At 41.1% G+C, this 567,122-nt stretch overlaps 4 protein-coding genes and 3 long non-coding RNA genes across 16 annotated transcripts; 4 read left to right on the top strand and 3 right to left on the bottom strand.

Moving 5' to 3' along the window:
* The first annotated feature begins 26,778 nt into the window (after window positions 1-26,778).
* LOC137851698 (uncharacterized) lies at window positions 26,779-31,244 on the top strand. The gene is made up of 3 exons (XR_011093370.1): window positions 26,779-26,866; window positions 28,691-28,787; window positions 29,457-31,244. It is a non-coding gene; the product is annotated as an uncharacterized lncRNA (long non-coding RNA).
* A 21,756-nt stretch (window positions 31,245-53,000) lies between these two features.
* Window positions 53,001-54,136, top strand: LOC137851699 (uncharacterized). Its single transcript, XR_011093371.1, has 3 exons — window positions 53,001-53,289; window positions 53,376-53,545; window positions 53,661-54,136. It is a non-coding gene; the product is annotated as an uncharacterized lncRNA (long non-coding RNA).
* An 8,930-nt stretch (window positions 54,137-63,066) lies between these two features.
* On the top strand, window positions 63,067-384,063 carry RARB (retinoic acid receptor beta). 8 transcript variants are annotated; one of them, XM_068674399.1, is made up of 11 exons: window positions 63,067-63,163; window positions 70,884-70,978; window positions 109,706-109,826; window positions 196,276-196,770; window positions 318,451-318,599; window positions 339,916-340,057; window positions 364,932-365,092; window positions 372,161-372,337; window positions 378,939-379,143; window positions 380,447-380,605; window positions 382,642-384,063. In XM_068674399.1, the coding sequence occupies exons 4-11, from the start codon at window positions 196,593-196,595 to the stop codon at window positions 382,836-382,838; spliced, it is 1,368 nt and encodes a 455-aa protein (XP_068530500.1). In that variant the 5' UTR covers window positions 63,067-63,163; window positions 70,884-70,978; window positions 109,706-109,826; window positions 196,276-196,592; the 3' UTR covers window positions 382,839-384,063. The 8 variants fall into 8 exon arrangements, with proteins under 8 accessions (XP_068530500.1, XP_068530499.1, XP_068530501.1 ...); XM_068674398.1 differs by lacking the exon at window positions 109,706-109,826; XM_068674400.1 differs by lacking the exon at window positions 109,706-109,826 and having other exon boundaries at window positions 70,884-70,964.
* Window positions 328,518-331,919, bottom strand: LOC137852555 (uncharacterized). Its single transcript, XR_011093924.1, has 2 exons — window positions 329,742-331,919; window positions 328,518-329,164 (listed from the first exon to the last, which is right to left on the bottom strand). It is a non-coding gene; the product is annotated as an uncharacterized lncRNA (long non-coding RNA).
* Window positions 384,064-384,112: 49 nt separating the features above from the next.
* TOP2B (DNA topoisomerase II beta) lies at window positions 384,113-446,600 on the bottom strand. The gene is made up of 36 exons (XM_068674395.1): window positions 446,081-446,600; window positions 431,775-431,948; window positions 425,538-425,628; window positions 423,453-423,516; window positions 422,041-422,186; window positions 420,927-421,024; window positions 419,522-419,734; window positions 419,267-419,440; window positions 412,163-412,264; window positions 411,925-412,062; window positions 410,610-410,748; window positions 408,474-408,631; window positions 407,624-407,749; window positions 406,595-406,705; window positions 406,405-406,510; window positions 406,083-406,192; window positions 402,949-403,041; window positions 402,738-402,852; window positions 400,671-400,792; window positions 399,670-399,818; window positions 398,279-398,510; window positions 396,647-396,781; window positions 395,977-396,177; window positions 393,982-394,177; window positions 393,738-393,829; window positions 392,457-392,612; window positions 392,240-392,323; window positions 391,014-391,211; window positions 390,514-390,658; window positions 389,620-389,778; window positions 388,623-388,830; window positions 388,053-388,135; window positions 387,640-387,750; window positions 385,801-385,917; window positions 384,835-384,932; window positions 384,113-384,598 (listed from the first exon to the last, which is right to left on the bottom strand). Exons 1-36 carry the CDS (start codon window positions 446,162-446,164, stop codon window positions 384,437-384,439), a joined length of 4,890 nt encoding a protein of 1,629 aa, XP_068530496.1. The 5' UTR covers window positions 446,165-446,600; the 3' UTR covers window positions 384,113-384,436.
* An 18,217-nt stretch (window positions 446,601-464,817) lies between these two features.
* NGLY1 (N-glycanase 1) lies at window positions 464,818-485,703 on the bottom strand. Its single transcript, XM_068674396.1, has 12 exons — window positions 485,540-485,703; window positions 485,248-485,362; window positions 482,894-483,136; window positions 480,216-480,372; window positions 476,830-477,052; window positions 476,465-476,586; window positions 476,015-476,160; window positions 475,728-475,838; window positions 471,143-471,307; window positions 469,565-469,753; window positions 466,149-466,326; window positions 464,818-465,630 (listed from the first exon to the last, which is right to left on the bottom strand). Exons 1-12 carry the CDS (start codon window positions 485,665-485,667, stop codon window positions 465,455-465,457), a joined length of 1,953 nt encoding a protein of 650 aa, XP_068530497.1. The 5' UTR covers window positions 485,668-485,703; the 3' UTR covers window positions 464,818-465,454.
* Window positions 485,704-486,879: 1,176 nt separating this feature from the next.
* OXSM (3-oxoacyl-ACP synthase, mitochondrial) lies at window positions 486,880-493,321 on the top strand. Of its 3 annotated transcripts, none has more exons than XM_068674406.1 (3): window positions 486,880-486,952; window positions 488,794-489,811; window positions 492,489-493,321. In XM_068674406.1, the coding sequence occupies exons 2-3, from the start codon at window positions 488,829-488,831 to the stop codon at window positions 492,889-492,891; spliced, it is 1,386 nt and encodes a 461-aa protein (XP_068530507.1). In that variant the 5' UTR covers window positions 486,880-486,952; window positions 488,794-488,828; the 3' UTR covers window positions 492,892-493,321. The 3 variants fall into 3 exon arrangements, with proteins under 3 accessions (XP_068530507.1, XP_068530509.1, XP_068530508.1); XM_068674408.1 differs by lacking the exon at window positions 486,880-486,952 and adding an exon at window positions 488,276-488,303; XM_068674407.1 differs by lacking the exon at window positions 486,880-486,952 and adding an exon at window positions 488,278-488,376.
* Window positions 493,322-567,122: the final 73,801 nt, after the last annotated feature.

A 567,122-nucleotide genomic window follows, 5' to 3' on the forward strand; every position in this document is an offset into this window, starting at 1 on the left:
TAAGAGTTCCTAAACTATATCCAAGTGGACTTTGCATGTCATTGGAGATGGATTGTTCCATAGGGCTAACAACAGGAATTTCTACATTTTTCTCTCTACAGTTTTAACAACAATCATTTTGCAGACAATCCCTATTCTAGGAAAGTAAGCACACAGAGTAAGCTGTTTACTTTCACTTGACACTTTTTAAGGAACCTAAAAAATTCAGAAACTGAGTTATCTCTTGAGCTCTACCAATGCTCACCTAAGGACTTTGATGTAAATACTGAATTCAACTTGCTGTGGCTGCTTCATGGCATTTGGGAAGCAAGTGTAGCTGACAGCCAGCTTGTGTCAGCAGGCTGGGGAAGGGCCTTGGTCCAAGCTATACTATGAAGGCATGTCTATGTAGTCAGGTGGAGACGGTTGTGGAATAGCTTAGCTCATTTTCTAAGCTGCAAAATGGAAGACACATCCAATCCCAAGGCTGTTTGGACATGCTAATGTGGAACTGTGCCCAAGCTAATATGTTCTGCTCAGAGGCAGGTTATTCTTTTACATAAGTTGGCTGGTCCCTTATTTGGTGAGGTATATATGCTGCAGCTTGAAATAACACAGTTCAGCTTTTAATATGAATGTTGATTGCTAGACAAAGTCTCTTCAGAAAGCCAGACTTTCTTTTTCTTTTTCTTGTTCACCCTTCTGACGATCCCAGGGAAGTTGTCTACAAGGATGGGATATATTTTGCTTGCACAGCACAGCAGAAGTTAACCTGAAGTTAAGGTGCTAAACCTCTTAATGGCTTATTTCTCTTTCATATTGACAATGTCTTTCATTTAGCGGGACCAAGAAAAAGCAAAGAGAACTCCTAAAACCTTGTTAGTCAAAAATGTCACTTTCTCCCTTACAGCCATCTAATGCGTACATTATAGTGGCAACACATTCTACAATACATTTGGTGTTTGTAATTTTTTTTGAGTTAAAAATTATAGTTAAATATTTTTACATTGAAAATCCTATAACAGTTATCACATGTATTATTAAAAGACCTTAAACCTATGTTAAAATGCTTGGTGTCTGTATATCAAGACCTCCTTTCCTTCAAAGGAAATGTAATGATAATGAACTTCTGTTTCCCATTCTACAAAGTTTCCAATTTAACAGATTCATATGTGACAAGGTTTATTGTTTAATGATACTATTACCAAAACCAGACGACCTCTCTGTGTCAGAGGTAAGCCATTTCATATACCATCCTACCCTTACATCTGTTATCATAACTAAGCTCTTAACTACCTAGGGCTCTCAGCAATTACTTTCTAATCCTTTACCTACAATTGCTAAAAATCTATAAAAATATATGTAACCTCCAAGACTTAGCTGTGACACAGCTCTGAACCAATGTGTCTAAAATGGTTTCTGGACTGTGCAGAACTTCACAACCTCCTGCACAGATTGTGCACACAAACATCTTGATTAAAAAATCTTGCAGACTGCATTACACAGTGTCTAGTACTTTGTCTTTCACAAAAAGATGTTTAGTATCTTAAAGAGTAAATGCTGTGCAGTGATATACTTGGGAAAAGATTGATGCTTATACTATTGAAGTTGTTTTCACTGCAAAGTTAAATTGTAATGTACATTGCATTAATGACTCTCACGCTGTCTTGAACAAAACCATCTGCATAAAAAGTGCACAGCGATAGCACTTGGACTCAAGTTAGCTCTATAGGAAATACAACAGGACTGTGGTGCTGAAAAGACTTGAATGCTCCCTGCCTCTAGTGGGAGATGCATGCAAAGAGACAGGTACCATTAGAAAGTGGCAAGCTGTAGATCTGGCTTGTAGTTTAGGATGGGAGAAATCCTGTAGCAATGGTTAACATTTTAGCGAAAAATTCCTTTGTATCTTCCTGAGAGACCGGCAACTTTTAACTTAGATTTGGGTATTGTAAAAAGGAGAGGTAAAAGAGAAGAGTGAAACAGATAAGTGCACACAACACAACCCCAGGTCTATGGATTTCATCCCTCTGTCACAACAGAGCTCCCTGAAACCAGTGTCTCTCTGTCACAAACAGTAGACTTTTGCATTTGTTTATAGTTGACTGAGGTACAGTTTAGCCATGTATCTAATGTCCTTTTGCCTCTGTGGGCTTTTCAGATCTCTGTAGAGTGGGAATCACTGCTGAGACAGCGGCTGCTGTGCCATGGCAACCCCTATCAGAATAAATATATTCTTATGTCGTAAACACAGGGATTAGTTTTCACTCCATGGAAGAGAAAGTATCTTTCTTTGTACTTAGCGTCTCATAAAATAGATCACAAGAGTGACTGTATGACCACCACCACTTCTGGGTCATATTCAAGACTCCCTTAGCACAATATCTTGTCTTTGGCAATGTCCAAGAGAGACTGTTTAGGGTATGAAAATGGCAAGAAAGCTGTGATATTCCCCAGTAAAATCTTCTCTGGTATCAACACAACCTTCCAAACCCAGGAGTGATTGTCTTTGCAGTTAATAGCTCTTGATTAAATTTTCTTCTAGGATTATTTCAATCAATTTGAACTTTGCAAGACCAGACTATCCTGTGACAATGAATTCCGCAGTTCAGTTACCATTGTGTGAAAAACTATTCCCTTCACTTGGTTTTGATCCTACCACATGCAAATGGCATTTCAGGCAACCCAGTTCTTACACTGTGAGAGGCAGGGAAGAATCACTCTGTATTCATTCTTCCCATGACACTAATGGTTTTATAACCTCTGTCATATCACAACCCCAACAGTTACCTCTTAGCCAATTTAAAGTGTCCCTAGGTTATTGATGCGCTTCTTTTGTGGAAGCCACTCCTTGTCTTTGGTCACACATGTTGCCATTATTACTATCTTTCCTTCTTCTTACAATTTTTTTAAGAGCATGACCAGTTTTCAAAATGTGGGTCAAATCTGAAAATCTGGATCTAGACATTGCATCAGGGCTATAATTGCATCATGTTTTCTGTGTAACTTCCATTTCCTTCTAATGCTTTGCTTGCTTGCTGTTGCAGAGCATTAATCTGGCATTTGCATACAGTATCTCTCTAGTAACTCAGACACCTCCTTCAGTAGTTGTTATAACTTATTTAGAGCTGTATTTGTATGATTATAATGAGGATTTCCCCCCCATGGGCATTACTTTGCATTTAACATTGAATTTCATCTACCATTTATTGCCAAATTGCTCTGTGTTAAGAGAACATACTGCATCCCATTGTAATTTGCTCTTGATGTGCATCATTTGCTGAGCTTATGACCTCACCACTTACTTCTTTTCATTAATTTACTTCTTTTTACATTCTAAAAGTATAGTAGCATAGGACTGAACATAAAACCTTGAAGAACACCTCAAACTAAACTATCTCCACTGTGAAAATGGAACATAACTCTTTCATTCTCTATCCTGCTTTCTGAAGCTTGTCTTTCAACTACATAGTAATGTGTGAGAAAACACACCGTATCTCATGCTTGCTTTCTTTAGCACACATTGCTGAAGGATTTCACTGAAGGTTTTTGGAAATCCATCTACACAGAATTATTCAAATCATTATCATTCACTTGTATATTGATTCTTTCAAAGAAGTCTGATCATTCGTGCTTTTTACCCTCCCTTTATTAACAGTCTCTTTTCATATCACGGTTAGCTACGTCTGCCCATTTTTCATCACAGTTGGTATCAGTTTACTTCGTGCAGAGCTCAGGCTTATTGGTCCGTAATTCCCGAGATCCCCATGAATTTAAAAACAAAAGCAATGTCACATTTGTCACATTCCATTCCTTCGGAACAGAGGCCAAACTAAGTGTGGAGTTACATCACAGTTAATAATTTGTCACATATATCAGACTTCCCTTAGAAGTGTTTTGAGAATCTGATCTAATCTAGGTGATTTGTTACCATTTCGTTCTATCTAATCTGAAATTTCTTCTCTGACACTTCAATTTGAGATAATTTTTTGACTTGGCCCCATAAAAAAGATTCTGCAGTAAAGACCTGCCTAAGCTTGCCCATGGTGAGCATTAATGTGAAAAATTCATTTAGCATTTCTGCTCTGGGCTTATCTTCTTTAAATGCTCCTTTTATATCCCAAACATTATAGAATGCCTATAAAGTGTCTGGCACAACTCACGTTTCTGATGTGTTTAGAGAAAGTTTTATTATTCATTCTTATGCTTATCACAAGTTATTCCTCAAAATATTTTTGGCCCACTTTATAAAGGGTTTATATTAAATGTGGAAGAGTTTATGTTCTTCTCTGTTTTCCTCATTTCAACATAATTTCCACTTTTTGAAGACTGTCTTTTATTTCTAACAGCCTCTTTCACATTTCTGTTTAATCATGCCAGCTTTCTGTGTGCGTGTGGTCCTTTTAAAGTCTCTTTTGATAAGTAGTAAATGTTTGCTCTCAGTCTTTAGTATAGTATCTTTAAACAATCAGCATGCCATCTGCAAACTTTTTTACTCTTTTGGCTTCTCCTTTTAATTCTGCCTTAATAGCCGCTATTTGCATATTTCAATAATACACTTAATAGCCTAATAGTATACAGGAGATACATATGCTTTGATACAGTCTTTTGATTTCTAGGCAAAGCCTCATAATGAAGGAATTTCTTTTTAATTACAATTTCTAATAACAGCTGCCTGTTAGTTTCCCCCAGACTCCTGCTTTGTTTCTTGGGGGATTTCAACAACTTGTCAATAAAAGAAGAATCAATCAGCTCTCAGATAAGACAGCACTGAGTCAACCGCCCTCCAGCTGCTCTGAACCATAGCGAGTAGGTCAGCAGAGCCGGGACAGATGGGGTCCTGCCCCTAGAGTCAGGGCTTACTCTCAGAGCTTGCAGAAGGGCTCTGCGAATGCCACATGGGGCACACACAGACCTTCCACTGGTGCTTGCCACTGTTTTTCACAGTGTTTTACAGCAAGGGAGGGCACTGCTCGATGTGAATGCTCGTTTAAGGTTACCTACACAATCGTTTTGTGAGCAGGAGGAAAACTAAAATTGGTGACAACTCAATAGTGCTGGACCCCAGCATTTTTTTAGAGCAGACAGGTACAATTCAGGGAGGTTCATTTCAAAGGGGGCATTGGCTGAAGCAAATAAATAAAAAGAATGTGAGATCAGCACTGACTGGAGAGATTTTCTTGCAGAATTGCATAGTGAGTTCTCATGGATTTGCTAAGCAAAATGAAATAATTACAGCCCATGCAGTCTTACAATGGACTTCTGCTGACCATGACTCACATCCTGATTTCAAGACATTCTTTTCTCTCTCAAATAACTTTGGAGACCAGTAAAATTAATAACTGACGATATAGAAAGATAAAATTTTAATCTAATAGTGCTGCCTGTATGCAAGTAACACAGGGACGGAAGGAAAAGGCTACTTCAGCCATGCAGAAGTGCCTAATTAAAGACCACAAATGACTGAAATACTTCTCGTGGGCATGTCACACATTTTCTCTCCTACACTGCCACCCGGTGGCATACTACAGAAAAAGCTGTTCTGATGCAGCTGCTTTGAGCAGCACTCGAGCTGGGAAGGCTTCTCACTTCAAATCCGTCCCTCACAAGCTTACCGTGATTAAGTTTTCTGAACAGCTTGGCTGCTGTTGCTATAGACATAAGCATTTTTAATTTTAGTGAACATTATATCTTATTATAACTATGTTTATATTCAAAAGCCTTAATTCCTGTGATTTAGTCTTTATACACATACAATCACTGCATTAAATAATAAAGTTATTATAGGAAAATATGCAAAAATCTTTTTTCCCCACTTAGCTACTAAAAATATTTTTTCCATCCAACAAAAAGTCTTATAAAAAGGAAAAAGTCACATATTTCAATTTATAGGAGGAAATTGTGGACATGTTGAAACTTTTGGGAAAAATGCAATTGGCTTTTGGGGGTGAGAGCATAGCTCATAAAGTTTTCTCCTCCTTCTGGTGGAAACAGGAAAGGCAGTGTTTGTCTTGCCTGCTGTGGAGAAAAATGTATTACATCTCCAAGAGCAACTTACACCTGCCATCTTGTCTCTGGCTGGCTCTCACTCCAGATGTATGGCAGCAATCAAGAAGAGAGCTTGAAGAAGTCTCAGGAGACCTATAAAGTCAACAAAATGGCTTATGACCTCTTTTTTGTTCAATATTTCATGATGTATAAAAAAAATAACAAAGTGCTGAGGTTTCCCATTTGATTTTCCATTTAAAAGACAGATCTTGTAAGAGTGTAAGGTTTATCACATCAGGGAAATGGGAGAAGTGTAATTCAGTTGAGATGTTTTTCAGCCCAGGCTGTTTTCAGCTCTTTAGTTTGTTCCTTTATTTTTGAACCACTAATTCCTGTGTGTGGAAGGGAAAATTCAATAGCTCCATTTACCTCAAAGAGGAGAACAGTGAATACTCTCACCTCAGGTCTCTGAGTAATCCAGATGGCCTCCATGAAAACAAAGCAAAACAAGCCTTGAAATTTCCAGGTTTTAATGTAAATAATTAAGTAGCTGAGAGTATTTTTTTTTAAGGATACTGTTCGAATCAAAACTTTTGTCGTTTCAGTACAAATCCAAGCAGTTGGACTAATCATGTTATTTCACCATTCGCACATTTAGGGCCCTTATTTATTATCAGTGAAAATGCTGGAGGGTAACACGGGGTTATTACAGCCTCAGCCTGGATCAGCTTCTGAGATAATTCTGAGTGAGAATTATCTGGGAGGTGAACGGCCTCGGCCTCACCGTGGTTCAATCCCTTTCACTCCCATTTCATCCAACATATATTCAGATCAGGATGTTCTACCTTTATCTTGTATTCCTTGCGCTTTTGAGTTCTTAATCTTTTTGTGGGAGCTGCTCTGTGTGTCTCTTCTGCCTAATTTAACTATAGTTTATATGGCTATAAGATAAAGATATTTTATACCTCACTAGCCAAGTGTAAACTATTACAGTAAATCGTGTTATTTTCACAAGTTTGGTAACAAGTGCTAGCTGGCATTATAAGTGTGGAAATAACACTTTTATTTCCACATTCCTGCTTTCATCATTCACATTTATATCTTCAGGGGAAGAAGGATACTTGATGTCACATTGAGGAGTGTCTCTCCACTACATTTAATTCCTGAGCTGGGAAAAAATATTGCCTAAATACAAAAGGTCACAATTAAACTCTCCAGTATAAATGTACCACTCCCAATCCCTCTGTTTTATTAAACCTTAACAGCATCTGACTGAAACAGAACACTGTCCTGAGGCCACAGGGATCGTTTTCTCAAGCCCTGCTAAACTCTGATTTTCTTTGTTTTTCTTTGGTTGTTTCCTGAGCTGCTACAGCAGCCAGGAGAGGAGCTGTTGTGCTTGTACCTAGTGCTCACATTTAGACTAGCATCTACTTCTGTCATGATTTAAGTGAAAGTTGCATAATTGCAACCCACATTTAGATCCAGCTGTGTCTCCAGGCCAGAGAGCTATTTTTAAGTAAACAAAAATCAGACTGCAGCTTCCAGTAAGGAAGAGAAAGGGAAGAGCTGGACTCCTTTCCATCAGTTTTCTGACACGTTCATGATACAACTTCTCCAGCAAAGAACTGCTGGATTCATTTTAACACAAAAGGAACAAATCATGGTTTGTATCATAAACCTGTTTCCCCTTGATGAGCTCTGTGTATGCTCTGTGTTTGGTATGTGAAGGTCCTATTTTTTTTTTTTTCTGCCAAAAAACAAGAGGCAATCATTCTGCAGGTGGGATATTTTATTCTCTCACTTTTGGGATGTTCCAGTATTGCTCAGTGTTCTGCCTATGACACTTCTGTGAATATCTGAAAGCAAATTAACAAATGTCACCAGGACAAACAGAGTGCAGACAGTTGTCTCACAACAAAATTTTTGTTCCTGAAACAAAATTAAGATTCGGAATTTGCTATATCAGTAGCATTCAGAAAAAACATCTTCTAGAAATAAATTTTGAGAAAACCATTCATTAAATTAATATCCTTAATCATCTTTTCAAAGGCTGCACAGCTCTGTTGTTCTCCAAACACAAAGAGGATGCACCGACTAAAAAGCTATCAGGCTGAAGCACAGCCAGCGAACACAGCATATTTGTGGGGCGCTTGGAGACAAATGAGATTTTGGCATAGTGGTGACTCAGTTAATTGCACAGCTATCACAAGATAATGTGCTAGTATTAACATCAGTAACTATGTGTTACAACCCTTCCTCTCGCAGTGTTATATGCAAGCATTTATGATAGTGTTCACTGCTTCCAGCTCATAAAACAAATCCTGAAAGTATTCTCAGAGAGATTACGGTGTAAGTATTCAGAATAGGCTATTATACTGTGTGTGGGTCTGGTGCTGTCAGCTGCCTCTGCCAGCAGCGAGTGACGCTGGATCTGGCAAATACAAGGGCAGGAGCGGGCAGCTCAGAGCTGAGGAGCTCTCCGTGAAGGCAGTGCCAGCCCAGCAAAAGGATGTCTTAAACCAGGCATTCCCAAACCACAGCGCACACCAACAGTGATGCATGAATGACAAAATGTCTCTCCCTATGCACACAGCCCTAAGCAGCCAGGGGATACTACTGGAAACTAAATTTAGGAACGCTCACCTTAGACCAGATAGCTCAAAATAACTGGCCAAGCTGAGCTGAACTTCTTGATGTGGTACGAGGAAGGGGTGCCTAAAATGAGGTGTGTTGAATTCTGCTCTTGGCTGTTCCAATTTTGATAGCTGGGCTCTCTTAAAGGAAGTGGGTGACATCTGACTACTAAACTCTGCTGCTGGTTTGGGATTCTATGTGTCTTTTTTTTTTTTTTTTTGATACATCTTGAGTACAGAGGAAAGTGTGCCTGGTGGGGAATGCTGGTGATGCCTTAATGCACCTTCTGTGTATTTTGCAATCTCTTTCAAGGAAAGTAACAGAACAGGGGCAGAGAGCAGAACAGCAGCAGCAGAGCTGAGAAAAATGCAAGTAGAGCAACCACGAGTAACAGTAGGTGGCAACAGATCATCTTTTCCATTTTCTTGGTCCCAACAGCAATCAGTGGTTGATTTCCTGCTTTCCTAAGACTGTAAATGAAGATTTCCTTTTGCATCATGTGGTCACCTGGTCTTATTTCCATGGCCTAAACTCCTCTCAGCTCCACATCCCATTTAGGAAAGCAGCAGCACAGTGATAGAAATGAACATGGAGCAACTGCTACAGCAAGGGGCTAGAAGGCGTTTGCTAATAGAGATGAAGGCTCATCTCCAGAGGCAGGCAGGCCCCCTCTCACCACCAGGCTTCATGTGGTGGCAGCACCCCATGATGAAGCCCTTGGAGAAGTGAGATGGATGCAGTAGTTGCACGGGGGTTGTGTCTTCTCCCTGATTTCTTAATGCCAATTTTTCTTGCCTTCCCATCTGAAGTCACACTCTCTCTCTGTCCACTGCCAACAACTTTTATTCATTAGTTTGGACTGCAACCATATTTGATGGAGACACAGAGTCCATAAAAGATGTTATGTTCCTGAAGGTATCGAGAAAATAGATGCAGAGGAGTATCCCATCGGAGCCCTTCTGAAAGGATAGATGGAGCACAGGGTTATTCTTTATTGGACACCAGAGAAACTGCATGGCTGAGTGCTGTTCCCAATGGTCCAGCTGCATGAAACCTTCACCGTGCATGGACACTGCAGAATCCAGCCAGGGGACACAGCCAGAGACTCTGAGCATTTCTCTGCCACAGAATTGGTTGTGCAAACAGGTTTCCAGCCCAGCAGGTCATACTATTTGACTACTCGCTGGCTACTATTCCACTAACTGAGCAGCACCAGGTAAAAGATTCTCTGTTGATATTCACCCTAGAATTGCCAAGGATCCACCAAAATAGGCACAGTGAAGAACACCCAGGCAAACAATTTCTAAGCCAGAAAAGTAGGCAAAGGACCCTGGAAGAGGATTTATTAGAAAAGCACAGTGATCATGGCTAGGGTTGGCCTTATTTTGACAATATGTGCTTTTGGATAATATTTTTTAAACTCTCTTATTTTACTCCTTGAATTATTGTAGGTCCTAACCCAGGTCTTCACCTTTCCCAAATGCCATCTGAATGGTGATATTACAAATTTAAACAAGCAGTCGTATGTAAATCAGAGTTAATAGAGCATCCCCTCTGGTAGTTGGGCATGCATTATTCAGCTCTGGGTATCTTCTTTTTCCCCTGCGGGCTGCAGCCATGATTAAAATGTTACTTTAAAATGAATGTCTCCACAGAGACAAAGATGGATCTAATATATAATGGATTCTCTCCCACCAAGCTATTAAGCAAGAAAGTTACCTCAGCATAAAGATTTCATTACATCTCACTAAAGACTTTGGATACTCCATTGCCATCTCAGATATTCCACCAGGCCAAAATGGATTAAAGCACAGGATCTCCTTAAAGAATATTTCATTTTTTTTTCAAATCCAAAGACATGACAAGGTGACCTCCTTTTTATTAAGGTTTCCTGTGGGGATGGCTGTCAATACACATGCATACCATTTAAAACAAGCAAACAAATGAAAAAAAATAGCATATTAGTTTTAGAAAAATGGCCTGGCATGGTGTAAAGCCTGCAAGACCACTGTGCACAGTGTAGTTCAACGTGAAGTTTTCAACCACATATTTTATTAAAGAGGTCATTGTGGTTCACTGGGCACAGAGTCAGGCTCCCTTTTAGCGCACCAGATGACTCAAAGAATTTGGGGTCATCACAGCAAAGAATCTGGAAGAAGAATTGGGGCCAGATGGTTTCAAACCACAACTTGCCTTTCAGTACCTTCTGCACAAGCCATAAACGACGTTCCAGCAGCGCTCCCTATGGACGCTGCCGAGAGAGGTGTTCCAAACAGGATCTGATAAAATCAGCTATTATCCAAGCGGGGAGATTCCAAGGTTAAGCAGAAATAAATCTCAATACGTATATTGCCATCGAGGTTTATACATAGCTGTTTTCCTAATCTAAACACAAGAGAAGAAAGTCCACGGCCATGTTCCTTTAAACTTTCATAGAGTTTAGCTGCCCTTACAAATGACAAGCAATAATAGACAAGAGTAGCAGAACAGCCTGCAAGTCTTAAAACTGCCCATCCCCAGCTGGAGAAATCTCTTTCCTCTCTGAAAAAACTCATGGCTGCACTGCCACTTGGCAGACACTGATTTTTCCTCACTATAAGTAGAAGTCAAGGCCTTTCTCTCCAGATATCAGCACTTCAAACAGTTGTAGATGAGAGCAAGAAAATGCAAGTGTGACTTCTGCTTAAGCTTAATTCCTTGAATTTCAGCTTCCCGCCTGATTCTTCCAGTAGTTCTTGTTGCAGTGCAATTACACCACATTCACAATGTCTGCAGCTTTGACAGTAAATTATAACACAGCTGGTTACTAAGAACATATTTTTTGTGTAATGGTGACACAGAAATTTCCTAGGAATTAAATCTTTAAATACTCCAATCTCTGTCAGAAATGTCTGTAGAGATCAGACACAAACTATAAAAAAAAGGCAGCAATGTTTAAACAAACAAACAAACAAACTATTTGAGTTTGTCTTCACATCCTGAAACACAGAAACTTTGAAGAAAAATCCTGAATTACTATGGGCGAAGTTCTTACTTTGGGCTTATACCCAAAATGATTTTATTGCATCTTCTTCCAAGCAGAAAACTATGTAAGAAAAACGATGAGCCTCAAAAATAGCAAAGTTAGATAATCAAGGGTTTAGGAGATTTTATGACAACAAATAATTCAGGAAAATAAAGTTTGTGCAATACAGCTGTGTTTGTTTGAAAAATATGAGCCTTTTCCTTCTTACCTGTGAAGTTAAAAGGCTGTGAGTGGAGCCAAGCTACTACCTGAGACAATTTGTCTTAGCTACTGAATATGCTTCAGCTGGGTTTGCTTTCCATTGGCTTCTGTCAGTGCTTTAGTAAACAAATGTACTGGCAAATCCCAGGGGAACATTTTGACCTCAGTATAAAGTAGAATTTGAACTTGTGTCTGGGTTCTACAAGTTCTGCTTAGAAGAGACAATACAAAACCACAGGAATGATGCAGCTAATCAAAATAAGCAAATCGTCTCCAACTATGTAAAACTTGATCTGCAGGTGAGGAAATGATGAGCAACAACACATGGCTCTGGTCCACAGCCACGACATATTCAGCAAACGAATACAGGGATGGAGAGAAGAGCAATGTTGAACATTGAAAGATGAGCCACACACAAGATCAGAACAAGTGTTCTGGGGGACGCTACGGGGCGGATGGGGGGAAGTAACCCAGGAGTTGTGGGTCTGGGGCAGATCGTGAGACCTAGCAGGAAAAACTGGATTAAATATAAAGGTAGGTGTGATCTAGGGCCACAGCAGGGTTTGTAGAGCTCTCTGGGAAACTGTGGTGACTACAGATAGAGATATAAATATGAATGCTTCATTTTGTTCAGTTGTAAAACAGAAATAAATGTGTACTGTTAGTGCAACATTCTCTGACTCACACATTCCCTTCCATGGCCAGAGAGAAAACAGATCAATAACCTTAAGGACTAATTTCCTGAGCTCCAATAACATGGTCCTTTTGGGGCAGTAAAGAATGTAACCAGCATTCATGCACGTTACCAAAGTATAGTTTGCACTAGTTCGATGCCTCCTATAAACCATAAGCTCTGTTTCCGCCTACAAAGAAGGAAGACTGCATGCTGGAGGTAATGAGATAGTCCAGCAATGCTCTGATCATCATCATACTTTCTTCTTCTGTAAATGTTGCTAAAGAAAGAAATCAAGTAATTTTTTATCTGAAAAGAAATAATCTTCCATTTGTCAAAATTACTAATACCAATAGCAACCCAGCTGGATTTCTTCCGCTCCCAGAGGAAGACTAAAATTAGGATGAATTAGATCTCTTCCATATCATTGTACCAGTTCTGCCTGTAGGAGAACATGGGAGGAAAACTGTTACTGCTTAGGCCAATTTATTGTTTCTGTCATATATTTGCATGCTTAATTAATGGAAATTACCAGCAGCTACTGAAGTTTATAGACAATCAGAACAGTTACACTCCCGTTTTTGAAACTAAAACCTCCAGGAGAAAAATTGTCTGGTTTATATCTTTCCTATATCTGTGATAGCAATTTCCAGGTTTTATTAATTTATTCTACTTTTGGAATTAGGAACCAGGCAATAATTAATTAAAGAGGGAAAAAGAGATTATAATGAGGCTTTGGCTTGAAGAGATGAGAATTACAAATGGGAAACAGCCCTTGTTCCCACAGAGCAAAACATGGCTATGTCTGTTTGCGGGGCATGTCCTGGAAAACAATATTGCACTGTGCAAAGAAGCTGTTTCTGTGGTGTTGTCTTTCTTTTTTTTTTTTTTTTTTTAATCCTCCTTTTCTAAAAGCAACATGATGTGAAAGAATTTCATAGCCTTCAAACTCCCAGACAAAGACCCCACAATGGAAGTGGTGATAGGGCTCTGCAAAACAAGCCCCGTGTGAGCAGCGCTCAAGCGAAGCCCCCGATGCTCAGACTTGTGAATAATCAGGCAAACAGCCCGCATTGTAACAAGCCCTGTTTATGGGGCTGGAGCAAACGCAGACAAGTTTCATTCACATGCCTCAGTAAGCGCAAAAATGCTTGTAACAAGGAGCCTCGCAAACCCAGCAATTAGGGCCGTTGAAGCAGGCTGTGCCGGAGGAAGATCACAAGCTCTGCGAGGGGCGGTGAGCGCTCGGCCAAGCTGGGATGCCCGAGAGGGACGGGCTCACAACTCCCAGACAGGCAACAATGGCAAAACCAGCCCTGCCTATGGCTGTGGTTCTCTCTACGGCTGTCTCAGCAAAACATGCCTCAAAACGTCTGAGCAAATTGCAAAAAAGTCAAGCAAAAGGATAACCCACAAAAAAAACCACAGCGCTAAACATTGGGAATTTCTAAAGCCATTGCAAAAGGTGTAATTTCAGCGAACAGCACTTTGTTGGCTTTCTGACAAAACTTTAATATAAACAATCCCAGCTGCAGCAGCTGAGATGCAGGTTTCTGCTTGTAGCACACGTGAAAGCACGTAGCATTACGTGGATCTAGAAGTATGTGCATCATGCTGATCCTCTCGCAGATATGTTTACTCTATATAAAGACAGTGCTTCTCAGGCTCTCCTGCGCTGTGCCTCTTTCAAGAACAAAATTAACCTAAGGGTTTTGTTTTACAGAGGGCCACTTGCATGATGCCTACAGCCATCACCTAACAAGGCTGTAGCCATGAAGGTGTTATCACAACACAGTTGCTAAAATCCTTCCCATCTCCCTGACGCCCTGCACGCTGTGCTTTGGGCCAGCTGGGCTCACTCATCTCGCTCCAAGGCAGACACTCACCCTGCTCCCAGGACAGACCACCGGGACTTCTTGCTATCCTGAAACAGAGCATGTGTGGCACGAGCACCTACCCATCAGATCTGACAGCTTTCCTACCGAGAAACATGCCCTGCTCTCAAGTTCAACTAAAGAAAAGCCTTTATTCATTCCTGCTTCAATGCTCAACCACTACTGTCATAGCTGACCACACTAAGAAGCTCCTTTTCTAGGTCATGGACTTCATGGGCTGCCAATGACCTATGATCCTCTTTTAGGCTCACCAATTTTGGATCACCCACTCTCTTATCATGGGATTGTTTTACAGAAGAAACTACACTGATGGGCTACATTAAACACATTGGCAAAGCATCAGACAGTATTAAATTCATTGTCCTGAAACGCACGTAGCTGTTAGTTTACACCTTGCCCACACTATAACAATGTTGATCCTTCCTCTGATGCACACTGTCATCTTTTTTACTACCAATTCCCTCCGTTTCTGAAGCCCCACATGTCCTACCATCTTCAGATCGCGCTGCAGCTGGTGTCTGACCTCCTTACCCCTACTCTTTGGGGGTCTTGTGTGAATTTGGCTGAATCAGACATTATACGTATGGGAAGACACAAACAGCTGTGCAGAGGGGTGCCTGCTCTTTTTTCGTATTTTATCATCACTGAGACCAAAAGGACTGGGATATCCTGAATGAACGCAGACTGCAGCTAGCTGGAGCAATCCTCACAGTTGTGCTTCATTCCTCTTTGTGACAGAATCAGCGGCACAGCTCTTGTGAAGGTGCTCTGCTCAGCACAGGGCAATCTCCTGGATAAAAAAGTCTGCTGCATGCCAGAAGCTGGAGACCCCATGCCCACAAACTTGTCATGTGGCCTAGACATACTTGTTTGCCACTTAGGGATGCTACAGGAATTCAATAATTGTTCATGAAAGCCAATTAAATGATCTAAATACATCCAAATCAAATAAAAGTGGTTTATAATTCATCCACCTTCATTCTTTACTATTTTTCCACGTTTGTGCATTCAATTTGGTGCTAGTCAAGACATGTCTTTCTTGAAAACCATTACATTTTGCGAATCCTGCTTCTTCTGTGTGTAATTACACAAGACTTTGAAGATAAGTTCATAACCCTTCCTTCGAGTCCTAAAGCGGGCTCTCTTTTTCCAGCTGTACTGGTTACAAGACAAACTTAACCCCTACCTGCAAATTCTGTCATTTTGAGCATTATAAAATATTGTATATACTGTAATATTTGTGTGTTTAAACCTTTAACATATCGTTCTTTACAAGACTATTAGGAACTGTCAAGCAAAAAGCAAAGTATTTAGCTAATATTTCTGAATTGTTAATACTTTCTATTAAACTTCAAGGACATAAAATTTTTATTCCTTGTTAGCAAACACTCAAAAATACTAACCAGTTCATCACACTTTATTGTATGTACGCTGTGTAAGATAAGTGCTAATTTCCAAAAATGACATTGCCAGAAGATGGCACCTGCTATACGTATTTGGTGCTCCTGAAACAAAAATGTGCAAGCTGCTATAGCACAGAGAGGATGCATACATGATTTTGCCCACTCTGGGTTTCAGGATTTGGAGACTGGAGGACATATTCCGTATGTAATGTCACTCAGTGACTTATAAAGGAAGAATTTAGCCACAATCTTAAATATAATCACAAGAAAAATCCATGTTTGTTGAGCAATACAAGTGTCTTACAGAACTACCATTTCCTCTAAGCCATGGTTATTTGGAATTTCCATGGTTCCACTTACAATTTTATGTCTCCAGCTTTTTCTCCACAAATTACAGTGGTGTGTTTGCTTTCAACACCAAAATCTTCCACAAGAATATTTTGCCTTCTCAATTTAAATATCTGTTTTATTCAAAACTGAAACTTTGAATTCTTAAATATAAGAATTTTGCCTCTTCCTCTTTTCTTTCCTCTCCGTCCATATGAGACAGAGAAATCTTTAGTGTTAGTTTTTCCCTTGTTTTTTATCTCCTTTATACTGTTTTGAACCATTTTGGCTTCAGAACAGTTAGGGTGATAAAAGGAGAAGGAAACATGAAAAGATTTAAAATGTCAGAAATCTTGACGTGATTGTCTTTATTTCACTCAGTCGCACAAAAGGAAGAAATGAGGGATTTGGGTGGCCTGATCTAGTGAGAGCTGTCCCAGCCCATGGCAGGAGGATTGGACAAGGTGATCTTTAAAGATCCCTTCAAATCCAAACCATTCTGTGATTCTGTGATGCTGTGGTTCTGTGATTCTGTAGAATGGATCTTTCTGTTGGTACTTTACACCCATGTATCACATTCAGTTATTGCTGCAGGCTGGTGGTGATCACTGAAATGTGTAAAACCATTTCTGTTGTGACACCCATTCTTTAACATTTAGGAAATATTTAAACTTCAGGAGTGAAGATTTTATTGTGAAGTAGAATGAATTGTCTGTGTCTGGAAAACTCAGAGTTAGCAGTGGGGCAGAAAGGTTCCAGGATGGCAGCACCTGCGAAATTTGAAGTGAAGCTACAGGAATTAACAGCATCCCTGTCTGCTTGGAAAGAGCTTTCTGTAAAAGAGAGGGCCATGGGCAGGGCAGGAGGCTTTGGAAAACATGGTTCTTGCTAAGTGCTACCAGGGGGAAAGAAGAGCCATAAGACTTTTGGAGATACCTTGAGATCTGTGAGGTTTTTCTTGCAAAGGTCCAATGCTTGAATGACCAAGTCTGTTATTCATTTTCTGGAGAAACAGACAGCCACTGGTAATATTTTCTAGCCCAATCTTTTCTAAATCTGAGTATTTCATACATTGTTTCATACTGGTGGGGAGCCAGAAAGACTTTCAGGGAGCTGTTTGAACAGAATGCTTTCAATGACGTGCCAACAAGCACAAGGTCTGGAAGGACCTGTGTTTCACAGGAGGCTCCAGAACACAGGCAAGTCAAATCCTCTTTGTCAGCTGCAAGTTCTTAAAAATAAGAGGAAGTTACAGGAAATGCTTGTTCACTGGCTGCTGCTGCTGTCCAGAACCAGTAACTCATCCTCCCAACTTCCAAACTGCTGCTCTCCCAGCTCCAGCCATGAGGTTTCATCCTCTGAACTGCCTCTGGGACTCTGGAATCACCGTATACACCCTTGATCCTTACTTTCTGCCTGTGCTCTAAGATGTGACTTAGATTTGCTCTTTTTTTTTTTTTTTTTTTTCCCTACTGTTTCAGAAGTTTTCTTATAGTCAGAATTAGTAACTTGTATTACTTTCATTAAAATAGTAATTCATTCCTTTTAAGTCACTACTTCTAGATGCTGGCATTTTCTCACTGCATTAGGACAATTACTTCAATGAAAAAGACCTCAGGCTCTTTTTTAATGCAAGGAAAATCTGTGAACTAACAGTCAAAAGAGTTTTCATTAAAATCCATGTAGATTAAGAGGCTAAAACATTCAAATTAGTAGACAAGGCAATCTTCCTAGAGGGAAAACAACAAGGCAAACATTCATGCTCTGAGGAGCACACAAACATGGGAAAATAGTGGAGGCTTAATTTTGACAATATACTGAAAATAAACTAGCTTAAAACGTTACATGGTGAACGTACTTCTGAAAACATTGAGCCATTTATAGGCACCCCAGTAGCACTACAGGCTTAGATACAGCATCAGAAGTGCACAGGACACAAAGCAGTGGAGTTTAACACTCTGTTTGGAAGGTCTCATGTGTGATTCCTAACTGACACTGCCCAAGATAACACAGCCTGTTAGCAACAAGGCCAAAAAAATAGTTGAGGTATTTTGATTTTCTGTCCTGTCCCATGCAACTTGTTAAAATCACTACTACTTCTCAGACTAATGGTATTTTGCTTCAGGATCTTTCATTTACAAACCTTCAAGCATCTTTTTACAGTATCTATGGGTAGTACCTGTCTATTATTTTCACTCCGCCCCTAGAGAAAATGAGATCTGGTTCAAGCAATATAGGTACTTGTGAACAGTTTAAGAAGTAACATTGAATGCCAATTTCCAGTCTACTAACTAGTGCAGATTAAGTGATCATTGATAGAGGGAGGAGTCTTAGACACAGATCTGTAATCTTTTATTATAGTGACAAGTACAAGTACCAGAGCAAATTTCTTTACTTTTATTCATTATGTGTAGATGTGCATCCAGGTACTCTTTCTGTGGGCATAAGACTCAATCTCCTTAAAGAAAGCAGTTCCAGTACCCCCAACATAAAGAAGTATTTAACTAGTCACTTCATTTCAAGTGCTAATCAGAATACTTATGTGTTAATTGATTAATAAAACTATAACTACATCTTTATTGTCATTGTAATTGAGAGTTTCATTCTATACCAAATAGACATACAATTTGCATATTCATAAAACTCAGTGGGAGCTCTTTTAAAAGTCAACCAATTTTAATAAACATAGGCGAAACTGGCTTATTAAATACAAATTAAAGCTGGAGACACATCAACTGAAATGTCACCCTGTTTTATGCTCTTAGGTTACTGCATCAAGGATTGTTTTTCAAAACAAGTCCACAAGAAACACTTTTAAACAACAATCCCAGCATGTGATGGGGAAATGTGAACACCACAGTGATAATCACTGTGTCACTTATTACTAATGCTCTGCAGAGTAGCTCACTAATAATAAGCCGAGCGTTCTTCTTGGAGATAACTAGCTCCATAGTTCAGGAGCTCCCTATAGGAATGCCAAATTTTAAATATAAGAAATCTCTTTCTACATATTGAGTATTACAGTTTATTAATTGATAAGAGGGAAAGTCCTCTCATGGATTAATGTCTAATTGTGTATTTCTATCTAACAAAGACCAAGAATAAATTGCAGATCCATAGAGGAAGAAGTGTACATGTGGGAATTTCCTAAGGATCTGTACTTTTCATAAATTGTTTGGAAAACACTGTAAATCTGGAATGAATAAAGTTGCAGTGATACTATGTTATTTTAAATGGCTAAATCTAAACTTGAATGTGAATGTTATAGAAAGGTTTTGCAGTCCTGAGTGACTAAAAACCAAAACTGCACATGAATCACAGACAACATGAATACTAGCAGGTATGGAATGATATTATCAGGTAAGAAACAGAAAACAAATGATAGTCTTTTTCAGGAAGCATTGAAGTAAAATATGGAATGTCATGTTACAGTAAAATACAGATAGCATGGTATCAAAGAAGGATATGTTAAATTCATGGAGGATAAGCACTTTGGTGGATATTAGATGTGATGGCCCAACACGCTGCCCAGCTGCATATGCTGGTAGGCAACAGCAGGATTTCTGAGAAATACTAGATTGTGAAATAGACTGAATCAGCCTGAGATCCAGAATCAAGGTGACTGCCTCCACATCACTGAAAGTGTTTTAGCCACACCTACCTGGCAATTGGACAAAACTCTACACAAAATGCCATGATGGACATCGCTTTTACTTCAAGCATGAACAGATCAGTAGTGCCCCTAGCCATTGCCATCTTAGACTGTGAAAAGGCAAAGATAATGTGTCTTCTACACCATAAAATGCCCATATTCCTCTCATACCTTGAAGATCAAGTGAATGTGGACACTCCACAATATAACACTGAAATCTAGAGGCTGTATGTAACATCTCTAGGTTAAAGAGCAGGATCCACAGAAATTATGGCAGATTAACTCACATCAGGCTCCTAAATCCTAGGAGCCTAAAAACAACGTTCTGTTTTTACAGCCACAAAAAGTACACTTTGGCTTTCATCTATTCAATAGCACTTGGGTAGAATTTTATGCTAATAGGCTTCCTACTTTCTGAAATAGCTTCTGTCTGGTTTGAATCACAGGGGCCTTTTTCCTTCTCTCAATTCATGCCTTTGGGGTGTCTGCTACTGTTTTTATTCTCAGATGTACTGCAGAAGGGTAGGTTGTGGCATAAAGGTTGTTGTGGAGGGGATTCGATGGAGGAGCATTTACAGCAGAGGTGACCCATGAGCTCAGCCTGAGAGGAGCTTCTTGCCTGTCCTGAGAGGCTGAGCTGGAGCCTCAGCCTGCCACTTGTCTGCTCCTATGCCAGGCTGTCCTCCAAGCCATCACACTAGCCTGTGGGGTGGCTTTTAAAGCAAGAACATTGCGCAAGCCTGTGATGTGACACACTAAGAAAGCTATAATTTTCATATTGTATCTCCTTACCAATTGTAAATCAGTCATTTTAAGGATGCTTTCCATTCTTGCTTCCCTTCAGGCATCTCTTATTTCTCTCTGGAAAAAGAAAAGATGTAGTTTATAGCTAACTGCAGGACTGAAATGACATATATAATAGCAACAGCAGGCAACAAATGTGTCCCTAAAGTGGCAATATGGTGTCTTTTGTTTTGTTTTAAGACTTTAGAGTGATAGGCAATTTGTCTTTCTGAGCGTCTATTTGAATAGTTACAGGGAATTTAGAAGACAATGTTATGCATGTTCAGTAATGAGGACTGCACAGTCTGACTTAGGCTCTTTGAAAATTGAATGATATGACAAGACAATCAGGACAAAATGCCGATTATTATGCATAGGGTTATTAGCATTAGAAGTTAATAATAGTTTTTACTTTAATTTTCTTTCAGTCATCTTTTCCTTTCAGTTAAAAAAGACAAAACAAACACATTATGATCAACAGATATTGCTACACAAATGTGAACTCTGCCACACTGAGTGGGAACAAACATTGCCTGAGTGGGAACTCTTTTGCCTTTAGGAAAAAAAGGTGGCTTATAATTCCCAAACGCAATGGTTGATGTATATTATAAAATTCAGCTCTGCCCCCTAAACCTTTAAAGAGCTGGTGTGTGACTCTATGTCAACCCAGCTCATTTCTTCATGTTTCTGAAGGGATGCTGAGGATGTGGTAAGTCCCTGACCACGGCACAGCATCCATATGGAACAGCAGAAACCCCTCACCACGTGCCTGGCAAACCCCACTCCATGTGCAGGGACACGTCCAGGCAGGAGGTGCAAGAGCCATGATGCATTTGGTGCTCCCCAGATCTCTTTTCCTTTCCCCTTTACTGAACTCGGAGAGCACCTCACAGGGACAGGTGCGTGGAAAAGGGAAGGGATAGGGGCTGGGACAGCTGAGCACCGCTGAGCTGCGCTTGTACGAGCTCACATTTCCAACACCATGGTGCCAGGAAAACTGAAGCCCGGGTGCAGATCCCGGTGGCGGCTGATCTGACGGAGGGACGTCTGTCTGCATACCTTCTGCCTAGGAATTTAAGGAGGGGCACACCCGATGCCCGGTGGAGATCCCCTGGCATGGGGATGGGGTAAGAGGCGCACGGAGCAGCACCGCTCGCTGCTAGCTGCCGGCGGCCCATCTGCATCCTTGTGGTTTTAGCTCATGGCTCACTTGGGAGTCCCTCTGCCGCTAACTTCACTTCTCCCAGTGACTCCAATTTCACTTTTTTTTCATTTGCTTTCTCTCTTCTTTTCTTTTGAACTTCTCCTTACATCTCCCTTTACTTATTGAAAGAAAAACCTGGTGTGATCATGCTGGTTTATACGATATTTTTAAACGTGCACCAAAACTTCAGCAGTGTCGTGGGTGACATTCTATCAAAATTATTTAGTAGGCTGATTTGTTTTTATTCGTAAATGTTTTCTTTAGGGGACAAGTCTCATTAACCAAAGTGCAAAAATTAAAATTAAAACAATAAAAATAAATATGAAAACCTCATTAAAATTAATCTCTGACTAGCATGTTTTGAGATAAAAGATCATTTCAACATCTGCCATTATTCCAGGCGCTACATGTTTTCAATACTAATGTTTTTCTACACATTTTTCAATACTAAGATGCTGTTGAAGGCAAGAACACATATCGGCATTTCAGATTAAGATGGTTTAGCTCCATCACGTTATCCCTGAGCTCAGGGTCCTAAGTGAAAGGAATTAAGGTTAAGGGTTACAACCCGTGTATTTCATGGGTGAAAATGCCTAAACTGTGCATTTAAACAACCTCATTTCTGTCCTCCTCTGCTGGCACAAGGCTATTCAAAGCCTGCTGTCAAAATACTTCTGTATGTGGTCCTAAATTAGACTAAATTGACTTTTAAAAGCAAATTGCATCCAATTTCTTTATGATTATTATGTCAGTATTGAAAACTGGGTTTATCTCCCGCATTTTCTGTTACTGTATGCAAGAGGGAGCAGCCTGCAAACCATCACAGATTGCTTTCTCCCACCAACCTCAGTCCTTTCAAGGTACATGGGGTGGGGGTTCTCGCTGTCACGAGGCTGCAGGCAACAAGGCAGCAGGAAACCAAGCACCTCAAGCAGAGGGCAAAAAGGGAAATCTCTGCTGGTGGTTTCCATGGCAATCAGACAACCAGAGCGATCTGCACACCGGGCCCCGGGAAGGGGCCAGCATCTCCTGGTGATCCTGCGCTTCGCACCTTCCACTCTCCCCTCGCTCAGCAGGGCACTGCCTGCCTAAGGTGCAGCTGCCAGAAATGATTCCCTCTGAGTTTCTGTCATGAATAACTGTGCTGCCCTGGTGACATCTAGAATCCCCCATTAGGATCCACACAGACCTCGACATAGGTCACTGCCCAAGTTGTCACACCTGTCTCCAGCCCACACGGCCACGCACCACGCAGCACAGCAGAATTCAAAGCTGTAATGAACAGTCTTGGGAAAAAAAATTGTTAAAGCTACTGTGGGTCTTCCACCTCCATTCAAATCACACAAGCAGTGTACCATGATATGCAAGCATTCTGTATTTTCTTCTGGAATGAAACTCAAGCACTTCTACTACCTGCATGCAACATAAATCACACTGTCAGTGTTTTTACAAGTTCTGGTCATGATTTGAAGCAAGCCTTTTACTTAAAATGACTCCAGTAGATTCTCTGACTATCACATCTTTTACTTGCACTTTCAAAGGAGATGATAGCAGTATCCTGGCTTAAATGACTGATCATTATCATTATTGATAATGTATTAATGCTTTGGTGTAATTTCACTCAAGAGTGTAAACTGTACTTACTGACCTTTGTGATACAAATAAATGAAATCAAATGTTGGTAGCTCTGGAATTCTAGGGACTGGTTTCTATGGAAGAATATACTAGTGGGTCACTTGCTTGGTTTGTATAATAGGCGCTGCCTCTTGCATAAGAAATCACAGAAATATTAATGTAAAATGACTGCTGTGTCTCATAGTGTATTATCATATTATGAAGCTTTCAATAGATGATCTTTCCCATGTTCTTAGACAACCTTGACCTTCAGTTCTTAGTGGGGTGAATAATATTACATCACATCTAAAGAGAACAGTGTAATCATCTTTTCTATTTGCAGCACTAAGACAGTCAACGGTATTTGATACAATCAGCATGTGTCTTGATACTGAAGGCACATGGTGACAAGTCTAACTGAATGTAGTTATTTGGCTGTCATGAAATGCACCTTATGGTGATAAACTTCAGCCATAAAATTGGAAGACTATCACATAAACATGTTTCATGAAGAAATACACTAGCAGAATTCACTGCTAGTTTATAGCAGGAAAACTGCGTTCTATTTATTATGCTGCAATTTTTACAGTATGTCAGGTTCGAAAACTCATTACATTTTACAATGAAGTAATTACTGGGTGTTGATTCTTCTCCTTCAACCAACAGGTCTATCTAATTAGTGTACAATAAATTGAAATACTGCGATTAAGGATGTATGAGAGGATACTACGCCTGGATGCAGTTTCACTGTGCTTAGAAGCAGGGGGACTGCGCATCTGGTCCCCCACCACGTGCCTGGGGTAGGTACCTCCTGGGGCAATGCTCCATGCAATGCTCTGCTTTGCATGCTCTCCTCCATAAACATGGTGTAACACAGGCACTACGATAAGCATATGAAGGCAGTTCATTTCACACTTGTGTGTACTAAATCTTAAACTTGATACAAAACAGCATTTTCTTTTCATTACTTATCAGACTTTTTATCTTTTAGATAAATTTCTTCTCCCTGTAATCTTAAAGGATATGGTGTTCATAACACTTACTGAAGGTTAAGCTATAAAACTACCCAAAACAATAGCTTCAATAAACTCAGTCTTATCTTCAGCATAAGTCAGCCTCACTGCCGTGTAATGTTTCCAGCTCGGTATTTTATTGGTTATGGGGGATGTTCTGAGGCACAAGGAGCAGGAAGGTTTCTCAGTCCTACTGAAAGTCAACAAGAATTGGAAATACCTCCATCTGTGCTTTCAAAGAACCCCACGGTGTGTTTGATCAGCTGCCTGTCTAGGAGATTTTGAAATAGGGGGTCACTCTTCTACTAGATTAACAATCCTCTACTAGATTAACACTCATTAGCAGTAATGGAATGTGACTGTGCTTGTAAACCATTCCCCCAAAACAACATGACTATCTAAGAGGCTGTGTTCATCTGCTGTTTTCACGCTGCCCAGGTAAACACTGGGGCAGAAATGGTCTTCAAGGAGTATTCGCAATGCAGTGGGTTACTTGGAACACATTTACCCTGCTCCACCTGCTCAGAGTCTGTAAACTGGACAGCATTATAGGAGGGGTACCCCGGAATGGCGGCAGAAGAAAAAGATTGATGCAAGCTGTGGTTTAACTATTCAGGCAGCAGAGCAGACACCTTTGGGCCACTGCAGCTCAGCATAAATGTAAACTACATAAATCTTGGCTGCTGTTCACGTATCTGCTAGAAGAAGAGGAAATAATTAAATAACCCTGATTTTTTTTCCAGGTCAGAAAGGTTGTCCTCTCAAAATTATTTAATCTTTTCAGTATTCTTGCAGCTATTCATGGCATTAGACGGCTTTATGATTACAAAGATAATATCAATGCCTCACTTTTAAGTAAAACTTATCCAATATTAATCATTACTTGGTTAATTCAACAAAGAAAAATAATCACGAAGTCTCAAAGAAACAAGAATGTTGTTACAGGCCCATTACATCTACACATCAGCTAACCTCGCTACAGCTACTGAAGCTCAGCAGACATGATTAATACAACTAAAATGGGGTTTCTCCAGCCTAAGCTTTGACATTATTGTGTTATTATTTGCTAAAAAGCAGATTCTATTAGATGAAGCAAAATTCTCTTTTTGCTTTCAGAGAGGCCAAGCAGGGTTTTTGGTTGTCAAGTTAGGAAAAACTGAAACTTCATGTTGGTGACTAATTGGAAAATTTAATGAATTCTACCAAAGAACTGTTGATAAAACACAATAATTCCAAGACTGCTAGGAAGATTATTTTTCCTCACCTATTTTATTTCTTTTATTATTGATTCATATCCTATTAGCATGCCAAAATCCCTTCCCATGTTGTGCAAATAATTAGTGAGATAACATATTTATACTAAAATGTTGTCTTGTCTTTTTGTCTGCACATACTGGAAAAAATTGTATCAGTCTACCTTTTAAAAAATAGAATATCAGATGTGCCATTGTCCACAAAGTGGGTAAAATCATCTGTTTCATTTATGTCCTTATAACATACAAAAAAAAATAAATTGAGGGAAAACATGTAAGAAAAATTACACTATAAGACAGTCTGACTATAGATAAGAGTTTTAGACGTATGAGATTTTCCTCATAGAACTGGGCATATTCACATGAAGAAAGTCATTAGAAAATGACAGATAAACATCAGGGCAGAGATCACTGGGGAATTATGATAAATTTCTTGCTCCTGTGATCATTAATCAAGAGATATAGGTGTTGTTGATCTCATGAGATAGGGGAATCCTGGGTTGCTGCCTCTGCTCCACAAATTATTAATATGTTCTCGCTTTATAAACCTTTCTGTTCTACTGTAGATTTAAAGTATTCCCTATGGTTAGTTAGAATAAATGAAACATCAAGAGATTAAAAAATCTGCAGATATTAAAACAGTGGCTAGAGAAGGCAATGTTATACCATGTGTCTGGTAAGTGAATATGATAAGCATCAGAAAGTATTTTTTGCACACTCCCTACCAAGCCAGTGTGAAAGATTTGCTTAGGTAATGACAGTAATGACACAGCAGCTTGGCAGGGTTTTTTTTTAAGTGGGCTTTAGAATTTTTGAAAGATTTTTGAATTTTGGCTTTCAATTAATCTGCAGTCCTACGGGCATTAATTATAAATATGAAATGAATGTACATTTAATAGATAGGTCAGGACACAGTTTGAACATTTTAACCATGAGGTTTTTAGATTGCTACAGTCTAGAACTGATTAGAGATTAAAAAAAAAAAAAAAAAAGAAACATGGAAACATGCACAAATAAGATTAAATGACTAAATCCCATCATGGTGGTAGATTAACTGCCCCAGGTGTTCCTTATGATGTGCCATGATGCTTAATGAGTTCCTTAATGATTTGAAAAGGGGAAGGGATAGTATGGCAACAAAATTTGTTAGGACACTAGGCTATATAGGTGTACAAGAACCTAATATGACTGTAGAGAATGTTAAGGAAACTTATATAAGGTAGGTGAAAACTCAGCATGATATCAAAGAAATTAAAAATCAGGCTGCAAAGATAAATAATCTGTTCAACTTGGAAAGCTCTAAACTGATTTTATCATCTAAAGGAGACTTGGGACATCAATATATACAGATCAACGAGCAACTCTAGCCAAAAAAGCAGATCAGGCATGGACTGTACAAAAAGAAGGAATAAGCAAGAATGTGGAAACTACTGTAATGGCAGCATAGAAACAGTGGCGCAGCGTGAGAGAGTATGTGGCACCCAGTCTCCAAAAGGGTTCTGGAGGGGAAATACAAGAATTTTCCTGGAGAGTGTGCAATGGTAGAAGCTGTTACCTTACAAACAGAAATCTGTGCATTAATGTATGTTCTAGATCAGGTAGTTAATGATCCTCACCTTCTTCTCGTTTGTAAAGTGAAGGAGGTATTCGGTGTAACCAAGAAGTAGAAAGCTCGATACATTTTTAGTCCATTTGAGCTGCAAAATTCACTGTCATAGGAAATTATTGCAACTAAGAATTCAATAAGATAAAAGGTCTGAATGATCATATAGATAACAACAATATATAGACCTATCATAATTATTGATTTAAAAAAAAAAAAGTTCAATAGCTATTGCATAACACTTGATAGCCATGAGGTGTCTGTAACTTCCTCTGAAACTCAGGGTGCTAGGCCTATCATTTGGACAACAGGTGTTGAGAAGTCACTTGGCATTTCTGAGCCTGACACAGAAAAATATTTTTAGTCATGACAAAACATAGCAATAATAGCAACTAAAATATACTGAGCTACATAACCTAATCTTTAAAATCCACTTTTCTGTTTATGCCTAGCTAAACACAGACAAGTAACCATAGACACAATGCCACTTCCTTTCAGCAGAAATCCCCATCAACTACAAATTCAGTCTAAAGTCAAGCCAATCTAGTGTTTTATTTCTGACTTTATACTTTCTAGATTTTTTTTTGCTCATGTTCAGACCTGCTCACACACAGACACACGCACATGTGTGTGCCCTCACATGGACCTGCACCACACTCCCCTCACCCTCTCCATGGCAGCAGCCAGGCTGGGCTGGGACCAGGGAGCACCACTGCCATCAGAAGGGGACCCCATGCCTTTACCCACTGTCCCCATACTCACCCATGAGCTTCCCATGGAGGCAGGTGGCTTTGGGCTGGGTGCAGGAGCCCGCAACCATGCTGGTTCCCCTCTTCTCCAGGGCCGAGGGGGACATCTTGGCACCTGCACCAGCCCATGTTGGTGGGGAACATTTTGGCAGGAGGCTGAGAGGGACAGTGGGGCTGTGGGACCCAAGGCCTGCTCCTGAGCGGAAGGTGGAGAGACAGGGCATCTCCCATATGTCTATGAGGTCTGTCTGTGGTAGTGGGGCTAAGGAAATATCCACGTGTGGGAGGTGGACCTCGGCCTGCCTGATGGAGAGTGGGCAGCGGGCTGCCCAGCACAGCATATCCTCAAAGCTGATAGCCAGATCAGAGAGAAACACTGACAGAGAAGCTCTAAATTCTCCAGTGTAGACTGTGGCACTCACGTAATGAGGTCTTGAGGTGCTCAACATTAACCAATAAATGTTTTTATGTGAGTAAAAACAGTGGATTTTTTTTTGGCCTGTGAGAGGCAGGAGCCTTCCCTGCCATGGCTGCCATTACTGCATTTTCAAATCCCCAAAAAAAGGTTTTAAGTGGTGTTCTGCTGAGCATACGTTTCATGTAAAACAAGGTGGGGACAGATGACAGCGCTCGGGGAGGGAAGGAATGTTTCCTCAATATTGTACTTTGTTGGTTTTTTTTTTTGACATAGCTACTTCCTTGAGCAGCTCCAACCTGTCAGAAAGTGTGAAAATGTCTTCTGCTCACATCTGAGAAAAAGATGCACAGCTGAATCAAGGAATGGCTGCGTAAGTAATTTTATTTTTTATGATTTGAGCCCCAAAAGGTCTTAAACTGTCAGATTTATTGTCTATCCAATTTTACGACTTTTAGTTGTATTTATTCTATGATGTTTACCATCAAATGTGTGTACGTGAGCTCTGGTTTGTAGGCTTTCACATTGCTAAATCATTTTTTAAGCTTTAGATGTAGCTTCTGCTCAACATCAATCCCCCGAGGTATACCATTAACATGAATCATTTCTGAAAGTATGTCGTGCAATATGAACTTCTTGTTGAGTCAATCATTCACTCTGATTGAAAGAAGTGATGACCTTCACAGAAGAAGCGTATTGCAGCTAAATATCCCAGGACCCTCTTCACTACTGTCAGTCGTGTCTGCTTTTGGAGCTTGTGCAGACTTAATCATAGCACAAAAATAGGCTGAAGATTATTTTCCTTTATGTGGTTAGGTCAGCAGAGCTTTAAATAAAAGACTGACAACAAACCCCCTCTACTGAGTCACAGAGACCACTTTATTTCTTGAGTGTTGTTTTAACAGTGGACTTAAAGAAAAATGTAAGTGGTGCTTTGGTCAGTTTGTTTCGTTTTCCTCAATGCCTATCAAATAAGATCTTTTTAAGAAGTACTGTCTCCTCAAGAGGTTTTACAGCAATGGGTGTTTTTTTGTCCTCTTAGGAAAGAGGCCTAGATTTGCAAATGTACTCAGGCATCTCCCACCACTGATACTGTTAAACTGGACTGAAAGCCTGGATCCCACAGATCTGAACTTGCAATGTGGGATGAAAGCATAATGAAGATCATAAAGATCATAGTGAAGATCATTAAGATCATAATGAAGAGCATAAAGATCAGTGAATTACTGTGAAGGCTTAGTTAACTTATGCTTTAGCACAGCTGCCTTTCTAAGACTAGATGCTATTTTACATTAGCACCTGTTCCTGTACAACTACTCCAAAAGTAGAAGACTGGGTTAAAAAAAATAAATAGTTTTGCTGTTAAAAGGCATAGATTGTTGTAACGGGTTCCATATTGGATGGCTTTTGAGATCTTGAATTTGTCACTCACCCTTCCTGTACATCAGCTCTTTCTTCTGTAAATTAGCCTAATTATATGTTCCTGCTTTATAAAATCAGTGGGAGGCCTGGTTCAGCCTTCTTTAGTTTGGTTCTTTCATTAATGATTTAATGTGCTTGGAGATTACTGGGTGCAAAGGTACATAAAAGGGAAGTTAAATTAAACAAAGATAGTCTAGAAAAAGGAAATAAAAATAAAACAGTGACAGTTCCACACACTTTCACAAAGTTAGTTTTTCCTATTTCTTGTATGCTGCATTCTTCAATGTAAAATATTATAGATATTTTCTTTGCCATTTGACAAGCAGAGAGAGTTTGGAGACACTCTGCAATTTGTGAATATAGCATTTTCCTCTGAAAATAATCTGATTTGAAAAAGTGATTATCTGCTTCCTAAGCAGTATTTCTGCTGCTGAAATACTATATTTCAAAAAATATAAACACTTCAATGAGACTAAATATGCAGATTGCATTTGTGTAAGTTCACACTTGCTCTTAACTTCCAAAGTTATCAGTTACTGCAATACTTTCTACATTTGTATTTCTGAAGGAAGAAATCAACCTGTTTGTGTCTGAGATTTAACCAATGTATACAGGATAGTCTTAGCAGAAGGATGACAAAAGTGACACAATAACCTAATGACCCTATGTAAAATTTCTGTTCATTGTGTCTCATAGTATGATATTTTGGCAATGTCATTTGAAATGGTTTAGAGGAAGACACACACACACACACACACTAAAGCAATTACCAAGTACATCTTCTCCGCTCCATCTAACACAACACAGGAGTTTTGAAGTTCAAAATTTGAGAAAATATATTATTAATATGACTCTGCATAATCTTATTAGTTGCTTAGTTGGAAAAGCATGTAATATTTACACAGATTCCTGCTACCAACAATTAAACAAACACTAATATGTTACTACTGCATTTGGAAGCATATTTTTCTATAGTATGTCTGATGTACAAGTGAGAAAAAAATTAGATGGATGTAAAAAAAATAAAAATAATTGACATAGTTTTTAAAAATAATGAATTTAGTGTTATTTCCAACAGGAAGTACCACACCCAAAGATAATGATTTAGAATTCAGTATGTTATCCTGTTCATTTCTTACTTTGCAGAGTGCACCAATGTATAGATATATCCCACTGTCATACATGCTGTTTATACCCAAAGCAATTTGATTTTTTTGTAATAGATATTGAAATGAAGGAGTATTCCTTCTGCATGATCACATAGGGCTATGGCATTTAAAGGTCATCATGAAAAGCATCTTCCAGACACCTACTATCAACAGTAACCTCTCAGAGTATTGACTGATAATGATTATGTATTGTTAAAAGCATTTTCTGTCAAATAGAAATAAATGTTTTTCATATTGTTTCCTGCTTCTTGGATAAATAGAAAAAGATAAGATTTTCAGTATTTATTCTACTGTCTGCTCATGTATGTAAGCAGCCCCTTCAGAATTTAATCTCTATAGCAATATTTTCTTTATAGATATTACAACCTTGAATTGAGATTTTAACATCAAATACAGTAAATTTTAGTGTTCAGAACTGTCAACAGTGATAATAACAAAACATCCCTAAGGCTGTGTGGCAGCAAAGACTTTTAAAAGTAACAAAATAGATAACAAATCATCATAGACAATTGTCTCCTTCAATTTCTTGAGCCTCTGTTATAATATTTTCAGACTGCCCATTGAAACTAAGAGGAAACACAGGACACCTAATTGATAGCAGCTAGTTTTAGGTGAAAAGGAAAACTGACGCGTAATCCAACGAGTGTAGGAAGATACTGATTTACTGTTATGCTGGAGGTTGGCTGGTTCCCAGAGAATGTCTTTGATCTTTTGGCCATCACAAACGTTATGGAATCTGTAGGTGTAATTGCTACTTTCAAGTCAGGCTAAATCAGGAAACAGTCACATTCCTCTTTATTTTGGAACAGTATCAGACTGTATACAAATCACAAAGCAGCACACAAGGCTGGGATAAGCACCAAGCTATGAGGATTGAGGGTGTGTTTCAGCATTTTTTTTTTTTGGTTGGTTGGTTGGCTTTGCAGCTGGCAGGAGATTCCTGCTCCCCTTTGCTCCTGTTTGTTACTGCCCTTTTTTGGGTTTACTATCCTAAGTTGTGCTGCAGGGCTAAGCCAAAACAATGAAACAATCCAGTTGTGCTGCTATTGTTTCTTTTTTAATAAAGAGGTCTTCCAAAAGCATGAGAAGGAATGATAAGCTCAGAGCACATCATTGATCAAGCTTGCAATGTGATCCCACAAACATTTTCACTGGCAGTTCAGAGTGGACTAACTACAGCATAGGTGGGGCTGAAGATGGGGGTAAAAACAAGTGAAAAGGAGCAAATAGTGACTTTGTTGCTGGATAAAACATCCATGGAACTATATGCTTGGGAGTTTTCCCTGGGGTCTGAACAGAAATGCAGAAACTGGGTGTTGTTCTGATGTCTTTGTAAATATTTGTGATTCAGACATCACTACAAAGGCAGCAGGAAAGCCCAGAGGATAGCAAAGAATCATGGCAGCATGGCTAAGGGACAGTGTTTCAGGGCTGGGTACTGGATAGAAAAATTTGGAATTATGATTAGGGATTATGAGCAATCTCCTGTTGACTGATTCTTAATGTGTTCAGGCAAGCAAGAATTGATGCCTATTCTCCGAGGATAAACAAGTACATGAGGCAAATTTCTAATTATATTTTATTTCTTTTGTTGCTGGCAACAACTCACAGAACTCAAAGAATTTAATAGCTATTTAGTCTAAAAGATTTTCACTATTACATACAGCACAACTGACAAAGAAAACATGACTAGCCCAAGGAAGTAGCTTCATTATTAATTACAGTAATTATTTATGATGTTTTTGTTAAGCAGTGACAGTGCACTTAGGACTGCATATAGCCAAACCAAATGCCCGAAGGACTGTGCGATGGAAAGCAGGTGCTGACCATCTGCATCTCATGTCTTTGGTGGATATTGAAAGTGTTGACAAGGGACTCTAAGCTGAAAAGGAAACTATTCATATAGGAAAAAAGGAAACTACTCATAGAAGATGTCTCATCTTTTGAAATACTTTTATTTTTATACTACCTAATTGTTACAAAATTTGAATGCTTCAAAATCATTTATTCTTACAAATACTAAGCAAAAGAGTAATGTCTGTATTAATGAACTAGAGACTGAAATATGATTTATTAACAGTAATGGGAGACCTGAGGTTTAAATGTGACTCCCCACAGTCCTAATAAGTTCAACACCTTTTTTAGGGTTGATACACTTATTTTGGTTCCCTCCCCTTCACCTCACCTTCCCATCTTACTCCTTTCCCCAGTCCCTTTCAACAGCCCGTCCACCTGCTGTCCCCGGATTCTTGTTGCTGCTGTGCTGTAACTCATCTCTAACAGTTACATCTAATGAACTGCTCTTCATTTATTGGGAACCAGTACATTTCTTGGCCTACTCCTCATCTAAGAGGGTACATGGATTTTTCTAAACACTAGGGCCATGCCTTGGTCTTCACTGGCAGTCAGGCTTCCCACACCTCTCAAGTTACTGAACCTCTAGGCAGGAGCCGGGGGAGTGAAATCCGTACCACTGGAAGAGAAGAGCAAGCTCAAGACCACTGAACAGGTGGAAACTGAGCAGGTACAAGTGTATGGGAGCTGATGACATGCATCCTAGGGTCCTGAGGGAACTGGCTGATGGAGTTGCCAAGCCACTCTCCACCATATCTGAAAAGTCATGGCAGTCAGGCAAGGTCCTGTGACTGGAAAAAGGGAAACATTGCTCCCATTTTTAAAAAGGGTAGAAAGGAAGACCTGGGGAACTACAGACTGCTGAGTCTCACTTCTGTGCCTGGGAAGATCATGGAACAGATCCTCCTTGAGGCAATGTTAAGGCACATGCAAGATAAGGAGGTGATCTGAGACAGCCAGCATGGCTTCACCAAGGGCAAATTGTGCCTGAGCAATCTGGTGGCCTTCTGAGATGGAGTGACTGCATGAGTCAACAAGGGAAGACTGACTGATGTCATCCAACTGGACATCTGTAAGGCCTTTACATGATCCCACACAACATCCTTATCTCTAAATTGCAGAGAGATGGATTTGGTGGATGGACTTTTGGGTGGATAAGGAATTGGCTGGATGGCCACAGCCAGAGAATTTTGGTCAATGGCTCTATGCCCTGGTGGAGGCTAGTGACAAGAGGTGTCCTTCAGGGGTCCATCTTGGAAACAATGCTATTTAATATCTTAATCAATGACATAGTGGGATTGAATGCACCCTCAGCACATTTGCAACCAAGCTGGGTGGTGCGATTGATACAACAGAAGGAAGGGATGCCATCCAAAGGGACCTGGGCAAGCTTCAAAAGTGGGCCCACGTGAACCTAATGAGGTTCAACAAGGCCAAGTGCAAGGTGCTGCACCTGGGCCAGGGCAATCCCAGACAGAAGTACAGGCTGGGAGAAGAGCTCACTGAGAGCAGCCCTGCCAAGAAGGACTTGGGGGTTCTGGTGGATCAAAAGCTTGACACGAGCCAGCAGTGTGTGCTTGCAGCCCCGGAGGCCAACTGCATCCTGGGCTGCATCAACAGAGGAGTGGCCAGCAGGCTGAGGGAGGTGATTTTCCCCCTCTACTCTGCCCTTGTGAAGCCCCACTTGGAGTGCTGTGTCCAGGTCTGGGGCCCCCAGCACAAGAAGGATGTGGAAATGTTAGAGTGGGTCCAGAGGAGAGCCACAAAGATGATCAGAGGGCTGGAGCACCTCTCCCATGAAGAAAGGCCAAGAGAGCTGGGGATGTTCAGCCTGAAGAAGAGAAGGCTCTGGAAAGACCTCATTGCAGCCTTTCAATACATAAAGGGGGCTTATAAAAAAGATGGAGAGCAACTTTTTACATGGGCAGGTAGTGATAAGACAGGAGGGAATGGTTTAAAACTAAAAGAGGGTAGATTTAGACTGGACGTTAGGATGAAAGTCCTCGCTCAGAGGGTGTTGAGGCTCAGGAACAGGTTGCCCAGAGAAGCTGTGGATGCCTCATCCCTGGAAGTGTTCAAGTCAAACTTGTTTAATGCAAGGTGTCCCTGCCCATGGCAGGGGGGTTGGAATTAGATGATCTTTAAGGTCCCTTCCGACTTGAGCCAGTCTATGAGTCTAAAACAACATTTCTTATCTTGGAAGGTTAACATAGGTAAGGTTTCTGGAAGACTTGACATTGAAGGAGGGATTTGAATGATCAGAGGATCAGAACTGGAAGGAAATTCCACATGAAATGGCTCAGCAGGAGAAATGAAGTATAATTATGGATGCTGGAAAAGACTGCAAAAGTTGTATTTAGACAGGATAACTGTGAAGTACAAAGGTAATAAGACCATGTTCATTCTCTACTGGCAATGAATGAAGGACACGCTAGAACAAATTGTATGCTAATATAATAGATAGCTTTTTCACAGGCTCAAATGCACAGCTGAATTAACCCAGCTGGTTGAGATATTATATCTCAGCTGAACCGTGGTAACTGACTATGTGCATACTTTTCACTCATGGGAAGCATGAAGTAGAGTGTGCTAATAGGTTCAACCCTTTTTACATGTAGACCTCTGTTAGGGATTTTCAGCAGGGTAAGGATGTGCTTATGGTCACACACTCAGCAATTCTTTGTCATCATATCTCAGTTGTCTGTCCACGTCCTAATAGGCACACCTATTTCTGCTGTTTGCTATCTTCAGAACATGGGGCTTTGCGTAAGTGCTGAAAAGGAACAATTTTTGATCAGTGATTTATAAAAAAGCAACCTACTTCAGGCATCCTGGGAAAAATAGGTGGAGTGGAATCAAATGTAATGAGTACTAAACAGAGAGATCCCTGACGGCTTGTACTCTGCCCTGGAGAGGCAAAATGCCTCAGAGCTCTTCTGCTCAGTTGTCTGTGACGGTTTCACACCATCAGACTAATCCAGGGAGGAGTGAGCCCCAACATTTTCATTGGCACCAGTGCATTCCACATGCCTATTTACTCTGACTGTCATCAAACTAAAGATAAATCCAGCATTGATATTGCTTTTTTGAAAGGCCTACCAGACAAGATAAATTAAATACAAGCTGCGGCATTCTTTCTGAATTCACATAATGGGGGAATTTCAAAAACTCCAACATCGCCTCTCTTACCAAGGATTTGTAACCCATAATTACATTGATGCATGTGCCATGTCAGCAACAGCAGTGAAATTCACAGTATTTTTTATGTGAAATGTACTGTTTTATTGCATTAATTCACATTTAATGTGTACACAGTAATAACCATAAAGTATGATAACCAAAGTTATATATTTTCTTCAGAACCTTCATTTAGAGAGCTTTCAAAAGAGTCCTAGGAAATTAAAATATCAGTCAGTTTACCTGCAGGATATAGAGCCAAAGCAGAAAGCACTGTAATTTCTTTTACAAGCAGCCCCTTCCTCACATAATGTCCCTACCTCTGACTGATAAAATACAATAGTCGTAATGCTTGTACATATTCTTAAAACTGCTGTGCACAAAACCAAGACTTCAGAACTAAAGAAAAATGCAGCACTAGAGATAAACTGTGTTACTCAGAGTGGGCTAAGGAGAGGAGAGCTGTAATGAAAGTATAAAATTCAAGAATTTCTTCTCAATAGCATACAGAGATGACATCCATAAAGCAGGGGTGTCGCACTCAAAAACAAACAAACAAACAAAAAAACAAAACCCACAACAAAACATTTCTTCTCAACAGAAAGGTGCATGAACAAATGGATAGGCCAAGGTCTTCAAGTCCTTTCTCTTGAAAAGAGAAACAGCAGTAATAGGGGGTATAGGTGATTTAAAAAAAATAAAAAAAAAGAAGGGATCTGATATTTTTGTCTTTTTTTTTTCCATCTAATTCTGCTAGCAGTCAGGGCTACATTACACTAGCACTGATCTAAGCTGAACAACAAACCCTTCTTCACTATCAAAAAGAAAAAAAAAAAAAAGGCACTACAATCCAGTCCAAGAAGAGTACATTCATTAAGCAAAGAAGCTAAAGTAGTCATAGCTTGTCCAAACACTGAGCAAAACTTTTGGTAGAGATAACATAGTAATTAACACTTCTGTACACACATTAAATGAAATTTCAGGGACATTTTAATTTCATAGACATTTAAATTTAATTACATGTTAAAAAACAAACAAACAAAACCAAGCAAGCAGTTAAATTGTTCAGCAATAACTCAACATAAGACTTAGACTATGTGTAAGACCAGAAAACAGAGGAACAGAATAGATACCACTGGAATTTGAAAGATAAAAGCAACCTTGGGCAGATTATGATTCATGAGTTGGATGGATTTACTTAGAATGACAAGAAGCACATAACACTTGATGGCAAGAAACAGGCATAATCGGAGTGGGCTTTTATCACCTTTGGCTTGCCAGAACTTGGTGCCAGGAGCTGTCACAGATCAGAAGTAAGAGTTTGGATTTCTCTCTATTGCAAGAAAATATTCAGTAAAACACTGCCTTCCTGCCTTCCAACACCTGAATGTTTAAGATCGGCATAAATAGAGAAGCTGACTTGGCACAGAAATTTAGCAGTTGCCCTCCTGACTCTGAAAAAGACTGAAAAAATCTGGTACAAGAAGCAGGTTCCACAGCAATTCCCTTTTAGCTTTTTAGATATAAACTAATTGTACTTAGCTCCATAAGAGAATCTTTTTCACATCACACAAGTGATCAAATGTCAGAGACCATGCCTGAATTAAATATTAATTTATTTTGGAGAAAAGTTCCGTGATCTGTTACTAGCATTATCAGCTCCTCTCTCTCTGCTTATTCTAACCAGTCCTTAAAACACGTTTTAATTGGAAATTTCTCGGATAACTGCATCATTCAAAGCCTTTTCTGTGCAGTGATATATGGCACTGTGATGCTATGATGATTGAATGGAAACCTGGTAAAATATGCCAGTGAAGATTTATGTCCATTGGCACAAAACATCAGAAGAAAGCACTTAGTACAAGGCTGCAGGGCGATGACATGGGAAAGCTCCTGAGCAAAGCACTGAGATCTTTTCTGCTTCCAGAGCAGAGACTCATGACTCTCTTTGGAGTTTGTTAGTCACCCTTGTGTTCAGCTGATTAAATTTGTTTGTAGATGTCTTGAAGATTATATTGACAGCTATTCCTGCTTACATCTCAAATGGCAAGAAGTTGAAGAGCATGAGTTGACATGATATGACAAATGGAAAAATTAAATGCACCTCTGTGTAGGACTTACACTCATCTCGCGTTCACCCGCTGGCATTTTGACTATGTTTGAGACCGGAAATCAAATGGACGGGTGACATTTGGTTTTGCTAAGATAGCGGTGCTTTTGGTGATTTATAGCTTTATTCCTTCAGAAATGCACAAATTAGCTGCTAAGATGGAAGTTAGCTAGTAAGAAGATTTGTAGAGTTCTTAATTCTCAGTGTTAATTTCATTGAAAAGTAAATCTTGTCAGCCATAAATTTAAAACAACTACGAAGGAGGGAAGCAGCCAGAATAAAAGGCTGTTTGAAAATGACCATGCAGTGGGTATGTCTGCAGCTACATCAACACACACTATCTAAGTGTATTTTAGAGCAGATTTAGGATCTGATTCTGATCTTCCTTCCACTTCAGTATAAATCAGAAAAGCAGTTCCACTGAACTTATCAAAGTTACATTGGGTTAAGAAAATAAAATCAAGCTTAGAATTTGAATGTCAACACTTACATAGTAGATAGCACAGTCAATGTCATATAAAGTTACTGTAATTTTAGGTAGAAACAGTTAGAATCTAGGTATCGCTTTTTTTTAATAGATGTTTTCTGTTGCAAATGACTGTATGTAGACTTGTTGAAAATATATTAATTTACCTGAAATTGTTACTTCTGCGCACATTCTTTTTTGTGACAATCTTTTTAGGCATCAGAAATGACTTTTTATGGAGCAGCTACCCAGGGAACAATGTATACCCGTACAGAATACTCTAAAAGAACCATATTCATTATCCTTATAGGAAGGGAAAAGGCCCCACATTTGCCACAATAAAAAAATATTTTAAAAGAAGAACAATATAAAATGAGCTAGTGAAACAAAAAAATAAAAGGGGCAATAGGTGGTATAAAATATTTGCAGGTTACAGGGGAGACTGTTTAGTGAATTTCCATGTTAGAGATACAGAAAAATATATGCTAACATTAAAAATACAAATTAGAAAGAAAAGCACCTGACTTATGTTAAATAGCAGATCAGAGAAAGACATTGGAAGCGAAAATTGGGAGTTACATCCAAATAAATAGAATAGAAAGGAGTGTAAACAGTAGCAACCTAAACGTAAAGATGCCATACAACAGGCCAGAAGGGATTTGAAGGAGTAACAGTAAGGACAAGTAACCTATTAATAAAACTTTTTTTTCAGACATACAGTTACCAGAAAGCCTGACAGAGAGTCAGATGGGACCAATAGACAATCAAGGTATGAAAGGAACATTCAAGGAAGATGAGGCTATTGCAGGAAAGCTAAATTAATTTATTGCATCAGTGTTCATTACAGAAGAGAATGAGGCTCTGATATCAGTCATTCCTTATGGGAGATAAGGCTGAGGAACTGGCTCAAATTCAAGTGTCAATAGAAAAGGCTTTAGAGCAAATTGACATACTGAACAGTAAGAAATCTCCAGGAACAGATGGTATTCACTGAAGATTTATAACAAATATAAAATTGCTAAACTGCTAACTGTGGTGTCTAACCTATTGCCAGAGGAACAGAAGGTGGGAAATGTGACACCAGTCTTTATGAAGGACTCCAGAGAGATCTTGGATCTATAGACTGTAAGTCTGCTTTCTGTAGAGGCAAAACGGTAAAACTGTAATGAAGGGAGAGATTAATAGACACCTGGACAAACACAATATATTGCATAACACACAGCTTCTACTGGGTGAAGATGTTCCTTAGAAATGTATTCAATTTTTTTTAAAGCCACCTACAAGCATGTGGATTATAGCAATCCTAATGCTATAAGGTATTTGGATTTTTAAAAGGCTTTTGACACAGTCCCTCATTAAAGGCTTCTACAAAATAAATTACCATGGAATTAATGGGAAGCTGTTGCCATGGATTAGTAATGACTGAAAAACAGATGATGACAAATAGCCCTAAGTGGTCAACTTTCTCAACCAACAGGTCCCCTAAATACCAATAGTGGGATTTACGCTATGCATCCTTCTCCTGTACTACTTGGCAGAAGAGTTTCTTGGTGTGTAAGATAGCAAGAACTCCTAGAGCTTACTGGAAAGGACCGTGGAATAAAATAGCAAGGGAAATTCAGCACCAGTAAGTGCAGGGTAATTCATTTGGAGTAAATCAGTCCTGATTATAAAAAGGATGGACTCCGAATGAACTATTTCCATTCTGGATGGAGAGATGAGCTTACAGTGGTTCATTCTGCAAGACCACCAGCCAGAGGGTCACAGATGTCAGCTGAAGTGTTAGAACTTCTTAGAAAAGGAACCGAGAAGAAAACAGAAAACATCTTAATAAAACTGATGTGTAGTAGCTTGAACACTGCGAGCAGCTCTGGTGACCCTGTTTCAAAAACATTTCAGAAGAACTAGAAGCAAAGATGACAATAATCTTGGCCTTGTATATGTAAGGATTAACTGGTGGTAATATACACTGTAGAGCTTTTTTGTCCTGTATTACTAGCAGTGTGACAATAATAGTGAACAGGAGCATGACTTGTAGTCATGAACACTTGTCTTTTTTTTCTGCTGCTTTCAATATATAAATTTAGTATGTTCCTAACTGAAGAAACTTTTTTTTATTTATTTATTTTTATTACTTGCTCTCATTTCTGCAAAGGTGTTGAGTCATAAGAGCCCTTCTGCATATCTTCTGGGCTCCAATGGGTTCAGCAAATCTTCGATTGTGTTTTGCACATATGGTCCTTATTTCCACAGGCCATAGAAATGGTTAAAATAAGTGAAATAGTAGACGAGTGCATTGTATGGATATACAAATGCCCAAAACGGGTTACAGGGTTAAGTCAGGCAGGAGCTGTATGTGTTCACAACAGATGTGGACACAACATACAAGCAAAGATGCCAACACAAGAGGGGGGGTTCCAATGAATTTTCTGAAATTCCTCAGGACTGAAAAAAAAAAAAGGCTAAGAAACTATCTTCTATACTGTGTCATGATTAATTCTAATTAACAAGAATCAAAACTACCAAATTTGTTGTCTTAGTTGACTCATATTCCCAAATTCAGATTCTTTAAATGAGAAAAAGTTCTTAATTTTCACCAGTTTGTCTCAGAGGTATGTAGTTTCCCCCTCAGCCCAAAGCTCCTCTCTTAAACTGGCTGCCAGGAATTTTTCTCTGCAGCTTCTCCTTTGTTCAGAGCCCCTTCTTAAGTTCTTCCTCTGTACAAGAATAAAATACATGCTCCAGCTCTTCCTCTATTCAGGGTGGAGATAAGAGGATATAAAGAGAATCCCTTAACTTCTGTCAAAAACCTGAGATGTTTTGGCATACCTCAGACAAAAATGCAGAATTGCAGAGACTGCAAATTCTATTAACTGAATATCAGGGATGTGAACGACTAGTAGAAAGCCTTCTCACACGGTGTCTTCCTGAAAAAGCTCCAGATCTTATAGGGTTATCCTGAAAGTAAAAATTTGCTACCACTTAATGTACATCAAATGAAAGCTATTTACCAAGTTATGGATTAATTTCTTAATTCCTTTAGAGGCTGACACAACAGACCAGGTAAACTCGGCTGCCTCCCTGGGCTATGTCTGATTTGCAAAGATGGGGTAAATTATGCCATATGCTCTGTAAAAAAAGCAATGTGCTCTGTAGTTCAGGGCAGCTGTGGCAGGTATTGCACAGTGACTAAGAGGGACACAGCTGGCATCATTCATCTCACTTCATATTACCTTGAAAAAATTGTGTTTCTACTTGAAGGAAGCCTTTTAGGCCGTCTCTAGAGTCTACAGAGAGGGACAGAGCCCTCCACAGGGAGGTTCATCCACTTTTCTTAGATACTATTTAGGATGGCATTAATTGGACTTTTAATTAACTGGTCTGTTTCTCTCCACTGGGTGTTACAGGAAGCCTAGATAAGGAGGTTGCTTTAGGTGTCTTACTTTCAGATGATTAGGTGAGGTGAATCCTAACTCCAATTTTAAAATAAAATAAAATAAAAGCATAACCCGTGTCATGGAAATTACTGTGAGTAGAGTAGATACAGTGTGTACCTTAGACCTTGGCTTTTTCAGGTGATCCTAAGTAAAGCATAAATAGTGGTGCTTCATGAGGAGTATTGTAACCGTACAGCGTAAATGTTGAACACCAACTGCATGGTCTCAATAAAACAGAGATGAGGCTGCTGTAACAAGCAGTTCAATTCAGTGAAGAGCCCAAAGGTAGCAATCACAGAGCACTTTAATGCTTTAGTCCAACAGCTATGTAACAGCAACACCGCTATGTTGCCCTCAGCATGTGCACGGTGGAATTCCTTATGTCTTCGTCCCCTAAACTCCCTGTGACATAAGAACATTGTAGATGGCTCCGCAGAAGTTGTACACCAACATCTGAAAGAATAGCTGATCCCTCTTATCCCATATTCTGCCTCACGGGAACTTTTCTGAAAGCTGAAACACATTTAGCAGATAGGAAATAAACTATGACATAACCTAGGGAATTAGCAGAAATTTAACAGCTGAGAGAAGTACAGGAGTTGCTGCTAGTTGTAGCTTATGGGAGAGCAAAAACAATCCCTAATACCACATCTTCACTAAGATTTAGGTTTCAGTGCCAATAAACTGTGAAAATGAATGCAATGAAGTTCAATTTAAAAATAAACAGTATGCAAAATATGCATAGTGGTGTACCATAAATATAGCATCTACTATGAGATTTACACTTTGGAACTGTGCACTTGACAAATGTTTTTCATTCTTGCTTGCAATTGATACCTAAGTATGTTTTCTGAATGTATTTTGGTCTCGCAGAAGCATAGTGCCATGTCCTATTATGTTCCACATGCAAGCAGTTAGAAGATTATATGCCAGCCACCAGCATTGTACAAGTCAAAAGTGATTTACCATGGATACATGTGACTCTTGATGAATATTTCTAAGATTATACAGCTGTTGTTTATCAAGTATCATTTATAAAGCATTACATGACAGTAAGCTATAAAGAATGCATGTGCAAGCTTGTAAAATGAAACATAATGCTTGGTAATTTAAAAAATATATTCATTGTAGATTTAATTGTTGAATAGTTACGTTGATTTATACCACACAAATGGGAACTTTATGATTCACAATGACTTAGCAGACAGTGAACTTCACTGCATCACTAAAATTGGTTTATAGGATTGAGTTGCGAGAAATGTGAAGTGTGTTCATAGGGATCAGTCCTGTGTTCTCTGCACTTGAAACTTTGCAATACTTTTGACTAGGCTTTTCCAAGTAGGACCACTAATGGATGCACTTCCACCAATCTGATGAAGTCGAAAAGTTTATGAGATGACTAGTTATGGACTTGCGTTAAATTGGGTAGTAACACCAGTTATGTTTCTAATAGGTTGGTAATGAGACTTTCTTCAGAAAATTGTAGTTAAAAATATGATCAAACATAACCAAACTTTTTTTCAGAATCTTGCACTTTTAGTTTAAAAAAAAAATCCTCTGTAAGCAAAAAGTGTAATAGTTAGAGAGAATTAATGAAATAGAAAATGAATAATTTAGAAATTTTGATATATTTGTGCCTTGTGTCTACTGTGTACTATGAGCTGTACTCCTCAGAGAGACGGTAACTCCCATAATTCCCATACTACATCAAGGCAAGACACTACTAATATCAACTGATGTACCACGAGAGAAGTAGTCCCACCTCACTGACTCGGGGTTACTCAAGCTTAATGCTTATAAAGCCCTTGAGACAGTATGGCAGTTTTTCCATTTTTTGGGGGGTTATTATTATTATTGTTGTTGTTGTTGTTATTATTATTATTATTATTATTATTACTGAGATGTCTACATTTTTAAAGGCGTTCTGGTGAAATTCCACCTCCTGACCATCTCTGACATAGCTGTTGGCAGCCCTAGCTGGGAAGCCTATGGCTATATGGGAATGGAGAATATCTTTCCTAGATATTCTGAAAAAAAAAATTATTTGCTAGCTTGTCAGTTTCAATGCACAGAGGACTTCAATATTGAAAGTCTGTATTCCTTCTAAAGGCTAAACTCAATAAATGAAAAGCAAATGTTGTTTCCTTAAAAAATTAAAAAGTGGGTCTGACAAGTGTAGTCAGCCAAGAATAATCCAATAATGCTAGATCCCAGGTGAATGCATAAATGGATGCAGTTCATCATGGTGCCTGTCTACTTTTTTCTCATATGGAAGCGGTAAAAGAAAACCTGTTAGTTTTCTGAATGAGTGAGCAGTAGCCTTGTAAAATGTGTGTAACTGCTTTCATACACAGAATAGTAAGTATACACCGCATTCATGCATATGCTTTTGTCATATGTTTGCACACCTGTGATGGTAGAAAGAAAATAATGCAGTATTATTCCAGGCTCAAAATTAATGCAAAGATTTTATTTACTGAATACTCATAATGCATCCTTAATCTTAAATACCATCACAAGAAGAGTGAAATTCTTGCAGAATACACGGGTGAGATTATTAGAGATTTTCTGCTTTGCCAGTTGGTAACCTATCTGCTTTTGACTGTTTCTTTAAGATATGAGGAGCTCTTAGTATAGAATCTATCTACATGTGGCTCTTTCTTTTGCTTGTTTATTTTGGAAGATTGGATTTGTATTTGTGCTCAGACATTTGAAAAATGGCAATACCTTGTATTAACCCACAAACCAAATACCAAATGCAATAGGAATTTCCTATAAATGTGTTAGATGATGAATGCTTGGCTCGCATCTCACAGGAACACGTTGAACAGAAAACTCAGAAGTCCAGGAATTCAATTATTGTGATAGTTCAATTAACCTCTATTGAACAGATGTAGAAATTATACCTAATTATACACGTAGCTGACTTCAGACATGGACCTCTGCCCACCAAGGACTAATCTAAGATCACCAAATTCATTTCACTTCAGACCTTTGCTCTCGGAAATGAGTACTACAGTAAGTGATTTCACCATTAAATATCCCTCTAGCATCATAATCTTTCTAAAAGTCTGTTCGGTGCTCAATTTTATACTAAGAAACTTAATGTAAAATCCCCAAGTGTTATCACAGAAATTCTAAAGGAAAGGTCACAGATAAAAAAGTATTTTTACTGAATATTGCTCTAAGCCTACCTCACTTTGGCTCTGCAGACTTACACCACAATGCATGAATTTGTACCTCCAAATTTAATATACCTTTATCTGGTTGATGAGAAAAAGGTTTAAATTTATTCCTTAGCATGAATGCCCAGTGCAGGGCTGTATTCTGAGAGCCCAAGTGGTATGTAGATGTCCCTCTACAAGATGGTTTTGTCTCTCTTACCATAATGTATATTTCTTGAGGTTTCAGCAAGTTCCCTAATTTATATCAGCCTTTTCTTAACACAGCCGAAACAAAGTTTTGTGATCAGTTACACACCTACGAACACAATTTTTGCAATATATTCTAGGGAAATATAGCCTGCATTGTATGTGCAAAATAATTTTTATTGCACTCATATTAAGACTAAAGAAGACAAAATGAGCGCAGGGTTTAAAGTAGTGGCTTTTTCTCCCATACACATTTGCCTTTACCAGTGTCATTATTTGTGCACATCCTTTTCTCTTATTAGCACCACTGCAAAAAGAAGAAAATGATCTTTTGTGTTCCTCCATGACATTTGTTTCTCTTTCTGTCTGTTGTCGAAATTGTCTGCTCTGATCTTCTTGCTCCCTCCTTAGCTATTTTTATGAATACCCTCATTTCCTTACAGCAGCTGGTTTCCAGAAGGAGTCTGTGGGCTGGCATCCAGAGAGAGTATCCGAAAATATTCAGCACTGTCTTCTAAGAAAGTGATTGACTGTTTTGTTCTAACTTCTTGGATCCCTGTTGAAGATGGAAACTTTCTGTCATATACCTAGACTCTTTGTCAAGTGCTCACTCACAACAGCATCTAACTTTTCTTCCTGACATTCTGGTAAATGGCTCTGACTGCAGCACATTCACAAGGAAATTACATTAGAGATGGAAATTCTTTATTTTATTTTATTTTATTTTATTTTATTTTATTTTATTTTATTTTATTTTATTTTCCTGGATCTCTGAATCTTGGATTTCCCATAGTTTTAACATTTAGTTGCTTTGATCATAGTTCTCCTATCTCTGAGATTATTTTCTTGCTTTGGTTTCCATTGGTAAATATGATTTATCCTAGAAAAGCAAACCAACAAGCAAAATAAAGTGTAGGAAATGGAGAGTCAGCTATTCTTCTGTGAAAATGCAGTATCTATACAGGGTCTCAGTATAGTGCCTTCTTCCTTACACTTGCCAGTATTTTAATGGTATAAGGATCTAGTCTCATTAGTAAAATGAGCCACTTTGTAGGAGACTAAGTGTTTACCATGAGCTAGAGAAAAGACAGCCTAGGTATGCTGCCTAAATTCACACCTTTGGTGTAGAGTTATGGGTAAATTAATGTTCTTCAGTAGTTAATAAAAAAGTGAAATATTTTTCAGTCTTTTCTGCTGTGTGGTCATCATTTTAATGTGATAGTGTTGACCAGACCATTTTGGTTTTTATTTGTGATTGCACTGAACACCTTGCCCATGTTTACTGCAGGATAATAACCTAGTGGCAAGCCGAGCAATACCAATTTTTGAACACTGGGAAGTGCTGAATGTAATTATAGTTTCTTTTAAAGCAACAAACAGCTTGGAAATATGGGAAAACTGCAGAGTGGATAACTACTTGAATACTGCTGCTATGATTGTTTTTCCCATAATGTATCTCCTTTAAATAATGAAACTTCATTATTGGCATGATAATCTAGTAAGACATTAAACTTCAAGCCTGTTAACAGGGAGGATATTGTCTCGTGTTATACATGAGCTACAGTTTACGCATTATGTTTCGTAATTTACAATTATTGTCTTCTATTGTCTACAAGCAATTACATTTACAGTAAGCAGATTGTAACAACTTTACTCAGGCAGCCTTGCTTCCTATAAACTTGTGCCCTACATCTTCTCCAAAATCACCCCTCTGGCTAGGTTTCCTCTTACACAAACCCTTCTGTTGCCATCCCTGCAGTTGCCTCTCCCTGAACTTATTGCCTTCAACAACAGCATCCTCATTCTTTTCCCGTCTTTAGCTCATCCCCTGCAAAACCTCCCTGATGTATCGACCAGAGCACCGGCTCCCTCTTGTGCCCCCCATCTACGTTTTATTTATGCTGCCAGGTGAACAAAAGTCTCTGCAAAGGGCGGGCTGGCTTCTTGGCCAGGCAGTGGCTGTGTGTGCCACCAAACAGCAGCTCTCACATGGGCTGGCTTCCCTAACCCCAGCAGCAGCAGGAAGGCCTCCATCCTCAACCTAGGCATGAAGCTCCCAAACCTTGTAACAACCTGCATCTTTAGGACTTCTGAGAAATGTCCTTGAAGTCAGACAGTGGATTCAAAAACGAATGTAGAAGGAGGGCTGGCAAAAGGACAGCAGCCATGTTAGGTTCATACATGGAGAAAAGTGAGCTAAAAGTGACTTTGACAGTTGTGCATTAAGATGTGAAATTTGAATTTATTTACTTATTTATTTTTAAGATGCAGTGAAAACTTAAATATCCAGTGTGGTCAAGATCTGTTCCCCAGAAGATTCATGACCACTATATTGCCTGCCTTCCTGCCTGGCAATGTAGTACATAAACTTCTGAAATCTATGAAATCTTACTTTTTTTCTTCTTTTTTTTTTTTTTTTTTTTTTTTTCTGCAGAGCATCATTGATAAGAAATTCTGAAGACATTTTCTCCGGTGTAGAACAATGGAATAAATCCAAATGGAAAAGACAATAACAGTAAATGAAAAAGATAGCACTTTCCATTAATTTGTAGATGTAAAAATGTATGACAGTAAGGTTGCCTTGAGCCCTCACAGACCTTAAGATTTGGGAGGCTGAGTGTTTGGAGCATTTTGTGCCTGTTAAAACTAAAATACTGTGGGAAGGCAGATAAATTGTATGTTGCACAGTCCAGAACTTTCAAACATAAGGGGATAAATATTCGAATAACTTGTCTGTACACAGTATTATGTTTGAATCTCCTGGCAAATAGATGCTCTCTGTTTCTCTCTCACACACACAAATATGCTTTATGCAGACACATCGGTAACTGTTGCAGTTGGACTTTTGGGGACAAATGCATTTCATAAAGCCATGTTTACACATGGCACTTTTACTAGCGTAGTCTCAGCAGAGGCCCAGGATTGAATAAGCGTGAAAATTGAGGTGCCTTCATATTTAGGCTGGTGCTCACTCAGCCTTGGCCAGGGTTGAGTGAAGGCAGGCTCAGAGAAGTGTGCACTGCTGATAGCACCAAAACTATCTGTGGGTAAACAGGATTTTTGTTTCAGATGTTTGCTACCCAGCAGTGTCCAAACAAGGGGAAAATGTCATTGTGGTGCGTCATTGGTGCTGCCACTGCAAGTCTTCACGACATTGCAGTATTTCTTCATGTCATACTGTAACACGACCATTATTCTATATAATCTATGTCGTGACTGTATTGCAGAAGCTGCTGTACTGTAAACTTGCTACTCTGAGGGCAACTAAGTCATGTTTAAGTGGGATAAAAAATAAACTTCGATAAAACATGAGACCAATGGAAATTGTCCGTGATATATTATGCCCAGGAATAGTAAATAAAGAATTCCTAGAAAATATTCTAATGCCAAAGACCAGTCAGGTCTTCCTGTACTATGGGCTGTAAAAGCATTTAGCAGATGACTGTTCTTTCCCCAAAGAGGAGGATTTATGTAGATGAACCAGTAGATTTTGGGAAAAGGAGGAGGACATAGGGCCACAGAAGGAGGCAGATTAATGAGAAATAGCAACACAACTCCCAACACAAATATTTCTTATCAAAAGTATTCTTTACTGTATTGAAAGCCAAGTGCTGCAAGTTTGTGCTTGTGCTTGGACCTTGTCAGGGAAACACTTTTCAGGCTCACATTGTGAAGATATTAAAATGCAAGAAGTAAATTAATTAATTAATTGAAAATAATCTCATGTGTTCATTCCAAGAAGTATTTTCCATGCTTACAAAAAATGATGACAACTTAAACAAAAATTCACTCGGATCATAAATGCCAATGATTCGACAGTGCAACTGGCCATAAAGAGAGAAGGTTGGTCTTAGGATGTTGTGCATTCTTTTTTTTTTTTTTTCCCTTTAATTTAAGTGGTGCCTTGATGATTGGGTTATTTGCATTCAGTTTATTCAGATTTTTTTCTGCAGAAGAGGTATTGATTTTTACCTTAATCAATGGAAAGCCACAGCACAAAACAATAACAAGCAGTAAATGAAAACAGCTGAACACCGCTCGTCTAAAATGGAAACGTGTGTTAAACGGGGCACCGACAAAATCTCGCAGGGAAGCAGATGCTGGGGTTGAAGGCGAGCAGGAGGCTGATGCAGGCCGTGTGGAACAGGAGAGGGAGCTCTCACTGCGGCAGCCCCGGCCCGCAGGGAGAGCTGAGCTGGGGCTGGGGTTGGGGGAGCTGCGCACGCCGTCCTCCCTCACTCCTGATTCAATACAATTTTCGTATTATTCCGGACAGAAAGCAATAAGAGAATGCTCTGCAGCACGCTGCAGTCAGACAGATGCTTGCTAGGGAGGCACATTTTATCCCCATAGCTGCAAACCTTTCTTTCCGTGTTTCCACAACCCCTTAGCACACTCGGAAAAGTGCAGCATAAATACTAACAAGTATCAGCTGTATTTATGACAATCAAGAGTGCTTGATCTAAAACACTGACTTTAATTACAAGACTCTAAATGACCTCTTTGGATTGAAGGAAACAGTGAAAACCTAATTTTGCAAACGTCGTCTAAGTAACTGTTATCACAGAACCACAGAATTTTCTAGGTTGGAAGAGACCTCAAGATCATCGAGTCCAACCTCTAACCTAACACTAACAAGTCCTCCACTAAAAAATATCACTAAGTTCAACATCTAAACGTCTTTTAAACACCTCCAGGGATGGTGGCTCCACCACTTCCATGGGCAGCCTGTTCCAATGCCTCACAACCCTCTAAGTAAAGAAATTCTTCCTAACATCTAACCTAAAACACCCCTGGCGCAACTTTAGCCCATTCTCCCTCCTCCTGTCACCAGGCACGTGGGAGAACAGGCCAACCCCCACCTCGCTACAGCCTCCTTTAAGGTATCTGTAGAGTGTGATAAGGTCACCCCTGAGCCTCCTCTTCTCCAGACCGAACAATCCCAGCTCCCTCAGCCGCTCCTCATAAGATGTGTTCTCCAGATCCCTCACCAGCTTTGTTGCCCTTCCCTGGACTCACTGGAGCCCCTCAATACCCTTCTTGTAGTGAGGGGCCCAGAACTGAACATAGTGCTTGGGATGCGGCCTCACCAGAGCCAAGTACAGGGGCACAATGGCTTCCTTAGTCCTGCTGGCCACGCCGTTTCTTGTACGAGCCAGGATGCTGTTGGCCTTCTTGGCCACCTGAGCACACTGCTGGCTCATATTCAGTTGACTAGCCACCAGTACTCCCAGGTCCTTCTCTGCCAGGCAGCTTTCTAACCACTCAGATGGCTTTTCCAACCATCTTCAAACTTCCAGATCTAGAGGAACGCTTTGGCTGCAGCCTAAAAGCCACGTGCACATAAGCTGCCGCAAGCCAGCCAACCTTCTTCCCATGACCTGCCAGGAAACAGCAATGCAGGCACGTAACCAAATTAAAGCCAAAACTTGCAGCCCAGTCCTTGACCTGAATAGTGAGTGAGGATCCAGAGCTTGGCATTTATGCGTGATAGCTTCTACACAGCCGAAGTAAATACACCCCGCGTGCCCTGAGCTGGAGGACCACGATGGTGGGAATGATCAACTCCCAACCGACCCTGAACGTGTGCGGGATTTGCTGCTCTACCTGGATCTATACAAGTCCGTGGGACCGGGTGGGATTCATCCCAGGGTGCTTAAGGAGCTGGCTGACGCCATCATGGGACCTCTCTCGATTATTTTTCAATGATCTTGTGAATCTGGAGAGGTCCCAGTGGACTGGAAGCTGGCAAATGTTGTACCAATTTTCAAGAAGGGCAAGAAAATAGACCGTGGCAACTACAGGCCTGTCAGTCTCACATCAGTGCCTGGTAAAATTCTGGAGAAGATGATCCTTGAAGTTCTTGAAGCACACCTGGGGGACAATGCAGTCATTGGTCCCAGCCAACATGGGTTCATGAGGGGTAGGTCCTGCCTAACAAATCTGAATTCCTTTTATGATAAGATCACCCACCTAGTTGATCACGGGAAACCAGCTGACGTGATCTTTTTGGACTTGAGCAAAGCTTTTGACATGGTTTCCCGTGGGATCCTACTGGACAAAATGTCCAGCATACAACTTAACAAACACATCATACGGTGGGTGAGCAATTGGCTGACAGGCAGGGCTCAAGGGCTTGTGGTGAATGGGGCCGAATCAGGCTGGTGCATGGTCACTAGTGGGGTCCCTCAAGGCTCCATTTTAGGGCCGGTCCTCTTCAATGTTTTTATAAACCATTTAGATGTAGGACTAGAAGGTGTTTTGAGCAAATTTGCTGATGGCACCAAACTTGGAGGAATTGTAGACTCAGATGAGGGTGGAAAGGCCTTGCAGAGAGATCTGGGCAGATTGGAGAGCTGGGCTTCAAGTTTAACAAGAGCAAGTGCCGGGTCCTGTACCTGGGACGGGGCAACCCATATAGACTGGGCGACGAGATGCTGGATAGCAGCCCTGCAGAGAGGGATCCGGGGGCGGTGGTTGACAGCAAGTTGAACATGAGCCAGCAGTGTGCCCTGGCAGCCAGGAGGGCCAACCATATCCTGGGGTGCATCAAGCACGGCATTGCTGGTCAATCGAGGGAAGTGATTGTCCCACTCTACTCTGCGCTGGTGCGGCCTCACTTCGAGTACTGCATGAAGTTCTGGGCACCACAGTACAAGAAGGACATTAAACTGCTGGAAAGTGTCGAGAGGAGGGCGACGAAGATGGTGAAGGGCCTAGAGGGGAAGCCGTATGAGGAGTGGCTGAGGTCACTGGGCCTCTTCAGCCTGGGGAAGGGGAGGCTGAGGGGGGACCTCATTGCAGCGTACAACTTCCTCGCGTGGGGGAGTGCAGAGGCAGGTGCTGACCTATTCTCCGTAATGGACCCACGGGAACGGTGTTAAGCTGAGGCAGGGAAGGTTTAGGCTGGACGTTAGCAAGAAGTTCTTCACCAAGAGGAGGGTGGTCGCACACTGGAACAGGCTCCCCAGGGAACTAGTCACTGCACCAAGCCTGTCTGAATTTAAGAAGCGATTGGACTGTGCACTTAGTCACGTGGTCTAAACTTTCGGGTAGACCTGTGCGGTGCCAGGAGTTGGACTTGATGATCTTTATGGGTCCCTTCCAGCTCGGGATATTCTATGATTCTATAAATAGTGTAGTCAGAGGTCATGGGGCTAGATTTAGAAAAGTCCTGCATAAAGAAGGGATCTCAGAGAAGAAAATGTAAATAACATTAATATCAAGAAAAGGAATTCTGATTGCTAAATTCTTTATCTGTCATGACTAGACAGATGAAAATCTATGATGGCAAGTTTGCCTTTAAGGTCATTTTCTTTTTTATTCATTTCTTTAATTTATTTGTATTTATTTTTTTAACAGGCTCCGTACTAATTTTGCTCACAGAATGACTAACAGAAATATGACCCTTGTGCACCTTTTGTAGTTAATTCATCAGGTCAACTGTAACCACTAAGCCCCTTGTCAGGTTATTTCTACTAGTGATAAGGAGCAATAGACCTTAAAACTTTGAAGCCAGGTAGACGAGCTTATTCCACAAGGTCTCTTGCCTCCACCCTTGTTAAGTGAAACCTGCCAGGTGTGGGTCATTTGACCTTTGCTATATAGGAAGCCTGAGGACTTGTGGGAGAATTGCCTCCCAAGGAGAGACTGAGGTTTGGGTAGCCTAGGGTGTTTTTCTCTTGTGGTGAATTGGGCTCAGTGTTCCCTACTAGGCTGTTTATCCTTCATGTTTTCTGCCCTCTCTGTGAAATAGTTTCAGAGACTCTATGAGCTAGTTACATTGGTGGTGCCTTCTTTAGAAAAACCCTGGTGGCACTATTTCACTGCAAAGCACTTTGGAAGTGACTTGAGTTCAGAAGACAGCAGGTAAGTGTTCCTGGGTTCTGTGGTTGTTACTGTTGAGGAGTTTGAGTACTTCCTTCACCTTGTCTGTTTTCTGTGAAATTACTTAGGTGGATTCTAAGTTCCCTTCCAAGCACTGGAGGAAAAAAAAAAAAGGCCTCAGAAGCCCAAGTGCACACAGGTCAGCCTGACGTTGAAGAAGGTTCTTAAGTATTTGGAAGACTGAAAAAGGGGCTGTGTGAAAAAGGTGCCTTAATGTGAATGCAGATTTTGCCTTGTGGTAAGTAGAAACAGGTTGGGATGGATACTGGTGGGAAGATTGCTACTTTGACTAAGTGGAAATCGTGAGAATGTGCTGTTGTTCATGAAAGAAATACTGCTTTCACAATATGCAGATCAAAAGCAGTATGAAGAAAGTCTGTCATCTTCCCTTCAGGCCTGGGTCTCTGCTTCCTGAAGAGGTCCAGCAACTTGAAGAGAATTGATCTTCCTCCCAAGCTCTATGAACCAGAGTCTCAGCTATCAGGGGTTAATGTCCTTCTGTGCGAGGAAGATGACAGTGGGTACGCACGCTGTGCAACACCATGATATTACCTATGTGACCATGGAGAGAGAGAACAGGACAAAAAGTAAAGAAAATCTACAAGGATGCTAGATGCAGGGGGACATGAGTTGCCAGGGGAAAAAAAAAGGGGGTGGGGGTGGGGAGGAAGGGGTTTTCTAAGAATTTTGTTCCCATTTGTGGAGGCAGTACACAGTTCTCAGTTCTGGTCCCCAGAGAACAAGTTGCTGTGTGTGTTCTCAGGGTTATCTCCTAGCTGGAAGACAGAGCTAACACAGCTAACTCATCTCAGCAGGTACACAAATATAGTTCTATCAATGTTTTGTCATTGTTAAGCATGACTGGGAAGGCTAGGTTTGAGCCAAAGACTACTGCAGTCTTACGAAGACTCTCATCACCTCTGTGGATTTCAGAACAGGTCTGTGAGAGTTGAACAAAAAGGGAAACTATTGGGTTATGCTAAATAAGGGGTAAGAAACAGTTGGGATATCTGGAACTTTTATTTGCCCTTTCTAATAATGCAAGAACAAGAAACAATTTGATTAAATCGAGAGGCAGCTTAAAAGTATTTTGACACATGTGATCTTTAATTTAGGAAAGTACTTAATCTCCATTAACTACAAGATACAGCTGTTAGGGGGAAAAAAAGACTACACATTTCTTTGGATTTAAATAATGTATCTTCTGCAGTCTATCAATGTTAATTTTTCGTTCAGAATGAATAACGTACTCTGGAACACTTCTATTTTGTCCTTGAGTTTGTTGTTCTCTAGTTATGAAGCTGTCTTTCTACATACTAAAGATATCTGCCACTTTTCATATCTTCCCTTTTTCAATCTGCTACTTATTAAGAATATGTAAAATTGCCCCCAAATCTCTTAATAGAGACTAAAATCTATGTATTTATTTTTAAAAACGAAAAGAAATTATATATGCGCACAAAAAGTAGTGATTTTATATTGAGTAGAAAGTAGTCATTGACACAAAGCCAGTTCTTGGTTGATTATATGAGATATTCCAGGACATCAATCCTCTTCTATATCATATTCTACCTCTGCAAAAAATCATAATAAATATGCACTATTGCATGGCTTTAAACACTAGACTAGAAGCAGCAAGGAGGAACTTGGGAGTCTACCAGGAAAGTGGTCCCCAGTCCTTTTTATCCAAACAAGCTGTTCCAATAATTTTCCAGGGACAGAGGTGAGACTTACCGGCCTGTAGTTTCCTGGATCCTGTTTCCTGCCCTTCTTGAAGATCAGAATGACACTGGCTTTCCTCCAGTCTTCAGGCACCTCACCCGTTCTCCAGGACCTTTCGAAGATGATAGAGAGTGGTTCAGCGATCACGTCTATCAAGCTCCCTTAGCACACGCAGATGCATCCCATTGGGACACATGGGTTTGTGTGCGTTGAGCCCACTCAAACGCTCCCGAACCACTCTCATGCCCACCATGGGGGAGCCTTCCATTTCCCAAACCTTTTGTCCTATTGCCAGGGGCGAGGAGTCCCAGGGGAGCGTCCTTGAAGCTAAGACTGAAGCAAAGAAAGCATTCAGTATCTCTGCTTTCTTAGCATCTCCCGTGACCAGGACACCCCCCTCATTCAGCAAGGGACCCACTTTATTCCTAGTCTTCCTCTGCTTTTTACATACTTGATAAAAACCCTTCTTATTATCCTTTAACTCCTTTGCAAGCCTCATCTCTAGGTGGGCTTTAGCCTTCCTCATTGTGTCCCTGCAGGCCCTGACAACACATCTATATTCCTCCCAAGAGGACAGGCCCTTTTTCCACATTTCATAGACTTTCCTCTTCCTCTTGATCTTATTGATGAGCTCCTCGCTCGTCCACGCGGGTTTCCCGCCCCCCTTCCCCAATTTCCTATTCTTTGGGATGCACTGGCCCTGAGCATGGAAGAAGTGCTGCTTAAATGTAGCCCAGCTCTCACAAGGACCCTTGCCTTCTAGCAACTTATCCCATGAGATACTCCCAAGCAGGCCCCAGAAGAGGTCAAAGCTGGCTCTTCGTGTAAGTCCAGGGTAGCAATCCTGCTTTTAGCCTTACTTCCTTTGCCTAGATCCATCTGGAACTCCACCATCTCATGGTCGCTGCATCCCAAGCTGCCCCCAACCTTCACAACCCTAACAAGGCCATCCCTGTTGGTAAGAACGAGGTCCAGGAGCACCCTCCACCTCGTCAGTTCCTCCACCCCCCTGTGTCAGAAAATTGTCCTCAACACATTGTAGGAACCTTTTGGACTGCTCGTGCCTGGCCGAGTTGCTTAGCCAGCAGATGTCTGGGTAACTGAAGTCCCCCATGAAGACCAGTGCTCATGATCGTGAGGCTACTAGCAGCTGCTCATAGAAGGCCTCATCGACTTCCTCCTCCTGATCTGGAGACCTATAGCAGACCCCCACCACAATGTCTCCCACACCAGCCCACCTCTTAATTCACCCTCCCCCAGCTGGAGCTGGGTACACTTTAGTTGCTCCCTCACGCAAAGTGAAACCCTACCCCCTTGCTTCCCCAGCCTCTCTTTCCCAAAGAGGAGGTAGCCCTTCATGACAGCGTTCCAGTCATGCGAGCTGTCCCACCAGTGATCACAATGAAATCGTGGCCCCGCGACCGAACACAGATCTCAAGCTCATCCTGTTTATTTCCCATGCTCTGTGCACTGGTGTACAGGCACTTTAGGGAAGCAGCAGGTGCAGTTACCCCTATGGGGATGCAAGAAGAAGATACTGGTCGGGGGATTGGGGATGCGACCTTCTCTGAGGAGCCCTCAGACAATCCTATGGGAGAGCTCAGAAGTTTTTCCTTGCCTTCAATAGTGATGGTAGTGACGATTTCCCCCAGCCCTTCTCTGTCACCTTTAGCTCCCCTCCTTTCCCCCATCAAACCTAGTTTAAAGCCCTGGTAATCAGCCCAGAGAGCTTGCTCCCCAACACACTTGTGCCCCACTTGCTCAGTTGGTGTCTGTCCATAGCCCACACACCCGGCCTCTCAAAGGACAGCACCAGATCAAAATACCCAAATTCCTGGTCCAGATACCACCCCCTCAGCCAGTCGTTTACCTGTCCTGTTCTGCTCCTTCTATCTGCATCCCAGTCACCCAGCGGAAGGGCAGAGGACCTGCACCCCCAATCCCCTCAACAACCTCCCCAGGGATGCAAAGTCCTTTTTAATATTCTTCATTTTTCTAATAGCAGCTTCCTGGAATCCAACCTGAATGACTATGAGAGGATAGTAGTCCTCCAGTTTAATGAGTCGTGGCAGAGCCTTCCTAACATCTATGACACGTGCCCCAGCAAGACAGCACACTTCTCTTGCTAGGCTATTTGGGAGGCAGATAGGAGCCTCAGTGCCCCTCAGCAAGGAATCCCCAATCACCAGGACTCTGCTCTTTTTTTTGTGGCACAGGTTTCAATGCGGTGCTCCATCCAGCCCTGATCCTTATGTTTTGCACTTCCCCCAATCTTGACTCTCTTCTCCGGGTTGCTTCCCGGGTTCGTACTACTGTCCAGACTTTCATTCTCTTCTGCAAACTCCCTGAGAGCCTCAGATCTATTTCCCAGGGACACCGTGGGGTAGGTGGCAGTGTGGGTATCAGGGGCTGATGTCTCTTTCTGCTCCAAGCCGAGACAGCCCCTTGTCTCTTGCAGACAGTCTGGCCCTCTGTTCTGCATGTGTTCAACAGGGGCAGCTTCTACACCTTGTCGGGACATAGGAGAGGGCTGCTGAGCAATAGCAGGGGTGGAAAGACCCCTCCTATCTGTCATCCTCAGAAAAGTCCCCAGTTCTGGTCCCCCCATGGACAGGCTCCCTGAAGAAAAAGTGTGAAAGGCGCCATTGTTAATAGTTTCTGAGTTAGGGTCATGGGAAGATGTGTTTTCCCACTTGTTCATTCTCCCTTTCTTCTCCTCCAGGCGAGTTATGGTAGCCTTCCAAAGCTTCGACTATCCTTGGGATGTTCAGACGAGCACGTTTTTCTCGGTATGTCTCTAGAATGCACTTGAGGTTTTGTCAAAGGTTAAAGAAATCCTGAAGCGTGTCACGCACAGACGTGTTGAGAGGTAGGAGAGTTATGTGTGGCAGGGAGAGGGGGGGAATATCTGATCCCTAGTCCTGGTCCCCAGTCCTTATATAAAAATGACACACACACCTTTATAACATAGATTTGTTGTTCTTTTCTGGTCAGAACTCTAAGCATGGATCACTGGTGTGATTTACGCAGTACATCCCTTCCACTACTTGCCGGATAGACACTAGTTCATACTTGTCTGCAGATGTCTAAAGCTTTGACTTATAACAAGCCATCCAGATTCCTCTGCCAGAACACGCAGCTTGTGGGGCCAAACGGCAATGTTTCATCTACGTACGTGCAACAATGCTGTTGCATACCACGAGGAAAACTTACTACTGCTAATTTCTGGCAACGTTTTTTGGTGGACCTTTCTGAAGCAGTAGGTGCTGTAATCCATGTACTCTGTGAATTTCAGACCATGATCAGCATTAAGGACTTCTACAAAAGTGAAATATTCCACTTTTATAGTCCAGTACTTGGGTTTCCCATTGTTTAGTTTGTGACCCCCAAATAACACTGATCTGTGCCATGAAGGTGCATCAATTCCTTCAAGAGATGTGTGGGACAAATCCAGGAATGTAAATACAGCTTGATTTAGGCCCACCTTACATTTTTGTTTGTTCTCCATCCAAATCAAACATCTTGTATTAGCTAAGTCTGTAGTACTTCAGCCAGATCTCTTTATTTATTTACTTCCACCCTTGTAAGAACTTCTCTGCCCTTTACATTAAGTTTCCAGTTCATTATCACTGATTATATGTCAAGGTGATGTGATTCCTTACAAATTGGCATTGCTTTCTACAGTTTTACATCCTAGCACCTTAAAGACTTTCACAGCCTTTTTTACTCCCATCAAAGGGTCCTCCCTTCCCGTGTTCTTCACACTGTCTTATCATTACACTTGCTACCTGATACTCCCTGCCAATCCATCATGGGGACTACCTGGTGGAGCGGTTCTTTACACACAATGCGCCTAATTATCTCTCCCAATCTTCTCATTATCATTGAAGGAAACTCTCAGGTAACAACTGGGCTAGTTGTTCTAACTCCTTCTTTGTCTTTTATGCATGCCCTTGTTAAGCCATTACCCAGTGCAGTAGAGGAGGTTTTAAAATACCAATTATACTGGTTGGATTTTTCATTAGCTTTATTTTTTACTTCCTTTAGCATGCATTCAGAAGTCATGGCACCCATATGTTGCTTAGTTCAATTCCCAGAGAGATAGTAGAAGACCAGCTGACATGCAGAAACCTGAAGGTGTCCCAGCTGAGTATTTGTAGCTGCAGACACTCCTATAATCTCAGCTGCCACCATCACTTATTATTGCATGATGGTCTGATTGCACCACAGCTTTATTTCTCATCTCCAAAGTGAAATATCATCTGTTACCTAGTAAGCATGGCAGACACAAAATTCTTGCTCTAACGTCTGTCCACAGATTCCACATTCTCTCTTACCAGTATCTTGTAGAAAAAATAAAAATAAGAAGAATACGAATATTCCTAGGGATTGAGTTTGTATTATTAATAGCTTGGGATTTGTATCATGTCCCTAGGTGAGGGCTGGCTGTTGCAACAAATGTTCATTTAAGTATGCAGAAATTCCCCCAAGCACAGTAGGATTCTGGATTTCTCTTGTTTGCTGTCTGATGTCCTGCAGGATTTGAAACATCGTTTGTTTATTTATTTATTTTTGTACATGGTGCTTTTCATTATGGGAAGTCATTTCTGATTCTGAGTCTCAAGCATTTTGCAGTTTTATATGAGCTGATGTCTCCAAACCATACAATAATAGATAACCAGGAGGCTCTTTATGTCATTTTTTTTTAAATAGCTGTTGGTGCTGGCCCGAGCGGATCCTATTTTCCCTGGTAAAGCTTCCTTCTGCATAGGCAATTCTGTTTCAGATAGAAACTGTTGCCTCCATATAGCTAATAAATGTTACCCAGCTTGGAATCCTCATGGAAATCAGTGTCTCTCACCTGAACTCTTAGGGCTATGGCAAATAACTTGGACCTGAAACTCATTTAGGTTTTATTCAGTTCATTAGCAGTCTCTCCAAGCGTATGTCTATATGTGAGGCTGGCAATTAACAGCTGCCACTTTTAAAAGACCCCAATTTCTGCTTTCACAATTGTAAATATATAAATAAATCCATTGTAGACTTAATCTGTCATGTTATTGACCTTCGCCAGCAGATTGCAAAATTCTCTGTATTAAATTGCTCATCAAGTGGCTTTTTCATAAAGGATTTGCTCATTGTTTGCATAGCTACCTCTTTATTGCCAGATTCATATTTGTTGCACAAGTTGTCAGAGAACGTCCTGAGCGAAAGAATAGGGAAGTTGAAGATAGCCTCCTCAATGTACACAAGAATGTGTTCAACATTGTACTCCTTCCTATAGCAAAAGACTACGCAAATGTTTTCAAAGCTGCATCTGATCACAGGACTCAGCACAGTCCTTGCTGCTGTGTCAGAAACATTTATTTGGTCCAGATCATTTAAGTGCTTTGTTTTGACTATTTTTGTTTAGTCCCAGGTGGCTTTTCTAAATATAAATCTGACCTGTATGCTTGGAAATTGGCTAATGGTAGGAAGACTGCTAAATAGGATTTGACTAGAAAATCTTCTTTTGACACTCACCTCACCGTGTTTTCTTTCTTCTTTAGAGTCTGACTGATCTTTCACGAACTGTAGGGAAAACAGGAGAATCTTGAATGGAATTTATATGAAGTATTCAGTCCTCTCTTGTGAGGACTTAACAGGCATAGTCATTTCACTTGAAGATGGGAGGCAGGTACGAAAGGATTATCCAGAGTTCTTTCAGTGATTTACAAAAGTCTGCCCTACTTAACAGGGTAGTTAGCCTTTCTGCCACTTGAACTGGAGAACGGAGAGAAAGAAGAAAGAAAAAGTACCTGGTGAGCCTTAGGAGACCAGGAATTACAAGTTCCAGTGGTGAGCTGTGAAGAAATCAATAAAATGTTCCAGAAGTTTCTCTAAGCTTTGAGGGAAAGGAAACTTCTGCAAAAAAAAAAAAAAGAACCAGAGAGCAAACCTCTGCCATGAGCCCGAAAGACAGCACTTACTTAGTCTCCTTTGATCTCTACACCTAACTTCTTAATGGGAGGGAGAGAGAATGGAATGGGGAAACCAAAACAAGTGTTTTACTTGGGCACGCTAAGGAAGAGAGTCAAACTCGGAGGTGCTGAGCTAGGCGTTATCGGCATACGTGCCCAACTCGAATCTACCACCACAGCTGCAACAGGTAGTATCAGTCTGTAGCCCAGGAGAGACCAAAGTGAAAGCAGCCAGGCTGTGCTGAGTGCTGCTCATGGGTGACGGCTGTCACCCCACAGCATTCCTGACACCACCTGATGGTGGGATGGTGGTTTGGGCTCCCAGCACCTCAGCCTCCCGAGCTCAGTTTCCTTCCTTAGCTCTATGTGACCATCAGGAAGGTCTTCTAGGATTCCCTAAGACTTGTGTGCAGGGTCAGCGTTGAAGTCCAAGCTGCCCTGTGATTAATGGATGAGCTGACCTCCTGACCTTCAGAAAGACATTCAGGAGAGCGTGATCCAAGGAGGAGGAGCCCATCCCAGGCAGTTTAGCTTGCCTAGCTTTGTCAAAGGCTTGGCACCCTTGCAGCGAAAAAAGAAACGTGGGAAAGATGGCTTTAGGCATTTTAAATAAGAAAAGAGAACAGTACTGGAGCTTTGAAAACTGATTAAGCAAGTAGAACACAGAGCTGAGTCACTCTGTATTTGTCTCTGCCTGTGCATATGCACATATATAGATGTATATTTTTGTGAGCATGTGCGTGTATTGAGTGAGGATATGCAAAAAAAAAAAAAAAGCACACTGTTCCAAAAGCCACTGCAATAACGACTTGTGAGCTGAAGCTGTCACATCACATGAAACAGACCCAGAGAACACATGAAGACACAGTTGTAGATATTTTAAAACTTCTCTTCAGTGTTTCGCTCACATTTGGTAACATTTAAATATGGTATCCTTTATGGCTGTTTTTTTTTTTTTTCCTTCTAAAACCGCCATTACCCTTTTGAAGCAGTGTTTGATGAAAATGCAGAAATTCTTGGCTAGAAAAGGATTTATGTTTTTTTATCTCCCAAAGTCATATCATTCAGCTTCATGCAGTGAAAAAAAAAATAATGTTCTTCTGAATAAAAGAAGGATTAGAAAGATTAAAATGCACACCACTGGACATGTTGAAAAAGGCTCGATATACACTTTTGCACAGCTTTGCCTCGAGGATCACAGCTGAAACTATTCTCGTCTTTCCTTTTGGGTAGTTGGGAAGAGATGCGGGGTCCAGGTCCCCTGTACCAAGTTTTTCAAAATAGTTGCAGTGAAAAGGACATCGCAAACGGAACGCTGCCGAGTGAATGATCAGATTCTTATTTTATTTATTTATTTATTGTTATTACAGCCAGATGTTGCCTCAGGAAGTTGAAACAAGAAGTCAGGAACTGACAACTCAGTAATTAAATCGGGAAAGTTGGCAGGCCTCCTGCTACTTCCTCCGATCGGCAGCATTGATGAGGGCAGGCGGGCAGGATCCCAGTGGCTCCCCTTCCCCTTCCGAACCGGCCCATCCATGACCGGGCAATGATTTTAATGATTTTCCACCGAGGCAACAGCAAAGCGCCAGGCCTATTACGGCTGCTACATAAAGTTAAGAAGGCATTACAAGGAAAACGTTCACCGCGGCTTTTACCAACATTTCTACACCAGACTGCCTAACGCTGACATGTGTTTATTGCGCCTAATAGTGTTTACATAACTCTTCCTCGAGCTCATTAGGGCTGCCAAAAATCTGAACACCGCTCTGTGGGCAGTGAAGACCAGCGGGGCAGGAGGTGCCGGGCGGGCAGCAGGCAGCCAGCCCACCGCCACCCCAGCACTCCCGCAGCTCTCCTGCCGGTTTCGGGGCTTCTCCCCGAGCAGGGCACCCCCTGCCCGGGCCGGGGGTTTGCCGAGGGGAGCGCCCCGCACCTGCCCGCCTGAGGAGGGCGCAAAATGGCGGCGGGGCCCCTCAGCGCCCCTCAGCACCCCGCTCCCGTCCCCTCGCCGAGCTCCGAGGCGGCGCCGCGGCCCCCGGCGGCCCCGCCAGGGGGCGGGCAGGGGCGGGGCGGGCCGGGGGGGGGGGCCGGGGCTGCCGCCGCCGCTGCTGCTGCTGCTGCTGCCGGCTGCACTGGCGGGGCGGCGGCAGCGGGAGCGGGCGGCCGCGGAGGTAAAGCGGGGGCGGCAGCGCTGGGCTGGGCTGGGTTGGGCTGGGGGGGGCGGTGGGCTTGGGGCTGTGCCCGCCGTGCCCCGGCACAAGTTGGCTGCGGGAGCTCCTGGGCTGCGTCCCCGAGCGCGGCGGGGCTGCTCCCCGCAGACAAAAGGGCGGCCGGGCGCCGCCACCGACCGGGACCCTGCTGCCGGGGCTGCTGCGGGCTGTCCGCGCTCCGCAGGCTCCCGGCGGAGTTGTGCTGCCCTGAGCAGAGCCGGGATCCCGGCTCGGTGCCGCTGCCCGGGGTCCGGCAGCGCCCGGGGGTGAGGCTCGGGCGGGCGGCGGCGCTGCTTTCTCTCGGCGCTCCGAGGGCACACGGGACCCCTGTGAGGGCAGGAGGGACCCCAGCAGCCATCCCAGGAGCCGTCCCCCAGCCCCGGGACTCCCAGCAGAGCCCCCAGCCTCCCCCGAGGCACTGCCCCCCAACGCCGGCGGGGGAAGTTTCTGCGTGGGCAGCGCTCGCCCGGGGTTGTGGTTGGGGAAAAGTTGGAAGGGAAGGCGAGAAGTTGCTTTCCCTGGGCTTTTTATGCCGTGGCGGGGAAGCTGGTTTTGATTTAAGGCGTTATTTAAATCTTGCCTTTATGAATAAAGCCCTGGGGAAGAGCTTGGTGTGTCAGCGTCGGTCTGCATCTGGTTTAACGATCAGAGAGGGCTGATAGTCTGCTGGTTGTGTAGGTGAGCTACCGGAGAAACAGATTTTGCCAGATGAAAGCTCGCAGGGTAGGTGCGTGTATAATAGTGTTGTAATGTTAGCAAATAAGAGCAATCATCCGGTGTAGGATCTGCCTCAGCCCCGGCTGTCATTATTCAGTACCTGAGCGTGCTCGTGAAGAGCACAGAAGGCAGCTCCAAAGCAGCCTGGCTGCGTTTTGGGGCACCTTGTGTCTCGTCTGATTCCTTTCTGTGCCTTCTGGCAGAGCCGAGGGGTCCTGCGCTCTGCTTTTGGGCTAATTCATCCCACTGGCAGCACGTGAAAGCATCTCCCTTGCATCTGAGCTTGCATCTGAGGATCCGCTTCTCTAGCGGTAGAAGGAGTGACACCGAGGGCTGCGTTACCACCGTGCCTTTTCTGCTGAAGTGGCTTTGTCTGTGTCGGTACTAAAAGGGTTTTACGGCTGCGAGAACGCTAGCCTGGTTGAGAGTAATGGGTCTGTAGCGTGGCTGAGGTGTGGAGGACTCGACGTCTTCTTGCATCTCAACACTTTTGTGGAATGAAATGGAAAACTCTAGCAAGTTCCCAGGTAGGTGTGTACAGTAGGAGTTTGAGCGAGGTGTGCCTGAAGGGGATCATCCATTTTCACGCTTCAATCTATATGGATATGGTGGGAGAGTTCCCCGCTGGCTTTGATGGATTTACACGTGTAAAACCAGAGTTGCAAGTCGATTCAATCAGATTTGTGCTAAAACTTGTAGTTCTTGTGTGCAATACCAGTATTTTAGAGACAAAGAGACAATTTTCCACTACTTTGCACCCCAGGACGTGATTCCCCTAAAGCACATTATCAACAGTGTTTAAAAAGCTTCTGCTTCCCAGTGGGATGTGCTACGAAGTCAGGCCAGTGCTGGTTCACCCAACTCCTGTGAGCAGTTACAAGGTACTTTTGTCGTGGTGGAGGTTTCTTCTAACCCTCCTCAGCTCACAGTTATTTGCACGAAACGTTAGTGTGTTTGTGCCTGCTTACTAACCTGTTGATGCACTAGTATCTTGTAGTGTTGAATTCTGTAAATTACCCTCATTAATTCTGTTGTCTTTCAATATTAATGGTACTCTCCTTGCTTGCATCTTAGGAGACAGTAGTTATTGAAATACCCCAATATATAGGGGTATTAATTATAATCACAGAATTTATTACAATGCATATCTCAAGTACAAACTAGTGTTGAAGCCTGGGCAAAACTTGGGGAAAAAAAAACTGTGTCAAGTTTTCCTCCTTTGTAGGTTGTGTTCTAATTAAATATTCATTACTATAGGAGCTAGTCTTGGTGTCCCAAGGTACTGGTGAAATGTCAGTTAAATCACATTTCCCTCCTTCAAAGCAGCATGCAGTATGCCATTTGCTACATTATGGGAAATCTTGAGGAGTTTAACTCGTAACTTTTTATTCTCTGTAATCTTCAGTTGCCTTCTTATTCAAGGTAGATATGTGGGAAAGGGCTGCACATGAAGGCATTACAGACATAGAAAACCAGAATGAGGCCCATGGGGGAAAAAGTGAAAGGAACATGAAACACAGGAAAGTGTAAAGAATTTGTAGAACAGACGTTCACCTATAAGGAGTAGTTTTTTGAGGAGTTGCTTTTGTAGTAAAGGCAAAAAGAACTTCATTTTTATGAAATATTTATTTAGTATGTTAAAATAATACTTTAGAGAATTTGGATTTATGTTCTACACCAGCCTAAATTTTCTCTAATGTTCACATCTTTCTTGTATCCTGAAATAGTGGGCTCTCTGTTGTCACCGTTGATTAGCTGTACAGATTTTTGTAGAGTTTCATAGCAAATGCATAGGGCACTAGGTCCTACCGTATCACATCTCTAATTTATGACTTTATTTTTTAGCTGTTATGGCAAGTCTACTGACCTTCTCAGATCAGAATTAAAATAAATCAGATACAATTAAAAATATGCCAGTATTAATGAAGTTACTGATGAAATGCATGCGAGCATATGAGCTCGCTTGGTCTCCCTTTTCACTTTTTGTTTTTAATATAGAGTGCAAGCTGTTGCTAATTAGCATGGCACTCTGAAGGTGGTCTCTGTAAGCTGAATGGAGAGGGTTGGATGGAAGGGGAGGGGGAGAAAAAAAAAAAGAACCCAGAGAAGTAAAAGTGCCAGTCCTGGAGGTGTTCAAAAGCTTTGCACACAGAGTGGGTTTTGTCCTTCTCACTGCACAAGTGATGACAACACCTTCCCAGGTGGCATGTGAAATGTTTGCCGAGGTGCACTTCGGGGCAGGGTTTCTGGTGCCCCTCTCGCCGAAGGCTCTGGCTTCTCTCTGGCTTCCAGCGCAGAGCTGCAACTTGTCTCTGGGTTAGGAGCCTGGCGTGGTGAGCTGATAAGCTGCAGCACGGGGCTGGGAGCACGTGCGCTTCCAGCAGGCTGGTAGGAGAGGTGCCATGCTACCGCCGTCTGCCAGCTCCGGTGGGTTTGCCGTGGCCCTTTGGGATGCCAAACATTACAGGTACCGATGCCTGTTACTGTTTTAAGTTGCTGAAAGCTTATATTTACTTTGGCTGTGCCTGCAGCGTGCAGAATTCCTGTGCAATATACACAAGTGAATATAGGTGCTTATCTGTGTGTGTATAAATATTTTCGTATGTATATTTCGCTGTGTTAAAATATTTTTCGTGCTATTGGATGGAACTTGTGCAGCTGCTGAGGAGGCAGGTTTTGAACTTGCACAATGTAATCTGGAGGTCTGGGGCTTGAATGCTTGGCGGTCGTGATTCTGGAGGTTTTAGCTCTTATCTGGGTAGATATGAAAAAGCTGCTCCCTGCGGCAGCAATATGTACCAAAGTAATAGAAGACAAGCTTTAAATAAATGATAAATTGAATCTTTATTAAACCCATTCTTGCATATGGGGAGCATCCTCTGGAGCTGTACAGAAAGCTGCCTTCCTTGGGTCTCTGAATGAAACCTGATTCACCCCCTGTGAGGGCGTGCTTTGCGATGCCAGGCATGAAAAATAGCTCTCGGTAGCCCAGGACAGGTAACATCATCTTCCTTTTCTCACATCTCCTCGCTCTTGAATCCGCTTTGACCTATGTCTAGCCTTTCTGCACATGCTTAGGAATCACTGCTGTCGAGTAGGTGGTGTGCACTGCTCGTTTCATCAAAGTAATCCAGTACATCCCACCTCACCGCAATGATTAAAAAAATTCTTTGTGTTGGGGGGGGTGGCTTAGCCCACGGTATTGGTACACATAAGTATTTTAGCATTACATACTATCGAGAAATTTAATTTAATGAAAATCTTGGAAGTAACTAATAGGAAAATGCTGCTTTTTAAAGCTTTCCATCTAGAGTTCAAAGAAAAGTCAAAGGAAGTTACAGATCATATGTCTTTTATTTTTTCTGGGGTCAACTGCAGGAAGTTGTATACATTCTAAACCACATTCAATTTTCTTTAAGTGCAGATATTTCTTTGTTCGGTCGCTGTAAAAAAAAAAAAAAAAAAGCTATTCCAGAGCGATTTGTGCTTAGGTGATTTGCAATGCCGCTCCTGAAGCAGTGCTTGCTCCTGTTGAATGCCTTGTGTTGCTCCTCAGAGATGGATCTCAGAGGAAGGTGCTTTGAGATGAGGCAGTAAGGTAGCTGGTGCTGCTCTGTGCGACCTGTAGAGCAATGCTGCCTGATCAAGGTGAAGAATGCAAAAAAAAAATTTGTTGCATTTTCATAAATAAAGAGTCTTGGAGCAGCCGCTGTCAGTGATGTTAATATTTTAGCTAGAATATTTCCCTTTTAAAAACTTGTTGGAGAAAGAAATGGATTACTTTTCATGTTTACTGTAATAATTTGCAGGTTTATTACCTCTTAACATGGGGTCTTGCCATTCTTTCTCGTGCAAAGTCTTGGTTGACGTCAGTGGCTATAAGATCATGCCCCACTTGTTTTCTTTGTAATTTTTCACAAAGAATATCAGCTACAACATTAGCGTCTTGTTTATGTTTTTATGTTACAGTGGTGCCTGAGGGCTGTTTGGTGGTTTCCACATCACTTCTTTATTTTGCAACCCCTTATTTTAGGGGAAAGGAAGCACAGGAATAAGAGTATTGCAATAAAACGTGGTGTTGAGCGGGAGTCATCAGTGTGCTCTTGCGACGGAGCCCAGTAGCGTGGCGAGCCACACCAGCAGGAGTGTGGTCACCCAGCTGAAGGGAGCGACTATTCCTTGTGGCTTTTCCTGGAATATTGCTGCATGAGCAAGTATGAGAGAGGTGGGGACAAACTGGGGAGAGCCCAGAGGGCTGCCCAGGTGGTTGGGGCTGCAGCAAGTGGCACACGAGAAGCTAAGGACCCAGGTCATGCAGCCTGGGGAACAGAAGGGGAAGGCGGATCACAGCCTTCCATGTCCTAATGGCTATTATGGAGAAGAGAGAGAAGCCCTTCTCTGAGGTGTGCAGAGATGCAGCCAGACAGATTGAAAAGGCAGAAGCTCTGTCTGGGTTAAGCTCTGGACCAGGGCTGTGGAGAGGCTGCAGGATCTTTCCTTGGAGCTGCAAGAACTTGGCTAGACAAGGCTGTGAACAACAGTTTTGTGAAGACCATGTGCAGAGGGAACAGGTTCAGCTGTGTTCCTGTGGGGCAGGTGAGCGCCTCTGCACGGCGAGTAGTCGCAGCCGTGCTGCCGTCAGGGTGGCTCGGGGCAAATAAATGTAAAGCGCTTTGGGCACCGGTCTCTGCTGGCCTTGGCTGTGGCTTGTCTAGGTGAGCTCTTCACAAGTCCAGGGAGGTGTGAAACACACGTGCTAAATTTGGAGTGTTGTGGTCTGGCGTAATAAGGAAGCGCTTTTTTGAGCGACTGATGAAGATCTGATTGAGGCCTGATGTGACGGGAGTACTCTCACTCTTCTGGTGGAGTGGCTCACCCATGTTAATTGTGGCATTGCAATTGACCGCTTGTATTAGGTAATATATCTGCTCGAATGTAAGATTCGCTGTTTTCCTGGAAGTGTCGTTTCCCCAGAGGTCACACTGACCTCACTGGAAATGCACAAAGGTTTGGCCTTAAGACTGCCTTCTTCCCTTGAATTACTGATGACCAAATAATCTATATTAGTTTTTCAAGCAGTATCTCAGTCAATTGACGTAAAATAACATGAACTGTGTATATTGGTACTTATGTGTTCAAAAGAATAATTTAATGAGTGGAGAGCAAGTTAATTTGTTACCCTGAGAACCTGCGCAGACATGCTTACAGGTGGCAGGAGGAAGAAGGAGCACGTCCAGTCCAACACAACTACAGTCTTCCCAAACCAACTTCTTTTGTTTGTTTGTTTTCCATTAAAGACATTAAATGCTTTTTTTGGTATCTGAATCACAGCTAGCATATTTAACTCAGGCTTGCTTAGAAATTAAGGCTCTGGTTTGGCTTTTCAGAAAGGCTGCTGGAGACGGAGTGAGTAATCTGCAGCAGCATAAGTAGATGCCATCCGTCTGGCTGCTGGGGGCCAGATTGAGCGTGGCCTTTCTGCAGAGGTACGGGGGGCTTGTGTAAGAGCTGTCATGTCACCATCAGCACTCTGCAGGACACACAGGCTTCAGAAGCTTCTCCCTCCATGGGCTTGCCTACCTGTGGGTGGGAATGGCATGGAGAGGAGGGCAGGCTCTTGCTCAGGAGGCCAGAGTGTGGAATTTGGGGAGGAGAAATGCAATCTTGTACTCCCAAGAAGGAAGGGAGCAGCAGCTTTCTGTTCTGGCCATTATCTAGAGACCTGCTTTTCTCTTCAAAATCCTTAACGATACATACTTTCTAGCATCGAAGTTCAAGCTTTTCAGCTGCAAGAGAGTGACTTAATAATTGGGAAATAATAAGCAGTTTTAATTCCCCTTTAGTTGCTCTGTGTATTTGGATTGTACTCGGGATGTGTTTTCCAGCATTGTACATGTTTAAAAGGGAAAAGCATTTTCCTCTCTTTTTTAAATAAAGGCTAAAATACAAGAGTTGTGGATGGAAGCCTAAGAAAAAGGCTGAAAATCACTGAACCTAGATTAGAAATATGGGAGCATCACTGTTGTTTCTAATAAGGTTGTGGTATGGAAATTGCCTTGCTGATAGAGCTGTTATTTTTAGTAAAAAATTGGTCTGTTCTTTAGGTTTGGATTTTATGAGCCAGGTAACTGGTCAATATTGTAGAATATATACCTTTGATTTAGAGTATTTCCTGATTGAGGAAGCCAGGAGAGAAGTATTTTCAAAGTAATGTTATGAGACTTAGGGGCTAGACAGGGAGAGCACTTTGTTAGTTCAACCCTCATTGTTTTTGCAGTGCTGCTGCTATGTAAGAGAAGTATTGAATTGTCTTTTGTGGCTATACTTTCTGCATTTTTGCCTAGGCTTTACCATTCTTTGCTGAAGATTTTTTTTTCCTTCCCCCTCTTGACTTTCTCTTGTCCTGCTTTTCTGGTTGGGCAGGAGCAGGTCAACAGGAGTGGTGCCTTCCTGGATCTGAAGTATGGGTAGAGGCCACATTATTGAAATTACATTTCCATTGTTAAAAAAGGGAAAGGGTTTTGTTGTGCTGATGGTTCAGCTGCAAGCTATTTCAGCTATTTTTTTCATTATTTCTCTGAAGTTTAGTTGAGTTATACTGGGGGGAAGTTAATTGCATATTGTATGTGCTCAGTGTTAGTGTGCTTTTGAAGTTCCCTTGGAGGCTTACAGGGAATTTTGTCATGAATGCCGCCTTCTTCCTTGAGTGGGAATTGAGGACAAGGTCTGTGTTGGAACTGGTAGGGGTATTCATCAGGAAAACCTGGGTTTTGTTTCCAAAGACTTCAATGAAGCAACATTGTTTTTTGATTTCTGTTTTGTCCACATTGGCAATAGCATTAGATCTTCCTTAATTTTGCCTTGAGTATCAGTCATTGTTACTGATGAGCGTCTGCCTTTTTTTTTTTTTTTTTTTTTTTTCCAAAACTATACTTTTTGATTGCTCTTTCCCATTTTATTTCAGGATGTCAAGCTGGCTTAGGTCCTTGAAAACTACCCTGGTGTCAAGCTCTCTCTGACTTGCTTCCAGTCCTGAGGAGCAAAGGTAGAGTTAAGCGGGTAAGTTAAAAATCCATGCACTGAAAGAAATGAAGATTTTAGTTAGTTCGCTTTCCTTTGCGTGGCACTCGCTGGTACATTTCTTCCTTCAGAGTTGCGTGGTCCATGACAGCAGGCTATCAGTGACAGAGAACGGGAAATCTAAAGCAGGGGGGTCACTTTGAAAATGTAGTAAAAAGTTAATGAATGGAGCACTTACAGGGAAAATACCCATGCAGACTGTATCAGGTAAGCACTTGAAAAGTGAAAAGTGCCCCCCTGTTGGTTTGTTCTCCTTTTAACTGTTCTCTTTGAAAAATCTAATTGGAATCACAGTTGAACTACAGTGATAAAATATGGTTTTGGTAGATAAAGTTGAAATAATACACACTTAGCAATTGGGAGCATTGCTGGAAATAGTAGGACCATGTAGAAATGAACACAAATTCCCATTTCCTGTTTCATCCTAAGGGCAAAGTACCCTTGGTGCAAAGCCCGGGGGACCTATATAGTCATTAGCAGATGGAGGGAAACATTAATCTCCTACCCACAACCTGCCCCAACACATAAAGCAGGGAGCATCTCTGTTATGAGGATTGCTAGCAGTTGTGTTAAACGTGATAGTATATTTTATAATCACAGTGCCAGCCACTCTTGCTGTTCGTTGCTGTGTTTTCTTGGTACTCTGTGTCTCCGGATTTCACTTTTATCCATGTGTACTGGAGTAGTGACAATGTTTTTGCTTCTCGAGATGTGGGCAGAAGCTTCTTCCAACCCTTTTAAAATTTTCCTCTTGCCATAAGCACTAGAGTACATTATGATATACTTTAAGTACCCTTTTTTGCATGGGGGAAATGCATGATTTTTTTTTTTTTCTGCGTCATTCAGTCTTTCTTTGGCGGTAAGCTAGGAGACGGTCCTGGTTAATGAGGTATCTCAGCAGTGCATTTTTATGGGAGCATAGTTTAAGGGTAGGAGTATGTCCAGTCTCTGAGCTGCCTAGTGAGTATTCTCTATTTGGAAACAAACGCCAGCTGGCAGTGGTTAAGGAGTGCATGCTTATTCTGCTCGTGATAGCCAAAACATGCTCCCTGCTGTGTGCTTTTGGCAGCTTTGCATTGGCAGTACGTCTCGCATGCCAGTTGCATGTCCTCCTTTCTTCCCCATCAGTGTGTCCCATAAGGCATGATTTAGCCTAAATAAAAATGTTCCTCTGTTAGAGCTGGTAACATATGGAAAGAGACTGCTTGTTTTCAAAAATCAAAGTCCTTCTGAAACACCTCTAGCATGTTATTTCCACAGTGGCAATAAAAAGATGATTATCGTGTCTTGCTGTACACTTATTGCTGTGATTTTTGTGACACCAATTCTTAGGCATACTGAACTGGGGGGGAGTGCAATATATTTTCAGTGGGAGCAGTGGGTGGACTTCCACTCCTGCAGCAGCTGCATATTCATTTTATTTGAAGCTCTTACTCTACATACATGGTCAAAGTATTAAGTAAAAAGTAGGGTTCTGAACATAATCATCACCTCGTATATGTCTTGTATTTGTTGGATTGCTTTATGTCAATAAACATCTGAAATAAATGTTACATTTTATTTGAGAGATACCTGATTATATGTGGGCAGCCTGACTTTACAATCAGGTGTTGCAAATGTGTTTAGCTGAATTATTGGAAGCAGTTTGTGAGTTGTGGTACGTTGGATACAAGTTCTTAAGAATCCAAAGGTGAATAAATGCAGTCTACATTCCTTTGCATGTTTATCTTTAGCAACAGTATAATGGGTGTTAAAAAAAAAAACAAAACAAAGTCTACCCAACAACAACAAAAACTGACCAACACTGAAGCTTTTCAGTTTATTACCCCAACAGCTGCGTTTAAGGTCAAGTCAACCCTAGGGTAAGTAACTTATGCTTAGAGCTTGGATTTAGAAATATTAATACTTTATAAATACCTATGTATTTAAGTTCCATATTGCTTTTTTTTTTTTTTTGAGACAATCTTACACCTGCTTTGTTTGCAGCAAATCTCAATATTTGGCAAGATGGTACTTCTCAGGCAATTTAATTGCCTTTCTCTTCACTAAACCAATGAAATTTTGTTGAGATCTGATAAGATCTGCAGAATTTTGAAAATCAGTTTCTCTACTCTAATTGAAATTCCATAGAAAAAGAAATTATCACCTTGCCAAAATCACTAGCTTTCCCAAAGTTGGGATCACACAGCCGTTAAAAAAGGGGAGGAACAGCGCCTTTTGGAAAATGCTAGTTTTGTGGGTACCATGCTTCTTCATCTCTGTTGAAGCCTGCCTTCAGGGGCTAATTTAATGTTCCTGTTGCCCACTCTGCTGTCACAGTAAGTAAGAACAATTACATTTTCCAGGCAGGAGTAGGGGAATGAGATAAGAAAGAGGGCCTTACTTGTGACCCCTTCCTTAAATCCATGAGCTTAGCTCAGCAGCCATATACCGTATAGCCTAAGCTGTTACATAGCTTTCTCTCTCTCTGGCAAAAAGGACTCAGTTTAGCTGCTTTCAACAGATGTTCCAGAAGGGTACAGGTCTCTTTGTAAGATCTGTGTCGCACACATCAGCGTGCTATGTCTTGGATATTCAAGGGCACAAGCACCAGTGGTCAGGTGGCTGAATACTTTCATGGTTGTCTGTGTGGTAGTGAAGTAGGATCGCAGCAAGGTTTGATTCCTGTGTTGAAAGAACACTATTGCACACTGTTAGGTGATTCATGCTTTAAGAAAACTTGGGGTATGACATGCAAAAAAAAAAAAAAAAGTATTTTAAAAAGTAGGTTGCAAAGTCAAACCTTCAGAAGCTGCAAAATATCTTTTTTCTTTTTTTTTTTTTTTTTTTTCGATTGTAATTTCACCATATCCTAACTATTGGGCACCTGAATGGGATAACTATTAAAAAGAAACAGCAAGTGATATGGTTGTGGTGTGTAGCAAATAGCGTGTTGGTATTCATTTCTGAGGAAAAACAGTGTTTGTTCATAGAAGACTGATCATAATCAATGTTAAAGTAATATTTATGTAGGAGATAAATAGAATTGGTTCAACAGAACTCAGGTTCCACTTCGGCTAAATATATTTGCATTATGTAAACTTAATGGAGATTCAGATGTGCAATAAGTGAGCGTGTGTAACGTGATTGATTGCAGTGAAGTTTTTCCCATTTGTGTTAGTGCAGAATTCTGCCTCTAGTCAAGTAGAAGTTTTCTAAGAGTTCTGCCAATACAGTTTTGCCTTGGAACAGCTTTGGGGCTTGCCAGCAGTATTATTTCTTCTGCATTGTAGGAGCAGCTCTAGTTACGTGCCAAAGTAATATGGTTTTATTTTTAAACTGAAAAATAAATGAAACCTATGTAGAAATGGAAAGTTTGCCGAATGCCAGATTCTGACCATGTTATTCCCATTGGAAGGAACCAGTAGGACCACTTGTGCAATCTGTTCCCTCCTTATAGCATTATGAGGTTCGAAATGTGGGAAATGCTGGAAAAAATGAGTGTAAGAAAGGAAAAAAATAATAAAATCTGCCAATGTCCATGTCCTTTAAAATGAGTTATTATAAGCTACTTGCTGAGATGTGTTTTATGCGGGTATCAGATTTAATGAGACATCGGTTAGAGCCAGGCAGCCTGCATTTAAAAAGTTTTATTCTATGGAGAATAAATAGACAGAAAAATTTGGGCGTCGAAATATTCTTAACATAATCATAATTTTATTTAAAAGCTTTGGCCTGTTCTTCTAAGAGAGAAAGACTTATGAGCATGGAGGATCTGTCTGTCAGGGTTCTTCCCTTCCCATTTTCACTGATTATCAAACTTTTTGTCCAATGTAAGCAAGGAGAATTTTAAGAAGTTAGTTACGGTAACCTAGGAGATAAAATAGATGAGGGGTGTGGGAATGGGGAATACAGTACTCAAGAAAAGATAAGTTTTCTTTAAGAATATCTTCTTCAGATACTAACTCTCTTAAAAAAAGGTCCTGATGTTTTGCCACCAGCAGCGTACAAGCAGTCAGATCCAGTGAGGACTTTGAGAAGAGGCCCTAGTGACTTCAGGCAGTAGCTGACTTGCAGTTTGTGACAAGGATAGAACAGGTATGCTGTCTCATCATTGCACTGTAAGTGGAAGGCAGGGATTTGCATTATTAATCCAGAAGACTTCCTGAGTGGATCTCACCTAGAGCCTCAACTGGGCCTCAAGCTGAACTCCTCAGAGCTGTGGCAGGGATAACTATAATCAAGCCAAGTTTTTAGGATTCATTCATTGTACATGAGCAGGAGACAGCAGCTGCCATTATAGCATTTTAGAAGCATATTCAGCCGTAGAGTAGCAAAAAGTCTAGTGAGCCCTGAAATACTTCCTAGTTTTGATAGCTTGATATGCCACCAGGCAGCTGTGGCCTTGCTAACCCATGGCTTAAGGGTACCATTTTGCTTAGCACAGTTCCTCATGCGTTTGACAGTAAGTTGTTTGTAGATAAGTACAACTGGGTGCTCTTACGCTCTGCTGTAGCAAGCATTGTAATCTGCAGAACAAAAGCTTTTACATGAGGAACTGAATTCACCTTGGGCAACGCTTAGTTCTTCTCAACTGGAAAAAGAGAATAGTGAATTTATGTGCTGGGCAGAAAGCCTGTTAGCTTGGATGGTAAGTTTTATGGATAGGCCTCCTGCTTTTTACATTTACACTGTTTTTGGGGATGGAGTTGTAGTACTACCTCTACTTGCAATTGCCTGTTTGCTCCTTTTGTCTCAATTCATAAGATGGATCATCATGTTGTACTTAAAAGGAGTTAATAACCTCCTTCTGTAGGTTTTTGGGAGGGCGTGGTCTGCTCTAGGAAGTGTGACAGTAAGCAAAAGATATAATTTTCCATGAACTGTATTTCCTCGTTCTGAAGCCTAAAATGACCCTACCTTTATAGTTTTAGAAGGATGATGTAGATTAAGGGCATAAAAAGACATCTAGACACTAAGCTCCCACTGTCTGTATTTGGAGCATAAATCCTATTTGTATCATTGCAAATCTCCTTAATTTTTACTTGGTGTAGATGGTGGGTGTTTATGGAGGTGGCAGGAGAAGCTACTTTCTACTACTTGGTTCTGTAATTATAAATACAGTGACTTTGGTATGAGAAACATCAGACAATAAGTCTTGGTGATGGTTAAGTTAATTCACTTTTGGAAGTTCAATAATTCATCTAAGAAGTGTCAGCAGCTGGCTCTTGTTAATGGTAAGCCTTTCATTTCTGTTAAATCAATTGTGAATAATAGAATCCTTCAGAGAAAAATGATGAAGTAAGCATTGATTTCCAAATTGGGTGCCTGATATTGGAGCATTAATAAAATCTAGAGCAAGCAGGCAACTAGTACCTAATACACTCTGATCACCTAAGTAGTAATCAGAGAAAATCAATGATTTTTGTGTATGCTGCTAGATCTGTTAACATTTCATCTGTCGCCATTCATCATTGTGCCTATAATTTCATTTTATAATTGTTTTGATTTTTTTTTTGGCTTAATAGTATGCATTGAATCAAGCACTTACTGTCAAGCTCATGTGAAACAGAAGTGGCTTTGCTGTATTGTCTGCTGTTTACTTCCTGGCTGTCATTATTGCTTTAGGTCTATCTGTGATGGTCAAAGCAATGTTTATGTATTATCAAATGAGGTTCTATCTTTTCTTTTTTTTCTTTTTTTTTCTTTTTTCTTTTTTTTTCTTTTTTTTTTTCTTTTTTTTCTTTTTTTTTTTCTTTTTTTTTCTTTAGAAGGGTTCCAAGCAGACTTTGTGGAATTCTGTTATCATCTCTTTCTAAGCAGTGAGTTGTTGTGTTGCTTGCTTGTCTGTAGCCATGTGGGGGGGTTCACAGGGGTATTTCTGACATCTCCAGTAATTATGGTAAAACTCTTGTCAAAGAGAAACTGTTGTAGAGAACATCTTCATAAGTCAGACGCCTGGCATGACTTCCTCTGCAAGATCTGTGAGAGAGTAACTTGATGATAGAACGTCCCACCAAGGCACAGGAGGCTGTAGGTGTTTGTGCATGGGGTGCCCGTGTGACTTGCAGCCTCAGTATCAGTGAGTTTTTGCAAGGCAATGTGAATGTTACATATTTGTGGGTATGGGGTTTATTTTTCAGCTCTACCAGAAGACTGAGTTCAGTGGTTTTGTTTGGTGCTGCTGGGTATTGGCTTATTTTTGTGCTTAGCACTGATCCAGTTTTGTTAAAGCTGTACTGAATTTGTATGGAAAACTACATACAACCCAATCAACTTCCTGTTGAAGTCAATGGGAGTTGAGGCTAAAACTGGACCAGGATTTGGCCCATAAAGCATAGCAAGAAAATTTAGCAGTTATAATAAAACTCTTAAGGCAAATAAAATGTTCTAGCAGGTGTTCATAAATGTGCTTTATGCTCATAGACTCTGTTAAATGTTAATACTGAGGTCCTGCAGAAGCCGCGCATAAGGACTGTGTGAAGGAAGCAAATGTCTGTTAAATGTGCTGTGCAATATTGTAGCAAAGGTGGGTGGCAGTGCAATGCCGTGCTACCTATTAGGCTGAAATATGAAAGCTATTAGAGATTCTGCTGAATTTTCATTTTGTGAGGGAGTAGTTTTCAAGAGAGAACATATCATATAAAAAAGCCATGTGTCGTGCAAAACTAGAAGCATCTTTGTCAGTGTGTGCAGTTTTCTTGGATGTATACAGAGCTTGTTAGGGACAACTACTAACGTGCTATATTAACAATAAATTTAAAATAAGACAATACTTGAAAGGGAAATAACAGAAGGAAAGCAGCTGCCTTTTTTATATATTTCATTTTCCTTTAATCAATTTTTTGTGTTGTGTTTTTTTTTTTTTCATACCTTAGACTAACTGGTGGTCAGAAGTCCTAGCATAGCCCTAAACATGTTTTAAGATAACGGGCATTGGCTGGATTTTGAATTTAGCTCTGTCTGACTCTTAATATTTTTTTCAATCTATCACTTGACCATCAAAGCACTTCTCAGATAAGGTAGGTTGACAGAGTGAGGTTTGTTTTAAATTTCCAGGAGCTCTCCATCCTCCTTTCAGGTTTACAGAGAAGCATCTGATGGCTTTTTGAGTGTGTTTTGCAGCATGTCCTGAATGCTGGTAGCTTGTACTGCCTTGGTTTCTTGTAGTAGTTAGTTTCATTAGGATTCAGGTCAAACCCATGGGACAAAAAAATATCTGTGTGTACTGGAGTCAGTTCTTAAAATGACACCATGAAAGCAGCAGTCATTGTTAGAATGTGTTTTGTTGGTGTTTGATTAATTGACTGAGTTATCATCTCATCAATGCTCAGGCATTGTGTTGCAGGATAAAAGCAACCGCGTATTACAAAGATACTCTCTTTCCCAGTTAACTTCTTAATTTTCTGTGCTAAAAGAGAATTCATTAGGCGGTCGGTTTAGCTTGGAAAACCCAAAGACTGCTGAGTGAGGGGAGGTCTTTCACATGGCATTTAGATCTATCAAGTTACAAGCATTGCAGCTGCCCTGGTATCGCGTGCTGCTATTAAAATGTCCAGATAATGTCAGAAAGACTCTTCCAGTCTTGCCTCGGTCTTGCCCTCAATTGTATGTTCCCAGCAGTGGCAGTCCTGGCACTTTTTCTTTTTAGCTGATGTGGGTCTCAGAAAATTTGCTGCATTCTACCTTGTAAAAAGGATTGAAGTATGCACTTACCCAGGAAATTCTTATCATTTTCTTCATGAACAAAATTGCAGGACCACAGAGTGGTAGGACTTCTTAACCTTCTCCTCTCCAGTAGTGCTGTGCTAGAGTGCTTATGGATGCTGTATGGATGCCTACCTGTGCAACCTGGTCTAGGGAACCTGCTTTGGCAGGGGGGTTGAACCCGATGATCTCTTGAGGTCCCTTCCAACCCCTTCAATTCTAATTTATTATTTATTTATTATCAATTTCCAGAGTAAAGCTGAGAATCACCTGGGAGCTCTAATACGTAGGGGAGTATCTTTTCCTGTAATTATTACAGGACAAGGAGGCCTAACAGGGGAAAAATAAAGACTGGGAACTACTTTTAATCAAGTGGAAATTATGTCAGTACTTCTTCTGTAAGTTGTGGCACTTCTAGACTGGTGATATTCATGCAGAACTTTTAATCTTTGCAATACATTATGAATGCATTGTGTGAGAATTTAATGTTAATTGAGGCCATTATTTTATGAGTGGACTACTTATATAGTAAAGTTATTTGAAGTAATGGGCCATGAATGCATTTTGTTTATTAACTTCACCAGTGCTCATTCTTCTATATCTCTTCTATCACAGAGCACTAGTTTTGAAATGGAAGTCTATCCAGTGACATTAAGACCTGCAACATGCACAGCATGTTACTTACAAATAGTGTATTTGGTTGATTTCTAAGAGCATAAAAGCCTTTGGAAGATGGAGCTTTTAGCTATCTTCCCATCTGAGAAAAATATAGAAGAAAACCAGAAATATATATATATATATATATATATATATATATATATATATGTGCCTAATACTTACTCAATTCAGATACTTAAATGGTCTCTATTTTAAAGATGGGGAGACTAAGGTAAGGAAAATAATTTACTTTGTCTGGGATTAGAAAGGACTATTTTTCAGACAAGAAAATTAAATCGAGATCCCCTAAATGTCAAGCCAGCTCCATAACTACTGGAATATCCATCCTTTATTTTCTAAAATATCTGTCAGAAACGTATAGCGTAGCGTTGAATTTGTAGAGTTTCCATATGACAATGACTTTATGGCCCTGAGGTTGTAAATTCCCACAATTTGTATACATTTGTCACACTTTGGAGTAGAGAGCACTGTATCTGTTATTAAATCTGCGAAAGAGACAGTGTCAAGCCAACGTACTTGTAATAATATTTTGGATTTCCTTCTTTAATTGTTTAACAAAATTAATACGAACATTTTAGCTATAAAGTTGGGCAGCTGCAGCAGGATGTGATTTAACTGGCTCTTCTTCTTTCAACACATTCTGGCAACCTCTACGATATGCAATGTTATAAAAGTCCCATTTATCTGTCATGTAGCTTTCCCACACTTCCTTCATTTCCAGTTATTTATCTGTTGTTTTTTAAAAGGCCAGGCTCAAAGTGCTCTTCAGTTCTTGGCTGTGATAAAATGCAATGCAAGGCAAAAATTTGGTGTGCCTTGTTCACTCTTATCAAAGATTTTTGGGCTTCAGCATGAGTGGTGGTTACCTTACAAACTGCAGAACTACATGATGCCCAGTATGACCACAGTGTCCTTCTATTCAAGTACATTACATCTTGTCATGGTTTCTTGTATGGTTTGAGAGACCATTTTTACAGTTCAGTCTTTTGTTTGTAGTGTCCAAACTCCATTCCGGATACTTTTGCCTAAGTAAGAAAATATTAGAAAGTTGCCTGCATACCCATGCTAAACTCTAATTTGCTAGTAAAACTAATTATTATTTTTTCTGGCCTGCTATATGCTTATGACATTTCATAACGTTTGGCCTCTGTATAACTCCATCTAGGCTCTAGACACTTGAGCATTTCCAAATGAATACAGCAGAAAGAGCCATCTGTTTATCATGGAGGACGTTTGTATTTATATAATAGTTGCATGATAATAAGCAGTAACGTGGAAGGAAATACATACAGACAGTATATGACAGTTTAATGAGGTTTAAATACCTTTGGGTTTAGCTGGCTTTTATGGCAGTCTGTAGTGCTCTCCTACAGCAAGACCGTTTGTTACCTTCCATGTGTAGTTTTGTGCAATTCTGGTTGGAGCAGTAAGGAGAGCAGTCATGGCACTGAAGAGCTGGTTAAATCACTTGCTGTGTGCACCAGCAGAACTGTGCCACGGCTAAAAGTCTTAAATTCTGCCCCCAGTGCTGGGGCAGGTTTGGCCACCCTACTCAATTACAAAACTGAATATTGTCTATTTTCTTATAAGGTGTTGTTTTCCACACTTTGGTAATGGTGTGGTGTCTGGAGTTCCTTAAGCTTAGAGAGCTTTTGTAGGCCAGTTGGTGTAGAGTTGAGGAAGCTGGATGCAGCAAGCAAAGACCTGTAATAAATGATAGCTTTAAAACAAAACCAAAAGAAAGCCAAAAACAACAACAAAATGTGAGTACTGAATGAAGTCAAGATTAAAGTAATTTTTTCTAGATGACTTTAACAAAAAGGCAGCTTTTATTATTTTAAAAGAAGAATGCCTAATAAACTCATCTCCTAAAGATAAAAGCTATCAAGCACAAAACCATGATATTGCATCGGATACCAATTACTGTGGTTTCTTAATGTGCTTGTGTTTTTTGTTTTTACATTTGTTAAATATTTAGAAGTTCAACTGTAGATATTTTTAATCAAAATCAGAAATTTCTCACAAAACGGGTGATTGCATCATTTGCACATTTATATTGTAAGACATTTTAACGATATAAGCATTTTTTCATTTAGACAGCAACCATAATAAATTGAAATAAAATTCAGCCTTGATTGATGTTCTGTGTGTCATGTACAGGGCAAGTCCCATCTATTAAATGTGGTTTGCCAAGGCAGCAATATTAGTAGCATTTGAATGTTTTTCTTATTAAGGAGAAAAATGGTCAGCAACATCAATACCGTCTGCTCCAAAGACCATGGTAAATGGAAACTGCCTGCAGCACATTTGAATTCCTCACTGTATTTGGGATGAAGGTAGGATGCAGGCAGTGAATTTTTTTTTTTTTTTTTTTGAAAATTAGGATAGACTATTACAGTTCTTAGGATGAAAGAGGGAGGCTGATTACAACATAATGGAGTGTACCATATTCATCTCTTTGAAATATGACCTCACTCGGCCTTTTCCATTTTACAATCGATTCTCTCATTCCCTTAATGAACCTGTGCATTCATGAGTCTTCCTTGGAAGTATGCACATGAAGTATTACAGTAGCAAAGAGTAATTGTCTGACAAGGAAGTGCAAGTAAAGTGTCTCTCTTGTAGTCTTGTTCAATAACATTATGGACCGTTAATGCATCACATCAGATACCATATTGTTTTGTTAAAAATTATGCAGCCATACTTTTCTTAGTTGATCATGTTTTTTCTGAAATGCTAGCTTTAGAAAACTGGTTTACATCATCTGGCTTTATTTCTTTACAGAAGAGTATGTATGTGCAAGAGATGAGCTATCAGGAAGGTACTCCTACAAAGCCAGTGCTCTGTTACCAGATACTGAAATTGAATACATTGTAATATTGTAATATATGAAATATGGGATGGTTTTTTTTTGAGAAGAAAAATGTATAAAGGTATGTAGAGAATGAGGGGCTACCATAATTTAAAAATGCAGTTTTGATAGGATTGAATAAATACCTAAAATGCGATGCTTTTATTAGTGTCATTTGGCTGTTGATATAATTAAATGTAATAAGTGAATACTGTTAATTATTGTGTCATGTGTTCTATGTATGTATTTTTGCATTTTTATGTAAATATACAGTTTATATATAATTATAATCTATAAAGTGTATTTAAACTGCATATGTACACGTGTATTTAGTTTTATTATTAACCCATAGCTGTCAACTGCCTGTTGACCTTTTCAACTCGCTGCAAAAAGCAAAGCCTCTTGTTGGGCCATACTCACAAATACAGAACAACCTGGATTGCACCCAGGATCAGCCTACAAGCATAGAGTTCACTCTGTTAACATCCATGAAATCTTAAGAGCAGGAAATGTTGGACAGGCCCTTTCTTGCCCCAAGCTTGCCCTAGTCACAGAACTGCCAAGAAGACTGAGCAGTGCTGGAAACCACCCAGGGGTGTTGGCAAAACTTTATGGAAAGACATTGAGACTAAAAAAACACAAGCAAATAAGTCAAATGGAGAAAACTTGTACAAGTTTGAAAATCTTTGTAGCGACAATTTAATTGAAATTCTAAGCATTTGATGTATCACCACCAGCACTGATTTGATAGAAATGACCATGAAATAAAGATTGAGCTCAGGGCGAAGCAAAAGCCCTGTCTGTTATGTCATAAAGATAATTCATCATGTCTGAAAGCAGTGTTCCCTTTTGATCGGGCCAAAGTCAAGTGTCCTAAAGTGTGAAAATCGCCTTGAGCAGCAGACCTGTTCTGGTCGTGTGCTGTTGCTCAGGTCCAGAGATAAGAGACAAGTAAAAGTAGGGTTCATTTTATAAAACGTAAGTTAAAGACAAAACTCAAATTTTCAATCACATTAGATGTTTTAAAAGTTGCTTATTACTTTGGAATAAAAAAAAAAAAAAAGCAGATATAAGAAATACTCCCTTTTCTTTTTGTCTGTCTTTCACTTCTGATGAGAGTATGCCCCACATCGTATTTGTTATAAACACATTCCTCATTTCTCTTTCACTTTGCCTTTCTTTCTTAACCTGATCTGCAGGACTGTGGATTTTGTTGTGTTGTAGTGGTTTGTTTACTTAGCATTAATGCAGTTGATTCTATGCACGTGGAATCAGTCTTTCCTTTTTTTTTTTTTGTTGTTGTTGTTGTCACTTGTTTCTTTATTTTGTTAAAAGAACCTGCAGTATGCTGGCAGGATGTTTCCTTATGGTAGGAAGTTCATGTGTACTATTAGGGTTCATCTGAAAACAGATAATTGGGGTGTCTCTTGGGGAGGGAGGGGGAGTGCTTTAGTTTTTAAATGTGAAAAAGAAAACCCATGCTATTAGATTGCTGGTTTTGTTATCTGGGGAGTTGTGGCCAGGATGGTTGAAAATTCAATCAATTTAATCCATCCAATTTATTGCCAGTTCTTTTTTTCCTGTGGTTGCACAGGAGTGAGACTTCTACCAGACACAGAGCGTGATACAGAAAGTGTTTTTACCTGGAGGTGGCCCAAAAGCCTGTCCCCCTGACTGCATGTAGGAGAACCTACAGTAGTACACTGCCAATTGTTTCTGCTTCGGGACATGAACTGTGCTTGTGGTATCTCTGTGAAGTTTCAGCATCTTCATTATCTCATCGTTCGTATAGCCCCACGTATTCTTCTGTTTTCAGCAAGTGCTCTGTGTCTCCTGCATGCAAAGTGACTGAAGCCCATTCAGAAAGTACATATTCTTTGGGGGGTTCTTGATGACCAAAAGACCAAGGCTGATGACAGTGGGATTGAATACACATTTATTTAAGGTCTGCCATGAATAGGAATGAATTCATATTGAAATGCCTTTGAGTAATGAAAAACAAAACGGTCTGTTCAATACCAGACTGCATACTCTTCAGAGGACTTGAGGATGGTTTTTTAACCTGTGTTAGTGATGAAGAAAAGTGAATTGTTTTGCTCATCTGCATCTGATTGGAAACATGTTATATTAGGTCTTCACAAAACAGAAGCTGTACAGAGCAAGTACCTTTGTCCCGAACCTCTTCAGACCCCTATCAGGACAGCTTGCTGGGAGGGCAGCCAGAAAGCCTCATGCAAAGCTGGCTGAGTGATTTATTGCCTGCTGTTATTAAGCAGACTTATGGAAGCTTTTGGTTAAGGTATGTCTTTCACAAGATTCATGTGTACTTAGATAATTCACACATTGTATTTGGTAGATAACAGGAAAAAGGAGCCATCATTTTTCTACAGAAGGATTTAGCAATGATGTTCAGGGGTTAAATGCACAAAGACAACCATATTCTCAGTTATCTATTCTTCATCTTTTCACTGTCCAGACACAAGTTCTCTTGGCTACAAAAAAAAAAAAAAAAAGTTGAAATGAAAAGACTTTTTGTGTTTGTTGTTTTTTTCTTTGAGTTGATAAGGTTCATGCATTTTCATGTTTTTTACATCTCAGTCATGTGGCTGAGAAACTTTAATTTTTAAATGAAAGTTGAGATGGGTAGGTAGTTGATAGTACAGCAAAACCTGTGGACTATGGAAATGGCAATTTGTTACATGAAGCCTGAAGGAATAAGTTATGACTGTGAGGTGGTAATCCAGTGAAGAAAGGAAGCTACATTCTTGCTCTCCATCTCGCTTTTACATCTAGCAATTTATCATATTGATCTACTCTAGAAAACAAGTAACTATTTATTCCTTCTTTAAGATACTCAATTCAAAATTGCTTCTCTTAAATTTTCTGTGATGGTGGGGTCTACATTTTAAGTTACTGGACTGCTTTGCTTACCTAGTTTCAGTAACATTTGTGGTTTATTACTTGTTACTGCCCTGATACATTAAAGGTGTGATGATAAGCATTAGGGAGGTGGAATGTATTCCCTCCTTAGATGTATTCAGATGCTGTGTTTATAACAAAAGAAATCAATGCTATTTTTGCTTTGGAAAGCTATTTCTTAAGTTAGAAATGACCATCTGATTCTGTGCTTTTAGAAAGAAAATATTCCCATAGGAGTATTTCTGAATCACCGATTCGGATGATTTTAGATGGAGGCACAATAGCTGAAGTAAGCAAGGACAAGCTGCTAAAAATGTGGAAGAAGTTTTAAAAAAATTGAGAAAGGAATCTAAATTTAGTGCTATCAGCTATAAAATTGTGTCTGACCCATTGGAGCAATTTCTTACTGAAGGCTGACTGCAACCTAGTGTAGCAAAGAACTCTTAAAATCACAGAAATAGAAGTGCTTTCTTTATACATCTTAGGTACATTTGTGAGCTGACATTTAGATGGATATGGGTTTTGTGGGGGGCACTTGTGAGCTCTTAGAAGCGTTGTTTGCAGGATTTTGAGTTTATATGACTGCCTTCTGGAGCAAACATTTTTTTCAACGGGAGTGAGTTTCACTAGTATGTAGTATTTCAAGCTGGATTATTGCCCCACTAAGGACTGAGAAGAAAGCAGATGCATCAGTTGTTGTTGGTAACAGCAGCCAGACAGGCTTAGGGAAGTATTTGAGAATTGGATGATTTACATCAAGCATGATCTATCCTTTACTTTCTGGGTTATATTGCTGGCTCTTGTAATATTCCACTCTGTTTTGTATAAAATCTCTTGCAATAGAAAGGTTGTGTTGGATCATAGGCTGGCTGGGGAAGAAGAGGCACTTCCCTCAGAAGAAGAGGCAAAGAAAGGTACACAAGGTGATAGACTCTAGTAGATTTTCTCTGGTTATGAGTATACAGCTAGGTCTGATAAAATAGTTAAACCAGACTATTATTTTGTGCTAGAAGTGTCTAAGGAGATGATACAACTTACGCGTAATACAAAATGAGTTGAAGGAAGGCTAAGGAACTCCAGGAGTGTCCAGCAAAGCTTGGGGAATAGATACTATGATGACAGATAAAATATTGCAGCTGACAAATGCAAGTAAAATCTTCCAAGTACATAATTTGATCTAATTGCATGTTGCTGAATATTAAATAAACTACATTTGCTGCAGAAAAAAAAAAAAAGTTAGGCTCTTAGAAAATGTTCATTTCTTTTTAAAATTATTTTTATAAAAGATTAAAAGAGCCATGATTCCTGGATAGTAGTAGTTACCAGAGGTTCACATCATGATGCTATATAACAGCAATGCTGCACTTGTTCTGCAACACTTAGGAAAATTCAGTAAAAAACTAAGGACTGCAGGATAAACAGAAATGATTGGTGGCATCTGAAGGAATTCTCCATGACAAGGTACTGAAAGAATGAGAGCTGGCATAGGCGAGAGGATGAGCAGTCGCGGGGAGGTTTGTGTGTAAGTAAATCATGTGTTTTAACTTACAGCAAGAACAAAGAACTACCTTGAAAAGCAATAAATGGAAATAACTGACTGAAACTTTTTTTTTTTAAATATATACAATCCATAACTCAGGAAATTGTGGCAAAATAGGTATCTTAGTCTAAATGCATAAATTAAAAACGAAAGACATTTAAATTTGTGATTAGAACTTAAATATTAACATAAGTTGTGTTAGGACCTTATGTATCCCCCATTCAAGGCACAGATAGAAAGAAAAAGAGAAACAAAAAAAAAACCACAAGTTTACAATGGTCGTTGTGTACTTGTGCATTACAATAAATATTTCTCCCCTGTGGTATGAGTCCCTATTAGATTAGACAGACCACAGATCTCCTTAGTCTGACTGTCCGTTTTGATTGTTGTTGGTTTTTCCAGGAGTCTTAAGTTTTTATGCATCTCCAGTGCAAGAAAGTATGCAATTCTTTTATGAATACTGAAGTCTCAAGGTCCTAGTAATTTTAGAGAAGAAACAGCCCAAAAAAAACGCAATTCCTCTCCTGTGAATAAGCACTCAAAAAAAAAAATGAATAAAGGAGGTCTCTGATAAATATCTGCTGATGAGCGTTTGTCTAAATGAGAGAGTATTCATGGAAATGTCCTCAAGGAAAGGAGATTTAGAGTCATACTGAGTAGCAAAGTCAATCAAGGATTCACTGTACAGTTGTCAAAAGTACATTGTGGAATGGAGCATGTACTCAAATGTATGCACGTGTTAGCTGAGTTTGGATTTTCATTCTTTCCATGAAAAAATGACACCGATTTGGATCAGTCTTAAATCCCAGCCTGTGTTGTAGCTTGTGTATTCTGAAACAAAGTAGGTGTGTGGAAGTTATTCAAGTCCAGTAGCTGTTATGAATATACATATATATGCTTCTCCCAGGGCAGCGAGCACAAGCAGCTGCTGCCCATTCATAAATATCCTTATCCTTCCTATATGTAATGGGACTCAGAAGACATCCCTGTTCTCGTGGCTCGGGCTGCGTTTGCAGTGAAACTGCATATATTGTGTAGTGTGTAGTTACAGTTTATTGCATTTGCTTTTGTTATGGTTTCTTCTGGGTAATCAGCATTTCAGCCGCAGCTCCCTTTATTTGGAAGCTGCAATGCTCGTACAGAAGAATCTGATTTTCTTTTCATGAGGAAAAACCAGTGGAGTCACAAACAAGTGATTGCACCAAAGCTGTATGGAAATTTGCTGAGGGTGGAAGTAGAGGTGTGTCCTTCCTTAACGCAAAGTTCCCCAATATTCCTTCATAGCTTTTCATCAGTGTTCTGGGGTTGTAGCTCTTTGTGTGTTGGAGGATTTTACATTCACACAAGGTGGAACTGCCTTAAACACACACACCATTTCCATCTTGAAAATAAGGGCAAGTTAGGTGATGCATAATTTTTCTGCTTATTCAGTGTGAGATCTGGGTTTTGAAAGCCAGGTCTGACTCTAGTTGTAAGCTCCTGTTTCCTGTCCATGTGTTCATAAATACTTACCGAATGTGACTTGCTGCTGAGATGATGTGGCTAGACCTAGACCCTGGGGTTGACCAGCTTAGCAGCATGCTTTTTGAAGTAACATCCTTTAGAAACACCGTCTTCCTTTCACTTTTAAACACGTAGGGTGATTTTCTCCTCAGAAGGTGATTGTGGGTGGAAAGCTGTAAAAATGGAAGGATGCCACTGCAAGAGATTATGGTGAACGTTCTCCCCTGTGCGTGTGTAACTTCTTTTGGTGTTAAGGGAAGCTGTTCTCACACTGAGGATAGAATAGAGCCTTTCATTAGGATCAAAGAGCCAATCAAGGAAGACTTTTAAAATATATATGTATAGGAAAAAAGCCTCCTGCTGCTCCAAAGCAGTTCCCTTTGCAAAGCACAATGAGCACAATGGTAAATGATGTTACTTCTGCAGTCATTGTATTACCAGGGGATATTGTTTATGCTGTTGCATTTATTGAGACTTGCGAAATTCAGCTCTGCTTGATGAGGTGGGCCAGTAGTATTGCAAAAGGCAGCGTGCCGTGCTGGTTTTCTGCTGGCTCAGACCTCGGATGGTTTAGTTGGATAGTTTTCCACGGCACGTCACTGCTGACCAGCCCCTCCGGCTGTGGAGCAGGAAGAGTAGTGAGGGCTGTGCTTCAGAGGGAGTGGAAATGCACTGGGAAATACATCTCTGACAGATCTTCCTGGTAAGTGCAGTAATTCCCGTCTCATCTTACAGGGTGTATTTAAGGCATAACATTGCTTTTGCTTACTCCGTGTTGACTGAAGAGGCTGTAGCGTATCTGTGGGATCCTGTTTTGTGTTTGAATGGTAATAAGCCTTTTAGTACAACATTGCAACGCCGTAAAAATAAAAACAAAACCAAAAGTTACTTAATGCTTTTTGAAAACTCTGTTCTTCATGAATAGACAAATCCATCTTGCATAACTTTTTTAATGGCATGCAACAGCACGTTAAAGGAACTCGGGGATATCACTGAGAATTTCCCTTCTAACAACTTAAATTTTTCTTAATAAAAATACCGGGGAGGCAGTTTGAGTTTGTTTTTTGGTTTCAGAGGAAATTTCAGTGACAGATGTTGCAAATACTTATGCTATTTGCTGAAAAAAAAAAAAATGTGTATTATGCCAGAAATAAGAACTGCATGAAGAACTGGAAATAAATTAAGTTGTAGGGGTGATGTTGCAGTAGGAATATCGATCCCGTTCAAGAACATGTACATATGAAAATGATTTTAAGCTCATGTGTTCTTCATTGGTTTTAACAGAACTAATGGAAAACCTAGCAAAGTAGGTATCTGAGTGCTCCCATGGCTGTGGCCACATCAAAGTGACTTTTCATGATAGGGTAGCGCAAGCCTAAAGGGTCCAGCTATATATATATATATATGTATATATATATATATATATATATATATTTTTTATTTATTTATTTTTTTTTTAAACAGGCTGAGAAGTAGCAGAACCTTCTTAGGATGTGAGTCTTGCTTGGGAAAGCTTTAGAAGTTCGCAGGTGAGACACCAGGCTCACCAAAAGAGGGTAAGACAGGAGGGGAAATAAAGGTGGCGGTGTTTCCCAAGGAGCTTTTGTTTCCTCTACAGATCTGTCCGCTCAGTGCTGTCTAAATTCCTCTAGAAAATGTGGTGTCATTTGTGATTGTAAAACACAGTTCTATGTCAGATGATCATAATATATAGTCTGTGTGCTTTCAGGTGGTGATTGTGAGCTCTGGAAAGGGACTGAACTGCTTTTTGAAGCAAACTGTAACGTGAGGATGCTCTGAAAGATGGTGCCTGTGTGCCCTGTGCCACCTCACTTCATTTGATGGGGTGCATTACATCTGTGAAGCACTGTTTGTGCTTTCCTTACTTCTTGCATGTGCTGTCAGGGTAGGTAACAAGACAGCGCAAGGTGATTTGAAATGTTCAGGCTGCCACTGACATTGAGGAGCCCCTGGATTTTTTTGTTGCATGTCATTTTGCTGCTGGTATTTCTGGGATGTGCTTCTGCTCACTGAAACTTTGGGTTGCGTAGAGTACACACAGCTTCTTCTTGCTTGTTAATAATAAAACTTCCGTTACTGAAAATGGAAAACATTAGCAGAAAGCTGTTTGTTTTTTTGGCCTGGAAAACCATTCAGTTATTTTCATGCCTCACCTCGAGTACTGTGTGCAGTTCTGGGCACCACAGCACAAAAAGAATGTAAAACTGTTGGAGAGTGCCCAGAGGAGGGTGACGAAGATGGTGAAAGACATAGAAGGGAAGACGTCTGAGGAGTGGCTGAGGGTACAGGGCCTGTTCAGCCTGGAGAAGAGGAGGCTGAGGGGAGACCTCATCGCAGCCTACAGCTTCCTTATGAGGCGGAGTGGAGGGGCAGGTGCTGATCAGTTCTCTTTAGTGACCAGTGATAGATAGGACCCACGGGAATGGTGTCAAGCTGAGGCCAGGGAGGTTTAGGCTGGACATCAGGAAGGGGTTCTTCACTGAGAGGGTGGTCACACACTGGAACAGGCCCCCAAGGGAAGCAGTCACTGCACCAAGCCTGGTGGGGTTTAAGAAGCGTTTGGACTGTGCACTTAGTCACATGGTCTGAATTTTGGGTAGACCTGTGCAGTGCCAGGAGTTGGACTCGATGATCCTTGTGGGTCCCTTCCAACTCGGGATATTCTGTGATTCTATGCATGTATTCAGTTTGGCCTGATACCTGAAGTCATCGGTGCAAAATCAGGTTTATGGAGCTTTATGGCACAGTAGGGGTGAAGTTAATTTCTGTAAATGAGCATTCAAGATTATTTTCAGCACCAAAGAGTGCCCTGAATTTCCTGAGAATTTCAAAATTAATGTTTGTTGAAAAATCCCTTGTGTTGGTGCTGTTGTGAATATTAAAACTACTTTCCCATTACACTGACAGGCATCTTTTGAATTATCATAATCTGAGTACTGTTTTTAAAAAAAAAATTTCCATGTTCTTTAGTTAAATATTTAAGATGTTGTGAGGTGGTTTGTGGTTATCTAAATGGAATGAATTTGTGTAATGATTTATATATATGATCAGAGGAGTGAGTGACCTTGTATATTCTGAAATAAGCAGTAACACAGCTAATTAAATAATGATTGTCATGTGGACTGGGCCATGCCAAAATGTCTAGCGATTTGCATGTCAGATATATGAAAGCTCTTTAATAATGGGAAATGATTAATTAAAAGGCTGTATGTTTGCAAGAAGGAAGTAAACTGAGCTAAACAAGCTCCTTTATCTTTAGTGCTATGTTAGAAAACACAAGAATACAATTTCATATGTTTATTTCAAATTACTTAAAGCATCGACATTCAGGGTTACTCAACATTCTGGTCCTCTTTAGATTTCAGAGTGAAATCTGAAAAAACGTTACTTCATGTTTTAGGAGAGGAACTAAGACAGTTACTGGCTATCTGCACCCTGAGCATGTTATTCATCCGTATATAAAACACAATACACACACACACGTAAATATATATGGGTGAATAAATGTGTCTTTATATATATGGATGAATAATATATACATAACATCATAAGATATTAAATAGTAATAGATAATATAATAATACATTATATTTATAGTATTTTCCCCAGATTAGACACCTTGCTTAGGTCTGGTTCTCTCAATTGTATTAAAGGTGTTTCATTCTACTCTTGATATCTTGACAGTGTAAAGGTCTTAACAATTCCTTTCTTCTACTTCAGTGATGTAAAATAACCTTAATAAAAGTGAAAATTTGTCTTAAGGTTTTAGGTTGTAATCTCCTTTGTGTTTAAAAGTCTTTGCATCCTTTTTCATGATTTGTCTCTATTAAAGGAACGGTCTAACTGTAGGAAGGATGCGCATCATTCATTTACTCTGAGGCTAATGTTGCTGTTTCTCAGCAAAAATGTCATTTGTGTCACTGCGTATTGTGCTTTTAAATAATATTTAATTCTGTGACCGCAGTTCAACATGCCTTCCCAATTGTCCATTAACTCTCATCTTTGAGCAGAGGCAGATTTTGCTGTATAGATACTAGGAAAAATTAGAACTGGGAGAGGTTTCAGAATTATGATAAATTGTATGTTTGTCTCCTATTCTATCATTACTTTTAATAATTTTAATACCATGCAGCCTAAGAGGTGAAAGTCAAGACCTGAAAATAGGGAAGGGCTGAGGAGAGGAGGAAGAACAAACCTTTGCATACGCCAAGATGCAGGATTGAAAGTACTGTAAGGTTCTGGCACCTTACCACACAATTGCTCTCATTTAGTCAGCAATGAGTAATTATTAAGTATGAGTTGAACATCTTGGGTCTGTTCCATTTCTTGTCACAGCAAACCAGCTTTCATATTCAGCTGTTGTACAGCCCTTGGATAGAACAGTGCTAGTCATTTTAGAAAAATTTGAATTGTCTGGACAAGTTAAAACATCATCTTAACACATTCCGTCTTCCACCTTTGAAACTTGTGAGAGACAGATCACATGGAGGTTTCAGCAGCCAGCAAGCTGCAAGGAGGATTTGAATAAAATAAATGAGTAACTTGAATTAGCTAAAAGAGTAAGGAAGGCCCATGTACTTTGTTGCTTTAAGGAAAACTGCAGATTTTTTTTTTCCTCATCTCTAGCTGTTTTGTTTCTCAGTTTTTTTGTTTGTTTGTTTGTTGTTGTTGTTTGTTTTTCCCAGTGGCCTTGATGCCCTTTCTTATATACCTGTTACGAAACTCATTGATGATGACATTGCAAACATGTAGTCCCTCTGCAGCTGCCAGCTCAGTCCAGCAGATCCTCCCTCTACTCTTCCTTCCCACATGCTCGTGGCCTTGGCCTGCCTTTTTTTTAATCGTATGTGGAATGCAATGGTTAAGTTTCTCTTCAATACCTGTTAACACATTTGATTCCTTTCACAACTGTCAGTTTTCCAGCTTTGTGAAGCTTTCACTGTAGGCAAATGTTGCACATTTGGGGCTCAGTCTAAGATTCAAAATAAATTTTATGTCAACATACATTTTGTTCACACATTTAGAGCAGCTTACAGTTTTTTAAGGATGGATACACCTAACAATAAAAGGTGCAGAGCATCAAAAGGGATGGGTTTGGAGCTGATCTGAGCAATGGTGTTCACTGAAGATGGTTTTACCTGTTTATCCCAGCTCAGTGTTTCATCCATATCTCCAAATTCCTTGCTTTTCTACCTTTATACGTCGCCCTGTTATTTTCTTTGGCTGAAATCATTAGTGAGTTGTCACAGCTCACTCTTAAAAGTGATATGTCAAATGCCAATTTGGTTTGTTTTGTTTATTTGACTTGCTTAGATTCTTAACCACAGGGAGCGGGAGTTTGTTTAGAAAAAATAAGTGAGCTTTTATGTTTTTGAAGTTGCATGTAAAAAAGGTTTTTTCTGGAATAACCAACAACTACTAACAACTGCTTTGAGAAATGTATAGCTGGTTCCATTTTTCAGTGGTTATTCTGAAACCTAATGGTGATCACATCACTTTGAAGTATGTTTCCTTAATGTATGCTCATTGATGGCTTCAGATTTTTCTTTTTCCTCCCTAAATAATGCTGTAGCGAAGAGTAAAGTTGTTGGCTGTAAATAGAGGCTATATACTTTGCAAACAGTTTTTGCTGCTACACACATGGTGGCCTGCGCAAGTTTCTCTGATCTGTGTGAAAGCCAGCCAGGCTTCCTGGGGAAGCTGTGAGCTCTTCCAATGCCACGGAAGCTGTGCTGGTGTTCAGCTCATCATTGTCACTGGAGGATCTGCCATACGTGTTTCATCTACATCATATAGTGTTTCATCTACATATGTCCGACTGATTAATTATGGATTCATTAATAAGTAACAGGCACAACTGTTGATCCTGAAGGCTTATTTCCAGGACTGCGATAACCTATTGCTGACGTGTAGGCAAGGGCTCTGATGCTCTCCTGGTTTCCTTCTGCTACCTGCTGGTGTTAACCATTCCCCATGGGTGGTGGTGGGGTGCCCGCTGCCAGCCCTGAGGGTGGTGCCGTGCTTGAATCAGGTACAGATTTCCTAGGCAGGAACTGGTGAAGGAGGCTGAAAACTTAGTCTATAGATTCTTAGCAATGATGGGTTTTCATCCCTGAAAAATTATTCCCTGGTAGCACAGGGTGCATTGCTTGCTGGAGATGTTACAGAGGTGTTCCTGTCCAGGGGACAGCTAAAGCTTTAAAAAGAACATGAATTAATGCAATATATCATGAAGCAGTGTTCAGACCTGTGTGTTAACAATAGCTGGCGTGTTGACAGTGGGTTTTGGTTTTACCTACTGTATAGATTTTCACGGCTAAAATTCAGCCAAAGCGGCAGCCCTGGGACTTTGCCTGTTGTTGAATGAGAACTATTCTGGTTTGTACTGGCGCTGACAGATACAGAACAGAATAACCCTGCTTTGGGGATAGTAAGCAAGCAAGCACACCTTCTAGGCTACATCTCCATTTCCTTGCTATCCTTATTGTAAGCAAGATTTGCATACTTAATTCTTTTCACTTATTGAAAGTCATATCCCTTTAGGTTTGACAGCTTTCCAAAGAATATTTTAGATTTCCCACACTGATTGTGGGCCATATGTTAGTGCTAATTATATAAATGAGACATCATAGAATGGTGACATGCTTAAATGTTCAGTACTTTAAAGAATTATACAAATGAATGCTAGCTTGGGTAAGTGCTGGAAGAAGAAAAGAACAGCAGGCTTTGAGTGGATGTTAGTAGCTTGTTATGGGTATCCATTGTCTTTGTCTGTAAGAAGTTGCTGACACTTTGCAGGCTTTGTCAAGCTTCTTTAAGCTGCCATAGCTCAGGAAAAAAATCATTTCCTTTTTGCACCTATGGATATGCCAGAGATTCATCTTATGTCAAACCGTATGAAATATTGAATGCTGGTAGCCTCACGGTGCTGTTACAAGTAAACATTAAGCGTGGGGCTGTAGCTGGGTGTTTCTGCACTTCTTGTGCACTGTGGATGTTGCTCTGAGGCGGGATGTCTCATGTACAATTTATTTTTGGTCAGTTAACAAAGGAATTAACTATGAAAGATAAAGGTGAGGGGGAAAAAAGAAACATTTAGAAGGTGAGAGCTATAAACTGAAAGCTTAAACACAAAGGACATGATTTTATAAGGTGGTTTTCATTAACAGTAATGGGCAAGTGTGCTGGGTATTATCCATCAAGTTAATTTTTCTTTTTAACTAGAATCTTGTTGAATTTATAAAAAATATAGTACATGTTAATGCTGTTATATTTTTTTTTTCTCCCGAACTATGATGCATAAGATGGTAAACATAGTGTCACAGAAAGTGGATTGCTCAAAAGTTCTGCCTTCGTAGTTAAAAATGAAATATGTATGCAGGCTATGCATGCAGGGCTGGTAAGCCAAAAATTATGTCTGGTGTAAGCTATTTCTGTACATCTAGTTTTAATGCTGATGTATATTTAATTTCCTGGCCTGTTTTCCCCACAGCAAGATGTGGCTGTCTTCCACTGAAGTCAGTGCCTGAATTCTGCAGCAGCCCAGCTTGATGCTTGTGCTTTGCCTCTGAAGTGTGGTGTCCAAGGCTTCAAGCAGCAGGTCAATTTAGTCTGGGGGAAAACCAAAAAATCCACTCTGCTTTGGAGGGGTGTTTCTGTGCAGGGATTCTTTGTGGGACTGTAAATGGGTGAATTTATAGTTTCAGTGGCTGTGGCTGCAGTTTCTTTGCTATGCTGGAAACAGGATCATACTGCATTTTTCTCTTGCATACAGGCATAGCCTTCAACACAGTAGTTTTTTATATTGCTTATCTACTTAAACAAGCATAGGAAGGCATTTCCTTAATGTATCGAATTGTTTCATAATTAATTATAATTGTACTTTTGGCTTCCACTTCTAAGACCTGACCTAGACCAGTTTATTTCTTTCTTGTCAGAACATGTTTTGAAAATGGAATCACAAGAAGCGATTAGTAATAATCTTGCTGAAAAATTACTCTGCATAGTTAATTCTGAGATGCTTTGTCTGTGAAAGATGAGTATCATTTAATTTCAGATGGAAAAGCACACAGAGCTTGTAAGTGGAGTTTGAGAAACTTGCATAGGAAATCTGTTTCTGGTTTTACTTGAGTTCAATTTAACAGCTTTGATCGTTAGTACCAGTAAGACAAGAGGGAGCAATAGAGAAAAAGCTTTGGATTTGTGTATCAGCATAAAGATAGGAGTGAGCAGACGTGGAATCGAGCTTTGAGATACCTGCTGTTCTGCTAGTTTATATTATCTAGTCAACTAAAGCAACTTTTCAGTGCTGGAGATACCAGAAGACTTTTTTTTTTCCCCATTAGACTTATGTTCTCTTGTGCTGTTTTCTGTAATTTGTGTAATACTGTAAGTTCTTACTGTTTTATCAAAGGGTAGCAGATTGTTTTCATTTTAAATGAAGAAATCCCTTCAGATTATACATTTTCTGCTCAGCTGCAGACTAACAGTTTTTTTTTTTTTTTTCCAGTCACAATTGTAGGGTATATTGCCAGAAGATAATCTGTTCCCTCTGTGTCTCAGTCATGCTTATTACCTTTATTTTATTATATACTTTGAGCCTGTGAAATGATTTCTTAACTGCACTTAAAGATAGTTTGTGTAGACAGCAAAATTGCCGCTCCCGCCCTCAGGATCAATTTGTAACGTGCTTTTATATAAATATTATGTGCTATACTTTGATATTGTTCATCGTCCAGAAGATAACTGCAGTGATGAGTCTTATTTAAGAAACATGATGAAAACTGAGTCCATATGGAATTTGAAGGAAAAGGTACTTAATTAGCTGTGATCTAATGCTGCCGTCCTTTTTCTAGCAAGACTGCTAGTGCCCCCCGAAGCTTGTTTTTGCAGGAGGGAAATACTGGTTTTAGTACAGCCATTTATTAAATGAGTTCTGCTTTTTGGGGGAGAGAGAGCAGTCATGAAATGAGGATTTTATAAACTTGGACTGGCAATTATAAATTAGTGTCTTGTTCTCTAAGATTCACAGAGGAGGGAATGGGGGAGTAATCCAAGACGGGAAGTAAAAGAGATGGTGGTGGAAGTTCAGGCTAAGAAGTTGAGAAAGGGGAGGAAACATTTCACATGATCCTGAAAAGATGGAAGGAAAGAGAAAGGGAGAACTGTCAGATTACAGAACAAAATGAGTTGCAAACTGGCAAGTCATGAACCCAGACGTACCGCTCTGTTAACACTGGTCTGCTTATCTTTTCTTTCCCTGTCTTTTTTCCTCCTCTCCTATCCCATCACCTATACCAGAAAAACAGTTTACTAGAATGAGATCGTGAAAGGGCTAAGCACTGCAGCTCAGAGGTGTCTTAACATCTTTATGTTGACTGCCTTATGTACATTTACTTAGGTTACCAAGGAGATACTCACATGTGTTCAGTTATTTCATTACCGTCTTTCGACTTTACGCTAGGTAAAAGCATCATCAGAGCCACAACAGAGCACTCCTTTTTGTACCTGCACGAAATACCTGGATGGGAAAACAGGGTATGCCTAGGGAAACCTAATGCCTGATAGCCCCATAATTGGGTTGCCGCACACCATTCTTACTGCACTGTTTTTATACCTTTTCACCTGCTGAATGGGTGTCAGGTTTTGAAACGTTAGCACGTGGAAGCACCAGCCTTTGTCACCTGAGCTAAACAAAACATTGTAGACACTGGAGCCAGACTCTAGGGGAACAAATGCTGTGCAGAATGCTGCCAAACAATGGCTCAACATAAGATACAGCAAAAATTCTTAAGTATTTGTATTTTTGTTTGTCATTAGGTTTGGCACAAATAAAGACACACTTTCCCAGTTTTGTATTTGAGATATGAGCAAGATTTTTAATGTCTCCTCTGTTAATTCTAAAATCCCAGTTTCTGTTTTTTTATCCACATGACTTTCCTTCCAGTTACTTTCAGATGCCTTACTACATGTTTCAAGATACTCTCACCCAGTGTAATGCTCTATCAGATATAAAGGAGCCTTAAAGTGATCAAAAATTCCCACTCCTTAATGACTGCTGGAATGATATGAAATCTGTGTTGCTTCAGTGCTGGAAGTCCTGCTAGCCTTATAAATATTTGTGGCTTTGATTCCTGTTTAATGTAAAGATTCTTTATATTTCTTGGCAGCATAAATGAGCTTTTAAATAGGTGCAATTGTAACTTGAACCGTAGAAGCATGCAGCTGAGGCCCTCGGGTAGGTGGGATCAGAGCCAGTGCGCAGACTTGGGTCAGGCGCCGTTTTGTGGGCAGCCCTGAGCAAGGTCTGACCTGCTCTGCTCCATCCCAGTGCCTTTTCTTCTCTCTGCTTCTCTTGCTGGATGCAAGGATGGTGTTTATTCAGATAGAGACACGCTGCCTTGGGTTGGGTCAGATGCGGGGGCCTGGCTGAAGCTGTGCCCCATCCTGGGCACCTGCTTGTCTCCATCTGCTGGGCTTCCTGCTTCTGCCACAGGGTGAGCCCTGCTCCTCCTCAGTTCCCTGGGGGGCTGTCTGATATAAAACAGTGTGTCCAAATACATGTGCCTTTGTGCACGTGCTGTCAGTTTCCCAGAAAGCTTGGTTTCTGTGTAGGATGAACTAAATGCTGGGCGTTTGCATCGCAGTACATCTGGGACTAAGAGTTGTTGCAGTTTACTTAAAAATAACTTCCACCCTTGGTACCTGTCCTGCAAAGCTCTCGACTCACTGCCGTTAAGTGTTCTGCAAGCTTCAAGACCTACATTTTTATTCTCCTTAGGGTTGTCTTTAATGTATGTCTCGTGTGAGTTGGAACATCAGTCTTGTCTTAGGTCTTCAAGACTAAGCATTAATTTTAACTGGGGGTTTCCACAGAACTTGACTAGTTGAGCTGGTGCTTTGCTTTTAAAAGCCAGTACAAGTCATTTGTAATTCATCCAGAAAGTGCCTCGCCAGAAATGTCAAGTGATGAGCCATGCTAAAAGTATGACTTTTGAGTATTAACATGTTGTAGTAATTGCAATTACAGTTTAAGCTCCTTTGTTAACCATGTATTCTTGAGACAACATAGTACAGGGCACGGTTGTTTCCACGGGATGTGATTTGTCACATGCTTTTTCTCTTCAGATGGGAGCTTTAAAATGAAGTCTTCTTACAGATTGGTTAAGACTGCCCTTTCCTGTAAAACCGCATGGAGCCCAGTCCTGTTGCGTGGGTGTGATGCCATTTATTCCCGTTTCCTTCTGTAGAACATGAGGAACAACAGCACCTAGAAAGAGGAGAGGAGGAGTGGGAGCCCGGGACAGAACGAGCAGGAAGAGTTTGTGCCCACTGGAACCAGTTCCTGTCTGAGAAGGGAACCCATAAATGTTACCTCTGCCTGGGAGGTGTTTGTATGCACAGCCTCCTTGGGAAGCATCTCCTCACCTGGATATGGTCCAGAGGATGACAGTGGGGTAGTCACTACCACCACGATCACTTACTAGGAAGCTCTGCATTGAAACTAAGGAGTCAGCACAGCTATTGACTCAGGTAGTTAAGTGTCACGTAATTTAATAGAAATCCTGTTTGTCATTAAAAGAAATTAACTTGAAAATCATGCAGAAACTACAACATCAGAAGATCAGAAGGGCCCTGTTGCCTGAGACTACAAAGCCAAATGCCAAGAAATAAGAAAATAACAAATCTAAGGTATCAGCAACATGAATTTGGTGCAAGCAAGCAGGATTTTTGGTTGTAGCTGTAATGGATAATAAGCTGTTTAAATGACCAAAGGACTGGGACTTTCATCGTAGTTTACTCAGAATATTCAGTGTATTTTGTTCACTTCAGCTTCTCAAGTAGATCCTTATCTTGTTTACACTGAAGTATTTCATCAATGGGAAAGGCTGGCAGCACTTGGATATCCTAGCAAAGTTTGGTACCTCTAGGCTGAAATTAGGAGCTGGATTGATGGACATTCTGTCGTGATGATGGGTGCCTGATCAATGTGGTTTCTAGATTTGGCAAGGAAAGCACATGTAGATGGCCAAGCAGCGGCTTCTGTGGTATTCACCAGCTGCTTAGAGTTAAGAAGTGGTGTACTCTGCTATACCTGCCACATTTTTTGTTGCCTGTAATCAACTTATAACGACATCAGATTTAATTTTTAAGGATCCTGCCTTACTGGGTTTAAAATATTTTTTAGGAATATGTTAATGGCAGGATTTTTTTCGTAGACATGCTGTATTGCATTGATTTACTGTTCAGTTGTTGGTATAGATTTAGAAATATGCTACTTCTACCACACAGCAGAATTCCCATATGTAAAACTGTACCTGATTGGATATCTTTTATTTATATATTTTCATTGATTTTCTTTATTCTGAGTAGATTTAAAGATGCCAAGCATAAATGCACAGAGCTGCAAAGCTCTGGACTAAGTGGTGTGTGAAGAAGGTGATTTTTTTTCCAGGGGTTTCTTATAACCTAGATGCTGAATTTGCAGTGAAAATGGTGAAGCACTGGACTGTAAAGTCAGATTCTTGACTGAAGTCCCCCAGCATCTCAGTAACAACAATAAATAAATAATAACAGCTGTAGGGGGGCTTGGAGATGGGAACACGTGTGTGTTTGTGTATGTGTGCATGATAAAATCTGTGTATCCAAAGATTGACTTCTCTGCTGAGTCTCTTTTTTGGGGGGGAAGGGAGCTAGAAGAAGGCTTTGATTTCTTGCAGAAATCCATAATTAATCCAGCCCTTTCTGTTGAACTTGAGGTGTGAGTTTAAAAAGATGACTATTTACACATCTTGAAGGAAAATAATTCCATTTATGAACAGGTAGCAAAAAAACTGTTTGTTTTTTCAGCACTCCAATAACTAATTAACTGATCTCAGTACCACAGCTTCCAAGCCTGCTTACGGTCTCAGCCTAAACCAGATTTAGTTTGGCTTCCTTTAAAGGCCAAATATTCTAGTTTCTGGGGAAGCAGAGGTGTTGCGTTATTTTATGCCTAAACTTTATTTTGGAATCCTGAATGGAATTACACTGTCTGATAGCAATGTTAAATATGAAGCAAATTGAAAGAATTAATACATTTGAATATTAAATACTTGTGCTGGGGAACAGACTTGCAGCGTTGGCTGCTTATCACAGCAAAATGATTTATTTGAATGGTTCTTGTCGCTCTTGTATGAGCAGTGAAAGAGGTGTTGAGTGTATATGTAAGGTCAGGACTGTTTAAGTCAGACATTTTTTTAAAAGCGATTAGGTATCTAACTGTGGGGTGGACAGCACTTTTTGAAATAACGAAGCAGAGGTTACCCAGCTTCTCAGAATAAAAAAGATGAATTTACCCTAATCTATTGAGCTTGCCTTTCCTCATATGAAATGTGTTCTTGCATATCTCATTCGTGACTTTATTTTGATATATGACCACTGATAAATTAAAACCTGTATGCATGTGGTTGCTGTAAATCATCTTCTGGAAAGTCTTGACCAGCAGAGGGCTTCTGTCCCTGGGAAATAATCCCTTAGTGCGAGAGCGGAGAGCTTTAACCGAGCACACTTCTGCACTGGCTTTCCATCTCTTGTGGTCCTGCAGACTGCCCAGTTCTCTGCAGTCGTGCAGGAGCTCAGAGCCACCCGTGTTCGTCTTATATAGGTTATATGTGATGCAGTGTGATCCCTTTAGGGTGGGGGAAAAATGCAGTCAGTCTGTAGGAGCACTTGTTATGGTGTTCAGATGGTTTTTTTTGTTGTTGTTGTTGTTTTTGTTTTGTTTTGTTTATTTGCAGAGATTTAAATGTGGGGACGAGGTGGAAGGGAGGGATGTTTCCAAGATCTTTGGAGTCTGCCTTATAGGACAAATATAGTGTTGGGGGCCGACTTACCAAGCGGTCTGTCTGATCTTACACCAGAGCAAAGCATTTTTTCTTTTCCTTCTGCTGTGGCATCTGATAAATCCTCGCTCTGCTATAATTTGTGTCCTTAGCCCTGTGAAAGGTGTTTATGAACATGGGTGCGCTCAAGCAGATTTCTTTAATGACAAGAGGACTGATTTTAGGCGCTGCTAGAAATGTATTTTGAATCCATCTTGCTGCCTCATTACAGAATATGCTTCTTGACACGTTGTTTTGCATTTTACCTGGCAGGCATTAGTCTTTCTCTTGGCTGGGTTTTGCATTCCTTTTATCTGCTTTATCTAGAACTCTTTGTTGCTTATTCCGTAGCCATGATGCGCTAAACAGCCTTAAGTCGAATGTTGCCACATACACCTCTAAAAATGCCATTAACTTGGCTCGGTGCTGCGAGCCACCCAGTCAGAACTGAGCCTTTCAGCTGGGTGACTGGCAGCATATGGAGAGACAACCTCTTTTGGACACATTTGGTTAAAAAGATAGCGTTTGTTCTGCCTCCCTGTGTTCAGCGGTGCCTTTTTTTTTTTTCCCTCGGCAGAATTGGAAGATAATAGGATTTTAAAGGGTGAGTAATTGACCGACGACCACTTCCAGCCGCAGCATTTTTCTTCATATTGTGTGGCCTCAGTGCGAAGGTGAGGCGCCGTCTGATTTCTTATTTCCACAGCTCGCTGCACTAAATCCCCTGGCAGCGCGGACAGGCTGCTGGCAGCGCTGGGTAAACAGAAAGATATGCAACTGTTTCGGGTGCTTGTTTTTGCTCTTTAATTGCATTGTGTATCAAAAGGGGTAGTGTGCATTACCAGATGTCACAGTTGAATGGAATAGTTGTAAACTTGATTTTTATTTCCAACACTGATACTAAATTTGCTGAAAATCCCAAATATTTTATCTTTTTCTTTCCCTTTATCGAGAAATAAGTTTGTTTTTTGTTTTTGTTTTTGTTTGTTTTTTTCCCCCCCCTGCAGAATTGTCTTTTTGGTGTAGCATTAATTGTTGGTGACTGCTGCAGAAGGATTAAGGCTAGAGGTGACAGAGTCTTGGGAGCAGGGCTGAGTAAGGGCTTTTATTGCTGAGAGAGGTTGGGGAACTTACAAGGAAGATGGCAGTAATAGTTTAAAGCTTCGTTCACCGTAGGGGAGTTTTGCAAGAAGGAGTCAAATGTTCTAATCACCCAGGAGGGAGTGAATGAACACTTTTTACGAGGATTTATTTTTTATTAGGCGGCAGTGGCTGTTTCCCTGTTTTCATTTCATCTTTTCCACTTTCTAGCATTTTTCCTCCTCCCTCTCTCCCTTCTCTCCATTGCTTCTCACGTGAGGCTGGACGGCCCTAGCAGTAAAGGACCATTTGATGAGTGTTTCCCTTCCATCCCCCCTTGTCTAATTTAGCAGGGAGCGCTCTGGAGGTGGGTGGCAGCCCTCTCATCTCAGTGGGGTTTTAGGTGGACTTGGCAGCTCGCTCTTGTGGTGGCTTTTGCACAGTTGTAGACAAAAGGTAGGCGTATGGAAAAAACAGGGGAGCTGGAATAAACAGAGCCAGCTGAGCTTGGAGTCAGCCTAGCAGCAACTTGGTTGAAGTAGTGCTAAAACCCTGTCTGGGGAGTCTTACTGCGGTTTGGGAGGCTTATTTACATGATTATTTAAATACGCTTTACATTGACATGTGTACAAACCCGTATCTGTTCGTTATCCTAAATGTTGAACTAAGCATGTCTGGGTAGTTTTGCAGGAGGTCCTATTGGTTATCGTAAGGCATGCAGCAGGTACAGGACTGAGGTTTTAAATGGGCACCAAGGGTGTCAGAAGTTCCAGATTGTCCTGGTGGTATCTGCATTAGTGATACGTAAAGCCTGCACATGGTAAATACAATCTGAATGCCTTATGCCTCTTTGGAAATAATTCAGAATAAATAAAAGCACTCGCGGCTGAACAGTTCAGTGTTACGGTGGAAAATAACCAGAAAGCACGGTACTGTAAAAATGTTTGATAATGGTTGAACTTTGTTCTCTGTGCGTCCCTTACCTCAGTGAGTTACTTGCTTAGTTTAAAAGGTCAAATAAATTAAAAGACAAATTAATGTTAACATGTTGGTGAACTACTTACTGGCTTTAATTGTAACTGTAAAAGCAGATACCCCGAGGCAGATTTAAGCAGGAGCAACTAACATTGTTATGATAGCCTCAGGAAGCAAGTGTAACAGACAGGATGTTTTGTAATAAAACTGTAAAACAATTAAAATAGCTGCACAAAGCATGCTGCTTTTTAGCCTGTCCAAAGGAAAGGGCTGTGAAGGGAGTGTCAGCCAGCCACAGCATCATAGTTGTTATAAATTGCCATCTACTTTTGGAAGGGGCAAAAGATGGATAACAAAGTCGACAAGTAAATACATGCTACATAAATATGCATAAATCCATTACCATCTGCCACATTGTCCAATTTGACTGGGTTGTCTTTCTGTGTCTACCACATAAATCAGTTTAAAGCAGTTTCCCTCAAGCAATATTTTCAGTAATGAACGGGTGAAAGATCTGCATTCTTGGGTAGTGACTGCAGTCCTGGTATATAATACAGAAAATACTGTATTTACCATTTTCACACACAAAAGAAAAAGCTGTAGTAAAAAGATTTATTTGGCCATGCAGCTACTAAACTTTGCATGAGTCTTTGGAAGCCAAGCCAGGAAGTTATATTATCAGGCATTTTGCTTGGCTAGGAATTTTTACTGTTTTATTTTATACAGTCACTACTGCAGAGAGTAAGTACAGATTAGAAATATCAGTCACTAAAAGTACTGTTTTTGCATTCTAGCATTATGAGCGTTTTAAAATAATTTTTCATAAGGCTTCATTTCTTGCTTGGTAAGCAAACATAGCTCACAGTACCACTGTTTATTCTTTGTGTCATCACTGCGATATGTCTCAGTTTAGGTCCAAGTAATTTTATTTTTCTGTCCAGTACATGCATAGCACACTTACATTTAATCTTATATCCAGATGTGGCCTCTGTCTCTTTAGATACAGCTTGTATGATTTTCCTACATCCTGTTCTGGATTTCTCCTAATAGCTACGAGTATAGGATCGCTGTGCTCTGCTGCACATTCATCTGGGCTTCGTTTCTTTTACACAGAGGCTGCTTTACACTGTTCTGGCAACGAAATGGGGCCTCAGTGAGAATGAGACTCAAGACCCAGCTGTCTTGTCTTATTTTTTATGACTTACCAAATAGATTGCACCAGGATGGATTTTTTTTTTTAATGTAAGAAGAATGTATTAAAACAGGATTGATTATTTCTCTATTTATAGGTTAAATCTCTTTTTAAAAAGTGAGTCTTTTTACATATATTTGTTCCTTTTTTTTCACTCCCCAGTTTAGAGATTTAGAGATACTATTGGAAGTATTTATGGTTGGGAGATTAAGGGTATATGTTAGGACTTTACATCAAGATCTTCTTTCTGGTAAGAACTTTCATTGTTAAAATACTGATTTACGATGGGGGAAAAAAAAAAAAAAAAGAAAAGATAGGTTTTCTTTAGCATTCCTACAAAGAAGCTGACATGAATTTATATACAAAACAACTTGATAACCTGACTTCTCTCTGCAGATATTTGCCTAAGTAAGTCAAAGGTGAAAAATCTAAAATGACTGTCAAGGTGCTTCTGTGGAGCTTTTTAAGTCTTTTTAAATGGAGCTTTTTTTTCATTTTCCCTCTTTTTCCCCTCTTTTTTTTTTTTTTTTTTACAGTATTTTTATAATTATATAGTTGGATGTCCTTTAGTTGGTTAGCAATCTAACTTTGGATTTCTGTTCTAGAGTCACACAGGTTGGAAATGTAACTTCGTTAGTATATTTTTACTTAAAGTAATGTGTAGGTAATACTGAAACAATTTTTCTATGTGGTAAAGTTTTATAGTGTTAGAAAAATGGCTTCAAAAAACCCCCACAACTTTACCTCTCGAGGTAACAGACATTAAATGTTAAAGCTACAAATGAATCCACTTGGAAAAAGCATGTAAGAGTAGGATTTGTTTCACTTCAAATTAGCTGTCTAAACATTAGATGTCACAGTCAAGCTGGTTGCCCAGTCTTCTGGTGCTCAGCCATTGAAGAGAATGGGGCCCTCAGAGAAATCATCGCATCTCAAGAAAAGTGACTGTGGAAGGTGGGATACATTTCCTGTTGGAAGGTAGGCTGGCTGTACTGGCTGGGATGGGAGCCTAAATTTCTTGACTAATTTGTAGTTAATTGATGCTATTTGCATTATTCCCATCCTAAGTGGTAAGAGCCTCAATAGCACTGCATAAATCTCAGCTGATCTTGATATGGGAGGAACAGTGTGTTTATAATTTTTTAAAATCTAAATTTTAAAAATGAAATATTCTACAATATGCCAGTCTTCACTTGGGTTTTGTCTTAAGTCTATCTTCCTTATCAAGTGACTGATACATAAAATAATAGACCAAAGTGTAAAGGTTTATTTGAGAATCGCCCTTTCCTGATCTTAAAATCACTCTTTCATCAGTTCTGTGAGTTAGCTGGTTTCCTTTGAGCATGCCATATGCATTTGGAGGAGAAAAGATAGACTTGCATATCAAGGCAGGAAACCTTCCTTCTATTTCCAGCTCTGCCACAGGCTTCCTGTACGACCAAGGAACTGATCCTGCTGACCTGATCTGTCTTTTTGTAAAAAAGTAAATTAAAAAGGAAAAAAAAGTTGTTTTCATGTGTAAGTTTGTAATGCAGTATTTTTGTTACTAGTTTTCTTGTTCATAAGATCGATACTTACCTGTCTAGCAGGATCTTAAGTGAATTAATTTTCCTGCCAGCTTCAGATGCTCTCAGGTAGGATGCTGTATGCGTGTAGAAAATAACTTTCAACTGTTACTGCACTATTAATCCTCAAGCAAGACTCGAGGAAATCTGTGCAGGGCACCTACCTCTGAAACTGTCATGCTCCCTGGCCTTGATAATGAAGTAAAGAGATAAAACCCTCCCTAGAAATGAGGCGATTTGTTATTATTTTCGAGCAGCGATGGCAGGAAATAGGAACAAAACAATTGCTCTGAAAACAATTTGAATGTTGCTCCAGACAAATAAAAGACTGAGGCAGTGGCTGACCTCTCCTGACAAACAGCTGGAGCCAAAAATGGCCACAGAGTTGTCGCTTAAGGACTTAATGGAGGAGATCTTTCAAATCAAAGAAACAGTAAACAAGGTAGATGGAGCTTTTACAGAGGTTAAAATTGAGATAGCTCAAATGAAAGCCAGGCTAAATGAAATTAAAGAAAAGGTGAATCAACAGCTCCGCGTGTGTGAGGATGAATTGCTTACGTTAAAAGAGACTTCTAATCAAATCAAGTTTCTGGAATGATCTTTGAGGAATCAAGAGAATAAAAGGAGGAAAATCAAATTTGGGACTGGGTACCTAGAAAAGGCTTGAAGGACATCACCCAGAGGGAGGTTTTGAAAATATTGCACCGGGGCTGATAAAAGTGAACATCGAGAGGCCTTTGAAGTGGAAAGGTTACACCTGTGCTTCCTCGGATGTGTGCAGTAGATGTCAGCCTTTTATATTCGAAATGTTGCGTGCTCCTCATCTGCAGCAGATGATAGTGGTAAAGTTTCCTGCTGTTCGTTTTCAGATCCTTCTCACTAGATCTTAGCTTGACGCAGGCTATCCGCAATTGACAGTTTTACAGCCTCCGTGAATGTGGGGCCTGATTTATAAGGCCCTAGTAAAACGGGGACAGGTTATTGAATGACAATACAGCAATAACAGGATGAACCAGTCAGACTGTCCTCAGATTTAGGAAGGTGCCATTTCCCTACCAGTAATGAATGCAAAGACGTTTTGTTTTGCAGAGCCGTGCTCGCTTCTAAAATGCAGTGACCTACTTAGGAATTACCGTGAGTGATAGGCTAGATTATCCGTGTGCTATTTTAAGAAATACTGGAAAAGAGTATACAGGAGGATATTCCTCTGGTAATTTCCCCATTTCGGTATTGATTCTGCCAATGTAGTGAAATATGGAGGGTACGAGGAGAGGATGAGACATTACAGTGCCTGACTCTTCCCTGGCAGAACCTTACATCAGCAGGAAAATTAAGGATACTTCTGTAGAAGCAGCTTGTGTCGTGCCAGGCATTTGACAGTAACATGAGTTTGTTCTAGGGTTGAGCCTCAAATGCTTAGTTTGCAGCTAATTAGGACAAATACGCCAATAATGAGAATGGGAAAGGACACCTCTTTGCAGTTCTGCAGAAAGGAAATGTTGGCAATATCGAAGCAATAAAACAGTAAGATGAAAGTCTTAAATTAAGGTGGAATTAACGCAGCATTTGTGTTGTTTCTTGTCTTGAACTAACCACCAGTTGCCATCCTGATAAGGATACTTAATTCAGGACGGGGCAGTTTAACATGCTTTTTTTTTTTTTTTTCCTCCTTAAACATTTCTAAATGTATGCAAGAATCTTCATTATTCCTTTTCTTACATATTTCCTTTTAAATACCTTCTTTATCCATCTAAAGTGGGTGAACTGAATTAGAAGAAGCAAGTAGTGGTTAAAGCGTTTTAGTAACTGTGATCAAAATTATGAATATTTCATTAACTTGGCTTCCATTTTTGTGTTCGTCTTCGCTCTTCATGATTCATGCTGAAGTATGTATAACTCTGTCCTCGATAAAATCTACATGTATAACCATCTTAGTTCTAGATATTTTAGCCAGAGAGAAGAGGAAGTCCTCAAGTGGCAAAGAATGGAGAACAATAGTCAATGAGTCCATGGAGACAAAGGAAAAGTCTTGGAGGAGCTGGTACTTTCCGTGCTTCTCTTTTTGCAGTCATTATTGTATCTTCCTACAAACTAGTAAGAATAATGAGACCAGTTAGTGCTATTGTTGAATATGATTCTAGTGGGAAATATTTTCCCCATTGGATCAAATTGAAAGCGTAGCTTGGGGATTTAACAGTTGGGAGATCTGTTGTTGGTAAATGTGCTAATTTGAATAGCTGAGTGAGAGTTTACCCTTTCTTTATAGAACCCTAGTCAATCCGTTTGGTTAAAAAAAGGGCTATAAATGTCCTCAGCTGGAGATTTTGATGGGCTTCTGTGTTATGTAGCAGGGAGCCTGAAGAAGCTGATTGAGATGTCAGAACTTTCCTTTCCTTTCAGTGTTTTCTGATAAAGGTGTACTGTAGTGAATTCAAAAAAAAAAAAATATCAAAAGTGAATGAAGAAGTCTTCAAATATTTGTCTAGGTTGTTTTGTTTTGGGGAAGAGCTACAAAGCATATTATGGTTTTGGGAAAGGCACTACAATCTCGTGCTTACAAAACCAAAGACTTCACAAACTTCACTCTTCTAAAAGGGTCACAGGAAAGGTCACTGCATTTCTAGGTCTGCATTTGTAGGAATGGTCTTGAAATAGAGATTTTTTTTTCTGTTTGTGTCATTCCCTCTGCTCTTACTTGCAGGGGATGCAGTCTCTTGAGTGCCTTGAAAATCGGCTTCAATCAAAATGTTTTTCTTTGCACTTAATTGGCTTCCAGGTTAGTGTTCCATCTGACACCAGAAATAGATACAGGATCATCTCTTTTTGATTTACAGAGTTCTGGATGCGTACCCTAGGTGAAGTACTGCGAGAAACTTCAGATTTCTGAGAATAAAATACTAGCATAGGATTTCTTCACCTGGATCTCGACTGTAACAGATGAAACAAGATTGTGTGGTAGGTAGCAATTTTCTGCTATGGCCCCACTTTGTAGGCAAGTTACCTTACATCTGTCTGTCTGTCTAGCTATAAATGTATGTGAGAGTGTATATGAAGCTAGAGGGAATATATATTTATATTACATAGTATTTAGTAACACTTTTATAAACCATATCCAGATTTTATTACTGTACATGTAGATTTTTGTACTGACCATATTCTAGTGTATTTGGGGAGGTGTTTTTTTATTTTTATACTAGGCTCACCCTGGCACAGTGGCTAGATGAGGTTTTGAAATGAAATTTCCAGGTTTCATTCAGTAGCAGAGTGGTGCACACTTAGTGCATTTATGCCTAGGAAAATAAAGCATTCATGAGCAGTTGGTGTGGAAATGCTTTTCAGTGTGTGCTCTGAGCTGCAAGGTATACCACAGCTGCCTTCTTCAGAAGTGTTACGGCTGGTGTTTGCCAGTTCTATGCAAACAACTGGAGGAATCTCCCTTATTTTTATAGTTCCTTACTGTGGTAATCACAGGCTTCAGTGATTCAGCTACATACCAGTAGTCTTGGAATAACTATACGATGAGCAAAGCTGGGTCGGTTTCACAGTCAGAGGAGAAGCGTTCTCTTCTAGTGCTCAGATACCCTATGACCATGAGAGCCTCAAGAATAGGAATGGTCTTGGTGGTAGCTTCATAATGTAGGCACATCATTACAGCAGGACTCACCATTCTTCACTGATGGTGTGGAGAAAACTCTGGGTGGCGTGCACTAAGTACCTTGACACCAGTAGCTCAAATGTCCTCAGTCCAGGAACTGCTGAAAACCCTCTGAGTTCTCTGTGCATAGTGTAAATGAAATCTAACAGACAATTAGAAAGAGTGATTGCTTACTTTATGTAACTGAGTTAATTTGTACCTGGGGGTTCAGTGTGTTGGTGAAGAAGTGGAGGCTGTTGAGGCTGCTATGTCCTATTTGTCCCATCTGTGGGGATCATGAAGGCTCCTTGAATATGGATACAGTCCCAGTCGATGATGGTCTTTCAAAGTAATTAACTAATTTTCACTCATATTTGCCCACCAAGTATCTGCATGGACTGCAGATTTGAAGGAAATTGGGTGTATTGCTTTGCTTTTTTTGTATTTTTTTTTCCAATGGTACAACTGACTCATTTTGTAGCCAAACTTATATGATTTGCAGAAGACATTTTAAAAATCGTGTTTAATGTAGTGTTGATGTGTAATGAGTGTGTAATCTTCATCTTGAGTGAATTTTTATTTTTTTTAACTTCCTGAATGCTACGAAAAAAACCTTGAAAACATCAGTGTTTTTTGGGGAGGTGGGGGGAGGTGTATTATGAGCTTTCAGGAAAAAGGCAATATCTGCTTGTGTTGGGAGATGTTGCTGTGTTATTTCTTATGTCAAGATGAGCAGAATCACTTTTAAGAATGGACACTGTAGAAATAGAGGTAAAAGCACACTGCCACAAGGGAGCAATTGCAGTTGGGTTTTTTGGTTTTTGTTTCAGATACATGCTCTGGTTTTGTTCATATGTTCAAGTGCCAATTTCATTTAAGACAAATGAGGTGAATTTAAAATGTGAAACTGTACTTTCTGAAGTGTTCTACAATATTCTATGGTACATAATTAAATAGAGGAGACCTGTTAACATACAGGGATGTGTTTCTCTCTATATATTTTTAAAGCAGTTCAAAGTCATACTGTAATTTATTTTTCTTTCAACTCCTGCTTTCCAGAATGGCGCCATTGCTAGGTACTTCACACTGTAGATACAACAGCTGTGTTAATTAAGTAGATATGTCACAGCACTGAAGCCAGTGCCTGCTGCCACTGTGCATAGGCAGCCAAGAGCTACAGCAAACAGCCTCACAGCAGCTTTAGCAATGTAATACCAAGTGTAGGAAAACAAACAAACACAAAAAATAAGCTATGGTATAAAAAAAAATATATATATAAGACAGAAGATGATACTTGGAGTGCATTAATTGCAAGTATAAAAGATGTGAAATGTGCATTCATGATACCATAAAACAGTTATTACTGATTATGATAAATCAATAAACAGCACTGCAGACAGATGTTAGCAATCTCAGCGTAGGATTTATGGAAGACTTTCTTTCCTTGTAGCTTTATAATGCCTGCCTTCCTCCCCCCTCTTTTTTTTTTTTTTTAACCCAATGTTGAGATGTCTGGTGCGTGGTCAAAGAGATCCTTTAACGTTTCCATAAGGAATTTTATTACTCTAATGTCTGGACCAAATTTGGAGACATCATCCTCGCAGGTTTCCTGCATGTCCATTAAGAAACTTGCATAGCCTCTTCCTCTTCTCTGAAATGCTGATGAAAGTTGCTGAGTGTTTCAGATCTGCTGCGCTCTTCTCAAGCTCATTGTATTTCAGTGACTGGCAAAATACTTTTTTTTCTTTTTTATGTGGTACTTGCTTTCACCAAGGTTCATTTTAACTATATCTGCTGAGGGCAAAATGCTCTTCTATGACTTAGGTTTGTTGCAGATGTGCAGGTGAGACAATCTCTATAAACATGATGGTAATTGTTAGTAATTGGAGGGGTGTGGGTTTTTTTTTCCATCTGTAAAAGGATCAAAGCTCTATCATACAGCTGCTAGGAGGGCTACTGAGGACAGCAGTAAAAGCTGAACCTCCAAAAGGATGGAAGTGGAGTAAGTCCCAACACAAGCTTCTCTGTGGTTTTGAGGCTGACTGGCAGGTTTCCAGGTGGCAGATGCTGCCAGCAACATTTTGTTGTTTGCTGTGAACCACTTGCAGTGCTGCAGAGTGAAGGCAGCATGTGGCTGTTCAAAATGGCAGCATCGCCCTGGAAGAAAAAGGAAAGAGTTGTGGCTTCTTCAGAACAGAGGCTGCCACGTTACATCTTAAAAAATAATCCAGCAAGTGCCAGGAATAAATTAGTATTAACCTGCTTGCTTGTCTTAGAAGGTAATGAAAGAGTTGTATAAACATTGTTAGTTCTATAATAAATTGTTCAGAATTGTACAATAATACGGAACTATTATTTTAAAATCAAACCCTACTGTGCATGATGTAGGAATTCTTGAAGCATGTGGAGCTGTCAATCACCAAATCTCCAGATACTTTCAAAGAATCTCTATATAAATGGATGAAAGGCCAAGTTAGAAGTTCCTGACTTCTGCGTCTTTACAGCTATGGAGCTGTGGGGGCTGGCAAAAAAAATATAAATAAATAAATAAAAGTCCCCCAATTTCTGTTTTAATTTTTGTAATTCAAAACAAAATGAAGCAACTAAAATACAGACATAAGTTTAAATTTTGCAAACTCTCAGACATGCAAGTAGCTATGTACATATCATTGGACCCAGGGAACTTAGTAAGTATTAGTAACCCCAAAATTTTCCACACTTTTTTTTGCATGTTCCTATTACATTATTAAAGTGGGAGATTCTTTTTTCCCATTTTATTTTTTTTTTTTTAAGATTGCAGAATTTCTTTTTCATTGATAACCTTGTTCTTTGGACACAGGAGTTATGGTGCACAGCAATGTAGGTGAATTGGGGATGTTGCAATACTGCCACATGGTGCAGAAATAGCTAAATGCTAGGATTTGCTTGATCTGCTTAGGTTCTGTTTAGTTGTATGTGAGTGGAAGGTGCAGGTACCTATGAAAATGAGTTGATAGTAAGGAACTAGTACCTGGAAGTCATGACTTTTTGGGATGGGTGAAGAGCATTGTTGTGCAAGGTCACTATAGCCGCGATAATTATAACAGCTCTCTTCTGGCTCACTGTCTTCATTTACGTACCCCTCCTTTTGTTTAGTAAATGATATGAATTAAAAATGTTTAAAAAATACTTTAGTTAGTTGCAGAAATATGCATATGCTTACCTCTATTTCAAGATCTTGTATTATCTTGTTGCTGTAACTTTTGTCTTTTACTCAATGCTGTTACCCCTGTCTCTTCTTCCTCCCTTTTTTATTTTTGCCGTGGTTATTGTCATACTTCAAATTAACCTATAAGCCCTGCAAAGGTGACTGTGCTTGTTTGGCAAAACAGCCTTTACAGTTTTTTTTTTTTTTTTTTTTTTTTTTTTTTTTTTTTTTTCAAATGCAGATGCAGATCAAGCCTTTTCTCTAATGAAGAGAGACTAGTAAGAGAGCCTTCTTCTTACATCTTGTGGACAAAAATCTTGATGTGCTTTAATTCAGTGTCAGAAATTTTTAACAGTTACCATTCATGATTATTTTTTCTAAGAACGTAAGGGGTCTTTGCCTTTTTGATACCCTCACAGCTGCTTTAATGAGAGATGCTCTTGAATTTCTTTGACATTTAATACGGTTTGTGATTATATGAGGTTAGATAGGGTGAGGACAGACAGCAAGAGAAGAGGCAGGTGTTTTATATCTTTGAGCAATTTCTATTTCTGGAATACGACAGCATTTTAAATTAAAATATTCTAACGTAGTTTTTACTATTATTGTAGGTGCCATAGGTTTCACTGGGCTTCAAGTTTATCTTTTTTTTTTTTTCTCACCCTCAATTCGGATCTGTAGCAAACTTTAGTGCAGTGTCCTACACGTTATATTGAGTTGTGTCTTTAGAGATGTGATATAGCCTGAGATTATTCAGTGTGACAACACTTAACCTAACATAATTCAGTTCAGTGCACTGAGAATTAGAATGATACAATTTTTTGTTTCCTAGAGTGGGTACCCATCCATTGTCACTCTGGTTGCCATGGATTATCTGATAGGAACGTAAGAATATAGGAGTTGGCATGCCAGATCAAACCAGTGGTCCATCTAAGTCACTGTCCTCTCTCGTAAGAGGCTGCAGGTGAATACGTCAGACAAAAGTGTACAAAACTCTACAGTAAACTTAATGTCTTTTCCATGATGGTATCTTCTTAATTCTGTCTGTTAGACTTTTGTTTGTGCTGTGTAGCAAAAGGACCTTAAATCCCATGTGTTTTTTAAATCCCCTCTGATGTAACACTTGATTTTCATGTTATCTGTCTAAACCTTATCTGAATCCTGCTGTGCTTTTGATGTCAGTGTGGTATGGTAGCAGTGAATTCCACAAATTAATTATATGTTATAAATAGGAATATCTAATGTATCTTGTCTTGTTTTGCAAACCTCAAAGATGCCTTCTAGTAGATGTCTCATCTTTAAACTAAAAGGATTCCCATCGGTGTTTCCAGTTTCTACCCTGCAGGATTCTTCCTGTGCCTGTAATGTTTCTAGCAATTCCTCCTGTCTACACCTTGCTTATGTTACAAGAACAGATCACAATATTTCATATAAAGGGTATGCAGTCATTTTACATAGTAGCAGTACGTTTTCTATAACACTTCAATATTGATATAAGGAATTCAGGGGAAGAGAGATGTTTACAGTCAGAATTATTTTTTTTTAATGTTTGATTGCAGATGCCCGAAAATGGTGCTGGAATCATTACTGCAGTGAGGGATTGGTTCCTAAATGTATGTCAAAGCCTGCACAGCGTTAGCAAGAGTTCCTTTCATTTTAATAGCCTTTTTTCCTTTTAAGCTAGTGTTTCTGTAGTTTAATTGGTACACTTCCTAACTTCAGGCATTATTTCTTTCGTGTTTTAGTCAACTCAGTTAAGTTCATATGGAATTGAAAACTATGCTTAAAGTAAACCTAACTCAGTAGTTTGCTTCGTCAGTTAGCTTGGCACTGTTAATTCAAAAGGTATGCTTTAGTAAGAGACACGAATCTGTACTTTGGTCTTTTGATGTTACCTCCATGCAAAGTTTTTTAGTGTATGATACACTCTAAACTTTTCTTTTATGCCTCTTTTAATTTGTTATGAACTTGTGTTTTTAAAAATTAATCAAGAGCTGGTATTCCTTGGTATTCATTTGCATGTGTGCTGAAATGCCATTCCTCATTGGAGATGGCAGCAACGCCTTTTCATATGGCTTCGGTGTGGCAGTTGATAGTAGTGCCCCTTGAATGCAGTCCCGCCTGTGTGGAGCCCTTAAATTCATTGCACACATTCAGCATCAGCTGCAGTGTAAGACCTAAAGCAGTTGGATGAGTAAGCAGCTGTATGCAGAATTTTAACAAAAATGTTTAGTTTTTGATGAACCACAGTGAATTCATCTGTTGGGAGTAGATGGTTTATTTTGTAATGTAAAATTAGATCTATAAATCTGACTGCAACTTTGCTGGGTTCTTTTCCTACAAAACTGGCAGCCTCCTCTGTCCACTGTCTTAGACTCTAAAATAAATAATGAAAACAACCATAAACACAGGATTTGATATTGATTTTCTGGAGTTTAAGATAATCTGAGGTCTTCAGAGATCAGTATCCTTTACTGTGTCATACACATATGTATGCTGCTGCTATAAAAATAAATAACTGAAGCTCTTTAAGGTCTAGTTTGTGAAAAAGATGAAACATTTATTGGCCACTATATTTTGAACATTGTATTTCTGAAGCTGAATTTGATGCTTTGCGTCCCATAAAATAAAAATGATGAGATTGAAGTCAGTAATCAAAAGAAAAGGGCTCGGTGTGTAAGTCTCTTGCTACAATACACATGGCTGGTTGAACCAAGCTTTGTTTCTAATACACTTTTATAAATTTTTAATGATAGCTAATGAATCAAAAGTTGAGAGGCCTTTGAGATGTTATTTATCAGCTTTTTTCTTTGTGGTATTTTGTGGTGCATCTCCTAGGTCCCTCAGGTTGCAGTCTGTTTCCAAGATGTGGCTTGACGTTCTCCTTACAGCATTTTGTAGGTCTTCAGTGAATACTAGGGTGGGGTTCAATGATTCTAATTTTGAACTTTTCACATCAACAGATGTTGTAAAGGCATGCAGGAACAAAATGATGCTTGCTTAGTTTCATTCAGAACGTGTTGGTGTTCCCTGAAAGGACAACCCATGCGGCTCGGGCGGTCTCGTTTGCTCCTTGGTGTTTTTCAGCCCTGACCCATCCCACCAGGTGCCGCTATAATGCAGTGATGCCTGAAGCCTGTGAGGAAACAGGAAGATATACAGTCCCCAACTCCTGATTAATACAAATAAAAAGGCAAAGGAAATTGCAGCCTGCACCCTGTGACCTGACCAAGCCATTGTAAGTCATCAAGGAAGCCTTGATGAATCAGGAGCAATCTCCTAAATATCAGAGGGCGATACGGCTCTATGGGATATTGTACCTACCGTGATACAGATTTCTGCAGTGTGACCATATTACAGCATCAATTTGAGAGGAGAGGGAAAGGAAATTTAGGAGTCAAGCCGCAGAAATAAAAATGATTCGCAGGGAAGTGGCTCAGCAGCTTACAGTTAGTTTTGCCTCTCCGAGTCCATGATCTATGCCAACAGGCACGTCTGCACAGCACGGGGAGCGCTCTGTTTGCCACCTGCCCCGAGCACGGTGGTCTCTGTGACTCAGCAGGCATCGCTGGTGGCACCTCAGGAGTGGCGTTTTGGCAGGAAAGAAAATGCGTGAAGCAAAATCGTGATGTAAATTGAAAGCGAGCCTTCTGCCAGCCACCCAAATGGAATCAATTGCACCATAAATTGGGTAACCGAGATTGCTCCTGCCTGTGGATCCTCTGAGTCTCCAAGCAGTGTAGCAGAAGGGGATTGTGTGGTGCTTCTTAGGGCAGTGTGTGTGTACTAAGTGGGAGGGAAACCCCACTGATGGACTTAAATGGCCGAATACAGGGAAAGAAGATAATCACAGTAAGTGTCTTTTAGAAGTGGCTGTTATGCTGTTTTTCAAGGGAATGGTCTCCAGTACAGTAATAAGAAATAAGGCAATAGTTATCAGTGGGTCCCAACTTGGTAGCAGGGCTTATGGTACCTCATATTTGACATATAGTTAAATCTTGCAGTTTCTGGAGAATCCAGAAAGAATCAGATCACTGCTGGGTGGCACAACAAGTTTTGAGCAAGACCTCCCTTTCTCCTCAACTTTTCATCTCTGTGTCCCACCCAGAAAGGTGTCAAGATACACAGGAGAAAAAGATGATAGTGTAAGGCTGATTTTCTGACTTTGTCAAACAAAAATAGTGCGTCCAGCACTTTGCTGCTGCTTTCATCGAAATTCGTACTGATGTGAGGCCTCTCCAGTTTGCTGTGCAGGCAGTTTGTGGTAGAACCAGAACTTCAGAGGTGATTATGTGAGAACTCGGTGTGATTCATCAGAGTCAAGCTGTGTTGTTCAGTTGTTAGGCTTTGTGCCTGTAATTATTCTCAATTTTTTATCACAGGATGCTGCTGAAATTCTCAGAGGAACGGGAGGGGATGATGCAAGTTGAATTGAACCAAAATTTCAGAAAGTTGTTGATGGCAAGGCTGAACTCATTCTTCACTGATAGAGCTAGAAGGCAGAAAGCAACCGAACTGTTGCTTGTGTTGAGATGGAAGAATTTGGAGGCAGGACACTTGCTTATCCCTGTTTTTCAGGCTGATGTTCTCTTCCCCAAGCTCTCCAGAAATAGCAGAGCCACAGTAAGGATCTTGAAATATTATTTCCGAGGATCTGATAGAATAAATATTTTCCAGGCATATTTGGAAGGCCTTTTAGAACCACCTCTCCTTGCAGGATTTAACTCGTTTATCTGATCTGGGAATGAAAGCAAAAGTAGCTGTTGTCATCTTCCAAATTAAGTTATAAAGACTAGCTAATAGTAGCATCTTCAGAAATCATTTGTATGCTAAATGGAACAAGTGAATTTTGTCTGTGTTAATTTATTCCAGATTACTTCCAATTTTAGAGAGCCCTGTGTATGACGGGGATAACACTCGGTCCAAATTATTTTCTTACATTGCTTTTAAATGGAATTACACACACTAGTGTAAGCTGCATGCATTATACGTGCCAGACAATTGCACTTGAGGCTGCAAGCCTACATGTTACATCTCTTATGGCAATTATATTTGAAACGCTGTATTTTGACAAAATTGTTCACGATGTACAGCCCTATCAGTACAATCCTGGCTGCCCAAGTGTAAACAGTTTACGTTCATAGAGTTGGAAGGTCTAATGCAGTATAAGTAATTGGACTGCTGAATGGCTGAAATAGCTCTGACTGGGATGTTTGGGCAGACCTCCTTCTGACTGATATAACACGATATTCATATCGTTGCCTTTGAAGACTTGCATTTCAGTAGGCATGCTGTACATGAAAGTGTGCAGTCTACATTAACAACTTAACTCTTATGAGTAAACCTTATTAAACTTTATCCTGGAAAGTTGATAGTAGAAGCTGGCTGAAGTTAAAAGTAAGCTTAGTAGCCCAAAGCAAAATTACTTTGAACCTAAATGTATGGGATAAGTCTCAAGTGCTAATCAGAATATATAGGATATTTTCAGCTATTAGTTATAATTAAGATCTTAACTATTTTTTTTTTAACTTAACAACTGCAACAGTTTCTTTAGCCTGGGCTACTCTTCTAGCTGTCTTAAAATATACTTTAATCGGGATTTCATGACTGCACACAGAAATCTGGAGCCAGAGGCTCAGCTGGCAAGAGGTGACTGTGAGCAGACTTCCTGAAGTCAGTAGAGTTGCTCTGGTTACACCTTCTGAGGATCTACCCTATGAGATCAGTGACTCTCCAGACGTATGTATTCTCGGTCAAATTTAGTGAACTTGGAAGAGTCAAAAGACTTCAGAGAGGACATTGTTTCTTTTAAAGGTTGATTGGACCTTTATCTATGTTGAGTGCTCCCCATAGTCTGATTAGTAGGGGGCATTCATTACATATTTCTGGGATTAATTCAATTTTGCTTTCAACTCTTATTTTTTTTTCTTCTGAGAAATCAGATGGCTTGATAGTAATTCCCTGCTGACCTCTAAATCCCTAAATCTCTTTCCTGTTTCTCACTTCTTTAAGGTATTAAGTGTTACTCAATAATGTGGAAGTTAGCGTGTCTGGCCGTGTGTGTTTAATTTCACTGCGTTAAACATAAATTGTTTCAAAACCATTTTATTTCAAAACATCTATATTTTGCACAACACACCATCAGGCACAGTGGTAAGGTTAGTTGAGATTTGTTGGCTTCCAGCTACATCAAGTACTTCAAAATATCATAACCCAAATGTAAAATTGCATCTTCCTGCAATATTGCAGAAGCTTGGCCATGAATCTCCAGGCTAATGAACTTTGTCTGAGGATATTTGCCTTTCCAGCTGCTGAACTTGAAAATTGAAAGTGTGAGCTCCTAGTATATAGGTCCCCAACCCACAGTAAACCACCCTATAATCCAGGCAGACAAGGGAGAGCACAGTAATGCCTGTAGCACATTGCTTGTACAGTATGTGTGCTGTACTTTGTGGGACCATAGACTCGCTAAAGAGGCTCACGTGAGATTAACTTGCGGGGCCGTGTTTTAGCACGTGCAGCTGCATCCATTTATCCTAGATACTGATACAGCTGAACTGTTGCCAAGTACCAGGCAAAAGGCAAAGTTCATATGTCTGGAGTAGGATCTCACTTTATTACAGAGGGTCTGTAGTGGACAAAGTCAGGGAATTTCTACATCTTGTACATTAAACTTAGTAGCCACTCACTGATGTGCTTTGGGAAACGTTAAGAGTCATCCCTGGATCCATTGGTCTTAGGTACGCTCTCTGAGGTCAGGGAAAGGATTATCCCCTCTGAATAGCATCTCTTATTTTTTCTTCCCATTGACTTAGGCTGTGTGAAGAACTAAGTTAAAGACCATCACTTAAAACATAAAGAAAAGGGCTGTTTTTTTGCACGAGCATATTTTCTTAGGAGCCTCATGGGAGTATTTGTACTAGCAGGGCTATTGAGTGTACACAAAAGGGTTTTTGGTTTTGTGTTTGTTTGTTTTAATACCTATATAGGAGGCTGACAATGTCTGTATCTTCTGAGCTTATGAATCTGAACTATCTGCTAGGTTGTGGGATATGTCATAGAACTTGAACTAAGCAATCTAATAGGGTGGTTACTGGGAAATGTGCATTAGTGGGAACGTTAATGCGCTCTCTATATTGAAACCAGGTTTGACGATGTTTATATAGCCCATGGGCCAAAGGATGACGTTAGTATGAAGGAGGTGGATTGTTTAACTGAGAGTTGAAACTTGTCATGTCTGTATTAGTGACACTAATGTTTTATGTGCACTGTTTCTAGGACTGCTTCTCAATGTGGGATTATGATAATTCCTGATCAGTTGTGTCTTTGTAAAAAAACAAACAAACAAACAAAAAACTATGCATAAAAAAACTAAAATGCAAGGCAGCTCTTCATTGCATAGACACCAGTTACATCATAGTTTATGGCCCACCTGGGGTTTGAAAAAAGAAAAAAATGTTTCTAATAAGAAGGTTCTTGATCAACAAAATGTGAAAGGACTTAGCAATTTTAGTTTGCTAGGATATGTCTAGTTTGGCTGGCCTCATTTCAGAGCAAAGCATAAATCCTTTATATCGAGGTACAAGCTTCAGTTTCTATTGCATGAAGACACATCCCTTAGAAATAGAAGTGCGTGGTTGTTTGGCATTGGGGGGCATAGCACTCCCCCTGCAGAAGGAGTGCAGGTTTTCCTAGGCTTAGCCATGCCTGGGGTATGGGCAAGGGAGGAGGAGCACCCTAAGGATCCTGGAAGAAGGACAGCAGAGCAGATGCTCTGAAGTTGCTCCCCCACTTGATCGTGCAACCTCTGAAATAAAACGGAAAATAAGAGAAATAAGTGAAGGTTTGGCCACCATAGTTAGTGCCAATTTGACTAACTACCATGAGTTTATTCCAGTATCAGACTTTTGCAGTGAATTGTTTATTTGTTTCTTTTTCCCCAAGGCAGAAATGTCTTCTACTGCATTGCAAATTTATTTGCAACATTTTGTTTTGAAATGGCAGAACTGCTCTCACTTACGATTTTTATCTTGGCCACCAGTCATGTCAGGGCCCAGCCCATCTCTTTAAAACAAATTCCGCGTAGCTTGCTATATTGATTGCTGTAAGAGTTTCATCCTGCTCTCGTTCAAGCATGTTTATTTTGCAGTGTAAAGTTGATACTTTGGAGAAGTGTGTTTAGTTACTATAGAAAGTAATTTTCCTGATTTTTTTCCTTACTCTTGAAAGATTGTGAATGAATAGTCCAAAATAGTGTGCATAACAGTGGTACGGAATAGTAATCTAAAAACCTAGGAGCTCCTTTTGTTTCCCACTAGCTCCCCTAGTGCCAGAGTGACACAAATTCATTTATGCACACGCACATTTACACACAAATAAACGGATGAATAGGTAGTGTAGATGGAACGAAAGAACCCTGCTATTTCAGATTGAAGTGCCTGTCACTGACATTAATTTAGATGTAGTATTAGGGAGCCTCTTAAAGGTCAGGTTTCCCCTGGAGCATTAGTTTACTCTGGACGTTTTTACAGATGATGTGCTAAAGATGTAATGCATCTAATAACTACATCTTGGCTTCATCTACTTGATTCATCAAATACCTTCCTGCTCAATACTGAGCTTTCAATGACATGTTATATGTGAAATATTAGAAGACATGTTAATACTGTGTCAATTACAGCTGAATATTTTGTTTGGGGGCATGTAAAAAGGGGAGGGGAGGAAATAGAGTGCTGTTATTGCATGATGCTAGTGGCCTATTGCATTCTGGAAATACGGTCTCCTCCTTGTTTGATTAAGGGAAGAGGGTTATGAATGGCAGCTGCCCTTTCCTGAGGAGGGGGCAGTCTCAGATGTAAGCTGCTTAGTGTATCTCCTGGGTGTACAGCACAACTTTTACCCATGGAGATGGGTTTATTGTGTTGTGTGTGAAGCCTGCCGTGTACAGACAAGTATTTCCCAGTTCATGCAAAGCTGTAGGTAGGTAAATGCATTGTTATTACAAAGACAAAGCCTAATTCTTGCGGTTTGGCTATCACCTCCTGACTATACAGACACTTAATCCATGTTGAGGCATCTTTTAACAGACAGAAGTTGACCAGCAACCAGAATAGGGCAGTCCTGAGGTTAATAATCTTGAGTTGGTTTGTCTTTTCTACTCAGTACACGCAGTTTTGCAGTGTAACACTTGCAATTAGTTGTATGCCGGGCCTTTTGTCAATGCCGTCTGTGCTTTTGAATATTTTACAGAGTCCAAAAGCACAAAAGGTAATTTTTAGAAACCAATTGTGCTTGAAATGAGTTGGATTAGAGTGGTGTGGGCCAAAGAGCAGGATGCTGGTGCAGTTGAGGAATCATCAGTGACTCCTCACTGTGGTAAGTTGCCCATCTCGAAAATGACTTTTAAGGACAACTTTGGAGTGAAAACAAGCCAAAACATCACGCACTCATCTATGAGATCTTTATATGAAAATGAAATGCAGGAGCGAAATGTTGCTCCTTCACCAAGAGAAATTATTTTTTCTGTGTGACAGAACTAGTGTCATGAGTTTCTGCAATGCTAGTCATATGCAGCTTGTGAGGGGCTACAGCAACAGTGGGTGAGGAAGAGGACTGAACTGGGGTGGTTGGCAAATGGGCTCTGAATTACAGATCTGTTACTCTGCTAGGAATCCTGTCCCTAAAGGAGGGTTGTTCTTTGACTGTGTACATCCCGCTTGCCATCTGGTTTTTCCCTTGCACCCAGGTGAGGACAAAAGTGATAGAATAATGTGGAGTTATGGTCTTGAGCTCTGAAAAGCACCCGTACCAGATTCGTTTACTTTAGTTTGGGCTGAAGACTGGGCTGTGTGTTCTTTGTCCAAACTTTGTTCTTAAGCTCAGAAGCAAAGCACAGCCTTGCCTTTGTGGTTTTTTTCTTTTTCCTAGAACTGCCTTTTGTATGTATTGGCAGGAAAATAGCATTGCTCTTAAAGATCTTAAAGTCAGTTCTGCTTCTGCAGCCTTCAGCTGCTGTTACGTTAAAGAAAAAAAGCATTTAAATATTGAAACAGTTTCTAAAGTAAAGAGGTTTGAATTTATGATTGATTTCGAAGTGATCTGTGTTTAAACTTTGAATGGGAATAAAATAGTGTCTTGTTCAAATATTGAACTAGTTTTAAAGTTAAATGGCTTGAACATAGAACTCTCTCATGGGAAATTGTATTCTCATTTCAGTCTCTGAGTTCTCTTGCATATTGTACTCTATCTCCCTGTACTTAGACTGCAGTATTTGCTTAGGCTGTACTAAGAAGCATTCTGATGCGATTTTATTAGTTGATTAAAAAAAAAAAAAAAAACACAACACAAAATACACAGAAAAAAATAATAGCATTGGATATATTTTCAAGATAATGGAAATTCAGCAGAATGATATAAACAAAGAGTTAGGACAGCATTTTAAAGCAGAAGATCAGGGGAGATAGAAGAATTAAAAAACATTGACATAGAGATGTGGTCACTGAAGTATGGCATGATGAAAGAGAACTATGTAATTGGAGGAGATTAGTCTCTGGAGTTGGGCTGATAAATAGATGAACAAACCATTACCTATTATTGCTCACCAAATTCCTTTTAATTTTTTGAGGAGGGGGTGGTTATTCTTTACTAGCTAGTGTGCTTCAAAGCTTACTATTTTGTGACTCACACGAGAGGCCCACTGTTGTATTTTATAGCCCGTGCTGTCAAGTTCTTAATTTGGCTGTGTGTTTGAGCGTGTTTGGTTCTCTGGCTTGGCTTTCACATTTGGCCACATAATGCCTAATGAAAATCTTACATCAGGAGCTCTGAGAGCTGCATTCAAGGACTAGATAAATTGTGGCATGAGTAATGCGTGCGCTGTTGTCTTACTGACCATAACATTAAGGTTCCTTGTATATTTTATAGCCAAAATGGCCTTTCAGTTTCCTAACACTTGAGGGCATAATTACTTCAACTGACTAATTGAGTTGATAGCCACTTTTGCATATTCTCAGTGCACATTTTTCCTTAGCATGGGGTCGTACAACGGATCGATGTGTCACTGGTATTACTGTTAGCCTGACCCGTTCTGCTCACAGTTTGTCGTAGTTTGAGGGGAAGGAGAAACTGCAGATGAGCTGCCATTGCTGCTGTTTCCATTCCAGTAGCGCCTATGGAGCATGAAACTGATTTATGATGGCTGGAGATTTCCTGTAGCTAGAAATTCTCAATGGTAAACCCAGCATACATGTTTTAAGTATGTATCCTTACGGCTGCAAGCAAGGTAAAACTGTGTGCTCAGATAATAGTATGAGAAGCAATCTCGGTGTTGATCCAGGTTTCATGAACACACAGTGGAATGTGATTTGTTTGCTTGCTTCTTTATTTATTTTATTACTATGTTGCCATGAACTTAATCCCCACAAACAGAACATCCACTTTACAATGAGTAAGACTTGTTTTGGTTTTGTTTTTGTTTGGGGGGAGTGGAGTGGTATTATGGCAAGAAATAGGTTTTCAGTAATATCACTTCAGAAGTCAACTACCAAAAAAAATCTTTAGGAATTAAAGCACAGTATAAGAACAGTGGTTTCCTAAAGCGTGCTGTCATAGGAAACCGATAGAGAATTGGTGGAAGTTTTTCTGGGACTTAATAAATTGATGCAGGCAAAATTAAGAGATGATTATAAATGTAGAAATCTGGATAATCGGTATATTCCAAAAGATTTATAAATTACAGTCAGTGGCGCCTGTCTAATCAAACACTATTGTTTAGAAGCCACTTACTCCAAAATTTTAATCACCAGGAGGTATAGAGGTAAGCTTATAGTGAGCATGGTCAGTTCAGCTGTCTGTTACAACTGCATCATCATCATCCTCTCCATGAGCAAAGAGCCTTTATGGCTTGCCTGGTGGGGGCTTCAGGGTTAGGGTGGGAAGGGAAGGAGTTTGGCCCCATAGGAAAGCTGGTAATTATTGTTATATGATAAATAGAAAATTTATTCAGACTTCAATTTTCCACATTTTCTCATGCTTTTGGCATTTAATGCCACTTTTCTGAAGGCAAAGCCTTCTATACAGTCATTGAAAGTTTCTCGTTGGAAAACAAAAAACATAGAGAAGTACAAAAAATGCTAGGTTGGATAGATAAATGTCCTGTATACTTGGAAAACATACCGCAAATGACTATGAAGTTTAAATCAGTTGTGAATTTTACATTTTTTCCTCCTCTGACAATACCTTTCCTTTTGAGCAAACAGCCTTTTAAAAAGAAATTTTAAAATAAATTTCCTCTTTGATTAAACCCTGCCATTTTGCTTGGGCACTGATACAGTCTGGTAGCAAAAGAGGGGGATGTAATGACTGATGGACAATGTCAGATACAGAAATTTTGGATCTCTTGTTTAGTTTCTGAGATCCTGCTTTTCTTACTACACAGTATATTTCCACTAGTTCTTTCATGTTAGGGATCTTGCCCAGCTCTCGTCTTGGATGTAAGCTTTATCTTTTATTTGGCACCTTTTAGCACGAATTGCAGTGCACTCAAGGTGAGGCAGGTGGCTTGTGGTTCCTGAGCTTCATACAGCTCAAAAATGAGGCTTACAGCTTCTCATCCCATGACTATTTGGTTATGATTAGCAGGGAGGCTTTGCTGATGCAGGTTCTCTTGGGTGAGTGCCTCCACCTAGCTGTGAATGATGTGGAATGTCCTTGGTTGGAAAACGCTGGAGTTTGGCTCCCAAAGTCAGGAGGACAGACCACATCCAAATGAAGTCAGAGACCAGTTGGCCTAGGAGGAACTTGGCATTGGCACTACAGTGTCGTGATTTTTCCAGGAGGTTTGCATCACAAGAGTGCTTTTTGCCTGGATTGGAGAGCAGTATTCACTGGGACAAAAAAAGCACTGTTCTTGTTATGAGGTCATGTGCTTTTTCCTTAAGAAAAAAAAAAAAAAATGAAGGACCTTAGAAATATTCACATTTATTATGTTCTGTGAACTTTGAGAGTCACTACACCATAAAGCAGGTTCTCTGTCCTTATGTTTTGTTATCTGATGTAGCTTCCACTGAATTCAGTGAAATTTACCCATTGCAGATTTGGCCATAAACTGTGTATACACATTTATCCATGTGTGCATGCATGTGTACGTGGGTGTGAGCACATGCACACACTCATATATATGTATGTATATATGTAAATAGAAATATATTGAGAAAGATTCGGTGTCTGCAAGACTCTGAAGTACATAAGGAGTAACATGAGACTCCCCAAATACCGCCATTAAGGATACTGTGCAGAAAAGCCAATGCAGCAGTTTCTGGAAGCTGTGCTCAGCTATGCTGAGCGTGCTCACGAAGGCCTGAGAATGCTCCTGAGCCATGCACGGCTATGCCACATATGTCACTGGGTGTTTTCGGAGTCCTTTTCTGGCTGGGAATCAAATTTGGAAAAACAAATCCATTTGAGATAAAGAGAATGGAAAATTGTTCTAATGAAGTCTCAAAAAGGAAAGCAAAAACTTAGAAATATGATGACAAAAATGATGTATAGTTTACGCAACCTTAATTTCACCTTAGTTAAGCTTTTTTTTTTTTTTTTTTTTCTTTTTCCTGGGGACGGGATATATAAAATAAAGTATTGTATGGATGAGTGTAATCCACTGAATGGTTTATGGACACACTCCTCCAGGGAGTGTTATAAGTTCACCACTGAGTGCTAGATTTTGCATTTGGATCTCTGATTTAACTGCAAGAGGTGTAAAAACTGATGCATCGAGCCAACTCCCTACTGGTTACACATCTGAGACTCAAGTGCTTCATTTGTTACTTTTAAAGCTGTAGTAAATAATTTTAAACATATGGGATTGTTTTTTCTCTCTTTTTTTTTTTTCTTTAAGGATTATTGTTTCCAATAAATGATGACAAATCTAAAGCAAATAAAACATGGTGTGGTATTGGTAAAATTATTATATTGGCTCCAAACCTGTTTGCTTGAAACAGTAGCTGAAATGGACTTGTATATTTTGGTAACTTTACTGACTTTTGTTCTCCTTCTATCTCTTTTTGGGGGTCAGCCATCACAAATGCAGAAGCTATGCAGATCTGGAGATACGGTGCTTTTTGTTGGATGAGGAGGACGGGTTGAATTAATAATGTAATATGTAGGCTGCTGGCAGCGCCTTTGGTGCTTCAGAAGAATCGCAGCCCAGCTGCAAACGCAGAACAGATTCATAGCATTTGGGGCCAGTGATAGTGGTTAGTGTTATTGTTGTTGCCAAAATTATTTGGGCTTTGCTGTGTCCCAGAGCATGGCTGATGCCTCTTCAGAAGACTGTTAAGTCCTGGACTTGGGAAGTTTGTGAGCTAAGTTTGTGGGCTAAGCTCGATTCACAGGTGAGGGGAGAACATGATGCCAGAGAAAGAACTTTGGTAGAGAGAAGATAGCAAGGATTATGTACAGAGCATAGAGCAGTTATTTACCTAAAGTAATTAACTTGTACACACACATCCTAAAACATTAAATGCAGGCAGCATAGCAGGTCTTTCCACTAGGTTGGATGTGGCAGGGATCTTCCATGTGTGTTGTAGTAGTCTGAGGATGTGAGATAACGTGGATCGAGGTGTAGTCGGATTCATGGGGGAAGAAGGTGTTTATGAAGTTTACTGTCATCACCTGGGTCGAAGAAATACACTGGTAGTGAAAAAAATCTTGCTGCTTGACAGGAGCTTGAAATAGAGACGCACGAACATAGATTGGAAAGCAGTTTGTGCATCACCAACTTGCATCCCTACTGTTTCAGGACACTGAAATCATATAAATTTCTCAGCCCCCACTGTGAAATGGTTTTCCTCCCTCCTAGTCCCACAGGACAGCTGCTGTAGCCCTCACCCTTCTGAGGGTTAGAAATGTGCCTGTGAATTCCAGTCCAAATGTATTCGTAGCCAATTCTTAATCATTTGTTCTTGTGCCAAAATTGTCTTTTAACTTAAATAGCTTCTCTGCTTCTGTGTTGCTTATCTCTCCTCCAACCCCCTGCAATTACACAGAAATTACATTCCTTCAAAATAGGTTATAAAACCTTGCATAATATTTGGGCCAGACTGGTGGCTCAGTAGTTCACTGGATGGGTTCCTCCCCCGTTCTTAAATACAGGCATTATGTTTGCTGCTTCGTGTAATCTCTGACTGCAGAGATTTATGAAAAAAGAAGTTTTCAGTAAGTTGAAGTGAGAGTACAAATCTTGTTTGTAAAGTCTCTCCTTTCTTCTGCTTGTGTATACAGTTTGAATTTTAAACTACCATGTTTTGTGCAGTTTGTATCCTTTCCCTGAAAATATAGAAAAAAACTTGAAAATGTACATTTTATGGCCTATTTTTCTCAACTGTGTGGTGACAGATGACATTCAGTGTTATGGCTTAGCCTGAGAGGAAGGAATGTTTGTAGGATGCTTTTCTGAACTTTGGAGAAGGCAAAGAACTGAGGGAAGGCAGGGGAAGCCTTTGGAGTAGGAAGGAAACATCAAGGGAAATAAAAAGCCAGGAAAGTTGGAGAAAACATTCATTACATATTATGATTTTCTGAAACATTTTAATTCCCAAAACTGCAAGCAGCGATAAGAGAATTCCCTTGTCTTCTACTGACAAAAAGCCAGAATTATAACTATGAACATTTATACGTAAATTGAACTGCAGGTGCACTTTTGCAGGGTAAAAAAAAATATTAAAAAAAAAAATCTTAATGAAGCCTATAAAAATCAACCAGAAAATTCTGTGGAGACTACACAAAAATGATACATTTTCCTGAAATAGTGTAAGATAGCTACGTAGGCCATCTCTTCATCTAAATGCTGGTTATTCAGCGTTCCCAAGTGAAGAGCGCTTTGATTCTGATGGCCAAGTGTCGCACGCCAAACAATTGATTAAGAACAGTTTCCAAATTTCTTTTTATTTTTCTTCCTACAGCGAGAATATTTTTTTTCCCAGTGCCCTGGAAGATTATTGAATAGAGGTATTATTGCAGTCAGTGTGTCATTTTACTGTACTTCAGTTCATTTAGTCCCAGGTGTACTACGTGTGTGTTCAGTCTAAGGGAGGGCATGGGAGCCTTGCCAAGCCCTTCAGTTATTCTTGGCTCATAGCCTAAGCACTACATTTTTCTAACTTATGAAATGAATTTCAACTTGTAACCTGTGGCACTTTCAAGGTCATGATTGGAAGGTGTCAGGTGTGCTTTAAGAATAGCTCGGCAAGGAAAGGACCTATTTTAAAAGTTTCTTCTTTCTTCTTTCTTAAATAATTGCTGGCTAACAAATAGCCCAGAAAGCAAACTAGCATGAACTCTTCAACACCTCTCCAAATTCAACAAAACTGACATTTATAGCTTTATTGTAGCAGAGACATGGCATTTGGATTCAGATTGTTTGGACTGCAGAGTGTCAGTATAAATAGCTATGATTGACTTTTGTATGGAGCACATCTGGAAGCAATTTATGACATTCCAGCTAGATTAAAGCATGTTTTAAAGGCATTTCACCAGTCTTTTTTTCTTCTTTTTTTCCTTTTTTTTTTTTTTTCCTGGCTATGGTGAATAAAGTTTCAAAGACAGTTTAGCTGCTGTTTCTCTTAATGTAGACCATAGTGAAGTCAAATTAAGGGCAACTGGGGAAAATGGCGCATTTGTTTGTTTTTGTTTGTTTTGTTTTGTTTCCCAGAAAAAAACAGTGAAGTGAGTGTTACTGGAACTGTATTCTCCTTTGGAAGGTAAGATTAGGCATTTGACACCAGAAAGCTTGCACACTAAAAGCCAGCGAGCTGAGCAAACTTGGGGTGCTGGTAGTACTGACTTAAGAGAACAAATTTGAAAGAACTTAAAAATCTGCTCATGGTGACTAAAATGATGGGGCACAATAACCAGCTAGTTGTTTATGAAGTATATAAAACTGTATAGAAACTTGGGATACTAAGTGAACTTGTGCTACAAGATGTACTGATTTGTTAGCTAAATTTCTAACTCTGTCTCTGCAATAGACCTGATTGCTCACCAAAGCTTTCCTCATTGTGATCGTGGTGAAGTGGGTTAAAGTTGCATGGGGTCTCAAAATGCTGCTGTTAGGATGTTTTACTGGCAAAAGCTGAAAACTGTGATGTTGATCACTGCCTCCGTGGAGTATTGGGTTCAGCTGGTGAAATTAGCTCCCTATGCCTTTGTTCCTTAGAGGAGTTCTCCCTTTTGCTGTGATGAATGTGTGGATGCTGTTGATCCATTTTCATTTTTATTAACATAATAAGACCAATTGTTCCTTTTTTTTTTTTTTTTACTTGGTGTTTTTGTTGTGTGTGTGTTGTGTTTTTTTGTTTGTTTCTTTGTTTTTGGGGAAGCAGTGCAATACTAATGTCAGATGTGTTGTCTAAAAATATACCTGTACTGCAGACAGAGGTGTGGTTTCCACACAAGTGTACGAAGTATGAACTTTAGCTTGTGTATTTTAACCTGAGATGCTGTCAAAGTGTAGTGGCATAGACTTCAGCATAGGATCACCTACCTGCAGGCAAACTGAGGCCCATTGTGCTCCACTTACATTGCTATGAGTACCTGAGCGGGCTCAACTAAACTTGTCCTGGAGGCATGTCTTCCTTTTGGTTGCTTTACAGATATTGCATAGCTTACAGCTCTTTAGACCTTATTTCCTTGCTCTTGGATGTGAAGGAGACAGTACCCTGTCTGACTCAATCAATCCCTGATATATTTTTGTACCACTGATCAAGGATGAGCAGCTGCTTTGATTCTACCTTCAAAGAAGTATGTAGGATGATTAAAAGGGGAAGCGAGAAAATAGCATCTGAAGCCACCGAGTAGATTAAATACAGTTTTAAATGGATATAGGGGAAGAGTATGAGACCACATGACTTCTTGGTAGGAGCTGTCTGGCATGAGGATAAATCAAGAGAAGAGAACTGTGGTAAAAGTCACGAAGGTGGGATATTGCTTTGGCAGCCCACTCGGTGACAAAAGTTCTTGGTAGATAATTTTTTTTTAAATGCCGTAACTTAATTTTTTACTGCACTTCTGGCCTACCTCATGCCAAATACAGGGCTATATGTATTATGACAAATTTTATTTTATTTTACTTTATTTTATTCTAGTCTTAATAAATCCCACTTTTAATTAGACCATATGAGGCTTGAACCTGCCCTCTAGGAATTTTATGCACACTACGGGGTAAAGGTTAAACAATATTCAGCCTTCAAAATGTGGCAATGAAAATGAGCTCCTGGAGCTTAACCCACTTGGATTACTTCCCAGCCAAGACAGGACACAGACAAAATTAATGAAAAGGATTCCGGTGCTGCAGGAGGGTCTGTAGTCTGGCAGGTGCGCGATCCGGGCATAATTAACGTTGCAGGGCTGAGCTTGAGAGTTCATTGATGTATCGCATGTATATAAAGAGCACGTGTTTGCATTTTTGTTATGTATCAAGAAAAGCAGTGCGTAGAAAAGTTATTTTGAAATGCAAGTATCATCTGCTTTTGAAGACAACTAAGCAGGTGGACTTTATTTCCTTTCTGCTTTTGGTGCTAAGGAAGGAGTTTCTGCACCGTTTTGTGCATTACCCTGGCTGGCTTTTGTGTATAGGAGTGTATTTTGTGTATAGGAGCAGAAGCCTATATGGTTTGAGATTTTGCATCTGAATAATTCGCTGTGAAGGTCTGTGCTGTGACAGTGTGCCTTGCGCTTCAGAATCTGAACTTTATTTGTTAAAAAAAAAAGTCTTTCTGGCTCACTTACTTGTGAAGACAAGCACAATGCTTGAAGCCAGAGGTGCTAAACCAGTGAGCTGCTCTTCCTGGCTTTTCACACAGCCTGGAGCTGGAGGCATCCAATTTGAACTGCTCTGTCCCTGTTCATGTGGAAGCTCTCGAGTGGTAATTCAGATGGTGCTGCTGCTCGTTGCATGTATTTAGTAGAAACATCATCAGTACTAGAGGTTTTCTTCAGATACATGTGAGCGATGACTTTTCAGGTTTGTGCTTTGCAGTTGCGCTGTAGAGGGAAGGTAGGCTGGCATGCACCAGCACTTGTTGGACAGAGAGAAGGAGAGTCACGTCATCTCACAGTAACGCGTTGTGTTGGTGCTATGGTTGTAGCAGTAAAGAAATACTTTTTTTCTTCCTCCCCTCTGGGAGAGATCCAGACATTTTGGTCAAAGGCAGAAAGTGCTTATAGGAAAAATGTGTGTTAATTCATGAGAATCAACCAAGATATCTTCTCCAACCACCCCCCTACCACCAATGTCACCACTAAGCCATGTCCCCAAGCACCACGTCCAACCTTTCCTTGAACACCCCCAGGGACGGTGACTCCACCACCTCCCTGGGCAACCCGTCCCAGTGCCTGACTGCTCTTTCTGAGCAGAAATGTCTCCTCATTTCCAACCTGAAGCTCCCCTGGCGCAACTTGAGGCCATTCCCTCTAGTCCTGTCACTGGTAACCTGCGAGAAGAGGCCGACCCCCAGCTCACCACGGGTGGGCTTGTTTGCTGAGGAGCGTGTGATTGGCACAAAGTGTATGTACCTTCATCATTGTGTCATCTGGAAACTACATACAGAAATTAAGGGCCCTGGCCTCCTAATTGTTGTGGTGGGATCCTGGAAGCATGAAAGATAGCACTTGTGAAGGATTCAGTGAAGCAGAGATGTTTTTTCCCCCTCCTCCAAGCAGTGTTACCGCTTCCACCCGCAGCGCTTTCAAACCGCCTGCAGGAATAAACCATGCAGCTAGTACTAGATTCATGCCCCGGCCCTAAAAGAAAACACACAGAAAATGACTGTAATTGGTTTATGCTGCCTGATTAATTTATTACTTATTTCCTGACAAGTTCATTGAAATGTAATTTTCTGAGTGGTGATAATATCCACAGAATAAAATATGGAGGATGGACAAGTTCAGAATACTAAATCACGAGCAGCATTGTTGCGGTGAGACTTTGTTAGTCTTTTCATTAGAGATTGCATTCTGTTATTATATGGCATCATTAGTTATGCTGATTGAGGCAGGGGAAACTTTAATGACTGCTGCGTTAGGTCTTGGAAACATATTTTAACTTACTGATGTAGAATACAGAAAATAATTGCTGGAGCTGTATTAGCAGGATTGATAGAGGCACCTTAGACTCCATTACTCTCACATGTAGAGAGCTCAGAGATTGTTCTCAGTATGGATTGTAGCTGACTTTCTTGGTGTTCTTGTTTTTAAAGGTTTGGAGCATATACTTTTTATTGTTCCTGATAGTTTTATTTTTTAATGGTGAATTCACAAGCTACCTTGCGAGCATGCTGTGACATTATCAACTGTCCGGTAACATTCACAAGCTGTCTTTGTGTAATGTAATTATTTAGCAGTCTCATAAAATGTATATCTGGTCATCTCTTATCAGTCTCGTTTAAACAAAGATATTTAAAATTGACATTCTTACACAAGTGTCTAATTTACAAATAGCGATAAATAGCCCAGGCAGCGTGCCAGAGACACCTCAGAGGCTTGTAACCTGAGACTGCTTGGAGTGGACGGGGACTGTGACAATTCCAGGCTTTTTCAATAATTAAAACGTTGAACTGCTCTTGTACCTCATCCAAACCAGTGTTGGTAGTGAGTAGGAGTTTTGTCACCGACTCTGATCTTTAAATCAGACACTTTACGGCTGCTGAGCCAACTTATTCCTCGTGTAAACTCACCAGCAGCGTCTGAACGATTTTCTGTCTGCATGTTCTTCACAGTAATTTTCTTTGGGATTCAAATTAGTCTGCTGAATGCATGTTTTTATGCATGCGTAAGTCAACAGAAAGTATTGTTTAGTGTGTTTAACTGAAACAGTAACATTTATAAATGTAAATTTTGTCTGTGAACCAAAAGAAACTTTAATGCAAATTAGAAGCAACATTTTATAAGGAAATAGTTGACAAGGGGTATGGGAATTTGCTTTATAACAGCTAGATTTTTTTTTTTAATATTTCAAAGAGGCTGTTTATAATGTCAGCCAAAAAGCTTTATAAATAGATGAGGCATTAGACTTATAACAGAAAGCGGTATAAATTACAACAATGATGATGATTACCCATTTCACTGACAGGCATGTGTAATGTTTTATTTGTGTTTGAACTGAAGGAGCTTGATGGTGTATTTTAGAAATAGGTAATGAAGAATTAATTGTTTCTTTATTAATATTAGTGACATTTAATGGTAATATATCCTCTCGCTCTTAGAATGGATGTGTGGGTGACATTGTTCAGAAGTGCTTTCCAATTATTTTAACAGAAACCATATGTACCGAGGGTAGGCGAAGTGCAGGATATCAAGTCTAGGTAATTGATGCTATGCAGACTTTATAGACTTTCTCATTTCGTTTTTAATTAAAGTTTCAGTGCAATGGAATCCTTTAAAGTAAATTAAAATTAATCATCAGTAGGTAAAGCTGCTCTGCGGAGAACATAAAGCCGCCAAAACTGTTTTTCATATTGTGCATATATTGATCAATCAGTCAATATTAATTGATTTATATGTAAGTGTACCATGTGAACTATTTGTGAAACTTAAATGCTAGATGTGAATCCTATTAGGGCAACAGTTATTTTGTCATGGGTGTCAATCAATAAATACTTAAGCAGATTACAGATCTAAGATTATTGTACTGGTTAAACTGTGTGATTGCATTTCAAAAACTCCGTGTTGTTATCTTTCACAAGAAATTTTATGCTATTTCCTCTTTTTGTTAACGTATCTCTATTCCTTTCTGCCGTGATATCAAATGCTACAGGAAAAATAATTTTAAAAATTGCCTTTCATACACATGTATTAAACTTCTTGTCTAGTATCTATTTATTTTTTGTTAGGAATCTACATTTTCTTCTGAATGAGATTCACTTTAAATGTAGTAGTGGAACAAGTTATTTTTTCAGTAATTCAGTGGTATGTGATAAAATACTGTGAATTGCTATGAAGGAGAAGTCCCAGATTTTATTTAGATAAAAATCCTACTGACGTTAGAAGATGAAATCCTGATACTGTTGAAATCATTGTAAAATATCCTGGTGAGTTCAATGGCATTAGCAATTTCACCTTAGGAGTTTTGTTGAAAGTAAGGGTAACATGTTAGGAATTAAGGCAATCAAGGCATTAAACTTCCTTAGAACCTTTTGCAAATCCAAACCATATTTCTTCAGCTTCTTGGATATAAAAGGGTAATGTTAATTTCTTACATCACAGAAAGTCTGAGAAGAGATACAAATTAAAAGCTGGCTTTTTTTTCCCCCCAGATTCTAGTGAGTTCAAAATCATGCAAGCATGTAGGTGGATTCAACAAATAGCTGCTGTCTTGTTATCTGGATGTTGTACAAATAACCTAGAAATCGTGTGTCATTCAGATAACTAGATAATTCTTGGAAAATAAAGACATAACTTTCTACCTGGGAAACTGTCACGATGTTCACTGAAGGACTTAATTCAAATATTTAGTGTGATACAGTAAATACTTGCTAGGTGACAGCACCTTTTGTGTGTTTTTCACATTTGTTCAGTATGCTGAGAAGTAAGAGGAACAGATGATGAGCTAGTTTAAGCGCATGCTGATCTTTAAGCATATGACTAAGCCATGTGTTTAATTGCATGTTTACCTGATCGGTGGGCCTGCAGTCCTTGTTCAGCAAGCAGGTTCTAAAGAGATCCAAGCCATAAGAAGGCATAAGGACTTAGCAGGCAACCCTTTTTCATAGAAGAAGCAAGTTGTAAGGTAAAACAAAATTTTGCTGTGCAAGTCTATAGTTTTTCTTTGTCGTATTTATAAAGTTCTCCTTGGGCATGGTAAAATACCTCCTTTTTGTTCGTGCACCTGTGAGAGGTTTAGTTCAGGTTAGACAGCCTGAGCACTGCGGGGGTTTCAGGTTTTGTGGTAATGAAAAACAGATAATCTGCCCAGTTTTGTGAAAACATGAAGGGCATGTAGAGGGCGTGTGAATGAGTGAATTGGGCCGATAGTATTTTTAACGACATGAAAAGAATAAAATAATCTTTTACTTTCTCCCTTCAACCATTTATTGGGCACTAAGAACGATTAAATATGGGAAATAAAATTGAATGGCCTTTTAAGCAATCAATGTGAACTTCTGTACTAAATTACTGAAGAATAAAAATACACTGTGTCATCAGTCTTTAAATACTTTGCTCATTAAAAGGTTGTGCACTAACCTCTGATCCCTAATCCTCTGGATTATTAGTATTAATTTCTTTTTCTTCTTTGTCTTTCCCATTTTTTACGGGACAGTGGAAGTCAGTTTCCACATCTATCAAATTAGAGTACGGTTTTAAGAAAACAAGCTAGAAGGCTCTCTTATTTTGAAATGAAAAGGAATGTGATTCTTTTTCTCGACTTTGTGTCATGCACATGTATGTTTAATATTTAAAATTTTTTTATTTGAAGAAAGAAGTTTTTCCACCCCAACTTTCTCCATGTGTCAGGTATCCATCAGAACGAGGTTATGAATCCAGGTTTAACCCTGTCCCTGTGTCCCCATCTGCAAAAGCTGGGGGCAGAGGAGTTGGTTGCTTCATTGGTCACAGAGGGGAGTCCGGGAGCCGGAGCAGCAGTCTCAGCAAGAGGTTTTCTATCCCGTGTGCATCTGCTATTGCATGACCCAGCTACTTGGTTCCTCAGTGAACTATGGGATGATGGGTCATAGCACTGCCAGGAACAAACCTTCAGCCTTAGTGAGATCTAGGTGACTTGTGAGTACACTGCTGGGGGCTGATGGAAATGTTATTTTTCAAGCCAACAGCTCACAGTGTTGATTTTCATCTGTTTTTCCCCAACCTCCTCTTTTTTTTTTTTTTTTTCCCACTAGTTGCAGCAGAGTATTACGTATTTTGTAGCTCTCCATGTCTCGTATTGCCCAGTTGTCCTATTTCAGCAGTAGTGTCAGCAGAATGAACTTATTAGTGTGTGCTGCTCATGCTGTGACATGGCACGAAGTATCTCTGTGGTGGAGTTTTAGGGGGATTATCCCCACCACCCCCAATAAATAAATAAATAAATAAATAAGGTTGGCAGGAGGTAGATCTGCTGTTAAATTACTGACATCCAGAGAGGTGGTGGTGATGATGGCTTATATTTTTAGCGACCTGTGTGTTGTCCAGACAAGTGTCTGCCTGTCCTTGGGCTGTATGTAGAAGGCCATATATTGAGTATATAAGCTTGGTAGTAAATTGTCCTCAGGTTTGTTTCTCTGAGGAGTTCAGCTTCACACCCCTTCTGCTGTCTGGATGGCTCTGTCTACAGTGCCACAGTGGTGGCAGTGCCTTCGTTACCCTAAGTGTTTTTGTGACTGTTTATTTGCCTTACCATGTTGAAGTTACTAGGAAGCATTCTTCACTCCAGTAAGAATGAATCCATAGGAAGGCTATAAAGATGATCAGAAGGCTGGAGCTCCTCTCCCATGAAGACAGGCTAAAGGAGTTGGGGTTGTTCAGCATGGAGAAGGCTCCATGGAGACCTTATAGTGGCCTTCCAGTGCCTAAAGGGGCCTACAGGAAAGCTGGGGAGGGACTCTGTCAGGGAGTGTTCTGACAGGACAAGGGGTCATGGTTTTAAACTAAAAAAGGGTAGATTTGAGAGTGGTGAGGCACTGGCACAGGTTGCCCAGAGAAGCTGTGGCTACCCCATCCCTGGAGGTGTTCAAGGCCAGGCTGGACGGGGCTTTGGGCAACCTGGTGTGATGGGAGGTGTCCCTGCCCATGGCAGGGGGTTGGAACAAGGCCATCTTCAAGGTCCCTTCCAACCCAAACCATTCTACGATTCTGAGTACTGACACTGCTTGTTGGCAGCTATGAACCCAGGACCTGCTACACTGGTGTCTTTCTAGCAACTTCAGTGGGCTTTGAAGCAGTCTGGTGTTGAAGGGCTCTGCAGTAATTGCTTTGAATTCATTGATTCCCCTGGTATTTACTGTGGTCTCTTTCACAATGCTGATCTCATTTCTTATTCATGTGAGTGTTAATACACACGTTTCTATAGACTTTTCACTGTAATTTGTCATGGTTTCAGGGTAACATTCCTGTTAAACGATTTTGCTCAGAAGGAAATCTGGAATTGTCCCACCGCTGTTTTAAGCATAGCAAGTTTGTAAGGGAAATTCTTCACTGAAATACTGACCTTGATGTTAGAAGCAGATGTCATAACTGGAAATCAGACTGTAAAGGAGAAGTTTGTTTAAGCATCTAAGAAGAAAATCAGTAGGAGGTGAACTGTTTTAAAGTTCTTACAAAGATGCTAGTGAAATAGTTATAAATCTATATAATTAACTTTTAAAAGGTGTCTCACTTGTTTGGAATGTCATCATCCACGTTCAGAATTACAGTATAACACATTGCAGTTTTTTTCTTCCTTCTGGTATTTCCGTAGGTCGGTGACATGATGGTAAGTAATATTTCAGATATTTCACAGGATAAGAGGGTAAAGAGTTGTAATGCCTGTCATAACTGCCCTTTCTATTGTACTTTCCTTTTAATGACAATAAATTGCTTCACTTTTGCTTATGAGGGATTTAAATTAAATCTTCTAAGAATTCTCTAATAATACATACAATAATGTTTTCATTTTATTTTCTAGACCTTTTTTTAAACAAACATGAATAGCTCCTGGAAATTTGAAACTGAGCCATCTCCTGTTACTCTTTATTCTAGCCATTTGTATGGAAATTTGTTACTCATCTGTTGCATTATCCAAGTATCTTTCCTGGAAGTTTCCTCGGCTGCGTATTGCATATTTTAGTTTTTCATTTAACTTTACTTTGGGATCATTCTACCCATGTACCATATGCAAGGACTGGATAAAGCTTGGTGCTGCTGTAACCAGAGAGAAAATTCTGGCAGATTTCAGGTGGATCGGGATACATCCCTCTCTCCTTGTCCCTCGTACAGCGGAGACTTAAATAGGGCCTGACACAGAGTCTTTTAGAGTCAATTTAAAGACTGACATTGACTTGAGCGTGCTTTTCATCAGACCAATAATGGAGTGTTTGTTTTAGGCTCTTTCTCCCCTTCATGCTAGCATCACTATAAATGGAATTTTTCTATAAATAGAAGAATTACCTGCCCGATGTGCTTTTCCCTTGTAGCTTGACAGCATTTCTTTTCATTGCCTTATGCTATAGAACAACAGAGAGCCCAGTAGTTTCTGTTGTGTGATGTCTATTTTTCTTCATTTTCCCCTGTCTGAAGTACTCCAGTGTCCCTTCTGTTATGTTGCTTGTGCTTCAATTTTCGCTGAACTTGTTATTATAGGAACAGTACAGAACTAAAGGTGTGCTTAAAAGGGAGAGTTGTTTCACATTTGTATATTCTTTTTCTAAAATTGTGAGTTAGAATCTTGATTGAAAGTCTCTCCACATCTTGAGCTTTTGTGCCTAGAGGAGGGACCGGCTTTCTGGGGTGGCCCCGGGTGCTGCTGCTGGCTGGGAGAGGGAGGGCAACAGCAGCTCTCCAGGGCTCCTGCTTGTCTGCTCAAAGCTTAAACGTGGGCTTATCTGCAGTGCAGTTTTACAGTGGTTTGTTTTTTCAGCACAATATTTTCCTAGCACTAGAATGATGGAGATAATTGAATTTTTCTCTTTGATAGTGACTTAAGATATTTTTACTTAGAGTTATGCTTATGGTACTTAAATTCCTAAGAGTCGGTCTCGTAAAGGTAGCTGTGTAGCAAGGAATATCTGTCATGAGGCACCTCTTCTCCATATGTCAAGGACTTGGCGCCTTTGGAAAAGCGAACTTGGATCTGCAAAAGGGCATGAGCAGAAATGCCAAGCTCTCTTGCTGAGATTTATCTAGAAAGCAGGCACCTGCCTGGCGAAGGCAGGCTGCTGGGAGCAGAAACCCACCCCAGTGGTTCGGTTGCTCCCCTGTCTGTGAGGCAGTGGGTGCTGCCAGAGGTAGCTCCGTACGTGGCACTGGGCACTTCCCATGCTGCCAGAGGGCACCAGAGCAATAAGCCCAAAGCACAAGGGCTCTATCCCAGCTCTTCCTCTCTTCCTTTCTCCTCCAGTGTTTCTCAGGGCAGGAGCAGCCCTCGTCTTCAGGACGCAGAACTGCTAAGATGTACACATGGCTTTCGCTGCTTCAGTGAAGAAGAAAGGACAAAATAAAAAGAACATTTTGTCATTATCCCTGCCTTGGATGTACCAAAGAATCCGGGAGTTATTGGAAAATTTTATTATAACTTTCATTACATAGGCAGGGAAGTAGGTCTCTTCAGGACAGCGTGGTTGGCTTGAGACATTTCCCTTCTCAGCCAGCCCTAAAAAAAAAAAAAAGTTAGAAAAGGCAGTAAGTGGCAAACATGCTTTTAAACATGCTTTTTTCTACTTTTTTGTTGGTTTGTTGCATGCCTCGTTCCTGCCTGTCACCTCATTGCTTGGGGATGCATTTTTTCCCAGGGCTGTTCTGCTCCAGGAGACTTTCTCATCACTCCATGGTCAGCTACAGAAGTCTCTCAAATCCATCGCTGGTCTCCTGACACCAAGGTCTAGACTCCTATTGTGGGCATGTTGTACCCCTCCCAACCACGTCTTTTCTTTCTTTCATTTTGGTGATAGCAAGGGGAAGTGATAGAACTCCAGTTGTGTTTTTTAATTTGCAAGCCACACAAATTCGTGGTCAGATTCGGAAAATGGACGCTTGCCTCAATAAGCTGTGTGAAGACCCTGGTGTGCAGTGTACCATCAGCTGCGTAAATCATGTGGACATTCCTTGGTAGTAAACTTCCCTTTCTTTTTCCTCAGCGTTGAGGTAGATCATAGAGGCACAGGTAGGTTTGGACCTATGGAAATATGGCTTAACCCTGGTTGGTGTGGACAAACTGTTGTGCTGACCGAAAGCCTTACTTTCATCTTCTGCACTAAGGGCTTTGTGCACTGTGGGCCTGATTCATTCCAAGTATATGAGTGTTTGGCTAAATAATGGATAATCCTTGTATTTCTGCTGGTGTCCACTGTAAATACCTTAATTTCAGTGATACCGTAGACGAAGGTTGTTACTGAAAAATAAATCAGTGTTCTCCCAAGCAAGTTGTGTTACCTGCTTTTAGGATACAATTAAAAACTGCAAAAATCCAGTGAAGTGGTGATTATATTATCCTGCTCTTGTGCTGCTGTTGACCATTAGTCATGCTGAACGTGTTTCCCCCAAAAGAAAATTATCTCAAAAAACATTTCTAGATCTGCTAAGTAATGTTAGAATTTGTGTTTGTAATTAAGATAAATAGCCCTATGCTGATTAAAACACCAAACTTACATTTTAGCAAGGCCTGAGATATCCCAACTCAAGCATCTGAATGGCATGATTCAGTATTTAATATTCTCCCATGCACATGGTGGGATTGTGAAAGTGACTTTTCCCAAAAGCCTGACAAAGATTTAAAGCCACCACTGGAGTTATTAGAGTTGACAGGAAGTAGAAACTTCTCAAATACTAGATATTTTAGGTGTTTTTAATTTGTCCTAATTTCTTAGAAAAGCTGGAGAAGCTGACAAATGATGCAGATGTGTTAATGCTTCATTCAGAGTCCAGGAAAAATCTGATACAAGTTGTAAACTGGCTTCCACATACTCGGTTGCAGGGGAGGGCTGTTCCCTGCATTAGCAGTCCTTAGCTCAACTCCCCTGGCTCCTGCACGAGTAGTAAGTCATTGCTGTGATGATGTGCCTCAGTGATTTTACTGTCTATGAAATAGAGACCATCTTCATATGAACCTCTAGGGGTTCTTTGTAATAATATTGTATTTTTAAAAAATGGCAGTACCACTCTACATAATCTCCACTAATCGGTACATAAACCCTCTTTGGCAGTTTTAACTGTATGCACAAAATAAGAGATTTGGCTCTGCCTATTCCAATAGTTAAAAGCTTTACTCTGATGCAAACTGCTTATTTAATTGTTTCTAAGTGCAGTACATAGGCTTGTCTCGTTGTGTGCCAGATACATTTTTTATTTTGTTTTGTGGTATCTCCAAGCAAACAAAACCTTGGCTAAATGGAAGGATTACTTTCTGAAATAAAGCCTTGTTCTGGAGAGTTTGCATAAACTAATCTCCTCCGTTCTTTGCAGTTGATCGAATAAAAATTCTGTATCCATTATTCTGGTATTTTCACCAAGTAATCTTGTGTCTGGAGCCAGTTTTCATCCATTATTAATATATCCTTGATGGATGGGTTTATTTTCTACCTACATATGGCAAAAATGTATCGTTTTAAGCAAGTTACCCTGTTCCCTCTTTCCCCATAAACAAAAGCACTTTCATTAATCTGCTTTCAGAAGCCTGAAATGAGAAGTTTCTTTTCCTGTGCACAAGTAATTATAGGTGGACTGTGGATTAAATAACCTACTGGAAAACCTCTTTTCCTCCATAGCATGTCTGAGAAGGACTTTGAGAATGAGTCTTGTGTATTCAAGTCTTTGTGCCACGGGAAAATGCAAAAAAGCTGTCGGGAGGTTGTAAAAAGAAGTTATTCTTCACTGCTTGGCCATTTTTGCCCTCCATGTTGTAGTTGGCATTTGTAATGGAGGAAGGAGTTGCGTGGTGCCACTGCTATGTAAAACAGTTTCTTTTAGCTTTGGGATTTTGGATGTGTATTATAAATATCTTCATGTAAAACATAACACTAAAAACACCTGTTTCTTTACTAAGTATGAGAGAGACAAATAGCCCTCCAAGGTATCTGCTACTCACTTTCACTAATCAGGATTATCAGAGGCTTTTTTTTTCACCTGAACACACTGAAATTTTCTAGAAACTGATCTTACTTCCTTTTCACCAGCTCTTTTTCACCTGACTTTTTATGACCAGAGGGTATACAAAAGTTTTGTTGTCTTTTTCCCCAGCTAGACAGAATTATGAAAAGGTAGCTGCCTCACACCTCCCGAATGGCCAGCTCACCCCACTTACTGGTGATGTTGTCCCTTATTCAGGCATTATTCCTTTTCACAGAAATCACAGAAATCACAGAATTTCTAGGTTGGAAGAGACCTCAAGATCATCGAGTCCAACCTCTAAGCTAACACTAACAGTCCCCACTAAACCATATCCCTAAGCTCTACATCTAAACGTCTTTTGAAGACTTCCAGGGATGGTGACTCCACCACCTCCCTGGGCAGCCCGTTCCAGTGCCTAACAACCCTTTCAGTAAAGAAATTCTTCCTAACATCCAACCTAAAACTCCCCTGGCGTAACTTTAGCCCATTCCCCCTCGTCCTGTCACCAGGCACATGGGAGAACAGACCAACCCCCACCTCTCTACAGCCTCCTTTAATGTACTTATACAGAGCGATAAGGTCACCCCTGAGCCTCCTCTTCTCTAGGCTGAACAAGCCCAGCTCCTTCAGCCGCTCCTCATAGGACTTGCTCTCCAGGCCCCTCACCAGCTTCGTCGCCCTTCTTTGGACCCGCTCAAGCACCTCGATGTCCTTCTTGTAGCGAGGGGCCCAAAACTGAACACAGTACTTGAGGTGCGGCCTCACCAGAGCCAAGTACAGGGGGACGATCACCTCCCTAGCCCTGCTGGTCACGCTGTTTCTGATACAAGCCAGGATGCCGTTGGCCTTCTTGGCCACCTGAGCACACTGCTGGCTCATATTCAGCCGACTGTCCACCATCACTCCCAGGTCCTTCTCTGCCTGGCAGCTCTCCAACCATTCCTCTCCCAGCCTGTAGTTCTGCTTGGGGTTATTGCGCCCCAGGTGCAGGACCCGGCACTTGGCCTTGTTGAACTTCATACAGTTGACCTCAGCCCATCGGTGCAGCCTATCCAGATCCTCCTGCAGAGCCTTCCTACCCTCGAGCAGATCGACACACGCACCTAGCTTGGTGTCATCTGCAAACTTACTGAGGGTGCACTCAATGCCGTCATCCAGATCATTGATGAAGATGTTAAAGAGGACCGGCCCCAGCACCGAGCCCTGGGGGACGCCACTAGTGACTGGCCTCCAACTGGACTTGGCTCCATTTACCACAACTCTTTGGGCCCGGCTATCCAGCCAGTTTCTAACCCAACGAAGCGTGCGCCAGTCCAAGCCAAGAGCAGCCAGTAAACACTTATTTTCCTCAGTATGCTCCCATCATGCTGCCATTGGTGGCAGGTCTGCCCCATCTGAGGGCTTGCTCAGTCTCTCAAACCCTGACAGTATCAGACCTGACAAGGCTGAAGGTGGAGCCACACTCCTTGTTCAAATAATAGGTAGCATTACAGTAAATGTAAATTGTGCATGGGCACTTTAATTTGGTTTTGATGCTAATTTGAGACAGAACTCTAAGATTTCTCCCAGAAAAACAGATCAAACACTGGGCTTGAACTCCCATTGGAGTAAGCATGATCATTTCTTTTTTGAGATCACAGCCTGCCAGCCTAGCTCCATAGGAAAGCAGGTGAAGAAACAGCACAGGGAATAATGGGGAAGCTCTGTGACTAGCCAGCTCAGTTCCTCTGTTCCAGAAAGAACTATTCATTTATTCCTGATGGGAAAAGACACTGTTCTCACAGGAAAAGCTAACATAAAATGTAAAGCACAGGGCTGTGGCATGATGCTGGGATGCTCTGGGAGACAGATAAACCACCTAATGTACAGTTGTTGACATTGGCTCCTGAATTGATGGGGTTTCAGTCCCCTTCCTTAAACAGCAGAGCTTTTAAGAGGAAGCTCAGAACACCTGAAACTTAGGTAGGAGATGGATAGGCTTTTTACCTGGAGTGTTCAAGACAGATTTCTAAAAGCACCCACCTCTTCCCACCCACTAAGTGAAGAGTCTGTGATCCTAACTGTTGCAGGGAAGGGATGTGAATGTTACAATCTGTTCTTAATGACTGCAGAATGGAGCCCCTGTGCATGCCTAGAGTATGGCATCCCAGGTTTGTTTTTGACATTTCATGAGGATGTAGTAAATGGTGCTTTGATATCACTGGGAGACCATTTACATTTCACTCTTTGGACCTCTCCCACTGATGGCTGGTTTCCTGGTGTCACTGTGTTTTGCTCCTTGATTTATGGTTTGCTGTTAAGGTGCATAGCTGCAACTTTTGTACCTGATGCTTTCTGTATAGATTCTTGTAATTTTCCAGAATTCAGGTTCTGTTTTTATTAAAGAAATCCTGCATTAGCATGTGGTCTGGTTGGCAAACAGCAAATCTTCAGAGAGAAGACAAAAGTATTTTGGCGTTCTTCCCCCTCCTGCCCCTAGCAAGCTAAATGTCTTTGGGTTAATTTCATAAGTATGCTGCACATCTGTGAATTACCAGAGTCTTTAACAGTTACCTGTCCAGTACTGGATCATGTTGAGTACCTCAGATGGGAGTGTGTGTGTTTGTGTGTAAAAATAATTGATTACTCTGTTGATTCCTTTTCTGAGTGATGACACTACAGAATAAAGCAAAGTAAAATTTGCTTTTTGTCCTACCTCCTCAGATGATTTACACCACAAGGCAATTCTCGTTAAGGAAGTTGATCAAATAACCCAGTTTATATAAAAGCTCCATCACAGCTGGTAAGGATTATGCACAGAACAAAACCTGATGTTTGTTTTCATGTGTTTAGATTTCTAAAAGCCATTAAAGAGACTTAAGCTATGTTCTGGATGCCCTTCCTGTAATTAATACATAGTACAGATAGCACCAGAATATAAAGAACTGCTCATCTCACCATAACAAATGTTCCGTGGCAATGTGATTAGCGTGAAATGTTACTACTCTTCAGTGTAGAAAGTGAGATTGGCCTTGCAGCACGCTCCAAGCACTCACAAATCAAGAGGTCGGTAGCCAAAGCATCCAATGAATCACAAAGTTGAGACTCAAAGGGAGAACCCCCGCCAGCAGCTCCATCTGATTCACAGCAAGAGGTTTCTGGCTTGGGACTCTTGACTGATTGCATGGGAGGGCACTGGGGGTGATAAGCAGGTAGAGGAGAAGGAAAGGGAAGGGAAAAGAGAAAAACAAGTGCAATTGTTCAGCAGTGTGCCAAGAGCATGACATTTTGTTTGGAAGTTTCCTGGTGGCCAGTGCGGCATCAGCATCAATGCATCTGCTTTTTCACATGAGACACCTATTCTCTAAGCAGCATCCATCTGCTCTTCAGATCACTGCTTCCATACAGGTGTGTTGCAGCAATTTGGCACCGTGGTGAAAAATAGCTACAGTGAAATTAGTATGGGAAAAAGAGCATTACAGAGTTGTGCATGTGGAAAAATAAGTGTTGTTGGTACTTCTTGGGGTATCTGGAGCAGTGTCATCCCACCACAGTTTTGTGTATGAAATGACTTCACAGTGGCGATAAAATCGTGGAATATCCTGAGCTGAAAGGAAAATCCTGAGCTACAAGGATGAAGTCCAACCCCTGGCTCTACAGGACCAACCAAAAATCAGACCCTATATCTGAAGGCGTTGTCCAAAGGCTTCTTGATCTCCGGCTGGCTTAATGCTGTGACCACTGCCCTGGGGAGCCTGTCCCAGTGCCCGACCACCCTCTGGATGCAGACCCTTTCCCTAACCCCCAGCCTGACCCTACCCTGTCCCAGCTCCATGCCGTCCCTTCGGGTCCTGTTGCTGTCCCCAGAGAGCAGAGCTCAGCGCCTGCCCCTCCGCTCCCCTCGTGAGGGAGCTGCAGGCCGCCATGAGGCCTCCCCTCAGCCTGCTCTGCTCAGGGCTGAGCAAACCAAGGGACCTCAGCTGCTCCTCATACGTTTTGCCCTCTAAACCCTTCACCATCTTCATAGCCCTCCTTTGGAGGCTCTCTAACAGTTTTATGTTCTCATACTGCGGTGCTCACAACTGCACAAAGTACTTGAGGTGAGGCTGCACCAGAGCAGAGCAGAGTGGGACAATCCCTTCCCTCGACCAGTTGGCAGGGCTGTGCCTGACGCACCCCAGGGTATGTATGGTTGCCCCTTTTGGCTGCCAGGGCATACTGCTGGCTCATATTCAACTTGCTTTTGACCAAAAAACCCAGATCCCTTTCCACAGGGTTGCTCTCCAGCCTCTCGTCCCCCTGTCTGTACATGTATCCAGGGCTGACCCTTCCCAGGTGCAGAATCTGGCACTTGATCCTGTTAAACTTCATACTGCTAGTGTTTGTACAGCTCTCTAATTTGTCAAGATCTCTCTGTGAGGCCTCTCTACCTTTGACAGAATTAACAGCTCCTCCCAATTTAGAGTCATCTGCAAACTAGCTTGCTTAGTTATTACACCATCAAGTCCTACATCCAAATTGTTTATGAAAACATTGAAGAGAGCTGGGGAACCCCACTAGTGACTGTCCACCAGTCTGATGCAAGACCATTTACTATAACCCTTTGAGTACCTAGTGGTGCTGCAAGTGTTCTTCTCCCAGCCCAAAACTTGGCTCTGTTTTGTTTGGTCCAAATCTGGCACCGTAGTCATCCAGTTCAAGTGTGTATGTATGTATGAAGAATGTATTCTTTTTTTTTTTTTTCCTAGCTAGCTAGCTGTAAATATATTCTAGAAAGGTGCAATTCAACATGTAATGGCTTTTAAGCCAAAGGTTCAGCCACAGAGGAGAATTCTTTTCTGGTGGGTCTGAATGATAAGGCTGGGAGGATAGGAAGAGATTTACCTTCTGAGTATGCGTTTCTCCTTCTGTCTGTTAAACAAATAGAAACAGATTACTGCTTGTTTCATGTTCATAAGGAGGGGGACAGAAAGGGCTATAGGTCACAATTAAGTAGAGATATAAATATTTTTCCCACAGATATTATTAACTGATGATTAAAGTTTGAGGGTTTCAATTTATGGCACCTAAGACAAATGAATACACTTGTTTTTCATAACTGAAGTGTAAGCTGCTTTCCTTGTTTGAGAAGCATCCTGTTTGCTTTAGGTTGAAGTATGTTTCGAACTTGTTTTCACCCTGAAGAGTCACTTTACCTTAACAAATTCTGTTCCTTACCAACTGCAGATGTTGAGTTCAATGTCATAGGGGTGAGGATGTTTTTCTTTTTTCCATCTGTCTCCCTTTGCCATTCAAGCTTTATTTTTTTTTATTTTGCAAGCTTTCACTTTATACATTTTTCTATCGGGCAGACAAATGATCACCACTCTTACAAAATTCTGCTTTCACACTGCTTTATGGATCTGTATTATCATTTTTGTTTTCTTATTATATACTTCGTGAATAGTACAGGCATTTCCTTATATAAGGGGACAAATTCCTATCCTAAATGACCTCACTTCTTGTCAAACACAAGGTTACTTTGCTATGTGACTTCATCTGGCTGAAGAAAATGATTATCAATGATTGTGAGCTTGCTTGAAAACAATGCAGGAGTTTTAATTTACCAGAAGCTACAAAACACAACAGGTTGCATGAGTGAAAATTGGGTTGCAGTTTTTAGTGTGAGAGGAGGGGCACAAAAGTGAAGTCATGGCAAAAACTCATTAAGGGCAGTCTTTATGCCTTCCTGGGCAGGCAGAGCGGGTTGGTGCAGAAACTGTCTATTTGACCATTATTATACGCTAATAAATACTCCTCACATCCAGCAGCCCACTTGGTTGTTACTTTTGTGCCTGCAAATGGTTACAGCAACTTGTTATATTGTTTAGAAAGCCTAAAAAAAGAGAGGATGTCGGTTTCCCTGGGATGAGCTGCATTAAAAATAGTAATGTCCTGACACTGACTCTTTTTAGTTCAGAAATTATTCTATTACAGGAGGGCCTTTTTGTGCGAGGCAGCGTACAAACACACCAGAGCAGGCAGTCTTTGTGCTCAGAGTTTCCGGCGTCAATAGGCAAGGCATGCCTTGGGAGAAGGAGCTCAGATCGAATAAACATCTGATGGCAACAAGTGCCTTGCTAGGGCCAGGACTATTTTTTGCCTTTTTTTTTTTTTTTTTTTTGTCTCTTTTGTGATGGAAGGAGTCAATTATGTGACAGGAGGACTCAAGTTTGCTCAGGAAAGAGGAAAAAGAAGAGTAAATGCAACTCAGAGAAGCAACTGTGAAGACGTGGGTTCTTGACACAAGGCGGAAATCCAGGGGCAGCGTGCTGAGAAGTTTGGAGAGGACAGAGGATAGGAGCAGAGGGAGAGAGAGTAAGGTGGTGAGGAAAGCAGAGGGCATGGCCTGAGTGATAGTGGTGACCACTGGGGTGAAGAGAGGGAAGGGGACATGCGCTTAGGGTGAGCTGGAGCTCCAAGGTGGTCCAACTGGGAGGGCCTAGGGACAGTATTGTGGAGGAAACAGCAGTGGGTGGGGGGAAGGAAGGAAAAGAGAAAGCAGAGGTGAAGTTACCATGAATCGAAGTAGAGTGGGGATTCACTGTTTTATTTCATACTTCGCTGGTTTCAGATTCAGGGGGATACTTTGCTGAATGCAAGGTACAACTTTTTAGATTTAAATAATGATTTACTGATCACTAAGGCTAATGCTTAAACAAAACTAATCCCTGTAAGTGAAATCCATTATTAGAGTACATCTGCATTGATTGTCATGCTAGATCTTTATCCTCTCCCAAGTGTGGGATGGCACATTATCTTGGCTTTCTTCAGACTGATGGTTAATCCATAGTCTTTTGCTGCCTCAGCACACAGGTTGGTGATGAACTTCAGGTAGATGGGAAAGTTGAAGTTGAGTCCTATATGTAAAGAAGCTTACATTGGTTAACTCTATGGAGGCTTTTAATTTTCTTAAGTGAAAAAAGGTTGCCAAATGTTCAATAGAAATATTCCTGGCATCTGTACTGCAAGAAGAAGCCCAAGCAGAGGAGAGCAATGGTCTGCATTAAGCAGGAAAAGAGGTAGCATTATCACAGTTATCCCAGTGGGCTTTTAAATGTAGGAACAATATTTCGTAATCCATCTCATGTAAATGGATCCAAAAAAAATGCTGACCACAGAGCATGTAACCATGATTGTTGAGCTGTGGGTAGATGGCTTGCATGACTTTCTTCAGACATAGCTTTTTTTTGTAATTCAAATCACCAGACTTCCAGCAGCTGTTAAAAAGTGTATAGATGCACCTTCTTTTCTTGTCATATCACGTATCCCAAATGGTAAATATGATAATGTTCCCTGGGTACTTTGAGTGCATTGGGGAAAAAAAATGTAAAGGTTTTCTCACTAGCTTAGATGGCAAGCCAAAAATTATTCTTCCTGCATTTCGGTGTCACAAAATTGTGCAATGACATTTTTGGATGTTTTCTTCCATTTACGTTTGGTAATGTTAGTGAAGCAGTAGAAGAGAACATGCTGCCCAGGAAAAGGCGGCAGTATTTGGTGTCGTGGCCATGTGGAACTACAGCGTGAGGCGGCTTCTGCTTTCATTTTTCTTCAGAATCTGTCAATAGTACAGTCACATTTTCCTGCAAAATAGGCTAGTTGTTTTTCAGAAATTTAAGTAAATGAAGATCTGCATTTTCCTTTGAGTCAGGATGAGATTTTTTCAATGGACTGTTACTGTGACTAAGAGAAGAATTTGCCCCTGTACACTCAAGGGAAGAGTCTGTTGTCAGTATCATTACTGTCCTGTAGTGAACCAAATATCAATGTAGTAGTGATCTACTAAATCTGCTGAATACTAAGTACATACAAATATACAATTAGTAGAAGTATGTGTGTATATAGGAGTACGTGTTCCATAATTTGTGTAGTTTTGCCTCAAGATCTTGTATGAAGCTGGGAATATATTGACTCAAACAGTATTGGTTTTGTTTGTTTGTTTCCTCAAGCAAATAAAATCAAATTCTGTTGTACTATTAAAGTAAATTCTCAGGGGTGTTCTTGAAGTTGACTTTCTGATAAGATACTGTATACTGGACCTTAACAGCATTGTTCATTTAAAAATATTTAGATTAAATTTTACCATGAAGGTAGTTTATAATATGAAGCTTGAAAAATGATTGTCCTTCATATTTGATTTTTGCGTATTTTCCATCCTCAGAAAATGAGGTGATGCTTCATTAAAATAAAGTGAGATTATCTAGACGTTTGGAGTAAGTGCTTGCAATATGTTTAAATAGCTTTTTAGCTTAGTAGGACACAATATTTTAAAAGAAGACTGTGTTGCTTTGTCTCTGACATTATCAGTCATCTGAAAATACATTTAGCCTTTGTAAGATGCTGCATTTGCATATAATTAACCCTTCTTTTTCTCTGATCAATGTGAAATAATGTGAAATAATCTATTGTCAGCATACAAACATAGAGGGAGAACTTAGTGCTGACTAAGAATGAAAGTATTTGTGAAGGTTAGGACATGTACAGGGAATGGTTTCAGGCCTGCTGTTGCTCTTGCTGGTGATCAGAGAATACAGAATAGAAAGCAAAAGTAATGTCCTAGATTTACCAACACTGTAGACACCATTGTAAACAAATGCCAATAAAAAGCAGGCCGCAGAAAAGTACTGGTAGCTCCTGTTTTCTCTGCTATTAGGGATGAGCTTCATTGTGATGGATAGCAATCTGATTCCAGTGGATTATGGTGCTGATCTGGTCAGTAGCATTTTGTTTTTTTTTTTTTTACTGGTAAAATACAGATCAGCATTTTATTGTATAAGTTACTCAGCAACAGCTTGACATGCACTCATATTTAGTGCTATCAAAATGACACTTCTGCTTATGTAAACTTACTTGCTTATTACTTATGTCTCCCAAGATAATTGTTCGCTAAACAAGGCAAATGTAAACAGGAGGCTATTTTTTTCAGAAAGTTGCTCCTTCAGCTTCCTGTCCATCCCAAAGGTCAAATCCTTTTTTGTGAGACCAAAAACAGCTGCTGACGCAGTGGTGACAGTGAAGAATGACAATATTATGATCTATGGGATGGTTAAGAACTTGGAGTTAAAGGTTGTAACAGAGAAACATCCTTTCAGCATGTTTCTGCAAACCTCAATAAGTAGGAAAAGAAAAATGCTTTTGAAATAGGCTCTCAGAAAGAAGTTCAGAATCGCTATTTCTTCGTATTTTATTCTTTAAACACTCCTTCCTGTAGAGCTCTTTACCTGATAGCATTCATTTATATTGCTCACATTTTTCAAAATAATCTGAAGTATTTAATAAAACTGTGCTGCTGCTGAATCTGAACTACTGAGTGGTGTTATCTCTGGTTCTGCTCATAACAGCACGGTGGGGTGAAAGCGTTGGTAATGTTTGGCAGTGCACAGAGGTGTGAGAGGAGTGCTGGGGATTGAGTGGGCATCGAGCCTAAGCCATAGCCTCAGACTATCCCCCCAACCTCATCGTTCAGCTTTGCTGCTCGGTGAGGTTCCCAGCCATGGAAAGCTCTGGGATGGAAGTGGCCAAGGTGCAGCTCTATTAGATAAGCTTTTTTTGTGAAGCTCAAGGTTCAGTGTCCATACTATGGACTTCCCCAGCTCTCAAATTTATTTTTCATTCGCACAGGAGAGCTGTACCAATTTCCCTTCAAAGTAATTTTCTGAGAGTATTGTGGAAGTTGTATTGCATTTATCACTAACTGCCTGTTTGTTTGCCATGGAGCTGAGGGAAATTCGTTAAATGTCAGGATTGGTTTTGCTTATAGCTTTTGATACTGCGTGTACCACAGTTCAGAACTCTTTGCTGGGCAGTTTTTCTTGGGTTTTAAAAATCCTTTAATTACTACTCTTCAGCTCCCTCTACCTTTTTTATCTTTTTTTTTTTTTTTTTTTTTTTTGTGCAATTTCAAAGGTGATTCTCTGATAAGGCTATTAAAAAAAAATAGAAATTAGAATGTTTCTTCAGTGTGTTGATTTTTCTTATTAAGAGAAAAGATGAAGAAGATGACCTGTCAAGCACTGCAAGGAGAATTAGTTTTGCTAGAGGAAGTTAGAAACTGGTGTCATCTCATGGCAACCTCATGGTTATGAATGGAGAAAGTTGAGTTCTGGCAGTTTGGATGGAGAGGAAAGGTGTGCTCCCTGGGAGCTGCGGAGGGCGAGGTAACTGGCCCTTTTGCAGTGTTAATGCTCAAGGACGAGAGAGCCCTGCTGGAGGACTGATTTTTTCCATCAGAGGAGAAACGTGTTAGTTTTACATGGGAAAGTTAGAGAAAATGCAGAAAAAAAAGAAAACAGGAACTTAGGAAAGAAATAACTGTGGCAGAAAAAGAATTTGTTGGGGAAAGAAGTCAGAGAACTGTTTGCCTGTTACAGGAAAAGAGATAGCAGTTGGGGAAGATATTTCCTTTGCTTTTCTAAGCTATTCAGTTATTTGTAAATGTGTTCTTTGTGACAAAGTCAGCTGAATTTCAAAGTACTAAATCAATATTTAAGACTTAAAGACTGACTACAACCAAAGCTTTTAAAGTAGCAAACCGGCTAGCGATACAGCTGCCTCAATGAGGTGTGCTGCTAAAGCTAGAGGAGCTCAGAAAGAAAGAGAGTCAGCTAATTCTCAGTAGAGGGTAGCAATGGCAGGTAAAAACATTGTCAGTTAAAACATATTTTATCATGATTACCACAGAACTCATTATTATGATTAAAGATGTGCTAGCCATGACATGCCAGCTCCATGCTGGTAGCAGAAAATACCTGCTGTTTGTAGGTTATTATCAACCTCCTTTGAAGAAAATCAGTCTTTCTTTACATTTGCAATGCAATGAAACCCCAGGCATTTCTTTGCATCTTTAATTTAAGCATGTTTTTCAAATGCAGATACCCAGCTGCAGTAAGCAACAAAATACCAATCTCACCAGCACATGGGTAGGTGGGTTTGTTATGTTTTATGGCATCCTGCTAAGCAAAAAAAGGAGTGGGTGGTTGTTGTTGTGTTGTTTTTTTTTTTTTTAATGAATTTCCATGTCAATATTTTGGGTTTGTTGTGTTATCTGTTGAAATTCTAATATTATATGAACCTATAAAACAGAAGAAAATTTGATAATGGTACTTAACAGAATACTCTGATATTTTGAACATAAACACCTTTGCTAGTGTTACATGGTACAACAAATAACATTAGAGCAAATGGCTACCATTAAAAAAGTCACTAACGCCCTATCAAAGTCATTGGTTTTAAAGTGCAATTTACCTATTATAGTGTGTGATGGAAAAATGAAAGAAAATGCAAGTAAAATGCGAGTTCAGTTATAGCTAAACCCGTTCCAGAAATAGTTTATTGTAAATATTTGAAGCAGTTAGTTTCATGGAGAATATATGTTAAGTACTGGCTTCAATAACCTCAAGTTACTTGGTCAGACAGAAATGGTGAAGAAAACTGTTTTGTCATTGAGCTAATGAAGATATCATTAATATTTTTATTATTTTTCAAATAATTCAGTACATGTGCACTATTAGCAATCTAATGTGAACACTCCCATGCTGAGGATTTTATTTTTCCTGAAAAGAAAATGAGCATTGTGATTCAAAAGGTTGTTGGTAGCTCTGCCTTTTGTGACCAACTGTTGTCTTCCTGAGATGAACATCTCTGTACCTAGGTGGTACTGAGTCTAAATAAGGTAAAGGAAGGTATTCCATTTGCAGTTATATATTTGTAAATTTACTGGATTTACTGAATACAGAACCCCCAAGACTGGCTAGTCATGTTTTAAGATTTCAATTTATGCCTATTGCTTAACATAACACTAAATCACAATTTGTATTTCTTTTTATAATTATTTTTTTTTTTAATAATTTAATTCTTTTTCATATCCCCAAATTTTTCCTTACCAGCTGATGTAAATGCAGATTTCTATCTCAATTTTTTTTCCTGTGCCTCTTGCTGTTGCAACTTACCTTGGTTGGCAGGTTATTGGTTACTGCCTACGGGAGCCTTTTCCATGAGCTAATTTAGCTGTCAGTCTGAAATTGGTAAAAAAGGATGAAAGATGGATCATAGGCCTGGGGCATGCCTAGACCAATATCTAGCATATCCCTATCTGGAAGTACGCTTATTAAAACAGATTTGAAAAATATTTTTCCCAATCTTACTCTGCCATCATTTCATCCAGCTAAGAAAAACATTTTTACAGTGACACTGCTGATTTTTTGGCAGCTCTCTTTTTATGAAAGGGAGAAAACAGTATTTAGATACAAGATCAATAGAAAAACAAATAGACTATTATATTCCCTAGGGAAACCCCTAGAGAGAAGACAGATGCACAGAAATTTAATATTCTTGTAGGCAAAAATCACAAACACGGGGGTTCTGTTCGGCTGAAATGAACTGTGCTAAATGTGTATGAAATAAACATTAAAAATGAGTAACAAAAAAACCTGGAAAGCTTTTAGGCTAGGCTGTTTCAGTTGCTGTTTTGATGAGGTGTTGTGTTTGAATTTGTGGCCCCTTCAGAAAGTCGTTTTGCAACTACAGAAAATGTTTATCTTAAAATTATGTGACTCGGGCATAACTTCATATAGTGAGTGAAAAGAAGGTTTCTTTCCATCTGCTCTTTTTAGATGTATTTGTCCGTTCACTAAGTTCATACAAAGAAGTATGTATTTAATATTGCCTCATTCTTTATGAAGATGATTATAATCTTCTGCATGACTTTGGCTTGTTGTTGAAAGTAGGTATGTGCTTTTGTTTCTTTTCCAAACTCATGTATAAATAAAATAAGCAAAATATCAATATAATTTCCGGTGGGAAGTTAAACACGTCTGTCTGTGTTCTGTCCTTATAAGTGGAATCCTGTTGTATCTACCTAATGAAAGGGATGTATGGCTTGCTGGCAGGAGCTATCTGTATCGCCTGTATCTGCGGGAGAGCAGACGTAGCCATGCAGGAGGTGACCTTGAGTTCCTTGTTCTTCCAGGGACAGAGCTGTCCCAGCGTTAAAACGTGGCAGCAGGGTTTCTGAGGTTGCACTGTGTGTGGTATGGCATTCACACAAGAAGTTGGGAAACAAGAAAAACACAGGGTTTGAACCAATGGCCAGGTTGATGTTAACTCAGTGCTAGAAAGTCTGAGGTAAGAAAATAAAGCTCGTGTGAAATAGGGACTCTGCCTGGTACACCATGGAAAGTATTGTTACTGGCGTTTCCCTTCCCAGATCTTCTAACTCTATCTTCCAGGCTAAGTTATGTCCACAGTCTACTTTAGATCTCAGGGTTCTTCCTGGAGCTTCTGTGCTAAACTTTTAACTAGATCCACTAAGAGGTTAAAATATGTTTTCCTGTCTGAGGAGCTGTAGGATGACCTCAGAGGGGCAACAAAATAACATGAATTACACTGGGCAGTGTTCCTGGGAGTATGTTCTTGGAGAGGGTGAGAATGCATCTGGATACCAAATGTTAGGTGATGTGATAAGAAGCTGACCTGTACATCCACAAGAGAGTGCAGGGAAACAAGGACAGGAGGGGGAGCCCAAATAATGCCCTACCCTGGCCTGTCATAGGAGTCATCAACCAACAAAGGCCCATCTGCACAACCCAAGGAGCTTAGAGGCACAGACGCAGTGGGAAACCCAAATTTTGGACTCAGAGGAAGGAACAAAATGTCAGGGCCCCTGCCAAGGCTGTCCCACCTGGGAGAACCTTAGCCCTGTGGTGCAGGTGTGGCACTTGTCAAGGTGAGTCCAATGCAAGAGCAACTTCAGGTGCTGCCCTAGTGGCATGGGATGCTTTAGTAGATTCAGGGGAAGAGCATTTGAGGGTTATACAGGAGTTATTATTTGATATTTAGGGGACACTTATGAATGTGCTACAGAAGAAGCCAGCAATGTATTGTAGGTGAAACTTCAAGCTCAACATTATCAGAGTAATCCAGTCAAAACTGCAGAATTTTCATATGTTGTGAAGTGAACATATTTTTCTAACCAAATTTCACAAAGAGGACAGTAGCTGTAGAGTCCCATCTCCATGTGAGGTTGCATGCTGGGGCTTAGGGGTCTGCATGTGTGGGTGCTATGCAATAGTGAATGCCATTATTTTGAGGACTGTATAAGACATACATCATTCCCAAAGAACTGCACCAAGTTGAAAATGGAATCGGTGACACACTGGATGTGTTGTTTATTGTACAAGGCCACAAGGAAGTTGAAATTGCAGTGCAATTTAGCGTGAGAGTATTATGTATTAGAAGTACCAACCCTAAGTTATTGTTTGAGAAGACATTATTTAATTTTAACACCAGAAACTAAGAAAGAATAATACACATTTCCTGTATGTTTTTATATATTTTGGCAAGTCCTTTTCATTAATGTGGAAATACATATTAATAGAGTACCATTAATATGGATGTATGTATCCTGAACCGGTGGATGCCAAATTCTGTTGTTATTTGAAGATAAACTTTTCAAGAAAAATCATGTAAGTTCCCAGAATTTGGAAAACTAGGAGAGTACCTTTTAAAAAAAACTCCTGTATGAACATCTTTAAAATCTGGCCAAAAAAAAAAAATGCTAAAAGGGGAAGTATTAACAAATACTAAGCAATGCATACCTGCAAGACCCCTGTGAAGTTGATAGAAAAAACATCTTCAGTTAAGAAAACGTGAGTTTTATCCAGAATAAACACATGCAGGAAATGCAAAAGGAAATAGAATTATATACTGATTGGTGCCATTTTTGGAGAAACAGTTTATCTGCAGTTTTACTTGGTTGCAGAAGGATGTAGACTTTCAGTATTAGGTGTTTTGAATTGGGTGGTGTAGAGCCAGCAGCAGAGTTGGGGTTAGAACTGAAGAGATCATTGTCACTTCTTTATTTGCCAGTTACCCCAATACAGAAGAAAAAGGAGAAGAAAAAAAAAAAAAGGCTGTTCTGTATCCGGTACCATTAATTCATATGTTACAGACCTGCCAGGCACTAAGCATGCATAACTACTTCAGCACTTTTTATTGGGAATCACTCAGCTCCTCTCGAGGTGGTTGTCCATGTTTCTCACCACAGCTTTCCTTAGAGGCAGGGTATCTGCATGCTGTATCATAATGACTCATCTGCGCATCAGAAACCTTTGGGTTTCTTCTGAGAGAGATACCTGTGTTACATATTCTATATGGTAGTACTGCAAAGATGGGAATAATTCGAAGCTATCTGTGGAAGGCAGAAGAAAGAGTAATTGCAGAAAGGTTAGAAAACCCTTCTAAGGAAACCCTTCTTTAAGGAAATAAAGCACCGGAGAAGACTGCTGTAGGACGTTATGAACTTCCCATCACTAGGAGTATTTAAGAACACGTTAAGCAAACTTTTATCAGGACTGGGAGAAGACAGCCTCTTGCAGCCCAGTCTCACCCCTGGCGCCATGTTGTGTGCTGCGTTCCCCGGCACGTTGTGTGTTACATTAACACTGTACAACAACTGCCTCACATGAGTCATCGGGCTTGGCCCTCTCCTAAGAGGACGTGTAGAGTAAGGATTCTACTACTGCGCTTCTCCGGATTTTCAGGAATAATTTCTTGGAAAGCTTTTTTCCCTCTGAAGAAGGAGTGGCTTGGCTGACAGGCTCTGGCATGGCTTGCTGTCTGTCAGAGGTGGGGCCAAGTGGCCTGGGAGTCTTTGTCTCTGCGCGGCCCCTAGGAGTCCTTAAAACCATAGTGGATGGTGCCTTTACACCACCCTGAACACAGCAGGCCCGTTTCAAGGGAGATTTGCAGAGAAAACAGGAGCTTGTGTATGTATTAATGTAGGTCTGGACATATTTCTTAGATGAGGTCTCTTCCTCGAGCTATCTGTGGAAAGAACAGCCATGTTGTATCAGGCCAGAGGTCTGTCTAGCCCAATATCCTGTCTCCAACAGTGTCCAGAAATGAATTCCTGGGAAAGAGTACAAAAATAGAGCAAGTATATAGCAGTGCTTCCCCAACACGCTCCCATAGCTTCCAGTGTGCTGCAATTTTGTCTTTCTCCAGCTCAATCCCAGAAGACCCCAGGGACTTCTGTTCAGGTAGGAAGGCAACGTCTGTAGATGATCCTCTCAGTACTCATACTGTTGGATTGATAATAAAGTCGTGTGTAGTAGTGATGTGGTGGTATCTGTTTGGCCATCATGCTCTTAGTCCCTTTAAGAGAGTTGTTTATTAACCACGTGGCATTACACAGGCCTGGCCCACAAGAAGGTTCATCTCTGTATTTTCATGTGAGACCATCTGTGGTCAGAGGTGCAGTATCTGCCGTAGAAATTTCATCTTCCTCCAAATTCTGGGTGCTAACACATGTTGCAAGCTGGGGAACAGTGGCACAAGTAAGGAGCCATGAAAATACAGTCTAGGACAAGGTTTGTCTCACAGGAGGGTTGAGAAGTCCTGAAGATGCTCGCCTATGGCTGTGCAGCATTAGTCAGAGTAGTCAGATCTTAATGTTTAACAAACATTAAAGCAGTCTAAAGTGTTACTGAAAATTACCGTCCACTTTGTTGAAGCATGTTTCTTCTGCGAAAAACAGGGTTTATGTGAAATATATTCTTCAGTCCGGACTGGGTGCAGTAGCAAATGTCAGTTGAATTTTTTGACTGATACCATATTATTTGGCTTTCCAATAATTGCTGCATATCAAAAGTGGAGATATAAACCACTGAAAAAAGGGGACACAACCCCTTTCTGGTGATTCACGTTGTCCAGAAAGGGAGGCATGAAGAGAGGTGCTAACATTCTTTTGCTTCTGTGTCCCCTAGTGTTTCTTCTGCTTTTCTGTTTGAAAGCAGATTGTGTGTGAAGGGTATTTAAAAATATCTAAAATGATCAAAATCATCTATGGCATAGAGGCAGAAATAGCCAGGAAAACAAACAGACCGGAGATGAAATATGGATGAGGTAGACATACCAGCGTTTCATGAAAGAGAGAGCTTAAAACCAAAAGCCAAGAAACACAAATATAGAGAGTTAAAGTACAGATACTTTATGATTCACATTACTGTATTCAATTAACTTTGATATAGAATTGCCTGATTTTTTTCTTTAAAACGAGAAATCCATCTCCTTGCTTATTTTTCCACTTGCTGCTTTCTGTTTAAGTTAATTCAGCAGTAATTGGATACACTGTGTCTAATTCCTAATAAATCAACAGAACTTTATAGTGATATTGACAGTGGCTTTGCTAGCCCCATTGTTTCTATCAAGAGTTTTATTCTGCCTCAAAACAATTTGCTGTGAACGCCCTTGTTTGTTTGCCACACTGGTCTTTGTTCTGGCTGAAAACTTTGATTTATAACTGTATATAATTGATGGCTGTGGGGTAGGTGGACTATAGCTATTGCTCCTCCTCTTTTAATCTAGCTTTGCGTAGAAATCCATGTAGTGGAGCATTCTCAAGGGAACCAGGCTGGGAAATTTTCTGTATACCCAATGGGAGGCCATTAATCATAGTGAAGAGTCTCTTACTGGCTGCAAGCATGTTTGTGAAAGTAAGGAAAACAAAAGTGGACCACCTCAAAATGACTTATCAAGAGAATAGATGTTAAAGCCAATGTATTCATTGTGATACATCAAAAAAAAAAAAAAAAAAAAAGAATATGCATTGCTAATTACTTGAAGCATATTTATTCTGATAGATTTGACACCTTTAAAGATATTTTATACACTAATAAACCAGTAGAATTGTTGATGTTGGAATTCAGAATCCTTGGAGGAAGAAATGAAAGATTTGATCACTGCTGTTGATTTGAAAGACAGACTTTTAAAAGCAACAGATAAGAAATGCCAAAAGCATTTCTTGAACACGTGTCAGAGCCAAGCCAGTGAAAGAAATGTTCTAAAAGTTCTGAGTTGTGCAATGAGATTTTGATGAATATTTATGACAAAAATGTCTCATTCACAGCTCAAAAAAACAACAACAAATCCTTAGGAAAGTTAGCAGATAGAATTTCCCTGCAGCTCTGTGGCACCTCGCGTTCTGGCTGGGACCCGGTGTGGGGCAGGAAGCACGTGCTTACCTTGGACCCATACAAGCGCTCCAGGGGGCATGTGGGTACGTGGTGTGAACCCCACAAACGTGCCTCCGGGGTCGGGGTCCCAGTGTTTCTGCAGGTTCTGTTCTCGCACTCTTGCAAAGCTCTACTTCTCACCGGCAAATCTTAATGGGTTCCAGTTGTGACTGCTCAGAAGATATTTTTACAATAAAGTGATTGGGCTAGGGTTCGAGTATAGCTAAGTTGGATTCAAGATGGACTTACAAGAGGTATTTTTGTGATTAGAAATTTCAGACCAGCAGGGAGAAATAAAGGAAGTAAAGAGGCACTCAAATGCAGTTTTTAAGCACTGACATTCTGGACCTTTTCCCATATAAATAACCATAAAGTATAGGAAAAGAGATAGTGTACTACGACATAGCAACATTAACTTTATTTACTAGACAAACAGTTTTTTGTTTTGTTTTCTTTTTAAACTTCAGAGGCTAAATTTTATGCAGGCAAAAGTAATGCTACAGCTTGTTTTCTCATGAACCCGGGGTACATAAGCATACTTAATTCAGTTATTTTACCTCACCAAAATTAAGTGACACTTCTGACCTAACAACTCCAGCCTATGCACTTTAAAAGGGCTAATAACATTTGTAAATAGTCTCCATGCTTAGATATGCAAATGGCAATAATACTTTCTGTAAATTAGCATCTGCTGTTTTGAGAATCTGATAGATGAAGAAGGAAATATTTTCTCCAGAAACCAGCACAGTAAAAACTACAACTTGTACTGACCAGGTAGGTAAAAAGTTGAGAATAGCATTGCAAGCAGTAACTCAAAGCATATCACAAAATACTAATACAGGGCCAGAGACAGAAGAATCAGGGTTAATTCTGAAACATCAAGTACGAGTTTGTACCAACTTAGACTAAATTTGTGGAAACGAAGGGTAAGAGATAAGAGGCTAACTTACATTTGTTTGTGTGTTTATTTTGGTTTTTAAGGCTAAGAGAAAAAATAAACTTCCCTGTGATTAAAAGGAAGAAAAAAGCCTTTTTTTTTTTTTTCCCCCTATTTTCATGGAAAGGGATTAATTTCAGCTGTATGTTCTACAATTTCCAGTATTTTTATCCTGTGTTTATTCAGTACTGCTAAACGTATTAGTACAACTTCATTTTCTTCACATACTAAAATGAAATCAAAATATGGTGTATGTCCCAAAGACACATACTCATGCTTGACATAAAGCACATGTTAAGATCCGATTTCTTCGAGTTAAGCATATGCTTAAGTTGCTCTCAGCAGTGATGGCTTCTCTGAGCTTCAACGTAGACCCCTGTGTACTTTGGTAAGTTACAGCCTTGTCAAAGCAAATACTGTTTGCTGTTTTAATGGTGCTCCATACGTGGATATAACGCTGCCTCTAATCTTAAATTCCTTTTAATTACTGCCCCTTCACTTGTTTTCTTGTTTCCTGGCATGGTGGAAGTCCAAGTGTAAATGAAGTCCAGGCATGCTTAAGTGCTCATCTCAACTATTCATCTTAGCTTTCATTATTGTTATGTTTATGCAGCTTTATTAGACTCATGGGATCAAAATGTATTCCCTTAGTTTTACAAAAATGAATAGCCTTTGTACGTCCTTCACTTTTAAAGTAAACATAGTGAGTTTTTAAAGTGTTTTTTCAACAACTAAAACACAGTCTCATATTCGACATATAAATCATAATTTCATTATCAACACAGAGAGGTCCAAAGCAGTATATATGTATAGTTGAATGATGAGAATGGCATTTGTGTGTAAAACGTATTCCCTTGCCCAAGCAAACACTTCATAACAACATGAGTGAAAAGGTGTATTTAAAAAACGAAGGCTTAAAGCGTGTTACTTATAAATTATAGGGAATGCAGTTTTTGTAAAATATGAAGCTTACTGGATATGATCCAGAGCAGCTGAACTATGTTAAAAGGCATAATAAACAGTCATAGCTTTGCATGCAGTTATTTAATTGGCAAATAGATTTTTCTATCACTGTCACTGGCAATAGCAGCCATTTGATACAAGGGCTTGGATTAAATGTTTCATCAGTAGTGCCTATTTAAGGATCTTTATGGAACAACAAGTTAGTCCCCTGGGCAAGCCCATGTCAACTGCAATAAAGAGATCCACACAAGTGAACGAGATGTATTTTTGCAGGATTTACAGGGAGGCTGAGATTCTCTTTTCTATCTGGATGTTTTCTAAGGCTGCTTCCCGTTTTATTTAAGAACAGTGTCTGCTGGTGGCAAATATTGAATGCTGAGCATTGCACATCCAAAGGATTTTTACAATTTTCTTTTGAAAATGGATTTATGAGCGGTTATCGTCTTTCTGGAGATAGGTGAGTCTCTGATAAAAACAGATGTTGCAGGACTTAGGTAGGTTTAATTTGCCAGTAAATATACTGCATCTAGACTAAACCCACTGATAATGCAAGAAGCTGTCTTGGTTTTTGTTTTTTTTTTTTTTGTTTCCTCCCTCATTCAGAAAAAAAAAATCCAAAAAGCCCTGAATATCACCCCCCAACCACTTTCAATGCAGGGAAAATGTAATGTCTGTGGATTTCAAAATTGCTTTACTTTATTTAGTTCACAATCCTGCTCCCAGGGTGCTCGTAAGATCTGCGCATGTAGTTAATCCTTGCTGCAATGTTTTATAATTGGTGCGTATAATACATACATTTGTCATTTTGTAGCATGTTGCTTGAATTTAGAAGCATTTTTAAAATTAATACTGAATGTGTATCTGTGTTTGTCATGGAACCTGAATCTATTCTTCTTGGCAGTTAGATTAATTTTTCCCGGCTTGATTTTAATTTCAGGCTTTTGTTTAATTTTTGTCTTCCAGAAATTCTTGAAAAGAAGCAAAAATGTATAGAGTAACTGAAATTGATTACACCTGGTATTCATTTTCGTGTCTGTGTAAGCATGCTAGGTGTAAATTTAAATCTCAGCTGCTCGTTGGCATCTTTTTGATCGGAACCGATGATGCTGTCTCTAACCTCCATAGCTAGGTTATTGCTTTCTAAGGTTGAAAAGTGGAGAGCAAATGCCTCTGAGGTTGAATTAAATGAGCCGTTTGCAACAGATGCAAACTCTGGTGAATAAGCATCTCTCGGGCTCGCTTGAAACGATTCAAACTTTTGTTCACTCGCTGTTCTCCTGTGAGAAGCAAAACGTAAACGCTGCCATTATTTAGAGAATTGTTTCCAGGATTCTGGAGAGAATAAGACTCGCCCAAGTACACACAGTTGACAATTTGTGTTCTAAAGAAGTTATGTATGTATATATATGTGTATGTGTATATACATACATACATATATATATATATATATATATATATATATATGTGCACGAATGTATATATATAATGTATTTGTGTTCTTATATTTATATAATTTGTATATTTTGATATGCATATATATAGCAGCAGTTTGCTTGCTTGCTTGTTTTTGTTTTTACTTCCACACTGCACCAAACCTTTTGATTTTGTTTTTGCCGTACGTAGGGAAAACAAAACCCACAGCTGACTAACTCCAAAAGCTAGAGTTAGAAAGTCAGGTTCCTGTACAAGGGCCCTTTTACACCAGCCGGCAGCACAAAAATGCTTCTAACCAGTTGTGTTTTATTTTACATCCACCAGAAGCTCTCTAGAGTCATGTCAGTGTAGAAGAGCATAAGCTGAAGTGCGTGCTTAGAGTTGTTCCTGTATAAATTTCTCCAGGCAGCGTGGCAAAGGGAAGCAGGTGAGGAGGGGCATCACTCAGCCAGCTCTTTTCCCCTCACCTCGGCTCTTCTTGCTCCCCATTATTTCCTGCATCATCCCAAGGAACTGACAGGCAGCAGTAACTCAGATCATGCTTGTTGGCTGTATAGTGATGCATTGAGATGAGTAATGTAGCGCTGTTCTGGCTTTCATAACGTACTTCGCATGTGGTTCTCTTTGCGCTATGTTTTGCTGTAAATAGCGGGCATTTTCGTGATACAAGCATCGTCTGGGAAATGCATTTCCATCCCACTTGGGTCTGTCCTGATTGTGATCCCTCCAAAGAGGGCATTAGGTTTTACGTACGGACTATAAAAATGAAATCCGTTCATTTCCACAGTTTTGCCATCATGTAATTACGAAAGGCGGACAGCCGCTGGTGCAGTAGTTAAAAAGCACCCATCCGATTGCTTCTGCTCTGAGCCCAAAGTGCGAACAAACACACCCAGTACAACTCCGGCCAAAGCTGTCGCTCTGTCCTCGAAATCAAGTGTCAAGGCTCTGTCCTCCCAGGGACCTGGAGGGAATCAGCCAGCTACTCAGCTAGCAAATAGACAGCAGGCAGAGGTTGCTTCATTTGTTGATAAATCATCAAATAACTGGATGGAAAGCAGAGGCTTGTGGCTAACCTCTGTGTGTTTGGGTATTTCAGGTGTCAGACCTTTTGCCCTTACAGCTCTGTGGCCATTGTTTCAAGCTGGAAAAGATTTTAGTGGCAACAACCGTGTTTTTAGAGCCAAGTCATTTTAGGCTTTGACCATCTCTCAAGACGTTGCTTGCGGTCACAGAAGAAATAACACCAGGTTGTCGTCACAATGGCTAAATAAATCTGCCCTGTTCATTGTTCCTTCCCAAGCATGCACATCCCTCGGCTCTTTCTCTGCTCTCCCCTGTAGGTTGCTTGTGCCTTCCTCCGAGGCTGGAGGAGGCATGAGATGTGTATCAATTTACATGATAGTTCTGCCTTGTAACCTGGAGTGTGATGACTGCTAATGTGTTTGTTGGGTAGGTTTTTCTGCTTGTACAGATTAATGACCCGATTCGGAAGCTGCTCTACATGCTGGACTCCTGCTGGTTTCTGTTTGTGCAGAGCTGCTAGGGAAGCTAACTTTGAGCATATATCCTGGCATAATTTATTCAGGGTCCAGTCCGGGTGCCCTGTTGGAGTTCAAAGAATAATAAACTGGCCTTTGCACAAAATCCCTCTGTCTCTCTCTCACCTGGAAGCAAAAATATGTTCCTGCCTGCCAGAGGAGTTTGGCGCTGGGCACGGAGGGAGGTCACAGCACACCCGGGGTGCTGCTCACGGCGCTTTGCACGCTGCCACCCGGCGGGTAGCTGGGAGGCGAGGACCAAGCATCGGCTTCTCTCTGACTTGTGTTACAAAGCAGAGTATTTTGAGGAAAATGTCAGCATTTCCTCTGTAAATTTCTTGCGCCTTTAATTTCAGTAGGAATTCACATCGGTTGTATGGCTTGCTTTCTTCAAATTTGTAATAAAACTGAGTTTTACTATTACAAATTATTATTTATTTTTTGTTACAGTGGAGAGGTGTGAACTGTGCATGCACACCAAGGCACAGAGAAAAACGATCAGGCGGCGTGGTGCTCTGTGCTGCAGTGATGGCAGCACTGCTTCCTCTGGGTTTGCTCGACACTCAACAACCGAGGGGGCTGCTCCCCGTGCCGAGGCCTCAATTTTCCATCCAGCTGGCTGCTGGCAAGCTGCCTTCCACGTACCCTCGACTGTCAGGGGGGCAGTTCTGCTGGGGGAAATAACAGTCCTGCCTGTAGGTGACCCAGGAGTAGCTGTGCGTGTCGTGTCTTCATCACTCTCTGTAGGGCTTCACTGTCGCACCCCATCCTCAGCTCTAGGCACGTGTACGAGTCTACGAGCTGCCCACCACTCAGTGACTTAAAGTGGCTTTTACTGTTAGAAAACCTGCATTTCTGTCTCCTGGAAGCAATAACAAACCTGGAAATCCTTCGAAACCTAGTTTTCTAAGAATGGGAAGATCCTATTTCTAACCAGGTTGCGCTGTAATATACTTCATCTTAAATCTTGCCTGGCGTCTTGCCAGTGCACTCTCGAGGAGAAATTCTTCCTCACAGAAGGTAGTTGTTTGAAGTGCCTCGGAGATTTGTAACGTTAGAAGTAGCCAAGGTGAGGACGGATTAGTAGGCAGAGTGCAGGTGTGTGTTAAATGCAATTTATCACATGGATACCACCCCAAGGTATGTGGGTAGATGGATGGGTTGAGAGATGCCTACCTGAAGCTTTAACTTACTCAGTCAACACTTAATTCAGTAGATTTTCACAGTTTTCACTGCTTCTAGCAGCATTAGTGGGGTCATAGTTTCACACAGATTAGCTCTTCTTGAGTAGTTTTTCCATTGTGTTAGGTGCAGGCAAGTTTCTCTACAGAATCACTCAAGCGTGAATGCCTTTTCTTTCCTTCTGCTTTCTGCAACCACCGTACCTGTTGCGACCACTGAAAGGTTACCACTTGTCTCACACGAAATCATTGTGATTTCTTATATGGAATTTCAGAAAAGTGTGTACATCTTTGTGTTACGTGCACACATTTATAGAAAAGACACTGTAAAAATCTTCATGTGTTGCCATCATCGTTTTCCAGCAGCACTGGAAAATTAGGTTCTGACTTTACATGCTTATTAGTGTAGCTTTGGAGACTTTGGTGGTTTTATTTGTGATGAAATCCTTAAAACTGAGACTTGCATTTGGCTTTTTACTGTCTCCCAAGAATCTCTCTTTGCATTATTGTGAGAGACTTCAGGGCAATATCTTTTCAGATGTGAGGAGTAACAGCAATAGACTGCATTAGCAGATCCTTAAATATGAATTGAAAATACTTACAAAGTCTGGAGAAAAGTGACAGTGATTTTGAAATTAAGCTGGATTTTTGGTCATTGATGGGTGAGAGTGGATTTGCTTAATGCCAACAGCAAAGCTTCATTGTCTTTAGCTGGTCGGAGATTTTGCTGTGAGGGGTGTGGTTAGAGAGATGGGACATTTCCACTTTGATACCTGAAACCAGGAAAAAGAAATAATAGTGGTTTCTTTTCAGTTGCCATGTAGAATCTGCCTCTGTTTTTTCCAAAGTTCATTTCATCCTTCACAGCTGAGCTGCAAAATCAAATACCAAATCCAATACGTTTGTGTTCCATGTGGAAAAGAACGCTCGGAGCTGGAGTAGTTTCTAGCTCTGAATAAATAGAGCCTGCTTTTCAAACAAACCTATGCTGATTAATAATGCACTTCTGTATTGTGCCAAAGTAAATTTTGCATAAGGCCTATGAGAAAACACAAGAAACTTGGTGATGGAAAGAGCATTTTAATTTTGGTTAATGTGAACTTCCAATTTAGTGCATCGGGGCTATACTAAAACAACGGCTCTGTATCTGCCACTGGGTATGGGAACTGCTGCATTTTGCACAATTTTTGCTTGGTTCTTTTTTGCTTTTCCAAGAAAAAAATGAAGCCCAAGGCTTTGAATCTTTTTTTTTTCCTTCCCGAGCAATACATTGTTATTATAAAAAGGAAAAAGCCAAGCAGTGTTGAAGCCAGTAATGCAGGCTGTTGATGATACATAGTTGAAGAGCCTTTCTCCCGGTATCAGTGCTCTTCTTAAGCCAGACACAAAGCCCATGCAAGCAAATGGGCACAAGTTTGAGCTTCAGCATTATGGGGATGCTAAATTGTAATGGCCTCTGCTGGGAATTTACACTTCTGCTGCAATTCTGGACTTTGAGCAGAGTGTTATCATTGGCTTTGTGGAGCCCAGATTTTGTTTCCTTGGATGTAGGCGTGCGTCCACTGTGCGACTGCAGCGGAAAGAAATGTGAGCTCAGATGAGTAAGATAGTGTGGTGACAGCACTGTGGTAGTAGTACGAAAAACGAGTACTTGGAAGCAGATGTATACGGTTAAAAATGAATACATTTGCACTTTGTGATTTTTCATGGTTGGCCCGAATGCAGAGCGCTGCTGCAGCGTGCGGCGGGCCTTCCTTTTATCGCTGGCAGCCCCGGCCGCAGTGGAAGCGGGGGATCAGCTTGCAACTCTTTGTAAATCAGTTTGTCAAGCTTGACCATGTTTTGTATTTATTCAGGAATTATTGCGGTGTGACAAAAGGTGAAATTTTTGTCATTGTGTGTAATCAGTTCATCTGTTGGCTGGTGGCTCGGGCCATGCAGAGGCGCAGTTAAGACATCACTTTCCTCTTAGCAGCTCGCATTAGCTTCACATCCAGCTGCTTTGCTTCAGCTCGTGCCCAGTTCTGCTGCGCTTGATCCAGTAAATCACGTTAATAAACAGCAATTTGTTAATGTGACGACGTACAGAAATATAACAGTATGTATAGGCTATGGTTTTTACATGGTAATGAGCTCTCCACTCAGTTCCTTATTGTATAATTCTTCCCTATTGCCTTGCTTTGATGGAAGTGTTCAGTTCACAGCTTCTACCATGTGGAAGGTCCCCATGGAGACCGTGTGCTCTGTGCACCTCCCCTCCCTTTTTTTTTTTTTTTGTGGCTAATAAGATCCTAGGTGTTTATAGAAGCTTCTCTGAGACGTATTGGAAAAGATTCCACTGGAATGAATACTTTGCTAGATTAACTAGCATAAAAAATAGTGATGGGTGATTTTTAGTTCATGGAAGAAGGGGAAGGGATGAGGGATATTTATGGTACCGTGAGGTTTAGCAGCATATATTCAAAGATATAGATGTTTTTTGCCTGGTGAGGATGCCATCTGTCCTGTTTACATTCTTCTTCCTGCCTAAAATTGCTTTCTTTTGTTGAAGAAGGCCGATGTACCTGCGTTATTGACTGGGGAGGTACCCAAGTGCTAAGTGTGCACTTTTTGTGAGAGGTGTTTGGTTCTGATTATATCCAGTTCAATCTGCTCTGTAACTCGGTCTCCTTTCCTATTTACTGTTGTATGCCTTTATTTATAAATATCCTTTTTTGTACTCTTTTTGTATGCCTGGCTCATAAAATCACAGCCAGAAGTACAAGCTTTATGACTATAAAACAAGTCATGCCTACCTTGTAGACTGTGTCATCTGCTGTGATGTTGTATTCTGTGTGTTATCAATTTTACTGTAAGAAGAAAATTAGAGCATGCATTTTCCACATGAAGAAATCAAATGTAATCTAAATGCAAACCACAGGTTTTATTGCACAGTAATATTTGATAGCAGTGCTATTACTAATCCCAGCATGACAAGAAACACAGCATAGTTATGAAGTTCACAGCACTCATTTTTTAATGGTCTTCTTTTGGTTAGGAAAGCCACAAAACCAGGACCGATTTTGCCAGTTGTAGTCTCAGGCTTGCAGAAATGTTAGTGGTCTACCGTATACTTTATGAATTATTCCAGGTATGTATGACAGGAATGAGTATCCATTATAATTTCCGTGAAAACATTACTGAGCAGTAAAATTAAAAAGAGATAAATACAGCGAATGACTTTATTATAAGTGCTTTTGCTTCTAATAGGATATTCCACTGGGAATTTTCCCTCCTCTTCTGCATTTAGGGTTTTTCACAACCATAATCAGGGAAATGAAAGGCAAACTCTTACATTACAGTAGACTGCGTACGCCTCCCAGGTGGGAAGCACAGTGCCACTTGTCACATAGATTACACGAAACAATTAAGATGGCAGTGAATGAGCTCCTTTCAGTGCTCTTACTTAAATGTGTTACATTCGTGAAACAATGAGTGTTTTTAGTTCAGTTCAGCAGAAGTGCCAGAGCTGACTTCGTAATTCGGTGATAACCTAGGGGTATTAGGCAAGCGCGCTCTCTGGGAGTATTAGATACTGACTGATGCAGACCAGCTCAAAATATATTGCGCTTTCTTGAGATGTGTTATTTTTTTCCATGACAACTACTGAGCACTGAATAACGAGGGTGCAGCCCATGAAGGCTGAGGTAGACTCAGCTGTGATTAGATCAGTTGCAATTAAGTGGCCAGTCGGTTTGTTTTTGTACGCTTTCTGTTTCATGCTCAGAAGAACATTTGCTATGTGTATTTTTTTTTTCTTATAATGTATTTTCTCCTCATCAGGATTGTATATACTTTACATAGTTACTGTCTGAGGATCTCAAGGCACAGAGCAGTAAGCCTGATGGTAATTGCTTCAGCTGGAGTTCGGGATTTCTTCACCCACAGCCTGTCCTTTAGGGCAGCAGACAGTTATCTAAGGAGAGAGCAGGCTGGGATGTGAAAGCTGATGTAAGTAGGACGTGCAGCTGCAGCTACAAGGGGAATTCTGAGGCTGTGACTGCCAGAAGAGAAATTTGGTTAAAGCCCTGGGGATGATGCTTGTTTTCAGATAATAAATATATTGAGTATTAGTCCTCACAAGTTGTTAGGAGCTCATGGTATCCCAAAGTCAGGACCGCTGTCCTGCCTGATACCTCTTCAGATCAATATTTACGTGGAGTGTGACGTACTGTATCATTGATACCACCGTTTCCATTGGTAAAATCTCCTCATAGACCTGTCTTTTTGAAGGATGTTGGTTTTTTAAACCAACTATATCAGATACATCAGACCAGGAGCATAGCAGCACTGCAGGCTCTGCTCAGGGGCATAAGGTCTTAGAGCTGCTCTTTAGGTAGGCAGAGGGTAACCAAAAGCGGGAGAGGAAAAGGGAACAGAGTTTAATGGGAGAAGTGAGGAGCTTGCCGTCATATGAGTCTTTAAATTTATGTATGTAGAGAACTGAATTAATCCAGTTCTGGGGAAAGATATGTGCCCATTTTTATGGTTGATCTCCAAACTCCATGATCGTAGTGGCCTTTTGCTCTACTGTGTATAGGAAATGTTGGCTGTCCCATGTTTAGTGCCCTTCTATCTAGCAAGGTCTCCTTGCCTTTTCATTAATCTGTTACTGTCTGGGCTCCCAGTCCTGTTCTTGTTAAAGGGATATTAGCAAGATACCTGGAAGGAATTGGCTTGCTTAAATGATATACACTGTAACTTAAGATAAAATAAATCAAATTCAAAAGTAATATCACTGGTACTTACGTACGTGCTACTTTGTGTTTGATCATATCTGTTTGATTCGGTGTTATTTACTACTAGCGATAATGTTTTGTCTGCTTTATCTCCTTTGCTCTGCCAGTAGTTTTGCCTCTGTCCATATTCAGTTGTCTCAATTAATAATGCTTTTAGTTCATTGATTTTATTTTCCATCTGGCTGAATTTGAGCTGGCCAACTTTGTGCAGTTTTCCTAAGCCTTACTTGCGGATACTCATTTGTTCCTTTCTTTTTGTGAGAGGCAGCTAAGAAATTTTAATTACCTCTCATGACAGCGTCCCATTAGAGGATGAAGAGATTTTTGAGAATTAAGTTCTATCCATTCCATTAAAACCCTTTCTATTTCCTAAGGAGATCTTCATTCTTAAGTAGTCTGTGGTTCTGTCTTGCTCTTTCAGATACAGGATTTTTATGTTTCTTTGTTTTGTTTTTCTAGCTCATAGTATTAGCTTTCCATATTAAACCAGAGAAAACTAACACCTCATGCGCATGCATGTGAGTGTCTGGTGTGATGGGTGTGAACTACACCAAAGATTTTAGGCTTTCCCTAGATGGTATTGTTTTGTTCCTGGAAATTTGGAATTTCTGAAACACTCTATAAGAGGCTACTGAAAATGTTATTTTAGATTTCATCAGGTAGATCACCTCCTCCAGTGAACCTCTGAGTTACTCTTCAGTAGTGGCATCCTCTTTAACCTACTAGTTCCCCTAAATGTGCTCTCAGTTTGAGAAGTCAGCTGACTGTGCAGCTTGATTTTCACATTCCTGTGCACATTTTTATTGGCACGTACTAAAATGTATTCCCCGCACGTAGTCCTTCTGCTGGTAAGTGACTGTGGGAGCAGGTCCCTAGTTCCCAAGAAAGCAAGGTAACGTGTACGCACTTACCAGTTATGCTAAATTTGAATATGATTTATTTTATCCAGCATTACAGTGAATGTTGTGCAATTACCTCAAAGCATACTTTCAGAGCCATCATCTCTTTCCCAGACCACAGGGAGAACAACCCGTGCTTTGACTTTTTTCAGCTGTCTTCTCCACTTCTGTCACCTGCAAAGACAATTTTGCCTACTCCAGCATTTGTCGTCTTTTCTATTTCCTTTTTTTTTTTTTCTTTTACAATTTTTTGTATTCTGGATCTCCTGGGTTAAAGAGAGAAGAGTGAATGAATGGAGCAGTAGGTAATGTAATAATATCAACTTTTATTTCATTTCATGATTAACATTTTGAAGATAAGTTCAGCGGGCAGCGATTATAATCAACTGAGGATGTCCAGAATACAAGAGAAAGCAATGCTTGATTATAGCACTTTACAGTTTTACAGTTAAAGATAGGAAAAAACACAAATAGTCCCTTTGGGAAATGAAATATAATGGAAGTGTGGTTATTAAAAACTAGATATAATGTACACTAGTTATTACCTATTACTGTAAATCACCATGAGATGCAGGAAACATATCAGATAGATAAAACAGCCCTCTCGGAATATGTTGCCTTATTTTTCAGTGGATTTTTTTTTTTCTTAGGCACTGAATTGATTTGGGGTGTGGAATTCATTTAGGAGCATGTACATTGCCCTTTTCTGAATGGCTATTGAAATGAAGTTGTTATCTGTACTAAACTGTAAGTCATGTTTCCCAATACCCCCAGGAGAACTGCTTAAAGGGGCAATCGCATGGACCAAATACTAATAGATATTAGTTAACGATGTTGCCAGCCTTCAGTTTTTCACTTATCTTCAAATGGAAGTGCACGTTGATCTCCATTTCACAAATGGAAAAATTGAGTCATACGGAGTTCAAATGACTTTCCCGAAGTCATCAGCAAATCACTGTCAGATGTGAAGATAGAGTCCAGCAGCCCTCTCCCCATGCCCTGTGTGGCTGTGTACCCCTCTGCACTGTGTAACTGAGTCGTTTTCGTTTTTTAATGCTGTTATTCTGATTTCACATAGAGGCAAACAGCTATACAACTTTCTGCGTCATCAAAAACCTTGTTGGTGGTACTGCCACCCTGATCACTCAGGGGTCTTGTGGTTCTGATCTCATTTCCATCATCATGGGCAGAAGTGGCCAAGAACCAGGTTGGGTACATATTAAGCATATCAGGTAGGGTCACATCTGTACCATCTTGTCTTCCGTCATCCTAAGGATTCCCTTAAAGAATTCTTGCAAGCTACAACATGACGTTTATGCTGTGGGTTGGAGAGAGCGAGGCTAGCCTAGGCAGGACATCCAGCTTCAGCCAGTGACTTGACATAAATCTGTTGTGATTCTGGGCATGCAGTGACGCTAACAGAGTGAGTATTATGAGGTAGGCTCTTTGATCTGATAAATAAATACAGATTAATTAGATTAATTAAACAGAAGATAATTAAAGTTGAGGAAAGGTCAAGAAGAAAATTTTGGCAGTCGTGACAACAGCAACAACATTTTTGCAGTCTTACTAGCTGGAGAGGGAAGATTTTGTGAACAACGATGCACCAAGAAGGAAAACTGAAGTGCAGCTGTGGTGGGTTAGCCTGGCCAAACAGCCCAATGCCCACCCTGCTGCTCGCTCACTCCCCTCTCCTGTGAGACAGGGAAAAACGGGAAGAAAGGCGAGAAGTCTCATGGATTGAAATAATAATAGTTTAACAGGGAAAGCTGTCCATGCTGTGGACACCACAAGTGTCCACCGTGTTGCTTTTGGTACAGCAACTGAAAGGGGGTCTACAGCTCTAGGGGAGTTGTAAAAGTATTTTACTTTGTTAGAGTATTTAAAAAAAAATGTTGTAAGGAGCTAAGAGCAGCAGGCTAACGAGAGCCATTCATAATACTGAAATGATGCAGAGAGCACTGGATAAATTAGACATTAAAAAATTGCCAGACACTCTAGGAGTCTCTGGGAGTTGAATAAGAAAATGGCAACGTTAGGGTCTCTCTGAAATGCCACGTACTGTAATGGAAAAAACTGTGGGTGGTTGGGCAGAGATTAGGTACAGAGTGCTGGGTTTTGTGTTGAATGAGGAAGTACTCATTTCTAAGAAGACGAGCAAGGTGAAATTGGTAGACATTTTTAATTAGTTTATGTTCCAGTGAGGTTTTTGTTTGTTTTTAATGAATATCTTATTCATGACATGGGTATAGAAAAGCCATTGTTTGGGCAGCTAGCAAGAGAAGTCAGTGGAAAAAACCTATTACTTATTTCTAGGCACTTACTTAATTAAAATACAAAACAGGCAATACGGTCTCTGGATTTATTTTCCCATGTAGTCATTTATAAGCAATAAGCTGAAATCGCAGAACAGAAAAGTATATTTGCACCTTCTTTTCTTGACCTTTGAGCTTCTTCCTTTTCTCTGAGATGGAAGGAAATCATCCGTGTGTCTGCCTAACCCCAGCTGGAAACATCTCCCTCTGGTTGTCCATACATTTCAGTGGGAATAATAAGCCTTTAAGTTTATTAGCTTGCCAGCATTTCTTTTCAAGTCCCATTGAGGTGAGATGCAGGATTAGTTTCCCCTTGTGTGGTAGGCGTAGTCACTATCTTCCTCACTAACACCTAAGAAACTTGGAGCTTTTCTCTGGTCACTCTGAAATGAGTTGCTGTTCTTATATAGAGAACCCATAGATTGTAACCTTCCTACCTATTAAGAAGAGATTGGACTGTGCACTTAGTCACATGGTCTGAACTTTTGGGTAGACCTGTGCGGTGTCAAGAGTTGGACTTGATGATCCTTAAGGGTCCCTTCCAACTCAGGATATTCTATGATTCTACCTCAGTTTCTCTAGGTCAAACAGTTTTTCCTGCTGTATAACCCTATGAGTTGTGTTCTCATTGTGCTTGGTGTCACCAATTCTTTCCTGTGCCGTGCTGCTTGGTGAGGCTGACTTCCAACTTCCAGTTGCCGGCAGTATGTGAGCCTCTAGTAGATGACATTTTACGAGGGTAAGAAAGGAGCTGCCTGAAGGATTGTGTAGTCAATAGCTGGGGTTTTTCTCCCCCGAATCCTGGAAGCTATTAGGTGCAAGCAGAGCATAACCATCCAGTAAGAACTAGTCTCTAAGTGTGGAAAATTTATGGTTGCGAACTGTGTATATAATTTTTATTTCAGTTTTTCTTAGGATTCCTTTCATGAACTCTCATAATGGAGGCTGCAGTTGTAGGGATTACTTCACTTGGTGTTTACAGCCCTGGCTCATACCAGCTGCTTGGTACCAGAAGGGAGGTTACAGTAGGAGCGGGTGGGTCAGCACTGGCCCTCCCTTCCTAGTGTCCCCTCCTGCCCCCAGCCCCACAGCACAGCACTCCAGACACACTCACTTTTTAAAAGCAATAAAACCATCGATAGTTGCTGTATTAGGGCTCTAAATGTTAATTGCGTAATTAATGGATTCAAATAAAGTTTTGTTGGTTGGTAGGTTTAAAATAAATATTAAATCAACAATTACATTTTAAAATAAATACGTTTTTTTAAACCCACAACCATGTTTGCCACAGCAAAATGTAAAGTATTTCCATCCTGTAAACAAAGCATAAAACATTCAGACTTTCTTCAAGTTGTTGTGACCTGTATTTATAATAGAAAATCGCCAGGCTTCTTCTAAAGCCTGACTAAAGGCTGTTCCTGGCTGAAAACTGCCTAAGTGGATTTGTATAAAACTCAGTTCTCATGTGTACAATTAATTAAAATGCAGTGCAACTGTGACTAGTCTGCAGAGGAACACTTGGGACACTTGTGAGCAAATGGCTGTGATTTAAGCTGAGGCTGAAGTGATGGATTCTTCATATCCGGGGAAGCGAACTCTCTCTTGCAAAACAGCGTGTCTTTTGAGGATGTATATAAGTTCGTTCAAATCCATCTTGGAGGACTGGGTGCTATTTCTCAGCTGCGGACAGCTGAGCTTATTGCAGCCAGGTGCTGCGGGTTAGCTCTGTGCTCTCACGCAGGTGAGGTGGGACTGACGAGGTGCTTGACTCCCCTGCCAGAGCTGTGGGACCTGGGGCACTCTGAAGGCAAGTGGCCAGCCCACCACAGGAGATGTTCCCAAAAAGGTGGGTTTCACAGGCGGTATTTCCATGTATCCAACGGGGCTTGAGGCAGGCACCGGTGAAGTAACATGAAGCCTGATGAGCTTGTTACACATCTGCTGAGCCTTCTCCAGGACAGGTTTTCGGCTGTGCCTACCGTGGGACCTGTGGTATGGCTGCAGGTGGGTTTTCAGAGGTCTGCCCAAGCCTCTGCTGTGGGTAGAGGCTGGGGGAGAGCAGCCCCCAGCTCTTTGGGGCCGCTGAGCCCTGCGGGCAGGCGCTGAAGGCTGGGATGGGGTCTCCCCTGCAGGCCCTGCTGGGCTAGGCCCGATGGGGCCGCTTTCTGTGACCATGGGCTGCTGCTCTGAGCACGGATCATGCAGGGGCTCACACCCCTGCTCAGCCACAGCCATCGATTGCAGCATTTCTACCGGGCTTCCCTACTCTGTATTAACCTCATTCTGCCAAGGGAAAGGTGGGAGCTGCCCACGTTACGAGCAGAAGGATGTGCCGAAGTTGTTACCCAGTCACAGCTACGTTTGGTTGTCAGCCGCTGCCGTGATCCTGTGGCTGCCTGTTTGTTTTAATATCCTTATGCTAATTGCTGTAAAAGAGTTGCTATTAATAGAGGAGATTGCATTAAACAGTCACGGAAGGGTGAGCGTCTTTAAAAGCTGTGTTGAAAGTAAATACACAACTTTCAGAAGTTACTCTTCCTGAACTGTTGCCATGAATAGAGGAGCGCACATCGCTGTCTCTCTGTAACATTGGAAGTGTAATTTTGGGTATTGGTTTCCATTAATGAGCTTTTGTATTCCTTCTGCTAATTTAACGTGTGTATTTCTCTATCCTTTTGATCCTAAAACGAAGCTTGTAGTGGGGAATATGCTGCTTTTACTGTTAGCTGCTGGAAAGTTGCTGTTCAGAAAACCTGCAGGGTTTGTTGGTTGCTGTTTTTTTTTTTTTCTTTTAATTTTGTTTTTGGCTTTGTACTCCTCTGCTGTATTTTGCTTTATTATAACAAAATTTATGGGGAAAAGTTACCTTATTGTTCATTGGAAGACCTGATGTGTGCTCACGCTGTAAGCTCTGCTTTCAGCACAGTTGCTGGAAGGATGAGGTGGTTAATGTGTAACGAAGAGGCCCTTTGTTTAAAATGCTAATTAGCCTTTGAAATGGAGCAGGCTTTAATCAAAACAGAAATCTTCCCAAAGTTTCGGATGAGTTTACAACTTCCCCAAAGCCCATTTGACGACTTCCCATTTTACTTTCCCTGTCACCTCCTCCCATCTCCTGGTGCTCTGGCCCTCAGAGCCATCCGGCCTGTGCAGCGCCGCAGTGCTCAGCACGAACCAAGGAGGACAAAAACCCTGTTTCCCTTCTCTCACAGGTCAATACTGAAAGTCTGAGGTGTGTACTGAAATTGAGAGGCACTTTTCTACATACTGATGTGCCTTTTTTTTTTTTTTTTCCTCGTGAAGAAAGGAGGTCTATAAGAAAACTCAACAATGTGCTTACTGTTCTGTCAGAAACTGCCTGACTACATCTTGTTTTACTTGGCCATTGCCAAATGGCAGTTTCATTTAAGTTTTGGATGTTTGGCAGATATTTTATCTTTGTCAAGCTTCACTTTTAACATTTGTTTAGATTACTTGTCACAACACTTTTCATTTTTTTCATACTCTTAAGGTTTCAGTTGGCTAGCTGTTACTCTGAAGTGGAAGGTGTTTCTGGCATTTCTGAACTTGCTTCTTACAGGTTGTCCCTTTTTGAGTCAGTGTAGTGCATTGATTTATACTTTCTTTTCACGTGTTTCCTTTGCCAATAGAATGTAATACTGCTGTTTTGAGGCCTTGACTCTATTGATGGTGGCATAAACACGTAAATCCTGTGAATAATAAAAAGATTATGGTGACATTTGTAAAAACCTGAACACGTCCATTTTGCTCCTCTTGCCTAGTACGTAAGACAAGATCACACTGCCTGCCTAACAAGGGTTTTGAGATCTTTCCTCGCCATTCTGTCTGAGAGGTGATAGTCATCAATGCTTATCTGAGCCATCAGTCCTGGAGAGCACCAGGAGACCTGGGCTGAGGGTTCCTTGCACAGTGTTTTGTCAGGTGCTGTCAGCTCTGTGGTTACCTCTTTAATATTTGTGCAGGGCAAATCACATGCGGATGTGAGCTGGTCCTTGGGTATAGACCTGATTCCAATTCTTGTCTGCCTCTGCAATGTCATCTTTACACTGAAGTTATTTGTAAGGAATTGCAGTAGGGGAAGAGGGGAATACTTCTAAGGCTTCCAGGTTCTTTATCAATTATTTCTGTTCATGTAGTTCCTCCTTCAGCTCAAATCTCAAGCAATGACCAGATTCTTGCAGTTTCTGCTGTGCCTTTTGACTCTCTATAAATGAATCCAAATGGAAGAAAGTAACATTAAATGAGATTGGGGAAACTTGAGGTCTGATATTCACACTGAACTCTTCAAATTCCTGGAATGTTCTGTCACAAGTGTTTTCAGAAGGATGATTTGCTCATGCTAGTCTTATTTGCAGGAATAATGTTTGGAGGATTGCCATCATCCAAATCTATGAATTGACACACTTCTCAGAAAAGTTTTGAAATTTGGAGTTTCTATTTTGACTTTCAAATGCTTTGCTTTGAAAAAAAGGCAGTTTACCAAAAGCAATGTGATTGCTGAGATAATTTAGCCTAATCCTTGCCCATGCTCTTCTCATTTCCATGCTTGAGCTGACTTGCAAATCAAGACATATGGACATAAAATGCGTGAATAAATTAACAAAAATCGCAAACGTTCAGCTTTCTCCAAAATCACGGAGGCAGCCCACAGGCTTCAGCCAACGTGGGTGAATCATGAGGTAACAAAGCCAAGCAGGGGTCGGACAACGGGGCGGGCTGCCTGCCCGCCTGGAGCTGCCCCATTAGTGGCTTCCTGCAGACCAGGAGAGGATGGCAAGCAGACTGGTAATGGCTTGGTGTTTACAGAGCACAAGTGTTTGCATGCAGATGTGGATAGTTTTGGGGCAGATTAGGGCAGTGCTATTCCTCTCGTGCCTTCATTTGTAAACTGGCACGGTGTTTGTCTGGGGAGCTAATGGGATTCTCTTTGTAGTGTTTATCTGTCAGTTGCTGTTATTAATTGATGCAATTGTTGCTTTGCTAATATTTACCTATGGTTTTAGCGTGGAAGTGACCACACAGATAACTCTACTGCAATCGCAGAAGAAAGTCAATGCCTTAATTAGAGAAATGACTTGCTACTCTTGACTTGTTATTCAAGAATTGATTTTTCTTTTTCCTGTCCTGAAAAGTATTTGCCCTGAAATCTAAGGAAGTGGTTAAATAGATGGGTAACGTTTGAAGAAGTGTATACTAGCAATTAGAATAGACAAGTAAATTTGACAGAGAAACTAATGCTTGTCCTGAAGGAAACCAAACACAATTTGGGGGAGAGGGAGGAAGAGGGAATTTGGAGGCACTTCTGCCTTCTCAAAGCCTCTCTCCTGCTTCTGAAGAGTGACTGCAGAATACTGCATTGAGGAAAAACCAAGAACCAGAGACTTCTGAAGAAAATGAATACCCTAAACTTCTCTTTTACTGTGCTACCCTAGATACTGTAGATACGAAGAATCATCCAGGGGAAATGGGAATTATTTAAAAACACAGTAGGAATATTATCTTAAGCGCTGCGTTGGTGATGTTGAAACTCAGCGCCTCTGAATTCTGCTAGGGCTAACAATTTTAAAGATTAAAAACATATGGAATGCAGATACAGAAGATATCCACAATGCTTGAGTATTATTTATATTATTTGGTCTAGAAAAAACAAACAAAAAGCCCAGGGAAAAAATCTCTTGTTACAGGGCATAAGCCATCCAGTAGATGATGGGAGTTGGAAAGAAGTTTTATGGGAAAGTTTTTCTGTAATTGCTCTCCTAGAGATTTCTTCATCCTTTCCCCGAAGTATCTGATGCTGGCTGCTGTCAAATGAGAGGTTACTGAACTAAATGGACTATTAATCTGACCTAGTACAGCAATTCCTGTGCTCCTATGTTTACAAGTGGGCTTTGTCTGCTGAGGGTTGTCTCTCTGGAATAAACCATCCATTGGAGGCTAAGGAAAGGAAATTGTCCAGAAGCTTTTATGCTGTTGCTATGTAATTTTGCATGTTGTTTTGAAAAAGGCTATCCTTGATTATTTTTTCCCCTTTTATGTGTATGCATGTTTTAAATTATAAAATTTAGTTTCCTGTTTAAGGGTTTTGCTACTCAGTAATATTCAGGACCATTGAGTAACGTAATTACTTGCTCCCTCGATTGTTCCAAGCATGTCATTCTAATAACCTTGGTGGGGTGGTGTAAGGCTGAATGACGAGGAGTTCTCTTCAGATTGGGCGTCTTCATCACCGCTTGCCAGACCTTCCAGCAGTTCTGTTGTTTAAAAGCGGGGAGAATCTCTTAAAGAGAGGTACGTTAATGTTGTTTGGTGTTGGCTATGGTCCAGTGAACCCACCTTTCTACCTTGGTGCATTTCTAGTAGAGGGTTTTCTCTTTTGCTTGCCCCAAAGAGGTTCGGTGAGTAGCCTACCTCTGCAGTGAGGTATGTCCAGTGGAGTTGTAATGTCAAGGGATTGCGTTCACGGAGTTGCTGCATAAATCTTAAATTGGATTTCCTTATTTTTCTAAGGCTTAGCAGTGGATGAGGCAGTCAAGCTCTTTAATTCAGATCTTTTTAGCACGTCAGACAATCTTGCTTCATGTAGATAACTTTCAGTTCTCTTTACTACTTTAAGAGGTACATTAGAGACACGGGATTACAAGTGCTCTTTGTTTCACCCAGAAAAATGTGAACTTCATATAGGGAGAATGTGTTTCATTTCCTTACCATGTGTCAACAACTGAATCCTGAACCTGTGTTTATCAGATGCAGAGCTGTTTTTGGAGGATTATCACTAAATCAAATGCTAGACTGGAATTTAAGCTCTCACTGTAGCGTTTCTCAAATTTTCTTGTTATTCTACTTTTAGGCCATTTGGTCTTTGATGCTTAGATCTAACATTAAGAGGCTGTATTTTTTACTTCCTCTTTGTACGGAAAATAAGTATTTCTTCATTGCAAAACCCTTATGCTCTGGTGATGAAGACAATACTTTTAAGGCCCATCATTACTGTGCAAACACATGCACAAAAAGAAATCGTCTTAGCTGACTCATGGTATCGTAGCCATATTACTGTAGCCATAAAATGTGTTAAAAGGAGGAGATCCTATGGTTTTCTTTAGCATGTAGCCTCCAATTATTATTTTAGGAGCATCTCTCTTCTTTTGGTTAATAAATGTTAAAAGTTAAAGCACGTGTCTTTTGGCAAAAAAAAAGGGTCAGAGTGGTTACGTGAATGTGAGACCTAGCCCACTTCATAAATGTGGCGATTCCTACAAAGGGATGATTTAGAGGGTGCTGTTTCTCAAGCTTCCTCAGTCTCTCTTCTATCTCTTGGTATATTAGAGCTCTACATCATTTTTCTTGGAACGTGCCTTTCATGAGTCATTCAGTCAGGTACGTTGCTTGTAATATCTCCTTGAATTTTTTAGTGTTCTAGACAATTCAGTTGCTTTTCATTTTAAGTAATTATTTTAACTAGAGCGTTGTCACTGTGAATCTTTGATGGTATGCATGAGCTTTGCATTTATGAAGGGAGAGTCTTCATATCGGTCATCACATTAAATGACAAGGACTGTATCTAGTAGTTTCGTTCTTCCTTGCACTTCTGCTCCCTTCTCTTCTCCCTTGCAAATTTGGGTATGTGTTGCAGGGCAACCCCTGTTTTTGCCCAGTCACAGACTCCAAGTTGGAAAACAGAAAACTTTATCGTTGGATCCGTATGGGCAAAATATCTTCAAGAACCACAAACCTCACTTACCTTGAGAGATTATTTCTACTAGATGGCCTCTTCATTGTGTTCCATTGCTTACTCATCATTTTGAGGACACTTAAATTGTTGTTTTTTTTTTTTCTACTTGCTTCTGATTTACTTTGGCATATGGTATTCTGCGAGACCAGATACAATGGACAACTGAGATGCAGTGGACATGCTGAGGGGTGTGCTTGAACCAACATCTACCTTCAGCCATCATTTCTGACTGGAGTACAGTGCTTAGTGATTTGTTATAATCACAAAAGCCACAAGAGGATTTTGACAGGCTTTGTCTTACTCACAAAGACTCTTTTTCTGTGGTTAGGGAGTAATTTATTTGCTCACCCAGTGTATGCAGCTGTTGTAGAAACCTCAGGTGCTCTTAGGAGAGTGCTTCCCATTGGGACGTGTCTGCTTTGGCATTCCCAGCTCAAAGATAGGCTCTGCTTGGCCACTGGTATTTGCGTGGTTATCTGATTGCCTTATCAGCCTTGGGCATCCAGCTAGGCTTCCTGGCGTCCAGCTCCTCAGACTCTTTTGTGTCCTTTGCAGCACGTTGGGCTGCTAGATCCGGACTTGTGAAGTGCTGCTGTCCTCAAAATCTTTGTGGAGAGTCTTGGTAAGGTCATTCTGGCAGAAAGCTGCTGCAGTGGAGGAGAGTGATGACCAGGAAGCCTGCAAAGATGGTGTGGGAAGTGTGCCTGTCTGGTGGCTGGCTCTGGGTGGGGAGGGCAGCCCAAGGTCTGCAGGAGGGTAAAAATTAGCATTGTACATTAGAGGCAGGCTCACGGTGGGGTAAGCATATAGGAGGGATGGGCTGCTGCAGCTGAGGTGATGCTATCAGTGATTGAGTTTACCTCTGACAGCAATTCAAGGTGTGCAACTCCACACCACTTTATTCCCAGTGAATTTATGGAGCAAATCCCTTAACGTAGAGTGCAAAGGACTCAATGATTAAAACTTGTCCGGCTCGCTTGGTGCTTTCAGCAGAAGCTTGATCTCTGTGGGGACAGTTTCCATTGACATTTCCATTGCCATTCCTTGACAGCAGTAGTTGTGTTTTGTATGGTGCCTGCTGTGGTGGGGCCTTTTGGGCTGTGGCTGGGTCCCACGGCGACACTGCTGTCCTTGGGGTTCAGGCACTGAAGCACCACTCACCAGGCTCACAGGAGGAACAGCCCCTGTTTCAGCTTTGGGTGTTCTGGGAGATGCATTTCCTCCTGCCTAGACCTACTGGTGAGGACCAGCAACTCTGTTCAGGGAGAGAGTAAGGGCCACAATTTAGATCCCTTAAATGTGAGGTGAGAAACCTGGCTGCCTGCTGGCCCCTTGGGAAGCAAGCTGGGAGCAGGGACTGGCAGCTTCAGGTCTGCTTCTGTCCTTTAGACCTAAAAACCAAGTTATCTTTTGGTGGTTAAGAAGTGTAGTGAAATTTGGGCCCGTGCCGTGCTTCAGCTGTGATATCTCATGGCATAATTATGCAGTTGCTCGCTTACTTTCTTGAATGCTTTCAAAATTAATCATTTTAATGCATTAATCTTTCAGCTTTGCTGGCTAAATAATGATCAAAGTGTGTTCAGCGGGTAAAGGCTGCCCTATTCAGAGTTTGATCTGGGTTGAGGTTACGCTGGTTATGGCTAACTGGCTTTAAAATGACAGTAGGTTTGGGCACATCCGAATTTCACGTGGTGGCACATTGCCCCTCTCCTTTCCTGAGAGTGTGCGTGTGACTTTTTCCTCTGCAGTAAATGTGACAAAACTCGGGCTAGTTTACTTGTGGAAATGGGGGAAGCTGTCTTGTATTTATCAGTGGGAAGATGCTTTTGGAAGGGGGCTCAATGGGAGCAATTACTGTGTATTAATTCACACACTTGCTTATTCTGTGAGAAAACCTTGGTATTGTGTCTGAAGTCCTGCTTTGCAGGCTGGCAGAGGCGTGCATGACACGAGCCTGCTTGAGTTTTGTTGGTCACGTCAGGTTCCTTTTGAAAGTGAAATGTACGGTCATAGTTCACTGTGGTCTTCCTGGTAACGTTATCCACCTGTCCGGCACCTCTCAGAGTAGCTGTGGGACACGCGGGTCTTCTGAACGTGTTAGGGTGTGGGAAAGACGTGGTGGTTTTGTGGCTGCTGTGATTGATTACTGCACCCCTGTCTTTGTGACCTGACTGATAAGGTTTTGCAGCATTTTCAAATGATTCAGACTACAACTCGAAAGGTGCTTACACGTGTTGTGTTATCTCAATGTATTATTAGCATTTTCAATTGCCTTATTGGCTCCCTGTTATGCAAAATACTGACAATAAAAATGCTATTTTTGCCCTGCAACCCAGCCTATGGCTTGGTCCCCTCCTAGTTAATGGCTGTGCTTGTTCCTAATTTTGCTACCCTATTGCTCCTGTGACAGGGAGCTACAGAGAACGGAGGCTTTAAAATAAATGTTCATAATCTCCACCAGCCCTCTGGCATATTCTGCTGACCCTGGGGGAGCCTTACTGGGAATGTATTGGAATTTGCCATATGTACTGAGCGAGGGTTCAGGAGCTCAAAGCAGACAGCAGAAATGTTGTTTTCTGGGTAAAGCAGGACCGAAGACTCTAATAACTCAGGGGAATTACAGGACCTTTCAGCAGGCGTGTATTGTTAGGCTTGCCATATATAACAAAAGCCGATAAATTATGTGTGCGAGGTTGTTTTGTGTTAGCACAGTGTCTGCACCTCTGTGATGCTGAGGTGATGGATGCACTTCTAGTCCCACAGATGAAGTTTGCAACCAGTGCTTGAACCAGTAATCCCCTGTTTTTCCCTTGTTCCATGTGGATTACCATCCCCGCTTGACAAAGGGGTGTAGCAAGGATCTGAACTCGTCTGGCTCTGAGGAAGCAGAAATTCTAGCTTTCTAGTGCAAAAAAAAAAATAATAATCTGCCAACAGATTAACCTAACTCTTCCTCCTAACTCTGCTGGGGGGATTGGGAAGCCTAGCTTAAAGTTTAGGCAAATTCCTAACATAATCTTCCTTCAGGTTTCTCAGAGTGAATCCACATACTTCTTGTAACAGTAGATTAAATTGCTCGAGGTAGCAAAATTTTGTGCTGTACATATAGGGGACCCTTGCAGGATCCTTCCGTATGTGGCACGTGAAGTGAAGTGTGCTGAATGGAAACAGAGCCCTCTGCCGCAGCACATTTTCCAAATTAAAGTGTTTTGTGCCCTTCTTTATCTCAGTGACAATGCTGAAGTCTTTGTGTCTTTGCTCAGTGTGGGATTTGCTCAGTGTGGGAAGATCCCCGACTGCACAAACCCTTCGTCAGTGCATCCCCAGGCAGTGTGTCTGTGCCACAGCAAGGGCCACGTGCTCAGAGCGTTGCATTGACTGGTTGTCCAGCTACTAAACAAAGCTGAGCAAAAGCTCCAGAGCTGCTTCCTGAAATTGGCTATTGGCTAGTCCGATGACACGTTTCAGTTGTGGCGTGGCATCCGGACTGGCTGCATTCGGCCACTGGGTTCCGTTCTCTGTGCCACTAAAGGCACCCTGCCTGGGCCCATGCAGAAGACAACTGCTCGGCTGATCTCAGGAAGAGGGAGGGAGTGCAGTTTTGCTTTATTCTGATGGTGCTAAGACCAAGACTTCCCAGGAGTTGGGAAGATATTTCTCAGGACGAAGAGAAGGAATAGACTTTGTTTCTGTGCTGGGCCAGACTTCCCTAGCAAAGACTCACCCAACAACAACTAACAGCAGATGTCAGAGATCTCAATTGCCCTGATCCTTACCAATATTAATCTACAGTGACTTTACGTCACCTACATGATGTATGGACGAAGCACAGCATAATGCCATCCACACCGCTGTTTTTAGCATCTGCCACTTACTGTCACCAGTTTGTCACCCGCAGCCTTGCCTGCCTTTGCGCCCTTCTGTAATGAAGTATCTCGCTGTCCTGTGTCCTTCCAGCGGTTCACCTGCACTGGTCATCACAACCACAGAGCACTGGCCTTCCAAAGAGATGTACTTCTCTGTCAAGGAGCTGCCCTCCAAAGTTGCTTTCCTCTTTAGCTTCTAAGCAGATGAAGCACTCCATTCTTTTAATGATTCCCAGGCCACCATCATTTACGAGGGATCTTCATTCTGTCACCAAAACAATAACATCACTTGACCCCTCTTACTGATCTCAGAGGCCTCTTAAAGGTTGTAAACAGTCAGTATAAGGCCTTTTTAGCAGTTGCAGTGATGGTAAGTGCTGTTTCTGCCAGTGGTCGTCATGACATGTTTCCCATCAGCTTGTAAGTTCAGGATGGGCATTCATAAAGCGTGATTGGGAGTCTTTAGAGACATTCCCCACGTCCTTCTGGCTCTGACACCATTTGGGAGGAGACTGACATACTTGTAAACATCTGTGTCCCATAATACCGGATGACATTGCTGAACATATTCATCAGGATGTTTTTTCCTTGTTTATTCAGTATTCCTCATTAGTTGCTTACTCGGTCTATCTTCCCCTGGTCTCCCTTCTCTTCCCAAGAGCCTTTCTTACACAACCTTGCTTTGACCAGGAATCAACACGTTGCCATCCTGAGGTGCCTTGTAGCCAGAGTTGCCTGTTAAGGAGAAGACCTTCAATGGAAGACCTTCTTTTTGGAGAGGAAATGTGTCCTATTTGGAGCTTAGACACTTTTCTTTTATAGATAGTCAAATGTGCTGTTGGTTTAAGCTGGCATATAGATCCCCCCATATCTTATCAGTCTGGCACTGGTTGCAGCTCACCTTTCCCACCAGCGGTTCTTTTTCTTTGCCTTGACTGACTGATAAAGGAAAGTCCAAGGGTATAGGTCCCACTGATGACAATTTTCTTCTTCATGGATTATCACCTTGCAAAGAACCAGGTAGGATCAAAACGACCAAACAACCTGGTTGGCTGGATGGGATAGCGAAGGATGATTTTGGTCAGAAAGTCCAGTCTAGGTTTTCAGAACTGTAGGGAGAAACTGCAGAAACCAAGGAAACCTGCTGGAGAAGTGTGTCCAAAGGACAAGGCTAAAGCAGTAGACATAGCACCTCGGTGGGTAAATGTTTCACATCAGACTTCCCAGTTACGTGGGACGTGAATGACCAGCGTAGTCTGTGCTGCTTAAATTGTGGAACATCTGCATACGTGTTTGAAAGAAGTGATGTGTTTGCATTTTTTTGTTTGTTTGTTTTCCCTTCAGGCTGGGGGATGAACAGAAACAGGTCAGTGTGGTTCAGCCTGGAGAAAAAAACAAACAAACAGGTTTGGTCTGGAAAGTCTTCAGCCTCCTAAACCACTGTAGCCCATGGGTAGACTCCTACTTAGCATACTCTCAATATGAAATTACCATTTCACGTCCTTAAAAACCATAATAAGGACTAACAGAGATGACAATGCAAAAACCAAGTTTTGATTGCACTGAATGAGCATTTCTAAGTGCTGAGAAATAACTTTGTGTTGAGGAGAGAAATCAGTATAGAAGCTCACTTTAACTAAGGGAGCAGGAAGCTCAGTTACCCTCCTTTTGGTTTCCATAAATAAAAAAAAGAGAACTGCTCTTGACAGTCCATTGGGATTTTTGAACGTGGCAGAATAAGTAAGGAAAGCATTTAGTTACAAAGCAGAGTATCCTATATGCCAGCACAAAATGTATTCAAAGCTCCTTGAATTCTCAGAGGGACGCTGCAAGAGAGTCCCGTATAGAGGTGATTGAAAGTCACTGCACAGGAAATCAACTTCTCATCCTGTACATAAACATGAGCCAATTCTACTATATCTGGCTCTCAGGGCAGTACACACAGTAAATTGTTAACCCCACCACCTGACCCAACCATTTATCTTTACTTCGCAGTATAGTTTTGGCAACTGCTGAGTAATGAAAGAAACATGGAATGCAGATAGCTCTGGAAAAAAAACACCACCCTCGGTTGCAAACAGCCCTTTAAAACAGCAAACAACAGGAGAAAATGAGAGAGAAATTGCATGATGCAGTGGGTGGGTCTTAAATATGGTTAGTGTGGAAGAGAATTAACATCTCTGTAGAATAACAGACACGAGAAGCCTGGATTTTCAATCCTTCACATCTCTTCATTATGCTAGCATTGTGCTAGCACAAATAAATTAATAACTGCCCCGGACCTGTGTGAAAAAATAACCATAGCGCCTTCCAGATCTCAAGATGTAAGCTGTGTGTGTTTTTACTGCTGTGTGTTATACACGAAGGTTGGCTGAAATAGGTTATCCTGCTTATGGAGTATTGTTCCCATATGAGGATTCAGGCTATGCACTCACAGCTGCTGCTCCCCAACACGGACTCCCAGCTCCACTAAAATCAATAGCTGGCACAGCAGGGTACTGTTGTGTGGTGGGTAAATAAATGGGTGTCATTGTGTCTCTTACTTTTTTCCCCCCTTTCAGATTTAGATTCCCTTTTTTCAGGGTTTACATCAGTGTGTGTCTGCAGTGCAGGCGATACGAAGCAGGGCTGCTTAGGGAAAAAGCAGCTTTCTTTTTTTCTCCCCTTCTTATACTCCCCCCATAGGATTTTCAAATAAACAACAATTGCATTAATTATGTTATTTATCTCCTTACAATCGCAGTCAGGAAAAAACAAATAAAGCAGAAACCCATTTTGCAAGTGTCAGTTTTATGACAAAAAGGCATTCGCAGTTGCCCAGCAGACAGACAGCCCTCGTACATACCAAGATGCAGGAAAAGTGTCCTAATAATAGCGTTCTCCTTTTGCTAAAACTTATCTTCCCTCCCCCATAGGTCTTGCACCTATAGCTGGAAATATCTGACAAGTGGGGCTGTAGGAGCCGCGGCTCTGCTGCTCGGTACGCTGACTTTGAAGTTGTGTTTCATGCCTTTTTCTTTTTTATTCATGCATCTGGTCATATAGAGTGGTTTACTTTTTTTGGCTGCAGACTTGGCAGATACAAAATGCAGATGTTGTTCTTCTGACTTAAGCTGCTATTTTAAACTTTTTGGCCATCGGTCGAAAATTTTAGGGCTCGGTTGTTTATTTGCTTATCATCAAAGTGGTTTTTGTCATATAATTCATATGCAAGTATTAGCTTTCTGTGTTTACTTTCCGAGTTTGAGATTAACAGTATGGTCTTTTTTTTTTTTTTTTTCTTCCAAGCTGGCATGCTCTTTTGATTAATAATACAGTAGAATATGTTATGCTTCAGAGCGCTTTTATTTGCCAAAACCCAAACAAAACAACCACCCCCTCGCGCCGTGCCGCAGTGCTTTCCCTTTAAGAAACCCATATCTCCCTCCAGATGCCTGCATCTCTTTGATACAGAAGGGTACACTAAGTTCCATCTATAAACAGAATCCACTAATTAAGAGTAATTGCTTCGGAGATTGGTACAGACTATTCAGAATCAGATGCATGTTCCTCTCAGATATCCATTAGCCCCTAATAAGATAATGCAGATGTGCCAGTCTGTTTCCTGTTTCCTCCTATTGTACCTTTATGGCCCTATATGGACCAATGGGACGGGCTGAACAATAAGTGGATGTCCTTTTGCTCCCGGAGCAGTTCTCAAAGGAATGTTTGTTATTAGATTGCTTTTTCTGTTTAGTTTCACATCACTATGCTAATAAAGGAAACATAACACTCCAAAGGCTTTTTTACTTCTGCCACTGGAGCTGGTTTATTGTTTAATTAAATCTCTTCGGAGAGCCAAGAAGGCAAAACGCGCGGCTGGCGGCGACCTGTGGCAAGCAAGGCGCTGCTCTGCCCAGGAAAGTTTCCACACGTTTTTTTGGTAGCTGCAAGGCAGCACGGCGGCCGTCTCGCTGTATCTGACTGATTTACACTCGGCTCTGGCTAAATCTGCTGAATTATTCACTACCCGCTGCAACGCCATCAGCTAGCACAATAGGAAGCGTGTGCATAATCGGGGATTTCAGTACAAACTCCAAACCCTGCCTTAGATACAGTAAGGGCTCTCGGAGCTGTTAGTCCTCGCCTTGTTGTGAAAACACCACTAGGATATGTCCCAAAACTGCAGAATAAGTAAGGACTCGGTCAACTCTGTCTCTTGGGAAAAGATGCAAAATACCGCTGAGGGTTTTTTCAGGCAAAGCTCCTCTGGAGCTGTTTCTGCTGCTGGGAGAGGAGCAGCTCGCCTCTCCCTGCGTACTGGCCAGCCTGCCCTCGCGGGTTCCTGTTTTAGGACTTCGCCGAAGATTTAAGAGGGGGGTGGATTTTGGCGCTGGCAAGAAAATGGGAAGTGAACTTAAGAGACTTCCTCCGTGACCCTGGAAACTTCAGGGACGTCTACGCCACTGACGGCTGGGCGTAGAGCAGCAAATTGCCCGGTGCTGAGCTCCATGCTGCGGCTGGCCGGGCTGTCTGCAGCATGCAGGCTCCCTGTATAGCACATCCAAGTGTCCGGGACGTGCCCCTGGTGTATTTGTGCCCTCGTCCTGCAGCTGTAAGGGAGGAGCAGCACTGGTTCCCTCTGTTGGAAGGGTGTCTGGGTGGTGGATTTAGCTTAAGGATCGCTGGGTGCTCAAAATCACTGCAGGTAGGGCTCAACCGACCCCATTCAGAAGGAAGGGGGGAAAACGCAAAAATCCTGCTTCAGCTGCATTACAGCTTAACTCCCTGCTGTGGGCAACGAGGCTGGTGGAAGATGGACGTGGAGGTGGGCTGGTGTTGGCAGGTGAAGGACAGAGCATGACCTTGCCAGGGGCACATGGCTGTCACCAAGCCCCCTGGCTTGGCCTCTTGTCTGTCCAGCTGCTGATAGCATCAGCGTCACCTGTAACAGGAAAAGGACCTTAATTCATAAAGTAAAACCTCTTGTAAGTGCAAAATTTGGCACAATGAAGTATGTTAGAATAGCAACACCAAATACTGTTACTAAATGGAAGCTCAGTGACAATATATTGAATGGGGATTGATTCATCTAATGTATTTTAGGAGAACTGACAGATGTGTAGAAAGCAAAACTCTTTGCTCTAGCAAAGCTTGTGCAAAATGCATGGGAAATCACAAGGAAAATAAAAGTTGGGCCGCAGTATCTCCTGTAAAATTTGGAGCTTATAAGTGGAAATTTGTGGTTTTAAACTGCTCAGCTGCACAAACACCGAGAAGAAATGTGGAAGAGACAGGTACACCTGCTGCATTAACTGCAGCTGATAAATCTGCTGTCTGCTCTGCACTGGAGCTACTGTAGCCTCCTTCCCCTGTGGCCATCTGCTTTATCGCTGAAGTCAAGTCAATAAAAGGCCTGTAAAAACCCAAAAGGAGGCATATGTGCTGCCAAAGAAGAGTCACTGGCGGCTGTTCAATGCGGCATGGTGTACAACGCAATCATCTTTTGGTTTGCCTTCAAAGAAACTTTTCCGTGTGATCCTTCTCCACGTACTGTTCATACGAGGGGCTGACCGTGTGACCCTTGTACTCACGATCAGTCGCTTAGGATGAGGCTTGGTGGAAGAGGATTGTTTCATGTACTGGGTGGATTCTCCAGATCCAGTGTCTTACAGTGTCCTGTGCTCTGGCACTGGTTTAGCTGAGGAAAAGAGATGTTCTCACCCTGAAACCCTCTGCAGACCGTGAGGATGGCTGGTGTCAAATGCTAGGACCTTCAGCAGCAAGCCGTGAGGAGTGAGCACATGAATCCAGGGATATGAACAAGTCTTGCCTTGGGTTCTTCAGGGTTTTCTTCAGTGTCACGGAACTGGCACAGATGGGTGCAGCTGCTCTGTGGGTTTCCTGTGTTTTAGCAGTTTCTACTTCATGGTGTCCTCTGCTGTGGTGATCGGTCTGTCACCTCTGTTAGCAGAGACAGTAACCTGAAATCCCTTGGGAGGCAGAGAATAGCTGCCTGTTTGGATGAGGTGCGTTACTGGAGCATAGGCTCCTGTCTGTCTGTGGTTTCCACTTTGGCCACCTCGTAGGTGTTTGGCCACAGGAGCATTTATAACATCCTGCTGCCGCTGAGGAACACTTCTCGGAGTTGAAGGATACGCTGTGTAGAGTACTGCACCTTTTACATGGTATTCACTTTCTGTCTTTATTGTGAGAGAAAAGCAAAGGAACGAGGTCTGAGGCTTTGTGTCCTGCACACCTTTCTGCAGAACGACACGATTAATGTCTCGTTTGATACCATTACGTAGTCATATGGACTTGCGTATAGGACTTGCTGCGTTTTTTGATCACCAGGTACATCCCAAAATATGTTCCTCCAGCTGTGAGGAAGCGTCAGGACAGTTTCCTGAGTGCCCTTGTTCCTCCCTGTCCTGGAGGAGCTGCTTCTGTTGTGCACTCACTGCTTAAACACCACAATTCCCCGAACCGCAGCGTCGGATGCGTTTGGGTAATTTATGCTGAGCTCTGCGTTCTTGTGGCTAATGGAGACGTAAGTGGGAGTAGTAGATAGTTTTGTAAAACAAATTTTAGTTCTAAAGGCCTACGCAATTTAAAAATAGGTGACGTTGATCTGTGATTAATTTAGCGCCTAGACTTTGGGGCTGGCTTTGATCTGCATCCTTCCCCCCTTCGTGTTCTTGCGAATGCGTGGAAGTGTCATATTTTTGCCAGCTGTTAGAAAACATCCGCTCCTGGCATGTGCCTTTGATACTTCTCTTTCCCTGTCTCTGAAGTTTCATAAAGCTTTAGCTGGGTGACGCAGAAAGCTACCTGTGGTGGCCCACCCCGCTTTGTGTTAGCAAGTGGCCGCGTTTTGGCTGTTGAGGCTTCCCCTGCAGGTCTGATTCCAGCCACCTCCAGGCGCGTTGCTCCTTGAGACCACGGTGGCACACAGCTCCTCCCTGCTGACTCGGTGTGCACCACCACATCTCATCTCTGCGCACGTCTCCCTCCGTTAGCATTAAAGGTATTTTGTGCATAATTTACACAGTTATCAAATACTTACAACTACATTCCTGTTATCCCCAAGCAGGCTGTACTCAGCGCAAATTGCTGTCTGCAAACATGCACAGCTGGTAACCTTTGCTGGTATTCCTCACAGAGCAGAAACACTCCACTCTTCTGTGACAGGCAAACATATGCATCCGTGTTTCTTCTTCTTCTTTTTTTTTTTTTTAAAAAAAAAAACTTGCTCATTTGAATTCGTACTGACAACTGGTGGGCTGAGCAGCAGCAGGGATAGTAAGCACTGCTGCCGCAGCTCCCCTCCACTGGAATTGCGTTTGCTTCGTGACCTTGACGAGTCATTTCACTTCTGTACCTTTACTTTCACACTCCAAAGTCATCTTGCCTTGTGTTTTAGGCTATAATTTCTAAGAACCATGAATGAAATACCATTTATGAGTTGGATTTTGCTCCTGTTCGCTCACCATAGCAGCTGTAAGGATGTAACACCTTCTCTCAGAAAGCAGCCTTTCGGCAGCCCTAGACTGCCTCAGTTTTGGGTAGTAAAGCTCATGTGGCTCCTGCTGTCTTCCCCCAACAGTGCGAGTTGGGAGAACCTGGGGACCCCTGCCATGACGCAGGGGAATGATCACAAGCCAAAAGCAACGCTTGCTGACTTTTGACTGGAGCATTGCAAAAAGAAGTCAAGGAGCAGTGGTCACAATACGGTGGTGTTGCAGTGTTTCCAGTAGCTCTCAGGCCACCATCAGGACTGATTGTTTCTGAAAAGACCAGCCATTTGCTGTATGAAAAAATAAATAGCTATGGTGGAGCAAATTTCACTGTTTGAAATAGCTCAAGAAGTGCCCCGTTCTCAGCTTGAGGTTCTCATTCAAGTGACTGAGAAAATGAGGACCCCTCAGTAGGGTCCAGCCCTTCAGATGAAGCCCCAAGAAGGTATTGCAGTTCAGGATGACTTTGAAGATAGTGTTCATGAGTGCAAGAGGAGCAATGCACGGGAACGGTGTGTTGCTGGCAGGTCACTCACTCACTCTGCTTATGAGATAACACGTGTTCTGGGGTTTTCTTCCAGAGCAGAGTCTGGAAAAATGAAAAAGAAAAAAAAAAAAGCCATCAGCCAGAAGGTTTTGGCAGGTTTTTTGCATGTTTACCTCGAGTGAGAGGCAGTCAACCAACTTTCTGAAATTGTGGGTTTTCCCCAGTACCCTAAGTTGTGAGAAAAGAGGAGTGTGACACACAGGATTATCAATTTTGCCTTGTAAACATAAGTTACAGAAGAAAAGCACTGAAGTGAATGGGAGGATGGTACACATAGCTTCATGGCCCACCACCACTGATGAGGTGATGTAGGTTTTGAGTACTTGATTCAGGCTTTGACAGAAGTAAAGCACAGAACGTTTGACAGGAGGTATGGGGAAGTGAGGCAACAAAGGGGCCATGAAAATCATTAAGAGGAGAAAAGGGGACATTGCTGGAGAATCAATTTTATTTATTTATTTGGTGATAGAGGCAGTCTATCCACCGCTAAACAGAGTGAACGACCAGTGAGATCTCTGAAGTGATAATAAGATAAACTAACTAACCTTTGCGAGATCAATCATTGGTAAACCAATTAGTATTTTAATAACCTAATACCAAATCACCTTCAGAAGCAGTTCCTAATGTCACAGCTGAGACATGACATTGAAGCAGAGCACAGAGCTTCCTCGGTGTAATTAGTTTTGTAACTTTTATGGAGAAGCTGAAAGCTTTCATGTACCTGGGAATTTTTTTTTAGAAGTTGTTTTCTCCTCCAGTATCGATATTTCAGGTATTTATTGATGCATAAGCTTTAAAACTGACAGTTCCCAAAACAAGATTGCATCTGACCAGAAATTGCTTCTAATGTAAGACGCTGGGCAAGGATGGGTGTTCTGCTATTAGCTTCAGTATAATGAGAATTTTACCCCCCAGTAACCATCAAGATGATTTTGTAGGACATTAGTAAATAGGTAATCACTTAACAAAAGAAGCAGAGGGGGGTAAAAGACTTTTCTGTGCATGTATATGTATAGAGTACATATTATAATCAATATGTTGTTTTCTTTTCTCACAGGCTGTATCAGTATGCATCTGTAGAGAGCAACTGTCCGCCCAGCAAAAAATTTGCATTAACAACCAAACTGTGGGCTCAGAGTAAGAAGACGTTTTGTGCACAGTCTTCAGAGCAAGGATGTCCTGGAAGTAAGAGCAGCAGGAAGCAGCAATGAAGCGCAGGACGGGCCTGATCTAGTGAGCTACCTCTTCATCGTCGTGCCGTCCAGCTCAAGCCATACCTGCAGGCCGGACAGCCCCCTCCGTTCCCAAGTTCAAGTACCTGTTTGCTGGCCTGGAGTGATGCAACGTAATATTTACACACTGTGAGGCACTAACATGACAACCAGCAGCCGCACATGTCCAGTACCGGCAGTGAATGGACATATGACTCACTACCCAGCAGCGCCATACCCGTTACTGTTCCCTCCGGTCATCGGCGGACTGTCGCTACCTTCCCTTCATGGACTCCAGAGCCACCCACCAACGAGCGGATGCAGCACCCCATCACCTGCAAGTAAGTGCTTGCCGTTAATAGCTTTTATTAGCCTTTGTTTTTTTTCCTTTAACAAAGCCTGATCTTGTTTGTTCTGAAATCGGCCTAAGAGTAATTGCAGTTGCCCATTTGTGGTTTATTTGACTTGGGCAATGAGCATGCATTTGTTTTGAAAATACCATTTTCACTTAATCCTGTTTTTGAGAAAATAAACATGCAACTGTATGACATACCGAAGCTGTGGAAACCAAGGGTGATAAAACCTGCTGTGGATTTTGCCATATCCTGCATTGCTGCGTTATCTGCAGAAGCTCACGCTGTGTTTAAAGAAACTTCACAAAATTAGCCATTGTGTGTTTTATTAACGGTAATGATTCCTCAGTACAGAATTCCCTTAAGTTGCACTATAATTACTACTGCTTTTGTTTTGTTTAGTTAGTAACTGCTTTCTTCCTGGGTAGCTTCTGAAGAGCTCAGTTGTGTGGCAGCCCAGTGGACAGCTAGCAGCTGCCCATGGCTGCAGAACTTGAGTTTGTGGCTGTGTTTCACATGCAGCCAGCTCACATTTTCAGCACTCCTGAGTGTATCAGCTGGGCATGTTTGTTTTCATCACTTTGAACACTCATTTTTTGCTTGGACTCAGTTTTATATGTGCTTAATTGGCTCCAAAGTCGTGCCAAGTATATAAACTCTGTAAGTAGTCATAGACTCATAGACATCCACCGCGAAGATCTCCAGGAATGTATGACTCGCGTGAGGAAAACCAGAGTGTATACAGCTTTGCAGGTCAGTTGTGAAGTTGTTTGTCTAAATGCATTACTGTGATTGTTCAGAATGAAAGATCTTGGCTGAACAGTGATCTTGCAGAACTGTGCTTCCTACGGAAGGTGAAGGTGACTTGTTACAGAAGTAGTCAATAGAAAGTGCGTGAAGTTAGATCCCCAAATGTGAATGGGGAAGAAAAAAGCTTCTTAAGAGTGAAGTTGTGGGTTTTGTGCTGCCTAAATACAAATTCTGGCTGTGTTGGCACATGTGTATAGTTGAAGCCTGGGCAGTCTTGAAGGTGTGTTTGTGCTTGTGGGTGTTTGTTTTTGTTTTCTCCAGCTAATGCAAGCAATTTTCATGCATTCACATGCGAGAATAGGTATATCAGGTCAGGCCTGTGTTTGCCCTGCTTTATTGTGCCAAGTGTTTTTATTGGAGACGGAAAAACAAAATGTCTTAAGCTAGGTCTACAAATAACATTGGCTTTCCAATCCTTTCAGAAATTCTTAGATACTTTTCAGAATACCATCCTGAATTTATCCCCTGATACTGAAAGAAGACTCACTTTTTGCAGAAATAGTATTATCAGTTAATGGGAACTTTTTTTTTTTTTAAATGTACACTGATAAATGGTTAGTATGTGTTTTTTCTTATCTACATGTATGAGTTGTTCACGTGGAATTAAGACTGAGTGTCAGATGAGTTACTAATAAATAAATCAGTTAATGCTCAGACTTGGGGGGGAAGATAGGGTAAATAGTACCAAGTATGAATTTCTGTTGATACACAAAATAAGTAGCTAATACTGAATTTTTGGGTCTTCCTCTGCTGACTGAGCACAGCAGTCTGGCAGCGGTTGTGCATAACTCAAGGCAGTAGTGTTTGGAAATACGAGCTAAAATTACGAGATACCCAGGAAGGTGACTGGCATGAGAACTCTTTCTCAGACACAGTCCCCTGCAGGATGACTCTTCTGGTCTTTGTTATTCTGTTTGCTTACCTTTGGTAGCAACAACCTCTTTTGTTTCCAGTTCTGTAGACTTCTGATTCATAAGTTTAGGGTTAATGTCACTAGAATTATAGAGACCAATTAGTGGAAGCAAGCAGGTTGAGCTTTGGATTATGTCTTTCTTTTTCATTGTGGGCATTATGAGGATTTTTTTTTTTTGGCCTTTTACAATAAATCCACCCAATGGGCAGAGGTCAGTATGACTGGCCTCTGCTAACATCAGAACTCATATGGATAGTTGAAAAATATAGATCTCACTTGCAAATGCCTGAAAAAAAATCAAAATTTGGCCAAAAATATGCACCATATATGCTTTAGGTTGTTGCATTTTTTATCTTTCGCATTCTTTCCATTTGTGCAAAATCCAATTGAAATAATCTCATGCTATAGGAGTGCTATAAAAGTCTTTCTAATATTTTTTAAACAATGCAGCTTTTTTCAACAGCTTTTTTCCCAAAGTTACAATCATTTAAGCTTTCATATTATTGTTCTGTCGTATTTTACTGTCTTTATTTTCGACTTTCCATTATGCCAGATAGTGTAATGCAACATGATACAAGGTTATCTTAATCTACAGCTGAAGTAGGTATCTCCAGTTCAACAGACAACGGCATATGAGATGTATTAATTATGTGAGCACGGAGAACTTAGAGCAGGAGTTTGAGGCAGAGTGATTTAGTTTCATTGATGTTAATAGTGGTGTTACCTCCGTGCCCTGTGACTTGACTTCTGTTTTTATACTGAGATACATAGTGCAAAATACTTAATAATTAGAGGGTTGGTCACAGTGCTAAAGAGGTCAGAAGATGAAAAAAATATTACTTTTATGCATACATGACCTATGCATTAGCACTGAATAAGTAGAAGAGACCACGGTCAAGAAGATCATTACTTCTCTAACTCTGATTGATTTACCTGGCGCTGTACTTGTCCCGTACAGCACAAAGCTGGCATTTTCACTCGTGACATCAGATGGCATGCAGGCTTCTGCAGTTGTATTGATAATGAGGAATCACTTCTATATTAAAAAAATTAGCAAAGATCGTCTCTGGAGATTATGGCTTAGCTTATCTAGAAATAGTATTTTCTGCTTCAGTGTTTGGAGTATGTTGTTCTCACACCTGAAATTTGAGAAAGGTATGTGAAAGCCATGCAGATCATTGTGGTGTATCTGCCAGTGAGGAAGATGCTGTCTTTATAGCGCAGCTGATGGAGCCACAAAGCAAGCAGCAGCACTGCAGCTTTACAGGCGAACCTCAGCACAGATGGATCCACTTGCTCCATTGGTAAAGCGTCTTGTAAAATCCATTTCTGTAATATTTCTTTGCCAAAATGGTCAGATTGTACTAGTTTAACACAGTTGAAGACAACCACAGATTGGAGCAGTGCTGGAGCTACAGGGAGGACTGGATTTGGGAGGAAATGAGCTGCTGTCACTCAGACGCCTGTCTGTCTCAGTGAATGCCACCAGCCTGCACTCAACCTATTTAAAAGACAGTTGGTGTGAGCTGGGAGACCTTGGCATGGAGAGGAAAAAAATTAATCTGAGCTAATGCTGTAATTTACATAACCCCCAAGTGTGCCCAGGACGAAATTAAAGCAAGTCCTGGGCAGCAGACACTGTGGGAGCCACTAAATAATAAAACACTTTGGCCGTTGTTCTCCTTCTGCTTGAATTGAGCATCTTGCTGGTGTTGGGTGATGCACGTAGCCCGTGGCATTCAGTGGGAACAAGCCTGTCTTCTGCCTCTGGTCCCCAACACCTTCTGGTCTGTAGGCTGCCCCCGTGAGCCTTTGGGTCCTCGTGTGCTGCCTTCATTGCTTGCGAGGGGCAAGGAGCAGGAGTAGCTTGGTAAGGGGACAGGGGACGGCGGTGAGCATGGTACAGGGATGTCCTAGAACTGATATAAACCTATTAAGATTGCTTCATCCAGATAGCATTAAAAAATAAACATAGTAAAAAAATTGGAATGTGTTATTTAGAGGGCTATTGGGATATCAAGGAGAAAAGTCAGTACTAAAGTCACTTGTATTTTGGCCAAACTTTTCCATGCTTTCTAGTCTGGGGTGTTTTAAAAGTGCATTGTAAAGAAAGAATAAAGGACTTTCTGTTCTTTTTTTTTTTTTATGTAAGTCTTTTAGGTTAGAGAAAACATATGGAAAGTAAGATCACCTGAGAATCTGGAAAAGGTAGACAAAGAGCTTGCTATGACATTACTTTTTGGATAGTGCTGTGGTGCTATGTAAATACTATTTTTTTATTTAATAGCTGGTTTTGCATCTGAGGCTTTTCAGACATAGGCTAGGCAGATTGTGGTTTTCAGCATTGTTTTCTGCTGGAATTGTTTTGTTTTGCCTTCCATTACTGCTGGTTATTTACCACTTGAACTACAACTTAAACATTGCTTGCTTTTTTTTTTTTTTTAACTTGGGAAATGGATTTTCCACTGGTATCATTAAAAGTACAGTCAAATCCAGTGTTCCTGGTGTAGTACTGCAAGATATTTTTGCCAGCCCCACCCGTTGCAGGAATTCATTTGCTTTTCCAGTTCTGTTGTTAATCATTATATTGACACAGAAAGTCCTCCCAAAAGCACTCTTTGGCAGATTGCATTAAATATGAATAGCAGATATTCATTACGATGTGTTGCCCCCAAGAGAACTCTAAACTATCTGCACTACTCATGAACAGGCAAATACACTAATTCTCCAGCTATTCAAATTATTTTCAAATAGTTTAGTGTCTCTCTAATAAAAACAAGTATGTCTCTGTTTCCCTTAATTACTTAGAAGGTCAAGGACTCCCACATCTCACTTTACTTCACAAGATGGGGAATATTTCTGTTGGAGGTTGGAGTATGGTTAATACATGATGGACTTTCTTCAGTTGGCACAATTACAGAGGCAAATGCTGTCTGTATTGGAGTTTAAAAAAATTAATTAATTACTTAACAAAAAAAAACAACCCTCATCACTCTTTGAATCTCTGGAATAGTCCAAAATAATAATAGTTGAATTAGGAAAAAAAACACATAAATTACCCTTGTAAAGAACTTCTCTTGCTGGATTGCACTGAGCTTTTTCTTGCCTTCTAAGTTTTTTTTATTTTGTTTATTTGCCCCATGTCCTCCCTCCCTTCCAGTCCTGTTGCCTTAGGAAGGCTTGCTGCATAGTCACTTACACGTCTACAACCAACAGGTTAGCTTTTAAGGTTTCTTTACCTGCCCAGCGCACGTGTTGCACATCTTTATTGCAAAGAGCGAACATGTGTTTGCATTCAGAGAGGGGGATAAATACAATATGAATATCAGCTTTCTCAGCTACAGCCAGCGTTGCCTCATGCTGGCAAGACTGAGGAGAAATGTCCAGATGATCCCCTGCAGTTATCATTCATGACCTTAGAAACCACTGTTGCTTTTCAGTTCTTCTGTTTGCTCTTTATTATTTTAATCGTTATTATTTTATGCTCATTTTCTCCTGGTTGGCTTGTTTCTGTAGCTTGGAAGCAAGCGTCCATACTTCTTTGGTTAATGAAGTTGTATCACATTATCACTTTCTGATTGCAATTAACCAGAAGCTGTCAGCAATTGAAGCGCATCGTTCAGGTGTGTCAGAACTCATTTCAGCCCTGCCACTTTCTGAAGTACACGGGAGCACCCCTGTGCTGAATGCAGCAGGGAGCTCGTCCTGGAGGTGAGTCCTCAGCATCGTGCGGACGCACCGCTCTTTGGGCTGGAGCAGGCAGCTTGCTCATCTGAAAGAAATCAGTTCTGGGTGTGTAAAGGCAGGAATTTGCTTCCTGGGAGGACGCCGAATGTGGAGACTGCCTACCTCCCTGCGCTCGCACGGGGAGCGGATCGTGTCATTCTGGCATCTGCGCTGTAATTGCTCTGCGCCTCGCTCCTAGATTTGCTATGGTCTGGAAGAGCCTCGCGCTTGGAAGCTGAATAAGGCCTGTCAGAGAATCGCTCCTTCCCTCATTATGGGCCCCGGAGCAAGGAAATTCCCCAACAAAATGCCGTCTTACCTAAGGCTGGAAATATGTTTCAGTCTAGTATTGCTAACGACCTTTTTCCTCTTCTGTGGCCCAACACAAATAATGTGCCGGCACTCCCAGCGCTGGGGAGCTGGCGAGGAGCACTGGAGGGCTGGTTCCAGTCCCCACACTGGCTTGTACTGGGGGACCACGCTGTTGCCCTGCAGGCTTTACAGCCCCCTTCCCTTTTTTTCATGAGATTTACACCCTCCACCCCATGACCGTGTGTCCGGTGTGGATTCATCCATCACATATGAAATACGGGGCCGACCTCTCGGAAGGAATACAATGCCAGACCTGAAGTTTGGCAGGGTAACAGTGCTGCGAGTCTGCAGAGCGAGTGTTGTGTTTCCAGTCCACATCAGTAGGTGCAGGCCTCCGAAATCGTTAATCGGGCGACAGTTCATGATGCTAACAGTGCACATCAGCTCACGGCTTGCCAGGTTTCCACTTGGAGGTATACGTTCAGCAACGACAGTTCAAGAAAACCTAATCATGTTATTTTAATTACACGGAGAGTTTCCATTCAGTCACATTGTGGTGCCCAAAAGACGAGTCGTTGGGGAGGTTTTGTAAATCTCCCCCTTCTCCTGGCCCCCCAGTGCTGGCCGTGATACAGATGTTCCTCCTTTTACTCATTTTTGGGTTGCTATTTTGTGTTTATTATGCTTTCAGCAGTATGTGGCATTTAATTGGGAAGATTTATTTAAGATTCGGATAGGGCAATTTTCCATCCTGAGAGACAGACTTACTGTTTTCTTCGTCTAGAGTTTCTTTCCCTTTTGCTTGTCCAAGGAGTATTGGGAACAACTTGTATTATGTGGGCTCTTCAGCTGTGTCAATGACAGCATGTTTCCCATTTAAGAAGATAAATGCCCACCCTAGCTGCTGAATCCTGAAAGGGTAGGGAATCCTTCTTGCCTTCCTTTGTCCTTCAGCACTCCGTTTCCTTTCTTACTGCCCAGAATAGGCCTACATCAGTAATATTCATAAATGATTTACAAAAGTAATTCCTGTGTAATAGCTTGGGACGTCAGGATTTTATGATGCTGCCAGATGTGCTATCAAACAAAATTATCTGGTTCAAAAAACTTGTGATAAATCTAGTCAGAGCAAACTCCCGAAGGCAAACTCACCCTCTACAAAAGTAACTATTTCTCATAAAACTGCTAGATTCTCCCTTGCCACATGTTTGAAATCAGATGTAAAGCAACAGTTTTATTCACGTGCAAACCTACGGTTGGGGCAAACCAACAAACAGGAAGGACAGGCCTTAAGTATCAGAAATCTCCTTTCCTTTCAAAACACCACGCACGTTCAGAGGAAATGTCAGAGTAAATATCAGAAATAGCCAGAGAACCCAAACCTGCATCCCTAAGATACTCAACTGTTTTGTCTAGATAACGCATTTTTAGAAAGCAGCCCCCCAGGAAGTCCAGCTGCCTGCACGAGTGAGCTCCACCAGCCTAAGCAGTGCAGGTATGCTGGAGGAATGAAGATGCTGAGCGTGATCTTCATCCTGTAGAGTTGGGAGAGGGGTCTGGAAGTCCATGCTGGGAGCTTTTGAGGAGGAAAGCTGAGTTCAGGTGATGGAATTAGGACTTGAAGGGAGGAAGGGTTTGGTTTGGCGTAATAAAGGGGCAGGAAGGTGGCTCTTGAACACTTGAGTGATGCCATGGCTTTGAGAAATATGCTGTAGAGCTTGGAAGTAGTTTGAGATGTTTATGGCCTGCTACACACCATGTTTGCTTACAGCTCAGATTTAGATGGAGAGCTATTAATGTATGCAAACGATAGGTGTGGACCTCCAAGCGGAGCTTGTTCTTTGACATTTCTCAGTGCTGAAGGCCAGTCAAATTTAGATTTGACCTCAGCATGAGCTTTCCTGAGCTTTGTATGTTTAGATTTGGCCTGAGGCTTGCACTAACATTCATACTTTACTCTTTCAAAGAAATCTGAACTGCAAGCAATAAAGATGCAGTTCTTTATTTCGAAAAGAGGAGAAATGCTGTGCAAAACTCACAGAAATACTTCCCTCAGTTCTTCCCTTCCCAAGGATGGATTCAGAGCCCAGCGTGGGTGCGTGGCTCCTGTGAGGGCTGTGGGGACCGCCTGAGGTCACAGCTGGAGATCACCCTGTTCCTCACCCGTGCCAAAATTACCACGTTGCTCCTCCGAAATGAAAGGCTTGGTCTTTCAGCTAGATCAGTAAGGGCATGTAAGAGCATTTAATGTCTGTTCCATAAATTTAAGTCTGTAATGCTTTGAGAAAGCTGGCTTTTAGTGAAGATGTATTTTTATATTTGCAGTAATCTGGGAATATAATTTGAGGTATCATGGGGAGAAAAAGAATATGCCTATGCAGTTTTCACCTCTCAGAGTTAAGAGTCCAGGTATATTCCGAGGCTTTCTGACATAACATACCTCACTAGAACCTTTTCCAACTCATAATGTTTTTTTCCAGTCAGTTTTCAAATCCCTAAAAATTATATTTCATGAAGGAAATGCTAGAGAACCTTTAAAAATAGCTGTAGTAGCATCACATTTTCCACCCTGTATTTAGAAACAGAAAGAAGGATGTCCTTCAACGCTGCTGAATACTCCAGGGGAGGAAGGTGATGTCCTGCCGCCTGCTCTGCACAGCACGCAGGAATTACCAGAGGCTCCCCACAAGGGCTGGCCCTGCTTTGTGAACCTCTGCACCTGAATTTGAGGGAGAAAAGACTTGGCTTCCTTCAAAGCTTGAGAGTGTCCAAGCCAAAAGACAAAGTGCTGCCCTGTCACAGTCAGTGGAAATTACAGTGCAGTTTCCACTGTGATTTTATTTGGGTACCATGCACTTAGTAAACTCGCCCCACCATGGAGCAAGATTTCTGGCAAGGGCACTGCCCAGGGGCTACAGCAGAGCCAGTGGAAATCCCCATTGTTTCTATTCTTACTCCCTTCTTATCCTCCTTCCTTCCAAGCAGCGAGCGGTGCTTGTTTGCGTGTAACGATCCTGTGGAGAGATGCATGGTCGTTAAGTCTGGAGTCCTGAAACGAGGCCATGTTGTAAATCTGCAGTCTTTGGAAGAATTCACCTGCATACCAGCATTACCTAAAAGCTATCAGCGAAGGCATTTGGAGGGAAATAGGACTGTATCATGTAAACAAATCTGTTTATTATATATTGCTTTCACATTGCAATTCCAGGATCAAGAGTTCTGTTATTTGAGAAATTAAATCCTGCGAGAATCATTAAAAATATAGAAATAGTGATGTCATTGCGAAATTAACTAGCTATAAACCCACGGGGTGACATATCAATTCATAAAGGGAATAGCAAAACATAATGCAGGGCACATCTGCTGCTCCGATTCATGCAGAACTATAAGCCTATTGGTATCTGCAGACCACTTGAAATTGAACATCTGTTAGAAGCACTTGAAAAAGCAGCATGAGAAGCTGTACACCTTGCAAAACATTTTGCTTTTGGTAACATCATCATTTCGATTGCATATTCTTACAGAAACTGTTATAAGTCCCCTTCTAGATCTTCCTGGCATTGTTTCCAAAATAGCGACAGCATGAGTAATTGTAAAAATAACATGGACTTTTCTAAGGACTTTCCTAGCATTTTTATTACTTTTTATTTATTACACTGCTGCAATGCACAAACTGCTAGAGAATTTCCAAACAAAGAGGGAGATGCAATCTCTGTTCCAAGTAGTTCAGAATCAAAAAAAGACAGGCGTATGAAGAGTAAGAGAAAAGGGACGTGACTTCTGAGCCAAACGTTTGAGGTGAATAAATGCTCACATCCTCGAATGCAAATCTTGTGGTGGTGCTTTAAAAAAAAAAATATATAAAAAAGTCTGAATGCTTAAAAATGGGGCAGACTGTGGAGGCTGATGTGATTATTGTAAAAAACAAGGGTAAGATGCTGCAGCTTAGTTCACCAAACCTGCATGTGCAGTCAGTGATCGATTAAGTATCGTAATTGAACTTCAATTGAACTGCGTCCTCTTAACTCTTAACTAAGCCAGTCAGTTTGACAGTCTGTTTCCCTGAGCTGCATGGTCCAGCAGAGTCCGCCTAATTGGCAATTTTCTTCTGTTTAACAAAAACAGAAATGTAGCTAAACCACAAAGAAAAAGATTTCACTATTGATTAACAGTGGTTGGTTTTGCTAAGTAATCTGACAGACATTTGGAACACATCAACTGTCTCATACCGCTGCAGCCAAACATCTTGGAGCACGATTTGCTCTCATCCGCTTTTATTACTTGCAGAAGAAGCAAGCTCTGCCAGGATGTTATTTGAAGGGATGTTTGCCATTTTAATATGTAGTTACTTGGACGAACTTGGTGAAAACATATTGCAATATCTTTGATTTTAAGAATAGGTAATTGTATTTACTTGCAGTAAAAATTGTGAACTGTTGTTATAAGGTATTTGGGAAAGTAAATTAAAACATATAGCAATAGCACAAGTCACAGAAAATGCTCAATTTTGTTCAAATCCATAAGTACCAAAGTATTATATGGGAAATACTCCCCATTTCACTTCAATTTTCCCCAATAACCAAAGAATTTTTATTTGTCAGCCAAGATATAGCTAAAGTGTTCCATAACAAAGGTAAAAGCCTAAACAAGGCAGTCCATCAACACTGTGCATGTATAGGAAAAGTCACTACTAAGGGCAGCTTAAAACGGGTTTCTGCCAAACTTCTGTCAAAACCGTGAAGCATTCTTAATGTATGTGTTGTTGCCTTTCTGACAGTGCTGAAAATATACACTGGATAACCCAGAATTTGCAAACATCATGAACTGTACACAGGAAGAGCGTTATCACTAAAATGCAGAGTGAGATATGTGCATTTTTTTTCTCCCTAGATGCTGCTTGATAATCCATTTTTTAGTCACGTCTGGTCCGTGAAATGTCTTACACTGCCCAGAACTCTCCGCAGTTACAGTCCCGACACGAAAGCAATGAAATGATAAGGAATGCGTGTCCCTGTTAGGTAGACTTCTTTTGGAAAATAATGTTTCTGAAGGGCTGAACAAAGTTGTTAAAACCACTCTACTGAAGTTCTGCAGAGATTCCCTGCTGTTAATGTCTCTCCTTTCTGGCTGGATTCACTGAACATGTTTTGGGGTCTAGCTTTTTTTTCTTTCTGGAAGAAAAATGTTCTGCTGGGGTCAGGTCTCTTGTTTGGGGTGGTCAAAGAGCTATACAATAATGTGCAACAAAATCTGAATTTTATTTGTAGTTTCAGGTGCAAGTGCACCTGTCCCACTCCACCTGCCTTTACCCAAGAGCTCTTCAATTCGTCTTTTTCTTTAAATCTTATCACAAGTTGTCTGGTTGCGTCTCTCTTTAAAGTGATTTTTGTGGTGCTTTTCTGTGCTTTCCTCCAACATAACAGCAAACAAATGTATGTATATAATTACAGAAAACATTTCTGTTCCCACTTTTCTTACTAGAGACATTACTTTGTGTTTATCCTCAATGTAGAAGGGTCGCACCTTCAGGAAGGTGCTATCTTTGCAGTGAGAGGGATGCAGAAGTGTTTCTAGGAAGGCTGGGCTCATTCTTGGTATCCAGGAAAAGGGGAAAAGATTGGTCTGGGAAGGGAGGTTGAACCTGGATGGTGACACAGGAGGTAGGTGTTGTTTGGGTATTTGGTGTAAAAGCACTTGTAAATGAGGGAGCTGGTGAAAGAAGTTGTTTTCAAAGTTTCTCTGAGATGAACCAGCTGAGGTTGGAGGTCTTCGTCTGTGGTCTGCAGAGCACAGGTCATCTCCAGGAGTAACAGAGAAAGAGTTAGAGCCACGCTGCTGAGTCATGTCACCTTCACCGGGTTTCTGATCGTAAGGTTGACGCTAAGCGTGTCTGACGATTTGAGAGAAATGTTGATCGTTGTCTATTGGTCCGGAAAGTTGGGAACCATTGACTTAACGTATGCCTCTAAGGTCAGGGAGACCTACTTCCAAGGACTTGTGCCTGGGATCAGACATGAGCCTGTTAAAAGAAGCGTGAAGAACAGTTTCTCAGAACAAAGTAGCCTTTTTTTTTTTTTTTTTAGGATGGACTTCTTTTCCTTATCTTTCTCCCCAGAATGCTTATCTTATCTGACCTGATTTCAGATTATCTTGTACTGTACAAGACACGGTTTTGGTTTTGATCAAAATCGTGTGCTGGGATACATATCAAAGGGTGAAAGTGGCTCCCGCGAGTTGAGAATTAAACGAGGGGCAAACTTCTTCCTGACCCTACAGCTCTCTCTGTACACAAAACGATTCCTGGCGTTGCTTGGAGGCTCGTAGTCCCCTGTGGAGCAGTGAGTGCCTGCACAGAGGGTGAACAAAATCCCCCTGCAGTGCCCGCTGGTTCTGCACCTGGGCATCACTGGCTGTGGTGAACCAGGCCCCGCCATCTTGGTGCTCACCACAGGCCTCGTCAAAAGGCCCTTTGGCTGGCCACCCGTGCCACTTCATGTGTGTGTGTGTGTTCAGGTGTGTTTGTGATAACTAATTTTCTAAAATGTTAGGCTCGGTCAGCCCGTGAGAAGCGTGTGCTTTCTTCCTGATAGCCTGTTACTGTCTGTGCAGGGTTTGTGCTGGAGCACAGCCGCCGGGAGAGCGGGGGGAAGGAGGGCAGCCAGGGCCATTAGAAGTATTGCTGGGATTTCTGAGGGACAGAGGGACCAGGCTTCACCTGTGGCATAAATTTGTTATAGATTCCCTTTAAGATCAGGAAATGAGTACAGTCAGCGCTTCATAATTAACTGTGAGCGGAAAACCTCTGGAGATGGCTAAAACAGATTTGTCCACTTACAGAAGAAACACCATGACTTAACAGGTGTATAGTGCCTGTAATATGCTACTTAGGAGTTCTTCAGGCTCTGCTGCAAACAAAATATTATCCGCCTATAATAACATTGTGAACCCAAAGACCTTAACTGGTTTCATTATCAAGTGAGCGCCTTAGGGGAAATACACAGATGGAAAGACATTCCTTTCGCTTGGTATAATGCTCCCGTGCCAGAGAATTTATGGCCAGAATGTGGTTGGCCCCTACATGGGCGCATTGTGGAGGAAATGCATGAATCCATTCTGCTCTTTTTTTTTTTTTTTTTTATTCTTCCAACTTGCTTAAGGGCTGAGTCTTCATTGCCATCCCCAGGCTTCGGGACAGCAGAGCTGTTTGCTTTGTCTGTGCCTCCAGCTGGAAGGTGGGGTCCCTTCTTTCGGCATTGGTCTTACAGAGCGTGCTGCCTTCTCGATGGGGAGAGAGCGGCCCTTCTGCCCCGAGTCATGCTACTCTCCCGGTCATATGATGCTCATCCGGCATAATCGTGTGGAAATTAATTTATTTTCATTGGAGAAAATGAAGAAGTGAAGATTCAAGTCTTCCCCATGTTCCCAAACTGTTTGTTAGGCTGGCTGGAGACGGCATGTGCAAGGTAGAGCCCTCTAGCTCGTGCCGTCTGAAAGGCTACGTGTGAAGAAAAAAATCAGATATTAACTCATCATTTGTCTAGTTGAGGTGGCTGTGCTTGCTCTGATCCATTAAATACCCTGTGGTTTCTCAATTACAGTTGTCAGGAGAAAGTTATGAAAGCCAGTTTTATTTATTTATTTTTTTCTGAATTTGTGATCAGAGAAGCTAATGTTCCCTGTAGAGTCTGGTCTGTCCAGCCTGGATGATTGTTATTTAGGAGGACTTGGGAGCCAGCCCTGCAGAGCACATTAGGTAGTTGTGTAAAATACTGTTGCTTTTCAGAACTGAATAAATCCATGAGTTTGGAAATCGCAGGCAGGATATTTGGTATATTTCTGCGTGCATGTGTGTGCCTGGAGACTTGGTCAAGAACCCCAAAGGTATTGAAATGAAAACTAAATAAGTAATGAAGCTGTGGTTTAGTTGTAAATGTTAATGCTTTTGTGAGAGACTGGAGGAGAAGTTGGTGTATTATCCAAACTGGCTTGTTCATTCCTTGTTTATGTATTGGTTTGCCCTCCCTTTGAACATTGTGTATGGCCTCACTGCGAATAGTTCACGAATCTTAAAATGTTGCCTTCTTGTCAGTGACACTGATCATAGTGCAAAGGTCTTTTAAAATTTCATGCAGATCAAATAGCTCTGCTTTTAAAAACAGGTCAGAAGAAAGGTCACCAGAATCGTTCATTGTTGGCAAAACTGCCTGCTTTTTTCTGAGTCTGGTTCATAGAAACAGCTGAACAGAACCAATTTCACTGAAGTTACTGATTTAAAACAAACAGCCTCCCTCTTCCCCCCACTTTCCCCCTCCTTGGAACATCTATTTGGCATGGAAAACTCAGGCCAAATATTTTTTCTCAAAGCTGTGTGCTACCAAAGGGTCTCCTAGCATGGCTGCTGCAGGCAAACATATAGAAAAGCAACCTCGGCAGCCCTGCCTGTAGCAAATTCTTGTGGTCAGAAGGTGTTTTGCGCAGGTGTAAAGCCATGATGCCAACGTGCACCTCGCTATTAGCATACCGTACGGTATGTCCTGCAATTAGCAGCATCTACCTGGACGTTGGCACCTCCCTGGCTGTGCCATCCCTTACGCCGTGAGGAGCTGAGGATCTAATCCATCTCAGCCTTGGACACCCTGAGCTGCAAATGAAGTCGGAGAGCTGCCGGCGCACAGCTCCTGGCAGGATTATGCACCCAGTGAGCTATTGCTCTCATTATGGTGCACTGCAATATATCATCGGTGCAAAACATCATCCTAATGATGCATTAGTGTAATACATCATCAGGGGAGTCCCACCAGTAATGTATTGCTCCAAGTATGGTGCTACTCGGTAAGAAAATGGTCTCTCAGTCCTTGTGTTGTTTCAAAACAGCATCAGCGAAGGCAAAACATGTTGGTAAAGATGGATGTGGCTTCCCTGTTTCATAACTATGTTAATGGAGGGTACCTTCTGTACACCCTGGCTTTGTGATTGTATTTTCAAAGAGGTGTATTCGGTCTGTCTTGGGTTGCGTTTCTGCTTGGAAGTAGCAGGAATTGATTCTTTAGATGGATAGCTGGGGGGCTTGAAGAGAAAGTCGTAAATCTCTCTGCACGAGTGCCTGTAACATAATTCTTGGTGGGGGGAGTTATGAAAACTTGGTGCCAAAATTTGCAGTTTTAAGGATTTTTCCACTGTCATCATGATGTACCTTCAGGTTTCGGTCACGTGCACTAAGATAAATATGTTTAAAAAGCACTCTCTCAAAAAACACACACACACCCCACACACCCTCATTTCCTGTATCAACCCATTGATTTTTTTTGGTCTGCAAGATCCTATAGCAAACAACCCTTCCCACAGGAGTTGTCTCAAGTGCAAGATTTACTTCGGTGTGCAAGGGAATCAGATGACTTCACTCATGTTTCTGAACCACGGTGGTGATGCTGAGAGATCCTCAACACGGGTTTCGTCAGTTCCAGGGGCTGCCACGTGGAGACACGCAGCTGCAAGGTCCAAGGAACAACACGAGGACCACACTGCTCCTCAGGACACACAGTGAGACCGCAGTAGGACTGGACAAAATATAAGCTATAGAATAGAGATTTTTGCAATGTGGCTTGTACAGGGGCAGTATTTTCTAGAGGGATTTTAGATGCTTCCAATTTACAGGTGCAAGGCAAGGAAACTTAAAGGGAGTCTGAACTTTATTGTGCTTTCACAATCACATTGCTGGATAAGCATATTCCTTTAGGAACCGCGTTTCTGATGCTGAAAAGTTGAACACATTGACTAAAAAACAAACAAACCAGCAAACAAACTTCCCAGTCACAGAAAAACCTTAGCAAAAGGAAGGGACATCTCTTGTGTAGGTCAAGCAAAATTTGGCCTCCCTTTGCTTTGCTTCTTGTTCTCTTGTATTACTGTATGACTGGACTGAGCAGCATGATTGCAGCCCTCTCGGGACTTGTCCATCACTACTCTTTTTTTTTTTCCCTGTAAATCTCCTCTGAGGTCTTTACCAAATGCTGCTGCCTGCATACCTATGTCAATGAGGTAAAGAAGTATGACAACAGAACTGTATTCACAGGAGCACCTCGTGAGCCTCTGTTATTGTGGCAAAATGGAGATTTTTACTGCTATAGCTTGATTCATTCATTCATGATGTTTTCACTGTACGGATCCAAAGCATGCTTGTGTTGGTATAACACTGGGAGCACTTTGCTGGCGTCATTATTCTTTTACTGGTTAAGTGCTCTATCGGCTTATTTAGGCAGCAAAAGCAGTACCCCAAGCCAAAAGAATTCCAGTTGTAACTTTCTTGAAGCCTTATTTGGGCAAAGTATGAATGGCCCTAAAAGACAGTAACTAATTTATTTCTTTAAGTGGTGCTAGGTTAAGATCATCATCACAAATCACCCCGTCTTTAATGCTGGAGTCCCTGGTAGTGCTGTGAGTAACACAGACCTGCTCTTTCTGAAGTTCCTCCTTGAGGCTTGGGGAGGCTCCCGGAGGTCCCAGCTTGCTCTCCAGGAGGCCGGCGCGGCCGCTGTCACAGCACAGCTCCTCTGTGGTAAGGCACATCCAGCTGGAGGAGGAAGATTTGCCTGAACATCAGCAGCAGAGCAGAGTTGGTCACTCTCTCCTGGGTGCCAGCAAGATGGCCATGTGATAATTGCCTTTGGTTGTAAATTAAAACGAAGATCAGCCTTGTCACCTGCAGTAAATAAACAAAATGCAATAAAAACAAAGGCTGTTCATCAAGAAGGCGGGAGTTTGAAGACAGAGATCGCTCTAATGAGTTGATCTTTGCGATGTTTAGTTTCAAGATTAAAATCATCACTTCATTTCCACACTGTTGTGTGAAGCTGCTCTGAAACCAGGATCTCTTTCCCAGTGTGCCTGAATTCAGCCCTGACAAATATTTTTCAGCAACAAAACTTACAAAGCTGGTTACCTTAATTTTCTGGTGTGGCTGCTGCTTTGTTGTTTTTTTTTTTACCTTAGAGGTGCTCAGCTCATGCTTTGGATTCCTGTTAGAGACACGCCGCCCTTCCCCGTGTACACAGACAGCGCAATGAATCAAGCCCTGCTCTAAATACTGTTTGCAAAGCGAAGTGTTTCTGGCAGATCCCGTCAGCTTATTGCACAGTCATGTATGACAGGTTATTATGTTAATAGATTATTAAACTCTGCACATGCACCTTGACCTTCTGTGAACTTTGTTGTCGTCTTTGGCAAGGAATTAGCTGCATCCCCATCACTGGTGGGCAGTCCATCACCAGCGGCGCGGGTGGTTTTTCACCTTCCCGGTGTGCCCTGTTGCTTGGGTTGTGCTCTGTTCCTTCAGCAGGTCGCGCAGTGACTCAGGCACCAGCCCAACACGCCAGAAGCAATGCGATGTGACACGTCCAGCAGCAGTACCAGCTAAGAGTTGTGCTCACGCAGAAAAAAAGAGTTGTGCTCGCTCAAACTCAGGGAGTTTCAGCTCACTCAGTTCATGGATTATCCACTGTCCAGTCAGGTGTTGATAAAGGGCCCGGTAGTTAAGTGAAGGGTAAAAAAAATTAAAAAAATATATATATATATTTTTTTTTAATGCAAAAAGGCAAAGAAACAATAGGTACCAGCCTCCTCCTCCAAACCACTTTCAGCGCCTTCAGCTCTTGAGCTGTGCTCTGTGGTTCCAGCTGGTGGTATTTGGAACCCGCCAGTTAATTAGAAGGAGAAATTTCTGCAGCTCGCGATGGAGATATTCTGGGGAGAAAAACATTGCCCCGGGGGAGGGATGATATTTGAGCAGATTTATAGTGCTCTGAGTGTGCATATGAATGAGATGATGGCCGTCAGCGGGGCTCCTTGCTGGGGGGAGCTGTCAGCTTTGCTCTGGTGTACAGAGATCCAGGGAAGGGAGCGGTGGAAATGAAGGGAGAATGAAGATAAAAATTCCTCTGTTTTTCAAATTGAACATTTTTAAGAGTTCTGAAAGTACACGAAAACAGACTCTCCTTTTTGCCTCTGGAGGGGAAGGGAAGGGAGAAACATCCCACATACAGAAATGGCACTGGCTGAGGTCTGCTAAACTGGAAGAGGGTCTCCATGCCCACAGCAGAGGGTTTGAACACCGAAACCACATCTTCCCTCTTGGGTTTCAGTAGAAGCCACCTGAACAGAGCTTAAAACATCCTGGCAAAGCGTGTGTGAAAGCCCAGCTAGATTTGGGGTGCGGGGAGAGGGCAGCATGGCACGGGGCAGTGAGGCGCAGGAGCTTGCTGAGAGCCAGGGCTGGGACAGGGCAGGGGCTGTGCTGTCTGCCCGGGGTGCTGCGCTTTGACAAATTGCTGTCCCCTCCGCTGAAGCTTCATTCAGTGCCCTGAGAGTGTTTTTAAGTGATTGTCCTGGGCTCATCCGATGTGCCCTCGGTGCCAGAAGCAGCCGCAGACCTCAGCGTGGGGATGCTGGCACGCTTCCCGAGGGGCGGCCTCACGGCGAGCTTATTAATTACCTCGGGCGGAAGGGTTTTGAGTTTTCTTTGTAGGCACTCCGAGAACCTGAGGTTCGTCGGCCGGCGTTGTTAAGAGTTGCTTTTGAATCCGTTCCTTTCACTTCATCACTCTTCCTCGGCTGAATGAGGCTGCAGAGCTCGCTAATTGCAACGTGCTCGCTGTAGCGCTTGAGTGGCAGGCAGCACATTTTTTAACCTCGCCTTCCGCCGACATTTGGTGTCGTTTGATGCACGTGTTGAGGAACAGTTTTGTGTTGCTAAAATCTGTCACTCAAAGGCCCCTCTGTTTTTAAATATTTGTCAGTGCAGCCTGCTGTCATTTACAGTGAGCCTTTATTGAGATCATTAAATGGAAAGTTTAAGATTAATTCCCTTTCGGGGCAAGAGGAGGAGGATAAATAACCAGTCCTGCTTGGTGCTCGTCCTTAATGACTTCGGCACAGTGTGAAAGAGTAAACAGTTTTGACAAAAGATGTAATTGATTGTTTAGGTTTGACCGATCACTCAAAAACGTAGCGTATCCTCATTCAGAGGATGCTCTGTGAGGCAATGAATGTGACACTGTTGGGAAACGGGGGCTGCCACAGCCTCTCGGGCGAAGCAAGGGCGAGCTTTCGCCTTGTGGCTGTGCTAGTGGTTGGGCCAGCAGCTGCGGTGAGAGCTGGTGCTGCTGCTGCTTCCCTTCCTTCGGTGCCCATCTCGTCCCCTGGGGAGAAGGCAGTGCAGGGAAGCAAACTGGTGGAAAGCTAAGTTACCGAAAATAAGGAAAATTAAAAGTGAAAAGCTTTCTGCCGGTTTAGATCCCCAGACTGCCTTGCCATGTGGTCAGATGAACACCAAACCTGGCGTGGAGAGATGGGATTTAGCAGCCACGAGGTCAGGGAAGAGGAAAAGGGGATGTTTTGTTCAGTCACACACGGCCAACGGGTCTGCAAGAGTAATTCCGGGCTGGAGCGGTGGGACATGCTAGCAGCAACGTTAAGTGTTGTGGTTATTTGTAGACTTTTTTTAATAGACTTATTTTAAATAGATTCACTTGCTGCATTCTCCAGCTGCAACGTCCAGCTCCTGCTTGCATCATTGGATGCCCCGTGGGTATATTTGTTCTGTTCACATGTCTGGGTATAACCTCGTATTTTTCTGTCCCCTTTACTTGTAGAAGTTTTTCTAATCATTTTACTTTCATCCCCTAATATGGTGGTGCTCTTCACGTTGACTTGCTGTGCCTCCACGTCTTTGCTGTCAAAAGCATGAGTGATAAATAGATCAGTATTTTAGAGAAGAGGTGACTTGTTTTCCCCCTATCTTTGGAAGAGCGCTTCATATCCACAAAGGGGGCGTGCAGCAAAGCAAATGAGAAAATGCAGAAGTGCATGAAAGGCCAGTGACTGGAAAGGCCTGAGAATTTAAGTATTTGCTGATGAAATTCATGCCACAGGAAGCCATTCTGTGTGCCTGCAGTGGAACAGAGAAGGTATGTAGTATTCGTGTCTTTAGCGTGTTTTTAGGCATGCAGGGCTGTTTGAAAAGATGAAATAGGGGCTGGCCCAGTTCTGGTTTTGACTTTGTAGTGGCAGGTGTGATTCTCTTGGGCTTAACTCATCCTTTCCTTGTCTGTCTGATGAAACCAGATGTGGAGCCACCTGCAAGGAAAGACGGAGTAATTATCTGAGCAGTGGCGTCCATGAAATGTTTAGGTAATAGGCTGCAAAGTATATGTGAGACTTCTTATGTCAAAATTGGATCTATATGGTTACTAACAAACTGCATCGTACTTTGTGTTGCTGTGTGTTTTGATTCACAGAACGTGTTTGAAGCAAAGGGAGAGGAGCTACGGCTGTGGTGGTTGAGGGTAGTAGACGATCAGTCATCCACAAGGAGAACATAGTAACAGATGGCAAAAATCAAGGTCCTCATGGCCAAATTGGTTGTAAAGAGCCCATTTTACTGAGTGACCAAAACCAGACCGCGTGGCTGTGGCTAGATAGCAACTCCTCTGAAACTCTGGACCCTGTCTGCCTAGGGGGTGCTGACGTTTCTGCCTTGGAAGGCAAAATAAATTACAGGGTTTTCATCAAAAGAATTGCTCAACAGTGCAAATAAATTTTCTGGAAAAAGAAAGTTGAGGGTACAAACTGCTCTGAGCTTCCTCACCAGTCAGTGCATGCACATGCATAGTTTTTTTGTCTTCATTATGGATAGGGATTGAATTCTGTGGCTGAAGAGTATGTTGATGCCTTAGGCAAAGGATTGTCAAATAGCTGGGTAAGAAAGCTTTCCTGCTTATCTGAGGGGCACCATCAATGCCCTGCTGTTTGTAGTATCAGCACTTAGGTCTGATTAGCTGCATCATCTAGTACACGTTGCATTGTCCTTCCCAGTGCCTTCCCCTCCTGCTCATTCCTTCTGCTCTTCAGAATCCGGGCCATGAAAAAAAGAGGTTAGATAAAAAGGCTGGTATTAGAGGAGATGGGGTGAGAAGTGTAATTTCTGTTTCATTTTCATCCGTTGGTGTGTTCTTACGCTTCCACTCAAGCTTTCATCCCTGTGCCTGGCTGAGATTCTTCCTCCAGGTGATGGAAGGTGTTTCTGATCTCTCCTCCTCTTCAACAACGTTAGACAGGCATTCGCTGCTCTTTCAAAATACGACAGGATGCCCAGAGCAAAGGTCATTGTTCTTGCTGCCTTCTGTGACATTTCCAACTGGTCAAGTTTCTTTTTAAAAAGTGGGTATCAGAAACTTCAGTATTCAATAAATTCTTCACTGAAGCTGTTCACAGTCACTAGGATCTACTTTCTATTCCAGTTTCTGTACATGAAAGATGGCATTCTCTGTGACTGGACTGCATGGTGGGTGTATGTTGAGCTGGTCAGCCACAACGACCATAAACTCCTTTGAGTCACAGCTTTCCAAGGCCATCCCATGTTCTTTTTGAGTGACCTACGTTTTTTATCTTTAGATGTGTGAGCTGGAAATGAGGTGATTCTGGGATGCTGCTTATTTCAAGTAGAGCTTACTTTATCTGTTATCAGGGTTAACTCCCTGCGTCTGGTCTGGCCTCGTGTTTGCTTACCTAGTGCTGTTCTTTCAGAAACCTTTATCAGTGACGCTATTAGCGTTACTAACTTTCTCCCCCAGTTACTGATAGAGTTTGGGCAGCATTGGATTAAGACAATGCCTTGGAAATGTCTGTAATTACTGATAGCTCCCCATTTACAATTGCTTTTTGAGACAGGTCAGCCAACTTTTAATCTTTTTTTCCCCATTGATTATGTCCGCTGATAATTTTAAATTGGAATGTCATATAAAACTAATGTACAGTAGTTCAAGTGTATTATTTCCCCAATAGTTTGGCCAGACATACTTGTAATGATACCAAGTTTATGTGATAAGACTTCTTTTCCATAATACTGTGTTGATTTCCATTAGTTATGCTACCTGCCCTTAATTCTTTACTGATTGCATTTGTAACAGCTTTTCTATTATTTTTGCCTGAAATCAATACCAAGCTAGCTGCTCTATAAATACCTAGCTCATCCTGCTTGCCCTCAAAATATTGGCAGAAAATCAGCTTTTTTCAGCTCCCTGGAACTTCCCCCACAAGCCTGCGAAAGAGGATGGGATCAGAGACAAACTGGCATCGTGTCCTGCTGCCCCCTCGGTGAGACCTTCCCCACGGAGATGCTTTCAGCGGGTGAGGAGCGTGGGGTGTCTGCCCCCTGTTGTGTGGAGTGCACGTGGAGTTAATGCAGTGACCTGCAGCTGTCAAAGCCACCTCGTAAGCACGTCATGGTTCTTGCACACCTTCCAGAGTGGCTGTGAGAAATACAGAAATCAGCTGTACAGCTATGGGAAGGAAAATGATTGTATGTAGAAAACCCTTTCACCCGGTCCTTAGTAGCAGTTTGTCTGTAAAGCAGTGGTAAAGAAATACAGACTGTGATAATGACCCATATATTTATCAGCGTCCTGATGCTTTCAGTCTTATCAACATAATAACTTCTCAAAAAAGGTATGCAAAGCACTAAAAACATACAAGATTGGAGAAAGGATAAAGAGCAACAGCCTGGAAGTCGCACAGCCTTGCCCCAACTGGCTCGTGTAAGTTGATATAGTAACGAGAACACTTCTGTGTGGATGAAAGTAGAGAGTGATTTCTGTGATGGAAGAGGAAAAATCTAGGAGCAGAGACTAGAAAGTGCGTGGGCTTTGATGCCAATACATTTCTGTATTTGGCTGGAGGAAAACTTCTGCAGAATTTGACACATTCTTTTAAGTTGATTGGAAATCTGTCCTCTGCCTTATTTTGCAAGCTATTCTGAACTGGCCCATAATTGTCAAAGTGAAAAAAGGAAAATGCTATCGTCTCTACTATTATGGCTTAAAGCACTTTTTCAATTAAATTATCATTAGGGTTACATCATGAAAGGTATCAACATAATCCATTTAAGTATATCTTATAAGGCTCTTTACTACCAAGAAAAATCTCCTGTCTTTCAGGTACCAAAGTTACAGGAATTAATCAATCGTGGACTCCAGGGGAAAAATTCAGCCTTGATGTAGCTCAGTAGTAGGCACTCGTTTGTATCGTGGCTTGGTGTGTGTCTTTGGCTGTGTTAGGTTTTATATTTATATTATCACAGGACTCCCATGCAGCTCTTTTATCAGGCTATGACTACTAACACAGTAACTACTTAACGAACCAGTGTTCCCTGTGACTGGGGTTTCTATTTGATGTCACGTTTTTACTTTACCTGGGGAGTATTTTTGCCTGGAGGAAACGATTGGGAAAAGAGGCGTATCTGAAAAAACAGGAAGCAAAGGAGCAATAAAAATACATTTTTGAGCACAGTGAATAATTAGGTGTTAATTTACAGTGCCGTTGATGTATTTATTGCGCAGCATTGAGTACTTTCTCTGAGATACTAATTTCCTAAGGCTTTTGTGGGACAGTCAATAGCTAGCACATCTTGTCTGAGAGCCTCAAATATGTATGTCTGTGTTTTCAGAGCACTTCAGTGTGACGAGGAGTGCAGCTCTCCCATTGTTACAGTTTGGGGACTGACACAGAGAGACATTTAAAAAAAAAATGTCATTAGTACTGTGCTTGGGTGCTGTGCTTGGGTGGAATTCAGACTCATGCAGAGTTTCACATTAGGAGAGAAGTTGGGAGCTTCGCGAGGGCTCTACCAACAGTGCTCAGATTTCCAGTCTTGCGAAAGAGTGAACTTGCTGTTTTCTTCTTCTTCTTTTTTTTTTTTTCTCCTTCTTTTCCTTTTCCTCTCCTGCCCCTCCTGCTGCAGTCAGTAAGGAAGCACTCCCTCCATAGTGAGAGCCATTGCCAAGCACTTCCCAGCGACAGGAGGTGGTTCTCCAGCAGCTGGCCCAGAATTTCCCAGTAGGGATGTGTTGTGATCTGTTGCCTGAAATATTTTCATCATATTCTGTTCCAGACAGCGTGAGCTTGTCGAAGTTTCAGGGATTTGAATGTGTGAATAGGAGGCAGTTTCAAAGTATTGCTATTTATGTATTTGTTCCTGCTGTGTAAGGTTATCCATCACAAGTGGAGAGATTTTTGATAGACCTTATCTCCATGTACAGCATAAGTACGGTACGTTTCGGTTCTTCCTGTATCATTTTTCATAGAGGCAAGCTGCAAACGAAAGCCAAAACAAATCACAACCTCTATGATTTCCTGATGCAAAATAACATTTCCAGTTTTAGAGAACAAATGTTTAATCAGTGTGCATCGTGCAATCATGGAAGAGGAAAGCTAGCATTTTTATCTTAGAAAATATGTATTACTGGTTGTGACCTACAGCTAGGACAATGCTCCTAGCACTACAGGGGAAAAAAAAAATACTAATTTTTTGATTGCTGGAGCACAGCGCCTCTACAATGTGTGAGAGCAGGTTTTGCTTTGAAACCAGCTGTATTTTGAGTACTGTTAGGTGTTTAAAGCCACTAATGTGTAACTTTGAAGTTTGAAATTTAATGTCTGCCAAATGATGGCATGCAGTCTGTCTCTTAGAGGTGGGAGCTATTCTTCAACATTATCAAGCACCTGCTTCCTGCCTGAGGCCAGCATTGCTACTGTGGCATGGTCCACATTTCGAGGAATGCACAGCTCCCTGTTTTAGGGACCTTGTCATCCCTTGACATCTCTTCCTTTGCTGTCCCAAAGTCCGTAGCATTTTCTGTCCAGACATCCAGGTCTTGCTCAGCAGTGTCTGATAATTTGAAACTGTATTTTCTTCGTTCTCTGTAAGTTATACCAAGACCCTGTTGGCTTGCCCTGTTTACCCAATGAAGGAGGTGAAGGTGTTGGTGAGCATCCCTGGCGTTGTGCGTGTGGAGCTCGTCTGTCCTTTTCATCAAAGCCGCTGATGGAGACTATCAGGATGCCAGCAGCCTTCGGCACGCTCCTTGTTCAAAACTCGGCTGTGTATTTATCTCTCAGAAACACCCCGGTCTTTTGTGAAATGGTGTAAGCTTAATTTCGAGTCTGTCGCTGATGGCTCCCTCTGTTTGATCTGAGCTGGTCTCTTGGGGTGGCCGGCATCGCGGAGTGAAGAGATGGAAGTGAGGGATCTGCTAAATCTGCTGTTGCTTAGAGTCTCCGTCTTTGATAGTGTCTCTGGAGACTGCACTGATCTCTCCTTTTCAGTCAACAGTCTGCATCCTCTCTGTCGTTTTGATGGGAGATTCCTTGAAGGCATTTCGTACTGACAAGGTTATTTTTGCTGGGCATGTGCTGTAGAATCTCACTGAAACCTTCAAAGAAAGGCTTTCTTTCCCCCACGTTTGAGCTGAGTTCACAGTTGTTCAGCTTCTTTGTAAAATTACCAAGACACAAATGATACAAGCGGCTTAATTAACAGTAAGTTGAGATGAAAGGCACGCGTTGTTTTTCCTGTTGCAGTGACAGTTTTTTTCATAGATACCATTGTATGTTGAAAAGTAACAGCTAGTCGAGCTGTCTGGTTTTTGCTGAACGCAACCCCTAGTGAGTGCTGGCACGAGGCGTTTGATTTGTGTATTAAAAGAAGACCCAGCGTGCTGCGCAGAGTTGCTGTCTTTGCAGACTTCTGCCTTTGCTTATGAATGAGATCATGGGTGTTGAAAACCCCAGCAAACCTTTTTTTAAATTTTTTTATTCTGACAATTTCAAAATCCTGCTTCACCAAGTCTGGGAAAATCCTCTGCCTCCATCCCCTCTTTTTGCCAGGAAGGCTTTATTTCTCAACAACGACAAGACAAATCAAAGATGGGAGAAGTTTTTATTGTCTGTTTTTCAACTAGTACACTAATGAGAAAGGCTTGCTGCATCTTGGTCACATGTAGATAATTTTGCTTGACTTTTAAGGAAAATCTCAGTGTTTTTTGCCTGAAGTAAGACTCTGGTTTGTGGTTTTGTTGATTTATATTTTTTTTTCCCGGGATTTGGTTCAAGAACCAACAGAGGTAAATACTCTGAAGAACAACTGTGTTGAGTTTTGTCTTGTGAAATATTCTGTTGAAGTGTTTCAAAAAAGAAAAGAAAGTGAAGGGATTAATCTTGTTTTGTACCAAATTTCCTTGTTTTGGGAGCTGTTGTGCATGCTGGACGTACAGGTACCATACAGCCCTGTGGTGCAGCTGGCTCAGCAGTAGGCACGGTGAGGAAGCACCTACCCGGGTGCTCCGTTTTCTCTGTGCTCCTGAATCGCGTTTCAGGGCCTGCAGCTATGAATAACTCCATGACAAAGCCCGGCCTCCTGACATTTCCCCAGCGAAGATGCTGAGAAGTCTGAGCAAGAACAGGAACTCCGGAGCACTGCCGCGATAAAGCCACTCCATCCTCGTTACCCAAATTATCTTTGAAGTAAGGCAGAGTGGCGGATGGCTTGCCAGTCGCAGTTGTTGCAAACTGTTCAGAACAGGGGATTAGGCGTATCATGGACACACAGACAGATCCCTCTAACGATAGGATTGCTGTCAGGAGCGTGCCAATATGGTCTGGAGAAAAATAGCAGCCCAGGCTATTTAGATCTGCGATATGTTCGCATTCTAGTTCTGTTATAAAGGCGTGTGTTAATTAACCAAACCTCTTTTGAAGTTGTTAGATTTCTTCCATTATGTGTAAGACCCAATAATGGCTATTCTAATGTGCTAATTAAATTAATTTATTGATCTGCCTTTTATTTAGAGAAGAAAATCCAAACACGGAGCTGTGGCACGTATTGTGGAGGCATGTGGCAAAACATGCCCATGCTTTGATACGTCAACAACAGAGGAAAAGCGACTCTGCATGAGGTTTCATTTCAGAATAGCTCTGAGTAGTAATGCAGATGAGTACATTAATCTCCTTAACCATTCAGAAATGAAAGATCAGGTACAATAACTTATTATTTATTGCTCTTCCAACATGTCTGTCCCATAAGATTTGCCATTAAAATTAAAATATAGACACTTTAACAGCTAGTTTAAGAGAGTCTATGACTTTGCTGTGAGGTGCCGGAGCATTTTTCACTGTAGTTTCCTGCAAGTTTCTTGCCACCCTGGTGTCCCCTGGTGACTGGGCACCTCAGGGGTTCTGCCGAAATGCTGCCCATGGTTATTTAAGAGAACCCAGGGGCAGGGCTCAGCAGCAGTCAAGCGAGGCACACCACAGCATCGCTGAGCTGCTGACAGCGTGGCAGGGCAGCGGGCACGACTCGTCCTTGCTGCACTCCAGTTCCACCGAAAGAAATGGGAGCAGAAGTAAATTCATCTGTTTCCCATTTCTTTTCTTCAGTAAACAACTGACGTTTATTTTTGTGGTCTTGCAGAGGGATTCCCAAGCCCTCTGCTTCGTACAGCAGTGAAATCAGAATTAGGTGCTGAGGGATTTTAATCGCTGCCCATGCCTCAAGAAGACTTTTGTGTGTAATGCTGTTACTGCGAGGGGCACAATAACTGCTATTCATTGTGCAGAGTAGGTTTATACGCATAACTTCATTTTCGTGTTTATTACAGATTTAGCCCTAATCTTTCATTATATACTTCAGCAAAATTATCCTTAAGGTTCTTTGAAATAAAGCAAGAAGCTAAGGGCAGACTCCGTAATAGACTTATCTGTCCACGCTGTGCTATAACGTCACTCTTCTGACTATCGATCGATTTATTTCACTGCACATGGATGTGCCAACTCCTATCAAGCCTCGCTGCTTTAAATACCTTGTGAACGCATAGCCTGAGTTTTTAGAGCCCAAACTTTAATCAGAGGAGACGGGCAAACAGGAAGAGCGGAGGTAATGGAGAAGGGAAGCGTGGAGATCGAGTTTCTGTGCCCAGAGTAACGCGGGGAGGTGATGGCGGAGCTGGAAACCAAGCCCAGACGTCCCAAGCTGTGCTCTGGGGCGGGAGGATGGAGGCTTGCCCGGCCTCCCTGCCCAACTGGCCTCATGTGGAAAAGTCCTGCCCTGCACTCAGCCAGAGCCTCTAGCCCTGCAAGGAAAGTCTGATGAAGCATGGATGATATTTCCCTGGCTAACAGTGCTGGCCAGAACCAGACTTGCCCTTCACCAGGTATTTGGAAAGCAAAACATAACCCTGGATCTGGGAGAACTCTCTTTGTTTGCCAGGGAAGATCTTCCAAACTCCCTCTTGGAGTTACCAGTTGGAGGATGGATGCCATGTTTTTCCTGCCAGGCCATTGTTTTCTGATGTTTCCTCTGTGGTACCACTTCTTTACCAATTTGTTTTAAATGTCAGTTTTCTATAGCGTGCTATTCATCTGTTGGTGGTTATGTTACTCTGGCATTAAGCAGACGAGATACTAAAATAGCTGATGTTTATATATAGCTCTGTTTTTCATACATAGATCTCTATATAGCTCTGCTTCTTGAGCTGCCCTTTTATTCCAAATGGGTTTGAAATTCAATTTATCTTTAATTACAACACATGTATAAATCCAGGATTAAGGGTGAAGAGTTTCATTGTTCGCTTGGCTTTTCTTTTTTTAATGGGATTTGTGGCTAGTCAGCACTATTCAGGATTTTGCCTCTGATGTTTCCCTTCATTCGGTATATAATAACTTGTCTATCAGATAAAGAGCTTGAGCTTTTAAATTTTTTATTTTTTATTTTTTATTTTTTATTTTTTTTTTAGCTGTCTGTTGAGGTATGTGCCCAGAGGGGCCGGGTTATGCAGAGGTTGCCTGTCATCCTTCCTCTCGGTGCGGCAAGGCTTCCCTCAGCCGGCTGGAAGCTCACCGCGAGGAAAAGCTGGCATTTTGGCATTTAACCCTCAGACCTCACGGCCTCCTGGCACGGGGGCAAGCGTGTGTCCACTGCGAGCCCTGCCAGCCACGTTCCTCCCCATCAGGTGCATGCACTGCCGGGGTTGCAAGTGGCTGTCAGCACGGTGGAATTAAAAAACCAAAATCATCCTGCTGACACAGTGAAGGTAACGAGGCCTTCACGATGCAGCGTGGCCTCGTGCTTGCTTCACCAGTGAAACCCTTGGCTGCTTAAATGTAGCTGTGATTAATCAGGTGAGGGTACTGGGGAGGAAGAAGAAAAAAGGCAGCTGGCAACCTCTCCTTTACCTGAGATCAATTATTTCACCTCTCCATCATGCTCTTGCTCCAGGAGTGGGAGGTCCCCAAGCACCTCAAGAGCTACTGAGGGGGCTGCAGAGGCCCAGTCAGAGCCCTGGAGGTCATGGATGACCTTCCAGACCGTACTGGGATCTAGATGAGGTCCGTAGTAGCTGGGTGTGGGTTGGGTTAGTGTAGGATCTGCGTGCAAGATGAGCTTGACCCAAGCCCTGTGTGTGCGGGGATGGTCGGCGGATGCGGCTCAGGGCTGGCAGGGGATGGGTGCACCCAGGCCTGCTGTTCTGCTGCACCTTCCCTTGCCTCCCGTGAACTCCAGAGGAAAAACTTCTCATGAGAGAGCTGTTATTAAACACCTGCTTCCTTCAAAAACCAGTCAACAAGCAACTTAATTGCAGAACGGGCACGTCTGATAGAGCCTGCCAACAAAGTCAGCGCAGCAGCTGAGGCCGTGCGAGCCAGCTCTTTCTCCAAAGGGTGAATGGAGGGAGTCTTCTCCAAACCTGGGTCTCCTGCGTGTGCCAGCGCTTGTTTCCCTTCCGATGAGAAGCACGTTGAGTAGACCAGATAATGTTCTGCTTGGTGTTTTCGCTGCCAGCCTGCCGTTTGTTGACACAGCGCTGGCATGATGAGCAGCTGCAGGTCAAATTTGTTGCTGGGCTCCCTGAAGTCTGCAGCTGCTAAAAATAAACATTTTGCACAGGTGGAGGCTTTGGCCGGGATTGTGGTTTGGCTTAACTTGCAAAGTTTGGGATCATTTCAGAGGTATGTAAATCGCATTAGAAATATTTGGCAAGGCAAGTCAGTGCCTGAACATAAAGGAATTCCACCTTGAGAGGCTGGAGCAGCTCTGATGGGTGTTTTGGCACTGCTTCGGCTGTCTGAACTTGACAGTGCCTTCCATATTACTCTGTTTTCCATGGTTTCAGTCATCCCGATGAAACACTGGCTCTTTTTAAGAAATTTTTGGAGGGGCTATACTTGGTCGTTCAGATGCATTGATTGGCAGTCAGGTTATCTGGGTGTTTATCCCATACTCGCCACCCTGGTGTTTGAGCACCTGGCTATCACAGTGGCAGCAGTGCCAGCAGAACCACTTGACACAGCAAACGGAGCAGAGAAATTTAACATCCAGAGGTAGAAGTTGGAAGTAGACCGGCCACCAGGTTGGCTGTCGGGAGCAGGAGGTGAAAGGAAGATTATCCCTGCAGAGCAGGAGGGAACGGCTGGGACCCAGCCCACCAAACTTTTACTTGTGTTTTAGACACCAGAGGTGCAGCCCTTGTAAAAGAAGCACTCAGGTTCTGTGTGGTGGAAAGGAAGAGGTGCCTTTGAGAGTTTGCAAATGGCATTGCCATTGGGGAGCCAGCGTTTAAGCTAAAGGATAATACTGGTGTGTAATATTCCCGTGCAAAAGAGTCCGTCTGAATTCAGGTGGATTGGATCTCACTTGCTGTTACCTGATGGGGAGGTGATCCGTGAGCTTGTGGGGACCAGAAATAGATGAAAAATGGTAGGTCTTGTTTCCCACCAGCGAGCCAACAGCTCCTCATCTAGAGACACCTTTGCATATTGCACTCGGGCATCCCTGGGGAGTTGGCCTGGGCCTCTGCTCTTGCAGAGCGCTTTTATATATTTCAGAGGGCATCAGAGCAGCTTCGTGCCGTTTCAATAAAAGCGTGCTGCAGAACTCAGCGGGTCAATATCCAAGATAAGCCTCTCGCTTACAGTGACAGCAGGCAATATAGATAAAGGGTGATTGAAAAAGTTGCTGAGATGCTACATACTTTTAAATAAATAAGCGTAGGCATATAGAAACTTTATGTTCATTCCAGCACAGAGAATTCAACATATTCAATTACAATTAAAAAAAAAATCAAAGAAACCCTATTTTATCTTGTTACCATAAAACGAAATAAAGCCATTTACCTTTAAAAAGCAGGCTCAAAGAAACTGGCTTCTAGGAGCATGGATTTGATTAATTTGTGTTTGTGTAATGGCACATTCAGTGTGAGATTTAATAGCCAGTTAAGACGAAGAAGAAGAAAAATATTGTTATAAATACTTTTTATTATATTTCCTTATGTTATGGCTTTGTTCGGGGAGCTTTCTCTCCTTGCTACCTGACTGCACACTGAATTTCATTGTTCGGTAATCCAGTCCAGCTGTTCCAGCTGTTAAATATTCAAGCAAATACTGGGTGTTTTTCTTAACAATTCATTTGTATTTGGTTACCTTCTTCCAGTGCAGATTAGCTACTGAATAACCAGGAGTTGGAATAAGAGCTTGTAATTTTAGATGCTTCCATATGTACTTGGCTTAACACATTATTTTTCCTCAAAGATTGTACTCATAGGTATTTTATATGAATATTTTTCTTAAGTCTTAGCTTGTAGATACTTTTTAGGTTTTAATACTCATCCGTACTTTTGGTTAGTGTCTAATTGACTCCACTTGCTTTCTGTTATTCTATTGTTTGAGCAGACTTTGCAAGACCAGTATATCTTATTAATTTAGAGAACTGTTGAAATGCAGCTGGATTTAAATTTTGTGGGGGAAATCATGTGAATAGTGTGTTTAAAGCCTGAGGATTGAAATTGTTCAGGGCTTGGTTTTTCTTTAGTTCTATTACTCACTCTCCTGCAGTTGTAAAGGATTTAGTGTTTATTTGTTTTTGTCTCTCGTTAGTAGTAAAAAACGTTATTGAACAGTTCTGATTTTTCTTTTACAACTTTGAAGGGAGGCAATTCTCTGCGGTACAGTTGTAGGATGGCTGTGTTGCTATCTCTTTTCCAGGGCTGTTTCTGCGTCCCTGAGTGATAGATGGTTCGTTCTCTGCCTGCACCAGGAGCTGCTGCGCTTCCAGCGCAGTCCAGAAAGCATGGGGCGACCATGCAACTGGAAAGCCTGACTCCAGAAACTCTGACCAGGTTTTACTGTATCTGCTACTGTCTTGTCCAGCCATATGTTTTTATATGTGAAAAACTATCCCTCAGATAGCATAGTGGCATTAAGATGTATGCAAATTGCATAGGGTTGATTTACTGAAAAATACGGTTTCAGTTAAATCAGAAAAAAAAAAAAAGAGAAGTTACTTGGTAATCTCTGTTTTATTTAGAAAATTCTTTCACTCAGGGAAAGAAAAAGAGCTTGTGTTTTCTGAGCTAGCAGAATTATTTTCCTCTGAAGATTAATACTGAATATTAGGAGGGAAGGCTTCGCCTCTTGAGGAGGAGGTGTTTTTCACAGGTTTGGAGGGTTCATAGGAAATGTGCCAAAGCTTGCTATTTTCTCCTGCATTCCCCATTACTTTGTGGTGGCAGTAGTAACCTGGCATGTCATAGACCCAACTATAATAGGAGATTTTAGCAGATGTTTTCTGGCAGACTGCTCTAGGCATAAGGCATTTTCATTTATCTCTAACTCCTACTGAAGTTGTATTAAAGTTTTAAGCACTCATTGGCCAAAATAATGTAGGAATTAGCATAGGGCCTAAGAAGTGTGTGCTTCCTGACATAAAGATGGGATATTTTGGCTTATCCACAGAAATTAAAAGACTGTGTGTCACAAATTTTCTGTTCTATACCTGGCTACTGAAAGTAGTCCTTGCAGAGGGCCTTTCCTACCATAACCTTCATCTGTGTTCATCTTTGTAGGTGAGGTACACTGAGTTAATGACTTCCATATCCAGACCTAACTGTGCCTTTGGTGCTCTCTAACAGCTCCCATCCAAAAGCCTGTGCTGCCTCAGCAGGCACGTCCCTACTGAGAAGAGGCAGCAGGGCAGTCGTCCCGAAGAACATCCCTTTTAACAGGGTGCGTAGAGTTGAGGTCCTATAGCAGTGCGATGGAAATGCAGGCCAGCTCTGACAATACAGCACATCAAAAGAGTCCCTAGGAGTCCAAGATCAGAGCTGGTACCACCGCCTAACGTGTCCTGCTCTTCATCCTCTGTCCTTGCTACCAGCACCAGCTCTTCTCGCTGTTGGCAGGTCCCCTGGAGCAAACCCGTGTGTGCTGCTGGGTGTGGAGCCTGATAGGCTCTGTCTAGCCTTGCTTAACAGCATAATCCTGGTCCTGGTTTGCTCAACAAAAGGGTTGCTTTTCATTGACTTCAGCAGCTGAGGTTTAGGGAAGAAAGGGCTTAGGGAGAGTCATCTTTTTCAGGGCTGTTTTGAATCCGAGATCATGCAAAATATCCATCAGGGAGATTTACGTTACTTTTACACCAGGGCTATAGAATGATCGTCAGTCTTAAGCCTTGTCTCCCGTCAATAGGGAGAGGAGGAAAACATTTACTTGGTACAGTTCCTAGCATAATTACCTCAATAATAGACTTCATACAGCCAGAAGAAAGAAAGAGCAAATACTTTCTGCATTGCCCGTGACAGGGCGGTGCGGGAAACATATTGCAATATCGCGGAGTCAGGATGGCCGTGCTGGTTCAGTCTGCCTGGCCCAGCCATTTGTCTTCTGCAGTGACCACAAGCAGACACCTAAGAAAGAACAGGGAAAAGAGGAGTTGGTTGGTCTGCAATCTGAATTTAAGCCCTGGAGGATTGCCATTGTTGTTGAACATACAGGAGGATTTCAGAACCTCTCGGTCCCTGGAAGGGATGGGGTGCAGGGCAGGTACCTTCCCTGCTTTCACTTTATTCAGCATTTTCCTGAAGTAATTCTCTCAAATGGTTACAATACGATTTTAATTTTTATTTTATTTATTTATTTTTTTTTACCCAGAAATTCCCAGTGACGCTTAGCAAAATATTTTTGCTGCGCTGTTGACAGCGGTGCCGGAGACGCTAATGCAAAGCGCCCCCTGCTCTCTGAAGCCATGTTGTTCCCCACACTGATTAAATTTGCTTGGAGCAGGTTTAATTAAGGTGGTGTTGAAAACTGTCGCTCGAGCCAGGGCCTTGTGCTCTCTGGTGTGCCTCCATGCTAATCGCACCGCTGCAGCGGAATTAAAATGGAAGGGCTTCGCCTGCTTGCTTATTTGGCTCACTTGTTGAGGGAGGACTTCTAGGGCCTCAATATTTATGGGCCAATTTGTATTATTGGTGCCGGCCCTGGCAGATTTGAAAGTGTTTTGATTTACTTTGCAACAGGAATGGCTTGCTCATTTACAGCAGGTAGATAAATGGAGGGGAAGAGCGCTGGATAAATAGAACAACAAGGAGAAAAGATGGCTTAGTAGCTTTTGTATCATAAGAGAAAATCTGAAACAAGTTTCCAGTGCAGATGAGACGTTTCCAGATGTGAATAAATATTTCTGCCTTGCAGTGAAGTAGAACTGCGGGCTGACCCTTGGCTCTACGAAGGGGCTGAATCAGCACCGCAGGTCCCCAAAGCCTGCGCTTTCTGAACAGCTTCCAGCCCAACCATACTACCGGGTTAGCTCCCACCTTCCCTTTTGCCCACTTCAGTCTTTATGGATTACCTGAGAAATAGAGTAATTTAAAATGCTGATTTGATTTTTTTTATTTTTTATTTTTTTCAGGATAAAGTGTGGAATTTAAGTATGCCATTTGTATTTGCGCTGTTAAATCCATTAGGGTTGTTAGAGCTACCCCAGCTGGAAAGCAGAATCCAGCCTTGTGCGTGCTCTCAAATGCCAAAGGTATTTGGGAATGTAGACATTTGATTTCCTCCATACTTGAAGGTGTCAGTCAGTCATGTATTTTTAGGTCACGTGTACACGTGCAGGCACAGGGGACTGCTGCGGACAGAAAATTCCCCTCCGTAAGGGGGCTGCTCATCCAGTGGAGAACAGCCCCTGGCTTCATGGGCTGGATGAGGGGAATCAGCCCACAGGGAGAGACACCCAGGCCAGGACATGGTAAGCAGGAAATTGTATGGTCCTACAGTGAGGTGAAGGGCTGAGGGGTGGAAAATGAGAAGAGCGTCTCGCCCTGTGTCCCGAACTACACCCATAAAATACATTTTTACACAACGCATGACGAGCACTGTCAGCCTGACCGCTGCAGTTCACTGCAACTTCCTTGTGCAACGAGTTCGGTGGGAAAACCAGCTGTGTGTGCAGTCACCCGGTGTGTGACAGGGGGTGACAGCCGTGGGTTCGGTCGTGATTCTCCCGTGGAACTGTACCAGCTCCACAAGCAGTTGTTGGATGCTTTGCCGATGGTTACAGCGTGTGCGTGTGTAGTTGCTGATTCCATGAGCTGGGCTCTGAGCGGTTAGTGCTGACCTAGCGCCGAAACGCAGACCGGCAGAAGGGTGCCAAGTTACTGGAGAGTTACTAAGCAAACAAAAACATGTTATGAACTGCAAAGCTGACATCTTGCTGGAACAGAAGCGGCGTTACTGGAAGCTTGGAGATGTGTTTGTGGTGGCTGCGTTCATGCCTGTATTGCATGGAAACTACCTGGAACCACAAGCACTGCGAGAGTGACTGTGAAAAGTTGACAGGCACCAGCCTCCTGCTGCACAAGGCTTAGTGCCCGAGCAAGTGAGGATGGAAGAAGCTAAGTCAGAAATCAGAGCTGTAGCTCTTGACCTTAAAAGATAACTTAAGCTGATGCTGGAAGTAAGTGCTCTCTCATGGGCTCAGCCTCAGATCTGACAGTAGGACTCCTATTCCATTTTAAGGGACTTCCTGTAGGATCTGAAGTCGTCCGGCCTTGAAATATAAATTATTTTTCTTCCGTATATTTCACTATAATTTAAAATGGAGATGTCACTTCTTAGATGATCTGCTTGAGCTGAAATCGTTGTGTTTGAAATCAACTATCCAAAGGCAAAATAGGAGTGCAAAATGATGCCATATTCCTGTTCTGTAATCTGATGCAAGTTGAATCCTGCCAGGAACAATAGATTTATACTTGGTAATCTTTTTTTTTTTTTTGCCACTAATAAAAACATTTTATTCTGAAAAGGCAAAGAGATCCAATTACTTCTGAGAGGTTCTGCCTCTTGACCAAGCTGAGTTGCCTTCTGTGTGAAATTCTGTTGTCTCCTCCTACCTCTTTTCTTTCTAATGCCCCGCTCTCCTTGTCATTGTAAGGAAATGACCCTCTGTCTCATGCAGCTCACATTCTTGAATTCACTGCCTGACTGATTAGCCAAGGACACTCTCCGCCAAAGTCCTGGTCATGTAGCTCTTTTGCCAGACAGCTTGCTCAAAAACACTTCAGAAGAAAGAGGAGAGGGGGAAAAAAAAAAACACTTGCCAGTTTAAGGACAAAGCTTGTTTATTATTAAAACTTCTACAGTCAGCAAAAGCAGAAGCAATACTGACTGCAAAACTGCATTTGCATTTATAGTACAAATATGAAAAATGAACTCTACCATGAACATGTCCTTAAAGAGATTATAAATCCACTCTCTTGACTTGAAGGCAGCGCAGTGTTTTGATTGTTATATCTGAATATGTTGCACTTGAAAGTACGGTCTGTGGAAGAAGACTTGAAAGACACCAGTGTAAAGATTTTACAGTAAAAATAATTTTACAGTAGAGGACTCTGTAATGAGAGCAACTCTGCTAGCATCCTCGTGCTGTGTTGTTTTGTTAGATACCCGTAAAGTTTGGCATGTGGTGGGTTAATAATTAGATACTCTTTGTGTATAGTTCAAGTGAAGGCCACCAGCTATGACTTCACTTTGGCTGGGGTTTCCCTGTAATCCATTTAGCAAATTAAAGAGATTACTTTGATTGGTGCCATTATCTCCTATTCTCTTGCGGTTGAACCACTTAACCTGTGCTTAATTGAAAGAGATAGAGAGGGTACAGTAACAAATACAATCAAATGAAAGGGGCAATAGGATCTGTAGGCCAAACAAATGATCAGCACTAGGCTAACAATAGCAGATTAGAGGTGAGATCAATTAATTAGAAGCTATTGTAGGCGTTGGGTGGCTGCCAAGCTTTCTAATAGCCTAAGCCATCATGCCGTTCTGTTTAGGAGGATTTTAATGACTGGGAGTTGATGTGGTTATTTCAATAATTACCTATTTTAATAATTACTTCATTAGAATATAAATCGTGTTAGTCTGCAGGCTTGGTGGGAAGGGTGGCTCTGACGGCACACCTGGAGCCAGGGAAAGGAGCTCCTGCGGGTTGTGCCCTGCAGCCTCGGCAGGCTGGGCCCCTGGCAGGAAGGTCACTGTCATCTCGGGGCTCTCCAGGAGGCATGAACCAAGGGCCATGGGCCACCTACCGCCTATTTTTTGGAAGTGCTGCCTGCAGGCATCCAGCTGAGGACCTGCTGCCCAAGGCACTTTGAGTAATGACAGGGTTGTGTATTCCCATTGCTTGCAGGGCCCCTGTAGGTCGCCGTGCCCCTTGGCTCTCAAGTCCTTGGTGGCCTGTGGTAGGTAGGCAGGAGCGAGAGGTGGAGGAGCCACAGAGGTCTGTGTCTGTGCCTGCTTCACCAGAAGGAGAAGTAGTGGCTGGTAGGAGCCAACAGTGAGGAGAAGAAGAGGCTCAGGTGAGACACCATTGCTCTCTACAATGACCTGAAAGGAAGCTGTGGGGAGCTCGGCCTCTTCTCGCAGGTAACTGGTGATGGGACTAGAGGGAATGGCCTCAAGTTGCGCCAGGGGAGGTTCAGGTTGGAAATGAGGAGACATTTCTGCTCAGAGAGAACGGTCAGGCACTGGGACAGGTTGCCTAGGTGGAGTCTCACCGTCCATGGGGGTGTTCAAGGAAAGGCTGGACGTGGTGCTTGGGGACATGGGTTAGTGGTGACATTGGTGGTAGGGGGATGGATGGACCAGATGATCTTGGAGGGCTTCTGCAACCTCCGTGATTCTCTGATTCAACGTCTGTCTGTTGTGAGATGAGATGTTTCCTCAGCTAATGCAGGAGCACCACTTAGTTCTACACTGACGTGGCAAGACTGGGATGCTGTGGTCTTTCTTCAGCCTTGCTACAATAACCTACTTGCATATAGGGTGTGAAAGGGAACAATCTGTCAAAGAATTAGCCTAGATATATTGAATGTTACAATATATTAGTGATTGTCTTGTGTACTGGAATAAGACAGCTGGTACATAACATGCTTTTCATGTATAACCATAAATCATTTGTGAAATTAACTTTGTAGGGAGTCATTGAGCTTTGTTTGGAAGGCACTTAAGGCTGTAATTTTTTTTAAGTTTTTGAGGGACAAGGAAATTATTGTGAAATGAGTACAATTTAGAAACACATGCGATAAGTATGGGGACAGACAGCTTTACACATTGGTGTGTGTGGTACTTATTTTTACTCTTTTCAAAACTTACTTTTGCCACATACTGTAGAAGTCAGGTTTTACCTTTGGAGGTGTGGAATCTCCTGAGAAGGTGATGTTCATACGTTTCAGAGTAGAATTTGGCTAAAAGTAAGTGTTTAAAACGTATCAGATTTATGCCAAACATAATTTGTTCAAATTTTTTGGAAGATGGAAACAGAACGTTTTCCAAAGCATTGAAGCAACTTAGGAGCAAAATTTCAACAAATGTTTATTGCAGACTTTTTTTCTTTTTTTTTTTTTTGGCTTTTTTGGGTATAAATTATAGTTTTATCTGGATAGGAATTGTGCCGAGAAAAGTAAATACAAGTGGTTTTTTTTTTCATAGCTTTAATTCATGTTGTTTATGTTTCTGTGAAATGGCAAATTGTGTTCTTGTTTTGCATGTGTGCATGAATAATGTTTGATGTGAACGGGGATGCCAGATTCCCCAGGGATTAGCATGTGAGAAAAAGCTCTAATAGAATAATAGCCAGTGCTGCTGCTGAGAATTTGGACAACACGGAGTGGCAGATGTATGCAGAGATAAAGAGGAGTGCGTGGTCTGCAGGAAGTACGAATTCTGGCCATATCATTACCCCGTGGTGATGGAGTCATCATGAAGAGAATCAGAGTGTCATTTTGGTAGTGCTTGGCGAGCCTGCACACTCGGGTGCGTGAGTAAGCACTGAGGAGGCTGGGGGCTTTCCAAACCATACGACCCGTTTGGATTGCTCTGTCATCAGTCTCCAGCGGTGCGGGAGGATACCAGGAAAACAGCCTTTCTGTGCCATTTTCCATCGCCGATCTTGATCAGCAACATGTAAAACGCACATGCTTATGATAAAGCAAAATTATTTTTTAGTGTAACTGAAGTTATTATAAACTCAGGACAGATCAGTTTTGTCCAAAGGATGGGTGAAGTCACTCTCTCTCGTTTTTAAATCTGAACTGCTTGCTCTTCCATGAGCCTTTTAAGGAAGAAAGCCAGTCGGCAAAGAACTTGGTATTGCAGGAAGGCCTTGGTTCCACAGAAGCACAAGGTACGTCCGACTTCATGCACAAAATATATGTACTGAAGTAACTTAGGCTCCTGAAAGTAAGAAGCGATCAAATGGGTTCTTAAATCTTTGTGGTCCTAAAGTTTTCTTAGACATTTGGCACCAGCAGTACTAATTGTTAAAGTATGAGACCACTCGGGTTTTAATATTGATATTTTTCCTAACTAACATCTATGTTTCTAGACAAATACATCTAAACAAACACACATGGCATGAACGATTAATTTTGGAGAACAGGATCTAAACCCCTTAACTTGGATGAAGCAATTTCTCCTAAATGAGTAGTAGGCTGAACTGGCATCAGAGCTGAATATCCTCTTACTCCAAGGGATACTAACCCCTCAGGGCAGCATTCAGGTCATTAGCAGGTCAGTTTAGGAAAGCATATACTATTGCTCCCTCCATCCGTCCTGGCCTGAAGATAAACATAAGACTCTAGTTTCCATTGTTACCAGACCAGCAAACTTCTCAGGCCGTAACAGCAGCTTAACAATTGTAAAAATTCATTTGTAGGTTTAAAAGCCTAGAGGTTTTATCAGTGATGAAAAATATAAAGCTTTTGGTAGATTTACAAAGGAACGCATAAATCAAATCCTTTGTGTACCATCAGAGTTTTATATGCAAATATCTGCTTACATACTTTAAAAGAAGTGTGCGTATTAAGAACAAATAATGCACTGAGAAATGGTATGGTTGGGATTTATCAGCACGATTTTAAGATGGGCTGCAGTCTAAGGTTACTCACTAAAAGGACAAGTAATCTGGCCATACCAACTGTATGCCAATAAACTTGTTATACAACGCTATCCTATATTCATTTATATGCCATATGGGTTATAGGAAAGCTATTTAAGAATATTTTGGAGGGTTTTAAGTTTTATTGTAGCTTTTCTTTCATGATCTTCCTCCTGCAAAGTGAGGAGGTATGCTTATTAAACAGCAAAACACCTTTAGGAGTGACCTAAGAACTTTTTATTCAAGGGTTGATGTTGAAACTTGCAAGTTTGCACTGGTGAGCACACTGAAATCTTGGTACTTGCTCATGGAATTGAAGTCAATTGTTATAAAGAATGCAGATTTCCAAATCTGGCCTGTTCTTCATAGAGCAGGGAGAAGATGGACTCTGCCCACCCTCATTGCTTTTTACAGAAAAAAGTGTAGGGAAGGGTCTGAACTGCACTGAAAATGTAAAGGGCTCAAAGTTAGCAGGCAAATGTGAGGGGATGAGTACGATAAGCTCATTTCCTCCATGATGTAGCAGCTTTGCGGATGGATATTACCACCCTGTTGTGTTTGTGTAAATGCCATGCATATGAGAGACCAAAACCTAAGATGCTCCATCCTGCGGAATGGCAGAAGGTAGACAGCATATGTTGTTATTTGGTGAAGGGGTCTGCATAAGTGTTATTTATCTGATTTGTTTACTCTCTTTCAGCTTTTGGACATATCCTTGGGCACTTAGAGACTGCAGATCTAATAATGGTGTTCACTTAGTGGGGTGCCAGACCTTGTGCGGTGCCTTGTACTCTTACCTGCTCATGCAGAAAATGTGGGTGTGCATGCATGTGCTCAGGGATGTTGTCTAGAACCTGTTTTTAATAGTAGTCTTTTTGCCTGATTTTTTTTTTCCTCCACGCTGACATCACCAGGCAATAGGTATACATTTGAGATACAGAAATTGAAATTATATTTTAAAATCTGTTAGTAATCTGGGTTGAAATCCTACCCTGTGGACACCGGTGACAAAAAAGCTATTACTGCAGCGGGGAGAGGATCTCAGTCTTTGTGCTTTTTATGTTTATAAGATTCATGGAAAAGCCAAGTTCACCACGAAAAACACATGCAAGGCATAAAAACAAAACGCCGACATACAGGCTTCCAATAAAACAGGGTTTAATAAGTTACTGTCCAATCTGGATGACATATTGTGTAATACTGTTTTAATGGTCAAATCTGCCGTCATCATGATTTGGAGGTAAGGAAGGAGATGGTCAAAATATTGCCAGTGATTTTAGTGTAAAAAATAAATAACAGGAAGTAAGAGAAATGTGTCAAGAGCAGGCTGAGCCAGAGTTCAACAGCAGAGCATAATGGATTTGATCGCTTCTGCTTTCCTTAGGAGGAGTCGCTGCATATAAAGTATTTGGAGATAATCTGAGGAGAAGGGCTACAGCCAAAGTCCTGTATTTCTTTTTCCAAGTCTCTGATGCAGAACATTCTTAGTTCCTTTGCTGCCCCTTGAATTCAAATCCTGGCTTTGTTAGTCCAAATAAAATATAAATCCAGGATATATTTCAGTCCCATCTGTATGTGCTGGGTGATGTACAACAGGTGGAATCCATTTGCTGTATAATTACTAGGATGCAAACAACCGCGAGCTTTACAAGGAAGTCATCCCTCTTCATCGCAGCTCTGGTGTTAAGGCTGTATTTGTTCCTAATAATCAGCAAAATTCTGAAAGACCCGTACTGAAAGAACTTGGAGCCCTCTCCCCAAAAGCCATATGTTCAAACAATGGAAGCCTTGCTGTCCTTTCAGCAGAAATTAAAACAAATCCTTTGAAGATTACTGCAATTATTCTCCTCCTCCCCCTTTCAAGCATAAGCAAGTTTCTTGCAGCTTTCTCCTTTGAGAGAGGGGAGAAAAAGGGGAGGCCGTTTCAGGAGAGGCAGGGCTCTGGATGCCTGACTTCAGACCTCCTCCTGCCCACGTCTCCGTCCTGCCCCCTTGAACTCAGTGGCAAAGCTCCTTTTCATTAATCTCAGCTGTGCAGGATCAGACCAACCTCTTCCCTCAAGCCATCTGCCTCCTGAGAGACATCTCGGTGGGCCTCAGGAGAAGATAACCTTTGGTTCCCTTGTACTTCTCACTGCTGGGACCTCTGCATGTTGATAAGCTCTGGATTAGGCACCCTTGGCACTTGGAAGTTGCTCCATACACAGCGATCGTGTGCCGCGTTGGTGCCTTTCCCGTGGCAGCTCCAGGTGTTTATCCCTCCCCAACACCCTCCTCGTTCTGCAGGAAATAAACACATCTCAGGAGCTGACATCAGACCTGCTTGGTGACAACTTTGCATAGTAGCTCAAAATTTGGGTTTTCATTGGAATCAAATGTTGTTTAATTTTGGCTGGGTGTGTACAAGAAAGCGATGGGTTTGTGCGCCAGAGGCCAGTTGCAGAGCAGCTCAGGCTGTGCCTGGGGAGGTCCTGACAAGTCAGATGTGTAGGGTGTGCTGCTCCAGGAGGGCTCTGTGTGGGACTGTCCCTTCCCAAGCCACCCTGGCCCCACACCCTCTTGCTTATTCTGTGGACATGGGGGACCTAATGCTTTAATTTCTTTTTTTCTCTAGTCCACCCCAGCTTGTCAATGTAAAACTTTTAATAGTATGGGGCTAGTAGTGCAGAGGCGGTGATAGCACTGTGTCAGCTCTAAGGCACCGCCTTCTGTCAAAATTTGTTACTTTAATCAAATCACTGGTTTATGAAATCCAGATTTCTTTCTGATAAGGTACAGCAATGGAAGTTTCCTGTTGAAATCAAGAAGTTGCATGGGAATAATTGATTATTTTTTTCCCATGTTTAATGCAGTAAGAGTCATGCTTTTGTTTCTGATTGTCTTTTTATCTTTTTCTCTTCTGAATATTTGATATACATGTAAATGCAAGGAACCAAAGAAAGGCCAGCACACTAGATATTTTTCTGTTTTTTTTTGACTTGAGGGATATGCTGCCTTGCAGATCTGATGATCTCCCCCAGGATGCTGTTTGTGGAGCATTGCACAGGTTGCTGATTGTGTTGCCTTTTCCTCTTCCAGGAGTCCAGTTTCCATACAGTTACCTCTTCACAGAGTTTAAGTAGATGACCTGGTCTTACAGAGTAGCATTTCTCAGTCTGGGTGTTGAATTGCTGGTGACTACTGACACACAAAAAGTTTTCCTTCTGATCCAGTGTATGTGTGTTTGTTTTTTTTCCTCACTTGTACACTTTCCAGGTTATTTTGTTGCTCGTGGCAAAAGGATATATATATTTTAATTAATTCCCAGCACATTTTATCATCGCAGTGTTGCTGTTGAGGAACAAAGGTTCTTCCTTGTGAATATGTTGTATGCTTTGGGGAGGAAAAAAAAGATGCCCGTGCAGCGCTGTGATGTACAGGAATCCTGCTACCCGGTAATTACCTGCAGAATAGGAAGTGTATCAGTGACAAAGCGTAACAGAGCCGAAGCAGCTTTCTCTGATAAGGTTTTTTCAGGGTGTGAAATGTTCGTGGACAAAGATTGTGTAATAATTTCTACCGTATTCGCAATAAATTCTTGGAGAGCCTTAAATCTGACCTGGGAGTTTGACGGATGCGGTATGTTTGCGCGGCAGATTTTACCTACTGTAGCTCTGTGTCCTCTGAGCACAGCTAAGAAAAACCTGTGAGATTGTTAAATGGGAGCTTCACCTGCCAGTCTGTACTGCAGGATCTCTATAGCAACCAAACATAAATCAAGAAAATGGCCCCTTTTGTAAGTTGGTTAATAGGCACAACATGCTTCTTTAGAAAATCCAACTATTCTTTCAATAGACTTTGATTGAAAGTCAGCCTTTTCTACAGACACATTCACATTCACATCTAGTAGCAGCTTGTATGGCTGTCCAAGGTCTAATTTATTACCCTTTAAAGATTGGGCAAAGAAAAAATGGTTCTCGGAACAATGTTTACATTCAGAGGCATAAGCACAGTGCCACAAAAGAGCATCCTTTTGTTCTGGACCCAGAATATTAATCTTTAACCTACTACTTATTTCAACTCCCCCCGCTTTTATTTGGTTAGCCGCATTCTTCCCTTGTAATTGAAATCTTAACGATTTAATACCTTATTTATTAGTGGTGGTGGGAGAACAGATCTCTGCGCTGTTGTTTTTCCTAAATCTCAATGTGTATTGATACATTCCTCGGGCTCTTCTGCCACTTCTGCGAGCCAGCTCCCTTCCTGGAAGGGCTTCTGGTGCTGAAGACAGGCGCTGTGACTGCTAGCATGTCTGACACAACGTTTTGGTCAGTTAACCAGGGCATTCCCATCAGCTTCTTCCTCCTTAATTTAGGGCAGTTGTGTGCTAGGAGCATTTGTAAGAGAGAGATCGCTTTCAGGCCCTTATAAATACGCAAAGACTGTATGTACAACAGAGAAGAAATAAAATGCTGAGGTGTTTTTATGTAGGGCTGGAGTTGACTCAACAACCCAAAGGTAGATTTGCCTTCGCAGGAGAAGGAAAGCATTGCAATTCCCCCTTCTATTCTGGCTGTGAAAAGGAGAAAAAAAAAAAAAAAAGGAAAAAAAAACCACACACATCTGGTTTGGATACATCTCAACAGGAATTAACCCTTTTCCTTTCAACTAAAACAGAAGGCATGAGAGAAGGCAGTGAGGAGAGATTGAAGGCGTGCTGCTTTGGTGTGCATGGCTGCAGCTGAAATAGTGCCGTGGGACCTTCCTGCAAAGTTGCACCTCGGTCAGGCAGTGTCTGGGGATGAGAAGCTCTGTTATGTTCCCTGGGGTGTGGGGGAATCCTCTGAGGGTGGAGGTGGAGAGGGAGACGCAGCTCTTTGGGCACCGGGGTTCTGGCCGAGGTGTGAGGGGTTGGGCAGTGCCGCCTTCTGAAAGCAAGCTGGGGAGAGGGGGCAAAAAGTGCCTGGTGAGAGCACACTGGAAGCTTTCGGCTGCTACATCCTGTCAGTGCCTTTTCAGATTCTCCCAAGGAGAACAAAAATAACCCCCCCCAAAATTAAAAACTCTTCACCACAGATGTGTATTCATACAGTGCGGCCAAGTTACTGCGGCCTACTTGGGGTGGAGGCCCAGCGCAGGACCGGACTCCTTGGTTTGCTTCTCTTCTGGGAAGTTGGCTGCAGTGTGGAGCGGCGTGTGTGAAGCTCTCAGCTTGCTGGCACTATTTTGGTGCGATCAGCCCTTCGGGAGTTAGTGCGTGCTGTTTTTTGGGGGCTCACGTGGCACTGCAGCAGGCAGGCACGTACCCGCCACAGCGCCAAGAAGTGCCGCAATAGTTCTCGTCCCTCTTGTCAATGTTTCTGTGCTACAAGATGATACACGTTCACTTCATCAAATCCAAAAGAACGCTATGCGATACGTGCCCTGGATGTCCTCACGTTATTAATTTCTGTAGTAATATCCTAGCAGCTGTTGTGTGCAATGCTGCGACCTGCAGCCCGTTCTCTGAAAAAGCTGTAAAAAGAGAGGAACTCCACTTGTGTCATGGCACAAGTAAAATGGTAACATCTGTGGTCTGCTTCGGAGTAACAGGCATGTGGAGGATATTTCCTGGCATATTGGGGGAGCTTTCATGTCAGCTCTGGTAGCCTACCTGGTGCACACCATGGCCGAGGGGGTGGTCTGTTCTGCTGTGCTTTCCCAAAGAAAATCCTCTTTTTCAGAAGTGGCCACAATTTTGAGAACCTGGTCAAGTGTGACTGCTTTTAAGGGACCAGAAATGCCTTTCGGAAATTGTTGGGCTTTGTATTTTACATACTAAGCCTCAGCACCTTGCTGTACCTACGTGGCCTCCTGGGAGGACGGATAACGCAGAGCCACGCACCTTAGGGCAACAAGCTCCTGCTATGAAACCCCATTAAATCAGCAGTTGACACATTCTGCATTTGTTCCTGCATTTTGTTTTGCCCTGTGGAGAGCGTGTTACAGCAGTCTAATTCTGAGTTGACAAAAACGTGGATAAACTGTGACAAGGTTTGCATGGAAGGGAATAGGTCGTGCCCTTTTCACCAGTCTTGAGCAGAAGGAAACGCTTGTGGGCATGACCGCTCTGTGGGTACCCAGGAGTCGTCTGCAACCTAATACACTGATTTTTAATCTCGTAGGAACTGACATCTTGTTTTATTAGTGGTAATGACATAATTTTCCCCAGCTTTTCCAACTGTTTTCTTCGTCTACGCCGCTAACATTATCGCAGTCTCATCTAGACGCAGGGGCAGAGTCCCAAATTAAGAAGATGACGTGAAAAACGGGGTTTGAAAGCAAAGCACAGCCATAAAGCATCTCTGGTTCTTTTGTACTTCTGAAGCTTCCCAGTGAAAGTAATATTTTGTACCTAATTTTTTTTTAATGTTCCAGTCTAGTCCCACATGTGGGATTAATTAGACAAGACAAATGGCTACAAGGAAACTCATCTCTTTCTGGGAGGTTGTTTTCTGATGTTGTCATCCCATTATTTCCACTTTTCAGTTGCTTGTTTGAATGACTGATGGACTCAATCGCTTCTTATGTTTGATAGGCAAATACAGCACTCCACTTTGCTAGTGTGTGTATGTGTGTGCCTACGATAAACATTCATTTTTAATTTACTCTGTTTACCTTGAGAGCCTGCCAAGAAGTGATTCAGATATTCCAGTGCAAAGGGTTTTTCTATTGTGATACAGGACAAAGGAGTGTTGAGCATATGCTCTTTCTTCAAAGAAAAAAAGAATATTATTTATTTGTGCAGCTACAAGAGCACTGGTTTTCCTATGTAAACACTTGCCTGATTTTGTTTGTCGCACAGTCTACAAAATCTTTTATTCTTCTGTTTAAAAAGAAAAGTTTTTGCCGTGCAATTACAAGGGATTTCAGCGCGCTGGACTCATGCTGCTGCCCTCCTCGTGTTGCTGCGCATTGAATATTACAGTTTTCATCCATCTCGTGCTGCCAGCAGTTTGCTTTGGGGTAAACACTTTCCTAAGGGACTAATTCATGAAAAAAAAAAGCCTTCTGCAGCACTGCTTGGTCCTGCAGACAGCTGCGTGTCCTATGCATTGCTGTTGCCTCAGGAGGTAATTCCCAGCTCCCTGATGGCCGCCCTTGGTGTTTGGGTGAGGGTTTAGGAAAGGCTGTCTGCCTAGCTAGAGATGGGGCTCCACATCACTGGGATGCAGGAGGCAAACAGTGCACGTTGTGCATGGGCCTGCAGTGAGATGTGAGAAAGAGATGCAGATTTCGAAATTTCAGCCCAACAAAATCTACCTGAACCCATCTGGGTTGTCACCGGACCTGGTGTCCACAGTGCTTCTGCACCAAGCTAACATGGAGCCTCCTCAGCATCTCAGAGCCAAGTTCCCCTTTATGCCCAGAGTTTATTTTGAACTTCTTCCTGTGAAACATGTTTTGTACTGTGGTCTTCCAAATGTCTTTTTTTTTTTTTTTTCTGGAAAGGAGAGGAAAATCCTTTTGCATCTTGCATTCCAATGTGTATCTGGGGGAGGAGAAACAACCCCCCTGTAGTCATTTAGAAGTTGATTTTGAAGTGACCACTGAAAGGTAGCTGCAGAAGGGTTCCGGGGTTGCAGGGGGTTGCAGGGATGTGTGTGCAGGCAGGGATTGTGCCAGGGCTGTTCAGAGCTGTGCCACCCGCGGCTGCCAGGTGGTCGGGCCGTGCTGTGGTACAGCTTAGCCACCTTCTGTTGCTGAGAGAGGGAAGTAATCTTGGCTCTGAGAGCACCGCGATTGGTATCGCTGATGTCTGATACCAATATTTATTTAGAGGACAGGAGGTTGTCTGGGTGACATTACATCTCCCGGCTGTATACTGGTGACAACAGCAGTGCGTTGCCTGGAAGACCAGTCAAGGTGCAACAACACAACAACACTTCTTAATCAATTCCTCTGATTGTAAAGACTTGTCATGGTGTATAAACTTAGTATCAAATGGTGGCAATAAAAAAAAAAACAACCAAACATAAATCAGAAAACAAATTCAGTGCAGCAGCCAGTCCTGCTCACATCCTCTGTGACTGCGGCATTCATGGGCTTTAATTGGAAGTTTGAATATGGGCTGATGGGAGTTTATGCCTGATACAGGTCTGGCTCCACACATCAGCCTGCCTTTTTTTTCCCCCTTTCCCTTCACTTATCTGCCCGGGAGGTGATATAACAGATTAGTAATGTTTAGTCAGACTGCAGGAAGGATTTCTCAGTGTATAGGATAATAGCTTTTTGAAAAAAGATTAATTTCACCTTTATCTGGTTAAGTTCTCTAAAACCTTTCTTTGAATGGTGCATAGAGTTTTTATGAACTGTCCCCAAGTGTCTATTAAAAAATGTCATTACGATTTGTTCAGCACAATTAAGGAAGAAGCTTTCTCAGAAAATTAAAAAACCGTACTGTTCGGTAATCGTAAGGCCACCGCCGTCACTGTAATGCGCAACAAACAAAGTGATGGATGGAGGGGGATGACGACAGGTCTTTTCATTCAGATTGATTGAAGAAAATTGTTGTATAAAGTCTCCATTATGGTAGGCCTTGGAACGGGAGCTGCTGGAGAACTGAAGGTAATTTTGAAGGGAAGGTTTTAAAGCACGTGTGCGCTGAAGACATGAGTGTTGTGTCCTGGTTGGAGAGAGTGAGGCTGCACTGCAAAAATCCAGCAGGTCACTGTTGGTCTGTTCTTGTCACGTGCTGAGATTCTGCAAAGTTGCAATATGCTACCGTGATTCTGTTTGGAGATGCCTTGCAAGCTGGAGCCAAGTTTAGTAAATTTTCCTTAACAATTACTGTTAAATGAGGAGTGCGGTATCTGATAGATGCAACCAGGTACCATGTTGATGTATTTTTTTAGATAACCCAGAAGTAACTAAAACAAAAATCCATTAACAATGAAGCAAAGACTTATGTACTTAGTGCATTTTGCTGAGGAGCCCTAAGATTCCCATAGGTTATTCACTCAGCCAAATATCCACAAATCCATAACGCACATTTCAAGTCTATTCTACACTGAACAAGTGAGAGTTGTCCATTGCCATTGTTGTTATGTTTTCTAGTAGCTCAATCACCTTTTTTTTTTTTTTTTTTATGAAACAAATTACTGTAATTACAGCTCAAATAAAACCCTTTTTTCTGTAAATGACCTATCTTAGAATATAAATTCTTGAAGATTTTTTTGAAGGTAGTGTGTGCATCTTGTTCTTCCTACTTTTTCAATGTTTTTATAATATCAAGAATTACTTCTATATGATCTAAGTTACAGCAGTACTGTTTTTCTAATATTTTTAGAGGTGACATTGTCAGAGCCATGGTCATCTAGGGAGAATGTGAGGTCAGGTTTGCACAGTTTTCATTATCCATAAGTGTGTGCCCCCATTTGCCTTCTCATGGCTGTTATGGTGGTGGATACGGGAAAGTTTGAAGTCAATCTTACTGTCACAGGTGTGGGAGAAAGTCCCAAAAGTAGCATGTTCTTGGCTGAAATTTATCACGCTTGTGTCTTCAGACAAGAGTAACTCCTCTGCTTGGAAGGAGAATGGTCGAGCTTTTGCTCGTTTGTTTTTGAGTTTGAGTAGAAAAGCACTTTCTGTTCCAGTTTGAGGAGATACCAAATACAAAGTCCTTTGTTTGTTGTATTGAAAAGTGAACTGGCACAACCGCAGATAGCTCAAAATATTTTGCCATTGAAAAGGCTTGTGACAATAAATAGTCCGCAGCGATGAGTGACAATAAATAGGCTGTAGTGATGAGTAAATGTGCAACAGCCGTGTGTGGGAGAGGAGGAAATATAAATAAAATAACGAAGCTGAGAAGGAGGTAATGTGCATGTAGGGCAGGAAGGTTCCCAGCATATCAGTGTGCGCATTGCCCGGCTTGTGCTTGTTTGTGTTTCTGTCTGCAGTCTGTGCAGCAAGGTAGCGGCTGCACTTAGCTCTTCAGAGACCTGGTGTGTGGACATTAAGTCTGAGCTATGGCTCTGTAGCCTCCATGCACCCATGAGTTTGACCAGGGCAGCAGAATATTAAGGCTTTACAGGAGAATGTAAGCTAGGCACTTGGCTCATGCAGCTTTGGCAGGAATTTGCCCACCCGGCCCCATCCCACACCTCTTGCTCCCCTCTCCCATCACTCTGTTATCTCTAGCACTTGCAGAAGCCACCTCTTCCTTCTCATCCCTCTAAAGTGTGTGCTGGGAGAAGATACAGACTTGGTATGTTGGGAGGAAGTCACAGCATCCCTCCCCTGATCCCACAGGGCTTGGTCAGAAAACTGAGCCCATGGCGGGGTGCTGGGGTGCCCCCATGCTCGGGCCTGTGGCTGGGGCTGCTCTGAAGCTTCGTGTGCGGCCCTAGGAGCCTGGCTATCACCGTGGCAGGCACAGGTAAAAGTCAAATTCTGCTCTGGCTTGAAAACAATAAAAAAATAATAAGAGAAATGTGCAGATAAATTGTGCCATTAGAAGTTAATTAGAGAAGCGTGGGTAATATTGCACCCCCAGCTCGGGATGCCGAGTGGTACTAGAGCAGATGTTTTACTCGGGGGACGCATAGAGGAAGGCTAAAAACTGATTAGTTAAGGAGAAACCACAGTAAGTTTAGTATAAATTGCTACCAAAAATAAATTTGTTGCAAATGTTTATTTTGCTTGATTGCCTTTGATATGTGCGTACTGGTTGGGGAAGGGAGAAGGAGCTGTCTGCAAGGCATTAGGAGAGTGGCATGGAGGGGGAGTTAGCCCGCGTTAGATCCCCGTCCCAGTGGCACCAGCTCCCTTTCGGTGCGGCTCTGGCTGCACATCTGGCCTCCAGCTCGGGCGGCTGCTTCCCATTAGTGCTCCAGCCCCGGTCGCTAGAAGGAGCGAGCACCCAGCCTGCGATTGCCACGGGGTCGGGTCCAAGCACGAGAAACACTCAGGACTGCCGAAACCGCTTTTAATATATATATATATTTTTAAGCTGTCCATCTTGAAAGAGGTGAGGCGTGCAAAGGGGAAAGCAAAAGGTGGATGGCTGACAGCACCCAGAGAAAGCTGTTGTGAGTGGGGGCACGGCGTGCGAGGCGCTGCGGGCGTCCTGCTCCCTCCGTGCAGCTCCTGCAGCACGGGAAGGAGCCGGCTGCAGATTTCCTGAGGTGACTTAGCCAGCCCTGCGGAAAGAGCTCAAACCGTTCCCATCACCGTCCCGTCGCCCCGTTTGCTCCCCCTCCTCCTCCGACGCACAATGCGTGGTGCCCCGAAACGATGGAGAAGAAAACCCCTTGGTTCCCCCCTCAGGAAGCGCCAGCGGGGTTGTGCAGGAGCGGGAGGCAGGGGCTGTGGGGCGGCCTGCCCCGCAGGAAGGCCGCGCGTTCACTCCTGTCCTCTGGGTGAACCTGCCCGAGAGGAGCGCGGGAGTTATTGGGTAATCAGGGCTTGTCAGCACCTTGGTTATGCAGCGCGGCGCGATCCGATAATGCGAATGGGACCTGTAATAGCGCTGATGAAAAGCACGCCGGTTTGAAAAGGGCCGTGAAGGATTTTTTTTTTCTTTTTTCTTTTTTTTTTTTTTTTTTGTTCGTTCTCTGTTTACACGCGCCGCGTTATTGATGCCGTTACCTGCTGATACGCCGGCGTGTTTCATGGAGAAACCGGGGATTATTCATTATTTTAGAAAAGAGGGGGAGAGAAAGGGAGGGGAGGGAGGGGAAGAGTGAAAGAAAGAGCCCTGTTACGTGAAGAAAATTGCATTCGAATGCTGCAACTGAAACATATTGATTTTCTGGCACAGACTTTTTAGATTAAAAATGCCAATACTAAATCCTTTCATGACCTATAGTTCATATGAAGTTCACGTGTCATTTACTATTATTCTGGAAAAAGCAGAATCTTTAATGAAAACCCGGTTTGAAGGAATGCTCTGCCATCCCGTCATTTGCATGCGCTTGTAATAATACTTGATTAAGAGCTAAGCGTGCTACCAGGGCAGAGGTTTACTTTTTTTTTTTCTTCTTTTTGGTAAATTGAAGTCCATTTATCTTTTTTAATTGCTTGCTTGTCTTCATCCTCATCTCCAGCTTTATGTTTCCTTTCTTTTTCTTTGTTTTTCTGTATTTTATTCAGTCTTTGTGCGACGATGGGCGATCAAAAAAACTCATTTTTCCCACTGCTAAGCACAAGGATCTCGCTTCGGTTTTTATGGCATTCAGGGGATCAATGAGTCAAAATGCTATTTTGATCTGCAATACAGCAAACATTTCTCGTATAAATTCCCAGAGATAACCCTGACTTTCTCCGGCTGTTTTTACCCCTTCCTAATAGAGACTTTAAAGGTACTGATGTTGTGCTAGCGTCGGGTTGGGAAATTTAAGGCCGGATTCCTGGCTCAGGTGGTTTCAAGCCCTTGGTTATTTCCTGCTTCTCAGGTGGCTAAATTGCTCTCCAGCTTTTTTTAAAGAGGAATTTTGCGTGGGGAGGGGGTGCTCGGAAGGGATGGGGGGGTGGCAAGCTGCTGAGGCCTTCGTCCACGCTGAAGGGGCCGTGAGGCCTGCGCTGCCCCTCGGGTCGGTCCATATGGGGGTCCTTGGGGTCCCCCATCCTCACTGCTGAGCTGGGGTGCTCCTTCCCAGAGCAGCTCGCCCCTCAGCATTGCCCCCACCACCCCGAGTGGTGGTAGTCGCTCAGATGAGCCCGGGATCGGGATATTTGTCATCGTTACTTCAGCGCAGCATGGATCTCCCTCCGTCAAGCAACCGAGCGCTTCCTTAGCCCAAAAGGGGCGGAGGAAGGGTGGGTGATAAACCGATTTACTTTTCCACAGGTCTGTTTGCCAACCAGGCTCACAGGAAGCTGCTCTGTATTTATAAAGTTCAATCGATAAAGAGCCTTGCTGGGAAGGCAGGAGAGGGCCTGTGGGTGCTGCGAGAGGTGCTGGTTGTCGGCACCTCTCTGCCTCCTCACCCTTCTTCGCCTGCTGATAAAAGTCCCCGTGGGTACCGCTGGGGGCTAAAAGGCTCGTCCGAGGTGCTGGCAGAGGGGAACACAGCTGCTGGAGGACATATCTATCTCTAAAAAGCCAGCACATATTTTTTTTCACCACATGCTTTACGGAAGATCTCCCAGTGTTTATTTTCTTTTGGGGGTCCTGAGGTTGCTTAGGCTTTGGTGCGGAGCTTGTGTTGATCCCAAATGTTCCTGTTCACTGTGGAGAGCTTAAAGCAGAAACCTTCTCCCAGATGTCGGGAACTGGGAGCATTTTGGGTGTCCTGGCAGCTTTACCGGGTAGGTAGGTAAGGCTGCTCAGGCTTCTCAGCTTCCAGTCGTGACTTTTGGGAGAACTTCCTACCTGAAGAGCTTCCACCTCTGCTTTAATGTACCCAGTACCTTGTACTTAAGATTGGGGCTTCCCACCAGTAAGCTCTCTCTCTCTCACTAAATAATTTGGTATTTTTGTACACAGTTAATATTGCAGAGCTACTTCGTAGTGCCACCTCTATCACACCGCCGGAGGGCTGCCCTCTCCAGCCAGCTGTGGGCCTCCTGCTCTCTGGGCCCCAGAGGAACAACATGCTTGAGGTCAGCAGCAGTGGCTGGGAAGGGATTTGCGTGGCACAAGGTGTGGGGGGCCAGCTGCGAGGCTTGGCAGGGATGGAGGGAGGCCTGAGGGCCAGCTGGGCCGACGTGCTCTCCTCTCGTGCGCCGCGGTGGCGACCAGGCTGCTGAGCAGGCCCTGGCTGCCGAGGACAACACGCACTTTGTCTGCTTTGATCAAAGCGTGTTGTGCAACCGGTTCTTTGTTGCTGTTGCTTTCATCTCCCTCCTCCATTTGTTCTCCCGGGGAGGGATAAAAAAGAGGGAGAGCACCTCTTGATCAGCTTGCACTCTGTGAACGTACCCAGAAGGGAACGCAGTTTTTCTTGGCAGGGCTTTGCGGTGGCTGCCATGGCTCAGGAGCGAGCAGAGGTCCTCACTGTGCACCGTTGTCTGTTTTGACACCATACTCTGGAAAAAGAACAAAAAAATCCACTTTGAGGCTGTCAGATACAGGCTACACTTAATTAGATATTGTATTCTCCTGCTGAAGTAACTGCATTTTTGCAATTTCTTAGACTGCAAAGACAGAAAAATGTTGTAATTAGCAATGTTCAGACAGTTTGGAAGTTACACGGAACAGCTTTTCTGCAAAGTAAAATATGGATGTGGGGTTCACTGCCTGCAGACTGGTCCAGTGCTAGGAAAAAAGTGTTCTGTTCCAGCAGAAAGGGCAACTTCTGTCTCAAATTGCATTATAAAAAAGATCCAGCCCTTGCCACTCCTGAACCTACCAGTGGTGTAAGTGTGAGCCTGACACTTGAGGGGAGCACATCACCCTCGGACTGCTTTCTGCACGCTGGCAGTTCGCGGACGTGACTCGCTAGCTGCAGCCCTGACAGGGGGCAGAGCACGGCGGAGATGGGGAAGAAATTCAGGTTCATCCACAGTTTGCCTCTGAGGCTCCTGTCCTGCTTTAGACAAAAATTGGCAGTGACTTGGTTAGATGCACACCTCTCGTTTCTCCTTTCTGCTCCTGTATCACACGTGGGTGAACACGAGGCGTAGGGACCAAGGCAAAAGCAGGCAGGGAGCACATCTTTCTCCATGTTCTCAGCTTCTTGTTACTGAGCTCTGCCCGACCCCTGTGGTGCAAGGTCATCACAGGGATTTGAGTTCTTTTAACATACACAGATTTTCAGTGTGTGTTTATCAAAAAGAGAATGATTTGTTCGACAATGAATGTTGCACAAAATATTTACTTTCTCTCCCAAAGCACACTGAGCTTGGTGCATTGTTCTGTTCTTGGTGGCACCGTCGCAGCTCTCGTCAGGCTCCTAAATAAAAACAAATAGGCCAGGTGGAGCAACTCCGGTCTGTTAGGAACTAGGATGAACATTTAAACCAGAGTTGAGGTTTCTGTGCTATAAAATATGGAGATGTTTCTGGAAAGCAAGCTTCTGCCTTAGCTTATTTTAAATGCACCTTACTTGCCTGAATGTATTCCGTGCTTTTGAAGTGAAGCAAAATTTCCCGTAGAATTTGTCAGAATGTTTTCTGCTGCTTCTGTGAAGTCTCACACAAGGTGCTGGCACGGCTGCTGGGGACCACAGCCTGCGTAGCCACAGGGCGGGCAGCCACAGCGTGCTGTGGGCAGCACGGCTCTGCCCTTCAGCCACCAGCTGGAGCATCGAGATGGCTTTCAGAAACTGTGCAAAGAGCTAAACTCAGTGCCCGATCCTGGTATTTGGCCTCCATGGAAAAAGGAAATAGGACACTAAGGAAGTAAAGGTAAATGATGTAGACAGAGCTGTAGATAAAGCTCATGTAACAGAGTAATTGGAAAATGGAAGATCAGTGTACATCTCAGCAGAGCCAGCTAATATGCCCCCTAGGAAATTAATTAAGAAATGTAAGTTAATACTAATTATTTTGGAAACATCACAGAGACTTTGAGAGTTATAGAGAACTAGTTGTAATAGGTAAGAGCAGCTACCCCCGCAGCATCGAGTTCAGTGTATAATTTCTGTTCTGGGGGGGGGAAAAAAAGCAGGCAGCAAAACCAGGAAAATACATCAGGGATAATGGAATTTATGAAGTAAGCAACATGAGTTTATAAATACAAAGCAGCACTTGTGAAGTTTGGGCATAGCATACCGCAGCGTTTCATGCAGATGATGCCCGATGGCCCCTTCCTCACTGCTTCTCCTGTGCTGGGCCAGGGACTGGCCCCATTCCCCAGGGTGCCGGTGGTCTGTGGTGTTGGGTTCTCCTGGTAAAAACAGCCACATGCTTCAGCACATTGTTATTTTTAATGCTTGGAGAGCAGTGACTCTGAAAAATGCGAAACTGCTTGCTGACGTTTGAGATTTGACTCTCGGCTGGGGGCCAAGAAGGTGGCAATGGGCTCTGCTGGTACACTGGGTCTGGAAAAAGGAGGAGACGGAGGCTTTTCCTGTGGTCTTCAGTCTGCTGGTAGCAGAAGTGGCACCAGAAAGGTCTGGATGTGTTGTGGAAAGTTCACAGGGAAAAAAGAAAAAAAAAAAAAAAAATAATAAAAAAAAAAAAAAAAAAAAAACACGGAGGGATTCTGGAGAACACTTAGGGATCCAAACAGGCTAGCCAGGCAGCCAGCCATGCAGAGCACTATTTAAAAATGTAAGTAGGGTGTAAGCACCAGGAAAGTATAGGAAATTTTCACATGATAGGAAGATAATATAACCAGTAATAATGGAATAATAATATTTTAATAGCCACTGGCTTATAAGCATAGCACCCCCACCCCCGTAAGTAGGGCACATTAAGCAATCTGAAGTACAGAGAGGAGCCTCTCGTTTTCTTCTGTTGCTTGTTTATTCCAGGACAGTTATCATCCTCCCTAAATTTTATTTAAAGTTCACAGCAGTCTATGCAGCTAGTGCAGTTTTAGGTTAAGCATATTTTATCCATAATTGCTATATTTGGTTCTCAAGTTATTATTGCAGTTCCTTGGGGTACATTTAAATCCACCTTATTGTAATAGATTATGGAATATAGTGGCTAATGTGTCTAATGTAAAATAAATGACTATAATGATTTATGATCCAGCACTTCAGTTTTATTGAACATAAGGATCATTGTACTAAAATGGATGGTGTATTGCTGCTTTAGCATAAAATACTGAATAACATATTCAAGGAAATGAATGGATTGGCCAGTTCATAATATTCTGCCCCTTCAGCTGAGAGGTCTTTAATAAGCAAGAGTGTCATTACACTTGAAAATGTATGTGTAGGTAATCCATTATCTAGAACAATGACAGTGATCGGATGAAGCTCTTATTAAAGACGGGCCCTCCTCACAGGGAAATACAGAGCGCTGCCACGTCTCTGGGAGGCTGCCGAGGGGAGCGGGTCTGGTTTTTGTGCAGCCCTTATTTAGTGGGGTTGAATTTAACAGTATGCATGTGTCTGAAGATAAATTTGGGGGGGCTTACAGAGCACTGCTAAAGGTGGGAAGGAACATCACGGGGCTGTGATTTGCGCAGGCTCACACCGAAGTGCATCCTTGCTGGTCCTTATTACCACAAGCTGCCTGTACCTGAAAGATAAATTTTTCAGCTCTTCATTTTTATCCCATTTGAAGGCCAGTATAAATTATACCTTTGCATGCACCTTGCTACTGTTGACGTCCAGGTTTAGTAGTGTCATCTCCTACTAAATGTCAGGAAGATGGATGGACGTCATAAGGAGCGATCCCACTGGGAGCACTGCTGGGAGTGGGTGTTGTGCTTGCCCACTCGCTTCTGGACGCTCACAGCCTGCAGTGTCCTGACTTAAACTCTTGACTTCCCGGGGTCTACCCTCAACTCTTCAACTCTTTGACCTTGAAAAGGAAGACGGCTTTATTAGTCAAGAGAGGAAATTAATGGGAGTTGTAACATGGACAGAATACTTGAAATTTTATCTGATTAAAGCACGTCTCTAAAAATGAGGAAACAAACCTAAAAATAGCCAAAAAAAAATGAAGACATACTCTGTTTTTACAAACATATTCAAAGGAAACTGTTAAAGGAACATAGGTGGTTGTATATCCAAGTATTTTCACAGAGATGACAACACATTTTCCTACAGTCAAAACAAGACGGCAGATTATAAGAGACTAGCTTCCAGCAGTTTGCTTATAATAATTTGTAGTAAAAATCACATTTTGTTATGCATTGGAGAGAGGAAAAAAAAAAGGTACATTTTGGGGATGTTATCCTGAAATAACTCTGCATTCGTTTTCTTAATAGCGCTTGGATAAATCTGAAAGAAAGGAACTAAAGGCATACATGCCATTCATTGTACCCATGGTAAAGGTGAGTGAGGAACTCCTGTTGATGTATTTATGGCCCCAAGTATTAAAATAAATGTGATCAAAACACAAGAATTCTGTTGCAGTAGTTGCAGACAAATTCTCCATTTAAACAAGATTTCACTGTCATTTTCGAGTGGGAAGGAGTTTGATGCTATTTTGCCATTTATTACTAGCTTTTTCTGTGAGTAAGCCCATCCATTGGCAGCCGTGCAGGGAGGCTTTCAAAATACTTCAGAATTACTTTGGCAAAGCCAAAACACCTTTAGCTGCAGAAGCACATACTCAAAATTTTTACGCACCCCAAAACATTCAGGCTGGCTTTGACATGTAATTGGATGCTGTTTTATAGCTGAGGCGTTTCAACTTTCTCATTTCTTACACCTCAGTCAGTTTTATAAGCAGATCAGTCATAGCAGCACACACAGAAAATCCCAAACCAGCTGTGGCTGCAGTTCTGATGGAGGCACAAATTGTGGCAGTGGCTGCGGGGGTGTTTTGCTGCCTGGGTGCAGTAGGGTTTGGAGGATGCTACTTTTTTCTTAACCGTGCCATCAAAATTTCCTTGTCTTCATAATGATGGTAAGATAGATGGTTTAAGAGATAAACCTCAAGTAGCTGCTCTTACCTGTTACTATTAATTCTCTAGTTTTGTCCCATGCAAACTCTTAGAGCCTTGCCCATCGGCGGGACCTGCCACGGGGAGGTTGGTAGGACAGGTAGGAATAGCTGGGGCTCTGAAGACGAATTATGGCTCACTCCATCCCTGAAAGCCCTTTGAATCTTTCCTCTGCCTCGGACATCTGGTTTTCACATCGCGAGTTACTTCAGCCCGTAAGCATCCACAAGAATTTTAAATAAAATATCACTGCTGACCGGCTCCGTGGGGGAAAGCAGTCCTTCGCTCACAAACGGGCACATTGTTGGGGCCGGAGAAGAAGGGGTTTCTTTCACACGGGGCCACACCACTGGGCGCGAGCCAAATGGCTGCGAATAGCGAGAGCTGTTTGAGGAAGGGGTTTATGCGCTGTAAATGCAGGAAACGTCAGTGCTAATGGTGCACATCTGATGCATATCCAGGCCTTGGCTCTGGCATTTCGGGAGCAGGAGATGGGCCAAGAGATTCCCCGGGAGCTGTGGGCATTGCGCTGCAGGAGGACAGGGTGACCCTCAGGCGTGTCTTGGTGGGGGAAAAAGGGCCTTTCCTGCACCTTGGATTTATCTCCCCTAGTTGTAGAGCTCAAAAAGGCAAACACCAGCTTGTTAATGTAAGCCTCGTTTGTAGGCAGATAAATGAGCACTTCCAGGGGGCCTGGGTTGATCTAGTTTTAATGCGTGTCTGGGCAGGATGAGACCAAGAGACCAAGACCTTGCTTGATGTGTGCGAGCTTTGGTTGGCTAGCTCGGGGCTGGGCACACAGCTTCTAGGTGCTCAGGCTACTACCTTCAGCTTCTCTTCTGTCTGCTGTCTTTGTGCTTCTTGGTGTGTGTCTTAGAAATCCTGGTAGGTGCGTGCAGAATAAATTAAAGCATCCGTAAGCCTCTACAGATACTTTAATAATTTCAGTTGAATGTGTTCTAGGTTTCTTCTTCTGGTTGAGTATAGAGAAAAAATGCTATCAATATAAGAAAATAAAATAGCCCTTTCTGATTCAAGAGAAATTTGGGGGACCCAAGACGCCTCAAAGGATGAGGAACATCCTCGTGTGTCTGAACTTGGATACAGTACCTAGGCCAAGGCAGAGACTTCCATGTCTCCAGAATCAGCATAAAACAACACAAATGAGTGCAGCGTCATTTCACTTGCATTAAATTTAAGACTGTTTAAGAAATGGTGGATTCTTATGCAACACTTGTGTGTCAGACTTTCTGAAATTGAGCAAGATTTTTCCACAGATTTCCACAGTGCTTTACAGAAACTTAGTTACAAAACAAGCTTTTGCCTGTCTGCACTGATAGGGAATATTCCAGCCAAGTGTTTAACTTCCATGTTTTATGTGTGCACGTGCGACTGTGTTAAACCTCTGTTTAAACCATGTATGCATACATGTGTACACCTACCTGTATGTGTGTAACATATAAATATGAAGGTTATTTTCTTAATCTCAGGGTATTTTTGTTCCTCTCAACACACAGAAACCATCTTTCTTTACAAAACGGAGTAGCACCATTGAGAGGGCGTGGAGGTGTTTGGGGGCACAGTGTTGCCTGCTTTATGCCAACATCTTCCAGAATCTCGCTGAAGAGATTATTAAAGGTTATTTGTAAAACACCTGGATTGCAGCACCCCTCAGACACCTCACGGGCTGTCTTTTCTACCCGTAGCTGGTGCTGCAGTGAAGTCAGTTCCCTCCTGCATTTCGCTGCCCTACACCTTCTGCTGCCAGAGCCTGCCCCGGTCCTGCTGCCTGCCCCAACACCAGTCTTGTGCCTCTGAGGGTCACCTGTGGAAAGGGTGGCATCCATCCTGGTCCCTTGTCCTGCTCCAGGAGGGGCAAGCTGCCAAGGAGGAGCTGCCTTGCTGACCTGGGCAGAGCTTGCCGAAGTCAGGCAGTGGCTCTTCCACACCTCCATGCTCCCTGACGCAGGACCAGCAAGATTTTGTAAGTTAAATGCAGAAATCTCCCAAACTGTCACCCTCCACCATCACCACACCTTCTGCCTTTGCGTTCGGGGGTGTTTCAGATCACATCTGAGTCCTTCCCATCACGTTCAGCTGAGGGAAGTAAAAGCAGTGCCATGCAGTGCGTGTAGCTAAAATGTCAGTGTGGCGGTGCAGGTGGGAGCTCGCTCCTCCTGTCCTGCTTCTGTGTGGCCTTGTTGGAGGCTGCCTGGCCGCTCACCTCTGTGCAGGAGTGCAGGACCTGGCTGGGCCCTTTCCAGGAGGCCGTGCACGCATGGAGTTAAGCAGCCCCGCATTCCTGAGCAGAACAAGAATGTTTTCACAGCGCGGTCGGCTCTGTGTGAATTACCCAAGTTTATTTTTTCAGGATGAACTCCTTGGGCAGTTTTTTTGTTTGCTTGTTTTTTAAAGAGGAAATGATACGCCGTGAAAATATCTACTGGAGTAACCAACTGCGGTGGTGTTAAAGCTTGACTGGGAAAATTTAGGTTAAAAAGTCCTTCGGCGATTGAGGAGGAATGGTAACAAACATCTTGCAGTATTTTTGGTTTTGCTTTGTGCTCTTCAGCTAGCAAGGGAGGTAGAGGAACTCCTACATTGGTGAATCATTTTTCCCTGTGCTGGTGTTGCTTTTGGGATCAGAAAGTGTGTGTGTATTAGGGACAGAGCCTGTTGAGTCTGTCCGCTGGGGGTATGTCTGCAGCCACACGCTGCTGTCGCTGGGGCTTGCCAGGGAAGAGGCTGCGTGTCACTGAGGTCCCCGAAACGCCTTCTCCAAACAGGATTCATTTGGGAGTTAAAAATAGGACAGAAAGCACTATGTAAAGCTAAATGTGAGTTTTGTTGCTTTTCTGGCAGTGAGGCCAAGGAAACGGAGCAGTTTGGGGGTCTCTAGTGCGAGGAAGACACGGAGCTGATGGAGCAGGCCCGGAGGAGAGCCATGGAAACGAGAGGGCTGGAGCACCAACAGGCTGAGGGAGCTGGGGGTGTGCAGCACGGAGCAGAGAAGGCTCTGGGGATACCTTACGGCAGCCTTTGAATATAAAAAGGGGGCTTATGAGAAAGGCAGACTTTTTACCAGGGTCTGCAGTGACAGGACAAAGGGCAACCATTGTAAACTGAAAGAGGGTAGATCTAGATTGGATATGAGGAAGAAATCCTTCACTCAGGGTGGTGAGGCCCTGGCACAGGCTGCCCAGAGAAGCTGTGGCTGCCCCATCCCTGGAGGTGCTCAAGGCCAGGCTGGATGGGGCTTTGGCCAGCCTGGTCTGGTGGGAGGTGTCCCTGTCAGTGGCAGGGGGTTGGAACTGGGTGGTCTTTAAGGTCCCTTCCAACCCCAACCATCCTGTCCTTCCATGAAGTTGTCCTGTTACATTGTGCAACATCAGCTGCACATGGAGTGAATTGCACCTAGAGGGGATTTTTATTTTCTTTGCATTTGAGCTGCACTGGAAGGATTGGCTCTTGCTGTCAGATGGGTTCATCGGTCCTGGAGGGAGGTTTGTGTGTGTGTGTCCATGGGCAGCGTTCGCCTGGAGCCCCTGGGCTTGTGTACACAAGCAGGTTTGTATGGACTGTGTCTTGCAGCACCTATTGAAATAACTACATCCAGAGGGGTCACCAACCTCGTCTGTACTGCTGGGAACTCTCAGGTGTTTGCCAAAAAGCAGATGATAGTGGGAAACCAGTTCTCCCTTGTGAGTAGCTCACATATGAAGCCAGTCACATGGAGGCATTGCTGGGGTCCAAACACGCTCAGAGATGGTGTTAGCCCCATGTGTGCATCCGATTGCAGAGAAGTGGCTGGTCACTGATGGAGACCTCAGGTGGGAGAGGCTGGAAGCGTGTTTGTGCCTGCTGCAGGTCAGATGGCTCAAATCACACTGAGGAGCCCCTCTCCTTTCAGACTGCCTTCCCAGACAGACAGGAGTAAGAAATGGTAGCAGTACCTGAGAGCCAGGGACCGCTCTGAATCCATGTGAGAGGTGGCACACTGTGGTACATGCCATGGATGGCAAAATGACGGCAGCTCCCGGCCACAGAAGCAGTTCCTAGCTCCTGCAGGCAACTTCATTGCCTTTTCTGCTCGGGAGAAGTCTAGGAGAGTTGCCTTACCCTTCTCCCAGGAGTGGTCTCTTGGAAGGAAACCAGCTCAAATAGACTTACAAGGGAAGGCAGGAGGTTTTTCTTTAGGGACTCTGACTTGTGGAGCATGTGTTGGTATCGTACATATTTCATTCCTGTGCTGCACCTAAGGGCTCTGTGTGCTGTCTCTTTAAGTAGACCAGAGTGCTGCTAAAACTGACAGAAAGTGAGTTATGTTCTGTATGATCATCTTTTCCACATTAAACTTAATATGCATTTGGAGGCAACAGCAGAAAACATGAAGTTGTGAGCTACACTCTGTATCTCTTCTTTTTTTCTTTCTATTTTTTTTTTAAGTTCCGTACATCCAGGCAGTGCCATGGACAACCTAGATACGCAAAATAAAACCAATGAATTGCACAGGATTTGTTAGGTGGGTTTTGCTGTACAGAGGCAGTGCAGTATGAACATTTGATTTTGCTGTATTGTGCAGCAAAACATATTGTCTTAATCAGAAACCTTAATCAAAACGCTTGTGTTGAATATTAGCTCCTATTCCGGCCTAGCAAATGCTTTACATTCTACTGTAAAAGCAAATGGTCCATAGAAGCAATTTTATTTTATTTTTCGATATAGTGTATCTTCCCTGGGTTAGGTTATTTTAAGTGTGTAACTTGGTAGCAGGCTTTTACAAATTCATGATCTAGAGGTAGTGATTTCATTTATTTGTTTTTTAAATCAAAAATGGGAGCTGATGAGTGCTCAGCACTTCCCACATGTTAAAAACAGAGCAATCTGAATTTTACGCGGTACAGGCTTGCAAGTGTATTGTGCAACAGGAGAAGGAGTGTCAGCGAGGAGCAGACATCAAGAAAGGGAGGCTGAAAGAGCCCTGGCTTGTTTAGTCTAGCAAAATGAAGGCTGAGCGGTGATACAGCGCGCACTAAGCACACCAGAGGGGAAGGCTGCTGGAGGCGAAAGGAATTAGTTAAACCCAGAGGACAGCGCTTGCACAAGAGCAACTGGGTACGCGCAGGTCAGAAAATACACAGAGCCTGTAAATGAAAGCAGGGATTTCCTGGCTAGCAGAGGAATGAGGTTCCAGTGCAGCCTCCCAGAGTCAGCTGCGGGGGCATAAGGTGGAGCTTCTTGTGTTGTGTGGACAGGCGTTTGTAAAGTGATTTTTTTGCAAAGATACTGATTGAAGCCTATTATCTGGCATCTCCTCGGTGGTCCTGCAAATCCATGAGTGCTTTGCACATGCATTGGGTGATGGCACACACAAAAGTGCACGTTATCTTCTCTTAAGACTTTGAGGTTCAGGGAAAGGAGCAAGCCCTTGGTGTGTGCTGGTTTTTTATTTTTGAGGACTTTTTATTTTGCAGATGGAAGGGGAAGATGCCCTCTGTTCGTTGCCAATAACCAAGTGGCATAGGCGAAGGTGTGTGTAAGCTGTGTGTGCCTTTGCATGCAGATGAAGGACATTTTTGCTGAGAGATTGTGCCCCTCCACAGCTTTGGGCTGCTTCATTCTCTAGTGGCATGCACGTGGTGCAGAAGCACAAGCAGAGCTGCTCAGAGTGGAGGATGCTCCTACCCATCCGTGTGGCGCAGCGTGGGCACCAGAGGCATGACTGGTCCGTGGCACACGCCTGTGTTTCACGGTGATGTGTGGGTAAATCCAGGCATATGCGTTAGCATCCTCCTCCTCTTGTTTCCATGTGGCTGTTCTGAGCTGAACGGCCTGAATTATGGTGCCAATTACCTAAAGGTTAATGCGACTACTGTAATGATGGAAGTATTTGTTGTTTTTTTCCCCTATATACCACAAGCTGTTCAGGGAGAGAGAGAAAGACCACTCGGGCCTGATTAAATCACTCATGGACTGCGTGTCAGCACATGTCACCAAGAGCCCCCCCTGTTCATTGTGGCCTTCCTGGTGTCGTAAGTAGGATAAAGTGCCATAAAGTGCTGTCTGAATGGTCCAACTTGAGCCGCAGATCCAGTGACATATGAAGAATGGAAGGATTTTGATAGATGTCGTAGCACCAGAGGTCCTCAGTTTTCATATATAAAAATCTCCCTCTTAAAAATAAGAAGTATTCTAAGTAATACTGGTTATGGAACCAGGCCACTCATGCGAATAGAAACACAGCCTGGAGTGACTTCTTTCAGAGAGGTATTGTGGGCATCTAGAGATGGGCTACAGAGAACAAAGGCGGAAAGCAAGGAGGTGTGAAGTCCTGCAGAACGAATGCAGAAGGGATGCAGCCTGCCAGGTACCACTGCATTCACTGTTTTACTGGAGGGGCTGGGATTTCTGCTTGCATGATGAGCATACAGGAGTTAGGGGAGGTTATGGTGCATTGATTTCTGTTACATATGCCATAAATACTGGATAAAAAATTCAGGCCGTGGCATTTCTAGCAAAATCTGTTTCCTGCGCTCCAGGTATTTGTATCATTTCCTAAAAGGCAGAGGTAACAAATAGATTTTTAAACACGTCGTACCACAGAAGTAATCTGAATAACACAAAAATAATAAGCGAAGACATGCAGGGGTAAAACACTGTGTTTGTTCTCAGCCATATCAATGGAGAGCGTATGATAATTTTCAAAGCAGGCAGAGAGCTACCAACATTTTTCTTCAAAAGGGCAGGATTTGACTTTTACCCTTTATGAGGGCATTGTGTCGCCTGTCTGAGGATCTTCATTTCGCCTGGAATCAGAGGGGGCACTGTGCCGACTAACGTTGATGTCATTTCTTGCTTGAAACTTGATCTCTCTAAAATATCAGGGCCCAGGCATCTTTATAGCAGCAAAGCAAGTAAAAATACCTAGTTCTGTTTATAACCCCTCAATCATAATCACACTTTGGATGTCATTTTTTACAAGTAATTTCCAGATCCTACAACCAAAACGTACCCTGTGAAGGTCAAACTCTGAGCGGTGCATGTTTGGTGTCGCGTGCACGATTCCATACGTTTACATGCACAGTGACCCACGTTTAACCTTGGCAAAAGATAGCAAGGCACTGTCAGAGGCAGCACTCGCCCAAGGATTGCCTTTGACATGGCATTTTGTAGATCATGCCAAACTATGGGGGCTGCTAACGATCTGTGGATAGCCAGAAAGATAATACCTGTAATTTCCCTATCACCCCCAGCTGCCTAGTCGCAGTTGCAGCTGGTTAGTACGGGATGCCAGCATTATGCAACGTGGGTAAACTTTACAGTGACAAATGACTTGGAGCCATTTTCAAGGTGACATTTTGATCAGGGAGCTCGTGCCAAGTGTTTTCTATTAAGCGTTTCATTTCACTGCATGGTTAATCAGCAAAAGATTCTTCCAGAAATCCATTATGTCACATGTAATATGACGGGACGGTTTCTCCTTTCTTAAGATGAAGGAGGATCCATGAACGCTCAAAAAAATAACAAATCTTACTTCTGCTAAAGGTTTAAAAGTAAAAAAAATAAGATAAAACGAGCATAAAGCTTTGCTTTTGACCTTGTTTAAAAGCTGTCTAGATGAGAAACCAAGAACGTAAAGGTTTACACGGCTTGACATGTTCTTCATTAGGCCAATACTTGCAAAAGCAATGCTAGCCTGTGCATTATTATGGTATGTGATAAAATCTGTATTAACTATGTGTGTCTTTTGAAGCTGTAATAAGTCTGGGTCATTTTATATGACTGCAAAGACCTCTTGGAATATAGATCAAATCCTCAGCATGTTTTTCTTACTTATGCAAACCCTTTTCTACATTTAGAAAGTTCAAGTACTAAAGAAGACCTGCAAGCTCATGTCAGAATTGGTTTTCCTTTTCCCTTTTTGTGAAATAAATGGATTGTTTTGCAAGGTCACCCCCCAAAAACCACTTCTCTTTCAAGTTAGTGTCTTTTGGTTGAGACTTTTTCTTGACTTGTCTCTGACAGGGCTACACATGCACCTTGTTTACTTAAGGCAGGAGGTAGGCTGAAACTTTGGTTTCTTCTTACTGACTGTGGCAGTCAGATACCCAACTGGTTTTCAGCTTGCTTGCTTTAAGCTTGGGCTAAACTCTTCTGAAATCTTCAAGAACTGTACAATCCTTGAATTCGGGCAGAACCAGGTGCTTCCCAACAGTAGTCCAGCCTCACTGCTTTGAACCCATTGCTGGGAGACATCTGCTCTCCTTTGTCTTCTCCAAACGTCACTGCCTCGTGGCAGCCGTTCCCTCTGAGATGTGTGACTGATGCTACCAAGACACCCCTGAGCTCCCTCATGGTGCCGTCTCCAGTGTCAAGATGGGTAAGTTCGACCGGGCAATTTAGGAGCTGCTCACCCTTAGTAGATGCCCCTGTGGTTTTCCTTGCAGGGATGGAGATTCACGTTCATGTGCTGCAGGAAAGCAGTGTCTATCAGAACAAAGTCCTCTATCCAGCCAGTTCTTCACGTAGCCAACTGAAAGCAGAAAATCAAAAAGTGTAGAAACCCTTTGTACAAAGGAAATGATCCTAAAGATTTCTTTTGATTGTCTTCGAGCTGAGAAGTATTTTTTGTATGAGAACTGCCAGTGAATGACTTGAAACAGTTGTACCATCTCCTTCTGTGCTGTGCAAACACGGTGAGACTTTGATTCTGCAGGGAATAGCTACTGCAGAGTTCCTTACTTTCTCCTGTGTGATGGGGTTTACCTCAACATCACAGAAACGAGTGCTGTGAATGATCATCACGGACAACCCATCCATTTACGTGATATCCAGCCCTTTTCCTCAGCCCGTCAGATTTCTTTCAGTGGAGATTTTGGCAGCTCACAGAACCACCTAGGTTGGAAGAGGACCTCCAAGATCACCGAGTCCAACCTCTGACCTTACTAACAAGTCCTCCACTAAACCATATCTCTGAGCTCTACATCTAAACGTCTTTTAAAGACCTCCAGGGATGGTGACTCCACCACTTCCCTGGGCAGCCTGTTCCAAAGTCAAACAACCCTTTCGGTAAAGAACTTCTCCCTAATATCCAACCTAAACCTCCCCTGGCACATCCTTAGCCCATTCCCCCCCACCCAAAAATAAAAGAAGCAGGAAGAAGGCAGAAATATTGGAGGGATCAATCTTAGAGATCCGAATGTTCCCCTGCTGTCTAAGTTTAATAAGGAGTGCCAGCTTCATGGAAAAGAAGTGGAAAAGTAGCTAGGGGTAAAGGGAGCACCCTTTGGAGGCTTGGGACAAAGAGGAGAAATGCAGCCTCACGATCCAAATGGACTGATAAAGTAGTGCATGGGACATCTCTTACATGAGAAGGAAATACGAAATACTTCCCAGCAGCATCCTCCCACCCTTTAAAATAGAGCTTTTCGTACTGTTCCCTGGAAATAGTCTGTAATACAGTGTCTGTCTTTGCTTACTGGGGAGACATGCCGTACGGAGCAGTATCCTCATCTAGAAATTCCTCGCCGTGCTCTGGTCCCCTGGTTTTGCGGTTGGAGAGGACAGCATTTCTGGCTTAGTCTCCAGTAATGAAGAATAAAGGCCAGGGGCTGGTTGGCCTGGGAGCTTGTAAAGGCAGAAACAGCAAACTTCAAAATCCACTTTAAAAAAAGCGTATAGCTTGTTTTTTTGCCTTTTCATAGGAAACAGCAGGCTGACAAGATGTATTTCTGCCAGAGAGAATGGGCAGGTCAGACTGTCCTTACCCTGGCTTTGAGCCGGGGAGAATCACGGGCAAAGCCTCACCGTGGCAGAGAGATATCTAGAGAAAAGAATGTGCTTTTATCGTGAAAATCCTAGCTTCAAATGTGCTTATTCGAGAGCCTTTGTAGGCAGTCTGGGTGGAGCTGGTTTGAAGCAATTCGGAGGACGAGCTGGGAGCAGCCAGATTAAGGTTGCAGCTGCTATAGGGGAGCTTACGCAAACCCAAGCCATCCATAGAAAAAGCATCCGGAATTGGATTTTAGAAGAAATAAAATAGGAAAGTTTATCAGAGAAATGCTAAATAAAAAAGGGAAGGAGAACAATGGCTAGGAGGGGAGGAAATCCAGCGATGCTTTTTTTCCCCCTCTTGTGACTAACAATTTTTCACCTACCAACAAAAGTGTCTCTAGCACATATCCTCTTGTTTTGCAGATGACCCTACAGCATGTGTCTGTACACTGTTCATTCATTTCCTCCTTATAAATCAGGCTACATTTACATTACCTTATTTTGATAAAGGCATCACTGTACATTTTTTGCAAATACCATTGCTGAGGGATCAATGCAGGTGAGAATATCCACCAGAATGTTGTTTCCATAACATCCTTGTCCCTGGTCTTGAGGATAAGATTTGTTTGTTTCCAGGTCTGTTCCTGCACTACTCATAAAAATACTGCCAGAACAGCACTTGTATGATGTGTTTGATAGGAACAAGTATTGGGAATACTTGATCCATGAAATCTGGGCAAGAGGATGTCTTGGGAAGTTCTCTGCCCTCAAAAGTCCTGGCGGCTTTAGGGAGTACCAGAAAAACATTGGCAATTGTTTGAAGTTTAGGATGCCATTTCTCATAGAGGAATGAGAGATGGGTTTCACTGAGAAGGAAAGTGAGTAATTACTTGGAAGGTAAAAGAAAAGGAGGAATTACAGAGCTGCTCTGGGTGTATGATCGATCATTGCTACTTTTTGTAAGTATGAGCAAAAGACTCTTTTCCAGAGCGTGGGAGAGAATAGGGGATTGAGCAGTTCAACAGGACACTAGGACCACCCTATAGCAGATAACAGAGTCTCAGCTAGCTCTGCCAGAGAAAGACAAAATAATCGGATATGATAGCTAGGTATGAATCCCTTTTTACTAGATCAGATGTTAATGAACTCCTATTTTTGTATTTGTAAAATGACATAAAAGCGTGAAGATCTTTTCTTGCATTGGCCAATGATTCTTCATAGAATCATCATCACAGCATCACAGAATGGTTGGGGTTGGAAGGGACCTTAAAGATCACCCAGTTCCAACCCCCTGCCATGGGCAGGGACACCTCCCACCAGCCCAGGTTTCCCAAAGCCCCATCCAGCCTGGCCTTGAGCACCTCCAGGGATGGGGCACCCACAGCTTCTCTGGGCAGCCTGTGCCAGGGTCTCACCACCCTCATAGTAAAGATTTTTTTTTTTTTCAAATATCTAATCTGTTCTGTGGTTTAAAGTATTTATTCCTGTGCCATAGTAAGGGGGGAGGCACGTGAAGGGTGCGCCACCAGGATGATATTCTAGGTGTGAAGAGCACAGATGGATCTGCTAGCCTTAATGCTTTTCCTTAGGGGAAAATGGGATGTGCTCGTTAAGCTACTGCTATCTATATTTCTTAATTATACCGTACACATTATGTAGGCTGTTATTACTGACCATTTACAGGACAAGAATATCTTTGAAACAGTTTCAACCTTTAAGATGTAAACTTTAAATTCAGTAAACCAGATTGCTTTGTGTTTTTTAAATAAATCTGTTCTGGGTTTTAAAATAGCACTCAGATTGTTGAAAACATCTTTTATAGTTCATGTGATTTTTTTGGTTTTTGCTTCATGGTTGTTTTTTTTTTCTTTCTCTTGGAAAAGTAAAACTGGCATTACTGTTCTTGTTAGTGATGTTTGATTCCTCCCCACATGTCTGGAACTGATTTTGTTCCCTGTGTTTTTAATGGAGCCGAAGTGAATGCAGCTCTTTGTTTAACTTTCTTTTTTGTGCCACAATATCACTAGGTGACTGAAAAATGTCAAGCTTCTGTGGCACTTCACAAACATTAACTCGCTGACTGTGACGAGCTTTGTGGTAATTTTAGCGTTGGCTTTTGCCTTCACTTGGCACAGAGCTCGGGCTTGGTCCAGATGTGTTTTGGGACCGGTTGGTGTCTGATAGAGCTGTGGCCCTGCTGCACAAGCCTTCATAACCAGCACCCTCATCAACATCAGCACCCACGATTTCGGTGCCTGCTCTGTGTGTATGGCTCTCACAGCGCTGATTTCTCACCGGGTTCTTCTCTGCAAGCAATGCTCAGAGGACCTCCGTTCCCCTCCTCTGCCTCTCCACCCTTCCACCCCACAACGCACCTCCTGGATGACACAGTTTCTGAAAATCACGGTTAAAAATAGCACCGTGTTAATAAATATATCTTATTAGGGGAACACATCCAACCATGTGGAATTTGAAGCCTCGGCGCTTGCCAAACAACTGCTCCGCACTCATCCCTCTGGCACCGAGGCGCGGAGGCAGCGGCTGCCTTCTGCAGGCTGCTGGGCAGAGCGCAGAGGGGATGCGAGGAGGGGTCGGCACTGGCAAGCACGCAGCATTTGCTGCGAGAGCCGTGGCAGGCCTTGGGTTCTCGACCTATTTTTGTGACCTGCCACCTCTTTCCCTGCCATCTTCCTCATCTATGTGCCTTCTGCTGCTTCCCCCTGTTTCCCTGTGCTTCCCTGCTCCCTGTTCAAGGCTTTCTTTGCTCTGTCTTTCCCCTGGCACTGCCTTTGGTTACTTTATTCTCTTTTTCCAGGACCTCTGCCGGCACTGGTGGTTTGGTCTGTCCACCTCATGTCCTCAGCATGGTTGCTGTTGCAGCAGCTCCTGGCTGCACATGCCCGAAAAAGCACCTCTATTTCTGTAGCTGGGGTTACAGAGGACAAGCGCTCCCTTGTGATGCTTCAGTTCTTCTTCACCGTGCTGTTAGGGGCTGCTCGGACACCCGCGTGAGAGCTTCTGCTTCTCTCAAATAACCCCCCCTTCTGAAAGCTTGCCAGGAGTTATCCCAGGGGCTGTGGGCACGTCGGTCTCATCACGAGATGGCTGCTGATCTCTGCGGACGCCTTGCAGCCCTTCCAGCCTCTGTGTGGTTTCTCCAGGAAGCTGAAGGGGGCACGGTGGTGATTTTCCTCTCCGTTAGCTGGAGCTGGTTGTGCTTCTCTGCATCTTCTGCCAGCTCCTCTTCCCTGATCGTCCTTTCCTACAAAGGCTCCCCTGAGCATTTATCAACTGCAGAAAAACTCAGCATATTTTCCGAATGAGTGCATTTGCCTGTGGCTGATGAAGTAATAGATGGTCTTCATTCTTGCTGGATTTGGTGTTACTATAGCCTGCTGTTCGTCCCTTATGTACTGCTGTTCCTCAGAAACTGTGGTAAGGGGTTGCTTGTGTTTGTTCACCTGACTTTATCCTCCGTACCATCGTAAGCTGTCCCAGCTCGCTGCCGGGCAGGTCTCCGAGGTGGCCCCGCACCCTCGCTCTGGTTGCCCCAGCTGAACGCCTGTGCTGCGCCGTGCTTCATTTTTTCACTCTCTTCCCTGTGTATATATTCTAGAGTTTCCTTAATGGACCGTTTCCCCACAAACACTTGAGAAGACGGGCAGTTGAAGGACTGTTTGGACTTTTTGAGTAATGTTGTTATGAGCTTGGCTATCCTCTCCCATAGTAAAAGCTGCTGTCCACTGTGTTTAAAGGCTCGGGCCTGCTGGGGAACATCTGATTTATTAGCGGGCTCCTTTCAGCTTCCTCCTCATCTTAAGAAGATATAAGCAGGTAATTAGCTAGTTGCCAAGAAGGCGGTGGAAATAAACTTTAAAATTCCTACTTGTAAAATGATTTATTTAACAGTTTTATTCTGACATCTGTGTTTTATTCTTTCATCATCTGTCTGTGGCTGTGAAACAGGCCAGGTCTCTTCATCCTTGCCATTAGATTTCGGAGAGCAGATCTTACGTGGTTTTGTTTTCTCTTCTGTTGTCACACGTGAGCTTGTGTTGGCTTTCTGGTCGGCGCTTAATTGGATTGTAACTGATTTAACACTAAAGACTGATGTCCAGTTTTCTTTTGGTCCTATCTGGATTGCTCTGGTTTCTGTAGAAATCAATATTCGGAAATGTATTGAACCCTCTTGCTGCAGCTTTCCTTCAGGGACATTATTTATATTTGATCGTCAGTGTCAGCTGCACAAGGGGATGGAAGCGTTCAGGTGCCCTGAGTAATGGCTTTGGTCCTGATAAGGCTGATAAGGCTGCTTTTCTGAGCTGGGGTGTCGGCAGCTGCAGAAATCTCCACCCAAATGGTAATTCTTACTATAATAATAATAATAATAATAATAATAATAATAATAATAATAATAATAATAATAATAATAATAAATGTTTTGTTGTCAGGGCTGTTTCGGACTCCTTCAATTCCCTTTCATCCTTCCTGACAGTTCCCTTTGATGGTAATTCTGTTTTTCCACTTCCCAAAGCTCGTAATCTCAAAGTCCTCCTTGAGTCTGAGCCTTCTTCGGCAGCTCATCTTAATCAGATTATTTGTGAAACAGCCTTGGTATCACCCCGATAATCTTCACAGGCATTGAATGGCCTATACCTTTTAGCAGGAACTTATGCTAGGTATACAGCTCTCTGGAATCATTCATTACCTGCAGGCTCCCTTATTTCTGCTTCATTTGAGCATTTTCGGTTTGCGTAGGTCTCATTTATCTTTCAGATCATCAGGGTCTTTGCAGCATCCTTCTCCTCTGCTGAAACAGGCAGAACGATGTTTGAAGAAAGAGATTCATGTATGTAACTCATCACTTTCCACTTTCACTCCTTGTTAGAGCAAGACCATTAATTCACCAAAAAGAAAAATCTCTTCCTTAAAAGCAGAGCCGGGAAAGGCCCGCGTTTGAAGGTCCCAAGCCTGGTATTTACAATTACAGCTTCCAGAGAAAGCCGGGGGATTTACAGTAAATATCTGGTTTAGCATCCAGAAGTGCTGACAAACGGGCCTCCTTTTGATAGATGGATTCATTATCACTTTCTAATTACAAGCAGATTTCCAGGTGTGTTCCCCCCGTTATAAATGAAACCTGTCTATTGTTACACAGTAGTGGCCTCTGGGTCAGCCGTAAGGGATCTATAGCTCCTCTCCTGTCATTGGACCAAATTAATCAGATGTATTTTTAACAGATAACCTTTGCAAAAGTGCCTGATTAATCACTTGGTAATGCTGACTGCTATCAAGTTCATCATCTCCAAATAAAGGAAGGAACCCAGCAAGACTACAATATGTCAAAGGCATCAGTCTCAGTGTGTTAAAACACTTCCAGGGCCAGATGCTGCTCCTCTGAAGGCAGAGAAATCTGCTACATCAAACACGTGTGTTTGGCTGCATCTGTGGGTCACACTCTGTGCTCCACGAAGATGTTCAGGGTGTGCAGACTTACAGCCACACAGAGCCAGCACCATGCGTATGCAGCCCAGGACAGAATTTGATCGCTACAAAGTAATGCAATTTCTACCAGATCCTGTCATTTGATTTCTTTAAATGTATGTATTTATTGAACTGTGATTTTAGGAGAGTATTGAAAGTTGTACACATCAGTAAGACACGGGCAGTGTCTGCTTAATCCTGCACCCAAGGATAGATTTAAGTGTGATTTTCTGTTGCGGTCACTTCTTTTGAAGACAAACCAGCCTATCTTTTAATTTTGTCCCGAAGAATGCGCTTGACGTCTTGCATGCTGAGATTAGGTTAGCCCAGGCGTACTCTCGCTTATACTGGAAAATGAAGCAAGTTCCTAATTGTCGAAAGATTAATCCTTGGCAGCCATCCAGGGCAATATTTGCTGTAGCAACTTGGTATCCATCACAGTTAGGGACCAAAGGTCTTGTCATATATGTATTCCTTGCAGCGGCGCCGTGGCAGGGCAGCGCAGCCTCGTACCCTGGGCTCTTCGGCTCTCAGAAACTCTATCCATCCCTCAATTAGTGCCCTCCCAGGGGTCACACGGCCTGATGACTGGGCTGTTTCTGAGGATTGAAACATAAAGCTCAGGAATTAAATATGTACATATATGTTGCTGTCCTGCAAACCTAACAGAGGAGATGGCCAGTGTTAGGAATGCCCTCTATAAATCAACAAACTTACTGGTAATTTATAGCAGTCCTTAGCCTTGTTCTCCTAGTGTGGCAAAAAAATAAAGAGATCACACAAAACCTCAAAATGCTGCTCCCATATCCTTCTTTCAGTGTAAGCAGCCTCTGTTGTGCTTTGGGTGAGGGCTTAAATGCCGCGGTAGAAAATTCTTTGAAGGGGATTTTTTCTCCCTTCTTTATCTCTGAAATAGGGATTCAGAGCACTGCCTCGTTCAGCTCAGCGCTCCCTGTCACTGACGCCGCGTACCCTTTGACTCCCCACATTGCTAGCTGGCAGGAAATTGCGTACGGTTTTCAATTTGCATGGCAGAAAATAATGGAGAAAAGCTGAGTCTGCTGCAGGCTGGGAGAGGGGGAAAGAAAAATAATTAAAAAAAAAAGGTTTAAAAAATGGGATGCAGTTTTGTCTTTGTTGACTCTCATTGTGTATGTTGAGGTAGGCAGGACCACGGGGTGCAGGTGAGACCAGGACTTGACCCATCACTGATGAGCCTCTGCCCCTTTAGTGCTTTATGGGCCCAGGGGAAAGGGGCAAATTGCCACAGCGTTCTGGCGTGCTTCAGCCTATATTTGGTTCTCTGATTTAAAGCTGACAGATGTGCAAAATCATATGTAGCCAGGAAACTCCCCAGTGAGGCCACAGCTGCACGTATCGATGAATCAAAGTTATTCCGGTTAAGGCTGGCATTAATTTATATGTGGCAAATTCCCTCCAGATCTGGGTTCCTGGTAGCGTAATGTCACTGAGTGTAGTTTTGGGCATGTTCCACCCGCTCTGGATCAAACCGTGTGCTTTTTGGATGTGGATGAAGATGACTTGTGCATCAGAAGGGCTGCTCTTCTCGGGGCTGGGAGAATGCCATCTACCCTCGTTTCGACGTGGCAGCTGTTGTCAGTTACCTAATCTTATAAATAAAAGAAAGCCAAATTTCCACAAACTGAATCTGCCTCTGTCGCACGGCCTCCTGCAATGCATTAAATGAACGGCATATTTTGTTTCTCAGGACTCTCCCTTTATAACCCGCCATACTGCTTGATTATTTCCTCTATGTTGTACAGGAAACGGTGAGTAAGTGATTAATAACCTGCCTCAGTTTTACTTTCCCCTCTTGCTGCAGCCTTGTCATGAAATAATGTGACCCACAGATGTCTGAGCAGAGCAATACATTGTGCTAATGACAGATGCTGTTGGGGCTTGCTCAGTGAAAGTGAGCTATCAGCAGTGATAGGACTCAGGTACTCCAGCAACTTTGATCATCTTTTTTTTTTTTTTTCTTTTGCGTAAATTGTGAGCATGCTGAAACCCCCGACAGAGCACGGCGTAACCCGCTCCGGAAAACAGCCTAGGGGTAAGCACCAGTCCCTGAGGCTCGGAAGGGAGCTAGGAAGAAGGTTTGCTAAAGAAAGAGGCAGAGTTAGCACTGGAAATTAGGATTTGCTAGCTGTAGAAATAGCAGGAGGTGTGTGAAGTGCGCCGGGTATGTGTGTGCTTGCCTTCTTTTCTGCTAAAAAGGAGATGATGGAAAATAAGGCCTCTGCACTTAAACAAATGAAAACTATCAGTCATAGTTAATTATATCAAGCGTGTCACCCTTCACAATGTTTAACATTGTCTGGAGTAGGTGAGTGATGGAAATTAAAATCTCAGAGCTAGTTTTATTAGGATTTAGTTAGGAGGCTGGTGCGCGGGGATTGCTGATGAGAGTATTTCCCAGCAGCAGCGCTGGCGGAGTGGGGGAGATCCAGCCCGACAGTCATTTTCGCAAAGCACGAGGGCAGACTGAACCAAATTACAAGCTGATTGAATCTTTTAAGAATTGCTAATCGTTTCTGCAGTCAGTCTATAATACGCTCTTCAAGCACCAGTTAATGCAGGGGCGTCAGCTGGGCTCGGCGCTGGAGAGAGCGTGCGGCACTGAGCGCTGCCTCTGCAAGCCTGCCCCAAGACCTGTGTCTTCCCCACTGGTTTCCCCAAAAGGTAACAGCATGGTTGAGTAGTGGGGAAGAGTGAGGTAGTGGCTGAATCACGGAATTATGCTACGTAAAGAAATGTGACTGGAGGTTGATATTTTGGCCGCTCTGTTGTGTGGTGAGTCAGCGAAGGAGCCCGCACACAGTGCGCACGCTGGCTGCCTCGACCCAAGTTAGGAAGTTCTGCATTTCAGCCACTGCGTGGGGAGGGAGTTTGTTGCTGAACGTAGACACCAACTAAAGAAGCCTAGAAAATGGTCTACAATAATTTACCTGATTAGCTCAAAAATTTATCTGATTAGCAAAGAGTTAAATGGGGACTCAGCAGGGGTTTTGTCTGTTTTTACAGACACGTACACGCAGGTCTTCTGCACCATTATTATTTTGGGGTCTTTCCACTGCCAATCAGAATATAAGTACATATCAGCATGTAGTTCCTACTCATTTAAAAAGTCACATCGACTTTTGAAAACAATGAGAGCAAAGCATTTTTAATTATGAAGATGAAAGGTAAAGCTGAGGTGTAAGTCTGCAACGGAGAGAAAGAGTCACAGTGCTTTGCAACCCTACGGTTGTCTGCTGCAGTTCATACAATCCAGTTCTGAAGTAGCCAAGGTCTCGCTTCCTTTTTGTTTCCAAAATGCTCAGGCTCCTTTTCAAAGCTCTTAGCTCAAGGGGATGGAAGATGACCTGCTTCTGTGTTCCCTCTTCTCACCCTTATCTTAAGGCACACCATTATCTGGCAGTACTGAAACCAGAAGACAATGGTAAATAGTTAACATCAAGGACATCAGCAAAACCACCAACAAAATACCCCAGGATCGTGCTCTAAAGAGGTTTCTATAGAACATCTGATTTAGGCATGGCAATTACAAAGAAGCTCAAGTGGTCTCCGTTTGAAATTGCAAATGTACCACATTGCATTATCACAAGAATTCGCATGCAAGAACAGTTTGCAGATGGTTTGCATTGGCATACTTTATGTAAACGCTCTAGGGAACAGATGGCATCATGGGTTCTTGTGGCAAATGTGAATTTATAGTACTCACAACATGCTAAAGTCTTTTGCCTGTAGCTGAAAAGCAACAAAAATGAAGTGGAAACTCAGCCCTGTAAATCAGTGTGCCAGTGCCTTTGCCATTGTAGCTATGGATAACATTTAGTTTAGTCTTTATTGTGAAATTTGTGTACTTTTATTTGCCGTCTACTTGCAATTGGGTGAGAGTGCATGCAGCATGTGTGCCTTTATTTGAGTACACATATGCAGCATTTAAATTAATAGGCTGACATGGTGTAAAGATCAGAAAGTTGAGGTCTCAACCAGCGTTTGACCCAAACCTTTTGATTTTTTGATCCAAAATTGAATGCATGTAATTCCAACTTGCTGTGTATGCACAGGCTGAGCTGGGGAAATTGATTGATTTCAAAAGGGTGACTTTCACAAGTACTGTTAGAAGAGCTAAAAATAACAACCTCTGTCAGAAGTACGACTTGCTGACCTCTCGGTCATTCTGTGGACGTGTATGCAGAGGCATGAGCTTTAGGGCACATCAGCATAAAAAGTAACAATTCCTTCTTATTTGGACACAAGTTGGAATTTGGGCATTTTCTGTAAAGATTCAGCATTATTTAAGAAGTTGAAAAGAGACAGAGAGTAAAGAAGCAGGGGGTTCACTGAAATCCTTCGGAACTATTATATTGACCTCCGAATACAATTATTATTGCAGTATATTCCCTAATTATTTAGATGCTTGTAAAAATTGATTTTATGTAAACACAGCTCGTTCTGAAACAGCCAGGTCTTTGCAGCGAACATAAGTTGTTTAAAATTTATTGACCTGTCGTTCACATGTGTTACTTTACTAGCACTTAATGGTCTGTTTAGATAGTCTTGGTGTGTATGAACTCCCAGTGCGCTACTCCAAGCACCACACGTTGACAGGTAGCTGCCATGTAGATAAAATAAGGGGCCCTACTCCAAAGCATACAGGGACACACAATCATCAGTTATTTTCTAATCTAAAGCAGGGATTTCCTCGGCAGCCAGAGGAAAAGAAGCGCTCTGGTTTTGCATTATCTCTGCAGCTGAGTTCGACCCCGAATCTTGAACCAATATGCAGCGAGGCCAAAAGCAAACAAACAGGAAATCCAGCGCCGCACTGAATGCAATTGATTTAAGGAGCCTGAGCTCTCAGGGTTTCTTTTTCAATGCGTCACGCAGACGGCATCCAAGATTAGAAACTTACTTGGTCCTAAAAACTTTCCTGAAAGATTAAAGGCTGATAATGGAAAGGTAAATTACTTTTGTAGTAGATAGAGATCACCTTAAAAAACAACATTGTGCTCAAGCCTGCTGCAGTGTTTTTCTATCCTGTTTATAAATAAAGCTGTCTGAAAAGAAAAACTACAACAAAAACCCATTACTTCTTATGGTACTTACTCTCCATTGGCACAAGTGTAATTGCTCTGCTTCTTTCTCTTAATTTTTAGGCCATTTATTTTGTGAGTTGAGATGACTTTTTTTGTTGTTTTTTTCTATTTTGGTCTCATTAGAAAGTGGTACCCATGATATGTTGTAGATCACTCTGGCCCAAATTAATCAAGATTTGTTACTCTCTTTCCATACTTATGAAGTTGAGTATCTCCAGAGCCCCACAGTTTCCTGGTTGTTTATTGTGATTGGGAACCAGCAAGCATAGTCATCTAATTTGACACAGACACGATTTGCATCCCTAAAATTCACTACTAGAGTTTCATCTCTCCACCTTAGTGGTTATCAATGTATATATGAATTAGGGATACATGCCACCTATAAAGGAACTTATTTCACTTTAAAATGCCTGGTTTGAAACTGTTGGCCTAAATTCATACTAATACTACATCATGCAATCTAAAAACCTACCTGCAGAATGCTTGTGACCCAAGCTGTTAAGCAGCAATTTTTTTTTGTAGGCTTCTTAAGTAAAATATATATAATGTTACTATTTTAATTCATATATGCAGTTGCACAGTAGTTTTCCTGCTTTTGTGTCAGGCCAAATTCCACTATATTTAACTAGCAGTAATTCAGAGTCACTATTATTTCCAGTGGTTTTACATCTATGTAACTTGATATGACATCTGCAATATGGATAAGAAAAATCGGTATCAAGTTTCATTTGCTGTGGCAATAAAGATGTTTATCCATCCCGATTTCAAACTGTGCTGACTTCCCTATAGACTGAGCACTTCCAGTATTCCTAACTTGTAAAACAACAACAAAAACACAGCTCTTAAATCTTTTGCTCCTGTAGAATAAACATAGCTTGAAAAGCATAAGAATTTAAAACATAAATAGCAATGAAAAATGCTTTTAAAAAGATGAAGAAATTCTGCACATGCAATTTGGCCTGTGCTTTTTTTTTCAGTAATGCAAGGGAAATTTTTGTACTAACCACCCACTGAAATGGACAATTAGGACTTTAAACAAGCAGGCCATCCTCTCTCACACGTATTTGAACATAATATTATCAACAGTGGAAAGGTCATGTAGACCTGACAGATTATATATTTGGAGTTCAGAATCAAGTTCACAAAAAGGTTTAAACAAACTTACTTGAGAAAGAGATCTGTTAAAAGCCTCCATTGTATTTCTCTGCAAGTTATGACTTTTTTTTTTTTAATTTAAGTTTCATATTTCTTTCATAGTTCTTGCTTAGGAGCAGCATGGTTAGTTCAGGAAGGTGTTCAAGTCCCGCTAGTCAACCTCCAGAGCTGCCTTAGTTTGAATGCTTGTATTTAGTGACCAAGGATTAGCCATCAGTCCTGTTCACTAATTGGTTTTATTTTAAAGTGCTGAATGAGAGCAAATCCTGTGAGGGAGAAGGAAGCTGTAATAAGGTAGCGCCTCTGACAGGCTTAGGTGTAGAGATTTTACTGTTACACCAAAGCTGCACAGTTGTGTAGCTTTTCCCTCTTTGAGTATCAGCTACATGGTGAAGTTGACTTTTCAAAGGTTGCTATTTTAAGGTGAAGCCATTAAAATGATTTCTTTCTCTTCTCTGTAGCTCTCATCTCTACACCAGTCCTTCATGCTATGTTATATCCCATGTTGCCCCTGAGGGATAACTGGTAAGTCCGAGGACCAGCTGGCTTTGGCCCTCTTTGCCTGTGCTGGGAGGTGGGCCTTCATGCCACCCACTTGGTAGCATACCCCTTCCCTCCTGGCATTTTCAGGATGAAGAGGGCCTTCAGGATGAGGCGACTTGTCTAGAGGTGTTGTTCCAGAAGTACCTAAGAGCAGATGTGTGTGTCTTGGCTAGGTGATCAACATCCTTGTCCTTGAAGAGCTCCTGTCCATCTTGACAGAGGACATCCAAGGCAGAGTAAGGGGTGTGTACTAGGCACATGGAAGAAAAAAATAGCTTTGTGGCTAAAGTTCTTCCATTTGCTAGATAGGATCCAGGTTAATGCTGTCTGTAATAACTAATGATTAGGCGGAATTGAGACCCAGCTGATGAGAGAAGATGGGGTAGGACCCTCCCAGAAAATAATTCGTTATCGGTGTGAAGAGCATTAGCATCTGGATTGTGTCATCAAACTTTAAGGGGAAATCTAGGCTTTCTTACTAACCAGGATGGCATTCTTCTCCTTGATGAGAAAACACCAAAAGTTTCACCATACTCAATATATTATTGTACCCTTTTTAATGAACTTGGTAAAGTGTGACGAGGAAGCCACCAGTGGCTGCCAACGGCAATATTGTGGTTGCAATTAAACTCCAAATAGGTTACCAGAATTCCCAATGTGATAAATCGTCTTCTTGATGTGCTAAAAGGATTTTTATTCCAAATTTTGACTCTTAAAATTTTGATGTTGTAAGAACATCATCAAAAGAGCCAATGCATCCCAGGTTCTCAAAATGATCCAAGGGTCAGCTTGGATCCAAGGATCCAAGGGTCAAGGGTCAAGGATCCAAAGGATCCAAGGGTCAGCCGTGGGGTTGTGGCTCCATCTTAGCCAATGCCAAGGCCGACAGACAAGGCAGGTGAACTTCGGTAAAATGCCAACGTAGATATCCATGCATTTTCTTGCGAAGTGTAGGTATGGCAGTGTGGAATACTGAGCAGGGAAAAAACAAAACAAAAACAAAACAAAACAAAAAAAACACTTTTTTTGCCTTTCCTGAAGTGGCTGTTGCCATACGATCACTCCATTTAGAGTTAGGTCTAGTGTGTTCACATAAGCTTTGAGCATGCTGTCATGATCATGACTTCAGATCTTAAGGGGGAGATGGATATGCCACTTTTAATAATGTTCATGTTTTTTCTATGTATTTGGAGATACTTACATCTATTGTTAGATTCAGATCCCACATCCATAAGCTTTTTATTAAATTTTTTTCTGGAAAATTTTTCTTCCCACACTGAAGGCCTTTTTTTTATGAAGAAATGCTTTTGGTTCCATTGACGGGACCTTATTAGCAGCATTCAGAAAGCCTCCCAACAGGAAAGTCATGAGCCCTGAAGCTGTAGCTTTACATATATAGCCCTTCCCTGTTTTCCTTCCTTCATTTGCAGGTCTATAAGATCTTCCCCTGTGCTGTTTTTAGGATTATGTTTGTTAAGGATAGTAAACTGAGGGATAAATCAAAGGGATTTTGTGATCATCAAGATTTACAATCATCACTATATTACATACTTGAGTGGGGTTAAAATAACAATTCAATTTTAATTTAAAGGGAGATGGGGTGAGTGTATGAAGAACACTATTTTCCTATAGTTACCTCGTAAACCACAGTGTGCAGGATAGCACAGCATGGACGGTAATTAGTGAGGCACGCCGAGCTCCTTGTCTCAGAGCATATTCAGTACCTCTGCGATGCCTGTTTTGCAAGTCCTGAATTCAATCTTTCTGACTTACTTAGTGTTACCTTCCCCAAATGCAAAATAAATCATAATACTGGCAGAAAACTTGACATGCTTAATGGTACCAATTTAGAGTATTTCTTCTTTATCTTTTAGTTTCCTAGCCTTTTGACATGCCAGTCTGGGCATGTTTATAGGCCATTCTTCTGAATCCTGAAATGTGAAAACAACTTCTTAAATGAAAACTGAGGTCCTAACTTGACTGCTGAAGCCTAAGTAAAGACAGGAAAAAGGGGTTTTAAATCTTAACATGAAGTTCAGAGATTTGTTGAAACTATTTGATATTCTTCTAATACTTTAACGCGTTTCTGTAAGGTAGTATGGGGAAATAGGAGATAGAGTTTTAAACAACAAAAAAAGGCACCTTTTTATTTAAAATCATCACAACATCCGCTGTGATTTGGCTTCGCAGTCACAGATCCTCTTCTTTGCCATTCAGTGTCCCATGGCAGGAGCTCCTGTGAAGGTGAAGACTTTGTCATGACAGAGATACAGTCCTGCCCGGTTTAGCACACTTTAGAAAACTTCTCTTGATATGGTCGGCACTGCTAGTGGACAAAGGGCTAGGAAAAATAGCTCCTGTAATAAAGAAAGCTTGCATCAACTTGCACTGGCATTTCTCTGCACCCTTGTTATCACCGTGCTGTAAGTTGTCCGTGTTCTTTCTCCTCCTGAGAACAGGTTTGTGCTGCCTAAGGACCAGCACCATTAACAATTGGTGGGCTTGGATACTGTACATCCAACAGCATTTGATAGCATGAGCACACAGCTCTTGCAGTCGTTTAGCTATTGCTTAGCCAGGAGTGATTATTAGGATTGTCTGGTTTCCTAAAGAACAGTGCTGATGCTACAGCTCTGCAAATGGCTGAAGATAAACCTGAGTGGCAGGCACCTGTAAGGCCATGTTGGGATGAGGTGAGTGTTTGTGCGTTCAAAGGCAATTTGAATAAAGTGAAAGAAGCTTCCTTTGGTTTTTAAAGTGAGGCAGCGATTCAGAAGTATTAATGTTAAGTCAATGGCCGATGAGAGGCTTTGGAAGGGTTGTTTCAGTCTTGTATAGCAACCTTCTTTTCCTCTTGAGAAAAGAAAAATCCAAGAGCAAAGTTATTTGGGTCCATGACAGGATTGTGGATGTGTTGTAAAGTTGCTGCAGGTGTTCCCAAATACAGGTTTTATCTCTTCTCTTCTTCCTCTCTTCTTGGGTAAAGCACCCAAGCCACAAGGCTTCACAAAGTCTGAAGCACTGGGCAGTGGACCCAGGTTTTGACAGACTAGCAGAGGGCTTACATGCGGGTTTGGGCACCAGTGCTGAACTTGTTTCATGCTTTGTTGGGTCTGGACCTAGAGCTCTGGAGAAATTGAGGCATGCTCTGAGTATCTTAAAATAATTTAAAATCACAGTCAGACTCAGCCTTTCTGTGAAAGACATCACAGAATATTTTGGTTCTGTAACCCATATGATCTCGTTATTATCGCCGCTAGCTTTCAGCCTCTATAACATCCTAAAGAGGTCTGTTAATTATGTAAAAAGCTCTCCTTTATCGGCTGACTGTCTATGGTTCTCATTGACACTCCAGTGGCTGTTTTCCTACTTGTCATCTTTTCTTCCTCTTCTAGTTGGGTATGTGTTTGAAGTTAGTTTTAAAGGAATAAAATTACGCCCATTTATTTACATAGCAGCTGTCAAAGCATGATATTCTGTTCTCCAAATGTAAGCAAAAAAAAAAAAAAAAAAAAGTTCATCCCCTGGTTTCTGGTTTGCTATCTTCAAATTGCAGGGACTTGGGTTTTGTAAACCCCACTCCTTTTTCTGAATGGTGATTAAAAGGAAAAAAAAAAAAAGATCTGCCAGGAGCACAAAACCTCTAAGTTATTGTCACACTGGTGTCACTTACTAAAGCCGTGTAATAGGTTTGTGAGAGAGACCTTCAGAAGAGAGAACCGCCTGTGTATCTTCCAGTGGGAGCTCCGAGGAGGAAAGCCGTGCCTTAAATCCTTACGGTCCTTCCTTGGCATCAGCTCTATCTCCCCAGCTCCTATTCAGGACCCACACAAAAGGTTGTTTTGTTTTGTTTTTGCAACGAGTAAAATAAAATCTTAACTGTGTTTTGCTTTTTAATATTGGGAGCATAATGAGGTTGCTGAGGAAAAAGAAAGCCAACCAGTAAGCCTGGGATGTCTCTCATTTCTTTAACAGCTACAGAGTGTGTGCAGCTGAGAGCTGCCAGTTGGATCTTAGCAGGGGAGAAACCACTTTAGTTTATTTGGTTTGTATATGGAATAACATTTTTCTTGCCTCGGAATACTTGTTTGTCATCACTCCCCCTTTGTGTTTATGTTCTGCTTGGAAATCGTCTCCGCGCTGTATATGCATTTGCCAGGATGTGCACATAAACAATGTTCCATTATGGCCCCTTCTGCATGCTCCTTATTTACACCATATACATCCCGCAGTAAACACGTTGGGCACTGACAGAGAGCAAACTCTTCGAGGCCCCCTTTTTTTTTTTTCTTTTTTTTTTTTTCAGTTAGTCCAGACTTTCTGCCATATGCTTGCTGAGGTCCCACTTCTATTCATGTTTTTATTAGGTAGAAAAAAAGTGTCCAGGCTTCCAACAAAGCAGCTTTTGTGTTCTCTGTCAAAAAAAATCTTCTCCTATGAAATGTTGATAGAAGTACCCAGAGCCCTTGGGGGGGTGGGGGGGGCGGGATCTGAATAGCCCCATGGTTAACGCACAGGAGGGGAAGGCAGGAGAGCCCGGCTACGATTTTAGCTTTTTGCGTGCTGTTAATGAATATCGCTTAACACTCCCTTTCTTCAGTTTTCCATTTGGAAATCAGGGGTCACAGCCCTCGTCCTGGTGCTTGTTGTGAAGGCTATGGTTTTAAAGTGTAAATTGCTGTCGGAGCCTTAGCTGGAAGAGACGAGGGGAGCAAAATCCTGTTCAGTGCAACATGAAATGCAAGTTGGACTGAGAGCATAGGTGCTGTTTAGTAAAACTACAGGAGCGTGGTAAAAAGTTTTACAGTGGCATAAATCATTTTTAGTGACTCTGCACTTGAAAATGGTCAGATTAGATCTTTTTCTCATTGATTTCGGATTGGGTTAATGATTCCAGCCCTGAGATCATAAAGCGGTGTAAGATGTAAAAGATATGGGAAAATATCTTTAACCTCTAGATTTAAACTCTCTGTTTCTTTTGACATTGAAATACTGCAATGACCTGGTAATGTTTTCCAATGTTTTAATTTTTGCTGATGTACAAAAATATCACAGAAGAGCTGATTCGTAATTATTACACATGGTATTGCATAAATTTCTTCCTAATTAAAAAGCTTCTAAATTCTGAATAATCAATTTATGAAGGCATATGGTTTTGACAAATTATACATTTAATTTCTAAAGATTTATTAGAAATTTGACCTGCAGCTAGTTAATTATGGGTTATAGTACTGATGCAGTAATGCTGGAGATTGATATAATGATATGGTTGCAAATTTATTTTCGTATCTCCTACCTTAGCAGCAAGACACTGGAGTACACCTATATTTTGTACCGTCTTGTTCATTATGCAGGAAAGCATTAGTTTAATGAGGGACACGAGTATTTGATGGGTATCTGGTAGCACTTGTAGGGGAAGGTATTTTCAGCAGAGTCTAAGCACATTGAACCCAGTCTTTCAGATTTTACCCTTTCAGAGGCCAAGTTCCCAAGAGCATCCATCATAATTTTAGCTGAATAATGATAGCCAAATATAAATTATTTTCTTAACCCACAAAAAGGACTGGAATTGATTCCTGCTAATGCATTTTTACACAGTGAAGTATTTTTTTGAAGTATTTCTTTTTGGGCTAATCTCCTGTACACTGTATTGAGTTTTATGAAGAGAGCAGCTAAGCTGCTCAAGAAGAGCTGTCAAGATATCATGCATTAAAACAAATTTAATAATAAATATACTTTAAGATTTAAAATATATATATATATTTTTTTCTATCCTGCTGGATTTACAAGCAGTCTGTGTGAACCGTAGGGAGAAAATACAGATGAACTTTTGGTGTGTGAAACATTTAGAAAAGGAAGGCATGTCTGAAGCATGCGTGTGAGTTCTTTTGCCAGTGTACCAAGGTTACATGCTATTTTTGAAGCAATTAAGAAAGAAGAAAAAAAGAAACTTTAAGTTCTCTCTGCATTACTAGACCAATTTGATTTTTCGTTTTCATACTGTTAGTCTAAATGGGGGCCAGGAGCCTCTGCTGAGCCCTCCTGAGGAGGAGATGTCAGTGAGAGGCGTGCGTTAAGGGATCTGCTGCTCCAGTGCATCCGGGTGCAAGAGCGGTGGGTAAGGAAAGAGGAATGCGAGAAGGCTTGGTCCAAGGCTTCTCCTTCAGATGAGGATGTCCTTGGGTCTTCCAGGGAAAAGGAAAGCTATAGTCTTAACCTTGCTTCTCTGAAATGAGGCCATGCCAATGGTGCCTGCCCTTCCTAGGCTTGGTTACTGCCCCTTGGTCCGTACATCTGGTTTTGGGGTGTGAAAAGAAGAAATGAGATACAAAGTTCCCACCTACCGTGATCAGAAGATGGTCAGAAATAGGTTTATATCACATCAGCCTGATCTCTTTATCTTCTCCACTGGAAGCCCAGTAGCTCCTTTTCCTAATGGTACACAGCTGTGGCTCACAGCAGTGAGGTGCAATCGCACAATGCATGCCCTGAGCGAGGACGTGTGCCCTTCCAGGCCCCCTGTTTCATCTCTCCTTCTCAAAGGGGAGAAAGGGGGAAACAGCGGGGCTGAACTGTAAGATTTTAAAAAGGGAGAGCTTTAGGAATCTTCCTTGGCTTGGCTTTTTGACATTTTTAGAATCAAGCTTTGTTATCCCTAATAACTAGGAGAGTGGGAATATCAGCGTGCTAATTTTTATGTCATACTTATATTTAATGCACGCACACATAAATGCAGTGCAGTTCTAAAAACAAAATAAGGAAATTGCTGTAATGAAATAAATTAAGATTCTCATGTAATTATTTGATGCCAGTAATTATAAAGAACTATTTAAGAAAGGAAAAAAAAAAAAAGGTATCGTGAGATTTGCAGGAGAGTTTACAGTAGTCAGCTTGTATAGTTTTGAATGAAAGTAACACGTTCTGGGATGGTGTAAACTTCTCTTATAGATTGCTTAAGTATTGCCTGCATCAGCTCAGGATTTTTTAATGCTTCAGCAATTACCCATACAGAAGTTGATGAGTGGGCAGAATTTGGGTGAAAGAAACCATTGGTGCTTGATAAATGCAGTCCATATCGGATCCCCACAGACTAAGCATGATCTGTTTTATGAAAAATACATTCAGTGTTTCCCACACGTCACAACATCTGGTAATACTGAATATAATTCGGGTGGATCCGAGCTCCCTGCGCTGTCTGCAGACTGTGCCATCAGTATCCCACGGTGAGTTTTGCTTTTACCCTAGTAGCATTCGACTCACTTTTTCCAAATATTTTTTGCAAGCCTACAGAATTATTTTGCGGCAGGGGGAGGAAAAGGTGTTTTGAATCATGTCAAAATACATTTACTGGGAAAGGGTTAATCTGCCCTCAGGAGTTGCTATGTAACTGAGTCCTGCTGGGAGAGTCAGGGTTTCCAGCCAATGAGGCTCAGACTGACAATACAAAGCATCTATCTTGTGTTTCTTACGTGTTGTCAGTTATTGGAGGTTTTCTGAACTAGAATTACACTCCAGCTCCTTTCATACTCTCCTGCAGAGTCTTAAATAATTGTATTCCACACCAAAGTCAGAAAATCACAGTGCAATGGCATACATTTATCCCTGAAAATGCTACTTTTTGACAACTTTGAGCAGTGTGTGGAAGGATCTGTCTTGCACCAAAACTAGAAAACTTTTGAAAGACGGTGTTTCCAAAACAACTCTGCTTTGATCCTCAGGAAAACCTTCTCCTACCTTTATGTCCTCACCTGTGTACTCTGCCTTCAGCACATTTGCTTGTGCAGAAAGAGTGGCTGAACATCTGAACCTTCAGCTTCCTTCCTGCCCAAGATATTTCAAGAAGCCGGTATTGATTTTCACTGTGTCCTGACTAGACTCTCTGTTTAGCTATTCCTCTTCTTAAGTCCACTCAAGGCTTGAGGGCTGAAGCATGAGTTCTTTATTTTCTCCCTTAGAAGAGCCAGGTGTGTTTTCTCAAAGTCTCCCGGCTTAAGGAAAGCCTCAGTGATTGTGCCAATGTATTTGTATGGAAGAGGTGGCACTTCTGAGTTTTTTTGTTGTTTTTCCTTTTTTCCTGGAGGAGATCCACCTAAAGTCCCTTTGAAGGCTGCTGATAAGATGAGGGGGAGACTAAGCCTGGCCTGTAAAAACACTGCTTAGGAATCTCTGCTTCAACTGCTGGGCTCTGATAGGAAGCAAAGGAGTGGAGTGGTATTTGTCAACATGTCACTGCATCCTCAATATGTTTTACACTTCGCTTGGATCTTTGTGCCTCATTTTTTCCAGCGAGGTTCTGCCTGATAACTTGTGTTGGCAAAGCTCTAAGCCTTTCTTACAGGCTTAGGCAGACCTGCCTCCGGCTGACATCATGTTCCAGCATTGTTCAGCCGGCAGAATAGGCTCAAGTCTCAATGGTCTGCGTCTGTACTCTTAGCGAGTCTGTTCTAGAAAAAACAAATTAACAAGTTTCAGACAAATTTAGGTATCCAGTAGGTGGAACTTTAACTTCCTGCAGTCTTTAAATGGCACATATTCACTAGCTTGGCATTTAGGATCTTGTCGAAGATAACATGATGTCGCAATTTTAAGGAGAATTCCAGCGTTTGTCAGAATTGGGAGCACGCATATGCCTCATTCGTGATATTAAACCTCCTGTGGGCTGAGGCTTATTTCCCCATCCATTCGTCTTGATAGTTCCTTGAAGAAGTTGACCTGTAACTCTCTTCTGGTGTATCCTTTAGGATAGTCCATGCTGAAGACAGAAAGGATGGATGCAGCAAGGGCTAAATCTTGGAGCTATCCGTGGGAGGGAAAGAGGTTCCTTCTACACAATCTTCTTTGTAGGTCTCCATATCAAGACAGGCGAAGTTTGTTCTTCCGATAGCCTACAGCTGATAAGAATACATGGAAGATAACATACTGTGAATGCGAAGCCTGCTTCTCAGGAGGTTTGCCCAAAACTGTAGATGGATTAAAAGGAACATTTTTGTTTTTAGTGTGATGGCAAGTTGTATGGAGAATTGTTCAGCCAGAAGAAGGCTGAAGATATCAAAATGAAGGGGTTTGGTCTGTCTTACACAAAATGGATTTGATAGCTTTGTAGATCTATCAAGCCTTATGTGCTGCATTATGTTCTTTAAGACCACCTTGCACATCCTCCCCTACACGTGGTCCCAAAAGGGAAAAAAAACATGATACTGCACAATGGCTGGGGCAATATGCTGTTGACCACCACAATCTCCAGTTCCACCCCAGCTTTGTTTATTCCGCTCTGTCCCCAGTGTCCCCCTCCATAAAAATAAGTTGCCCGCCATGATTCTCTGAGTGATCATGGCCATAATATGAGTGGACATCCAGTCTCTTCTGTGCCTCACTGTGGGTATCTTTTAGGCCAACAGCATGGGAATTTGAGGATCCTCTTTAACCAGCATGGGACTATCTTAATCAAGCAGGTTAAGACCATGCAGATTCTGCTTTGTGGATTGAAATTGCAGAGACCAAGTAGAACTTGAGGAATGCACCCAAGAGCAACTTGATTGGTGTATGCTAATATAGTTTGAAAACCAGAAAACATCTTTCCAGCGTTTTAGACCAGGCATCGTTTATGCTGCCATTGCTTGTACTGAACGCTGGAGTCAAGCCCAGCCTGATTTTTCCAGTCTGTTGAGATCCCATCTATGTCTGCATGTTACATCAGTGTAATAACTGAGGGTAAGGAAGTGATCTTTCCTCTTTGAAAGTGTTGTACCTGCAACAGCCTAGTCGGGGACACTGTTACTGTAGCATAAAGGGGATATACTGAATCCCTTACCTGCTCAGCAATAGTTCCCTAAGATAACCTGTGTGATTGTAAAACTGACCCTACTAGCAAAGTTTGCTTTTCAGGCTACATCAATACAGTTAAAGTGATAGCAGTGTTCCTAAGAGGATGTGTGCCCTCAGTTAATTCATGCAGTATTGCTGGCACGTATTCTGCAAAAGAAAATAGCGGTGACAAATTGGCAAATTGTTTTTTTGTTTGTTTGTTTCTGGGTAACTCTCCATCACTTGCAGCAAGAATGCATGTGTGCTGTTCTCCAGCCTGTGCCCACATAGGATGTACATCTCCACCATAAAACAGGTACAGTTTTGAAGTGCCTTAGAGCAAGAAGCGCAGGGTAGAGGTGTTTGCGTAATGACCATAATTACACGGGACTTTCAGGCTGTACCACCACATTTCCTTCACTGTCCTTACCTCTGCTAGCTAGGTAGATATGCCAGCACATTTCCCAACACTCCTTTGCTGTTTGAGATACCCACAGGTAGGACGTTGGATTGTTCTTTCAGTGTTTGATGTAGGCTTGATGGGCAACTAGCTGGGCAGGTGTTGAACTGTCATGAATACGTGCACCAGGCTGCCAAGCTGCTGGTCTGTTCTGGCTTACACTTGTGGCATAATCCAGTCCATCGATTCTCCATCAGGTTTTATGTGACCAGAGCTCTGTGCAGGTGCATTGCTGCGATTTGCTGGCTTCTGGGATCGTCCTGTATAGGTTGTATGCAGCAGTGCTTGAGCACAAGCCCTAAATACTGCTTAAGTCTGCCTTAGATTTTCAAAGCAGGGCTTACCTAAGGCTCAGTCTGTCAGGATATAGGCCTGCACTGAACTGTAGTGCTAGTTTTTTCTCAGTAACTTTGGCCTTTTCTTGGAAGAAAGTCACTAGGGCTAATTTTTCCCTAAGAGTTTAAGATGCCATTGGTGAAATCCTAGAAATGCTGTTGTCCCAGTTTCTGTTCTGCTCCTGGTTCCAGCTGGGGTTGTAAGGCGTCTGTGTTGGGAGCTCTGCTTACCCGGTGCTTTCTGACTTCATTTACGTGCACGCTGTGAGGTGCCTTTCAGGATATCAGAACAACGGGAGATATTACCCTTCTGTTAGGTAACTTTTGATTTTTTTTTTCCTCTTGAAAAGGGCAGAAACAAAGCAGTTAAATAGCCTTTTGGAATCTCTGTTGTTATTTTTAAAAGAGCTCTGTGCTCTTTTGCCTTCAGCCAACTACGAACATATGCAGCGTACAGGAAACTTTATTGTTAGAAGTATTCTCTGCAGTTTAACATTCAATATTTCTACTTGCTCTTCTGCTCTTTCTTACCTCTTGCTTCTACTTACAGTTTATAGATCTCCCAGCCCTCATTCTCCCCAGATTATATAATGCAATGTGTCAGTGCCATGCATGGCACCGTAGTTACCTCAGCATTTCCATTATAACTCTCTGTTCTGAGGGATTTATAAGCTAGCAGTAAAAATCTCTTTCTTGGCTAAGCCTTGAAACAACAGTTTCTGGTCATTTAAAAAGAAAGCAAAATGAAACAGAACTTTTTTTTCCTCCCCCTTCTTTTACTGGCAAGCATTTAGCATGGTGTTTGCAGGATCTCCCAAACAGCAAGTGAAGGCTATTCAGTGTGCAGCCAATTGTAAATGTAATAATACCTTCCTTCATTTTTTTTTTTTTTTAATCTTTCAGAAATACATGTCATCCAGGCTTTAGGCTGATGATGTCATTGCTTGTTAGCCAGCCTTTCTGGAACTGGCAGCAGCCAGCCTTTCGGGCCTTAGAGGTGCAGCTTTGACTATGTTTTCCTCTACTCACAGCATGGATAAGTTTTATGGTGTTGTGGTTTTTTGTATGTCTTTTTTTGTTTTGTTTTAAATATTCATCCGTCTTTCTCAGGCCGAATAACTTTCTGTGACATGGAGCTACAAACTTATCACGATCCAAAAAAGGTCTTGGGTATACATGAATATCTACAACGTCAGGGTTACTACCAAAAACAAATTTGGAAAGGATATTAAATCTCATGCTCTAATGCTGACGTGACTCACTGCTAGAGAAGAGGCTATTTGGGAACCTGTGGGTGAGTTTCACTTTGCCAGTCCCTGGGGATTCCTGCATTTTCCTTAGGAAGATCTGGTAGCAGTCAGTCTTAGGAATGGGCTGCTGAACCAGATACCCTTCCAGTTTTATCAGCCAGGGCAGTTCTCTTTCCCTGGCTTGGGGCCAAGGGAATGTAAAACGCAGAGTGGATTCTGAGAAACATGGCAGCGTGCTCCAGATTGTGGAGATGAATTCTTCTCATTGCCTTTAAGTTAAGCAATCAGCTATAAAGGCATCTCTACAAATACATACCCACCAATTACAACAGACAAAAAGCCTTTTTTATCACTTCAAGTGACTTGCAGGCTTGTTGCATGCCCAGGTTCTGGAGCTGACTAACTCTGCTTTTCCCATCTAAAATCAAATACTGTTCTGCTCTGAATACTTTTTCGCCAATTGCTGTTACATTTCAGGCCTGAAGTAATTCTTCCTGTTACGTGCAAATTCCTGTTTCAGTCATTGTGAGTTGCACATAGTAGCCTACAGCAGTCACAAGAAAACTCTTGACTTAATTTCACTGTACTTCATGGTCATCCATGCCATGCGTGTCATTTTTGTGCCAGTAATTTTACTGGTTTTCTTTTCTTGGGGGCCACTCTTGCTCAGGATTGATCTCCATTTTATCAGAACTACCTTGGAGTTTTAAATATGCAACCATCGCTGCGTCCCAGTGATTTTCTTCCCTGCAATTTTTTAACATCATTCTTATGCTTGAGATATGGGGAAAACATCCTACAACGCTAAAAAAATACATGTAGTGTTAGGGTGATTCAGATTCTTGGATCTGAAACCTCGTATCACCAGTTGGAGGGGGAAAAAAAAAAAGCGCCAAGGCAGACAAGCACTGTTTCATATTAACATCTATTCTCAATGAAGAGGTAAAAATCAAAGCCCCTGTGTGTGAGGCAGGGTTAGTGAACTGCCAGTGATTCTCCCAGCAACTGACACAAAGGAATCTGTGAGTATCAAAGCTGAGGCAGCAAGCTTAGTGTCAGCTCTTGCCTAGGGAGTAGAAGAAAACATCACTTTGTCTCTGCTTTCACTGCTTAAACACACACATCATTCACTAGTAACCATTTACTCTGCTGTCAAAACTGTTTCAAGAGAGTGCTACGTTTGATTAATAGTAAAATGCATGCATGCAAAAAAAAAGTATGCCTCCCCTGAGGTATTTCGTTTTAGAGAATTTTTGCATGTACTTCTTAATTTTTCCATGCTATAAATACGCTTGTAATGCTCCAGGAGCACCGCGTTGCTCGCAGTAAAGTCGTTTTTATTTAGAGAGCCTAGTGCACTAATCCTAATTCTAGTTAACGCTCTCTCTTGGTGAAGCACATTACGGACTCCTCAGACTCCTGTACCGACGAAAAAGTGACCAGCACAAACGTGAGCAGTGCATGATTCATAGTGCTTCTCGCGGAATTGTCCAGTGGGTAATTGCAGTACAAAAACCAGAGAAACAGATGTAGACCCTAAACCTTGGCTGTAAATTTTTGTTTTATGATTATGGGTTTCAAATGTGCTATGTCACACTGACAAATATACAGTAACACCAAAGGAAATAGATTTCTGACTTGAACTTTTGCTTTTTTATTTCACTTGTGGCTTAGAATATGTTTATTGTAAAGTTTCTGCCATTGCAGTCTGAGAGAAAACAGATCAAAGTGGTGATGTAAAATCAAAATTTCTTTGCATGGATAAAGTGGAAGATATTGGAGGGTTGTTTCCTACTTGCACCTCTGTATGAGCTGGGTAGACATTTAAAATATGTGGCATTACTTAAAGTTTCATTACATTTGAATGAGGGGGCTATCAGTTATCACAATAGTTATGCTTAGTCCTGATCTAAATTAGAAAATATCCACTGTTTTATGAGTGTAGCTTTTCCTGATACCCTGTTCAAGAAAAACAAGATTCACGCCATTTCAAAGTGAATTATGAGATACATAAATTACTGTATTGTAGAAATAGTATGTGAGCAAACCATTAGACTATTTGAAGAATTCGTTAATTACATGTGGTTTTAGTAATAAGTATAAGCATTAGCACAACTATTATTCGTAATAAAACATGATGAGCTACCTGGCTCATTTAGATACAGTGTGAAAAAGCAATCTTTTTCAATTCGTATGCAGTTAAGCATGACTTCCTGACATTTACTTTCAGAAGTTGCCAGTCTCCGTTTTGAGGCACAACGGGCAGCTTTTATTTTTAAATATGGTTTTATAGGGCTGGTAATGGAATAAACAGAACTGCATTTCTGTTTGTATGATTTTATTTATTTTAACTCACATGGGCAATATGTTTTTCTTGGCATAAGCTTAGGCTGTTCCAAGAGCCCTGGTCTGCACAAAACGCTATTTTCTCCCTAAGTTGGAGACTGACAAAACATACTGTGTTTTGTATGATCCCTTCCAATTATTTTTATGATGACGCATTGCATATTCCGAACTTCTCGTGCATGCTGTATCATCTGGTTAGAAAACGCTGCTTTCTAATTTAGCTTTGTTACTCAAAACAAACCAAATTGCAGCAACATAGGCAGCTGAGATTTTAACAACAAAATTAACCACTATTCCACTTGCCTTTATGCTATGGAGAATTCTGCTTGCTGGGCTGAAAATGTTTAAACAAGCCTTCCCTAAAGGGTGACTTTTTGGATAAACATGTGCTGAGCATAATTTTCAGATTACAGAGTGTCAGGGACTTCATTAGCTTGAGGACTTCCAGCATGGGGGAGGACACCCTGACGAACTTAGAAAGTCCTTAAAAAGTGTTAAACTTCAGCTTTGTCCGTCTTCTACATAGAGGGAATATGGAAAAAGACACTGCCTGCTGCAGGGACAGCTAGAGTGCTCCTGTCTGAGGGGGAAAAAAGTGTTAAGAAAAGCTTTTGTTTTTATCTTTTCAGGCAGATTTGCTTTCAGATTACAGCAGGTCTTTTCGCTGGCTTCTTGTCTGCAATATGGATGTATCAGTTTCAAGGGAGCAAGCGTGCATGGGTTTCCTTTTTTTCTTTTTAATATTCTTGAACCTTTGTGAGAAGTTTTGTTAATGCAATTTACAGGCATTGTCACAGAGCTCTCAGATCATCAAAGGACTTTTTGTAGAGAGAGGACATCACATCCATTAAACTGGTTGCACAGGTCCAAGAGTGAATCTCTCTCCGGTATTTCTTTACAGTCCTCAATTGTGTGCCTTTTCCTTGCTCGGTGTCCCCTGCTCAGCCGGACTCTGATCTTGGGGTTTTAGAAAACGCACAGTAATGGAGTGTTTCATTTTTCAGCTTCCTAACCTGAGCTATTTTTTTCGATTTTCAGAAGTGCTGCGAAGCCACACAAGTGACTGGAGGGGAAAAGGGAGGGACGGCTGCGAGGCAGAGAAGGGAGGGAAGCGCTGGCCTCTCCTGGAGGCCGGGCTCCTTTGTGCCTCTGGAAACCTCACTCTGGGCTCGTCAGAGCTGTGAGTGCTGGCTCTGCCAGAGGCTTGGCTCATTTGCTTAAAGTAAAAGCACGCATGTGGTCATTTAGCTCATGTTCTTTCCAGCGGGGCAGAGGGAGCGTTTCCAGGCTCATCGATGTTATTTTTCATTTTTAAAGTGCGTGTAGCGATAAGCGCTCGGTGGAGCCTCTCTGCAAGCAGGACTTTGCAGGAGGTTGTTATTTACAGAAAAAAAAAAAAGCCAGAGCTTTGCTCAGGCTGGACACAAAGGGTGGGCCAGCAGCGAGGGGAGCACACCATGTTGGCTGAGGGCGGCCCTGGCACCAGGGGTGTGGGGCATCCCGGCCAGCAACCCAGCAAGGCCTTGCGTCCTGTTCCCCTCACGGGGCCACACGGGAGGGCTGCCAGCACTGCTGCTGGGTGGGCTTTGGGGTGTGCCGCCGCCCATGAGGAGAGGTGGGAGCAGCCCCAAATGCTCTCAAAATGGCGGCGGGGGAGGAGGTGGCGGCTCCTGGGCACAAGGGGCAGCCAGGTCCCCTGCCTGGGGGCAGCCACGCTTTCGGGGCCACAGGATGAGCTCCGAGTGTGTCCAGCCCCCACAAAGCTGCCCGTTGCCTTTCTCCCCTCTCACCCCACGGGGAGCTGGGGCTCATTAGCCCCATGAAAGCTGATACAGCCCCTGGAGCCAGCCCTGCCCCTCTCTGCTAATCAGAGACAGGCGGGACTGGGACCAGCCCGGGGAGCAGCAGCGGGGCAGGGCGAGGAGGGGGCTGCGGGGCTGCCTCCTGCCCTAGGCCAGGCTCTGCTCTTGCTGCCCCAGGACCTCCATAGGCATGGGGCAGAGATCCAGCTCAGCAGGGAAATGTGGGAGCACTGGGCAGCATGGCCCAGCTTCTCCACAGCCATAACACACATCTGTGTGCTTTAGGGTGGCAAAAGGGGTGGTGAGGAGCGATGGGGAGCTGGATGCCCCCCTGCCTCACACACACACACACATGGCAGGGATGGGCCCACAGGGTGGCTGCCAGGCACAGGGCTGGTGCCAGCCATCAGTGCTGCGGGCGGCAGGGAGGAGCGGTGCCCCCAGCAGCCGGGGCAGAGCCGGTGTCCGTGTCTGCGGTGTGGCTCACGGCCTCCCCGGGGAGCTGAGGAATGTGGCGGGGGGAGAAGGGAAGCGGGGAGGGGGCCCACAAGTTGCAGCGAACAGAGCCAAAACCTGCAACCCCTCCGCTCCCTGCAACCACCTCAAAACAGCGCTGTGCAAACAGCTTCCCGGCCAGCACAGGGCCCCCTTTCTATTCCCGGCGTGCGCTTCCCTCCTGGTTTTAATTTTATCTTTTTTTTTTTTTTTTAATGATGATGATGATGATTTAAATTTTATTTTTTCATCCGTGCCCGCTCGCAGCCGGCCCCGGCGGAGCAGAGCGGGGCGACCCGGGGAGGGCTGCAGCTCGCCCCGGCCGCCCGCTGGCTGCTGGCTGCCGGGCTGCTGGGAGTTTTTAAGCCGTGTGAGAATCCTGGGAGCTGGTGATGTCAGACGCCTGGGTCATTTGAAGGTTAGCAGCCTGGGAAGGGTTCACAGAAAGTTCACTCGCATATATTAGGCAATTCAATCTTTCATTCTGCGTGACACAAGTAGTAGGAAGTGAGCTGTTCAGAGGCAGAAGGATCTATTCATGGCTGAGGGGGATCCAGAGGTCCTACCGGAGCGGTTTCGTCCCCGGGACTCGGGCCGTCCGCGCGGCACGAGGAGCGGCACGCAGCCGGCGAGCGCCTGAGGAGCGGGACTGGTTCTAAAGAAATTTTGGGGGAGATTGCTCGGAGCTAAAACTTGGAATGCGGCTCGCTTCCCCCCATCTTGCTGGATTGGCTGGGCAGCCTGGAAAATGGTAAATGATCATTTGGATCAATTACAGGCTTTTAGCTGTGTTGTCTGTCATAATTCATGATTCTGGTCTGGGAAAAAGACCAACAGCCTACGTGCCAAAAAAGGGGCAGAGTTTGATGGAGTTGGGTGTACTTTTATGTGCCATTTTCCTCCACACCTAGAGGAAAGCACTTTTGCAGGCATTCTGTGCAGGGGGAATCATGTTTGACTGTATGGATGTTCTAGCAGTGAGCCCTGCTCAGATGCTGGATTTCTACACTGCGAGTCCGTCTTCCTGCATGCTCCAGGAGAAGGCTCTCAAAGCATGCTTCAGTGGATTGGCACAAACAGAGTGGCAACACCGGCACAGTGCTCAATGTAGGTCCCAACTGTTATTTTTCCACTTTAAAGCAATTATGATTATTTGCATGTATTTAAAAAAAAAATACTTGTAATTAACTGCAGGGGTGAGGAGGGGTGGGGGGACTTTTGTGCAGAATGTGGTTTGCAAGCGTTTTTTTTCTCCTCTGGCAAGGAAGGAAAAAGGAAAGAAGCACCGAGCTTACTGTTTATCCCTTCATATGTCGCATATTGATCCTTAGAACTAGTTGGGAAGCCAAGCAGGAACACACAAAATTACAATATAATACAGCACTTGTAAAACTCCAACCAGTGAAGGACGAATTTACGTAACATCTCTGTAGTTGTTGTTTTTTTGTTTTTTTTTCTTTGCCTCCGTAATCTAATTTTGCACCACGTTTGATAATCTGGATGCTTGTTGTCTTGAAGTGCATTTTAGCAGAGCAGCCAAGCAATTAAAATGCTGCTCTGTGCAGTTCTTACAAAGACGTTGAATTGCAGTGGGTAGGTGCCAGTCCAAAAATCAAGCAGGAGTTTTAAGTTTCCTAAGAAAAGGCAATATTTCTTTGTACTGACCTTCCTGCCACCTTTCTTCTTCACTTTGTTGCTCTAAGTAGTTGCTGTTTTGCTAGAAAACTACTTACTGTGAACACCCTTTGAGTTTAACCATCAATTATTTCTATACCTTGAGATAGAGGCAGGGTTACACTGGCAACGGGGGAAGAAGAGTTAGTGGCAGGACACTTCTGAAAATGTATTATTATGTTAGAGGGTCTTGATTTTGTGCTGAAATGCATAGGTGGCAAACAATGGCAGAATTTTAACACCACAATTCCAACTTTGAGAAACGACAAGAAGTGCCAGAAAGCATCACCTTTTACTCTGCATAAAAGCTCGCAGGATGCTTCACTGCTCTGACGGTGATTTAGATAAATGACTTGGCTATCTATCAAAATGTTTTTAGTATGCTCTCGGGCACTTCAGTACACCATTAACTGCATAATTGTTTGAATTTTTTGTTATGCACTGTGTTTAAAAAGTTGCGTAGTAATTAGAATAGTTCTCCCTTCGATGTAGTTTATCTTGAGAAAGTGAGTGGGAGTGAAAAATAAATTTAAAAAATGGTTGGTGAAGTAGTGTTGTTTTTCTCTCTTCTCAAAAGTTTTCAGTCAGCCTGTGACATTTGTGTGGGCTGAGCAAGGAAAACAGAATCGTAAAAATCAATGACTACCAGCCTACAACGCTGCAAATATTTTGATGTCTTTACAATTAAAATTAGACTGCGAGGTTCAGCATGGGATGTTTATTTTCTCCACGCCGTTCTCAAAGTGCTTCAAACGAGATAGGAAACAAAGCTCTTTCTTCCAAATAATGTTACTAGCTATGGGAGAGCTGCAGTGGGAGGGGGAACAAACAGATGTTTCACTAAAACTGTGCTTTCCTCCTATGGTTTAAACTTTTGTATAACTTTGGCGGGGATATCGTGGAAACTTAGAATTAAATAAACTTTCCTGAAGTAGGAGGAATAAGCCATGATAAAAAGCTGTCATTTGCAAAATAGTCTTTAAATAACTTCTGGTTTCAAAATGTTCTCTTCATTCACTTCTATTTTGTTAATAACTAGGAGCATGATTCTTAAAAACAAAATATATGGTGTTTGTTCTTGGAGAAGTTAAACACGGGATTACCCTTATCAGAATGGAATGAGTGGTAAATATGTCATTTGTTTAGGGCCTGTGATAAGAGACAAGTGTTGATAACAGCAAAGTTTAGCTAGTCAAAGAAACTCATATTAACTAAAGTAAATAAAAAAATACAAGGAAAATGCATTCAGGAATCCGGCCCCATAACTTTGTAAGCAATGGGATTAATCTTCACTGCATGGGAATGTAAAATCAGGCCGAAACCTGAATTACAATACGGTGGCTGTAATTTAAGCTGTGAAATTTAATGGTATATAAATATGGAAAAGCAATTCCGTTAGTCTAAATGAAGAGTTCTGTTTGATGTGTAGAGCAAGTTGTGTTTTTAATTTTGAAGAAAGTGTAAGCACTTTATGAGTGTGGATGAATGTATGTACTTGGATTATAAAATACTCAAATTTGGAAAAAAAATGTAAGATTTTATGTTGTATCGCCTGCAAATAACATCAAAAAACAGAACTTTAGTGGTACAGAAAGCTCTTGATGGTTTAAAGGTTGCTCCAGTGCTTACAAATACAAAGATAACAATGTTTAATTCAAACTCAAGTGTTTCTCCCTTTTTATGAAGAACTCTGCGATGAAATGAAATGTAATCATAGCCAAATTTTGAAATTGCTAGACGTGTAATAGATTTTTTTTTATCTAGTTTATTGTTTTATTTTTGACTCTGCCATAAAAGCAGTACACCTGCAGCCATTGCTCTAGGCCTGAGAAATATTGCTTTGATAGAGATGTGATTGTGGAGTAAAAGGTAAATGGTTGTTAAGGGAATAATACCTGAACAGTGCAGGCTCAGAACAGCCCAGCAACGATCCCGGGCAGCATCAAGGTTTCAGCTGAGATGCCGGCAGAATTGGCCATGGCAGAGGGCGAGGCAGAACGCTGTAGGTCTCCAACTTCAGCACATCCTCAGTATGTTAATCCTGTTACAGCTCACTAAGCCAACGCAATCCTGCCACATCACGAATTTTCTAGTCCACCAGGGTCTGCAAAGTAAAACAGAGGGTAGGATGCAACCCAAACATGACCTTAACTTGTGTGGTATTTTTTTTCCTCCCCCTGTGGGGAGGAAAAACCTGCTATGGGTCTGCAACCCAAACATTAGCCACTGTGTATTGCAAGGCGTGTTACAAGCACATACAAGATATATATATTATCGTGTTCCTACATGTTTGTATTTTTATCTGATATTAGTTACGTTGTTACAGGTTTGAAAAGAATTTATTTATTTACAAAGAAAAGCGTGGACTAAAAATTGAGACTAGAACCAACTGTGCTTTTAATCACGAGTAATTCTCGCTCCTTTCCTCGTCAGATAAAAATCAGGTCGATATAATCAAATTAGAGGAGAATAGTTCTTAAGAGGACAAAAATGACTACAGTTAAGATCTCGAGAATGATTAATTTGTACTTTTAAGTCAGCTGGAATTTTCTGTACCCTCGTAGTGCAGCAACGACGACTACCAAGAGAAAAAGAGTAACTTTTGGTGAAATGCGAGCTAACTGAACGGTGCGGAAGTGGGAACGGGACAAGCCCTAAGAGGGAATGAGCTGCGAGGAATGGCCATTTTCCTTTGGCCTTGGAAAACAAGCCAGTTAATAAAAGTCTTCGTTGGGCTTCGTTAATTAAACAGGTTAAAGTGAGAAGGCGCAAAACCAGAGTAAGTTTGCTTGGTAGGGTGTAGTGTTTTAGCTAATAATACCGTGTAAAAGTCTGCTGCCCGCTGTGTTTTGTTACATTTAGAAGATAAGAAATTTGATGATAGCTAAAGTTGTGGATGTGGCAACTGAGCGTGGCGTGATGTGGGCACTCCTGTAGCCTGCAGTTGTTGCTTGGGTTTGGGTTCGCTGGGAAGTGCTCGGCTGGGGGGGGGATCTAGAAGGTATTAACTTTCAGAAAGTTCGCGAAGATAAAAATCCAGAAGGCATACGCTTTACTCCTGAATTCCAGGCTGTTACGGTGTTCGGGTCAGGTTCTTGTTCCCTGCAAGCGCTGGAAATACTAGAAACATCTGTGCTCAAGAGGAAAAAAAAAAAAAAAAAAGCTCAGTACTTTATTTTCTTTCATCTTTCTGAATTTAAAAACAAACATTTTGAAGTGAAGGGCTTGTAATCTGCATTCCCAAGTATCACATTGCTGCAGGTGTGTTTGCTAGTGCCCAGAAGGCAAGATCTGTTTGAACCAGGTTATTTACTTTAAAGTTCATTTATAAACTTTACAGCTAAGTCGCTAGGACTGATTTGCTTAGGAACGTGGTCTCTATTTAAATTTTTGTACTCGTGGCTTAATGCCCCGAAGTATGCGATGAGAAGTATTTGTTCCTGATCTTCCTCGATATCCAGATTTTCTCAGTCAAGACCTTGCAGGGGGGGAATTTTTCTTCCAAATTAATTGAAGCGAGAGCGACTGAATCTGCATGTAGGCTCCCACCTAGGACGCCCGATTCAGCTGCTGGCGCAGGAAAACTCTTAATGGACGTGCCCCACTGTCAAAAACTCCCGCAGACAAAAATGATGAGAGGCATTCGCTGGTGAGGCCAGGGTGGGATAAGCTCAGCGGCGAGGCGATGCGTCTCTGGGTGACTCCCCGCCTGCCTAATGCGTCTGTGCAGGGAAGGTGTAACTTGTCAGAACAAAGCTAGCCTGGTGCAGCGCTGCCTCGGAGAGGGTTACGCTCAAGTTAAGGGGTTGAAAGGCAGGAGATAATGTTTCAGACGGCCAAGTTACTCATCCTCGCGTCCGGCTAAATCCCCACTTAGAGAGAGCTGAGTGTGCCCGCGTCGCCCCCGCTCCAAAGCCCAGCGCCGGGGGGCTCAGCCTGGGGGTCACACAACCAGCCTTGTGTGGGGCTTGGGAACGTGGACGTGGTGCTGGCAAGGGCTGCTGCTGCTCCTGCTGCACCCCAAAAACCTTTACAGGTCTGTCTGGCCGTAGGGGTCAGCTCTGGCGTGAGTGTGAGTGGGGGGACCGTCCCTCGCCCCCTGCCCGGGGCTGGGCCATTTCCAGCCTGGCGAGGAAGGATATCGGTTGATGTCTGAAATGGCCAAGGAACTTCAGTAAATAGACTTTACCCTTCAGGATCCACAGATCCTGGCAGCGGCTGCGAAGGAGGGTGGGGTTGTACTTTTCCCCTTCCTGTACTTGGACACTTTTGATTATCCAGACTTTCTGGGACGGAGCAGGGCTGCCTAATAACAAAGCCTGCATAATATAATTGCCTAAATAGGCCTATTGTCCTTTTCAAGTTGCTGCGCTGTGAAATCCTTCAACTTTTCGCCGGGAATGCTGCACGTAACGTGGAGATAGCTAAATGGCTGTCGTGGGGAAGAGATCCCGTCCCCTCCTTTCTCACCGCGGCGTGGCAGAGGAGCTGATCCTCCTCCTGCCCCCTATTGATGTTTACTCCTTTTGGGAAGCAAATATTTTAGCCCCTTCTGGCAGGGGAAACTGCCAAAAGTAATAGGGCTGGAAATACAAAGCTATGATTGATTTTGACCTTTGCTCGTGTGCATGAAGTCTGTCCCCATGCAGTGTGACCCATGCCACTCCGTGCTGAAATCCAAGCCCTTTCAAACCAAATGGAACCGCGAAAATAGAAGGCATGAAATGCTCCAAACTAGTCTAAAATAACAGAATAATCATCTCCTCCGTACTGCAGGAAAAAGGGTAGGCAGGAGGGCAGCAGAAGTGGATTTTGCAGCAGGCAAACCGCGAGTAATGCCTTTCGTCTGCTGCTGCCTCTTTATGAGAACCATATTCTAGGTACAAAACAAACAAACTGATCCAATGTGGGAATGGCTCCTCTCTGTAGCCTTTCAGTCACCGTAATCTTAGCTATTCCTCTCAATTGTGATCGGTAAACAACTTCCAGAAAAAAAAATAATAATAATGTGGATTTTAAATTGCCTTTTTAAAAGTAATCTCATGTTTGGGGTTTTATTAATCCGACGTTGCATGAGCAAATGTGTTTCAAAAGTTAAGAATGTCAGAAACAGTAGCCCAAAGTTAGCATCCTAAATCTACATTTCATGGCTTCGTTTCCAAAAATGCTGAGCATCTGAGAGCTCCCTCAGCACTTTTAAAAACAGGCCACGTATTGAAAAGGCCAGATATTGTTTAGAACTTTCATTTAATATTAAAAAATTTACAGGATTTTCCCATTTCACCCAAGCTACATGGAAAAGCAATTAGATGACAGAGTTCACAGCACTGAGTGGAAATGGAGACACTCGCATGACAAAGTGGGACTTATTTTTAACTGCGTATCACTCTTTTTCTATGAATTCACAAGTTTTTACAATTTGGGTTTGCAGAATTCAAGGTATGAACCACAAGCCTGCTTTTTTCTTCTGTGTGTTTTGCCTGATTTGTTATTTCTCTGATGCTCTGTTCGCTTCCTTGCATGTGAGCAGACTTTTTCTCAGGCAATTTCAGACTCGTCCTCCTGGTGTAGGTTTTAATAGCTGGCTTATCTGCTTCGTGCTCACCCTCGTCATTTGCAGCGGCTCTGGCTTGCTTTCCCAGCGGCACTGAACTAACGGGGCTGTGCTCACTGCGCATTTTGCTTATTCTGGGGGGGGGGGGGGACGGGGACTCTGGCTTCCTTCAGTTCATTTCAGCGATCCGAATGGGAGCGGCGAGCCTCCATCATGTGACGGGGCAGCTCACGGCAGATCACCAGCATGGGGTCCCCGTGTGAGAACTTGTGTTGTACATGACAATCTGATAAGGATATCATGTGGTTTCGGAACACATTCCCACAATGCTGGCTTCTTTGTCCCTTTCTTTGGGAGTAGGCAGGAGAAAACTTAACACACTAACGCCAGCCCTTGTGCAACTGACCCCGCTTGCTTTTAGCATTCTGTGTGAGTTTTACAGCTTCTTCAAATACTTTTGTTGAGAGATGGAAATATAATCCAGCGAGCCTGTGTAAAGAATCCTAGACACAGCGTATATAATATACCTTCTGTTCCCCTTGGACAAGGTGATTTTTCTTTCCCCTGCTTATACCATATATAAACCGAATATTATAAAACTATGTAAGCTAAATATATACACGCGGGCGACACATGTATAGGTTTAATAGGTTAAAGCTTGAGTGAGTATTTATAAATTCTCAAAGTGCTCTGGATCCTCACCGCTAAGGACATGGTGTTAAAGTCCATCCACAGTTTGGAAGGATTTCCGTTTCGTGCACTTTGGGTGACTTACATCTTACCCTGTAAGTGCATCCCCTAAGATAAAGAGCAGGGAAGTGTTTCACAACAAAGCCCTCTCTTTAGCACCGCTGGGTTTCATTTAATGATTTGGAGGATCTCTTTCCACTGAACCATATTACTTTTCTCTAGGCGCACATTGTATTTTTAGCAAGGATCTGCGAACAATAAAAAGACAAATTAAGTGTATCTTTGTCTTGTAGAGCCTTATCTATTGAAGCACTTGAATGCACTCAGCCCTCCACCCTTGGTTTTAATAGGAGTTTCAGACACAAGAGCGCTTGTATGACTAAGCCTTTAACATATTTATGTACCACTGCTTCAATGAAATACCACTAAAAGCTGTTTTGCTGTGGATGTTCAGTGCAAGGACCAGCCAACATTGCTTTTTGTCTTAGAGAAAATATAAGGATTATTGTCCTTCCAAGCCATGTAGGAGCCATGTGGAGCGACTGACCGAGTTGCCTGGTGCTGCACCAACCAGAGACAACTGCTGCAGCTGGATCCAGCACAGATTGCCTTCAGAGGGTGCTTCACTGCTGGAGAGCTGTTTGTGTCCCTAACACACAAAGACTGGAAGGAATGGTTCATTCGGGGGAAGGAAAAAAAAAAAGTCAGTGAAATGAAACAAAATCTCTTAAATCATGTCTTTTTTTTTTTAATCTGAATGCAGTTTGTGGTGAAACATGTAGTCCTGGGGTGGCCATTCCAGTGGTCCTCCAGAGCAGGGCATTTTGTTACGGCTCAGCCACCTGGCTGGTGGCGCACAGCCCATCCCAGAGGGAGCCCTCTGTGCCCACAAGGCAGTGTTGGCCTGTCTTGTCCTCTTCCAGTCTTGTCCCAGAATCTCTCCTCTGCCTGCTGGTGACCAATGTGAAGAGCGTTTGCAGGTCCCTGCATGATAAATGGGCATAACAGGAGCTGAGTTGCTTGAGGCATGTCGTCTGTTCACAAAAACCAATGTCAGAGAGGTGTTTGGGCACCCACAGCCCTACGAGGCCTCTTGGGCGCTGCCCTCGCCCCTCTCCTCCTCCCCAGCCCCACTCCTTTAGCCCTCGCCCTGTACCAGCAGAGCCCCAGGGAAGACCAACGTTGCCTGTCTTGCCAAGACTGAACATTCACTCGCACAGGAAGGAAGAGGACTTGGAAAACTGTGTAACAGTGCCATCTGGTGATACCTGCCCAAACCTTTCTGCTCCCAAGCACGGCGTTTGATCAGAAGACGGATGCTTTCCCTGGGCCTCCAGCCCGGGCAGGGAGGACGCCTGCGTGCCCCACAGCTTGTCTCTTTGGGTTTTTTTTTGCACAACTGCCCCTGTTCGCCTAATCGAAGATGCTATCTTCTCTACAAACCTTCCCTTCCTAGCAGAGAGCACTAATCCATCAATCTGCATTTTTGGCTTGGGGCACGAGTCGAAGGACTGGCTAAAAAAGTCATGCACGTGTTAGCTTTTTTTTTGTTAAGATCAGGCCCTCAGGGGGTTTTGTTTGTTTGCTTTTAAAGAGTTCTTCGTACTTCTGTCTCTCCACCTCCAACTTGAGGAGACTTTTTTTTTTTTTTTCTGCTCCATCTTTCAGAGTAGTCCTTTGCATTGCTTTGTTGTTTGGGTTTGCTTCTTTCATTCAGTTGTGGAAGAAATTTTATTAATTACTGGATTGGTGTGTGTCAGATCCTCCTTAGTGGCTGGCTGGGAAGCCTTGGAGATCTGTCTTTGTCAAAGATAGCTCTGTTTTCACCCCACACTTTGAACACCAAGATACAAAAGGCAGAACAAATCTTGGCAAAGACAAACCTATGCCTTTCAGATGTTTGTGCTAAGTATCTGTGGTGAGGGGGGTGAGTGGAAGGATAGACTTTCCTCAAATCCTCACCTCCTGGCGAAGCTCAGCCTTCCTTTTTCCATCTCGAGAGCACATTTCAGTTGTGCTTTCCTAGCTGCACACACGGTCACAGGCGATGCGGGTGAGGTACATCAGCTGCTCATCTTCCTGCATTTCACATGCATTGCTGCATTCATTTCTCTGAGACCAGGGCATTATCTTTCTGAAGTTTTGCAACAAAGCTGTCAGCTGATGACAAGAAGTCTGAGCTGACTCACATCCTTCTCTGTTTTTTTCCTTATCCAAGTCCTTTCCTTTCCCTGTGTTTTGGATAGATACTGCAACACTTGGGGGATGAAGCACGAGCTACGTGTCGGGAAGAACTGTGTGTCTGGATGCAGATTGAGAAAATAGCTGTGAAATGGAGCCCGGTGTGAGCGCTGCAACTGCTCAAAGGGGCTGTTTTCACCTTCGCTAAAACGCGAAAGCAGAGCTTAATTCCAGCATGTTACACTGATACTGCCCAGCAACACCGTGTTTGTTGTGCTTCTGCTATCCCCAATTTCTGTGCAGAGCAAGCAAACACTCTGACGAAAAGAGGTGAGGAAGGAGTGACGCAACTAAATCAGGTTAAATCAGAGCATCAGTTTCCCTGGAACACATCTTTGGCTCCTCACCAGCCGTCTCTTGCCCCATTTTTCAAAGAAACACATATTTTCACATGATAACTCTATTTGAAATATTAATGCTTGCAGGGCTGCATTACCTTTGTTTGTTCATCAAAGTCCATTACTCTGAGAAGGCTGCTGTTCCTTAGGCTGTTTCAGCTTCAAAAGAATTTTAGGGCCTGGTCTATTGGAAAGCTTGGGGGTATAATTAGTGAAAATGGAAATAGATGCAAGAGAAATTTAGTTCCTGATGTTTTAATTTAGTGTAGTACTGCCATGTGTTGTTGAAGAGGATTCTTAAAGGCAAACATAATTATTTCATTATGGTCTTCAGAATGCTTTCATTGGTCTTAATGACAAGAAGCTGCATAAGGAGTCATACATTTTAATTAGACCTTCTTATATTTACATCAGATAAATAACAAATAATTGATGAAAAACAAGTCTTCTGAATGGATGATTTCACACAGAGCTCTGGTTACAGTTTAATGATAAAACATTTCTCTTATTGCTTTGCATTTTAATTATCTAGAATTATTACTCTAGCAGAGATCTCAAAATACTGTTATTTCCATGCATTTCATTAGATTTGCGACTAATTTATATGAATCTGAAGCTAAAAGGTGTTTTCCTATGTAAATCACTTACAGTCAATTTCCAGCTTTATTAATTTCATTTTGCTTTCATTTCTCACATTTTGATAGCTATTTCGAGTGTGTGTGAGCGTGTGTGATGGTCTCTTCAGTAAAAGCTGGGGGGAGGATGAATCAGACCATTTCGTATGGCTTCGCAGGCTCAGGCCCTGCCACCACTAGCAACCCAAACTCCTTCAGAGGTCAAGTGATTGTGACATTGCCGGCCTTATCATGGAATTTTCTAAGGGAAAAAACGGTGCCTCTGACTCATCGCTTAGTTGAAAGTTGTATTCTTAAATTGCTTATTTTGAAAATCCTGCCAATGCCCTTTATAGCTGTGTGCATGCTTGCAGGTGCGTTTCCAATACCCGTATGCTTTCTTTTCTTTGCCCCCTGTGCCCAACACTTTATAATACCAGGAAAAAAAACGATTTTTAGAGTTTTGCTGCTTGCAAGAGCCTCTGGTGTTGGTGTGCTCCCCAACGTTTCATTTTTGCAACAAAACATATTTCACATGATTCATTCCTGAGAGTGTACTGAACACTAATTGTTGTTATTGATTTTAAATTTTGCAACCATTCCAAGTAAGCCAGATGAGTGGCAGATAAAGAGTAATAATCCATGGAGTTCTGGGAGTGTTTCATGTTGGTCTGTAGTACTTTATGTGATCAATAGTAACTGCCCCATTGAAACTAACTGCTGTATCAAATAACAGTAAATCAAATGAATGTGCTTACAGATTATTTATTGAAAGCTTTAATTGTTCACTGGGGCCCTGCTTATCTGAGGAAACAATAGAACTTAGTGATCAGACAAACTGGTTTGCAAATGCCGGGGATGCCACGGAACAGCGGGGTGTCCCCTTGGCCTGCCCGACGTGGGAGTTTGCCACAACGTGCCCCTGTCCTCGCTGGGGCTGCCCAAACGCTGCGACCGCCCCTGCTGCTTGGTCCCGGGGTAAATTGGCCAGAGAGGAGTTTTTCAGAGAGCGTCTCTTGGCTTCACAGCTTACTCTTTGTAGTAGTAGTTGTAGTAAGCTCCTTGGATGACATATCTGGTAGGTTAATGTGTGGAAAAAGCACCAGTAACTTCCCTGAATTTCCAGGAGAGATGTGTGTAGCGAGATCTGGGCGGAGAAAAGGAAGTGAGGAAAAAGCACACGAGACTTACACTGTGAATGATTTCTAACTCACAGCCCTGTGCTGTACTAACAGTTTACTAATCCCTTAAAACAGCTGCTCTGCCTTGTCACAGTTACTCCGTGAATTACTAGTGCCGCAGCTCAGAGGTTTTCTGGACCTTAAAGCGAAATAGATAGTCTTACAGGCAGTTCCACTGCTGCCCTCAATTTTTTTGAGTAGCCTTGGTGTACTGTCAATGATATTTTGCTGTGGCTTCAGAATCGGTTCAGTGTCAGCTGAGACCTAAAGCTGTCCTTCAGCAAATTCGGGACGATGGCACTGCACGAATTTACACTCATTAACATGTCCTTCTGACTGTGACAGCTGAAAAGCATTTGTACAAATAAGCTTAATTACTACAGAAAGTGATGGCCCTAATCTCTCAAATATGGCAAGAAAAGGTTTTTTTTATTATTATTTTTTTATTTTTCCATAAAGATTGCATATTTTCTGAAACATATATAATATACATATGTATTATATTGGATAATCATATTATAGACATTGCAAAATGATTAAACCACAGTCATCAAAGATCTTCTAGAATTGAATCTCACTTGAAACAAGTATTTTCCCTTTTTTAAAGCATAAGCTTTGCCTTAAGTTTCTTGGGACTTCAGGTGTTGAATTTGTTACCAGGTCAGGCCTGAATGTTGCTTGCCCAGCTCTTTGGAGTATTTCCTCTTCTGAAATATTTCCTTTATGTCATATTCTGTGTAAAGTGCAGTTGACATCTTCCCTGTTTGTACGGTGGAATAATGCTGTAAATCATGAGCAGGGTAGCTGGGTAAAAACAAAAACACAAAGTAGATGTTGAATAAGAAACACCAGGCGACTAGGAAATACTGCTGGCACGTATCTGGTTGTCTGCAGTACAGTGTGTGCACATTTTTTCCTCTTCCAAGTGAGAATCGTACTGACAGATGACAGAGAGATAAAATTATGAGCATTCATCACTCCGAGGGATTAACAGGAAAATCCACTGCAGGTAGAGAGTCAGAGAACAGTGTTGGAAAATGTGCTCTCCGGTCACGGTGCTCGTCTTGTCTCCAGCCTTCTTGTACTGCTCTTTGCTCTTCCAGGCAGGGGCAGAGATCTGCTCTTAGCCACGGCTGCAGCTTTGCCCCCGCCTTGCTCTCGGACACCGAGCTCCTTCTCAGCTTTCTGTTCCTCCTGCACCTACTGAGAAAAGGGTGTAGTGGTGCTTGCCAGGTCAAGTGCTCCAAGGGGAAGTAAATTGCACCCATAAACATCTAGAGAGAGAGATATAAAATATTATGTAAGCACAGCGACAAGGATGTGGATTTACAAGAAGGAATTTGGTGCTGTCTTAGGATTTCGTGCTACCTTCCCCACTATGTTACCGTCTTTTGTCTAGCAGGTATTCAGTTCAGAAATACTGAATTTCCATTCAGGCAAGCATTGCAGCTCGACAGACTGTGTATTTTATTTGCACTCCCCTCCAAAGGTGCTGGTGGTTCTCCGTTTCTAAATATCCCATGTGGATGCAGATTTCTTAGCGTCAGCACGGGAGATGGTGAGGTGTGCTGCTCCTAGGAGTGCTCCCACCTCATCTGACACGTTGATGGGACAGAGGAGAGGAGAGGAGAGTTTGGCCCTGTTTTGGTCTCAGAGGCCGTGTACGTATGCGCAGCAGAGGGTGTCAGGAAGGTTAAGATTTGGGCTGCCTGCCCTTCTTGTTGCAGATAAGCCCAAGCGATGAAAGCCGTTTTTTTTTTTTTTTACTGTTATTATGTCATGTCTAAATGGAAATAATGTATTGTTTTAATTAAACCCCCACAGCTGCAGCAGTGTAGCAATGTGGGTGCAATTAGGCGGGTGTTAAAAATAGTCGTACGCCGCCTTCACGCTTAGCGGGGAGGTGAGCTACACGCACGTAACACATCTGTACAAGCACGGGAGCCCCAGAGATCCCCGGCAATAATGCTGGGGGCACGGGCGACGCTCCCCGGGACACGGGCTAGGTGTGGGAAGCTGCCTTGCCAAGAAGGTAGGAGGTTTTCCCTCCCGGCTTGCTGCCTTCCCCTCCGCGGGAGGAGGAAATGCGCGGCTCCATTTCGCAGCCCCGCGCCTTGCCAGCCTCAGCAAATGGCCCTGTTTTCGCAGAGGCATCGCCGGGAAGCCGGACACGCGCTCTTCCCTCTGCTCTGCGGGAGGGTTGGTGAGCTCCAGCCCCAGAAAGGGGCTGGGGGAGGCCGGCTGGGGGTTGCTGGTTCAGCAGATTTCCTTACTCAACGAAAAACATACCTCTGAGCGGCACAGCGCCAGAAAAAGTCTGCAGCGAGGGCCCCGGAGTGAGATCCCGAGCAATGAGATAAGCTTTAACAATTGTCTGCTGCCTTGTAAAGAAAGGCGAGTGACTGTGTGACAGGGGGCTGTCAGGGAAAATAAAGAGGAGCCCCCCTCTTCTAAGGAAATCAAAACTCGGAATTAGCAGAGCAAGAGCAGCCGTCTAAAGCGAAAGCTGGAAACAATACATTTTTAATAAAATGGGCAGTTACTCTAATTGCTGAACCCCTACTGTTCAATTTCTTTTAGTGCCCTTATTCATTAAATTCAGCATACTTATACTTATTATTTACAGATGTATGCGTTTCAACTTGTTTATGGAAACCATGCTTCGGAGAGAGCAGTGGCTGGTATAATACTAATTTGTAAGTGTTTATTGCTGCCTATAATACGCAATTTTTAAAACAATTAAAAATAGCGTTTGAGCTCATCGTTGGAGTCAACCCCAAACTGCCCATGGAAATTGAGGTATTGGTGCTGTGTCCTGCCTTGGAGGCTGTTTGCAGCGGATTGATAACACACACATTAAAGAAGAATTTACCTGTTCTTCGAGACTTTAAGCTCCTTGGCCCAGCTTCTAGATATTATTCTAATGCAACCCATTTAAACATATGTGATGGAGTTCATAATTGCCCTTGTAAATGGGAATAGAAAGGAGGGTATATAAATCAATTAGTGCTATCCAGCAGCGTGGCTGTAATACAAATTAATTGGCATGATAGGCATTTTAACTGCTCCTGCACTCACTTGAAGTAGTTTTGATCGCTGAATTGGCTGTTGTTGAGCCACTCTATTAAGATCTAAAAATACCTAAAGATGAAAATGTCCTGAGTTAATGGTCCTAAAGTTTGAGAAATAAAATTAGATGTAGAGCACAGCGTTGCGTTGTGTCCATGCGGTACCGACCGACTGTATGGTAGCAGCACGTGACTGAAGACATGAAAACACTCGTTCTGCTGCTGGATTCAAGCCACGGCAAAAAGTCATGATAAGTAGCGTCATAAGGACATGCTGAATACATAGGAAATAAAAATAAAAAATAAAAAATTGGCAGACGTAGTAGTACTGGAAACTACTACCATCTCGAGTAGGAGACCGGTTTTGAAGAACAAATTCATTCCCTCATGCCTTTAGTGTAATACTCGGGATTATTCTGTTTGGATGCTTGAAAAGATTTGAAGATAAAAGCACTCAAAGTACAGTAAAACATTTAATAAATATAAATGGAGGCTTTATGGCTTAGTAAAATATCTGGATATACAGCGATTACAGTAACAATGTTGTTATCCTTGCAATTTTTATTTATTACTGAAGAGACTCAATCTGAGTTTTCTCCCATTTACGTTTACAAATCAAGGGTCTTTTTTTTGGATTGCTGGGGTCATGACACTGTAAAACAGATCTGAAAATAGAATCACACCTCTTTTATTTTCAAGTGTTTTGTCCCTCACATGACTTTTTTCTTATTAGTGATCCCATGGGGAAGGTGTGCTGAATTTGTGATGCCACAGTAGTATCAGTAGGCCACAGAAATGGGCTCAGTTTTCATAAATAAAGAATAAAGAGGCCGGAGTCCCCATCCTCTGTAAACTGCTGTGCCTGCTTTGCCTGTGCCGCTTTGCTCCGGATGAGGATCTGACCTTGGAAATTCGCTGGCAAAACAAACAGAGCTTGACTTGTAAGAAAACTTCATTTTCAAAGGAAAACCTACATTCACACAAATGGTAGCATGATCTTCTTTGATGAAGAAGATCCTATTTTTCAGTTTTGCAGCAATACGGGAATTTCACTCAAGATGGATGGAGCTCTGCATGGTAGTGGCCGGGTGGAAAATCACCGACCTGAAAAAAACAGGGCGCTAGCATCTTTCGGATGTTTTTCTTCAGTTTTCCATACGATTTATTTTTTTTTCATGTAGCATGTTTTCCTTTTCACTTTGAAGGTAGGCTCCTAATACAAAGTGATGAGCCGCTGCCCTGCAAACCCCGCCGTGACTGCCAAGCCCTCCGGCCATCCTGTCTGTCCGCTTACTTTCACCCCAGCTCCCTCAGAAACACCTCTGGTGGCTGCCTGACCATTTCTGCAGCCCCAGACCCTCCTGCTCTCGGTTCCTAGCGCATCATTAACTCCGTCCTGAGAGTAACGCCGGTGTAACCAGACGCGGTGCTCGTCTCTAACACAATTAATCACGGCAAGCTTCCACCTTCCACATTTGCTCAGGTGTAACTGTGTCTCTCTGGCTACTCATACGCATAAACCCACATGCAGAACCACTGTGCTGATACCAATGCTAACAAACCCAGCCCCCCAAACAGCATCGCTTGCTTTGGAAAGGTCAGGCGTGCATAAAGCTCCTGCACTGGTCATACACACTTCTCCAGGTTTTTAGTGAGGTTTAAGAGCCAGGCATTGCAAACTGGGGAGCTCTGGAGTAGATGTTACTCCTCTGAGTATTTGACTCAGCCTGGGTTTTGGTGATTTCCAGATGGGATGTTCTCAGTATCTAAGACAACTTTCTTAGCTGCTGTCATGGTAGATTCAGGCTTCCATCCTGGTGGTATGTGAGTCTCCGGTGGCTTGGGCACTACAGCCACATGTAGAGATTTTTGTGGCAGTTTCTAGTGCTGCTTATGCTTGTGTGGGACACAGCAACACGTGCACGGGTGTTGCTGGGTCACCTTCAGGAGAGGAATCAGGTTAAAGGCACGAACAAACACAGGAGGTGCCATGTGAACATCAGGAAGCACTTCTTTACCAAGAGGGTGACTGAGCCACGGAGCAGGTTGTCCAGAGAGGTTGCAATGTCTCCCTTTTTGGAGATGCTCCAAAGCCATCTGGATATGGTCCTGGGCAACCTGCTGGAGGTGGTGCTGCTTGAGCAGGAGGGTGGCCCAGGTGGCCTCAGAGGTCCCTTCCTGCCTCGGCCGTGCTGATTCTCTCAGGACAGGCCGCCTGTCTGCCAGGACATTCATGTCTGCTTGAATATATGGGGGGGTGGTTTTATAGAAATCAGTTATAGAAGTCTCCTGCCATCAGTGGTGAGGGCTCTCGAGGACAGGGGGCACCAAACCTTGGCCCGTCTTGCAGCTGGCTGCTGAGTAGGATGCATGCTCAGGCCTGGTAAGCGGGAGTCCATCAGAGCACGTTAGAGGTGCTAAGCACTGGTTTAATTAAGTTCCCTGCTCTGTCGTGTGTCCCATGTGTAGCTTGGGGTGAGACGTAAGGCTGTGTTTTGAAGACAGTGGTAGAGCTACGGTTAGTTAGTTAGTTAGGTTGGTTAGGTTCCTGTTTGCTGTTGACAGTCCCAGTTGGGTCCTGCCTGCATTTTCCAGGAATTTAAGACCTAGGCTAACCAAGCTCTGTCACTGCTTCTGCTTCCCATGTCTAAAGTAAGAAGAATAGCCCTCCCCTTATCTCACTCGGGTGTTAGGAAGATAAAAATACGAGTGCTCGTGGGATGTTCAAGTACTGGAGTAGCAGAGACTGTGCTCGCAGATCAGGTCGGGAGAACAGAGCAGGGTCTTTCGTGCTGCTAAATATGGCAGGGTCAGAGCACTGCTGGCCCTGCTGAGTGCCTGGGAGTGCACGGCGGGGGCAGTGGGGCCCGAGGAGAGTCATTCAGAGGGGCAGGGACCTGTGATCTGGGCAGGAATGTCACTTGGGAAGACGTGCCGGCAGGTGGGCCCCCTCCAGCGTGTTAATGAACGGCGCTGTAAAGTCAGGTAACGCCATTTGCATGCTCAACAAATGGATTAATTAAGAGACCAGACTGTTTGTGGTGTAGCAGAAAAGGATATTGCTAAAAAACCACCCACTGGGCAACCAAGAGAGGATATTTGTGGGAATAATAAATCTGTGCTGTGAGTGAAAAAGTTAGTAAGCTGCTGAGGAGCAGAAGTAGTGTTAGACAGGAGCAAAAGGATAAACAAATGATAGATGCTGGTGGCTTCTAACTTACAGCAAACAAATCTGGATAGCTCTGCTATCTGTGCTGGTAGTAAGGTGTTGAATATTCATGTTCTGGCCCTAATCACCTGATAGGAACAAAGGCACCAGCGGGCTCTACTGTTGTCATATGGCTGAGGCCAGTACCCGCTGGCTCCTCTGGCTTCTGTTACATGACTGCTGGTTAGCATTACACATTTGCAACTGAAACCTGGCAATTTTGTTGATGAAAGGCATGAAGGAATACGATGCACCTCACTCCCAGCTCTGAACTGGAGGAGATGCAGTAGATGGGCGTGAACGCTTCTTCTGGCACTCAAGTTTGTCAATATGACTTTGCATACATGGCAGCAAATGCATTTGCTGAATCTAAAGAAACTGCTTTTTGAGACTCCTCCTTGGAAGTTACTCTGCATTTTAGCACTGAAATGCTAAAATAGTTCAAATGAAAGCGTTCCGAGGACCTGCTTTGCAAGTAATGACTCCCCTCAAGGTTATGGATGCTTTTCAAGGTTCATTCTTTCAAACATCTTTTGACTTGGCAAGATCTCCATCATTCATTCCTATTATTTGCATTGGAGTAGCGCTTGAAGGTCCTGCAGCGCTGGTTGCTGTACAGCTTATTCTGAGACCCTGCCCAAAATAGCCTACAGTCTAAACACAACAAAATGGTTGGAGAAAGGAGCTCCTGACCCTGCATGCATCGTCAGTGGAGCAGTGACCAAGCGATGGCCTGGCCCAAAACAGCCTGGTCTAAACGCACAAGATGCAGAAGGGTAGGGAGAAGAAAATACTTACTTGGTTGTGTGCATGTCTTCAGTGGAGCACGGCCAAATTTGTAGTTAGAACTTCATTAGGGTAAGGATATCAGAGCAAAGTGTGTGCTGAACTGCTGCTTGTGCTCGCAAGGCACAGGACAGAGTTCAGCAGGCCCACTCTTCTCCCAGCTGTGGCTGGACAGAAGCCAGCTGTCCGTATCGCTTTTTTTTTTTTTACTGACAAAAGTCCTCACAGCAAAGGCACTTCAGCTTTAGACTTCTGCCAAGTATCAGGGCTTGCACCTTGTCTGAGATAGCTGCTGGCAGCAGGAGCCTGTGCCATAGGCATGACTCTGAAAATGACCTCGGCCGAGGCACCTTCGAGGCGACCTTGTGTGTGCAGCTTGTCCATTAGTAAGGGCTTGCAGCTTGGGCTTCTGATCCCCATAACCTCTACTTTGTCTAAGTTTTGTTGTGTTTTTTTTTTTTTTTTTTTTTTTTTTTTTTTGTTTGTTTGTTTGTTTGTTTGTTTGTTTTGTTTTGTTTTGTTTTTAATTGTGCTGTAGGAATCCCAAACTGTACGCGGCAAAAATCTGGGGGATACTTGTTGAACTTTTCAAATAACAGAAAGAGATCATTTGGGATTGGGCGCCCCAACTATAGGCCAGATCATAAAGTGTAGTCTTTTGATGTTCTTGTTGAAAAAGTCCCTTTTTCATAGTAAAAGCAAACCTGAAGACATAGAGTGTTGATTTGGGGTTTATGTTTGGTTTTTGTTTGTTTGTTTTTGCTTTCAAGGCTAAGTCACACCTTTTTTTTTCTTTTAATACCTAGATAGTCTTGTAGAGTTGAACTATAGCTTGATTAAAATTAAAGCTGGAAAAATGGTGATGAGGAACTAAATACAATAACTTACGTAACGCCGTGGTGTTAAGACAGATGTGTGCAGCTAGCGGGACGGGAGTGTTAAAAAGGGGACGCTAAAATGGAGGACATGTTCCCATAAGTACTTACGAAAATCCCGATAGCTATACTCAATCTGGAGCTATGGCAGCCTGTGTTTTAATGCAGGTATGCTGCGCTCATGCTAACAAAAAACATTCCTTCCTGCACCTCAATGCATACCCAGCCCTGCGAGGAAAGGTTTCTGATAGCGGCTCGGATGTTGCAGGTCGGTAATTCAATGCAAGTTGATTAACATTTGGCGTGTTGTTTCCCCCGAGCCTTTTCCTCTTTCTTCCTGCCCTCAGCCCACTCGACCTCCGCGCAGCAAATCCGTCGTAAATCCCGGCGCAGAGCAGCGATCGAGCACGGGGACGTCAATCACTGAAATCGTATCCCCACTCCTTTGCTTCTGTCGTTATCTTTGAAAGGGGGGAAAATCAGGGTCTTCACGCAAAGCGGAGACTTTGTTTTTCGCCTTTTTTCTTGTCTCTGACCCGCACCTGTTGTGTATATGGTAAAAATATCTGGGCCGTATAACCCAGCAACAGTCCGCAGCCAGAGCCATGTGTGACCGGGTCAAACACACACTCGCTGGAGGGTCATGGCCAGGTTACTAAGTCAAGGCTGGCAAGGCTCCACCATAATGTTTTCTTTCTCTCGCGCTTTTCTTCCCCCTTGTCTGTCTTCCAAACAACGGTTTAAAAAAAAAAAAAAAAAAAAACTCGTAACAATGCAAACTATTTAAGCATGACAAATTCAAAGAGGTTTTTTATTAAAAAAAAAAAAAAAAAAAACAACGGGGCGGGGGTTGAGTCAACGCTATTTTGGATTTAATTTTATAGTATAGTTTTATGTGGCACATGAAAGAGAGAAATTTGTATTGAAACAATTGAGACCCACTTTCCCAGTTCCTGGCTCTTTCCTGGAAGATGATTAAAAGCAGACTTTTTTTTTTTTTTCCAGACTAGACATAAAAATTAAATGATCTACAGTATATAGTTATTTTTTCAAATGTTTGGAGGCTTATAAATAACTTCTACAATCAAATGCACACATACAAGCAGCAGAGAATCTGGTTCTAATTACTTGTACTTTAGTTGAACTTTGGCGTTTCCTTTGACTTTCTGCCTAATGTATGTGAGCTGTGTGCCTTGCACTCCTGCAGTGAATTCATAAAAAAAAAAAAAAAGAAAAAAAAAAAAAAGGAGGCAAAAAAATCCAGACTCTTGTTGGTGCCAACAAAAATGAGGGTTAACAGAATGTTTTGACCAAATGCAACACTTTGCTATTCACCCTAATTAGCTGAAATTGCTGCTTCCCACCAGGGACCCTGAGCTCAGTATTCACAATTCCCTTGAGGCGATCCAGGAAATGCCATTTGCTTTACAACTTCTTATTCTTTTAAGACTCCACTGTCCAAAGTGTGCATTAACATACAAGCTTAATAATCTAGGTTCCTAGTGAAACGAAAGGCATTTCATAATGCCTGCTTCTAGCTGGTCACCGAGTGAAATACCTCTATCTGTCAACATGGTTTAGCTGGCAGTAAATTAGCTCTCACAAAGCACGCTGTGCTTTTCAAGATCTTATCTGCTACTTTATCTAACCTTTCGAAATATTTCAGACATCTTAGGAATTGTGAAGTGACCTATTGTTGGAGGGTCCCTGTGTGCTTAAGCAGCATTCAGGTGTCCTGTGACTGCGCTGAGGCTCTGTTTTCTCAGGTGAATCGTGTCACATCCCGCTGGAAGAGACAGCAGGACCTTGAAAGGAGTTGCTTTGACTGAGTTGTTCCTGAAATTTTAAGGCTACTTTACAAATTCCTTCTTGGAAATGTCAGCTGTGCCCGCCCGCCCTGTTTTATTTTAGCTTCCATGTGCAGGCCTGCGTAGATGAGAAGAGGCTCTGCTTCTGTTCTTCACCTGTGTGATACAAAAACAGGGCTCTAAACCCAGGAAGCTTGAATGGCACTACATGCATTTTCAAGTAAGGAGTTTAAAAGGCTAAATCCAAGGAAGATGAGTGAGGCAGAAGCTGGTCTAGGAGGGTAGGGCTTGTCTAACCTGGGTTGGAGCCTACCCCAGAAAGCTGTCCGTACACTTTGCCTATGAGTGAACGTTCCCAAATGTGGTTTTCCTACAAAAACTCAACCTCTAGACAGTTGCTCATCCAACACAATTATTATATAGAATAGATTGAGCTCTTCCAGTAGCGTATATGTCTGAGTGTTTTGGGGAGGGTGTTCTAGTTTGTGCTGGCTTTTTTACTCGCGCATATCTTTTCACATTGGCCAGAAAAAAAATTAAATTTGTAGTGGCATCTTCAGATCTTCAGTTGCTACCTACTCTTTCTTCCTTCCTTTATGAACTGAGCTGGTTGCTTAACCTCTTCTGAACATCCCAAGTTGCTGGTGCTTGGCCAGTGCGTGACAGAGCTGTGTTGTACATATGGCCTGCGGTGTGAACACTGCTGTTGGATGCTGGTGCTTGTGTCGAATGAAATCCTCAAAAATGCTGCAGTGTATCGGCATTATTCCTCAAAGACTGCTTTTCCCAAACCGAAATCAGGGAAGGATTGCAGGAGTGCAGTTGTTTTATTGAATGACACAACCTTGTTTTCCCATGGGAAGCCTAAAAACTGCCTTTCAGACTGACTGGAGAGTTGAATGAGCTAATACGAAACACATTGTCTGCTGATATTAGAGTTTTAAAGCTAAAATTTTATCATTCCACAGGCTGATTGGAAGCCCCTGTAATACTTGTGCTAGCATGAAATAATGCGCAGGCTGTTTGAGGCCTCTCAAGGGCATTTGATGAATCTAACTTTAATTTAGAAGTACTAATAGATTATTGATTTAAGCAGGATGACTGTGCAGAAATCAATAATGGAGCACTCTGTGTCTCTCTTAAATACCAAAAATTACTACTGAGAAGAAATGATCATTCTCTCTTCTTTCTTCATTAAGAAAAAAACTTCATTAAAGTTTGCTTGATTCAGTAGGAAGCTGTAGATATTTGGTTTGTCAAGGTTCAGCATATTTAATGCTGAAACAGTTAAGTATAGTTCTGGACATTGTTTTAAAATCACAATTTATTGAGCCATACGTTATTTTGCTTTTCTGTTCTTTCACACAAACCTCATTATTGTTAGATATATAAGTAAGTTGTTCCTGTTGAAAAGACATTTCTTTGCTTAGAATCAGTGCCTTTAACGTTTCGCTTCAGAATTTATTTTCTTCTAAAAAATGTGTCCTTGAAGTTGATAGTAGCTTAACCCAAGCGAAAATGGCAGAAATTGGCCCTTCTCTACCAAGTAATCAGAAGTTGTATCGTGCTCCGTGTTCCCCTCTGTGAATTCTGTAGTACACGAGCTGACAATGAATCATGGCTTTAATACAAATGTATCATCTCAGTAATCTGAAAAATATCATGTACAGTAAATCTTGTCTAAGATTTTCCATTGAGTAATATTCTGCAGGGCCTGCTGTTAGTACTCTGGAGATTTAGCTCTGCTGATAGTGCCTAATATTTCTGGATAGATCGGAGTTCACAGATTCTGTCATTTCTGTGTATCTGTTGAAAAGTTGGAGGGATTTATCTGAGAAGCAGCAGAACAGCTAGGTGAAACATGAAAATGTATTGCACATCTACCATAAATGTGAGGAATGATGACAGCGTATCACCGAAAACTAATGCAGATGTTTTGAAAAGATCTAGTTCACGTCTTATCTCGCATCGTAGAGCTTTCATGTCCTCTCACTGAAAGGGATGACTGGCTCTTCAGCAGGTTCAAAACAAATGACCATCCAGAAATATTAAGGCAATAAAGGACATGGGGTCATAATATCTAATAGCTTTTTCTCAGAGAGGTTTCCTGATGTTACAAATTCGAGGGTTGATAAGGAGGTGTTGCTGAGTTGTTCTACTTTTACTGATGAAACAAAGAGAAGGCTTGTTCTTGTAATTTTCACTTCTGTACTTGTTCTTTTGTCTCTTTGCATATGTCTTGATGCATTTCCCCATCTTTTTGGGGCAGAATTGGACGTTGAAAGTGTTACCTATTGTAGATTAAGGCAAAAGATGTAAGAGCTCTTCCAAGTCTAGGGATAGATTGGAAACATGCATACCGCTAATGCTTTCCCATTCAAGCTTATGTCCAGTGTGCACACATGGATCCCATGTAATTCCAGAAATACTCTGTAATTCTGGCTAAAACCAGAATATGAGCCCAGATGAAGCTTTTGTGGTGTTTGGTAGCTGGCTTATGATACATTACATCCCAGTTAGTTTAAAATATGCTTTTAAAACTATAGCATGTAGTCCTTTCACTGTTTGCCTTTCTTTAGTTCCCCTTAAATTTTTCTAGGAAGGACAAGTGAGCATGTATTCTACAAAGATAGATATGGGTTGGTTTGATAGTTTTAATATAGTAAATGATTGGTTATTTGAAATTCATTCATGAATCATTCATTTATATTTCTTTTTTCTTTTGTAGCAGTTGAAACTCAGAGCACCAGTTCTGAGGAACTTGTTCCAAGTCCTCCTTCACCACTTCCACCCCCTCGTGTTTACAAGCCCTGTTTTGTCTGTCAAGACAAATCATCTGGATATCACTATGGTGTCAGTGCTTGTGAGGGATGTAAGGTGAGTGCCATCATCTCCCTTTCTTTTTATAGTAACACATTTCATTTATGAGAGCGGCTAGGCAGTGAAGTATGGTGTGACTTGATTGTCTGCAAAGACACCTGTGCTTTTCTTGTGTGAATGAATTCTGATACATGAGTAAAGCCAAGTAAATGACCATCATGCCTGGAATTATTGTCCTTCATAACTTCTGCCAAAGTATATCTATCAGGGTCTTCCATAGGTATTGACCAACATCAGAAAGTGGTTGTATATGCAGAGATAATCCTATAAAATGTGAAAATGCTTTGAGACTCTTCACTGTCCATATTTAGGTATACCCTGAGAACTCACGTAGTCATTGTCTGCTCTGAGCCTTGCTTTTTCTGTGGGAGAAGGACCTGATTATCTGGAAATTTTTGGCATAGTCTCTAACTAATTTCAAATCAAATTGGGAGTTTGAGGATTAGCAGGATGGTATTCATGAAATTTAATCTGGCAGGCTACAGTGCTGGCACATCTGCTAGCTACTTTCTAGTGCTGTGATTGTCAGAGTATGAATGGACTATCCGTAGGATGCAGTAATATGATATGCAGTTCTAAAGTAAGAGAATGTATCTAAAGATGAGATACACATCAGAGAAGCAACGTCAACTAAACCATGTGTGTATGGCAATAATTAAGGGTGCATACACAGTGAGCAGCATGTGTGCAAGGAAGAAGGCAGGGCTAAAAATGCTAAAGAAAATATATAATAGGGCAGATGGTCTCATGGTTATCTTTATTAGTTATGGTAGCCTGATACAATGTTCTTTTCTAACAACTAGACAAAATATCTATGATTTTAATCCTTCAAATTAAAATAGTTGTCTAGTACTTAGTACAGTGAAGATCCTAATACGTGATGAAAAAGTGACAGGTGCTACATTTGTGTAAATAAAGTTACTAGAATTAATAAAAAGTAATAAAGTATAAAATTAATAAAAAATATTTTTATGGTTTAGTTGTAGAAAATTTAATATCTTTCAGATACTGTTAGGTATTTTTACATTCTCTTTTCTTCCTGCAACGTATTCCATGCCACTGGCCTTTTGTAGTGAAATTAAATATCATGGTCTTGGCTTTGTGTCATTAGGCAAAAAGCTATAGGATTAGAGTCTGTTTTCCCCTCTGTTTTATAAACTCAAGATACTGAGGTAGTGCAAGTAACTATTGAAGCTCACCTCTGTTTTAGAATCTCGTTTTGGAAGCAAAGTTTTGCTTGGATATCACCATGTCTATTTTTTTTTTTTTCTTTTAGATGCCACAGAGCTATTGAAATGCGTCTGTTAGGAAAATCTGTGATAAGAATATGCTAGAGCTGCTTTCATTAAATAGGAAATCTTATCTCATTCTTTACTTGGATACTAACACACAAATGGTGGTGTCATTTACTCGCCCACACACTCACTCTAAGTACAGACATAATTGCAGACTGTGGCAGCAAGGTCACATGTTCCTAAGACTTCATTATTTTTGAAAAATATGCTAAAATATACTGTAGGGCTTTTATTGGCATACTGCAAAGCATTTTTGTAAACAATTAAAACAAGACTGCACTTGTCAAAATACCTGAAGAAATCCATCTTGTAATGTGGTGGCTGCTATTCAACAGCAAAAAGAAATTGTGTTCACTTATTTGCTAATTTGCAAGATGGGGCAATTCAGCACTTAGCAGTAGCTGCTGTTAAAAAAATAAAGAGAGGTGAATTGCGTCTAAAACCTGTCACTCTATGAGAAACAACAAGATTCCAAATCAATAACGTGACTACTTAAGACTGGCAATATTTGGGTTAGTTGACACTAACTCTTCAACAGGTTTGACTAGGATTTAATTGAATTTAATTAAGTTATTCCACTGATTGAATCATCTTCCTTAGTGAGCGCCAGCAGAACATGATGGCAGAGAACATGATGAGTCAATCAGTGGTACTGTTAGTGGATGGTCAGGCACTACATTTGCTGTTGAGGGTTTTATAAGCTTTCAGGTCAACAGAAATGCTGTGCTGGATGACAGCAGACAGCACTATGTGACCACAACACCAGGAATAGCCTCAGAAACCTCCTTGCTGACAATTTGTTTTTCTGGTCCTTCACCTTTGCTCTATGCTTGCTCTTGTACCATAAGAAAGCTGCCACCTTTTACTCTATTTCTAATCATCTAGGCTCCTGCCTCTACTCAAGCCTAGTTTCACTGTGTGTTCTCACTATTAATTCTTTCTTCATGCTTCTTTTTCTCTTTCTCTTCATACAAAATTTAGTCAGTTGCTTTGCGAGCTTAAATAAGCACTGAACATTGAGCATAGCCATTGAGGAAGCCTCATTTTCTGAGGATCTCAGCCTTTCAGGTGGTTAACCCTGCTTTATTAGGAAGTATGAGTTGCACTGAAGGCTTCTTCTTGGTATGGTGTTGTAGTTCTATGCTGGTTCTCTGGTGAATAGGGAACAATAATAAGAAGTCATGTCACAGGCTTTCTTCTCATTAAGAACCACATGTATTTATTCCTCTTTTACTTGAACACACATTCTCTTACTTCTCTTTTACTTGAACACACGTTTCCAAGCAATTTCAAAGAACTTGATCTTCTTGGAGATTGCTATATTTGCAATTTTACTGCAGTTGGCCAAACTATGTTGGGATGGGGAGAGGCAACCTTGCTTATTATCACTGGATTACAAAATCATTTTAAAAATTATTAAAGAAAATTATTAAAGAAAAATTAGTTCTTAATAAACTAGACTAGAACATCATCCTAATCAAATGTTAATTCTCTTTTTCCCCCATCTTTCCCTCTGATCTTGTTTCCATTTTCTCTTCACTCTTATTTCGCCCATTTCTCTCTCTACCTGATTTGCTATCTGTTCTGTAATGCTAGACCTGAAATTCATTCCTTTTTCCTCCTTCGCAGGACCTACCTCTGTTCTGATATTTTTTTCTCAAGTCTTTTCCTTTTTCCTTTCTGACTTGTTTACCGATTCCTTCAAATTCATGGCAGTCTTGTTTCTCATGAGAAACATGAACAGAAAACTCTCCTCATTTCGTATTTGTTTCTCTAATTAGGGCCCTATTCCTTTGTGTGTTTTTGTTTGTTTGTTTGTTTGTTTTTTTCTGTGCTGTCTCTCCCTTGGTTTTCTTCTAGTTCTCTGTCTCCTTCTCTTTTGCTTTGAGCTCCAGTGCAGCTGCCATCACGGCGGTCATTAGCAGTATCCTTCTGGTGCAAAGGGACAGCTTTCTGTCCTTGAGCTTTGGGCTTGATTACTGCCTTTGATTCAGCAGGTTTTCCTTCTCTTGGCTTTCAGGGCTCTTTATGTTCTCCCTCCCACTTTGTTTACTGTTCATTTAATGTCCCCTTAAGTGTCTCTTTTATCTATTTGCTGATGCTGTTCCCTGATGATCAGTTCTTCAGTTTTCTGTCTCAGAAGCATCAACTGCTGAACTATTTTGTAGTAGACCAATGGTCTGTCAGCCAAAAGCAATATACTGCTAATAAAGGGTATGCTCTTAATGGTGACCCTTCCAGCCATGACCCCTTGGAGAGCTGTAATTGGCGATTATGACTTTGTGATGCTCCATTGGGGAACCACTGCACTGGAAATTTTTAAGTTCCCTCAATTGTCACCTGCCAGTGGATGATTTCCAGAGTTACTTCCAGCTCTGACTTCTCCCACTGCCATCTTTCCCTGGTGTGCCCTCTTGCTTGTCTGACCGCTATCTTGGACTCAGATTTTGGGAAGACCGAACTTTCCATCTCTCTGCGACATCACCAAGCTTTGGCAATCTCACACCTTCCTGTTTTTCAGACATCATTTCTGATCTTTACTGCAATTCACATGACATGTTGACCTTTTTGCCCCAGGATGTACCTTCTTGCCTTCATTGACAGACCCTTGCTGTGGTCTTCTCATGTGATGATTAGATTTCAGCTTGGTCTCTTCTCCACTTCTTTCTTGACCTTCTTCTTCTCACAGCCATCCCTGGACCTTATTGTTTTAGGAACCTGGGAGCAGCCTCCTAACCTCCTTTGCCAAATGTTTCCTCTTTTTATGTCTGTTAAACCCTACTTTTTAAAGTGATCCTTCTGTCTTACTCATGACCAGAGTCTTAAGCACTGTCTCCCACTAGAAAGACTGTTCTGTGGCTTGTTTTGATAAACTAGTCTTTTGAGTATTTGGGGGGCTGGAGTATTTCATGATATGTGCCTATGAACCGTGGTGGAAGTTCAGGAGCTGTCTAAATAAAGTTAAGCTATCTCCTGTTCTCAGATTGTAGTATGTTCTTGCTGAAAATCTCATTTGTGATAATAGAATTAGAGTCCCAGACTTCTTGCCTTCTGAATTTGAGGGTTTGACACATGTAAAAGGTTGATATCCAAGAGTTCTTTCTCAATCTGGTCGGTCAAAATCAGCAGTAAGGATTTTTATTTTTTTTTTTTATTTTATTTAAACTGGTTTAAAAAGAAAAATCTTGGCATTTTTTCGAAAAACTCTAGAGGCAGCCAATCTCTTTATGTGTAAAATACAACAACACAATGTTCAACTTACTTACAACTTTTCCATTTTGTAAACTGTGTGGCATTTCAAAGGCGGGTTTGGGAATTGTGTGTTTCATGACCTCAGTTAAAGACTTCTAAAATCTTCCTTTGCCTTTTTTTTTTTTTTTTTTTAATTTCCTTCCCGGTTTCTGGGTGTTGCGAGATAGCACGCAAACAAATTCCATACGAAATGAGTCGCTTGGATTTATCCAGCTGGGACAAGTGGTTATAGGGCTGTCACTGAAAGCTCAGCTCTTTGGGCCTGGCTTTTCTCCTCATTGTAGTCGGGTTTGCAGAAAGGGAGATTGAGTGTGGTGGGCTGGTTTCCCAAACAATGCCATCATTGTGCGGGCGATGAGGAGAAGCTGGTGTTCTGGCAGATTCAGCTGCCTCTTCAAGCCTTGTCCCTTGTTCTGGGTGTTTAAAAGATGGCATTCCTCTGCTGGCAACCCTGCCTGGATTTCTGCCTTGAATTCGGTGGGCAACAAAGATGCCCAGAGCAGTTTCAGAAGAGAAGACAGCACAAGAGAGTAGTTTTACGGTCCAGCAGTTTTGTCTGAATGATCAAGGTGCCTCTCTGCCCATTGCTGATGCTAATGGACAAAAATGTAGAAAAATCTAATTCACTACAGAGTGATCCCAGATCAGCTTTTATCATAAAAGAATAGCTTTCCTTCCATCAGAATCTTCATAGAAAACCATACCTACTGGGGAATCACTGAGATACAAGGGTAGCCACGTTTAATACCTTTCCAGAGGTCTTCAGTTATAAAAATAACACGTCTACCAGTTTGACTTGTTCCTAACTCAAATACTTACTTTTTTAATTGCAAAGACTTTAAGCAGCTTGGAGAATAGCCATTGATAGAATAAACCTTGAAATTTAGGTCAATAATTCTGTAGGACTGACTCAAAAAAAAAAGTGCACATAACAGGAGAAAAGCTCTTTGGTTAGGCACCCAAAAAAATAATCTGTGTTAATGATCTCAGTGAAGTCCTTCATGGTTATGTCCCTCTGGACACTCAGAGGGTTGGGGGTTCTCCTGCTATGATCCATGAATCCATGGTCATCAGAGGCAATAACTGATTTACAAAATGCTACTGCCTAGAAGTGGAAAAGGCTTTGATTTGATTTATTTAGAGCTGGATGGCAAGGACATGCTTTAGTCTGCAAGAAATGTTGATGAGTGGCCTAAAATATTTTAGGGATTGTTGTATCAGTGTTCTCTTTATGAAACAGTATCCTTCAGGACAGATGCCTCTTTCTTTTAATAATGCCTCTTGTATCATGTGAGAAGAGATTTGCATTTTCTTAGGCAGTTCTGGTATTGTAGAGGGACCTTAAGCAGCACTTGTTTTTGGAAACCACACTCTTGCATGTGTAAACTTCCAGCTATAATGTAATCACATTTAAGTCTATATTTATGCCCCTTTACTGGAAATTAAGGATCCAGACATAGAATTTTCTCCAAGTTACCTCGCACTAAAAATAAAAGCAGACCTCATAAAAACATCTCCCCAGTGCTCTGTGCATTTGTTTGGCTTTGTTCTTCTGGCGTGTTGTAATCATCTACAACTGAAACAAAAAGTAAAAGACATGTCTAAATTTGAAAATGCTTATTTTCTGAGCTTAAAGTATTGGATTACAGACGACATGTGATTTGTATTAGGGAAAGAAGTAATATTGGTTGCAACAACGCAATTGTAAAAGCTTCTATCAGTTCAAATAAAAATACAGATCAGCTTGAATGATCAAGCTGTATTCGTCTCCATTTAAGCTGTATTAGTAAGTGACAGTGCAAGCAGAGGAGATGCATGCTGTCGTTCATGCACAGCTATGAAAAATTCCTCAAATCACAGAAAATTACTCCTAGTTTTAGCTATATCAACAGTCATTTTTCAGAAGATGACAAATGTATTTTGAGATACATTTCTGCATACTGTTAATATCAGCTGATCCTCAAGCACTTTGCAGTGTAGCAATGTTCAAAGCCATTTGTTTGCAGAAAGCAGTGCCATTTGCAGGAAGCAAGGCCATATGCAGAAAGATGCTAAATGAGTTGAAAGTGATCTAAATGTGGTACTGAAAACCTGGAGTTTTTCTGTGTTTCGTAGGATCAGAGGAGACCTCATCATTTTAATGGTCTATTTGAGATTTAAGATTTTAAAATTTAAAAAAAAGCACCAAATGTCCTTTGAAAAGCTGATAGCTGTTTCATTGCAGTATATTCTGAATTATTTTTTCTCTTTGCTTGGAAGATAAAACATTCACCAAATACTGAATTTATTTCATATTTTTTGAAGGATGGGTAAGCGTGCATTTATGGGAAGTTTACTGAGACTAGACACGATGAAATAGACAGGGTCAGGAACAAATACTTTATGTTACCATACGTTTTAAAATCTCTTTCTGGATCGTTTGAATGTAATAAAATGAAGAAAAAATAAATTACCAACCATGACAGTTGAAGAAAAATGAAGATCACGTTGAGTATTTGAATGTCGTACTTGATTTCCAGCACCTCGGGCCCAAGTCATGGATTTAACCTCCTCCACTCTCCACTGGGTACCACTTACCCTCAGCCATACACCAGGTGTTCGTCTTAAGCTGTGAGAATAGTTGTTTTTATTATTATTTTAATTTTGTTATTTTGTAACAAAAGTGCAGGGATCATCCCGTATTAGTCTGTAACTATGCTAACCAAGCTGTTCCAGTTAATTGCAAGCTCCTATGGAAACAGGAGCTGGAAACTGCTTTCTTATTTTGCCCCTGTCCATGAAGGCTTTCTCAATAAAAGGAGAACAGCATCTGACTTAAACCATGGTAAATTAAATAGCGACCAGACACCTTGGGGCGTCGCTTTGCAGTGCTGAAGCTGTTTGGCAGCACCAACCAGCACTCCTCCCAAGCACAGCTCGGGGCTGCGAGCTATCCAGTGGCTACCTCCAGCAGCAGGTCTGGATGGTTTTAGAAGCCCAAAGGGTTGGCTGACATGGAGGTGGGCTTCCACATCATACATCTCTGACAGTCCCCAAGGATATCTCCTAATACAGATGTAGCCTTAGTGTCTACTGACCTTGGCACATCTTTCTCAGGAGTTATTCTCAGTTGAGTACCTATAACAGCCATGGTTTGTTCTTAGTAATTATTAAATTGTCAAGCCTTTCTCTTCTGTCAGTGTCTGTTCCTTTCTATGCCTAAGAATATATACCCTAAAAAGAAGATTCAAATTCACATGCATACATACATTTCATTACTGAAGTTGAATCACAGCTTCTTGCACAAGGTAGGTACTAAATCCTCCATGTGTGTGTGTTTGTCACGTGTCGCTGCCAGTAGCTGTTTTGGCTTATTAGGGGATGGCTGAGAGCTGAGGTTCACACCACACTGGTAACGTACGCATGGTTTGCAACAACTTCGACAGAATTAAGTAAATTACAGCTAGGTGTAAAAGCGCTGTCTATGCAAATCACATCGTGACATATCGACGAGAGGTGTCAGGAACAGGTGGGCTGTGATTCACTTTCCTATGATTTCTTTCTGAGAAGTCCCACGATATTTATGCAACTGAAGTAGAGCGTGGTTTTATTTCCCTGTAAGTAGATTCTAAAGGATTTCACTTCTGCATTTTTCTTTCCTAAAGAGGGGGGAAAAATGCTTTTGTTCTCACCACCTTAATCTATTTCATGACTCATGGACAACATGTGGCCTTTAATTAGAGCTGTGGAGTACAGGCTGTCCTGTGCACACCCAGAAATTCGTCACAGTGTGGAAAAAAATGCAGTTTTTCACCATATTTAATACAACATTTTATACTATGATCTTTAGAAGTATTGTTTGCAGAGGTAAAGCAGCAGATAAGGCAATATGGGTAGCCAAGCAAACATCTCCGAAATGAAATAGTTTGAGGTTTTCTATTAACAGTAACAGCCTACTGTTTTTTGCAGTATGCCAAATAATTTATTTATGCTTGCTGAACAGCAGGTACAGACTTGTAAAATTACAGTGAGCTAGATTTCAGTTTTTAATTCAGGAACTTTTTAAAAAGAAACTGCATAATGAGACATTAGAGGAGGACATACCAGCAATTGTTGAATTTAGGTTTGGTCGCTTGCTGGGTGCCACAAAGAACTGCACCGCTTTCCAGACTTTTCTAGGGAATAAGTGGGGAGATTGGAATAGTTTGCTGAGTTTGGTTCTGGCTGAATGTCGACTTCAGTGCTGTGAGATGGTTGGGGTCACTGCTCTGCTTGCCTTAGGCATCTTTTTAAACTGTTGTTTGCATTTTTCTTAACAAGTATTCTTAAAGATTTTCTGACTGGCACATCTTAGAAGGAATTAAATCCAAAATGAGAGGGTTTGGGGAGTGTACAAACTGGGATTATCCACTATCTAAGTCTGCTTATTTGCATGCTAAATATACACTCGGATGCTCTTTGTTTGCTTCTTATTGGATTTATTTTGAAAGATAAACCTATCTGTATTTTCTGGTTATTGTAAAGCATCGTCACCCTGTCCGTGAGTGGTCAGCTTCCCAACTGGCAGAAATGCTCTGACTGGCCTCAGAAAGTGACCTTCCCTTGCTCTCTGTGCTTTCTGACTGACCTGCTCATGGAAACAGAGGGTCTTTCTAATCCTGAATGAAGTGTTCCTTTGAGGAAATTTCCTAAAGGGGCATTTTTTTTAGCTTCCACTGGGAATGGAGTGCAATTGAATTTGCAGCATGGATCCCAGAGCTGATCAGCTTTGCAGAGCTATTCTTCGTGAAATCCCAGCCTTGTACTATACCAGGAAAGCCTATAGGAGCTACCAAGATTTGGTGTTTACAATAAAGTCAGCTTTACACATATTTTTTTCAAGTTGTTCGGTCTAGACATTCTACTTTTTTACCCTCCAGTAAAGCAAAATGAATCCCTTGCTCAGAAAAACTGTTCACATTCAGAGTAACCATTCAAAAATCTGACACTGCCAAAGTTCAAGATTATACCCATGTGGCTATCCTTCCCTCCTCTATATCTGAATTTTGCCATAGTCTTTAAGTATGGATACTTTATTTCTTGAGTTCAGTGTAGAGTACAAAGGTGTAGTGTCCTTCTTCATATTTTATATCATTCTGCTCATTTCATGTGAACTTTCCATAAGTTTTCTGTTCCTGCAGGAGATGCCTGTAGGTGTGACATCTGAGATGCAGCTCAGAAGAAAATTCTTGTAGTGTTAAAGAATTCACACGTCCAAACCTGTAATTGGTAGCTTGGGTATATTGATATAGTAGATGTTTAATTGGTATATAACTGCAGCTGGCCTGCCAGATATTCAGGGTCCCTTACTCATAAGCTGTTCTTCCCTTTGATAATACCCAGGAGTTGCTGCAATTTTGACAGCTCAAGTTGGGAGACAGCTGAGAAGTGGGAACAGGTTTTTGTGTATAAGTCCCTTATGATTTCACGAGGCCATGCTTAATATTTCTCATTTAATACGTTTTGGAGGGATGCAATAAAACCGTATCATAATACCTGCATTTAAAGGGGAAAAGGTATATTGACTCTGGATCCCCTGTCTGGAATAACGGATACATAAATTACAAGGTGAGATGGCAGGCTGAAACAGTGCCAAAAAATGTCTGTTTGGCTGGCTGTTAATGCAGCCAGTGATTTGCCTGCAGCTTTAGCAGACCCGTGAGCCTGCTGGGAGCCCTCCTGGCACCGAGGGGAGAGGCAGGAGCCCCCAGCCAGGCTGCCTCCCGGGCCTTTACCAGGGAAAAAGGGGATTTATAACCATGGTGCTGCCACTGCAGCAGGCTGCTGCTCGCTCCTCCTGCGACTGTCCTGGCCGATGGCTCTCCAGCTGAATCTTCCCTGTAAGGAGGGGTTTTCCCCATCCCCAGGGTACTCGGCTTTCTGTGGAGCTCTGTGCACGTGTGACCAGCATGTGTGAATGATGACGTCCTCTCCTCAGGGTGGGCTGTGATCCTCACCTGCCTTCTGCTGGTACAAGAGAGTGGCAGTGCTCCAGACCTAGGAAAAGTTAAGGAGAGGGTTTCAGAGTAAGCTCTGCAGCCAACCACTTACTTTTTCACCTTTCTTTCTTTCTTTATTTGAGAACAAGGCATTGCTCGGATGCTGCTGCAAATGGTCTTACCATTTATCCTTAGAAGACACATGGCAACTACTACATGTACAGAAACAAAAGTGAAAACTGTGGGGTTTTTTGAAAGAAGAGAAGAGAGGGTGTTAGGTAAACAGGAGAGATGTAAGCACAGCACCCATGGATGAGCCCACTGAAAAGACTTTTTATCTTGCTCTGTCCCATGTGATTTTCATAAATCGAAAGAATGATCGTCTTGTGATCATAGGAGCTCTCTGTCTGAATCTGGCAGGGGAGGGAGAAAACAGGAAAACATCTTGCTAAGATTTTCCTGTGGCAGATTAATCAGCCCCAGTCCATTCAGTCATCTCCAAAAGGTCGCCTTTTCTTGTCATCAGAGCAGCCCAAGCTGCCCTGTTCCAGGCAGGCCACGTTTGTCCTGCGAGCTGCCCTTCGTGCACAACTCAGCTCTACTTCTTTCTTTAACTTTTCCAGTAAGCTCCCTACCTCTGGTTGGTGTTACCCTGTGAATCCTCATCACCGCTGTGTTGTTTCCTTTCCCTCTTTTTCCCCTTCACTTGCACAGCCTGCGTCCATCCACCTTTCTCAGCCCGTCTTCCCATTTTGTCAGGACACCAGCTGCACAGGGCAGTGCTGGTTCTGCCCACGGCATCCTGCTGACTGTTTTCTGCACGGTGCCATACAGAAGCCAGAGAAAGCCGTGCTGTGGGCTGAACACGTGCTTGGAGTGCGTGGGGAGCCAGGCTGAGGGGTATGGCCCCCATGTCACTCTTAACCTGGTGGTTTTGCCAAGCTGCTCCAGCTCCAACTCATCTCTCTGCTGTCGCCTTCAGTAATGAGTTTCAGCTGCAGTGTGGAAAGGTAATTTTCCTTCGCTACTGCCAGTACTGGAGAGCCAGACTTAAATACTTCTGGGTGTTTACTTGAACTCTATTTTGTAGTCTCCAGGCAGCTGAGTTTTGCTAAACTCTGCATTTTACAAGGTTTTAGAGGGGTCGTTCTGCATTAGCAGAGTTTCTTTGTCACTGAACGCGGGTGAAGGAGAATACAGCGTGAAGCAGCGAGCACAAGACACTACTTGCCAGATTTCAAGGGATTTCATACAGTCTATTTGTTTAGAGATCAGTTGTCAAAACTAGTAGCAAAAGAAATGGTGGGAGAGGTAATGACCATGTGCTGATGAGCCAGGCAGATGCACACCTGCAAAACTCACCAGGAAGCATAATGCTCAAGACATCTGCTTTATTTTGGCATATTTCTGTCTGTGTCATTTTTTTTAAATTGCTTTTTTGTTTGTTTTCTGCATTGTTTTCATACGTCACTTCATCCCTCCTTGGAAACTTGTTAAAACTTCTCTGGGGTTGGACAAAGCCCATAGAAGCATGCCAGATTTGAAAGAACAGGGTGAGCCACGCGGCTGGACTCAGCTCCTCACAGGTGGGGAGCCTGCAGCAGGTGCAGCTCATCGGGGCTCACCCCACGCAGCCAGGAGCCCAGGCGGACAGGGGGACCAAATTCAGGCCAAGGCATTGGTTGTTGAGAGGATAGGAGGCAGCTGGGTTTGCCTGGGAGAGCGAGGGGAATTGCCGTTGAGCCAGCTTGCAGGCCCCTGCAAATATTCGTGGCACAGTTTGTTATTTCTTCAGTTGAGCTGTAAACATGCAGTTGCCGATAGCGGGTTAGAAACTGGTGAGTCTGTAGATTTCAGACGGTGCAGAAGGGCAGGGATTTTTTTATTTTTTAATTTTTTTTTTCTGCCTGCCGATTAGTGAAAGTCCCCGTGTCTCGCTCGATAAATAACTGCAGCGCCAAGTATGTGCGGGAACGCCGCGAGCCTCCGGGGGTAAGGCTGGAAGGGAGGAGGAGGAGGAGGCAGAGCCCACCCACACGGGGAATTTCCTTGGAACGTGCACATACCTCCTTTCTCCCGGCTAGGTTTTTGTTCGAGCTTGCCCTCTCCTCTTCACGTGTTCCCAGCTCTGCCAGCAGCTCAGTGGAGAGGCTAATTTGAGAGGCTCCGAGAAGTAATTGTAGCGTGGTGATTGCAGAGCTGACATGAGGCTTTTCCTCGTCTGGCGTGCTGCAGGACTTTGCATGTCGCTGCATGGGCATAGCTTGGCAGGGATTTTTATTTTCTCTTTGGTACTAGGTCTTGCTGCTTTGTTAGAGTACCTGTTGCTCAGTTTTTCCTTTGTATCTTGGTTCAAAAAACCCCATGTACATCTAATAAAAACATGAACTTGTCCTTGAAAGGAGTAACCCCTGCTCCTGCCACCCAAAAACCATACAGGCATACACAACAAATAAAAAGAGACCTGAATTAAGAGCATAAACCAAAATCCATCGTATATGTGGGGGATAGCTGTTTGGGAAGTCTTTCTTCCATGCAAGGGAGCCACATAAACGGTTTGGAAAAGTGTCATTCTTCACGAAGAAATACTGCGCTTAATTAATTCTTGCTCCTGGGAGGTCAACCTGGGGCACTCATTATTGTCTTAATTGGTGGTATAAATCCTGAGGCACTGGAGGGGAAGAGAGGAGAAAAAACGACGAGCAGTTAACAACATATATAGCCTTTTGGATAAGTGCTAGCCAGTTGCACGACCGTCCGAGTGACATTTTATGGTTTTATTGGGTTGTGGGTCTGGTCCTCCACAAATTAGGTTAAGGGGAATTGATTTGCATAAACAAAAAATAAGAAAATAGCAAAATGTGATAATTAATTCCTGAGTTCTGCGTTGAACCGTGTGAAGCAAGTCAGCGTTCTGCCACTCAGAAAATGTTTCTTTGATCTCCTCTTATTCATATTAAATTATATTCATTACTTTTCCCATCTGGAGTTTCCTAGCAGGCCAAAAATCATCCTACAGACATTACTGAAAGGAAGTTAACTGTAACTTTTTAATTGTATACATTTCATCTCCTTCTTTTTTTTTTTTTCTTTTTTTTTTTTTTTCCTTTTTAATTTGAAGAAAGCAGATGGAAGTGCATACCAGCTCCTTCCTCTCTGTTTCAATTGCTGAAGTGGAGAAAATCTAAGTGGTTCTTTCCCCTTACATATTGCTTCAAGGTGATGACTGTTCCGTCTGGAGACTTTGACATGTTTGCTAAAAAGGTCAGGAGTTCAGTGAAAATCGAAGTTGTGGAGAAATCCATGGGTAGGCTCGTGGATACCGTTGTACCCTTGCTGGCACAGGCTGCCGCGGATTGCAGCCGAATGAATGAACCTCGCACGCTTCGTGGCAGATCGCACTCGCTCTCCCTCCTTCTCTGTGTGTGTTTGGAGGTCGTGCTGTCAGTAGCTGCCTTTCTGCAATCAGAAAATGTGTTGGCATATAGGGCACCGTGAAAAATGGGTTTCATTTCCAGCCTTACCAGGGTAAGGGCTAATGGGCATTAGTAGCTCAAATAGCTTCCTTCAAACTTTGTTGTTCAAAATGTGTTTGTTTGTTTGTTTGTTTTGTTTTGTTTTTCCTTGCTCCCTGTGGCCCCCAAGATTTTTATTATTATTTTTTTGTTGCACTTTAGAAAACCTTACTTTCTGTGTGGCCTCCCTGTCTTTGCAGGAGCATTCCCACTTTGGTAGCTCAGGGATGGTGACACATCCCTCATCTGCCTGTCCCTGTCCACTGTGGCCTTTTCTTTTTAAGAATTGAGGAAACCTTACAAGCTTTTTTTATATATATAAAGGTAATGACAAGGAGCATAGCTTTTTTTTTCCCCTTTGTTGTTTGCTCATAGGTCCACAGGTCTGTATTCCTGTATGTGAGATTCGGGATAACGTCTGCTTTTTTTATGGAGCATTTCAACTTCTGTTGGTTAAAAAAAAATACCTTCTCTAAATAGCAAATTTTATTTTCTTCCTTTGGCCGTGGGAGGTTATGTCTGCTCCTCATCTGCAGAATAAACGGCTAGCTGAGGTGAAACGTGAATTCCTGCTCAAAATAACAACAGCAACAAGAACACGCAGCACTCTCTCACAGAGGCTGTGTCCAGCCCCTCTTCTGCCAGGCAGCTACATCCTCTAGGTGTTCTCTGCAAGCTATGAGCATGGAACAGTGTTAATTCTTTTGTTTTTGTAAAGATCTGGCTGTCCTGCTCTGACACACATGATCAGCACAATTTCTGGGCTTCCTGGCAGCAAGCCTTCCTCTACTTATTGTTGTAGCGGCTTCCATTTTGTGCAGGCGGTGGTTTCCAGCCACAATGTCAGACAATTAATTTGTTTATTCTAAGAGCCGTGACTTCCAAAGCGTGATAGACAGTGCAGACATCCTGGAAAAGTGCTTTGCAGCTAAGAATGCGTTTATTTTAGCTTCCTTTTAGGTGGCTGCAAAAGCAGCTTTTGTTGCTTCTGGGGTCTTGTGTTCTGGCTGCAGCCATTTTACAGTCTTTTGTACTGTACAAAATCACTTAACATCATATGGCATGTCTCTTTGGTCTTTTGTAAGCCTTTCTATGCAACTCCAGTGGTGAGATTGCATGTTATCAGCCCGATTATTCCTGGTTAACAAGTGAAAAGTGTGCTCTGCCTGCCCTAACCTGACCTCTGATCCTACCAGGACTTTGTGGGAAAGGTGGGGTTTGTTCCTTGGCTGTGGCCGCTTGTAATATAAATATTGCAAATCTCATTCAGTTCCTGAATGCACCTGTGTAATTCCCTGGACACACAGCAAAGTAGTTTTGTGCAGATCTCATCACTGGGAGCTTAAATGTCTTTGCTGATGCTCCAGAGACAGCAGGAACTGGGTTCTTACCTTACGTATGAAAGCTTTACAGGACTAGTGAGGATAGAGGGTTACTTGAATGACTGAAATAAATAGATTGAAAAGAGGCTATATATCACAAAAACATTTGCTCTGTAGAAGGGTGCATACTAACACGTCCTGTATGTCACAGTAAACCTAACAGCAGAAGTTTCAGGTATGTCATGAGCTGGGTTTTCTTTTCAGCTGTTTCTGTTCTGTATTTTTCCCTTCAAAGCTCAGTCAGTCAGAGTTTATAAATGACTGATAAACCATTCCACAGAAAAGTCTTTCCTACTCCTTTGTTTCTTTTACGATAAAGTAGCAATTCACTTCACTCAGAAGCTTATTTTGCAAATATACCAAAGAATAGCCTCTAAATCTGCAAGAGTCATAGCTGGCTGGTTGTATTTGGGGGTAATCAAAGCTGAACCAGATGAACTGAGCAGGCTGTTTAAACAGATTGAGCTAGCAATAGCCCTTCTCTGCTGATTACTCTATCACTGGCTTGCAATGCAGTTTTTCAACTTGTAAGCCCACTACATCTATGAAAAAAGATTTGGCATACCCTCTGCTGGCAAAATATTTTTAAAAAGCTGTTGAGATCAAATGATCCATCTCTTCGTGTAATGGGTATAACTTCGGCTTTAAATTGTGTGACTTGCCAAAATCAACTGGATGGTGAAGGACTGGGAACTGTATAGGTTCCCTCTCAGATAGGTAAGGGTAGCAGTTCATGCTAACAATTCTGTAAGACTTCATCAGCTTGAACACTTAACAACATTTTGAGGGCTTATCCTTAACGTCTTCCTTTGTATTCAGATAACCAGTGGCATGGTGGCATTCCAGATCTCCCTGAAATAGTTAATATCCTCTGAATTGAGCTCTTTAAGTTTTGACACACTGACAGGTAACTACAAAAATGCATGGTGAGTGGGATGGCGTGGTTTGTTTGGCACCACGTTGAAGTTACATTGACTAAATCAGTTATTTAATTTTAAGCAATAGACCTAGTAAACTGGGTTTATTTTCTGCTTGGTACATATGGTTTCACGTATCACTCTCTGCTTTCAGTGCAGCAGATAAGATATCAACACAATTAAAAGTGAAAAATAATCTGTCTGCTCTGCCAGTGGTGAATGCTCAGAGAACACACGCTGATACAATACATTTCTGAATAATTTATACTCAGCATTTTTTCCTTGCACTGGGTAAATGAGGATGCCTAATGTGGCATGGTCAGAGTGATACTCTATCTGTCATCCATTAAGATAACAAGATTGGTGGGCTTGGGAGGAGCATGGCGTGGTGTGCAGAAAAGATGAGATTAAAAATTGAAATGTCAGTCCAAAGTGCTTTGTGTGAAGGCTGCCAGTAACAGCAGCTCGGAAGGACAGAATTAATTCAAAAGTGTGATTTCTGTAAAGCTTCTTTGTCTTCGCTAAAAGAAAACACAAGATCCGTGCTCCTTTTAAAAGTTGTGCGTAGAGGAATATTAGAGCAAATCACTGTTCCTGATAGGTCTTAGTAGGTTTCTCTACTTGAATTTCAAGTACTTTGTAGATGTTATCAAAAACAGTTTTGTACCACAGTAATGTTTTATATCTCACAGAATGTCTTTGTCTTTGTATTCAGAGTGCGTTTTAAATTACAAAGAATCATCTGTGCTTGTTTTTGGCACAGGAGTGTCTCATCTCCCATCACAGGGAGTTAATTTGGAAGGAATGCTAAAATATTTGTATAAAACATTCTTCATTTAAATATTGAGCAGAACAGATTCCTTCTGAGGTGAATGTATTATCATCAGTAGTAGCTTTGTCTTCCAAAAGCCTATAGGAACTTGAAGCCGATTAGTTTACAAACAACAGTAGTTTTCTGTCTCCAAAATTTCTGACAACATCTTTAGGTTAGGTTGCATTCAGATTTTCTTTAGTGTTTTTTGAAGAAACTGTTGGGATTGTGAGCTAGGGTTCAAGTCACTTGACAAAGAGCACAGGAGGAAAACATAGGCCTGCTTCTAACTTTGCTATTTTTAGTGAACATAGGGTGGGGAAAAAAAAAGGATATGAGCAGTATGGGTGTTGTCTCTGGCTGCTGAGGTGCTGGTAGCCAGAGCAGGTGAGGTGCAGGTAGCTGTGCAGGGACAGAGGCGGGCTCCTGCTCTCGCTGTGGTCTGTGAGACGGGCTCAGCAGGAAGCCACACAGCCACGGGCGACATGCCACATCCCCAGCGGTGCAACAAGTCACATACCTGGGGGATGAGCAAGGGCCACGTTCAAGTGCGAACCTGTCGCATACCTGCTGGGGGACACGCTCGGCAGTGTTTGTGTTTCGGTTTTGCTGCAGCGCAGTGGGAGCAAGCCCAGAAAGGAGGCAGCGCGCAGGCCTGGGGGCAGGCGGCCATTTTCCGCAGCCGATGGCAGCCTGCCTTCATGCCCCAGCCATGGCCTCCCTCAAATCACGTCTTCTGCGCCCATCCCCGAGGCCTCGGGCTGGCTGCACGTGTGACACGGCGTCGAGCCAGGCATGTTCGCTATTTTGGGTGCCTGGAGTGTGTCTGATTTGCGTTTATGGCCTGCGCTATAAACCTGACACTTGGGGTGAGACAGACTGGAGGGAGAGAAAGCATACGGAGAGAAAAGCCCCCGCACAGTTATCTGGCATAGAGGTTTTCCTCATGAGCAAATATTTTTCTTAGCCTACCATCAGATTTGGGAAATAATCTGGGCATGACCCTGCTCGGAGTGCCTCCCCACGCTCGTGTCTGCACAGCATGAGGGGTGTGGAGGCGGCTCCCAGAACCAAACCACGGAGCTAAACAAATGCTGCTTGCCATTTTGTGCCTGAAGAATGGCCTATTACCCCCCGTGGGATGGTTTCGGTTTGGCTTTCGTATGCAGAGAAACTAAATAATATCTATAATCTGGGCATTTTTCTTAGTGTCTGTCCAGAGACAGATCAAATCTGTTCAGTGACGTATTGTCAAGGTTTTCAAATGAGCTTGCCACACGTCTCAGTAGAAATAGTATCCTGCTGCTGTCTGGTAGAAAAGTACTTAGTGGTGGGCACTAAGGGTCCTCAGAGAAAACGGGTCCTTAGTCCTGATCAGGACCACATTATACCTTTTCATATGAATATTTTTAAATTAACAAGTTCACTGTTTTTTTTTCTGTTTTGTGAGTAAGTCCAGAAAGAACGTCAAATATGTAAGACTTTTTTTTTGTAATACAAGTCTAAGCTTCCACAATACTCTCTTCTATATATCTCACTCTATGTAGGGTATTTCTGAGGGGTAGGGTGTTTCTGAGGACCTTAGGGTGTTGAAGAATCCCTTAATTTCATCCTGGATATCTGCTTTTTCTAGGTTTGTTCTCTTAAGCCTTTTATATTAGTAATGAGTTCATGAATGCTTTATGCTTGTCATCTGCAGAAGTCAGATCACCTTTTTCCGTTTGGCTGTGTGGTCAACTGTGTGTGCTAAGGACTGAGGTAACCTTCTCTACTTTCCTTCCTGATGGGTTGTAATTAGACCCTAGGTTAAAAGGATGCAGAACCTGTGTCTAAATATCAGAACAAATGATCACTCAGTGGGTGCCATTAACCTCTGGCTATAGTTGGGTGAATTACAGGTACAACGAGGGAGGCTGTTTCCTCTCTTCTCTGTACTGGGTGACACTTTTGACTCTTGAATTTTGTTTCAAGTAGTGCCTGTTTCAGTAAATCTGAAGTTGCTCAAGCATGGATGACTGGTGGCCTGTGCCCCAAGGAACGTGCAGACAACAAGGAGGTTCTGGGAGATGCATTTATTAAATTACTCCAGTTGTTCAGCACGGTGAGATGGCTGCTGCACTAGAGTCGTATTTGTTCGTTCAGGCCATTCTGCTTCCTGCAGTGTCAGGCTGATGTTCGGAGTCTTATTCCATCAGTGACATGTAGCAATAGATTAAACCATGACGGCTGCAGGGGAAGCTACCAGTCTTGCCTTCTCCTGCCTCATGCCACGTAAAAAGCAGTGACTAAATAAGCTGTATGGAGATCCTTGAACCAGGACAGTTCACAATTTCTGTCTGTTGAACTCAAGAAGATGTCATAGACTTCTCACAGTTCTACTTAGCATCATCAACAATTACCACGAAGCCAGGCATTGCAATTAGAGAAATACCAAAGCAAGAAAATAGTAAGTGGAAATTACCATAAACTTTCTTCTTGGCAAGTAAATAAATGTATGTGCCATATTTTCCTAACAAACATTAAAGCAATGTTAGTGAGCAAAGCGTGGACTATAAGCTATCAGTGTTATTGATAATCTTTAAACATTTTAATTGCCTAAACAACTGTCTTTGAATGCTTCTGCTGTGTCCTGTAGCTTGAGAAAGAAATGTTTTTGTTAGGTCTTTGATGATTGTCTGAAGTGTCTTCTAAGTCAGAGGAGCTAATGTCAGGATGAGGCTTGCCTGTGCAAGAACCGAAAACTCTTGCCAGGGGTTACGTGATTAAGGAGACATTTTTCAGTTCTGAGTGAATTTGAGGAATTTTCATAACATTAGCATCTATAGCATGTTGGGTGTGCAAGGAATTTATGACCAGCCCTTACTGACTGTGCCTGCCCTACCACTCCCTGATTGTATGGCCAGAAACTCTCTCAGTTAACTACGAATGATAGGGTTTGGGGCTTTTGAACTACTGCGTATCTCTGTGAGTGCATTTAGGAGAGCCAATTTTATAGCTCACCATGATTACATCTTCAGACAAACGCATTGTTGGTACAGAGCTATCATCTGTGGCATCGAGTTTACCACTTCCCCGTGGGGTGTAAACATGTGGCTGGTTGAAGAGTTTTAACCTCTCAAGTCCTCCAACAAATATTAAATTGCTAAGTGTTCTTCCATAATGCTACAGTGTTGACTGAAATTTGACCCTGGCACTCGCTGAAATGATTTTCAGAATCTATTGGAGAAGGTTAAATGGTACTGTCAAGTATCCAGATGCCTGTTGCAGAAATACTTTCACTGAATATCTGTGGGTTGATTTCTCAAATGCTTAAAGTAATCCTCTTTTTTTCTTCTTCATTATTATGTGATATTATCTACAGCTTGGTTTTTAGCATAGATAAAGAAATTAACTTGGTTTTGCCTTTTTTTCTGTGCCAGCTAATCTTGCCATTTATGACTGTTTTTCTCTTTTACTTGCCAAAGGAGGAATCCAGGCAAATGTTGTTCCTTAAGAATAAACCAGACCTCTAGTCCTCTTTAATTTCTGTTCAAGATCATTATAATTACATGATTATTTTCACAGCTGTATCTCAATAAGAAAAATGCTGTAATTGGCGACTTTTACAAGTTCACAACTCAATAACCTGATACTGGAACTCTTCCACCTGCAGAAGCCTAATTAATTGTTGTAGGAATTCAGACAGCTAAAAGACCTGGATTTCAAATTACTTCATTTTCTACGTGCAGTATTCGAGCTATAGAGAACCTCTGGGCTAACAGAAAAAGATGGGATCTTTAGGCTGAGAGACTCTTGGTTGTTGTATGAGTATTTGACTTCCAAGTGGATCAATTAAGAAAGCTGTTGTTTACCCAGCTCATTGCTAAATCCATAAGCAAAAAACATTTTTATCTGAGTCTTCATGTAAAACTTCAGGACTTCATTTCCTGAGTGCTGTTACTAGTTGTAGTTTTGCTTATTTTGGCTTTTGGTTGCATTATTTAATTTGTTTTTGGTTAAGAGATGAGTTTTTATGTTGCAGAAAAAAAAAAAACAATACTTAATTATAAAAGAGTGAGTCTTAAAGATGCCATGCTCCAACCATAACTTTGATTTTATTTTGTTATTAGACTATGCTAGTGTCTGTCTCTAAGGTTTATGGGATGCTTAAAGGTTTATTCGATTTCTTTTTTTCTTGATTTCAGGGCTTTTTCCGCAGAAGTATCCAGAAGAACATGGTTTACACATGTCATAGAGATAAAAATTGTGTTATCAATAAAGTTACCAGAAATCGCTGCCAGTACTGCAGACTACAGAAGTGCTTTGAAGTGGGAATGTCCAAAGAATGTAAGTTGTCTTCGGAAGCAATTTATTGTTTGTCATATCCTAAGTATATGTGACAGTCCCAAAGGAAGAAAAATATTACACAGTTACGCAATTGAAGCCAGTGTCTGTATTCATGTGCACAGAAAGGAGTTTGAACTTTGCACACAACTTCAGATGTGCTTTATTGACTTCTGAGTCCTTAACTTTGCAGCCTAGATGCTGTCACTTAAGACCAAATAGTGCAATGTGCTCTCTGTGCAACGTGGCCAACCTGTGTGGATGTGACAACTTCTACGTGGGTCATTTCACCAGGTTTTCTAAAGGAACAAAATCACAGATGCTTGCTTTAAGGTTGGATTATCTCCCCTATGTTCTAGAAATGGCTTCCTGGGGCATGAGCAAGATGGCACTGGCTTCTTAAGGGCTGTTTCAGTCCTCCCACAGCCATGCAGAGCAGCTTGTGGCTTTGCTGCTTGGCAAGTTTTTCTCCTGTCAGCCCAGGGTGTCATTTCCCAAGAGCCTCCCGATGGCTCTCTTGCAGCACATAGCAGCCTTCTTCAGCCATGCGCCTTCTGCTTGTGCCAGTGTGGGTGCTTTTGCAAGAGGTCCTTCTTCTGGTGTTAACACCAGTTTGTGACATTTTACAGAGCCTGATGCTACAATGGCATTGAGTCTTCTGTTTTTACTTGTTGGAGCTCCTCTGAAAGGTGAAACAAGCTGGTTAATCCCCTTCTAAACCCACAAAGCCAGTAAACCTGACTATGAACAGATACTTCCAAGTGCACACACATGAAAAGACAACTTTCCCTGCCTTCTTTTCTAGAAATCCGGGTTTTGCCCTGCAAAGTAGCATATTAAAATATACAGATAGAAGTATGTGATTTTTCTCATTTTCCAGTTTATTGATATCCCTGTCAAGCATAGAAATCTACCCCCCAAAAAGCCATTCTCAAGTCTCTAAGGGGTGTAATGCTTCTGAAAAATTCCCATTTTTGAATGGAGTGATGGCAGTAAGAAAAATAATCTTTGGTGTAATGACTTATTTGGTTGCTGAGAGTTTTACCTCAATCAGTGCTGTTCCTGATTTCAGTAGGTTAGTTGCAACAATAAACACTACAGAAATTTGCAGTTTGAGCATTAGAGAGGAAGAAAATTGCCCAATACCACTTCCTTACTCTACTTCACCCACGGGAGTTCCTTAGAGAGACATACAGACTGGAGAAAAAAAAAATTAACACTAATGAGATGTTTATGACTGAACTGTGACTTAAATCCATTCTCATCTTCACCATTTTTCCTCCATAAATTGCATTACGCTTCCCAGTAGTTCACTTCTGCATCTTTGGGCAGAAGCAGAATAGGTCCCAAAGCCATGCTGATCTGTCCTGGTTGCATCCTTTTTCTCTCTCCTACCATCTCCTTCTCCTCTTAGAGGAAGAGTGCTGAGGAGCCAGAGAACAAACCAGATAGATCTTTATGTTCACTCTGCAGTTTTTCTAACTTTTCCTCATGGAAATCTGAAATTACAGCTGCTGAAAATGGCACCACATCAAGTCTCAAGAACTGGAGGAGCTAGGAGGTCTTAGGATTTCCATGACTTTACTGCCCTTGTTGTTAGGGTTTCAAGTTTTCTTGCGTGCATGAAGGGCAACTTTGTTCGCCTAAAGGTCCAGGAGGGAGAACATCATACAAAGGATGTCTTGTGTAGATGGGTCTATGTAAGCTGCTATGGGCTCCAGTGACCACAGCTCCTAAATGCATGTTAGATGTTTTAGGGTGAGAAACACAGTTTGATAATGCTGTAGATTGTCATAAAAGTAATCTTAAGGCTATCATTTATAGTAAATGAAATGTCTGGATATTCCTAGAAGGCAGACTGTGGCAATGGCAATAGTTCTGCCCACGAATCTTTACTTTTTAGCAAAAAGAGTGCTCAATAATAACAAACACTACATATAGTTTACTGGAATGGAGACCATGGCTAGAGTAAAGGAGGAGGTAGGCTGAATACAGATAAAGATGCAACATGAAGTGAGGAGGAAATTATTCCTAGGTATATGACTGCATATATATCTGTGCATATGAAGCTTTTTTTTTGTGGATAAACCACCATGATGCAGTTTGAGAGAGAAGAAGAAACACTTTCCTCACCTCAGGGTTTGCTGGCCTTGAATTCCGAAGGATTTTATTGCTGACGTGAAATAGTAATCTTATTAAATGCTGTCACGTCACGTCAGAGCAGGCTTTGGAAATATCAGCAGTATTCCTAACGTGTTAACCCAAGTTACTTAGGGTAAAGTATAAAGACTTACTGCCTTTAAGGTGATAGTTGGTGTTCTCTCATAGGATAGCAGGAGCTTTACAGGCAAGAATTAACGTTTTGGTCTGCCTGTTTCTTAGGGTGAACAGAGCAAAATTGCCCTTTGGCAGTCGCCTTTATCTCAAACCACCACGGGCACCGAAAGAGGGGGTACCAGCTTGGAGGGGGACCACTGAGGATAGTGGGGAGAAGTGAGGGATGTTTCTGTAGGAGGTGCATGAAAAGGAATAGAGAAGTTACTTTAAATGTCATCAGCTCACTGTGTCTCTTGCTTTCTTGGTTTAAAAGTCTGAAGTGATTCTGTGTTATCCTTTCATAAACAGTAGCTTTTCAACTCTTGAGAGATTTGATAAACTATTTTCTTATCTGACCTTCTTTCATACATGTCTCTAGGTTTCAACTCTATTTCTTGATGAGTTTATGTAAACTAAGGAACATTTGTCAGTGAGCTTTTTTTTATTATTTTTTTTAAGGAGATGGAGGCTTTTCTTTTCCCCAAGTAACTTCCTGGCATTTTGTTTGTCTGTCTTCTTACAGTTCTGTTACCTTGTAATATGAAAGCCTCGAACAAAGGACAGAGAAAAGAATCAGAGAGGTCTCATAGGGAAACAAGCCTACAATGTTCAAACCAGTCCCAAATGGGGAAAGTAATCGCAGTGGGCAGCCACAAGTAGGAACCACAGGGTCTGTTCCCAGGAGCTGAGGAGGAGTAAATGCAAAATTTCAGCATTCAGAGTAATCTGTGCTTAAATGCTATGGTCGTGTTTTCGTTTGTTCTGCATTTAAAGGGCATGCAAAAGCGCTCACATATGCAACTGCTTTTGAGTTTAACGAGCATTGCACACAAACATCAGAGATAGAACTGGCTGCCTCGCCAGTGTAATAAGTAAGAACTTGAAGATGGAGATACAGCATGTTGGAAGAGAACAGACACTGAGCATTTCTTGTATGCTTTTATCTTGTTTTAGAGAATGAAGTGAGACGACAAAGGAATGCACCAAATTTGCATCTCTTTATAGGTTGTTTTGTTCGTATGGGGAAAAAAAAGTTATCTTCGACCCCATTTTAGTCCCCAGATCTGATCAAGAGAGGTCAATAACAAGTCCGCCTCCAGGGCAGCAGTGGAGCTATTTGTATTATGATAATATCTGCGGGACCCAGCTGAAACTGGATCCCACCAGTGCAGGGACTGGCTTTCATTGTGTAGTTGCTGCTGCAAAGTTTGTGCTCCAAATAGACAAGACAAAGGGTGTGAGGGGAAGCGGTTTAGTGATGACTCTCTTATCATCCTTATCCATGCAAAACACGGCTTGAAATAAAGCCCTGCTGTCTTTTGTCAGATCCCCTGCTTCAGAGACTCCTGAGCCTAGTGTCCCCTGCATCCGGAGCTGCACCTCTAAATAGAACAGCCCTCGGCCAACCCTTCCCCTGGTGATGTTTCAGCTTTGGGGTTTATTGTAAGTTCACTTGTGGGGCTCATTTGTGGGGCTCCAGAAGCTCGTTCAGGAGAGTGTAGGTGCAGCTGAAGCTCTGATAACTCGCTCCAAAACATTTCTGTCCTTTTTACCCTTCCAGTCCGTTATTTTTTTTTTTTTTTAATTGACACGTAGAGACAAATTGTAATCACACAGGACTTTTTTTTTTTTGCTGTCACTGAAGTGAGAAGGCTACCGAGGCTGACAGTGGCTCATTATGTGATGGAGAGCCTTAGGAAACTAACCTTTGCCCTTTGATTGCGTGATCTCTAAGCTGATGTTGAAGCATCATCCCTGGCCTGACCCCAGGTGTCAGCGAGCAGCAGTCTGTTGTCGGGACGCATGGACCTCAGTGCTTGGGAGCTAGCGCGGGGTCACAGGACTGGTGCTGCCTCGCACAATTAGGGGAGCGTGTGGGAAACCGGGCAAAAGTCTTAAATGATAGTGGGCTCTTTCAAGGAGGATGCTGGAATGTGTGCTTTGTAAGGTGAAACCTACCCTTACAGAAAACCCAAACCGGGTTTATTCCAGGGTATGGAGGAAGGAAAATGGAGCTTCTTTCTGCCACAACTGCTCAGCTTAGCCTAGCAGCTCTTCCGCTTCCATCCTCCCTCTTGTAGAAAATGTGCAGGCTGCAAGGACCACCACTGTGCTTGTCGATCTGTTGGGTCCCTCTCAGACAAACTCCCAGCCCACGTACTGTGGTGTGGTGCAGAAGAGCCCCCTGTGCTGGCACAAACCTCATCCGCAGTGAGCTCTAATAGAGCAAAATTATGTTTATAAAGGCACAGAATTATTGTTCCAGATTGCTTCAGTGCACTGAAGCAATGTTCAGATTTGTAAATCTGCTTACAATTAACCTCCCTGGAGGAAGGGAGGGAATGCAGGGGAATTACCATGAAGTGGAGAGAATCCAGATTTTGTGTTCTGTATTTGTTGTTTTTTTAAAAACTTGCCCAGAAATGTCTGTTGCTTTTCGTCGCAGACTTCAAAGTCTTGTAATATTTAAATGTTCATGTTTCTCAGAACATGCAATTACATTCTGCTACTGAACAATAGGCCGAATTGATTTACTTATTTTAATTCTGGTTTAAATCAGCAACCAGGAAACATCAACTTAAAGAGCTGTCGTGTTTGTATTTTTTACTTTATGCGCCTGTTTTATTTTCTTCCAGGCCCCTTACTGAACTGAATTCCATCTCCAGTGAGTTGTTGAGTAGAGGGCTAGTCGGTGTAGTTACGTTTCGGAAGCTCGTGCAGATGCACTGACATCATTTTAACTTGAATTAATTAAAATGCATGAAATCTTCACTTAAATGCTTTTACTCAGAAATGAAGTGGGGTTTTTTTGTTTGTTTGTTTGTTTTGGTTTGGTTTTTTTTTCCAGTGTACTGGATTTAAGAATTGCTTCTGCTTTGCTATGGGCTAGATTTTCAACTAGGTACCTAAATACCACGCAGTGGCTGGGGGCTTTTTCAGACATCCCAGAGCAGTTACCTTGCCTGCTGACACTCATTGGTTTCTCAGGAGGCATGACTGAAATATCAAAGTAGGAATCACAAAACCCTGAATTCTGTTCTGGGACTAATTTCTCTCTGCAAATGTTACAAGCTGATTAGACTAGTTTTCCTATCTTGATAGGTGAAAATGATGACCCTTTTTACAGGAGCTGGGAGACCTTGTATTGTAAATGCTTTGAAAGCGAAAGAGGTAAACTGTGAAAATACCAAAGAAATTAAGAATTAAGTGTCTAGATAGTGGGAAAACAGTGAACAAGCCATACAGGCCCCATCTTTTTTGTGTTGTTCATTAAGGTTGCATGTTTGTTTTTCAGTTTCTGATCAGATAGGAATGCTTGTATTTATTTTTTCAGTCTGAGAAACTGGAAACCTTTAAAAATTAATGCCAAATGCTCATTCCCATGGATGGGGGGATTTTATAAGATCAGAGCAAAGCAACATAAAGGATCTCCCTGCTACGAAAAAAAACAGGACAGTCCTTGCAGTCTGTCCTCTGCCAGAGATAATGCACACTTTGTTATGCTGGGTGGCTGAAAATGTTTTATACACGATTAAAATTCTATCGTAATCTACTTGTTGCATGCCGTTTCCCATAGTTAAATAAACATCTTTTGCTTTTCGCACTGATTTGGTGCCTTGAAAGAAGCAGATCTGCTTTGCTTTTCTTCTTTTCAGAGGGGCCTGCCTCTTTGGTGTTTTAGCCTTTCCCCCTGATTTTGCATGGCTTTCACTTGCCAGCTTTAATGTTTGAAGGAGCAACTTAGGTTGAATGTTATTATTCATAATTTACTCTATGTTCTGTGAAGATGGTTATGTAATAGCAGTAATTGCATCAACTCACCTAATGAGCTTTCCCTCCAGTGCCATGTACAGCAGATTAATAGCCCATGAATTCATTTGCAGCTCGTTGTGTTTCAGAAAAGTATTTCAGGCAGCAATTAATAAACTGCTAAAGAAAATAACATAAAAAATGATTTTTTTTATTATGTTAACTCTCCAGCTGAACAATTTATTGGCACCTTTCATGATGTGGCTAAGTAAATTCTCTCCTAATTCCTCAAGCAGAGCGTGATTAGTGAACCCTGCTCAAGTCAAGACTATTTGGCAATTAGTCTGATCTTTATATCTTAAAATGTTAGGGAGAAGTATGAATAGAGTTCTGAGGTTCTCTTTTTCTTCTGCTCATTGCCTTTCAGGCATTACGCACATAGCTGCAGCTTTATATCATGACACGCTAGCACTGCAATTTCTTCCTCACATACAAAACCCGTAATTGTGTAAGCTAAGAATCGAAGACCCTAGCCAATAAACAACCCCTGGCACTGCTTCTCTCTTCTTTTTTGTCAGCTCCAGCGGCCCAAACCTCCCAGGTGGTGGAACTGAGCCTGGAGGCACGAGCAAGGACCCAGAGAGGGAGAGAAAGGGCTTCTGCCCCCCCAGGAAAATAAACCGGGGATTGGGCACTGACAGGGAGAGAGATGCCAGGAGAAAGGCATGGAGAGAGAAGGAGGAGCAGGGAAACTCCTGGGTCTGGTAGCGTAAGAGGGAATGAGGCAGTCAGACCTGACGGGGAGAGGGAGAAGAGCAGCAGTGAGATGCTGGGGCCACCTCGGTGGGGAAGTCTCTGGGGGAAAGAGGAGACACCATTGCACATGGCTGGTCTTGCCTGGCTGCCCTAGAATTACTCTTTCCATCCTTTTAAAAATATATATATATTATTGAATGTCTTTGTCAAGTTTTTCATGTTTCACATCATTTCTCGTTCAAAGGAAACAGTTATCTTTTTGTTCCCTCCCTTTCATCCAGTGGAAGCACTGGGCCTTGGCTTGTCTTTAGAAGTAATAAAATATATATATTTTAAAACCTTTTCCCTCATTTTGGGCTCTTGAGGACTGAGTAAGCATAAAGGGAATTCCTTCAATAAGCTCATACGGAGATTGATTACATGTCCTCAGCTGGAAGTTACATTAAGACTTATTCACTAAGGTATAGCTACCGTGGTGAACTTTTCCTTGCTCTCTGCTGTCTCTATGACAACACGGATCCTCGCCGAAGTTACCGGCGCTCAGATGCTTTCTGCAGCCTTTGTCCACGTCCATAAATTCTCATCCTCCATGACTGCGAATGTGCGCCCTTCTTACATTTTGCTTAACAAGGTGTTTTATTAAAGTTGTGGCACTTCTGAAGTTATTATGCTAATCATCCTCGCTGCAGTACCCGGTAAGGCTCTGAAACAGATGGCTTTTAGGAAAAGAAAAGGTGTCAATTAGATGTTATGAACTTCTGGACTTTCTGAATGCCTCTTGATCTTCCCCTGTGGAAGGAATTCAGCTGGATGACACAGGGCATGCATAACTTTTCTTTCAAAATAGGTGAAACTCAGAGATAACTAGAGCCAGTGAAAAGAATAAAGCACGCACAGTCTAATTTCTACAAAGCAGCCAGGACTTAAATCTGCAGCACACTCACAGTGAAGTACGTGTTACTATTCAGTGGCTTTATCAAAGTCCCCTGACATGATCGAACCCTTTCTTTTTTTAAAGGGGGCACATCTAATCAGGCCGTAGTTTGGCTGATGTCTCCCTTGATGTTAGCAGGTGAGGTTTCTGTGGCAGTCCAGCCACAAGCCACCTCCTCCAGAGGTCTGCCTCTTGTGGGGATGGGTACAGCACTGAAGCAGGCATAACTTCAGACTTGTTTCATTCCACACCGTGGCGTTTTTTCGCTTCACATGGATCTGATTATTTCTGTGGCCTTTTTCTGCTATTTCTTGTCCCCCACTTCAATTTTGCGGGGTGTGTGGGGTTGTTGTAGCATTATTCCCGACTGTACATACAAAGATGCTGACTGCATGCATTTGTTGTAGGTTGCCTCTGCTTGAGTTTCATATCCCTGCTGTTTTCATGGCAGGAAAACCCTGCGTTATCCTCTCTGCCTTGTGCCAGGCAATGTTGTTGTAAGAGCAGATGGGAAATGTGGAGTAGCTTGTCCCTGCCCAGCCCACGCGCTCCAAAGCACAGGGCTGAGGCCACGCTTGCTTGGTCATGCAGACATAACTGCTGAGACCCCAATCCCATGACCTCAAAAGCTTTGTTTCAGAGCCTCCATTCTTTCTTTATGCACTCAGTTCACTGCTTCCTATTCCTCATTCGGATCATTTTCTTGTTCAGGGGCATGGGGCGTCTTTGATGCATCTCTTTCGCCTAATTGCCATTGTGCCGTTTGGTTGTACTTTCTACTGGCACCTTGCGGTCTCTCTGCTGCCTATTGCTGTGCATTTTTTTTTCTCCCTTTGAACGCTTTTCTTATTTTGGGATGTTGAATCTGAGGGATGAAGAAATGTTGATGAGATAAATATCAGTCTGGGAACGAGCAAATTGCCAGTGTCCTGGACCTTGAAGCTAAACATGGCTTATTTGGTTGTCAGGCCAACCTGAAAATGTTATCTGCAGTAGCCAAGGTTCATGAGAAGTGCAATAAATTGTTCCCAAGAGTTCTGAGAAGTCAGAGCAGCAGCAACCCAAAAGTGCCTGGAGGACTTAGTATCAGAAGAGACACGTGCTTGGTCCTTCCTTGTAGAAGAAACATACATGAGAACGTGCATGTCTTCCTGGTGCTCTGTATTTGCAAACTTACTCCTCCGTTTTCCTCGTGATCCCTTCAGTGGTCTTGCATAGGGTGGGCTCCTCTGCAGACTGCAAAGGAACAAAGACCGTGCTGGCCTCTCAGTGGAGGCTGACTCCTGTGCTGATGGCGTGGAAGATAAAAAGAAGCCGCTCGAAAACCAGTAAGCTCCCAAAGACTCTCTGGGAAAATCTTTACTTTAGTAGATGAGGCCATGGATTTCCCTCTGCTGACACTGTCGGACTCAGATGGCTTGCTTTCACCCAGCGCATGAATTGTTGCAGCAGAGGGAGTTTTCCATTGCCACGCCACTGATAAGCCAGCTGACACACTGCAGATCCTCCTGCAGGGATGCTAGCAGCCCTAGGACTGCGCTCTAAAAATAGCTGTGATTTGTTTTTGGTTTGACTCGGTATCACATGCTCAATTTAAAATACATTGGAACAGTTAATCTCCAGTTCTTCGGCGCTCACATGGAAAGCGTGCAGGATTTCTTAAAGTTGGATGGCAGGAGAAATAACACCCTTCCTATCCTAACTTAAATGTCGCTCTGCTTGTTAATACTAATAAAAGGAAAGAGAAAGATCATAAGGTGTTGGGGATTTTCAGATTCCTTTGGCACAGTAAAAGCTAACAGCAACAGCTTTGTCCTGTCTCACCTTATTCCAGTACTTCTTTGTATATTGGCACGTTCATGTGAAAACTCTACCTTTTTCAGTCTTATGAAAACTCTAAATTTTTCAGTCTTATGAAAATTCTGTCAATCAGGCAGAGAGGCAGTTCTGACATTGGCTTTAAATAATGGTATCTTATAGCCCTGTGGGCAGTGCCTAAGGCCGGTAAGCGTTTAATCATCTGTGGGATTGTTTCTCAGCCTCGTGAATCCATAACCAGTTGCTTATTGTCGATACAAATGGATTCGGTAGGTAAATGTGAGGAAATTATCTGACTTTTCAAGATGTTTACCTGAATTTCAGCATTAAAGCTGAGTGGAATTCTTCCTTTCCCCTGGCAAAAAGTGCAACAGAAAGCAAACATGCTTTTAGTTGGATTACAGGCTTGGTTAGTCATCTGACAGACAGTTTTAATGGAGTCAGAAAGACATGCTGGGGAAACATGCTGACCTACTTTTCTTTCTTGCTTTCTTTTTTTAAACTTTTAAGCAAGTGAAATGTTAATTTACACTCCTCATAAAATTGGATTTTGCTGACTGAGCTCACTTTGTAATTAATTTATTTACGCTTCTGCTTGGAGTAGGATACATGCTTTTGGTGACTGAATTTTATCAGGTTGTTTTTGTTTCTGTTAGGAAATTGGGTTACATTTGAGAAATTCATGTTCTTCCCCCTTTCCAGGACAAAGCCATCAGCCTCAAGTTAATGAATGATTTAAGTCAAATCCTCCGAGGGAAGACTTTACAAACCATTTAAAATGACAGACTAACAAAGCGTATTACATTTGTATCGTTTTCAGCGCATTATATTTTTAAACATTTTTAGTCTTTAGGCTTGTGGGAAGGAGGATTGCTGGCATAGTGTCGCGCATTTTGCATTTGGGATTGTTCTTTACCACGTTAAGTAGGTTGATAATTATACCTCCGGTCTTTTCTTGGAGTCAGAACTCTGTGAATTTAAATCTGGGAAACTCTTCCCGTAAAACTTGGGAGTCTGAAAAGAAAGCATTAAATCAAATGAGAAAAGTTAGAAGTGAGAACAAATTAAAACATTACAAATAGAAATTGAGTGACATTGGAAGATGAAGGAAAGCTTTTTAAAGATGTTGCAGGCACGACTGCATCTCTTCTTTTGCAATGGGCACGTGTAATTCATCAGATGGTTGAGGTGCCATGTTACCTCTGTTATCTCTGGCAAAGAGATGCACTTCATTCACTTCACAGATAATTTTGGTGAAGATATCACAGTACTTTTGAAAGAATGAGAGAGGCCATAATGCCTCGACTCTCCAGTCGATCTGGAGATGCTGTTTTCACCTGTTAAGTCTCCGTCGGTGTCAGTCATTGGCAGGTTTCCCAATGTTGGTCAATCCCGAGTACTGCTGCAAATCTTTTACTACTTCTCATCTGTCCTGAAAAAAGTTCTGGTTCATTTGTTTTCATTTTAACTCCAGCTAGCCAATTACAATGTGCACTATTTCATGTGTATTGAAATGGTAACACAATGGAAGGGATGTGGGAAAAATGGAAATTGCCAAGAATCGCAGGGGTTTATGGAAGTACCACAATGTTTCGTGAGAATCCATTAGTTATCTGTGCTCCTACAGTGCACAATACTTTTACTTGTTTTCATATGCTGTATACTTTTATAGGATGTCCCAGTGGCACAGTAACAATTGAAAATTATTTTTCATTGTTCTGAGTATAATATGTTTATTTTGGCTAATGCATGAGAGCTTTCTGTACACACCAAGAAGACAGAAGTTGGCACTGCACAGATTTTACCCATTTTGTAGCATAGATGTATCAACGGAGGAAGCCCAGGACGATAAATCTGTGAGCATCCTCCATGCTAAGCTGTTGCACCTTGCATGTGCAGCATCTGTGTGAGCTGCTCTTTCCATGCAAGGAATAACTTGACCATGTTTTGCTTGCCGTAACACTACTTCAAGGTCATCTGTGAGATGGTTTATTTTATTTCTACTAGAGAGAGATAGTGGAGAAGAGCTACTCAAAAAAGTGTCACTTCTGAAATTTTATTAGAAGATCGCTTTTTTTTTTTTTTTCGATACAGAATTGTTGATACTGGAAGATGAAGTATTAGATTTTAGTGAGGTTTAAATTGTCCTCTAACAATGCTGATCTGTCTCCATTGCACAGGGAGTAAGCCTGTAAGGGGCTCTTGTGTTTCAAGTTAGATGTCTCATAAACGGGTGCAGAAGATCAGAGCTCAATGCGTATTGTCTTGCAGTCCGTGTTGTACTGTCACACTGTCTGATTGTGACATCGAGAGCTGAGGGACCAGATTCATACAGTCCAGATCCCTGTAACAAGTGACATGGAAAACTGTTAATTTGTTAGAGCCTTTTGACAGTTTTCTCCTACAAGGAGGGCATTCAATTTGCCTCCTTCTGCAGCTTGAAGGAGAAGCTCAATGTATTTATTTTTTCACTTTGGATGCCTCTTCGGGTGAACATTGCTACTAAATCAGAACATCCAGGAAATAATATGAAATTGAAAAGGAGTGCAAATAATATAAGAAAAGAAAAAAAGAGAGAGAGAGAGAGAGAGCAAATAAAGGCAAGAAGATAGTTGTTACAAAGGTAAAGCAACTCAATTATGCTCAGCCCTCTCTCATAAAGTGAAAATTACACAGAGAGAAGAGAATAAGCAGAAATATTTTACTTCTTTAGTTCAGCTGAGGGCTTAAGTCCTCCTTGTACTACAGACACAGTCAGAACATTTTCCTGGCAACGTTTCCTGCTGCTTTCTAAGTCAGTTATTAGTTATTTTACCAGTTTATTAGGAACATATTTCATAGCATAATTTATGCATGGCAAGGCGTGAACATACATAAAACCATACAGATGCATTAGCTGCCTTCCACAGGGTACGCAGAATTAAGCCCTATGAGTTTTGGGGTCTTTTTTCTTAGTTTGGGGGATGAGGTGGGAAGATAACCATGCGGTTAATGAGCCGAGCAATAATGGATGAGGAACATCTTAAAATATTCCCTAGAAACCAGGAAATGTAGGAAGAGTAAGGCAATTAAGGGGATCCTGGTCTTAACACTTTATTATGTATATTTATAACGAGTATTTAATCTAATGCTGTGCGATGGATTAGAAAAGAGGGGGAAGCAGGCCTCTTTCCCTTCGTACATTTAGGTTTTCCCTCCACTGCAGATTGACTCAGGGCAAATTGTTTAACTTCAGCTGGTTGGAGGCGTTCCAGCACAACAGCATTTCACGGAAAAACAACACCCTCTTGAATCCCCAAACGCACGGCTGTCGGCACCGTGGTTTGTTCGGATTTGCAGAAGCTGGGGATGAGCTACGAGGGGCCGGCACCGATCCCTGTCGGCTCCTGCCCATCAGGGGGGATCCCCAGCAGCAATACCTTGAGGACCTCTCCCAAAAAGTCACCTTCTTGGAGATGTCGAGACATCTTTCCTAAAGGAGGTGCCGAACCTGAGTGCGATAAGTTCAGGGCCCAGGCCCATGCTGTCGAAGGCCGTGGAAGTTTTGTCCTCGTCTCAATGAGTTCAGGTGTGAGTAGAAATTGCCAGTAATGCCAATTCATCCTGTGCTGTGCAGTAGGTGTCTGTAACACGATTTTCTGCCAGCCGGGGCCCACCACCCTCGCTTAATGAAGGGCCGGCCGTGCGTTGAGGCCAGGCTCCTTACCCAGCTCTTGGCTTCCATTTCAGACGTCATCTAGTGTCCAAGTTGCATCCTTTGTTTTCATGGAGAAGTCTGGGAAAACTAGGTCAGTTTATCCAAGTAGAAATTATTATTTTATTGAGTTAACTCTGTGGTGACCCGCCGCCTGTTTGCCTTCTCAAAACCAACTCCCTTGTGTGCAGTAAGGCTTGTGCTGGAAGTTGCAATGGCCTCAGTAATCACTTTGATTTCAAATCAACAATAAAAAGGCTTCTTTTTTTAGTATCTTGCTGTTTCCTGGAAACAAGTGTCTGTCTGCTTTGCTCCTTGTATGTTCGCTAGATCAGACTGGTCTGGTGTGCTGTGAAAGCACTTAATGTGGAAAGGTTATGTGCTGGCATTACTGGGGATATTTAAAAAAATCTTACGGAGAAATCAGGATTTGATGCTACTTGACCCTGTCTGGCAGAATTAAGTTCCTTAAGCCCGTCCTGTAGTAGCTACCCTGCCTTCTTTTTTAAATAATCTGGTCCACTTGCTCCTATTATTTCAGAACTTAAGACACAGATAAAAAAGCTTTTTTTTTTTTCCTTTTTTTTTCCTTTTTTATTTTTTTTTTTAATGGAAGAGTAGCTGGAACATATTTTAAAGAACTTCTTTGGCATTGTACATAAAAGATAGAATATATCAAAATAGACAGTCTGATAATTAGGTGCAGGCTTGGGGAGTGATTCATGTCCTAACAGGAGCGTTGAAGCAGCTGAGGTTTCTGCAGGTGTGCTGAGGGAATTAGACCCCGTACTGCCACAGTGCTCCTGCCGCTACATAAAGCACGAGTGCAGATGTCTGGAGGATCTGCATTCATACATGAAAAGTAGCATTTCTGCCTGTGTGAATTATGGACAGAGCAGTATTTATTAAACACACAAGCAGCAGGCTTTGTCTACTATGTGCTTTCCTCTTTGAAGAGTCGCAGTAAACCTGGTGCTCTCCCAAGCTCACAGACCCCAGGCATGAGCTGCGAGCCAGAGACAGAAGCATTTGAAGAGCCTCAGCCTGCCTGTGCAGCGCCTCGGAGTGGGCAGCGAGATGCCAAGGTTGAAAGTGAATTTGTTTACCTGTGTCAGCCGCCAGCTTCAGCCCTGCATTTACAGGAAGCTGGGGACGTGGCCAGCCAACTGCTCCCAGCCCGGCGCGGCCGGCGCATGTTATTCCCATTGACCAGGGAGTGTGTTGTGGCTGGGCTTAGCCTTCCACAGAGCTGACAGTCCTGTGGCTGGGAGTAAAAAGCAGCCCCCCCTCGACCTGTCTTCTGTTTCTCCTTAGGTTATGGTTTGTGAAAAAAGGGCAATGTAATTAAAAAAAAAAAAAAAAAAAGGTAAGAGCTCCCCACAAACAAATTTACAGATTTTTTATTCCAATTGCTCAGCTTCTGGAAAGGGAGCAGAAGTAAACAAAATGCATTTTTTTGTGCATATTATTTTACCATTTGATTAAACCGTTCTTTCAGTATTATGGCGAAACCATTTTAATGGCAAGCAGTATTAATGCAAAATAGGACCCAGCTGCAGAGCATGTCCGTGGGCAGATGCTGCCACGTGCCCACCAGCTGTGTGGGGCTGCACGTAGATGCGAGGCTTCAGTGTTATATTTTTTTATCTGCTCTTCTGGTGCTTTTAGGTCCACCTAGCTGAGCAATACAGCGCTTTCCTTCCCATCCCAGGCTGCCTCTGCTGGCAGAGCAGGTCATCTGGCAGCAGCCCTGGCAGGGAGGTTGAGCTCTGCCTTCCCTCCGTCTTCCCGAAAGCATTGAGAGCTGGAAATAACCTCCCAATTTTTTTCTTTTTTTTTTTCTTTTTTTTTTTTTTTTTCCAGACATATCAACAAGCTTCTATCCTTAGGAAAAAAATTCTGTGTGTTCATAATGGCATGTTTTCCACATTACCTTCAGAGGAGTAGGTAAATAGTAGCTGAGCTATTTGCTTGATTTTATTATTCTTGGCTTAGTGGGAGGCCAGGGCAGCAAGCTGCCTAGGCTGTGATGCAGGCTAGCACCGCGGTTCAAGACTACAGCTCCCTTTCTCAAAACACATCTGGAGCAACTGTTCCTCCACCTTCATGAGCTCAATTTACGCTTGCACGAGGTGATATATTCTTTGTGCTTGATGAAATACGCAGTGCACACAGGCCTCTTCAGATGTGCTGTCAGTTGGCAGCTCTCCCGCTAGATGCACCTTTACACAATTGCACAAGACACCAGGAGGTACAAATGTGAAATTTAGCCTTGGGGGCAAAACAAAGAAATGAAACTTAGCTATGAATGCGGTATTATCCATCTGCAGATAGAGATATTAGGTCTGATCTCCCACTACGTTACTGTAGTTTTACACTAATAGGGCTCTGCTGAGATCGGTGGAGTAGCACCACTGCACAACTTCAGCAGTAGTGGGGGGAAGTTGGGGCTAGGATTTTTAAAGCCGGTGAGTAACATAGGACTGAACCCAGTTTGGGGAAAGCCAAATTGCATTCACTGCGTGAAACCTGCCTTAATGAAAGGGAAAAATGCAGATGGCACACCATCTTGGTGTTCCTGCTCATCCTTCTCAGGAGCCATTGCCCTGGGTGCTGAGTGGCCAAGTGTGACCAGAGGGAAGGGGTGCTGGCTCATCTCCTTTCTTTCCCCCAAAAGAGCCTTTTGATTCGCTGTCCGTACAATCTGTTTTATCGCGTATAATCAGAAAGCCTAGGTTTGTACCATAGCTGAGTCTCATTCTTTATACTGAATTAACACACTTATTATTGGAAAGTTGTTTTGCTAAAAATGTTCTTTAATGTTGCTCTCAGGAAAGAAGTTGCAGTTTGTCACGATAGGTAGCTTGCCACTTCAGCAACAAGCACATCGAGTTCTTTTTGTTTGTGCCCATTAGGATGAGAAATAAAAGAGCTGTAGCACTTTGAACCGTACGAGGGGCTACAGTCAGGCCAGATACCGGGCAGAAACAGAGTGCGGTGTCTGGTTTTAGTTTACAGCAGTGCACTTTCCTTGCCACCAGCAATCCTGGATAATGTCCAACAAATTGAATTGATGACACTGGATAACCCCAAGTTCTCCCAGTTGCGAGCCATCCTACTACCATGACTGTCTCATAAGAGAAATTAATGTAATATTTGTAGATGAGTAGACCGGTTTACCTTTTGGTGACCCTGGAGAGAAAGGTCAGGTTCAGGATATTTTTACCTGTAATCGGTTATCCATAAAGAGTTGGTGTACCAGACTTCAAGATTGTAGCTCAAAAGGGCAGTTGCTTTGAGAAGGTAGCTCGAAAGGGCACTTGAACAGCTGAAATCAGATGAGACAGATTTAATGGCCTCTTAGTGACTTCTGACTGAAAGTTCAGAGTTTGAAATTTAGGAATTTTTCTTTACCCAGCCTGTGAAAAACAACTGTGCTATTTTTTTGTAGTATAGATTAATAGAAAGTTAATGTCAGGCTGACTATTTAGAAGTGTTTTTCAACTGCTGTGTATGCATTTAGTCACTTCAGCTGTAAGGAAGAGAAAGAATAATCACGTCGTGTTTGTGGTTGTGTATATTTTTAGCTAATGTGTTTAGACACTGCTGTTCCATAAAAGCTGTCCAGTTCCCCAGACTATTTCAGTTTAACCAGCTGTACGCAGAATTTTAGCTAGGCAGCTGAAGAAGTTACTGGTAAATCCATTGGGATTTTGGCAGACGAAAAAGTAGATGGCAACCATGACGATACTTCAGTTCCCTGGGGATTTTAGTTTTGGGGGGATTCTCCCCCAGGTCGGCACTGGGCAGCAAGTTAGTCACAGCCCCGTAAGTCTGGGAAACCTCCCGGGATGAAGTGTTTTTTTCCCAAAGCTCCTTTGGAGTTCATCACTGACCAGGGAAAGGGATGGCTGCCAATATCCACCAGGTGATGCTGTTACTCTGCAAAGCCTGTTGCAGGTGTCATGGTAGATCTTAATAAAAATTGTGTTTTTTTGTACATCAAAGTAAGGAAGTGACTGATCCCATGCAGGATATTGAGGGGAGATGGGGCAGGGCATGAACAGGGAGGGTTTAATCTACCTTTGTAGATTATTCCATCAGCACTAGGTGAATGGGGACATTGTGGGACTTGCCTATGGAGAAGCTCCATCCCACAGGAATTTCTGGCAATAAGTAACTCGAGGTGATGCTTATGTGAAATGCAGACGGAAACATGAGTGGCTGAGTTGTGTCTTAGTGGCTGATGGGTTGGTTATTGCCATTGCAGATATGTTGGTGGGACTTTGTAGGAGATGTTTGTGATTGATTCTACTTGAAATTGTTCGTGGTAGCCTTTGGAAGCTCTTTAAGCTTCAGTTTCTAAGAGTTTCTAGATTATCCTATTTCACGGTGGTAATTGGTGATATTAAAGCACTCAGAGAATGGAAATCTCAGGCCAAATGCTGTTTAAACAGTTTATCATTAATGTATAACCATGTCTCTGTCTAGTTTGATTGCAACATGTAGGGAGAGACAGTAAGGGAGATGAAGGAGTCTGCTTTCGGTTCAGCCCGTGGCGTATGTTCCATGCCTTGTGTGTCCTGGCTCTGACTAAGCTGCTCCACTTACTGCCTCATCTGCCCGCCACACCTGCCTGCTGTTTCTGCTGGGTTTGTTTCACTCATTTGCTTGCTTTCTGTCTTTTAAACTTCTCGGCTTTGAAATTTCTCATGTCTGTTTAGGACCTGCTTCGTGGGGTTTGTTTCCATCTGTATTTCTGGAGTCCTGATTTTTATACTTTGGCAAGTTCTCATTGTGTCGGGCACGTTCTGCAGAACTGGAACCAGCCCTGCAATGATGCAGTCAATATACAGGTAGACTTTATCATGACATCCCTGAGCATGGAAGTAGTTGACAAACTTTCTGATTTTTTTCCAGCTGGAACACTTTAAGGAACCTTCTCTAAGTTCTTCCCACAATCGCTTCCAAAATAGCATTTAGAACCAGTTCGTTTTTGTTGTTGTTTTCCTTCCATTTCAGGTCTTGGATTGGCAGTTTTAGATGTTTTTGTTTCCATATCTCTTAAAAGAAAAAAAAAAAAAAAAAAGTTTAAGAAACAAGCAAGCAAAACAAATAAATACGATTCTGTGCCATTTCCTTATTTGTCTTGAAAATTATAATAAATTAACAAGAAAAAGAATACAAAAGCCATACCTCTCAGCTGTTCCCCATGTGTATTTCTTAGCTTATTGTTCTGCACTGGCTTGGTTATTTTGATCCTACGTCTGAGTTCGATCAGTGTTGTTTTTCTTCAAGGGACTAGAAACTCCTTTTTTGCTCATTCCATCTACTAATATTTCAGGGATGTGACACTAGCAGGTGCCAAATTTCATGTCAAAAATAAAATTTTCAGGCTGATGGAATCCTTGAAACCACAGATCAAGTTTCAGGCCAGTTGAATAAAGCTGTAGAGCATCCATTTGTATCACTCATTCACATAATGAAACCCGTTCTTTTAACTCAGTTCTTGATATATTAACCCTGCAGTTATCCTCATACATAAATGGGAGATGTGTTGCTTTCGTCGGTTATAATAGGATATAACCATATAAATCCCCTGTGCATGAATGGAAAAATAGAGCCCCTTAGGCTATAGGTATCAAAGGTCTCCCCTATACTTACAATAGCCTAATAAGGTTATTTTGGAGGCACAGGTAATTACTCAGGGACTCCCTATAGCTAGTGATTCATTGTTCGCTGCTGAAACATTTCTACATGAATTATGTTTTAAACAAGCAAATCCTTGGCCTTCCCTTTCTTGGGGGGAAAAAAGAGAACCTAAGGGACACAAAATTCCACCATTTTCTGTGTTAAAACACTGTTTGCCAGTTAAAAGCATCACGTTATTTGAGCCAATTTAAATGTAGCGTTGTGTTTGGTACTGCTTTGAATACATGAGTGTGTGCTTCTGAATTTCACGTTTTGATGCAAATATTGTTGTTGTGATTAATTTGATATTTAGAAAAGAATGTGGATACAAGACCTCGGTGCTATGAATAAAACAGTCGGAGTTAACTGTCCCTAGGGATAGAATCAATCACTGTTGTAGAAGAGGGTGACATTTAAAAAAGAAACTCAGAAGAAAATGTCATGCTTAAAAAATTAGATTTAAACGCACTAGCTCCTGATTGATTTTTATTGCACTCAGATGGATACACTGATTGATTATCAGGCTTACAAATGTTTAGTACCTTTCTCACTTCTCTAATAATCAGAATAATCTAATTTTCAATGTCATTTAAGTTACTGTATTCAAGGTTATAATAGATCATATTTCTAATAAAACATAGCAATTATGTAATGAATAATACAGAGCTGCTAGGCAGAGTTCAGATTCACCTTCCTCACAAAAAAAAAAAACACACACACACCACCACCCATGACTGGAAGAGCCAGCAGAGGCGGAGGCACCGTGCAGGGTGGCGATGTCCTTCGGGTTGGCGGCGCTTTCCCCCACTGCTGAGCCGAACCCAGGGCACAATGCCAGGGGTTCCTGGAGCGCTGGTCAGGGCACCCTTGCCGTAGCCCAGCAGCATTTCTCAACAGGAAACCCGGGGCAGGTTTGAATGCTTTAATATATGCCTGGGGAAAAATGAGAGCGTGCCAGGTTCTCATGAAGCTTCCTTCATGGTTGTTTCTCTGCGCTCCCTCTGAATTCGGAGACCTGTCTGCGGAGAGATACGATCTCGCTGAACTCGAGATGTTTCCTCCTGGCGACCGCGCCAGACAGCCGACCTCGTGGGTTCCTCTGGGTTAGCTACACAACATGCAATTTTCAGCGGAGTTTGGTTTTGTGCTCGAGGCCCCGTGCTCGTTACTGGCTTTGTCCATTAGAAGCAAGAGTTTTTAATGAGAAATGTGCGTCGCCTCCGATCGTTCTCCATATGTCAAAGCTCAGTTTTGGCATGAGAATTTGTTTTAAGATAGGTTCCTGTTGTTTTTAAAGACCGAGCGGCTTTGCCTGAAAGAAAACATTATTTCATCTGGAAATCACGGCCCAGGAAAGCCAATCCATTTATAACTACCTGGTGTTCTGCATCTTGTAACGCTGTGTTTGGCTTGCAGTTGTATGGCTGAGAAAAGAGGAACAGGGCTCTTACCCTTCTGAACTGATGGCATCTCAGTTTGTCAAGCATGATTGCGTTGTTTTCAAGATGATTTTTTCTTTATTTCTTTACCTTTGGCAGAGCTGGCGTGGAGCTTATGCAAAAGGTCGGGTGGTGGTGAACTCTCATCCTGTGCTGCTCCCCCCGAGGCAGCAGCAGGCTGTAATGTGCCCAACCAAAGGGGAAAAACAACCTCCTGGAGCACAAACTCTTGGCGAGGTCCCCCATGTCCATGCCTGCTGCCATCAACTCCGGTGTGTGATGCGCAGCAAGGCGCTGCCTTTGTCTGGGGGGTCGGAGGGTCTGCCTCCTCATCCTCTTTTGGGGTGCTAGGTCTGACGGGCTTCAGGGTTTTCCAAGGGGGCTGTTGTGAAAGCCATTCCTGCACGCTGCCCTAAGCTGTGGTGAGCACAGCTTAGTGAAAGCTGATGGGGAGAAAGGAGGTGCACGGTGTCTGGGGGGAAGTCAGGCATTTATCCTGATGGATCGGGCTTGGCAGAGGCACTGGCTAAGTGCTTCGCATACTTGACTGGAATTGTCCACAGCTGCTAACTTGCTGGACTTGGAGATTTTAAGCAGCTACAGCTGGAATTTGAGTGTCGGGACGTCAAGGGACCAAAGCTTGCACCCCTGCAAGCAACTCGGCTTTGCTGGAAGCCTTGGGTGCGAGGCTGAGCGTCAGCCTCACCGCACGGGCACGGCACCACAGGTCCTGCCCTTCGGCAAAGCATCGCTGCGAGGGGCCGGAGAGCCCTGCCTGCCCTGTGCTGCCCTCCTCCCTGGGCTTTCCGAGTGCTCCGAGGTGCTTCTGAGGGCTGTGGGCTTAACAAATGGCTTCGAAATACTTCGGGACAAGAGAAGTGTGGTTTCGCAGGAATGCGAACTGACTGGATACGCTGGGAGTTGTCAAAACAGGAACAAAAACAGTTAACTAGCACACAAAGCTACTCAAAGGTCACGGGGATCTCGGGGAGGCAAAACAGCCATGATAGCATTTCGAGTCATGAATTTATAGCTGATTAATCATTATAATACGTGAAAGGTGCTGTCAAACTATCTTCTGGGCGTCTGGGGCAGCAAAGGTCATGCAAGTAATTGGGAAAACGGTGCTGTGAGTTGGAGCTTCTTCACCACGGCACACGTTTCTGCCGCCGCCAGCAAATGGGAGTGTGAGAAGTCGGTGTGAATTTTACCTGATGATCTAGAAACTGCCTAAATCTCTTGGGCTGGATCCCAGCCTCCTCCAAGGCCAAGTGGTGACTGAATTTGGTGGGCCTGTGTTTAAGACTGGACAATTCCCAGTGTCACGACGTGCTTGATGTGATCCTGCTCAAGCACAAGAGTTGCTGTGTGGCTGCTCAATGAGAGAGCTGGGGGCCTCCAGGAGAAGCTGTTCATGCCTTTATCCTCAGCTTCAGCTACAGCAGGCCCCGCTTCCCTTGAAGAAAGCCATCCATCCCAGCAGGGGCTGGTCCCTCACGTCGGCACAGCACCAAGCCCTGCCGCGGCTCCCCGGCGGTGTCTGGGTGTGGGAGCACAAGTCCCAGCCTGCGTGTCCGTGGGGTGACAGGGAAGCTGTCCCGGGGAGATGGATGGCAGCAGACGTGCTCAGGCCTGGGCGGGCGGCGCTGGTGGCGTACCCACACGCAGGGATACGCCTCTCTCCGTGCTCCTCACCACACGCACGCCTCATTTGTGTTTGAGTTTCTGTGACTTCAGTGCTTCTCGCGGGGCGAGGGAGCGTCCACACTGTCCCCTGTCGGGAGCTCTTAAATAATGCAGCCGTCGAGTCAGAATTTAGTGCCCAAGTAATGAAATTCATAACCTGAGTTTTCCACAGCAGCATTAGCGGTGACACAGATTCATCACTTTCATATCATCATTAAAAGGCAGTGGAATTGCATCTGGGATTGATGTGATCATATGCATGTAAAGACCGAGATACAAAAAGGTGTGATTGATGTGATATAAGCATAAGCTGTAATCCAGAACTATTCCCACATGCAGCGTGACAGTTCCTGCTCCCCGAGCACTGATGGCTTTGAAATTTACTGTGTAAATGTGTGTGCTCGTGTTTTTATTTAACTCTTTTAAGCACAGTGCTGCCTTAGTCTTTTCCTCTCTTGTTTTGGGTTGAATTATACATGCGGTTGGATCTGCATAACAGTTCAACATTACAGAAATTCTTTATATTTTTGGAGCACTTTATTGTGTTATCTTACAGGAAGTGCAGAAATGCAGCTAAGTCTTACACAGCCTTAGAAAAATGCAGAAAATATCAAAAGTAGACGTAAAGCAAGACGATAAATGTTACTTGGGTTTTACTATTATTACAAAGACTGTCGGAATCGTAGAAAAAAGGTAACAAAAGAACAAAACCTGTTAGTTTTCAGGACATGTTAATTCTCCCCTTCCACTCTTCCTACCTTTCAGTGCTTTGCTCATGAAAAGCAAGGACAGAGCCGGGCCCATTTGGTGGTTGGGGCTGACCAGCAGCTGTCCCTCTGCTGGCCTCTGGAGGGGAAAGGCCCTCAGGTGCAGCGGGAGGAAGAGCTGCGCGGTGGCAGCACGGGAGCCGTGTCCAGATTCCTGCCTGAGTTATCTCCTCGTATCTGGGAGCTCTTGGCAGCTGCTCCGAAGGCCGGCCTAAATAACGTGTTTGTCTTCCACGAGGAGCTCAAAGCTATTGAGATAAGTAGTTGCTGAGGCCGCCTGTTTAGCAAATTTGTCAATCGTGGAGCTATAAGTAAATGGGGCTTTATTACAAAGGCTTATTGCTTTTTGCGGTTGTGTAGGAGTTTACATAATTTTCTAAGGAGCTCTTTTATCTCCCAAGTACAGCAGTGATTAGGATTTACTTCTGGAGTGCGGCGGCAGTTGGGAGCACTCGAGCTGTTCGTGTTGGCCCTGGACGTTTTTTCAGTGCCTGGGCCTGATTTGTGCCCTGCCCTGGGACCCGGTGAAGAAGGCAGGGCACCGGCGTTAGGGGAGTGTTTGTCAGAAGGTGGGGGGATCCGTCCGACTCCCCCAGACCTGCCTACCCTGCTAGCACTGAGCCTTCGCAAGAAGGCTCCTCTTTGCCTTTCCTGTTCACTTTTCTGAGTCTCTGTTACTCCAGACGTGAGAACTGATGGCGTTTGAGGATAGGCTTTAAACCATCAAGGTGCTCAGCATCCCCGCCCTGACCCAGCAAAGCACATAACTGACCTCACTGTGGATCTTTTCGCACGATTCAAGTCAAGTGCATCCTTAAAACGTTTGCTGGAGCAGGGTCAGAGTCCTCTCAGTTGCAAAGTCGAACCTTTGGTCAGGAAGGTATAGGTTGGTTGTCCTCACCACCTGCCAGGTGCACCAGTCACCCTGTCAGAATTCAGGGCACTGGTATAAATATCACGAGGTTTAGAACACGGGTGAATGTTGGTGTTATTTTCCATTTGTCCAGCAGCGTTTAGTCTTTGAAGTCTTTAACATTGGTACTGACTCTTTGGGGAGAGGGATTGATTTGGTTTGGCTTTGTTGTAAAGCCTGGGTTCCTTGTGCATCTGGTTACGCTTAAAATGTTAGCTCTAGCTAACAACAAGCCTCTTGATGAAATACACAAATACTGGCACTGCTGCAGACACAGACCCATCTCCTGGGCACCTCTTGTAAAATGAAGCTATTTTCGTTAAAAGAACAGAGCAGCATGGTGATGGCGCAGCTGTCATATTTTATTACAGGACACAAATATGAGGGAAATCAATTACAGAACGAGTGCAGCACAATGCATATTTCTAATAATCCCCCACAACTCGGCTAAGGTAGAAGGCTGGTCTGAGTGCAGGAGCAGATGGCAAGCAACTTTAGATAGCTTCACTGCAATTTTTTGCTCTTTCAAGTGTTTGTGCTTCTCCTTTGATCTTCTGATCTTGAGTTTAATGTTTCATCTTCTTTCACTGACTGTTTTCAAATTTAACTTCCTCTCATATAATTTTTGCTGGGTGGAGTTTGTATTAAGTACGGGGTTGGTTGCATCCCATATTGTGAAATCTAAAACAGAGAGACCATTACTTTCTTCAGCGTGGTTCACATCCAATAAAATACCAACTACGTCACTGCAGAGAATTTCTCCACGCACAATTATAGTGGTACAATGAAAAAATCCCACCGTACAAGGTTAGCAAGAGGCTCATGGTGCATGTGAAATTGTGGTAGACTTTCTTGGAGGGTAGACAGTATGGAACTATTGACAAGACGTCCACAACAAACACCTATGGAAATTTGCTTTCACCATTATCCCATTAAATTCAGTTTATGTAGATGAGTAATTAAGCTTGTGAAAGTATTCTCTGTGCATATTATGTTTTTATCTCCACTTGTATAATTCATGTTTAAAAAGTTGCAGTGTTTTGAAGTAGATCAACAAACATAACACGGGGTGATCTGAGTAACCACATGTGATCTCTGCTTGTTCTTCTACAGCTGTCAGAAATGATAGAAACAAAAAGAAGAAGGAACCTTCAAAGCAGGAGTCCACAGAAAACTATGAAATGACAGCAGAGTTGGATGATCTCACTGAGAAGATCCGAAAAGCTCACCAGGAAACCTTCCCCTCGCTCTGCCAGCTGGGAAAATACACTACAGTAAGTATGGTTTGTAGATGATGTATTCTGGATTCAGGTGGGTCATATGAGCTTGGGATTAGAGACTTCTGATGTTTGAAATGGGTGCAGATGTACATGCAATCCGTGCATCTCCTTAGCCATGCAAAAAGTGTGTATCTGCATGGAAATACGTGCACTTAACTGTAAGCATTACTTAGCAGTATTATACAAAAAGCTACAGACTGAAAGACTAGTCCAGAAAAGAGACAAGCTTGGAGTCCGTGAGTGAATTACATACCAGCATTGATCAGAAATGTGTTGGCTTCCAAAAACATGTTTATGCTTGTGCATCAGCAGATGGCTACTTTGCTGGTGTAGAGAGTTCGTAAATGGTACTGGTAACAGTCCCAAGGCTACCATGGTCAAGGAAAATGGGAAATGTCTAAATAAACCAGTTTCCAAAATGTTTATTTGTGCTGTATTCCTCTTCTGGTCTACCAAAATACCCCAAAGCAGCCAACACTTTTGCTGCTTTTTAGAAATGAAAAATCAGCTCCAAGTCAAGAAGGTCAGTGCAGTAGGAATTCCTCCAGGGGGTGATGACTCAGGGAAACACACTTTTTTATACAAATACAAGAGAAAATACAATGTCAAGTTTGCCAATGCAGTAATGAAAGAGATGCTAGAGGTTAATGCTAGACAGTACTCAGAGTCCTATCAGTAGATGAGTGACTTTGCTGGTCTGTTGTTGCTGTCAGTTGTAGCAGCGCTGCCTGTTCCAGAGGGATGTGCCAAACGTCCTGCTCTCAGATGTGAGGCTGGGAGATGAGTGGATGGCTGGGCCAAGCAGCTGTCTGCCTGCACAGTCCTGGTCCCCTGCCCCCAACATACACCAGAAACCCAGACCTAGAGACCAGGTGAAAGCTCTGTCACTGAGTTCCTCTGCATTTTTCAGTAAACACCCCGCTACTGAAACAAACATTGCATTTCTCAAAGAGTACTTCAGGCAAGATGAGTGGCATGAATATTCAGTGAGCAGGGTGCTGTGTTATGGCATTCTTGGCTATTTATTAAGGTCAGTTCAAAAATCTCAGATCTAGGTGTAAGATTTTGAATTTAAGTGCAAGAAAAGCAGATACACGTGTTGTGACATTAGGGAAGAGCATATTTTTCGCATCACCGAAAGTGGCGTGTTTGTTTTCACAAACATTTTTCACATTTAATTTCGAGACCTGCATAAAATTGTTGGCACTGGGGAAAGCTTCTGTCCTCTGCATGCTTCTCTGGTGCTTTCTCTGCTCATTTTAGATGTAGTCAAAACAATCAATGCAGGCGTGCTGGTAAATACTGCCGTAGTAGGCAAGCACAGTCAGACCCCCGGGGACTAGCGCAGCATGCGAGGCTGGAAGCTCGCAAACAGCCAGCTGGTGACATAACCAAAGGCAGGGCTGGGGGCTGGGGGATTCATAGCGTGTCTTTTCAAGGAAATTCCTGCCTTAATGCCTTCCACCCCTCCCCGCAGCACGTGTGGTTGTGCCTTCATCCTGAAGGGAATAAAATCTTCCAAGCAGGCTCTCACACTTCTGCTAATGCACGAGCGCTTCTGGACAAGTGTGAAAAATCTTCCCAGTTCAAAGGCAGTGAGTCTGTGCCTCGCAGAAGAGGTGATCGGGTGTCCACAGCTGGGACACGGAGCCAGACGGGTATGCATGCCAGAGCTTATTGCTCATGGGCTGCCTTGCAAATGCCCTGGCTATCCCAGAATAACATATCATATACCTCCAAATGGGAGCGCGTTGGTGCGTGCTGGTGTGCTACCTCTGAGCTGGAAGAGCGCTACGGCGGTGTGTTGGTACCTAGTGCTGGTGATTGCCCAGGCTCTGGGTGGTTGAAAGATAAACCTGGGCACCTATATGCTTGCATTACGTATTGGATGCTTAAGGGCCATTAATATTTTAGCTCTTGAAATGATACACGTGGAAACTGGAGAGGGTCTTGTCATGAATGAAGGCGTATCATACTGCTGATGCCTTCACTCTTGAGTTCCTGTTGACCCTCCCGGAGAGTTGATGTCCCTGAAGAAATTTCAGAGCCTGCACTGAGAGCACCTGGATTTCCATAACGGATGAATCTGAACTGTCAAGGAGTCCCAGGTAACCCTGATCTGTCTCTGAGGCTGAATGGTGCTCATTTCTGTCACGGGACAGATTGAACAACTTGGTGAAAGAGACTTGTTTTTATTGTTGGTCTTCTGGAAGTCCATAGCGGTTAGCTGCACGTGGCTAAAGTCCTGCCACTTCGTCATGTTTTGGTACTGCACAAGTTGCAATAACAAAATTATACAGGAAGAGTTATTTTTGGCTTACCTTGAGAGCTACACAGCTTCCTTCAACAGCTGCGTCAGAACTAGTAGTGGTGGTGCTAAATATTAACTGTCCTCTCGCGTCGTTCCCATAATCTCTGTGTGAAATGCGGGGTATTTAAATCTCTCTTCTAGCTAAGGTCTGGCAGCCACTCCAGCATTTGAGATAGGAATTCAGTGTAACAGCTCGTTTTTGTGAGTGTTATCTTTGCCTGGCTTTGAAAGGGACAAAGTGCAGCACTCCCACAGTTGCTTGCACCCAATAAAGGACCTCGGGGATTGAAGTATTCTTGAATATCCCTGTGGCTGGAGTAAGGGGGCTTCATCTCCAGCTGTCTGTCAAGCAAGGGGAGAAACCTTCCTGTAGGCACGGAGGATCCATGGCTTGCAGGACGCGGAAGGTGTTTGTGCTGATGGAGAGGGACACAGCTTCAGTACTCAGACACAACAACATGAGCTGGTGGCAGGATTCAGGTGAGAGTCTTTCCTTCCAAGACACTTGAAATAGAGATCAGAAGTCAAAAATAGCACACGACCCTTCTAAATGCTGAGCCCAAGGAGAGCTAGAAGCATACGATGCTTCTAGCATCACTCCTCTTGACAGTAACAAGGCAGTACAGGTAGAAAATAGCCAGTCGTGCTTTCCTGCCTGGTCCTGCAGGCTAACATTCACACAACGTGCTGCTCTCGTGCTGCAAAGCGTATGGATTGCTTCTGTAACCTTACAGGGTAGGGTTTTTGTTTGGTTTTAAGTGAGAGGCAAGAAATGAGCACATTTTATCAAAGTGGATGCACCTGAATTTCACGAGCTTTGCACTTGTGTAGTGATAGGAACCGTGGACAGAAGAATCTGCTCCATACGTGCAATTCCTGTACACCTTTGGTTATGTGATCTTTTGGACCGATGTAAAACATGGTTGTGTTTGTTGCTGGAAAGAGCAAAGAATGTAAGTATAAGAGAGTGGAATAAAAAAGAGCTTGCAGAGATACAGCCATAAAAAAAAAAAAATCTGTTCAGACATTGAGCTTGCATATCCAACTCCTCTTCTTGGCCACCACAGCCTGCATTTCCTGCAGGAAAGGTTGTGTGGTTGTATTTTTTCCCATTGTGTATTTTTACCTGCTCAAAGAAAGGTTTTGGAAAAGCAATTTCAATTACCTTTTTTATATCCATCTGCTCTTTAAAAAGAAAAAGTGTCCCTATCTGTAATAATTACTGTGCTTTGCATAGTTAATAAAAGTCTACTTAAAATAATGGGGGAATAGCACTTGTATTAAATTCCCTGGGTCATTTGACTTAACAGTTGCATTTGGTAGGCAGGGGTGAGTATAGTTCTGTCGATGATGAGAATCAGCAAGCTGTTTAAACGTAATGGATTTCAAAAGTCCATCATAAATAGATCTGTTTTATTACTGTCAGCCAGGTAAGAGAAAGTGCCCTAGTAATTTCTCTAGAGATGTCATACTTTATAGTATAATTGAGTGTAACTATACTGCTTGTCCCTTGAGACTGGCATTATTTGTAAGTCTACAGCTGTGTTACATCCAGCCTCGTGATAAAGGGAGGATAAAACAGAAAATAATTTTTACTCTGTGGACCTTGCTTCAGGTTCTCCCAGGTTGCTCTTTGCTGGCTGGAAGCAGAGGCATCTCCCTCCTCAGTGGCATTTTACTCTTTGTAAGTCCTTGGCGTGGAAGTTACACGCCTCGTGCTCTGTGCCACCGGAGAGGACACAGATACCCCGATGCTGGAGTGGAGCAAAGTGTGCTGTGCTCCTTGGTGGAGCTGCAGGAGCTGCAGTGCATCGCTGCTTTTACTAAGGAGGCGTAGCAAGTGTTCCTGATTAGGGGCTAGTGCCCCTGTGAGCCTTGTTTCATTTGTAAAGTGGATTTTAAAGACAGTAGGGATTCTGCTACTGTGTATGTTTCTGGGAGTACCTCGTCCTGTATTGTTAACGTGGAGATGGAGCAGCCCGCAATGAAAAACAAAAATGATGGAAAAAAGGGGATCAATTTATGTGGCAAAAATGGCTGTTTAATTGGATTTCATAGCAAGGTTGGGCTTTTCCACTGATAAAGATGTCACTAGGGTGTATTACAGTATTGTTCCGCCATATGTGCACTGGTGCAAAGGCCTGAAAAACATGCAAGACTGCTCCTGGAAAACACACCCAAAAAACTGCTTCAGGAAAATACTCAGGAAAAGTCATAGCGTCTGCATGTTTTTCACAGCGTGGTTAGAGGAGATCCCCAGGCAAATTTAATCAAAGTTTCCATTTCTAACATGAATTTTATTAACCCTGTGTTCTGTTGTTGAACCTATACATTGATACTGAGTCAGTTTTGGTTTTACACAGTCAGAAATGCTGCTAAAAATCTAGCGATCCTCCACGATGCTTGCGACTACATCCATTACCGAATGAAATGTTAAAAGTTGTCCCATTTGTAGCATCTCAAAGATAATGTGTAAACCACATTAGACCCAATGCCGAGGATCTGGCAACCAGCATAATAAAACACCAGGTTATTTTGTGTTTTATTAACTGCCCCTTCTTTTCAGTTTGCATAATGGTGAGTTAGATTTACATTTGTTAGGACGGCCGTGCATTACTCTTAATAGAAGACATGTCAAACTTCCCGTTGCCAGTACTGTAGCATGATAAAGTAACCTCATATGATACTGATGAAGATTTCGTTCACACTTGCTGGTTTCATGCAACATCTTTTTTTCCAGATGGATACCCTATTGTAAAATGATTTCCTGCTTTAGGCTCTGCTTTGTGTAGCTCTACGCTATGCCATCTTTCTATGAACTGGATAAACTGCCTATTAAATTTAATTACAGCCTGAATGACTGCACATCTTGATCTTATTTTTCCTCCAATGTACTGTATTTCACCAAGGTCCTTGAGGATGAAATAAAATAAATCTGAAGGATGCATACTCCAGTAGCCGAAAGAAATGTTTCAAAGGGCATTACAATGACTGTTAACCCATTAGTTTTGGACCATTTTGAAGGCAATTCTTTAGGTTTAGCATTATAAAGACATTTTCTCCTATCTTTTTGACTGTCATTTAAAAAAAAAATAGAAATTGTTCCCAGAATAAAAATTCAAATAGAAGTGGTGAAGTTAATTTCTTATCCCTTAAGAAGGAGGGGAGCAGGGCAGAGCACGTACGCACCTTTAAACTCTTCATCATGATTAGCATTTATTTTCTGTAATAGTGGCCTAGTATAAATATTACTGGCTGGAATCTCTACTCTGTTGCAAGTGAAGGTGAGTGTCAGGCTGGTGGTCCCCCGGGACCCATCGTGGCTTTCCCGTGCATGACCGGTGGTGGTGGTGGAGGCAAGGCAGCAGGGGACAGGGTGAGGCAGCAGGAATGGGGGCCTGGTGACAGCATCTACAGCCCGTGTCCTCCCTCCCACTTCTTCTGTCTGTCCTTCCTGTGAAAGAACCAAAGAAAGGCGGTGGCCTCCAAGGTGACAAACCACTTGGGTGCAGTTTTGGCTGATGGAGAATTCCTTCCACTGCTTGACTCCTTTCCGTTCCTTGACTCCTTTGAAGGTCTCCCACTGTTTCCAAGGGGGTAGATGTCCTCACCACCAGCAGTGTCGGTGGTAAGGTCACCGGAGATGTTTCCTCCGAGGAAGTGCAATCCATGTAAGCTGAAAGCTTTTTGATGGATTTTTACCTGCCATGTCTGTTAGTGTCAAGTTGACTCCTCTTGTTGAATATTATAGTTAAGATGTACGATCACAAGCAATGCTGGATCCAAATGCTGGCAAAACAGGAAAGTGTTGCACGTAGGAACAGAGGAGGGGAGCATTGGGTATTTCAGAGCTCGATCTTCATCTGTTTTTTGAATCACAGATGGGTTGGAGGTGACTCTGGAGGTCTTTTTTTGAGTCAAGGTCAACTCTTGAGTTGAGTCCAACTTTTGTTGGACTAATCTCAAATAAATGACAGAAGCTTTTGAGTCAGCCAGGTCTTGTCTAACATCCTCTTCATGTTTAACTTATTTAAGGGTTAAGTGCTTTGTTTGAATGTACAAAAACAGGGATTTTTGTGTTAAGATACATGAATCTGTGGTCACTGAAAGATGCAGCAGGAACGTCTTTGTAACACTTCAAACAGGAGGACGCATATTGGATGCCCCATCAAATGAGCACATAGCACTCATCATCACACATGGTGTTTCTTGTAACGTTGTGTAAAGAAATGTTGTTTAATTCATGGGAGCCTGTAGCTTGAGAAAGCTGTAAAACCCTCGCAGAACCACAGAGCAGATAAATTAAGTAGAACTAATTTGCTGAGATCTTAAGTATGTGAAACTATGTTCCAAATGTTGTGCTGCTTTTTCCAGATGAGGACCCAATATTCTTGTTCCACTGTTCATTTTATTTTCTGGGGTACAACTGTAAATTGTCTCTCTCAATGCACTTATTATATAATGGCAAGGAAGAATAATGATAGTGGCATTTGGAAATGTTTAAGTTCATTTGTATTCCTTGTACAGATGGCCTCTGCAATCATAAGTAACAGAGAAATATCCAAGGAATTTTCAGGCGATTAATCCAAGTTTAAAAACAGCATCATCCCAACAGCAAACTGCAGAAATTGCCTGGAATGTTAATAGAGAGCGCTTCTAGAAGGAATACTCGGTTGTTGTTTCTTTCCCTTGAAAATCACTTACTGAAAGGGATGTTTTTGATTTATGGTGCCTTCTGGCTTTCTTTCCAGAACTCCAGCGCAGACCATCGGGTTCGACTGGACCTTGGGCTCTGGGACAAATTCAGTGAACTTGCAACAAAGTGCATTATTAAAATAGTGGAATTTGCAAAACGATTGCCAGGCTTTACAAGTTTGACCATTGCGGACCAGATAACTCTACTTAAAGCAGCCTGCCTGGACATACTGGTACGTACCTTTATATATATATATATTAATATTACTGCAGTACTGATTTATTTTCTAGTTCACTCTGTTACTGTAATTGACAGAAGGTTAAATACTGCCCCAGCTTTATGGTTGCGTACTTACTGGTACAGTCACGAGTGCACTCTAACATGTCTACTAATACTGGTTATATAGGATGACTGTACTTTACTTCTCAAGATGTGTTCTAAGTCCTTACAGTTTGTGGATTTCAACAGAGCTGAAAGAAGGGCACATTTTGGTGTTGCAGCACTGAAATATGTACTGCTTCAGAAAAATGTCCCCATTGTTAACACTGTGACTGTTTCCTTCCTTCTCCTCCTCCTCCCTCCAAAACATCGTGCAGCCAGCACTGTGTATAGAGTATCTAGGAGGAAGTCCTCTTTGTGAAGTTTCAGGAATGCACTGTATCTCTAGTCTGGTGACTTGAGGAACCAGACACAAATATTTAGAGTGATTTTTTTGCAGGTTGTGATGTTGGAACCTGATGTTCCCAGAGCCTGGCAGGCACAAAGCCTTTGGTACACAGAATTGCCAGCTTTCAGGAGTGCTACCTATGGAATTAGACTCTAGGGGGCTTTGTACAAATTTGAGCAAAATGTCATTTAATTTTAAATAGGCAAGCATACAGTTTACAGAAGGAAACTATGCAGATAGGCTTGAAGTTTTCCTCCAGAGCTTGCCACGGGGTCAAGGCAAGCTACCTTCCCTCTTTGTCTGCAGTTGTTTCTGTCACGCTGACCTTCAGAGGAGCCCTCTGGGATCTCATCATTTCTTTATAAAGACCTTAGAAGTCTTCAGGCTTTTAATGGCAAATATGCTCTTTATTGTTGACCGTAGCCATAGCTTTAAGTAAAACAGTTAATTCTTTAAATGTGTTTTAAAGATATCAAGTGTGTTTTATACATCTTTCAAATGTCTTCTTCTGAGAACAAACCTTCTGGTCCTTACTGAACCAGGTGACTTTTCAGGATGGCCAGGAAGCCCTTTGTAGGACGGGTGCTGTAGGTATATTTTTTGGCATAACACGGGAGTTTAACCTGCAGAGTTTGAGTTAAAGTAATTAATCTTGGAATTTCTAAAAGTGCATTGCTTCAAACAGGATCATATTGAGGAAGACATTAACTGCTGTGACCTTTTCCTCTTGCGCTGTCAAGAGCTGTTTTGAAGAATCGCATCTAGAGGACATTGATGTAGGAGGAAAAGTGGGTGGAAGAGGGGCAGGGATATTATTCCTTGGCCTATGAAAAAAGGGAAAGCTGAGGTTGCCCTGCAGTGCTCAAGGTTCACCTCTCATTGTCCGCTTCGTCCGGGCACTCATTCAGCCCAGACTGTCTCCTCGTTATTGTGTGTGGTCCCTCCACAAGACAGAGCCATTTATTCCCAATCTCATGCCTGTCGTCATTAGCTCTGGTATGATAAGGTGCAGTTACGTTCCTCTTACGCTGAAAGGCATGCAATAACTTACAAAGTTTGGCATTTCCTCAAATGTATTCTGCCAGAGGTAGAGGAAGAGAATTGCTTTGCATTTGCAAACTGCAGAAAATAGCCAAAAATGGTGGTGCAGAGAAGGGGTCAAGATGTAACAAAAAACTGTGCAATCAAACTCTTTAACCCTAAAACTTCAGGCCTTAAGCAGCTTCCCCCTGCTTGGAGCTGCCATTTGCTGTGTCTGTAGCTGCTGGAAAAAAAAAATATATATTCTACTTCTGTAATTGCAAAGGATCCTGTGAACTCCTGAAACTCTTTTTCAGGAGCAGTTAGAGCTTACCCCATCGAGTATGCCTGGCCCCCCACATGGTGTGGGATCCCCTGATAGTTCTGCGTCTTGCTTACCTCATGCAGCCTGGATGGGTGTTATCAAGTATTTAGGGGAAGCTTTTCTGCTGGCATTTTTGTCTGAAGAGTCTCACAGAAGCATAGGACGTTTAGAGTTGGAAGGAGCCCACGAGGATTGTCAAGTCCACCCCATGACTCAACACAAGACTGATAAAGTTATAGACAAAGGTACAGGTCTAGATAAAGGCACTTCACAGACCTTGATCAAGGAGGTTAAATAAAAGCTTAATTGCCAGAACAGAAAAAGAATATTAATAATGAAGCAGGTAGTAAATGATGAGTATATTTCAACTAATCCATGGATAGAAAGAGTTGATTCTTTTTTTTTTTTTTTTTAAACATGATTCACTGCTTCGGTACTGGGGGAACGTGTCAGCATTCAAGCTGTACTTACAAATTTTCCTGAGGTCTGCAATTCCTGACCACCCTTCTTTATTTTTGACAAAACTGGAGGGGGTGGCACACCTGAGCAGGCAGGCATAGCCAGTGCCATAGCTCCCCGTAGCAGGGAAGGGCTGAGGCTTTTTCAGAAGCGGGAGCAGGTAAGGTGTGTGTGCTGTGAAGGGTCCTAACTTTCCTGTGCGGCACTTATACAAGCTTTATGCGACTAGTTTATGTGCTGCTTAAAAAGAAAAAGGGATAATTACCACCACCACTGCCACAGTAATGTGCCGTGCACGCACGGTCTGTGAAATGCCCATAGCCATTAAACCCACATCACCTGCACATAATCTGAATCGCAGTGCGGCTCTGTATCTTTATTTAAGCTAAATTCCAGTACTTTCAGCACTGTTTTCAATACAGCCTGCTTCCCCCCCAGCGAGCTGGCTCTCCTAATCACGAGGAGCATCCTGAGTGCTCTGTGTTGCCGTACGCCTGCAGCGTGAGCACGGGCACTTAGTGCCTGCCGGCAGCCCCCGTGCGTGCTGCAGGTGCCTTTCTGCAGCCACCCCGTCCTGCTCCCCTGTTTAGGGTCAGGGTCTCGTTGCCCCAGCCTGCGCCAGGGCGAATCGTAAGCGTTTATAAGCCTCGTCAAGGGCTCGGTTGGATCTTGCAGCCTTCGATGCCGAAAAGTCCTGACACCCCGACAGAGGAGCTGCTGCCAGGAACTTAATAAGCTCTATTGGATTTGGGTCAAGGAATCGTTTTATATACAAACAAACAAAAATTCTGGAAGGGAAATAGCATCAGGCCTCACAAGATAGTTGAAGGCGCCAATTGAGAACGGTGGAATTTATGTTTGCTCTGGAGCCAAAGGTTTCGGGGGTAAATATTACTAAAATTCAGTCAGTAACCCTCGTAAAAGTGACTGCTTCTGTCTGCTCGTCCGCTGGCCCCGCAGCGGGAGCACCAGCAGCCTCGTTTTGTTCTGGCAAGGCGAATGTGGAAGGAGTCCAGAGCTCAGTCTCCCTTAAATCTGATGGATAAAGCCCTAAGCCCTTGAACGCTCATCCCTTGTAATGTCATTTTTAAACTTCTGTTGTAAAATCCTGAACATAAACACAGAGTAACCTGTGCCGATGGGCACGGAGCGCCGGGGAGCTTTGTTCACCTGCTGCCCCGCCACAGGTCACCTGCTTGGGAAACCGTCCCACCCGGCTCAGGCAGCCAACGTGGAGAAACAGGATTTCTTACAGAAAGCCCGGCTTACCTTAACAGATCTCTTTCAAGCAGGTAACAATTTTATGGCAGCACGATTTTGTAAGTGCAGCTTTCTGGATATTTCTGGTTTCATGTGACCGGTAGGGATGTGTCTTTTTTTCTTTTTCTTTTTCTTTTTTTTTTGTTTTTGCCTTTTTGTGACTGACTCATAGACACTTGAAGATATGTTCTTTAAAACAAAGGGTCCTTTAATCATGGGCAAGAACCTTATTTATGGCTGCAAGTGGCATTTAAGAGCAGAGTGACAGCTCAAATACTTGGCTTAGTTACAAAATCTGAACAGCGCTGAGGACATTAGGAGGATGTCTTCTAGACAGTTTAAAATGGAGAAAGATACAGTGATTTCTTATTTTGAAGTGCTGACATTTCCCATATGTTCTTCAGTGAATATGAGCTTGAAATCAACTTCACTTTGACACTGGAAGTTTGCCCAAGAAAGGTTTAAGAGCAACTCAGCAATATCCATAGCGTTTCACAGATCTTGATGAAGGGCATAAATTAGAAAGAAAAAAAAAAAAAAGAAAGAAAGAAAAAGAAAAAGAAAACATTTTAAATGATCTGTCTCAGAGTTTAATAACAGTGTGTTGTGGGATAATGTAGAAGGAATGCAGCAGAAACCTGAGACCTGATTGCTCCAGTCAAGTTAAGTGCGCTGCAGAAAGCACATGCTTGAGCTTCAGCTGTGCGGGTGCCCCGTCTGAGCCGCTGCAGGCTCATCCAATTCAAGGCTCAGGCAGCATTTCGGTACCGAAGCCTCAAGGCTGCCTTTTGCGAGGAGCCCTCCCCGTCGCTGCCTGCGCCTGGCAGTAACTGCATTCTGTGGGCCTCGTAGGTTTTAGTGATTCTTTCTGCAAGGCCCCTGGAAGCTGTTGCTGTGTCCGGTGTCTCTTAGCATGCCTTCTGGAGATACCAAAGGGTAAGCAAGGGTGAACTTCAGGGGAGAGAGCTGCCAGTAACCATGGCAAACATGGTTTCTTTTATTGAGGGGGTGCCATGCTTGGTAACATTGATTCCTGCTGATAATCCTCAAACACACTTTGGTGATTACCCAAAACCTTTGGCGTTACCATCAGCCTTTTCAGATCACTTAGAGGGGATTTGTGGTTAGTGAAGAACCTGAGTGTGTGCGTTCGTATTTGTGCCACTCTTGGCCATTGATGCGAATGAGTTCAAGAGTTTATTCCAATTTGGGGGCAGGGGAACGATGTAAAACACATCTGGCCAACCGCAGAGAGTCCCGGTGCTTCGGCGTGTACCCACCACGTGAGATAAGGGTATTACTCAGATGGAAAGCAGCTCAAGAGCCTTCTGCAGAAATACGCCCCATTAAGTCTCTTACCAAGGAATTTTAAAAGAGAAATAAGAGCTTCCCAGTAGGTCTCTCACATGCCGTATCCTCCTCGCTCTCCTCCCTGCTTATTTGGGGCAGTGTTGCCAGGCAAAGATGAAAGTGGGAGAGCCAGCCCCAGCCTGGTCAGCTGCCAAGCGGCGGGGGCCTCTGACTCAGAGCCCGGGTAGTCAGAGAAGTAATTAAAATTCTCCCTGTGCTCAGTTACATTTGTGTAAATCTGTGCAGTCCAATCCTTAAAACAAAGTGAGATGACTGCATGGGACATAAACGCAGCCGGGCCCTGGAGAAACAGGGCCGCAGCCTCAGCTAATCAGCTGGACTTCGCAAGATTTCGGCTTGGATTGGCTTGGTTTGGTTGCATTTGGTGATAAGCCTTCTCCCACCTCTGGTTTTCGAAACGAGGCACTGAGATATGTTACACGGGTGTGCCACAGGATGGATGTCCTGTCCTGCACCTCCCTGTCCTCCTGCCAGCGGGACGAGTGCCCCTCGCAGTGGCGAGAAGGTGCTCAAGGGAAGGAAGTGGACGAAGAGCAGCAAGGACTTCTGACTCACAGGTCACCTTGTCCTGCTGCCTGGGAAGGATAAGAGGAGCAGTGGCCTCGCAGCTGCAGTCAGCAGCAAGGATCTCTCCATCTCGAGGTGGCACCCGGGGCAAGCCCAATGCGATCCCGAGCAGTGGAGAGGAAACGGGCAAAGCACAAATGTGTGTGGAGATTATTTTAACCAGCGTATAGCTACGGTGTCAGCATCTGACAAAAACTAACCACACAGTGGCCTGAAGTCAGGCTCATCTTCAGTTAAAAAATCTGTGAGGGAAGTAGGCTGGTATTTCTGAGCAAGCAGTACTGCTGCGCTCTAGCAGACGTCCTGCCTGGGTGTGCAGCGGCACTTCCCGGCTCCTGCACCCATCTGCAGGAGAGCCCAGCAGCCTGCTGGCACGCAGGAGGCACCAGGGGACAGGGAACGATGCAGCAGGCAGGGATGGTGTTTTATTCAAGTTGGTGATGACTGGGAATTACCTCCTGTGCCTTTGCTTCTTTGGCTGCTTTTCCATTTTGTCCGTGCTCCAACTGAGCACTTGTTCACTTGCTGCACACCTGGCTGTGTTAGTGCAGCAGTGTTTTCCGTGGTTTGCTCTCAGGGCAGAAATGAAGGAACCCCCGAGCACAAGGTATGAGCTGCCTCTTTCACCACCTCGAAGCTCTCTGTACTCACTCAAGGCAGAGGGGGGAGTTTGTCCTTACCAAGACACAGCCCAGAGAGGCACTGTCACTCAAAATTGATCCCCCAAATCGATGAAATAGCGTGTGTGTTTGAAAAGGTGAGACATTTTCATGGTCTTGCTGGGACCAGAGCGGCAGTGCAATAACGTCCCACAGGTAGGTGTGTACAGCATACTGATTAACGAGCACTTTCTGTGATTGTCACGGTAATGTTGGCGAGTTAGTCATGGGAACTGCATGCAAGGTTTGATTACTTCATAACTAGAGGGTGAATTTGGAAGTGACCAATTTCTGCCATAAAAGACTAATCATAGTTTATGAAGTATTTATTTCTGTTGTACTAGAGAAATTTTGTGCTACTGGAACTGAACATGCTGGAGTTGGATTTCAGGTCGCTTTGACATGAACGTGTGCTTCAGCTCCTTGGGTAATTTGCCGCACTGGGAGAAAGCAGCAAACCTCTCGAGGGCTGAATTCTTCAGATTTCATTTTTATCCTTCCGCAGATCCTTAGAATTTGCACAAGATACACGCCAGAACAAGACACCATGACCTTTTCAGATGGCCTTACCCTAAACCGAACTCAGATGCACAATGCTGGATTTGGCCCGCTGACTGACCTCGTGTTCACGTTTGCCAACCAGCTCCTGCCTTTGGAAATGGATGATACAGAAACCGGTCTCCTTAGTGCCATCTGCCTCATCTGTGGAGGTACCGTACTGCGCGAATCAGACACGATAAGTTCTTCATTTATGTTCTACTTGCTTGGCTCTCCTGTACTAAAACGTGTATATATATATATAAAGATACATACGTACTATTATTATATATTACATATAAGTTATCTACCACCACCTACACTAAAGATTTGTTTTCCACTGCTGATGGTTATTGTTTTTATTAGGGTTTTGAATGACTTGGATCAGACTGTCAGGCAGATGCCTCATACAGGACTACAGAATATATATACATATATATCCTCTTGCATGTTTCCTAAGCAGTATGTGGGCACCTGTGTGAATGAATGAGCTGTGCTAGAGCAAGACGCCCTTTATGCAACTTTTGCTCATAAATAAAATTGCAAGTTGCATGCACATAGTTACATTCGCACAGAACTCACTGGTGATGACCTTCTTTAGGAGAAGTAGGCTATGATTTTTAGGGGTCTGATTACAACTGAGAAGGACAGTGCCAGGTGAAATCAGGTAAAACTGTACATTTGAAAGACAAAAAAGTCTTAGATATTTTCCAAAATTCTCTGTAAGGTAAATTTGATCACCTGCTTTCTCTCCTACTGTGCAAATGTTGGACTTGCATTAGAATCAGGCTGTGTTTAGCTGAGCCATTTTATTGAAATGCAAACTTGATACTATTTTTTGCAGAATTACACTTCACAGTACTTTAAGTGCTATTAGAGACCAACGGTTCTAACAACAAAAGTCAGTCTTTGTTGACAGTGGACCTTCAGTACAAAATCATTCTGCTTTTGTGTCTCTAACCATATCCCATCAAAAGCAGTGATGGATTCTGACACGTCATGGATGTGTTACTGGTGTATCCCGCTTTATGGTGACGTTTGCTGTCACTCAAGCTAGCACTGCCATCTGCTGATATATGATGGTAACTCACTTTGGGTTAGAGTTGATACAAAAAATAAATCATCTGTAATCTCTTCTTATATGTAGATATCTTACAAATGACTCATACAAAATTAATTCTAAGTATAGTTTGCAGCAAGGTGTTCTCCCCGTGGAGAGGGAGGTGCTGGTAATTCCGGACCATTCAAATGTCAAACCTCCCCAGTAACCAAGGGAAAGTGAGTCCAAGTTTTGGAAAACTGGGGTTTATCATCTTCCTATGGAATACAAGCTGCACAGTGTACTTCTCTACATAAGTGGAGGAAATGATGAAATTCAGGGAGAATTGAGAACATGGAAGGTTTTCACTTCTATGATTTTTTTTCTGTGATGAAAAAAAAATGTATTTAAAATCTGTGATTTGATACTTCCTGCAGATCGCCAGGACCTCGAAGAACCGATGAAAGTGGATAAGCTTCAGGAACCATTGCTTGAGGCACTGAAAATTTATATCCGAAAGAGACGACCCAACAAGCCTCATATGTTTCCAAAGATCTTAATGAAAATCACAGATCTTCGTAGCATCAGTGCAAAAGGTACCTACCCTATTTCACAGTAATTCAGCGTCAATGCTGCTTTCAGAGGAAACAGGCCTGAAGACCTGGGCGGTTGTTTGTTTGTTTAACGTAACTGGGAGGTCTTCTTGGCCTTTCTTTTCCCCCTTGCTCATGTAACTGCCATGCTGAAATTGGTTCTACTTTACATGCACAGTGCTACGTTCTTCATGCGATTCTGTGTGAAGTTATCAGTGGTTTTGCAGTTGTGGTGCTTGCTCCTTTGTTCCTGACAGTTAGACTGGTTCGTTAGGGGACTTCATCAATATTTGTGTGGGAAGTTGGTTGTTGCCTTTCTAGATGATTTTTGAAGCTCCTCAGCTAAGGCACAGGCACAAGCTCTCCCCTCCAGCCTGGGGTTATTGCTGTGACTGCGTGTGCTCCCCCCAGCGTGTACACTGTAACAGCATGGATGAGCGAAATATGTCCACAGGCTGTCTCTGGAATGTTTCTGCAATAGTCAGGCTATTTTCTTTTTATTTTTGTTGGCTCTTTTTCCCTTCTTTTCATTTTTAAAAAGCGCAGATTTGTATTCCATTTGGCTCATTTTAAGCTGATGGTCAGGAATCTTATGAGATGTATTATACCAGATATTTGAACTCTGAGGTTGATGGCTCTGAAATGTCTGAAGTTGTCCTGATTGATAGACGAAATCCTTTCCCCACCAGCAACAAACTTTGTAAAGCACATTTGTGCTTCAGTGTGGAAGGGAATCTTTACTGTACACACTCACTGTTTTAGTATCTTACTTTCAGTCCTTCAAATACATCACCTGCTTGCAGCAGAATGTACTTAGGCTGCATTGGTGTTACTGGTGCCTGAAAATAGCCCAGGGTTTTCTGACCGTTGCTTGCTTACCCCTGGAAGCAGCAGCCGGTAGCAGTGTTCAGAGGAACAGCGTTACGCTGCTGTACACATCCGGCTTTCCCTAGCAGTAACCTTTCTGTTCTCTGAGGAGCTCTGTCCACCCAGCACGGGAGGTCTCCTCTGTGTGTCAGTAATTTACTCATCCCTGCGTGGGTCCCTCAGAGGTAACAGCCCGGTGCCTGGCAGGGCGCTGCCCGTACTGGGCAGATGTTGTGGTGTGAGGGATCTGGGCAGGGCGTGCGTTGGTCTTTCCTGCATGTGCGATGTGTTCAAGAAGTCCCAGTGCACCTTAGGAGCACCGTGCTTTATTGTGTTGTTTTTTTTCCCCCCCTGTACTAGTGTTAGTTATTGTCTCACAGTCTGAGTAGTCAGGATTAATAGAGTAATTGTGTTTAATCCTACACACAATAGCCTGCGAAGCCGTCTCTATATAAAAATACCCATTGTTGTTAGTGGTGGAGAAGTAGTGAATGGGTGGTTAGCTTCAGTTAAATCAGACGTAAACAGTGTTTCTGTGTACTTTTGTGGTTAATTAGCATGAGACAAAACACCTGCGGGCTGCAGAAGGCAGCTTCACAAAAGTATCCATTTGCCTGAGTTTGGTCTTTTATAGCACAAGGGTTTGTTAAATTCTGATTCTTACCTCACATTTTGTTATGTAGAAAATAAATATTTACTCCTCTCATATTGCTGTGCCTATTTAACATGCCTACTCCTCAGCTATTTAACACGAATCAGGCAACATTTTTGTCCTCCTTGCAGATTCAGTCTGGATTAAAGACTATAACGTATATTCCAATTTATAAAGACATTTAGTGATCACCATTGAATTTAATTTGTCAGTATCATTTAATGCCATTCTGGTTCCGTCTCTGAAAAGAAGCGGTTCATCCAATTTACCTGTGCTGTAATATCAAGTGCTACGATCACAATTTAAAACTAATTTGCTAAGGAGTGCTCATCTAACTCCATTTTCCTGCAATGAAGGAAGCAGTTCACTTACTTATGTAATTTTGTATGCAGAACTACAGAGGGAGACACCGAATCCATTAAAATAATGTACCCTGAAATTGCCACTGATGGTGCTAAGGAAAAAGAAATTGTACAAATCGTCCTAATGGGAAGAACTTCTTTTTGTTTTCTTTTTAAAGGTGCAGAACGTGTCATTACATTGAAAATGGAAATTCCTGGATCCATGCCGCCTCTCATTCAGGAAATGTTGGAGAACTCTGAAGGACACGAACCACTGACACCGACCTCAAATGGAAACACTGCAGAACACAGTCCCAGTATCTCACCTAGTTCAGTGGATAACAGCAGTGTCAGTCAATCCCCCATGGTGCAATAAGACATTTTCCAGCTACTTCAGACATTCCTAATACCTTATGTACAGGGATGAAAAGCAAGAGAAACATTTTTACTGCTGCTTAGTTTCTGGACTTAATATATATCTATATATGTATATATATATAGATAAAAACTCAACAAGGACCAAGAAATTTTCATATGTATCGATATATACTCCTTGCTGTTTAAACTCTTAAAAATAGAAAATGCAAACTTTTGAAACTCTAAATCAGCCATTTCATGCAAAAAAAAAAAAATAGTTAAGCTTCTGTTTTCTCCTCTGAACATTCAAGACTGCATGGTGACAAGACAGATCTCAGACTTTAAATTCTGGTTGCATTCTGATGACTTTGTACATACACCTGTATGGCTGTACTTTCTATACTGGATGTTTGGTGCTTTCCTTTTGTCTCTCATACCTAAAGCGATCAAGACACCAACCAGACGAAATGGACTACTGTACACATCCAGGAAAGGAAGTCGCAAGGACCGTCTGATTTAGTTAAATGAAAACTTCTCTTTGATGCCCTCAGTTTGCATCTCCTTGTAAAAAGTATACAAAAATTCACTGCACTAGCAGAAAAGACATCAGTATCAGCAGTAACTGCCAGCTCAGTTATTCAGATGTCACTTGTTCCACTGTTAACGTCACTTTAAAAGGAAAAAAAGTGGTTTCTTACCTGGCTGGTGACCTAGCTCCACAAGTAACTGCAACATTTCGACAGTAACGATAGCCTCCAAGGCAGAAACACTTCTCAGTGTTACCATGTTTTTGTTTACTTGTTCACAAGCCATTAGGGAAACTTCATGGGATGATAACCAGCAGACTCATTTACAGCTTTTGACTTGGTGAGTCTAGGGTATTTCCGTAAGAATCAACTGCCGGGAACTAGCTGGGTTATCCAGCCTTCCGGGTGCCAGGGAAGTACAGCTAGGACTTCCAGAAATACAAGGAGAGGATCTGCCTTCTTGGCCTTGATAAATCACCATGAAGCAGAGTGAAAACTGTGGTAGAATGGTTAACAGATTTAAAGTGTCAGTTTCTTAGGTTTCATTTAAAGCACTAGTGGATTTTTTTTTATATATTCTAGCAAGTCTGTGATGTACTTTCACTGGCTCTGTTTGTACATTGAGATTGTTTAACAATGCTTTCTATGTTCATATACTGTTTACCTTTTTCCATGGAGTCTCCTGGCAAAGAATAAAATATATTTATTTTAAAAAAACCTGTGTAGAAATAGTCCAAATTTTACACATGCACACACACACACAAGATAGTTTTCCATTTTTTAATGTTTAAACTTCATTTCAAAAAGCAGGTTTGCTGTTTGCAACCATGACAATTAAAATGTGCTTTAGCACAGCTGTCTAGAACATCTCTACAAGCCAGTCAGACAAATACATGACATTTCAATGAGTAAAAAAGAGCATAAAACTGTAGGTGTAAGAACAAAATGTTAAAATGCCTACACACAATAATAAAAACCATCAATTACATTATCACATAAAATAAGTCAAATGTACAAAAGTTTGCGACAGAAGGGACAAAAGGACAACACAAGATAGTTGTTGGAAAACATTTGTGTGCTCTTTGGGCACTTAATTAAACATATCAAAATCATCATCTTCATCAGACTCTGCAAAATATTTTACTTCTTTTCTAGCCCGGCCTGTCCGGGGCTTCGGGGCTGTTTCAGAGGCAAAGCCTGACTGAAAGATTTCCACATCCGAATCCTGGTCGAAAGCGGCCTTCTTAGATTTCTTTGGAAAAGAAAAGACAAATCAGTTGTGAAGCTCTGCGCGTGCTGCATTCGAACATTCACAACTGAAGCAAACCTTCCCTAACACCTACTGCCTGACCACACCTACACCCTGGGTGCTGTATCGGCAAACCACAGTACGAACACGTACCTTTCAGCTAAAGTGATCCCTACAGTATTATTATTATAATAATTATTATTATTTTACAAGAAGAATGGACTGTAGTGGAAACTGACCTTGCTTGGTGTGGATTTAGGTGTCTTCTTCCCAGGGTTGTATTCACCTTCATTTTCTGAACTGGATGCTTTCCTTTTCTTTGCCCCTCTACCTTTTCCTAGGATGGAGAATATATAAATTGACCTTTTCTTTTTCTTTTTTTTTTTTTAAAAATAAACAACATTCAGCAAACTGAACAAATGTGAAAGTACTACATTTTAGTAATGTCTACATGTTATAGATGAAATTTAGTTTACAGCTTAACCATCTTCACAACAGCAGTAAATACAATGTATTTGATATTCCCAGTTTAAATCTTTCATATTTCTGCAGTTACCATTCACGCTATCAATTCATGCTGCTGGGTTCAAGACAGGCCCAAACTTCATTAGCTAAACTTCCAGACTCCTGGTGCACCGCAAGTCCTCAGTAGCCTTCTGTACTAATTATGCAGCATTTAATTCACCTTCACAGCTCAGTAAATTTACTGCGAACCGCAGCCACCAGCAGCGACACATCCTTTGCCTTTATGAATGGTTCTGATCAAATCACTGGTATGCTGATGTGCTGCTGTCACTCTCTTCTGAGGTCTGTGGCATCTGAGAACAGGATGCCAACAAGAGCCACAAAATCTTACTTATTAGAGTTACCAACATTTTACTGACTCATATAAAGTTGAGATCAAAGAATGAAACTAAGCAGCACCCAATAGAAGAGCTGAGCGATCCACAGGGGTTTGGAGTTATTAAATGCATCCCAAGCAGTTAAGGTCAGATCAAAAGTTCACATTATTGTCAAAAGTTGGTAAACTTGTCGCACAAAAAGCTCATGGCTGAATAACCCACTGGTGATTCATTTACTAATAAACCAACGAGGTTCTACGCTTAGAGACTGCTTCTACTGCCTTTTGAAAGTCATCATGACCCCATCATGACAGAGCGCACAGCCTTGTGTGCTGCTTGTCAGCATTACACCAGAATTCTTACCTTTGGGTGCTGCGGTCTTCTTTGGAATGCCAAATTCTGAATCCGAGTCAGAGTTTATGGTTTCCACCTTCTTGGCCTTGGGAGCCCTTTTGGGTTTAGGTGGCGCATCTACTTTTGCTGTTGGAAGGTAGAGATACCAAATGTGTTAAATTCATATACTGGTTAAAGTATTCAATTTTATTAGGTTACAGCATAAATGGCAGATATTACAGCATGAATGGCAGATATTAAAATGAGAGGAGCAGTTTCTGCACATGGCAAAAACAAATTTTAACTTGTATGCTAGAACAGTGAGAAATAAACAGGAGGTTTCCTTTGTCACACTCTAATTAAGGGGTATCAGTGCCTTCAGTCCATTCCAGTGCCTTGAACTAAATACTCTTTCATCTTTTAGTAGGCAAATTTCATATGAACAGCACAAGGCATTGTGCAAGGCACAATTGCCTGGCCAAAACCTATACAGTGCTGTAGGAGGACGTCTAAACCTCAGCCCCTGACGTTGGCTTACTATTTTACTTTGGTGATGTTGAAGCAAAGCGTGCTCCATTGCCAAGCACTACCCCACAGATAAGCCGTGAGATGCGGCTGTGTTCAGTTGGCCCCGAGTCCTCAAATTCTGTTAACTGATGTTAGAAAAGGTGCAGGCTTGTGGCTGACAAACCAGGAATTCGGGAGAAGGAAGTAACCGGGGAATGAAAGAGCAGTACGATACGCTGCCACAAACACTGCTTGTTCCTCCCCCCAGAAACTGAGCCTGTCGTCACTGGTCATCTTCTGGGGAGAGGGAGTTCTCTCACAGAACAGCAAATCCAAAGATGACAGAACTCTTAAATGGCACCTGGAGCTAAAGTAATAGTGTCCATGGCTTCCAGAACACTCCTCTCCCTCCCAGTGGACTTCTGAGCCACTGTCTTAGTGGTTCCTGCACTGTACAACTGGGAAGGATCACGGACAGCAACTAGACCTGATCAGGAGAGCCAAGCTCTCCGCTTGGTACCATGACATAAAATGGAAGTTCGCACTGACGTCAAGGTACGCACGCTCTCAAGAAGCCCAGATTTTTGGCAGAAGGCTCAGGAACGGAGTCAGTCCCACAGCTGATGCGCAGGGGACTTCTCACTGCTGGAATCTGACAGCTGTGCTATTCAAGGCGAGCAGCTGCTTACAATCAGAGAGTAAGACTGGTTTTGGGATTTCTCTTAGGCTTACTATAAAGCACTAGAACCACAGACCTCTCAAAGAGTGCATGGAAAGCAAGCTCAGCAGTCTCTTGATCCTCTGTAGTGCACACCAGAGATCAGGAGATTTCATCTCAAATTGATTGAAGTCTGAAAAGAAACTGAACTCCTACCTAATCCCTTATTTTCCTTTCTATTCTTTTATGTTCCCTTCTCTGAGAAGGGGATGTGACTGTACAGACAGCAAGGCAGAACAAGTAGTTCTTTAGTTTCAGCTTCCTGTCCTCACAAATCCAAGCTCTGAAGTCACAGAAAATCAAACAGCTGTCTGGGATAATTGTTTCAGCTACACAATGGGCATCCCCCAGCGTGAGGGTGAGTGAATGGAATATTGCAATGCCAGAAGATGGGTTTTGAACAGGCTGCTGACACAAGGCATGATGATGGACACAATCGAGGAGATGACTAGAAGGAGACTAGCTGACCGAGAACTAAGCATGTTAGGTTATCACTGCACTGTCAAACAAACCATGATCATCAAACTGTGATCATGAATAATTTGGGCAAAGATGTAAAAACACTTTTAAGATGTAAAGAGATGATTCAAAGGTGGAAGAGTTTTTTTAAAAAGGATTGACTTATGGAATAATCCTACACTTACCTTTTTTAGCAGCTACTGTTTTACTTGGAATTTTCTCTGCTTGTTTTGGGGTGAAAGACGAAGAGAAAACAGGAGTAGAATCCTCTTCATCACTGTCCAATTTTGTTGTATCTATAATCACAGAGTATGTTTACATTAAGATTTGTTCACTGCATATTTAAAATCATTCATCAGTAAGTCAAATTCAATCTCACAGAAACATTCCTCTGATACTACAGCTAGGCTATGTACTGTGATTTTCTTATCTGTGATACAAGCTATGTTCCTCTAAGGATCAGAACCTCTTTCCCCTTTATAAATCTCAACATCTTCCTTCTACAACTACTTCATGAGTTTTGTGTTAACAACATAAATCCCCTAACACAGTCCATAACAGTTGCTAATGGCAAATAGATCAGTGGAAACAAGCTCACCATCATCTGTCTTCTGCGAGTAAGATGGGAAAGAGAAGATGTTCCCAAAATCTTGATTTTTCTTCTCTTGAGACGTTTTCCTCCTTCCAAACAAGAAACAACAAGAAATTGCATTAACTACATACTGAAATAATGAGACATTATAGTGTCTATAAGAGATTAAATTCCTCTTTGGGCACTACAATGCATTTCTAGCATCTTTGTGTATGCTTGCAGCAGTCAAATTCTTAAAATCACTTTCCAGTCATGTACTGTAAGCATTTAAAATTAACAGTACTACATTTTTATCAATAGCTCTCTATACCAAGCTGGTTCAAGAAGGAAAACCAGAAAATGTTACTTAAAAGCATTTTAATGGATGACATTACTGGCACTTTATTCTTGATGGGTAAGTCACGTTTTCCCCTGTACTGGTCAATTGCAATGCGAAGACTTTCGTGCCTCCCCAGCAATGTATAAATTTTATTTTACAAGGCACATGTAGATTAATAATTGATCGATGTTTTGTTTAAGGACTTATATATATAAAAAATTATTAGAACATAAATACTGCTGAATTCCAGTACTTACTCTGGAGATGGCTTTGATTTAGCTGGGGAGAAGTCATATTCATCTTTTTCTAAACTGTCTGAGGGAACGAACTCATCCTCTCTATCATTTGTAACTGGAGAAGCTTTTACTTTAAGTTCATCCAAATCATTGTTATTGTTGGCATCATCATCGTCATCGGCATCATCTTCTTCTTCTGAGAAGTCAAACGTGTATTTGGGCCTCTCAGCTGCAAGAAAAATACATATTTACACATCTCAAGATAGCTGGTTATGTTACTACATAAATAAAATAAAGTGGAAGTCACTGCACAACCCATGCCTCAGATTATACAAGACAAAACGCGTGGGGGAAAAGAAACTTGTTTGAGTCTGGAAGAATAGAGGTATATGTTTTAAACTGCTATGAAATATCTGACACCGCTTGTGGCTTGCTCAGGTACCTTCCACTGTAGAAGCACGTTTAAGGAATAAGAATCCTTGACTTACGATCACAGTTTTCTTGACTATATCATTTGAACATTCTTCCTAATCAAGAGCTTGAAAAATCTATCAACAATTTTCCAGAAAAATCTTTTTTTTTTTTAACTATCTAATATTTAGATATTTTTAAAACTTCCAGACTCTGATACTTCTGACTAGACTGTTCTGATTTTTTTTAATTTTTTTTTAGCCATTACAGTTTGGGGGTTGTTTTGTCAAATATTGCCTTGCTTTCTTGTTTGACAAGATAACTGCATTAGTGTCTTTTTTTTTTTTTTTTTTTTTTTTTTTGTGAGTAATTTCTATTCTATTGTATTGGATAAAGTAAAAGATTTCTGGACAAAGTTACAGTTGCTTCTGTAGCAATTCCTGGTTCTGCCATTAAGAGGTTTTCCGGAATCATCACAGTGAAAAAAATATAATGCAAGCTATCTGTAGGAGATAAAAGTCCCAACAGAATGCTGTGGTCAAATGAGAATGGAGGTTTGTAGTTTAAATTTTCAGGCACAATGCACATTTCACAAAAGCTTGGGTACCTGCAGCTCTCCTAAGCAGAGAGTCTCTTGGAATAATCACAGGCTCATTCTCTTCTAAATCACTTTCAGACTTGGATTCATCATCTGACCATGGGTTTCGTTTCTTTACTTTTTTTCCACTGGATTTTGTAGATGATGGTGTTCTTCTTACTCTAGTGCCTGTAACAAGTTAAAGCATCTGTTACAGCCAGGGGAAGGGAAGAAAAGGGGAAATACAAACAAACAAAAAGACAGAAAGACACTTCGCCTTTTCTAATTGCTTATGATGCATAAACTTAATATAATTTATCTTAAAAAACTTTCCTTTAAACATCATACATTTTTTTCTACTTCCTGAAGGAAAATTTAACAATGTGATGAAATAATTTCACACAGAACCTGACCTGCTGCTGCCAAACGAATTACGTTAAAAATAATCTGTTTTTTTCTACTTATCTATTTCTTTCTACATAGAAGATTTAGAACAAGATTTAGAACTCCCCCTCAAAATCAGATGTAGAAAATTGATCCCCACCCTCAGAAAAGCAGTTCACTTAACAGAAATTTCAGTAAGTTAGTAAAAGCAGAGAACAATAATAGAAGTGACAACATATTTAACTTCAGCATTTACTTCATCTGCTGTTAATCTCTATGTATGCTGTAATGCTGAAGTGCTTCAAGTATTTCCACATATCTCTTTAAGGAAGAAAAGCAGATGAAATAGTGATTAACATGGGTATAATTCCCTTCTCACCATGTTAAAAATATAGAATCATCACAGAATCATCGAAAGACTCAGGTTGGAAGGGACCTTAAAGATCATCTAGTTCCAACCTCCTATTAAATATATAAAAATATACTTAATGCAAAATTAGTATTCATTTAAGCTTAATGATGACTGTGTAAGGATCTTACCAGGCTCCTTCTTCTCTCTCTTAATTTTGGGGGTTTTAGTTGCTGAGGCTGTCGTATTCAATGAGTCATCCCCACCACCCTCAGCTTGTGCACCACCAAATTCTTCATCAAATTCCATTTTTATTGCTAGAGAATCAGTATCACCCTAAAAATATAAAAGAGTTGGGCAAAATAAAATTATACCTTTAAAATTTGAAGATAAAACTGCAATACAACTTTGTAGAACATAATAAATGAAAGTAGACTACTCTATTAACAGTTGTTGAATAGTCTTGGAAGGAAAAAAAAAATTAACAAAAGCACCTCAACAATAAGTAGTCAAAAGAGACTTTCAAACACAAAAGAAAAGATATCAAGTATTAACTTTTCTGTGCATTAAGGCAGCTGAACATTATAAAGAGCATTAGTGGGTTCTAGCAGCTTGGACCTACGTTACCAGCATAGAAAAATACAGTATTTAAATAATAAATAATTGTAACTACAACAGTGGTTTGATTTACCTTTTTCTTTTTCAGCAGTTTCCTACTGGCATCTGCTTTCATTGCAGATGTAATCTGCGGAACTATTCTTCTACCAAACGGTGATGGCATGGTCTCTTCCAATTGAAGTTTCTTCATCTTGGGTTTACCAACTTTACCTTTTATTGGTTTGCCAACCATGCCAGCCAAAACATCTTCTCTTTCCTGTGCTTCTACTTTCTGACAAACAACGTGTGGGGGGGAGAAAAAAAAATCTTTTTTGATAAGGACAAAGTGGAACACAGTGGTTATTTATGATTAATTTCTTAACATGGAGCATAAGACTTCCCTTAATTGTCAGATGAATTACAATACACATTCTAGTAATGGAAAAATAACCACTTGATCTTAGTAAGTTCTTAATTACCACATGCAGTTAAAAATTATACTTTCATTCAAGCCTAAGTAAGCATGAACTTTTGGACACTGCTGGATTGAAAATCTTTCTTTTATCTATTTTGTTCCTCATATACATATCTAGGTACTGACGTAACTTTTCAGTCTTTTGTCACTTAAAGCAAGAAACTGGCTTTTAGAGTAATTTCTGCAAGGCACATTTTTCAGTCCTTTCATCAGCTTCTTTCACAATATCAACATATAGCTGAAAAGGAGACTTCAGAACAGAATACCTTGAATTACAGCTGCACAACAAACACACAGAGAAATAAAATAAATGCCTTATTTATATTATCCTGTGCTACCTCAAAAAGATTACATCATCCACTTTCTGGCAACACTGAAAACTGAGGCTCAGCAAGTTACCCACCAATATGCATTTAACTTTTTCCAGAGTTGCTAATGAGGCAAGGTAAAAGACCCTCATCTGATATTTATAGTCTACGTGCTTTGTTCCTAGATGTACTGTTTTACATTTGACAATGCTTACTGCCTCATAACTGAGTAGAACACGCACAACTGCTATTATTATTACTATTCCTAGTTACAACTCTCAATCTCTGTGTCATCAAAAAATGAATTTGCTTCTGGTAATTTTCCTTTCACTGACTTGGAAAAACCATGATATTGTATAGATGTAAGAAAAAATCCCTGAGGACCACAACTAGGAACTCAATTATCCAAAACTGATTTCCCACTTTTCCCTATATTTGGAGGACCATCTGTTTTTAATTCAAAATGTGTTCTTCTTTATTATTATTAATTTTTGCTTATTTTTAATACATATTTTTAGAAAGATATGTAAAACATACTTCAAGCTCTTCAACGAAAGCTGCTAAGTCTTCTTTCCAGAGATCTGATGAAGATTTCCTTTTAAGGTCATTTAGTTCTCTCTCCTAAAATGTGAAAATAGAACATAGAAGTTACTAAGTTACAGCCAAAGTAAATACTATCTAAACTGAACATGGTAATTAGAAACATCAGTAATTACTAAATCATTTCAGAACAAGCCTCCCACAGCGTACCAACCTTTGAATCTCTGTGTTTAATTAGCTCTTCTACTTTCTCTTTTGTAAGCGACCAGAGAGACATGTTTAAGATGTAGTTAAAATCAGGGCCAGAAGTTGAGCCAGAAGCAGAGGATGCATCATCATTTTGGTTCTGCGGGTCCTCCTCTTCTGCTGCCTAAAGTAAAACATTCAGTTTTAGAAGCATTAATAATCTTAGCTCTATGCATCTACTTAACTCTCCTCCAAAACACTTTGCTGGAGTAGTAAGGTGTTTCCTCACAGATTCAATGACACAAACACTCTTCTGTACCTTTCCAAAACCCCATGTTCCTGTCCCTTTCTATACTTGTATTGTTTAATCATTGATTTAAGAAAATACAGCTGAACCTAATGCTAGCCATATGCCTTGTATCCTGTTAGACGCAGAAATTGGTACCCTCCTCTGTATCTCACATAGGCTGGAGTCCTTTGCCCTTTGGATATGCATGTACATCTGTTTCTTTAGAAATAAGCACAGTGTTTTTCTATACAAACTGCTAAAATAACCTTGAACGTAAGAGTTGTGGCTTGAAGGTGGATCAAAATTTCTCTTAATGATAGTTTTGTTATAAAATACTATACTGCGTGGAGTTAAAATACAGTAGTAATAAAAAAATGCAAAACAAATCAAATGAGAAATGAAAAATAAATAGCCAAAAGCAGTGGTAATGGCCCAGAAAAGTAGTAGTTGACAAAAATTTGCAAGCAGTTTCATCTTCCTGTACTAAAGTATGAAATTAAACTTGTCATTCTTTTGGAGCTATAAAAAAAAAAACAACTGTCTGAGTCACTTGTAGGTAACTTCAAGAGTCATAGCTTTACAATATTCAAGTTTCATGCCAGAAAACCGATTAGTAGGTTCTATATAGGTTCTATATAAATAATTGTGTTTACTATAATGTGACAAATAATATGGGAAATATCAGTTTTAAATCTGGAATAACTGATGTAGCATTTAGCGTATCATCCAGTCAGAAGTATAGTTGCCAGTTTTGATTAGAAAATTCAGTCGTCTGTGTTCTCATTTGCAACTCTTACCTAGTTTTTGTCTTAGAATTATCTATGTGCATTACCAATATTATGCAACAATATTTCTATATGAGTTTATATTTGTTAGAATGGAAGCCAATGAGAAGGAGTAATGAATAATCTTTTTCAAGGGCTGTGTCATAAGTTAGACTACTAGAAAACAAACATCTGAAGAAATGAGTATCATTTATAATAATAGCATCAAATGCATCCAGAGATTTCAGATCATTACCTTTTCCTGTGCTTCTTTCCAGGCTTTAACTGGATCAGATTCATAACCTCTCTGGACCAACATCTGAATCAAATCTCTTTTCGATCTATTCTCTACAAGATACACACACAATCAAAAATAAATAAATAAATGTCTTGAAAATAAGCATCTTACATGCAAGTATGTTTTACTATTTTTAAATAAATTCCACATTTTCCCCTACTGTTATCAATTCTAACTCATGTTTTAGAGAGTATTTACTCACCTATGGTAATTTTTCCTTGTATCTTCTCTAAAATGAAGCGAGCTTGGTTGTTAAGTTTTGTAGATTCTGCACCCAACATTCCCACAAGCCATTCCTTGCGCAAACTATAATAATGTAATCGCAAATCAAAGAACTCCTTCAAAATGTCTTGCACTGTTTCATACTTCTTTAAACATCCCATATGATCAAATAGCACCTATAAAATACATAATATACTGCTTGAGAGAGACTGCATAACTCAAGCTTTGTGTTAGAGTTTATTTCTATTGCTCATAAACATGCATCATATGAAGAGCAGAATTTTGTAGACTGTGAGCTCAAACCTTACCGTGGAACTATAGAGCACATAGCTGAATAGATTTTATTTTGAAGACGTAGATTTAACACGAGATTTATGGTAATACTTTCAAGCAGAGAAACAGGGATATAGAGAAGTATGCCTGAGTTCAGTTGAATGTCTAATTTTACCTAAATACTAAAGCACAAGCTCAGCATCACTTGATGATTCACAACCATTTAACGTAACAGTTGAAGAGCATCTTTAATAACCTCTAAATTCAGCTGTGAAAACTGTCACTTTAAACACTCCAGAAATCCTTCAAGTTCAAGCACAAAGTAAGAAATCATTTTTACACACTGGTGGAATCAATCCTGCCTGACTTCCGACATCTCCAGTTTAGACATTTAGAGGTGAACTAATCACCCTAGGCGCCCTCTATAGTCAGCTGAAAGAAATAAGCCCCTCCAGAGAGCAATTCATCTGTCTAAGGCATCTATTTGGGAATTGGATGAATAATGAACTAGCTCACGTATGCATCTAAATTTTTAAGATGCTTACACTAGGATAGATGAATTCCTACATAAACACAGAAAGCAGATAATACAGGGTTGAGGTGAAAAAATTGTTGTAATCTGCTAAAACATTAATTTGAAGACAGATTTTTACAGTAGTTCATATGGTTGTTCAAAACTGTGAGAAGTACTATCAATTTATTTGGCATATTCTCTTTTCTAAAATAATCTACAAAATCGTTTGAGCAAGGCCTTTATCATCTCCCAGTCACGTGGTCTTTAATTAAATTTAAACCTATTTTCACATAGCTTTTATGTGTTACCATAATGGTAACAGTATTGGTAGTTTTGCTTTGTGATGATGTTTGAAAGTAGTACCTGCCATACAAAGACTAGAATTCTGTTTTTTCCAGTCAGTGAAGACAGATTATTAGGAATATTCAGACAGAAATTGTATTACAATTCAAGTGCCTCTCTTGTAATAAATACACGTGTGTTTACTCACATTCTTATTCCCATCTTGCGACAAACAAAATGAATCGGTATAAAGTAATTTATATTACCATTACGTCTTCAGCAGCTGAAGGATAGAATTTTCTATACCTTACAACCTAAACTGGGAGTTATGTTGGTGGAAACATCAGATATCCTATTACAGGTCCTGCATAAAGTGCAATTTTGAAAATGGAACTTGTCTCAAGTTTACAACTCAAACCTAATTATAATACAGAAAAGTTATTTGAATGATTAACTTTACATTAATCATTTTGGGCTAGCTGCATGGGAAGTTTTCAGTTATAGGAAACTAACTACCCAGAGACTGTATAGTTTGGTTTGAAAGATCCATTAGGACTAAATTGGGATTGTTGATCCATATTGAATTAATATTTGTCATCAGTAATAAATTTTTCTACTGTTTAAATGATTTCAAATACACGGTACTGTTCAATACCCAGACAGTTCCAGTGAAGTTTCAAAATTCAAATGGCATGGCTCAACGTGACCAAAAAAGCAAGACTTGAATTATCTTCAGGAAGAATGAATTCAAACAGTTGACAATTATTTCTTGGCAGCAGCAAAATATGAAGAGAGATTTGCTCAGTCATGCACAGAATTGGTCTCATGCCAAAACCATTACAAAAAACATTCGAGTTTACAACAAGCAACTGTAAGGATTCTGATAGCCAAACATAAAAAAGTTACCATAGAATTACAAGTAAGACTTGTTTGAAGCTTAAAAACTTTGTGCAGTCCAGCAGCTTCTGCCTGTGCAAGTTTTTCTTCTGTCATCTTCACAACAAATTTCACAGTTGTGTCAGTGTGGTATTCCTTATAGTCAGAAATTAATGCTGGAGTTTTTTCAGTTCCATTCAACATGGGTTCTAGAACTTGTTCTTTGTACACCTATTAAAAAAAATACAGGCAAAAACTGAAACACTTCTTAAAATTCATAATTTCTTAAACCAACCTAACAATCAACCTAAGATTTCAACTCTGTGTGTATCACATCTGATACCAGTGATAATTTACAGAACCAGTATGACTTGTGAAATGAAGGCTAGAACTAGAAAAAAAAACTAAGAGGCATCCAAGAAGGACAGGAAAGTCTACTCAAAAGAGAAAGGGAAATAAAGAAAGGGAAATAAAGAAAGGGTAGGAGAAATATATTAACTCAGCAGGAGAAGCAGATAGTAGTATGGACAGTAGAAGGCACAAGTAAAAAAACATCTTCTACAAAGGCACAGAAAAGAATGAAACCATGTTTCCTTCCATGTATGTAAAAAAAGTCATCTATGTAGAATTACGTAATTTAACATAAAGCTTTTTTTTTTTTTTTTTTTTTTTAATGTAAGTATCTTTCTCTGCTACTTACCTGGGTCCATGTTCTTACAGGAAGCTCTGTAATTTCTACTGTGTTCCTGTCCACCACAAATATTTCACCACTGACTACATACTGGTTTTGACCGAGTTCCTGAATGGTTCCTTTGAAGTTTTTGTAGTTTGGGAGCTGAAATTGAAAAAAAACAAACAAACAAAAACAAAACAGTGGAATGGTAAGAAATCTTATAAGAAGATGTTAAAAAAATATTTATTTCCCATACACCATACAGCTATCACTTTATATTGCTCTAATCCATCAACCAGCCTCTCATGTCTGTGAAAATCTTAAGTCATAGCAAAAATATTATGGAAAAAAACAGAATACACACATGCAAGTGACAGAAATGAGTGTCTTATAGTCTACAGAGTAGATACATGATTAAGAAGATGCAGCTGAATCCAGTAAGGTGGCTTTTCTTTTTCTTTTCTTTTTTCTTTTTTTTTAATTTCTGATTTTGTTGTTGTTTTGTTGTTTGTTTTGTTTTTACAGGAAACTGCAAGTGCAGCTAAGGCATGACAGAAAGCAGAATAACAACCAAGTCTCACAATAGCTTTACATCAGCACTGAAAGAAGTGGAGAAGTAGTGTTACCTCCCCTAGCCATTTTCTCATCCATGTGCTGTTTGGCAAAGATAGTGGAACCCATCCAGTTTAAAAATTAGCTAACAGGGTGGGGATTTATTTTATTTTTTTTTTTAACTGAATTGATTCCCTTATCCAGCTTACCATGCAGCCACAAACACATACCAGCATACAGAAAGGAGCTAGATGGAGGCAGAACTGCCTCTTTCAACCACAGTGAAGCTTCAATTGACTGTGAGACTACACAGAAGGCCTAGGAGTCCTAAAGGAAGGGCAATGGATTGCATTAATTTAAAAAAATCTAATTATTGTTCCTAAGAATTTGCAAAAGGAAATTCAGTAGGTCATGAAAATTTACACTTGCTCAGAGGCAATGAACTGTGATCTAAGTAGAGATGTTTCTGCTTCTATGACTTATTAAACACAAAGTACCAATAGCCATTAGTTGTAAAGTAAAGGTTAAATAGCTTGTATTTCAGCTGTTGATTACAGAGATTCTGGGTTCACACAAATATTCTCACTGTCCAAAGTTTTTTTCAAGTATATACCACCTCCAAGAAGTTCTTGTAAAGTTTTAACTAAAGGAGCAGTAGCTACTGCTGCTTTTCTTGGAACAGTAACAATATCTTCTCCTATGCTCACAAATATGTAGAAGCACAATTCAAGCACAAGACAGAGGAAACGTATTTGGCTGAAGATAAGTAGTTGTACCTCAGAAAGGAAAGAGTGGCACAATTTTTTACTTCCATGCAGCATAACTACACGTAAAACTTAAAACTTCAAAGTCTTGCAGTCAACGGACCTCCAAAGTAAAGAAGTCCTCCAAAATAATTTGAAAAAAACAAATTGCACTTTTTTTGCTTCAAGTTGAATTTCCCCAGCCACATCCCAACAGTCAAGTAAAGCTCCTACTCAGAATTACTGGGACAATCCAAGCCAGATATTCCAATCATTCACAGAGCGATATGAACACATTTTCTATGTATTAAATCAGGTTTGTTTAGCAAGCACATAAAATACTAGTATATACTATTATTTTTACCATAGGGTGGGGATCTAAGCCATCCAGCATTCGTCTGACATTGTTTACAATCTCTCTGGTATCATAGTTTGGAAGTTTGCAAGCCCATCCGGTACCAATTCCTTCAGCTCCATTTACTAAAACCATAGGAATGATGGGAATGTACCATTCAGGCTCTACGCGCTGGTTGTCATCATAGAGGAATTTAAGCAAGTTGTCATCCACTGATGGAAAAAGCAGCCTGGCTAAAGGGCTTTAAAAAAGAAAAAGAAGAAAAAGAAGAAAACTGTTTAACTGGAGTCCTGTAAGTAAAGTGCACAATGCTTTAACAGTCAGGGGGTCGAGATATGATCTGTTTGTATGTCTTCTTTTCTCTTTGCCTTTCTGAAGCTGAAAATACAACATACATACCTCCTGAGGGAAAAAAAAAGTTCTTCTCAATGGAATAGCGTATTAATAACAGATACTAGCTTCCTTCCCAGTAATACATGTACACAATATACTAATAATTGATAACATTCAATATCAACAGAAATACCATTCTTTGAAGCATTCAGAATTCACACAGTTCAATGTGGCAGTAAGTCACCCACCCAATAATAAAGCAACACAGTATGAAGGTATTTGCAAAAGTTCATTGAGTTTCTGAAAAAAAAAAATCCTACAGTGGTGACTCCTTCTGCTCATGTAGGAAATTGCCCTGGATGAACACAATTTCCAGCACCTCATGTGAAAAGGAGAATGTCTAAAACTAGGCTGCTACACAAAGAATATATATAAGAGGGGAATAAATCCTGATACTAATGTATAAAGCTTACGATTAACATAAATTCTCACACATTGCATGTTAAATTGAATTTCAAGGTATTATAATTTCAAGGCTGTGAAAAATCAGCACTTAAATAAGGTCTTCATGATTAACTGTGTATGTGTAATTTAGCTTGATATGAAGACACTCATCAGAAAGGAAAATAATCATTCTCAACTTCCAAAAGAACATTGAGTTGAAGGACTCATCACCAGGTGGCAATACATTTTCCTTTGCAAAACTTAGTAGATTTCACCCTGAACAGAGAAACTGAAAGGTGCTTCTATAAGAAGTCACAATTTAAGATTGGCAATTGATCTAAGTGATCTACATTTTCAACCTTCCTACTTACAAATCAAAGTTTAATTCCTTAAAAGCTACAATTCCCACTGCACTCTAATGCATAAAAAATATATGCAGAACAATCTAGGTGCAAAAACACGCTTACAGATGTAAGGCAGAATTTGAGCACATACATGCATCAAAATATTCCAGTCCTTCCTAATTTCTCTCACACAAAAAACCCCTCTGCAATGTTGTGAAATAATTAGTTTGATAACAAGGCTTTTCAGAAGTATGTGTTTAGCTGTACATTTGTATTTACCTTAACATGGTGAAAATATAACGAGGGCTGGCAGCATCCTTTCCACCATGAAGCCTGGTACCAAACTGACCAATAGGTTGTAGCAGATTAACATTGTTACTTCCAACAAAGTTCTGAGCCAAGTTGACAATAGTCATCATTAAAGCTTGCTGCAAGAAAATACATATTCACAGTAATAAATGTGAGAAATAAACTCTTTCCTAATCAACTAGTAACATATATTTTAAATTCCCAGGAATTGTGTGACTAACTTGACTCCAATTTCAAAAAAGTAGTCTCCCTACGAAAGCAACGTAGAAAACCTCTTAGAGGAGCTACTGGCAAAAGATAGTGCTTTCTCTTTTACAGCCATGTTGTCTCCCTGTCCTTAAATTCTATTCTTATGAAAACCCTGAAAACCCTGTAAGTTTCTCCATTGTTTCTAAAGCCCTTCTCTGAAGGAATGAAAACAGCACAAATTGATTGTGCTTACTTTCTCCTGCACAAACTACTACTCATTACTTTTAAAGGGAAAGAGGAGGGGACAGAGAGAGATGGTTAATCTTGCTAATACTTCAGATAAACATAACAAAATAGGAGATAGAATAATCTTTGTTCCAAAACTGCATCAGGTTTTTGAAGAACAGTATCTCTTCTTCTTACCTTAAAAGACTTTATTTCTAGTTCAAGACAAAAAATTGCCCTAGTACTTAGTTTCTGTAATTGAGAATCTGAAAGAAGTGTACCATGTAATTAGTTATCCACCATTTCTCCACAACCCACAAACTACTCAGGATACCACTGTGCACAAAGACTTGGAAAGAATGGAAACATGTTGTCTTATTAAGCTAAATACTGATTAAGTTCAAATAACTTAAATACTAATTAAGTTCAAATTCTTTAAAAGTAAACCTGTGATTTGTAGATTCATTCCAAAGGTTTGCAATTTCAATACAATAAACATTTCCATAGTATTTTACATAGGTTATAAATTCTCACAACTTTCTGTTCTTCATACTCACCTCCCCATGGTGATAAGCTGACATTTCGGCAACAGAACCAGCCAGCTGAGCAACCTTTACTTCACGTTTATCATTTCTCTTAAAGCAAGTAAACAAAACTTTGCGCTGCCCTGGTTTTAAACCTATTAAGAATAATATCCAATTTTCAACACATACACAAGCACAGGTTTTTAAGAAATAATTTTGTCTTATTCTCGTTTCTTGAAAGAAGTTTAAAATTTAAATGGAAATAAATACATACTGTACCGCTAACAAAATAACAAATGAGTATCTCAGTTCTTTCAAAATAAAAGAAATGATTATCTAACAAAACTGAAAAAGTTACCAGAAAAGTGGAAACAACCCTTTTAGCCAGTCATTACTGTGCAGCATACAATATCGTTCTAATGAATATCAAATTTATCCTAAATATACATCTGCAAATCAAGAGTTGTTTCTTTCCTTAGAACACATTTTTCCTTAGAATCAACACAAATTCAGCAGTGACAACTGTAATTGTAGCTTACGCATATTTTAAGGCACTCTGATATTTCTGTTAAGTTCTCAACTACTCATTAAAATTCAACAGAAAGATATGTTATCTATCTCCCTTTTAGATTTTTTAAAGTTTTAAGAAAGAGGCCAGACTCTTTGATCTTCTGATTTACTTTTACTGTTTAGGTACACTTAGAGTATACTTTAATTACAACATCTTTGTGGAAGGGATTGCATCATTTTTCTGTGTATTATCTAGCACTGCAAACTAAAATATATGTATTGATCTATTCAGTGTTTTAACTCACACTACTGAACTGTACTACAGTATTGCTACACATTTCCATTAATAACATGCATCAAACATAAGAGCAAAAATTGATAAAAAGACATTACTCCAATCTCCATTTCATTTAAATACATAAAATTCAATTTTCTTTGTAATGGACCTGCATCATGTTTACATAGCAAAGATCTGTTTAGAGGAACAGACCTAGAGGATTTCCTTTACACAGGAGAATCACCAATAAGAAAGTTGTAATTGAAAACTGTGAAGAGATGGTCACAGCGTTCTTCCTCTTCATATTTTTTGAGATTTTTTGCCAACAGACTAGCTTGTTATATATCACCTGTGATACTGAAGAACAGAAATCACTGCTCAGGTTACTACCTTCTGAGCAGTTCACAGACCCATGACCAGTAAGGAGAATTACAGCTAACACTGGCAGTGACTCAGATGGCAACTATGTACATAATGTGTAATGTATACATGTATATAGAGATATATAAACACACAGTTTATATTACAGTATGTATACATTTTATTTATGTGGATTTGCAGTGTAGTAGGTGTACATATTAAGGTTCCTTTCTCATTTTCTTATATTTCTGTACAGACTTGCTGCATGAATATTTTGGTGTGGGTCTGTAGTGTCAAGCAGGCTGGCCACCTCTGCTATAAAAAGTGTATTGGAAAGTGGGGAGAAACGCTTTTTTTTGTTTGCTCACAAAACCTCAAGAACTTTTTTTCATGTCTTAGTAAGTATATGCATATTTACAATATAGGCAGAAATTTCTGTTCATGATGTCTGGAGATAGTTTTACAAATGAAGCACATACATGTGGTGTGTAGTGAGCTGCTTCCTTTCATGCTCATGCTATTGCAAGGGGAGAGTTGGCAAATCTGACTGACAGAACCCTAGCAAGATTACAGGAAGGTTCATTAACCACTAAAACAATGCTTGTGGTATACAACTGAAGGGAGAAAACTCTTATACCATCTACCCTCAGCTCCCAATTTGAATTGCAATTATTATAAGCACTTAAAACACTTGTTTTCTCTGACTGTTTAACTAGAAGCAAAGCACTTGTACTGTCCCAGGGAAGAGGTCTGGTTAAGGTAAAAGGCTGCAAAGCAACAGCTTAAGCTTCCATACAGAAGAAACATTGCAACTTCTTAGCATACGAATGCTAAACAAAAATATAAAAGTCTTCTATTCCCTATCTGAATACATTGACTTCCAAAATAAATCACAGATTTAAAAAACAATAAAAATGAATGTTCCAATGAATCATAATGAACTATCAGCTTACCATCAACAAGGGAAGGAATAGATCTCTCATTGTCTGAATTTGAGAAAAGGATCAACTCCTTGTTAATGAAGTCATTGTAAGTTAAATGTTTTGTTGCTGTACCATATAAAAATTGCTGAAAAAAAACCACACATATATTATTCATTCAATACAAATCTACAGTATGTTTAGATCTCATCCATCAGATTCATTACCATTATTTAGGACTCACCTCAGGAAGACCATGTAGCCGACGCTGTCTCCTGTCCTCCATGAAGTTTGTTAACCATTCTTTCCGGTCATCAATCTTCTTTTTACTGAAGGCCTGAAAAAAATCAGGTTTACTACAGTATCAGAACGTACATGTTTGTGTAAATATACATGTTACTTTAGTCACAATTTGGTATGTACTGCACTATAATAATATTTATTTGGACAAAATAAACCAAGTAATTAATGCTTATGTTTAAGCAGCCGTACTGGTTCATGGCCTACTGGACATTGTTGCAGAGGGTTTTTCTAACTGACACCTCTCCCATCTGATCATCTCTGATTATCATGAGATCAGTATGCAGTTAGACAAATGTTATAATTCTTATTCTTCTCTTCACAACAGAGTTGTCCTTTGTTTAAAGCTGTTGTGATCTCTCCACAAATAATTCTAAGGTTGGGTTCATCGTTTAATTTGTCATCAAGAAAATTAACCACAGGTATTATAAAAGATACTCTACTCCTCTTGTCCTCTCCATGCCCTATTTGCACTATCAACCATACGTCAATAATGTGTAGCTATTCCTGAGTGATTGGCTCTAGTCCTCAAAGAAAACTGACAGCCTGAAAAAACTGACATTTTATGAAAAGACTAAATGAGAATTTACGCCAGCTGACTGAGGGCCTTAGTCTTTATGAATACAAGACGTCATTTTAAAGCAACAACTTATCCCTACAAAATGACACAAATGTTCTGTCTGTCCTGTTACTGAAACAGAGTTCCCCTCCAGTGTGTTTCTTCTCCAGAAGAAATAACAGAGGAATGCATAAAAAATGTGGTTTAAGCAAAATTTCAACTAATTTGGGAAAATTCTGTGAGTTGTTGAGGTACTACCTCTTTCATTACAGAGTAAAATACATGGATTCCATCATGTTCTGATTTCACCACTCTCCTGCATAAGAGAACAGAAATCACTGTCTTTTTTTAAGGACTCTGACTGGAGCACTCCAGAAGATCTCAATTAATAGCTTAATTTCCTTGGAGATCATAATATTTCACATTAAATAGTAAACCTAATTAACTTACTGAGAAAGGGACTAAGTGATATCACCCTGTTTAGTATCAGATTGACTACCTTTGTCAATAAAGCTCAACAATTTACAATGTCAGACATCTGTAGGCTTAAGATTAGGCTCTTGTAAAAACATGGCTTAATTCTTACAGTCTTATTCTAGTTCTTTTCCATGTATTTATACTTTTCCTATAGAGACACTGCAGTGACAAATGAACAAGAGCTGGATCAGCATACAAATTAGAATAAAAATTTTCAATAAAAATTACTCTTGAATATTTATGCTCAAATAGAATGTTTTTTGTTTCCTTTCCTTTCTTCACTTAGAACTGCTATTCTAAGACTGCTAGACTTCCTAGCAGAAAGTTCTTCATAATACTGAGAATTTACTGAGTGAAATAATTATTGGTTTTCCTGATTAGAGCTATCCTGAGACCTGGTAGGCCCTACAATCTTTGACCCACTATGCCCAGTGGTGACTTGGGGCTGGAATTGTAACTGTCAGCAGAGAAGATGTGGACAGGAATACAGGTGGAACTTCTGTTAACAGCTTTCTTGTGTAACAAATGACTAATTTCATCCAGAATGGATAGGATATAACTTTAGACAATAGTGAGTATCAGCCTTAACAGGTAATATGGCCTTAGACATCATTGAAATAAATACAGAACATCCTGCATGTCAACTATTCACTATTAACAGGCCAACTTTATACAAACCTAGAATATCTTGTAGAGTTATATGTACACTATGAGAAACAGAAGACATGGTGAAGGAAATGAACAACAGAATGGAAAGCAGAAGACTAGATACTCCACAATAGTGTCTCAGTACTTGGTAATGGTACTGATGAAGCAGTCAGTGAAGAATGATCACAGCATAAACAGAAAGACACTAAGAAGAATTCTTAGTAGGAACAGAATCTGCCTTTAGGGCTAAATGTGACATCAAGAGTGACATCAATCTGTTTGGTTGTAATTGCAACTGAACTCTTTTACCTTCCCTTGAACCGAAAGACCGTCTGTCTGGAACTTTTAGAGGAGAGCTTACAAATTCTCCTTGAACAATAATTGTGGTGTATATGCAGAAGTAGAACATAGATTTTTGATCAGGTTGTTCAGGGTTTCTTCTCCTCTTAATGGATATGCAAACTTACAGACTCCTTTACTATCTAGATGAACACACTTTTCTAGGATGGGCAACCACATGCAAGGATTGTGTTTCAGTGCATCTTTGGCAGAATGAAAATGAGAAGTATAAATAACTTCTGACACATTGTGCGTTTTTTTTTCCTTCAAGAGAACAGGTACATACTGCTTACTAGCCTTTTCTGTTAGTAAAAACACACCATTTTACTGGATCTACAATATAAAGAAAAAGTTATTATATAAGGAGAGAGCTCATATCTGAATATGTGCATTTTCCCATTTTTCTCTCTAATAACACCTAAAACTGAAATAGTAAATTAACTTATGTAAAAGGTGAAACACATCTTGAGGAAACAGTTCATTCTAGACACTCCATTCTTTCTCCTTTCTCAAGTTTGTGAAACACAAATAATTTCCTGGTGTACTGACTGTTTATGTCTGATCTGTTCAAAACACCTGAACACAACTACCTACAAGATTTCAAATTCAAATGTGCAGGACATATCTGAATACACACGTGCCACACTGACATATCTTCAAAGAATAAAGTATTATTATCTGATGCAATTTGCTCATAAACAAAAATCGGGACCCAAGTAGGTGCAAAACACCATCAATTTGAGCTCTATTGCCTTACTCAGAATACTCTTTTGTGTGTTCTCTCTTTAAAAGCAACTTTGAATGTACTGTTCCTTGATATCTACACCACATAAAATTGATCAGAGCTACTAAGCAGAAGGTGGAATTAATTTTGTAGCACGGATAAGGGTCTTACTCCATAATTTGAAACATTTTTCAAAAGCTTTTTTCTCCCCTGAAAGTATTTTTTATTCAGTCATGCCAAAAAAAAAATCTCACCTGCTAGGACTTCCTCATGTTCAGTGAACAATGGAAACTAGAAAGTATCACAGAGAATCCCTTTTATAAGTTCTTACCAGCGTAATGGCAGCATCATCTTCAGGACCAGCATATCGAAATAAGATCCGATGTCTTTCCATGTCAGCAAAATATTCCTTTGCTTCTTTAGCAGTGCTGGTACCCAAACCTGTATAACAAAACAAAACAGTTACTCCATACTTGGAATTTATGTTTTAACATCTTACCCTTTGTACATAAGTTTTAATATTTTACCCCTTAAATAAAATAATTGCAGAAGATAAGATAGTGTAATGAAATTAGCTATAAATAAAACTTTGTAACATCTATTTATTATTTATTTTTATATTCACAAGGTTAACTTCTTTGTTTTAAACAAACCTTTGTAGTACTTTATCTTCCATGCTTTATGATTTTCCATGTGTTTCTTCCACTCATCAAATTCTGGAATACTATAGAATGAAAGTTCTTGCTTATTTTTGCTTGCCTTTAAAACAAAACAAAACAAAAATAATTAACTTTTCTGTTGCACTGTAAATAATAAATAAAATTGCATTAACAGGACCCATACCTTTACAATGGGAGTGATGAACTCCTCCAGAAAACCATGTTTCAACAGTGATGGCCAATTGTGATGAATAAAATTGATCAACAAGCCTTTTATGTGAGATCCATCCTGATCCTAAATCAGAACATGAATATGAGGCAATCTCGTAAAATGTCAGATCACACTAAGACAACAAAAAACTCACCCCCATCCCAACACCAAAACTAGAGTGGCAATGTATGAAAAAGTCTAGTTGCAAGGATAAACAGAATGCACTGGCCTCGATACATTAAAACCATATCTGTTGACACAAAAGGGAACAGTTAGGTTTTAATTTGGATTCTGAACTGAACCTGGGTATCAAATAGCCACTTGTAAACAACCCTATCCCAGAGCTAACATTGAACTCTTCCAAACCATGTGCACAGGTGCAGGTCACAGGTTTATTTGCCTATGGCATGCTTTGTTTGGGAGAGCTGTCCATCTCTCAGATAACGTGGAGCTGAATCTCTGTGGAAGAAAGCCAAACCTGGCCCATTGGTTCTCATTGGTGCTAAAATGCTTGATAATTTGACCTTTCCAGGAGAAACAAACAAACAAACCTTCGCAATTATCTAAAGCACAGGCTACCTCACCTTCTACAAATCGGAACAATAAACACATACTTCATGAGAATACACAGAAATAATTGCCTTCGTTCTAGTTTCTGCCAGATTAGCATTACTACCTCATCTACTGTTCACTTCTATACTTTCAACAAATTTTTGAGCAATCAAAAACATTCTTGTTTATACTTTTTTTTTTTTATTACTTTGGCTTCTCTGTTACAGTGCAGCAAAGTTCTGTTGTTCATTTGGAGTAACAAAAATAATGTATAGACAAATTATTCCCATAAAGAAATCTCAAACATTAGGGATTCCCTCTGAATACATCTATATTATCATAACATAGAGGCAGATTATAATGCACAAAAATGGAATCTACTTTAAGACTGCAGCAAAACACATTTCAAGAAATGCTGTATATATATAAAGTTGTGAATTTCAGACTAACCTGATCTGTCATGATCATAATTTTTCCGTATCTCAAACTTTTTAGAGATTCTGGATCTTCATAGCTTTTCTTGTATTGTAGTCCAACTATTTTGATGATGTTGTTGATTTCTGCATTTTCCATGATCTGTATTAAAAAGTTGCCTTAGCAGTTAGTATAAAAACCAGAAATTCAGAAATATCCCAATCTTTTTTTTAAGGTTTATAGCTACTTTTTCAATGCACCCCTACCTCAAACTTCATAACTCCTTCATCCCTGAGCCCCTTGTAGCCCTCACACCTGAAAAAATTCTTCTGTACGTATAAATCCTCAAGACTGTATCACTGCTTCTCCACAACCACAGCACTCCACAGAAAGATGAATATAACAAAAAGTCATCTCACAAAGCTGCCTTCTCTTTCATCACTTCTACAGGCATCTGCAAGACTGCAATACCCTTACTGCAGTACTCTTACTGCAATACTCTTACTAAAGACAAAGTATAGAGGGCAACAGAAGTAATGCAATTAGTAATAGTGATACTGCTTCATGTTGGTAGTCAATGAAACTACATGACAATTGAGAGAATGTAAGCTTTTAATTTGTAAAGTGTTCGTGTAAAGTGTTAGTATAAGTCAAAGGAGAATCTCCTTGCGTTTGTGAAAAAATGATATTTATCATCTCAGTACTTCACTTAGTATTTCTAGTTTAGGATTTTACTACAGGCTATAAAGTAGCTGGTCCTTTATGAAACCCTAGCCACTACATTTTCATGAAAAAATAAAAATGAAAATACTGTGATAAAACCCTAGAAATCAAAAATTATGAAACATCTACCTGTTGGCTAAAAGGAATTGAGAAGACTACTTACCTGTTTGTGAGAAGCTTCTCGAACGTTAAGAATTTTGCCCCTGAGTGGGAATACTCCGTATCTGTCTCGACCAATAACACCTAAGCCAGAGACAGCTAAAGATTTGGCGGAGTCTCCTTCTGTTAAGATTAGCGTGCAGTCCAAGGAATGTTTGCCGCCTGTAGTTCAGGAAGAAGTAGGAGCAAGGCAAAAAAACAAAACAAAACAGAAAGCTCAGCTTTTCAACTCAAACAATAGGAATATGACAGAATCCGTCACGAATGCTCTTCCTAAACTCTATGTCAGATGATTTCAATGGGCTGAATTTCTACTTTTAGGGATGACCCTCCATACTACTAGAACTACACAACAGGAAGGAGTATCCTTGCCCTCAGCAACACGCTACAGATCACTGTGGCAAAGAGCAAAATGAAATGCAATGGCATGTCTTACGTAGTGGCACCGACAAATCTGCACATAGACACAAAAAAAAACCACAGCAACAAAAAAAACACCCCAAAACAAATTGCTTCTGCACTTTTACCATTTCACAGGCTATCTGGAAATTACACACATACATTATGTATAGCTGAGTTATATGAGTGTGCTCAAAACTGGTATGACATGTATATTCTGTTTACTGCAACTGGAATATATTTTAATTTATAAGCAGTTTCAAAAATGGAACCCACTCTCTTTGAAGGGTACAAATGCTCATTAAGCAGTTTTGCTGTCTTATCAGTGACAAATGGTAGGAAAGACTGCAAAGACTTTGAAGCTGGTTGGCTTTTATCTATTGTTAATAATAAAGTTTTGAAGATAATGACATTTAAAATAGGTACTTTGATTTGCCTCTACCTGGTATGTAGAAAACAATTTGCCTCTTCCTATTACATTCAGAACTTACATTCAGACATATAGCTTAACTGAATCTGAATCACATTTATATTCACACTGTTAAAAGGTATAGCTACAGTACAATCAGGAAGGTGCAATCCAAATACCAAGAAAAATAAGTGTGTCGTTTTAGAATATATATTAGCCTCTTTCCCAAATGAACTGCAGAAAACAAATCTGAATGCCATCCAGGTGCACCGTCTTCTGGAATTGTGTGATCATTAGTGATTAATTTCAGGGAAGCACAATGTGCCTTTCTGGTATTTTTCTGGACACAGCTCTAAAAACTAAAAGAATTCAAGAGAAACTTCAAGCTTTCAGTCAGGTGGAGTCACCAACTAAAATTCATTAAGACAAGTTCTCAAGAGCAGAGCAACCAGCACATTCTCAGTGAAATTTAAGGAGTCAGTCCTCTGTACCATGCTCTGTCTTCCCTTCTCAATGAGAGCAGCTTTTAATTCATGTTAGAAATCCTTATTATAGTATTAGCTTAGTTCTTCTGCACAAGAACAAACACTTCCTATGGATTTTCAAGAGCAAACAGGTGACCCATATGGTACCTTCAGTCTTTAAAAAGAAAGGACTGAAAAACTTTTTACTAAATGTATCACTTACAATCCTTCAACCTAAAACATTTCTGCCTGTATACATAGCACTTCAGAATGTCAGGCCGAGTGTGAATACAACAACACACCTTATTTACAAACTGAACGTCTCTCTGCTTTCCCATGTGTCCACACCTGAATGTGAAATGCCTCCAACGTGAGATACCTGGTATGTTCCAGACCTTCAGTAAACTAATACCTGCAAAAGCCTTCCTGGGAGATAAATAGTTCCTGCTGCCCATGTAAGAACATCTAGGCAGCAGAGAAACATCTGAGTAACAGGTATCCAAGTTTTTGGGTGTTTTCTGTTTGTTTGAGTTTTCTTTCAGTTATTTTTTTTATCAGTTATCCAGTTCTTCAGATGTCATATTTTGCCTCAAAAGGGTTAATTATGTTTCCTCTTAATGACAGTTTTGGTTGTGGAATTTGTATTCCTTTGACAGATGCATGTTCCTGAAAGTCTAGTAAGCAAACTATACCAAATGCCAACAGAACAAAATGTTAACCTTTTCCTACAATCAAGTAAAAAGGAACCATTTTTTTCCTTCAAATTCCTTCAGCTATAGCTATACCATTTTTTAGGCAAGAGAACATAAACAGCCATTAGCAGTCTTACATTACTCACTTAAAAGATATTAAAAGTAAGTGTTCTTACCAGCATCATTAGCATCATCCAGTTTTGGGATGCCCTTGATTTTACTGTGTTTCACTGATGAACATTTTTTGTTCAGCTGAGTCTGTGCCTTGAATTTGACCCAATTCAAAATGCTCTCTATGATACCACAGTTAGAGGCCTGTAAGCAACAGATCAGAAGTGTGGATGAGAAAAGTAAAACTTCACATGGTAGATTCTTATCTCTCAATTTTAAGCTACTGATCTTTTACATAAAAAAAAAAAATGCAACCTGTAAAAGGCCAAAGAATTAACACATACCTGTGTAGCACATCATGAACACAAAACTAAAGTACAACACTCTCACAGATTCTTTAGTCTACCTTCTATAACTGGTGTTAAGGAAAGAGAAAAAGTGGACCAAGATTCAATATGAGGATGTATTATGTTGTGTGGTTGATGTGCTGAGACATTTTAGGTACTAAACTCCTGCTTCCTGGACTTTGGCAGCAAAATTAACCTTACAGGATATAATACGGACATCTAAGGCTTCTTTGGAAATTCTGAAAATAATTGGAAGATCCAAAAGGATTTAAAAATAAGGGTCTATGTATCAACTATTATCACAACCACTTCAGAAACTGGTACATTTCAAGAAATACATCTGCAGCAAAGATAGCATATAGCATGTCTTCTAAACAAAAACTGCTTTAGGTTTGAATTCACATTAAGAAACAAAACAAAACAACAAAAAGTGGAGCAAAACAATGCAAGCTTTGGCTTTTCATTATCCTTCGCAATACAGCACTCATCAGTTAGATATTCTGCTGCACATTTAATGTCTGAAGATCAACGTTCAAACTTGCAGGAAACCAGAAATACTGTAAACCAAACACATGGATAGAAATACAATGTATAAAACAAAATCTGGATAATAAATATGAGATTGTTATTTTTCCTGTAAGGTCTGTAAGAATGCCATTAGTAACACAAAACTAAAGAAATAAAATACAATACAAGGAGTTAAGTTGTGATGCCAAGAGTACTAGCAATAACACCATTCTCCTCACTACTAGAGTCAATTTCATTTTACTAAAATTAATGCCAGAATCTGCAAAAAATGAGCTCTTCTGTTGAAACTCACTTTTAAATCTGGGGCAAGAATCAAAATACAGTCATAGCCTCCATTATTATGGCCAGATAATTAACAAAAGTTCCTCCATCCCATTTTCATTGTATGCTAATATCACTAGGGTACCATAATGCACCAATTAATCTTCAGCTACCTAACATGTATATACATAATCCTGTCTGTGAATTCCTGTTTCACTGAAAACAAGATATAAGCTTTACTTACTGCTTTAAAAAATTTCTCAGATAGCTGGCACTTGGACCCAAAACTTTTAGGCTGCAGTGTCATGTTTTCCTTTGTTTGGGAATCAAAAGATGGGTTTTCAATCAAGCAATTAACAAAAACCCATATATGATTCTTCACCTGTTGAAAACACAGAAAGCAATTTACTTAATAAAATTACCATCTTCTTCTTTAATAATATATATTTTTATATATGGCATTTTTGTACAATGTCACTTGCCTGAAATGGTTTCACTGAAACTCCAGCTTTATTCTTCTTTTTCACCACTTCTATCAGTTTGCCCACAACCTGATCCACCACGTAATCGACATGCCTACCACCCTTGATGAAGAAAGAAAGAAAAAAAAAACACAACACTTTGAATTTTTCTAATAGCTTTTAATCTTATAAACAAGGATCAAATAAGGTTAGTTCCTGTAGTCATACTGCAGTCAAAGTTGGAAGTCAATGCACATTAAGTTATAAGATAACAAAGAAAATTTGGTTTTACAGTTACTCTTTTGTCATTCAGTCTTCATTCCCGCCACAGGGCAGTAACTTGTAGCTATGTAACCATGTTGCCACCTGTCTTGTAACAATTGAGCAGTCACCTGGACTTCCTTACAGCTACTGCCCAAATGCAGAAGGGGAACAAAATGGCTTACAAGCAATTCCTGGCATCATCTCAGTGGAAAATGAAAGAAAGATAGGCAGAAAGACAGGCAGAAAGACAGCATAGGATTTTTTCCTCCGCTGCACCACAACAGCTGAAAATAAAATGTTCACAGTGCCTGTCACAATTCCTGCCTTTATCCTTTGAAAAGGGTGACTCTCTGGTTATCCTTGCTTGAAGCCTTTCCAGATATATTTCCAACTATTTCAACTAACGCCATTATTGAGGAAAAGAAAAAGGAAAAGGGAGAGGGAGAGTGAGAGGGAGAGGAACTTTTGGCTAAGGTGATGTATTCACCTCCTAGCTGTGAACCCCAGCAAAACAGACCCTGAGGAAGAAATACTCACTTATATACTTAAACTTTGGAAGTGGTAAGTCAGAAAAGTTACCTTTTTGAAGTCAGATATAACTATGGAATAAAAGGCTACTGGATACATACCTTCAAATACTAGTTGTTTCTCCTACTCTGGAATGTTTCATTTGCTATTATTATTAATCATGATTGTATCCATGGGCTCTAATCCCACTTCACACAAAACAATTACTTTTTCTTAACCTACGATGTGAATCTTTCTAAGATGCATTTGCCACACTTTGTAGGATTTGCACTGTGCATTTATTAATGTCAGTTGACGTTACTCAATGATGATATTGTTCCATTTTCTTTGTATTAAGAAAATGATTTCTAGGTCCTATGAAATACAGATTAGCTTTGTTCGTTTAGGTAATGGACAGCTTTTCTGTGATTGTTTCTTTAGTTGATAGAAGTCTGTACGGTTTCAGTCTTTACTTGTGATTCTGATTCAGATTGCTTCTGAATTTTAGAATATACCCCGTAATTGTTAGCTTTCTTTTACACGTGTAAATCCACAGCCATTGTTAGGATGTAATAGATCTCCAATAGGTCTCTTTTTCCAGAAAGCTCACAATTTCATGTGAGCTTTTTCATGCCTTTATTTTCCAAATGATTTCATCTCAAAAAGGTTTGTCTTCTAACTGTACGTTTGGGGTTCTTCTTGTATCTGGTTTAAAGTTTAAGTCCAAAGAGGATTGTAGCCAGAGAATTTGATAGAAGGCCTGGGGCACCATCTGGAAGTGCCTGAACTGGAAGTGTGGAACAAAATTTTGTTTGTTCGAACGTTTATTTCTTTCCTATTTAGACTGAATTTTATCAATAGTAGAAATGCTAAATAAACACTGAAACTAGTATGAATTTTCATCACCCTGCCCCATTGTGAAGCGAGTTATATCTGATTCAAAAAGTCTGTTACTTTCTGACACTGTTAATGATGAAAGAGGCAGGTCGTAATCAACCCAATAAATGTGTGCCAGCTATCACATTATAGCATAAACCAATTCAACACCAACGCAACAAAAACCTAATCTAGCTACTGTATATGTACACAGAGTACAGAGAAGAAAGGGAAACAATTTGACCCCTTTTGATGACAGTAAACTGTTAGCTTAGGTTTGCTGCTGATGGGACTACAAACAGTTGTAAAAAACAAAAAAAAAAAACAAAAACAAAAAAAACAATAATAGTTCTCCGAAGTGGAACACAGTTATTAGAAAAAACACCTAACATAGATAGGTTGAGGACGTATTATGTTGTCTTGTCAATTTAGCTTCTCCCAGGTGCAATATATTGTGGATTTCCTCCCACTATTTTTAACCCAAGATAAATATTTGAAGCCAGTATCTGGAGAGCAAATAAAAAAATCTTATGAGTACTTACTTTCTTTCACCTCCTACTACAAAGAGGAGGTCTGTGTCTCTCTTATACAGAGATCAGAGTTCTTGGTCAAGCTTTACAACCTTGTCAAAAATAAATATTTTACTAGGACAAGACATATTCTGCTGAAATACTCTGACTAAGAATTCCTTCCTATCACACTTCAGAACTGACTTAAAAGGTGATCTAACTGAACCAAACAGACTGACTGATGCCAGTACAGAAAAACTGAGGTAATGAATGACCTGAAATTTGTAATAGAGGCACAGAGGAATCTTGTGCAACTGTTTAGTAAGACAGTAGTAGGAGACCTCAAGCTGATGAACAGAAACAGCTGTAAGGGAGTGCTTCAGAATGGTAAACATTTGACTAGAGTCTCAAGGGAGAGAACTAATTTCAGCATGAGGCACGTTCTTTCAGAGAAGTTTGACTTTGAGGACAGGACCTCAAATTTTTTTAAGCAAACAAAAGTAAGCATGTTCATATGATTTTCTTGCATGAAAAATGTTCAGGTTAAAACAAACATTGAAAGTCATTGGAAAGGTAGGAAAACCTTTCACTGAAATAAGCAATAAAATGGGGAATGGAGAAGTGTGGTTTCATTGCTGCCTAGATTAGCTTCCCTTGGCTTTTCTTTGTATTCTGCAGCATTACCAAGTCTATTGTTTCACATTTCTCATCAATTGTACAGAATATGGGGTACAAAATAACAGCCGCTTCTACTGATTCACCAAGAATCACAAATCAAACTCCTGCAGCAATTTTAACTTTTGCTCAATGAAGTTAAGGGGTGGCTAGCATTACTGGAGTTTTACTTCCAACATCTGTAACAAAAAGAAGATATTTTGCTGACAGAGAACTAAACAGAAAAATAAATCCCCAAATTTTAAATAGTTTTGAAAAAAAAAAGGGCATTTGTGGGAAAGGAATTTGCAGGTGGCTTCGCACTGTTTCACACATCCCTGAATTAGAGATAATGAGGGCACAAGCGGTAGAAATAAAAACCTGAGCAAGGTTGAGATAAAGTAAATTGGCTACAGTGTTCAGGATGAGCTTTGGGCAGTGGCCAGTTGCTGGCTGGCTCCATGTGCATGTCTGAGGGTCTCTACCCTACTGTATGATAGATTCGGGCGTGTGGACAGCACATGGATAATGCATGCATAATGCATGCATAACACATGCATTAAAATCTATTCTCTTATAGCAAAGAATGGAGTGATACAGACATATCCTACACAATTAAAACATACCTAACTCAGAGCCCACTATTTTACTCAGAAGATCACCTTTGCTTAACACTGATTTGTGTCTTATAAAAAAACAACAGAGTAAATAATGGTTCCTGCTGAGACTAACCTGCATTGTGGCAGGAAAAAAAAATCTATGAAGACATTCTTTAAAGATATTTTAAAAACAGAACTGAGGAGAAAGTAAGCTTTTGATAAGTATGAGGAGGTATAAGATAGATAAGAAATATGAAATGGAAGACATCAAAACCAAGAAAAAACAGCAGGCAAACAGAGGAAAAGAAAGAACAAACAACTAGCAAACAAAAAAATAAAAGCTAGCTCAAACCATTCTATGACACAGTAGGCATCTGAAAAAAAATCAAAAAGTGGCTGAACCAACAGGAGATAGCAGCTGTGTTCTCAACATCATGTAGAAAGAAGAGATGAAAAGAAAAAAAAAAAAGAGAGAGAGAAGGGAAAAAACAATGGCTTAAAAAATATTAACCATTACCAAACAAGTACTTGCACTTCAAAGAAACCATATACAGTTTCTGTCAGGTTTCAAAGCCACCTACTAAACAGCAACACAAACCACCAGCGTGAGTTAGAAGCACCATACATACAAGGTTTTTTTGATTGCCAATGTCATTTCATTACACACACAAAAAAAGTTTTTATTCATATATAAATGACAGAGTTTCAGCATAGGGAGAGTTCAGTGGAAGTTGAAGCATCGATATCCTGCCAGTGAAAGAAAAATAAATCCATTTCCAAAGTGCTACTACATGAAAATATCATATGACATTTCAAAAGCATTTCACATTTGAATGGCAATATTAAATGCATTACTTTCAGTCATCACATTACTAAAATCTTATGCTTACAGCAATATATCTGATTTTGGTATAATGTTTTATATACAAGCAGATTAGAAAAGCCTAGTTTTAGCACTTCAAATATTTTGCTAAATCTAACAGCTGACATATCAAAAACTGGTTACTTACCAGTAATTCTTGTTCTTAGAAGATATTAGTTATTATAACAGTTCCCCATTCCTGTGTCCATTCTTAGTGTGTAGCATTGATTGAGGGATGTTCAGAGCTCAAAGTTTCAACCTTTCAACCATCTCACCAGTAGGTGGCACATTTACCCACTACAGAAGCATAACAGCCTATAACTGCCCCAACTGTCAGTACATTTTAATACAAGACAGAAAAAAGAAAAATACCCTCTAAATCTAGAGGGCTGTTAATGATTATTATGATTACTGTAGTATGAAAAATAGAACTATAACTGCAAAGCCTTCTTTTCCCAGAAGGCAGCCAATGGAATCCCCATCTTGCAAAATTCAGGATGCAAGGACATCTAATGAAATTATAGCGACTGAAATCTTAAAAGTGAAGCATAGACTAGCTCCAATATACATTCTGTTAATATTGTCATCAACAGCCAACAGCCTTGGTTTCATGGGCTGCTCCCTGCATCCAAGTCTAATATCTGGCACTGCATCTGTATCAGCTGTTTTTTTCTGCTGAAGTGATAAGTAGCATTACAATTAGCAGTGCTGCCATATTAAACATATCATCAGATTGATATGTTAATAACAACTTTTACTACAATTTCTACTATAGCTACTATTTGAAATTGAGAACTTGTGAAGAAAATATTTAATCAGATTATATTCAAGTCTCAGTAAAAAGTTATCTGCACAACACTTTCAGCCTCAGAGTCTCACATCAAATTCTGTGGTAGTCTATTGTGGCAAAATTATGAATACACATGGACCTGACCACAATAACGAAGTTACAAAAACAAAATGAGGGAGCTGTGCCTCAACATACTGCCTGAACTTCTACCCACCCCTCAAAAAAAAAAAGCCCCGTCAACCTAAAAAACTTGTTTGGAATTTAAAGCAAGTTTAAAAAAGGTGGAAGGGAAGTTAGCACTGGGTGAAATTTATCCAGAAACAGAAATGAAAAGCTTTCAGCAAACAGTGATAAATAACCAAAAAACAGCTGAAATGAGCTCCTCACCTGTTAGCAGATAAGGGAACAGGCAGGTGACGCAGTTAGTTACTAGCCATTATGTCTCATCAGTGGGTAGTGGCACATCAATTGCTGGTGAGGTGGTTCACCGCCCGAACATTCCACATCCAGTCACACACATAAGGCATGGATTGGGAGAGCGGGAAAAACTAGAAATTACAACACTTACCTTTGAAGAATACACAGTACTTTTGCTATGAATTTTCTTAAAGAACATATAACAATGTGCATGTGTAACTGCATGATGGGTGAAAACCGATCCAAAGGAGTCAAATTCAGTATCACTTGAGTAAGCATTCATTTTTTCCAATACATTCTCTTAACCTGATACCAAACATTATTAAGTCTGTCTACATTGCCAGCATCTTCAAAAAGTTATCGTATACATCTTTAAGGTCGTGTTATTTTTCTCCTTTATGTTGCATAAAGAGGCCTGAATTAAAACCAAGTTTTAACCTTTTAATTACCAGGTATGTTTGTATCCCCAGTTTTGAGAAGTATCAGATAAGCATTTGATTAAAATGCACACTTTAAAAGTAAATATTCTACACTGAAATAAACTATCACCCTTACCACTGAACACTGGTTCACCTACACTGCAAAGAACATTGAAGTAAATTATGTAGTAAAAACTTTATACTGTCAAAACACTGACTACACATCACCTACCAGTGAGATTAACACTGGCATTTCTGGGCACCTGCCTAGACTAGGGACCCTACTTAGTGCAGTCACTGCACTTACGAACTGGTGCTTAAGAACCATTTTTGCTAACTCTAGAATTTCATTCTGTTTGACTCTATCAGATGAGATTTGAGCAAAGGGTAGTTTTTTAGTGAATACACATTCTTATCTTTCTGAGAAACTCATGGTTCAGGTTCCCTACAAACAGTGCCATCACAAGAATTACTTGACTGGTGTTAGATCACTCAATCAGTGTGGTTTGTCAAGAGCAGAAATCAACAAAGATTTTCTTTCACCATGGTGGATCCCAGATACCTTAACTTGGGCCACACCAAACCAGCATAAATGAGTTATACCAATAAATTTTAGGTGATTGTCTTTGTGCCTGAGTACCACAGCATCAAAGCAGACTTCTTTCTAGTTTAGTACGCTGAGCAGACTGCTTCTTCATCATATCTGAAGATTTGTTATGATGCCATTTGCTACTTCTCTAGTTGCTAATAAGAACAAAGAACAACACATAGATCCCGTATGTAGAAACACGGATGAAAAAAAATTAATCTCAATATTTCAGGCCAGTTTTATACAGCATAAAGCAATAAATTAAACACCATTTTTCATGAATACTGAAAGACTTGTTTCCTCTCAAAACCTGTTACTAGCTTTAAAGGGGTCTGTACAGTTTTTAATCTTAATCTTGGAATTGTTTTACTAAGCAATAGTTCCATTCATTAATCAGTAACGCTCAGGTAAGACATCAGTATCATTGATCACGTTTACTAGCATTTTAAAATCTAGGGCATATTCAGAAATACTGATATGACCATATTTTGACTGCATTCAGTTGCTCCGCCAAATCCTTTCATGCAAAGGATTATCCCAGCTATTTATTTTTAGTAACACATTTTTTTTTGGAATGTCTGACTAGGCATAACCTTAGCATCTTTTTTTTTTTCATTTAATGTAACTGTAACTACTCACCTTTGTGGTAGCTATACTATTTACAAAGCTGATTTGCTGAAATCCTTTTTCACTTAAAGTTAGGCACACATCCCATCGTTCATTCACAACTTCATGAATAACTTTGAGTGCAACTCCAGTTTCATCCAGCTTGTCCTTTACGTAAAGATCTACGTAACTGCGAAATCCATTTACCTATGAGTGACACAGATAGCAATTACTCTACTTCAGATTAAATACTCAGTCCACTTAAAAAAAATTAAAAGAGGTTCTTACAGGTAACTTCTTCCCATTCAACATAACTTTGACTCCTTTGCATGACCCAGCCAAATCATATGCTCTTCTTGTCATGAGGGCCACAATATCCTTATCGAGTTTTTCCATTTTAAATTTAGATAGATCTGGTTGGAATGTAATGCATGTGTAGTCATCACCATCAAAATGTTTAATCTTGGGTTCAGAAGTCTTCATCATATTGTTCATCCAAGTCTTTGGAAACAAAACATTTAATATATTAGCTTAAAGACATTATCCTCCTGCTTTGTTCCATTTTCCACCTATGCTAGGACTGCAAAAACTACAGAACAAAAAGCTCACAGACTTCTTTTAAAAGTTTCCTCTGGTAAAATACTAAGTATAAAATTAATTGCTTTACCAAGATTTGCAAGTATTAGTGACAGCCGATTTGTGGTTTCTATAAATACACAGGCATCGTTACATTGATGGATATGATTCTAATGCAAGTAGAGCGCACTGCAGAACTGACTAAATTAAGTACAAGTGATCTACCTAAATAGTCTTTATTGCCCATTAGTTCAATGTTTTCCATCCACTACATACTTCTATAGAGAGGTTTATTAGCCCCTGTGCAGAGCCTCAGCAGTCCCTGAGATAGCACTTCCGTGGATGTGCTTTTAATAATTTGTTTTTTGGCAATTAGCAGAAAATCTTACATTTTTAAAGAGACACATAAACCATTGAAACGTATTGGCTTTGGCAGTAACATGACAGCATAACCAGAAATTGCCCAGGAAAAAGCAAGAGAAGCCACCAACTGTGAAACACTCCAAGCCTGAGGAGCTTTGGTAGTTAACACTCCCCCCAACGTTCTTCAAACTTTTATAAAGGTGGCCAGCTCAAAGCTAAATGCAGTAGATGAATTACATGTAATCTTTGAACTTTGTTCTGACAATTAAAACTATGAGCAATGGGTTCATGTGGGATTTCTTTGCACCCAACTCCACCTGTGCTGATGAAAATTCATGACCAATACATCAAAAATTCTTTTTTTGATCCTAATATAAAATAACCTAGATAATTGTTTTTATGTTTGCATAGCAAAGTAGAAAGATTTTTTTTTTTCTGAGAAATCACCTAACAATTACAAAACATATCAATTAAACATGTTCTTTTTCACATGCACATGAATAAACCTCAGTTTTAACAGCAAAAAATTGTTTTTCATTTTTAGTTACCTAACACTTGCAAGAAAAATATTACTTAAAACAAACGAAAAAACCACTAGGATGCAGAAGTAGCAGTTTCACTGACAGAACTAACTTAGCCTGAATAGCACTTTACATTTGAATGTGCATGATTATTTTTATGAAATATAGAAAATGTGTTAAATTTGAATCTTATGATTACAGCAAAAAGAACAAATTTGAGACTATTTGTATACCTGCTTAAAGCTGTGTTTGTATTCCTTGCAAGCAGTTTCAACCGTAAACTTTGTACTAAATATGTTACAAAGTTTTGCACCATAGCCATTACGACCACCTGAAAAAATAACATAAATAAAAAATAACAAAAATAACAGTAAATTTTGTTAAAGCAAAGCTTAATTTACGATATACAGAGGCAATGCAAATGAAATAAAATATTCCTATATAAGATGAAAGTTGGGCCATATGTCAAGAGCTATCAAAGGATGACAGAGATGCATTTTCACGCTACCTACAATCTGGTGCAACTATTTCTGCCTCAATAATGCACCTCTTGCTCCTCCCCCCACCGAGGCCAGGATGCTCCCATTGCTTCCCTTCTGTTGATCTAGAGGTTTCCTGCTGAAAGGCAAGTGACCTCAACACCACGATCCAGCTGAAAACTAATTCGCGATCAGAGCCAGCTCATTCTGCACATGCTTGCTAGCTCTGGCAGAAAAGCAGCAATGGGAATAGAAGTCCAGAGGTAAAGAGATTAGGTCACCCCCTTCTTGGCAACAACTCAAAGGTACATGTAAACCTTCCTGACTGAAGTCACACTCAGTTTCTGTGGAAACTTGGAAGAATTTCTAATACACTGTATAAATGTTAAAATAAAATAAATTCATTGCTCTACGTTTTCTGAAAATAAAATTTTAAAGTCATCATAAAATGGGCTAAATATATGGAGTGGGATAAAACAGAACTAACTTTCATTCATGATCTAAATTAGGGTTACATCACATTTAAGATAATAAATCAGTCTAATTTATTGAAATTATTCTTTCCTTCATCTCAATAACATAAATCTTTTAATGCTTGCACATGGTATAATTAACATGGATATTTTTTTTTACCGAATAATGAATGACACTAAACATACAAATATAAAATTTTATGTAAACATTGCTATTAAAAAAAAAGAAAAAGTAGGATTTTTTTCTTAAAGTCATTTTACTCTTACACAGAACACTGGTAATGGTGACTAAGTGATCATCCATCATGTAAAAGAGTAAAAATGTAAAAAGAGAAAGCACACTGATAAACAAACTAGCTTCACAGCATAAAACAAAGCAAGTTAAATAGTCTTGCCTGTAACTTTTTTCTCATCATCGTCGTAGTTGCTAGATGTTAGTAGCTGCCCAAAGATTAAAGCGGGTACGTATACTTTTTCTACTTTGTGTTCCACAACTGGTATGCCCTTGCCATTATTCCATATGCTGATAATGTTTGATTCCCTACAAAATAGTGAAGAAAGATATAAATCCAATTAACATTAACCTGAAGAAAGACTCCTAAATATATTTTACATGCTTAAATAACTGCATAAGTTACAATAAAAGACCATATTCTGTTTATTCACTGTTCTAGCAACTTTAATTTCAAAAAACATTTATTTGTGCTTAGTAGGTGTCAGAGAAGGAGCACAACTGCCCATACATGACAGCATTTCATATAAAAATGATCCCCCGAAATCTGTGTGAAGATCTTTCACTATCAACATGATCTGCAACAGAATCATGAAACTTTGTGACAGAATTATACTTGTTAGAGATGTAGCTTTACAGGTTTCAGTTAAAGTCCATCCAGATAAGGTTAAGTTATCATCTCTTTAAAACTGTTATTTTCCTCTTATGATAAACATTGTAATTTATTTTATGCATCAATACTGAAATTCCTCAACATCTAGCATCACTAATACTTACAGTGCTCATACAGAATTTTCGATCTGAAGCATTAGAGAGTTCAAAATCATGACAGGTCAGACAGACATACCACTACCATTTCCCTCTCATTCCATGATAAAAGCAATTTGTCTACAGAAATTGGTACTGCACTTTAAACTTGCAGAAAAATGACTTTTCAGCATCTTTATCCCGTGGATTAGGTGTGAAAATTGGATCTCCAAAATACTTATTCATTTAAATATCACTGAAAAGGTACTACTAAAGGAACCCAATCACCATCTATTTGACTATGGTACTTCTTATTAGGAAGTATCTCTTCATCCTCAAGTGTTCAATTTGGAAAAACATGGGTGACAACATATTTGCAATATGCAGTTTCAGCTTGATATAGCTGACTAATTTAAACATATCTTTATCCTCACGCTGAAGGAGTTAACATAGAAGCTCAGGAAGTACAAAATTATGGTACAGAAACTTAAAGTTAGTATTTATGATTTACATGTAACCTTGCTAGTTACAGTTATGTACTAGCAAGTTTTCACATAAGCATAGATTTTATAATCTTCAGATTCTAAGTTTCATTCAATCAAAAATTAATGAGTGGTTTAGGAAAGTAGATTATTATAAATTCAGAGTGGTAGTAATTACTGTTAAATTCACTTTTTCATCTTAAAATATGAAGCTAACAGAAATAACTCCAAAAAGATTATTTTTGTTGTAAAATAAAATCCAATTTCATTTAGCAAAATCATTTGTACAAATTTAAATTACAATTGCTCTGGCAGGGAAAGTAAATTAAAGCATGCTTTTACTTACGGATCGATGGATATTTTAATACAAGTCATATTCTTGTCCCTCTGCTTATTGTCAGCGGCATTTACTATGAAACAAAGTAATAAATTAGCACTTTCTAGGAGCTATAATTAATTACTTGGTGTGTTAAACTGATTATATATACATTCTACCATAAGTTACAATGCTTTAGGTCCTTTTTTTCATCAGGTAAGATTTTGTATACTCTGTATCGTTATTACCAGCATCAATAAATAAGAACATGGATCTAGAAGAAGTATTTTTCAACCTTCTTTTAATTCCTAATTTTACTTCTAGCAGTTAGACCATCTCAGAAATACAGAAGTGCATTTTGTGAGCCTCTTCTCATAACTGTTCTTAGCATGCTGAACACCTCATTCTTCTGTTTCTGCACTTCTTTGGATTTGTCACACATATTACACCAAACGTGTAAAAAAATCCTAGGAATTGTATGCATCATCACCAGATCAGTTTACACATCATTTTGACACTAAAATGCAATCCTGAAAAAGTCATATCCATTAAGGAGTGTTTTGATATCAGCAAAAGGTCTCTCTAAAGAAGCTGAGGCTTATAACTACTCTCGTTTTCAACAATGTAGGATTAAAAGAAGGATAATTGGAGGTTAACATTTTATTGGAATTTAATTAAATTGCACTCCAATGTATATTACCTACAAACAATAGAAATCTGAAATGTGACTATGGCCATTAACTATAAAAACACATTCAACATTTGTCTCAACACCCACAAAATAGGTCAAAATAAAATCTCAAAACAGCAAAGTACGTGAGGAGAAATCCAGTAAAAACGTATCTTAATAGCTTATAGGTATCTCAATATAGTGTCAGATATTTCAAAGTGCTTTTCCTAAAATCATTAAGAGCAGTTTCACTAAAAAGCATGCACAGCCATAATGTCCAATTTTCATCATGTTAATACACTGAACCTTAGCTCTCAAACCACACTCTGTAGTGTGCTTATGAGTGCTACATAAAGAAGCAATAAGCCATACAGTACTACAATAATGACATGGTAATTATTTTCCTTTTGAATGGGACCAGATGAAAGTGTCTCCCTTCTGTGAAAAGCCTGTAAATTCTTTCTAAGAGGCAGCACTCAAAAAAAAAAAAAAGTGATTTAAGTTTTCAGTCTCATATTTCTCAAATCACGGAATGAGTGAAAAATAACTAAACAAAATCCTTCTTTTCCAGCTGGCCAAGAAACAGACTTTAGCCATAGACTCTGAGACAGCAATACTATAAACTGTAGTGTTAGAGGTGTGGGTAAGTTCTGAACCCAATGAAGGTCATGACAAAATTTCCATTGACCTTAATAGACTGTAATTTAGTTCATGATGTTATCCTGCCAATTCTTACAACATAAATTCATAAAAACTGATTAGCCCAAGGAATAACGTCAATTAACCCAAAATATCAGTTCAGCAGACCGCTCAGATATTACATATCACTATTGCCAGTTGGTCTTCAATGTGTGGCAGTCACCAAGAGAATATCATAAGCTAGTAAGTCATAGTGACTCAGGGACTTAGGACACGATTTTCTAAAACTCCTTTGTTTGTGCCTCAACCACCATGCTTTTAAATGGCAGTATGATTCATATCCCTTTTAAAACTGTTTGAAGTCTAGAAATGATCCATCTAAGAATGACCATCACACCACCACTACCACTCTCACACAAGGAGGCAGTTTTAATGATTCACGAGATGATAATTTAACTTAGATAACTTTCAGCTGTCTTCTTTCAGAAAAATCTTCAGAGAAGTCTTCATTTAAATGTTACCTAAAACTGCTAGCCTGATCAACCTTGCAGATTAAAAAATCTTGTAACAATATCAATGACAAAATATCATCTATTTTGGACATTTAGTAACAAATAATTATACTTTCTTGCAGTTTCAACTGAAAGCATTTTTCTCCATTTTTAACTGTACTACAGTGCTGGCATGCACTAAAATGTCCAAGCACTGTATTTTAGTGGAACACCAAAACCTGGATATAAATTAATGTATTTTAGAGTTCTCAGAATAATCTGTACTCCATAATGCTAAAATACTGTTATACGTACCAAGGATTTCATCAAAGATCTTGTATAGGCCTGGGACAAAGGTAACTTCTCTGCAATTCATTCCTACATCTTCATCATAAACCCACATTAACTACATATAAAAAAAAAAAAGAAGAAAAAAAGAAAAAGAAAAATACTTATTGACCTGTTCTCAAAAACAAAACATTCATACTTTATACTTAACATTTCAACAGTAAAATTGAGATTTTTAACTTCATCACTGTGATGCAATTTTTAGCTGATATAAAAGTACAAAGAGAGCCTTTCCAAAAAGGAGAAGAAAAGCCCAGTAAATACTTCTTTTGATGTATACCCTGGATTTGCAACTCTTAAAAGGATTATCAACAACTAGAAACCTAGTGCATTTTCTGAGAATCTTGTATAAATTCATATTTTTACTAGAATAGCAATTGACTTAAATATAAACATTAACAAAGCAGGAGAGTGATAAATCCTGTAGAATATTTCAACAAATACATATGCTAAATACAAACTCTGAAAAACTGCTCATCAAATCATGCATACATGCAAAAAACATGGATTTTAGGATTCGTTAACCTAAGAAATATTACAACATAATGATAAAATTGGCATTGGTAACAAACCCATGTGTTCCACAAGGATCTCTCCAACAGCCATAAATTTCTGACCTTATCTGTAAGAATTTATCCCAACAATAGTCTCCAGTACTGAACAAAATAATACCGGTACCTAGATGCAGTATTTATCTTTATTCTTAATTTCTTAATCAGATTTACATGTATTTCCTCTTCTTTTCCTTTGAATCTAGACATCAGTCACATTTTTCACATAAAGTTGTTACAGTGTAATTCTGCTATTTGATTTTGAGTTCACAGAACTAAAGATCTTAGCAAAGCAACATCTTGATCTTTAATCCTTCCCATAGTTTTCATGTACCATACCACTACTGTGATCCTTCCTTTTCCATGGAGCTCATAGGTGTAACTCAAATAGCAATTTAAAGATTGAGGTTTACCTACTAGATGCATTATTCCAGATGCTCCTGCAATATTAAAATATATTTAATTCTGATTTAATTCACCTGTATCCCACATGGATGCTAACTGCAATCTCTATGTAGCAATGCAAATACAAACAATTAACTGCAGAATAAGCAGACATCCAGACATCCTGATCTGTCCAATGGTTTATTATTCAGACTATTGTACAAGCGACTCCAAGAATCAGAAAGCAGGAGGAGTTGTAGCAACAAAGACAAATACTCCAATGTACTCTTTCCAGCTTTCACATTTCGTAATTGTTTTTAAGAAATGTTAAAGCTCTCCCAGAGGAGAAATCCAAGGAAGGTAATAATTTTTGTAGTACCTCATAAAACTATTTGACAACATTTTTTTTTAATATATCATACTATTAAACTGTCAAGGATGGTTTCTCAGGGTTCACTTCTTTCAACCATGGACAGTGGGAGGAGGCACATCTGAGAAATACAAGAAATGGTTCTATTCAGCTGTGCATTCATCACCCTTTACTGGCCACTATTCAGAGGTCCTCTGGTAACCTAAATATATATCGTTTCCATGCCCAAACCCTTCAATTTAGAAATATTAGAAGTAATTAGAAGATTATACAACTTCCCATCAAAACTCTCCCAACAGGCTTTCTTTCCTCCTTCACCCTGTTTGCAGGGTGAAGTCCAGCGATAACCTGAGATTCCTGTAATGGTAGCCTCCTTTCCACTGCTCCTCACTACCCACTTTTTGGTTCTTGGTCCTAAGCTACCCTATGCACAGTGGAATGGTCCTGCTGCTCATCTAATCCCTTAACTAATGAGTCAATTCGGCTCATAAAACCATCCCCCAAAAAACTCCTTTCTGCTGCATTAGTCTTCTGTCAGGTTGGTAATCAACTCAATAAGAAGTTACAAGGGCCATAAGTTTGAGGCACAGCAGTTATGCCACCTCACTAAATACAAATTCTCTGCCAGCTTTAGGTCCTCTGCAACCTTCTTTTCAATTTTACTTTTGTTATCTTGGACACTCCTCTCACCCTATTTAACAATCCTACCATTACATTAAAGAAAAAAAAAGCCCTAATAAGCCTGACTGTTCTTGAATATAACTGCTTAATTCATTCTTTTTCTACTTGTCCTTCCTCTCTATTGTGGTTTAGCTCCTCAAATCTTCAAAGGAGACGATACTTTCTGGTCTGTGTTTCTGCAGCACTTAGCACAAAGGGCCTCAGATCTCAGCAAAGGGTCTAAGCACAATATAGGTGCATTGCCCTTTTTTTCCAAAGTCTCTGTTGAAGTTCAGTAAATCACGGCATCGCTATTCTTGGGGTTGGTGTTAGTGCTAAATCCCACGCAAACCCATACTAAAACACATTACAGTAATGGGGTAGGGTTATCTGATTATGATAATTAGCAAATTCATTTGAATAAAAGCTGAGGTGTTTCTTTTCCTGTCACTTTTTTTTTTACTAAAAGGCTATAGGCTATTTCAGCTGGTTAATTTCCTCCAAGCACCTTACTGGGGAAGCATCACAGCACTAGTAGGAAGAGTCCACGTATTCCAGAAACTGCCACATGGCCAACGCCATAACTAACTTCATTAATCATTACTTGCATATGAAAAAAAAGAATATGCAGATTAGAAGAGTTGATCTTAGTTCTCATACCTTTTGGATTCATTTCAGCTTTCCCTGTATCAAAACAGCACCAACCTATGCTGAATTCTTCATGAGTGAGAGCTTTCACTGAAGAGAGTCTTTTCAGCCATGAAATCGGTAAAATAAGCTCCTTTTTTAATGTGAAATGTGTGTGAATCCCAGGTGGCACATATGACAGTTGAAACAGTATCAACTGTGTTCAAATACAGGACTATCTGTGACTATTTCAGCTGAACACCCAACATCAGCTAGCTTACATAACCTTCAGAGTCAAAAGCTCATGGTTGTTGTAATGTTAAGATCTGTTCATTATCTAGAGATTTTTGTGTTGAGTGCCATCTTTTCCACTGAACTACCACACACTTGCAGGATGATGTCTAACTCAGCTTCTGAAACAGTGATTTGAAAAAAATGATCGGCGTATGCGGCTTGTGTGTATATGTGTTGGAACAACACAGAAAACTTCAGAGAAAAGAATTCAAACTGTTCATACAAACACAAAGACTGACATTTGGAAAGCTCATGGGGAAGTCCAGCTACTAGTAGAATGTCTCAACTGCCTATTTTGATAAAATACCATTACAACATCAACTACTAATCTATTTGAAGCAATAACTCATGCAGTTGATCACACTCACTGTTATGTGTACTGACAACAGTCCAACACTAAGTTTTTACATTCTTTCTAAGCAAACAGATTTTCTGCATGATTGTAATTAAAAATAGCCTTTTAAAATTGTATTTAGGTGATGTCTCCCAGTTCCAGTGTGAACTACTTATGCAGTACCTCCTAGATTCAGTGGAAGGGAAGACTCATTACAATTGTGCAAATAGTGCTTGTAATTTCTTCTTGTGAGCCTTGGCGCTGGATGGACTGAAAGACACTTTCACAGACTTTTCTGGTAACAGTAGATGCTGCAGCTCCTATCCTATTTCTTGAACAAGGTGAAACCAGAATCATGGTTTGCAAAATCAGGATGATATTCATGAAATATATGAGTGCAATCTGATAATACCACACGTAGTGGTATTACCCAAAGAACAAAAAAGGTGTGATGGAGATTCTGATTTTTTTCATACATTCTTAAGACTTTTTTTTTTTTCTAGATGCAGATGGTCTACAGTAGAAAAAGAATGTTTTCTATCAAGAGAACGTATGACCAAAATCCATCAGGTTTAATGGAAAAGTTCTGCCCAAAATTGTGTTTAAGATATTTTTACTCAATTCTCGTAGTTGTGTATGGGTGAAGATGGAAAAATAAAGGATGATTCTGATGGCTATAAAATTATTCTGTAAGATATTTCCTATGTTGGAAGTACTTTCACAAAGAAAAGAAGAATTGCATATACCTATGGATGTAGGTGGAACAAGACCTGAGAGCTAGTTCTGCCTCTGACCTCATGCATGAACTCAAGTAACTTATTTTGGCCCTGCATTTTTAGCTATGTGCCATTTAGTTAGCCTTGCCGTTTCTGAGGGTGTATTTGTATGTGTACCCAGTACAAAAGGGTCTTCATTACAGAGAGGCCATCATAATAAAAATAAACTTGGGATATTAGAAAGAACCTGTGTTCCTTGTTACACTTTTTTTTTTTTTGCTAAGTCTGATGGAATTCATGTTTAGATTTGTTCTTAAGTCCAGTAATTTCATGCCCATATCGTCCCTATGGATCCTGCAAGCAGACAAACTTACGTTGTATTTTAAGCACCAAAGACCATTTTCAGTGAAACCCATTTTGTTCCTTGTTTTTTTTTTTTTTTAAATGCTACCACAATTGAGTGGGAGCTGTCGAAACCAAAATGATGACAAAAGCTGAAATTTCTAGCCACGATTATATTTGTAATGGAACCCCCTACAATACCATGCTGCACCTTGCAGGACACAAAGGAAAAATCTCTTTCTGAAAAACTTATTTTTGTTACAATAGATAGATAGATACAGCAGGAGTCAGGAGCCTGTAATTTTTTCCAGAAGTCTCAGGAGGACTGAATGATTTGAAGTGCTCTACAATTACATAGTTTAATCTCTTACAGACAAATTCTAAAAAATTCATCATGGAACAGAATTACAGACAGTTTTTCCCAGTTGAAAAAAGAGCTGTTCCTCTAAGCTAACAACCCACTTCAGTAACACTTTGATTTATACCGGTAATCCAGAGAGCAACACTTCAGAGATTTGCTCTTTCTAGCTGTCCTCCTTCATCCTTCGAAGAATACTCCAGCCAAGAATTAGAAAACAATTAAGTATATAAGAACATACTGCCTACAATTATACAAAAAGAATTCACTGATACTACAGTGTAGAGAGTTTAAAATGCGTGTGATTTTTCTCCTCCAAGGAAAGCTCTGAATTCTGGAGCAGCCGGCACACAGCTCTGGAGGAGCATGCAAGGCAGTGGGAACCTGGTTTCCAATATATCCAGTCAAAAGTTTCCACATGTTGAAATTTCTCCTTACAAAATGCAACTGTTTGCTTAGGAAACAGTTGTTATGTGGCCAATCTAGATTACTGTCACCCACAGAAAAGTGGAAAATCTGCTGCTACTGTGTTGGATCTGCTCATATCTACTTGTTTCAGGAACCTTACTCTTCCAATGTGATCACTGCTGTCATATGAGGACAAAAGCAGAAACGTAAGTTTGGTAAAAATTACAGCTGAACCCACAAGAACTTTTATAGTGAAAATCTATTCTTTTCTGCTTCAAAGTAAGTTCTAACGGTATAGACAGTGAATTCTCAAAAAAAAAAAAAAAGCAACTTCACAAAAACAGCTGAAAAAAGAGCCAGCAGGGGGCTTAAATTCTCAGTTCCCCAACTAAACAAACAGAACAAAGCATTTTGGAGCTACAGCAAATGCTACTTACAAATGTGTACACGTATTTGTGTGCATATGTGTATTTGTAAACACACACAAATATATATGTAAGCATATATTTATGCTTTGACTGAACTTAAACATTTTTTTTCCAGCATATATTTTTTCAAGTGAACCAAGCATTGCTTTAGAAAGTCATCTCCTGACCCCTCCCAGGGCCACAAAAATTATCAGAGGGATAGAACACTTCTACAAAGAAAGACTAAAAGAGATGGGGTTGTTCAGCCTGGAGAAGAGAAGGCTCCGGGGAGACCTTATTGCAGCCTTTCAGTACTTAAAGGGGACTGATAAGAAAGAGAGAGACAGACTTTTTACAGGGGCAAAGGTTTTAAAATGAAAGAGGGTAGATTTAGATTGGACATCAGGAAATTCTTTACTATGAGGGCAGTGAGGCACTGGCACAGGCTGCCCAGAGAAGCTGTGGATGCCCCATCCCTGGAGGTGTTCAAGGCCAGGCTGGATGGGGCTTTGGGCAACCTGGTGTGATGGGAGGTGTCCCTGCCCATGGCAGGGGGTTGGAACTGGATGGTTTTCCAAGTCCTCTTCCAACCCAAACCATTCCACGATTCTATGAATCTTACACATTCATGAATAAACACAACTACAGTTCATAGCATGACAATTTAGAATACAGATTTGCCTATTTATTTATCAAAAGAGTCATTTCCTCATTAACACAAAAAACTGAGATGGTGAACTTAATTGGACTTACCTGAGTTAACGGTTCAACTGATCCGATGTAGGTGTCTGGACGGAGGAGGATGTGCTCAAGCTGAGTCTTTTTCTGATAAACTCTCTCAACAGACATCTTCTTTGAAGTGTCATTTTTATTAATGCTTTCTGATTCTTCCTTTTTTGCAGCACTGATTTGATTATCAAATAATGTCTAAAAAAAAAAAAAAAAGAGACACCAACAATCAACCTGATTTATTCAACTTGTCACACTCTAGTTATAAACGAAGCCTGACAAAGATTTAAAATACAATCAAGACCTGTCACGCAATTTAAATGTTAAGGTTCTGGGTGTATTAAGATCAAACTGTCCTCTCAACAGAAATAATTCAACAGATTATGAGACAGTTTCTTAACAAATTGGTACATTTTCTAACTTCTCTGACTTACTAAGTATGACAAAATACTGTGTGACAAAAAGACAGACACTTCTTCAAGTTAGCACCCCAAAAAAATTACAACACCCATTTAATGCTTAAGCGTTTGAATCCAAACCACTAAATACTGTTCTGAACAATGACAGTAAAACTACTCTTTTACATTTTTGTTTGGAGAACTCATTCCAGGGGCTTAAGAAATACAGTGCCTCCACTACGGTTTCTCACTTCTCATCTTCTATAATTTATATTCTATATAACCAAAGTAATTAAACCTGATAGAATCCCAGTTTGGAATGCTTGATGCTGAAATAAGCCAAGGACAGAACAGAGAATCACACAGGTTACTGCTGGAATACAAACTGAATTCCTGCCTAATGTGGCTGGAGATTATGACAGATAGCTTGACTGTGAGAGCAAGCAGTGTTACAGAAAATTAATCCACTTTTGGAGGGAGGACATAAGGCATTTAATGATTTGATGCATCTTTCAGCTGTTTTTTCCTGATAAATATCTCTTTGTATTGAAATAAAACCACACCAAATGAAGAAAGTTAAAATCAGAGTAACCATATGTAGAGAAGCCCTGTCCTCGGACAGTAAGAGCATATCCACCAAGAGAACAAACACAGCATTTTAAAGTACACATTCCTGCCTGCAAACTGGAATTCTCTTAAAAACATCAATGAACGTCATTTGAACTCACATGATGTGTTTGCCTGGCTAGCACACATAATGCTGGAAATTCTGTTTCCACCTGCCTAATAGATGAAATAGCCTCCTTCTACGTGGCATTAACCAACTTTGGGGCAGGTGTTACGTATGCAGTAAAAACCATCAATAGACAAATGATGACGACAAAAGCTACTCGCTGCTCAACTAAACATTACACTCCCGTGTTGCTGTTCCTGGTAAGTCTCTGAAGAAGTACATAAAGGCTAAACCCCAATGCTGGATTAACCAGCAGCCATGGAAACTTCCCAGCCAGAAGAAGATGTCATCAGTTCTCTCTCAATTTAGCCCTTGTTGCAGCCTCAGATAGCAGTAAAAGCAAAGAAAGCATACAAGCATATAGGAGCAAGGAACACAAGAAGAAAAGCATACTGAACTCACTCTAACAACTTCAGCACAAAGGCCAAGCACCAACCTATAACACACATTTAACAAGGACAATTATCCCTGTAGTATATTCCAAGTATTCTTCATCTTTTTTTTTTATTTAAGCTTGGAGGCTTTTTTCCTCTTAGCAGGAATAGGAATAAAGCATTTTATTCCAATCAGAACGGGGGAAATTACCTTTCTCTTGCAGACTTAGAAATCAAACTTTTATAGTTCACGGTAACACTATTAAATACATACTTCAAGGACCTTTGAGAGAAGCAGACTGTGAGAACCAGGGATGACACCAAGCAATTGTTATGCCCTGAGCAAACCCAAACAAGCATTGAGTATTCTACCCCGATCCGGTAACTGCCAGTATCCAGAATTATGGGGGAAAGAACCCAGGGGACCCCACAAGCCTGCACCACAACTACACACAGCAGGGTTGGAACCACAACACCAACTCTCACTACTTTTTCTCTGGAGCACAACATGCTCCAGAGCACATCACCAAACGTGAAAGTTGTGTAACTTGCAAAACGTCAGGCACGTGTGGATTAAAGTGTTTTGGTATCCAAGTCAGTTTGGTCTTTAACTGTGACACCCCTCCCACCACCACGCTAAAAAGATTCAACACAGATCTGGAGGGCAGGCTGGAAGACGATTTCACATACAGATACATTTAAATGACACATAGAAGAAGAGGAGTAAGAATTCTTACAACAGAAGAATTGCCAATAGTCGCAACGTGAACTCTATTTCATTAAAGTAGTTCTGTGAGGCTTCCAGTGAGCTTCGCTACATATTTTTCTTTCTTTTTGACCATACTGGCTGTATTTTATGATCATTTTTGTTTTAATTTATCAGTCTTCTGAGAAAAGATGTCATACTTCATCCATCCTTAGCTCACTTACTGGTTCCATAGCCCTGTTAGCACTTTTTTTTTTTTTTTTTTTACTCTATGTTCACATGGTCTGAAGGGACCAGTAATTAACAGAAGAAAATAATGAATTGCCTTTCTTGCTTCAGTCAACATTAACAAAACCAAGATCCTGGAAGAAACAATGGAAGCATTTCTCAATTGAAGTATGGGTTGAAGGAAGGGAGGAGAGGAAATGCAATTCATAAAGAGAGCAAAAGATTTATAGGTATGAAAGACTGTAGGATCTTGTTCAAATAGAACTCTTCTGTTTGCTCCCAATTCTTAGGCTTCAAGGGCTTTTTTTTTTTTTTTTTTACACCTCTAAGTTATATTTATTACAAAAGGGAAGGATTGGAAAGGGATGCCTACAAGCCCTAGGCTTAAACACAAAACTAGGAAATGCATTTCTGTACTCCGGTGAAAGTCTTACAGAGAACTTGCAGAAATCTTACGGACAACCTGTCCCACTTATCAGTTAGAAAGTCATAGAGCACTCCCAGTGAGATGCTACTGCCAGGTGGTTGTCACATTGACAGAGGATAGAGGTCACACCTAACCAAACTGCTGCCTAAAAGGACTAATCCCCCACCAGCAGCACTTCCTGAGGAACAGGGAGCTTGCTTTAACTCAGCAGTAGTAAGATGTCTGTTACCTTCTGTAACGCAGTAGTTAAAACCCAATTACATATGGTTCAAGAGGAGGAAAAAAAATAAGACCATCATAACTTTTTTTTTTTTCTTTCTGGTCAACAATCATTATAAAAACAAAGTAGTTTTACAAAACTTTAATCATACAATTTTTACTAAGACACTGCAGACACTTTTTCAGTGTGATCTATTTAGATACAACTGATATTTTCAGAGAACAGGACAGATTTTATTTGTACATTCCTCCAATTATAGTACATCTTATGTATGCATGTTATAAATACTCAGGATTTAAAATAGTTAACATGCACACTATTGAAATACAAGCACACAAAAGCCAAAAAGCATTCAAGATATAAAATAACACTTTTATGCAACGATGCCAGTGTCAGAAGTCTGCAGAAATGCAAGTTTCCATACCGGGTCTTTTAAGCTGTGCTGTGCTCTGCATCTATCTTGAACGGGTACTTGCAGAATACAGATGATGTTTAGAAGTTCCCCACCTCCTCCCAAAAGTCTTGATCACCAAATTCATGACACAGATCTGTGGACACAAATATCCCTCACGGCCTTCCCATTATGTTTTCCTCTAAAAAAAATAAAAATGCTTTCATCTGCTGAGCTTCTGTTACTTAAGATGCAAGTGTGTAGAGCCAATCTTTTTATTTATTTTTAAGTTGAGCAAGCACTAAACTGCAGTGCAGTTAAACTGACAATCTTGCCAGTATATTTTGGAATTGTCTCAAGAAGTCTTTTGTATTCTGTCCTGTATGGGAGATCTTCACATTGTTGGAGCTCCAATAACACTTTCCAAAACAGCACCAGCTGTTGTTTTATGAGAAACACCCTAAAGAGAATTAACCAAGCATCACATGGGGCTTAAGTCTTCTAGCTTCACAGTAAGTCAGCTTACTTAAAAAAAAATAATTAATTGGTTACCCAATTTTCAGGGTCTGATTTGCAATCTTAATGTGGCCAATTTTTACGTTTTTTTTTTTTTCCCCCCTCTGACAGTGTTCAACTTCTTCAACATCCTTGCCCAGTGCAAGACTTTATAGAGATTCTTGAGTCTTTCAGCTACCCTCTAGGCTGGCCGTGAGCATACATAACCACAAACACGTCAGCCAGCAAGATGACCATGGTTATGTAGGTCAGAATATGATAACCAAATGCACTGTGCATCCTTCTTTATAAAATGTAACTGCATGCCTATACTGTGACCTCAGATGTAGCCAGCATCTTAGACTCTTAACAAACACAGGGTAGTGGTAACTCTACAGGGAAAAAAAAGTAATCGTTCTCAATTAAGAGCACTTGCTGGTCAGTTGACTGCATCAAGCAATGGTGTATGTGTGGTATGAAAACATAAGCATGTTTTGTTATGGTAACTGCTTTCTCCTGTATGATTTTAATGATTGTAGACGTTCCTGTTTTGTTTTTGTATAAACTTACCTAATAGCATTTGAAAGCTATATCCACACTTTCCTTTTCTGACCTCAAGAGTAAGAGCTCAAGCAGCCTCTAATAGGCTACAATTTAACAACAAAACTTTCACTGTCTACAGTCAACTTCAGAGTTCATCTGCTTGGATTTTGCATCTATCTTCACATTTTGCAATATTTTTCTTGCAGTCCCCTTTGTTTCTGCTCATAACAGAGCACACAAGACATGGCAGATTTTTATTTTTTTTAATGAAAACTGGTTCACGTGGTCTTCCTCTGTTTTGAAATCCTGTTGAGTCACCATGCTGAGTTTGGTTACTTGTGCTGCAACAGTTGTAGTTCAACACGCTAAATCACCGGACACGTTTGAACTGGACAGTTTGGCAAACCCAGAGAAAAGCTATTCTTGTCTAAATAGAGAAGAAAATGTAAGGCTGAAACAAAGAAGGGCATAGTTTCATCACCAGTTTCGATGTTGCCATAATGGAACACACACCTTTACTTTCTGTACTTTATTTAAAGGCTTAGGTTTCTAAAGTAGCTGAATTTCCCACTGTTGAAAAAAATACAAATTTGAAAATCCTAAAAGTGGTTAATCGTTCCTCACTTGTGCAGACTTAGTTCTGTACTAGCCACTGTCTTCTCTTCCAAAGTAAGAAAAAAAAGAGACTAGAAGACAAGTACTTTGTCCATGTGCTGTTATTTCTTTAGTCTGCCCAGTCATTCTTTCTTTTCCATGTTAACCTAACACACAAGTTGATATTGATGCAGTGCTCATGCTTTCATTTTTGTCTTTTGGACATTTGTCCTTAATGCCGTGCTCTGGGCAAACAAAAAAGTGAGATTAGATTAAGACAAATAAAATTATAACATTTACTCCATTGTGAAAGAAAGTTCTCATTGTGCTAATCTTAGCACAGTATTAAATACTTAAGTAGGAAAACTCAAGAATAGTTGTAGATGAACAGAGAAGAGACATCAGGATGTGAGGTCATCTTCACCCGCCGTTGTCTATTCTGCCTTAATCTAAAACTATTACATGCACTTGCAAGGATCGTTTTCCTGAAACATAAATGCAGCCCTGGGACATGAGACTTTAGAAAAGCACATGGCTTGTCCTACATTTCCTTAAATAAAGCATAGGGTAAGCACATTTAGTGGGACAAGACAGTAGCTTTTGAGTGTAATTAAGCTGTAAAACCTAGGGAGGTTAATTAAGTAATGGAATCCAGGAATGCGGTAGATTTTCTGGCACTTACACTTCAAAAAAACCCTACCTCCTCTGAAAAGATGCTACACCTCAAAAAGCTATAGGTGTAATATGCTAATTAGTAGGTGGCTCTATGGATAACTTACACTTGAGTGTAGCCCAGTGTAATATATTAGACTGTAATGGCCTCCTCTTGTCTTATAAAAAGAGAGGATGAATACATTGGTATCCCAACATTTTGCAGTTTTCCCAAAGAAAACTGACTGAGAATACCTCCCACCATGAAAACAAAATGAGGGAGTTTCAAATGAAACCACTTCCCTGCTGTGTTTAACAAATGGTTTGGCTCTCCTCCCAAGATGAAAACACACAAAAGTAACAGTTCCCTGTTAGCAAAGCAAATTTGCATACACCACTGCTTACTGTTGGTGGCATGAACTAAATCTCTATCGCATTCCCCAAAGATAAAGAAAAAAAGAGTTCCCAGCAAAGTCACCCAGAACCGGTCTTGCTCTAGCCTACTAACAAGTTTGTATAATTCAAAAAGAAGAATAGAAAAAAAGAGGAATTTAAACTCCTGGTTTGAACAATTTGGACTCGAAACAGTGTATTACATCAATGCTTTTTGTGATGTTTCATGGAATGCCTTGAGGATGGTCAGATTTCCCTGTTATAGAAAACAACAGTTAACCACTGCCAAAAATGAAAACTTCTCTCTCCTTCCCTGCTTCTCCATACAGTGGAACCAAAACTGAGCTCACAATAAATCAGCTCAAGAAGCAAATGAAGCCTTCCCCCCATTTTTCATTCACTGGAAGAAAACAGTTGTCTACTGGCCCATTTTTCTGTACAAGCTTACTGAAGAATCAGATGTTCTGGTACAAGGAAGTGAGCATTTATTAGCTGTTTATTTTTTCTACTTATCTTGGGTTCTTTTGATTTATAAGAAAATCACTTTTCTGTTATCTTACAGCTCCCATGATTCTGTTGTGACAAGAAAATATTGCGCTTTGCTCTCTCTCTCCCTGAAGATTCCCTCACAGATTGAGAAAGCTGGCACGTGAGTTTGTGGCACCTTGCAGACGTTTGCCCAGTTCTTCATACATCTGTTCTCACAACATTCAACATCTTTGATAAGGACTAGGAAGCCTCAATCTAGGGCACATCCACTCATTCAATAAAAGGAAGAATACCAGAACTCAGCATCTCTTAAGGATGCAGATCTCCCCTTAAAGGAGGACAGCTTAATACCTCATTTGCAGTTCTACCTCACATATCAAGAAAAATCCATACAGAAGATTAAACAATTTTAGCCCTCTTTTGCATCTTTTTCATTTTAAGGTAACTTTTAAAATTATATCTAAGGGAAATATAGCTCTGATATTTAGATCTAAACCTTTCAAACACATTCTAGCTTAAGAAACCTTTACACTAGCTGCGCTGACGCCCTTTTATTTTGTTGCTAAAAAAAGTGAATTACTTCGATGTGTACACTGTAATAAATATGCAGATTTATCATTAAAAATAAAAAATTAGAAGTGGTGCTTTAATTTGCTTTCAGTGGCAAAGTGTATTTATATGTAAATTAGAATTGCATTAAGATGCAGAGGCATTTTAAAATAGCTTTAATAAATGAAACTAGATGAACCGATATCACAGAAAAAGTTCAACATGCACTTTGGAACATAATTTAAAGGGACTCAGGCCCTAAGAGTAAGAGCATGTGTGATAACACCAGAGTTTTGAAACTAGAAGATCTGATCCTCATTTATGGGGGGCGAGGGTGAAATCTTTGCCTCACTTTCAGATCAGCCCTTTATATACTCATTACTGAACTAACTGAAGAAGAGAGCAAGGAAACATTTCTAAACCAAAATATATATATATATATGTATATATAAAAGAACTGATCTATCATTTTACTTCGGATGAATTATTTTCTCTTACGTTTATAAACAAGCATTTGTTATGTTTAATATTTACACCTTCATTGGTTACTAAATCTCAGGTTTTATTTTAAGTTTTACTATTTATTTTTAAAGTTCAATAAAAACATTTTACATGTCTTGACTTAATATTTACTTCAGTGTTTAAATAAGGGATATCTACATTAAAATACCTTCTTCCAAAGTACTTGGATTTCTCTGCATGTATTTGAGAGGACACCACTAATTCTCCAAGCATGCAATTTTCAACACAGGCTTCTTCAGTTATCCCCATTTAGAACGATGTATTTTTGCCTGATACATTTTTGAAACCTTTTAAAACACCTATATTGAGCAGAACAGTATTTTCTTTGTGAGTGGTAATCAAAAAATTGACTATTTTAAATTACCCACGTTGAAAAGAAGTTTTAATTTCCAAGTTCTCTCCATATATTTCATATCAGCTTTAGTGGTAGTGTGCTTTTTTGTTTGCACTCCCTCTCCCCCTGCCCTGGGCAAAATCTATGATAGAAACCTTAAGAGTCATATTTGATGCTTTTAATTAATTGAAATATAGACGTGTATTTGAAGACAGCTTTTGCACGTAGACACAGTTCACACACAAATTAGAAGTCTGATTCTGGAAAACGAGGTCTATGAAAATAAGACACTATATTTAGATTTGCAAAAAATCTATATGGTTTTAAACTGCCTACCCTAGACTACTTACATGCTCTTTTATTGGAAAGGTCACTTTATCCACCTAAACAGTATAATTTTAGTTCACATCTAATGCAGTACAGTTAGCTTGGAAACTTTATGTATACATACAAATCTAGACAGAAAGACCATTAACAGAGGGCACGTACTTGAATGTACGCCTTCCCCCAACAAACACTTAATCTCCCATGCATTTTCCTTTAACCACCCTTCCCTCCAAGATACACATACCTTCCTAAGGTTCATTACAATTCTGTTAGTTCCTCACTTCCACGGATTCAGCATTCTCTCACTGATGCTGTAAGAAGTCTTCCTCCCAGCACAGAACACACGGGGTGAAACCACATAATATTAAGCTGCGAGTCTGGCTCAGCTGCAGTCACAAAGAGGTCGCCCTGATCTTATTCCATCACCAAGTCTCTGCCTAGCATCATCTCCATTACATCCTTGACCCTGCATTATTTAGCTGTTTAACAAGACGACGACAGAAGTATTTCACTGGATGGTTGTGGAGAGTAGAGGATAAAGGTAACAACGTTCCCTTCTGGCAGGCAAGCCTTAACATCTGATGAATCACAACAAGTGTATCCAACTTGCCAAAGCAAGCCACAAACATTTTCCTCTAGTGCTAGAATATCTGAGTGAGCCATCACACCTCTTTGCACCTCTGCTTTCTTAAGGGCACCAGAACCAGAAAAATCAACAGAAGCAGAAGGAAATGCAGCTCCTCCTTGACTGCTGACAGACTACACTGCTCCAGAACACCTACAAACTGCATTAGGTTTACTAAAACGTAACAGTACCATCCTGAGGTCAGACCTCTCTTCCATTGCATAACGTGGTAAAAGGGGGAAGGAAACACACACAAGCCACAGCTCTTTGGACAACATCACAAAAGAAAAGATAGGTGCTTATTAAAAGCAGGAGAAGGCCAGTCAATCAATGCACCGCAATAGCTGAAGACCTCTCTTCCTCTGGAGAGGCCACAAGGTGTCAGAGGAATGATAAGAAAGTAACTGATGGCATACACAGTTACGAGAACTGTCCTAGGCATAGCTTCAGCCAGAGGAGAAACAGAGTGCTTGATCCAGATTAAAAAAAAATAAATAAATGGAAAGAATAGAAAGATCATTTTGAACTTTAACCCAGGTCTATAAAGGCAACTGAAAAGGTCTAGAAGCTAAGTGTAGGAACTTCAAGCACTTATTCCTGCTTTTGAACAGAATAAAGTGGTAATAAATGGTAATTAAGAGAATAAAGAACTGTTTACATTTGGTTCCTCTCTAGGCTGGTGTGTTAATTTTTTGAAAAGTGAAGATATGATCAGGATTTGGTCTTACTACTGGTCATATTTGCTTAACTGTCCTTCAGGCAGGCAGAACCCTGTCGGCTTACAGGCCTAGGCTTACAGACTCACTGCAGTGACAGAAGAAGGGAGCTCCTGCCTCGTTCCACTCAAAAGCCTCCGCTCCCAAACAGGGTATCTGATGGAGTACATACTGCCGCAGTGGGCCGGTACTTGTGGAAGGAGAAAACCTAGCCAGATTTCCAATGGAAAAAACTTACCCATGAAGTTAGAAACCACCTAGTTCAGAAACCTTAGGAAGCAAATTACGGCCTATCAGTGGACACTATCAAGCATTATCCAGACAAAGATTTGTTTTAATCCTCTTGAAGCAAATTACTAACAGCTAAGTCAAACCGTTGAAAGCTAATCCTTTATCACAGTTCAGAGCATTTGTTTCCAAATGAAGTGATAAAAGAGAGACAAGGACCCTTTAACAGAGATTTGATGGTGGTGTTTTGTATTGAGTGAAGTGTCCTATCCTCTCTATTGCATAGATGTTTTTTGTTTAAAGCAAGGTGATGTTACTGCAAATGTTATTTTCAGCATAAACTGAGACTATTGAGAAACGCTAATAGCAAATATTTAAATAATTTAAATTCATCTGTCGTTCCACTTAGCAATATACAGCTCAGGTATTTATTCAAACCATGTATGAACCAGTCTAGGCCTAACTGGTATACATATTGCTGCTGTTCTATTTTGTTCAAGAAACACACAGACCTCTGCTACAAACTTTTTTAAAAAAGAAAAGTCACATTAATGCTCAGCATATATTCATGTTAAGCTAGCATTTCCTAGAAGTGTTTTCTTCACAAAGAGCTGGAAGATGGAAGTGGTGTTTGAAGCCTTCAACTGTTTTCAGGAGTCTCAGCTTTTATCTATAAGGCTCACATAGCTTTTAGGGTCAAGAAGAAAGCCTTGAAAACATTCCCACAAGTTACCGCAGAAGTATTGCTTGTTTGAAACCACTTCAATGGTTGTGTGCGCGTTACCACTGTATCAGAGCAAACACACCTCATAGAGTTACTTGAAATTACTTCACTTGGACAATACAGGGCATATTTAAAAAAGCACTATTACTGTACCATGACAGCTCACTTCCAGTTGTCCCTAAACACAAAGAAAGGGTGAAGATAAGAGTGGCTGGTTTTGTTTAAAGCAAGTTTTTCCAGCATTAGAAAGTGTCATTATGTTTGCTAACAGAAACTCCTCTACTTTACAGATCAATGCTTTTGTAGCTAACTCATAACACAACATGTTTCTGGGTGACCTTTGGAGATCATCCACAAAAAATAACTAATATAAATCTGTTGGTCAAAACTCCACCTTTTATCAACTATTACAGCATTACAGGGGAAGTGGGAGCTGCAAGTACACTCAATCAGCTGGGTGACAAAAAGAACTCCTCAAAAAATAACTAGTTGTTGTGGTTTAACCCAGCCAGCAACTAAACACCACACAGCCGTTCACTCACGCTCCCCCCTCCCTCTCTGGGATAGGGAGAAAAATGGGAAAGTGAAGCCTGTGAGCTGAGATAAAGACAGTTTATTAAGACAGGAAAATAATAACATTAATAATAACAATAATAATGTGTACAAAACAAGTGATGCACAATACAATTGCTCACCACACACTGACCGATGCCCAGCCTAACCCCAAGCAGCTGGCCCCCCACCCCAGCTAGCCACCCCTATATATTGTTCATCGTGACACCATATCGTGTAAAAAGCCCCTTTGGCCAGTTTGGGTCAGCTGTCCTGGGTCTGTCCCCTCCCAACTCCTGCTGCACCCCCAGCCTGCCCGCTGGCGGGACAGAGCGAGAAGCTGAAAAGTCCTTGGCTTGGTGTAAGCACTGCTCTGCAACAATTCAAACATCAGGGTGTTATCAGCGCTCTTCTCATCCTAAGCCAAAACACAGCACCCTGCCAGCTACTAGGAGGAAAACCAACTCTGTCCTAACTGAAACCAGGACACTAGTACAATTTATAAGTTTTAAGTTATCCTAGTTTGTTTTCAGTTTTATAACAATACACTGTTTTCCTAATAAACTTTTTAAATGGGTACACTCTCATGGGCGCCTATCACCAATAGCTGTGCCCGCTTCCCAGCCCACAGCTGCTAGTTACATTTCTTCAAGTTCTGTTACTAAGCTAAGCTACTAGGTAGCTAAAAATGAATGACTGGCTGTTTGTTTCCACAGCCACATAATTCATCTTGCCTCTAAAAGAGAAAGTAGGTATCACCTGACACTTGTAGGACATTCCAGTAGGAAATTCACTCCAGTGTAAATTCTGTACCTTAAAGAATACCCAAACTCTTTCAAAACTGCTTACATTTCTTTCCTAGGTAGCTGAACTTAAGAACAATAATACCATTTAAAATCACAGTCAAAGCCAAAATTACACAGACAATTTTAGTGAGACGTGAGAACCAGTTTACACACCTAGGATTTGCTAATTTGAAATACAAACTACCATCACATTAATTTTTAAACACGTTCCCCCCCCCCCTTTAGAGCTTAGACTTATTTCTGTTCCTCTTCAATTGTTTAACTCCTATGGTCTTAAAAAGAAACCACTAACAATAGAAATACATTACTCAGAAAATAAGCATCATGATTGTTTCACCACAGTAATACAAAGCCTAAAAAAACCCTCAAGGTAGTTTCAGAAGAGCTTAATATCAAGTAGCAAGTACCTACATATCCAGCAGATGTAGGCCAGGCAGACTGAAACCAGAAGACTGAAGTTGTCCCAAACTCTGTACATCTCAACCTCAAGGCCAGCATATCCCATCTACACCTCAACCAACATCTGACCCCAACACCATTTTCTCCACCTAACACACTAAACCAACTGCTAACCACTGCCCCAGTATTGCTCTTCTGTATGCCAGTATTCTATAGCTGACAGCAAACACGTTTGGCTTTAGGAACTGTCTCACAGGTCCTACCTTCAGCATTTAAGATGCACATAGGAGAAAGAAAAAAAAAAAAAAAGTCTTACGGCTTTCTGAACAGAGTCAACACAGGGTATTAACTAAGATCTAATTACTTCTCCACAACTACTGTGACAGGACAAAAACACTTTATTCCTTACTGCTTTTAGAGAAGGAAGAGTCCAATTACTTCCAATTGTAGAAAACCGTTGACTCACCATACTTTCATCCCCATTAGATTTAAGAACGTTTCATTAAAATGCCTACTCAGTGATTTCCACACTTCATTCTGCAGTTTTCTACATGAGGTGTAAAACTTTCAATTACTTGTCCAACCTATACTGTAAAAGCCTTAATTCTGAAGAGCTAAGCAAAGACCAGATGATAAAGATCACACCACACTGCAGAAAGCAAAGCAGAATGATTTTAGCTTCTTTACTTTGGCTGTTCCTGTATCTAACCTGTCTAATTTCAAGTGACACACCCAGAAACTTGCTCATTTTTATATACCTTTTCATGCTGATGGCTTCTTAAAATTAAATAGAATTAACAACATAAAACGCAGTAATTAGAGCCACAGAAATCACCCACCATCAGAATACACAGGATTTGTTCACCTTAGTAATGCATTTTTTTTTCCCTCCTCAAGAGCTCAAAGATGCAGAAAGACACAACCAAAGAACAAGTTCGTTCATTACTCTTACACAACACTTTTTAAAGTTCCTAACTCCATAAAGCACGTGCATCTGGTTAAAGACACAGCCACCTCACTGTCCACCCAGATGCACCATCTTTTTTACTTCACCATTAAATAAGTTACCAAGTTTTGAATGCCACATCCAGAAAGCAAGAGGCAAGGAAGTTATCGACTGGGTGAACCAGGCCCCTTCAGGTCATCTTTGCTCCTCCTTCCCACTGGCACCACAGACCTGCGCAGCATCCCTCAGTGCTGGGCACCAAGGCCAATACCCTCAAAAGACCTCACAACTTTTCAGAGCAATTCATTAGTCCTAGAGGCACTCATCACCTGCACCCTCTCAAGCCTCATTACTGCTGTTTGATCCACGAGAAGCAGTTAAAGGAACAAAAAAAGAAAGCAAACGAACAGCCCCCAACCTTCTCAGCCCTGTTATAGCGGGGCATCTTGTGGGAGACAATGAAGTTTAACTCCAAGGTACAACTTGGAGCACAGGGCTCCAGCCTCATTACCCATCCCGAAAACTTCAGAGTTTCACCTTTTAGTTGTGAAAGAGGCTGGGATCCAAGCAGGACCCCTTTGGCAGCCCACAAAGGCTTTGTGCTGCTGTAACTGCGACTTGTACAGGGCAACAGCCAGCACCGCTGCTGCGCGATCCCCTATGAGGCGGGGGGCTCCTTCCTTCCCCCTCCCTGCCCACAGACCCACACACCGACCCCCACCCAGCACCCCGAGGACCCCCCGTGGCTGCCAGCCCCCTCCTGCCACCCCGGGGCACCTTCCCTCAGCCCGGACCCCTACAGAGCAGCTGTGCGGGCTGGGCTGCTCCTTCTCTGCTTGCTTCCTCGTTTAAAAGCCGGCCCACACGCACAAGGGACTCAAAAAATAAAATAAAAATAATAATAACAAATTAATTTAAGAAAATCACCTCAACACTCAACAACTCCCCCCCCCAACTTACCACCCAGGTCAGTCCCCCGCTGCCTCCTCCACCTCCTCCTCCTCCTCCGCCACCTCCTCCTCCTCCTCCGCCGGACTTTGCCATTTTCCTCCCGTCTCTCTCTCCTCAGGCGACGCGCAGGCGGCAGCCCACAGGGCCGGCCCCAACGCCGCGCCTCGCCCCGCGACCCGGCCCCGGCCCCAGCCCCAGCCCGGGCCCCGCGACCCCCTCAGCGCCCTCCTGACACCCGCAGCCCCCCGGGCCCGGCCCCTACTTCATGCCGGGGCCGAGCGGAAACCCGGGCGCAGGCGGCTGAGGAGAGGAGGGAAGAAGGGAAAGGCAGAGCAGCGGCGGGGCCGCGCCGCACGCACAAAAGCGCCTCCCCCTCCCCGCCTCAACCAGAGGCCGGGCCCGACGCCTGCCGCTGCCCTCAGCGCCCACCCGAGCCCCGCCGCCGCCTCAGCGCCGCCGCCACAAAGGCCCCGGCGCGAGGTTAATAACAAAATGCCCCCCGCGCGCCCCGCCCCCGCGCACCCCCCCCTCCTTCCTCCGCGCTCCCCTCACGCACGCACGCACGCAGGCCCCGCCCCCTTCCCCTTCTCCTTCCCGCCCCCCCCGCCCCGCCGCCCCGTTCCCGGTGCCCGGACAATGGCGGCCCCGCTGCCGCCGCCGCCGCCGCCGCCGCACCGGGCTCTGCGCCCCCCCACACACCGCCGCCACCGGAGCCCTGTCCCCGCGCCCGGCAGCCAATCACATGCTGAGTGCCAGGGCCGCCCGCCAATAGGAAGGGGCAGCCGGCGGGGCTGCGGTTACGTCACTGCGGGTGGCAACAGGGAGGAAGAGCCTGGGCGCCGCGCGGGGGCGCTGAGGAGGGGAGGGGCGGGGCGTAACGGCCGCGGCCGCCCCCGGCCCCCTCCCCTCAGGGCCCCTGAGGGGAGGCGCTGGGGGTGGGGCTCGGCGCGGCCCCGTTTTTTTTCCCGTTTCCCCCATTTTTGGGGGGGGCTCCTGAGCATCGCCGTGTCCTAGTCCCCCTTCAGCCAGCCCCGCCTCGCCTTCTTGTAGGGTCACGGAACGAGGCACCCAGTTCCACACACACCACACGGTCCCTTCCTAAAATATTTGTGATTTTGGTGAAAACCACCACCACCACCACCCAGTAAAACATCGCACGCTGCCACTCCGCAGCTGCCTCCACCACCAGAGCTCGAAATTCGTCTTGTGTATGTGGGGCCTGGGCATGACGAATATTTCCAGTCCAAGCCGCTTTCGCTTTTCCGCCAGCAGCAGAATGAACCAAAACATTGTGGCCGTAGGTTTCTGACACCACACAGCCCCCAGTTTGCAATTTCTGATTTCCCTCCTGGTGTGTGGCACGCAGCAGCCCTCCCCTCAGCGCCTTGGGTTGCTCAAAGTCACAAAAGGAGGGGGTAGTAGCAGCCCCATGTCCCGCTCAGTAGACAAATCGGTACCCGAAGAGCATAATTTCAGTCGAATAGTGATAATTTAAAGGTTTTCCCTTCGCAGAACGCTTTTCTGAAGTAGTAAAAATGTTGGAAACCAAGCAGCTGCTTTTGAGGAGGCAGTCGTAGTGCTCAATTACGCCTCGAGGGAAGGATCAGAAGAATTTATAGTAAATATTGCTTATTTAGCATAATTTTGCTCCGCCAGTTTCTAAGGAACCCGCTAAACTAATATCTAAGTGCTGCACAGGGATTAGAGAAAATAATGGCATCTGCCTAGCGCGGACACTACGTTATCTATTCCAGCCCCGTTTTACTGCAGCTGCATGTGCCTCTGAGCTGCAGCCTGGGTTTTCCTCGACTTGGGCAAGATAAGAAAGAGTGTTTCTTGCAGAACAAGAAGCTGGCACTCACGGGGCTCTGCCTACCGCTTCAGTGTTGGACGTGCTGATTAGAATTGTTGTTGTTGTTGTTTTTTTCTAATTCTCAAATATGTACGTAGGGCCTGGTACAATGAAGTAGGTTTAGTGAACCGGGGTGCCTACAGTGAGTACCAGGAGGACCAGAAGAAATAGCAGGAGTGCATCTGTTCCAGGGTTTTTGCATTGGTAGAAAACCACTAATGTATGCAGTAGAAATAGAACAAGTCACAGACATGAGCGTACTCACTTCTCATTAGCTCCAGCTGTTTAGTAAATAGGCTGTTCTCAGCGTGGGAAGTGTGTTTTTTGCACTCATTTATCTTGAGCCAAGCTTTAGATAGCGATCTAGCTTGAAGACAGCCAATTCTATATAGGTTACAGAAAGACAGAGGGAGTTTCTTTCTGGCAGTTGTTGATCCTTGAATGTGCATGGTCAGACATGCTCAGTCTGTGTCACGTTGGAATAAATATAGGAGATGAGGCTGAAGTTCCTCCAAGCATTTTCTTTACACACCTTTGAAATTATTTTGTCCAAGGTGCTTCTCATTTAATTTTCATCCTATACTACGCTACCTGTGAGACTGTGGACGTAGCCCAGCATGTTACGGGCTTATTGTTTATATTGATTTTATCCATAATAGGTATGTGTGTATGTTGAGTGGTTGCATTCCTTGCCACGCAGGGCGGTGTGACAAAGTTCTTAGGAGATTACAGGCAGCTGCCTCTATGGATTTCAGAGGTGAAGAAGTGAGACTAGACCGTTCATCGTGTTTCAAGTGATTCCTGCTAAAACAAACATAGAGTTAAATTTAAGCATGAATTGAATTTAAACACCGTAACATTTTGATAAGAGTGGGATTTCTTTGCTGGATGCCACCTGCCCCAGTCACGTCCTATCAGTTTTTGTGAAATACTTTACATTTACTGTGTGACATGTTAGATTAATTGTCCCTTTGAGATGATATACACAAAATTCCTCTTTCAATTCATCAGTTTTTCTCCCAGCTGGAGACCATAACATGAATAGAAATACCCTACAGATTTTCATTACAATTGTCTACTTACACCAGCATCACTATTAGTTTTCGTATTTGTTTTTAGTAAGCAAAATATTTAGTGTAATATTACTTTGTGTATAATTACTTTATGCACAGATTTTTCCTTGCCCTCATTCCCATTCTTTTTACTCAAGTCTAAAGTGCAGCCTGTAATTACTTTAGCATTAAGACAGCCATATGTATGATCTATAAATACTTTGATTGCAAATCATTTGCTGCCTCTATTCAAGTTTGCTTGCTGTTTAATAAAAACTTCTGTTTCTCTGCAGCTTTTCAGGCACCAGACTTCAAGGGCATAAAGCTTGCCTATTTGTGAAACCGTGTACACTTATCCACTCTGAGTGGACTCTTATCCACATACTCAAATACAACCACCTACCTAAATACGTGACCACAGCTGTCAGTTTTCTGCAACCTACACGGGAAAAAAAGGTGTAACTTGCAATTTTGGCCTAAAATATTTACGTAACTAAGTTGATGTGCATGACGTTATACATTTCACATCGTATGCAGTTGTGATAAGGTATAAAACAATGCACATTGTAATATCAAACGTTTGCATTTGCAAGAAAGTAAATTCTATGTTCTAAAGCATTTTAAAATTTCATCATGATTCGTTAGCATTTGCCAAATAACCAATAAGTCTTTGAGTAGGATTGTGGTAGTACACCATGATGGTTATTAACACACTCATACCGCCTTAGTTCTGAATGAATTTCAGGCTGCAGTTCCATGACAATTAAGAAGAGTCTTCCTATTACTGGATCATCCAACAATATCAGCTTCTCTCCAAAAGGGATTATCTTTTTGACTAAGGCATGTAGTTTTGTTCCTAGCAGTTCACTCAAGACTCTTTGGGCAAGAAAATGGGAGTGGCGATTAATCTTTACCTAACAAGCCTCTTCTTGCCCCTCGAAAGTCCCTGTTAATAGTGTGTTTCTCCAGCCTTCCAGACAGGAGAAATCCATGAGGTATCCAGAGTGGATATCAAGACTGCTTGCTGATGGCAGAAAGTCACATCTATTCTTTCCAGGGATGGCAAGAAGGTGACAGAGTTGTTCCTATATAAGGCACGTGGACTTGTTGAACCCATGGAGAGAAGTGATGACCAATGGAGCAAACAGAAAAACCCACCAGGCTTTCATTCTGGGAAATGCCTAAAAGGACAGTACTTTGCTCTCCTGAGCTAAAATTCAGTCACCTCTGATACAGTCTCCAGTTTGATACGTGATTAGCAATTATGGGGGGGGGGGAAATGGAAAGGGCAACCTTTCACGCGTAGCTTCGTTTTACCACCAGTTGTGACTGGAATCGGTGACTATGTCAGGATGTGCATTTGCATTTCCCTTCTCAAAATTGAGTTGCGTGGTTCTTGTGGTAATCCAAGAAGAGGAAAGTATCAGGGCAGACCATAGAGAGGCAGATGGTACAGCTTCCACCTGGAGTCACTGAGACAGAGCCTGTCATTAAGTTGTGGCCACTGCACCCGCAGAGCTTATGCTGATGCCAAAGTGAAAAGGAAGAGGTGGCCACAAGTTTCTGAATATTTGGATAAGTCAAGATCCAAGGCAAAGATAACAAAAAAAAGTTGAATTAATGTGTTGTGAATATCCAAGCGGAAAATGAATGAGGTCAGAAGACGTCAAAGAACAATACGTCTGAGCATAGGAAGTGGATAAGACAAAAACACGGAACTATTCAAAAGAAATGTGGGCTAACTATGAAAGGTCCAGTCAAACACATGACAGCAGAACCACAGAAAGTCAGATGGTTTGAAGTTACCTATCCCACAAATTACCAAACAACCCCTTTGAGCAATTTTGTATTGGCAGCTTGAGTTTATACTGGGTTAGTGCTTTGAATCACTAGACCATGAAGTTTTTTGCAGGTACGGGACCCGCCGAGTTCAGCGCGGGGAAGCAAGAGATCAACTCAGTATGAGAGGTCACCAAACAGGGATTTCAACCACGTATCAAACAGGTTAACATTCACTCGTATTCTATTCACGTGTTCTTTTAGCCAATCCAACCTTTTATGGATCGACTCACTGTGATCTGACAAATTAAAACAGCACATTCCTTCAAAGTCCTCACAACCGTGTCCTTGGGCCAGCAGCAAGAAATCAATGGCTGCCCGATTCTGCAACACTGAGTGTCGTAGACTATCCATATCATCCATCATTTGAGAGAGGATGTCGGTAGTCATGTTGAACTGTTTCACTGTCCAGCATGCCAACTTTTCTATTTGTGCCAGCGCCTGCGCGGCTGCCACCCCTGGTGTGAAGAAGGAGGCAAACATTCGTGTGGTTGCTGACCATAATTCAACATCATCTTTACAGTCAGACCATGAGTCAGTACAGTTAGACCGTGAGTGTCTCTTTTGGTTCTAATGGACATCGTCTTGGAGATATTCAGCCAATCCTGGTGGCGAGGTGCAAATAATCCCACTCAACCAAGGTAGCAGGGACCTCCGTATGCATTCACCGGTATCCCCTGCCATGCTCAGTCTCCGCAAATCAAGAACATGCCTGGGGGAAGGGCCTTCGCAGTCCCATTGTTCCACAGGCTCTCGTTATGTGTGACACTTTTCCCTGCCTTATAACTGGCCCCATAGGCCCCCAGAGATCGGTTCCCATTATACCCACTGTAGGGTCCCCAAATATAGAAATCCCTCTTGTTCTTCAGTGAAACTACGGTCCAGCCCGTTTCATTGTGAAAGGACTCCACTGGTGATCACTGACACCCAAGAGTTTTGCAAGTACGGTGCCTGCCCCGGCTAATCCTTGAAACCTGTCTCCAAACACTACGCAAGTTTGAGTCCGGTTGTGGCTCTTGTTTCTCACTGCTTGAGACCCCAGGAGACCCCAAGGTAGGGTCGTGTTAAGATTCCTGACTAAGTGGGCAGTGCACCGTGAGGTATTCTCATAGCCGGTACAGCTGTAATTCGTCACAAAACCCTTAAAATCTGTTATCTCATATCCTGGCATTCCTACTAGGCATGTCTTAAATGGCTCCCTTGTTGATTGTAAGCTCAAGCAGAAATCTTTTTGGCCGGTTCGATTGGCCACGTGACCCACACATTTTGACTATGTTTTACCCTTATTATTTCTTGGGCCGTCAGGATTGCCAGCAACATTACCATCAGGATCCTGCACCACCACTTTGGTCCATCTGACGGATGGCAGATTGCAGCGTCCATAGTAAGTCAAATAGTCGCTCGTTTTGTATATCTCTAATTTGGACATCTTGTATGCACGCCACTAGTCCAGCCACATATAACGAGTCTGTGACCACATTCAAGGGCGTTGTCATCCATTCCAGGAAGGCCCACACAACGGCCGATAGTTCCAATGTTTTTAGAATATCTCCCAATGTGGCTGGGAGAATCTTATGCTTCCATTCCCCATTTTCTTGCCATGTTACCACTGCTTTTTGGGATCTATGGCCAGCATCCGTAAATACTGTAATAGCATTCTGAAGAGGTTGTTCGCTGTATTTTGGAGGTGCTATCCATTCCTGTTGGGCCATCCACTTCTATACTGGTGATGCTAGGGAGCGTACATCAATTCTGGTTGCTGATGTTAGCAAGCTGAGTTGTAATTCGGGAGACTGCTGGATGTACCATTCCAAATCTTCCCGCTTAATCGGCAGGTATATTACTCCTGGTTCTTCTCCCGATATTTGGAGAATCCGTCGTCGCTCCTTTTTGATCAATTCTGCTAAATTGACTGTTTTTTGTTGAATTGTAGTTTTTGGCTGTACTGAAGTAAACAGCCACTCCAAAATCCTTGTTCCCTCCCCCTTTTTCTTTTGCTCTGTGTCAGTGCACCTATGAGTTGCTTCTCTCCTTGTAATAGAGTCAAGTCTATGGGGAGGTCAGGATCACGCTGTTCCACAAAATCATTGAGTAATCGCATCACTTAGCCGTTGTATTATTGCCCGTTGTTCAGGGGAGACAGATACTTTGGTCGTTGGGTCAGTGCCCTTAAGTAATGGTCACAATGGTTCTAAGTCTTCGTTGGTAAAGCCGATAATTGGTCGCAACCATTGTAGATCTCCTAAAAGTATTTGTGCATCATTTAACATTCTTGTGTCCATATGCAAAATCAGTTTTTGAGGTCTAATTTGAGACTCAGAGATCTGCCATCCCAAGTATTTACAAGGTGACTGCCGTTGTACCTTTTCCGTAGCTGTCGGTAACCATTGTCGAAGGTGGCAGTAATGACTGGTCGACGGCTCATACGTAACGTTAATAGTACCAAACCCCCAGTTGATCGAAATCCTTGACTGTCGTGTTCTCGTTCCGACGCAGTTTGCAGGTCTGCTGTAAGTACAGGTACAGGGACTAATTGAGCAATCTTGCTTCCCTTCAGGATGTGGATGGGCGGGAAGCTTGTTTGGGCCATGATTTGTGCTATTCTATTGTAGTCCACATCAATAACTCCTGGTAGCACAAAGAGTCCCTTTAATCCGCTAGGGGATCGTCCAAACAACAATGCTCCTTGCGGTCTTCCGTTGATAAGCAGTGGTCCTTTAAAAGTTGTCAGTATTTTTAATGGCCACTGATCTATTAAAGTCACTTCTACTGTGGTTTCCAAATCCCGTCCGAGGCTCTCCCTTGGGGCTGGTTGTAGTTGTTGTGGCCTGGCGGCGTTTGACTGTAGGCAGGCTGCATCGCAGGCGGGGCAGGTGTTGGCATCGTGGGCGGCACCATCTCGTGGTGGGCCGGTGGAGTGGGGTTGGAGTACTGCACGGGAACGGCTGCTGTTGTCAGTGCGTGCTCCTCACGCTCCGCTGTCCGTTTCCTGAGGCTCGACAGGCTGGTGTGCCATGGGTTCCCGAATTGCAGTTCTGGCACCATACCTTGGCCCTACACTCACGCCTCATATGACCTTCCTTCCCACACCTAAAACACTTCATTCCTTTCCCTCCCTGCCAGTCTCCCTTGGAGGATTAAGGGGAGCCAATGCCACAAAGACTTGACTCGGTGCCTGGACCAGGTCTTTTCCTGATTCTCGGACCGCTTTTACTGTGGCCCTCAGCTGGGATAGTAGTTTCCAATCAAGCGGGGTGTGAGCTCCCTGCAGACCCACACCCCCTTGCCCATAGGTTACTGGGAAAGCCCGATCAGCGAGCAGGCTCAGCAATTCAAAGTCCTGAGCGTCTGCTGCCTCCCTGGCTATCGCCTGCCAATTCACCCTTTCTATCCCCTGTGGGGAGGGCCTTGGCCTCTTTTTTTTTTTTTTTTTTATCATCATCTATAGCTAGATCCCACAAGCACTCCCCATAAGCTCTCCATTCTTCCACATCAAAGTATGATTCAGGGTTACCAAAAAACCCGTTTGCTACCCCAAAGGCTATAAGCTCTGGAATATGCTTAACTCCTTCTACCCCTCCCTTTTCTAAAAGGTGTTGCAATAAGTTGAGGGCTACCTCCTTATCCATAGTGCCGGCCTTTTCTCTGCGTCTGTCCGCACCGCGTCTGCCCGTGATTTGTGCAGCTCCGTGTCTAACCACGCTGGTAGCCCTGCAGACCCCTTTTTGGTCGGTCTAGGCAATCTTCTGCCCTCCGATTTGCTGCTAATCGGTGCTTGTCCTCACCGCGCTTCTCGGTTCCATGGGTTCCTGTTCAGGCGCCACTTGTGGGTACGGGACCCGCTGAGTTCGGCACGGGGAAGCAGGAGATCAACTCAATATGAGTGGTAGTACAAGCTTCAACTTTATTGCGCAGATATCCGTGTATTTATACACACAATGATAATTATGCCTACTGGTCACTATCCTTATTGGCTAAGCCTAGAAGTGTTGCAAAAAATACTGTTCCTCCTACTTGCGGTTATAGCGCATAAGCTACTTCCTTATCTTCCTGGGCCTCAGTTCTGCCTAAGTTGTTTATCCCTCTCTCAAGGACAGACTGCTCCTTGCATATTTCACACGAGTGCTTCTCATCCGGCCTACTCCACGACTATAAACTCTGTATTCTCATTGCCTTGCTTGTACAATTCCTCTAGGGACCCGTGCCCTTGCTCTGTGAGCCATTCTTCAACAGTTTTTGTTTTGGTACCAGATGCCTTAAAATTCAGTTACAGTTTCATAGCCCACAGTCCAGGGAATGTGCTAACTGTGTGCTACTGAAAATTACAGAACAGTTTATCTAAAAGAGGAAGTTTATACAAGAATACTGTATTTGTGAATAATCTTTTCTAGCTGACTGAAGCTGTTTATTTTTCCAGCAACCTGTTTACTAAAAATTCCTTTGGCACAAATGTATTGTTTCAGATCACCTGTGTTGGTAGACAATTCAAAGACTTCTGAGAATAAATTCTTCAAAAGTCTTTGAGGAAGTGATTACAAAAATCTGATGTGTACTTGAATAATGTACTCAAGACTCAGCCACCTACTTAAACTTTAGCATTATCTGAATTCACAAATCCCTAGCAATTACTTGTTTCAGATCAGTTACACAACAGTTTCTCAAGTAGCATAATTTGTAACAGAACACAGCACCAGCAGTTCCTATTTATTTCAGTGAGTTGTGTAATTCAACAGCTCAGAAGATTAGACTAGCTATGTTTAAAAACAGTCATGCTAGCTGCTTCATGCACTTTTCAATTTTCATTGGAAGTTCATATTAAGCAAAGAAGATCAGAAATGCATTTAAAAGATTTTGTTAAACCTTTGGTTCCTTTAATATTTTGGTATTTCTGTCTTACGCATTTCTCCCTGAGATAACACACAACTGTCTTTAGTCATTTGTTCCTATGGAGTGTTTTTTTTTTCTTCTCAGCATTTAATTCTTGCAGTTCTTGTTAGAACAGGTAAAAGAAAATATCAAATGCATAACATAAATAGTTTTTTGTGTTTGGGCTATGGTCTATTCTATTTTTATCCAAACATTTTTATTTTATTTTTTAATCTTTGTCTACCGCCTAATTTATATTGTTTCCATTTACCTGTGTATACCCATCATGTTCCCGTTCTCTTCAAGAAAAGAGCTTGAAGAGCTTCAGGCTCTCCTGTTCTTCTTCAAGAAAATAAAAATCACATTACCTCAGTCTGTACTTGAAGTAAAAACATCCAGATCAGTGGCTCTTACATGCGTCTTCCTCACTATTGCTGTAGCTATTGCTGGTGGTGGTAGCAGAAGTTGCTGCAGAAACAGCTTTCAGTATTGGCCAGGAAAATGTGTTGACTACTCAGTAATTATTTAGGCAACACTTTGCTGCAGCACATGTGTAAGAGAATTTGGGAATCTCGGTCTAGGTCATCTTCAGTCCAACGTGGCTTACAAGAGCATCTCTCCTTTTTTGAGAACCTCAAAAAGCTGAATCTTGATCACAGTATTTCTGTTTTAGATTTGGGTTCCTGTCTGTCACCTGTGGGAAGGAGGAAGACAATCTTAAGTGACACTGAATACATGTGCTTAAATGAATTCATTAAACTGAATTCATTTAATGTTCTAAGAGAAAGTTCTTCCCCCACGTGATATGTTAAAAGTAACTTGGTTTGATATGAATATACGCATTTTGTTTAACCCAAAGAAGCAGTAGCCCTCATTTTATACATTTTCTTTTGAAATCTACTGTGCATTTAACTCAGAGTACAGTAAAGAAAAAAAATGTTCTTCACTGATGCAGTTCTTTTAGAATTTTCTTACATTTCTTGCAAACTGAGGTAAAGAACCTTAAAAAGTACTCCATCTTTTAGCTTTATGCTTACTGTTAGAACTAAATATGAAAAAGCCAGCGTATCTATTTTTTTTTTTTTGCAAATCTATTGATCATTTTACAATAATTGTACTCTACATTTTTAAACTAATTTTGCAAAGAGCTACCCAGTGATATACTGTGCCCTTATATAACAGCTGAAACATTTTCTTGTACTTTGTCTTGTAGTGAACTCATGCTGAAATTGTTAGCTTTCTGCTATACAATGGTTGCAATAACAACTCACCTTCTTTTTGAGTTGGTTGCCTTTCACTGAGCTTTGTTATTCCACATATGTCCTTCTGCTGGAACCTTTTATATCAGAAAGCCTTTGAAGAGTGGGAGTAGCTCATTAAATTTATCTGGAAGTGGTGTGGTTTCTTTTACAGTTGGCTTTTACTGCTCACGTAGTTTTATTTTCAGGTAGTAAGTGCTATGAATTTTTCAGATTTTCATGAAAAGGAAAGACATACTATCCAGCAATTTCCAACACAGTATCAACTTCCATTCCACTCAACATTGTCCTTCTTTTAATGTTTTTTCAAAAGTTAGAAAATGCAGTTTATATAATTATGTGTTTTCTAGTATTTTTGGAAACTTTATTTGACACTAAGTATCAGAATCCTCTTTATCCTGTAACAAGTTCTAAAAAGTTCTTTACACAAAGCCACTGATATTCTTACTGGTTCTATATTCACATATTTTTAGAGTCATATCATATACTCTACTGAACATGCCATTTTTCTGCTGAGTTCATTTCTCTCGTGACACATAACAGGGAAGTATGGAAGCTCTTTTTTTTTTTTTTTTTAATCTTAACATCTTACCCTTTGAAAAAGCATCTGTTAGTTCCAAGCACGTGCACATGAATTCCTTAGGTTTGTTGTTCTTTGTTTTGCCAGTTATTCATTATTTTCTATCATTCAAAATACTTTGGACTCAGTTCTCTGAAATATAAGCAAGGATGATGAAAGAGCACGCTAGCATAAAGACTGAAAAGACAATGAAATTACTTGAAGTCACAGAATAAGAGATTATTTATATGTATTTGTGTATTTATATTGTTCTTTGTGATGTTTCATTCTCAAAATATAACACAATCTTTCTAGTCAGAACAATTGTTCTCCCAAATAATGAAAGCTACTGATTTTGAGATGCTGTAGAGAAGTGAAGAAAACTCGAACCAAACAACAAGCCGATCTTTTCTGATAGTTTTTGTTAACGTAGAACATTTTTTGTTACAATACTGGAGGAGCACAGTAAAGCCGTAACAGCATCAACTCTCGGAGTACCCTGAAGTCAGAGCACAGTTGCAGGCAGCAGCGACAGGCACGTTAACCAGCCCATGGGAACGCAGCACAAGCTACAACAATCAAACACAACCCAAGGCGCACACTCCTGCTCTCAGTTGCTTAACCAAACCAGCAGGACTGCTTTCAGCCACGGAGCTGAACGGCTGCACAGCGCAGCACAGCACGCAGCGCTCCCCAACCCGCCGTCGGAGTAAACGCGCTCCCACCGAGCACACCCACTGAACGCAGCGCTCCCAAGCCTCTCTCCAGCTTCCATTTAATGTTTAAATCTTCCTTGCTGATTTATAATCGCTTACCAAACGCTACATTTCACGAGCAGGAGGATTGCAGTTCCTGTCATCCCTGATCTATGCTAGTCCCATGCCATTCATAGAACCACTGAATGCTTTGGGTTGGAAGGGACCTTCAAGACCATCTGATTCCAAGCCCCTGCCATGGGCAGGGACACCTCCCACCACACCAGGCTGCTCAAAGCCCTGGGGGCTGCCCCATGACTGGTAAGGCTGGTGCTACCCACAGGGTTGTTAACCATGCCTTGCTGAACAGGTTCTGTAAGAGAAGATGAAGATGCAAATAAGTGGAAATACCTTTTACATTTCCCCTAAATTAATTAGCATGCTAATGGGTTGGATGCTGTGCTTTGCACTTTTACTCCCACGGGTCTTTGCAGATTATGAAAAGCAATAGTTAATCCTTCAAAATGACATGAAATTAAAATATTTGTCCCAATTCCATATTTAGTTGCATCATCCTATGGAGTTGAACTGAAAGCTTAACTCTCGATTCCTTACAACAGAAATCTGTAGCACAGCATACAAACATAATGCTTAATCCTTCATTTGGTTCTTCAGGTTTTTGCTGCATCTTCTATAGCCGTCCTTCCTGTGATGTTTCTATGATGTGTGAGAAATAATTCTCCCCCAAAATAAAATCTACTAATCTAATTCTGTAGGGAACCTACATTGCCATTGCCATTTTCAACTACATACATAAACATGCTAAAACATTAGGTTCTTAGCTTCCTGGTCTCGATGTACTTCCCTTAGAAGGGCTGCTGCTTTGCTTTCCTCTGCCTCGTGGACCACTTATACCACTTTCCTTACCTCTTGGGTTCCTGGGTGTCAATGAAGCTCTAGGAAACATCTATGTTAGCAGATCTGCAGAAGGCTACAGTCAATGACCTGCTGGTAACAGGAACAACACTGGGAACATGGAAGGATAACACAGTGAAGGATGGTTACTGAGTGATTCTGGGATGATACCGGCTGAGGATTTGGTTGTCCTGTGAATATATGGTGGGTATGAGTGGGGACAAAAAGTTGGTAGGAGATAAAATGACCTAAGGAGATGGACATCCTCCAGCAGTGAGGGGTGCCAAATTCAGAGGAAGACACAAAGAAACTCACTCAACAGATGATACTACTCTCATCCTCACAGCTTGCTTTCTCCCACTGCCCACTAGAGAAGGAACAGCAGCTTTCGTGAGCTGGAGAATGCAGGGAGACTTTATGGAGCTGGGGTTGCCAGTCTGTGATACACAGGTGAAACAAGGAAAAGGAAGAATCCAGGACTGGCTTGGAATCTCCCTATCTTACCTTGTGACTCACCTGCAAGTTGCCTTGATCTCTGTTGCAGAGACTGCTTCAAAAGATGAAAACCACCAGTTTAGAAGGTAAATTTAGAAGGGCTTTTAGCAGTGAAGACAACAGGGAGTGTTGCCACCAGAGGTACTTGCTATCACATGTTGATCAAGGGAACAACTGAAGCTGTAGAAAGGCTACCAGGGAAGTGTTTGGCTATATCTGAAATTGTCCAAAAGATGGCCAAAGCATCTGATTATGCTGCACTCTAGAGAAGTTCATGTTATTACTAATATAACGACTCCTATATCCCAATGCCGCGTTTGTCATTCTAATAGGCATTAAATACAAAATCCATTGACGGATACTGTTCATCGTGACTCCTGCTCGACTCACAAACACTGTATCACTGGAATGCCTCTTCCATACAACTTTTAAAATAAAATGTTCTCTAGTTATGAATTTGATGTTCAGTTCTCAAAGTATAATAGGTTCTAGCTGATTTCCGCTGCATTTGTTTCCATATGCCAGTAAATCTCCCGATCTTTAAAAAGAAATTACAATTTCCTTTTCTTTTTTTTTTCTTCCACATACCCAGTCTTTGCATCACTCTTTCACTAGCAGACATGTTGCCTCCATGATTTGTTGGCAAATGGACTTTGTCTCTTTCACTGAATATTTACAGAGGGCCGAATCTCTGATTTCCTCACAGGACCAGTAATCAGTACTATATGTGAAGTAAATGCAATAAAATACCAAGTTTAAAAAAAGTACATGTACTCTGGCAAATGCTTGTTTCTCTTTAGTGTCTGTTTCCTATCATGAATTTTGACTCTGTGGGCCAGAAATGAACGCAAATCTTCTTGTCTCTTCTGAAGTTTATTTATATATTGCGACTGGATGAACACCCATTTCTTTGTATCTTTCTGTCATGCAAGAGTCTGTTTCTCAGCAATAAATTAACATGGAGATATGAATTACTAGCAACCCTTAAATTCTGTAACAAAACTGAAATTGCAGAATACAGCTATCCACAGTGTGGAAGCAAGAAAAATTACAGTATTCTTTTCACTGAATGTGAACGCTAGGTTTTCATCCTTGTAAAAATAAATTTATAGTGACAAAAAACAACACCTTCACCAGTATGCCTTCTCCCCCCTAAACACATGCACACAAAATCTGAAGTACTGAATTTGGAGTGAAAGAAATAACTTGTATCACTAACAAGATTGTCAGGGGCTGAGACAACATCTTACAAAGGCAGTCCATACATAACTCTGATACTTGAGCAAGAACTTATTAAGGCACTGTTTGCCTTTGAAGGCTCCATGATGATAATCCTTTCTAAAAAGATTTGATTTATAAAATTTGCCTAGTTTACTAAACAAACCTCAAATGATGTAATTTTGACATTCATTTCTCAGCATTAACCTTTTTCTGTCCTCAAGAATGAAAACTATATCACAGCCTCTAACACTTCCTGCTTGTGCTGTTACATCCATTGCAGAGTTTTTTGTGGAATTCCAATCTGATATTTTAATATTTTTCTTTTGCCTAGTTTCTTTGAAACCATCTTTGCTAACATCATGGAAATTAGTAAGTATAGTTAGGCAGAGACTCCTACCCGAATAACAGAACAGCAGAAAACACCCAAATCAAAAACAGTTTGTGGCAGGCTTCTTGCTAAAAGAAAACAGAATAGCTTCAGAATTCTTATTACAGTCCACAAAGCAGTACTTTCCTTTTGGCCAATAAAGTTTTACATCTTTTTGCCAGTGCTGAACTTTGCTTTGAATGTAACATGTATTTCCCTGATGCTTTGGATGAAAGCAAAACCTGCTGCAGCTTAACTACATTGTTTTGAGTTTTGATACAGAGCAAGCATGGACATACACAATATTCCATTACCTTGTATCCTTCTCATCGCAATGGTAAAAGCAGAGGGAAGAGGCTAGTTTCTTTCTTTCCATTCCATACTTTGCTGCTGTTTCCATCTTCCATAAGAGGCTCTTACAAACTGTCCCACCTACCTTACTAAGAGTTTGCTCAAACATTGCTCCTGAATGCCTTCATTTTCTTACGTCAGCTGGTTTCCATATGACTGCTGCACAAGGGAGCCTGTGTATTATCTGAAGTGAGTTATCTAAAATAAATCTAGCATTTCCTCCTGACTGTGGCAGAATCAAAATAAGCTGCTAGATGATTTTCTGGGAGGGAGAATATTTTCCCCTGGGACTTCAGAGATATAGGAGACATACCATTACCAAAGTTCTAGGGATATGAAATAACACAAAGCATTATGTAATAAAAAGATCTCATTGGCAGAACATACTTTGAAACATTACACTCAAAATATACGGTGATCTCGAACAGTGGGTCATTGCTATCCAGTGCTTAGGCTCAGGTCCTTCAAGACTCTGCCAGTGCTAAAAGTCACACTGAAATCTCACAGTCATTAAAGACAATGTTCTCTTAAAGCTGTTGGCTACAATATGTCACTAAACACACTTTTTTTTTTTTCTTCCAAAATTAAAGACACATTATTTGCTGGAACAAAGAAAGGAATGAATCTATATCAAGCCAAAGGAGCCTGTTCTTAATTTTAAAATAATTTATATAGCTTAGACTAATAAAAATAATAAAAAAAGTTTTAGAACAGATATACCTTAAACATTAGACTGCTTTGCAAAAAAGCTGTTTCTTATTCTGAGCATTTTTCTCAGTAACCTAAATATAAACGAGCAAATAGGAAAACATCTCTAAAAAGGGTCAATCATAGAAGTTAGTCTATTATGTTTTCCTTCCCCATTAAATCCTATTAAGTCCTGCTATTTTTGTTGGTTTATGGGTGTCATCAATTTTAATTACTATTGCTTTTTGTTTCTGCTGAGTTTGAGTATCTATAATCTATCCCTTTTGTTTTCTCTTACCAAATAAGTGAAGAAACTAACTTAATTTTGCTACAGTATATTTGTCATACACTTGCATTTCTCTATATAATGAAAAGGAAATTAAAATGAATTTAAAATTAAATGGAAATGTGTAGAAAAAGATAGCGTTGCAGAAACTGAAGCAGGCTAACCATAAACTTAGCTAACAGTCTAACTACAAAACTTACCATAAAAAAAAAAAAAAAGCAAAGCACGGGAATAAACATAAAAAGCTAAACAAAGGGAAAAAAAACAACCCTGTTCTCTTATTGAGACAGGCAATCACACTTACACTCTTACGTTTCACAATATTTACACACCTAGAATACAGCTTGAGGCTGTGTTGACCTTGGCTTGTGACTTTGCTGTTCCTAAGTGCCATATAATAGGATAGGAGGTATCAAAATTCTGCTCCAGTGGCTCCTTGCTACCTGAAATTGGTAACTGCAGAGGAGAATAAACTGTACTGACCTACTGTAGACTTTTTTTTTTATTTTAAATTGCTGAACTGCTCAAAGAAGCAAACCAGAGGTTTGAAACCCTAGTTGGAATTGGAGATTTTTTAAAAAATATCTTTAATAAATGCTAAATGTTGACAAATACTATGGCATGCCAATTTCTAAACTTGTAGTGTACTTCAATTTTTAGCTTAAGCAACTAAATGTAAAGAGGAGTGTGAATGTAGAGAAGAGGACAGATATCCTGATATCTGCTTGGCACAATCTCTGCTCCCCTTGGTGTTCCTTTGTTTTGGCTTGTTTTGTTTTAAACTGGAAGAACTCTGCAAATGGGTGTTCCCAGCTTCTGGCAGCCATATGTGCTGCCTACCATCTGTTTTCATTCCACTGTGCTATGGAGACAAACATACTTTATATTTAGTGTTCTACATTTCCTGATGTTGCACATAATGCGGTTTAGACATAAAATATAACCCCCATTATGTGAAAAATGCGCTGTGGATAACTGATGAGTAAAGGTGACAGATTATCACGAAGGATCAGATGAGATAATTTTTACTTATATCTTAGCACAAATACATAATTATGTACAGATTGTTTGCTTGGTTTTTGTACTCTGTGTTTTCTCTCTATGCTGCCTACAAGGAACTTCCTTCATATGTTTCAAACATTTTTTTTTCTTTTTTCCTTCCCCCACCAGGTTCCTGGGGTGTAGGAAATTACTCCTATGATTTCTTGTGTTGCCACTAGTGGTTGCTGTTCTGCATGCAGCATTCAGATCAAACCAGGATATGAACAAAAAGTTTGGTTTTGAAAGTTGGTTTTGTTTTCTATTTTCTTCCAACATAGTACATAGATTAATATATAACACTTTTTTTGGGGTTCCTGCTCAAAATCTCTGAACTAGCATTTAGCTGAAACTAAAGCAGGAGGAGGTTTGAATGGAGACTGGTAAATTTACTTTGCATTTGTCAATTGTAGGTCAACATCCTTCCAAACAGTTCCCTGCCACTGAGTTGTTCTGGATTAAGGGAGTGATACTCTCTCTTCCTATTCCCTCCCTCATAAACTGTCAATTTGCATTCTGAGGAAAAGCATACACATCATCCCGTCACTCCTGAGCTGTTGTAATCTACTACTTTAAGACATCTGTAGTATAACTTTGGTGTCTATGATCACTGTGCACTTGCAGTTTTCTAAGGAAACCCAAACAGTCTAATATTTACTTCATTTGTTGTAAAGTCAGCAAATGCTTATTTCAATGCAAATGATTTCTGACAATCATTTCAAATCAATACAGTAATTGGAAAGGTCAAAAGAAAAAGCAGGGGGAAGAAAAAAAAAGCTTTAAAAATTCCTGGCCTTGGGATCATCATCCCTAATATTCACTTATGTTCAAATACAACTTTAGCCATACTTTGCATTATAGTCCTATGATAGAAAATTTCCTGTATATTCCAGCCATAGCCTTCCTCAAATTCTCTGTAGAGACTGTCTAACCTAAACATTCATTCCATACTTTATTCACAGCATTGCTACATCTGGTATCTCCTGGGTGGCAGTTTTATTATATCCAATGCAAAGAAATTTAAACATTGCATAAAGAAACAGAAAATTGTATTCACTTCTGCATCAAGACAATAGCTAAAAAAAATTATTTCAACCTATACACTTCATAAATCTGTAAAAAGGTGCATAAATTTCAATTTATATTGTAAAAGAATATGTATAATGAGTAATTTTTTGTATATAAAAAACTGATGCTCTTATTCATTTTCAAATCTAAATTTCACATCACAAGCCATGACAAAATTTTAGGTACATAAGGAATATTTCTTTCAAAATTAGTTTATTTTCCTAGCATAATCATATGTCCAAACATTTCTAGGTAATAAAACAAGTTTAATACTTAGATATATAACAATATTATTTTCAGATAGCTTCAATATTTCTTATTTGAGCTTTTCTGGTTATTACATAAAATCAGATTTTTCTTTTAAAATGTCTAAGGCTTCTATTACTCTTTAAAGTATTTTAAAATCATCATAACATGTCTGTTGCAATCAGAAAATGTAATTCAAACTGTTTTTCCAAGACACAGGTTATTAAAAAAAAGTAAAATAATCAGCAAGCCAACCTCAAAACTTCAAATTACAATTGCTCTGTGCTCCTACAATCACATTTTGGTTTCTAAAATCTGCTTTCCTTTCTTTAAAGTTTAAGCAAAGGTATTACTTTAATGATTCAATCTCTTAATTTGGGTGTTTTTAAAATGAAGAAGGTTTTCATTGAGATGTTTACCTACTCAACACTTCTGCAGTTTCAAGTTGGCTAAACTGATGGATTGAAACAGGAAATAAGCTGCCAACAGGACAAACGGGAACTGCCAACCAAGTCTTCATATTGTATCCATGATTTAGTGTCTTCAAGGAATCCAAAGATGATTTATTTCACTATTTATTTCAGCTCTCAGAGGTCAGTAAGTTTTATAATTATCTCCAAGCAATTTTCTCCACATCCTGTTAAGCTTTCTCTGAACAGCTGTGTGTGTTGCCATGCAGTTTCACCATCCCCTCCATTTAGAATTGCTTCCAATGTAACTTCTGTTGCACCACAAAAATCTGAGTAGGAGCAAAGATTTTTATCTGTTGGAAGAAAAAGATAAACAATTAAGAAAACCTCTGCTCCAGACAGTATATAATGTTAGAATGCTTATTAAAAAGGGTAACATTAAATGAATGTTTAAGGATCTGAGTCATAACTACTCACATTAATCTATCAGCAGCAGAAAAAAATAGTGGCAGATTTTTTGTTATTATTTGTTTATTGTTAATATTCAGAGGACTTAGTCAAGACTGAAGCCACCACAAACACAAATATCTATCCTTCCTGGTAAAACACACAGGTATCTTGTATCCTCCGTGTTTTTCCTAATCTTTCCGTGTTGCAGGCAGGGTTGTGTACACTACTCAACTCGGGTTTTGTACCAGTTTTTAATACCAATTTTGATTAAACACACAGTATTTTATTGACCTTGCTGAAGACTAAGTTAGAAAATTCAATGTGCATTATGTGTAATTATTAATATCTGCCCGGTGCTCTTCCTATATAAACTATTTATTTGCAATTACACTTGTGCTGCATGATATAATTCCACACTTACCTCCTAAGAGAGCAATTTCTGTTGTGGGAGAGTATACTCTCCACTTTATTTTTCCACTTTGAAATGTCTGACTGCTTGTCCTAATTGAAACGTTTTCTATTTTTAGACCAGCTGACTTGCATTCAAACTTCCAGCTGATGGAAGCAGAGGATGACCCCTCTGTTCTGGCTAAATAAACCTAAGTGGAAACAAGACAGACATTATGTCAAAAACCTGTGATGATCAACACATATCTAATTAATTACTGTAATAATGATATTATAACTTAATATAGTGTACTTCCATTCTTTATTAAGCCTCTGAACATTTAAAACTGTTCATAGCACACTTTTGTATACACTCATTCTGAACCCTTAAATCTATTCCACAGTTTTGTAATCGTATGTGATTCACAGCCCTTCGCTAGGAACTTCACTAAACGATTTCAAAATGCTCATTAAAGCTTGACCCATGAAAATATCTACGCTCGTTATTCTTAAAAAGCAGACTTCTGGCTTTTATAGAAATCTACAGGCCCACACACTCAGTTTCATTTTTGTTGCTCAGGATTGCTGATGAAGAAAACTGTAATGAGTATTTTATTCTTTAGATGTGGCTCCTGGCTGCACATCACTCCTAGAACTTCATGTCTTGGTTAAAGTAAATCATCCATGCTGTCCACGTATACATCCTGTACTGGTATTATTTGAGCTGTTAGAGATTTGCATAATTTAATGTGTCCAGCATTAAATACATTTTGAATATCACGTGGCTGAAGAGTCAGGCTCATACATCAACATTTACTGAAGGGTTACTATGAATCCTCATAAGATTTTTGTAATATGCAGTACTTTCAACATGAGGCTACTTTCAAATCTGGTTCGCATAACAAACATTGCAGGTTAAAAGACTCAAACTAGCCACAATCCTTTTGGAATCCATAGTAACGAAACCGTTACCAAAATTCTGATATGTCCAGACTTGTGTTTAATGTCATACTGAGCGGATTTAGGCAGCTCTTTAGTTTTTAAAACTGGAAATAAAAACTCCGAATGAGATGATAATAAAGTACAGTAATATGCTTTACTAAGATCTCACCTTAATATAGAAATATCATTCCCAGACAATAAGTCAGGATTTTCATTTTATTATGCACCAAGGCACAAAAATGTTAATTCTCATGCATAGGAAAGCTGGAAAACCCTAAATGTGTGAGGTGTTACACCTGAAGATTACCTGTGGAAATGTAACAACATAACCTGCTTTCATGTAAATACAATCTTACTGTTCATGAAAGTGCTCATCTCCACATATGTATTTTAAGTACTTCAACTACTTTTAGCATGAGATTTTCCTTGATCAGAACTCACTGAACCGTCAATGCCTGTAAGGGTGCCAAAACTCTCCATTCATTACTATTTGGATGAGATACATTAAACATAGGCTTTAGGGATAAAAAACAAGTTAGTCTGGTTCATCTTCCATTGTTAATATCCAGGCATTTAACCAGAAACCGACAAGTTTCCATTTGTGCTTTTTTGACTCTCCTCTAACTTTTACACCTGGATAGTCTTTTTCCAGTATAATTGGAAAAAAGCTTGAATTCAGAAAATAACATCTCATTCAGATTCTCTTCCACTTCTAGAAGATAAGCTTTTAAAACCCACGGATATCAGGTCTTACAATGTTATCATCACCTATTGTGGGCTGCTTGTTTGAGCACTAGATGTCAAACTACCTCTAGGTAATCTTGCTACTGCCAGACTGACTATGATGATCAATTGATGCATGCCATCTCCATCATTTTGCAATAACACAGGGAAGACATAAGACACAACAGGCACTTCTTTTCTGTTACTTCTGGGCTAATACTTACAGTTATCTTTTTACACATACTTCCCATTCATCACACACTAAATGGTAAATAAAATATTTTATGGTTGGTGAATTTCTTGGACTGCTGCTGAATCAAACTCCAAATTTGTACCTACTAGATGTACTTGTGAAGTTAAAAAAAACAACAAAACAACCACCAACATGCAAACCCCAAGCAACCCTTCCCTCTTCTACCTCCCATAATACAAACAACTCACAAGAAAAATGTAATTTTAGATTCATACAAAACCATTCTACAGGATGCTATTCCTGTGAAACTAATATTCTAACACACAAGGCTGAGATATACCTACATCTATAGAGCTCCTCTTTTTTCAAGGCCATTCTCTCATCCTTTATCCAGAAAGACTGAGGAGCTCTTGAACACAAGGGTAAAGTCTTTCTGTCTGGTCTTATAGACCAGCTCCTCTATTTTATCTGATTGGTAGAGTTGAGCAGAACAGCAGACTTGTAATTGGTTTCACTGCAAAGACTGTTTCTTACAAAAGGAGGATGACTGATCATTGGAGACCTGAAGATACAATGTGCTACCAGATTTTTAGCAGATCTTAGGGAGGCAGAAAACAGATGTCCCTCATTCTGAGTTTTTGTTGCTTTCTTTTCCTACTAATCTACTCTTCTGTAACATCTTTTATATCATTCTCTATTTTTTTCTTCTCTTTTAGGGATAATAACCTCTCTCAATTATTCTCCGATAGCATTTTGCAAGTCATTTATGTATAGACCCAGGACAGAAAATGTCAGAAGAGAATTATACACTTGCTCCATTTTTCATTACTGGGAAGCAAACCATTGCTTAAGCTGTAAGAATGTTTGGCCAGAGACCTTTCAGGCTAGTAGGATGACAGGGTAACAGAGCAATAACATGCTCTAGTCCCTGACAGGAAGGCTCAGTTCCACAGTTGGGAGCTGTCGCTGGAAAAGCTGTTTGCTGGTAAATGACCCTTTCCCATCCTACAGGCATCAATTCTCTGCTTCCTAGATTTAGAGCATATGATTCTTCTGCTGCTCAGTGTCCTGACAGATGGGAAGGAGCCTGGGCAGGGTATACAATAATCTGGTTAACTGACAATTTTTTGCCTTCTTGCAGATGGAACCATAATGTTTAGGATGACAATTTCTTCCTTTGGCTGTGCATCACAGAGATATAATACACACTATAAAGCTATTCTCCTAAGCCAAAAAAAAAAAAAAAAGGAAAAAAAAACACCACACTTTTTTGGAGAGAAGGATTGCTTTTCAATAAAACAGCAATGCATCCTAAGTTTGCCCAAAAGCATAATAAGGAAAACAGTTTTTAAAATTTGGTGCTCTAGCAGGGATTCTACCTTTCTGAAAGGTGAGCTAAAATTATTCCCAATTTCTTAAATCATCTGGCAATCTTCTCTGAAGCTTAACAGCTTAATATTTACTAACATCAGCTAAATTGTATAGGCACCAAGAGAGGTTTTGATGTCAAACACGGGCAAGAATTTTCTGTTTTACTCACATTATCATACTTCCATGGTAGATTTAACACTTCTAATAAATGTTACCCTTACCATTTTCCAATCTGTTTCAACCTTTCTCCAAATAGACTCTGCCTTCCAAACACCAGCTTCCCAGCCAGTTATTTTTTCATTATTATTGGAAATCCGTATATAACTATCTTCCACTATATTGTAGGTGAGGTGGAAGAGTTTAGACGTCTTCTCTTTTTCAGAGGGAACAAAAATTACTTCTTTTCTCTTCTGAAAAAGGAAAAAACAAAAACAACAACAGAAAAAAAAACATCAGCACATTCAATCCCCAGTGAATTTCGGTAAAACTATGTTACTTTTAATCAGTGTACCATGATTTCCCAATTCAGTTTTGCTGCCAATTGGGAAAATATAATTTGAAAATAAAACGCACCTTAATTTTTAAAGAGGTCACAGAACAAAAGCATTTTTATGCTTTTTTTTTTTTTAAATAAATAAACAAACAAACTACTTTCTGACAATAGACTTGCATCTTTTAAAGAGAGGAACAATACTTTGTTGTTTTAATTTTTCATATAATTACTTTCAGAAGCAAACCGTTAACATAAAATAAGTAAATTTAAGGAAAGCGATTAACACGTTAAGAATAGAAATCTTTTATGTTGAGTATATTTCTAATTCTTTTATAATCAACAGGTAAATGGTTATTCTGAATGCCAAACGTGAGTGTGTGACTATCACATACAGGTGGCTTGTATATAATAGCTTCAGAATCAACTTCAAGAAAAAGGTAAGCCACAAACTTTGTAACTACACAGTATTACTTTATTATTATTATTATTTTTAAGATTTTTCATTGTTCTTATGAGTTTCAGGAAAAAAATCAAACCTTTTAAGCTATAGAGAACTGAAATTCTTCGTTTCTGAAACTTAATGTTATGAAACCCATTAATCTCACCTAACCACCTCTATTTAGGATTGACAATCATTCCAGATGACAGGATCACTACAAAATCAATGTCATGAGTGATGGTTTAAGTCACATCTTTACATACCAGCTCAAGCTAAAAATGTCTCAAGTTCTGGGAAACTATCTTATCATAAAAGAATTCAAAATAAAGTCTTGCATTCTGAAATAGTTAAAAACATTGATAAGAAAACCATTCAGCCTTATGTGAATGGAACAAGCTCTTAAATAAGCTCTTAATCGTTCCTGCACTGTTTTATTAACAAAAATAGTTGCTCAAAACCTGCTTTTAGGCTTTAACCAAAAGTACCTAATAATACAAGTACACAATTTAAAAAGTTTTCCCAACAGCTTCCAACTGCCTTAAAACTTCCTAGTTCTGTTGCATCATAAGTAATCAAAAGGAAAAAAAAAATAAATTAACTTTTAAGTACAAAACACACTTTCATGTGATTCAGTTACTGTCAAATATTTTTTGAATCAATAAACTACAGTAAGTCCTCAAAACTTTTTTGTGTGCCTCTACTGAACTCACAAACTGGCACCTAACACTTTTCCAAGTTCACTGTTTGAACAAAATCTTCAGTCTACCTACCACTAACTCATGAAGCACTATTCCTCTTCAGACCATAGCCACACAACCTCTAGAGTTAGCTACCTCTAGGATGGTCACCAGTGGAAAAGTTAAATACCTCTGAACCAGCTTCACCTCTGGCTACTCGCCAAGCCATTGAACCTGATGTCCTTCCGCCAAATTCTCCTGGCTTAGGTGGTTTAGGAGACATGAACTGAACAAGTTCCACGATTCTTCTTTGCAAGAGCTCACTTTTTCTGCTTTCTGCAAAGAATCGTTGTCTCTGAAAGACATTTAAGAAAAAAGTTAAAGGGTCAGAAAAAAAATCTATTTTTAATTCTGTTCTAGACTGACACCAGCAGTAAAAAAAATGAAAAAAAGAGTAACATTTAAATTTAGAATGACTGTTAGAAACATTAATTTTATTCCACATGTGCAAATATAAATCAGTCATAACTGTAGTTATTTGACAGTGCTGTTTAGGTGCTTTTTCTGTGAATTTTCATGCACTAACTGTGTGGATTTATTTTAAAATAAGATTTGTGCTATGTTTGTATTTGCTTGGATGGTAAAATACTTCCATAGCATATTTTTTAGTTATTCATATGCATTCTGTACCTTAGCTGTTCTTGATATTATCTGGGGAAAAAGAAAGCAAACGTAATTATTGGGTCAAACTTTTCTTCTCTAAGGCAGAGTGATATGGCTGGCAGCAGTCTTGGTTTTGTGATTAAATCCAAACAAAAGATTCAGTTGGTCCCTGAAAGAATTATTTCACAGTGACTGATTCTATCATAAATAAACTATGACACTCCTATTTTTGCAGATATCAGAAAACTGAGGGGGGAAAAAAAGTCATACTTCCAGGTAAATTAAGCAAACCTTAGAGGAGAAGAGGGATTTTGATGTTGCTTATCCTAAGTTATTAATTCCACTCTACAATCCTGTTTGAGCCACTTTGAGGGAGGGAATCCCATGGTTAGGGGTTATCACCACTGATACTGGTGATGCCACACTGAGAACTAGTTGCCCTTGCTTTGTATCTGTTGTAACAGTATCTGAAAAAGTTGTCAGAGGAACAGAGAGCTTGTGCACAAAAGGGGTGTTTCCAAAACCAGGCCTCTCATGTAGGAAACAAGAAATTACGGAAATCCTCAACTGTAGGGTACAAATATGTGAATTCTTGTCCCTGCTCCCTCCCCTCACACCTCCCAACCCACTCTTGCATATAAATGCCAGCAGTAAGCTAAGATGTGTTAACACCTTGACTCTGCGGAGATCAACAGTGAACACAGTGGGAAAACCTGTTACTAAATTTCCTGTAAATTATATTGCTGTCAGTAGCACTGCTGCACTGAAACGGATTACAAGAACTCCATTATATGCTGTCATGGCTTAAACTTCCTGCTTTTGTTTCTTCCTAAGGCATTATGCTCTACATGCACACCCAGACTCTGTCTTTCTTTGGCAGACAGATGCAAAAGGAAGGAAGGAAGGAAGAGGGGTTGTGAACTACAGCTTTAAAATAATTTCTGCATCACGTGCTGTTTGTGTTTCTTGAAGAACTGCATGCTTTTGGGAGACTGACTGATAAACTGCAATTTAAGTGGACCCACTGCTGGGTAAGCAACAGATAATCTGAGGATTGAAATTGAATGCCAAACCATTAACATGGATGCTGGTTCATCTCACATCAATCACCCCAAGATGGCTGCAGTTTTATCTCTTATTTATTAGATCTCCTTTTAAGAGCTGACCTGACTGTAGCAATAATCATTCACAATTACAAACAAAATTGATCCAGTTCTGGAGCAAATAAGATCATTTGTTTCCCTACCCCACCATCACTTTCCAATGAAGGCAGTGGAAAGCTCTGAGGTCTCCCTCCTCTTTCTATATGTTAGGCAACATATAATGGACTAGATCCTGGCAGTGCCCATACAAAGAAAGCAAAGCAGAGTGTTGCAGTAAGATGCAATAGGTCCTATAGAATGACAGCAGGTGTTAGGTGATCAGCAGGCTGGCTACACCCATTCAGGAGTGCCTGACCCAAACAAAATGCACAGTAATTCTGAGAAGCAAAATCATGTATTGAATAGATCGAACTAGCTACGCCCCTTTTCCATTTAACAGTGAGAGGCATACAACATCCTTTAAATTGGTGTGTTGTCTCCACTTAGCCACTAAATAGAGACACACAGAGAAATACCAATCAGAGCAGTTGCTCTTTACACAGGAAAGCAAAATATTGACCTCATAGAATGTCTTCACTGACAGCGCAGCAAAGGTGATGATGTGTACTGTACACTGTGCTTCTCCTCAGCTGTAACTTAGAGGAACTGAACCTGAAAGATGCTGTGTTGGAGCTCTGCACCAACAGGTACTGAGCCTAGTCCTCCAAGTGAAGAGCCATGCTCTAGTTGATGATGGAAAAAGGGAGAGTTAGATGTCAGCCTCAACCTACATCAATTATCTGCTGAATAGGCTGCAGTGAAGGAAACGCAATGGAGACCTGGAGTAATGGAAACCTGCTCTAAGACATACTGATGTTTCTAGCAGTGAGCTGCCTTAGTCATCTACTGACAGCAGATGCTACTGAATAACCCCTGGAGAGCCTCAACCAGCCATTTCTTAACAGCCCTCTGATTCCCAATGCATTGTCTCCTTAGTATGAACTTCAGGAAAGGCCCTTGGACTAGGACAAAGGTCAGTAACAAAAACTGCTCTTCAAGCTATCTCCTTACAACTGGCCTCTAGTCCCTGGAAACCCAATTTCAACTATAACAGACAAAAGAATGGAGACTAAGAGCAGTTACTTACAGACACTAATTAAATTAACCCTGTCAAACATATCCTGAACAGCTACTGGGCAAAAGAAAGCATGGCAGGAGGAGGAGAATGAGTATCACTCAGCTTGGAAAAAGAGAGGGTAATTTATCAATCTCTTTTAAGGGCGTCTTATTTTGATAAAGGTGTTCTATTAGATCCATCAGGCAGATTTAATAATACTTAAAAGGAGTAGGGAAAGCATGCAGGATAGAGAAGAAAGGTCTAGGATTTCCCACATGTAGAGAAAAGCCAGGAAAAGCCAGGGGTGTTTGGGAAGCACATGTATAGCTTTCTTCCTTGTACTCAGGTTTAAATGAAAATTTCCTCTAAAACATGACCAGAGCGCCTGTTCTTTCTTGATTGAAAAGTGCTCATGTCAGCTCATGAGCTGCACCTATAAAGAAGGTGGATAGAAGTAAGAATCAGACCAACACGCAGCACCATCTGTTGGAGATGGCAACACATTTTTTTACTGGAGTTCTCCATGCTTCTGTAAGTGAAACAGAGCACAATCTTACAGCAACATCACCGATATAAGCCAGCTCACGAGTCATTTATAGTCTTTCCTCATTCCATCAATACTGCCACAATATTTTAAATTTTCTTCTTACTAATCCTCTATCAGTACTACCACCTAATGCTCAGTCTTGAACCAGCACCCCATTTCCAAGGTTTTCTTCAAGTGGTGAAGAGGCTGGTGACTGATTGCTATCTCCAGTTGACCTGAATTAAAAGCCCTCAGATCAGTTTTGTAGTAGCACGGGCTGATCAGAGGACTTCACTAAATTCCTGCAACCCTTCAAAAAGTACACACGTTCCCCAACTTGAATTTCTGATCCTTAACTTCATTTCGTTTTGTTAATTTGTGGTCAGCCTTGTCTGTATTCTACTCTGTGTGTGACTGATTTTTTGTTACTGATGAAAGTTTTAAAGCTGGGACTTGAAATCACAAGTCCAGCTCAACTCTTCACAGCATGTGACTATAACCCTCAAGCCAGCAGGTCTCTAAAAAAGGAATGTGTTAAGCCATCAGCTTTACTCTGTTACAGGAACCAATGTTTCTGTGCAAAGAAATTAGCCCTGGAAGGAAGTGAGGACACAAACTTTAAGGGTGATTCAATGTTCTGTGGGATTCTAGTATACTGAGTCAAGAAAAGTTTATCCTGTACTAAGAAGGGAGGGCAAAAAGTTTAGCAGAGAGATACTAAGTGCCCTCGGGTTCTGTGACTGTGACATACAGGTGCAAATGGCCCCATGTGCTGGTTTGGGTACATTAATGATTGGTATATGTGGCTCTGAGCCAGAATTCTACTGATGTTATCAACACTTTTTGAAACTCTAGGAAAGAACCTGTGAATCATTCCCCCCCTCACAACTTTCTAGGCACTGTAAAAAAAAAAAAAAAAGTAATGGAAAACAAATTAGGCCTACATTTTCTGTTAACTGTAAATACTATTGTTTCCAAGTTATAGCATTTTTGAAGGCAACTGCCTTTAAAGAGTCCATGTAGTTACAAAGCAGTTGTAGTTTGTTACTGTATCTGTTGATGAATAAATGTACTTAAAATCTGTTAAGGAAAAAAATAAACATACACACAATATGTATCAATATGTATTTTATCTACATAGACACCTTTATCCCTGACAATGTAAGACACACGTACCATTCTTTATCTCATTTCAAATAAGCTCAACACTGAAAAACTTAAGTACCTCGCGCAAAATGAGTTCCTTACAATTAACGATGTTTTACTTTCCATAAAGCAGGGACATTTCCATGAGGTTACAAAACACATTAATTTGTTCAAAGACTTCATATTCAAGGAAAACACTTATGTTTCACTTAAAGAAACCTATTTAAGAAAAGTTACATACCTTTCTATTGAATGTGTTAATTGTTTCACGTAGTGTAGCTTCACCAAGCACTGTCCTTCTAGTGAGTACTTCTTTATGCTTACAGCTGTATCTCCAGGTGACATCAACAACCTCAAGCACAAATTAAAGAAGAAAATAAAGCAAACAAGATTCCCATATGTCTGGCTTTAAAATAAAGAGGCTAGCTAGTAGAAGTATGTTTTTCCCTAATAATTCTGGAAATCACATTACTTCACACGCTTGCCTCAGGGTACACTTTTTTTTTTTTAAAGCATCACTATTCCTACCTCATCTTTGGAAAATGCGATTACATAGGAGAGCTTCTTTCCCCACCCAGTTTCATAGAGAAGAGGTTTATCACAGGCATTTTCACAGGGATCACAGTGAAGCCACCTTTTCTGAGATGAAGAATATACTTCAGTCCATACATGATCTACATAAGAAAGGTAGAAAGTAAACAATGAATAATATGGATAGATTCTCTCTACTAATAACACAGAATACTATTATAGGATCATGTTCCCTTTGATTCGACAAAAGATTATCACTGAAATCAGGCATCTAACCTTAGTTGCAGAACTGTGTTTCATCTCTCACGCATGAGAAGAAATAGAATTTATATTTTGTTAGCTGGACTGAATAACTTTACGTGGTGCCTATGGGCTAATATAACCTTAGAACCATAAAATAACCTCGTTTTGAATTATTTGTATTAATACATTCTGTAATACTGTTACCTGTACAGTCCCAGACATATCTGGCTTCAAACCCTACAGCCCTGCAGCACAGTGTAAAACAGTTAGCCCACTCGCCACAGCGTCCACATCTGGTTTCCAGAAGTTTCTCAGGATTACCATACCTAGAGGAGAAAAAAAAAAGAATAATTGAAAACACATTTCACCTTTCAAAATTTTTACATCATGATTGCCTATCTATCTCATCTTAAAGATACATTGCTGTTTCACCAACCATCCTATCATGTTGCATAAAAAGGCCTCTCTAATCTTTCATGTAACAACACTTGTTCACAAAATGGACAAATGTATAGCTGTTTTGTGAAAGACAAGAAAAAAAAAAACAAAGCAAATCTTTGTATGCTCACCTTGGGAATCTATTACAGAACTGACACTGGTTACAGTAATGATTTTCCACTTGACTAGCATTCCACCTTAGATCATCATCAGTCGGTGTCAGCTTGTCACTTCTCTGTTCTGTTTGCCCACCACACCTGCTGCAAGGAAGACTATTTACCCAATGAAAAAAGTCATTCTTAAACCAGTTCAAGAGCTCCAACAGCAAGAAGTCGTCTTCATTCACATGTGCACCTGTAAAATTTACACAACACGGATTGATCAAATAGCAAAACAATAATTTAGCTAACTTTCCAGTATCTACCTAGATCACTGTCTCCTGGTGCCTTATTATATTTTAGAGATCTCATAAAATGAAGGTTCACGTGTTTCTTAAAAACACTAGAAAGAAAAATCTAAGTTCTGAAGACTAAGTAGCGGCAAACTATATTTAAAAACAAACAAACAAAAAAATGCACTACTGAACACTACAGCTCGAGTAAGAATTAGGAAATTCTCAGAAAAACAAGTTAGATATACAGTGAAGCCAGGTGAACTTCCCTCATTCCCCTCATATTCTTCTAGGACTATGGAAGAGATAGTATACAAACTATTTTTTTGCTCCTAAACATTCTTCTCCCATTCTTTGGTATTACACTAGGAGTAATTAGGAGCTATGTAAACAAAGATGAGTTTGCTTATGACTTCAGCAAATATTAGCTTTGTCAGCTTACTCAAGGTGACACAGGAAGTCACTATTTTTCTACTCTGATTCTGCCACATTAATGGCACACACACACTAAACTTCTAACCTTTTGTCCTATGTTCACAACAGGTATGTTCCCATGTGTAGATGTTGTACTGTTGCTATTCCACCATTTAGAAATAGCCTCACTTCACCTAACAAATTATTAAATCCACTCTTCTAAAAAGAGATCCATCCCTTCTAACTCCTTATAGGCTTTAAATGTATGTTGTGCTCCAATGCCCACAGGGATTCTCCTCCTCAGATTCATAAACAATAAAGTAAATCTTCCTATTAACTCCACCATGCAGGCCACACTGCAATCATCAGTATCTAATACCTGGTTATTATATGACTGTAGTTTGCTTATAGTCATGATGCAGACAGGTCTGACTTATGAAAATATGAATATATATAAAAAAAAAACAAAAACTATGAATGATGTTTAAAAGGAAGTTTGAGCAAATCTGTGCACTAGCTTCTTCTTCAAGATGGTGAGGAAGGAATAGATGAAGATGTACATTTAATTCATCTAGAGATGAATTCACACCTTCCTCTAAAATTCTTTGTCTGGTATGGAAGACCAGGGGCCCCTATTAAACACACATTGCCAAGAACATGAAGAGTATTAGAGAAGATAACCTGTTAATCAAAGCAAGAAAACCTGAGACTTCAGACTGACTTATAATTACACAACAATGGAAATTTTAATGCATTGTATGTGCAGAACATCTGTGCTGAAACATTCTGACAAAGTGTTATTGCTTACAAAATGAACATGCTCATGCATTTGAACTTCCTGACAAGAACAGAATGAGAAGATTCTGAACACTGGCTATGGTCTTTTTTTGGACAACAACACATAAACCAGAGTCTGTCTATGAAAACGTAACTGGTATCATATGAACGTTCTTCTTTTGGTTTGTAAAATAGGCCCTGCAAGCAAACATCGCATGGAAAGAATGACAAACGTGATCTATTTGAACAGAAAACAGCTGGCTGTAACATGCAGCTATTTTCAACTGCAAAAGCCATCTTTCTAATGGAAAGTGGTAAAGGAAAACAGTCAAAATTGTGTTTCTGCTCAAACAATCTTCCTAACAGTCTCCTATGGTGCCAGGTAGGGAAAATCCTAAGAACAAGTGTCACTTACCATCAAACAGTTGTTCCCACAGGTGACCGCCTTAATATAGTAACAAACCAAAGACACTGAAAGGGCTAATTAGCCATATATCTCCTACATAGTCCATTTCCAAAGGAACATTTCTATAAGGCTCTAAAAAAATGCTTTCAAACTGTCACAACCCAGTGATTTTCTCCTCTGCATCTAGATTAAGCCCTGGAAGCCATTTTGAATTGATCAGCTCAATGGCTTGGGAAGAAGCATCTGTACACATCACCCTCCTTCCTTCCTTGCTTTGGCACCAGGGTGCACAAGAGAACAGAAGCAGGGTCTAAGACATACATTTGTCCTTTTTATTTATTTATTTTGTAAAGAATTTAAATCATTTTTTATTTCTTACTGCTAAGTCTTTTTACCATTGCATCGTACTAGATTGTGATAAGAATGCTTTATACTTGCTTATGTGGTGTACTACTTCCTACTGTAGCTTTATAAAAAAAAAAATGAAAAATTACTATGAAATTCATTCTCAAAAGTTCACTTATGCCAAAGGTGCAATTACAGGTTCACATGGCTGTATGAAACACCTCAGTCATTTAGAAAAATGATAAGAGTAGCTTATTTCTGGTTTGTAATCAACAGCATCCCCATCAAGCAAGCTGAATTGTTCTAAAGTCTTCTGTCAAAGATTCACAAGAAAAAGGATTTATTTATTTTTTTTTTAAATCTAAATATGGTTTTGGAATCCTATTTAAAAATATATATATCTTGCATAATTTCACTATATTGATGAAATAATCTAAAACTCTTAGTTAGAAACAATGCTTTTTCGACAGACAAAGTCTTAGTGAATTCAGAAGAAATTTGTATTTATTAGAAAAATACATATTTGTAGCATCAGTGCCTAAGATTTATGCTTATGCTTCAATTCTTGCTCCAAGAGGGATGCATTTGAACAGTGTTATTCATTTAAGCATTTGCAAGAATGATGATTCTTTGCATGAAGTTGTGCTTTGGAAAGGCCATATGCAAAAATCTCTCCGATAACATTATTAACAAACGTGACATTTTGCGTTTTTTTTTCCTGAATTTGGAATTGTAGTACAGACAGGAAAACTAAGCTCTGACAATTTCAAAACAATGATGATAAAGAAAAAACAAATTCCCTTCCCTCTTGTAGTTAGTTCACTCTAGATGTAAGGATTATAACAGTAAATGCTCACTCAATTTGTCTCCTTAGCACTGTTTGCTGCTAATTTCGAAATAAAGAATTCAGAATTTGTACATGAAAGCAAGTAATGGATGGATGGATAGGCACAAATGAAATAGAAAAATGAAGTGTTTTTAGATAGAGAAAAAAGAAAGAAGTGAAAAATAGTAATGGAGTGAAAATCAGTAATGATTTTCAAGTTTTCAGTGAAGATGGCTTTTCTAACTTAGAAACAGCATCTGGAATTTGCAGACATCTGACCAAATCCATATCCCTGAAGCACCCAAATGTTTGAAAGAATATTTCTGGTTTCATACACATTGCAACTTGGTGACATTACCTTTGTCCAGTCTTGTAGCTTGTGCTAACTTTTTCTGAGCCTTCCCTTTCAATTGCTGGAGGGGAATTGAAGCTAGTGCTTTCTGCTGAAGAGAAGGATCCTCATACACTAACACATGCTCAAAGTTGCTTCGAAGTACTTTCAAGAAATTTGCAGCCTGCAAAAGGATTTTCAGTCATAAAATGGCTTATGAACTTCCATCTCAAACCAAAAGAACCAAGCTCCCCTATTTTAGGGGTCACAATTCCATACTCACAAGTCACATTATTTACTTTTTAACAGCATAAATTTGTACAGATATCAAGAATTGCAACAAACACCACCACCCAAGCCATAAAGCCAACTTGTCATCTCTGAGCACTCTGATTAGTATCCTTCATAAAAAGTGTATTGACTCAAGGAGAGGAGGAATTTTAAAAGACACCTCTGCTAACAAAGTTTTTGACTTTTTTTTTTTTTTACCCGATTCTTTTTTTCTCCTTCTGGACACCTGCTACCTGAAATCTACAAAAGAATCTGTAATTCATTCAGTTTCCTGGACACTGCTACACCACCTGAACCAGTTCACAGGACTCTATTATTCATGAACACTGCTCGTCTATTTTTACTTCCTCTCAGATCAACTCTGATCCAGTTTTGAACATAGAACCCCGTGACCATATTTCACTAGAAACCAAAATACATGAACTGGGCTTCTTCACTCTGTTATCCTAAGTGTCACTTAGTGGCATGTGCCTGGGTGTATCTTCGAGTGCAACATATCTAAAAAGTTAGCTAGCTAAGTTACTAAGTAGTTAACAAGATACTTAATTCCCTTTTAAAGGGGATAACACAGAAAACTAAATGGAACATTAAAAATCAAGAGTCTGACATGCACAGGGAGGAGCCTGTGATATTGCTGAGTCTCCTTTTCTCTAGCAGTAGATCATGCTTCAGTCTTTAGCCTGGTTAACTCACATCTCTCTGCTCCTCTTAATCACCATATGATCCAGGAAGGGATCACAATCCATCCACTATAGTAGTAACTAGCCAGAGCTTTCCTTGCTCCTGAAGTCAAGAATGTCTCATGGTAACAAATGCAGAAGAGCCAAAGACAAAGGAAAAAACCAATGTGTTAGACCCCTAGAACAGTGCTTTTAGGATTATTCCTGTGCTGGATCTATTTTCCTGTTTGCACCTGTGATTCATGAGAGTCTTGGTAAGCAACACACTTGAAAGAAATAAAACTGCTCACACTATAAAAACCATTCTAAATCCCTCTGACATCTGACAGCAGTGCATACAGAAATAATATGGGTGCTTACTGAGAAACAAACACCTATTCCTGTGCAAACAAAGTGGCCAAGTCATAGCCAGAAGGCACTTTATGGACTTCCTTCTAATCAACACAGACTATATAAACTGAATTTAACAGGTTCAGAGAGCTGTTAGTGTAACTCCCCGAAGAGATTAACAGAAATACAGAGTTCTAATAGAGCTGCTTCTAAACTGGTTTGGTCTCGTCACCCACCCATGTTGAATCTCAAGAAGCCTAGAGAAACGTACGGACCAGTACTTCAGCAAGTGAAGTTTCACAGTCACTTCCAACCACCACCACAGAAGCGGCTGAAACAGTAAAACGCAGTAAGCAGACAAGCCAATACTAAAATAAACCCAGGCATTGCATCTATTCACTTGAACCCATGCTGTGCCATTTTTCTGCCTTGAATAGATATTGAAAAGAAACAGCACGACAGTTCAACATCCAACAATATATTGCTCATATCATTTAAAAAGAGACAAAGTCTGCTGAAGGATGTATAAGAAGCAAGCTTTTGGAAGGATCCATCTTGCACCAAGTTTTTTAAAACCAAACCCACAATGGTTGTAAAGGAGAAAATTCTTTAGGGTTGAGCCAAAGAATCCTTCAATCTTATATCCAACAGTACAACTGCTTCATTTTCCAGAGTAATATGAGGTCTTAAGACTCTTCTCCCATCAGGCCAAGTAACATCAGCTGAAATGAGGACTCTGCCCCTCTCTTTCTCTTGGCCAGGAACTTCATCTCAAACTCTTGCACAAGGGAAACAGCTTAACTATATATTTGTATTTGCCTGGCCTAATTATTGTCTCTCAAAACAGTTGTGCATGAATATAGAGAGCCCTCACAGGCCACGCATACAGGTCATGACACATGAATTGAGACATCAACAACTATAAACATATTAGTCTTGATCTCCAGTTCCTTTGTTGGTTATCAGACGACTACCAAACATAGCATACAACCTTGTCTTAGCTTCCTTCCCCCTGCCTCTGTGCTCTCCCACATTACTCCCTTCCAATACAAAATATTTTCATTTTGCTTTTTTTTGTCACACCCTGCTCAATAAGATGCATATCTGTGGACATCTTCAACAAAATCTCTTGCTAATATTCAACTTGAAATGTGATATAAATAGAAGTTGGATAGAGACCGAAGAAAACATTCAAAACCAACAAAATGCCACTAATCCAATCCTCTGCTCAGTGCAGAGTTAGCTATGAGGTCAGACCAAATTGCTCAGGGCTTTATCCAGTCAGATCTTGAAAACTTCCAAGTTTGCAGACTACACAACCTGAGCAATCTGTTCCAACAGCTGACTTCTTCAATCATTATATTCAGAATTAGTGTTCCTAGAAAGCTTTTAGGCAGTAATTACCATTTCAAGAGATTGCACAAGTGATGTTTCCAGCCGCTGCTGGGCAGGGGCACGAACAGGGTCAGCAGGTCTTGAAGGCTGATGTGCAGCTGCCTGAGTGCTGGCTACAGCTTCAGAGGATCCTGGTCTGTGGATCTGATTCGACTCATTCAGTCTGCTACTCCTCTCTCCAGCAATTAGATCTCTGATTTTACGTAGCTGCTCAATCGATGCTTCCTTAGGGAATATCAGGTGAGTTTCTCCCTAAAATTTAGGAAAATTAATTCAGCAATTAACATAGGTCTAAGCTAGTCGCTGGTTTATATTTGCTCTTGCTAACAGCTGTATCAATAACTGGAAGTTAGCCTAAGGTTTGACAGGATTTGGCGTTCAGATTACATTCCTTACACGAAAAACTTGTAGATCCCCCACAGCTGAAGCTATTAGATAAGTACCTACAGTCAGTCTAGAGAAAAGCTCTCATAATAACACACTTTTGTGAGCAACTTATTTTGCAGAGTCACACATGAACAATGCAATTATTGTTTAGCAGAGCAAGCAGCAGCAACAGAAATGAAAAACAAATGCAGTTCTTGCAGGACAGCAGTGAAACACTAGGCAACACAGTAGGATAGCCAATGTTTGGAGAAGCCCCTAGAACAGCATCCACTGTAATTATCTTCTACACTGGCATCTTTTAGTTTTTGTAATTTTTTCAGATGAGAAGCGTTCTTCTTATTTAGATCTGTACCCAGCTTGATTTTTGGGCTCCTATCTTTGATTGCAGCATGATTACTGCTGACAATCCAGTAACAGCAGATCAGTAATTAGGACAGAATCAGTTGCAATGCACTTAACATGAAGAAATACATTACTAAAAACATGAATACCCTGAAACGTTCATAGTTTAAAAGTTTCAGTTTTCAGTGCTTCTATTCATCAAACCAAGTAACGTGTTTATCTGCACCACTACCTTAGGTCACCTGCCATCGCAGATGAAGTACTTGACTAATTCTTATGATTACAAGATCGAACGAAATATACCAATTCAGAAGAGTCCTATTTTTTAAATGAGTAATTTAGCTTGCTAGGCAGACAAAATAATGAACATTTTAGCTATCAGTCAAAGAGACGTTTGTGAACTTCAGCCTCAATTGGCACAATAACCAGAAGCCTGAACCATGATGCTCTTAATGATTGGACAGAAGTGGGAGTAGCATTTTATGACACATTTAAAACGCCTATGTTATTGCTGCTTGAGTGCTTCACTAGCTCCATGGACTACCTCTTGGCTAAAACACATCATTAAAAGCCATCTCCTGAACGCCAGTAGAGAAATAAACCCACAGACCCATTTCTCTTCTCTGCAGTCACCATCTCCTTCAGCATACAATTTATTTATTTATTAACTTTAAGACAAATAATTGACTTCACCAGTACAGAAGGCAGAGGTCTCACAACAGCTGGACCTAAACAACGTCAGTTTCATGCCATGGTTACGTATGCATGCAGACAAAACAAAGCAAAGCTAGAGCAGTATCTTTGCACCATTAAGCGAGAGCTGTTTTTTCACCCCTGCACTCCTGTAACTACAAAGGTCGCTTCTAGCTCAACAAGCTTTGGAGTTAAAATATACTGAGACAGCGACTATTTCAGCATGTGAAGCAATCTTTGAAATGCATTTTTTATGAAGCAACAGAATCAAGATTCACTTGAGCCTATTTTAGGATGTAGTTTCATAACTACTTGAGTTCTAACTGCGTAAGTCCCACCCTGCCACTACTTCAATAGTCTGTTGCCCTCCACTGCTGTCATGACAACGCTAGTACTTGTGCGGATGCACTGTGAATTGGCTAAAAATGTATTTCCTTAAAATAACAAAAGAAGAACTTTCAGTCTCACTGTTAGATAAGCCCTGCTGGTGGTGGGAACAAGCAGCAGAAAAGCAGGATTGTTTTTTTCATCCTGATGACAGTTTTGGTACGTAAGCTTATAATATGGAAACTACAGCCTGAGGGTGCAGCTTGTTGTCCATGTAATAGGGGGTTGTAACTAGAATAGGGGGTTTTCCCTTCAATTCCCACCATGTATGTATATCTGACGATTCAGTGAACTAATAGGGTACCTGAGCATCAGAAAACCAATCTCACGCAGATTAGTTTAGTTCTCACCCCATCAGGATTTCTGAAGTAGCCTCACCGAAGTTTTCTGTTGGTTAACCACTGGTCTTTGTGAACAAGGCTTGAAATTAAACTAAGAAAATAGCAATTGGCTTAAAAGCTAGTGCCTTGCAACTGAGAGAGAGGAAGGTATACCGTTTTAAATTTTAGCACGTAAACCAATTAAAACATTAGGAGTGACTGGATTATACTCACCTCTTGAAACCCCATTTCAAACAAACATTCAACTGCTCCTCTGACGGGCAACAGCCTCGTGGAAAACGCTGGATTTCCAATCCGAATTAACCTGTATTTCTCTTCGGCAGGATTCCTGAAGAAATCGAAAGCGTTAATTACCTTTGCAAACTAAGCAAGCACCAAGCAGCCGGGTAACCGCACCACACAGCACACCCACAGCCCACCCCCACACAAACAGCCCCCAGCCCAGCGCCTCCTTTCGGCCGTTTCACCCCCACCCCAGCCGTGCCCCCCCCCCCCCCCGCCTCACCGCAGGATGTTGTCCGCGTAGGCCAGCAGCAGCCGCGAGGCCTCCAGGAAGGTGTCGCGGCCGTTCTGGCACAGCTCGCTCACGGCCGCCGAGCCGGCCGAGGAAGCGCGGCCCACGGCGGCCGCCATCGCTCCCCCTCCCTCCCCTCCCCACCGCCCCCCTTGGAGGCAGCGCGCATGCGCAGCGGGGCGGTGAGGCCGCTGCCCTCAGGCCCTGCCCAACGCCCCGCTGGTGGGGGGGGGGCGGAAACTGAGCAGACGCCTGATTCTTCAGCAAAATGACAGAAATATTTATTTTTTTTCTTCATTAAATTGCACTTTCTCCTTCCATTCTTTTTGTCTTCTTCATTACTTTTTTTATTATTTTATTTTATTTTTATTTTTTTCCTGCAGCAGGTTCCTCAAGTCTGTGTTGACGTGGCTTTGGCACACGCATTGTGCTCTGCCACGACAGTTCCTCCACTTCATGTATTTGATGTATGGCACCACATTTATTTTCATATGTAAAAACTTATTTTTTCCTACGTTTCCTGTCAGGCACAGCTGGAGCTTGGTCTCAGCCCAGATCACGCCCTGCTATTCCAGCATCCAGAAGGAGCAACTAAAGACTTTATTTTCACATGCATTGGTGCTGTTGGCCTATTTGTACGTGTTTTCAAGAGACTCCTATAAAGCCAGTTACCAACTTGCCTTGGTTTACCTCTTACTGCCCTTTTTGACACCATTTCAGCATCTGTGTGGAGAAACAAACTTTCTTCCAGCTGGGGCTGGGGGCTTGGTGAAGGGCAGGGATCTGAGAGGCGCACACAGCAGGAGGGGACTCAGAGAGGGCCTGGGGAAGGTAGTGCAGGTCAGAAACCTCCACTAAGCTGGATGAATCACAGAAGCATTCAGGTTGAAAAAGCCCTCCAAGATCACTTGGTCCACCCCCCTACCACCAATGTCACCACTAACCCATGTCCCCAAGCACCACGTCCAACCTTTCCTTGAGCACCCCCAGGGACAGTGACTCCACCACTCCCTGGGCAACCCGTCCCAGTGCCTGACCGCTCTCTCTGAGCAGAAATGTCTCCTCATTTCCAACCTGAACCTCCCCTGGCACAACTCGAGGCCATTCCCTCTAGTCCTATCACTGGTTATCTGTGAGAAGAGGCCGACCCCCAGCTCCCCACAGCTTCCCTTCAGGTAGCCGCAGAGAGCAATGAGGTCTCCCCTGAGCCTCCTCTCCCCAGTCCAAACACCCCCAGCTCCCTCAGCCGCCCCTCACAGCACTTGTGCTCCAACCCCCCCCACCGCCTCCTCCCCCTCTGTCCTCCCCCGAGTGGTACGGCCCGGGGCCGGCGGGGCGGGAGGACGAGGCGGAGCCAACCACTGCGGGGCGGCGGCGGGGGGGGGCGGAGCGCGTCCGGCGGAGGTAGGGGCGGCGGGCCGGGAGGGGGGGGGGCGGGAGCGGCGGCCCCTAGCGGCGCTGCCAGGGGAGGCCTGAGGGGGCCCGGGGGTGGCCATGGGCGCCTGAGGGGGCCCCAGGAGCCCCTGTGGTGTCCATAGCCCACGGGCTCTGTGCGTGGCCGCAGATAATTTGGCCTGGCTGGGGTCAAATCAGTCGTTCTCGTTATGTCACGCTGCCTGAGTGCCTCCTGATAGCAGCTGTGTGACCCTGCCAGCTGTCTCTGCTCCCTTTATTCAGCCCAGGCTAACTGGCTGAATGTAGTTAAAAACGACGCATTGGGACCATGGTTTAAAGCAGGCTCCTTGAAAACCCCCGTGTACATTTCTAACCACTATTTTTAGCTTTATACTTGATAGTAATGCTCCTTATATTTCACCACATATCTGGGGATGATGCATTGCCCCTTTGATGAGGCAAAAAACACGTGGCTGTTGCCAAAAAACAGCCAAAACCACTTTTAACTGTTGAGCCCGTGGCTGCTGAAACAGTGTTTTGGCTGAAGACAAACTCTAGTAATTATTTTTACAAGGGTCCAGTCACCCTTGGTGGAGGCAGAGATGAGAAGAGCTCTGAAACAGGGAAACTTCCCCTCCTGTGTGTGTTTTAACTTCTTGCTTTTTTAAGCACACAGACTCTCCCAGCTGCAGAAGACCGGAAGAAAAAAAAAAAAAGTTAATTTCTCCCTCATCAAATGGGCTGAAAAATGCCTACCGAGTTAAAATTTGCATCGGCAGCAAATTCAGACCTATTGAAGCCTGTAATTGTAGATGTGCACAGAGCTGTGCTGTGGCCCCCCTCCTGCTCCCATGTGCCAGATGTGTGTAATCAGACCGGTTCCTCATCTAACTGGGGCCAGACAAGGCACGAGAGACAGGGTCTGTGGCACAGCACTACAGCTTTACTGCTCGGTGTGCTCCTCTTGCCAGAGATGGCCTGCCTGAAGTATTTCTGCTGTCACTTGACATATTTCATGATATGTGAAGTCTCGTGGTGTTATGTTCAAGGGAGCTGGGAAACCTGCAGGCTGTGTGCTTCGTGGCTGCTGGCCAACAATCAAACAGTTCAAAGCCAGATCTCAGAGTAACATGTAAGCGCCAGACACGTTATTGGAAAAACTGTTCTGTCAGGAGAGTGTTTAGTACATCACTTATTTTTATAGTTTTTTTTTTTTTCTCTTTGATCATAAACATCACAATATAGAAATGTTAGTCTGCACATAGGTGAAAAAAGATTGCAATCCAAAATGCTTTTTTTTGGTTCAATTTGCAGCTCTTTCAAGATGATGTTGTGTAAATCCTGTTCAAACACACTTGAGGTACTGTCCCTACCCATCAGAACTGACCGAGTAAATACCCCAAGGCTGATAAAGCATAGGTGGAGATAGGAAGGTGAGGACACTTCTCCAAGATACTTAGTTGCACTAGTGGCAGCACCAAGAAAAGACTCTTGACTCCTGTTACCTAGTTTTCTAGAGCATCCTGCCTGGTTAAGATGATGGCATCCTTAACATGATAGGGCTAGACATACACTTGCAGTTCTCCATCAGAAGAATGAAGATCTTCATGCTCATTGTTGGTATCTCCAGTCAGCTGGGGGTGAATGCCCTAGGGGGAGTTACCCGTGAGTGCTTTACAGCCCACAGATGTAACACATACTGTTACTGATGACAGACAGAAACTGCATGCCTTTCTGCAGTGCTGAAAATAGTATTTCATGTAAAGAGCAGGTTGTTAACTTGGCAAATGTGGAATGTTTCTCACATTGGCTGCTTTGTTGTTGTTTTTGTGTCTTTTTGCCCCCCCCAGTTACAGGAATGTGCATGAATTGATTGATTTCCACCATGTTCTCGCAGCGTTCCCAGGATCTCTTAAAGATTGCAAATCTGCATCTCCGCAGTCTGAATTTGAATCTGCATTTAAGAAATCACAGGAGAGCTTTCAGCAAGTCACTGCCTGCTTGTCGAAGGAAAGTAGTTGTTACAGGTATCGGCTTAGTGTCTCCCCTTGGTGTGGGGACTGAGCTTGTGTGGAAGCGCCTTCTCCAAGGAGACACTGGGATCACGTCACTAGATGGGGAAGAATATGCAGGCATTCCGTGTAAAGTGGCTGCCTGTGTGCCACGGGGAGACGAGGAGGGTCAGTTCAAAGAAGAGAGCTTTGTGTCGAAGTCGGAGATCAAATCCATGAGTTCTGCTACTGTCATGGCCATTGGTGCAGCAGAGCTAGCAATAAGGGACTCTGGCTGGTCTCCGCAGTCTGAACAGGACCGCTTAACAGCTGGTGTGGCAATTGGAATGGGAATGGTTCCACTGGAAGAGATTTCTGATACAGCCTCTTTATTTAAAACAAAGGGTTATAACAAGGTCAGCCCGTTCTTTGTCCCAAAGATCTTAGTCAATATGGCAGCAGGGCAGATCAGCATTAAATACCAGCTGAAGGGGCCGAATCACGCTGTGTCAACTGCCTGCACCACTGGCGCGCATGCTGTTGGAGACTCCTTTCGATTTATTGCCTCTGGGGACGCTGATGTCATGTTGGCTGGAGGGACTGAGGCTTGCATTAGTCCTTTGTCCTTGGCTGGATTTGCAAGAGCTCGGGCCCTCAGCACTAGTTTTAACTCAAGCCCTAAAATGGCATGTCGGCCGTTTGATTCACAGAGAGAAGGGTTTATAATGGGAGAGGGTGCTGCTGTGCTGCTCTTGGAAGAGTATGAACACGCTGTGCAAAGAGGTGCTAGGATCTACGCAGAAGTTCTGGGTTATGGACTGTCGGGCGATGCTTGCCACATAACAGCACCTAATCCAGAGGGAGATGGTGCGTTCAGGTACGAACCCTCTGCTGATTACTGTGGCTACTTCATGTGTTAATTATAATGGGCACGTATGTTTCTGTTACTTTATACTTTTCCTAGAGAAATGCTATTCAGTCTTGAATTAGTATTCCAAGAGCTCCTGGTAAGGTCTTGCCCCAGTTTTCCTTTGATTTTAGTAATGGCCTGAAGGGCAGTTCTTGCCAGAATTAGCCTTTTTGGATAGCATTATGAAAACCTCCTCTGTGTGAAAATATTTTATGTTTGCTCCTATAGCTGTTCACAGAAATTAGTCTCTTGTTTAAGGTTGTTTTGGTATGACAGCCTTTTGAGGTATTCCCTCACCCTTTGTCACAGAGAGATCCTACTGCAAAAGCAGGTCCTGACATTTGTTACGTTACGGAAGGGGAATGGCATTCCTTAGGAAATGCCAAGTGATAAGAGCACTCGGAGAATCCAGTTTATTAGAATAATTACTGTAAATGTCATTAGCATTAATTGTGACTATTGTTGTTCAGAAGAGACTCTGGCTTTTTGTGAAGAATATATTTAGGCCATACGTCTCTGCTACAATCACGTTTAAATACTTTGCTGTGGTGCAGCTAACTGCTGGTGGAGGAGTATAGCAGAAATACACTTTAGTACACTTTGGTAAGATGGTAAAGCTTCATCGTTGTTAATTTCATTACAAAAAAAAGTTCACAAGTAGATGGTATTCATCCAATCTTTATCCCTGAGCTAATTATCAGTTAAGTTAGATGTGTATGTGCTGTTTGTGAGCTTTGTATAGGCCAAATGCTATTGCAGATACAGGACTCTCTGCTAGTTGGCATTACCATGAATGTATGTGAATATTTAATAACAAAATTCAATACATCACTCTGCAAGTAGTTCAGATTTCTACACATTCCCCTAAAGGTATGTTTCCAACTTTATTGAATTAATAGATTTTCCAAGAAGCGTAACATACCAAATCTCCCTCAGAGCTATTTGATTCATAGTTGGTTGGTCTACAGGCTTAGGTGGGAGTATTCAGGAGTGTCTAACTGAGATTTTCAGACTTTTGTTTACCCTTGAGATGATACAGCAATATCTTGTAACAGACTTTTTGTATATTTTATGATTGCAATAGCATATAAATTAAATTCACAATGGGAAGTAGCTGAAAGTTAATCTTGCTGTCTCCAGAACGTAGAGCCTTTCCACACTTGAGAAGAGATAATACATTTTAATGCAATTTTCATACCAATATTTGGTTACTGCAGTGGTGTGTGAATTAAATATGAAATGTATATGCTTCTCTTACTTTTCTGTAGGACTTTTATTCACTACGTCAAAAAAAAAAAATAAATCAGGGAGATGTATTTTTCTGTCATCTTCTAAGAACTACTTCAGTTAGGGACTAACACACATGTTGGAATGAACCTGCAGGAAAGGAGACTCAGAAGTGTGCATATAAAGTATGTTCTACACGATATCTGTTACCTCCTTAAGTAATTATGTTCCTTGCAGCTTATTTATTAAACTAAATTAACATATTTGCTTCCCTTACTGTTGATCAGTAATCTTTTTTTGTGTGATTGTTGGCTTACTCTGTATTGACAGTGAGAATCACTGGACTACAGCCTAAACTAAGCTGTATGCTTTTGAGAATAGAAGGCTGTAATGGAGACGTTTAAATTTGTCCAGCAGCCTGTGCTATCCTTTTTTCTTGAGCTTCATTTTTTTTTTAACTTAGTTTTTATATATTTCAAAAGAGACAGTGATCTGTCCAGAGATGCTTAGTTAAAATGTGTGTGCAAGGAAGGGTGTGTGACTCATCTCCTTTTTGTAGGACAACTGAGAAAAAACAGTGTGGAGTGTATATGGAGCTGTATTTCTCTGTGGTTTTCATAAAAAAGCATTATTTATAGAGGCAGTCATAGTCCGTAGGTCATTAGATGTCAGAATGAGAGATATGGTGTCAGAGTGGAACAGCGTGACTCTCGGTAAATATTTTAATGTGCAGGAATTTGGCTATCTCCTTGCTGCTCAAGGGAAGGGAAGAAGGTATCTTCCAACCTCTAAAAACATGCAAAAGAAACTCACAACTACAGAATTTGTCCTTCATCTCTAAATATTTTATTTGGATAGAGCAATTTTTCTTATTTTGTAATACTATACATATAAAGGTAAATAAAATGTAAAGACGGGGGAATCTGCCTTTCCCTTACAAAGCCATGGGGATTTCCTGCAGCATTGTACTGAATGGTGCATTAATGTCAGCTACACCAGAGAAACTTCAATGAAGCGGAACTTAGATTTTTGTAATCTTTTCAGGTACTTATTTCTCTCACAAATGTTTCCAAATTTTGCATTGAAAAGAGTCTTTGATATATTAATGTCATCTGTAGAGATAGCTTGTTATATCTTCTTTCTTTCAACTTGTATTTTTCTTAGTGGTGGAATTTAATCAGCACAATTTTAGCAGCAAGTCTGATTCTGTAGTGGACCTTACCACTGCTGTCTTTCTAGGGTGGCTAAATGTAGAGGTTAGTTTAGGTAAATGAACCCATCTCTTGATATTTCTAGTAAAGTAGATTGTGCAGGTTTTCGCATTTGATAAATGTTTTCAAAGACTGTAGTTTTGCTTTTGGTTTATACATGTGACAAAAATATAATGGGAAATTCAGCATTTTTTTTTTTTCCTTAGGTGTATGTCTGCAGCAATAAAAGATTCTGGAATCAAGCCTGAAGATGTAACATACGTTAATGCACATGCAACTTCTACACCTCTGGGAGATGCTGCTGAGAATCAAGCGATCAAGAGACTTTTTAAAGATCACGCACGTAACATTGCAGTTTCTTCAACAAAAGGAGCAACGGGACATCTTTTGGGGGCTGCAGGAGCTATTGAAGCAGCTTTTACTGCACTGTCCTGTTACCATGGAATTTTGCCACCTACTTTAAACTTAAAACAAACAGAGCCAGAATTTGATCTCAATTATGTTCCACTAACAGCCCAGGAGTGGAAAACTGCAAAGCGGCGTATTGCACTCACAAATTCATTTGGCTTTGGTGGTACCAATGCAACTTTGTGCTTTGGAAGTGTTTGACTTGTGCTGTGCATGTTATGAAAAATGGCATTCAGTCATTTTCTATGCTGCCATCCTTGGTGTATTTGGTAATCTTTTCTCAGTGTGGAGACTTGATATGTAAGAACTTTACTCACCCCAACACTTACATCAGTAATTCTTTTAGGAAGAGGGAATTTCTTTTACTCATTTTAATAAAAATAAATATAAGAACTATTCTATATGTGGTAAAGAAGATTTTATTCTTCACTAAAAGGGGAGACTTCTAACAACTAATCTAAATAGTACTAATTTGTGAGAAGAGGATCAAGGTGATGACATATACTGTATTTCAGTGACATGCATTTATGACTACTGTATCTCCTGTCTTTGTCATTTTTTGGGCCAAATGATGGACTTCTTTTGAACTCTGACTTGCTTATAAAATTAAATGCGGATATGAAATTTCAAATGTGGATTTTCTTTACTTAATTTTCCTCCTTTTGTTTATCTAAATTTGTTTCCTATGATGTTCTTTTCAGCAGTCAAGATGGAGTACCATCTGGCTGTGCATATGGATATTAGTTTTATGTAGTGAAAAGAGAAAGTGGACGTTCATGGTTTTGGTAGGCTCTTACCTCATCTCATCTCCTAAACTATCAGCTGCTGTAGTGAGGCAGGTAGTGCTCTTTTTTGGCATTCTGTCTGCAACACTGCTCAGCATGCACTGGTAGTCTGTGTCAGACACTGGAGTGGGAGGTACTGCCTCTTGTAATCAGAGAGTGCTGCTAATCAGCAATATTCCACTTTTGATATTGGCAGGAGTTCTGATGATGGTGTGATCTAAAAATCGCCTTTGGGCAGAAGATACCCTGAGTATCAGTGTAGGTTGGTGGGGTTTTCTCCCATTTTGGCTGGTAAAAAGCCTTACCGAATACCCATTGTAAGACCACCATAATTAAGCTCTAGATTACCAGCATCTCATCTAAAGCAGAAGAGTTTAATTGTGTCCTCTGCTTTTATTTTAATTTACCATTACAATTCCAAATAGACTTGTCTGGTTTCTGAGTCTGCTGGTTCAGTTTTGAGTAAAAGAAATTGTGAATGCATAAAAGCAATAGTGCCAGTTGGCCTTGAAAAGAAGGTAAGAGTTTCTGCTCTTCCAGCTCCCTGTTCAGTTTCCAACAGGCCGAGGAAATCAACTTGGTTCTTATACCAGTCTCGGTGTTGTGATAGTGGAGAGAAAATGGCACAAGGATTTCAAAGTCGTTGGAATAGGGGTTATGTAATAGAGTTTGTTAGTTGAGCTAGATAGAAAGATTCTCACTGATGTTCCTTAGCCAGCTCATTTCTTGGTAGCTAAAAATAAAGGTTCTAAAGAAAGGTATTTTGACTCTCTTTTTTTATTATGCAGAATCCAAGCTATCAACAAAAAATTGTTAGTCTCTAACAGTTGAAATATATGAACAATTAACCTATCGTGTCTCAACCTGATAGTGTTCATTTAGAAAATGAATAAAAAAGGCACTACTGAAAGTATGAGGCGTGTGGATGTGATGGTTAAGACTGCTCAAATAAAGAAGTTATACTGAAAGTTTTGCAATTATATTGCAATTGACTCAACATTAACAACCCATTGATCAATCTGTGTTTTTGTTTTTCTGAATGAGAATAGATTCTTCTTAGGCATTTGGCACAGAAATTACTCGGAAACATTTATGCAAAAGGGATGCTTGCTAACAAGTTAGGACTGTACAGTTGTGACTTGGTGACTTACTGCATGATGGTACAAGGTTTATGACTGAGCTTCCCCTTGTTACTTGTTCCATTTACAATTCTGACTTTTTCACCATCATTTTTCATCATAAGTCGTTGCAAATGTTGTAGACTTGCACACATTCTTCCATACAGATGACATTCAGGAGACAATAATACAGGGCTGACAGGATTTCTGGCAGTGGATCATGTAACACGAATAGGAACTTGGAGGTTTGACCAAGTGCACAGTTGCAGGTGGCTCTCCAGTGGCTCTTCTGTGAGCACTTTAGGCCAGTTAAAAAGTTTCTTGTTAACTTTATTAATTTTCATATGTAGACGAAGAATTAGTAGATGATAACCAGTTTTGTTTTGAAATTTTATATAAGACAAGTGAGGTATTTATTCAAATATGGGCTTAACAATACTTAGACAGAAAGGAAAAGACTCCTGAAACCCATGGTTGTTCAGCCAAAATGGAAAAATAAAGCTGGCTAAATATGGAAAAACAAGGAATGTTTTAGAAGGAAGGAAGGAAGGAAGGAAGGAAGGAAGGAAGGAAGCCCACAAAAGCATACACAATAAACAAATCTGAAGAATGAAAGCAAGGAAATGAAATTAGACTTCAAACTGATACATTGATGGGGGGTTTTGTTATGAAATTAGACTTCAGACTGATATATTGATGGGGTTTTGGTTGTCTATTGCAAAGAAAAAGTAAAGGAATTTGGTTGTAGCACCAGTATATGTCTTAGCCAACTCATGCCTTGATGGCACAGATACAAAACATCCCCATGGGTGTTATAGTTTATAAAAACAGGTTTTATTTTTGTAGATGTTAGCCTTTGACCCATGCAAGTAGAGACAGATTGACTTGCTGAATTTAAAGTAAATGACATATAAAGTAGCCATATCGTAAGTAAATTTCATTCTGGAAAGAGACTGCTAATGGGCTATCATGAGGCTTAGCAGTACTCTAAAACCTCATTATTTATATAAACGGTTGGGATGATGATATGAAATAGCATAATTTTTGCATTTGCTGTCTTTACTGGGTAGAAAAAGAGAATGATGAGAAAAAATGCAGTCAGGGAATGATTAAGACTCTTTCAGAAGCTGAGCTAGTACAGAACAATGCAGTCCAAAACAGATTAATGTAAAATAAGCCTGCAAGTAAAATAGCTTATTACCACAGGGAAAATGTGAAAGCTTATTACCAAGACAGAGTTTGGGAATTTGCTGTGGGGAAAAAATATCTGCAAACCTCTTAGCCTGTGGTAATTAATAGTAGTAGTACAATGAATGAGAATCTGGATTGCATGCAATATAAAAGGCAGAATATAAAATTCAACATTACTTTCTGCAAATTACATGCAAAATGAATTAATTTAAGGAATCAGCCTCTAAGAGCAAGCTAGCAATAGGACTGTGAATTTGGAGGAAATCATGCAGTGAGTTTCTTCTGGAGATCATATTTTTTCAGGTGGTTGTAAGCAAGGGTGGAACTTGGGAAGACTAGATATTGCTGTGTTACTGTGGACCTGAAGTACAGTCTAGCAAAACTCCCCCAACCTTGTTACATAGCTACACACCTGAAATTAATATTGTGACAGAGAGAAATGCTTCCCTTTCCCTTAGCTAGCAGAGATCGTGGCCTCTGGAGTGTTGGATGCAGACTCTTGTGTACCAACCACAAAAAGACAGATTGTACCATCACACAGACAAATAAAACAGAAACTGAAATGACTAAAAAGATCTTTCACCTCACTTTATCTCATTGCAATTTGATTTTCTGCTGCAGGTAACCTTTAAACCATCAAAGCTTTGTGGAGGTAGCTTTCTTAGCTAGTATGATCATGGATAATTTTAAGAGGTCTGGATGTAGTTGTAAATAGTGTGCCCTGTAGGAATCAAGATTTATTAAAAAAATAAAATAATAATAAATAAAAAAAAAGGACAGCCCCAAAGTGGAGCCCCGTCTGTTTGAACGTTGTTTGTTCAGGCTACATTTTTATGTACTTGTTTGGACTTGATGGAGTCATCTCTTTTTTCACATACCCCACTGAGCTGATCAGGGACTACTTACTGCTAATTACTGCTTTATTATGATAGCTGTGCACATAAAAGGAAATGGATCTCTCCCTGTTGCTGAGCTATGAAACAGGCAAATTGAATAACATAATAAAACAGAATGCTTTCCCTTAAAACATACCCTTCGTCTTAATAATTAGGAGGCATAATGGTCCAGAGTTTTGATTCAAAAGGCTTAATAGTTAGCCTCATAGCCTTGGTGTTACTTATAGTTTGATAAGCAAAGCCTGGAAATGTCAGTAGTGTCCTTGCAATGACACCAGGCAGCTCCCTAAGAGCCTGCTGGTGCATCTCACCAGGGCCTGTGGACTAGTGTATGGCCAATTTGTTTAAATGTTCTCTAACCTGATCCTCCTCCACTGAGGAGGAGTCTGCCTCACCCTGGACCTTCCCCCATATTTTAGAGGGATTGCTGAAGGCTTCTTTACCAGTAAAGGCTGAGGCAAAGAAGGCATTCACTATCCAGGCCTTCTTCTTGTCCTCTGTGACCAGGTTCCCTGCCCCATTCAGCAGCAGGCACATACTTACCCTCCCATCTTCCTGTTGCTGATGATGTGCTGGTAGAAAGCTCTCTCGTTGCTCTTCACATCCCTCACCAAGTTCAACTCCAAGTGGGCTTTGGGTTTCCTAACCCAATCCTGAACACTTAGGCAGTGTTATTATATTATTTCCAGGTCACTTGTCTCTGTTTCTACATCTTCTGCACTTTTTTTATGTTCCTCCGTGTTCAACCATGCAGGCGTCCAGTCATCTTTGCTTGACTTCCTGCTCTTTGGGATGAGTAGGACTCAGATCAAGGATTTCCATTCCAAATTTTATGTAACTGGCATTCTTTTGGGTGACTTCATCAAACAGGCCATACACCTCATCTTGTAATTCAGATTGGGCATGTCCACGTACTCTGCAGATGACAGTTCATATACTAAATGTGTATTATACGTTTATAGCTGTCCTGGTACATAAAGACATACCATGGATATGGGGTAAGGACTGTGAATGAGTATTTCATATTTGAGAATATCTGAGAATGCAAAAAAGTGGGCAGATTCTAGATGGAGTACTTCCAGTCTTTAATTTTTTTCATCATTAGTGAAAGGAAACCTAAATCAGTTGATTTAGAGATGTTACTTCAAATCAAGTTGTTCATTTTCTTTCATTTGTCTAGGGAAACAAGTACCTGTCAGTAAATATACCATTATCATATACTGATATTGGAGCTTTCCAAGCATGACCTTGAAAATCTCGTAATTTTTAGCAACCCAACTGCTGTTAAAAGAAACATCTGTTGGAATATACGAATCTCCTCCATTGAAAACTGCAAAATGTGATCCCTGACTGCTACTGATAATCACATCAGGTTCCTATGTTGAAAATATTTGTTGCTCCAAATCTGAATGTTGTTGGCAGAAGAGGCATTTTACTGTTTTTGAGCATTGGATGGAACATTTCTATCTTGGACAGTTTCTGAGGAAAGGCTTTCACACTGTATGATTTGATCTTTCAGCAGTATATACTTGCTGTATTCTGAGGTGGAAAATATATGTTACTGTACCACAGAATGAAAAGAATGGATACTGAATTGCTAAGTTCTATTTTATTTATTTTTTATTTTTTTTTATCTTCACTCTTTTATCTCTTTGCCTGATTTGTATGAATGATACCTTACTACTGGATTTTACTACTTGAAAAATAAAATAAAAATAAAAAAACCCTCTTGAATTAAAAAGAAAAAAGAGAAAAAAAGAAAAAAAGAATGTGTATTACCTTGCCTTGTAAAAGCCCAAATGTCTAAGAGTAGCCAAACACTATGTTTTCAAATGCTGTTGGTATAGTGGAAAATACTGCAGAATGGAAATAATGAGTACATTTAAGGGCATGTAGATGTACTTATTTACAAGACAATAGAAAATCCTAATCGAACTGGAGTGTCTTTGTTTAATGGTCTGTGAAAATATACCACTCTAACTTCTTCAGTAGCAGCAAATATGGACTAAGGTTCTTGCACTATACATGAAAGACCTAGGTTACATCATTTTTCTGCCACAGGCTTTCTTTGTGTCTTCAGTTAAGTTACCAAGGGTCATGTCCTTAAATATATACTTATAAATATTCTTATCTTCTTTTGTTTTCAATGTATAAATTACATTTCACCTGAAACAAAGGGATGTTTTATTCTTAAGTACCTTACTGAGTTTCAGCAAATCTTCCAGGGCTTTTGTTCATCATCTGGACACAAGCAAATCTCCCCACCTCTTAGATGCTGGGAGACTAACTAGTTATTTAGCGTAACTAATTTTGATTCTCTAATAGTAATGGCCCAGACTCACTAGCTAGTTTTCACCAAATAGGAAATCAAAACTGGAATTAGCATTTTCCACAGCTACGACCATAGCAAAAACATTCTGTCCTTCTGGATATTTCTATCCAGATCATAGGTTCTTCAGTTCAATCAGCATAGATTGCCTCATCTAAGATTAAAAATTATTCTGTATGTACCACATTTTAGGAATAAACCTTTACTTGGCATTTTTTTGGAGAAGACAGGCTCCCATTTGATTTCTAAAGCTAGCATCAGTGACAGAAAAACAATAGGATGAAGGCAGTTTTATAAACTAAACAAAATGTATAATAGTTTCTTCTTTGGCAGTAGACACCACTCCAAATTTTGTAACAATGATGATTAATATTAACTTGGTAGAAAAGCAATTTTCTACCCGGAGTTATTGAACTGTAAAGAAATATGCCAGTACCAATTGCTTATAGTCAGTACCTCTGTGCAGGAGGCACAATAATTTCAGTATGACAGCTAATATACAGGAATACCAAACTGGTAGTATATAAGGTTATTGCCACACAAGGTCTCTGGCAAAATATGTTAATAGGAGTGAAGTCAAATAAAATAGGTAATAAGAAGGATTGAAAAAAGACATATATTCATAGGGAGCAAAAGAAATGTAAAATAGGAACTATAATTAAAAAGGAGAAGGATATTTTTTACCATGGATCTTGTAGTTTTCCTCAAGTGCTGTAAAGCAGATCAGATGTTAAATAGCTGGACATCCATATGTTCGATGCTACCATTTTGTAGATCCCTCCTCCCCTTTTTTATCATCAACAGGATCTTACTGCTGTGTTATTGTTATGAGCAGTGATTATTTTTTGTTTCATGCTAATGGATGGTTTCTTGGTGTTCAGAATGCCATCAGAAATGCCCTGGGCAGAAGAAAATATGTAAAAGTTATCCTGGGAGTTAATTTAGGAGTTAATTCTCATAATGTTATGAGTTTGTTGGAAGAAAGGAAAAAGAAAAGCAGATGGGCTATTGACTTTGGTCTTGATATTGAATATTTGTAGAAGATAAGTTCAGAAAGAGTTTCAGAAAATAATAATTCTATTTATTATTATTATTATTATTATTATTATTATTATTATTATTATTATTATTATTATTATTATTATTATTATTATTATTATTATTATTATTATTATTATTATTATTATTAAAGACATTAGCATTTCTGTCTTTTCCTGAGGACTGTTATTTCCAGGAATTATGTTTATTGCCTAGGGGGCTTATATGGAACTTGGCATCATTTATCTGTATTTAATGTAAAAGCTTTTGAATGTTGTCTTGAATCATCTAAGAATTCTGAAGGAATATCATAAATCAGTGGTGGGAATTCTCTTGTCTCTTGGGAAAATTGGGTGGAAAATGGGAGCACCAGCCATTTGGGTAGCAGAACCAGTATCTTAAACTGTCTCTGTAATTATATCCATCAGGTTTTGTAAGCTTGCTGACCACCATAAGGTCCTCGCATGTATGCTGGAGACAAGGCCAATACGACTGCAGTTGCACCTTGAGGTCGTGACATAATAAACCTTGATTTGCACTCAGTCCAGAGTGCATAAACATATTTGGTTGATCTGACAGCAAGCAGCACAACACAGAAAACAGCCTCTGGAGTCAGGTGTGTCCTGGCGCTGCCCTTTAATCATCCCCTTGTTTACACATTAAAAAATGCCTTGGCACTTACATTGATTAATTCATCCTAGTTATAAGTCTTGTCTTGAATGTGTCTGTTGAAATATCAACATACAGAATACTCCTGTCTTGGAAGGAAAGGAAATACCATAGCTCTGCTGGGTCTGGCAGGTGGGGAGGACACTGGGTAACCATGAAATCGGTGCTCATTCACTCAGCTGAGTGGATGGTGGTCGCATGCATGAGCTTGCACTGAGCTGCTGAAGGAATTAAAAAAAAAAAAAAAGGCACCACAGCTCATCTTGCATGGAAAGGGAAATGAGAGTGAGTTTGGGCAAACTGGAGAATTCCCTTGCATGAGAGAGTAGAGGAATGGAGGGACACATTTAAGCCTCTCACAGACAGAAAGATGCGGGAAGGGCTAGGAAGAGACTCAAAGGAATAGGAAGGAATGTGGAGTACAAGGCATGGAGACAAGAGGACCGATAGTAGGGAAGGACATCCAGAAACAGAAGGAGATGAACAAGTGTTAATCAAAAAATTTGGTCTGTGCTTATTACCTAAATGCTAAGTACATTGAATGATAAGAAGCACATGTTCATCTGAACAAGATAAAATCTGGGAGCTGCAAATTTCCCAGTTATGGGAGAAATTCTGTGCTTTTTGATGTATTCTAGTGAATTAAGTCATATTGCTTTCTCCTAACACTAACAGTTTAATATTATTCTCTCCATCATATAAAGATAAGGTTTAGGAGACAGTTAAGAGACCGAAAGGATCTTTCTGAGCTGGGAATATAAGTCTGAAAATATTGTTCTCTAGCTTATTTGCAGTCTGTTAGAGCTCACTGTCTGCCCCACCAACTTTTCTGAATAGAAGCTCATTACCTGTAAGTTCAAACTGTTTTATAAAGCTGTGCAGTATGTTTCTTAATTTGGATTAAACTGAGCCTGACCTACATATCATAAGTCAATGTTTGATTTTTTTTTTGTTACTTTTACTTTGAGCATTTCCTTAACTTAACTGCTAAGTGGGGGATGTTACCTATTCATGCTCTTTGTGTCAGAACAGGAGGAAATCAGAAAATATGTCCCTCTGCCTAGAAAAGGAAGAGAATGAGAACCTTTGTCATGGTTACAATTAATTTTTTGTTAGTGCTTTTTCCTTGCTAGTGTAGGCAAATCACTCATAACACATGCCCTTCCAGCAGAGTACATCAGAGTGGAGTTTGTAGAAATAGCATTCATATCTAATTTCTTTCAGTAACAGAGAGAAGGGAAAAGACCTTCACTTGAAGGATTCAGATGAATTTAGAAGCAGTTAAAAAGCCAGAATTGCTAAGAGAAGCAGATTCCTGAGATTATTAGCAAATTATCCGGGGAGTTTACCACTGCAACAAAGTCAAGGAGAAGTAATTTTTCTATTCACAACTGCTTTAAAGGCATTCCCTTTGTGATTCAACAATATCAGGTAGAATGAGAATGCAGGACATCTTTGTTCTGCGCTATGCAGCTTGGATGTGTGTGGAAGAGTGTTCTGAATGACAATTGCTCAGACCCTTGAAAATAAGCAGATCATGCTCCCTCGGAGGCAATTTTAATATCCAACGGACTAGGTGAAGTTACTGCTGGATGCATTTTGGATCTTCTCCAATGTCATGCTTATAATGAGAGAGAATAATTTGGCCTCTGTTCAATTAGTGTCTGTTCCTCCTCAGACTGGCAATGAGGGTGCTGGTTGTGGTGGTTGCATTATGAATTAGAGTGTCTGTCAGTTGGGAAATGGACTGACACAAAAGATCTCACTCCCATGGGTCATGTTGCCTGAAATAGTCCTGCTAACTAAGGACCTTAGCTATATTTACTGTTTAGGTCTATAAATTTTATAGGTTGCTAGGAAGGACTTACACATGGTCACTATGTCACTGAGGCATTCTCATTTCTGTACTGAATGATTTGTTCCTCTTCTGCTGGCACTGTCAAATAATACCGTCCTCTTCTGAAAGAGCTTAAAAGTAAACTGTTGCTGTTTGCACTGTATTTAAGAGAACAGGATTTACTGGATGACAGTCAGGTTAATTTGTGAGCACACTGGCCTGTACTGGTGTGTTATGGATCCCAGTCCTGCACTGGGCTGAATCAGCCTGTGCCTCACATGGGATGCTGTGGGACAGGTTTAGGAAGAGGTATGCTTTAGGATTTCTGGAGAGGAATAAGTTTTTCTGGAGCTTAATATCTCTCCCAATTAATTCTGTTAGGTCTCCAGAGAAAACCTTAAAAGTCCTCTACATAAAAACTGTGCTTGGTTTTCTGGCCACACAGAGTGTAACAAACTTCAGAGGCATATCCGTCAGTAGTATATGCTCTTGAGGAGATGGGCTTTTCCAGGGTGTTTGTCTGTGAAACCCGGAGACAAAGGACTGTGTCACAACAGTTTCATACTGCCTGAAGCCTGTTCCCTATGCCTTGTAGTGCCCGAAGAGCTACTCCTACTAATGATACCATAAAATATTTCCAGTGATTTCAGTCATGAATGGTATTAAAACGTTTAAAAGCATCAACCTGTCAATTCTCTGGAGAAGATCAAAGACACCTGCTTGAAGCTGCTTCTTTGCCAAGTAGCTTCCTGTCCTGAATACTGCTGTTTGTCCACCTCCAATAGATGACAATGGAGAAACAGCGCAGAGCCATCAGAAACCACAGAATAGCATGGTCTGAACCTGGACAAAACTGGTGAACCTCTGCCTGCTGAGAACAGCCACTGCTGATCTCCAAGTGTGCATCAGACTCAGCAGGGCTTGACTGGTTGGGGTTTGGGCTAAGATTAGGGTTAGGCTTTTACCGAGAACCACGTTCATGTGAGCATCTTTGCTTGAAGGCCGCTTTCCTCCATCTCAGTAGAGGGACATTGCCCTGGCGGCCCACGGTGCTTCCTCCCGAGCAAACCGTGAGCAAAATTAAGGTGACCACACGGTGGCAGCAAAATCTCAGTTATCCGGGGAGCTCCGTGCCCTCACAGCCTGAGCTAAACGGTTAATTACCCTTAGTCATGGCTTTCCTTTTCACAGACACCACCGTGCAATTTCTTACTGAAGAGCAGCGAAAGGAAAGGAGAAAAGAATCTAAATGCTTTTCATCCAGCCTTTGCTTTTCCCTTCATAAAGCTCAGCTGGATGTCTGTATGGGACTAAAAAGCAAGTTTGGACAGACTTGCTAAAGTGCACAGTCTTAGGGGGTGCTATCAGCTTTGTAAAACTATGATGTTACAACATCAGGCAGAAAAAAGCAAGAGCACAGCAACAAAGAGGGGAAATTCTTATTTTACTAAACACTGCGCTCGCTCAGAGGAAGGCATCACAATATTCAAGAAAATGAAGTTCAGGTGTTTTAGTCCCTGAATGAGTTTGCTGGAAGAGAGAGGGCAGGAGAGATCCCTGTTGGCTCTAACCTCGGAGGAACCCTAGTGTTTGGAAACAGAAATATACTGGGGACAGCTCAATATTTGTTGTAACTCAGCTTTCTTGTTTTGGACCTTCTTCAGAAGTCTTTTAGGACCACTTATTTCCCTATCATAAATTGCAAATGAATCAAGGCAGCTTAACACTCCTTGTACTTAACTAGATATTGAATATGACTTGGCTGTCACTTCTGCTTGTTTCCTTTCTCCCCTGGCTTCATCTTCATGTTTTCTGCTCTGCATGGAGTGACATTCAAGGCTGAAAGAAAGGAGTCTCCTGGTAACTCTTTCAAAATAAATTCCTAAATTGCATTCATAGGCAAATGATATTTATTGCATAGTGATTGGTTAGGGGAAATGGGAAAGAGAGGAAAAAAACAAAAACGCCCAAACAGTCATTGCTGCTCCCTCATCCTTTGATCTCTCTCTCTCTCTCTCTCTCTCTCTCTTTCTCTCTCTCTCTCTCTCTCTCTATTTTTTTTTTCTTAATGGACCAGGTAAAAAAATCAAAAAAAATGGGATTCTGGCCCCCAAAACACCTTCAGCATCAGAGTTGCTCTGACGTCACAGGTTTATACTTTTTCTTTGTGGTTTCTTCACTGTGAGTGCAGGCCCTGAGCCTCAGGCAGCCAGGCCTGGGTCTGGCCATGGCCTCCTTCTGCAACCGGACCCTGGACTGTCTGACCCCAAGATGCTACCTCCTGAAGTGCTGCTGACCCCAAGGGAGGTCGTTCTCCCAGAAAGGCCAAAGATGACAATAGTTCCTGCTCGTGAAATGTCTGTCTATCTCAGGGGAACATACTCAGAGTGGGCAAATAGCCCCAGGCTGCCTCACAGTTGTCCAAGATGGCAGCACATGAGCAGCCAGTGCCATTGCAACACCTGCATGCTAATGGGGTAGGCAGATCAGCCTAGGAAGACTTTTGGATCTTCTTCCTTCTGTGGTAAGCTCATGCCCTCACTAAATTGCAGAAGTACTACTTCTGCCTTCAGTGGGAAAAAGGCTACTGGTCTGCTGAAGAGCATTGCGCACCCTTGGATACCTGTTACTGCCAGTGGGACACAGTGACTTGCATTTCTTAGAGAAAAAGATTGGTCATCTAAGAAAGAAAACTGCCCCCATTTCTGGAAGATACAAACCAAATCACTACTTGTAGGCCAGGACACAAGAATGGCTCTTTATGGAGCCATTTATGGAGGTCTAAGCTCTAAGCTCTATTAAGCCTTTGAATGTGTATGTGTTTGGGTAAATAGGTTGTGAATGTCCTGAGTTTTGACCTACACCACAATCACTACACCACAACCACTACACCACAACCACTCCCACAACCCCAGCCCATGGCCAAGGAGCCCATTTAAACTCAGCCTCAGCACCCAGATCTGGTCTTAGGTGATGCAAGTACATGTATGGGTCTAGTCATATCTTTGGCTCTCAATGCAATGCAGTGCTGTTTGATTATCCTGCATTGGCCAAGAGTTTGGTCTTTGGCTTATGATCACTGGATGGTTGATGGGATCGGTTATTGGTTGTAAGACCTGCCAGATGTAATTGGGGATGCAATAAAATCTTTGCTATAGAAGAGGCTGGTTTAACTGTATATGCAGATGAGGACAATTACAATAATGCAATGGAGTTTTGTGTTGTCTGTGGTTTCAAAAAATCATAGTAAATACAGAAGGAGGTGGTCTTAGCCTTAGTAGGTATTTGGTTATTCTCTTCAGGTTTCTGGGTAGACTACATCTAAGGAAAGTGCCAGTGGTTGTAGCAGTTCTTGTATTTCCGTAATATAATCAATTTGGGGATAGTTCTAAAGGATACAAAACAAGGCGAGGACTGTTGCACTCAATTATGAACAGCTATTCTTTTTTTTCCACAATCTCAGCAGCTAATACTAATGAGGTAGCTGTTTAAAAGCTGAGATGTAGATGACCTTAACTGTATTCTTTGATCTTTTCAAAGTAACTAAACCTAACAAAAAAAAGGAAACCTCTTCTTCAAAATTTCAGTCTTACCCTGGTGGATAAGACTGAAACTTAAAATGCTGGATGCTTCTTACTAAGAGTATTTTAGGATCTTTGATTATTTGGTTTTGTTGCTGTTTAGATTCTAAAGCAATAGACGACTTAAGATATGTGTTGCATTTAGTCTCTGGGATTACAGTTACTTGTCTGTAGGTTTTTCCATTATTATGATATACACAGGGTTGGGGATAAGTAAGCAATAAAATAAATTGTTCATTCCCAATACAATATTTGTTTAAATAGAAACACTATCTACAGCAGATAGAGGGTTTAAAGATTATTTTAGTGATAGATTCTCTTTGCTTTGCTTATTAGTGGGCAGTTAATTGAATTATTTGCCAGATACATGAGTCAGGAATACTTGCTGAAGGAAACAACATTAACTGTTCTATTCTCATTCAAGGAACCAGGCAAATAAAAAGGTAGAGGAGGAGATGGAGACTGAGATGTGTGCACCAGTAGAAAGTACTGATTAAATTTTGAATTCCTTTAGACTGCTTTTAGTTTATGATGTATTTTCTCTGTAGTATATTTTCATAAAAATAAAATAATTGTTTTGTGATGGCTAGGCTGTTCTTGAGGAAAAAAACAAACAAACAAAAAACCAGAAACAAACACAACAGTATGTACTGAACTCAGATTGGAAGCTGCAGGGACAAATAGAGAAGGATGCAAGTAGAATGAGGCTTTAGAAGCTGGTCTTGAAGGAATTCTATCAGTGTACATTATCCAACCCTCCATGGACTGTGAGACTACTGAAACATGATGCTAGTTCTCTCCTCTTTAAGAGGAGTATTTTCTTCAAGTATGCTTGAAATTCAACTCAGCTTAATACTTCTAGTTAGAACAAACATGGGGCCCACTAAAGAGTGAAACAATGAGGCAGTTCTACTCCGTTTTTAAGACACTTGGCCAAATTAATCTGGAATATAACTGTAAAATTGCTCTACTGTAACTTTATTAAGTACAAATAAAAAAAAAATCTACTACAATCAACAAAATTCTACTGTTAATGTATTGAATAGTTAAGGAATTAGAAATGGGCTCTGAATTTCTGACTCCACTCAGTTTAAGTGAATTTGGTCAGAGTAAATTAGTTTTGAAGCCGGATGTTCTCATGGGGCAGAACTTTGTGGGTCTCATTTTGTTGAGCACTGCCAAGACCTCTGCTGATGAGATGCCTTAAGATGGGAACAACACCAATTACAAAGGAGGAATGAAGCTATTTGTTATTGCGTGCTGTCTACTTCTACAATGTTAAGAGGACCGATCAAAACAGTTGTTAACAGACCAGCCCAGGTCTGTTTGCTCTCAGAACTTAGTGTTTCAGAGCATGGTATGTTGTCATGGTATGCATGCTCACCCTGGTGCAACTCTTACTCAATAAGTGTAATGCTTTCTGCTCTTCCTCTAATCTGAGTTTTTTCCTTTATATCCCTAAGTGTTTATTCCTATAGTAATGATAGCCACAAATATTTCATATGGAAGAGATCCTAGGCTATTAGAACTATCTAATGATAATGCTATAAAAAGCGTTAAGTCAATTAGAGGCCTATAAAATATCTGCCAGATACTAGCAGACTGTAATACTTAGTAGAATAATCCAACCTTAATGCCTGTGATCAGTGTACTAGATCCACTGTGTTTACTATCCAGGTCTCTGGTCTTGGCCCTTGAACATTATCATTGTTGTTATTCTAACACCATCTAATAATAATGTAACTCAACAGCAGGCATAAGGTAATAATTACTTCTTAAAACAGCATAATTCAGGTAAGAGTTGGAAGCAGGAACAGCAGACAACAAAGCAAGAGAATTCCTTGACTTGTGTCTGTCACTCCTCTACTATTTTTTTTTTATTTGTGTGTTGGTTTTATAAGTATTAATTTAATGAGATAAGGTTTTCATTGCCTTACGGAAGGTGTGTTTTAACAAGGGACTTGTTGAAAGAAAATTTTTCTTCATCTAAAAGGTGGATCAGACAAATGGAAGAATGGCAAAAGGCAAGCTAATTATCCTGAGCAAAGCAAAGGGACTCAGTGAAGAACAATATTAGCAGAGAATAACTAAAATGCTAAATCATGAAATTAAATACATTGCAAAACACAATAATGTATTTTTTGCTTCCATAAGTCTGTCCTGGAAGTTTATGGAATTCTTAGTACTCTTATGAAAAAATCTAGCCAGGATGTTAATTACTTTGCAGCCTCTCTGGAAGCATCATGTTAGGCTTAAACTGCCTCAGTCAACTTCTGTGGATATTCTATACTTGGATGCTGGTCCTTTTCAGCTCTTGTTTACATGAGACAGCTGCACCATTTCATCAGGTTTCCTACCTTAGCTATTTCTGAGGTTTGCCAAAGTTGCATTCAGCAGCTGATTAGCTGAACAAAGGGCTGATACACACTGCTTTGCTTTCTTTCTCTGCAAAATTGCGTCTCAAGCAGCTGGCAGGAGATATTGCTTCCTTGGGATCAGACTCAGCCCATGGCTGGAGCATGTTATATGCTTGCGGAAATTGCCTTAGGTCAGAACGTCTTGTTCAGTAGAGCGGGTACAGTAGTTATGGCTAAGAGATAAATGTGTAAGACATAAAGCCTAGAAACATTTATAAAATAGATATACTCAGAACATAACACTTTAAACTTCATAAAAAATATATTGAAATCTTTCTCTCAAACTTCAGCATGATTTGAAACTCTTGGGTGTTTTGAGAGTTGGTGGTGGAAGGATTTACTGTACAATAAGTAGATGGGTTTTTTGCTCACATAAAATCCATTTGGAAGGGGCAAGATCTGGAGAACAAGGAAACTTGAACATAGGTCCTTCTTAATCTAATTCCCAGGTCTACTTTGTATCTCCAGGGAATTGTTCCAGAAGAGGCTAGGTAATAGGTGAGAACTGGGAGGCTAAATCTGGGAGATTTTTCCTTTGTGGGAAATGGTGTGTGTAAAATGCAATGTTTTTGACACATGGCCTGGCTTTTGTGTGTATTATGAGTATGTCTTGCCTACTAATGAAAGGTGTGTATAGATGGCACAAAAGCTAGACAAAAAGGGAACCAAAGCGGTGTTCTGGGAATCAGGTCCTAATCCATAATCTCTCCTATCATTAGGCAACTAGAATCTAGAAACAGAAAAGGTTTGATAATGGTTAGCTGCTGAGAGGTGAGGCCAGGTGGGGAGTCTGAAATGTAAATATGGGGGGTCAACAGATAAGAAGGAAACATGTAATCTACTGAAATTGAAAAATAGACTAAATTTTAATGTTGTTAGTGGGAAGTAGGTTTTGTGAAGTGTGATTCTTGGATGGGGACAAGAGGGCTGGAACAATTCTGTGTGCAATAAAAGCATTTATTGCTTGTGTACACAACATGCATTTGGATATCTCTAGTCATAGGTGAAAAGGGAACCAGAACAATTACCTGAGAATCAGATTATGTACTAGGATTCATAATACCAGGGAATTCTTCCAGAAAATCCTTTATAATGACTGGGTTACAAAGTGGAAGCTAGAAGCGGAGACCAAAAGTTTTGTTTGAACAATGGACATTGAAGACTTGTGTATGCAATACAAGGATGCCTTTCCTGTATATACTAACTGCATTTGGAAGACTTAAAATCTAGACAAAGAGGAAACCAGAACCAGAACCTGTGAATCAGATTATGGGTTGAGACCATCTCATATCTTCAGGGAATTCCTCCAGGAAAAGTTTAACTGTCAAAGTGGAGACTGGAGAGGGGAGGCTGATTTAATAATGGTTAGTTTTCAGGGGGGAGGCTGAAATGTAAATGTGGTATGTATACAGAGCAAAAGGAAACATACTTGTCTTAAACTGAAAACCAGAAGGCTAAATTTTGAAGTCTTTTGTGGGAAATGGCTTATGTGAAGCATGATATTTACACAGGGAGCCATGAAGATATCCATGTGCACAATAAAAGGATTTTTTGCCTGTGTGTATTATATGTATTTGGATGGCACAAGCTCTAGAAAAAAGAGAGAAATGACCTGGGAATCAAATTATGGATTGGGACCCATGTCACATCTTCAAAGAATTCCTTCAGAAAGTTTGATAGTGGTTACCTGCCAAAAGCAAAGGCCATTCTCCTTCCTCTTCTGGTAAAGTTTCCAGCAATTTTCACTTCATAGTATGCACTGCAGGTGAAGAGCAAATGGATTGAAGTTCACCAAATCTTCTTATTTGTGTTCTTTGATCAATAATAAAACTTGGCTGGAACATTCATCCAGGATTGAACTAATTTTTAACAATTTCTGGAAAGATGTAGATAATAAATACAATACTCACCTGTTTATTTTCTTGCATTCAAATTCAGACCAAAAGTAATAATGCAGAACTACAAGAAACATTTTCAAATCTTTTCTTCTAGGTGGTCTGAAAAAAAAGATGGCGTATGCAAGTGCACCATGAAGATAATTTCTCCAGTTTTCACTTCTGGAAGAAAGCATGGGTTCATGAAAGGCGGGTTGTGCTTTTCCAACCTCATCTTCTATGACTGTGTGACCAGACTGGTAGATGAGGCTGTTGATGTAGTCTAGCTAGGCTTCAGCAAAGCCTTTGGCACAGTCTCCCACAGTATTCTCCTGTGGGAAATGGCTGCCCGTGGCCTGGACAGGTACACTCTTCTCTGGGCAAAGAACCGGCTGGAGGCCCAGTGGGTTGTGGTTAATGGAGTTAAGTCCTGCTGGTGTCCCATTACAAGTGGTGTCCCCCAGGGGTCGGTACTGGGGCCTATCTTGTTTAATATCTTTTTTGATGGCCCAGATGAGGGGATTAAGTATACCCTCAGTGAATTTGCAGATGACACCAAGTTGGGAGGTGGTGTTGATCTGTCTGAGGGTAGGGTGGCCTTTCAGAGGGGTCAGGATAGACTGAGCTGCTGGGCTGAGGCGAATATGTCGAGGTTCATCAAGGCCAAGTGCCAGGCCCTGCACTTTGGCCACAATAACGCCATGCAACACCACAGGCTTGGGGCAGAGTGGCTAGAAGACTGTGAAGAGGACAGGGACCTGGGGGTATTGACCGATGCTTGGCTGAATGTGAGCCAGCAGTGTGCCCAGGTGGCCAAGAAGGCCAATGACATCCTGGCCTGTATCAGGAATAGTGCAGCCAGCAGGAGGAGGGAGGTGACCGTCCCCCGTACTCTGCTCTGGTGAGGCCGCACCTCGAGTGCTGTGTTCAGTTTTGGGCCCCTCACTACAAGAAGGATATCGAGGACCTGGAGTGTGTCCAGGGAAGGGCAACAAAACTGGTGATGGGTCTGGAGCAGAAGCCTTATGAGGAGCAGCTGAGGGAGCTGGGGTTGTTTAGTCTGGAGGAGGCTGAGGGGAGACCTCATTGCACTCTACAACGTCCTGAAGGGAGGTTGTGATGAGGAGGGGGTCAGCCTCTTCTCTCAGATAACTAATGATAGGACTCAAGGAACTGGCCACAAGTTGTGTCTGGGGATATTTAGATTAGATATCAGGAAAAACTGTTTCTCTCAAAGAGTGGTCAGGCACTGGAATGGCCTGCCCAGGGAGGCGGTGGAGTCACTGTCCCTAATGGTGTTCAAGAAACGCCTGGACGAGGTGCTACGAGCTACGAGATATGATTTAATATCTTAGTGGGTACTACTGGTGATGGAGGACAGTTGGACTAGATGATCTTGTAGGTCCTTTCCAACCTTGTGCTTCTGTGAAAAAGCAGGTCTTGGAGTTCCTCAGAACTGTAAGAGCTGTATTGTGCCCCCAGAGCTAGGCCTGAAAGAGCAGTTTAATAGAATAATAAAAGTCTTTTTTTTTTTTTTTTTTAACTTCAGCGTTTCTTTGTACCACTGTGGTATGAGTGTAATGCAAGTTAACTGAAGTGAATGCAAGAACGGATTGTTTTATTAGAGGGAGTCATCAATGCCTTTTATTCAATGCGATAAAGCCCAGAACACATTGAAACCCCTCTTTATTTTATTTTTTTTTCTAGCCTGCATGCATATTAAGTTCCCTTGAACTTTAGATATTCTTAGCTGAGTTACATTCATGACAATGAATCTGCATATTATGCAACAAGTTTAAATTTAGCATGGCATGTTCGGAGGCATAAATTTCCCACAGACCCAGGCAGGCTTGTATCTGCCAAAATAGTACTGATAGCTGCCAATTATTGCACAAAGATGTTTGTTCAGAAATTAAAAAAATGTAAAAATTGAGTGAGATCCTAGACCTACTGATATTGCTGGAAGTTTTGCTGCTGAGATTTTCAAAAGCTGATGTTTCCTTTCTATCAATTTTGAACAGATAATTAAATAGAGACGGTATTTATCTACTGAGATTTAATGTCAAAAGCTTAATGTTATGCTTTCTCCTGTGTGAAGTAGATGAAGTATTTTCTATTTTTAACAGGCTTACTTGAAAAAATAAAGCAAAATCTGTTTTATATTAAATGTGTTCACTTAAACTTACAAAGAGGAAAAAAAATGAAAGGGGAGAGAAAGATCATAAAATCAATAAAAGGCCACAGAAGCTCAAAAGCTGGATTATAAAAATGACACAAAAATCAGGTGAATTGTTGCCCCTATCTCCAGTGCTGCTTTTTCCTTTCTTATCCAATTATGCTTTTTACCTTATGTTTTAATGGGTTTTAGTTTGATTTATCAAACTGTGCATAAAATCCCAGTAAAGCTGATACAATTTTCACTGCATTTAACTATGCCAGCATCACCATACTGTTATTCATAATATTGCACTTGCTGTATTTTAATTATGCATTCACTGGAACCACTGAGTTATTAAAAACACCAAGTATATACTAATATTGGCAAAAGACTGTAAGTTCAGGTGCCTGGAATTTGCTTTCTACAAAACTAAAATATTCAATAGGAAAACACTGATAGGCTGAAGCGTATCAATTTTGCACTTGAGAAAATATTTTGAGTCCTTCTGTCAGTCTGCCTGCAGAGCTGTGGTACACCATGTGAATGCATTTCCCCTTACCTCTCCACGGTCTGGCCTCTCTGTCTGTACAAAACTAGGCACCTCTTTGTCCTGTGGTCAGCTATGACATGGATCAAGGGAGTCATGCCTGCAGCAATCACAGGAAAGAGTCTGGTTAGAAGGGCCAGGCAAGGAGGGATGCCAGCTCCACCTCCCAGGAGGCTTCGCTTTATGTGCAATAGAAGCACTTTAGGCTCGAGCTCCTACATTGTGTTTTGACACTTCCAGCTTCGGAGGGAAGAGAGAACTTCACATTCAGAAAAAAAAAAAAAAAATAGAAGTACTTCAACACCTTATTCTGACTTGAAACAATCGCTGATTGATCAGAATTCCCTAATGGAAGAGAATTTCCAATTTGAGTCATTATAATGTTCTCAAGCAAGAGAATTTTATTTTGGATATAAAATGAAGATCGTGTCTTGACCTCATTGCATGACTGCCATCTCATCCTGCCTTCCGTTGCCTAACAACCTCTTATCACAATCTCAGCTCAAAATTTACTACCCAGCTCCCTGCGCTTTTATGAGATATTCCTTCTGGTTCACGAACATGACAAAACAGACTTAATCAAAGATATCTCATGCTTCTGTGCTGGCTGGATGTAGGTCCTGCCGTGTCTAGCCTTGCTGGCATTTTTAAGATCTTGAGCTATGAGTCTTAATAGCTACTTTGCTAATTGTTCATCTTCATTCTTCTGGCTTTTGTTACAGTAGGGTCAAAAAAGCAGCCTTCCTGCATATCTCCAAATAAAACACTGAAAGATTCACTCTCTCCACCGGTAAACTCATATTTTTCTTGGTCATCTAGGGCTGGTGTATTTTGCAGGCTTTTTGTAGAGCTATTTGCAATTTTTAAGGATCTGGGTGAAGAAAATGCTTTTTATACAACCTGTAGTTTTTAATGGAATTGTAACAGTTTTATCAATGTATTTTTCAGTGGAGATGAATGGTGAAGGAACAAATGTAATTTATTTTTAGTATTCTTGGAAAGTATGGTGCTTATGGCACTGGGCTTAGGTTTGGCGATACAGTTCTTGCTTCCCAGAAATTCTGCTTTGAGTCAGGCAGTGCAGAAATCAGACTGGATCTCTCTCACCCCAGACTGACCCACACCTGCAGTGTGCTCAGAAATATTACTCATCCTAGTTCAGATAATTTTGATATGAATGGTGAGATGCAGCCTGAAAACATACTTATCTGCAGAGACCTTAAGAATGACTGCGAGGTTTTGGTTTTGACTCAGGCAAACCAGAAATAAATCTTTGTATCTTGAAAGGTGTTGCAATGGGAACTGGCTGCTCTTCGTGCTCCTGTTCTCATGCAGAATGTAGCGATGAATTGCGAGCCTCTAACAGCGTTATTTCCAGAGTGCAAAATTAGCATATAGGTCTGAAGTATATTTGGCAGTGGTCTTATTAACGTGGGATTAAATCCATGGGTTGGCATCTGATGGGTAAATTTTGCTGTGCATGTGCATCAGTTTTGTTTTCAGGGAAAGGTGAGTTGATCTCTGGAGTCTATCCTAGAAACGTAGTACATGTCTGTGAATCTTAAATAAGCAGTGATTGAAAATTTTTGGCTCACGAGAAGTGATTGGAAAATGTACTGCCTCTGTCAATTTGTTTCTATCTTTGGAAAGCTGTGAAAAATTAGACTTGTACATCACATCAGCTTTATCAACTTCATGCTGTGCTGCTTGGTTTTATTTCCAATAGAAATGTATTCATGTCTTGTGAACCACTGGAGTTCGAGATTAAGAATCTGGTTTTCAGACAGCAGGGGTCTGACTGCATTTTAATGCTCATTTTACTTGAGGTAGACACAACTGTTTGCACAAGTTTGGCAATTTCCAGTTAGAGGAACTCCAAATAAACAAATTTGCAGATTATGTAGGAACTAAGCTTCTCAGTGTGCTTTAATCACAGGTTTTAAATTCCTCTTCTCTGGTTAACTGGCTAAATGTCACAATCCATTGCTTTTCAATATCACAGAAATCCTGATGCGGTGTGTGTCACGCAAAGAATTAGTTGAGATTGGATAATGGGAATTTTATTCTCCTTCATTTTTGTATGCTCTGAGATGATTAACCTTACTTCTTTGTCTGCAACTTCTTTTGTCTCCAGGTCAGCTTTCATTGAGTATAAAACCTGGATCAGAGCCTGTGTTTGGGCTTGTTTCTGGCTGCTGAATTCTCTGTCCAATGCTAATTACTCTCTGCTGAGCTTCGCAGAACTTCTTTGAAGGGCTGAACAGGTGAGATATTCAGTCAGACCACTATGAACAGAAATGGGGATTTGTCTCAGAGCCTTACCTGCATATGCAATGCAAGCAGCTCCTCAGAAATGAATAGGAAAGGGGTCTCCCTCTCAGCATTCTGCTTTTCATCACTGAGAAAGGGAAGAAAGCAAGTAAGTTTGGGAAGATCCTGTCCTCTTTTCTCCATAGAAAAATGCTGTGTCTTGTTGAGAGGAAGGATTTTGAGAAACATCCTTCCCCTGTTCCTGAAAGGAAAGCTTTGGAATCTGCATAGTGTTGGCACCTCCAGGGCTTGGCTGCTCAAGGGGCTTGTTTTGGCGAAATGGAGGGCAGTAGGATGACACTGCAGTCATGCTCCAAGTCAAGTGTGATGGTGGTGGGGTTTATCAGCCCCTCTTCTCCAGCTGTGACCTCGCACTGATGGGTAAACCTAAGAGCAGCAACTTGGAGTGAAGGCCAAAGCTCAGGATAAACACCAGCAATGATGGACAAAGAAATGAGGTGTTGTAGGCAAGCATTTTTTTCTCCTGGGATATTTGTTTCTGATGGAGGAAAGGCTATCAAGTAAATCAGCAGTTGTGTTTGAAATGCTGGAAGCCGTGTATTGGTCTGCTTCCTGGAGCTGTGCCACTTATGTGGAGTTACTGTGCTCCAGGTGCTGCTGTAACCAATTTCACTGTGTTATAGAGCACACACACTTTCACGAAAAGGTGATAGAGACATCCCCGTTTACAGGGTTTTGCCTCAATTTTGTCTTTCTACTTACGGGCAGCCACTGTACAGCGTAACCCTATCTGGAATATCACTTTCCAGCTTAACTGCCAATGCAAAGTCTACTTTTGTTTGCATATGATGTGGAATGGCTTTTTTTTGGCAAACTGAAGTATCTGGAGGTGGATGAATCATCTAATTTACCTAAGACACAAGTTTTATTGTAGGATACATCTCCTTTCTCAAAACACGGTCATTCAGAAAGCTAGAGAGAAGGGAGTAATTCTGCTTTCTTCTCTCTCCCAGTGGTTATAGACGGCTTGTCAGAGCACAACTTTTCATGAACCTGAGTCTCCCTTCTCCAGTTTTATAACTTGATTCTGAAATATGGTGAGGAAATACTCTCACCTATTCTTACAGAAGCTATTATAGTTCATGTTAAACAAGTGATTGTCCTTTGGGTAAAGCAAGAATGACTTGTGTTCTCACAGCTGAGTCTATGGTAAGGACCTATCAAGCTCTATTTTTTTTTTTGTTCCTGTGAATGTGCAATATTTACCACGTCACAATTGGTACATGAGAATATGTAAATTACTTGGTGTAGCATGGAAGGAATAAAGAATAGTATAAAGTAATATATATATGTAAAGCATGAGAGAACTGGAAAATGGTGAAACACAAAGCATGGAAACAATATTTGAAAGTACTTTTTGGATAAGGAAAATAATTGCCTTCTAATTTTGTTTTTATTGGAAAGCTTCTTTGCAAATAAGCTGAAGACGAGCATGATTTTTGGTAATGCCTTGTTTTTCACACCTCCTGTCATTAATTTAGACTACTGAGCTCAAATCCTGATGGGCTTTTTAGCAGGTAATTCATGGGCTCTTTCCTTGATAGGAGATTATATAGTTTTAAATGCTGGGTTGTGTTTATATTTACAATTAATTAACATGCAAATGCACTTGCACACTATATTAGAAGACTCACATTATGGTCTGCAAAATCAGTCTTAAACTTGGAAGATCTCCAGAATTAAACTATGCATTAGAAATGCCCGTTGCAAATACGTTACAAAATAATCTAAAATTACAAGGACAAATACTGTCTTTTCCCATCCTTCAGAACACAATTTATTTAGGAGAGATTCATTTCATCTCAATATAGCTGCCTAACAATTAGGCACGTAGCCCAAGCCAGATGTCTAATTACCCTCTAAAGTCTAAGGAGAAACAGAAGAAACTATGGATGGTTATTTTTCCTTCTCATCTCAGAAGACTGTCTTGGGATGCAGTGAATCCCCTCTGGAGATGCCTGAATCTCTTCAGTGAGAACAGAGCCTACATGACTGCACTGAAGTAGATCTTCTACATAGCTGAATTTAGGTGGGGTGTATCCTGCCCTTGAGCCAACTGTTCAGTGTCGCATTACTGCCTTGGTGTTCAGTATGCAGTGCTGGTCTTTATTGCCATGTTGGATAACATCCTATTCAAACCCAGCTCTGAAGACAGAATTATTCATTTCCTCTGACCTTTTCTACAGCAATTGTCAGTATATTAGCTGGATGCTTCACAAACATGAATTATTCTTATAGCCACCTTGGGAGATAAGGAGATACTATTACCACCATTTTATAGGCAACCTTTATTTTGGCATTTCCTTGGATTTTAAATATCTGTCTTTGCAACTTCAATAATGTACCTTTAATTCCGTACGCAACTTAAAAAAAATATCTAAAGGAAAAGCCACCATGTGTTATTTTATGACACAACAATCTGGTGATAACCTAGAGTAATCTCTTTAGTTTTCCATTCCCTTCCAGAGGTTCTCTGTCTGTCAGGGAAGACTTCTTAGAAACTGTCACTTATTGCAAGGTTCTCTTTCAGGGCTACTGTCAGTTTGGAAGAAGTATCCTGACTCCTAGCATTCACATGGCCAGCTTGGACTGCAGCTGCCCCTGAAGATCTGAGTAGGAGTACCTCTGATTCTTTTCAGTTTTATCCACGTTTGCTATCAGACTTCAGTGTAAAAGTTAGTATTCTAGTCAGGAAAAGACTTCAGTAATGACAGCAAAGTTAGGAGCATACATCTGATCCTGAACTTCTTTCCTAGCTCGCATGAAGAAATCTTGAAGTATGGAAGTAAAGGGAATTGTTCAGCAGCCACCCCAACTTCCTTGCTAATTTACTGTGCTGCGACTTCAGTGGGCCTGTGTGGGTGCAAATTAAGCATCTATTAAGTTAGATAGGAATTACTTCTACAAATAAATTACTCTTCAGAAAGAAAATTGCAGCCATAACCGGACCTTCTTCCTTTTCTGTAAGATTTTGCAAATGCTCTATTAAAGTTACCCACTTTGTACAGACATAACGTTGTGGCTTGTTTCTTTGTGCTCTTAGACACATTCCTGAAACAGATGCTGGAATGGGCGCATGGCACTTAGAAAGGAGTTCCTTTAGTGTGAAGGTGCTGTCAGCTTTAGGAGGTCATTCTGGTTAGGTTAGGGAAGTTAAAACCTTTAACAACCCTAGAAGTCCCTCATTCTAATGGATAACATTAGGGGATCCAACTATATTCCTTCCCAACATGCAGTCTTGTTCTAACCCCCATGAGCTTCTCATCCAGATCTATGACATACTCAAGCACCATTTCAGAGTGACAAAGTTTTTTTGTTTGTTTGTTTGTTTGTTTGTTTTTGTTTTTTGGTCTCCTTTCAACTATACTGAAAAACAGTAGGATCTTTCTCCAATTTAAGTCTAGGCCCAAATTACTCAAAAACACTCATGTTATGGAAGATATTTCCGTAAGATATGGAAGTATCTATCCATATGGAAGATACTTTGGAAAACTTTATCCTCAAAAGCTCTCATGAGAACTCTTACCGTGGTCAGGATTTTACCTTCGAGAAAGATCACACAGTGCATACTTGAAAATGGCTTTCTAAATACCATTCCTTGTCATTCTAAGCAAAAGAGAAAGTCATGCTGAAGACCTTCCTCCTAGGGGAAAAGTTTGCTGTTTTGTATCTGATGTGTACAGCTGTTAGCATGATTTGGGTTGTGCATTTTGCAATCCCAAAATTAAAATATTTTCTTCCAAGATATGAATTTGGAATGCATCAGACTGTTTGAGAGAAGGAGAGGTTATACCTCAGGAATTTTCATTTCTTTCTTCTCATATGAAACAACCTTTATTTTTCACTGAAAATCAGACGTCTTGAGAAAATAATTTTGACTCTTTTGCCTGTAGTTACTTGAAACAGAACATAAAATATAAAAAATACAAAGAAAAGATTTTCCTCATTATTCAACAAATAGCAGGAATTTTTTAAGAGTTAAAATTATGCTTTTAATTTGACTTGTGCAAGACCAAATAAGTCTTAGTGAGTGCCTCCTACTATTATGAGATATTATTATTAGAGATACTATGAATTGCAAAGAGGTCTGAAGAACAGCATGATAAAAAGATACTTGCATTTCAATTCAAATATCTTTAATATCTTGGTTGATTGAAAAGATTTTTTTTCTGAAAAAAAAAATATTAACTTGTGCAACTTTTTATTATCAGGAAATGGCTCAAGTCTTATTAATGATACATAAGAACTCATTTTAAGTCTAAGTCAGATGTTTTCTTCAGAAATGCACATTGCAAATCAATACCTGTTGTGAGGATTGTGGTTCTTTTGAGTGTTATTGTTTGAGTCTGCACAGGTGAAAACAATATTCTTTATAACATCCCTTCAAAGCTTATATTCCTGACAGCACAGCATTCTTGAAATGCAAAGATTGATATTTACCCCAACATATTTTTTGTAATGAATGATAACATTCCTTGGCAAGGGTTGCAAAGCTTTGTACTGCAAGGCTGTACAAACTTGGCCACTAATTCCATCATTATTAAATACAGAGAAAAATCCAATGGAAGACCTGTTGTTGAACTGAATTGTTATGAATACAGCTATGTAGAAGAATCTGTCAAGACAGGCTGCTCTGATAATCAAAACGGATCCATTATGACCCTAATATTTATTTTGGTTCTTGGAGGTGCTCACCTGTATAATACAGTAATATGCATTTTGGGTAAAACCACTGAGGGATATATTATGATCAAGCAGTTCTTGCCTAGCAATGACCAGTGTCAATGGGAATTTATGCCTCTGCAGAAGACTACTCACAAAGGATCTCTTCAGTAATTTTATATTTTTCTTTTTCCTTTGAACTGGCTTATTTATAGCACCATGCAATCTGTGTCCTGGAAGGTTAGCACTGGAGCTTTTGTGACCAGCACATTAATGTCATTACACAATGGCTGTGATTGCTAATGCCACACAATTAATACTGTGCTCAGTTAAAGTCATTGAGGAATGCAAACACCCTGTACACTGGCAAAGGAATGCATAAAGAATAGGATGCATATGAAGATCTTAGTTAAATATCAACTTCAAAAAGGAGAGAGGTTTATACAAGCCCAGATAAACTCATCTAATTTTCTTTGAAAAAAATGGGAAAAAGATGTCAAGTGGGTGAACCAGTCATGGTCATGCTTCAGAAACTTTGGCAAAATGGTGAAATTTTATACATATCCAGGCTGCACTTCTGAGGAGTGTTTTTGTTTTGTTTTATTTTGTTTTGTTTTTAATGGCAAACTGTGGTTGTGAATGATGAAAAATAATGCTGTGGACAAGAACAGGATCTGAAACTTTTGAGGTGCATTTCATGAAGATTCTTACAGATCTCCTGGTCAGAAAAGAGACTAATGCTTTTGTTAGAGGTTTTACTCAAGAAAAGCTGACTCTGTTGTCAGGAATCAATAAGTGCAGAATTATATATGTTAGTGATCACCAGGTGCAAAGACAAATTTCTTCAATAATTATTTTCTTTAGAAATGGTGGTGGCTCATCATATTAGATGAATGGTCCTTCAATAATGCCTCTAGCGTAACAAAAACAAAACAAACACCCTGATGTCAGAAATTTATAACCCCAAGGTATTTTGTAAACATCAAGACTATTTGGAGTTATATTGGAAATAACCTTGAGAAAATAATTATGGAAGAAAGGGCAAAAGGTCATTTTAATGGAAGACAACCAGGTAATACATCACTTCCTACGTCAGGTCAGTAGGATGTCTGGTGTTTGAAGCTAGCAATAAGGAAAAATATTTTGATGAATGTTAATATATTGACAAGAATGCTTAGAAGTTAACATGCATTTCTTTTTTATTTACCCTTACATTTGTTCCTGGTGCTAAAACAGTTACATGGTTCTGTGGAAGGCAATATAAATGATCATAATTTCAAGTCTGAGATAAACCTTTAGCTTTGAATCAAGGTTGCTACACTACATAGGTCACCAAGACAATCCCTGGGGAATAAAAATAAGAGATGCAGTTTTTTAGCTTCTTCTTTATGCTCTATTTGTAAGATATTTGCCTTCACAACCCAGTATCTCCAACACTCAGAATAGGCATTATTGTTCATCTGTATCTATCACTGAGATACTTGCCTTTTGGACAACCGTGTGTTGTTTAACTGCCAGCCTGAAATGTGCACAGATTTAGCGTGATGTGCCCCTGAGGGATATTGGAAATACTGGCCATTCTTAAAGTGGGTGGAGATTTACCGTGCATAGAAGGGAGGTTATTGCTGTTGGTACGGATATACTGGTGGGTGGAATAGCAATGACTATACTTCTGTGCTACTGTGCTCCGATGAGCTCTGATGTCTAGAAAGTATAAACACAATTAAATATATGGATTTCCTGTCTTTTTAAGAACTTTGCATAAAAGCTAGTGCGTATTCAAGCAGCCCAAATGTCATTAAGCAGTAATAGTAACATGTCTCCCTGAAGAGTCCTTGTATGCCTACAGCTCTGCCATGGCCTGGTATCCTTCCTTTTGAACCTCCTTGTAGGTGTGCTCTTCTCCACATATCTCTCAGCCTCCCTTCTCTCCACCTCGCTGCTTCATTAATTACTTGTGTCATTATATCAAGCTCTTCTTTTTTATAATGAATTTGAAACACTGGTCAACAATCAACTTAATACCTTAGGTGCATGAATGTTTTAGACTTCAGACCATAATGTGCTCTTGTGACTGAGCTTAAGTGTCTTGAAGTTACTACCTATCAATTGCTATCTGATACCCCCCTCAGGCACTCTGCACTGAATTTACCAATCCATTGTACGTACCCTACAATTATCATAATACACAGCCTAATGCTGGTGCATCTTTCTTGTGTTTCACTTATCCTTAATATCATTATTTCTTACATCTTATTGAATATCATATAATTGTGGTTTTAACCCAGAGGCCATTAAACACTGTAATTTAATCTTGTTAAGTCTTGAATTCTCAAAGTAATTTCTGAATGAAGAAAAATCTTGAAAAAAAAAAAAAAGAAAAACTGTACAGTACCAGTCACTTATTTTTGCTTTTCAGCATTCCTTGGGGTAATGTTCTTCACAATTTTGGACTGCATTTCTATCTTTATGTTAAGGCTTGCCATAACTAGTTGAGTGAAGGGTATCTCTTTGACTTTGGTTTTTCAAAACTCCTTCCAAGCTGTAGAATATTGTATTCTAATACCGTTTCTGCATTTTAATGCTTTCAAGACTTCATTTGCTACATAATTTAATTCTGTAAAATACTATCAGCTTTAGTCTACTCAAAGGTAGTCATCTTTCCTTTGTATGGACTAATTCAGACAATATATTCTATTTTAATGCACAGATTGCTCTAGCATTGCTGACTGTCCCCTTAGGGAATTAAATTTATGCAGTGCTGCAGAACTTAAGTATTCTGTTTATGAAGGTGATGGAGAAATATTTACTTTAGCGTGTCCTCTTTTGTATAACTAACTGCTGGATGGTGGCTGTTGCTGCTCTTCTAGTCATTGCTCACACGCAGTCAGCAACTGCACCACTCAGGTTTTGTCTTAATGCATGAATTTCATTAGTTTTTATGTAAATATGTTCTTTTTAGATCTCAAAACATGATTGTAGTTCCAAAATTACCCAGTCAAACAAGCACTTTAGAACGGGATACAACTGTGGTGAGGAACAGGACTGTCTCCTGGTTCAGGATTAGAGCCAAAATCTTATGGGTCTAATGATTTTTTGGTGCTTCTGCTTTCTGATGTCTGACTTCAGTTATTTTTCAGCCTGGTTTGTTAGCTTACTCTCACACCATGTTCCAAGAGATCACAAGTCTTCCTGACTGGACCTGCCTGTGATCATTCACTCTGAGTATTGGCAGAAGAAGTGAGTGCCTGCTGCCCTCAGGTGTACCCTTAGAAGCAAGTGGGGCAAGGACTGCTGTCTCAATTGGAAATGTTCACTGGATTTTTAGTGGGCCACTCAGAAATAGCTTTGTTAGGTACAGCTTGTGCTCTCCCCTTTCTCCCCTGTGTCTTCCATCCCTGCCTTTTCCCAGGGATGTGTAATTCAAGGGCTGCTGCATGACACCACAGCAGACTGCTGGATTTACAAAGCTCAGTGTGGATTGGTGCCATTATATAAAAGCATTGCATAGCAACTTTCTTAAATCAGGTGGAGTATTGATTACTTTCCTGAAGGACCTAATTGAATCTGATAACTCAACAGAACACACAATTTTTTGAAGCACTGCCTTAAGAACTGTATTATCTAAAAGACGTATTAGATGGATGAAGCAGTCAACATTTTTGTCAATAGCTCAAAGAATTGAGAATGTACTTAGAGGCTGTTTGTTAAATTATCATTTTGCATTTCTGTGCAAAGAAGTGTATGTTAGGTAAACATATTAAAACATTGGTCTTTTTTATTTTCCTTAACTGTATTTATTTTTCTTAACCTTTTACCTTTCAAAAATAGTCGGTGCCCACTAACATTTGCAAAAGGCTCATGTGGAATTTTATGTAAAGTCAGAACTCCTGATTTAGCAATTGCACTTTACACCCGTGCTTAAGACTAAAAATATTTCTGAATGCTCTACTGGATATGTACAGAAAAAAATAATGTGGGGTAGATATAGTATCTGATTTGAAAATGTCAACTAATTTTCTGACCTCCTGAAGGAAGTTTGGGTGCCAGCTGTATTAAAGTATTAAAACATCAACCAAACAAAAACTCAAATCCACAACAAACCAAACCAAACCAAACCCCATCAATATTTTTCAATGTGAGACAGAGCACTGAATCATCCTAGTAGACTTCTAGACCCTTCAGTAGCCTGCAGGGAGGGCTTGGAGCTGGTTCCCTGAACAGCCACTGTTCCTCTTTTGTTACCGTGTGTTCTCCATTCTGTTTGTGCTCACTTAGCAGTAAGCCTATAGGGCCACCCTTGTCCAGCCCATCCCCTCCACAGGAGCAGTGTGGTTGCCTCAGCTGGAAGGCTGCTTGCCGGGTGTACTTCAGGTTAATCTCTCAGTTTTGATCTCTTGTTGGTTGGCGACTGAGCTTTTCTTATCAGTGGAAAGAACAGACTAGCATAGTTCTGTTGGAAGGGACCTTCAAAGACCATCTAGTACAGCTGCCTGACCACTTCAGGGCTAACCAAATGTTAATGCACATTAATGAGGGCATTATCCAAATGTCTCTAGAACATTGACAGGCATGGGGCATCAACCACCGCTCTTATTCTAAATCAAGAAATCTCCACCATGACAATTTGATATGCCTATTACTGGTGGCTTTGACAGCCTGCTACATTAAGCAACAGTTTCTGCTCTGAGTCCAGTTAGTTTGAAGACTTGATGACTGGTTTCTGTTCCTGTAGACTACTGTAATACATGTTATAGACGTACTTGCAGAGGGATCCATATGACTTTGGTTACACAGCACCCACTACTTTCAGCAGAACTCTCAAGACCTCACCATACTATGTCATGTTTAAAGTACATTTAGAGACATTGACTTTTTAGACTTCTGCATTATGTATTTACTTTTTATAGCATTTTGTGACCTTGCCTATGAATGAATCATAGTGATAAAATTCGAAGAGAAGTTTGCTTAATAAGGTACTGTTATCATCTTGAGTAAAGATTCATAAACATTCTTGAAGCACTTCCAAATTGCACTAGTCTGAAATGAAAATAATCTTGTTTTTAATGTGGTCTTCCTCCAGCTCTGAGTTTTGTCCTTTCTTGTGACTATGAAGACTAAAGCAAGGCTTAGCGGAGCTCCTTCACCAATAGTGCGTAGGAAAGACTTTCAAATTCTTGACTGTTGTCTGATCTGCATCTTTAAGCTACTTTTTCAGAGGAAGAAAAATAATAAAGAAATTACTCACCAGTACAGAACATAGCCTCTGTCTGATTTAGTGGTTCTATTACCTTTGTGATTCATGGCTAATTCATACAAAAGAAATTAGCTTATATATTACTATTAGGAGATTAACATTTCATGAATTTAATAAATGCCCTCATGGCTACTTCGAAATCTAATTCCCTGGCCTAAAATGTCACCAATGTCTCCTTGTTTTAGGTAAACCAATTTATTTCAATTTAGTAGTGCTGCGGGAATATGTTAGCTGAGATTCATTTGGAGTGGAGTCACTGCCCTTTTCCTTCACCCTCTGTCCCCTCCTTCCCATAGATCTAAAATGCTATAATGCTAGAATGATGTAGCAAAAAGCTCTACTAACTGACCTCATGTAGGAGAGGATGACATACTGGCTTACATCATCATGAATAGAAATGTCAGGTTCATGAGAATAAGCCTACTGGATATACATGGAAAAGTTAATTTATGGTGTTATATATAGCCAGTGGTCATATTCTAATAACTTGAGCATACGATCATTGTACTCCTTTCCATGGCATAATGTGATTTTCTTAAAGGCCTTCAGCAGTGTTCATTGCAGGCTTAGAACTGGTAATATTAGAGGCTTTATTCAATTGTGGTAAATATAAATATATTATTTTCTCTCTACCTCAGATTCAAATTTACTCATTTTATGGATAAAAGAAAAATGTCTTTAGCTGTCAGGGTGCTGCATTTGAATGCAAACTTGATTCTCTTTTTTTCTTCATTACAACCTGAGCTAGGATTCTGCCCCATGCAATGACTGCATGGTGATATATCATGGACTTCTTCATGTCAAAGTTCTCCTCCTGCCCAGCATACTTTTGGTTTTGGCAAGTCTGAGCAGCTGAAGCCAAAGCCAGACTGGGTTACAGAAATTAAGGGTTTCTCCCCTCAGGAACCCTAGACACTTGCTCTCTGGGTGTCTGATGTGTATATATAGTTCCTGCAGATGCACAGCAGCTGCTGCTTCCTTCTAATGGCAGTGCTGATGAAAGCAGCCCCATGGATTACGTTTTATTTCCTCTGGCACATTTTTTTTTCTTTTTTTTGGAGTGGTGGCAACAAGGAGGAGGGAGATGGCTTGCTCTTGCAAGGCAGTGCTTTGGCGGAGGGCCTGCAAGAGCAGGATTGAACCTGGTCAGGCCAATAAAAGGGATGGATCGAGGCTGGGGCTAGCTTAGAAACCTCTGAATTGCTGAACTGTTATTTATGAGGATTAGAATCAATTATGGTTTTTGATTAAGAGGGGTAACCTTGTTTCTAAATGGCTCGTATGTCAAATATCAGAGAGTAGCCAACTAAGCTCTGAAGACAGTGCAGAACCCTGACAAAAATTGACCATATTTAAACTGCTTGTCATGGTCACATTGAAAGGCCCAGCCAAATGCCAACATATTGACCTTTATGCTTTAAAACCGTTAGCTCTGGGTGATGGTGACAAGTCACAGTCCAGCTCTTTTGACTTGACGTGCCTTGGAAGTCCATGCCTGCTGGTTTGCTCCAGGCTACTGTGTCTTAGAGCTCCCATGCAAGAGGTTGTCCCTTGGTTGTGCCTTGGTCCTCTTGTCCAGTTTCCCTGACAGCAATGAGGGCCTAGAAGGAGAGGCAAGACCAGTCCCTAAACCAGCCTGACCCTGACTGTGAGATCATAAGTTCTCCCTTATTTGCCAGAAAGCAATCCCTACATTTCTTTCTGGTCTACATTTACAATTTTTTTCTCGAGTTTTTAAGAGAGGGAGAGTTTCTTTCAAAAGGAAGAGTGATCTGTGGCATTTTTTTCCACAAAGACTTTTCAGCCTTTAAGATATCCATTCTCATGTCTGCAGTTTTCTGTGGTACTTGTGTCATTTCCAGAAATGTCCCTATTGGATTTCGTTCTCCAGATGATCTTTGAGCTAGTACCTCCACCCTCAAAATCCATTCTCTGAGCAATCTTTATATGTTGGAGAGGGCAGGGGGATTGGAACTAGTGATCTTTAAGGTCCCTTCCAACACAAGCCATTCTATGATTTTGTGTGTCTTGTTAGGTATTGTAATAATGCTTTGTGAATTGGCAGTTGGGGATCAATTATCATTATTGATTTCCTTTTAGGTTACTTTGAAGTGAGGAGCAGTAAACCTGAGCAGGGAAGTCACTTTCATATTATGTTATTGCTGTTATCCTTATATCCATATGCTTCATTTCTCCAGTTTGCTCAAATTCCAGTTTGCTTTGCTATGTCACTGAATAGCAAATACACTTGCAATCTAATCCTTCTTAGGGCAATGGAAAAAATCTAAGGAAAATAAAAGATATTGTATTATTACCGAGGTTTAATTTAAAATGTTTTGGACTGTTATGCCAAGATGAAACTTTACGTGATAAGTTTTTTGACCTATGGTCCTGTTCTAAATGAAAACTTATGTTCAAAACCAGGAATGTTTCTGATAATTTTTTGTAATTTTTCATGTTTATTGTTAATATTTCTTATGGGATAGAGATCCAAGTGATTAATTGTTGCTAAGGTTGTCTTAAAAAAATAAAAATCTTGCATTTTCTATATGTCAGTAGTAGCAAGTCACTTGAAGACATTTACTGAGGTGATTATACCAATCCTGAATTGTATCCAAAGGTACTTCAGATAATTTAAAGATCTGTAAGCTTTCATCCTTTGTGATTAGTGAACCACAAGAATTCAAAATAAATAAATAAATAAAAAATTAAACAATTCTGTCCATAATTGAAATGATAGCATAATCTGAAGAGGACTTGACTCTGGTACACATCCATGAGCTGACCTTAGACTTTATGAATCCCAAGTTATCTTTGAAATATTTTTCCATTTAACTTCATGTTTATCACTTACTCTTTTATTAATGACAAATATCTCTGCTTTCATTTTGGGCTATCAGTGCATTTGCATGTATACAGGTATTTGTGAGGAACCCAGGAACACATCCTGCTTTTTAAAAACAAAAAAAAAACAAATCCCACATGCAATATAGTTCTGAAAACCACCCTAAAACCTCAGAAACATTTACATTTGGGTTCTATATTCAAAGTTCTAGAAATCTTAGAGTTGTATGGTGTAAAATTCTGCTTATCAAAGAGCAGCCTTCCAACAAGGAAGTTTATGTGGCCTGGGATTGCAGTTCAGCTAATAAACAACTTGGGTTTGCTATTCAGTGAATGCACTTTAAACCAGTCTCGTTTCAGCTTAGATTTCATTAAAATTGATTGTTAGGTTGTAGAATTTATGGACAAATTATTTCTTAAGTTAATTTTGTTGATTTATGTCCTTCTGGAAGTGACTCTTAATTCTTTGAGATTAAACTGTTGCTTTGATCTTAAATTTGCTTTATTCTTAAGTTAGTATTAGTCATAACTAAGATATGGTAGTAGTTTCCTATTTTTTCTTAATTTTATTGTAATTCTGATTAAACAAGTTCAATACCATTCATGCAAAGAAACATTTCAGTAATGTGGGTCTTCATTTCTCTGAGACTAGCTCTGCTTTTGTAGTGCTTGACTCATGCACTAAGCCACAGGATATCATTGCTAGGATTATATTAGTTTTAAGTTTGATATTTTCGCCATATGTGGAAAGATTCAGGCATACCATTTCAGCTGAACTACAGTGTATAGTACAGAATACGAGCACTACACTGGTGATGTGATTGTACAACAGATTTATACAGGCCACACTTGGCAGCTGCTGAAAACATTCCTTCTGCTTCACTTCCTTCTGCATCTATTTTAAGCTAGTTTTGATCTTATTAACTGATTTCTATCCATCCTTTTTAATGTACTATTAAGTCAGAGCATCAGAGTAAGGAACACTTTCATATTCATGCACATTCACACTTAAAAATACATTTTAAAAATTATTTTGCTTTTGGTAGGACAGATGGGGTTTAATAGCTGGCTTCTGTTTTCCAGACAGTATGGAGGGGCAGAAAGGTGCCACAGAGCAGGCTGATGAAGAGGAGCTCTTTTTTTTTATTGTAATTTGCAGTAGAAGAACTAAATAAATATTATTCCTCTGTTAATTTACTCCAGCCTTTGCTAGGGAGAACAAAGGTTGAAAGAAACTGGTTGGGGAAAGGCCAGACTTTTGCTGTGTTTGGAACAGTGCCTTTGATCTCAGTAGGGGAAGAGCTGAACTGAAGGGGGAGAGCTCTCAGCTCTCTGCCAGTAGTAGTACCAATTTTGGACAGTGCCTGAGACCAGGCTCCCTGGAGGGTCTATAGCTCATCATTAACTTTCTTTGTTCTTATATTCTCTCAGGTCTCGGCTGGGCTTGCTTTGCCCTTTCTTCTATATTTTGTCTGTTTCAGGGGAATATCAATATCAGAAAAACCAACACCATGAAGCAGTTCAAGCTACTTAGCTGTGTAGGTTAATAGAGAAGACATGGACTGTGACTGTGTTTATTCTTTATTTTTCATTCTATTCTGTGCAGTGTTTATTATTTATTTCTGTGTGAGTGCACTTTCTGCTTCTGCTACAGCTTTGAATAAATTGTTTTCCAGTAATAAATACCTCTTTTGCATTTCAGTATTTTGATCTTGGTTTAATTCTCTCTCCATCCCTAGTACTAGTTTGTTTTCATGGCTCTTCTGATCTGTCATTCCACTGCATTGGCAGGATGTTAAGACTCTTACTCAAGAGTGAGAAACAACTTGCATAGCCCACTGATTTTAATGAAAATATATTTAGTCTATTCCCGGCTACGTGGTGCCTTGCTTCTTCTAGAAAATACTTTCTCCTTGTTATCCATCCAGAGTTCTTGTTTGGATGAAATCAGACTTGTAGGTGCTTTTTGAAGAGAATATCTGCTTTTCTAAAGTAGGCTTAATGTTTTTGAGTATTTAAATATACATTTAATTTTCCAGCTGGCAAGGGATTTTTGTCAGCTAAATAGAAACTGTGAAATCTGCAGAAAGTCTGATGCAAAAGGAGAAAACAATCATCTTCATATAAAATAATAAAAAGCACCAGAAAAAGGTTAATTATTTTTCTGGAGCCTGTTTAAGCCTAGAGCTTTCTCTGAGATTTAACGGTTTGGAAAGCCTTTTCATTAAACCAACCCAGGAGACTTTGAATTCTTTCTAAAACTGCAGAACCATGGAAGAAAGATTTGTCTATATCCTTGATTGATCTGCAGTGCTGTTTGGTTATTACATGCCTCTAAATGTGTGCAGTTCAAGGCAAGGTTACTCCTCGATAAGAAATTCAGGCACTGTGGATGTGTGAATATGTCTGCAGCTTCTTTACACATGCTGCTTAAGATTGACTGTGGTTCAAAAAAACAAAAACAAAACCAAAGCCATGACATCTGCAGTATCTTTTTTAAATTAGGGCATGTTTATGTGTTAATTTCCAGCTCCTCAGAAACATTCTAGTCTTTGCCATTGTCCTTTGACAGCTTCACACTATCCTTCTTAAAAAACATAAAAAAAGAGGCATTAATCTTTCATTGTCTGCTTCTTTATTTTCTGCATTGAGAGTGATACTTGCAGCATTACCTATTCTGTCTTCCTTCACTTGCCATTCAAGGTGCTGTTTTCAAGTGGCTGTGAATCACTCACCTCTTTTAAGTACTTTCCTTACAGACAAGTCAGTGTCTCAGTTTTTACCTGGTTTGAATGCAGTCAGATGATATCTAGCTCTTATAACTCCTTCTTTTACAATATTTTGGCTTGTTTGCATCTCCATCCAACAGAGTGTATTGGATTTACGTGAGAAGGTTTTGGTAGCAAGGGGGCTGCAAGGGTGATCTCGATGAGCAGAGCCCAGCAGCTGCCCCATGCCAGAGCAGAGCCAGCTCCAGCTGGCTCCAAAAGCGACCCACTGCCAGTCAGAGCTAAACCAGGGAGAGATGCTGGGTAGACCTCTGGGAGAGCAGAGTTAAAAAAGGCAAGAAATGCTGCACAACAGCAGCTGGGAGAGAGGAGTGAGAAGCAGCCATGCAGCCCACAGGTCAGTGCAGCAGGAGGGCAGGAGGTGCTCCAGGCATGCAGCAGCAGTTCCCCTGCGGGCTGTGCAGGGAGAGGCCCCTGCTGGAGCAGGCTGTTCCCCTGCAGCCCATGGGTCCCACATGGAGCAGATCTCCACGCTGCAGCCCATGGAGGAGCCCCCAGTGGAGCAGGTGGATGTGGCCTAGAGGAGGCTGCGGCCCATGGAGAGCCCCCGCAGCCTGAGGGGGCTGACTGCAGCCCTCATTCCCTTGTGCTGATCAGAAGGAGGAGGTGGAAGAGAGTGGATGGGGGGAAGGTGTTTATAGTTTGATTTTAGTCTCTCACTGCTCTAGTATGCTAGTGATAGTCAATAAATTACATTAACATCGCATATTCTGAGTCTGTTTTGCCTGTGATGGTAACTGGTGGTCTCCCTGCCCTTATCTCAACCCGTGAGCCCAGTTTTTTTTCCATTTTCCTTTGAGGAAGGGGAATGAGAGAGTGGTTGTTGTGGAGTTCAGCTGTGCAGTGAGGTAAAACCACCATACAGATAATAAAAATTCACAGGACGTACTGGAAACAGAGTTGGAGGATTTTCTGAATGGTTTTTACATACATGGACTGCCTACTGTACCTCACGGCCTGCATGCTTCTTGCTTACCCAGGTTCAAGGGCTGCTCCTGGCTGCCCCAGCTCTGTGGGCTACCATGGACCTGACCTCGCTACTAGAATCTGAGGTACCTCCTTCACAGCACCACCACCCTTGGCTGCTCCTGCCTGTTCTCAATCCCCCTCCTTCTAGAATCAGAGCCACTGTGCCTTCCTCAGGCCCAAGGACTCGGCGGAGCATGTTGCCTAGGTCACAAATGCAAGACTACGTGCCTGGGACCAAGCAGCCCACTGTGGGCAGGAGCCCAAGCATACTGTATCCAGTCTACAGCTCTCCTTAGGAATGTAGGATCAGGCCCTTAGACACTGTCTCCTCAGCCTCCTCTCAGTGATTATCTCCCCTAATGCGTCCATCACGATGTTTTAAATTGGTTAATTAACTTATCCACTGAGCATGAACTCAGACTCCTGCAGCTGGCAGCATTAGGCATTCTTCTGATGCGATGCAACTTTAAATGCTGTCTCTGATTATTTTCCTCTTATGGTAGCAGAATTACATTGCATAGTCCTTGTTAGACCTTTGACGAACTATGGGTGTCCATTAGCCTACTGTCTAGCTGCTTATCAGTCATATTCTCAAGTTCCCCATTGCTTCTGTGGCACAGCTAGGATAATTAGACTTAATACGTTTCAGGTCTGCAGTACATTAACTCTACATGGCTAAGCAAAAATGGCTTAGAAAATCATCCAGAGATCTTTTTTTTTTTTCAAAACTCTTCTTCTAAGGGACCTTGTATAGCTATTAATTCTTTCAGTTAATTAAATTCTTTAGTAAATTTATAGCAAGAAATATTACCTTTTTTTTTTTTTTTTTTTTTTTTTTTTGAGAACTGAGAATGTTTTACTGCTGTGGAACAACTCCAAAGAAATCTGCCAACTTTCCTTTTCTTTTCTGCTACAGTTGGGGTGGAGAGCGTGGGAGAAAAGTAGTACCTAAATTCCTAAATTTAAATAATATTAAAAAAAAAAACACACACCGCTAAACAGAAAGATGAAATTGAGTTCTTTTACAGCACATACCTACACTTACATATATGTGTTCTGTTCATTACTTATTGATCCCTTGACAAAAGCTTTGTCAGGAAGGAGTATTTTATTCTGTGAAGTGAATACAGTCAACAGTGGGTATCTGAGGTCTCTGGAGAGGCATGACTGGTCCTGTGGCCTGAGCAGCTTCTCCTTTGCTGCACTCTGCCTGCTGAAACAATGGCCAAGGAAGGCCAGGAAGCTTCTGGGCTGGTTGTTTAAGGTCTTGGTGTCTCTTCACTGACCTGGGAAGGAATTGTGATTTTCAGACTGTCATAGTATAAAGGTGAGTTATTCCCTCTTACCTCATCTTAAGATATCATTCCCTTGATATACTTTGGATTTTCTATACACTATGCTATTCTTTCCTGTATTCTGAGCTCATCTTTCTTTGTAGTCCTAAACTTTTCAAAGATGAATAGCACCAAACTCATTATTTTTGTGGCTTCTTGGTTTTCTAAGCTCTTTTCAAAACACTTCATATTTTGGAGTAAGGATACTGTTGGACCTAAAGCCTCCTGCGCAAGTGAACACATCTGCATTGCATTTACATTTCAAAGTCTTACCAGAACTTCTGAAACCAGACACAGCCCTACCAAACTGCAATTCATTTTCTTCAGAACTGGTATTTTAAGACCATGGTCCTGTCATAAAAGGTGTTCAGCTGGCTCCTGCACCTGCACAGGGTGCTATGGAGCCTGCTGGATCACTAAGTTAATGCTTGCTTGCATATACCAGAGAGCTCGCTCTTTCTCTCCCACTATGAAATGTTGTTCTTGCTGTTTCATGTCTGGTTTTCCTTGAAAATCCTGTGAAAGGATGTAAATGAAGGATGGAGTTAGCTGGAAAACTTATTTTTAACGAAAACCTGTGAACAAAATATTTACAAACGTTTGCCCAAAATGTGTTTGGCTTTTCCTGTGTGATGATACTGGTGGGTGTGCTCGGGAGGTGAAATCACAGAAAGGAAGAAAAAGAAGTTAGCATACAGGTGGTTTTTTTTTTTTGTTTGTTTGCTTTTTTTCTTACGGTTGAGAATTTAATCGTAGAACATTTCAAAAGTAATTTATTTAGGGGAAAATTAAATAGTAAAAACAAACAATGGGAGAGAAACTTTTCTGATGAAAACTTGGATGAAAAGGCCTTTTTTACAGCTTCATCCTAATGCTCTGCTGGAAGTGGGATGGAGCCTTTTAGCTGGCCTGATATGGCAGCCTAATATACATGTATTTACAGCTAAAACCATTCTATGTGTTTAGCTCCCAGGATGAGTGGCTCCCACATGCAACGTCTTGGATTATGACAAAATGTATTGCTTTATTTTTTTTTCCTTTTGCATGTTTGAATAGCAAGTCTCTAATAGCTGCAGTGAGAAACATGAGTGCACAGGTACAAAACTTCCAAACATCGATGAGCAAGGTTTACTGTAGACACAGCCGAGTGATGCCTTAAGGCTCCCTGATGTTCAAAAATGGAAAGATAGAGCAGTGTTTAAAGTTCAGAGTGCGACGTGTATTTCAGGCTGCTGGAGAGTGGTGTCAGTATTCGATATTACATTATTTTAGTGTAATCAAAAATATATGCCTGGGACCTGGGTAGCTTAGAAACTACCCTAACAGGACAAATGTGAAAGGAAACTTCATTCCTATTGGGTGAAGAATTATTTCAGCTGCATTACAGAGATGATCCTGTTGCCCGAGCTGCCTTCTAGGGGCAATCCCAGATGCCACAGATATTGCAAAGTGTCGTCAGCTGAACAGACTCTTGTTTATGTACAGTATGCATTTAGATGGAAGTGGTTTAGGCAGCTTCCATCGTGAGGGTTGAGTTTTGCAGCCTGAGTTCCCTTCTTTGGCAGAATGACACCACTGTTGTGTGAGACGAATGGGATCTGTTAAGTGCTACTGCTGGGCTGGACTCATGACCTTCAGCTGCTTGGCAAAATGGGTGCAGTGCTCATCTGTAGCTAATGTTGCTTCATTTTATTTATTTTCTTTAGGGCAACAGGAACTTCTTTTTGAGCTGATGCATGCTCCATTTATCTAGGACATGGCTTCAAGTTGCAATGTCTGGCTTTTGTCTATATACCTTTTTTTTTTTTTTAATTCACAAGATAGGAATTACTTTTCTGTTGCAAAAATGTGTCATAAGGCAGCTTTGTAAAACTGTATCATAATACCTAAAAGGGAGGAACGAAATACGATTTTGTCATTCTAATAAATCATGTGATGTGTATTAGGCTATTCAGTATGTGCACCGGTCATTTTCTGAGTATCCTAGGAAAGAGTTTGCCTCCATGTTTGTATCCAGCTCCTGTATATTTCAGTAATATTTTATATTACATTTAAATACACATTTAAATACAGGGGTATAAGATGCCATTCTGAGTTTTGCATATATGAAATAGTCATATAGAGTGAAACTGCCTCCCAGGCAGAGAAACTAAGCAGTAATATGCATTTACATGTGATACAAATAAAATGAGTTTGAAGGGCTCTTAATGCACATTTCCTCTCTTCTCATTCCATTTCAGCTTCCAGACTTCTGGCTTTAAAATAGCGGGGGATGGAAGTATTGTTAGTTGGACGTGAGGTGAATGCTAACAATCATCTTCCTCCTGGGATACTTATGTACAAAAACATAGATTACAGTAAGTAATTTCATTAAAGATAATTTTATTAATTTCATGGACTATTGCACAAATACAATCCGGTCAAACTCCTGCACCATAATGGTCATGTTTTGTGGCACTAAAAGCAGGTTCACCTCCACTTTTTAAATGCTTTTGTAAGCTGCTTTGTCATAGTGCCCACAAATTCATTTGTCTTTGCTATCTCAAGTCAAACATCTTACAAGAGCATTTAATTGGAACCTGTACATTAAACTCTGGGGATTCCTTTGGGAACATGTTTTGGAAAAGATTCAGTAGCACCTTAAGATGGGCTGATCAAACTTTGAAGTCGCAGGCTAATCTGAAAGGAGGAAGACTTCAAATCTGTTTTGTTCCCTTCCAGTTGGCTTGTTTATTTGGTTTTATTTTTAAGTATGTGCCTCTGAAGCTCTGGGCTTATGTACAAAAATTTAAAAAGGATTAGGACTGCAACTTGGATACCATAGAGATAAGGGTGGAATGACTGTGCAGGGACAGATCCACCCACCCAAAGATGTGCTCATTTTCCATTAGACCTCAGGCGGTTTTGCAGAGAAGGCTTGGGAAAAACTTTGCAAGACTAGAAAGTCAGTGCAGAAGCTTTCTCCTGGGTCTGTGGGATGTAAAGATTGCAGTGAGGATGAGCATTTGCTGAAAGCATGCTTTGTCGTACCCCAACTCAAGTACTCTGCTCAGTCTTCAGCTGCGCACTGTTGCCCACAGAAAGAAGCCGCTCACCTGATGCTTGGAGCTAAACTGGGGTTGTGCAGTCTTCTTGGTGCTGAGCACCATTCACTGGCAGTTTTGGTCTCTCCTGAGGCCATGTACAGCTCTGCTCTCCGTAGCTGTGATGGCAAGCCAACATCCGAGCTACCTGCAGAAGCCTATGCAGGTGATGTTTTTAGGAATAATGCCTATACTACTCCCATCCTCCATTTGCTTTCCTAGTTGAAAATTGCTTACAGGAGCAACTTAATTTTGGCTTTAGGTCATGCGTCCTATAACACTAGGAAGGTTTTGGCAGGGAGTTGTTGAGGGGGGATTATCACAAGAGCCACCAGCTGGTCTCCTGAAGGTCTGATTTCACAGCACAGGGACTGAAAGTCCTGAAACCTGCTAAACCAAAGCAGTACTCCTGCTGAAGTATAGGCCAGGCTGTAAGGTAAGACCACGATTTTACCAGGCCCAGTAATCTGATGTGCAGATGTTCCATATGAACTCCTCTTGACTGAATGCTTTGCCATTTGCCTGCAAGTCTGCATATTGTGTGACATTTTGGCTCTGTGGTGAGGAGAGAAGGAAGAAAGGGAATGATGAAAAATGTGTGGATAGGCAGACTGGTGTGTTATCCTCTCACTGACGTTGACATTTTTGGTATGAATGGTGATTTGTCTTAGTAGTATTTCATCTCTCCCTCTTCCCCCCTATTTTCTTTTGTTCTCCCAGAGATTTTTTATTTTTATTTTTATTTTTATTTTTATTTTTATTTTTATTTTTATTTTTATTTATTTTTATTTTTATTTTTATTTTTATTTTTATTTTTATTTTTATTTTTATTTTTATTTTTATTTTTATTTTTATTTTTATTTTTATTTTTATTTTTATTTTTTTTAACCTGTCCGTGTATGGTCAGCTGTTTCATTTGGACGCTCATTTGAAAACAGACTAGACACAGACTCCATGTTCAGGTTTCTGTTAGGGGTTGAATGGTCATCCATACCATCTGGCTGAGAGCTCCAAATAGAAAAAGGTGCTTTAGCTTTTTGGAGACCAGAGGAAAAAAATCATTTAGCTTCCTTTCAAAATCTCCACCTTCATAATCACCTTTGCAGAGCTAACTGAATAGTGGATTAACTTGTATGACTATAAAAAGCCGAAGGATTTGTATTCATGAGGCAGTAACACAAAATTAGACCTCTTTTCCAGTTTGTACTCTCCTTAAAGAAATAATAAGACATGTAAATAGAGATGCTTTGAGGCTGCAAGTCAGATGACTTTATACAGTCCCAGCCTCCTGTAGGAGCACATTTGGGCTTGGAATCACACAAAGGAAGGCTGTCAAGAGCTTTCCCATTGATTTCCTCAGGGTGCCTCACTGTGTTTCCTTGGCTCTAGCAGGCGATTCCCCAAAGGGGCAGAAACATGTTGTCAAATGCTTTTGAATCTCCAAGGCCCGCTTTGGGATGTCAAGGAACATCCTGACTGAAACCGCGCTGCTGCATTCCCACCTTGAAAACTGTAACCTGCTGCTGCCAAACCCTTCAGGTGAAGGTTATGGCAACATTACAAGGCCTTTACCCCAAGCAGCAGGACCAGCACGGCTGGGCTGAAACAAAATGCAGATAACCGCAGTGCCTTCCCTGGTTTGCTAGGTTCCTGGGAAGACGTGCTCCTGTCCATTCGGGCAGAACATACACAGGCTTAATTAGGACAGAATTGGCAAGAGCTAGTATATCTTCTCAATGTGAGCTCTGTTTGTGAGCAACCACCTGAGGACTTTTCAAAAACTGTTTATTCTTAAGAAGTCTTGGAAAGAATACAAGTGAACTTTCTGGAGGCTGGCCATTTGCTATGAGATTATTAATAAAGATTTGCTTCCTGCGTGGCTATTTCTCTTCCACAGTGAGGATGTGCTTTGAGCCGTGCTGCTCACTGTGAAAAATACAGTCAAAATTGCTTTGTGTCCTGAGCTTTGGCTCTGCTGAGTCTCACTGGCAAGGTGGCAGAGTTCAGCTTTTGCCTTCCCTCCTTCCTCTTCCTGGGAGTTGAAGGAATAAACACTGGGTGGTGAAAATCTGACTTGTTGGACACTTTATTGGGCTGTAAATCAGCCATGGCACCCCTGAAAGGGCCCAGACATCTCTACAGAGGGCTCAGGGTGTCAGTGCAGTGAATAAAATATTAGGAAGCCCGTTGAATATGAGCAGTAAAGATGCATTCCTGTGCTCTTAAAGCAATCAGTGGAGTGCTCAGATCTAGGCCAGACCTAGGATATCCTGGATGGCCCTGGACTCTCCCATCTCCAGAGGGAGTTTAAGAAGTAGGGTGTGTTCAGGAAATGATCCAGAACTTGGAGCAAAGGGGTTGAATTTTAACTTATTTTGATTTCAGTTGAGCTCAGTGGTTCTTTATAGCCCAAGCATCTCTGTGTCTGGTTATGAGCTTAATGCTGTTTCCTTTCTAAGGAAAAGAAGGGTGGCTGTGATAATGCACAAGAAAGAGGAAGACCGGGCACATCGGTTCTCCTGCTACCATAACACCAAAAGGATGGTTGAAATTTAGAGGGGAGGTTCAAAGTTAAGATACAAAAAGGCACTTAAAAAGATATTTCATTCAAATGGCAAAGAAGCCACAAGGAGAGGGGGGTAGGTACCAGAGTAAAACAAAGCACTAAAATACTATATCAAAAAAGAAAAAAAGCAAAAAGGGATGTTTTTAATTAAAGAGTAATATATACACAGCAATACAGCATAACAGGTCTGGTCATAGGGAAACACGCTGCACAACTGCTCAGGTAATCTGAAGACAGCTCTGCTTTGGCTACCAGTCTTGGGCAACTGCAATAGGCTTTTACTCTGCTCTATACATTTTTAAGTTATGCCCTAAAACTGGTTCTACTCTGCTCTCAGAAGTGCACTTGTTTAGTGACCAGTAATTTACCACTTCTAATTTCAATATCCTTGCAGTCTCCAGTGCCTGCAGCATCCTCCTATCTTCTACGCCCAGGGGTCTCTGCTACCCATCTGTACTTCCTCAGCAACCTTCAGCGTGTGACTTCTGGACAGCACAACTATTGTTTTGCTAGCTCAGCCTCGTCTCTCTACAAAAATAATGGTCCGTTAGGGTACACGGTTATATGGCAACATCATCACTTTGCTAACAGAATTGTTTTACAACAGAACACATCAGTTTGTCACAGGATACAATTAATGCCAAGATACAACTAATGCAAAGGTTAAGGGAAGAAAAATCCAAAACGTATGTAAGGATCAAGACTATTTAGAGATTTCATTAATAGCTATAACTTTGGAAGGGCTGTCAAGCAATATATGTGGATAAGTGATTTCAGCGCTTAAGCCAAAACCTACCAGAGGTTGGGATATGCTGTAACATCAGAATGGGCAGATTATCCCTTCCTTGTTTGAAGCACCGAATAGCCACTCCTGAAAGCAGTCAAGTGGCACTTTCTGGCTGTAACTCAGCCCTGACACCTTCGGGCAGCTGCTGTGCTCTGGATGGCATCTGTGGAGCAGCCGACCTGGGGCCTCCTGCCAGGGTCACCCGTTGCTTGGAGGTGGGAGCCAGATGAGGAGGACACCTGACTTCAGCCAAAAAAGGGAGAGCTGCAAGGAGGCTTGACCTTTCTGTTAAGGAACTATATGTGAAACACAGGCTTGGCAATAGCCCCCGGTCTTGCACAGTAAAAAAAAATCAGTCTGCTGTAAGGTGGTGCTAGAGTTGGATCAATAAAAGGCAAAGCACTCTGAAAACAAAAGTAACCAATCATTGGAGTAATGGGTGAAACGGTGGATTCTCCACCCTTGCATAGAGATTAGAGTTTTTTCCTTGACTAGATACTCTGATTCACTTGTCCATTAATTGAGGATCTTGATTTATGTAGTTATACCAAAGAATCCCCGTGGTCCCTTCTAGGCCTGGGAGCTATGCTGACACTTTGACTCTGACTTTGACTCAGCAAAGCTCGGATGGATGGAAATATCTGTCATTTCCAAGTTTCCTTTCACTTCTCTGCAGGAAGCAGGTTCCACTGACCTGTGGTGCTGGCCAGGCACAGAAGTCTTTAAACTTGGAAACAGGAAAGTCTTTTACTGAGCCTTCCTTTGTCCCCTTGCAGTCTGGGCCAAACGACTTGGATGTATTAGAATGAGTCCAGAGGAGGGCCACGAGAATGATCAAGGGGCCGGAGCACTTCTATGAAGACAGGCTGAGGGAACTGGGGTTGTTCAGCCTGGAGAAGAGAAGGCTTCAGGGAGACCTTACAGCAGCCTGCCAGTGCCTGAAGGGGCCTGTAGGAAAGCTGGGGAGGGACTCTTTGTCAGGGAATGTAGGGATAGGACAAGGAGTAACAATTTTAAATGAAAAGAGGGTAGATTCTGATTAGATATAAAGAAGAAAATCTTCACTGACAGGGTGGTGAGGCACTGGCACAGGCTGCCCAGAGAAGCTGTGGATGCCCCATCCCTAGAGGTGCTCAAGGCCAGGCTGGATGGGGCTTTGGGCAGCCTGGGCTGGTGGGAGGTGTCCCTGCCCATGGCAGGGGTTGGAACGAGGTCAACTTCAAGGTCTCTTAAACCCAAACCATTCTGTAACTCTACTTCATACAGAAATCCTAATACAAATATTGCTCGGGAGGCAGGGAAGAAGGCTTGGCTTAAATAAAGGATTTTCCTTGCTTCTGCTCTCCATCCAAACCAAGGGGAATTTGCACAGGCTGTGTAATGTTGCAGTGAAAGTTTGATTAGGGAGGTGTATTTGCTGCTGACTGGGGCTGCTCAATGTCTGTCCTCACACTGTTCTGCAGGAGGGAGGAGGCAGCCTGCGGCACCTGGAAAATAAAGGGACACAGAGGGAAGTGGGGGCATCAGGGAACCATTTATTTCGCCAGCAGGCGTCTGCAGGAGAAAACTAGATGTAGAATAGAAACAGCATGTGAGGACTGGAATATATGGGGTCCTGCCTAGAAAAAGTGTTTTGTCTCCTTGTTGTTAGGGCTGGCAGATTGTGCTGTCAGACCACGGGGTGGCAATATTTAGACTCAGTGTGCAGAAGTTAGCCATTTAAGGGAAGCGTAGTGTGCTCAGTATGCAGACAGGAGAGAAACAAAATGACTTCAGTTACTGTCCCAGTTAATGCTCCTTGTTCTTTATCGCATTTCACACAAGGCTATCACCTCCCTCCTCTGATGAAAACTGCAGTTTTTCTAAGGAAGTAAGTTGGATCGTTTCTGGCCTTCTTTCTCCCAAGTAAAACTTGATACCTATGCTTGTGTATCATTTACTGTGTTTTCTCCACCAAGAAAACCAGCCAGCCACCTCTTGGTGAAAATATCTTTGTATCAGTTCCTATTGAACAATGTTGTTTCATAGCAGGGTCAAAATTTTGACAGAGTTAAAATATTTGTGGCATAAAATGTACTGGTTTTTTTTTTTTTTTTTTTTTTTTTTTTTTTTTTTTTCCCAATGATTTTTTTTTCCCCAGAAATAGGAGAAAGTAGTAGACCAGTGGTTAAAAAGCTGTATATTTTCACTAATTATGCTGAATAAATACCTTCCTGAGAGCAAGTAGAAGCAGGACGAGAAATCAAGTGCTGCCTTTCCTTAAAATAGATTTAAGGATCCAGCTCAAAAGTTAAAATTCCATTTTGGGTTAACCTTTGATTTTGGTGCATAAATTTCCATTGCTTAATTTTGTTTATGCAGAAAAATTAAGGATGCTGTAGGCTTAAACCCTGTTTATGTTTGCTGTCTGGCCTACATAACACATTACATTAACCTGGATGGAGAGAGTGTGCCAGTAGCTAGGAGCACCCTGGCAGCTTTATTTCCATCCTGAAACATGTGAGTGTTTGCCTGTGCTTACATACCTGAGGGAAGAACTTAGTGTTGCTTACTGAAGGCCAAAAGTTTTATTAGCTATTCAGGCTTCAAACAGCATTTCATGCAGTGGAGAATGAAATAAATATTCTACTGAGCTAAACACTGGAGAAGTTATTGTGGATGGTGACAGAGCTGAACCATGCTGTAAAAAAAAAAAAAAAAAAAAAAGAAAGAAAAGGGCAGTATATAAACAGAGGCTCATATATTTTTCTTTATGTGCTTGCTCTTTGTTCCCTTAGTGAGAAACCTGCCACAGATCAAGGGTTTGGGATGAGGATGAAAGGTCGGCTCTCAGCTGGCTTGCTACCTCAGGCATCCCTGAGTGTTCAGCATCCTGTGAGGACTTAGCACAGTCACTGGATTGGAAAGCTGGCCTGCTTTTCTTTTCTAAAGCTGTAAGTCTGTGGCTGGGAGCTGGCGAGCTAGCTGAGTTTTGCTGGAAATTTGCTCTCTAATTGCGGCCACCATTGCGGGGCAGATAATTGTTTGTTGTCTCCTTTGAGTAAAATTCCTGCTGCTTTAGGAAAACACGGTATGTAATGAAGTGATAAAAGGTTTTGGTATTTACATAGAAGAGACTACTTTATTGAAGAACACCATTTTAAAACTGGAGGAGTTGGAATAGCGGGATGTAAACGCAGTTCAACAAAAGAGGGGAAGTACGTGCTGGTGAGGAATTACTCGGAATCTCTCATGTTCTCTTGAAAATGACCAGCACGGCATTTCTTTAGCAGCCATTACCCTGACAAGGACTAATATGCTGGGTTTCTACTAGAATTTATGATGTGGATTTAGAGAAGACCAGTCCTTGCCCTCTCCATGCAATATGACTTAAGATTTTACACTACTATGATTTTTCTGGCTCACTATGGAACTAGCAGAGCAAGAATTTAATAAAAGAGGCTTTCGGGCTGAACTCTAAAGGTGCAATGAAAACTGAATTAAGCCTTGTAATAAGGGCACTCATTAGCTAGGGTATAAGGGCATTCAGCAGGTAAAATGAACTTAATTCACTATAATAGGAAACTCTCTCAAGGTCCACGTTATCTAGACAGCCATGGAGGACTCTGTGCCAGTGTCTCCAGTGTGGAGTGAGCTCTGCTCTGGGGATGTGATCTGGGCTTTCAACCAGGGGAGCTGGTGCTGGAAGGGCAACTCGTGCTCAAGGGGAGCTCCTCTGGTTGAAGAGGGGAAATACAAACACTACAGGTGTCAGAGCTCTTGCTTCTGGCACAGGGAACATCTTCATTTATCACTATTACAAGGTGAGCTGGGGCTCAGGCACAGAATAGCTACTTTTGACCCTTGTCAGCTCTGGTTAGGGAGCTGCTGCTCAAGTTGCCCAGGAGTGGGGAGATCAAGTGGCTCCATCCAGAGAGAGCCGAGCAAAGTGAAACCGATCGCATTAACATGACAGGCCCAGCTGTGCTTGTCACCTGCAAACTCTTCCGTCTGGAAGCCTCTGACAGCAGCTGATTAAAGTGACTAAAAATGACTTCTTCAGAAGCAAGCAATTGTTATTCACCAGAGGTACCTGCTGCTCAGAGATGACAAGGTGTAGATGCTGAAGAGAAGCCAAAGTACCTGCACACCCTTTGTGTTGCCAGACCCTAGGGTGGCCTGATGGAGCACCTCCACAGATCCTTTCTCTTTAATCCCAGCCTTCATTGTATGCCTCTGGAATGGCCCCTCAGCTGCATCATTGCCATCTGGCTGGGAGAGAGATCTGTTTGCTGCTCTTTCACCCTTCATGCATCTCGGCCAGCTTGAAGACTCTTCCCTTCCTGTATTGATGTTATCCTTTTGTGTTATTTATGATTTCCATGCCTTTGACAATCTGATCCTTTGCAGGCTCCTAGCACATGAAAGTCCCCATCAAGCAGCTCAGCCTGTCTTACGTGACTCCAGGAGCTGTTTACTTCAGGTGTCTTAGCTCTGTTATTGCTTCCTGTTTGCAAGCAGATAAACTGCAGTGCCCAGTATTCACGAAAACAGTACAGCCAGTTTTGTTTGCTCCCTGTGCTGCTACAGTCCTGTTCCACATTGATTTCCAGCTCAGGTCTAGACCTGCGAGGCAGTGCTTGAGCAGGGCAGCCTGTTCTAACTCACGCAGACAGGCTTGCCCACACTGCCTCCAGTATAGGAAGAATACAAAAGGGGGCTTCTCGTTTACTGTCTGTATAACTGGCCCCAAGTCCTGCTGGGACTGGCTGTCAGCGGATTGACAAGTGCCTTCTGCATTGTTATAATAAAAAGAAACTCTGTGTTTGCGTTGCAGGATGTCCCCTTGGATCCTAATTAGCAGGGGTATTCAGTTTCTATTTCCAACTTTTACATTGGTTTGGCATATTGGCTATAAGGAATCCAAAGTAATTTGTGTTTGAAGGGCACCCTGCTTTTGTTTACGTACAAAAACTGGTAAAGTGAAAAGTGCCTTAGACAGATCTGAACAAACTCGGTCTCTTAGGGAATTTCTCTTCATCTGCAATTTTAGTCTCAGTTTCCAAAGTCTGAAAAGAAAGTGTGTGATTACAGCACAGCACACAGCAGCAGCATTCAGATTCAGACAGGTAGTCCACAAAGACGCGCGGCAGAACTGCCAGTTCCTTGATTTCCTCAGATGTGCTGAACTTCCCCAAGGGCTTTCTTTGCCGCTGAAAGAGGTGGGCTCTGGAGAAGTCAGTATATCTGTGATTTAGGTTTAAGAAGAGAGAAAAAAATGAATTAAAAAGTCAAGAGATGGTTCCTGGAGAATTCTTTTTCATCTTGCAGCTTGCATATAATTTCAACCATGGTGGTATTGACACGTTGTTCCAGGTTAGTCCCAGGCAGTTTCCAAACATCAAAGTAAAGTTGCTAAAATCTTTTGGGAAAGTGAACTTTTTGAGAAAGGGGCTATATTATATTCAGCTCCCAGCATGGCTGGGTTCTCTCCATGACCAGGATCCTAGGTAAGAGATCTGAAAACATGATGCAACCACAAATAACAAAAACCTCCGAGCAAGGAACCACCTCATTGCTTATGTAGCAGGCAATATCACCAGTGGTGACTGGTGGTTAATGCAATCCTATATTTAGCTGAATCTCCATGACCAGTGCCAAGGAAAGGACTTTTAAGCAACTTTCCATGCTCTGCTTAGCATTGCTGAACAGACCCCCAGCCTCAACTGCTTTTCAAATGTGTGCACACTTTCTGTAGCTTGAGTATTTCTTGGCATAGAGATTGGTCTTCTGAAAAGAAAATGCTTCATTTCATCTGATATTCCATTAGTTAGGCAGCTCAGATCTCTCGGTACCAAATAATTCCTCTGTCAGCGATGATTAAAATTCTCATTTTTTCCCTTCAATAACAGGCAGCAACCAAGACTGGTTTGTCTCTTGCTGCTTTTCCCACTGACATGGATGTTGCACTTTGTGTACCACAATCAAGTGCACTTACTTCATGTGTTTTCAATTTTATTCTGCAATTATGAAGACTAAAACTATGTAGAATGAGGTGCAAACTGATGTACTGTTTCAATAATACATTAAGAGAGTAAAATGGAAACCAGTTCAAAAACTTTCCTCAGAATATCTCCCTACTGATGTTCTATTTCAGTAATAAATTAACAGAGTAAGATGGAAACCAGTTCAAAATATTTCCTCAGATTATTTGTCTACTCTGATTAGATCTAAAGAGCGAAAGTAATGCTAAGCAGATGTGAAATAAAGGAGCTTCAGCTTTATGTAAAAAGAGAGAGGGAGCTACTGAGCTAAACAAAATGTGTGAATGACATGGTCAGAAACATGGGGGATCTTTAATTTTTGATTTTTTTTGTTTTGAAACCATCTTGTTTTTTATTTTTTATTATTTATTTATTTATTTATTTTGGTCACTGGTAGGTAACAAATAGAGTTTGAAAAGCATAATTTATCTTTTTATCAGTATTTTTCAGGTTTGTCTGCCACAGCTTTCAAATGATCTTCAATGCTCATTGCTAGGAAGCTTCCTTATGCTAGAGGGAATATTGCTTTTATGATGGAGCTCTGCCATTTCTTTTTGTAGCTTCCTTTTCCTCCTGGCTGGAGGTGAAGTGATAATGATAAAACATCTGATGCAACTTTTGAAGAGATCAGAAAGCATTTTGTCTTTGTCATGAGTATTTAAAACCTGATAATGTTCTCCCTAAGAGACTTTTGCTGGAATTTGACTTGTTTTTTAGATGCTGGAAACAGTGACAAGCATTTATCATCGGTAGTCACAACTGTACTGAATTTAACATGCATCCTGAATAGAGCAGTGTTTGCAGTTTACAGCAAATACAGAGGTATGTTTGATTCTGAACAGTAATATGTAATAACTGTCCTGCCTGTTGCGTAAAATCAGAATACCTTGGAATAACATTTTTTAGATCCTAGGCAAACCTAGCTTTGTATATAAAGCAGCAGAAGCTCTCCTTGTTCTGAAGTTGTTGGGCTCGTATCAACTTCAAAGTGCTTGGATCTCTTTTGAGAGAGTTCTTCAGGGAATTCTTAAAGTTAGTAAAGGTTACTTAGAGTAAAATAGGTTTGCAGGAATGTATGTTGAAAAAAAGCATTGTATAAGGTGAGTTCAGGAATCCACCCTTGAAATGCTATGGAAAATAGATTTGAAATATGCTCCTGAAGTATTCATTCCTTCCTATGTTCTCCAGGTATAAAATGGGGATGCAACTTCTATTCATTGTTGCTTCTTTCTTTTTGTCTCCTAACTTTGGGTATTGTTTGATATGGTGTATGACATGTTATATTTTGCTGTAATGATAAAAGTCTGTTGAAATAGAACACAGAAACATGGTAACAGTATTTTCATCTTAAGTAAATAGTAGGAGGGAGTAATGCATATTCACAAATCAATTAAAATATAGTTCCTGTAGCACCAGAAAGATTTTACTCTTTACCTAACAGTAGGATATAGTCTGGCTCAAATGTCACCTGCATTCCGTAAAACATTGCTTTATGTAACTTGAAATTTCTTATCTTAAAAGAAGAGCTAACCTGTGCACTTTTTTTTTTTCCCTATCTTTTTTTTTTTTTTTTTTTTTCTCCTTCCTTCAGGGAAGAAGTGCAATAATAGCGAAGTCAACTATTGTAGTAAAACTTCAGTGATATACTTCAATTGCTTTGTCTGTTGTCTGAAGTTGGGAATGTTGCTGTCCATAGAAGAGCATAAATTACTTTTTGATATAATAGCCAAATCAAGTAGGGATTCACAGTCTATATTTCAATGCAATACTGAGGCCAGAAATAAATACTGTGTTACAAAACAGCCCTTAAAAAATATAGTGCTTATGCAACGCTTTTGGTATATACTCTTTTAATAATGTACGGTACAGATTTCTTAAAATTATCATAAGAATGAATTAAATCTAGAATACTAACTAAGCAGTTGCCCTTATTAACTACTTGTTAATTTAGTTTCTTAAAATATTATTTATATTATCAAATAAATATATTTATTTATATTACTATATTGACTCCCACTAGGTGAGAACATCCCTTTCTAAGGAATGCAAAAGCAAACTTTGCTGTTTTTGTCTGTTACCAGGATAGCAGATCACTGACTTAATGAGGGGGAAAAACAGAATAATACGTGAAAATAAGCCTTAACTGATCTTTATACAAACTATCTATTTAACTTCATATGTGAGAGTTAGTGAAATGAATAGTAGGATCAAAAGAAGTCAATGACATATTGCCATTAGCAGTTGATTTTATTTGGCTTAATTATTACTAGGGTACCTCTCATTTAACAAGGTAAGTAACACGGATATATTAACCTGCTCTTAAATAGGTTCTTGCATGTTGTTTTTTCACTTGGCTATGATGTTCAGTCTTGTGGATAATATGGTCAGCATCTTTGGTTTTAACGATTCCTTTGCAGTCAAAAGCTTGTTTATAACAGTGCCTTAGTAGGATTGCAACACACTTGCTCATGAGATGTTTCCAGGATGATTCTGATTTCCTGGGATTTGACGTCTTGCCATGGGTGCAATGCCAGGGTCCTGTGTGCAGTTATTTGGCTCAGCTGCAACTTCTCCTTGAATGCAGGAAGTACAGAATCAGAGAATATTCAGGATTGTAGTCCATACAACAAACCCTTTTATTAATGGAGTGCTCTAAAAGAACAGAATAGGTTCACAATTGAAACTAATCTACAAAGCCCCTCTTACTGCTTTTTAGTGCCAAAATATCTATAGTTTATTGCTATATGACAAGTTGTGAGCTGTGTTCTAATTTGCCATTACATTTATTTGTAATATCCAACTGATTTCTGCCACAGGCTTTCCTTTTCTTTATTAAGCTACTATTATATTTTATAGTTTATAGCAATTTTTATTATGCTCCAGTAATTTTTCACATTCTAACAATTACTAGGAACTGTAAATAACTGGTATCAACCCGTAAGACTTCTGGCTATTCCCACTATAATGTGAATTTGCATTCAAAAAACATGCAGATGTTTTTACTGGATATTGTATGGCATATTCCTTTTTCATCAACTGATTTACATTCAGGTTATATTATATCATATTTTGTGTGCAACTACACAGTTAATTTCCAGTTATGTGTGTTCACACAGAAAATGTGACCCTCTTTAATCTCTCTTTCATAAAGAAGCCATTTTTTTAACATTACCTATGGTTTCTAACATTTTATTCAAAAAAGAAAAACAACAGAAAATGAAAAACTAGACAGGAAACCACTAAAACTTGGTTGCTGTACTGTAGCTGTTTAAACTCTTCACATTCATCAGTAAATAAATAAATATCTTAAAGCAACCTGCATTTGATTACAAAAACAATGGCATGTAGGTTTTAATGACATTCCTCTGTGTTATTTGAATGCTTCAAGTTTAAACATATGTGAAAGAATCCATATGCTGTTAATGATTAAAATACTTGATTTTTTTCTGTACCTTGCCAAAGCATCATCTAATTTTTTAAACTCGTTAAAATACGTATATGCACACAAATATTTCTACATAAACACATCAAAAGCAAGAAAACTGTAGTCCTTAGTATGAATTTCCCTTCAGTTTAGCTGCTGCTGTACATTAGGATGGAAAATGTCTTTTTTACCTCCAAGGAGAGTTGCACACCATCAAAGTAAACCATGTCAGGCTCTGCTAGTAACCTGGACAGCTTCAGGAAAGATGTATTCCTACTCCCAGTGTCTCTTCTCTCCACCTGATCTATTCACTCTAAACTCTCCAAAGCAGGATGTTACCTCTGGTGTTTGGAAGTGCTCAGCATAGTGGGCCTCAGATTTTCATCAGGGTTTCTGAGGCAGTGCTTTTTAACCTGTGGTCTGCTGACCCTTGAAGGCTCAAGAGTTGCTTCTGTGGTGGTAATGGTAAGGATAGAAGAAAAGCAAGTGTATTGCTTCTGCAAGAACTTTCTAGTCTTTACTTGGTTTGCTGGGGGCAGCAGTTCCACTGGAAGTTTTTCAGAGCACAGGTTGGGCCCCTTTTATAGGGTCTAGTGAATACAAATCAGTGACAGAAATAGTTTGGCTCACTATGATATGCCATTACCTAGTTTTTACAGACAGTGTCTCTATGTATGGTGGTTTTTATATATATATATATGCAAATAGAATTACGTGAGTGTTTCTTTTTTCTATCTACTTTGTTGCATGAAACAGGAGATCATGCCTTCATCCTCGGGCCGCCAGTGCCATGGCTGCAGCGCTCAGGGCCAGCTTTGCTGCTTTGTCGCATTCACTGCTGCTCCCACTCTGTGCTCCTGACTGGGAATCCTTTTGAGAGAGCTGTGTTTGATTACTTGCTGTAGAGGCAGCTATAAAAGCTGTACTTTTTTTTTCTTCTTTTTTCCTTCTCTGAAGTCCCTCTCCTGGCTGACAATGGAAGATATGTGTGTGCTGAGTTTGTTTTTCTGCACGCTCAGGGATGAGGTGGCTGATGTGAAGGATGCTTTATAACTGGTTCACGATAACTCTTGTGCAGCAGGGAGTGGTGAGACATGCAGGGGAAGTGTAGCTGGCTCTGAACAGGGTGCCCAGTCTTTTTTATACAGCCATTGTCCCAGTGAAAACGGCAATCATTCCTTCACGGGACTGTACTACATTTCCTCCTGCCCTTACCTACCTGATGGCTGCCTCCCTCCCTCCAGAGGCAAGATCAAATGCAGGGCAGTAATTTCTGCACTGACCTTGACAACAGACCTGACAGAGGCTTTCTGCTGGGCTTCCATAATTTACTCATAAAGCATTTGAGCCTGCTTCCTTGGTTGGGAACCACTGCTATAAATTACTCCTTTTTATTTGCTCTTTAGAAATTGATACGGAAAGGCATTCATGATGTATTAATGTAACCCAGCTGATGGCTATGGATAGACTGTTGTAAGCAGTTTGAGTGCTTTTCAGCTGAGCCTCACCTAAAACGATGTTAAGTGGTACCTATTCTGGCCCTCCAGAGCTCTAGGGTTAGGGGGACTAAAGAGATTATTGGGGATACTTTGGTCTGAACATTTCTCACAACCCCCCATCTAGGGCTGTTCACCTAAAGGCTGCATGGCAGTGGAGCTCCTTCCACTGGAGAGGGTATTGTTCTCCAAAACAATGGCTTGCATCAGAGCAGAAGGCCAAAATCCCTTGGAGAAAGGCAAAACCTGACTCCACATTGTTCCACTTGTGACTAACTGGGCTGTGCCTCCTCCTGTCGTGTTACTGTCCCTGTGCTATTATCTCAGGTGCAGTCTGCCAGTCTTCTGCTGCACAGCTGTCTTGCTAGGGCTGTTACAAAGCTACTTTCCTCTGCTGGCAGAAGATAAAGTAGCGCTTCTTTTACAAATACCATCAAATGGTCTCAGTGCAACTAGCTGAACTGCTTCAGCCTGCAAAACCACCAAAAGGCATAAAAAGTACAGTGCACTTGTATATCCACACCTCTGTGCTCTGGAGGATCCTCTGGGTCCTTTTCTGCATACCCAGACATATTTCCTAGCTGCTGAAAGGCAGCCACACATTCAGGGTAGCTCAGAGCCTGTCCTGGCACACCCTCTGCAAGCTCCAAGCATCGCTGCTGCCTTCTGTACCCTGCTGTGCTCACCTGCCCTGAGGAGCTGCTGGGTGACTGGCATGTTCACCTCTGTCCTCCACTGGGGCCTTGAGGAAAGGCTTCTCACCTCGTAAACTTGAAGAAACTGTTTACTTTCCCAAGCTGGAATAAAAATTTCCATCATAAACACCGAATGAGTACCTCAACAAAATGAGTGAGGAAACTGCATTGAGAGTTTTGTCAAAAAGGCTTTAATTGATCAGCCCAGGTAACAAAAGCCGAAAGCCATCTGTAAGGCTGTCCTCACCAGCCTTGGACAGACAGAAGGATTGTGTGTCTCTTAATGTCGTTCAGGGCTCCTGGAAGGGCAGATTCAATGATGGGTTATGGCTAAATCTTGGGAAGTGTCTCCAGCAGAAAAAGCACTGCGGTTGGCCTAATGCTTTTCTGGCTCTTTCAGGGTGCACAGCAATCCTCAAAGCCCTCTTAACACCAGGCAATAGGCACTTGAAGGCAACGTGGAACAATTTGGTTTTTGAGTTGTCCCCCTTACATTCACTGGTGCACAGTAACAAAGGCAGCTGATGTCTACCTTGAATTTCTATTCAGGTGTGTGCTGCAGACTGCTTTCTCTAACCATCTTCACAATGAAATACTCCATTTTTGTCAGGAGCCTCTTTTTTTGTGTATCATCATCTAACTTTCCTATATAACTTAGGTGATCACAGTCTAAAATGTGCTTGAGTATTAACATATCCATTCTCGGAAATACCTGCAAGGAATGCTCTAGATAAATCTCCTGCATGGCAGTCTCTGCAATTTGTGGCTCTCTAAAGTGAATTTATTCACCTATTCCACAGAGTGAGCAACTCCACGTTAGTCTGTCTCATGAGGTGGGAATCGAGGGGTGAGGATTAGGATTTTGACCCAGTCAATAGATTGAGGTCTGAACTGATACTTGTAGATCTTTAAATCCAGGTCTCTTAAAAAAAAATCCTGTCAACAGGACTCCACAGAGATTTTTTCCCTGTTGTATTTCTCAAGTTTGTTGTACCTAGGATTGTTCCTATAGCCATATGCAGACTTCTCCCATTTTGAAGGCCAGAGAGCTTGATGTCCAGCTGAGAGTGATGCCCAGCTGGTCCTTAGGAAGGGGTTTTCCTTGGAGGTGTCTCCTGGGGGACATGATCTGGTGGGCCATCCCTTGAGGAGAAGAGTTCATGGCCATGGAGATTGCCACATTCTCCACACTGCGCTCTCCCCATTTGTCTCCTAATACCCTGCTGCTGCAGGGTGGGGAGGTGGGCAGTCGGGCAAGAGCAGGACTCTGCTTTGTGCCTGGGGCTTCCCTGCTACCGGCTGATGGCTTGTGCACAAAGCAGTAGAAGCTTTGAGGACCTGGAGAGTAAGAGCAAGATGTTGAGCTATGGTCTTGCTTACCAGCCTAGGAGGGGCCCTGGTCCCAGGGCTGATCATGATGGGATAGAAAACAGAGAAGAGTGTTTGTTGCTATGACTGAAGCTCATTTATACTGTTCTTCAGAAGACTTTCTCTACTCATTTAAAAATCAGGCTGTTTTTCATTTTAACATTTACCATCTCTCCCCTCCCACTCTGTTACAGAAAATACCTGTTTTAACATACATTGCTGCCAGACAAGTTACTAATATTGCTGATTGCTGCAAGTCACAATGTTTACAAAGGACCAATACAAAAAGCAACAACAACTGAAATGAAAATGGAGGAGCCTTGACAACAAAGTCCATTCTTAGCTAAAATCAGCTGAGAAAGTAATTGCTTCTTGTGTGGGAGTGTCTTTTGTTTACTCTCTATTTTTATTTATCCTTTACTCACAGTAGTGAGGAAGGTGGAGGATTACTGAGGCAGGATGAGCAGTTTGCACTTCCATCCCGCCCAAATCTGGAGTCCTCCAAATGTGGGCGGATTGAAATAACGTGGACTCATGATGAGCTGTGAGGCAGCATCCCTACCCTGGGAGAAGCAGGAGAATTGGTCTCAGTATTCACAAGCAGAGAACATCATGTATTTGAATACAAAAATGGGAAGAAAAAGAGGAGAAAAAAAGATGATACCTTTTGCTAATGTATAACTTCTCTTCTCTAATCCCTCTTCCCTCCTGGTGGGACAGTTAGTGCATGGATACATTTGCCTCCCAGTAAATCCACACTCGTTTCTACAGAACTGTTCCTTTCCTCAGACATGATGAAGAAATATTCTGGGCCCAAGTTTTTCTTCACTCTACATAATTTACAATAGCTTTTAAAGACTTTCGAGTTCCTTGATTTACAAAATTGTAGCTTGAACTTGATCGGAGGTATATCAAACAAGCTCTGAGGACAGAAGTATTTTAGAAAGCTGGCTTATTTTTTATTGTGGACAAGAACTGCTATTTACACCAAATCTGATTTGGAAAATACAGCTAAAACAGAATTTATACAGTCTTACACACAGTCATCTGTCTGCAAGTCGAATAGAGAATTAGATAAAAATAGACCTGTGTACCACAAAGCAGCGTGAAAAAAAACTGTAAGCGATCTCAATCTTTACATTTTGAACAGCATCCATAACAAAAGTCCAGGAAAAAAAAATGTTTCCATATGATATGACCCATGGTTCACTGTCTAAACGTTTGCATCTGAAATATTTGGCTGAGGCTGTCGCTGGCACGAACATAACAGATGTGAGCAAATATTAGAAACAGGGCAGGTCTCAGCACAGCCCCGCAGTGCTGTAGCAGAGGAGAGCAGCTCTTCCCAGGTATCCTTATCTCGCGTCTTACAAGTGAAGGAGATGGATGCAATACTGGATGCACAAATAAAAATCTCCTTTTGTTTCTCCTCCCTGAGTGCAATCCCGCAGACAGTAGCAAGAGGCAAGCAAAGCTGGCAGAGCTTTGACTGCTCTGGGGAGTCCCAGTAGATGCTCTTGGCAGCAGCAGCTCCTGGAGAAGCCTCATGGAAGGATCATGGAAAGCAAATCAGCAAATGCAACATGCTTGAGGCTGGTGCGCACCTCATGTAGGCACTGGCAGCGCTGGTGTTCGTCCATGAGAAGCCTGTGCCTGACCACTTGCCAGCGGGTTCTTCATTTCTACAGAGATAAAAACCTCTCAAAATAGCAAGTGCCAGAAGCTTCACTGCCGTGTTTGTGGCATTATCAGGTTGTTAAGGAAACAGCTTAAAGTTCTTCATTCTCCTGGCTTATTTGGGAGTGAGATCAACCTTGTGAAATCTGTTTATATCCACCAAGAACCCAGTAGAGAAAAAAAAATCCAATAATTTATTAAACACAAAACTGAGCCGAGCAAATAATAGCTGGTGAACCCAAACTCTCTGTTTACAAGTTGTCTGCAAACAGATTACAAACCTGACACCTTCTCAGGCTGAAATTAATTTCCAAGTATTTTGTATGAATAATACAAGTTGTTTTTTTTTTTTTTTACCATTTCTGTGCATCTGCGTGTGTATGTATATACACACCTGGCTCGTTATGAGCATAAGTGTACTCAAGAGCTCAGATGTTCTGACTGGGTCTGTACTTCAGACAGCAGCTTCATTTTCTTGGCTGGAGGAGAATCCAGCTTTTGTGGAGATTTATGGGAGTGATAAATTAAAGACCTTTCAGAAGGAGACAGTGAACATTGCTGTCAGTATCTTAATTTGTTAGGGTATTTATAGAATGTTTGATTACAGAAGTATTACAGGCTTATTTTAAGTGAACTTTAAAAAAAGAAGGCACTGCTCAGCATGAACATTTTCCCAGCTCCTCTAGTACAGACCTTGTGTGCTGTCTACTGACAATGGGAACAAAATGTAAATCACTTCAAACTTCTTGCATTACTCTGAGTCTTGAGCGCCATAAATTGAGTCCTTCTATAGTCAAGGAATTGGCCTAAGGTAATATTTTAGAAAACAGAGGATTTTGCAGTGTATTTTTGACCTGTAACAGCACATGGATGGTGTATTCATGCTTTTCTCCGGGGTCCTGAGGATCAGAGTTATGTGACAAATGCTGAGATTTCCATGTAACCAGATGATCCCAGAAGCACTAACTAAAACCAACACATAGGCTCAGACTGGAAATAAAATAATCAGAAGAGTTGGCAACACCGGACTGGTGCAGGTGTTCATCTTCTTGTGCAACAAGCGTGGCATAAGTATGCAGAAAGGGCCTGATGTTCAGAGATGCTGAACACCTGCTGCTCCGTCTGACTTCTACATGGGCTGTCGGTGCTCCCTAAAAACTGATCTGTAATGTTTCTCCCTAAGCTAATGGATATGGGGAGAATTGGAGATACAGAGGAAATGAAAATATTAGCACTTTTGTGCGTCTGAACATAAATTGTGGTTTGACTGGGGAAGGGGGAAGAAAATCAAGTAAAAGCCTGAAATGGTAATGGTCATGGGGAAATAGACATTAGCAGTAATAGAAATCGTGCTGCTAAAGCAGTGTAAAAAATATTTTGTTTGCAAACACAGAAGAAAAGAAGGGCTGAAATACAATACAATATCCTGGATGTGCTCAAGGGATCACAGCTGCTCTGTGACTGTCTTTTGATTCTTTTGATTCTGTGCGGAGCTGAGGGAAATCCAGAATTCATCTTATAACTGCTGCAGTGAACAAAGCAGGGAAATGACCAAACCACAATACCCCCTAAACTCTCCCTTGACCCCCTCCCCCCCCCAAAAAAAAAAAAAAAATCAACTGCAAAAGAAGAATAAAGGAAGTTCCCAAAATAGGCATATGAGACAGAATCCCTTTCTAGGTTTATGCAAAGTCTATAAAAAGTGGATACCTAAAAATACAGTCAAATGTTCCTTCAACAAATCAGCCATGGGTGATTTGTGTGTCCCAGCTGTAAAGCTTTGTAAATAATGAAGTTTTCAATGTGCTTTTAAAAGCCTCTAAGGATGCTGCAGACCTATCAGCTGTCAAAATAGCGTTCCCCAGCTTGTGCACAGCTTTAACAAATGCTCTTGCACCTGCCAAATTCAATTGCACAAGAGGAACCACCAGCTGACCAGCGTGAAAAGACAGGAGGAAGCAGATCAACAAAAAGGGGCAAGTTTGGCCACTAGATATGAATACATGTGGTGGGAACATGGGTAATGTAGCTTAAAAGAAGACCTGAAAACCTAACCTATGCTAGGTAGAGCCCTCTTGGCTTCTGTGCTTGTATATGAACTGGTGCTATCTCCTGGCATTGTAGGAATGAGGAAGTTCAAATGCTGAATTTTTCTTAGCCTTGTTGTGAAGGTATGGAATAAATGGAAATTATTGGTACTGTTCGTAGACTGACACAGCTGAGTTCAATCCTAGATCCAGGTGCCATTGGATGGTATGTTAAGATTTTTCAAAGCCAGTAGCAAGTGCACATGGATTTACAGTCTCAGAGAGGGTGTGTGTGTGAAGGGGTAGATGTGAACTTACAGAGCAAATTCAGCCATTATCTGCTCCTTAAATAATAGGAATGATAACTTAAAAATGTAGTCAAAGGTGCTAAAGGGAAAACTACTTCATGAGTGATTTTTGCTGTTAGCATTAACAACACCTGTTGGGAATGCTGCATGACACGCATGGCACCGCAACTGATCACAGTCCAAGCCTGGACTGGAAAAATTTTGCATGGGCTCCTTTTGTTTGCATTTTGTTTGCATTTGTGATTACACAAATTTTTACATAGGTGATATTAAAACACGAAATGTATTTGTTTTCCTTAACTGTTATTGGATGCCTCACCTTTTCCAAGACTCCTGCTAGATAAATCTGATTTTTGGCATTGATTTTGAGAACAATTGAGTGTCTGGTTTGAGAGATCCACACTTTCTCCAACCTATTGGAAGGGGGAAAGTGTCAGCATGAGAGATGCAGACCATTTGCAGAGGGGAGATTGCCTGGTGTCTGTGAAGCTGCTGAGGGGCATAGAGAGCTGCTGGCTGTACCACGCGAGTGTCCTGGGCTGCTCTCTGCTCCTGCACTGCTTCTTTTTGTGAAGCCTGGGAGAATAGAAAGGAGCCACTGCAGTGTGAAGAAGAGCTTGTTATCTGCTCCAGAGGCTTCAGGCACCCATGTGAGGCACCAAGCGCTCGCAACAGATAAAAAAATTACATGAAAAATGACTTGAGCATTGTCTCTAGGTGCTACTATGAGCAGGTACTATGCCTGCCTTCAACTGCAATCTGCCTATTCCCAGGGAAACATAGAAAAAGGATAACAGAGCTCAGCTGGTCCTTAGGAGGATCCTTCCTGAGACTCAGTCTGATCAAGTGGGTGACATCCCTGCCCATGGCAGGGGGTTGGAATGAGATGATCTCGAAGGTCCCTTCCAACCCAAACCATTCTGTGATCCTGTGAATCAGCACAAGACTGAGTAATGTAGAGGACAAAGTTTCTTGAGATACCACTGACTTCAGTGTAAATACACAGCTGATTTACATTTTAGTTCGCCAACTGTGATTCAAAGCTACACAGTTTCACAGTGAATTTTTCTCTCTAGTTAAGTCTTCTTCACAAGAATCAACTTGGATGACTGATTTCATAATAAAGGTGATGTGATTCATCCTAGAGAAACCATGTACAAATGCTCTATGGGGGCAGGTGTGAGGCCAGGGCTCTTAGCTTGCAAAAGACCTGTGTCAGCTCTTACACTACAGAAGATAAAGCAGAGTAATTGGTAAGGGCATGTTAAAAGCCAGTGAAAAAGAGACCAAATATGGACAGAAAACCAGATGCTGCACTTACACCTTGATAAAATGCCATCATTCATACTTGACATAGCAGTGACCTAAAAAGCACTATTGTGTTCTTAAAAGCTTAATCCTGAATTGGCTGCTCTGGAAACACAAACTTTCACTCAACCACTAGTAATTCGGGGAAAAGAACAAGTTTTTACTACATATATTTGTATTATTGCAGAACCTAGACATTAGACTTATTTTGTGCAGGGCACGAGGAGGGCACAAAATATGAGACTGGATCTGTTTGAGTGATCTGACCTGATCAGAGGAAATGAGGAAAATGGGGACACGAAGAAGTAAACTAGCACAATCAAGGTCAGTGGCAAAGTCAGTGGTAAAAGCCATGGTCTGCAGAGATCCAGTCCAGAATACTTTCTCTTGGACTGCACGTTGTATTTAAAAGGGGACTCAGAGCCTTGCTCAAATATTACTCATCCAAATGAATCCACTCTGGAGAGGCTGACTAGTGGGTTACGTGGTGGGAACAGTAGAATATGGCTAAATAATTAAAAAATAATAATATCAGAAAATGCTCCAATTAATCTGTAATTGTTCTTCTTCCTTTCTTCCTTATTGATGGCATAGCCAAATATTTAAATCAATGTGATAAAAACATTTCATTTCCTTTAATGAGATGCTTTTTGGGCTAATTCTGTTGGATACCAAGCCAGAGGCTTAAATATCTCTTGTAAGTTATATGTTCATTAGGCGTATGTATTTGCCAGGTGATATATCAAGTTCCTTTCAGTAATCATAGAATCATAGAATCATAGAATATCCTGAGTTGGAAGGGACCCTTAAGGATCATCAAGTCCAACTCTTGACACCGCACAGGTCTACCCAAAAGTTCAGACCATGTGACTAAGTGCACAGTCCAATCTCTTCTTAAATTCAGTCAGGCTCGGTGCAGTGACCACTTCCCTGGGGAGCCTGTTCCAGTGTGCAACCACTCTCTCTGTGAAGAACCCCCTCCTGATGTCAAGCCTAAACTTCCCCTGCCTCAGCTTAACCCCGTTCCCGCGGGTCCTGTCGCTGGTGTTAATGGAGAAAAGGTCTCCTGCCTCTCGACACCCCCTTACGAGGAAGTTGTAGACTGCGATGAGGTCTCCCCTCAGCCTCCTCTTCTCCAGGCTGAACAGGCCCAGTGCCCTCAGCCGTTCCTCGTACGTCTTCCCCTCCAGGCCTTTCACCATCTTCGTAGCCCTCCTCTGGACACTCTCCAACGGTTTCATGTCCTTTTTATACTGTGGTGCCCAGAACTGCACACAGTACTCGAGGTGAGGCCGCACCAGTGCAGAGTAGAGCGGGACAATCACCTCCCTCGACCTACTAGCGATGCCGTGCTTGATGCACCCCAGGACACGGTTGGCCCTCCTGGCTGCCAGGGCACACTGCTGGCTCATATTCAACTTGTTGTCTACCACGACCCCCAGATCCCTCTCTTCTAGGCTGCTCTCCAGCGTCTCATCGCCCAGTCTGTATGTGCAGCCAGGGTTTCCCCGTCCCAGGTGCAGGACCCGGCACTTGCTCTTATTGAACTTCATGCGGTTGGCGATCGCCCAGCTCTCCAACCTATCCAGATCCCTCTGCAAGGCCTTTCCACCCTCATTCGAGTCCACAACTCCTCCAAGTTTGGTGTCATCAGCAAACTTGCTCAAAATACCTTCTATTCCTACATCCAGATCGTTTATAAAAATATTGAAAAGTACCGGCCCTAAAATGGAGCCTTGAGGGACCCCACTAGTGACCGCCCGCCAGCCTGACGCAGCCCCATTCACCATAACCCTTTGGGCCCTGCCCGTTAGCCAATTGGTCACCCATCGTATGATGTTTTTAATATTCTACTGCAACTTCCTTCACATGGTAGGTGATCCTTTCAAAGTCTAGAACTGCTGAAATGCATCTTAATTTCTGTATTTGTGATCCTACAGAGAGCCTGAATCAACTTCTTTGCCTCCTGGCTTCACTGCTCCACAGGAGTAGCATCCTTGAATTAAAACCTTTAGATACTCAAACTACAAGTAAATGATAGAAATGCACAGACCTAATAAAGGGAAGGGAAAGGGTTTTTTTGGTTATGTTCAGGTGAACATTGTTTCCATATAGGGGAGTTATTCTGGAGTGTTTTTGCTGGGTTTGAACAATATGTATTTAATTCCACCTCTAAATATGAATGAATATAGATATGAATGAGGAGTTTACAGGCAACTAGTAGGCTATTAGATGTGGGGGTGTTAAAATAACTGAGCTTTTTAAGTAGCATGAAAGCCATATGTAGCTTATAATGTCTCAGCAACTTGATTGAGCTGCCTTATGAGACATTTTGATCCATGATTTTTGGGGTGCCAGTGTTGATTATAGTTGGTTAATGCAGTGTAGGATGAAATACATGGCCTTGAACAATAACCTTCACTTTTCATATGTAAAATAATGCTGTAATTCTATCATTCTTAAAAGCCAATTACAAGGTCCTTTGTTCTTTACTGCTGCCAGGAGTTTTTGGAGCATAAAATTGTGGAGGATGTTATTGTCTGATAACAGGGCATATGAAAGGCAAACTTACATGTATTTCTGAACCTTCTCAAGGCATGGTGGAGGTCTTTGAGCAAATACCTGCAGACTCTAATCACTTCTTAAAGTCCGTCTCATCTATTGAATTCCATTGGCAGCTTGCCATGTGAAAGTATGCCGATAAACACTAGAAGGAGGCTGAATACACATGAAAAAATGTACACAACAAAAGAGTTTTGGGGTGGGGGAGATAGTATGAACTGTTTGAAAGCAGTCACTGAACAGCAGACTTAAACAGCTTGTGAGGGGTGAGCATCTAATAGAAACCCTGTCTTGCCTTTCTCATCTACTGAGTTTGATTTCAGGGCATACTTAAGCAGCTTTGTCAGTGGGATAGCACTGGCATCCCTTCAATGATATGTGCAGGCTTAAAATAGCTGTTCCTAAGGTGCTTCTGAAATGAAATTTCTGAAAAGAAAATGAAAAGCTAAATACACTCTGTGAGACTCCAGAGAACAAGGCTTAAGTAAGCTGCATGAACGTGGAGATTTCCCTCTGTCCATTTATCATGTCAAAATTCTCAAAAGTATTTATTTTTAGAGGCCAGCCCTGTGAAATCTATAGCATGCTTCTTCCCTTCAGTCTTTGTCTGAGTCACAGAGCTGAATAGTACTTTTTTTTATCATGCAAGTTGTTAATCGCATGGTTAATATGCCAGCATGATTTTTCATGCCCTCTGAACTCCAGCTATACAAAAAAGTGAGCTACTAATCATTTGGATAAAGTGGATTCATAAAACGTGGGTTATACACTGTATATCTTAATCCAGAAATTGTGGCTGCTACTAATCTTAATTATTTCTCCTCTAGTTTTAAATCATGAGTGGCTCTTTTAAAATTTATTTTCCTTTACAGCTTACATGGTAAAGATGCTGATATAAAATGAGATTGAACATGAGTAAATGTGGTACTTTCTGTGATACATCCTGAGATATTTAGTCTCTGACACCATGTTGATATTGAGTAGTGAAATGAAAAAGTACCACAGTTAGCTGTTGGGGACTTGCAAAGACAACCTGTGCTAAAATACTAAAAGCTTTCTAATGGTTGCTAGCTCCTTCTAAAGTATACCTATTGAGTGATTAAAAAAGGCACAGTATAATGCAATCCATACATGTGAATTTTCCATGTACCTAATTTGCATTTCTAAAAGTCTACGAAGCTGAAAATCATTATCTTCTCTAGTTGCAGTAACCCACATTGTTGAGGGCTGCCAACAGCAGAGCTGGTGTTAAAGGACTAATCGTGTCTTGGTATCATAACACACCCACAGCATGCCAAGTCAGGAGGGGAGAAATTCAGAATCCACGGGAGTTGATGGTGATTTCCCCACTAACTCTAATGAGATGAGAATTGTCTTCAGGAAAGAAAACAGGGCTGCTGCTACAGTGAGAGCTTTTGTTTATTATTCCCGGAGGTTTTCTGTTCTAACCTTTCTCCATACCTCAGAGGAGGTTTTCTGAGTGTTTTTTAACACTTGTTTGACCAAACTCATGTGTCCTGAAAATTAGGTTATATAGCATTGGTAAGTCCAGCTCAAGATGTTAGAGACAATTAAAAAAATCTGCTCCTGGTGATGCATGAAAATTGCTTTAAATTTCATGAGCTATTGAATGCATTGCACATTTAAGATCTGGATCAATTTAGCAATACAGAGAATTAAAATGTCTAAAAACACAGGGGATTACGTCGAAATGGAAACAGAAAAGACTTGTACTGAACCACTGCTCCTCAAAGGGCTTTTCTCTAAAGTATACACTCGTGTTGGACATGGGAAGCAGCATTTTACCTGGACAGACCAACAGACTATGCTGAAAGTAAGGGAACAGAAACTACACACCAAATGGTTGGAGAAAGCAGCAGGAAGAAAGAGAAGTGCAGAGACACCAGCAGAGCTGGCACCAAAATGGGTGAGGTGACCTGACATCATTTGTGTGACAAATGGGTGCTCCGAGGAGACCCGCCAGAGGTGCAGACACTGCAAGAGGGACTGTGAAATCTCAAATTAATGTGGGGAGAAAGACAAATATTCATACAGGTATAAAATAAGCTATTCAAGATATGTTTTCTCAGTTCTGCTTCTGTGATATGGTAGAGATGAAGACCTTTTGGAAGGCCAACGTAGGCTGCTGGTTGGCCTTTGAAAGGAGATGTTACCATTGCCTGCTGGTGATCAGTCCATGATAGCAAATCAAAGGTCAAGTGATCAGAAAAGAATTAATGTAGAAAATGGGAAATGAAGATGAAGAATGTCCAGATGAAGGATGATCGTGCTTACTAGGGTGGGACATAAACCTCTTCAGGACTAGGTTAATGTGCTAGTCCAATATCTCTGTGGAGATGTTGTCCTCTGGGACAGAGGGAAGGCAAATAGCTGAGGTGCCAAGAGGCACAGTCATCACCATCTACCCCACCAAAAATGTGTGACAGAACACTTACGAGTCCCTTTGAAAAGCACCACTCCAAACTTGTTATTTGTTTCTTCTTTACCCGCTTTTTATACGCAATCATCTGCAGCTATTTGTGTGAATAAAGTCCAGTAATTTCATGTGGGTCTTAAACCTCCTTTTTTAAGCTGTTGTACTGCTTTTGGGTTTGTATAATTAAGATCTAAAACTGGCACTGTGCTGAATCTTTCTGAGAGTGACACTTTTTTTTTTTTAAGATGAATTTTAACTGTGTTAATTACATCTACATTTGTTACGAGAAATCATAGTTTACTGCAAATTAGTTTTTTTATATATAAATTGATAATTACGCAGGATTGTCATAAATATTAACATAAAAAGCTTACAAATGGATCGTTGATTTTTATTAAGAAATGCATAAGGAAGATCTTTCTGAGATGCATTCTAGATATATGTATTTACAGCACGCTAGTGTAGTTATAAAATACATAAAACATTTTGTAGTCAGATGGTACTTGCAGTCATGAGCAAGGAGAGCTAGACAACTGCTATGTTATAAAAATTACTCTGAGGGATTGTAAAAAGCTTTTATTTAACTATTAGAAATAGATAATTTCTGTTTAAAGCTGAATTTATTGGATAACTGTTCTGTCCTACTTACAGACTATTCTAAAACACTATCAGGGATGACAGAGAGAGGCCTGTCTAATTGACAGTATGACTTAGCTGCTCTGTTACCTCTAGGCGGTCATTTATAGTTCTTAACAAACGTTCAAGCCTTTTGGAGAGTAACTGACTTCAAATGTTACTGACAAAAGCAAAAATGCATCAGAAAATGTCCGATCTAAAAATCAATTGTTTGTAACTCAGGTAATTGTCTTATTCATTGCCCCACCATGAAGCTATACCATTTTTTCATCTCTGCTTCTGATAAAGTCCCCTTCTGAGTCCATGACTAAATGTATATAAATGAAACATGAGTGGAGCTCTCATAGTTTGACACTATTTAGTTTAGAGGAAATATATATTAAGCTGCTTTGGTTCAAGTAAAACTATATATTGTATTTACTGCTGTTAAAATACTGCACAATGGAAGGTAGCGGAAATAGTTTTATTCCCACTTGGGTTTTTCAAAAAACGCTTATGTTTTAGATTCTCTGTCTCTCGGCTTGCCCTTATAAATAGATTTCAGAGCACATTTGATATGAGTTTCTCTCTCTTCTGTAAATAACCAAGAGAAGTGTCAGAATCAGTTCAAGTTTTGGTGAAGGCTTATAAATTATTACTCAGTTTCTGATAGCAGGCTGCTTTTATCTAATTACTCATTTTCTTTTAAAAATATTTGAGTCTGTAAAAGCAATCATGGTAAGAGGTGCAGACACTTTATGGTATTAGAGATATAAATCACATTCTCCACATAGAAGCAAACTTTCTTAGGTTGTGGTCTCTGGATCAACAGGAGTCCCCTGGGGCTTTTCTCAGCTGACTCTGCACTGACATCTTTCTGTCAGAAGGAAAGGATCCATCTAGAAAGGTAATGCCACGCCAGCCCTACATGAGAAGACGATGGTGTTAAGAGGACGGCAGTGCTGTGGCAGCTGGTGACTCGGTGACATGAGGTGGGGGAGGCTGCCAACAAGCGTGGCTGGAGCTGGGCACAAAACTTCCTGTGGAGAAGTGTTTCAGCCGAGCAGCAGGTCTCAGCAAACAAGCCCTTCAGAGAAATAATTTGATTTGGACAAAATTCTGAGGCAATCTAAGCTGGGTGGTGGCAAAACCCACCTAACTTTGTGCCAACCTGTCTGGGCCTAGATTTGTTTTTGGCCTCTCTAGGCTTCCCAGATGCAGCACTCTGGAAGAGGCCGTGTGGCAGCGGCCCAGGGAGGGGGCTGCAGAAACCCCGGGGTTTCGGAGGCCAGGGCACCCAGCCAGCTGGCCTGCCTTGGGCTGGGTCTGCCTCGGAATTTGGAAATGCTTCCTTGTTGTGTGACTTTGCTCTGATTTGGAATGAAACCAAAGAGCCAAATATTTTGTGGAACTGTTTCCTTCCGCGCAGCAGAAACCTTTCCTGCCTCTGAAGCCGTTGTTGTGCAGAGGCAAGCATTCACTTGCAGTCACCACAGATACCAGGCTCCTGCGATGGGAATGAATCTCAACATCCATGAGACTGACCTGAAGACTGCCATTTTTGGGGTATGGAAGAAAACTGCTAAGCCCTGCTACCTCATTTTGGGGTTGTGTGTGTGAACAGCCATGAAAACCTCCTACGATCAAGGGCATGAAGGAGCAGAGCAAAGATGGAGGTTTTGGCTCTGTATTATGTGTAGCTGCTCTATGAGATGTGGCAAACACAAGCGTGTGGAACCTGCAGGAGCAGGGCCATGCCTGTAACTGATGGCTGGATGCTGGATCTCACCACTGGCTGAGAGCAGCGGCTGAGCAGGAGAGCTAGGATCTGCTCCAGCCTTGTAGGTTTTCACTGGGATGGGACCATTTAGGGAATCAAAGGGAAAAATATCACAATCAGTTTTCAATCAGTTTCAAATGCAAGCTTGCTGGAGAAGATGCTTCATGTAGTTTCATGCAGTTTGAGGTGGGGGTGGACTGTTTGCTCATTGTTGCAGCCTCCATAAAGCCATCTTTCTAGTGCAGGAATGTAATACATGCTGTGATGACAAAAGCAGTGTGTGTGGATGGATGGTCTGGCCACTACTGGGGATGCATGGTGGGTGGATGAATACAAAGACAAAAATCCATTATGTTAGTACCACTCAGCAACTAGTCCTTTTAGAAAGAATACCTACAAAACGCATAACCCCCCTGCTGTTTATATCTCCCTAGTTCAGATAGTGCCTCAGAAAAGAAATGAAGTCCTAGCTGCACAGGGTAAGTTGTTTGCCTTGCTTTAGTGAGGGCTGAACAGAGCTAATCTATAAACTACTATAAATGTTGCCTTGCAAAGGGAGAATCATTTTGGGGAAAAAAAAAAAAAGAAAAAAGAGTGTTTTTATTTGAGTTCTTTTTTATATAAGCAGGTTATATTACTCTGTGTTTTGTTTCTGCCAGCATCAGCCATGTTACACTAGGCTCGAGGGTTACAATACTCTTCCCCTGAAAGATTTCCTTTGCTTGCATGTCCCTGAGCATCATATCTTTTATAAGCCATTTTATATTTAGTGAAAAAAAAAAAAGAAGTAATCCTCATGCAATGCAACTGGAATTCCTTTCCTCGACCATTACAGGGCAAATGTTTCCAGGTGAGATGCTGTCTCCTGCCTGCCTCTGCTGGCTGGAGGGTTACAAGAGTATACCTACCCGATGTTCTGTCTTGGAGGTTGATGTGCTTACTGTGTACATGTTAACTGTGCAAACATGCAGTCCTAATCCAAATTAACCAGAGTGAATCAGCAATTTAGCTTTCCTAAAAGTCACATCCACATTCTGTGTTGAGGCTTTTTTCTGTTAGCTTGGCTACTGATAAATAAAATTAGTGTTGTGTCTGTATACTTACATCTCTGGCTATTGCTGTATCAGGATTGGTTCCAATTTTTGTTTTCATTGTAGTTTTTATTGTAACACACAGCTGATAATTTGGGTATGTGCTCAGCAATATTCATTTGAGGTTAGCCAGAGGTTACTTAATTATTGTGAAACTAAATCCGGAGCCCCAAGCTTCAAAGTGTGATGGGATTTTTATGATGGACTGTTGCATCTGAATCCTTGACTTTTGGTGGCATGAGTTTGACACGATTCCATTAGGTTTGATTTTGTGTCTTTCTTAAAGTCACTGCCAATAGGTTTAGCTCTTTTAGGTAACAGGGACTGATGGTTTGAGCTCAGGTTATTTTGGTCACGCTGCAGCAGACCTAGACATGTCAGAGCAAAAGCTCTGATCCCACAGCACTGATCTGCCCAGGACGTGTTTGCCTTTTTGATGTACAAAGGATTTGTGTGATGGGACCCTTGTCACACCTGGTCTCAGAAGCATTAAACTCACACCTGCACAGTTCGGTGGATCAATGGGATTTCCACAGTGACCATGAGATCTCTGTTGCCT

This window comes from Anas acuta, chromosome 2, assembly GCF_963932015.1.
Source record: "Anas acuta chromosome 2, bAnaAcu1.1, whole genome shotgun sequence".
NCBI lineage: Eukaryota > Metazoa > Chordata > Aves > Anseriformes > Anatidae > Anas > Anas acuta.

Bases quoted from the DNA above. Each gene is read 5' to 3' on its own strand.
- RARB (XM_068674399.1), top strand. From the start codon at position 196,593: ATGACAACCAGCAGCCGCACATGTCCAGTACCGGCAGTGAATGGACAT. The intron at 318,600-339,915 runs GTGAGTGCCATC...TCTTGATTTCAG, and splicing joins GTGCTTGTGAGGGATGTAAG to GGCTTTTTCCGCAGAAGTAT. The intron at 372,338-378,938 runs GTACGTACCTTT...ATCCTTCCGCAG, and splicing joins CAGCCTGCCTGGACATACTG to ATCCTTAGAATTTGCACAAG.
- TOP2B (XM_068674395.1), bottom strand. From the start codon at position 446,164: ATGGCAAAGTCCGGCGGAGGAGGAGGAGGAGGTGGCGGAGGAGGAGGA. The intron at 399,819-400,670 runs GTGAGTATGAAG...ATTTTCTTGCAG, and splicing joins CAGCTTATCACCATGGGGAG to CAAGCTTTAATGATGACTAT. The intron at 387,751-388,052 runs GTGAGCTTGTTT...CTGTGATTATAG, and splicing joins CTCGCAGAAGACAGATGATG to ATACAACAAAATTGGACAGT.
- NGLY1 (XM_068674396.1), bottom strand. From the start codon at position 485,667: ATGGCGGCCGCCGTGGGCCGCGCTTCCTCGGCCGGCTCGGCGGCCGTG. The intron at 466,327-469,564 runs GTAAGGGTAACA...GTTTCCACTTAG, and splicing joins TTGAAACAGATTGGAAAATG to GTTTATTTAGCCAGAACAGA. The intron at 465,631-466,148 runs GTAAGTGTGGAA...TTCTTCCAACAG, and splicing joins AGAAATTGCTCTCTTAGGAG to ATAAAAATCTTTGCTCCTAC.
- OXSM (XM_068674406.1), top strand. From the start codon at position 488,829: ATGTTCTCGCAGCGTTCCCAGGATCTCTTAAAGATTGCAAATCTGCAT. The intron at 489,812-492,488 runs GTACGAACCCTC...TTTTTTCCTTAG, and splicing joins GAGGGAGATGGTGCGTTCAG to GTGTATGTCTGCAGCAATAA.